This window comes from Meles meles, chromosome 11, assembly GCF_922984935.1.
Source record: "Meles meles chromosome 11, mMelMel3.1 paternal haplotype, whole genome shotgun sequence".
Classification (NCBI taxonomy): Eukaryota; Metazoa; Chordata; class Mammalia; order Carnivora; family Mustelidae; genus Meles; species Meles meles.
In genome coordinates, this window is record NC_060076.1 from 9,436,676 (window position 1) to 9,924,262 (window position 487,587).

Genomic DNA, 487,587 nt, shown 5'->3' on the forward strand with positions numbered 1-487,587 from the left:
CCAGTGAGCCTACTGTTTAAGGTAAATAGGTAATGGTAATATTTTACAATAGCATGTGAAATTGGGTTCTGTGAAAACATCTGACCCCGTAGTCGGGGGTGAGAGTGGATTCATGAAGAGCAGCTTTGATGAAGCGACACCTAAGCTGAAACTTGAAGGAGTAGGGAAAAGTGATGCGGAGAGGTTGAGAGGAGGGTGTTCTAAAACAGAGGGCACAGCATGGACTTTGTTATGATGGTCCTTTAAATTCGGCTTTGAATTCTGTATTCCATTCCAAATATATAGCAGTGATAAATGAGATATGTTATTGACATACTTGGACTTTAATAACAAGATAAACGTGCTGGTAGACTAAAAACAGAACCAGGTATGGAAATAGTGTGTGCAGGGAGTTGGTTCTTTTAGGATGGCACTTCCCAGAGAACATGTTGGGAATAAGTTTACTGGGGTGTAAAATATTGACTATTATCAGGCTTCGGGTAGTTAGGCAGTGCCCTGGGGTACTCAGAGCCCCCAGCTGTCATTTCTGGGTGAGGAAAAGTCTTATCCATCTACCCACGTGTGGTACACATACTGTTTTCAAAGCATGCCATGATGTCAAAAGAGTGGACAACACTGCTTGAGGGTATGGAGACCAAAGGAACTTCATCCCCGGAACAAGACCAGTGGAAGTCTTACTGCTGGAAACTAGAAACTGGGATGGGACTGTCCTCCTTATGAAAAGAAACTGAGCAAAGCTGCCTGGGTCTGTGGCTTATTCAAAGTTGTGTTTCTGGGGAGGAGGGGGAATAGAGATAGCAGTGCCACTGGGACCTGGCCGTGACATGACTGGCTTTATGATAGCCCTAGTGTTTCCAAGGGATGGGAACCCTGAGCTGCCAGGATAAGACCTGGTTCTAGAGTGACGGTCTCTGCTCTGATGGGGATGGAGGATGGTGCAAAGCTGTAAGAATAGGAAGGGGTGGGAGAGGAAGGGAGGAAGAGAGCGAAAGAGAGAAACTGTTCCTATTCAAGAAGAACTAGCAAATTAAGATTCCCAAACAAATGAATGTAATGAGTACTAAGAAAGACAATAATCAGGAGATGAATTCACTCCCAAGAAAATACAGTAAGCATTCTGAAAATCAACTTCAAATAAATACGTTTAAAATCATCAAAGAGATGAAGGAATAATGTCCACGATAAATGTCTAAGAAATAGTGGAAGAAAACAAGCAGATGAGAATTAAGAGGTGGATTTAGAAGAGAACCAATTAAAAGTACTGGAAATATAAAATGTATTTGTTAAAGTAACAAAAAATGATATGGGGTAAACTCTAGACTGGGCACAATTAAAGAGGGACTAAGTTGAATGATAGTACCAGTGATTTCAATTACTAACCTGGGATGTAACACAGAGAGATAAAGAGATACAGAAAATGAAAGATGAGTGAGTTAAGAGACATGAAGGAAAGATGGAGAGCCTCCCACTAGTGAGGCAGAGAATGGAGGGAATCATGGAGAAACGGTATTTGAAGAGATAATGATGCCAGAGTATTTCCCAGATTGGAGGAAGATACAAATGAGTCTTCATATTAAAAGCACATATAAACGAAATGGAAGGTTAGCCTTTTCAGCAAATGCTACTGGAACAGTAAAATATCCATAAACCAAAAAAATCAACCTAAACCTCATCTATCTGTATAAAATTGATTCAAAAATGAATTGAGACTGAAATGTAAAACTTTTTAAACTTTCAGGAGAAAACAAAGTAGAAAATCTTTGGGACCAAGAGCTAGATGAAGAGTTCTTACACATGACACTGAAAGCAGGATCCATAATAGAAAACAAAATGATCAGTTGGACTTCATCAAAATTAAGAACTTTTCTTTTACAAAATCTTTGTTTCCTTTCCATTCCAGAAGCTGTCAGGCAGCCAGTCTGCCTCTGCTTTCCCATGGGCCATAGTCTTTATTCAGCCTTACCTGGCCAAGGGAGATGGAGGGTAGAGGTGAAGGTGGAGAAGTGGACCTGTTGCAAAGACTCAAAACAGCAGAATTTAAGGCAAAAACACATCAATAGACATATTTTGGTAAACTATATGATGAAAAAAGGGACACGGCCCACCAAGATTATAATATGCCCCAGCAATATAGTCCCCCAAAATTTTGAGGGAATTGTAAAGCAGCATTGACTGATTCACAGTCATAATGGGAAATTCTGATGCATTCCAATTGAAACCTGATAGACAAAGCAGACAAAACAGTAGTAAGGACGAGGAAGATTCAAATCATTTAATTAGCAATTCTGAACCCCCAAAATAGAGATTGTCTCTTACAGTAGTTTGTAAGCCTCTGAAATTGAGTACCTCTTACTAAGATTTATATTCCTGAGATATCTAGCACATTCACATTTTTTAGTAGTTGCTTTATAAGTATTTTTTGAATTACAAAATTACATTGAATCTGAATGAACCATTGGTTCTTTGAAATTTTTTACAATTCTTATGTGATGGTGGATTGCTCAGTTTTGTTTGTTATAAAGACAATCTATGAAATAAATACCTGGGATCTCTTCCTGTCGGGCAGTACAGTGCAAGGAATTTTCTTCTAGCTTATTTGTACTTAAGTGTTGGAATAGATCCTTATTTGATCTTTTCCAGTGAGTTAGCCGTGTGAAGAGCTCTTCATTCACAGGAGGCCAAATTGCTAGATGCATGGTTTCAGTCTGGTTGTTAAGCAAACCACTTATTTAGGAATATTATTCTCCTGTCTCTGGGCCTTGAAAACTGTCAATGGTAGTAGGCTTTGGCCCCAGGGAAGGAATGGAGAATTTGGCTAGAATTTTTGGCTTCCTTTGCTCTTATACCTGTGACTCTTGAGCAAGATGGAATGTGATACGTATGCTAATTTCCTGCTGCTTTTGATACAGCGATTTTAGGGAAAACATTTGCAAGAAATGAACAGAAATCATTTCAGTCTCTAGGTGGTTGAATTTTTTAATTTAGATTTTGTTATTTGGATTCATGTTTATTGAATTTTCATCAGAAAATGTGGCCTATAAAATTTCTGCTTAGATATTCATTTATATTTGGGGGACTTACTACACAATAAATTTTTATAAATATTTTGTGGATTCTGGAGACATTCTCTGTGTTAGAGAATTAAGTGTATTCTTATTAAAGCAATATCTTTAATTACTGTTATCTTCTTATATTTTTGACTATTTGGTCTGTGGATGATTAAGAGAAGTGGGTTCATGTTTCCATTTTCTTGTTTGTTTCTGTCAGTTTCTCCTGAGATTTCAGCAGTTTCCACTTTACGTATTTCAGCACCCAACAGTATTCATGCATTTCATATCTTATTGTGAGTTCTACTTTTTTCAATATAAAACAGTTCTATTTGTTTTATGTATTGTGTCCTGCCTCTTTCTTTGCTTTCAGTAATATGAGCTTTTTCACCCCCTGTTCTTTGCATTTGTCTGATCTTTGTGTTCAGCCTATTATCTTTGCCTTTTTTGTTTTAAATATGTTAAATAATTTTGTGAGGTTTTTCTTTTTTTGACCCTGTCTAAATCACTCTTTTTTTTTTTTTTAAAGATTTTATTTTTAAGTAATGTCTACACCCAATGTGGGGCTTGAACTCACAACTCCAAGATCAAGAGTCTCGTGTTTCACTGACTCAGCCAGCCAGGCACCCCTAAATACTGTCTTTTTAAAGGGAAGTTTAATCTTACTAACATTTATCCTCACCGTTGATGTGTTAGTTTCATGTTAGTCAACTTGTTTAAGTTTTGTGTTTTATGTTTTTTTGTTGTGGCCTTTCTCTGTTTCGATTTATTTAAAATTCTGAAGTCAGTTACCTATAAGATTTTTAAAACATTTCTTAGTAAGCTTTATTTTTACAGTAGTTTTAGGTTTACAGAAAAACCATACAGAAAGTTCAGAGTTGCCACACATCTTCCTGACACTTGTTTTCCCCTGTTATTAACACCTTGCATTAGTGTGGTACATTTGTTATAATTGATAAACCAATACTGATACATTATTACTAACTAAAGTCAATAGTTTACATTAGGGTACACTCTTTGTATTGTACAGTTCTTTTTTTTTCTTAATTTTATTTGTTCTTTTAATAATCTCTACACCCGGTGTGGGGGTCAAACCCAGGACCCTGAGATCAAGAGTCACGTGCTCTTCCGACTGAGTCAGCCAGGCGCCCCTATATCGTGTAGTCCTAACGACTGCATCATCGAGAATTGTTCCACCACCCTAGAAATGCCCTGTGTTCCACTCTTTCGTCTCTCCCTCCTCACCTTTAGCAACCACTTATGTTTTTACTGTCTCAGTAGTTTTGCATTTTCTAGAATGTCAGCTAGTTGAGATCATACTATATGTAGCCTTGTCAGACTGTCATGTTTCACTTAGTAATATGTATTTAAGGTTCCTTCATGTCTTCTCATGGCTTGCTACTTCATTTCTTTATTTAGCTGAATAATATTCCATGGTAAGAATGTACCACAGTTGTTTTTCCATTCACCTATTGAAGGACATCTTGGTTGCTTCCAGTTTTTGGCAATTACTAGTAAATCTGCTATAAACATTTATGGCAGGTTTTCATGTAGACATAAGTTTTGAATTCATTTCGCAAGTAACTAGGAGTGCAGTTGCTGGATTGTGTGATAAGCCTTTGTTTAACTCCAAGAAACTGCCAAAATGTCTTCCAAGATAGTTACACCATTTGGTATTTCCATCATCAATTTATGAGTGTTCCTTTTGCTGCAAATCCTTTCCAGCATTTGGTTTTGTAAATGTTTTGGATTTTAGCTATTTTAATAGGTGTGCAGTGGTATCTCATCTTTGTTTGAATTTGCAGTTCCCTTTTTGAGCATCTTTTCATATGCTTATTTGACACCTATCTGTATTCTTTGGGGAGCTGTCCAGATCTTTGGCCAACTTTTTAATCGGGTTGTTTTCTTATTGGTTTTTCAGGGTTCTTTATATACCTATCAGTTATGTGTTTTGTAAAGATTTTCTCCCTACCTGTGGCTTGTATTTTCATTTTCTTAACAGCATCAACTCCAACTTACCACTTTTTTCTTTCATAGATTGTATTTTGGCATTGTACCTAAAAAATCATCATGAGACCCAATGTTACCTAAATATTGTTATGTATTATTTTCCAGAAGTTTTATATGATTTTTTGTGTTTCACAGTTAGCTCGGTGATTCATTTTGAGTTAATTTTTGTTAAAGGTGTAAGGTCTATGTCTAGATTTTTTTTTTAACACATGAATACCCACTTGAAAAGATTATCCATTTTCCATTCCTTTTGCTGCTTTGCTCCCAAAGCTTTCACTCCTTTGTTAAGTATCAGTTGACTATATTTGTGTGGATCTATTTTCGACATGTAAAAATTTTTAAACATTCCTTTTTAACATATATTTCATCATATTCAAAAGTGAAACAGTATCTTTTGAGTAATACCCATTCGTGAAAGAAAGAAAAATAAAATTCAGTGAGGTTTTATCCCATCAGGAACTTGAGGTGGGAGGTATACACCTGTTCTTTACAGGCAACCACATTTACTCTGCTTCATAGATAACTTAAGGGATTTTTCAAGGGTAATTTTGACTAGTCCCAGTTTTTGTGCAGACTTTAGTCCTATATTATGACTCTGTTGTACACTAGAATAGCTATTCTTTGCCTTCTTCTTTTCAGTAGTCCCTTAAATATTCAACATATTTCACTGGTCTCTTACTTACTATTGTTCTTTATGAGGCTACTGACGGGTAAGCTACTAAAAGCCTGAAGAGTTTTGCTGTAGTCTCGAAAGCTAGAGTAGTATACTTTTGAGATTATCGCATTGCTCAGTGAGTGGCAGTTTCTGGCAATAGAGTAGTGCTGTCCGAAAGAAAGATAATGCAGTCATCTTACAACTGTTAGAATGGCTGTCATCAAAAAGACAAGATATAACAAGTGTTGGCGAGGATATGGAGAAAAGAGAACCCTTGTGCACTGTGGGTAGGAATGTAAATAGGTGCAGACACAATGGAAAACAATATGGAGGTTCCTTAAAAAATTAAAAATAGGGGACGCCTAGGTGACTCAGTGGGTTAACGCCTGTGCCTTCGGCTCAGGTCATGATCCCAGGGTCCTGGGATTGAGCCCCACATTGGGCTCTCTGCTCAGCAGGGAGCCTGCTTCCCTTCCTCTCTCTCTGCCTGCCTCTCTGCCTACTTGTGATCTCTGTCTGTCAAAAAAATAAATAAATAAGGCGCCTGGGTGGCTCAGTGGGTTGGGGCCTCTGCCTTCGGCTCAGGTCATGATCCCAGGGTCCTGGGATCGAGCCCCGCATCGGGCTCTCTGCTCAGCGGGGAGCCTGCTTCCTCCTCTCTCTCTCTCTCTCTCTGCCTGCCTCTCTGCCTACTTGTGATCTCTGTCTGTCAAATAAATAAATAAATAATCTTTAAAAAAAAATTAAAAATAGAACTACCGGATGATCTAGCAATTCCACTTCTGGATGTGTATCTGAAAGAAATGAAAACAAGATCTTAAAGAGATATCTGCACACCCACATTCATTGCAGCATTTTTTCACAGTGATATGTTTCACAGTTTTCATGATATGAAAACAACCTGAATGTCTGTCTATAGATGAAAAGATGAGCAAGATGTGGTATAGATACACATAGTAGAATATTATTCAGCTGTGAGAAAGAAATCCTGCCATTGCAACAACATGGGATTGACCTTGAGAGCGTTATGCTGAATGAGATAAGTTCCAGAAAGACAAATACTGCATAATATCACTACATATGTGCAGTCTAAAACCAAATTCATAGAAACAGAGATTAGAATTGTGGTTACCATGGACTGGGGGATGGGAGAAATGGGGAGATACTGGTCAGAGTACAAACTTCCAGTTAGAAAATGAATACATTTTGGGGGTGCCTGGGTGGCTCAGTCAGTTAAGCGCCTGACTGTGGATTTCAGCTTGGGTCATGATCGCGGGGTCATGAGATCATGCCCCATGTCAGTCTCTGTCCTCAGCATGGAGCCTGCTTACGATTCTCTCCCTCTCCGCCACCCAGAAAGAAAGAAAATGAATAAGTTTTGGAAATCTAACGTGCAACATTGCAATTTCAGTTAACAATACTATTTTATATACTTGAAAGTTGCCAAGGGAGTAGATCTTTAATATTCTTATCCCCAAAAAGAAATGGTAATATACGATGTGGTGGAGGTGTTAGCTAATGTACTTGGTAGTAATAGTTTTGTAATATGTAAGTGTATCAAATACACATATGTAATAAAATGATTACCACGAATAAACTTACAAGTGTTATTTCAGTTACATTTCAGTAAAGCTGAAAAAAATATGTAATGTAAACTGCAAATGTGAGTCATATTTACAATTTGAAATTTTCTTTTTTTAAGATTTTATTTATTTATTTATTAGAGAGAGAGTATAGGCAGGGGGGTGGGTAGAGGGACAAACAGACTCCCCGTTGAGTGAGGAGCCCAATGTGGGGCTCAATCCTAGGACTCTGAGATCATGACCTGAGCTGAAGTCAGACATTTAACTAACTGAGCCACCCAGGTACCCCTACAATTTGAAATTTTCTGGTAACAACATTTAAAAGTTTCCAGAAGATGGGAGACATTTATTTCCCTAATAATTCTTGTAATTCAAATAATTTTTATAATTTTCATGGGTTATATTTTATTTAACCCATTGTGTCTAAAATACTACTACTCAACATATAATTGATAAAATTAATAAGACTTTTAATGTTCTTTTTTATTGCACTAAAAATTCAGTGTTTATTTACTATATATAGCACACACCAATTCACACTAGCCACGTTTTAGGTGCTTGATAGCTACGTATTGGAAAGTGCAACTGTAGAGTATACCAAGACATGGTACAGCCACACACTGGACTTCACCGTGGGTTTGCTTCATTCTGACAGAACCCTCAGCTTCTTAGAGCACTTGGGAAACTTGATTTTTGGAGATCACTGTAGGTTCATCTCATTCATTGTCACACTGTTAATTATTTTAATATTTAATATTTATTTATTTAAATACTATTTTTCTCTCTTTTTAAAAACATTTTATTTATTTATTTGAGAGAAAGCACAAGTAGAGGGAGAAGGAGAAGCAGACTCCCTGCTGACCTGGGAGCCCAACGTGGAACTTGACCCCTGACCCCACAATGATCTGAACTGAAGGCAGATGCTTAACTGACTGAGCCACCCAGTGCCCCATATTTTAATAATTTTTTATAGAAGCTCTCTAAAGTGTATTAATATTTTCCCCTGCCTTCTTAGAATATAGCATAGGGGTTAAGAGTATGGGATGCGGGGCACCTGGGTGGCTCAGTGGGTTAAAGCCTCTGCCTTCAGCTCAGATCATGATCCCAGGGTCCTGGGATCGAGCCCCATATCGGGCTCTCTGCTCCGCAGGGAGCCTGCTTCCTCCTCTCTCTCTGCCTGCCTCTCCGCCTAGTTGTGATTTCTCTCTGTCACATAAATAAAATTTAAAAAAAAAAAAAAAAAAGAGTATGAGATCCGGGGTGCCTGGGTGGCTCAGTGGGTTAAAGCCTCTGCCTTCGGCTCAGGTCATAATTCCAGGGTCCTGGGATCGAGTCCCGCATCGGGCTCTCTGCTCAAGTGGGGAGCCTGCTTCCTCCTCTGTCTCTCTGCCTGCCTCTCTGCCTACTTGTGATCTCTACCCATCAAATAAATAAATAAAAATCTTAAAAAAAAAAAAAAAGAGTATGGGATCCAAAGCTAGAGTCTAGGTTTGAATTCTGGCATTAACACTTTGGTGTGATCTTGGTGAATTACTTCAATACCATATACTCTAGTTATCTCATGTGTAAAATGAGGATAACAGGGTAGTTATGAAAATAAAATGAGAAAATACGTGACACATACTTAGTAAGTGTTTATTTCTGTTGCCATTAAATACTGTAACTATAGCCAGCTACTACTACGACCAATACTGGTAGTAGTTCAACAATAGAAGTATAATTTAGCTCTTTCTTAACGATTCAAAGAATTATACTGTGCTATGATACACTGGTGCCCTTGTGGGCTTATGTAAGTCTATAAGAATATTTGATTTTACATTATGTTTTCTGACAACTTTGCAATTTGAATTCTTTATACTTCCCCACTTTTGCGGTCTACATGACCACCTCTTTCTGCGCTCCCATTTCTGGGTTGCTGCTTCTAATTTATTTTCCTTAGAGTCATCATTGAGAACCACTTACCTAGATAATATGGCCCAAGAGGCCCTTCCCATTCTGATCCTCAACTATGCTCCCATGCATCCATTCTTTAACACATCACATCCTTTAACTGGCAGCTTTTTTTTTTTTTTTTTAAGATTTTATTTATTTCTTCGACAGAGAGAGAGATCACAAGCAGGCAGAGAGGCAGGCAGAGAGAGAGGAGGTAGCAGGCTCCCCGCTGAGCAGCGAGCCCGATGCGGGGCTCGATCCCAGGACCCTGAGACCATGACCTGAGCCGAAGGCAGCGGCCCAATCCACTGAGCCACCCAGGCGCCCCCTGGCAGCTTTTTGATACCACTGATACCATGTCTGCTTTTTGCTGTTTCCTTAGTCAGAAATGCCTTTCTCACTCTTCTCTTGATATCCAGCTTAATCTTGAAGGCTTCAATTCTTTGTTATTCCTTCATTCAGCAAAAATTTATGGAGTCCCAGGCTCTAGGTATTGAGGATAAAATAGAGAACAAGAGAAATGTGATCGCTGCACTCAAAAAATTTACAGTTTGATGGGGAAGAAATTATCAAGTGTAAGAGCATTTTGTAACTGGCTCATTTCACTTATCATTTGTATTCATTCATGCATTCAATAAATATTTATTGAGTGTTTGTTATATACCACACATTTTGCTGGATATACAATGGTGAGTGGAGCCAGACATGGTCTTTCTTTCATGAATTCCACAATCTAGCGAGGGAAATGGGCAAATAATTCAAATAATTAAACCAAATAATTAAACCAAATAGTGTTTGCATAAAAATGGAGTTAAGTAATGTGAAGGAAAGGAAAGCCATTTATGAGAGCCTAGCCATGCAAGTCAGGGAGAAATTCCCTGAGAAAGTGATACCAGAGGTGTTTAGCAGGGAGAGGTTCCTGGTAGATGGAACTGCATGGTATTGACACTGTGGCAGGAGGAGGCATGTAGTGGTCAGGGAATTAATGAAAACCAGTATGGCTGGAGCGCAAAGTAGGGAAGAGAAGATAGAGTGAGATGAGACTGAGGTGGGCAGGGGCCACCGTGGAGATTAAGAGAAGAGGACAGATTCTGGAAATGTTTAAGAGGTAAAATTCAGGGGACAGAGGTTGGCGGGTTGGGGTGGCTGGGTGATGGACATTGGGGAGGGTATGTGCTATGGTGAATGCTGTGAATTGTGTAAGACTGATGAATCACAGATCTGTACCCCTGAAACAAATATATAATATATTATATAATATATATTAAATATATATATTAAAAATATATTAAATATATTATATAATATATTATATAACATATAATACATTATATGTTAATTTTTCAAAAAGAGGTAAAATTCATAGGACTTAGGGATCAACTACATATGAGAAGTGTGGGAGAGGAGAGGTACCAAAGGTGGCTCCCTAGATTTTTAACTTGCACAGGTTGTTGTATTGTGCTGTTCACTGAGGTGGGGGGCACTGGAAGACTAGGTTTTATTTGGGGTTTTTGATGTGTGAAGGGGAGTGGGAGGAGCACACGTTTCATCTTCTGTCTATTAATTTGAGATGGCTTTGCTATATCTAAGAGAAGTTTTCAAATAGTCATTTTTAAAAATTCACTTTTATTATAGTTCAGTATAGTTAACATACAGTGTTATATTAGTTTTAAATGTACAATAGAGTGATTCAGCAACTCCATATACTACTCAGTGCTCATTACAGTAAGCGTACTCTTCATCCTCATCCCCTATTCACCCGTCCCACCACCCATTTCCACTCTGGCAGTTAGCAGTTTATTCTTTGTAGTTAACAGTCTGTTTTGGTTTGTCTCTTTTTTCTTTGTTCATTTGTCTTGTTTCTTAAATTCCACATGTGAGTGAAATCATGCAGTATATTTGTCTTTCTCTGACTTATATCACTTAGCATTATACTCTAGATCCATCCATGTTGTTGTAAATGGTAAGACTTCATTCTTTTTTTTTATGGCTGTAGACACCTGGGCTGGTTCCATAATTCGGCTATTGTAAATAATGCTGCAATAAACATAAAGGTGCATATATCCTTTTGAATTAGTGTTTTCATATTCTTTGGGTAAGTACCCAGTAGTGGAATTACTAGATCATGTGGTAATTCTATTTTCAATTTTTTGCGGAGCCTCCATACTGTTTTCCACAGTGGCTGTGCCAGTTTGCATTCCCACCAACAGTGTACAATGGTTCCTTTTTCTCCACGTGCTGGCCAACACTTATTTCTTGTGTTTTTTTATTTTAACCGTTCTGACAGGTGTGAAGTGATAACTCATGGTCTTGATTTGCATTTCCCTAAGGATGGGTGCTTTTGAGCATCTTTTCATGGGTCTGTTGGCTGTCTGGATGTCTTCTTTGGAGAAAAGTCTGTTCATGTCTTCCACCCATTTAAAAAAAAAATTTTAAAGCTTATTTATTTATTTATATTTATTTAGTAATCTCTATACCCAACGTGGGCCTTGAACTCACTACTCAGAGATCAAATAGTCGTTTATACTTGCATGTTTGGAGTTTAGAGAAGAGAGCTATGAGCTAGAAATACGAAGTTAAGAATCATCTGCATAGAGAGATAATTGAAGTCTCCAGCATGCTTGAGTGAAAACAGATAAGGGCTGAAGACTGGCTGTTGAAAAACTGCGTAGGGGGCGCCTGGGTGGCTCAGTGGGTTAAGGCCTCTGCCTTTGGCTCAGGTAATGATCCCAGAGTCCTGGGATCAAGCCCCGCATCAGACTTTCTGCTCAGCAGGGAAGCTTCTTCCTCCTCTCTTTCTCTGCCTGCCTCTCTGCCTACTTGTGATCTCTGTTTGTCAAATAAATAAATAAAATCTTTAAAAAAAAGAAAAAGAAAAACTGTAGATGATGGTGTTGGAATAGGTGTCCTCAGGAAGAAAGAGGTTCAAGCTGGGGTGAATAGAGAGTTTGGTTTTGGATGTAATGAAGTCTGAGATGACTTGAGAGATGTCCGTGTGGTTACAAAGTCTTGTAAGCAGTAGGATAGATACAAGTTTGGAGGCTCGATCATCTCTATTTTATTGTTTTGTTTTCCCCAGTCCATAACACAATGCTTAGCACATACCAGGTACTCAAGATGTAATTTGTGGAATGGATGAGAGAACATAGGAGCATTTAGATTCAAAGATCTGGACTAAAAGTTCTCCACCCTTGCCTTTGCCAAGGTAGCTCTTCTCTAGGTGTCTGCTTAGACAAGCCTCTGACTGTATATAAATCTTCATTCATTAAAAATCACTGTGTTTGGGGCACCTGGGTGGCTCATTTGTTAAGCGGCTGCCTTCAGTTCAGGTCATGATCCCAGCATCCTGGGATCAAGTCCCACCCACATTGGGCTCCCTGTTTGGCAGGAGGCCTGCTTCTCCCTCCCCCACCTGCCTGCTTGTGTTCCCTCTCTTGCTCTGTCTCTCTCTGTCAAATAAATAAATATAATCTTTTAAAAAAAAAAAATCACCGAGTTAGACGTTCTCAGCCTGGTGAAATATTTTTTGAAGTGATAGATGAAGGTTTGGGGATACTCTTTACAAATTTTTTTTTTTATTGAACTGGACAGAAAGACTGCTCATTATCAACATATCCCAAGTGCCAGAGTCCCCATACTAATCAGGTAATGAATGGATAGATATGAACACATTGGAGTTTCTGCTCTATGTCCTGCCCCATGCTAAGCACTTTATGTGTATTATCTCATTCCTTACAATACCTCTATTACTCATAGATAACAGTAGAAAGACTGAGAATCGGGAACTTAAGTTATTTCTCAAGATCATATATTTAGTAAGTGGCAGAATCAGGATTTGAATCCAGGTTTCACTCCATTTCGCTTGCTCTTAACTACCATGCTACACAAAGAAATGAATTACTTGTCCTGGCGATAGCGCCCAGAGACATAGACATTTGAGATTTTCATCCATCTATCATTCTATTCTTATAATCATTCATCAGCAGGCATTTAGATGTTGTTTATACCATCCCAGGTACAATACTAGGCACTAGGAATATAATCAGTCATAAAATAAAGTTTATGGCCTCAAGATGCAGGCTAATGGGTGAGACAGCTACTGAATTACAGAATTTTAGCTCCATTGTCATTGAGACTTGCTATAGTAGTAGACATAGAGAATGCTGCAAGAACATCAAAAAGGGTTTTTCTAATTCTGCCAGAAGATGAAGGCTCAGGTTGAGTAGTGGTTGGAGAAAAGTCAGGGAAGGCCTCTCAGTAGAATGGAATACCTGAGCTAAATCTCGAAAGATGACCAGACAGACTAGGAATAGGGAGCCTCTGGGTTGAAAAGCTTGCATGAGTATTATGAGTATTAACAGGAGCTGGCATATGATCTGATGAAGATACTGTAAGCAGCTAGTGTGAATGAAGCCTAAGCTGTATGTTCTGGAATGGCAGAAGATTGAGTTGAAAAGCACAACAAAGTATAGCGAGAAGACTTTATGGAAGCCAGATACTTTTAATGGGCTCTTTTGGTTTAATTGTAAAGGGTACAAAAGGTTTTAGGTATGGGAGTGACAATATGATGTTGTGTTTCAGAAGGATCCCACTGAATATTTTCAGGGTCAGATTATAATAGAGTTAATAAATTTCTGAAACTTAGAATTTTGCATAGTGAATTCTTTTTAAAAATATCTAGTTCAGAATGATACGAAAGAGGACTTCCCGGAAATGCCAGAATGTTAGAATTAGCAAACAGGGGTGTTAAAACAGCTATTATAAACATGCTTCATATGTTCAAGATGATAGAGGAAAGAAGTAGGAGATATTTTTAAAAACCCAAATGGAACTTCCTAGAGATGAAAATTATAGGATCTGAAATAAAACTATACTATGTGAGTTTAACAGCAGATTAGATACTATAAAAGAAAACATCAACAAACTTGAAAACATAGTAATAGGAACAATCCAAAAAGGAGCTCAAAACAGTATGAAGGTCTTCCATTTGGAAATTAGTGGGCATTTTCTCTTTAGAACTTCTTTACCAGGAATTTTAGACTTAACTATTCTTGTGTGATATGGCTGTGGCTTATAAAGTTACTTACCGATTTACTTTATATTTATGGGATTTTTATTTTGGAGATGAGGAAATCTTGAATGTCTTTAAAGACTTTTCTCTGACCTCAAAGAAATGAACTTCTGTGCTGCAATCCTCAGGGCCTTTCTTTCTCTTGATGATGTTTGACACACTCTTTATAATTGATTCTGTCATCAAAGTAAATACCAAAGCCCGAGTAAAAAGAGTTCTGGATATTTCAGAACCATGTGTTCTTTTTGTTTTTCATTAAAAAAAAAAAAACAAGCATTCATCTATCTAGTCCTTATCCTTAAGTGTATTTTACATGTTTTGAAGATAAAAGTGAATTTTTATGAGTATGGAAATTGAACATATCAGATCATATTTGGAAGGAAACTAGGATGTTTATTAGAATGCTCCCAAATTTTCATATACAAATTAAATGCCAATTAAATACCATCTTCCTATATATGGATTATGGGCTTTTGTCTCTTCATAAAAACCATACTGGCCCTTGAACATGAAATGAGTATTGATCAATAATTGAATGAAATAAATTTTTCTAATGCAAAATTTTATTAGCCTTATTTGATGAAACATGAATAAGTGAAATTCAGTTAATTATACTCATTAACACTTCAGGGATTTGGATATGTAGATACATATGTTTATTTTTTAGTCAGATATTTATTTGTTTATATAAATATGAAATCTCCAGAGTTGCTGTAGTGAGTACATTTAATGACAGAGTGTGTGTGTGTGTGTGTGTGTGTGTGTGTGTGTGTGTAAAATCTCGATCTATCTGTCCTCCAGAAGGACTCTTTTTGGCAACAGGGTCCATTTTGCCCCCATTCTTTGTTCTAACTTCCAATCTTCTCACAAACATAATTGTCCCTGGAAGGGACTTCTTTTTCCATGCCAACCCACTTCTAAAATTAAACCTCTTTCTGTGGATCCTATTATGCTGTACTTACTTCCATTAGTCTTTTTTTTTTTTTTTTTCAGGAGGAACTCTTTTTTTTTTTTAATTTTTAATTCAAGCATACTTAATATACAATGTTATATTAACACTAAGAAAATGAAAACATAAATTCAAAAAGATATATGTACCCCTGTGTTTTTACTGCAACATTATTTATAATAACCAAGATACCAAAGCAAGTATCCTTCAATAGATAAATGGATAAAGAAGATGTGTGTGTGTGTGTACACCCTATATATACACTTTATATACATAAAAAATGGAAAATTATTCAGTCATAAAATAGAATGAAATCTCACCAGTTGCAACAACATGGCTGGATCTAGAGGATATAACTAAGTAAAATAAGTCAAAGAAAGACAAATACCATATGATACCATATGATCTCACTCATAGGTGGAATTTAAGAAACAAAACAAATGAGCAAAGATAAAAAAGACAAATGAAAAAACAGACTCTTAAATATAAGAACAAACCTGCAGTTATTTATTAGTCTTTTATCATTCCTCAATCTCTCTAATAGTGTCTCACAAACAGGACTTCTGGTGTTCTCTATTTCACGCTATCTGCCATGCTTCTGTTAGATAGTTAATTCTGCTTCTGTGTGATGAGAAGCTTAGGAGTGGTAGAAGAAGTTTTGACAAAATGAGAATCCTGCTTCATGCCAGGTACTGTGCAATTAATTAAGTCATTTAATCCTTTTAAGACCCTTATGCAGGGGGCGCCTGGGTGGCTCAGTGGGTTAAAGCCTCTGCCTTCGGCTCAGGTCATGATCCCAGGGTCCTGGGATCGAGCCCCGCATCGGGCTTTCTGCTCAGCAGGGAGTCTGCTTCCTCGCCTCTCTGCCTACTTGTGATCTCTGTCAAATAAATAAATAAAATCTTAAAAAAAAAAAAAAAAAGACCCTTATGCAGTAGATATGTATGGTTAGTTTCTCCATAATTCCAGGACTTGATAGAAAAAATGACCACTTAGAAATCAGGAGATGTGGGGTACCTGGGTGGCTCAATGGGTTAAGCCTCTGCCTTCAGCTCAGGTCATGATCTCAGGGTCCTGGGATAGAGCCCTGCATCAGGCTCTCTGCTCAGCAGGGATCCTGCTTCCCTCTCTCTCTGCCTGCTGCTCTGCCTACATGTGATCTCTCTCTCTCTCTGTTAGATAAATAAAATCTTAAAAAAAAAAAAGAAGGAATGTGGATGAGGCAGGAAATGCTGGGGGTCTTTAGGACATGTGATTCTACAGTGGGGTGACAGATTTCCCAACCTTCTTTGTACTGTTCTATATTTTTAAATTGTTTTGTGTTTCTAATAGGCCTGCATTACCCTTACCAAAAAATAAGTTAAATATTTTATAAAGGAAAATGAAAGTTATACTTAGTCATTATGGGACATCTGGAAGGTACAGGAAAAAAGTACTCATTGCTTAAATACAAGTACAACCTTTGTAAACGTTTTGGTACCTTTCCTTCTAGTCATTTCATATACATATAATTAGATGTTTTTGCATAGTTATATTAATTTGTGTTTTTTTCTCCATAAAAAATGAGGTGTGGGGTGCCTGGGTAACTCAGTCAGTTAAGCATCCAGCTCTTTTTTTTTTTTTTTTTTAAAGATTTTATTTATTTATTTGACAGAGAGAGATCACAAGTAGGCAGAGAGGCAGGCAGAGAGAGTGAGAGGGAAGCAGGCTCCCTTCAGAGCAGAGAGCCAGACGTGGGACTCGATCCCAGGACCCTGAGATCATGACCCGAGCCGAAGGCAGCGGCTTAAACCACTGAGCCACCCAGGCGCCCCAAGCATCCAGCTCTTGATTTCGGCTCAGATCATGATCTTAGGGTTGTTAAGATCAAACCCTGTGTTGGGCTCTACACTAGGTGTGGAGTCTGCTTAAGATTCTCTCTCTCTCTCCCTCTGCCCCTCTCCCCCTTAAAGAAAAAAAGTGAGGTGCCAGTGCTCCCTATCTTGATGAACTATAAAAATGTCTCTTTCATCCTCTTCCTGGACCTTTTTCTCCTTTTGTCTTGAATTGCAATCTCTGACTCATCTACACTGCCTAGAAAGCCCCATTTGGTTAACAGATATCAATGTGACAAGCAAGAAAAAGAAAAGCTTATTGCTTCTCTTCTTGTTAGCACACACATCATTAATAATACCTTTTATGTTTTTTTCATGGGTAGAGTCATTCAGTCTATACATTCATATATTCATTCATTCAACAAATATTTGTTAAGTACCTTCTAAGTGCCAGGCTAAGTGCAGTGAAGATGCAGAGACAATAGAATCCTTGCTTTTTAGGAGAACATAGAACCATAAATAAGAAAAATAAATGTACGTAGAAATATTAATCAAGTTCTAAAAGACCACAGAGAAGAATCACTTGGATTCTCTCTTCTAGAGATCCAAATGATTCTCCTAGAGAAATCAAGGAAAGCTTTTTATACATAAGAAAATGGAGGAGCTCAGAGAGATTTAGTCACACAGCCGGTTAGTGGTCGAATTAGCATTAAAACCAGAGCCAACTGTAAAACCGCTCTTTCTTCTACCGAACTAGGTCACAAGGAGGAGGCATCCCTCCTTTCATTGTGTTATAAGTTCCAGATGTCTGTATGTGGGGTATTCTTGAGTCATGGGCCACAGCTTCCCCCTTTTTCTCTCCCTGTTTCAGAATGCCACCAGTTTCTGATTTGATCAAAGAGTAAAAGAGTGGAAGTAAGGAGACCTGAGTTCTCTAGAACCAGCTTGGCCACTCTTCAAACTGGGTCGTCATGGGCATCTTACTCCTCATTTCTAGGCATCCCTGTAAAAGTGAGGAGGTTGAAATAAACCTTTCTAAGCTTCTAATTTTTGTAAGTATTATGTCATGGTTTCCTCCTTCTTTTCAAATTATGTAGCATTGCCGTAGAAGCAAGGGTTCTCAAGGGCCTTGGCAAGTCTAGACACACCATGGAATTGGCAGAGGGATAGGTGGGGATCAAAGGTAAAGGCTCTTTTTTTTTTTTTTTTTTAAAGATTTTATTTTATTTATTATTTCACAAAGAGAGAGATCACAAGTAGGCAGAGAGGCAGGCAGAGAGGCAGGCAGAGAGAGAGAGGAGGAAGCAGGCTCCCCGCGGAGCAGAGAGCCCGATGCGGGGCTCGATCCCAGGACCCCGAGATCATGACCTGAGCCGAAGGCAGCGGCTTAATCCACTGAGCCACCCAGGCGCCCCCAAAGGTAAAGGCTCTTAACTGCCCAGGTTTGAGTCTCAGGTCTGTCACTTACTGCTCTTTAATCTTGAACAAACCACTTAACTTCATTGAGCCTCGCTTTTCTAATTTGTAAATCAGAAATAATAATAAATAACTCAGAGTTGTGTGAAGATTCATTGAGCTTATGTATATCCATCCACACTACTTTACATGGTGTCTGGCACATAGCACTTAATTAATGTAGGTAATGATACTAATGGCTACTGTACTAGTACTAATTTGGAGTCCTGAAGAGGTTTTAGAAACCAAAATACCATAGTAGCTTCTTTTACTAATGATTCCTTTGTATAGGCACAAAGGAACCAATATGTACATGCGTTGAATATGGAGTTTTAGTCATTTTCCCCCGAGGTGTTCAGTTAAAGGGTTGAAAGGGTTGGGGTACTGTTTGCTGCTAACTTTTACTCATGACCCAGAAAAGACTTCCATTTCTCTTGTATAATATGGGAGGAGTCATTCATTCTTTTCTGTGCTGTGTTCCCAGTGCTCAGAGCAGGCTACAGCACCGGGTGGGTACTTTGCAAATGTTTTTTGAGCGACTAAATGATTTCACACTTTGTTTTTAAAAACTGAGGAGAATAGTAGCACTTGGCAGTGAGTCTTTAGGCTCTTGGATCTTAGCCTGTGACATGTGTTGAGTTTGTTTTGAAGGGGATTTGGGGACATCCCATGACAATCAAAACAGAATTCTTCTGATACCAATGTTTGGCTTTCTGCTTTGATCAATAGGCTTATTATTTGCCCTTGAAACCTCTGTGGTGCTGGGGAATCACAGACATTCCTCAGGATGATTTACACGGCAATAAATAATCTGTGCTGTCGGTTGCTTGCTTCATCAGTGTCTGCCCTATTCCTAAAACCCTGGAGGCTCCATGGCCCCAAGGCTGGAGCACTGCTGACACTAACTCCAGATCATGTCGCTTGGCTTCACTGTTGTTTTGTTGCTCTAATATGCATCCACAACGCATTTTTTTTTAAGGTTCTATTTATTTATTTGACAGAGAGAGAGAGATCACAAGTAGGCAGAGAGGCAGGCAGAGAGAGAGGAAGGGAAGCAGGCTCCCTGCTGAGCAGAGAGCCCAATGCTATGCAGGGCTTGATCCCAAGACCCTGGGATCATGACCTGAACTGAAGGCAGAGGGAGGCTTTAACCCATTGAGCCACCTAGGCGCCCCTCCACAATGCATTTTTAAGGGTTGATGTAATTGTAGAAGTTATTTTCCATCTGACTTTATTATAGTTACCATACCATTTATTTATTACCTCTGTTATATGGTAGGCTCTGCATATATCATCTTCTCTGATCTGCGTTAGGTAATTGTACCCTTTTTATAGAAGTGGAAACTCAGATCCCAGGAGGTGAAGCTTATTTTCTGAAATCGCCTGGCCCATAAGTACTAGAACTTAGATTTTAACTGAGGTCTTTCTGGATGCAAAGCTCTTAGCTGCAATACTATGACATTTTTTTTTATCTAAGGGACTTTGTTCTGCTGCTATAAGTGTTTGGGATTTAAGTTTGCAACCTCTTGCAAAGATCCATAAGTTTCCCATATCATTCAGAGATGAATTTTAAATTTCTTAACAGCGTTGCAAATACATGAAATTTATAGAGACAAACATAGCCAGATTACTTTCTTGTTATCCATCCATTTAGCAAATTTATAGTTCCCATTAATTTTAATCTGTCCTTATTACCTGTTTTGTATAATAAATATCTCTTAGTCATGACAGACTGAGTATAGATCACCTGAAGTAGGCTCTCTCTCAATAAGCAGAGTTGCAGCTAAAGATTTGTGAATTAATTGGGAAAATTGCAAATCAGGTAGTCAGTGAAATAATTCATTGTCACATCCAATCAATAAACTTTGTAAATCAACTCATTTAATTCAAAAAATGATCTATATAGATCAAGCAACCAATTAAACAATTAGCATACACTTTGCAATTAATTAATTTAAGCATCAATCATATCATTAAAACTCCAAATTTAAGCTGCACAATTTAGAACTCCAGTGCCTTGTGAACTACTAGGTTCGTGTCTGTGAATGCTAGCAGATTAGCAGTTTCACAATTCAACTTTGGAGCAGGGTATCTTAAAATGTTTTTAATTGATTTTTAAGCTTTAAATTGTCTTTATGATGATAGAGTTTCCCACCCCTTTTCAGCAAGTTGGCTTTTTAATTCCCTGAAAGAAAGAGAAGGCAGTGTATGTCGGCTGTAAGATGGGGAAGTCTGGAATCTGGGAGTACAGACTGGACATTCTGGGGATGTGAGGACAGTAGTTACCTGCATCAGGATAACTCAGGTCATTTGCTTTTACTCTGTTAAGTATCCTTAGTGTTTGGAATCAGATCTTGCCATGTGAATGTGATACTCTTCAAAGAAAGGAGAACTGTATGGATTGTCTTTGTTACCTTGAGTATTCCTCTTACCTAGAATAGGTATTTCCTTAATTCTGACCATAAGTCAAAGGCCTCTGATTCCTCCCCCATGCCAATAATTTTTTCTCCTTTATAGTTTTGTTTCTCTTTTATGATATTTATTTTATGTATACTTACAGGTAGCTAATGTAGTACTTATTTTCAACTTGGTATACTGTAAGCTTCCTTGAGGGCTAATACTAAGTATCGTCTTTGATTTAAGGGGTTAAGTTCTGTATCTTACCTATAACAGGTGCTCAGTAAATATTTGTTGAGAGAATAGAATACTGGAAAGGCCCTCATTTCACATTGTTTTCTCCCTCTTTGTATTGCCATGTTTTCCCTATCAAATGCAGTAGGATTTGGGGGAATCTAATGTATCACCAGGCTCTTGGGTAAAAGAACAGCTGTGTCCCAGTTTGCTTGCTGTATATACCATAGCCTCCGGTCTCCTTGGCCCTCCTTCATCTTGGTATTCACTCACCTTTTTGGTTTTCCTTTCAGTGACAACGTCAGTGCCTACTGCCTGCATATTGCTGAGGATGACGGGGAGGTTGACACAGACTTCCCCCCACTGGACTCCAACGAGCCCATTCATAAGTTTGGCTTCAGTACTTTGGCCCTGGTTGAAAAGTATTCATCTCCTGGTCTGACATCCAAAGAGTCACTCTTTGTTCGAATGTGAGTATTGACCCTGTTACTGATCTCAGTATCTCATCTCTGCCTTCTAGGATTTGGACTTGTTTGCTCGTGATATGAATGCCACCGGGTATCCGGATGTCTATTTGTAGTGACTACTTGCTAATGATATGAATGCCATGATATCAATGCCACTGGGTATCCGATGTCCATTTGTAGTGACTACTTCCAGGGAGATGTCGAAGACACCATTTGCATTGTGTTTCATGCTTTTGCACCGGATCGAATGCAGACTGCTTTGCTGTAGCAGTTTGCATTAGGTAGAGCTCTGCACGTAGTATCTGTGAACCAGGCCTCTGGACCTACTGGCTGGGGTACTTTGGAGACTGTGAAGCAAAAATTTTGGTTTTCCCTTTCTCGTCATGAACTCCAAACTATATGAAAATGTGCATTGCAGCCACTTTTGTCTTGTGACTTAAAATACTTCTTTTCTTCTCCAACTTCGTTCAAATCAACTTTGATTTTTCCTCTCAGTTGCCTTCTTTTAGACTGATAAGGGGTATTTTCCTGTGCCTTTGGCATTCTGGTAAAGGCTTTAGCTTATAAGGCCTTTCCAGAAAAAGTGTTTGTAAATGCAGAAAATAAAATCCACCAAGAATGTAAAAGAATTCCATTATATTTAAATATTTCTGAAATTATTAAATGAATTTGTGATACAGTGATATTATGGCATTTTAATACCAAGATCCAGCAGCAGGTCTAACTCCTAAGTCTCTCGCTTCAAAGTAGTGATGAGCATAAATGAGATTTGAGAAGTCTGCGGCAACTGTAATGTGCTGTGACATTTGTTTTTCTGTTCTTGACAGAGTCACCAATACTGCTAATACTGCTGTGATTTGTTGACTCTATTTATAATTGAAGGAAATGGGGGTACCTGGGTGGCTCAGTGGGTTAAGGCCTCTGCCTTTGGCTCAGGTAATGATCCCAGAATCCTGGGATCGAGCCCCACATCGGGCTCTCTGCTCAGCAGGGAGCCTGCTTCCTCCTCTCTCTCTGCCTGCCTCTCTGCCTACTTGTGATCTCTGTCTGTCAAATAAATAAATAAAGTCTCTAAAAAAATAATTCAAGGAGATGCTAAATATCAGAAGTTAATGAAAATGAAAGTAAAATTTTTGTGTATTCAAATCTCTAGAGCGAGTTTTACCCAGAGGTCCCAGTTGTTAGAAGAAAGCCTGTAACATTTTCTAAGCACAGTGTAAGCTCCGCTAATGGGAACGGAGACTTGCCCTCTCCAGGCCCTCTCCTGGGAACACTAGTGATCCTTTTGGCACCCCCTGCTGTTAATAACCAGCAAACTCACTATCCACAGGAGGGATTGCTTTAGAGGACTTTTCCCTTGTCTCTTTAAAACATACTGCCTTTGTTTCAGATTTTCAGTGAAAATAGGATTATGCTACCTATGATATAGGAGGATATTGTGTCTTTCTGCCCTTGAACAAAGAAAAAATACCTGAGTGTTGGGAGAAAGGGGGAGCTGCGGGGGGAGTGACTCCAAGTTTTTGTACTTACGGTTTCATCCCTGCTATGAAGTCTTGTTTGCTATATGTAACATTAAATATTTTCCCTCTTTTTATGTTTTGAAGGGGCTAAAACAACAATACTGAAGAATACTGAAATTAATTTAAAACTTATCCAATGATTTCTCCCTCCTAATATAACTATTTTCATTTTCGTATCATCATTTCCATATATATATAAATGTATATATTTAAATATATAATTATATATATTACAGCTTCTGCTCTAGTGCAAATATTTTATTTTTACTTAAAATTAAAAATATTTGATACCTGTTCTTAGTTCCTATAATCTATATTTATTATGTACCGAGACCAACCCTGTGCTCATGGAGTTTACTATCTAGTAAGGAGGCATTCGTCAAATCATTAAAACGTAGCGAGGAGACCAACAGAAAAAGGCCGAGGCTGCGTTGGAAGCCTACCATGGGATGTTTATATTGTTTTCTTGCTTTGGTTTTAGTAAATGATGCTATTAGTCCTTATCCAGATCCCTTTTACTTCTGCTGAATCACGTCCTTTGGACAATTTCCTGTGTGTAGTATTATTGGTCAGATTAGAAACATCTCTGGACTTTCACTTTGTATTGACATGTAGCCTTCTGAAAGGTGTTCTAGTTTATAGTGCTACTGAATACTAACTGAATAGCAGCTACTGAATACTAACAATTCATCAAAGCATCTTTTCAAAGTCTTATTGTCACAAAGTATCATTAGGACTTTTTTTCTGTTCACTTTAGAAGATGCATACAGGGCTACTTCAGTAGTCTCCACTTGCATTTTTGTTTTTATTTATCAATGACTGGAAGGGTTCTCATTAGTGCATAATTATTTACTACACAAATATTAACCTGTGACCACCACATTCTTTTGAAGTAAATATCCTTTTTAAAACAAGGGCTTTTAGCTCATTGATTTTCAACAGAATGGGGCTGGGGATAGGCAGGACATACCTTCCCGGGAGAAGCATCTAAAGACTATACAGGGTCTCCCTACGAACCCCGGCTTTTGGAGAATGGGAGGAGAGAGAGGAGGAAGGGCAGAGAGTAACAACAACTGCTTTAAACTTAATACTGTTACTTTCTCCTGAATTACTCCCATCCCTGCACTCCCACTCCCAAACACACACACCCCAGTCAGTCCTTTTTCTATTTTAAAGTTCAAGAGAGCTTATTCAATATGTCTGGAGTGTTTCTGAAAACACGAGGTAAAGTAAAAACTTTATATGTGAGCATTTAAGAAAAAAAATATCAATAAATTTTGTTTCTTCTCTTCCTCAGTTGTCTGATGAAATAGTACAGATTACTGACCATTTGCCCCATGTGTATTTTCTTGCTTCAGCAACCTTCCGTTCACCTTGCTGGTCTATATTCTAAGTTAGAAAAGCCTCTCCTACAAATGCAAGACAATGTGTCCAAAGCTTCAGAGAGTAAAGTCCCAGCAAAATAAGTAAAGTTGTCTCTCCTTTTCCCAATTAACCCCTTTCCTCCTTGCCTCTCTCTCCCAGGGGAGAATGGGCAGGGGGTGTCTGGGAAGACACTGAACTGAACCAGGAAGAGAGAACTTGGCTTTGACAATAAGCAGTGAATTAGTATTTACTAAATGAAAGCATGTGTATGTTAGTCCATTTAATCTGAAAAATAGCCTAGTTTTTATTATGCCCATTTTTGAGACATGAAAACTGAGGCTGACAAACTTTGCTCTTAGGCCTGGATCTGCCCCCATGCCTGACTTGCAAAGTCCACGCCCTTTACAACACGCTGCTGAGGGTTTGGGACAGTGGTGGGGAATCTAGTGGTGGTCTCATCATTCAAGTCAATCCCACTGTCTTATGGCCAGCATTCAGCTGCTGTATATTATAGTGTAGGGTAAGAGCGAGGGGGCCTCTGGAGCCAGAATGCTTGGGTGCCATTCCTGACTTTACCCGTGCTCGTATGTGTGTGTAAACTTGGATGAACTAACCTTTTTTGGCCCAGTCAGATGAAGGTAATCGTAATAGTACCTACCTCGTAGAGCCATGATGAGGATTGAATGAGTTGATATATGTAAAGAACAGGGCCTGGCTTAGGTAAGCACTGTGTGAGTGTTTATTGTAGTTATTGTCGTTGTGACTAGAAACCTTTTGAGGGCAAGAACTGATCACTTATGCCCCACAACACCCAGAGTAGCTGCAGTAGTGCAGTAGGCGCGCCTCAAGTATGTCTCAAATGAACTAAATAGGACTCTTGCTGCTTCTGCATTCTTCTTCTTCCCCTCCTTTCTGTCTCTGTAAGAGAAGGGCAGAGTGTCCAGCTGAGCAAGACGGAAAAGTTATCAGGATGACATTTGCTGAGTTAGGGGTAGGCGTAGACATTGGCAGGGGTAGACACTGGAGACCTGTAGACTTCAAATCAGTCCTCTCACGGGCAGACATCTTTTAAGAGATAGTAGCAAGACTGTAAACTCCTTGAAGAGAGGGTGTACACAGTCTTCATAGAGAAGGAATGGATGAATCTTCAGGTGTCTTTGGGCTGCCTGGCGGGGGGGGGGGGGGGCGCTGGTCAAACTTTCTGTCCTACCTTACTTTCTGAGCCCACCTAGCTCAGCCCTGTTCCTGCCTTTTGAATGCCACGAAGCCCCCAGCTTGCCTTCTGGCTTTCGGAGGCCTCACATCACCCACCCCACCCCTCACACCTCCCACATACCATCTTTCCCCACTCCAAGTGAGGCTGCACAGACTTTGAGCTTCGGCCAACCTGGGTTCAAGTTTCAGTTTCACTGGCGACTTGCTACATGACCATACTCTCAGCTTCTTCATCTGAAAAATGAGGGGAGTAATAACTACCTCATGGAATTGTCATGAAGAATTTTCTGAAATGTAAATAATGTACAGACCTCTTTTAAAGGAAAATTAATTCTCCTGAAGCCTCAATATTTGCCCAAATTCGTTTTATTATAATGTTACGTAAATACACTTAAATGTAAAATTCTAGCTATAAATTCCATGTCTTTATGCAATCCAAACAAAATTACAAATTAAATACAAATAAAACTATAACATTAATAAAATACAAATTAACAACTTAAATGCAACAGATGATGTTTGGCTCAGATTAAGTCACTGATGTTGGATTTAATGGGTGTTAAGTGTTTTACTTGTCAACTTGAGGTTTTTTGATTTTCTTGTGAAATATTGACTACCATATTAATATTTGTCCTTTTAAATAGTGAGTGTATTTTTAACTACTAGTCCATTATTTTAATGAGCCAGTTGATTTATAGTGCACCTCCCCAATTTTACATGTGCTTTACTGGAAAAATAAGGCATTTCTGCAATAATAACCAATTTACATCAGTTTGCCCAGGATTTTCCCTGTTTTGAAATTCAAAGTCCTATACCCAGGAGCATCCTCCTCAGCCCGATGTCATTTGTTCTGTACATAAGTGGGCTCTCTGCCTGACTGATACCTGGGCACAGTGTGACTTGGGCACTCAGAGCATGAATTCTTCAGAGTTCAGCAAACAGGAGTTCCATAGAGAGAGCCTAGTGCCCGCTTCTCGCCTCACTTTTCTCTGTTCAACAAAGAATAATAATCCCACTTCTGCATGCGGCTTGCAGTGATGTCATTTGGCTTTTACTGAATCTATTAGTGACATTAAATAACTCTAGCTGCTAGAACACACAACCCCCAGATCTCACCAGTTTATCCAGCAAGTCAGCAGACTTCTTCTATAAAGGGCCAAGCAGTAAATATTTTAGGCTTGTGGTCCATACCTCTCTGTAACTCAGCTCTGCTATAGTAGCAAGAAAGTAGCCATAGACAACAATATATCAATGAAAGGGCATGGGATAGATGTGTTGACATTGGCTTAAATTTAGTTCTTGTTCAGATCCATCTGATGAGATTGGGTTTTTCTCCTGGGTATTTCTCCTCTAAGCAGTGATACAGGGCTCCCCAAGCTGGGTAAAGAATGGGGAACATGGAAGTGTAGGAATGGCCTACATCTCTATCAATCTATTGCTTATATGTTATTATATATATACATATATATATAATCTACATATAATTTTGTTTTTAAATATACATTATATGTATATGATACATATGTGTGTGTGTTCATGATTTTCATTAAGCTAAAAGCAAGATTTTTAAATTCTAACACTCAGCCTGTGAGTTCATCTGTTGATCCTGAGGGCTGTTGAATCTAAGTTAGGAAATGCTTTTAAGAAGATGTTAGCTCAGACCCTGGTATGCAGGGAGTGTTACATAGTTGCTATTTTTATTTTTTCTGTGAGAGATTTATCGGTCTGAATAATTCACACTAAGGTGTGTATGGGATTTAACTTTTCTTTGGGTGATTTATTATGTAATGAATACATGTCCATCCTAGAAAAATTAGAACTGTGTTTCTTCCTATAAAAGAAAATTTAAATTTCACTTTGTTCCATCATGCAAAGTTGTGACTTTTCAAGTTACAGAATATGTATGTTTAAAAAGAAGAGAGGGTGCTGGGTGTGGTTCAGTGAGTTGAACATCCAACTCTTGATTTTGGCTGAGGTCATGATCTCAGGGTCATGTGAGATGGAGCCCCTCCTCAGGCTCTGTTCTAGGTGTAGAGCCTACTTGGGATTCTCTTTCTCCCTCTCCCTCTGCCCCTCTACTCCCTGTCCCTGACTCTTGTGTGCGCGCACGCTCTCTCTATGTGGAAAAAAAAAGAAATAAAAAGAGGTGCAAGTTAACTTCATGAGTCCCCAGTTGCAAAAGTGTTCTGTGGAGAAGGATGTGAAGCTGGGTCACTTGTGATGTTCTTACTGAGTCAACGGTGTGAGACTAGCCTTCTGTTCCCAGGCCCTTGGTCCCAGGAAACTCCCAGACACAGAGTTGTTTGGGGAGGGAGAATGGATTTACACTAACAACTTGCAAATTAAGAGCACGCTAATGGAAACTCTCTCCTTTAACAGACAGGCGAGTGGATTTCTAAGATACCCATTGTTCGTGATTGATTTTGGACAGATCCAATGTGTATGTGTGTGTGTGTATATATATGTATATATGTGTATATATATATATATATATATATGTATGTATGTATGTATGTATGTATGAGTCTTTTTAACTTGCTGACTGCTAGCTGCTATGAGCCTAAGCATTGAAGTTGTTTGGGTATCAGCCGTGTGGAAGGGGGGAAGTAGGAGGGAGTCTGGCTCCCAACACCAAATCACTGGATTTCAGCTGGATCCCAGTATCTGAGAGAGTGCTCCTTGTCAGCCATGACCAAGCCAAGGCCTCCTGGGCCTTTAGACTCGGTAGGACAAGGGAGGATGAGATCTTGGAGTGAACAGGGGAGGAGCCTGCTTTGTCCCTCTCCTCCCATCCCCCAGCACAGGGCCAATTCAGTTAGAACTTGTGGAACTGAATTGAGTTCACAAATGGCACTGACAGCAGCCACTGAGACGGTATCATTAGATACGTTGCCATTAACATTTCACACCAGGATCCTACTCTGGAGTCGGGAAAAAGGGTTTTAGAAAGAGAAGAAAAGTCCAAACTAGTAAAATGGACAGACTCTCCCTAAATCATAAGTCAGTAAGAACAGTTAAACTGCCTTCCCATACATATGTTTTACTTACAGTGTTTGTTATCTCAGGTGAACACGGGGAAGGAATGTTTCTAACCAATAGCTAGAGCAGAGCAGGTAGAATCCTGCTAGGATTCTGCTGTTTGGGGAAGGACCCACCGGGTAGTCGGTAGAGGTAGAGGGTCTTCCACCAGAAGCGGGGCTGCCTTGGATATTATGGCCCAAAGAGTTCCCAGAGACTGCTGTGGCTTCTCTTGGCTCTGTGTAAAAGGAAAGGTTAGCTGCTTTTTAAGAGGCGTGCAGGTTCTTTGCTGTTGGCTGGATGAGGGCTTTTCAAAAGGGTTGGTAGTTTTATTAGTGTACCCTCTTGATGAGATCTCCAGGGTATACCCCCAAGTGATCAGACCTTTTTGAAAGGATTTCATCAGTTTCAAGCCTCTCCTACCATTATGTGATGCTACCTTGTGGTCTGGAGAGGAGGGAAAAAAAGAAAAAGAGTATTTTTGTACACTCACTCAGTTTGGGGCCTGTAGTGGCCATTATCTCATTTATTCTTTATAACAAACTCATTTTTATAATATATGAGCTGAGGATCAGAGACAGGTAGTTATTTGCTCAAGGTCATACAGTTTGGTAAGGGGCAGAGCTAAAATAGAATAAGGAGGGAAGAAAAAGATGCCTGTATTCTTTGTACCCAGGCCTGACAATATGGGTATAAATGATCTTCCTTATTTATTGTTTGCTCGAGTCATAGAAGACCAACTGTGTGTTGTTTCTTTTCATTCTGTTGTATTAGCAAACATTTTCATTGTCCAGATTGTCCTCATGTACGGAAATGTAACATATGCAGCCTGTTTAATTTTGTATTTGTAAATCTGACTTGATTTCCTTTTTGGCAACAGCTACTGTCTAGAGAAAAGAAAAGATTTTTCTTTGTGTCTGTTTAAAGTGACAGAAATATTGGAGCAAGTAATAAAGATGGAAAGCATTAATTACATACTTCTAAGAATTTAAAGGTCAGACAAGCTAAATATGTATGTTTTGCTCACTGGAATGTCTCTTGAAATTGTGCCAGGATGCGCTTTGTTCCTACAATGAAAGCACCCATTTTAGATAGCCATCAACTTACTTCGGTTTCCAAAAATTATACCAGATTGTTGCTTTAGTTGCTATATATTTTAAAAGTTTAGGACTCCCATTTCTGACATAAATGTGATTTGTTTCATGATCCACCCCCTTTGGCCATGTTTAGTCACTGTGTCTCATTTTGATTTCCTCTGTTGTCCCCTCAGCTTATGTTGGAGTCTGTCAGCTGCCGCTATGTACATGTCAGGCTAGTGACTTGTAATGTTTATTAATACAATGTCAGTCTTGCTGTGGAAAAAACTGTGATGCTTCTCAGAAGGTTGCAGTAGAACGAAGCGTTTGATTTCCAGATCCTGTCTGCACTGCATGGTGAATACATCCTCAGATGTTATGCAGTTCACTGACCTGACAGTTATGGAACCCCACCTGGGACCCCATTTCAGCAGGACATATTTGAACAGAAACAGTTTGCAAAACTTTACACACTTAAACTCCTGCCAAGGCAAACTGTTAGCCACTTGAGTTTGTTATAAATACCCAGTGGCAGTGGTTGGAAGTAGCCCACGGTGTGTTTTATATTCCGAACTGAATGTGAATGTCTTTGCGGTTATATAGAGTAGTAAATAATTGAGTTTGATTAGGGAGAGGGACCTCATTATCCCCCACCTGTGCCCAGCTGGAAGGGGAGGGTCGAAATGAAGCCATTAGCTGTCTCTCTTACTGGCATCTCAAAGAGCTCAAATACATCTGTGTCTTATTTTCTTTTCTGGCACAATCAGTCGAGCAAGCTAAGCAGGCATGACCGGATTTGGCAAGTCCCAAGGACTCTGGCAAAGATACACAAGGAGAAGGCGGAGGGCAGTCATTTTGGCTTCTCACTGCCCATTAGTCTAGCGAGTTATGTTTTTGGAAAATGTCTGTTTTGAAAAAGAGTACTTTGTCCAATGTCAAACATCACATACACAATACGCTTTGATCTTTTAAAAAAATTTTTTGTCAGTGCAAGGGGAAACAAAATGTGGCATTCACACTAGTGTAAACTCTCTTTATGGATAAAGTAATACCCGAAAGACTTGCTTTGAAACAGGCATGCTACAGTTATTAGAAGGCTTTCTCTTGCTCATATATTTTCATTTTCTACTTTGAAGTGCTAGGGAGTGAACATGCACGGAGTTCGGACCCGCGCAGGCTGGGGACTGGAGGAGTGTGTCTTCATCATTGTTATGACCTGGTCAGGAGCGGAAAAGCGAGTGCTACTCTCGGCAGCCTTTTCCCCTTCCACAAGCTGAGACTGTGGCTCAAGAAACCATGACTTTCTCCAAGCGTTTTTAAAAAGGGATCTCGTAGTTCATATGGCTGGTCTAAGACTTGGTCGTTCATAATCAAACTGAATGTTTCGGTGGGAGTTGAATCTTTGCCGCAGATTGAGTTCCCACCTAGAGGATGGGCTCTCTGGAAGTCTCTTCTTCCCATGACTCCTCAAGGCTCCCCTCTGGGCTGTAGAGAGGTATAAATCCCAGGCTTTGGTGTCGGCCTTCCCTGGCTCCAACTCCTGGCTCCTTCACTTAGCTGTGCAACTCCAGGCGGTGTCCTAACCTTGCCCAACCTCAGTTTCCTCCGTTATAAAATGGGACTGATAATAGCACCTGCCTTTTCTGGGAGGATTAAATGAACAAAGTAAGTGCTCAGTAAATGTTGACAGTTGTCCTCATCTCATTTATCACTTCTTGGTACATAGAAAAGCCATGGTTATTGTATAACTGGTATTGTGTTAACTACTTCACAGATATTTAGCCCTCACAATAATCTTCTGCTCTAAGAATTATCCCCGTTTTGTAGATGAGGAAACTAGGAGCTAGAGAGAGAGAGACTGTGTCGTTTACCCCCGACTCCAGAACAGGGACTGCTAGGACTGGACTCCAGAGCTGGGACTCCAGAGCAGGATCTACTCTAGAGCTGTGCTGTGCTTTGCTGCCTTCCGGTCACCACCCGCTTCCGTAGCATGATACAGGGCTGGATGATCACTGTTTGAGACATCTCCATTAAGAAGCTCTCTGGTCCCCTGACCCCTCCACGGCTTGGCCAAGTGCCTCTGTGTTTGGTAGCACTCAGAGCTGGCCTCCTTCTTTGTACTTACCGCATAGCAGTATAATTCTTTGTCTGCTTCTTTGTCTTTCTCTCCCACTGCACTGTGCTCCTTGGTTTAGGGACCATAGTGTTGATTTCTGAATTCAAAAAAGATCTTTAATAGAGGAACTTCGGGTTAAATGCCCCAATGCCTCCAACCTCAGATCCTGTAAAATGGATCTAACAATAGCACCTGTTTTAGGATTGAATGAGTTAATACAGGATTTTAAAGCTTAGCATAGCATCTGATACATAGTAAACGTTCAGTGGGTAGTAGTTGCTGTTATTACTGTCGTGATTACTGAATAATAACTTGTACTGTGGAGCTCAGAAAGCTCTTAATAAGTCTCACTGAATTTCCCTGCACCACCTCCATGATTTTTGACCTTCCTCATCCCCATCCAAAGCCAGTGACTTAAGCTGAGGTACAGTGTACCCACTTCCCTGGCTTACTCTCTCAAAAGTGAAAGCCTTGAAAACGGAGCCTTGAGTGCTCTTCTGTGAGCTTCAGAGGGGGCCTGATGCCTGGGTTGCTTGCTTACAGCGTGCCGGACTGTTGCTACCATGCCCAGCAGGTTGTACATTTTAATGGCCCTGTGTTCCCAACTATAAGCAATGGTTGGGATCTTCCCCAACTAAGCAATATCTGCTGAGGGTGTGAGAGAGAGAGGGGTGAATGGGGCCTCTTCTCTTGGAGTGATGGCTTAGGACACGGGGAACACGAGAGCACTAACATTTCTAAGCTCCTTTTACTGTTTGCCAACCTGAATGCTAGGTGCTTACCATTCATTGTCTATTTTATCCTCTCTGACAGTTCTGTAGGGATGCAGCCTCCTGGTTTCATGGCTACAGCGGAGGTTCCCACGTGTTAAGGCAACGTTTTGGTTAGCTGTGGGAACAGAACTTAACCAAAGGGTATTTAACCCCCAGCGCATGTGTTTTCCTCTCCAGTATGTTGCCTCCCGACTTGGGTTCTGCTTCCAGCTCTGTCCCTATAAATAGAATCTAAGCTTTCTGGATAAGGACCTGTGCCCCGTCAGCTCTGGTTTAATATTTAGCAGAGAAATGTTCATCATGTTAGGTTAACGTGGGTATAAAAACTCCCCTCTGGTAACTGAGTGGCTTTGCACTGGGACAGAGCTAAATTCCTCAAGTGAGTAATCTCTTTTTCAAATGCCCATACGTTTTTCAGTGGTTACAAGACTTGACAGGACCTAACTTCAAATTGACTGAAGCGCTCCTGGCAGCATTTAGTCAGCTCCCTGAAGTGGCGCTTCCTGAGACCCGGCGCAGGCAGCCCAAGGAGCCGTGGAGGGCAGCTGCCTGTGCTCAGTGCCCCCAGCGGGCCCTGCTGTGGCGGGAGACAAGCCGTCTATCCACGAGGGGAGCGGGAGGAGGAGCAGTTTCTGAGCCAAGAGTCCGGGCTTGTAGTCCATCTGTCCCTCCATCCACCTGTCTGTCCGAGGGCCAGCCACCCTCAGCACAGGTCACACCTCAGAGCCTGGAACGCAGGGCCACACGGAGGGGAGACAGGACCAGCGAGTGCCCTCCCTACCTGCTGCTGGCATTTCTCTCGAGATCAGTGTCTTCGCAGTCGCACACCCAATGCCCAACGTTAAATAAAAAGCAGCTCTAAAAGATGTATTTCAATAGACTTTTTAGAAAGCCCATAAAAATTCCTGGATATAAAGAAATGAGGCATAAAACCCAGAATGTTTGGAAGTCAAGCTGAAAATTGCGGAAGCAAGTCTCCATATCCATTTATTAAATGGGAGCATAACTTAACAGTCGCACCTAGATGTCTTCCGAGAACCACTTCGATTCCGTGCTCTTGGATTTTGGAAACGTGTTGCCCCCTTAAGTGCTGTAGACTTGGAGCAAGAGCCGGAGTTGGATGTTTGGAGGGAGGGAAGCGAGCGGACTAGGAGACTGACCTGAGGAAGCTTTCATTAGGTCCGGTTGAGCGTGCAGTACCGTGGGTCACAACCTCTTTCTCCTTTTAATGTGCGCGATTTTACCGGAATGGAGCCCCAGAGTGAGATACCGCACACTCGCGCAGGCACGTTCCGAGCGCCGTGCGTGCCCCTTCCCTTCACTGTTGTTTTCATTTTCCTCTCATGAACCTTGCTACCCTGGCTTCAGCACGGAAGCTGTAAAGGAAGATGGAGAGCCGAGTTACCTCAGAATGATCACTATCGTTAACATTCACGGGTGGTTCACTTATCATTCCTGACTGCACAGACATGGCAGCCGCTCGGAAGCGTCCGCAGGTGTAGCATGGTGATACATATTACATTGTGCCACAATGGATTTATGTATTCTGTAACAAAAGAAAAGTGTAATGAAAAAATACAGAAGGTAATCCTTTATTCCTCCACCACACAATTTATCAGTAATGCCTGTGGATGATAAGTGCCAGGGATTTCCTCTGCTTGCTTTAACCTTGTCACCCAGGTACATTTTGGTAAAATGACAGAAAAATACAGACGAGGGATTTTCCTGTGTTCAAAAATCTTTTAAAAGGACACTTTTAATTTATGGAAGTTAGTCCGAATGCAAGGCTTCCCTTTGAGCATCTAGTCTGCCTTTGCTAAAAAAGATAAACGTGTTGGTTTGAAATAATGCTGTCAGCCAGCAGCAGATTAGGCGAGAATGTAAGCGATTTATAAGCGGACTCAAATCGAAAATAGTTCAGGTGGAACCCAGGTAGATGGAAGTTCGTGAGATCTAGCCCAGGACCAGTTTGTGCGTACCCGAGGACTTGTAGGCCCCACTCACCCATCGCCCAACATATTGTCACAGATGGAGCGCATACTGACTTCTGAGGAGCGAGCAGGGGAAGACAAGCCTGAACGCGGATGATTGGCGTTTGTTCCAAACACACCCTGGCCTAGCGCCAGAGCAAATACCCCCAAGTTTATAAATGCACAAGGCACTTTACATTTCAGTGTGCTTGCCAAAGTATCACTTACTGCATCGCTCCCTAAATATAGTTTTTAAAAAAAGAGCTATTTCTTATTTTGCTTTGATCAGTAAAATAAACTTTTAAAGATTGTTCTGGGATGGGGTCCAGCTTCTGAGGTAAAGAATGGCTGGAGCTCAGGCATGATTCAGTAACAGAGTGTTCAGTAAAATTAGCTTGACAGTTCTCAGGCCTGCTGTTCAATAGCAAGAACTTGACCAAGTTAAAATGGATGATCGTGCTGGCTAGACCAGCGTCGGCTTTTGCTTTTTAACAAATGGAATGTCAAGGATTAAACAGCAAGCCGTATGGAGAGGAGGGGTGTGGAGATGTCTTTGTATTAGGGAAGCAAATTGGGTCCTTGGTTTTGAGATCGGCCCCCCAGCCCCTGTGGAAAGCCAGCCACCTGGTTGAGTCCAAACTAGGTCCCAAAGAGGTTTAAGGCCTCTTCTCAGCCTCTCCTTCCATTGGGAAGCTTTTCCGTGGCTTAGCTTGGGGCTTGGCTTTTCTTTCGGATTTCTTGTCAGTATGAAGTTCTGCCATATTTTTTGGCTGTGTGTTCTCCTTTGAGATTCTTATGAGGAAATGGGAATGCGACCAAACTCCTTGTGGTAATTCCCATGTTCCATCGTTGGAAACTTGGGTCCCATTTGTTAGATGAGCTGCTTGGAATTGGCCTGTTTTGTTCTGGTGCCCGAGCATAGTGAGTCGTATTTGTGCTACTTGCTACTGCAATTAACAGTCTTAGTGAAGTTCCCCCTCACCCAGGGGTGGGCTTCTGTTTTTAGGGTACTTGTTCCCTACCAGATTTTCCCCTATCTGCATGAACTACTCCCTCCAAGTTTGACTGACTAGAAGCTTCCAAGTAGTCTTAGTGTTTTTGTCTTATAATTATTTATGCTTCATTTCATATTTTGTTTGACCTTCTAAGACTAAGTAGATTAAAACATTCCTGCTGAAGTATATATAGAACATATATTTAAAATTTATTTATTTACTTATTTACTAGCCACTTAGGAAGAGCCTTTTTTTCCTTATTCTAAATTGCTTTGGGCTGTCATCCTCCCCCACCACTCCCCCACCACCCACCATCCTCACCCCATGACATTTCTCCTGTAGGGCTCCATGAGCTTTAATGTGATGGTAGTATCTGCCTGCAGTGACATCTACTGACACAAGCTAAGTTTATTGTCTATCGTGTTCCAGGATTTGGCTTGGGAGCCAACACGAGTAACTCACGGTACTAGTGACCCACACAGACCAATTAGAATCAATTTGAGATAAATTAGACAAAACATTTCCTAACTCTGACGGTCCTTTCACTTGGAACTGTTTATACCAGAAAGCACCCCCCCCCCCATTAGAAGTTAGTCTGTTGTTTTTTTTTTTAATAACTGGCACTTTGAGGTACACTCAGTAAAACTTTATTAAACACAATGAAGACCGCAGTAGCAGTCCTCTGGTTGAATGTTAGTGGTGATTTAATATTTGTCTTTTCCTACAGAAATGCTGCTCATGGATTCTCCCTTATTCAGGTGGACAACACAAAGGTCACCATGAAAGAAATCTTGCTTAAGGCAGTGAAGCGAAGAAAAGGATCCCAGAAAATTTCAGGTGAGACCCTGGAAATAGAAAATTAACCATTAGTTTAAAAGTGTTTGGTATGTGCATATGTGTGTGTGTGTCTGTGTGTGTGAGGGAGGGCTGGCTGGATTGTTTTAGATATCATTGCTAGAAGGTTTGGTTAGCAGATCTACAGGAAAAAAAATAATAATAATAATTTTTTTTTTTAAACTGCCCCTGGCCCATGGAAGGGTTTGGGTCGGTGGCATGTATGAGAAGAATGTGTTCCTATTGATTATGGAAGCTCTACCATTAATAATGTGTGACAGATTAAGATATATCTATTTGAACTATTAGTTGGTGTAAAGCTGTCTTAAAAACCAAATGCTAAATTTGAAGGACTGCTTTTAATTTCATGTTTTCATGTAATTTTCCATGGGGGAAACTTTCAGTTGCTAGTGTTTGGGGTATGCAGTAAAAGAAAAACAGTCTTCATTTTTACCAAATGAGGGCAACTGTAAAAAAAAAATTTTTTTTTAAGATAAATCACTTGATGAGCACAAATACCTGTTAATCTTTAATTCCTCATTACCCAACTTTGTATAGAAAATAAGCTTATGGTACTAGCTATGATATTTAAAAGATATGAGGGAAAAAATATTACCAGTATTGAGAAATAATTATTTTGAGAAATAGCTCAAAGATTTGTCATACCACAGACAACTTTAATATAAATCAACCTCTCTATGACATGTCAAATACCATCGCTTTGTAAATAAATGAGACTTCCTCAACACCTTTGGTTTCATCTTCTGGAGAGGAAAAAATGCATTACTCAGGTTGAAGAAAATAGTTTTGTGTTCTTTTTAAGGAGAGGCATATAATCTGTTCCAGATTTAATTAGCTATCTTCAGATGAAAGCTGAAGTTTTAATAAAAGTTAGAAGAGATAACACAGTGAAGGACACGGATGAGCTGTCTCAAGGCCATATTCCAGGGGAACGATAAGAGCTGTAAAAAATGGCAGAGGAGAGCAATTGAATGGAGCAATGAAAATCTGATTCTCATAAAAAAGAGAGAGAGAGAGAGATGCTGGTAGGGGCGGTTGTAGATGAGACCTGCTAGCGTCTGCAAGCAATTTGGATGCTTGCCAGGAGTCATTGTTCACCCTCGGCTGTGGCGGCTCTGTCCAGATGTGCCAACTGCACGTTTCGGCTTTTGCCAGCTGACTGCGCCGTTTGATAACCAGCTCTCTGGATGCCCATCACTGGCCGCAGAGATAGAATTAAATGATGATGATCTTCCCACAAGTTGGGAGAGGAAACAATGCATATAAATCTTGATTTCATCTCAGCATGAGAAGTCTTTATCCATCATCACTCATAATGAACAAGTCGTTAGCTGGGATGAATGGTGTTCTGGTTTTTCCAAACACCTCTTTTGTTCATTTTTTGGGTGACTTTTATCCATTGCATGGGGGTCAAACCTCTTTACATTTAAGGGATGATTGAAGAGGCATAGCCTCTCCTTCCCAGGGGAAAGTAGATATTTGGGGGTTCTAAGTGCCAATCCAGTAGCATTTAAACAACTTCAGATATTTAAAGACATTTAATAAGCATTCATCTTCCTTTAGGATCCTGCTTTTTCCTTGCATTTGGACCCTAAATTTTTTACACAGTAGTGCATTTGGTGACACATTCATTGTATTCAAAGATAGCATTATTCCAGGTTGTCCAAGAGGAGTGGGAACCAGCTTTTTAAACCTTCTTAATAGAAATTCAGCTGTCGCAGATTTTTTTAGACCATGAAACCTTTGTGAACTCGCTGAGGTGCAGCTAAACCAGTGTCTGCCTCTGTCTGCAGCTCTCTCTTGCCAGTTGTGTACCTATTTATCTGTGTCCATCTCCAGCAACCACGTTTATCATACACATGGTTATTTATGTTCACCTTTGTGTACACATCCCTGCCATTTCCATCAGAGACTTTGCCATATCCAAAACACAGTGATCTGCATTATTTATTCCTTTTCATGCTACAGAAGTCATCTGAGATTGATGTATTTACATAAATTACTGTCCATTTTCTTAATCCAAAAAGCTCTATAAAATGGGAAGCTCTTTCTATTGCTTTATTAAATCTGGTATCACGAAACAGAGGATCTCCAGTTTAGCAAAGATGTTGACTTAAGGTTAGCTTGGTAAAGCTCGTGTATTTTCTGGTTTTGAACTTTGTATTGTGGAGCGGGCTTGTTTTGGAGGGTAATTAACGAAAAGAAGAAAATCCTCTTGTCATAGGTGGAAACAACAGGATTTTTTTTTAAAGATTTTATTTATTTATTTGACAGAGAGATAGAGAGAGACACAAGTAGGCAGAGCAGCAGACAGAGGGAGAGGGGGACACAGATTCTACACTGAGCAGGGAGCCTGATGCAGGGCTCAATCCCAGGATGCTGGGATCATGACCTGAGTCGAAGGCAGACACTTAACCGACCGAGCCACCCAGGTGCCCCACACGGATGTTTACTTCAAAAAAAAAAAAAAAAAAAAAAAAAGGCTGTTAGTCCTCACTCTTGGCTATGAAATGCTTATACACGTTATGACACGTGAACTCAGTCCTGAACTCGAGAACTTGGTGGCAGGAGATGCCAGGCTAGAGACGTTCAACCGCCACTTGCTGAGTGTCTGCGGCGACCCCCGCAACCTCTGCAAGAAGGGATCTGCCTCACCCCATGTCCAGGACAGCAGTGGAGCACTCAGCCCTCTCTCCAAACTGCTTTTGCTTGAGGGAGTCCAGAGCAGCACTTGTCTCTTTGCTGCTCTTACTTAACTGAAGTGAGAGGCGAGATTAAACAACATGGATCATGTGGAGGCGAGAGGTCTCACTACTCGTTCATTAGGGGTTAGTTGTACTAAGAACAAGGTTTCAGAAATCCTTTTCCAGGCTGACAGTGCACTTCCTTTGCTTACCCACAAACCTCTAACCTCTCTTCTCTTTTTTCCAGACTGACCATACAACTTTCCATTTCACAGTAATCATAAATTGAGAACCTAAACTATTTTATTATGAAACCCAGATGTGGGTTTAATGACTGTTCTAATGTTTAAGTACTCTTGCCCTTCCGTCTGGCACCCCCCGATTTTCATTTGTAAAAAATTGGAAGGTGACAGACATCTGAGCAAAAGAAGTCTTCTTTGTTTAGGTAGATTGGTTTGTCAGTGGAAACCCATAGGGGATTTTTGTTTTGTTTTGTTTTTTGGTTTTTTTTTTAAACCCGTAGGGTTTTAAAATATTTTTGCTTGGTATGGATAGACTATCATTATAGGCACTTGTAACTGATCTAGAATTTTGACTTGCATTATTTGTAATTATCATCATCATAACTATTTATGAACACTGCAGGGTTTTTTTCTATTAATATTCATGTACTGAACCAGAGTAATCTTTTCACAGTGTGTTCCAGTCAGTTCTCTGCTAAGGCCCGTTTTTTTTTTTAAGCCCATTTTTAAATGTCTCTTTTAAAAAAGTTTCTCTGCAGCTTTTCATTTTATTACTGACCCACTTGACATTTGGAAGCTACCTGCACTGGCAGAGAGTCCCCACTGTTTAAGAGAATTGTAAATGGAGAATATGGTTTTGGAAGAGTTAGCTGGACCCTCTTTACTTATTTTTATAGTTGTGTGGGTGAGTTTTTGACATAATGAAGAGTAGCCAGTCAGGCCCCTTGATTTAGCTGGTAAAATATATGGATCTTGTTATTTAGTGAGTAAAACCCTTAGCCATCAAGTTCTCCTTTGGTCAAGTTCACCCTCACAGTCAGTGACCTTCTGAGCCTCTTAGTATTTTGTTGTTGTTGAAAAATGCTATCACCCACCAACCTTTACCAGCCTCCTGAAGCGTGGTGTTGGGTGTGGCAGGAATGCCTAAGAAGTGGAGGCAGATACAATTTCAGTTTGACATTGACACAGAAACATAGTTAACTCTTGGTCTACAAAAGAGAGAGGGCTTTGACGTGGGATATTCCAAGCAGAATAGTTCTCTGTGTGGCTCTGTTTCAGGATTTGTTGTCATTTTGAAATGAAGGTGTTTTTGTTTTTCTTTATCATCTGCTGAGAGATTGAACCAGAAGCATGTTAACTTTTTCTTACCTTTGTTCATTCTTGCCTTTTGATGTGAAAGACAAATTTTTATTAATCTGAAAGTCCTTTTGAAATGTTCTTGTAGTAGTATTAATAAAAGTTACGACATTCATTTTTGTTTTTCCCTTATAAAATTTCACCTAGATTTTGAAAGATAAATGTTAGCTTTGTTTAGAGACCAGACCACCTTATTGTTTGCTAATGTGCTGTGTTTTCACAAGGCACCTAGAATGTCATTAGTGACATGGTCTAGACCAGGACTCCTCTACATTATTCCCTAAAATACTGCTGAGCTCAGAGAAGGTGAGCAAACAGCAATCGCAGGGTGCAGGGTTCTGATCAGAAAGAGGGCTAGTGATGATATCACTGGACTCTCAAGTTTTGTATTAAAGATTCATGTAAAATGTAAATTTTGATCCATACTGTATTTGTACTTTCATTCATCCTGTGTTCTCATGTGTCAGACCTGTGCTGGGTACAGGGAGACAATGGAAGGCAGATTTACAAGGCCCTTGCTGAGGAGGAACTTACATTTTAGAAGGAAGGTAAATATGAAGGGCTGAGAGAGAATAATAAGATGCAACATATAGGATGGTAAGGGAACTCCTCCCTGAGAAACTGACATTTAAATTGTGACTTTGACATTTAAGCTGTGAAGAGTTGGGGAGGGCCAGTGTCATTCAAAGCAGTGGCTATTAAAGGCTTACTATACTTTAATATAAAAAGAACATTTCAGATTTCTTTGTAGTTAATTTACTTCACTCTCTCCCCCTCCCACCCTACCTACCCAAAAAAGTAGTGAAATTGACCCTTGAATTGTTTCCTGGGCAAAGTCCCCATCCATGTCTTACCCATTAGGAGATCCTCTCAGAATATATCCTGAATTTATTCAGTCTTTTCCATCTCCACTGGATGAGTCCAGATTGCTATGACTTTACCCAGACTGTTGAAATAGCAGTTTTTCTGGTTTTCCTGCCTCTGCTCTTGTCCTTCTCCTGTCTTTTGTCTACACAGCAGTGAGAGGGTTCTTCTAAAGTATAAATCAGATCATATCAGCTCTACATCCTTCAGAGACTTTCAGAATAAAACCCAAACTTCTAACTACTGTAAAACACTGAGGCCCAAAGAAGGGAAGAGACATACAAAGAATATGAACACAAAGAAAGAAAAGAATTGGAAAGAAGTGCAGAATTGATCATTGCAATATGACAGAGAAATATAGACAGACCAGGCGGAGAACCTGGGAAGCCAGGGTAGGATTTGGAGCCTGTAACTTAATGTGGACCTGCTCGAATTAATAGACAGACAACAGCAGGGCCAATCTCTGACATCCTTTCTGCAACACCTCGCTTGGGAGACCTTACTATCATGCCAGGTAGACCTAGAAAGTAGCATACTAATTATTAATTATCAGTGATGTTTTAAGGGGATTTGTATGTCAGAAAAAGAGTTGGTCTTTCCCCGATATATGCTTCCTTCCAATGGGGGAAGAGCTGATTTATTGAGTACCTTTGTGTACTTATATATACTATCTCATTTAATCTACAAACACCCCGAAAAAGTAGATTTTGTTATGCCTGTCTTACAGATGAGACTTTAGAAATGCTTGGGGGAGGGAGTGCATGTTAAAATTAAGGAACTGTTGAGAACTATGTATGTAATCATATGCTTACCTCTCTGAGCCTTCCTTAGCTCTAAAAGGACTTAAAGTTACCCAAATTTCCACAGTAAGTAAATAGCATAATCTGAACTGAGCCCAGGCTTTTCTGACCTCAAAGCCCATACACTTTTTATTGTACCATGTTGCTTATTAGAAGCCTAATGGGAGAACAAATTTAAAATTCTGTAAACAGAAATGTTCATTGATTCTAAGATCTAAATGCACTAGGGAAGTGCAGCATTTAAAGGAACCCTGTGGTGAATCTGGATATAAAGCCAGGAATTCTTTTTGTAATTGCACAGTTTGTCTGTATTGCTGTCAGTTTTAATGTTTTATGTCTGGCTTTCTTAAAGCAACATACACCTGTCCTGAGCTGCCCTGTGGAAAAGAGAAACCCGTATGTTTTAGAGAGAGTCGGGTCTCTAACACTCTTCTAACCTGAAATGTTCTCCAAAGGCTGAAGTAAGCTAAAGAATCTTCTTGCTGTAGAATTGAAGAGTCTTCCTCCATGTGTAATTGTAGAGATGGAAAATCTAGTAACCATTCTTCTATGAAAGTAATTTGCGAGCCGGAAACACAGACATGTGGTTTCCTTATGCTGTAGCAGGTAATCCTTTAAAAGAAAAAAAAAAAAGAAGAAGAAGAAAATGTAAATAGGACTGTTTAAATGTTCTTTTTCGGGGAGCCTGGGTGGCTCAGTGGGTTAAAGCCTCTGCCTTCGGCTCGGGTCATGATCCCAGGGTCCTGGGATGGAGCCCTGCAGCTCAGCAGGGAGCCTGCTTCCTCCTCTCTCTCTCTACCTGCCTCTCTGCCTACTTGTGATCTCTGTCTGTCAAATAAATAAATAAAATCTTTACAAAATAAATAAATAAATGTTCTTAGTCAAAAAGGCAGTAATTTCTATGGAAAACTGCTCCTCCTCATGAAATAATAAATAATCATTCACTGCATGCCACTCATGCACGGAGGCCGGAAGAGACATGAAGACCTGGTACTCGGTACCCAGTGACCCAGTAGGAAAACGATAGAGAAAATTAGGGCAGCTAAAGTGTTTAAATGTCTAACTCCGAAATGCCCCAGGCAAGAAGCTCCAAGTTAAATATTCCTCCTTCCCTCTTCTCTCTGCCTCTTTATCTTGTTGTCTCTTCCCCCCTGAGCTTCCCCCTGTCTGGAGTGCTCTGAGGCTCCTAATGGATCTTTTTGAGAATAGAGCAGAGCATGTTAAAGATGGCATTGCAGTCAACTATTTTATCTAGGAAGCCTGGAAATTTAGAGAATTTATGTCAGGCAAAAATCTTTGGGAACCACTTTAGAGACCCAATTATTTTAGAAGGGTGTTATGAGCTCTCACAACCGCCACATCAGAAAAACCTGAAATATATCATTCGCCAAAACTACATTTGACCAGCGTTTACTCTTCCTGCTAGTCGCTAATCTTTCAGAAGTTCCTTTTCCATCACAAAATCTATTCATTCACTCCATCTGGGGCAGTCACAAACGTGGATTAGATTAAAGCAAAAGCCGAATGAAAGAAAGAGAAAAGACCTATTCTCCTGACAGGCTGTGTGGTGCCGCAGGAGGCACATATATTTTGAAGTCAGAGGAAGGACCTCTCTCTGGACCACTAGGGACTAATTCTAGAGCATCACTAATTTAATAATAGCTTTTCAGGAAAAAAAAAATAAAGAAATACTGCATTCAATGTACATATTGATTGTAAGCTGTAGCCTAATTTTAGAGATGTTATAAAGTAGGAAAAAATGCATCTTAGAATGAAGAACTATGGTAACAGAACGCATAATCCTGTACTTACCTCTCTGAGCCATGCTTTCCTCAGCTGTGACACAGGAGAGGTTGAGGGAGGGGTCACCTGGGGCACTGTGGGAAGGGGCAGGTGTCCTCTACAGCTCCACAATGTGGCTCTGACAGACCCTGTTGACTTCAGTGGTTACCGTGCCTCGCTTCCTGCTCTGGGCCAGCCCTGTGCTCGAATCAGGTGGAATCACAGTGAGAAAACAGATTGAGAAAAGGGGGCAGTAAAATATGGCAAATTCACAAGGAGAAATACGTAACCTACTAAAGCAGCATAGATTAGGGAGTACTTAAAACTACTGGGTGAGACAGGGCCTGAGGAAAGATGCTCTGGAGTAAGGGATTTGGTAGTTTTTTGAAGATTAAATAGAATTTTGCCAGATGGGTAAGTGAGAGGAAGGACATTCCAGGCAGAGACGTTTTGAGATGTAGTAACGGAACATGGATATCCCAAATGAGTGGAGCAGAACAGGGCAGAGGGTCAGCTGCAGAAGCCAGGCAGGGGCCAGATCCGATCAGGCAGGGCCCCATAAGGTACTCAAAACTAGGAGAGCTGTGTTTGCTTACTGGGGGCTTATTTTTCAGCAGACACTGTGTAGACACTGGGGATTTTGTTGAAGCCAAGAAATGGTCCTTACCCTCCCAGAGCTTACTATTTAGTTCTTCTGGGAGAGAGACAAACAGGCAATTACAATACCATGCACGTGATCAGTGGAAATCAGTGTAGGGCCTGGGTACACACATTGTGGGAGGGGAGCCCTAGTCCAGTCGTCGAGAGTCAGGGAGAACCTCCAGGTGAAATCTGAAGATGGTGGAAACTGACCAGATGAAGAGGGCTGGGAAAGAGCATTTAGGCTAAAGGAGTGAGTTGAGAGAGCTTGATGCCTTCTGGAAACCACATGTAACTCAGTATAATAAGCAGTAGAGTAGGAGTTAGGGGGGTGGGGCATTATGAGGCTGAAGTGGTCGTTTGGGACCAGGTCATGTTTGAAAACCGTGTTGAATTTGAACTTTATTCTGGTGGCAGAGAGCAATATAGTCAGAATTTCTTTTAGAAAACACACTGTCTGCATGATAAAAATCGATTAGAGGACATAAAACAGGAGGCAGAGACACCGGTGAGGAGGCTCTTGAGGACTCTATCCAACGGATGATGAGGCCTGAATTAAGGCGTGGAGAGAAGAGGATGGTACTCAGTACAGGAAGCAGAGGGACGGACACCATAGTAGAATCTGATTTCTTTTATTAGAGCTGAATGCAGTTTGAGGAGAAATACTTTGAAATACCTTGAAGCTGCCACCCATTCTGGTGTTAATATTAAAACCAGGTGGCGGTAGAAGATAGGCTTTTGAAGATTGCTTTTTAATAAAATAAATGCTGGTTGAAAAAAAAAATCAAACATTTAGAAAATGCATGAAGTAAAAAGTAAGTGTGTCAAGGTTTCTTCTGACTTTATTTGGTGTGAACCCTTGGTTTTTTTATCCAGTTCATACACAGACAGACATACAGGCTCTAAGTTTCATGTGGGCAGTACCCTTTTTTTTGTTTTTGGTTTCTTTAAATCACTATATACCCAACATCTAGCAGAGTGTCAAACAGAAGACGCTCCATAAATGTTTGTTAAATGAACTTGTAAAAACTGTATCCACATAATGATTTTTAAGGGTACCACACAGTGTGTATGATTTTGCATTTGTATTTCACTCAGTATTATGTCATAAGCTTTAAACTATGTTAGAGCGAATATTGCAGTTTTATCTTTCTAGTTACATTTATTTAACTTAGCTCTCTGTTGTTGGGCATTTAGATTATTTCCAAATTTCCAGTTTTGCACAAACAGAGTGAACAATCTGGTATGAATATTCATGGCACGTTTGTGCTAGATGTTAAATATGGGATTGCTTGTCAGAAGTTTACTTACTTAAAATGTTGAGAAAAACAAATTGCCCTTTAAAAAGTTTATACCGATTCTTTGACACTCCAAGAATATATGAGAGCCTCTCCCCCCCCCGCCTTACTAACACCGATGTTATCAATCTTTAATTTTTGCCAAACTGATGGCTAGCAGTTAATATTGCATTTTAATTTGCATTTCTGGGGCTTTTGTGTAAAGTTAAGCATTTTAAAAAGTGTTTTTATTTGCCATTTATCTTTCTAAAAGATAGTTTTTAAGTCAGTTGTTTTAGTGGGATGAGAAATTGAGAAGCCTAATTTCACAAAAATGTTTTTAAGAAGGACCCTGTAGTTTAGCATACAGTTCACCCTACCACCCCCTTTCCTGCCCCAGTAGGTGTATGTACACACACACACACACACACACACACACACACACACCACACATCCCTGATACAGAGGAGAGACACACATCCAGCCCAGGCCATCTTACTTGTTTGCCTTTCATTCCCCAGCAGAGCTTCTGTTTATGTGGTTGGAGAGAGGTAGCTGATAACTCACTAGACTTCAGTTCACCTCATTTAGGACCTTATGTTGTTACTTGCCTGCTTTGTCACAAAACTATTTGAAACAACAGACTTCCTGTTAAATAGTTTATTTTAGTCTGGTACGTGTATATGGTACTTAGAAAACGCATCATAATCTGGAAATCAGAAATGTAGACCAAGAAGTTGTCACCCCTTAACAGGTTTATTTTGGGGAGGCACATCTAAGGACACGTCTGGCAGCATTATAAACAGCACTGGCACCAAGGGCAACTGTGGGGGGTTAATGGGGACCCTGCATCATTCCTTGCCATGTGCCTGGTGAGTTAACTCCTAGAAGTTTCTGGGAATGGTAGCAAGTGGGGAAAAGACTGCAACCAACAATCAGTGTCACAAAGTGGGGATGACTAATTTGCTGAGGACACCGTTGAGACAGATGTTTAATTAGCTGAAGTCAGAGTGGATAAATTGGGAGAGGACTGCCTATGCAGAGAGATGCCCTGTTCCCTCATCTCTCATTTAACTGGTTGGGTTTGGGTTTTTGTCCTTACCGTTTTCTTTTTGAAGGCAACATCCTCGGACTCAGGGGAACTGTGAGGGGGACTAGGAGAAAAAGTATCCTTTGGTACATCTATTGAACGCTTACTGTATTTTTGTATTTACAAAGACCTTGTGAAATAGACATTATCTATTTTTTTAATGGTTGAGAAAACCAAGGCCATTTATGTGTGTATTGTGTGTATGTGCACACATTCTTGTGTGGATTCTAATGAGTGACATAGATGAGATTTGAACCTGTACCCCTTGATTCTTAAGCCCAGTGTTTTTTCTCTGTACTGCAACTTTTCCATTTAAATTATAATGCAAGTGAGAGAACTTTCTGGAATAAAAGTAATCTGTACATTGACAGGAGCTGGTATCACACAAATGTATACATTTGTTGGAACTGTCAAATGATACTCATAAGATTTGTGCATTTCACTGTATGAAAATTTTACCTAAAAGTAAAAAGAGAATCTCAAACAAATGTTAGATAAAAGTTAACATTATGCACACTGAATGTACTATTGTCTGCTCACTGGTTTGAAATGCATTTTTTTAAAAGATGCATTGGTGAATGGATATATGATTAAGCAAACACGGTGAAATTGCCAATTGTAGGATCTAAGTGGTAGGTATATGGGTTTTCAATGTACAGTTCTTTCAACTCCTCTGTTTTAAAAATGTTTATAATAAACTAGGAAAGAACTTATAAAAATAAAATATATATATTTTAGGTTCTGCTTATTAATTTAAATTTCTGAACTTATGAATAATTATCTTTGTGGCATGGAAAACCCTAATCTTTACTTCCTATAGGGTATTTTATCTTTCATTACTTCATATGTTAAATGACATCTTTGTGGTAATAGTTTCTTCCATGGACCTGTGGTTTTAAGTAGCATATAGAGTTATGAAAATATAATAGTTGTTACTACTTAATTGAATATTAAAAATTTGCCAGGCAATCTGCCAAACACTTTTTATAGTGATGTCTTTTAATCCTTAAATCGAGTGAATTGGTTGTTATTTTTGTTTTATAAAAAAGAACGCTAAAGCTCAGAGAGTCTGCAGGACTTGTCCAAGGTCAGACAGCTAGTAAGTTGGGGAACTGGGATTTAAACGTAGATGTATGATGCCAAGGTTCGTATTCCTCCTACCGGCTAAGGTCCCCGGGTCCACATGTCAGTGGAGGCAGGAATGCGTTTCTCCCTCGAGAGACCAAGTGCACCTGCTTCATTTGGACATGGCAGCATGATTCAGTGGAAAGAGTACAGGCTTTGGACCTAAACCAGCCCAAATCTCCACCCTGGCTTGCCTTTCCACACAAGCTATAAGGTTAGACAAGTCATCAGACCTTTTTCACTTTGGTTATCTTTTCTGTCAACAAGGATAATAATGCCTGCCTGGCAGGGCTGTTGTTTTGACTGGATGCATATGAAACAGTTCATAGTAGTTCAGTGGATGTCAGCTGCCTTTATCCCTGTTGCTACGATGGCACCAAGCACACCATAAAATCTGGCTTTTGAGGTTTTGGTTTACTTTCTTTTCTACCCATATGACCTGGCCTTTGCCTGTGTCTTTTGTTTGCAACGAATGAAGTCTGTAGAAAGCTCATACCCTGTGATAGAACCAGCCTTTGAATTGTGTTCGGATATGGGTCTGCTGGAAGCACCCTTTATTTTGAACAAGGAGAAAACTAGATCCGGAGAGCCAACTCTAATGATTTTTGATGACCAAGAAAACCCATGTCAGGTATGTAGGGGTGGTTAAATGGTCACAGGCACATTCATCGTGTAGCGGATATCAGCAAATTTCATTTACTCTATGGAAGATTCTAGAGAGAAAGCGAACAAATTACAGTTATCTGTAACAAACGTGTTTACAGGTGATTATAAAAAGCCTTTGTATTAACAGCCAAGTAGCTCACAAAGCCTGTTACTGCTTCTTAGAAAACATTTAAAAGAGGAAATATGATGAAACATCTGTGTGATTTTTGAGGAATGATTACAGAAGTTACAGGGAGGTTTGAAGTGCTGTGTCTGCCCCTTACACTCTCCATGAAGAGTCTTTGTCTCCCCCAGAGGAAGCAGAAGGCCTGCTTCTTCAGGCAGGCCATTCATGTATTTATCCTGTTAGTAGTTGTAAGGAAAACCCTTCCTCTGCCAAGGCTGGGTTTGGCCATTTTCATGAAAAATTACCACTTTATATGAGCTACAGTCTCATAGAAGACCTCTTTCAGACCAGCCCAGAGACCTGAGACACCCCGCCTCTATCTCAATGTTCCCAGAGGCGTGACACTAGAGCCAGTCTCCTCCCCTACACGGTGGAAAGGGCAGTTTTAACAATTACAGTGATGACTTTCCACAAGGAGTTTTTCCTTTTTGAGTGAGCTACAAATACCAGTACTTTCTACAGTGCCTTTAAATGCATTAAGAAAAGAAGAAGAAAAATAGCTAATCAGTCAGGATATTTCTTCTGTCTTCCAGTAACAATAGTACCCAGAGACAGAGATGACTTAAAATCAGGAAAAGGCAGTGGCGTGGCACTGGGAGGCAGGTCTGCGGAAAGGAAGTATCAGCTCCGACTTCTCATTACCTAGCTACTGATCACAGTCAGCAAGGTGGATAGATTTTACTGTGCCATCAAACCAGTTTTTCAAACAGAAGGTCAGAGAGATGTGGTTGAAGCCCAAGTACTACAGAAGATACAGGGTGGTCTGCGGAGCTCCCCAACCTTCCCCAGAACTGTCATCACTGGGTCACAGAGATATTGGATCATGACAGAACCCCAGCCTCCTTTTTTTTTTTTTTTTTTTTGCACACTACATTTAATAGAACAATGTGAATTAAGATAAAAGTAAGACAAAGTATGATTTAAGTCTTAAAGAATCCTAAAGTACAGTGTATCCAAATCCAGACTCATCACTCAGTAAATATTTATGGGGTCTCTGCTACATTTTAGTCAGTGTATAAGGATGGCAGGGCCTGCTCTCCACTCTCATTTTAGTGGGGTAGTCAATAAAAACAGACCACCCAGCAAGTACTTTTGATAGGGATAGTCCCTTCTGGCTCTTAGCCTGTCCATTTTCCAACTAAAAAGACTTCTTTGAGTCTCCAGTTTTGTGAGCGCTCCTCCCGAAAGGAGTCCCTCTTGCCTCCAGGATCGCGCTTTACCTCAATCTTTCCACTTTAGCAAGTTTCCACGCGTCTGCTGCTACTTGATTACCAACATCACTCCCTGATGCAGGGAGACGTGGACAGGACAGTGATGGCTGGGTGAATTCGTGAGCAGTGAGTGACTCATCACACCCAGAGCAACAGCGTCAATTAAGAGGTACAGGCCGTATCTTGGGCTTTGGAAACTGCTAGAGGGAACATTGTCCCTTAGCCACTCAGCCTTGCATCAGAGGCGCCATGCGCCTGCCCTGGTGAGTTCCTACTACATTGATTGATCTTACCGGATGTTGTTATGTACCTTACCAAGGAAAAGGATGAGGACCCTCCTTTTCCTTTGGGATGGGGGGAATTGAGCTTTCATTTGAGTACAATGAAAGTCCTTTAGGGAGAACAGGTTCCTTTTTGTTTGCCAGTACTCTAGCTGGCCTGGAGTTGGTGACTAACATGTGAAATGAGCAAAGGAGAAGCAGTGAAAGCCAATCTGCAGCCCACAGCTGCTTTGCTCCCTGCCAGCCCAGGCCCAAGGCTACCCACTTTCTGTTCAGGAATAGAGTCACTGCACTTTGATTATTGGAGATCAAACTTCCTCTGAGAATTAAATCATCGAGTGAAAATGTAAATGTCTTAAAAATGAAACACAGTGCACATCAGTTGAAATTAGTGTTGCCTCCCAGGTTCCCAAGACATGAATCTCTAATGAGTCCTCGGAGAGCCAGTGGGATATAGCAAAAACAGACATTTTAAGCAATGATAATCAAGTAAGGGTACCCAACAGGAAGAAGCTACTGCAAAAACTCTATTCCAGAAAAAGAAAATTAAAGCAAACTCCTTTCCAAAGCATGGCTGTGTTTTGTGTGAAAGGTAAAGCTCACGCAGATTCCTTACCTTACCTCCCACAGCAGAAGTTAAAATGTATTATCTGATATTTTTTTATCTGATATTTATAACCATTTTTAAAATAGCTGAGTAAGAATGCTAATAAAAAATAGGAAGGTGAGTACCAGAAGAAATAGCCAAAATTTTTTGAAGTGATTGCCTGTAAGAGGGGATTCAGGGATATGCAGGGAATTAACTTTTTCGCTATAGGACTTGTGGTATTATTTACTTCTATATAAAGCAGCTGTCGACAGGTCCTATCCCTGTGCTTTAATAAAAACACCCTTTTGGGGGTGCCTGGGTAACTCAGTAAGTTAAGCCTCTCTGCCTTTGGCTCAGGTCATGATCTCAGGGTCCTGGGATTGAGCCCCACATCCGGCTCTCTGTTCAGCAGGGAGCCTGCTCCCCTCTCACTCTCTGCCTGCCTCTCGGCCTACTTGTGATCTCTCTCTCTCTGTGTCAGATAAATAAATAAATAAATAAATAAATAAATAAATAAATAAATAAATCTTTTTAAACACACACACACACCTTTTTTGCACTGGAAAAAAATTAAAATAATAAATAAAACTGTATATACACTTGACCCTTGAACAACACGGGTTTGAACTGCATGGGTCCATTTATGTGCAGATTTTTTACAGTACTATAAATGTATTTTCCTTCTTTAGCTTTGTTGTAAGAATATGGTATATAAAACATAACATATATATGTGTGTGATACAGACACCATATAAAATGTGTTCTAATCAACTGTTTGTGTTATTGGTAAGCCTTCTAGTCAGTAGTAGGCTTTTAGTAGTTAAGTTTGAATTTTTGGCTATGTGGGGGATCAGCGCCCCAACCCTTGTGTTGTTTAAGAGTCAACTATACAGTGTAAGAGGTGCATAAACGATGAATCTTCGGACATGAAAATATACAATAAAATTAAGATGTTTAAAAAAAAGAAGTCAACTATACATGTTCCTTTGCGAAAAGTACAAATAGTTTTTAAAATTTGTAAAAAAAAAGATTGCTTACTTTCAAATTCTAGAGCTTAGAAAGATTTCATTCTTTCCCTTGCTCACATGGACTTTGTTTGGTAACTTCCTTTCTCCTAAAAGCCACAATCCATTTTATTTTGTGGATGTCAGTTTTCTGTGAGAATGCAGTTATTAAATAGTTGCTTCCCATTGCAAACATCTCCAAACCTTTTAAGACTGGCATGTTGGATGAGTACAACCATTATAGTGTGATTTTGCCAACATCTTGTCTCTGTGACCTGTTTTCTCCGCAGGTGAAAGCACAAGCTGTTAGCTGAGTACTCTTGCCCCATCCTAAGGATGACTAGTATCTCAAATATAAACGAAAACAGCTGCTTTTCCATAACATTAGAGTTCTGAACAGCTGTCACATGTACATTTGTTTTTGTTTTGTTTTGTTTTTTTCCAAATTGGGACAAAAATTAGTTTACTGACTCACTAATCTGGTTAAGTATACCATCTAACTTCTGTGGAAAGGTGGAGAGGAGGTCAAGGAAAAGCCCAATGAGCTAGAATGTAGCTATCCGCAAAGATTCAAACTTACTTAAAATGAAAACCCTGCGATGAGACCCCTCTGTGCTGAGAACAGAAGGTCTGTGGGGGCTGGCGGTGGCTGCCGCAGCACCGCCGCCCTCGCCAGAGAGCCTGCTTCTCAGCCGACAGCCATTGTTCTCTCTCTAGCGACAGAGACCGTGCCGTGCCACCCCCTTGTGCCCTCAGCACCTGAATCGGTGCTGTCTCATCTTCCGCAGCCCTTGGAGGGTTTATTTCAGGGCTTACTGGTGTGGATCAGAACACTGTGCCTCCTCTATTGGCTCAAAGCTGGCCCCACCACTCCTAGCTAGGTAACCTTGGTCAGGTCATTCTCCCTCCCCGAGTTCCTTGCTTTCTTTTGCTCCTTAGTGAAATAAAGTCACAGCTAGATCACAGGCTGCTGCTTGGTAGTCTTAACTGTGGGAGCTTAATACCTTAGATGTTCTAGAAACATCTCCCTGGTTCTACTCTTGGCTCCTGTTATTCTTTCTAGCTCTTTAGTAGGTTTCTTAGCCTGTTTGAACTTCACTTTCCTAATCTCTAAATGAGAACACTGTCGTCTTCATAGCATTGTAGTGAGAATTAAATAGAAATCCGTGTGAAACACTGAACACTTAGCTGTTATTACTTTATTCCTCACTAAATGTTAGTCCTGTCCCCTCTCTTCAATTTCATTGTTATGAAACCCAGCCATATCACAATTTTGTGATATAACACTTTGTTTTTAGGAGTATGACTGCTTTGACTCAACAGAGACCCTAGCTACTAAGGAACCCAGCTCCAATTTAGCCCATGTTAGGTATGGCCCAGAATGTGTGCATCTGTCTGCCCAGCTGCTCATTTGAGCTTTTCCAGGGGTCTGAGGCCCCTTGTCAGAGCAGCAAAGCCTCAGTGAGAACATAGGTATGCACATGTAAGAATGACCTAGCATTCCTCTGGAGGCTCTGCATCTGGAGCTGGATAGGCAGAAGGGTTAAAAGCTGGAGAAACTTTTGTCATAAATTTTCTCTTCAGCAGGACTTCCCAGGGAACATCTGACATTAGGAGAGAGGAAATGCTGATTGGCCTCGGAGTCAGCTGAAGGAGACAGGAGCTGCAGTGGAAGCTGCTGGATTTACTGTTATTAGCAAGGCAAATGGAAAGCCAGCAGGGCAGCCCAGCTCCCAGATAATAGATGTAACAAGAAGGAAAACTCCCAGGAAGGAAGATGGCTGGCAGCCATGACTCCTCTCCCTCCTCTGCGGCCATCTTTTTTCCATTGCTCTTACCTTCTTGTTTGGTGTGTTTAGCACAAGGAGAAGCATATTTTAGCATGTTGGGTTGTCAGTCACAATTGGTTTAAAATAGGATCTATAACTCAGCTTCTTGCCGATTTGATAGATTCATAGTTGAACATGGTGAAATGTGTAAAATTGTATTAATATAGTATGAAATAGCTGCTATTTACTGAGCACTTACCACGCGCCAGACTAAGTGCTTTTACATTGTTACTATCTCATTTAATCCATGTAACAACTTCATGCTCTAGAAATTATCATCATTCCCAGTTTAGAGATAAAGAAACAATGCTTAGAGCACTTAGGTAATTTCCCAAGGTCTTAAAAAGCTTAGTGGAGCTGGGATTTGAACCATGCCATTACGGTCCTACCAGTCCAGGGGAAAGTATTGAAGCAGGAGCCCAAATGGCTATTATGGGGCCAGACAGGGTACTAGCAGTAAGAAAAGTGCTTACTGATGCCTGTGTTCCCACCTTGAAACACAGCCCTAGCTGATACAGTGGTGGTTGGAAGGTGGACGGGTAGGCAGAGAAGAGCTGAGTTGGCAGGTGGAAATGATCTCTGAAGGGTCTCATTCCCCCCAAACAGGGAAAAAGGCAGATGGGCAGTTGATGCCTAAGGACACAGCTGAGGGGAAATTGCAGGTCCATATAGCAGGGACCAGGGAAGCAGATGATGGTCAGCATCCAGGGACAGAAATACAGAGAGCAGTGTTCCACGCGGGGTCAGGGCACAAAGGCAACAGGTGAGCAAAACTCATGTTGTCAAAATTACCTCTACAAAAAAAATCCCTTTAAAAATTCCTGTAGGGGCACTTGGGTGGCTCAGTTAGTTAAGCATCTGCCTTCGGCTCAGATGGTGATCCCAGGGTCCTGGGATTGAGTCCACATTGGGTTCCCTGCTCAGCGGAGACTCTGCTTCTCCCTCTCCCTCTGCCCCTCCCACTGCTCATGCGCGCGCTCTCTCTCTCTCTCTCTCAAATAAATAACTAAAATCTTTATTTTAAAAAAATGCCTCTTAGAGGCCTGCATACTATAGTTTTTCTCATTAAGTCCAACATAGCTAACCTCTTTTTCTAGGATGAGAACCAATGAAACTAAAAATCCGTATCTTTAAATGCTAAAATCAAAGTACTTGTCACAGAAAGACGTTCACACTATAAGAGGAGCTACAAAACAGATACTGCCATGCACCCAATTAATTCAGTAAGTCATTCATCAGACATTTGCCAAGCTCTGTAACTGCAAAGATGAATAAGGCTCCCCCGCTCACAATTCACTCTTGGGGTTCACTGAATCACTGAGAGTGCTATTTAAGAACTATTTAAATTGTTCTTTTTGGTTATTCTTAACTCTCTGTTTTTCCTCAATTTTACCAAACAATTCCAGTTGAATTCAGGTAAACTACACGTGTAACTTATACACAGAGAGATCCAGGCAGGTAGGTGGCATCAAGGGCAGGACCAGTTTTCTGAGAGGCACACTGAGAACCCAGCAGGGTACTAAGCCCAGGGCAGGGTTCTGGGCAGGGCTGAGCTGGGGGCAAGGGCACTTAAATTGAATGAGACATGAAGGTCAAGGCCAGATTAAAGAAAGGAAGTCTTGTTTTGGGTTGGCTTTAAATTGCAGAAATCTTGCCTTGAAGCAGAACCTGCAGGTGAGAGGAACATTAAGTGGCAGGACTTTCCTTATTATGGGGAAAGGAAGCGGGCTGTTCTGGGAATCTGGCAGGTCCTGATGTTGTCATGGGGTCAGACAGAGAAACGCATATGCAAAGGGTCCTAGAGGCCAGATAAGACTTAGAGAATAACCATGATATGGTTATCCTGTGATACTCCATGATCCTATACACTGAGCAGTGAGGAGACCAGTTCGGCCAGCTCACAGAGGACAGAGACAGACAATTAGGATGGATAGAAGGTCAGGAGAACAGGTAAGGAAGCTGTGAAAGGATTTTAAGCATGGAGGTGATAGCCTTAAGAGAGCACCCTCTGACAGCAGGCTAAAGAGTGGATGGCTGGAGGCCAGGACAAGAGTTGGAGACCGTTACTGGGGGCTGGACGATAAGCAATGCAAGGGTGATGTATTAAATGGGTAGAGTCTTTGGAACTTGGGAGTTGACTTCCTGTCAACAAGGAGGAAAGGCTGAGTAAGAAGTATTCCAGACTTGGGAGTGCCCTGTTCACTACTCTGAATCTTTGAGACCCAAATGGTCCTTGTATCGGTAGTGCCTACCCCAGGACTTAGCACAGGGTTCAGTAAACGTTTGATGGACAACTGAGATAATCCAGTATCACTGGAAACCCAGTGACAAGGAAAAAGAGCTCGTTGAGTAGAGAAGGTTAATATGTTTGTAGTTGGTTCTCCTGTGAAATTAGAATCAATTAAGTGCTTGGAGTTCTCCTCACTCCTGCAACTTATTGTCAGTGGTACTTCCTTGGAGAGTTGATGGAAGCCCCTGTGAGGCCCTGCAGGCTGTTGTCCCACCCAGGGTTACAGCCCCTTCACCAGGGCCAGTGGCACCCAGCCGTTGAGAGAACACGGTCACTCCTGGTGCCTCACGGCTTTTGCTCAGCAGTCTGTCAAGCACATGCAACTATTGTCTTCATTTTCAGAGGCGGAGACCGAGGTTCTGAGAGCTGTAGTTTACCCAGGCAGGTCTCCAGCATGAGCAGATTTGAATAGAAGTCTTCAGATTCCACTGTGTCATAACAAAATCTACTGATTGAAAACAGTTGGCCCTAAGCACGCTCTCCATGGACTTAGTCGGAATCACCACTTTTTTACAGCTCAGAAAAGGCTACAGACAAATGAAGTCTTTTTTGTTTGCTTCTTTTGTTTTTGTCCTTAGGTGTTTGTGACTAAATTCACTAATTTTGCTGGCTGTCAGGGCTGTGTTAAGGAAAATGGGTTTGAACTGCTGTGGTTTTTGAGTACTGGACTGGATGTCAGAAACCTTTGCCATCACGGGAAATTCTGTCACTCTGGATTTACTATCTGTTCCCCACAGCTGAATTCCTCAGCAGTGTGATTTAGCACCCTGGCTCCCCATCAACCAGTTTTGGCATTTATTTGAATGCATTACACCACTGGTTTCCATAAACTATTTTACAATTGTTTAAAATAAATGACTGTTTATTTCCACAAAAACCATCTGTATTTCTTTACAGAGTAGCAGATAACTGTATGTAAAATTTGGTAATGTCACAGTGACTCAAGTTAAGAGAAACAGATTAGATTGAAAAATTGAATGCTAAGGGACAGTGTTAAAGGTTTCCATCCTCTGTAACAAGTGATACCTGGATTTGAAAGTGGGGGGGATGTTTCTTTTTTTTTAAAAGTAATCCTCGGCCTCCTTTCTCCAAAGGGAAGTACATTCGTGCCAGCTGGGTAGTGACAGGATATGGACTCTGAGCATTCCTGTCCCTTCAGCACTCTCTCTGCCTGGAGTGGTGTGTGGGAAGCTCCTATCCAGAAGCTTCCAGCCTTCTCCACGTTTGGGGTTATCCAGGCCTTATCTCTTCTTGTTCTGACGGTGGTGGGTTCCTAGGCTGTGTGTTGTAGCTCAGAGAACTCTGGTAGGAAGCACATTGGGACAGGTTGCTCTGGTGAGAAAAGACAGGCCTAGGTAAGGGAACTGAACTGATGCGGAGGCGGGATTGGCCCCTGACAGGTGTGGCCTTCCATTCTCTAGCCAGTGCCCAAAGCAGCACAGATCTCCACCAGCCCCGTCCATCCCCAGGAAACCCAGTCAGAGTTGAGGCTTTATTGTGATTCTCCAATCTGTGGGGACATTTGGAGTCAGCTGCAAGTGGAACTTCAGGTCCGCTCTGGAGGACGAGGTAGGTAGTCAGGGCGATAGCCAAGCGGGCCGAGTTTCTGCTTAGTCACCCGACAGACACTGAAGCACACCTTTTGCTGTGGCTGCCCCAGGAACGCAGAGCTCCTGAGTCTGCACTCCACCCGCACTTTGTGTACAGCCGGTACGAGAGACAGGCCCAACCAGAGACCTTCCCAGTGCGGGCTGCACAGAGAAGTACAGAGGCAGTGGTACTCAGGCAGCTTTGACTTCGTGAGTAGGGGAAAGCGAGGACCAGAGACGTGAAGGGAAGGGAAGACTACTTCAGACAGAGGAACCAGTATGAGCAGAGCACAGAGGGTTGAAACAGCATGGTGCGGAGGATATTTCTGGATTACCTTATCATTAGGTGGGAGGTGGGAAGGGAGGGAGATGAGACCAGTTTGGCAGACCTCTAGAGGTTCCAGCCTTTGCTGAAGAATCATACCCCACCCCCCGCCCGCCCAGTGAAGCTTGGACAGCAGAAGCAGAAACCCAGGCGTATGATCTGTGGAGTCCTTGGAACAATTCTTAAGAGGGAGGTACTGGTGCGCCTGGGTGACTCAGTGGATTAATAAGCCTCTGCCTTTGGCTCAGGTCAAGATCTCAGAATCCTGGGATCAGCCCCTCATCGGGCTCTCTGCTCAGCAGGGAGCCTGCTTTCCTCCCCTCCCCCCACCCCGCCTGTCTCTCTGCCTACCTGTGATCTCTGTCAAATAAATAAATAAAATCTTTAAAAAAAAAAAGAGAGGGAGATATTGTTATTATCCCTCATTTACAGTGGGAAAGCAAGGCATAGAAACATTAAGTAATTGCCCAGGGTCACACAGCTAGTAAGTGGTGGAGCTGGGAATTCAAACCCGAGCAGTCTGGCTCATAACCACTAGACCGTCTCAAATGTGTTGAGGTCAGCAGGGGTTGGAGGGCACTCCCTAGAACACACACACACATATACACAGACATATACACACATTACTGAGTTTAGGGCAAGGATCAAATCCAGACTTTCTTTCCACCCTCCCAAGCTACAGGGAGGGACTCCAAACACACTGCCTCTTGTCTCAAAGCCTGAATGGAGGTATCAGGACTGTCTTAGAGGGAGAATGAATAGGGCAGACAGAGACAGTATGGAGTCATCCTTTGTATTCCACAGCCCATCGTGAACCCAGGTGGAGGACCGAGCAGGCATAGTTTTCTAGACCAAGGTGATAAAGGAAGTTGTCGGGTGGACAGTCTGACTCGTGATCTGCAGTCACGGCCTCTCTGCAGGCCTGTGGGTGCCAGCAGCCTGGCCTCAGATGTTCTAGTCCTCTTTACCTGTACTGCCCAGCTCTTTTGGGCAGCTCTGGAAGCTTCTGTGGTCCACCCTATGCCTTAACTCTGGACATGGGAACCCTTGAAGAGACTCTATGCCATTTTTGTTCCTGGACCCCCAGCTGCTTTGGTGTCTCCCCAGCAGCCACGGAGCCCCCATTACCTGTGAGAAGCCAGAGATAGTGAGAGGGGAGTCCAGAGGACACAGTCCATAGTCTGATCTAGCTGGAATCACCTCTCAGATTATTTATTCTCATTTTTTTTAGAATTGGATTTTTAATGACAGAAGTAATACCTATGTATACCACTGTCAAAAATCCAAACAAGATAGAGATCTATGAAGTAAAAAAGCAAAAGCCTTTGTCTTTGCTACTATCCCATCCAATGCACAGAGGTAATTCTAGTTAACAGAGTAACCGTGAGAGCAGTTTGGCTGATAGCCTTCCAGATTGTGTGTGTGTGTGTGTGTGTGTGTGTGTTTTCAACAATTTTCCACACACACACACACACACACACAAAAATGCATATATATAGTTGGAGTTTTACTTTATTAATATAGAGCATACTCTGGTGCCTGGGTGGCTCAGTGGTTAAGCATCTTCCTTCGGCTCAGGTCATGATCCCAGGGTCCTGGGATCAAGCCGCGTATCGGCCTCCCTGCTTGGCGGGAAGTCTGCTTCTCCCTCTCCCACTCACCCTGCTTGTGTTCCCTCTCTCGCTGTGTCTCTCTCTGTCAAATAAATAAAATCTAAAAAATATATATATATACTTATATATATATAAGCACATATATATATGGAGCATACTCTATACATTCTATATCTTTTTAAATTTAATAATGTGTCATGGAAATCTTCCCATGTCTTATTAATTTAGCTTATTTTGTTAACAGCTACATAACATCCCAGTGTATAGATATACCGTCCTTTATTTAATCATTTCCTGCTGGAGAATATTCAGACTGTGCAATTTTTGATTTTGAAACTGCTGCAGTGAACATCTTTGAACATACATCATTGTGTACTTGGAATAATGCTTCTCAGGATAGATTCTTTTGTTGGGTCAAGAGTCAAGGTTGTTCAATTTTAAATGCCACCTTGTTGAAGTCATTCTATTGAACAAAGATTATTGAGCACCTACAAAGAAGTCTGTTGCTGTGCTAGAGCTCTGGGAATACAGAGTTGGTTTTATTAAAAAGCCCCTCCATCCTCATCCTCAAAGATTTGCGGGAGTCGGGGGAAACAATGACAAATAGAAATGCTTCTAATCCAGCATGCCCAATACACTGAGAGAAGCAAGGCCCCAAGGAAGTTGCAGAGAAAGAGCCCTTGATTCTGACAGGGATTTGGGCAGGGCTGCGGAGAGCGGGGAGATGCCAAAAGGTGTGCTTCCCTGCTCCTCCCGGGAGCCCATCTGTGAGACTGGGTCTTCAAGAAGAAATTTGTTCTAAAGAATTATGATGCTCCTGTATTTTCTCCTACACAAAGAAGGAAATCTCAGCTGTACGCCCTTTCTTTTCCTCCTCTTGGCACTTTCTGATTGATGATTGGAAATGATGGCAATACATAAACTATTTTTCTTTTTATTTTATGACCCGGTAATAGCAGTAACATATTTCCAGTAAATGTTTTCTATCGCAATAAAAAAGTTGTAACAAGACTAGAAATGGGTATAGTTAAACCCTAAAGAAATCATACTTTCAGAACTGTGGATTGAGGCAGTAACTCTGTAAATCATTTAACTTAGAAAAAGGTCCCCTTCCACCCCAAAAAACTTAGGGCAAGCAGCTGGTGTTTACTTTAAGTGCCCGTCGGATCGGTGCCTGCTGTGAGGGCTGGGGGAGGCCTCAGTTTTGAGCCCCATAAGACCAACTACTTTATTTCTTCCTACCTCATTTCACACCCAACACCTTTACTCCTTTCTGAGCCAATAAATCATCTCAACCTTATAATTCTTTTTCACAATCCCTAAATCAAGAAGATTATAGCATGCTCTTTCTGGAATATGACATGTTAGTACAGTTAAGAGCATAGGCTCTGGAAACACACACCTGGACTCTTGTCCTGGCCACACTGTGGACACATGACTTAACCACTCCACATTTTTCCCCCCTCTATAAAATGAGGAATATAATGGGGCCTCCCTCATAGAGTTTAATGATTCAGAGTGCTAATGCACATAAAGTGCTTTTGTTAAGAGCCAGGAAAGTCCTCAGTGTTGCTCACTGTTGTATTAAAAAAGGGCAAATTGATGATTTTGTTAAATTTGGATAGCAGTATAACAATCAACATTTATTGAGTGTTTATTATGTCCTAGGCATCATGTTACACATAATCTTTGCAGTTCCTCCCCAAATGTTTAGATCAGCTAATGTGCCCAGTGTCCCATAGCTTGTAAAAAAAAAGCCAATATTTTAATCAAGTTCTTTCTGACTCCAGAACCATTGTCTAACCACTGCACGTCCGCCTTCTGGGGTTAGTACTCAGTGGGAGCAGAGATGGTAAAACTCGGCAAAACTACTCAAAAATTGTTCTGTCCTACACAGTCATGGCCTCCTTTGGCTAATAAAGATTTTGGAGCAGATAGCGAGCCCCAGGGCCAGACCAAAAAAGAGACATTTCCTTTCCCTAATTGTAGGGAGAGCAGCCTGCCCTTCAGCAGACCCTTGCTTTGGCCGTATTACTCTTAAGAGAACGGATGTCTGTTTTTTTCTGTTTGTCTGGTGTCCTTAACATGCTCTGAAAATTAGGTCTTTCCCAGCCTTTGTCTTTAATTTCTGATTCTAGCTGACACCTTCATTAATGGTCTAGTACAAGCTTTCTGTCAACTTGAAGACTACTGTGTAAAAGTGGTTTTGCTGTCCTATCAATAATGGTCATAATTTCCCCAATACTCTCATCAGCAGTGAATTGAGTCTTGGAGCAAAGAAATGGAAACCCCAGTGCAGTGGTTTTAAAGTGATTTGTCTTGTAGACGGCGTCTTATTTCAGTAAAATCAGGTCAGTGCCGCACTGCTGGGTCAGATGTAAGTCTGATACAAATTACTTGGAGGAAATTGATCATTTGAACGTTAGGTTATTTTTAGCCACTGTAGCTTTTTAATATCTCTTTTTTTTCTTTATTTACATCTGTTTTGTAAACTTTAACCATCATCGTGAGGCAAATTAAATGTCTTCTCAATTTCAGCCAAGCCTGTGACTAGAGGAAAGAATACCGTCTCCTCACCAGGAAGGCAGGAGCCTTCCCTGCATGGTTTTGGGGTTGGCCATAGTTCTGGCCTTGTTTAAACATTTAGGCCAACTCCTCCTCATCCTCCGGGCGACCCCCCCGTTCTGGGCTTTGTTTATTGCACAGACTGGCCCCTTGACCAGTCTGTTCTTCATTGCTATTGAAAGTTAATGGGGGCAAAATTGCATTCCCAAACATTTGAACCTGAAGTGGCCAGGGCCGAACTTAGTTGATCTCTGGTGATCGGTTCAATTTAGTTACGATTTTTTGCCATTAGGCTGGGGCTGAATGATGGTGATTTGGTTGAGGCCAAATGTCTGAAGAAAATTGGCTCTCTGATAAGAGTGCTGTTATCAGAGGGGGCTCCCTTCTCATTTACATTTAGATGAGTATTGATTATTTATTTACTCAGAGAAGTGAGATTCGTTTCCAATCTTATCTTTCTCGTCTCTGCTTGTCAGCAGAAAGAGAGATAGAGCTCCTGACATCAGGCCAAGATAACAGCACTTTGTAGTAAAGATAAAAGTTGGAATGGGCCTTTTTCTAGTCTTGACTGAAAGGATAAGTTTTAAAAATTAGAACTGATGGGTCATGCTTTCAAAACCTTTCCTGAAGGTTTTGCAGTTTAACTAGGCAGGAGAATTGGTTTATTGGAACAGCCTTGGTCTTTCTTCTTTTGTAATAGGAATTGTATTTAATTTGATTATATTCGGCTGTTTCACTGAGAGCAAATTGTGTATTGGCTCAGAAGAGGCTAAAGTGTGACCTTATTGTCATGTCAGCTTGTTCCTTTTTTATTATTTAAATTCCAAATTATCCGATCTGAGCCTCAGAGGGAGTATAAGCTACAGCGGCTCTCACTTGAATATAATTCAGTGCTTACATTAAGACCCAGCGGAAAATGATTGCAGTGTCCCCTAGAGGAAGGGTTATAAGCGACGGCGCCGACACTAAACGCAGGCATTTCAGAATAGCTGATGTTGGTTGGATCTGAGCTCTGTATTGACAGCACCAGCTTGTCAGTGGCGGCTTTGGCTTTGGTGAGGAACGCAGGATTCCGCCAGCCCCGGCCATAGAGCAAGCGCAGCTTGGCACAGTTTTCCTCGAATGGGCCTCCCTGCCACCAGTCTCCTCCAACCCATTGTCCACAGTGTCGCTAGAAGAATCTTAACACAGTGTACAGCTGATTATGTCACCTCCCTGCTCTGTTGGCATCTGTTACCAACAGACCTTGACCGATCGTTTGGGCCAAGTATCCCAGCCCACTTCCCCTCACACCCCAGCAGAACTGAGGCCTTTTCCACGCTGAATGTCTCCTGGTCCATGTAGGCTCTTTAGTACCTCCTTGGTTTTGGACATGCTGTTCCCTCTGTAGAAATGCAGTTCTCCTCCTTCACTGGCTCTGAGTCCTCCTTCAACACTGTGCTCAGATGAAAGTTTCCACCTCGTTTGCCTCTTCTGTGCTAACAGAGCACCTCATCTACCCCTGCCTGAGGACGAGCGTTGACTTGGGCCCTTTGGATAATACCTGCTCCTGTGTGTCCTGCCACCTCTCCCAGCCTTCTCGAGGGCTGGAATCACTGATTATTCGTCTCTGTGGCTGGGTCATTGTTGATAGGTTTGTTGTATGGCTGTGTGGATGGCGTTTTAACATTGCCTGTCCCTTGATCTCTGCGCTGCCACTGTTGGCTCCATGACCTTTCCTCATCATTTTTAGACTATATTCGTTGAGCCTGAGCCTAGGGAACCATAGGAACCCCGGCTGCTGAACAAGTCTCTAGTCTTGTAGATTGAAAGCAAGCTTGTTTAAATAGATACGCACCCTAGGGACATATCTAGGGAGGCTCAGTCGGTTGAGCCGCTGCCTTTGTCTCAGATCATGATCCCGGGGTCCTGGGATCAAGTCCCGCATCAGGCTCCTTGCTTGGCAGGGAGCCCGCTTCTCTCTCCACCTCTTCCTGCCACTCTGCCTGCTTGTGCGTGCTCTCTCTCTCTGACAAATAAATAAATAAAATCTTTAAATAGATATGCACCCTCTCCCACCCTGCACCCCTACCTTGGACGCATATGAGAAAGGATATGACATCTGTTTGATGCCAGCATTCCCTGCCACCCTGTATCTTCCCTTAATGGGGCTGTTAGCCTGTTGGGAGTCTTGGCTTAAGGGTCCGCCCGCACCTCATGTCAGCCTGCTCTGTTCCAGCCCGTACTAGCAGCAGTAGTGGGTGCCGTCAGTGAGCACTGTGCTGAAGGAATCAAGGATCGTCTCATTTCATCTGCACAGCAGCCTTCTGCGAGAGGTTCTGTTATCCTCCTTTTACAGATGAGAAGATACACAGAGGCAAAGTAACTTCCCCAGAATGCATATCTGGCCCTCTTATTCCCTGAGAGGGTGCAAACACCTGGAGTTTTCTGCTCAAAATCCAGCTTTTCCTCTTACTGGCTCATACTTCATCTTTTTCTGGCTACAAGAAGCCCTTTAAATTAGTAGATTTAAATAGATTTTAATAGTAGTAGATTTTAATAGATTAAAGCAGGGCTTTACGCAGGTGAATGGACAATGACGGACATGAAGGCACATCCATGGAAGTATTCAACCTTTTCATCATTTTTTCATCATTTTTCTTCAGACAGGTGGTCCTCAAACTTGTTCCTGTGCTCAGCAATAATAGTGATAAGTTAATTCGTTTATATCTCACTTCAATCCAAAGAGCACTTGGAATATATACATTCCTTATAATAGGATAAAAATACATAAGTTGAAAGATGACATGAAAGGAAAAGGAGGGGGCGCCTGGGTGGCTCAGTGGGTTAAGCCTCTGCCTTCGGCTCAGGTCATAATCTCAGGGTCCTGGGATCAAGCCCCGCATCGGGCTCTCTGCTCGGCAGAGAGCCTGCCCCCCACCTTCTCTGCCTGCCTCTCTGTCTACTTATGATCTCTCTCTCTCTCTGTGTCAAATAAATAAATAAAAAAAATTTTTTTACATGGACAAGGAAAATAAAGATCCAGAGGATTAATTGTCACAGAAGCGCGGACCCAGTCAGCACGGTTGGATCACGGTTTGGTGCTGAGCTTCCTCACATGCAAAGGAGAAAGGGAAGTTCTCAGTTAGTACAAGAGTTACGTGAAGCTGTCTAAAGATACAAAAGAGCAAAGCAGTCGCTCCGAGAAAATGTAGCTTTTTCCTGAGAGTGAGGTCTGAAGGAAGTTTCTCCCCTGTGTCTGTAGAAGGAAGATGCACAGTGATTGAGACAGTGGTCTCTCTCTCTCTCTGGGCTTCTGCGTTTGCTTCCCACTGGAGTTCAACTCTCAGCTGGCTCTCAGCTGTTAAGGATGGTGTGCTAAAGCCTTTTATGTTTCTGTCAAGAATTGAAGGGATAGAGGAAGCCGGGCTGACCATGTATGTATCCACCATCCAAAGGATACTTAAGATTTTCTTTGAAACTTATGTGCTGAGACGTTTGCCTCAGGTTTACAAAATCCCATAAAAATCCTGCCTGGGTATTATAACTTGGATCCCTCCCTAAGTGCCCAGAGCAGTATTTTGTTCCTAGGCCATCCGGTGACATGGTATTACTGCAATAAATACATCATTGGAATGCCCAAGCAGGTTTTCCTGTCGCCGCACTGTAACTGCTTCCCGGAATCTTCCTTTTGTGTCCACATCCACTGTGAAGTAGAGGGCATGTGGCTTCATGCGCAGCTGTGACATTTTAAAACCTCTTTCTACAGGGGGATGTTGCCTTGAGAACTATGTCCTGTTCAGTGTGAAGGAGACTTTTTTATTTTATATAATCGTTTCCTTGGCAAAAATATATTAATAGAAACTGACCTCACAGCTTGCTTTCTAAAGTGGTTTTGGCTGCTCTTTTTTCTTTTCTCCCATGTTAGCTGCCTGAAAATTAAGCATTTGATAGAGACTATAGGTTGATAGATCTAGTGGGTCTGGGCCGTCATAGTCTTGATTATCATCACCAGACGTTTATTAAGAACGTGTTATGAGGGAGACGGTATAGTCTGTAGGTATTACAGAGTGCAGGCTGGCGCAGCCTGGCTGTGAATCCTCCTTCCTCTGCTTCCTGCGGGACCTTCTTTCTGCCCGTTATTCAGCCTTTGTTAGTTCCAGTTGCTTCCTGCATGAAATGGAATTCATATTCTTTACATGCTAGGGTGACAAATCAGATCATCTGTATAAAAGGCCTAGCAGAGTTCCTGGCACACAGTAGCAGGCCGGGCTGTGTTACGATCTCTCAGTATTATGGTCCCGAGAGGCAGCTGTGGTGGGTAGCCGACACTTACATAACACTATTAATGTATCAGATACTGTTCTAACTGCTTTACAGCATTAACTCATCGAATCTTCAGATAGACCTATGAGATATTATTATTCCCATTTTACAGATGGAGAAACAGAGATGCTGAGTTGCCCCACAGTCATACAGCTAACTAAGTTGATCAGCCAGGAGTAAAGTCCGTGCCCTTAACCACCAGGTTATATTGTTTCTCATACATACGCTGCCTCTCATTACATGATGTGGCCTGAACTTATCCATCTGGCTTTTTCAGCGGAAAATTCGTGCAACAGTCCTTCTGCGTGAGACGTTTTATCTCCTGGGCAAGAATTAGGAGTGAAATTGATATTGTAAGAGGCAGTTTTCCATTTGGGTTTCGATCTCAAGTCTCATCTACAGCTGAACCACCCTGCCTCCGCCAAAGTCAAGACTCATCAGTCCTTTGCTAAGCTCAGAAATGGGTTTCCAAGTTGGTCTTCAGCTTTTATGGAAGAGCAGGGGGAGTACCCAGGGCAGAAAATGACACTCAAAATCTCAATTAATGACAAAACTGGGCACATGTAGGAATATTCTTAAGGAAAGATAGAGGGAGAGAGTCTTTCTGGATGGAGGGGGAAATAAGGTGACCCTGTCTTCATAAGGACCCAACTTCCAGCCATTGGACAGGATAAATCAGTATGTATGGATTCATTAAAATAAATTATTTCGGATCATTTTCATTTTGAATTTATAGAAACCACAAGTTAAGTGATTCAGAACCCAAATGAAACTACAAATCTACAAAAATCTATACTTATGGTATAAACAATAGCCTCTTTATAATTGGCCAATAATTTATATTTGCTAGAGGAAAAAAGATTTAAAACACAGAGGCTTTAGAGCCTAAGACCCTTGGGTTTTATTCTCCCTGCCCTACTTCCTACCTTTGTGATCTTGGCCAAGTTACTTCAACCTGCCAACCTTTAGGGTCCCAATCTGTGAAATGGGAGTAATAATATCTGCCTCTTAGAGTTGTTGGGAGCATACACCAAGGTAACATGCAGAATGCTTGGCATATAATGAATGGCCATTCAGTAAGTGAGAGTCATCATCATTTTAGGCTTCAAGGAGAAAATGCTAAAGCTACTTTCACGAAACAAACTATTTCAATAGAAATATCTGCAAGACCCAAGAAATAAGAGAGTAAATGTTGAATGATGGCAGTTATGGCTTTGAGAGTGGTACAGGGGCTCATCATGTTTAAGGACAAGAAACCCTTCCTACTACTCCCTGCCTTCCCTGGTTTCCCTCATCACGTCTCCCAGGCAGCTGCAGAGCCTGGAAGGAAAGAGTGCAAAGGAGACCGGCCTGATATGCATCGCCATGCAGCCAGGCCCTGGCTGCCAGCGATCAAGAGAGTGGTGGCTTATTTACAGTCCAGCTCTCAGGTAGGCAGACAGCTTGAGAAGCCCAGCCCTCTGTACACTGTGCTCAGAGTCAGACTAAGCAAGCCTAGATTGCAGGGTTACTTAAGATGAACATAGCAATCTACATAGACTGATAAATGTCTGGTTTTGATTAAATTATCACATGAAAGACCCATTAGAGAAGCCACAGTGTGTGATAATTATGGTATCCTCAGATACCATAATGGCATCGTAAGAAATCAGAGGACTTACAAGTATATATGATATATTTTAAATTATAAAACTAGCCTTTATTTATTATAGGAAATGTGAAAAGTACAGAAAAACACTAAGGAAAAATAAAAACACTCATTATCCCACCAGCCAGTGTAAGCGCTATTCACATGCTGGAAATAACCTTGCAGTCTTTTTTCCCTTGTGACTTTACACGTGTTTTTTTCTCAACTGTAGCCTTCCTGCACATACTGTGTTGTAATTTGCTGTTTTCATAAAGTAGCATATTATAAACATGTTTTATAAAATTAAGCATTTTTGCAGCATCACTTTTAATATCTTTATGGATTTTCATAATATTTTGTTTAACCAGTCTCCTATTGTTACATTTAGGGTGTTCCCAAATTTTGGCTGTCATAACAAAGTGAATTATTACAACTAAACTTTGTACTGTAAATTCACAGAGATGGCTGTCAGTGTCTGGCGCACTGTGTTGCTGGAGGTACTGGGGATGGAGCAGTCCAAAACTGTTTAGCAGACCCGTGTCTCACAAAGAGGCGCTCTGGGGTCAGCAGTGACTCCCTTCCCCTAATGGGCTTGAAGAGGCCCACAGCCATGAAAGGTGGGTGCTGGGAGAGGAAAGGAAAGAAAAGAGAAAGTGCATAGAACTCTTCTCACCAGTTAAGTTCTCTGAAAGTTCAGCTGGGCATGATTTTTCTGTGATGACTTTCCCCCAGTAAATGTGGGGACATCAGGAATCAGCAGCAAACATGCCGGGTAACTGACAAAAGTCGATGATAGGTGACAGGTATCTGAGACTGGGAATTACCAGTGTTTAATACCTTTATTTGCTAAATATTTTTGAAATGAAAATTTAACTGTGTAATGTTGAAATACAGTACCCTCTTGACCTGTATATAGTGTATTAGAGTTTATAAGAATTGTGTAGGTTCCTGAGTGTGTATTTTTGTAAACAGATAAGTGTTTTGAGCACTGTTGACTTCGTAAAAGTGTAAGAGCTATAAGTAGTGTACAAAAGACTCATGTGTGTGAGAACTCTGAGACTTGCTAATGACATACCAATTGGAGAAAAGATAGACTGTCCCATGAAACTGACATGACATGACAGTGCTCTCGATGGACGTAGAACATAGGGGAGGAGAATGACATGGAGGAGGTGAGTGAAATGCCTCCAACTAGTGAAGGAGTAGTACTGCGTGTGAATAACAAGTTGACAACAGCTGAAGAACATATCTAAAAATATGTGTTTCGCCTGGGAGCCCTGGAAGGCCTCTGATACTTTCCTCAGATCTCTTAGACCTCCCCTCTGTCTGACCAAACACGCCTTTCTTTCATAGTCAAAATAATAAGACAGTTTCTTACACCTCTAATCTTTTCAATAACCATTAACAACAAGAGCAGTCTTTTGAATCTGATCATTGGACCCGTTAGGTGTTATCTGAGAAGAACAAGATTGTCATTTGGCTTGACAAAGAAATACATAAATAAATGTATAAAATGCCCCAGTGTTTTATTAAGATCTGCCAGAACCCCCTGTGTGACATAGGCTAGCTAGTATTTCTGGTTTTCAGTATTATTGAACCGGTGTCTTTGTGTTTTCATGAATGTTTCAACAAAAACATGAATCAGCAGCCACTGTCTATTACCATCACCCAGAAATCAGAGATTTTGTTTGTTTGTTTGTTTGTTTTTACCTCACCTGCTTTTTAAATTTTTTAAAAGATTTTGGGCTGTCATCGTGTTAGAGGTCTGAACATACTTTATTCCTACTTATAATTGATTATTCATGATTATATAATGATGATTTGTAAGTACTGTGGGAGCGCCTCCTGGGAGGCAGGTGCGTTACTAAGTATTTTTCCTGTATCATCTGTAATCTTCACAGTAATCCTTAAGGTATAAGTATCCCCCCCATTACATATTAGGAAACAGAGGCTCGGAGACGGTAGGTTACTTGCTGATATCTGAGAACCCATGCAGCCCTGCTGTGATTCCAAGTCAAGCCAGCTCAAAAGCCATCTACCTCTCACCTTGTTTGGGGGAGCTGAGCAAAAACAGAGCTGATAATAGAACAGACAAGTGTGTAAGACCTTGTGGAAAAAAAACCCAAACTCTTCCATCTTGGATAGCTAGACCCTCAGACAGACTTCAGCGTTTTCCTAGTGCTTTATCAGCCTTTCTCCAGTATGTGGTGTTTTTTCAATGTCAAATTCATTGTTTCAGACTTCCTCCCCTCCTCCTGCCCCTTTGATCTTCCAGGCCCTCAGTACCGCCTAGAGAAGCAGAGCGAGCCCAATGTCGCCGTGGACCTGGAGAGCACTTTGGAGAGCCAGAGCGCATGGGAGTTCTGCTTGGTCCGAGAGAACAGTACGTTGGCCTCCTCGCTCCATGCCTGCTTTGTCCGTTGCAAACATGCTTAGGAGTCCTGTGTTTGGGAACGCTCACTGGTCTGGCTTCCCCAGGCAGATTTGAAATGACTTTGTTTTCCAAGGCAGATCTCAGCCTTTGTGCCAAGTGTGTCCCAAGTGAAATGATTGATTTTATACATTTTGGTAAAAAGTCTGCATCCTGTTTAGTACTGTGTGATTAATATTTTTCTGTTAAGCTGTATCTTCTTAAGTTAGGAGCAGCCCCAGAAACAGCTTAGAAATATATGAGGCCTTTTCTGGGGCCAAGACTATTTTGTATATGAAACAATTGGCCCTGTCAGTATCACTGTTCAGACTTTTAGTTTTAGAAAATTCTGTTTGCATATGCCTTAGCAGGAGGCCGTGTAGTGGTTCCTAGAGCTATGCTGTAAGCCTTTTTAAAACTTCAGTTCATTTCTTCTTTACTTTCCGAGTTGTGAATCTTTGCCACTCTCTCCTCTATATTCCCACTGACTCAAGGAACAAGGATGTGAAAACTGAGAATAGGGCAACCAACTCTCCACTGTTGGTCCCGCTTTAGGACATTTACACAGGCTATTTCTTCTGCAAGGAGCACACTTCCCCCACTCCTGTTACCTGTTTCTCATCCTTTGTCTCAATTCAAATGTCACATCTTCAAATAGACCACCTGTGATTCCCCCCCCCCCCCCCCCCCCCACCTAAACCTGATCCGTTCCTCACTTCGGTATCCTATTCTGTTCGGTCATAGAGTAGACTACTTTTTCTTCATTATATATTTCAGCTTATGATTATATATTTTTCTCAATGATCATTTGATGTCTATCCCCCAACTAGGTTGGTTGTCAGGTCTATGAGGCTGTCCTTGACGCATGCAGGTTGTCCCTCATTATTTCAGCAGATATTCACTCATCATCCACTATAGGTCAGTACTGTAGGAGCTTAGTCAATATAGATTGAATGAGTGAATGAATGGCAGTTTTAGTCATGCCATTGACCCTCTAAGCAAGACCAGCTTGCTACTCACTGATGCGAGGCCTTGATAGCCTCTGCTGGAGAGGCATGCAGAAATTTTGCCGCGATGGTGAAACATGATCCTTGCATTTATTTTTTTCAAAGATTTTATTTATTTATTTGAGAGAGAGAGAGCATGAGAGGGGGGAGGGTCAGAGGAAGAAGCTGACTCCCTGCTGAGCAGGGAGCCCAATGCGGGACTCAATCCTGGGACTCCCCAATCATGACCTGAGCCGAAGACAGTCAGTCACTTAACCAACTGAGCCATCCAGGTGTCCCTGATCTTTGCATTTAGCAGCAAATTCTTGAAGGCAGAAGGTTGGTATCCCCACAGTCTACAGCCAGTTATGAGTATCTTATATAAATACACAGAGAAATAAACATCAATTGGATTCCCAAATGGTATAAAAAATTCAAATAAGTAGTAAACAAAAAATGTTTATCCCTATCAACAATGTAAGATTAAAAACATTTTAAAGCAACAATGGAATACTTTTCACCTGTCAGATAAGCTGGGTATTTCAAAAAGAGTCCTCACTGCTGGGAAGAAATAGGCATATTCAAATACCAGTGACTAGTGCAAGTTAATGTAACTGCAAAAGTATCTAGAGACCTAAAAATGTTTTCCCCAGTATTTCTGCTCATGGAAATCTGTCTTAAGGAGAAAAGAATCTGAAATGCAATAAATATATGTGTATATGGATAGTTGTTAGAGATTTATATTATCTAACACTAGAAGAGTAGTTAGATAACTTAAGGTATATCCCTGTATTCAAAAATTGTGCAGAGCACATCACATCACCATTTGGTAAAGGCAGACCAAGTAATTTGAATAAATTCTCCCACTGAAGGTAACTTAAAAAGCTGATTAAAATATATAAATCAGGACGCCTGGGTGGCTCAGTTGGTAGAGCCGCTGCCTTCGGTTCAGGTCATGATCCCAGCATCCTGGGATCGAGTCCCGCATCGGGCTCTCTGCTTGGCAGGGAGCCTGCTTCCCCCTCTCTCTCTGCCTGCCTCTCTGCCTACTTGTGATCTCTCTCTCTGTCAAATAAATAAATAAAATCTTAAAAAAATAAAATATATAAATCATCACCCTAAAATCATCAGAAAGCACAAGATAAAAAATATGGACAATATGTGGGAGAAGATTGAACCGAAAGAACTGAGATCAATACCTAGGAACAATTTTACCCTGACATCATCCAAATTTGAGGGCTGCTATAGTCAAAGGAAATTTTATAGCATTCAAATTCATATATTACAAAAGAAGAAAGGCCAAAAAGTAATAAGCTTATAAGCATTTAGTTTAAGAAATTGGAAAAGAAACCAAATAAAGAAATGTAAAGAGAATAAAAGGAAGGAAACAATAAAGAACATTAATTAAGGAAATAGAAGATTTAGGGACATCGAAGCCAAAAATTAGTTCTTGGAAAACATTAATGAATTACTAAACCTCTGATGAAATAGATCAAAGACAAGGAAGAGAAATAACAGAAACAAATGGTAATAAAAGAAAAAGGAATTATACTTTTATTATCAAGGATCTGCAGTTAATAAACAGGTATTAGGAAATTATTTTTGAAAGCCTCCATACCAAAAATTATGAAAATGTAGATGAAAAGGACAAAGTCCTTAAAAAGAAAAAAAACTCAGCTTACCAAAATTGACACAAGAAGAAATAGAAAACTTGAGTATACTCAAAACTATTTTGAAAATTGAATTCACAATTAAAAACCTTCCCACAAAGGAAAATCTGGCCCAGATGATTTCACTGGCTAGTTGTATCAAACACTTAAGAAGTAACTCCAGTCTTACATCAGCTATTCCAAAGACTAGAAAAAAAAGTGATGCTCTCCATTTCATTTTAAGAGACTATCTCAGTCTTGTTACCAAACCCTAATAAATACTATGCAACAAAGAAAATTTAAATAGATACAAATATCCTAAACAAAATATTAGACTGAATCCAGTATTATATTAAGGGAATAATACGCATTCCCAAGTTGGGGTTTTTGGGGGTTTTTTAAAAGATTTTATTTATTTATTTGACAGAGAGTGAGTGAACACAAGTAGGCAGAGAGGCAGGCGGGGGGGGGGGGGGGGAAGCAGGCTCCTCATTGAGAAGAGAGCCCAATGCAGGCCTCAATCCCAGGACCCTGAGATCATGACCTGAGCCGAAGGCAGAGGCTTAACCCACTGAGCCACCCAGGCGCCCCCCCCCCCCCCGCCCGCCCCGCCAAGTTGGGTTTATTCAAAGAGCACAAGGTTAGTGTGACTTTAGAAAAACCCAGTCGAGGGTTGCCTGGGTAGCTTAGTCGCTTAAGCATCCAGCTCTTGATCCAAGTCAGGTCTTGATCTCACGGTTGGAAGTTCGAGCCACGCACTGGGCATGGAGCCTACTTTAAAAAAAAAAAAACAAGTCAAGATAATTCGTCACAATAACAGAGTAAAAGGATAATCATCTCGGGAGATGTAGAATATTATCCAGCCATTGTAAGTTGTATTTACCGAGAGTTTTCACAATGGGAGAAATAAGTTTTGATGTAATATTAAGGAGGAAAAATACCAAGGAAGCAAAATAACAAATACAGACTAATATCAACTATGTAAAAACAAAACAAACAAAAAGAATAAAAGGAAATGCCAAAATATCAATAATAATTGTCTCTGGTTGGCAGTATTCTGGGTGATTAATTTTCCTTCCCCTTTATACTTTACTTACACTTTCCAGAGTTTCTATAATGAGCATGCATGACTTTCTAAGAAGAAAAAGTAAATAGTAAAGTTAACTTAACTAAACTTTAAAGTTAAGTTTACTTTACTTAACTTTAGATAAAGATTACATAATAAGAGTAGCTCTTGGGGCACCTGGGTAGCTCAGTTAGTGAGTTAAGCATCGGCTTAGGTCATGATCTCAGGGATGGAGCCTTGAGTAGGGCTGCCCGCTCAGTGGGGAGACTGCTTCTTCCTCTCCCTCTGCCTGCCTCTCTCTCTGTCAAATAAATAAATAAAATCTTTTTTAAAAAGTATGTAAGAGAAGCTCTTAATTTAACAATCCTTATGATACTTGAAATCTCAAACCATGTATAGTACTACACCACGGCACACCCAAGGGAGAATTATAACAACACACCCTTTGCAACTTGTTTATCTAATTTTTTTTACCTGATTTAAATGGGTAGTCCCTCCCTCCCTGTCATTTTCTTTCATTCTTTAAAGACTCTCCTCTAAAGCAAACTGGGGAAACTAATTCACAGACAGGAACTCTGTAGTAGATTCTATTTCAGAATGTTGATGCTTTGTCAAATGATTAAGATGAAGCGCTGTTTGTTAGCATCTTACTAAGTTTTTTGGACACATCATACTTACTCATGTTAAAAAAAAATTGCTCAGATAACAAAGTGTCTGTAGTGAAAACTTCGTCTCTCTTCTCTCCCTTAATTCTCCTTCCAGAGACAACAGTTGTTCCCAGTTTCTTCCATATCTTTCTAGGGATCATCTGCATATATGCAAACATACTCTATAAGGATGTGACTGTACCCCCCACAGGCATGTGTATGCTCACGCATACCCAGTGTTCACACACATTTATACTCCCCACTACGTAGAAGCAAATGGTAGCAAACTTACCATTAGAGTGCTCATTTTTCTTTTATCTTTTTTATTTTATTTTATTTTATTATTTGTCAGAGAGAGAAAGCATAAGCAGGGGGAAAGGGCAGAGGTAGAAGCAGGCTCCCTGCTGAACAGGGAGCCTGATGTAGGACTTGATCCCAGGACCCTGGGATCATAATCTGAGCGGAAGGCAGATGCTTAACTGACTGACAGACCCACCCAGGTACTCTTTCTTTTATCATTTTAACAATAGATTGTAGAGATTATTCCACAGCAGTCCACATGCCACTCCACATATAAATTCACTTCTTTCTTTTTTAACCATGCCACGGTATTTCATTATATACTATGATTTCAAATTAGTTGTTTTTTTTTTTTTTCATTTTCTTTTTTATTTATTTATTTATTTATTTGACAGAGAGAGAGAGAGATCACAAGTAGATAGAGAGGCAGGCAGAGAGAGAGAGAGGGAAGCAGGCTCCCTGCTGAGCAGAGAACCCGATGTGGGACTCGATCCCAGGACCCCGAGATCATGACCCGAGCCGAAGGCAGCGGCTTAACCCACTGAGCTACCCAGGCGCCCCTCATTTTCATTTTTCTTTGCTTGTTTGTTTTTAAAGAAGAGGTCTGTCTCTCCTCCTAGGAAAAAGGCACTGTAAGGATTGGTAGATAAAGCTTTGAAATCTTGGCTCTTGTTCTCACTTCACTTCTAAGCATGAGCGTAGTCTTAATAACTTGTGTGACATCTATGAGCCTCAGCATCCCCATCTTAAAAGACATGCAAGAAATTCCAGTTGTCTCACTCTGAGTCAAAATCACTATGATCGTAACCTTACTAGCATTTACAAAGGGCACAAGGCAGGGCAGTCAGTGGTTTGGGATCAGTGGAATATTATTACTAATATTTGTAAAATAGAAGTAAATTATGAAAGCAATTTATTCCTTTTTCAGAGAAGGTTTTTTAATCTTTTGTTTAATTTTAAGTAGAAATTCCAATGAAACAGGTATTGTTCTCCCATAGCTATATATTAAGAAGTTGGATTGAAGACAAAAATATTAGAAATAGAAATTTTTTTGCTTTTGTTGGTATTTTTTTTAATGTTTTTGCTTCCTTTTTTTTTTTTTAAGATTTTATTTATTTATTTGACAGAGAGAGAGATCACAAGTAGGCAGAGAGAGAGAGAGGGAAGCAGGCTCCCTGCCAAGCAGAGAGCCCAATGTGGGGCTCGATCCCAGGACCCTGAGATCATGACCTGAGCCGAAGGCAGAGGCTTTAACCCACTGAGCCACCCGGGCGTCCCTCTGTTGGTATGTTTGATCAGGCCAAGCTTGCTGTCCATAAAGCCATTTTGGAGGTGAACTAAATTAGGAGCATCTATTATGCAGTGTTTAATAAGAGAATATGCTGTTGAGCCAGATTGCCTCGGTTCACATTCTGGGTCTGTCACTTACTGGCTGTGTGACCTTGGACAATTTACTTAACCTCTCTTGGGTAGTTTATCTGCCTTCACAAGGTTGACAGGATTCAGTGAGTTTTAATAATCATAAAGCTCTTAGAATGGTGCCTGGCACATAATAAGCACTCACTAAATGTTAACTTTAATTAATAAATAATGAACAGTATTCTGTGGCTGACAGAGCAGATGGGCCACAGATGTGGAGGTCTGGAATTATAGACCTGTTGGGGCCCTCAAGGAGGTGTGTGATGGGGGGAACTGATACAGAATGGAGGGAGGAAGGGGAGGCAGATCTGTAAGTCTGTGTCATAAGACCAGAGAACTTAGAAGCCGGTACTTTAGAGTAGATGTGCTTTGGTGCCCCAGAAGAGATGTGTACCTTATAAGTAAAACCATTTGATTGAGCACACAGCCACAAGGATGGATATAAGCCTTTCTGTTTTTCTTCTAAGGAGGGATAGTCATAATTTTTTATATCAACCACATCAAAAGATGTTTCCTAAATTACTTATTCAGGCCTTCTTTTGTAAGGCATCATGCTAGACATTTTGCAAACGCTCTTTTATAATTTTCTCAACTACCCTAATAAGATACTTTTCTAATTGTGGAGAGCAGTTGTGACTTGTGCAAAGTTAGCTAGCCAGTGATAGAACCAGAATTCTAAGTCAGCTGTCTGATTCCAAAGCCCACCCTGAGACTGTTGATGAAATAACCTAAATTTTCAATCCTAAGAATTGTGACGACAATTGTCTTATACACTGTGAGAGAGAAGCTTGCTAATGAAGCTGACATGACAAGAGTTTCTGCCTAGGGACGGAGGGCTAACATTTGTGCTTGGATCTTGGCCTAAATAAGAAAATGACAAGCCAAAATCCTTGAGCTTTCCAGTTTGGATTCTTGTCTGATAATCTACCTCATCCTTCAGCCAACTGTCTGCCAGAAGCTGGAATCAGACCAGAAGAAGGCGTGAGTACGTTATGGAGAGGATGTAATGGTAGAAGACTTCCGTTCTTGTCTAAGCGTCTGTATAGATTCTGGCATCAACCTGAGCCTCACTTTCCTTTGTGCCAAATGTTACCAGTGACCTTTTCTCTTACCCACTGATCACACATAGGTAGACTGTCCAGGTCCTTAGAAGAAAAATCCAGCGCGAACCAACTTATTCTTTGCACAACTTTAAGAGAGAAACTCAGGAATTTTCCGTCATCAGGAAAACAGGCCTGAAATTAAACTGGCTTTATGGAGTACCAACAAAATGTCAGACCGTGTGTCTTTACTGTTTGATCACTCGAGAGTCTGCCGTTGTTGTAGTTCAGCATAGTGCTTTAATGCCTCCGCAGCCTTTGCCATCAGACAAACCATGTCACTTACCTTAGTTTCCTCTGTACGTGGAGGTGGTGGAATCTATTCACAAGGGTTTTTTGAGGATTAAATGAGGTACAAGTACTATCATTGTAATGACCTTTTAGGCCATTGTGCTCATCATCTTTATTTTATAGAAGAAACTAGGCTTTGAGGGGTGATTTGCAAGTGATTGCATGACTAATAATCAGGGGTGGGGGCTGGAAAACTGGGTCTTCTGTGCAGTAAGTCTAGTGCAACAGTTGAATCTGATTATTTTATTTCCTAGTAGAAGGAAATACTGAGGTCTCAGTCTGTGGGAGGCCTCTTCCAGCTCTTTTAGTTTCCCCTTAAAGACCAGAAGAGAAGTTAGCTTCCTGTTCCCAGGAAGAGTTTTTCCTTACCTCAGTCGGAACAGTGATTCCACTGGGCGGATTGACCACCCCTGCACTGGGCTGTGACCATCACCACCCCTCCCCAGGGCAGGGACCATCCTGGTGCCTGTGGCCAGGTATGGTTCATTACCCTGGATGGAGTGAGCCTCCCAAGTCCCTGACATCAGCAGGCTTCTCACTAGGGCTCCAGGGGACAAGTACATGAAAGCTTTTTAAAGACAATTTGGGATTTGCGTGAGCGTCTATACTTGGGCTACGCCCCCAACTCATTACCTCCTCCCTCCCCCAGTAATACTAAATAAAGAGGAAGGCAGGAAGCAACCATAGGCAGTGAATGACTGTTCGCTAATCCTGTTGTGTTTCTAGTTCCTCTTCGCTGTGCTTATTCATACTGGGCTGATCCTCCTCCTGTGTGTGCTCTGTGCCAGCCCTGGAGACTCCCTGGTGGTTCCATTTGGCTTCTGGGGGCTTTCTTCAGCCACAGATTACTAATCTCTCCAATTTCTATCGTGTGACTTAAATACCAAGGCTTTAAGCCTCTTTTATTATGTAGCACAACAACAGTCTTCAAGTGCACAAGAAAGTGTGATCGTGCAAATAAACTCTATTTACAAATAGAAATGACCTGTGGTGTTCATGGTTTGGATGTTAGGTTGAATTACTGCCGAAAGCCAGTTATGTTTCTGACTTTGGTCGGGGAAAAGTGTTCACTATAGGGAATTTTTGAACAGGTGAAGGTTTTTCCATGTAGATACAGGTGACAGCTCCCTGCTTTGCGGCATGCTAACAGAGGATTAAATGAAACAGAAACATTGTCCCCAATGTAGGAATACCTGTGTGTTTGCACCTCTTGCTTTCTGGTTAATGTGAACTGGTTGGTAATGTGTTGCAGTGCACAAGGTGTGGTATTTGCAGGCACTGTGTGACCTTGGACAAGTCCTCCCCTGTGAACTTCATTTTCCCATCTGTAAAATGTGATGGTAATCCCTACCCTGTAGGGCTGTTAGGAGGATTAGAAGAGAATGTGTGTACTAAGAGCACAGTGATGTGTATGCACAGGCAAGTGTTGGCCAGGCCCAGGATTTGTCTGCCCGTGTGCCTGAGACACCACAGCTAGTCTGTGCATGTATGTGATGGCCTTTTCCCTGCCTGTTCTTCCTGTTTTCCCACTAGCTCTTAGACTTCCCACAGGCCCCTTTTGGCAATGGCCAGCACCAAGGGGTAGGTGGTACCTTGGGTCCAAACCAGTGCTGACCTGGACCAGAGACAAACTTGTGCCCTGTCTGCACCTACTTCTTCAGTAATGAATGTCTGAATTGCAGTCTCTGTGGGCTGCAAAATGCAACGTGAATTGCATTTTTCGCTCTCCCCCTTTCTTGAAAGTTTCCCCCTTTTCATTTTATCATTCGGTAGTAATTAGTATTCAAGGGAAATTGGTCTTAATATATTGAAATTGGTTAAGTGCATTTAGACCTGTACCACAGCCAATGTCTTATTGGAAAATGTAATTGGGGACTCTGTGTATGTAATTAATTGAATTACAATTAAGAACTTTCATTAAGTGATACACTGGTACATTAGAGCAGTAAGGAAACATGTTTGACGAGCCACAAACCCTGTATGGGCTTTAAGTGAGGGCACAGGGATTTGCATCCCTCTGGTAGGCTCCTGGCCCCAGAATCCACTCTGCTGCCCCTGACTGATGGCTTGGTAATGCCTCAGGTGACATTTCTGCGGTGACTCCCTGATGGGAGATGGGGTCCTTCTAGCTTATGTGCCCTCAGTCTCTGACTCTGGAGTCAGAGAGAGAGAGAGAGACCTCAGTGTTGATCAGATATTACAGTTCTCAGGTATTTTGTCATGTAAATTGTCAAAACTGCCCAGGCTCCTTTTACTGTGTTTTCAACAGTAACAAAGATACATTGGAGGAAGAGAAAGTGATAGGAATTCTGTCATCAGCCTAACTTGTGAGCAAACCTGTAATGGACCAGTGGTTCAGACCCTTGGCTGGTCATGCTTTATCCTCTGAAAGGTGGTTGGTTTCTTTCTTGGCACACATTTGTTTATTCATCCCCTAAGCAGTGATGGTGTCCTCCTCTAGGCCAGTCACTGTGCTGACACGGTACAGTGGAGCCCCACATCGTGGAGCCCACAGTTGTGAGAGGTGCTACAGAGGGTATAAAAGAGTAGCTAGCAGGTGTCTGGAGCTGTGGGAAGAGAAGGCTTTCTTGAGGAAGAAGAAAAAGGAGATAGTAAGTAAGGGAAGAAGGGCCCAGTCCAAGGGACTGCTCATCTGAAGGCCTTGAGAAGGAGCTTGACCGGTTTGGGAATGAATGAATGAAGTGGAGTGAAATGAGCAAGGCTGAGAGTGCTGGAAGTGAAGACTGAGGGATGCACAGGGTCTAGAAAGCAGAGCCGAGAGGCCCTGGTTCCGTGTTCTGTTCTTTTTAGAAATTCTACAAACCGGAAACTGTTTCTTTCTGATCACCTCATAAAACAAGATTACCCTGATTTATTGAGGGTCTGAAATCTCCCTGTGGAAAGGCTCTGACTCCGAGAGTTTAATCAATTAGGCCCTGACAGCAAGGATCCCTACCCTGGTTATAGCATGGAGCGTTCAGTGAAGGGCATATCCTACCGTGTGATCCCGATGGCTTTGGCGAGATTACCGCAGAGGGCATGCGTGCGCGCATGTGTGTGTTATACTATATCACCTATTGATTGTTTTTTAGAGACCAGCAAAAAATGACTAGTAGCCAAAGGGAAGTGTTTAATAGAAGAGAAGTTTGGGGTTTATGAGGCTTTAGGGACTTAAAAGGCCTTTGGAAAAAAAAGATGTGATGGATGTAGAAAGCAAAGGGAGAGTTTTTCTCCTTGACTCACTTATGCAGCCAGCTTTGAGTCTTATAGAAAGAGTGAAGAGAATTAGGTTTTATCCCCGATTCTTTGTTCTGGCAAGGCCAGACATGATTGTGTTCTCCTTAGATACTGTTTTGGCCCATGGATTTGGACGCTTGCAGCCCATCAAAGGGACATTTTTAACCAAAGCATTATGTGGTGATTAAGGGCACATTTTTGGAATTAGACAGGCATAGGTTCAGTTCCTAGCTCCAGCCTGTGCTACTTGTACGGCTGTGCTAACGGGATGACATTCTAAGCCTCATTTTTCTCACCTGTAGAAAAGGGGATAATAATAGGCAACAAAAGGGCATTGGGGAAATTAAATGAGATAGCTTATTTAAAGTGCTGAGCATGGTGTCTGGCATACGGTAAACACTCAGTAAATGTTAGCTGCCCTTGTAGTTGTTGAGGCAGGATCCCAGTCTGGTGGGTTATCTGAATGGAAAACTAGTAACGGTGTATTAGGTTCAATTAACCAAGGTAAATACAGGGATGGTTTATGAACTCGGGTACTGTTGTTTTGTTTTGTTAAGATTTTATTTATTTATTTGACAGAGACACAGCGAGAGAGGGAGCACAAGCAGGGGGAATGGGACAGGGAGAAGCAGGCTTCCCGCCGAGCAGGGAGCCCGATGTTGGGCTCAATCCCAGGACTCTGAGATGATGACCGGAGCAGAAGACAGATGCTTAGAGCCACCCAGGTGCCCCCAAATTCGGTTAACCTGTGTTGCATCAAGCTTGAACATCTACTGTGTGCTCTGTAGGACAGAACATTCCTGCTCTTAAAGGAGCTCATTGTCTAGAAGGGGAGTACAGATGTTTATCACACTTACCATTAGACCCTTCAGAACTACAGGGTTTCAGGGGAAGGATCAGGGAAGATTCTAGACTAGGACCTTGAAGTAAGTGTATACATTTTAAAAAGTGGGAGGGACGTTCTGGCCAAATGGTATAACCTGAGCAAAGTCCAGTTTAGCTGAAGCAGGGACTGTTCCATGTGGGCAACAGCAATAAGGCATTGAGATAGAGCAGGGCAGGGGTGCGTGGCTGGCTCAGTCGGCGGAGCATGTGACTCTTGATCTCGGGGTTGTGAGTTCAAGCCCCATGTTGGGGGAGAAAAAAAAGAGTAGTAGGGCAGAAGATGGTTTATTTCCTATCTATCTATCTATCTATCTATTTATTTATTATTTATTTATTTTAGATTTATTTTTTGAGAAACGGGAGAGGGCAGGAGCATGCCCATGAGCAGAAGGAGAGAGGAGAGAGAATCCTCAAGCAGACTCTCTGGTCAGAGCCTGACACAGAAATTGATCCTAGGACCTAAGAGCATGACCTGAGCTGAAATCAAGAGTCGACCCTTAACTGACTAAGCCACCTAAGTGCCTCTATTTCCTCTTCATTTAGTCTGTTATTTGTACAGCAGTATTTTATTGTGTGCCAGGCCCTGACATGGATAATGCCTCTGCCTTTGAAGAATTGAAACCCCTCCACCTCTGACCATTTTATTTTCCACTGTTCCCCTTCACACAATCTTTGCTCCAACCAAATGCAAACGCTTGCTCCCACTTTATGGACTTCACGTTTTTCCCACTCTGGATTGCCTGTCCCCTTTCCATCGTCTGGGAATCCTGCCATCCTCCTGTGTTCTTGAAGCACTAGCACAGTCCCCCATCTGTGGTTGGTGCTGAGTGACTATTTGTGAACCTGCTAGGATCAGTCAACCGTATCATCCAGCTATAGAGAGTTTAAAGGTGAGGTTGTAACAAAGGCCATCATCTTCTGGTTGAGTCCTAGAGTTGGCATAGATCTTTTTGGGAAAGGGAGATTGAAGTTGCTTTAACTTATAACTACATTCAAGCTTTTTGACTTGGTCTAAGAGTTACTGAACCATAAAATGAAGTTCGAAGTCCTGTGTGATTTGTATCTATGAACATAAGACATCTGCCGGTAGCATACAGTGAGTTCATCTGAGCTTTGATTTAATGATTAGCGCCCATTTGTCTGAAAGGAGGTCATATATGTACTTCTAAATGTCTCCCTCAGTTTCAGTGAAATCACATACACAAAAACAATTTTTAAACATAGAACAGTATTAATTATAATTAGTCTTGATCTGATCCCCTGACAGCAGCCTGTTATTCTTGTAATGTGTGTCCCTGCTTTCTGTTTGTGTTTGTTTTCAGGTGTGTTGCGCATACACAGCTGTAGCCGTACTTCTGTATCTCATAATGATTGTCCAGAGAGACATCCAGGCATGGCATAAGGACCAATAAAGGCAGTGGCTCTCAAGCTTCTTGGTCTTAGACCTCTTTACACTCCTAAAAATTATTGAGGACCCCAAAGAGCTTTTGTTTATTGGGTTATATCTACTTATTGGGAATAAAAACCGAGAAAATTTTAAATATTTATGAATTCATTAAAAAGTAATAATAAATCCATTACTTGTTAACAAATTTTTATGAAAAATAGCTATATTTTCTTTTGTTTTCCATTTTCTTTCTCTTAAGAGCATTTATTTTTGTTCCATCAGGAAGATAAATCATTGGCTAATCACCTGAACCAGTGAGCACTGTTTTATATATATACTTTTGCAGATTTCTGTAACGTCTAGCTTTATAGATGGCATCTTGATTTTCATATCTACTGCATTCAGTCTGCTATTCAGTTGTAGTATATGAAGAAAATTTGGCCTAACATAGATATGTGGTTGGAAAAGGTAGGAGTATTTCAACAGCCTTTTCAGAAATAGTGGATATTAATTTTCCTTAATATACCAAAGCTCAAGTGATTAATTTTTTTTTAAAGATTTTATTTATTTATTTGAGAGACAGAAATCACAAGTAGGCAGAGAGGCAGGCAGAGAGAGAGGAGGAAGCAGGCTCCCTGCTGAGCAGGAGCCCGACGCGGGGCTCGATCCCAGGACCCTGAGATCATGACCTGAGCTGAAGGCAGAGGCTTTAACCCACTGAGCCACCCAGGCGCCCCCAAGTGATTAATTCTTAAGGTTAGTTGCAATGTGGAATCAGAATCATATCATTGAACTTGTGCACTTGTTATTACTTTGTGCCCTTATAAGATAATAGGCATGAAAAGGGGCCAATAATGTCTTACTGTTAATATTGAGATAATGGACCCCTGAAATGCTTCTTGGGGATCACCCCTCCACTGGGTCCTGGACTGTACTGTGTGAACCCCTGACTCAGTTTACAGTTACCTACCCATCTGTCTCCTTGCTGCTGCCTGTAGGAAGGTGGTGAGATGTGAGGGGAAGGAGAAGTACAGAGGAAGGAATGTGGACTCAAGTTCAACAGATTTGTCCCAGTTCTCTCTCTTCCCCAAAATGGAATCTTAGGCGCACCTGGGTGGCTCAGTCATTAAGCGTCTGCCTTTAGCTCAGGTCACAATCCCGGGGTCCTGGGACTGAGCAGCACATTCAGCTCCCTGCTGGGTGGGAAGCCTGCTTCTACCTTTCCCACTCCTGCTGCTTGTGTTCCCTCTCTTGCTATGTCTCTCTCTGTCAAATAAATAAAATCTTTTTTTTTTTTTAATGGAATCTTGGGTAAGGTTTGACCCACTCTTGACCCTTGATGTCAGAGTTAAGATTTGAACCTACATCTCTGAACTCTATGTTCCAGATTCTTTCCAGTGTTAAGTCCCAAGGCTACTTCTCAGCCCTGGGCACCCTCAGCACCTCCTCTTTCTTTCTTTGCTTCAGGCCCTAGACGTTGCCTGCCTCCTTCTTCCCTCAACCCCCTCTTGCCAAAGCCTGACTTTGCCATTAAGATAGGTGCCTTTCCTGTTTCCTCCTTTCTCATTCTCTCCTTTCGATAGCCAGGCTCCTTCCTCGCTTAGATTTTGTCCCACAAACCTTTACAAATTACAAACGGGCTTTCTGTCATTCTTCTGGAGCCTGGTGTCAGTCCATCTGAGCACACTGATGTCAAGTCACTTTTAGGCCCCACCCCAAAATTTGATCTATCACAATACATCTTTGAGTTATTGCAGCTCGAGCGTTTTGACACGATACATTATGGTAATCCATGGCACATAGAGACATTAACACTCCCGACTTTGACAAAATACATTGTGAAGTCTTTGAAGGCACCATTACAATTTATCTTGTCATTCAGGAGGAGACCCAGTTCAGCATTAATGTAGATGAACACAGTGTGGCTTTTGTTTCATTTAATTGCTTGTGACCTTTTTAATTGCTCATTTAACAAAATACCAAAGGGTTATGTTTCAATTAAATTAACAGTTTGGGAGTGGTTTTTTTTTTTTTTAATATGTTTATTTCTAAGACATTCTGGTTCTCTCTTTTTACCTTAAATAGATAAAAAATGTCTTCTCTAACAGGAGTGGGTTTTTAAATGTGAAATTGATATATAGTAATAATTTTAACATGCAAATGGTATTGCACCTACGTATGGTTGGGTTCACTCCTTTCTGGAAGGATACAAACAGTAAAGGTATACATACAAAGTCTTTGAACTTTTCTAGTCCGAAACATGCTTTTGATACAGTCTGCTTCCGATGTTTTTTAGAGATAAAGTGTCTGTTGTGTGCAGCATTTCTGCCGCGTACTGTTTTCTTTGTGTTCCTACTACCAAATCTGTAAGCTTCTGAAGATCAGGAACCCTGCCTTATCCTCACCAGCGTGCCTCCGTAGTCTAGCGTCCCACTGGCATGGGGAGAGTAGTTGCAAGTTATATGGCTGACTGATCTATACGTGTACACGTGCCCCCTCCAAGCAGTGGCACTCCTGAGCCTACTTTGAAAAATGGCTGTGTAACTCCAAGACCTGAAGTTCAGCAGATGACCTGCTTGGGGGGTGGGTAGCACGTACTCGAGGCGAACACAGGAGTATTCATTCGCTCCCTACTCCCCCAGGTGTTGTTGCTCTTCTAATGCAAACACAGCCCTTGTCATCTGGGGCAAGGCTCAGGACTTACCAAAGTATCAGGGGGGCTTAAATCCCCAAATGGGATATGAATTTACACTGTTGGAGAGTAGAAGGTCAATGCAAGAAGCATTAGTGTGTTGAGCCAGCTCCAGCTATATAAGTCTTAAACAAAATTAATATACGGAAATTGACAAGCCTTGCTGGTTATTCCATAGCTTTAAGACCTCTACTAAAATCCTATCATCTCATCTGCCCATTATTAACATTTCAGCAAAATATAAAGTTTTCATTAATCTCCCACAGCAAATTTAGGAGTGAAAACTGGCACTTGTTTGAGCTTTTAGGACTACATTAGCTGGTGTATTAAACAAAATATGTCATTCTTCAGTAGCTTCTGTAAGAAGCTAAATCAATTTCCAGCCATATTTATGCACCACTTTATCTAAAAGCATCTGAATTATCATTTACAGCTAAGATGCTTTATTAGCAGCTGGCATTGAAATTGCTCAGTAAAAAATTATATGTCACGTTATAGTAATTTTTAAATTGGTTTTAATCCAACATCATAAAATGTAAAACTCTTAAGTGTGGGGTTTTGTTTTTTTTTTTAGTAATTGGCATTTTAGCATAATGAGCTGTTACCCCTTTCCAAATCAAATACCTGCAATATTTAGAAAATACTAATTAATAAAGAAAACGGAAGTTCTTGAGGTGAGTTGTATCCAATAATGGCATTTTCTCAGATAAGATGGCTTTAACTGATTCTTAAAATATGAAAGGATTTTAATATCACCAAAATTCTCCACAGTTCTCCAATTTAAAAGGTTCTGAAAATAGAAATAAACATCTTTGCAGTTCTGTTTCAGTAAAGTGTGTATTGGGGAAAGTGAATGATTATTTGAAACTCTGGAAGTTCTAGCCGGCCTCTTGGTTTAAGAGATGGACATTACCCAGATGATAGAAGTGCTTGCGACCATGACGCCTCTGTCCAAAATTACAGGTGTCCAAAGAAAGGTAGCAAGGTTACCTAATGTCCCTTACAGATGTTGAGTGTAACTCTTCTGATCCTAGCGATATGATGTTCGTTAAGTCACTCAGCCTCTCTGATCTACACCTTCCTGTGGACATGGCAACTCCTACTCATCCAGTAAATTTTCATCAAAATCATTTTCATGCTTTATTCTGGGCGTGGTAGCACTAGCAGGGTCTAGGCTATAATGGTGAGTAAAACAGTCACTCTGCCTGCCCTCCTGGGGCAGAGACCGATAATGATCAGCTGTGACAGCATTCTGCAGGAAAATGCTGGGTGCAGTGGTAAAAGGAGCTGTGCTAGACTTGGGGGCCCAGGGTCAGGGAAGCTTTCCCTGGAGTGTCACTTGATCTAAGCTCTTCAGGAAGAATAGGGAGGAGACCTGGAAATACAGGTCAGGAGAGAGTGAAGTGGGGAGAAGGGTGACCTGGGCAGGAGGACAATATGCACAAATACTCAAAAATGGGACCGTATTACAGGCCCAGTGAATGGCCATGCCATTCAGTGGATGGCATCGAGTAAATGACCCAGTGCAGGTGAGGCTGCGTCTTCATTGTGAGGAGAACATTATTGTAGGGGCTGGAGTTATTCTAGCTGGGAGTAATTGTAGGGTTTGGAAACCAAATTCACAATTCCCAATAAATGAGTTCAGTGTAAAGTCGCCAGAAACTAACTTTGACTTAAAAACTTACCCTGTAAATAGTAACTATGGAGAGGAAAAATGTATAATTGTCAGACTGACATTTATGTAACAGAAGTTTACTATTTCATACCCAAATCTAGCGTTTTCCATTCCTCCAGCTCTGTCCCAAGTTCTCTCTGGATTTTCCTGTGGGCCATCTCTGGGTGTTCCACACAAAGCTTAGGGCACCCTGCTCTGGTTGGCCTCTGCTGTACAGGTGCTCCCGTCCCACAGGTGGGGGTGAGGCAGAGAGCCTGATGTAGGGCTTGATCCCAGGACCCTGAACTCATGACTTGAGCTGAAGGCAGAGGCTTAACCCACTGAGCCACCCAGGCACCCCCACATTGGTTCCTATTTTATTTTATTTTAATTTAGCAAATTTAGCAAGAGCATACCAGCTCATCCAGCTGTCTGTACTGCTTGCAGAGGTACAGAGATGAATGAGAAACTGTACTGTCAAAAAGCTTCCAAATTAGGCTAGAGCAACCACTCAGCAATTTAAGTGCAAGGCTGAATGTATGTGGTCCTCTGTGACAGAATAAAAATAATCATGACTGCTATTTTATTAAGCGTATTATGTGTTAGAGTCTTCAAATACATTTTGGCATTCTGTGCATGGTAAAAACTGGGGTTCAGAGAGAGAAAGTCACTTGCCCTATATCATATAGCAAGTTAGAGGCAGAGCTGGAAATTGAACCTGGGCCTGCCTGGCTCCAGGGTCCAGTATAAACCAACTGCTATGGAATTCAGAAGGAGACAGAGTTGGAGCTGTTGGGTGGAGTTTTGGCAAGTACAGGTTAAGGTTGGAAGGGGTGTTCTAGGCTAGCAAAGGCCCAGAAATAGAAAAACCTGGACTTGGTGTGCTGTCTGAGGAGTTTGGGGGGTGCTACAAGAAGGTGTGGATGAGAAATGACGATGTAAAATTGAAAAATTATGTCTCAGCCAGATTATGGGCAGCCTTCATTGCTTGGCTGGAAACAGTGCCGCATCCAGGAGGCCATGCGAAGCCAGGGAGGATTTTCGAGCACCAGCCTTCTTATTTGTCCCCAGTATCATGTATCAGAGTACTGAGCATGCACAAAGCTCTCCCTGGACATCGAGCGAGTGAATAAATGATCAAAGCTTCAGAAAGCTGTATGAATCCGAAAGTCCTGTGGTGGCTAGATTGCACAGAGTGCCTGGTGCCCAGAAGGCCAGTGAGGAGACTGTTAAAAGCAGGAGCAGATTCGTGCCCGCACCAGTGGAGACTGTGGGGTACAAGACGGGAAACCAATGAACAGTCTGAAAATCTTGGAAAGCACAAGAATTCTTCAAGAGCATGGATTACTTTTATGATTGGAAAAATTATTATGAGGAAAAGAAACAAGAAGTGTGACCGCCCATGCTTTTGTGCTTTGAACTTATTCTCATGGAGATGGAGAGCTTCTGGCAAGCAGCAGTCTTTCTATCCTTGCGTATCCCTGCTGCCCAGCCAAGGGCCTGCCATGGAATAGGCAGTGTTTGTGGAATTAATTGTTGAATGATGAATATGCTACCATTCTCTGTTTACTGGAATGGCATTATTAAGTCATCGCTCAGCCTTTTCTTCTCGAAATTAAATAGCCCATATTATTTTAATTTATCCCAAAGCATTTTAAGCAGACACCATTTGCCAAGCCTCATGTATCTTTATGTGTTAAAGTGTTTTTTCCTCCCCAGGTTCAAGGGCAGACGGAGTTTTTGAGGAAGATTCACAAATTGACATAGCTACAGTACAGGATATGCTTAGCAGCCACCATTACAAGTCGTTCAAAGTCAGCATGATCCACAGACTACGATTCACGACCGATGTCCAGTTAGGTAAGTGCATGAACCGATGAGGGACTGGGCCCTTTGTATCAGTGGTCAGCATAAAAACGGAAAAGAAACAAGATCCGGCTTTTACGTGACCTGAATGACTAATGGTACTTTGTTTTCAGAGAAAATGTTTAAACAGTGAAATGTAAAGTACCTCCTTTTCCCCCACCTGAGTGCTCTGTCTTGTCTTCTTTTTTATGAAGCAGATTAGAAATAGAGCTAACTTGAGACTCTTTTCAAACTGATTGACTTCTGTGAAGTCCCATAATTCTTCCATTCTGTAATTCTCTTACATGCTATCCTTAGAACTGCTCTGTAGCTTTGCCACTCGCCTTTTTTTGCTCAGGTGAATTCATTGCTTATTCATTCATGCCTTTATTCAGGAAGCTTTTTAATGATCTTAGAAGTTATATTTGGATCTTCAGCAAATAATCCAGAATTAACTTTCAATTAATATTTGGATTAATTTGTTCAATTAAGTGCTAAATTTCTGTTTTGACTGACAACATAACGGGAGTAGAAAAAGTGTCACAGTAGTCAGTATTACAGCATCATCATGGTCACGGCTGTCATTTATAGGTACGTCTGTGTATAAGGCACCGTGCTAAGTGCTTCACAGACACTACTGAGCTACCACAAAGGTAGGTATTTATACCTTCGCCATCTAGCAAAGAAGGTAAATGAGGTGCCAGAGAGGTAATGTCTGATGCCTGAGCTCACATAGCAGGTAGGTGGTGGTGTTGGGAGCAGAATGCTGGTCTGGCTGACTTAAGTGCACCTGCTGCCTATGAAAGGACACTGGGAGGAGCGGGGAGCAGGCGTGGATGCCAGGCTTAGTCAGGGAGCTGACCTGTACCCTGGCTCTGGGACCGGCCTCTGCCACACCGCCCCTTCCCAGGCCTCGTCTGCCTGTGTGTGAAGGGAGGAGGTTTGTACTCCAGCTCTGAGGCCCGCTGACGATAGGTTTCTCACAGATGCTCTCTATGTGTCTCATAATAAAGGCTTTTGCAGTGCTGGTGTTCATGTGGCTAATTTGTAATAAGCCTCAGAAATCTCTGCAAATTAAAAAAAAAAAAAAAAACCTCTACAAATATTCCTCCCCAACCTGACTGCCTGGAGCTTGACGCACGCTGACAGGAGAGCTGAGTAAGTCAGACGGGGCACCAGACTCGCAGCAGCTCTGAATCGTGGCTCTGCCCATAGCCAGCTGCATTGGGCAAGTGACTTCAGCTCGCCAAGCCTCGATTCCATTGTGTCTACACGAGAGTATCAGTAGCACCAACTTCTTCAGATTACCTAGGGGAGCAATTCAGATGGGCCACGCGAAGCACTCAGCACAGGGCCTGGCAGGCGGCGGACTTTCTGGAAATGGGAGCCTTTGGTGGAACATGCAGTGGACAGACTGTGGAACTAGAAGCTGGGGTTCAAACCCTGGCTCCTTTATTAGCTGCATCACCACAGGCCGATGGTTCAGAGCCTCACTTCCCTCGTTGGTAAACTGAAGACAATAGTCCCTGTCTCACAGATGTGGTACTTACGGGAATGAAGTGTCCTCACACATGCAGAGTCCTTAGGAAGGCACCTGGCCCGTAGCAAGGCCTCAGCAAACACCAGCTGCTAGGATGATGGTGGTTCTAACAGACTAACCGGATGAGTTAGCACCCAGGAACTTGGAACCAAAACCGCAGAACCCACCTTCTTTCTCCTTTGTGGACCTGTTTCAGCCTTCTCACAAAAACAAACAAAATGCTAAATATCTAAAATGGTTAAAACAAAAAATACTTATTCATAATGTTGATTCTTAAAACATAAAACTCTTTACTGTCTTTCTTCCTAGGGCTGCTTTTCCTGGTTCTTCTCATAGAAATAAAAATAATGAGGCTGCTCAAAAAGAAGCCAGATTCAGAACAGGGGGAAAGGTCCATACTATATTATTCTACTATGTAATATTTAGAAATACACAAAAATAATGTTGGTGCTCTAGTGGTGAGTGTAAATGCCTTCCAGAAATACACAATAACCTATGGTGTAGAAGTAATGATGGTGGTTATCTGTGGGGAGCAGACGCTGTGGAGACTGCAGGGGAGTCTGGGGATGCCGGTAAGGTTTCATTTCTTGATCTGGGCACTGATTACATTCTTGTGTGGACTTTGTGGAAAAATCAAGTTATAGACACTCTTAGGACCATGCACTTTGTATTGTATATTTCTAGTAGAAGTTACTAAAAGAAGAATTCTGTGCAGACGTCTAGTTTGTGTTTGCCTGCAGTACCTTCCCAGGAACAAAGGAGTGAGTCTAGCTTTAGGAAACCCAGTAAGTAGCCCAACTGCAGCCAGGATCAAGGCAGGAATTTTCCCAGGTGAACATCATCAGTAAGTCCACGAATTCCCGAAGTAAAAAAAAGCAGTGCTTTGGAAAAATAATCAAGATCATCGGCTTCTTTCCCACACATTATTTCCAGAGGCAAAAAGCCAAACTTTAATTCATCAGATTCTGACATGTATATTCACTTAAAGGAACAGGCCCACAAAAGGATCTGGGGGCAGAGCCCTAGTCTGTAGTCAGGACTGGGTTTAAATCCCAGCATTACCGCTTGCCTGCAGTGTCACCTTGGGAAAATGCCTTCTCCTTTCAGTCGTAGTTTCTGTCGTCTCTAGAACGGGAGTTACAACATTTACCTTTCAAGATAGAAAAAAGAGTATATGGCCCATAGAAGCTCTGTTCTGAATAGAAGCTCGTCTTAGTGTTGTTATTGTTGCCGCTGTCGACCTATTTTGCCCACAGCTTTCTGTCCTAGTCTGCCATCTTGAAATTAACCACATCAGTCGGGTTAGGTAGTGGCTCTTTTGGCCAGGTTTCACTTGTAGCTACAGTAGAGAAGCCTTGTCAGGTAGAAACGGATGATGAGAGTGATGCAGGTGTCTCTCCCTAGAGCAGTAGTTCTCAGAAGTGTGTCAAGAGGCCAGGCCCCAGTCACCTCTGGGTGTTTCCAGTGGTACACATGGCACCCTCTGGTGGAGAGACACAGCTCCAAGGAGCTTCCAGACAATCAGATGTTGTCAGAGTACTTGTTTCAGTTACGAATCTAAGCTCAATCTTGAGGATTATAAACAGAAATTTCATTCATTAGTCCTAAAGAATTTTGTGACAATCACAGAAACGGCGCCCATGAGTACAGTGAATAAATAAGCCCATTTCTACTGCCACGTAGTTGAGTTCCGTATGTAACTTTAGACCCCCTCTCCCTCCCTGCAAAGCAGGTAACACCCTTTCATTTTCATAGTAACAACAACAAAGACCTGCTGAGTGATCCAGGAATTCTTTCTTTCCGAAACTGAATCTATTGTAAAGTACAGGGCAGCAAACAGCGCACCTTTTAGGAGCATTTGAGTGAGCAGCTGGGTTCTGAGATCAGTAAATAATTTATTTTATTTCAACTGACTAGCCAGGTGCTTCTGATCTTTCCTGACACTGATGGATGGTCTCCTCCTCTCATCCATCCTGTGTCAGAGCAGAGATTTCCCTCGCCCCCTGTGGCAAGTTCTTCTAAGTGGGAAGTGTCTGTGTGCGGCATTTCCCCAGCAGCCCTGCTGATTCCACAGAAAACTGCCCATGCACTCTGAGTCAGTGGTACATAGGAGCACACGGCAGCAAGCAGAATTCCCAGGCTCCGCGGGGCCATCACGGCTGCTTGTCTCCTGACTGGGTAGTCGTGGCCCGTGCTTCCGTTTCACCATCTGCCATCTGCTTCTGAGAAAGTCAGGCGAGGAGGGACTCAAACTTGGATCTGCAAGACCCAGACTTAAACTGATTTTCCACCAGACGTTTCTGAGATTGAAAAACTTTATTGGCGTCCATTAGTGAAACTTACGGCAAAGACCTGATCTTTTTAAATAATATTAACATGAAGAATTACAATTTTTGAAAGTAGTTCTCTATCAAGTGTATGTTGCTATGGGCCAGGCACTTTGCTGATCACTCTTATTCTTGCCTCCTATAATCCTGTCACTATTACTGGGTAGTACTGATATTATCTCCGTTTCTTATATGAGGAAACTAGGATATAGGGAACAATTACTTGTTAACTAATGAAGCTGGGATCGGAACCCAAGACTGCCTAAGCCTGAGTCCTGCACCTAGCTACCGTGTTATGCCTTGAAGGCAGATTGTCATCTCACGAGCACTCTGTACCTCTGGGACAGTTTGCAGTGTACGGCCAACTTTCACCCCCGCACCTTATTTAATCCACACAGAACACTGATGATATTACTCCCATTTCGTGACTCAAAAAAACAAGGCTTAGAGGAATAAATGAAGTAATGGGATGTGTACGGAGAATTTAGTGTTTACTGGCACACGGCTATTACTTAATAAGCACTAACTTTCTTTCCCTCCCTCCCAGCCGTCAGGATATACAGCAGGATATCCAGTCCCAGTAACAGAACTGGGACTGAAGCCCAGTCCCATACAACAAGCCCAATCCATCAGGCCGTGGATGCCTCAGTCATTAATAACTTGCCTTCACAAAGGAAGTGATTACTTACTGGCCAGTTCCAAAATGCTACACATCCTCCCTCTTCCCCTGCCCCAGCTTCTGGAGGTCAGGGTCAGGGTAGCACGTGTGCTGCTGGCCCGTCCTCCGTTGACGTTGTTTACCAGTCACTGCACCGCTTCCCTCTGGGCGCAGACCCGATCTCAGAACCCTTTCTAATACGGCCCTGTAAACGATCGCTAGCAGTCAGTTGAAGTTGGTTCTTAAGTCAAGGTCTATTCACCATCCCTGCCCTGTCAGCCTGGAAAGTTTACCACATAAAACCGTCATGCCTGACCATTCCCATTTTTTCTCAGAATCATTCTTGGACTATTTCGTCTTGTCTGCTTCCCCTCTGTGTTGGGCCTGAAAGTACAGGTGCCCGTAAGTGTAGACTTTGTTTGAGCTTATACCAAGTTGAGGTCATTTCCATTAACATGATCTCCCGTGTGTCTGATCCCATGTGCCTGACCATAGCGTCAGACGCTAGGACATGTGTGCTGCCCAGAGATGCCAAGGCTGACAGTTAAAGTGGGTTTGGAGAAAACCAAACTAAAGGGTCAGGTGGTGAATGCCAGCCACAATCTAGGAAGCCCAGAGTGTATTATCCGTATGTGTTGGGAAGCTGAATTATGATGCCCTAGCCAAGGGGCTGCCAGAAACCCGTATAAGAAACAAAGCAGAGAGGACCAAGATACCCCCATCGTACACCTCCTACTTACACAATGCATCAGGGCAGTGATTGCAACCCTGACTGCCTATCAGAATCACCAAGTCCCTGATCCCATCCCAGACCAGCTAGCTCAGAATCTCCCCTTAATTGTGTGGCTTGGGAAATGTAGCCTCTCAGTATCCAAAGGACTTTCTTGCTTCTTATCTCTTTGTCCAAGGCTTGTTTTTACTGACTGGGCAGGTCAGCCTGGTGTGCCCCACGCAGGGTCTCGGGCTGAGAAGTGCTTTGACAGTTGTGCCACTGTGTTCACTTGATCCCTTCACCTTATCATCTGTCAGGTTAGACCTTCCCCAGGGCACCAGAGGTTTAGGTTACTGAATCCGTAGTATCCCGTGAATTCCATCTGTGTCGTAATTGCATATATAACCTAACATCATCCCCTGGAAGATACACAGACCCTGTGCAGGATTTGCCGATCAAGACTGTCTCATAAAATAATCTTGCTGAAAGCTTCCATGGTTACCTTCACTGTCTCTTCATAAAACAATCCATATGTATAATCATAACACTTGTGATCCGAGTAGTTATCTATCAAAAATATCAAGTACAATAGCACATATCGTAGAGAAGGCAGAGAGGTTTCATCTCGTGAACGGACTCCAGGCAAGCTTGCGATGGCTGCCCAGAGCATTATGCTGAGGCGGCATCTGGAGCTGCGTCTGAGGGCAACATAAAGAAACTCTGTGATTGATTAAAAATGCCTGCCCTGGGCCTGAGCATGATGAGAGGCAGCGTATTTGCCATCTATTGTCTTCCCTGGCTTATCTGTCCTATCGCAGTTATTATTTAACCCCCTAGTCAATATCTACGAGCCAGCGCTCAGGGAAGACTTCACTACGGTGCCGTTTCCTAATACAATATGCAGACTTACGAAGCACATTAACACGAGACTAAATGAGTGAAAGCAAACAGCTGTGGCCTGCACTTTTTTTTTTTTCTACTCACTCTGGTGCTCTGTGTGGCTCTATGAATAAAATACTTGCCCCTGTCATTTTCCAGTTGGGGTACCTATGGAATATAGTTGGAGTAATTACATAATCTGGAAATGAGGGTTCTTAGCAAGTGGATGGGTTTTCCCTCCACTTCTGTTTCATTTTTCTTACCGAATACCAAGTAGATAGCCTCCTCCATTGAGATACACAGAAATGATCATGAGAGACATCCATCACACTTTGCTCCAGAATCCCTGGGTCCGCTGAGTAATTGGAGGATGGCAGTCTAATATCACAGGATGGTTCTGTCCCTGTTGTGACAACATTTTCTGAACCAAACTTTGCAACAGAACTTAACAAGAGCTAATGAGCTTATGAAAGACCAGGACAAATACTATCAAGACTACCTCCAGAAAAAAAAGGAAAAAAACATTTTTTTTTTTTTTACATTAGTGCTTAATGCAGTGATTGGGTCAAGGGAAATCCCCTGATAGGGAATAGCAAAAACTCAAGGTTTTTCCTAACTCTGTACCTTCCTCTAATTCCCCCCTCCCAGACCTACCCTTTTGAAAACACCTGTTGAATAATCCAGGATTATAACTGACAGTGTATCAGGTTCCTCAGATGGTTGAGAAAGCCTTGAGAATGGAAAAGTTGAGAGCCACCGGCATAAAGAAATTAATGGGAACAGGATAAGGGAGCGTCCGTCAAGGTTCTGTATTCCTTTTAGCATGCGCTCACCCTTGGCATTTGAGCTCGAGGAAGCTCTCGTCTTTCCCCACTCTACGAGTGATACCATAAATTCTCTTGGGAAATGGCATATGCGTCCCAACTGGATGCTGTAAGCTCACTTGAAGCATCTGTTTACCAGGAGAATATTAGTTTGGGAAACTAACTTCCCTAATACACAATCTTTGTAAGTGCCTTCTTTACAGAGAGCCCTTAGCCCTCATCCAGGGACAGGTGTTACTGGGTGAATTGGTCCCAGGTCTCGTTCACTAGGCTCTACCCTTGTGCTGAGCGCTGTGCTGATTCATGGTCTCATTCATGTTCAGGCCACCCCTTAGTTTTCATTCCAAAGATAATAGCCTAGTCAAGTACACTCAGGCTTGTCACTCATTCCCTAACTGACCACACATTGGAATTGGCAGCTCTTAGCTGTAGTTCCCAAAAGGTTTCAGATGGTTAGCACTTGAATGGAACCAGTGATTCTGGGCCTAGTACCCTACTTGATCTCAAGAATGTAAGGCTCTACTGGGTCTCATTATAGTTTGGGCCAAAATATGATATTATTTTCTATTTTGGGTCCCTAAGGGAGACAGTGCTTTTCATACTGTTAATGCATTTGATCACAGTGTGAGTATACCCACTATATAAACTTAATGCATTGAGACAGGAGAGCTGGTCTGTTTAAACCCTGGCCTGATAGCTTGGGGATATGAATTATGGGTATAGCTCTGTCATTAATGGGTGAAATCGGACAAGTCATATCCCCACCCTGAGCCTCAATTTCTTCATATGGAGAATATAAGCCCCAGACTAGGTGATCTCTGAGGTCTCATTAAGCCCAAACAGCCTTTGTATCTGATCCTGTGTGTAAATTCAGACAAGTTTCAAAGACTTCCCTGACTGCTCTGTGGACGCTATCGATTGGCTGTGTGGATTCAGCACAATCCACTCCAGCAAAGAGTTGTTCAGTGACACTCCCAGGGGCTTTTCCAGGCTTTCATAAGGCTCTAGGTAACCCGAAGACAAGAGGATTGTAGAATTATATAAAAAGCTACTCCAGGATTTAACAACAGTGGAGCTTTTCTAGTCTTAGATTCAAAGTTGTAGGAAATTGATGAATGAACCACAGCTCATGATATCTGAGCAAATAAATAATAACTCAGGAAATACACTGAGGCACGGAATATTAAATGCCCTAATTTTTGCTGAATTTGTGTTTTAGCTTCTTAGAAGGGCATTTTAAGTGTACCCTAGGGGAGGTCATGCCTCCTGAGAGTCAGGCATGCACCTCTGGGGCAGTGGGAAGCAGTGAACTGGTCAGGATACATCCTGGAGTTGGTCAGATAGACCTGGGCTTCAGCCCACCTTTACCACTTTCTGACTTCATTCACCCTGCGGAAGTACGTCATTTCAGCTTTCTGTACTTTCTCTAATAATCTCACTGATAACTGATTGAGCCGTCTTATGTGCCAGGCACTCTGCTGGGTTTTTTACATGCTTATGTCACCCTATCTTCATGACATCCTGGGAGTTGGTACTGTTTGTTACCCCCTTTTACAGAGGAGGAAGCTCAGGCTTACGAGGGGAAAAGTACGTTCTCCCAGGATAACAGTAGTGGGAATGTGCCGGCAAACCCAAGAGCCCCAAACTAATGACCTAAAGACCTTGGAGGTGGTTGGGGCTGGGGGGAGGGGCGGGGGGGGTCCCCATAGTGCAAATGTTTCCACAGCTCCAGGTGTGAGAACAGTCTTTCTGATGTCAAACTGCACTGTTGGTGGAGGTTACAGGAAAGAAGAATGGCCAGTGACCCTTAGTGATGGAAGATTACTACAAGGATGCAGAGAGTGAGGCTATTGGTCTCCCCAGCTCGACACTCGTTCTGAATCCTGGTGCTCCCAAAGCTAGGATGTAGAGCAGATCCTGGAGATAATGCGCCCAGACCAGGGCCAGTCAGGCCTCTTGTTCACATCCCTTCTGGGGCTCCCTGAGCTTCCTGTCCAGACCCTCATTTCTGGGTCTGTGTCCTATCTCTTAGCCCAGTGCCTAACCCCCAATAATGACAGTCACGAGAAATAGTGGTGTAGGTCACCAGTGATGTATTAAGCACTATTCCAAGCACTTTACACATCTTACTTAATCATCACAAAAGCCCAGGAGATAAATTCTGTTACCATCACCATTTTAAGGTAACTTGTCCAAAGTCACATGATCAGGAAGGCAAACTGATACTCCAGCTTAAGACACTCTGGCTCTGAAGTCCATGTCACTACCCTCTCTGCACCACTGCCTTCCTGATCAGAAGCGTGGTGAGCTCTCAGTCGCTCTACGCAACAGGACCCAGCACAGGGGAGGCCAAAGTAGGTATCCAGTGTGTTAGCAGAAGATGATGTATGTGCTCATTTCCTTTTATGGAAATCTTCTGGTTAGTTAAAACAGACGAAGGTCTCCTTGTGATAACTCTAAAGCCTGGGACACATAGTTTCCCCAGAGAGTTGTACGTACGTTAGAGTTGTGTTTTTGTTTATTTTGAGCTGTCTTGTTAGGGAAGGATTTATGTGCTGGCATTGACCTAGGACAGCAATCAGGCATTGTTTTCTGCCTTTGACAGTTGGCGTGATAGTTTGCTTCCAGTGAAGTTTGACTCACTGTATCTGGGAGCTGTCAGAAGTGGGAGCACGAAAAGGTCATGACGGATGGCCATGGATAAGTGGGTAGGGGAGGAGAGCTGGGGAAAGAAGGCAAGCGGCATCCCTTGCTTCTGAGGGAAGGGGCTGACACTGTCCACTTCAGGCCAGCCCCCGCGCTGTCTTCCTCGCTTCTCACAGCTGCTCAGGTAGAGCCTTTGGGGGTGGCCCCAGGGTGGCCGTAATGCCGCAGCGGGAACCCTTCCCAGCCTTCCCAGCCGCTCAGCCACTGGGTGCTTGAGAGCTGCTAGTTGGACGTAGTCTTTGTGTAGGGCTGCTTTCATGATTACCCATCCCAGGATTCAACATACTCCCTTCCCCACACTGGAAAAGTTGGGAAAGGGTACTGAATCCTGAAGTAGAAACCAAGAACATGTCAGCTCCTAAAATGAGGTTTGTTTTATTTTGGGTGAAATTTCTGTTTTGGAATAATACAGAAAAGGAAAGGATGTAATCTTACTAACCAGAATTGACCACCGTTACCAGTTTGGAGCATATCCGTTAGATCTCCTTTCTATAAATATTTTTCCTGTCCTTTTCACTTAGCTTCACAAGAATTTTTCCAAGTCAAAGCTTTTCTCATACATATTTTTTTCATGGTTGTGTTGTATTCTCTCATGGTTGGATTAACTGTTCCTCTATCAGCCATTTAAGTTGGAGAAATGTAAACTTAAACCAGCTTCCCTTGTTTTCTGGGACATATGTTTATAATTTGAATTACTTAAAAACAGTGCCTAAGTGACACTTTAAGGAGCACGCCTGTCCTTCCTTCGTGACTTCACACAAAAGCTTTAGCCAAGGACATTAAAACCATGCTCAGCGGTCATAAAGAAGAATATTGATAGGATTTCAGGCTTCGATTTGCCACGTCTGAACAAAAATAGGTGTGCAAGTATTGGCACATTTGAATGTTTATTTGTTCTTGGTAAAAATTGAAAGAGGACATTAAAGACTAGTTAGAATTCCCCATTATGTCTGGATCCAGCTGAATGAGGCTGTGCGGAGCAGTGGGAAATACCATGCTTGGGAACCAGGCAGCTCTGGGCTTAAAAGTTCCCCAAGCCAGGACAAGCACCTTCACCCCTCCTAGGGCATGTAATACAGAACATGTAGGACAGTTCTTGCAGAAGAGCATAGTGGCTAAGAGGACAGATTCTAGAGCCAAATCTCCTGGCTTTCTCCCAGTTCTTGCTTTACCACTTTTTAGCTGTGTGATCTTGGGCAAGTTACTTAACCTCCCTGTGCTTCAGTTTTCTCATCTATAAAATAGGGATAAATATAGTAACCAGTGGGATAAAGATGTCCTGAGATTAGAATCAATGCACACAAACGATCTCTAACCACGCTGACATGTGTTTGCTGCCAGAGGTGTTCCCCTCTCTTTATCCCTGGTGTGGATTGTCGTGCCAGCCTCCTGACTGGTCACCTCTCCACCAGGCTGCTTCCTCCTTTCGACCAAGAAGGACACCTGGGACTCCCGAGCAGGGACAGAAGTGGTCTCTCTTTGCTTCCAGGCTAGGTTCTGGAGACTCTTCAGCAGCGGGTTCTGGGTCCTTCAGGGAGGGTGGGCTCCAAGGTTAGACCACCTCAGGCCCACCTGAACTGGAAAGCAGAGGGTCATCACTTGTGCAGCAGGAGCAGATTAGCTCCTGTGGGCTGTGGGCCCTGCTTGAAGAAGCTGAGACACACACATCTCAAGTAGGGTGAGATTATTTAATGTACAAAAGGATTTTTCCCATCAGGAAAGATCCCCCTACAGGTTCCTTTAAATACTGACTCCTCTAGGCAGGCAAGTGTTTTACAGATCATTAACTACTTGACTGAAAGCCTGCAGGGCAGAGAAACTTAAAACTAAAGTGTTGGGAGCCCGTGCCAATTATAGATCAACCCAAAATGAATACAAAGTATCTCTGGAACTAGAAGTCAGTGGGAAAATGTGACTTGATTCAGAAAAAAATCTGATTTACAGGCAACTTTTTGGGAACACACCAGTTGTTTAAACGGTGTTCCACCTGCCTGCCCATCTTGAACCTAATGCATTCATCTCCCACATCTTCATTCCCCAAACGCCGGAATTGGGGTTCCCCTCTGCGAACCGTGACTGCACAGTAATCCCCGGAAAGGGCGTCGTTGGGAAAGTGTTCTTGTGGCCGTGCAGAGCGCAGGCAATTGATGCAGAGATAGAGCCCGAAATGGATGAACTATACAGTAACAATTTGCAGATAAAAATAATAGAAGTTAAAGTGTACTTTACATGATAAAAGAAAGATGAAAGAGGACGAGAGTCTGTTACATCTGAGATGGTTACAAAAGTCCTGCTTTGTGAAGTAGGCTCTGTTGAAAAGATTGATGCCATGGGGAGTGACCTTGGCTTGGAGCAGGAGCTGGTGATGTATGTATGAGCATCCCTCTGCTAAATGGACCCAGATTTGTAGCACTAATATACATGGGAGCCCAGAACCAAACTCAGTACGGCAATAAATCAGCGGCCACTTTGGGTGTCATTTCTGGTTTATATTCCACTATTGTTCTATCACTGTAATTCATGTCACTATCATCTTTTCATCTGGAACAGTTTTATATAATTTTCCAGTGGAGTTACCTGACAAATCCTATCAAATTAACAAGGTGCATTAACAATATTGACTGACTACGGCTTCAGGAGTTGTGGGGCCGTCGAACAAAATTTTAAAGCCGTACCTCTCTGGTGATGATTTTTCCCCCCCTTCTCTTTCTGAGAAAGGAATGTGGGGCAGGGTTTATTCCACATAAGAGATTTGCACATTTATTTTGCTCTGCTCGTTTTTGACTTTTATAAATGTCAAAATAAGCAGAGGAAGGAGAGGGGACCTAAACAAACAAACAAAAAACCACAAAACAAAAAAACCACTTGCTACCAACAGCCATGGCATAAGTACTTTTCTTTTTTCAGGGAACTATAGAAATGTCCAGATCTTTAACAATTAATGACCAAATTGGAGGGAAGAGTGTAACTGGGTAGTCATAATCTATTTTAAGTGAAATGTAATAAAATTGGTCTCCTGATCCATTCTCACCCTCCTGAAATCATCTAGACCTGAACGGCCAGAGTCCACTGAACTTAGGACATTGTGCCTGATTGAAATATGGTGTTCCTGAAATATGTCTAATGACAAATTCCAGCATTCAATTAATAAAAAAAAAATACCAATTGTTCATCTTTCCGAAAGACCACCCAGTAATGACCAGGGTTAAGTAACTGTACTGCACTGTCTCCTCTGAAGACAGCAGACAAGACTCTACCAGAGTCTGCACGGTCTCTTGCCTTTCTTTGTCTGCTATTTGGAATTTCTTTATTCACAAAACAAAATAGAAATGGAGTGTGTGGCAGACCTAATCGCTAGAATTTTTTTTTATATTTGTTTTCTTGTTTAATTTTGAATTTGCTCTCAGACTGTGATCATGGTGGTATTGGGGGGTTTTGTTTGTTTGTTTGTTTCTTAATTGAGCTCTTTCTTTTATCTGCTTTTTCTTCTGGTCTACGAAGTTTTCTCATGTTGTCTTGAAAAATTCCCGAGTGTGATCCATGGGGTGAAAGGTATTAATTCTGATGATCTTTTTGTTACAGTATGTACATTTGATGGTTTTAATTATGTCCTATCTTCACTTGATTTTGCTTTTTTCCACTTTGCCCCTGACCTTTAAAGTATGGCCTAAATATTAATTACTTTCAAGATTCTCTCTGGGGCCCACTCTGGAAGGCATATTGAAGGTTTTTGTCTCACTCCATGAACAGATTCCTCGATTTTCGGCAAAAGGGGGAGCAGAGCGCGTCTAACCCAGATCGTGTGTGTCCAGCTGAGCATGTACTGCTCAGTGACACCGGGAGAGCAATTGCCAGGCACTGCCGCTGTTATCCTGGGACACCTTTCATCCCTGGCGTTACCTTTGTTCTCCGAAAACCTTTGCTCCCAGCTACTGTACAGTATGTTATGTCTTCCACAGCTCTGAAAATGAAACCCGAAGTGCCGGTGTTTAACATGCTGGATTCCTGTTGTAAAGTCTTTGTTGCATAAAGCTCACACCCAGTGCTGTTTCTCCCTCAGAGGAGAACCAGTGACCTCCACAGACTGAAGCCAAGCTCCCAGACTTGAACTTGGAAGGCTTTATGTAAAGGACCCTTTGATCCTCCTGTGACTTCCTCTCAATATAGCTGGGATAATTATTTAGTGTCAGAAAAGGAAAGAGATAGATTTTTTCCTATTTTTAGTGTGTAAGATTCTTCTAGACCAGAAAGAAAGAAACAAAAGATCACTGATGGAAAAAAAAATTTTTTTTTTAAATGAACCTCACATTATGGTTTATTTCACTACAACACAGAGGTGTTGTATAGGGTTAACAATATGTAGGTAAACTCTGTATTGTATCTGTGGTACATCTAAGACAGCATGTTTCTTAATACCTTTTTTGTATGGATTTTGGTGGTTTCTCCCCCAACTCACCCAACCCAGAAAACCAGGCTGTGCACTTCTGTGTGTCATTTGGAGTCTGATGAGCTGGTGGCATTCCCCAAAGCCATAAGAAAGAGCTCTTTCCATCCAATTTAGGATTTAAAAAACTGGTCAAATGATTACACTGAAATCACTTACACCTTCCACTTTTTGTGGCTTCTTTTTTGTCCTCCCACCCCCCACCCCGGCCTTACAGGTATCTCTGGAGACAAAGTAGAGATAGACCCTGTTACGAATCAGAAAGCCAGCACTAAGTTTTGGATTAAGCAGAAACCCATCTCAATCGATTCTGACCTGCTCTGTGCCTGTGACCTTGCTGAAGAAAAAAGCCCCAGTGAGTAGTCCCTTTTATTTATGTCTTCTTTCTCTCTTCCCCCTCTTCCCCTCTGTGTGCTGGGTGCCAGGAGAATATATTGCCACCGTGTCCTTTTTTCCTTGGGTCTGTTTAATTCATTACCAGAAATTTCTTTTAATCAAACAGGATTGTATTATGGTGCCCAGAGCCTGACATAGACCCCCATCCTGTTAGGTCTTGATGGCAGCAGAGAACCTCACAGCCTGGCTTCTGACCTTAAGAGCCCTGCCCTGGGGGATGGGGGCGGGTTCCTGCTGAGAATTTGACTCACCAGAGCCCTCATTTCACTTTGTGCTCCCTTCCTCTTCCCATGTGGGGGACTTGAGCAGTCAGACCCGGACCTGCCTGCCTTCTTTGCCAGATCGAGGGAAGCTGGGAGATTTCCTGTGGCAGCCGAAGACTAGATTTAGATATCCATCAAGCCGGAAGTGTCAACACCCTCCAGATTATTGGCAGCTGCATGACCTCCCAGCTCATAATTAAACTCCTGCCTGGTCCTGCAGAAGAGATCGCTGCTGGGTTGGCACTCCTCTGCTTAAATTATCGAAGTAGATACAGTCTGGTTGTATATTTTGGCATATTATATTTTTGCAGCTAAGTAATTGAGTGTAGTATTTAGATTAATCATTTTTAAGACTTCAGTCCCATCAAGAGGCAGAAAGGACACGGATCACACTGAAATTCCTCCATGGAAGAAAAAAGTTTTAACCGTACAAGTTGCCTGGGAAAGGCTGCAAGACAGCAGTTGTCGGAGTCTGGTACATATCAGCATTGCCTGTGGAGCCTGTTTAAAACACAGTTCTCCAGGGCCCATCCCCAACGGGTTCTTTTTTTTTTTTTTTGAAGATTTATTTATTTTATTAGCATGCATGCATGGGTAGGGGGAGGGGCAGAGGGAAAGAATCTTCAAGCAGACTCACTGCTGAGCTGGTGGCCTGATGCAGGGCTGAATCTCACCACTCAAGAGATCATGAGGTCATGACCTGAGCCAAAACCAGGAGTCAGACACTTAACCCAACTAAGCCACCCAGACACCCCTCCCCAGTGGGTTCTGGTTCATTAACTTGGAGGATGACGTGAGCTTCTAATTTTTGTGAATCCCCTTTATTCCAGTGCCCACTGAACTGGGGAACAAATGTTACAAGGAATGACATACTCAAAAGGGACAATACGAAATATAAAGGCCAGCAAGTGTTTATCATTTGGTTCAAGCTTTTGAGATAACACTGATTAAGCAGGGACCTAAAAAGCAGGGAGCCCCATGAAGGGGTCTTACGGACAGGGCATCTGCCACATTGCATTTATGTGGGTGTTTGTGTTTTGTCACATCCAGCTGTGCTAGGCTACATAGTCTCCTCCTTTCAACCCATTAGTCTCCAGCTTGGCAGGAAGGGAGAACTCAGTGGTACAGGGGGAAAGGAGGCAAGCTGTGCCCATCCACTCCCCCCACCCTTTCTGCCATTCTTTTCATCCCAGTGAGGGGATTCTGCAAGATGGCTGCCAGAAAGGGCTGGTGAGAAAATTGGTTACCGTTCTGGGGCCCTTGCCTCTGCCTCTAGATAAACATCTTCTTCCTAATTCCTCTCACTCCAGCTTATCAGCCAATAAAGATGTCATTGTTCTATCATCTTTCTTCCCAAGAATTCAGGATGCTTTGAAAAGTTACATTGTGTAAATTCTCCATGTCTCTGAAAAATGAAAGGCAGTCACATGTTGTATAGAGGGATAAGCTGGAGTAGAAAGGTTAGGGAGAGAACTAGAAATAGGATTCACATTTCCTTTACACTCATACGAAGACACTCACTTGCCAAGTAAGGCTGTGTGTGATTCAGGCACTGAACGGTGAGGGTGTAACAGACCCCATCCAAGAGGAAAGGAAGAAAAGATGCCCAGCCACCATCTCCAGTTGCCTCTTGCCAATAGGCAGTCAGGAAGCAAGTATTACCCATCTCTGAGAGTGAGGCCAAGTCTCAAGACTTGAGGATACAGAGCAGACGTGGTGCCCGCCATTTCAGTATTGGCAGTCCAGCAAGGAGAGTCTTTTGTCTTATTTTCAGACCTGCCGGGGGGTTCTGTGTAAAAACTGCACGTGTGGGTCCTAGGGAGGTTTCCTGCTCTCTCACTCTGGCTCCAGAGATCTAGAAATTGTGGTTTCCTTGAACAGAGAGGTTCACTGTCCCAGTGAGACCTTTCCCAAGTCCCTGTTGCCCATCACAGTGCTTTCCAACCCATGTTCCTCAAAGCTCTAGGTTCTGGGGGGGCGGGAGGGGGGACCTCAGGGGCCTGGGGGTGAGAGAAGGGGCAGGTTTGGGCATAAGGTCTCCCCTTCAACCAATAGAGTACTACTTTTTTCTGTTTGGGGATTCTGCATTTAAAAATCAACCAATTCTCTTGGTCTCACAAAACAAACTGAGGATTGGCGGGGGCTAGGGAGGGGAGGTGGGGTTGTGGAGGACATTGGGGCAGGTACATGCTATGGTGAGTGCTGAAGTGCGTAAACCTGGCGATTCACAGACCTGTACCCCTGGGGCTAATAATACCTTATATGTTAATGAAAAAAATAAATAATTATTTTTAAAAAATAATAAAAATAAAAAGTCAACCAATTAAAAAGGATTTTGCTGCTTAAAAAAAAAAAAAAAGTTTGAAAGTTGCAGACTCACAGAATAGACTCCAGGCTCCTCAGCAAAGGTCTTTACAGACATTGACCACTCCAGGTGCGTAGCCCACAATTTCCCATCCTGAACTTAGGGTATAGCTGCCGTGAACTGTTTCCCACAAACACACCTCGCATTGTGTGCTGCTGCTATTCCCATGGCCTGCAGTGCACGTCCCCGCTGCCCCGCCCGCTGACGGACAGGCACCTCCAGTTCTCATGCCTGGCTCCAGCTCTAGGGTCGGGCTCTCTCTGACTTCGTCACACCTCTGGCACAGCACCTCTCCAGCTGCGCTGTGGTTAATGACTCGAAGTCTGTCCCTCTGTCCCACCCTCATCTCCGTGCTCAGCTGACTGATCCCGGAACCGGTTTCTGTAGCCCCATCCCTAGCCCAGTGCCTACCTGCAGAGCTGTCCTCAGTGAATGTTTGCGGTCTCCACACTGCCCTTACTGAGGCCAGAATTTAGAAACCAAAAGTTTCTCAGCATAATTTATACTGTAAAGTGCCCAAACAAAGATGTGTTAACTGAATCAGCTTGATACTGTGTTATTTTTTTTTATGATTTCCAGTATCTTCATCAAATTAATTCAGTGACTTAATCTAAAAAGTTCATCTTCAAGAGCATCATCAGACCACAGAATTAATCTGTGGGGCTGCTTCTTCTTCTTCTTCTTTTCTTAAAGGATTAATGGTAACCCCTTTTATCTTCTGTGTCTGTTGAACCTTAGAAAAAAGTTATTTTAACAGCACTAAAGAAATGAAAGTCACTATATTTCATAAGTTTAGCCTGTGATTTTTATCAGCATAGTGATATATGTTTGTAGCTGAGTTTACATCAAAAATTATTCTTGGGGCCTTCTTGAATGAATTATGGCAAAGAGAGAGAGTCTAGAAATAGATAAGGTTTTTGATTTCTGCAATATATTTCCTTTTTCATGTTTTTATCTCTCGTAACACAAGTGTCTTGCCGAAGACTGGAACGTGTGACCAACTGGAATAATTTAGTTGTGAAAACAGCAGACGTGTTATTAAACAGCCTTCTTTACAAAAAAGGCATTAAGTGTTGGGAGGATAATGAAGTTGTCCCGGTCTGTCTTGAGACATGTTTGTCAGAATTTTGAACAGAAAAGAAATGGTTTTTAAAACCTTCAAATATGGCCAGTTTGCAGTGTTTATTGAAAAAGCCTCTGTCAAACCATTAATTTGGTCGTCATAAGGAACACAGCTCAAGTTTAATTGACGCCATATCCAAAAGTATGTGAACAGCGGACTTGGCAAAAGGACTGAGCTGTAGAGCGCCTGCAGTGAGACACGTAATTACATATACCATGGATCAGAAAGACCCAGACTCTGCAGCCGGGCTCCATAAGTAGCCGTTCTCTGGCTCTCTTTGCCTCCCCTAACTTCTCCCTCGCAGGCTGCGTTCTCAGAAGGAAGATTTACTGCTCTTTCCCTGTGAGTGTTTAAGGACCTGGAACTTTAATGACTAAATAGATACATGCCTTAGATGAAATTTGTACATATAAATATGGACTCTTACCAGAGTTAGTGGAGAAAATCTGTGTATCAAAAGCACTGAGAAATTAAGAATAAATTCTGCCTTTCTAGATTTTGGGGGGGGGAGGCGGAGGCCGCATGCTGCCATTATTATTCAAATCAGTGATTTCGCAGTCTGGTTTTGCCACTCCTTAGGATAGCTTTTGCTATTTTGAAGGATGTCACAAACCTCTAAAAGATGAATTCATTTTAATTCATCTTAACTGAACGAATATGTATACAGTGCATAGAAGGGGAGACTCTTTCCCCATTAGATGGAGAATCATGGCATTCTCCATCCTTATACAGGTCTAAACCTAGGCTTTGGATGCAGTGGGCTCTCTTTTTAAGTGCTAGCCTCAAATTCCGACACTGAAAACAAAAGCAAGAGACCTTTCTTTTAAACTAACACCCTTCAGAGACTCTCTGGCTGGATTTAAATAAAGTACCAGACTCAACCGCGCCAGGTCTGGTTTTATCATAAGAAGGTTGTGCAGGTTTCGAGTTTTTAAAGGAAGCAGCCTATCATTAAGAAATCAGATTTAAACCTTAATAAAGTAGCTGTCGTCTTTATAGCTGAAAAGAGCTCTGTATCTCAATTAAGTATAGATAATAGAAAATCTTAAGGAAGCAACATAATAGAGGTAACCTGATTACGTTCTCTTGGAATAGTATAATTTAAAGGAAATCTGATTCTGTTGATGCTAGTGGGGGATTGCTTGTTTGGTTGTTTTTGTTTTGTTTTTGTCCAGAACAGTGTTTGGATACAGGATAGGAACTCTTTGGGATTATGAGTCAACCACAACTGCAGGAGACTATCAAGCCCTTATGAATAGATCCTGCTAGATATTTGAGATGAGATTCAGTTAAGGTTATGAGTGAAATTAGAGGGGCTTATTGGTGACCTCCCGCTTAAATGAATCTTTCTTTTCATAAGTACTTGACAAGATCTGTAAAGTAGTGTATTTAATTTACTAATTAAATTAAAGCTACTGAATAATGATTTGTCCACATTGATTTAGCTTAAATAGAAAAGATCAGCATTGTTGTGATCTTCAGCAACCTTAATGGCCAAGCCAGTTAGACACAAAGGCCTCTTGTGTTTTATAGGTCAGAAGTACATAGGTAAGCCCGGGCTGTAATTGAATTGCCTACCCTGCGCCCTGCAGTTGCAGATTCCCTTTGCCTTCTCGTTCCATTGTTGCACTGGGGCTTAAGAGAATGTTAACGTGGTAATAGGCACAGGGCCTTCCCCATTATACGTCTTGCTATCGAGCGGTTCTGCATGACTAGTTAAAGAAGATGGCAAGAAGATTAATGAAAGCAAGGCTAATACAGAAGGGGGTACTTTTGCAAGACTTCTACCGAGGAGATATTAGAGCTGAACCAGAGCTTGGCTTTTTCTTTATCCTGTGACCTTTGAACCTGCCTTACTGTTGAGAGCTGCCAGGGAAGTCGACATTTTGATTGATGTTGGTACACGAGTCAGTCTTTCCCATTGAATTCCACATCTGCACGAAAATAGCTTTTCCAGCAGAATTCATACTGGCCAGAAGTGATAGCCAAATTGATGGCTGAAATGCTTTTATGTAGTTTTCATTTAAACCTAAAGGTATTTGATGGTTTAATTCAGTATCCAGTTTTCATAGATTATAAGCATTCACTTATATGTCCTTAATGGGTTCATCAACTCGTAGTGAAAGACCAGTATTAAGAGTGGTCAGAGGTTTACAAAAGAGCTTCAAGCAGGTTTTATGGAGAAGTAAAAGCAGTCATCAAACAAAACCTTCACCATCCTCAGAAAAGGAAAATCAGCCTGAGGGTCCAGGCAAACTGACTTTGAGGTTTCTGTATAGAAAGCAAAGTGTCTCGCTATTTCTGGAAAGCTACAGATGGGGGAATCTGAATTCTGCCTGTATCCTACTTCGTCCCCAACTCAGTCTCTCTTGATCCACCTAGATGCTGAGTTCCTTGACATTGTCCTTGGGAACTAGCATTCCATCTGAAAGAGATTGTTATGGTCTACTTGTAAGACAGCCCCGTGCAGATATGAACCTCTTCGTGTGTTCCTACTAAGTCAGTTACCTTGCTTGTGGAGCTGCAGGCCATTAGAGTGTGTGTGTGTGTGTGTGTGTGTGTGTGTGTGTGTGTCTTTGTGTGTATCCCCCACCCCCTGCCCCAACAAAGAAGAGTAGGGAGGGTGGCACAAGGACTCAGGTTTTGTTATTAAAATCGACTTGGGCACACCCCAACCCGTATTTGAATCCTCTGATCACCTGATTTCTTTTTTTGCTTATTTGATGGGGGTAGTAGTTCCAGCAGAGAACACACAGGCATACACGCCCACACACCGAGGTGATAAGCATTCCGGTTCCTAAAGGAGGAGCTACCCAAGAATTTTGTCATATTCTTTAGATGTTCATGAGAATGAAAGAGAAATGAGGATGACATTAGGCACCCCTGGATGAAAGAGTTACAGCCCCTGAGTGAGTGGGCAGATGGCCACGGCCATAGCACATACTGTAGGCCAGTAAGTAAGGCACGTGCATTTATACTCACGTGGGCCTGTAACCAGGAAGACCACAGCCCATCCTTAGGCTCTGATGATTCCCAGGAGGTCCAGGTACTCCAAATATCGGGTGGACAAGGTATGTAATGCTTTTATTCTCTGACAAGGACTTATTTCATAAGTTCCAGATCAAATACGGTAAGTACTGTTAGATTACAGAACACAATGGACTCTAACATATTAAATGCCCCAGTTATTGAATTGCCTTTTCATAAGAGTACTCTGGAGCACAATCAGGAGCAGGCAGTGCCTCATCCTTTTAACAGATATGTTTCCTAGCCCTATTAAAAGGGGTCTTCATCTATCCTGTCAAAGGGAGTCTGCTGGGGTTTTTTAGTTTAATTACACTATCCAATTAAAACTCCTTGCTGCATTTGGATGCGCCTCTCCTTGGGCCTGAGTGGATATGACATTTACAAGGCTCGCCTTTCAGGCAGACAATAGTGTGATTGATGAGGTGCACGTTCAGTGGAGGAGGCGAGTGCCCGTGGAAGTGCTGCTTAGTGCATTTTGATTTATTTATCATCTCCTTCCAAAACAAGGGAGCTGCCGGGGAGACGGGTTTGGGCAACCAGGGGACCACCTCCATTTTTCCAAGTGTGTGGGAGGGAAAAACCCGGAGCGTGCCGCAGAATAAAGGTGGGGAGAAAACTCTAAGCTTGAGGCTCATGTCCCTCATCTACTGCCAGGCCGCATTCTTAGGTTCTCTGACCCAGTTTGGTTTCCAGTAACCTCAAGCTGTGATCTGCTGTTAAATAGGCCAGCCCTGTATTTCAGGGAACAGTTCTCTGGGGCTGAATAACATTGGCCGGACCCCTGAGAACTCAGCCGGTGGGAACCAACCCAGCGTGTGTGCCATTGACCTGGTCATTATTAACGGACACCTGATGTTTGCACTAGGCCTGCCGATTTATGCTCCCAGATGCATCCTTTAGAAATCCAGCATGTTCTGTCCAGGGCCTACAGTCAGTGCTCGATGACTCTCGAACTCTGCCTAGGTACCTGAAGCATTTAAAAGTTGCTTCTAGAATTTGGAATTAACCAACAGCAAGTGTGGCTTTTCAGCAAAGAGATATGGAGGTACAATGGAGAACTTCTCAAGGCTGTAGTGAAAAGGCAAACCCAGCATCTTGTTCTTGACCTACTATTGCTGATTGCCCTAAGCATATGATAGATGGGACCAGGGTGCTTGTCTCTGTAGCTCGTGGAAAGAGGTGCTTCGGTACAGTGTGTGGTCTCAGGAAGGTCAACACTCTATGAATTTAGGAGCCGGGAGATTCTGTTCTGAGCCCCAGACAAATGAGAAGAACAACACATCTCCCATATTCATTATCACATACTACGGTTGCTCATAGGAGTTAGAGGGCGTGTTTGCTAACTGCATAACCTGTAAGAATGTGTTTCTGAGGAAAATTGTCTGGTGCTGAGATTCTCAGTGGATTTTCATTATCTTCTCTATAAACCTGCTTCGTTTTTCCCTAGGACTTATTAATGAGCAAAGAATATGTTTGTGTCGATTAAAATGTTGATATTTGTTAGAGTGGAAAATATTTTGGGGTTTCAACTTTTTTTCTTCCTGGAAAAAGCCTTTTTTTTTTGCTATCAAGCTTGCATCTAATTGTTGACTTGGGCATTATGGACCTGTAATATCAAAACAAGTAAAATGGAAAATTTGCATACATTTTGTATTTTCCTAGATTTTTATTACCCTTTCTTCAAATTTTTTCTTTTCTGATTTTAACATCAGAAGAGATCCTGATTGAGAAGAGGGTAAGGGCAGAGACTGTTCCCTACTGAAAAACTGTGAAGATTTCTCAGCTGGATAAATGATAGGAAAAATCTGTTTCCCTTGCCTCCTGCCAAGCTCCAAATTGTGTTTTCATAATAAATAAATGGGGTGCTTAGATTTTAAGTTCTTCTCACAGACATGGAAAAAGTAAGCCATTCTTTCATTAAAATCAAAGCGTGTGTTGCTTATACGATTCCCATCGGCAACTTCCAGGACAGGCTAACTGCTACCAGATTAGGCCTTCTATCATAAATGTCTGGAAAACTATGCAAACTAGAAGAAACTGTTCTCAGACACTGGAAAACAGGCAGTACAGGACTGAGCCCTGAGAGAAGGGAAACAGATGAGGTGAGACTTACTATCACTTCAGCTTTCGTCAGGATTTCCCGAGGAGAGTATAGCAGGCTCACCAAGCCCAGAGACAGAAATCAGAGCTGGAGGAGGCTGAAATTTACAGTAAATTAAGTGTGAGAGGAGGGGGCGCTACACTGAGAAAAAACTCCAGAAAGAGGTTCTCAGATCTTCCGTTGTGTACCAAGCTGTGCATGCCCACAGCGGGACCTCACAAGGCTGGTCAGAGCACAACTACTAGACTGCTGTAATCGGGAGTTCTGGCCAACCAGAGGGGAGTTTCCATGGCATGTAGCAGTGACTCAACAAAGGCCACATCTTAGGACTAAGGTTAAACCAGCCCCAGATTAATAATTGTTCTAATCCTTGCCTGATAAAGTTTTTTTTTTAAGTTTTTATTTTAATTCCAGTTGGTTAACATACAGTGTTGTATTAGTTTTAAGTGTACAATATAGTGATTGCCCAGTAGAGCTTTAAAAGGAGTCCTAAAAAGGGGTTCCTGGGTGGCTCAGTCAGTTAGGCATCTGCCTTCAGCTCAGGTCATGATCCCAGGGTTCTGGGATTGAGCCCCATGTCCAGCACTCTGCTCAGCAGAGAATCTGCTTTTCCCTTTGACCCTCCCTGCTGCTCATGCTCCCACTCGCTCCCTCTCTCTCTTTCTCTCTCTCTCTCAAATGAGCAAGTTTAAAAAAAAAAAAAAAACTTTAAAGAAAAAGGGGTAATCTAAAAAGATCAAAATGATCCACAAGTAAATTAACTGGCTGTTAGAATAAAACCCAATATTCTCTAAAGGATGATGACAGAATGCAAACAACCCACAATGTAATGCTTATAGTGTCCAGCATTCAGTAAGAAATCACCGGATAGCCATCAGAGAGATTCAAATTAAAACCTCATTGAGATATCACCTTACACCAGTTAGAATGGCCAAAACTAGCAAGACAGGAAACAACGTGTGTTGGAGAGGTTGTGGAGAAAGGGAAACCCTCTTACACTGTTGGTGGGAATGCAAGTTGGTGCAGCCACTTTGGAGAACAGTGTGGAGATTCCTCAAGAAATTAAAAATAGAGCTTCCCCATGACCCTGCAATTGCACTGCTGGGTATTTACCCCAAAGATACAGGTGTAGTGAAAAGAAGAGCCATCTGTACCCCAATGTTTATTGCAGCAATGGCCACGGTCGCCAAACTGTGGAAAGAACCAAGATGCCCTTCAACGGATGAATGGATAAGGAAGATGTGGTACATATACACGATGGAGTATTATGCCTCCATCAGAAAGGATGAATACCCAACTTTTGTAGCAACATGGACGGGACTGGAAGAGATTATGCTGAGTGAAATAAGTCAAGCAGAGAGAGTCAAGTATCATATGGTTTCACTTATTTGTGGAGCATAACAAAGAACATGGAGGACATGGGGAGATGGAGAGGAGAAGGGAGTTGTGGGAAATTGGAAGGGAGATGAACCATGAGAGACTATGGACTCTGAAAAACAACCTGAGGGTTTTGAAGGGACGGGGGGTGGGAAGTTGGGGAACCAGGTGGAGGGTAATAGAGAGGACACATATTGCATGGAGCACTGGGTGTGGTGCAAAAATAATGAGTACTGTTATGTTGAAAATAAATAAATTTTTAAAAAACCTAAAAAAAAAAAAAAATCACCGGATATGAAAGAAGTAAGAAAATGTGTCCTGTATCTAGGAGAAAATTCAGTCAACAGAAGTAGCCAGAAATGGCAGGGATCACAGAAGTAGCAGGTGAATACTTCTAAAATAGCTATCACGAATGTGTTTAAAGATTTAAAGAAACAATAACTCAAAAAGAAGAGAAATAGAAACTGCTAAAAAAAAAAAAAGAACCAAATGAAAATTCTAGAGCTGAGAAATACAATACCTGAATCAACAATGATGCGACCAGATTAGGAAATCCGTTCAAAAGGTCAATGTTAGTTACCTATTGACCATATAACAAATTGCCCCAAAACTTGGTGGTTTAAAACAACAACATTTATGACGTCACAGTGTTGTGGTCGGGAATCCAGCACAGCTTAGCTAGGTCCCCTTGCGGAGGGTCTCTCCCGAGGTTGCAGTCAGCTACAATCCTCTCAAGATCCAGTTGGGGTAGGATCTGCTTCCAAGCTCACTGAGTACGTGCTGGCAGAGTTTATTTCTTTGTGAACACCTTCAGTTCCTCGCCAAACAGTCCTCTCTGTAGGTGAGCTCACAGATGGCAACTCAAAGAGTAAAAGAGCACCAGCAAGGAAGAAGTCACAATCGTTTATAACTTAACCTTAGAAGTGGCTTTGAAATACACTTTTCCTGGATTTTATTCATCAGAAGTAAGTCACTAGGGGCACATGGGTGGCTCAATCAGTTAAGCATCTGCCCTCAGCTTGGGTCATGATCCTGAGGTCCTGGGATCAAACCCCAGGCCAGGCTCCCTGCTTCTCCCACACCCTCTACCCCTCCCCCCTACTTGAGCTCGCTCTCTCTTTCTCTCAAATAAATCAAATCTTTAAAAAAAAGTAAGTCACTAAGTCTAGCCCACCACACACAAGACAAGGAGATGACACAGTATGAAAAGCAGGAGACAGGATCCTTGGGGGCCACTTCAGAATCTGCCTATCACAATCAGTAAACTTTAAGACAGGACAATAAAAGTATTCAGACTGAAGCACAGAAATAAAAAATTTGATGAGAAGAACAGACTGGAATAATATCAAGTGTTCTAACGTACCGGTAACTTAAGTCTCAGGGATGGAGGAGAAAACTATTCCAGATTTCCTTTAAAAATGCCAATCCACCAATTTTAGAAGACCAGTGAAGACCAAACAGGATAAATACAGAGAAAACTGTATCAAGACACATCATAATGAAATTGCTGAAAACCAGTGATAAAGAGAAAAATCTTAAGAACAGCCAGAGAAGGGCACCTGGTGGTTCAGTCGGTTAAGCATCTGACTCTTATTGTCAGCTCAGGTCATGATCTCCAGTTGTGGGATCAAGCCCCACGTCTGGCTCCATGCTCTGTGGGAAGTCTGCTTGAGATCCTCTCTCCCTCTCTGCCCTTGCCCCTGTTTGTGCTACTGTCTCTCTTCGTCTCCCTCAAATAAGTAAATACATCTTTTTAAAAGGGGGGGGCACCTGGGTGGGCCAATCAGGTAAGCATCTGCCTTCTGCTCAAGTCATGATCTCAGGGTCCTGGGATTGAGCCCTACATCGGGCTCCCAGCTTCACAGGGAGTCTGCCTCTCCCTCTCCCCTCCCCTGACTCATTCTTTCTCACTCTTGCACTCTCTCTCTCAAATAAATAAAATCTTAAAAAAAAAAAAAAAAAAACCAGCCAGGGAAACCAAGAGTTTCCTTAGTACTTTAAGATAGGTAAATAAGAATGATTTGCTGACTTCTCATCAGAAATAATGCAATCCAGAAGACAATGGAGTGAATCTCTTAAAGCGCTAAAAGAAAAAATCTGTCAATCCAGAATTCTGTATTCTGTGAAATGTCCTTCAGAAATGAGGGTGAAATAAAGACATTTCCAGAGACTCAAAAGATGAAAGAATGTGTTGCCATTAAGCCTTCACTACAAGAAAAGTTAAAGGCTGGAGGGGGGGAAATGCCAGATAGAAGCCCAGATCTACACAAGGAGCTCTCAAAATGTGATTATTAGCAACTGCACAGAATGAACCAAGGAGAAGGAAATAAGCAAGAGAGGCCTCTTTGAGCAGGGATTGGCAAACTTTGGCCCAAAGGTAAATCTAGCCAACAACCTGTGAGCTAAGAATGGTCCTTACAGGTGAACATTTGCAGTTGATTTGATGATAGGGGACACTAACTTTGAATTCCATTTAAGCAAAGTTATCTACCACCTCGAAAAAATTCTGTCCTTCTCTTTAGTAGACCTGTATTACACCCGCCTAAAAATAGATTTGACTATTACACTTCAAATTTTGGCAATAAGAAATTTGGAAAATTTTTTTTCTCCCGTAAGTATCTATGATATGTCCTTAATTTTTCTCTGGGCCTGCAAAGCCTAATGTATTTACTATCTAGTCCTAGTTTGCTAGTTTACTACTATCTAGACTAGTTTGCTTGTCTTAGAGAGTGGAGGTAAAAAGACAAAAGGAACCTGCCATGTACCAGACAGTGTCCCGCATGCTTTATATGGATGATTTAATTTTTACAGCAGCTCTGTGAGGTTTTATATACATTTATTATAGAATTCTAGAGTTGTTGATTTTATCATAGCAACAATGCTATGAGGCTGAGGTTATTCCTATTTTAAAGTACTAAGGAAACTGGGACTCAAGAAGTTACATAACTTGTCCAAAGGTGAACATGGAGCATTAGGGGCACTGATCCCCATTTCGTCTAAAATCTATGTATAGTTTTTGACTCCCCCAAAACTTAATAGCCTATGGTCGACCAGAAGCTGTGCTGAAAACATAAGCAGTGGATCAACACATTTTTTATGTCATGTGTGTTACATACTGTATTCTACAATAAAGTAAGCTAGAGAAAAGAAAATGTTAAGAAAATCATAAGGATTGCTGTATTTGTTGATACCATACCTACTGAAAAAACTCTAGTGATGAGTGAAACCATACTGTTCAAACCCATGTTGTTCAGTGATCAACTGTATAAGTGGTAAGAGAGGTTCATATTCTCTCTGCCACTGACTGACGCGAATCCAAGGCACTTAAACTTCTGTGCTGCTTTGATGGGAGAGTGTCCCTAGCCCCAGCTCAGACTCCGTAAAGTCTTTTTTTTTTTTTTTAAACAAATGTCAATCATGCTCGATTATCTGGTTTTTCATCCTAAAGGATATGAAATATGGAAAACTAGAAGAGGGAGAGAAAGAATGACAATAAAGACAATGGGAAGTAAAAACTTACAAGAGTTGACCAAAACTGAAACAAAACATAAACTGTTAAAAAGCAATCCAAGAACTCAGGAAGCAGAGTAGTACAGAGTGGTATGGCAGTGAGGAACTATTTTGTGGCAAGACATAGAGCCTTTTGCAGCTCTGGGGAAATCATAATATTCCATACCTATAAAGATGAACATAACAGGGGCGCCTGGGGGGCTCAGTGGATTAAAGCCTTTGCTTTAATCCCAGGGTCCTGGGATCCAGCCCTGCATTGGACTCTCTGTTCTGTGGAGAGCCTGCTTCCTCCTCTCTCGCTGCCTGCCTCTCTGCCTACTTGTGCTCTCTCTTTGTCAAATAAATTTAAAAATCTTAAAAAAATAAAAAGATGAACATAACATAGTAATTTTATTTTCCTTACACTCTAACCCAGGAGGAAACTTTATAATGTGAAATTTTAATGCTTAAAATTGAAAAAGGCTTTTTTTTTCTTTTTGCACAAAGCTCACACTAGCTGTGTGCTCTAAGGACTCTGCATAGATGGGTTTCATGTGTTATAATTTAGCCTCCCAACGGTACTTGAAACGCAGACTTTGTCACGAACTATGGAAGAATGTCCAGATACAAAACTTGTTTCTTGTCTGTCTGCTACCTCTCTAAAAGCTAAAGGGTAAAACTCAACCAGTTCTTGATTATGAAATGCCATGATATTTCATTACAACTTACACATGAACTGAAGAATCAAAAGATTCCATAAACCATTGTTCTTAGTTCATTTCCTAAAGTCCACATAAGCATTTCTGCCGCATATGGGAGTAGAACACAGAAATATGGAAAAGCACGCAGATGGTTGTTTGAGTTGCAAGCTGGACTAGCCGTTTATCTATTTCACGGAACACCCCTTTTACTTGAAAGAAGCTGACAAACCATGGTCATTCCAACTTGAGTATTTAGCAGACATTCTCCTGAAAATAAAGGAGGGAAGCCCTTTGCTCAAGGAAAACAAGGGGTAATATTTGATGCCATTGATGAAATTCAAGATTTCAGATGACAATTAGAATTTTGGAAAACTTGTATCTGTCACTGAGCTTGGTTTCTCATAGCTTAAAGACTTTCCTAACGAGATCAGTGGTGATATTAATCAATGTGATTTCTTTTGTGATACTTTTTGCATCATGAAATTTGTCCACATTTGGAAGACCTGTGTTACTCCATGAACCAGTATTTTCCAGACTACTGCACAATGTTACAAAATCCTTCAAGAGTAAAAGATTCATTCAGAGTGCCAGACCAAAAACAAGACAAAACAAAAACAAACCAAAAAAAAAAAAAAAACAAAGTTCCAGACAGACCAGTGCTTTTTAATGTAATGGAATACAACAAGTTTATTAATGTGGTTTTACATTCCATATTGCAACTACTCTTTAAGAAACTACCATGTATCAAGTTTGACATAGTGTCAAAGAAGAGTATTTGCAAAGACAAATACTAAAATATGCCTCTCTTTTTCAAAAACATATCTGTTTGAGGCTGGCTTTCTTTCAAATGCTTCAGCCAAAATAGTGTATCAACAGACAAAATGCAGGAGCAGATAGGATAGTCCAGATATGTTCTATTAATATTAATTAGATTTCAAAAATATAAAGTAATATCAGGGTTTTTCCATTTTTAAAAAATACATAGTTTATTTTAACTTGTAATGGGTTTATTATTTTTCATGAATTAAATATTTTAAAAATTTCTCAGTTTTAATTTCTAATGCAATAAATATTGGTATAACTCACACGAACAAAAGCTTTTTGGGCTCCTCAATAATGTTTGTGATGTAAAGCAATTCCAAGACCAAAGTTAGAACTGCTGACCGAGTGTCTTGAAAATCGTCTTAAGAAATTTGGACTTTATTGTGAGGACAACAGGAAATGAAGCCATACAGGGTTTTAGGAGAGTGACAGTGGCCAGATATGGGTTACAGAAGGATGACTCCTGTAGGTAGACATTTGGATCTGAAGAAGTCATGATCGAAAGTAGGAAAACCAGAGAGGAAGCAATAGATGGTCGGGACCTGGGTGAAGGCTATGGCCACAGGACGGAAGGGCGCAGAAGATGAATGTGTGAGAACTGTTCAGGAGAGTGGATGCCTGGAACAGCTTTTGATTTAAAGGGACATGTTGACCAATTGTGGACGTGCGACACTGTAGGCACGGGCAGATGACAGCGGTACTTAGTAGCTGCCCCGGAAACTCTGGAGAAAGGTCTGTCTGCTTCGGGATCATCAACATGAGTAGTAATCAAAATCTAAGGGGCAAACCTGAAAGAGCAGAGTTAGAAGGAGCAATGGTCAAGCACAGAACGCTGGGAAGACTATTTCTTAAGGGACACATGAAGGACAGGATCGCAAAAGACGTGAGAAGCAGATTGGCTGGAGAAGTCTACTGAAGGGTCAGTAACTGTGGTTCGGCAGAAATCCAGGGAAGAGAGGAGTTCTGGGAGAAGTAGCAAAGACAGCTGAGAAGCCAAGCAAGCTAAAAGCTGAGAAGTATCTACTGGGTCTCTCCCCATAAAGGTCACAGTGACCTTAGCAAGAATGTTTTCAATAAATTAGAGGAAGAAAGGGAATCACATTGCCAGGGGAGTTTTTATAATCAGAGAGCTTTAATTATGTTTATAAGAAGGAGCCAAAGAGGGGGCGCCTGGGTGGCTCAGTGGGTTAAAGCCTCTACCTTCGGCTCAGGTCATGATCTCAGGGTCCTGGGATCGAGCCCCACATCGGGCTCTCTGCTCCGCGGGGAGCCTGCTTCCTCCTCTCTCCCTGCCTGCCTCTCTGCCTAGTTGTGATTTCTCTCTATCAAATAAATAAAATATTAAAAAAAAAAATAAATTTTAAGAAGGAGCCAAAGAGTGAGAGAGAGAAGGTTTGAAAGATGCAGGCAAAACGTAAGTCGGTCAGACTCAGCCCCTGCTCTAAAGGTCAGAGGGGTCATTACAGTTCCCCAGGCCTCTGCCACTGTGGGAGTGCTGGGGGAGCGATGCCAGCCTTTGCCACTTGAAGTACATCGACCTGAAGCCCCTACCAGCAGCTCAGAACTGGCGCTTACAGTGGAGACTGGGTCCGGAGGGGGTTTCAGCCTAGAAACCAGAGCATTGCGACCCTGACCTTTTTCCTCCAGGGTCTACAGAGAGGTACAGTTTTGCCTAGAAGAACACATGTTCCCACTTGTTTTCCCCAGGAATTCCAATAAGAGGTTTCCACTTCCTTCCAGGCCAGAGGAACCAGAAGAGATCCGACCCTGGAAACCCAGTTTTCAAATGTATCCATGCTGCAGCAGCTGTTACAATTTATAAATGTTTGTTTTCCTTCTTTCTTCAAGGTGGCAGAGAGTGTGGATTTGGGCTAAGATGCACTGATTTGTAAGAAGGCCATTTGGAATTACAGAGACAGCAAGGGGTTGGGAGCCCACCCCATAGGTTCGAATGTTATTTCTGCCACTTAAAATCTTGGACAATACAAATACAGATTACAGAGATCTTTTTTTTTTTTTTTAAGATTTTATTTATTTATTTGATAGAGATCACAAGTAGGCAGAGAGGCAGGCAGAGACAGAGAGAGGAGGAAGCAGGCTCTCCAATGAGCAGAGAGCCCAATGCGGGGCTCGATCCCAGGACCCTGAGATCATGACCTGAGCCAAAGGCAGAGGCTTTAACCCACTGAGCCACCCAGGCACCCCCAGATTACAGAGGTCTTAAAACTCAGTTTCCTCAAAAAACAAACCATTTCAAAGGTGGGCTAAGGACTAGAATAGACATTTCTCCAAAAGATACATGACATGAATGGCCAATAAGCACATGAAAAGATGTTCAACATCATTAGTCATCAAGAGAAATCAAAACCGCACCGAGGTACTACTCCATACCCATTAGGTTGGTTGGAAGGAAGGAAGGAAGGGAGAAAGGAAAGAGAGAGAAAAGAAAAGAAAAAATGTGATGATGCGGAGAAATTAGAGCCTTCGTGGAATCCTGGTGGGAATGTGAAACAGGGCGGTCAGGGCACAACACAGTTTGGCTCAGAAAGTTAAACATGAAGTTACCGTATCGTCGGCCTGTTCACCTTCTGTTTATATGCCCAGACGAATGGAAAGCAGAGCTTCAAATAGATACTTACACACCAGTGTTCATGGCACCACTGTTCCCGAGAGCCAAAGGGTAGAAACAACTCAAATGTCTGTCCACCTCCGGGTAAATGGATAAAATAGGGTAGATACGTAAACTGGAATATTATTCAGCCTTGAATGAAATTCTGGTACATAGTACACAACATGGATGAACCTTGAAAACCATGAGAAATGAAATAAGCCAGACACAAAAGGGCAAATACTATATGATTCCACTGATACTTGTCACCTAGAATAGGTAGGCTCGTAGTTACGGATAGTAAAGCAGAGGTTACCAGCAACTGGGAGAAGGGCAAAAGGGACGTTGATGTTTAGTGAGTACAGAAGGTCTGTCTGGGATGATGGGAAACTTCTGGAAATGGATAGTGGTGGAGGTTGTAGGACATTGTAAATGCACTTTATACAGCTTAAGTTTACACTTAATGCCTGAATGGTAAACTTTACCACAATTTTTTTTTTAAAGTGTTTCCTTCTCAATAAAATTAGAATTCTCCTCCTAAAAACTTTTTTTAAAAGGCATCCATGCCTCATCTAAAGGAATTGGAAAATAATACAAATCCTCAAAAGATGTTTTTCATAGCTCTATTGGTAAGACTGGAGATTTTATAAATACTGTAAATGCCCATGAGAGCATGAACCTTGGCACACATCCACTTGCTACTCATTGCAAAAGAATGCACCTTTGAAAAACATGGTTGTAGAGACTATGTAGCAACATGGAATGGCTATGGTAAAATGTTAACTAAAATGAAAAAAAGCCCCGGGGTGCCTGGGTGGCTCAGTGGGTTAAAGCCTCTGCCTACTTGTGATCTCCATCTGTCAAATAAATAAATAAAATCTTAAAAAAAAAAAAACCTAATTGTTTCCAAAAAAAAAGAAAAAAAGCCTAAATTTTGGTATACAGTCAGATTACAGCTATGTGAAAACAGACATGTGGGAATGACTAGAAGAGAGATTGGAAATCATTGTGCCAGGTGTTGTTATTCTGGGGGTAGAGTGTGGAGGTTTTCCCTCATGTCTAAGTTTATTATAACTTTAAAATAGATTTTATATATATATTTTTTAGTTGAAAAGCTAAAAAGGGAACATTTATTTTTGGCTTCCCTGGCAAGCGGTGACTCCTGGGGCATTTTAGACAAAGGCAGGCTGCAGGCTGCATTTGAAAAGCGCAGCTGGGGATGCCTGGGTGGCTCAGTGGCATCTGCCTTCAGCTGGGATCATGATCCCAGGGTCTTTGGATCGAGTCCTGCATCAGACTCCTGCTCAGCAGGGAGCTGAGAAGGGGGCTCCTTCAAACCGGAATCTCCAGTCCGTGTGCAGAGGAAATCTGGGAGCACTTGTAGCAGGTGGATAGAAGCTGCTGCCCCTTTGCTTACAGTGGCCCGTCAGGTGACATCAGCAGGTTCTTGGAACAGTCCCTGATCGTTTCCCCCAAATGACCAGAGGAAACTGTTTTTCCAGCACAGCTTCTTATGTAAGTTAAAACCCGTAACACAGAAGAGAAATTAGAGCACGAGAGTTCTAGTGTCTCCACTTCTGACAAGTAATTGATGTTCGGTGTTACATTCCATCTTTCTGTTTTCCTTTGGAAAGAATACGTCATGTAAATACATTTCTACATATCCAGATTTCCATTTCCGTGTTCAGAGGCAAATGTATAGTTGGGGTGTCTGCCCTGGGCATGTGACCAATGCTTAGATGCCCATTTTATGCCCCATTATATTCCATTTTATTCCCACAACAGTAAAAGCAAATCTGTTCAAAGGCGGATCAAATCTTCAAAATCAGGAGGATTTTCTCTTCAAATATCTATTGCATCACAGAATGACTGCCAGCACCGCTGAGCACCTACGGGGACAGTGTCTTGTTCAGGTCCCGCCGCTGGAACACAGCGTAGCTGGAATTTCATCCTCAGCCTGAATCCAGAGGGATCACGCTTTCCCCCTCTGCCTCAAAGGCCCTTGTCATGCCTTAGTTTCCAAATAGAATTTAACAATACAAGCAAAATCATTCAGACTAATTAGAATATTATATTTTGCGTTTTCTTTTCAAGCATACGGATACATAACTTTTTTCTCAACTGACATTTTTACAAAGACATTTCGCCTCTCTGGCTTCCCCCTCCCCCATGAAAACTTTGAATTTTGGAGGATAACCTGCCCGGCTCAGATTCCGTCTCACACCCCAGGACAGGTGCCCGGTAGGCTGCCGCTGGGGAGGCCATTTGCCCCCTCTTCCTCCCTTACGCACGGTGTGCCTGAGGCTAATAAAGTGTTTGGTAACAGACTTCCCTCACTCTGTTGTTGGCCTGTTCAGCTGGTGTTGAAATGCCAGCGATTCCTTCTTCCCTGCTTCCACCCCTGGTGGAAGCTAACCACGTAGCATGTATGACTCATGCTTATTGAAAGATTCGTTTCCAGCAAGAGGTCGACTAACTTGTTACACGTTCATATATAGGTTTGGGGCGAGGTGAAGTTACACAAGTGTGAATCCTGCTTATTTACTGTTACTCGGTCATAAAACAATCCCCAAGTCCTGCCAGTGTTCTCTTCTCTGCAGTTCTCAGGCCAGTCCCTTGCTTAGCCTCCTTTTTGCCTCTGTCCAGCTCAAATCTGCATACACTCCTACCTGGATGACTGTGCAGCTGGGCTCCCTGCCTCCTGGCCCTGGGGAGACAGGGGGAACCCCCAGAAGCACAGTTTGACCGTTTACTGCCCAGCTTTATGACCCTCGGACCCACTAGTGGCTCCGAGATTCCCATCCCTTTGTGCCCTGCCACGTGTCACCTGCTGGCCACCCACTGCACGTGACTCCGTCTGCTCAGATCCCCCCAGACACCTGCTGCCTCCTGCCCCTGTACATTGTCCCGACCCTACTGCATGCTTCTCCACCCCTGCCTTTACCCAGCTCACCCCCCGCCCATCCTCCTTTAAGACCGCTCCAATATCAGCTCTCCCAAGAAACTGCTCTCCCTTCCCTGCCTGGGCCGTCCACCTCCCCCCGCGGTCTCCACAGCAGCAACCTGCATTTTACACGCTCTTGGTGCCCACCGTTCTCAACTCAGTGCATGCCTCTGGCCCTTGCGTAAGCCTGCGCTGCTGGCAGGGCCTGGACGGAGTGAAACTGCCCTCCAGCCCCCAAGCCAAACAGATGCCGGGAATGCGTGCAGAGTCCTCACAGCAGAAACTCTGCTGGATTGTCCCCTGGCTCGGGTATGGGGGAAACCGTGGCCACTGATTTTAACCTGAGCTTATACCCCAGAGCTGTCCCTCGAAATTTCTCGCGCAGTGTACAAAAGGGCCGTGCACCGTCACTGTCTCACCATGCCTCGTCCCAGTCACGATCATCTGTGGCTCTGTAATCATCACGAAAGGGCTGCTTCCCTGAAGTTAAAGTCCAAGGCCTCCGGGTAACATTCTCAGGGTTCTCGTCTCTCAGTGACGTGAACGCTTTCCCTGGGAAGGGCTGGTAAAGCAGAGGCTTCAGAGAGAGGGTAAGTGGCGGACTCTCCGTCACTCCTTTGAGCTTCACTCCTCCTTGGGGTTCTGGAATGAGCACCAGGGACAGGCAGGGAACATGCGTGGCAAAAGACAGATGTCACCTGGCCCAAACAGGCGGGCTTTCAGGAGGTTTGACTTGGGATGTTTTCTTTTTTTCACGTGACCGTGGTGCAGACAAGCCGCAGGCCTCCCCGCCGTAAGCCCGTCAGTATGCTCCCTGGGTGGTGGGCTCCCAAGAGCACAGTTTCTAGAGGCTCCTAGGCCAGCTCAGACTGTCGCATGTGCGTTTAGATTTGGCTCTACCTAAAGAGTGCAGAAAAGGGTTTTAATAGCGTCTGAGTTGTTTGGGCAAAACAGGATCCGGCATCTCGAGCTTGGGCTTGGTTTTGTCAGTGACGAGTGAGAGCAGGTGGTATAGGCGGTCCATGAGATTCCCTTATCAGAGTGGTCAGTGAACCCTGAAGCTTCAGGTCTGCGGGCCTCCCTGAGACCTTCTGGTCCTTTTTAGCCGCAGGCCCTAGTGTCTGTGTCTGTCACGGCCAGGTGTCAGCAGAAAGGCCTCCTGGCGGGCGTGTCTCTCTCTGTCCTTCACAGCCCTGTGACCTTCATGGGTGTCTCTGCTTGGTTACAGCAGAGCCAACGAGATAAGGGCATTGTTCTTCTACACAGTGAGATCACCAGCAAGACTCTACTCTTCCCAAATGGGTCCTGTGAAAATAGAGGAACACACACACACACACACACACACGCACACACACACACACGCAGATCTGTTTATGTGAGATTCGGTTTCTTATCAGAAACAAGTAATTTACATATTAACAGGATGATTTGCTTCGGGCTAAGAATTCTGACATTTTAGTACCACAATTGAGAATCAGGCTAAATTTGTCAAGTGGCTGAAAGTAAGGTTTTTCAGAAATTATTAGCTAATTTTTTCATTATAGAATTTATAGTCACAATTAGTATATCATAATGATGTTTCCAGGATAAAATAGCAGCAGCTCAACTTTTCTGGCCACAAATGTACAACATATATCAGTTTATTTTGGGAGATCTGAAGAATTAGCTACTGTAAATAAAGTCCCCAAGAAGATTTCTCCGGGAAAGAGGTGAACTTACAGTAATATGGGTGATATATTATTAATTAATAACTATGACCAGTGCTGCTTCAATTAAAAGGAAAATGGATGAGAAGGCCTATTAGAAAGAATGTGCTTCATCTCCCCAGCCCTGAGGTCTACAGAGCAGACCAGGGAAGGCTGTTGCTGAGGCTGTCTGCAGGAGGGTGACACCCGCTGCTCCCGTCGGGGATCTTCGCTGAGCACTGACTGCGGGTCTCTCGGAAGCATTGCTCATCCGGTTGCCAGGAAGGGAAACCAACTTCAAAATAGCTTAAGGGAAAAAGAGGACTTTCTTGGAGAGCCACAGCCTCCCATAACTCAAGGACAGCACGTGCTGATGGGCGAGGGAAGGCTTCACTCGGGACTGAGACAAGCAGACATCTGCATCTGTTTGGAAGAGGGAATCTGATGGGCATGTCTGGTCCAGAGGACAGGCACGTGGCCCCTGCCTGCAGGTGTCAGGATACAGTAGACAGGTTTCTTTGACCAGCCACATATGGTATGGGAGGGTGCCTAGAAGTACAGCTATGAAGACTCACCCAAGGAGGTGCCAGGTGAGCTGAGTCACGCAAGATTGGCAGCCCTTTTCCGACAGGTCATGAAAGAGGACATCCCAGGCCTAGGTTGGTGGGAAGGTGCAGTGCCGTGGGCCAGCCTGTACATGGGAGTGAGAGGAAGCGAGAGGGGCAAGGCAGGAAGCAGTCCCAGAAATGACAAGGTTACTCTGAAGGCGGTGGGAAAGGCGCATGCAAGAATTTGGTTCTGGGAGAGATTTGTGTGCTCAGACACCTGCGGCCAGCCTGTACATGGGAGTGAGAGGAAGCGAGAGGGGCAAGGCAGGAAGCAGTCCCAGAAATGACAAGGTTACTCTGAAGGCGGTGGGAAAGGCGCATGCAAGAATTTGGTTCTGGGAGAGATTTGTGTGCTCAGACACCTGCGGTCCTTCCAGGGTAGAAACAACTGGAGGCCCAGGAGCAGCTTCCAGGCAGGGTCACAATACAGGACTCCCCACCCCACAGTAGCCAGGGAGGATTGTCCTTTGTCCTTACTGTCGTGCATTTATTTGGCTTCGAGTACAGGTATTTTATTTTTAGAGTAAAAATATGGAGTTCATTGGCCTTCTACCTTAAAAATCCACCTTTTCGGGGCGCCTGGGTGGCTCAGTGGGTTAAACCTCTGCCTTCAGCTCGGGTCGTGATCTCAGGGTCCTGGGATCGAGTCCCGCATCAGGCTTTCTGCTTGGCAGGGAGCTTGCTTCCTCCTCCTCTCTCTCTGCCTGCCTCTCTGCCTCCTTGTGATCTCTCTCTGTGAAATAAATAAAATCTTTAAAAAAAAAAAATCCACCTTTTCCACATACTCATCTAGAAGTAGTTCTGTAAAGCCTACCTAGTGTGGCATTGCCCTGAACACAGTCAGTGGAATGAGACCTAACAGCTGTTTTGATTTTTTTTTTTTTTAATTGTCCATTTTCTCCCCAGCCCGTGATGAGAATGACCTGCTCCAGGGACAGCTGGCCTCACCGCCTTCCCTCGCTCTCACTTGAACTGGAGTGCCCAGGGGAGAATTGGGGGGGCCTCCCCAAGGGGAACTCACCAGAACTCCCTCAACACTGCCTTTTCTCTCTCCGTCTCTCTCCAGGTCACGCAATATTTAAAGTCACGTATCTAAGCAATCATGACTATAAACACCTCTACTTTGAATCTGACGCTGCTACTGTCAATGAAATTGTGCTCAAGGTGAGTGTCCTCCGCAGGCCGGGCGCTGGGCGTGCAGTGGGCATGCAGGGCCGGGTCTCCGGCTGCCGGCGGCCCCCTCCTCCCAGCATGGACAAGGTTCCTGGGCCCAGTTTGTAGAGGACGAACTGCCTTCTGGTCACCCAGGTGGGGAGCACCCATACCCAGGGCCGCCCACAGGTCAGCTGCCCTTCTCCCACCTCAGCCAAAGCAAGGGCCCCTCTGGCTTCCCCCCTGGTCATTCGGATTCTTCGTGTACTTACCCCTTCCATGCACCGCGTATTCCTCCATTCCTTGTCAGGAGCTCCCTGAGGCTCCTGGAACGGACTCAGAGGAAATTGTTGTTATTGGGTGAAGACACTTAATGTACTCAGAATAATTTGAGCAACCTGTTCTGAACACATCCGTCTCTACGCTACACTTGTGTGTTACTGTGTCTCAGCAGTGCTCACTGAGCACCTTCGTGTGCTGGGCTTGCCCTGGGGCTGTTGCAGTGACAGACCCGTGCCCTGGTGCCAGAAAGCTCTTCCTCGGTCAGAGGAGACTAACATTAAGTTGTAGAGATCGTTAAACAGTCACAAAGGTCGCATGTAGATGTGAAAAAGATAAACTGACGGGGGATGGCGGGGCTCAGGGAGAGCTGAACCCTGAAGGATGGGTGGAAAAGCAGGTGAGGAAAGAGAACGCATCTCAGACAGCAGCAGCCTGTGAGGGGACGGTGAGGCAGGGCGAGCGCGTGGCGGGAGCAGAGCAGGGTGGGAAGGCCAGGTCGCACAGAGCCTTGCAAAGTGGGGCCAGGCCGAGAAAAGTTCCCCTGGGGCCTTGCTGGTTTGGGAGGCTTGGAGTGGGCCCCAAGACTGTGGGCCTCCTAGAAGTTCCCGGGTGCTGCCGGGCCGTGGTCTGTGCACTGTGCTCTGAATCGCCCTGGACGAGTGGTTCTCAGACTCTTCCAAACGGAGAATCCTTTCTCCCAGCCGAGTCTTGCGCAGACAGAGCAGATAGAAAGCAGATAGAACCCACCACGCTGCATGTGTTGGCAGAGCGGGACTCACTGGCAGAGGGGCTCCCCGGCCTGTGGCTGTCGCACTCCAGTTCGTCCCATCCCCTCAGGGCCTCGGTGTCTCCACCTGTAAAATGGGGATCGTAGTGGGTGTGCTGCCCCACCCAGAACGCAGATAAATGAGGTAGGGTAAAACTACCCAGATGAGTGTTCTTTCTTCTCTTGAGAGTAAAAGCCAATCGAATAATAATAGTGGAAGTAGCTAAGCCAGGGGCGCCTGGGACGCTCAGTTGGTTAAGCATTCAGGTCTGGATTTCAGCTCTGGTCATGGTCTCAGGGTCCTGGGACCGAGCCCCACGTGGGGCTCCCTGCTCAGCATGGAGTCTGCTTCCCCTCTCCTTCTGCTGCCACTCCACCTGCTTGTGTTCTCTCTGTGGCTTTCTTTAAGATAAAATAAAATTTCTTAAAAAGTAGCTCAAGGATTGCAGAGTACAGGACCCGAGCTAAGCACTTTATACCCTCTTCCACGGAACCTTCGTGGTTCTGCGAGACAGTAGTGGAAAATCGTCCCCATCTCCTAGATGAAAACTGAGACTTAGAAAGAAAGAAACTTAGCTAGGACCATGACTGACAGAACTGGACCTGACCCTAGGTTTGGCAGCTTCCAGAACTTGTGCTCCTGACCCCCTGGATGTGTGTACCCTTAGGGAGCTGAATGACAGGTTTCAACTGAATTATTTTGCAAAGACTTTTGGAGGCCAAGTCCTTATGGCTACAAAAGATTTCCAAAAGTAGTAGATGCAATGAAAAGGATGAAGGCACTAAGGGGACAGCTGGGACCAGAGCCCCCCTCAGACCAGGCCATAGGGACAGAGGGCCTGCCTCCAGTACTTGAAACCAGCAAGCCAAGAGTTACTTGCCAGATTGCCACCAGACAGCACAGGGAACTTGTTCAGTGTTTGAGGACCAGGTAAAGAAATATTCCATTACCCCATCAGGGGCTGGCCTCTTTTTTATAGCCAGCATTAAAATATTCAAGACTTGAGAAGGATTCTAGTAAAATTATAATCCTGTATTTGACATCAAAATAATTTTCACAACAGCAGATTGATGACAGAAACACAGGTTTATGACTTCAGTACGAGGCTCCGCAGGAGCAAGTGCAGAGAAATCATTTCACGGGACCAAATGCTCCCTCGAAGCAGATGCTTTGCCGCAAAATCCCTGAGGCCTATCGCCTCCCCCGAAATGTCTGTTTTCATATGACAATGTTTGTAGAAATACTGCATCATGCTCGAGACTCCAGGAGAGTCACAGCGTGCGGGGCCTGATTTACTTAGAGAGCTAATGGTCATGATCCTGATGGAAGATTAAATTTCACTTTTTCTGTCTCTGATTTTTATAGCAATTTAAATACTTAGCCTTCTGTGCCATCCCCACAGTGTCTGAGCTTTGCACCAATACCGAGGGACTGAGGCCCCAGCCCTGTGTTCCAGAGTGTGGCAGAAATGTTCCCACCAGAGGCTCTCCCAGGAGTCAGTCTTAGACTCAAATAATGCAGGGGGCGGTTCTAGAATTCAGGAGTTTGACCAAAACAAGAGCTTTAGGCGGAAACGGAGGAAGATAAGGGCCAGAGGCCGATGTCCAAGAAACTGTTATGAACAGGCAACTCTCCATTGAGTGGTTTTATCCCATCGCGATTTTCCCCCACGTAGAAATGTTAATAACGTCTCCCATTTATTGAACGCCAATTGCATACAAGACATCTTTTTTTTTTTAAAGATTTTATTTATTATGCATTTGACAGACAGAGATCACAAGTAGGCAGAGAGGCAGGCAGAGTGAGAGGAAGGGAAGCAGGCTCACTGCCAAGCAGAAAGCCCGATGCGGGGCTCGATCCCAAGACCCTGGGATCATGACCCGAGCCGACGGCAGAGGCTTTAACCCACTGAGCCACCCAGGCGCCCGCATACAAGACATCTTACGTAACTCTTTGGTCTTCGCTATTGGCCTGCAGAGCGTAGACATTATTATCGCTGTTCCATAGATGAGGGGAAGAGACCCACGGCCGCAGAGTGCGCGAGGGTGGTCCAACCCCAGCCCTGAGGAACCCCTTCCACCCCGAGCCATCGGTGAGCTAAGCCATGTGTGATCCCTAATTCTGCAGGCTTCGAGATGAATCTCGGAGGAATCATTGGTCTCTTCAAATTGGGTTCTTCTTGTGATCGAGTGATGGAGGCTGTGGCTTTATTGACCGTGAAAACTCCCTATATTTTTATGCCTTAAGCTGTAAAATGCATTGAAAGTGAAACACTCTGTAGTGCATAAAATTGTGCAAGTTTTAAGCCACAGCATATTGACCAGCTAATGGCGGACCAAAGGGCGCTTTTATCTTTTGATTATTACATTAATCTTCCATTAAAATTATCTATGTGATTATCACAAAGCACGGAAGATAATAAATTTAGGAGATAGTTGGCTAGTTAAGGATCATTTTTAAATGCTTTCGTCAAGTTATATGTGCCAAAGATACACTGAAAACACTAGGTTGGCTGAGCGTGCAAACAATATAATCCAAAGATGGCTCTTATTAAGAATGATAAAACCTCTTATTTCCATACATTGTCTGTAGTGTCCCGAGTCGTCAGCCCGGCCCCGCCGTCCTCATGATTTATTGCACTCAGCTGGTAACTTGGCGAGGCAGCGGGCCAAGCATGTCAGGCCTTCTGTACTCACACACCAGCCTTTAACACCTGCTGCTGGCAGCTATCAGAGCAGAAAGTTTGGAGGGGACTCAGTGTCGGGGCTCGGCCCACGGGAGGCACGCCGTCCCGCCCGCCTCCCCTGCACACCCTCGGCTTCTTCCTCAGAGGCAGCAGGGGCCGCTCCCGCTCCAGGTGTGGGCCGCGCGGCCCTCGGGGCTGAACCAGGCGGTGGCAGGTCTGTGGAGTCAAAAATATTCAGGTTGCTGGTGGTAACGTGCAGGTACTTGAGAGCAAAGAGAAAGGTGTTTGCTATGAAAAGCACCAGCCAGAGGCTGGCAGGGGCGGAGGGAGCGAAGGTATCTGAGGGGTGAGGGGGCGGGAGCACCTGGGGAGGCCTGGGGAGCTACCAGTACGCCAGTCAGGGGGCACCCCGGTGCGGACACTTACTAGCTCTGTGGCCTTGAGTGAAGGACTGTACCATTCTCTGCCTTGATTTTCTCATCTGCACAATGGGATGATAGTGGCACCTGTCCCACAAGGCTGTTGCGAAGGTTCCCTGAGTTAGTCCCTGGAAAGCACTCCAGGGGCGCTGCTGCCACCGCGCCTTCCGGCCAGGGGTTCCGGCTCTACGCTGGGCCCCGGTCCAGTCCCAGCACCGCCGCCCTTCCCTGGCCCTGCCCGCCCCCACCTGGACTGGGCACGAAGCAGTTAAGCTCCCCAGATGCACCCCCTCCTTGCTGCCTATCCTTGCTGTGCTGGGATGCGTGCTGGTTCGCCCCTGCCCCTGCCCCTGGTACACCCCAAACTCCTACTATTTATTTCTCAAAACCCAGATCGCTCATTCCTCTGCAAGATTTTCCTGCCCTATACGTCCCTGATACTTATCTCCTCCATCCTGCTCCTTCTGTCTGGTGTCCTGCCTGTCATGCTGTTAGATACCCAGTAGGCAGGGAGCTCTTTGGACCAGGGACCAAGTCTTACTTTGCCCTCTGTCTCTTGAACCAAGCCTGCAGCCAGGCTCAGACCCAGTGGGCGCTACAGTGACTGTGTGCTGCTGCGGCTGCTGGGGCTGCTGCCCGGGAACGGCCCGGCTGCGCGCTCTGCACAGAGACCTTCACAGCTTTGACCCTGACCTCTGGGTGATCCTGGTCAGCTCAGCCCTCCTCCCTGACCTTCATTCCTTCTTACCAGCTGCGCGCTGGCAGGCAGGGTGCTCTTGGGCAGTAGATGAAAGCCCGTAGTCGGAAGCTCTGTACCTACCAGGGGGAGGCTGAAAATAGAGCCTTGGTTCGGCTGGCTTTTCATCCCTGCGGTGCCTTGTCTTCCAGACGAGGAAAGGGGGGGCTCGGGGGAGTCATGTGCAGGCCCAGGACTGCGCAGCAGGTGAGGAGCCGAACCAGGAAGCCTGGCACATGGCCTTCTGGGAGCCAGCGTGTGCTGAGGCAGGGACACAGGCTGCAGAATCAGGAACCCCCCCGCCCACCCCTGCTCCCAACAGGACTGAGAGGCCGGGACCAGCCGCTGGTCCTCTCCAGACCTCCATTCTCCTGTCGTGAAGTGAGCTCCATCCCAGCCCGCCAGGTTGCTGTGACAACCGGGCTCCACACGCAAGAGAGCACCCGGCCCTGGGGTTCCCAGCGCAGGTCAGGGCCCTTCCCCTCTGGGCCCTGAGCGAACAAGTGGCTGCCGAGTGACCGGGCTGTGTCCTCTTGCTTTCTAGGTTAACTACATCCTGGAATCACGAGCAAGCACTGCCCGGGCTGACTATTTTGCTCAAAAACAAAGAAAACTGAACAGACGTACAAGCTTCAGCTTCCAGAAGGAGAAGAAATCAGGGCAGCAGTGACACTGGCCTCCAGCCCCAATCTGTCACCGTAGCTCGGAGCCTGCCTGCCAGGGCCAGGTGGCCCTAGAGCCCACCCTGTGTCCTGCAGTCCTCGGGGCAGGCCAGTCCCTGGCTCACAGGCACAAGGCCAGGGGGCTCTTGGGGGAATGGAGCTGGGGACATCCCCACGGGACTGACGCCTGAGTGGCAGTGGCTTTGGTGAGCAGTGCCGGGGCCCGATGACCCAGCCGGCCCCACAGCCGTCTTCCCTGCCTGACGGCCCTGCCTGAGGATGTACAGAGCCATGCCCAGACATTTCCTTGCAACTTGATCAAATTTCTTAAAACAACCGAAGAACAAAATTGTGCATTTCTTTTTTTTTCCTTTTAATAAACAGGTGTACTCTTTATCATGGTTGGTATGACGGGCCGTTCTTTGGGGCAAAGGATTGATCATGTCATTCTCTTTAAACCTGTTCCCGTATTGAACAGGCAGATTGGAAAAGCTATGGCTCGATTTCCCAGAAGAAATGTTTAGAGCTTAGTCAATAGTTTTAACTATGCCGTTTGTTTAAATGAGTGCATTGCTTTGAGGATAGTATCTTACTAAAGTTAGGATGGGGGGGGCCTGGTAGTGTGTGCCCCAGGCTTCCCCTTCAGAAGCCACCTCTCTTCAGCTCGTCCGGGCACCTCTTGGTTTCAGAGATGCGGGACTGCAGGTCCGGCACCCGGTGCTGGGAGAGTGGGGTGACGGCTGGTCTTCGGGTCACACTGAGCTCCCAGCCAGAAGTGGGCTTTTCCATTTCTTAAATAGCAAGTGTATGTTTCAGCTAGCCATTAGACCTGCATGTGGGGTTTTCTGGGATTGGAAACGTCTCTGCTTTACTGACTCAGAAGGGCCCTCGCGCCCCCTTCTTCCTCTCCATACAGTGCCTGCCTCCTCGTCTGAGCAGGCTGCAAGCTGCTGTTTCTCCCTCTGCCGGAGGGGTCGGGGTTGGGGGGACGGCGAGCAGAGGGGGCGGGCAGAGGGGCGCCTGCTCCTGCGGGGTCCGACTGACTGCTCGCTGACACCACACCTCTGGCCACACCAGATGCCTCTGCGGTCCTCACCAGCCTCTCCACGGTCCCTCCCAGGGGGACATCCTCTCGTGCTGTCCCCGGCCAGGGTCGAGGACCAGACGTTTCACCGAGGACCAGCATTTCAAACAACTTTTTAAATTGTGGTACAAGAAGAGATGTGCCGAAAACAGCATCTCGAAGTCGAGTGTGTCTCTTTGCACTGGGGGCATTTTAATGAATTCCTCTTTCATTCTGATCTTTGTTCAGCCAACAGAAGCATCCTTTTCTAACGTCTTCCATTCCCACCTACCCCAGAAACGAAAGAAATATGATTTGTAGCTCGCTATCTATCTGTATTTGAATTTTTAGCAATTTTATATTTAGATATCTTTGAAAAATGTAAATGACTAATTTGGTCATTAAATCTTGTGACATATTCAATATTAAAATGATATTAAAATATAAGTCATATAAATATCATCTTTCGTGTATTGCTTTGAATTCTTGAAGTCTTGAATCCATTACCCTGACTTGTGAGTCTGCAGTGAATGGCTCTGGATAGCGGCATTTGCTGGCGGTTCTGGTGGTACCGGAGTCCCTGAAATGCACTGCGGGCCCCCTTAAGTACCGAGCGAGACAGGCTGACCCTCTTCACTCAGGGGCGACCCTGAAATCTTCACTTCCCTCGAGTACAGAGTCAACACCATTGTGTTGTGACATACGGCTCGCCCGCAGTTGACTACGTAAAGCCCAGCTGTCCAGCAAGAGTCGAAGGGGGAACACTGGCAAGCCTCCCAGGTCAACCGAATTTCGAGACTAGTGAAATTCAGTTTTTCCCGAGTCCCCGCTCTCACCACCTGGATATTAAGACCACACGCTCCTCAAGGGTACACTTGACCGAGCAGGAGCTCAGCCTCCCCAAGGTAAACGGGACCCTAGGGCCCCGCTGGGGCTCTCCAGCAGCATCTCCTGACCTGGCTCCCACCACCAGGGCTTCGCCGAGCACAGGCAGTCAGGCAGCCTGGCCGGTGGCCTCTGGACCCCAACTCAGCCGGCCACCCGCTGAGACGTGCCCCCCGGGATCTGAGGGTCCACAGCTCGCCAGGCGGGCTGCATGCTGGCCCCTTACAAACGCGCGCGAGCCCATGTAGCTCCCGCAGCCACCGCGGGGCGGGTGCTGTCATAGCCTTGAGGCCTCAACGCCCCAGATCCTGCAGGTGCCACCAAGGCCCCACGGGGAGGGGCCCTGCTGTTAGGAAAGCCGCCCGGGAGGAGGAAAGAGTTAAGCCTGTCGTGTTCTGTTCCCACCAAACACCTCTGCTTAAATGCAAAGTCCCAACAGGGTGGTGTTGGCCATAAAAGCCCTAAGAGTGATTTGTGAAGTCTTGAAGCCCTGTAATCTCGTCAGCGTAATGGGATTATATTTCAAATCACCACAGCCTGTTCATTACCCATTTAAACTCCTCTGACAGAGGAAAACTTACATGAAACGTGCAAGGCAGCCCTCGCTGACTTCCCCGCTCTCCTTCCTGATTAGACAAACAGATGCTGAGGTCTGGAATGAAAAAATAATGTGCCCATTTATTCATTTTTCTGACAAGTCACAATAGATTTTTAACTGCCAATGAGTGACCTCCCGGAGGTGCGGTGGCAGGGAGGCGCCCGCCAGGCAGCCAGTGGTCATTTCCGCCCGCGCCGGCCGGTGCCCTGGCCCGGATTCCTCCCGGGACCGGAGCCGGCAGCCAGCCTGAGCCCCGTTCCCCGCTCTGTCCTTGCCGGGGCCGCCCCTGAGCTCAGCCAGGGTGGGAAAGCTACTTGCTGGGCCTCCTTGACTGTCACTGCATTCCCTCACTGGGGTCCAGGGACCTCCCCCAGGACACAGCCACGGCCTAAAGTCAAAACCCCAGATGGGAACCCCGGCCCTGCCTTTGAAGAAGGAGCCTCAGTTTCCCCATCTGTAAAATGGAAAAAGGAAGAGTTCATCTCAGTGGTGAGGGGTCAAGGGCCTGGCTTGGGTTGCTCTCGGGTCCCACTCTGGGCTGCCTAGGACGATTGTCCCCAGTCAGGGCCCCCAGGATGTGACACAGAGAGAATGGCCTACCCATCGCCAGGCCTTCCCTTGACCTTGTCCCCCTGGGGGAATAGGCCTTTGTGGACAGTTACTCGCTGGGTCCCAGGGCCACAGAGCAGGTGGGCAGGTCTGTGATGATGCCTGGAGCAGGGGTGGGCTGGGGGAAGGGCAGCTGGGTCAGGGATCGGCTCTCCCTGTCCCTGGGGTACCCCTCCCCCTCCTAACTCAGAAGCGGGACTGCTCCTGAGCTGGGCTACCAGCTGGAGGGAGCCCTATGGCGGTGAGTCCCTAGAGGCATAAATAAGGTAACATCACAGGCCTGGTGCACAGCAGAGGGCAGGTAGCCGTGGAGACAAGGGTGCCCAGTCACAGAGTTGCTGGGAATACAGAGGCCGAGGCCGTCCCTGCCAGCAGGACTTTGGGCCTCGGGGGGCGGCCCTCCAGGCCCCCTCTCACCACGCAGGCCTGCCTCTGGAGGAGCTCCAGGCCTTTGCTCTATGAGCACATAAGAAATACTGTGAGGCTAATTCTTTTTCAAATGATAAAATTCATCTGTATTATAACATTCCAGCCCCCGGCTTCTGAAAAAGCTAAAAATATTTTAATGTCATATTTCCATGTAAATTTTAGTTTAGAATTTAATACCCTTTTAACATACATTAAATTTTTAGCATTCTTCAAGCCCTTGACTCTTTTAAGGGTTTAGCTGATGTGCACTGGAGAAAAGGGCTGGCGGAGGCTGTAAATTAAGAGAGAAAGTTCTAGAAGCGAGGTAGCCCCTAAACCTCTGTGCCCACCACCTCAGGAGTTACTCCTCCGGGCTGGGGAGCACCTGAGTCAAACCTTGGGGTCCTAGGGAGGTGTCAGAAGTCTCCATTTCCTTTCTGGAAGGAGCGGCTGTGACTGGATTTATGGGGTGCGAGGGGAATTCACCACAGCAGCCTGGGTCTGGGGCGCCAGAGTGGCCTGGGGCCCAGCGCATGGGTGCTGCAGTCGGGGTAGGGTCAGGCCCTAGTTCTGCCACTTGCCGGCAGGTGATCTCGGGATGCTTTCTGTGCCGGTTTCCTGGCCCCCAAACAGGGCCAAGGTCAGCTTGTACACTGGTGACGTTTGAGTGAATGCCCATGGTGGTGGTGGTGGGGGGGTTATCGCTCCCTGGAGACCTCCAGGGTGACCTGCCTGGCCTTGCCGAGCAGGCCAGCGTGATGACATGTGTGTAAACTCGAGTGGATCATTTTGGGTGGATCTGTGCCACGCCCCAGCCCCCAGAGCAAGATCTCAATCACCCAGTGATGCAGAGATACCCCCACATACAAGGGTGTCTTTGCAAAGCCTCGTGACTGGCCCAAGGGCTGCGGCCTCACCGCACTCCTCCTCCCAGGGTAGGCCGAGAAGAGTCAGGAGAAGGCTCCGAAAATGGCAAGGAAGGGTGTTCACAGCTGCCGTTGGGGGAAAGTAGGGTGGGGGCTTCCTGTCCCCGAGGGCTTCTGAGGTCAAGGTCTGGGGCCGGCCTGAGAGCTTTCCCCACAGCCTCGCACTCTGGGATCTGGGTCTCCACTGAACGGGCCCTCACCCTTCAGCCGTGAGTCACCACGCCGGGGGCCTCAAGTGAATCCTTCCATCTGTCTGATGGCCCATCTCTGAAATGAGGGCAGAGGTAATAAAATTTGGGGTGCTCGGGTGGCTGAGTCAGTTAAGCGTCTGCCTTCGGCTCAGGTCATGGTCAGGTCACGATCTCAGGGTCTTGGGATCAAGTCCCGGGTCTGGCTTCCTGCTCAGCGGGAAGTCTGCTTCTCTCTCTACCCATCCCCCCACCCTGCTCGTGATCTTTCACTCTCTGTCTCTCAAATAAATAAATAAAATCTTTTTTAAAAAAGAAATAATAAAACCGCCTTTGGGGGTTGCTGTGAGGACCCAGCCAGATCGCCCACAGGAGGGGCTGGCGCGGTAGGAGCCTTCCTGAACGAGGCAGCGTGTAGGGAAGGGCTCACTTGGCCATCTGTCCAAGCAGTCATTAACCAGAATTATAAATTTACAGTGTGGAGACATGAAATCGGGTGAGATGGACAGCTCTTCTTTCTAATCACTTTCAGGGAAAGATGTAATGCATTGATCAACAGAGACGAGCCACAGTTTAGGCTCCAACCAGTGTCTGTGACTAAAGCAGCCACCTCGTTAACTTAGATCTACAAAGAGTATCTTCATCCTGGCGAGAGGAAGGCATGGGGGAAGGGAGCTGCTGCTGGCGTGGGATGATGGGGAGACCCAGGAGCCAGGTAGGGACCCCCCAATTCCAACCAACCCGAGAAGAAGCCCAAGGAATCCTTCCAAGGCAGCCACTATAAGATGAGAGCCGTAGCCTGGTGGGGAGTGAGTTCTCCAGCTCTGGAGGAATGTAAGCATCTGGCGTTCATTCAACAAGTGTCCGCTAAGGCCTACCTTGCCATTGTTCTCAGCCTCCCTCTGGGCTCAGACAGCCTCACTGGGGCCCACCACCGTGGTACCCAAGGGGCCTAGAGCGCAATGGGCCAAATGGTTGTCTTCATCTTTAAGCCAAGAAATTTTCCACTTCCTATGGAAAGGGGGTCTGCTGGCGGCTGCTCCCCGATGGTTGGTTTCTCCCATGTGGGAAGAAGAGCCTTTTGGGGACAGGACTTACCTGTGTCACTGCCTGGGATGCCGAGAGGGGTCCTCAGGGGACAGGACCCTGATATCCTTCCTGGGCTTCCCCAGAGCAGTTCCAGCTGACATTCGTGCTGCCCTGTGTCCCCCTGCTGACCCGATGCTCAACTGTCCCATTTCTGGGCTTCATTTCTCTTCCTGAGAGGGGCAACCTTGGGGCGCCTGGCCGGCTCAGTTGGTGGGACACTCAACTCTTGCTCTCAGAGTCATGAGTCTGAGCCCCACGTTGAGTGTAGAGATGACTTAAATACATGAAAATAGAAACTTTTAAAAAGGGGTGGGGGGGGGGGGAATCCTCCTCGTGGCAAGAACAACCTAGACAAGACTTCCAAGCCTCAGAAGGAGGCTGGTCTCGCCAAATACCATAGACACGTCCCAGGCCAGGTCTCCGATTGGCCCGGCAGGGGTCACGTGTCCATCCCTGGGCCAATCCCTGTGGCTGGGAAAGGAGCCAGGGCGATGGACACCCCTTCCAAAGCCCGTGGGGCTCAGGGGAAGGGACCCCCGCTTACAGAGCAGGGGAGGGGACGGTGAAATCGGGGGACCGCTGTAGCAGTCCTGACATGCCATTACAAAATTGAATTTTTTTGGTATCTTCTCGCACTCACCGAGAAGCGGGGACCCTTGGTGTCCTCCCACAACAGCAAGGCCTCGAGAGCGAAGGAGTTTGCCCGGCGAGGAAGGGGTGTCTGTGGGACCTGCACCCGCTTCTGACTCCAGTCCCGAATGTCTACCTCCTCCAAGTGGGTACAATGGAGTCCTCGCTCCCACCCAGCTTCTCTCGGAACAGTTGTGTGTGTACGTGTGTGTGTGCGCGTGCGTGAGTGTGCGAGTGTGGGTGTGTGTGAGAGTTTTATCCGCCAGCAGCCCACTAGCCCTCCCCCCTCCCAGGCAGGGGCGCCCACCCTCGCACACCTGTGCCCCGGGCACAGCCGAGGCTGCCGGCCGTCTGCTCTCTGAGGAGGCCGCACACGTCTCTAAGCAGCGCCTTCCCCACAGCCGAACAGCTGGCCGCCATCTTGGCACACATTTCCCTGTCACATCTGATTTGCGAAGTCATGTCTGTAACAGACCCGCAGGAGCGTCCAGTTGGGGCTTTTTTCAGGTCAAGGAGTATTTTCCAGAGAGTCTCTGGTTCTCCCGAGGAGAAAAAGAATGTGAGAAGAGGAAGAATCCTGTCTCTGTTGCACGGCCAACGCTCAACACTGGTGGAATGTTCCTCTGGGCCACCCTGGGCGAAGGCCTTCAAGATCACTTTGAGGTTCTGTCTTTATCCCATTTGACAGATGAGGAAATCGAGGCTCACAGGAGTACTGTCATTTTTCCCAAGGTCACACGGCTGCTAAGGGCAGAGCTGGGATTCGAGCAGGGCCCTTCCAGACGCCCGAGCCCTTGCTCATCACCATCATGTCCACAGTCTTCCAGTGGATACCTTGAGGTGGCCGGTCCTGCCGGCCTGACTTCAAGACCTCCTCCTCCTCCAGGAAGCCTGCCCGGGCCTCTGCCACTCTCCTCATACCTGCTGCTGACTGGAGTTTCTGGTTTGCAGAGCATCCAAGGAGGGGCTTGGTCATCCTCTTGGCCAAGACATTTTGACTGCAAGGAAAGGAAGCCCCTGAGAATGCAGACAGTGGGAGTCGCATAAAAATCCACAGCCCTCAGCCCATCCAGGCACCATGGGAACCAAGCCGGGCCCTCGAGGACCGAGCCACACTCTGAGGGCTGGGTTGTAGGTCATCTCTCCCTCTCTCTGTCTCCTTCGGGGAATCCCACTGGTGAGGATACCCCGGAGCCCCAGCCCCAAGACCATGTGCTCCCCATCTGCATTGCCAGCCCTGCCCCTGCCCCTCCTCCGCCTCTGGGCACGAACTCCCAGGGGGAGGCTCCCCGCAGGACCAGCAATGGTAGCCCGGACCGGACCGGGGGCTACGCAGCAAGTCAGGAGTGTGGAGGAGGGTGATCCCGCAATCTTCGGCAGTCCCCTCCTGCCCAGGTGCTCTGTCGCAAGGTGAAGCCTGAGGCAAGTGACAGACACCAACTGTCTACAACCAGGGGGAGGGACCCCACCTTCTTCCCTCCTCAGTGCGGGCAGGTAGCGCCTGCCCAGCAAATATCTGTGAAGGAATGGAATGAATGTTAGGTGTCCTAGTCCCCAAAAAGGTTCCATGGAGACAGAGAGGAAAGGCTGCAGGACCCCTCAGAGCCTTTAATTAACCACCACCCACTATGCTCTGGGAAGGGGGTGCCATGTTCAGCATCGCCCAAGTTCTCTTTCGCGGAAGCTTGTGTAGACATTTCTAGAACTGGGGTAAGTCGGAACTCAGGTGGCAATGCTGTTTCAGGCAACCCAGGGGAAGCTGCGTCAGGTAGCAGCTGAGAGCATGGCCTCTGGAGGCAACACCAGAGCTGTTGCCCATTAGCTGTGTGACCTTGGGCCAGTCACTTGGCCTCTCTGAGCCACAGTTAGCCCATGCCCTTCCACGGCGATCATCAGGGCCCTTCCATCTTTCTCCCTGCTGCCGTCATTGCCACTCTCTACCACACAGCAGTGGCTCCCTCCCTGGCTTCTCTGGCTCCCCTCTGCCTCTCAGCCTTAGATATAATCTCAGGGCGCAGGGGCCTCAAGTCCTCTTGTTCCCCATTCACTGTACCCCCCAGCACCCAGCACCCAGCACCCAGCACCCAGAGCAGGCCTGGCACACAGTAACATTTGCTAGATGAATGAATGAATGAATGAATGAACGAACGAATGAATGAATGAAGAATGAATGCATGCTATTTCTATGTGCACACTGAGTTTAGTTTGGGGCAGGCATGGCCACTCCCCGACTCTGGCCCTCCTCCTGCCTTCTCTTGCACCTCAGTCTGGCCTGAATCTAAAGGAAGCCCATGACCCAGTCAGCAAACATTTATTCAATTTGAATAATTATATCCTTTGGGGAGTTGGCTGACCAGAACATGATCCGGAGAAACTCTCAAATACACATTAAAAACAACAGCCTCCCCCTCTAGAGGGCGCTACAAGCCCCAGGCCTGGGCTTCTTGCTCCCAGTGATGAGCTTCTCGACTCCACACGACGCCCCTGTGGCGGGCCTATAGCGTTGTGCCCATTACCTAGAGGAAGAGAGTGAGGTTCAGAGTGCTCAGTGAATTGCCCAAGATCACACAGCGAAGGGGAAGCGGGGCAGCAGGTTTCGTCTGACTCCAGACCCGGCAGTCTTAACCCTCCATCGTTCTTGACAAGAACCATGACATGGGACACAGGCAAGAACACAGTTCTGGAGTCTGGGCTGAAATCCCACCTCTGCTTCACCCCCTACTTGTGTGACACTAGGCCAGTCCTGTCACCTCTCTGAGTGAGTCTCAGTTTCCTTATCTGTAAAATAGGGCCAGTCATCTGTCAGGAGGATTCCAAGGGCTAGCAGATGGGAGAGAGATTTCTGAGGTAGCACCAGTTCTGTGGCCGCGCACGTTCAGAGGACAGAAAAGCCTAGGAAATGCCTGCCTCCAGAAAGAAGCCCTCGGCTGAGCCTGAGGCATCCCGGCCCACGTCGTGGAAGGCATATGGCAGCTCCCAATAAAGTCACGCAGACCTAGTTGTCAGCTTCTGCTGGTGCTGCAGGCTGTCCCAGAACACAGAGACACAGAGGCACAGAGCTTGAACCAGGGTCCCCTTGGACAGATCATGGGGCGAAGGCAGGGGGGCAGTGAGCTGGAACCCAGGCCCAGCCTAGACCCATGCTCCAGCTCCGGGAGCCTGTGTGGGCGCGTGAGCCTCAGTACATGTTGGCCCAGAACACCACTGCCTTGTCTGCACATTGGTCAAGATGGCGGCCACATGGCGGCCATGTCTGCCCCCAAACGCAGGGCCCACTGGGTAGCAAGGGCCCCACTGCGGCTGGATGCGAAACGGCACAAATGAATTACTGAACTGTGACCAGGCTCCGAACGGAGTGAGTCAGAGCCCAGGGCAGCCTAAACTCTCTGAGACATGGGAAGAAACCCATCAGCCCATCCCCACACCCCTGAGAATGCTGGGTAATTACGTTTTCCCCCTTTGTCTTTTTGTTTTCTTTTAGCAGAACCACCAAGAGGCCGCCACAAAAATCAGTTAGAGCTTCCAAAGTGCTTCTTTCCCCAGAAATCTTTTATAAAAGGTGAAAGATTTACAAGACCCGAAGAGCAAACCAAGCAGGATAATTGTTTTTGGAATGACCCCAATATTTTCACCCCGGTGACCCCGGCTGGGCATCTTGCCCCATATTTATGATTCCTGGTCCTCTGCACGCCGCCGGGCGACCTTTCTGAGCCCCCTCTGCGAGCCCCCAGTCCCTTATCGGGCCTGTAACTCACCCTGACGTTATCTCTCGGGAGGGTTTTATGCACTTTAATTTAACTCCCCTCATCATTATTTCCCGGACTTCAAGGTTTTCTCTCTCGAGCTGCCCTTCCCGGGACAAGCATAATCTGTTTGCCATCAAGCCCAATAAATATGTTTGTGCGGGAGACGGGAACCATTTGGGGAGAGAGGCCCAGGCCTCAGAAGCAGTCTCCGACTCTCACCCCAGTCTGGGCGGCCCCGCTGCTGGGCGCTGTGTCCTTGAGCCACTCTCAGGCCAGGGGCTGGATCTAGCAAACGGACATACAGGACAGCCAGTGAAAGCTGAATGTCAGATGGACAAGGGGTTTATTTTAGTATAAGTGTGTCCCATTCAGTGAATGCCCCCAAAATTATTCGTGGTTCTTCTGCGATTCCGCTTGGGCTGGGTGTCCTGTGTTTTATCCAGCATCGGGTCCTGGGTGACCTGCCCCGCTCGCACCCCTCAGTGCAGATTAGGCCACCAGAAAGCAGATTCGGAGCTGCCATGACACACCACAGCTGGGCAGCTCAAACAAGACAGTTTTTTTCTCACAGTTCCTAAAGGTAAAACACAAGGTCAAGGTATTGGCAGGGGGCCGGTTTGTCCTGAAGCCTCTCTCCTTGGCTTCTCCCCCTTCTCATGGGGACATCAGCTGGGGGTTAAGGGTTAGGACTTCGGTAGAGGAATGTGGGAGGGGACCCAGCCTGTCCCCCGCCCAACAAGAGCCCTGGAGAGCGAAGGGGACAGGGCAGCTATTCCCGCACTGAATCCCTGGTCCCGGCCGGAGGGCGGCTGTTTCCTCCTGACCTGCCCCAGCCCCACTCTCCAAGTCAGGTCCTCCCTTCAAAAGGGTGACTACCACGATGAGAACCTTCCACGCCCTGGTTCCACCCTCGTGGTCTGAAGCGGGCCTCACCCTGGCGGCTCCGGCAGGGGAATGGTCCTCCTTGGACACCTGGCTGTCTCCGCAAGCCCCCGTGGTCCATGGAGTGGGTCCTTGGCATGGTGGCCATTGAAGACAGCACCTCGATGACCCGGCCTCAGAAGACACCTTGTCCAGCTCCACTGAAGCCGGGGCTAAGCTCTCAGTGCAAACTCCACATAGGCATAGCCCCTGGGGCATCCAGAGAACTTGTCACACGGCACAGTGACCTAGGGGACTGCTCAGAGGAATTGAAGTAGGTCTCCGGCTCCTGGACCAAAGACTGACCTGTGGTCCGACTGCACCTTCTCCAGGGGGGTCCCTGACCTTCGCTGCCCCCGTGCGCCACCCCTGGGCCTGCCCTTGACCCACAGCATCTGTCTGATGGCCTCCAGCTCCCCGGCAGGTACCAGGTCCCCGGCCAGGTCCTCCTCCCTCCAAGAGAGATGGATTTGACTGCCTCCAACGGCAAGTCCAAGCAACTCAGATGCGCTTATGTGGCATTGCCCATTCGTTTCCACAGTAAAGGCTCTTATGGGCTCTGCCCAAAATACAGCCCGTAGATATTTATGGAACGAATAGAGTCAATACAGATTTCCCTAACCATGGTTAATACCAGTAATGAAATAACCACATTATACCCATGACAAAAGGCGTCCACGAGAACCTCCCAGAACCTTCCAGAACCTTCCTTCACCACCCAAAAGAAGGCAAGTGCAGGAGAGCAGAAACTGTTACTAGAAGTTCAGGAACAGGCAAAATGCCTCCATGCTACCAGTCTTCACAGGGGCTGTGCCATCTGGAGAGGGGTCGCACGTGTCCGCTTAAGCTCTGTGCACCTTGCCCTATGAGAGTTATACCTCAGTTCAACAGTCAGGGAAAATAAAAATAATGTCAAATGCATCTGAGTCATATAAATCTATACATTGGATTAAACTACATGGAAACACAAATGATATTGTGTAAAACCTGGTGAAACCGACGTCAGGCTGTGTTTCTCTAGCAGAATCATACCAATATAATTTCCAGGCTTTGGTTTCGTCTCACAGCTGCACAAGGTACCACCTTTGGGAGAAGCTGGGGGAAGGGTAACCCAGACTCGCATTACTATTTTTTGCAACTTCCTATAAGTCTATCACTAACATTAAAACAAAAAGCTCTTTAGAAAATTTAAAAACGAGAGATGTGCTGGAATCAGAACCAAATCTCTATGTACGTAGCATTTATTAAGTCCTGGAGGGAATTCAGAACAGTCTAGCGACCCAGGCTGAGCTGTGAAAGATAGGTGAGATATGATTTATAAACTCAAAGAACTTCATCTGGAAAAGTATGGATGGTTATCAGTAGTAACAAAGCCTAGCTGATACTAACCTAAAGAGACACACTGAAAAGAAAATGGGGGGGCGGAAATCATAATATTGGATAAAGTAGTACTCTAGTATCTTTTTTTTAAAAGATTTTATTTATTTATTTAGAGAGAGAGTGCAAGTGGGGGAAGGGCCAGAGGGAGAGAGAGAATCTCAAGCAGACTCCCCACTGAGCGTAGATCCTGATGGGGGACTGGATCCCAGGACCCTGAGATCATGACCGGAGCTGAAACCAAGAGGCGCTCTCCTGACTGAGCCACCCAGGAGCCCCAGTACTCGAGTATCTTAATGCTCTCTGGTTTTTCATGACCATGTGCCTCTTTGATGTGAAGACTTGTTTTTACTCATTTGGGGAATACTCTATCCGCTTTTAATATTTCTAAACATTGTTAATTAATATCTGGGCTTCTGTGCTTGGTAGCCCATATGAAAACAAACAAACAAACTAACAAAAAAGACTGTGCCTGAGTCCGAACACGGTACACGAGCAGGAAATTTTAATCAGAGAACACAGCAAAACAAAGGCTTCCTCCAGGAGAGGCTGGAACTCCAGACGGCAGGAACCTGTCTCGTTCTGTCTTATTCCCAGAGCCTGGCACGGAGCAGGCACATGGTGAGAATTTGCTGACTCAGTGAGGGAGAGCCACCTCGGTTGGGCTTCCGCCCCTGGCCTCACAGGCCAGTGGGTCTCCTTGGGTTGGGTTCCTGAGGCCCAGCACCCACCAAGTGCCACCATTCCACCCCCACCGAGGCCCAGATGTGTGCCTGGGAGCCAGAGGCAACCAAGGCCTGTCCTTTCTCTGGAGCCCCAGCACCCAAGAAACCACATTTCTGGGTCCTTGGCTCTGTCACTTGCAGCAAGGGGAAGACGGTCGGGAGACGGGGAGAGCCTGTGCTCCACTGAGGAGGCCTGGCCCAGCTGTCTGGGGAGGCCTCGGCCTGTAAAGACATGGTGCTTCAGTGAGGGTCTCCTGATACAATAAAAGATTATCAGCTAAATAAAACAAGAAGTGACTGGGGCCACTATACCCTGTTGGATTGAAATCGTGTGAGCAAAGTGGTTTTCTCTGAGAGATTTATTTCCCGCGCTGGCTTCAGGCAGCCAGCCCAGCCGGAAAGAACGGGGCTGGTCTCCCTCCATTTGGGTGGGGGGAAGGGGACCGCGGGGTTTTATTTAATCTTCCAATGAGCTGGAACAGTGAAGACAGCGTGAATGGACATTAATTCTGAAACAAATTATTAAAGCGCGATCTGGGATTCCGGGAAAGCCATCTACCCCCTGCCTGTCTGCCACTTCCCCTCACCAAGGCCATAAAATCCCTCCTCTCCACTCGAAACCCAACACCAAGCTAACGGGGTCTCCCATTCAGGCTGAGGAGAGAGGCCTGGTACTGACCTCGGCCAAGAGGCAACAGAACAGCAGAACTGCACCTGCCCTCGGGGCCTCAGCCATCTACCTGCCTGGGTCTTGGCCCCTGACAGGGATGCCCAGATTTCTTCTTCCTTCTTACCTGTATTTGTGTTCAAGGAACGGCGTAGGCAAAGATGGCCGCCGCCTCTGTCATTTGGGCTCAACTTCCATCGCCTCCACCACAGGGACCTCAGCCCCCCTTGGGCCTCCTGACCCGCTTCCTCACACCTGGCCCAGCCCAGGCCAGCAGGGATCCTGCTCTCCTTGCTGCATGGCGCCTTCAGCCCACACCCAGCGCTGGGCCCTGCCCAGGTCTCCCAATGCTGAGCCCAGTCCCGGCCCTGCTCGTCTAAGGCGAACAAGACCAGAATTCGGGTAAGGAGCCAGGAAGCATGGTCTGGGAGTTCTGGGGCCTCTGGCTGGGTCCTGGAGACACAGAAAAGTCAGACCCAGCACCGCTGGTGGCCAGTCTAGGAGAGGAGAGGCAGCCACGGGTGAGTGACTTTCGTGAAGATGTTGGCCCACAAAGGGCTGAAGCCAGTCGGCTGGGCGCCGGGCTGAGCCCGGAGAGGCTTCCAAGATAAGACCCTGACCTGGGCGCTGCGTAAACCAACTGGACCAGGCCATTCTGAGAGGAGAAAACAGCATTTGCGAAGGTCTGGAAGTAAAATATTGACTATTGTTTCCAAGATCTGTAATAATAGCAGTTAAAACGTATGTATTGAGCATTTACTATGTGCTGAGCCAAGTACTTTACGCGTGTTCTCTAATTTTAGTCTTTCCAACAACGCTCTGAGGAGGCAGGGAGTGTCCATATGGCCATTTACAGGTGTGGAGACGGAAGCCCTCAGAGACCCAGTTATGCCATCGGGTCAGTATGTGGGAGAGTCAGAACTTGAACCTCGGTCTGTCTGACTCCAGAGACGATGCTCGTTGCCTCCCCCGATCAGATCCAGGCTACCCACTGCCCCAGGCCGTGGAGGACCAGCAGGCTTTGCATTCAGGTCTGTTCCCCTGACCAACACCCTAGGGAGTCCAGAGCCTGGGCAAACCCACCTGGCCTGGCTCCCCCCCATTCCCTAGTCCCTTCCTGTCCCTCTAACAACAGGGCCTGTGTCCCTGGGTGACAGGGGCTGAGCAGGACTGAGAGACCCCAGGCAGGTCAGCCCCTCTGGCGGAGCCCAGCAGCCCACCACGGCCATGTCCATGGGCCCACTTGCCTGGGACTCGCATTTTTTAATGATTAGAAAACATCTGGAGGCCAGATGGCTTGACATCCAATGGAGATGTGTCACTCGTGGTTCCCAAGTCCCAGAGCCTGGCATGGATTGGGACCAAAGGCTCACCAGGGCTCCCATCAGGCCAGGCTGGGGGCCCCGAGCTGCTCCTTCTCCCGGCCATGGCACCCCCACCCACTAAGCTGTACCAACCAAGAAACTGGCAGGGCCCTCCTGCCTCTCACTCCCCATCCCCTCCCTTAGCAAACACCATCACCCCCATCACAAAGCACAACCCCAATCCGGCCACTTCTCCCTGCCTCCCTCCCCCTCCCTCTGCCCAGAACCCCATCGCTCACTCCCCATGACGCCCAACCATCCTCCCTCATCAGCCTAAAGGGGTCCCTTTAGAAACCTGGATCCAGGGGTGCCTGGGAGGCTCAGTCGCTGGAGCATCTGACTCTTGGTTTGGGCTCAGGTTACGATCTCGGGGTTGTGGGATTGAGCCCCACGTGAGGCTCCCCGCTCAGCCGGGTGTCTGCTTGAGATTCCCTCTCCCTCCGCCTCTGCTCCTACCCCTGCTCATGCTTTCTCTCTCTCTCTCTCTCTCAATCCCTGAATTAAATAAAATAAATATTTTTTAAAAAGGGAAGAAGAAAGAAATCCAGGTCCAATGAGGCCCCTCTACCTCCCCACCCCACTTTGGTTTAAAACCCTCCAGGAGCTGCTCTCCACAGTCTGAGAACAAAGCCCCAGGTCTGTGCCATGCTCTGAGTTCCTACGTGCCTGCCCTCCACGGGCCTCACCTGCCTTGGCCCGCACAACGCACCCCTTCTCAGAGCTCCCTGGCTCTGTGGCTTGGCTTCCTGTCCTCAAAACATGAAGTCCTTCCTGCTTCAGGACCTCTAGCCAAACTTGCCCTTTGGGCCCATCATCCTCTCACCTTTGGGGTCGCAGCTCCCAGCACCTCCCATGGAGACCAAGCCCCGCTATGAGCTCTTACCCTCCTTGAAATCGAATAATATATACTTAGCATCCAGCCCTTCACAGACCAGGGACCCAGGAAAGCCAGGCTCACGAAGCTCAGCATGGGCCTTAGCAAACAGTAGGTGCTCAATAAATGCCTACGGTTGCATAAAGAAAAGCGCCAACCCTCAGCCCTTCAGCATCCCTCAAACCGTCCCCAGTGCGGGCTCTGCTGAGAATGGAGGGCAGGGGAAGAGCCAGACAGACCTGCCCCCGGGAGCGCAGATCTCACGGAGGGTGGGGTGAAAGAGGCCGGAAAGAGGGGGAGGTTCAGGGACGGGGTGGGGGGTGCGTGACCCTCCCTGGACATCCCTCCATAACTTCCCAGACGCAGGAGCCCCTGACAGAATCACAGACAGGAGGACTCAAGCAGCGCATGGTAAATAAGCATCATCATTCTCTTGTTCTCTGGTGATGGGAAAAGAGTACATTTTTCATCAGCCCAGACAACAAAAACAATGAAAAACTAAGCATTGAGAAAGAACTTCGTTAGCAAAGGCCCCCTGGCTGGCAATGCACTCCCCACTCTATCCAAGCTAATGGGTGGGCTCAGGTCAAGTTTTGCCTCACTCAGAGCACAGCTGTCCTCCTCCCTCTGTCAGGACACAACGTGGAATCTTTCTTGATTGCCACGATGATTTGGAAATGATGTCACAGTTCTGTTGTCTCTTTATTGTCCTGGTCCCTCTCAGGGCTCTCCGCCACCCTTGGGGCCAGGTGTCCCACCGTCCCTGGCTCTGGGTCTGAGTTCCTGGGAAGGGCAGAAGGAGATACAAGCAGCCCCAGTGGGGGACGGCGGCCCCACCCCAAAGACTGATCCTGTCACCCTGGTGGGAGCAAAGCCTCCAGGGATGGTCGGCGAGAGCTCCTGGGGGCCTGGGTTAAGAACCGGGATGGGGCTTCCTTAGACCAGCATTGACCATGACCACAAATCATGTCTCATTGGGTCTGGCCCTCTCTGGGAGGCAGTCCCGGGCGCAACACTGGCTTCCCCAGACATCTGGGACAGTGGGGGGCTCATGCGATCACCTGTAGGTTCAGGACTTTAGCGCACAGAAGGTGGGGTTCACCAGCGACACACAGACAGGGCAGGACAGAGGGCAGCGCCCCCACCCCTCTGCTCCAGGCCTGTGTGCAGGGTCAGGAGACCCGCGAGAACACATTTCACCCAGCACCTGGGGATGTCGGGCAGCAAGATGGAAGCTGAGGGCCAGGCACAACCCGGAAGGTGGTTCAGGGACTCAGGGCTTGGTCCAGGGAGTCTCACAGTCACATTTGGGCTTAAGGCTACCAGGCCTTCCAGTGGGGAGTGGGTAGGAGAGAAAGTGTGGAGCCTGGAGGACAGGAAGGAGTAGAGGGAGCCAGAGAGAGAGAGGGGAGGGGTGAGGAGGGAGGGCGGGCCAGAGACCCATTTTAAGCCCCAGGAAACAGAGGCTCGGAAAGGGATGGTGACATGTCCAGGGTCACTCAGAGAGAAACTGCGGGGGGGGGGGGGGGGGGTCCCTGAGATCTCTTTGACTCTCAACCTCAGCTCTCTCCCCTGCCCAGAGCGGCTCCCATAAGGAATGGCGCTCCACGCCCCATGTCACTGAACCCCCCACTCGGGGAATACTTCATTATTTCTGATCGGCTCAGGACTCTCCCAATCGCAGGACAGTGAAAATGCAAACCAGCTAAAGCCAATACAGGATTTAGGGCTCAAAAACCAAAGGAAGAATGTCGTGGTGAAGATTCCAAAGCCCTTCCAGCAGAAAAGCCTCTGGCCACGGGGGTCGCGTGCCCACCTCCGAACCGACCACAGCACCAGGATGGAGCACTCGGATTGGCCAAGCCTGGATCGTACCCACTTTGCTGTCCTCAGTAGTGAGCACTGGGCTTGCTACCGGAAGGGAGGGGGAGGAAATACAGCTCAGAGAGGTTAAGCAGCCCTCCCAGATCCCACAGCGTGCCATGAACCCGGTGGGGGTGGGGGTCTAAGTCGGTGTGGGATCAGGGTGGTGACGCAGTAATTGGGGGCAGAGACTCTCCTGGCTTCTGTGGGAGAAAGTCCACAGTCCCTTTTTTCTGGCATTTAGCTCCTCTGTGCTCTGGCTCTTGCAAGACTACCTCTCTTCTTACCTCCCCTTCTGATCACACCCCCAACATGTGCAGCCACCAAAGACATGTCCTTTCTGCTCTGCTGAATGGGCACATTGGACAGGGTTGGGGCCTTACTCCTCTCGAAACCCCTTCTGCCATGCCTCGTACTCCTGGGGCAGAGCTTAGGGCAGCTGCTTATGAAATATATGGATTCTGGAATGAGCTGGAAAGGATATAAAAGTCCTGAGGCTCCAAACCCACCAGACACAGACAGCTCACTACCTCCAAGGCCATGTCTTCTGTTGTTGATACTGGGCAAGTCAATCCCCACCCACATTGGTCAAGGTGGCCCCAGAGCTTGCCAGCTTTCAGGGCTGCTTCTCCTCTGGGCCTTCTCTGGGAGATCCCGGCCCAACACACTCAAAAAGATGTCCCTACAAACACACACTCGCAGGTGTGTCCACACACACAGCACCCCAGCTGTTTCTTTCCAATAGGGATGGTGCCCATCTCCCACTCAAGTCTTCCTTCCCTTTGGAGAAGGAGCCCAGGGAACCCAGACGGAGAGATTTGAGAGGGAGGAAGCAACGACAGCTGCCTATCTCCGCCCTTGGAGGCCATCCTCCAGGCCTCCAGAACCCTGCGGGGACCTCCCCTGGAACAAAGGAAGAACTCCCCAGGCTGGAGGCCCAGCGCCCAGCACCAGCCCCAGGCACTTCGGCCCGCGCACAGCACACACAGGGCTCCCCACGGACTCAGGAGTCCCCAACGCGTCCCTGTTCCCACCCGTGGCTACTCTCAGGATGCGGGTGGACGGGCACTCATTGTCACACTGTCACCAGTACCCCCACACACCTGCTGCGACACAGGGCAGGGACACAACCCGCCCCACGGTCCACCCTGAGGGCCCCGGGAAAGCCCGGGGTGCGGGCGCCCCGCATCTCTGCAGCTAGGTCGCCGAGGTCCAGGTGGCAGCTGTGGGGACCGCGTAGAAGGTGGGGGGGGGGGGGTCCGGCCGCCTGTCCCACGGTCACGCGTCAGTCTGGGTCTGGGCCTTGGCCTCTGCCGGCGGGGGTGCTACCCCCTAACACTCCAAACACACATGGGGTTGTCAGCAGACCGGCGGGCTGGCGACGGCGGGGACGGCCACGCGGGACCGAGAAGGGCCAGGGAGCCGCCAGGGAGCCCCCAACTGCAGCCTCGTGGCGCCACCTACAGTCCGCACTGCGCCGGCTTCCCCGCCCCGAGTGCCCGCCGCTCGGCCCTGCACGTTCCCCTCACTCTCCGGGTGCCCGCCGAGACCCCGCCGCCCCTCCTGGATTCAGCCCCGGGGAAGGCGCAGGAGCTGCCTCCCGCATCCGGTGCAGAGAGGCACCGGAGCCCACAGCTGCCCCGTCACCTGCCCCTCGGCTCTGCTGTCCTCCCTCCGCCCCAGCAGGGACGCTTCCTCCTTATAGGGCGGCCAGCGGAGCCTAGGAGCACAGCCCCGAAGTGGGGAGACCAGGCCGTGACCTTGACTCTGGGGCAGCTGGAGCTGGCCTGCCACAGCCCCGCTCATCTGCACCACCCGCCGCACCCAGGGAGACGGGAGCCCCCAGCCTTCGGCAGAGCCTGACCCGCAGCCTGCCTGGCTGTCCCCAGGAACTGCTGCCGCCTGTTCAACAAGGTCTAGGAGTCATGGAAGAATCAGGGAAGAAGAAGGTGGGACACCCAACCTCCCTGCTCACCGCGGGCCCAGAAAACCAAGCCCGGTGCAGGCTCCTTTGCTCTGGCCTGGGCTCCCCCGGTTCCTCTGTCTAGACCCAGATCCTGGGCCCCACCCCCTGCCACCCCCTACTGTGACTTGCAGGGACTGGCCCCCCGGTGGGTTTTTTAGGGTTTTTTGCACTGATAACAGTAGTGAGAAGCTTGAGAAGGTAATGCTCTGGGCCAGGCCCTGTAAACCTCGCCACAAATCAACCCCCGGTGGGCGGCATTATTATTACAGATTAACCTGAGAGTCAGCAAGGTCGGGGAGGCTGGCCCAAGCTCTCGGGGAGCAGGTGAGGGGCAGAGTTGAGACTGGCCTTTGTGGCATGACCCACTCACTCATACGCGTGAGAGTCAGAAACACACTGGTCACGGGGTGTCAGGTTCCAGCCCGAGCCTGGCCCTCCGCGGGCCTGCACGTTGGATGTCTCTGGGATGACCCTCCAGTTTCGCATCCGGACACACAGAGTCCACAGAGACGCTGCGTCTCTGCGTCTTGCTCAGGACCACACAGCGGCTGTGGTCAAAGCCGCTCAGAAACCCAGGCAAGACGAGAGTCAGGGCTCGGCTCAGCTTCCCGAGCTGCGGTCCCCTATCTGTAGGATCAACCATGCAGCTGGAGCTCTCATCTGGGAACAGAGGGACGAAGAGGAGAGGACAGGTATTGACATAAACAATAACAAACCCAGAGGACAGAACTGAGACAAGCGTTTGCCTGGGGCTTGGAGGGAAGCCCCAGGAAGAGACTAGATGCAGGAGGGGTCCGCCGGGGAAGGAGTCCCAAGGAAGTGACATCCAGTGGACATTGAAGGGTGTAGGAGTTTGCCCGTGGAAAAATGCAGGCAGGGATATTTCAGGGGACACATGAGGTTTAGAGGCATGAGGGAGCTTGGCATGAGGGCATTTATACCTTGGTAGTTAGAAGTGTGGGCTTGGGCACTAGACAGGCCCAGACTGGGACCCCAGCCCCGCTCTGTGACCTGTGGCCGGGGCCGTGACCTTCTGAGTTTCCATGTCCTCATCTGTAAAATGGAAGTAATGGTCATGTCTTCAGTCCCGGGGCAATGGCAGGGTTAGCCCAGGGTGGGACACACAGAGGGGGCCCGTGGGTACCCCGGAGGGAAGACCAGAGACTATTGGCAGGGAGTAGATGGGAACAAAGAATGAGGTGGCTGAGGAGGTCGTCAGAGGTGGGACAGACCGGGAGGGACCTTGAAAGTCAAGCTAAGGAATTTGGTTTCATGCCAAGGGCAGCAGGAAGGCGTGGTTGGAGTCAAGGAATTACAAATGGGATTTGTGTTTTAGAGGGTGCCCCTGAGCGAAGCCTGGGGTGTCCCTGTCCTTGCCGCTCCCCCCTTAGCCTGATGCTTCTCATCCTCAGCTCTGTGAGGCGGAGAAGATCCCCCTCCCCCACCCCTACCCCAGACGCCTCAGGCCCAAGCACCTGCACCCCAGAGAAGGACCTGGGGTTCCCTGTGAGCCGGGCCTCTGCTTTCCTCGGAGCCGCCCCTCCCCCCACCACACAGAGACACACTCCCGAGTCCCCATTACAGAGAAAGGACAGGCGGCCCCGCCATAATTTCTATTTCCTTCTAAATAGATGCTCCCAGACCTGCTCCCACAAAACCAATTAAAGCACCTGCCTGGGATGAGGCTTTGTCAGCAAATTATTTCCAGGCTCTGAGGCCCGGGAATAAATCTCGGCAGGACGAAGTGGGTCGGACGAGGAGGGGAGCTGGGGATGGGGCGCTCGGGCAGGCAGAGGGCACAGGGTCCCTTTGTGTCCAGACAGCTGCAGGCGGGGTCTTCACGTGCCCCCCAGACCCCTGGCCAGACCTCCACAGCTGTGCCAGAGAATCGGTCACCAAGGAGTCAGACATCCCGGCTCCATGTCGGGACTCTGCCTGGGAAGCTGCCTGGAACCGACTTCTGGGGCCGTGGCGGGAGTGGTGGCCAGGGCGTCTCCGTGTCATCCTCGCCACCACCTGTCCCGTGTCCCCGGCCTGCTTCTCCACCATGTAGCAGGAAGAGGATGCAGACAGCCTCAGTGGGAGTCACGAGGCCTTGGCTCCCAACTCACTGTGGGACCTTGGGCAAGGCCTTCCCTGCTCTGGGCCTCAGTGTTTCTATCTATAAAATGGGTGGATGAGAGTTTGGCCAAACTCTACATGGCCGTCTGGTTCAGGTGCAAGCTGACCTTCTAGAATGCCCATGGACTCTTCTTGGGCAGCCAAAGGCCAGGGGGTAGGTAGAGTCGCATCCAGGGCAGCCACTATTGCACCCAGGAGCTCTCCGCCTGGCAGAAGGAAGGAAGGAGCTGAGGGAGTCCTGGCTGGGGAAAGGGGCAGTGATTCCTACACAGAAGGCAGAGGCTTCCCTGGGAGGGGTCACTGGAGCTAGGCTTTGAAGGTTGAATGGGAGTTCTCTGGGTTGAGATATCATCCTCCCAAAATAGAAATGATTCTGGTTCATGTGGCATCTCTGTGAGAATTCAAGAAGACACCTCTATTTCCTCTTGACTTCCGTCTTTCAGGAAATTGTCCCAACTTCAGAAAACCTGCCACATCATGGCGCCTGGGTGGCTCAAACACTTAAGCGTCCAGTTCTTGGTTTCGGGGCAAGTCATGGTCTCAGGGTCCTGGGGTGGAGCCCCAGTCAGCCTCCACACTGAGCAGGAAGTCTGCTTGAGGGTTCTCTCTCCTTCTGCCCCTCCCCCTCCTCAAATAAATAAATCTTTTTTTAAAAAACCTGCCATGTCTATGACATGAAGCTTGAATGTCCCTAGGGTTGAGTGGTGTATGAGTCCCATAACTGCACTGCGGCCCTAGGAGAATCAAGCCAGAAGCAGCAAGGAACTGCCCATCCCAGCAACCTTGAAAGGGACAGAGGCAGCGCAGAGGCCTCCTGCCAGCCAGAGGCATGTGAGGGGACTGCCCTCGGGGGTGACATCAGACGGGCTCCATCCCCAAACTGCAGGTTCCGAACCTCCAAAGGTTTGAGGAGCACTCCCCCAGTCGGGACCACAACCCTCCAGGAGTGACTGATACCCCGTGAATCCTCCCCCAGCCCCGCAGCAGGACACCACGGAGGAAACTGAGGCAACTGGAGACCACGTCACAGAGGAACTCTGCCCAAGCTTGGAGTTCCCCAGGATTTCCAAAGAGTGTTTTTCACATTATACATTTAATTCCACATGTGTCAGAAAGAAATAGACCCAACCCTTCAAGTGCAACAATTCACAGATATTAAAAATGAACATATGGTGTCTGGGTGGCTCAGTGGGTTAAGCCTCTGCCTTCGGCTCAGGTCATGATCCCAGGGTCCTGGGATCGAGCCCCACATCGGGCTCTCTGCTCCGCGGGGAGCCTGCTTCCTCCTCTCTCTCTGCCTCTCCTTGTGTTCTCTCTCTCGCCGTCTCTCTGTCAAATAAATAAATAAAATCTTTTTAAAAATTAATGTATTTTTGCAGCAAGAAAAATCACAAGAAAGTGAGAACAGGTGGCATCGGTGGCGGACGGGGGAGGGGCCGAGACGCAGTGCCCACTGCCTCCTCTCCATTTGCACACGGGCAGCTGCAGACCCTGCAGACCCCTGGCCAGCGAACACGGGCTCCTAGGTGTGAGCCCGAGCCAGGTTGTGTGTGGACACTCTGGCCAGTGTGCAACCACTCAGCCTCAATGGCTGCCCCAGGCGGCTTCATGCCAGGCTCCGCGGGGAGCCAGGGACACTCACCTGCTTACCTGCCTACCTGCTAGATATGACGTCTCTTGTGAACTCTCTTGGGAACTCTTGTGAACAGAGAACTCGGCTTGCGAGGGTAGGGCTGGTGAGCCCAAGTGGCCAAGGGCTCTCAGCTAGCAAGCTGAGGCGGGGTGTCCAGGGCCAACACCTACACTGCTCCGGGGCGGAGAGAGAGGCTGGACTGAACCCGACGAAGTTTCCGGAGCCTTCTAATTGCTCCTGCACTTGTCCAGTTGGGCAGGGCTAGAAGGGCCTGGAAGTCAGGATTTGTTGGGGTTTTTGTTTTCAGTAGAGGTGATTATAAAAAGCAGTACAGTATAATATAGTGACCCAAGTTTGTGACAAGCTGCGTGACTTTGGGGCACATCGCTCAGCTTCTCTGAGCATTAGCGTCCTCGTCTGCAAGGTAGGGATCCCAGTACCTATGTATCATCGATATCGACCAGGAAAAGAGTGTTTAGTGACATGGGGAACGTGATCCAAGAATTAACCACGCAGGAGAGAGAAGAGCTGAGAAACTAAATGGGTTGGGACAGTGACCCAGAGATTATTGTACCAGGAAGATGCTTTTCGCTCTGGGCACACAGGCAGGAGACGGGGCTTCCAGGGGCCACTTGCTGGAGGCTGGAACCGGAGAGGGTCCATCTAGGGGAGGGGCAGCCCAGCACAGTGAATGACTGCAATTCCTATGCATTTCCTTTCTTTGTTTGTTTATTTCTCACTCTCCCTCTCTTTCTTTCTTCCTTTCTCTTTCTTTCTTCCTTTCTCTTTCTTTCTTTCTTTTTTTTAACTCACGACCCTAAGATCAACACCTGAGCTGAGATCAAGTCAGACATTCCACCAACTGAGCCACCCAGCTGCCCCCATTCTTTTTCTTTCTATGATTAAAATAAGGCATGCTCAATGTATTAAAACTGTTTTGATTGCAAAAGACACTCAAGCCAGGTTAAACATGGCAAAAAGGAATTTAATAAAATGCTACAGGGGAGTCTCTCAAACCCAAAGGCTGGACCCAGGACCAGGAAAGGTTACCAGGTGTCTGCAGGGCTCTCCCTCTGTCTCCTGCTTCTCTCCATGTGTCTGCTTCCTACTTGTGGCCCTGGGGTCCTCAGCCCCTGGCAGCAGCAGATGGCCCCTGACAGCTCCCAGGTTCGCACTGAGCCTGGGATTCCGTGGTCACCTTTCCAGATTCCTGGGGAAGACATTCTGATTGGCCTGGCTTGAGTACCAGTGCCTGTCCTGGTCCAATCAGCAATGGCCATGGGGGCGGGGTCACACAGCTGCTCGTCAACTTGCCCACCATGCCTGGGGAGCATAGCCCATGCATTTTCCATTTGGTGTTGCAAAACCTATTGAGACCTACAGAAACTATTAAAGTGCACCTTACTGTTGAATTGTAAAGAAAATGTTTTAAAGATTTATTTATTTATTTGAGAGAGAGAGAGAGCAAGCAGGGGGAGGAGCAAAGGGAGAGGGATAGAAAGAATCCCAGACTCCCCACTGAGCCAGGAGTCCCATGTGGGGTTCTATCCATGACCCTGAGATCACGACCTGAGCCAAAATCAAGAGTCAGCCAGCCACTCAACCGACTGAGCCACCCAGGCCCCCTGAAAAGAAATTTTTGATGTTTCTTTCGGATTTTTCTATTTTGGTTGTCTCTACTGTTATTTTTAACCTAAATGATGCCACAGCAAACAGCCCTCCCCCAGCGTCTCCTGGGGATGTTTTCCCAGAGATGGCAGCTGCCTACACTGCGCCAACCCCATGGCTCTGGCTGATGGGGTCCCTTTACTGCCCCCCCCAGCCCCCCATGCCGTCAGTGGGCAGTAGGCGCTGGTATTTTCTTAACTGATTGTTCTCAACAAGGGGAACCTGCGTTGAGGGTTTCAGGAGGAAAAGAGGCCAGTGGGCCCATGGCTGACTAACCCCTCTGTGGCTTTATTTTGCTTTTCGGCTTTGTGCATATTTATTTGATTAATTATTATTGGATTATCTGATGCATTATTATTCCAGACCTCAGTAATCCATTAAGCAAAACTATACAGACAACGTCGAGGCGTGATTAAACGGAACTTTGACCTCAGTTGGGGGGAAAAGGAGTTTATTTAACAGGAGGGTAAAATAGATTGTGGCAGCCAGAGGGATGATGTTTTTTCTTCCCAGTTTCTATTGTAAGGTCTTTCAAAACAGGGAAGTCGGAAGAATTGTACAACGAACATTCATATACCCTCTCTCTGGATTCAACAATGATTCATGCTTTGGTTTACCTGTCTCTCTCTCTCTCTCTCTTTCTCTTTCTTTATATATGTAATATTAAGATACTTTATTATAATATTAATATTATATGTTAATGTTAATGTGTGATTAATATTATTTTATATAATATTAATGTTAATGTTTTATATATTTATTGTACACGTGAATTCTTTTCCCCTGAGCCCTTCGGAAGTAAGTGGTAGACATCACAACCTTTCACTCCCAAACTTCTTGTCATTTCCTAAGATGGAAACATTCTCCTGCATAATAACAATGCCTTCATTATACCACCCCCCCAAAAATTCACAATTATTCTACATCCCATTAAGCATTTCAGAGGGACTAATTCAAATTTGAGGGAAACCAACCGCTGTTGATCAGCAGTTTCATGGAATTCCTAATATGCATCCAGTAGGAACTTAGTAAACTTGGTCCCCGAACTTTCCATCACCACCACCTTTAAAAATAAGGTAATTCTGGGGTGCCTGGGTGGCTCAGTGGGTTAAGGCCTCTGCCTTCAGCTCAGGTCATGATCCCAGGGTCCTGGGATCAAGCCCCACATCGGGCTCTCTGCTCAGCGGGGAGCCTGCTTCCTCCTCTCTCTCTCTCTCTCTGCCTGCCTCTCTGCCTGCTTGTGATCTCTGCCTGTCAAATAAATAAACAAAATCTTAAAAAAATAAAAATAAGGTAATTCTGAGCAGTGGCCTCCATGTGAGGCCACGTCAGAGCAATGTGGCCAGGCCACCGGAGCTCCAGCTGGGGCTCCCCTAGCTCTCCCCAGCAGCCACAAGGGCAGACACTGAAGGCAAGAGGAAAATTGCTGGAAACAAAAGACAGAGTCACAGGGCGCTGAACTTGGCCTCAGCAGCCTCTCGGTAATGAGTAATGGTGCCAGAGAGGGGATCCGTGCCAACCAACTCTGCTCAGCCACGACGTGGCAGACAGAGTCGGGCTCCTGGCCGGGGTCCCTCCACTTACCAGGGCAAGAGCGGGTTTTTTTTTTTTTAATTGTTTTCAAAACAGATTTCATGTGGTCCCAAAATGAGACCATGATTGTAAATTAAAGTGTAATTAGCCTTTACGCTTTTATATTCATTAACTCTTCTCTGTTAATGATGCTAGGCTGGAGCAGAAACCCTGCATTATGAAACCACATCCAGGAAATAAAATAGTGATTTAGATAATGGCCACAATGTATTGCTACTTACACATAATTAAACAAATGCTCCATTTAAACTTGGAAACATGACTGAATGTTGATTAACCCTCGCCCGGCGATTCTGTTCGGAACTGGGGAAGGGGAGGCGCCATGAGCTGGTCCGGAACAGAGTGTCTGGGCCGGCCACGTCCGCAGGACACGTCCGCCAGCCACAGACCTGAGCAGGGCAGGTGCAGGTCTCGTGCCGGGGAGCGTGGCCACCAATGGCCATGACCATGAGAGTGATCCTGGGACCACTTCGGAAAACACCACCCCACGTGGAATAAGCCAGACACAAAAGGGTAGGCCGTGTGTGAGTCCCCTTCTATGAGGTCCGCGGAGCAGTCGAGGTCACAGAGACAGAAAATAGGATGGTGGCTGCCAGGGCCTGGGGGAGGAGGGAATGGGGCGGCAGTGTTTCAGGGGTACGAGTCTCAGCACGGGGAGACGAGAAGTTCTGAGGACGAGTGGTGGTGAGGGTCACACGACGGTGTGAACGTGCTTCTTTCCCTGAACTATGCACTTGAAACCGCTAAACGGTAAATTGTATGTTATGTGTCTATACCACGACCTTCTTGGTTTCTGAAACGCATAAAGAAAGAGGAGAAGAGGAGGAGAGGGAGGCAGAGGGGTGGGCCCCATCCAGCTCCGCGGCGTGTGCCGCAGTCAGAAACTGCCCTTTTCCTCGGGTCCATTGGTCTCCTGAGACCTGACTCTGATTTTATGGGCAATTTTCGTTTTTTAAAAAATTACAATAAAGAATTATTTAAAATGTAAATAATTCAGACCTACTGAATAAAAAGCCAAGTTTCTGGTTCTCAAACCCATCCAGAAAACCACTCAATAATTTTCCGTGGGTCACTTCCCTGCCTGTATCTTTCTGCAATCATGTGTCCCTATGCTGGGGTGCCCCCAGAAACAGAGCCTGAGACAGGAACCAGAAGGCAGGTGCACAGTCTGCAAGGTGACCCAGGCAAAGCCAGAAGGGAAGTGGAGAAAGAAGGTAAAGGAAGGGAAACATCCCACAAACAGGGCATGACTGTCCCAGTCATTTATTGCTCTGTAACAAACTGCCCCCAAGTCTAGTAGCTTAAAGCAGGGATCATTGTTACTTCTCAGGACTTCCGTGGGTCAGGAAAGCAACTGTAGGTGTGGGATGATCTCTGCTGCCCAGTGTCTAGAGCCTGGGCTGGAAAACTCAAAGGCTGGGGCTGGAATCATCAGAGGGTCACTCGCTCACTCACACGCCGGGCAGTTGATGCTGGATGTCCCCTGAGGGTCCCGTTAGGGCTGCCTGCTGAAGCCTCCACTCGTAGCCTCTCCGGGTGGCCTGGGTTCCTGAAACATGTGGTTGGGTTCCAAGTGCAATCGTGGAGACAGAGAGAGGCAGAGACCGACAGAAAACGATTCTGCTGCATGTCGGAAGTTCTGCCCGACTTCAGGGACGGGGGGGATGTCAACACCCGATGTATGTGGGGAGGTACCCTCTGCCACAGGCACCTGCCAAGTTTCCCTGGGGCACCACTGGAACTCAGTCGCACCGGGGGCCTCTGGGAAGTAGCCCGCCACGCTGAATTTTGTTGAGGGTGACCCTTGTAGGCCTGCATCCCGGGCTCCTGCGTGCCCTTCCTCTTCCTCCTGGGAACGGAGACACACGTGCTGAAGAGGTCAGACGCTTCCTGAGCCAGGATCCCCGAAGCACCACGGGGAGGCGAGCCCCCCCCTCCGCCTTTACTCATCTCACGTCCCTGGGACGTGAGCAACCTGGCACCGGGACTCCCGGCAGCGAACGTGCGAGGGTCTGTGTGTTACGGCAGCTCCGTCTGCTCTCGGACAAGGGCCTCCTCTTGGCTTGAAGCATCTGAAATTGCCGTGTTAACGCTTCGTGTAACTCAAAAATGTCCAAATGTTAACAATTTCAGATGACTCAACGGAATATATGGAGGGTATTCTTTTCCCCCATGGGTAATCCCCACCTGGGGATGTACGTTCTCTTATTTAACCTCCGTCCTTTGGATAAACATCTGTGTTGTTTCTCAGTTTTGGGGTTTTTTTGGGGTTTTTGTCCTCACGAATTACGCGACAGTCAACACTCTTCATATTCATCACGAATTTGTACGAGTGTGTCTATGATTGATTCCACAAAGCGGCATTGTTGCTCATTTAAAAGTTTGATAGGGGGCGTCTGGGTGGCTCAGCGGGTCAAGCCTCTGCCTTCAGCTCAGGTCATGATCCCAGGGTCCTGGGATCGAGCCCCACATCGGGCTCTCTGCTCAGCAGGGATCCTGCTTCCCCCTCTCTTTCTGCCTGCCTCTCTGCCTACTTGTGATCTCTCTCAAACAAATAAATAAACAAAATCTCTTTTAAAAACAGTTCGATAGGCGCTGCTCAAATTACTCTCAAATGTTTTCTGACAATCACGTGTGTATGTGTATTTGTGTGGGTGTTTACGCACTTGCTGATGTAAGACTTAGTATGTGCCAGTCACGGTTCTATGTTCTTCACAAATATTAATTTATTTAAACTTTGTAATAGCCCTGTGAGGTAGGTACAATTAACCCATTTTACAGATGGGGTAACTGAGGCCAAGAGAGATAACTTGCCCAAGGTCGCAGCACAAGAAAATGGTGGAGGGTGGAGCTGGGATTTGACCCCAGGAACGCTGTTCCAGAAGAGTCCTTATGACCCCTGTGAGGGGGATGCTTGCCCTGAGAGGCCCTCGCAGACTCCAAGGTGGCCCCTGGGCTGGGTCCTGGGAGGCTCACTCTCTCCCCTTTCAAGAAAGGCAAACAGCAGCAGGGGCACTGCCATAGCGAGCCCTGGGCCTGCCCTGGGGTAAGGGCAGCATGCACTTAATAAAAAACAATTTAAAAATTAGTAAATCAGGGTGCCTGGGTGGCTCCTTTGGTTAAGCGACTGCCTTCGGCTCGGGTCATGATCTGGGAGTCTCAGGATCGAGTCCCACAGCGGGCTCCCAGCTCCATGAGAAGTCTGCTTCTCCCTCTGACCTTTTCCCCTCTCATGCTCTCTCTCACTCACTCTCTTTCTCTCTCTATCAAATAAATAAATAAATAAATATCTTTTAAAAAATTTTTTTTAAATGAGTAACTCACGGGAGTCTTCCCTTGATTTCCTTTCTTCTTACTCAGCGCACGGCTTCCTGTGTTTATCGGTCCCTGGAATCAGGCCGAGCTGCCTGGGAAATCTGGCCCTGCCACCAGCAGCCTTGTGCCCTTCTCTGAGACTCGTCCTTGTGCCTCAAACGTGCGGGTAATAACTGGAGAAGTTAGCAAAAGCAGCGCAGTCTCCCTCATCTGCTCAAGAAGGCCTCACTTTCACATGAGAACAGCAGCCCCGGCCCAAAACCCCCAGGGGCAGCCGCTCCCAGAGACCGTGGACACACTCGGCTTCGCGGGCTGCCCAGGGGAGAGGCTCCTTCTCAGACCCCAGGGTTCCCTCTGGACCTTCCTGTCCCCAGTCGCCCCACCTCACAGTCATGCCAGGACTAATATAATATAAGCATAATAAGTTCCTGTCCCATAAGGCTCACAATGGCTTTCCTTCGCGACCAACCCCGGCATGGTAGTTACTGGCCGTGGCCACACTTCCAGAACAGAGAACCTTCAGGATGGGACTCTGGCATTGGCTCTCTGCTCTGAGGAGATGTGGTGGCATTCAGTGCATTCCGGGGGGTGCAGAGGACCCTGAGGGTCCGTGCCATGCAGGAGTGGAGAAGTCCCTTAAATGCTCACCTCTAGATCCTGCGGTCAAGGCCTATGGTGGGGTCTGGGTGACCAGGCAGATGCGGGCATGGCCTGCGTCAGTGGAAATAAAGGGAAGGACCATGGGGCTTCTTGGTGGCTTCTAAGTGCCCCGGAAGACAGAAAAATGAAGATGAGCTCCGAGCTTTCTAGAGCAAGGTCTGAGTAAAGAGCCAGGCGTTCTCTCTATGCCTGGAGAAACCCTAGCAGCCTCTCCTGAGGAGGTGAGATCTTCCTCAAGACAAAACCCCTCCACGCCTTCTTCTAGACGCTTCTTGATGTAAACCAGACTCAAGACCCACAAGTTTCAGGGATTCGGGTACAAGGGGTGACCCATGAGGAGGCATGGGGGCACACCCCTGCCTCACAAAGTGTTGCGGGCTCACGTCAACAGGGAAATGTGTATGGCAATGGCCCCCAAACTGTGGTGCGTCCTAATGGGAGGGACATGAGGTTGGGTCTGGGCAAATTGATTGATGTGGGTGGGTGCACTCGGCAGAGATCCTGGGTCCCTTGTGTTAGCTCAAGCAACTAGAAGAGGCTCGGAAAGTTCGCTCAGTTGGTTCACGGAAACCTGGACCCCAAAGGGAGCCTATACTGAGGAAAACTGAGATGCCAGGATTTCTTTAGTGTAGAAGAAAGTATTCGAAAGATTCAAGAGAAGCCTCGAATGCTGAAGTGAACTTATTATTTAATACCTGGGGTGGACAGGGACATTCATTAATTAATTGATCAATCGATCATGATGCCTCCAAGACTGAAAAAAAGTGGGCAACCTAATAAAACCTTGATTTGCTTAAGTGGAAAAGCTGTGGGTCTGGTAAACAGAAGTCTACTAAAGCAACAAAATGGGGAACCGTGACCCTCAGACTGAGCGGGTCATGGACGCAGGGCCCCCTGAAGGACAAGAGGCCGGAAGCTCTTGAGGAAGGACCCGGCTACGCAGCCAAAAGTGTGTAGTATAACATTTCCTCCTGATTTTCTACCAAAGGGTCCTGAGGCCGCTTATCGGAGTGTGCCTGGGAGAAGAAATATGAAATAATTTAGGGATTATCGGGTGCTGGTTTGGAACTGACATTAATTCCAGAAGACCTGAAAGTCCACCGTGGTCTACTCAGAGCACGGGCTTCGGGAGGAATTCTGGAGATCCACGGCTGTGTAACGAACCATAACCATTTTCCTCTGGGAAATCTTCCCAAGGGGGAAGATGGGGCTCGGGGGGGGAGAGTCTCACTCCTCATGCTGTCAGCCGAGGTCACTCAGGGGTACTCAGCTGGCAAGGGGCTGGTCTGGAGGTCTCTCACATATCTGGTCCCCTGGCAAGGATGACAGGCAGGCAGGGCTCAGCTGGGACTGGTGGCGATCTGTAGGTTCCCTGAGTGACTCCGGGTTCCCTGAGCAAGTGTACCAACAAACCAGGTAGGAAGTACCTCACCTTGCGTAACCCGGCCTCAGAGGTCACATAATGTCACTTGAAGCAGCCACAAGCCCCCCCCCATTCAAGGGGGGACATGTCCAAGCATGTGTGGCCATATGTTGAGAATATTGCAGAAAATCACATCAGGTCATTAGGGTCACTTGGCTGAGCTCCAGCTCACAAGGACCCAGTGGGTCCCTGGACAGAGCTCAGGGTTGTTTTTCCAGTTTGGGAATGCTCAGCTGGACTGGGCACCTTCAGCCATGGGCGGCTCCTTACCTGGGCAGCGAGGGCTCTCGTGGGAGGCAGGGCCACATGGAAGCCCCCCATCCCGCCAAATGGTAAAGCGGAGGCGAACCGCATTCCCGGAAGGACAGCAGGGACCGAGTCCCGCAGGGCAGGCGCGCATGATGCCAGCGTGCTTATCCCCACCGCGTCCCCATTGCACTCACCTAGGACAGATGGAGCTCGCGGGACGGCAGGAGGCATCGTAAACTCGCTCAGGTGGTGCCTCTAACTGCAGCTGCCGTTCCAGATGTGGTTCTTCGCTGGAGCCGCTCGGGACATCTGGCCCTTCTCTGATCGAAGCAGTTTACGCTCAGTTGGCAGGGCCAGTAACATACCTTGCATCCACCTTTGGGGTCCTGCCGACCACCCGGCCCCCTTTCCTAAACTAGACGCCAGGGACGGGGAGAGCCTCTCCCTTCCACAGACTATTGCACGCGTCTCCTGAGCCCCCCGGATGACCGCTCCGCAAGGAGCTCAGACGGCCGGCGGCAGGGGGGTTGCAGCAGGGTCCCGCCGTCGTAAGAGGAGCCCCCTGTTCCGCTTGGCATGGACACTGATTCCGAGTGTGGTTTCCCTGCCTAAAGCACTATCTGCTCACAGCCAGAAGGGAAATAAACATCACCCCTATATGAATAAAGGGGACTTTGTGTGCCCCGTGTACCCCCGGCCACAGACCCACAGAGCGGAGCCCCCCATTAGCAGCACCCCCTGTAGACTTGTCCCTGAGCGCCCCCTTTGCAGCCACCGGCTGCTGCTGACCGGGCTTCAGATGGGCTGGCCGGGGTCCTTCGGGACCCTCCGATTTCTCCTTGAGGGTCACTTTCCCAGGGTCACTTCCACATCGTGTCAGGCCTAACTGTATATAAACCTCTTAGCCCGTAGCACTCTGGGCAGCTCAGGAGGGACCCCTGTGCCAGGGCTCAGTGGTGAGAGACGGACGGGGCAAGTTCTGTCTGCTCCTAGATCGGAGAAGGGCAGCGGAGGGGCAGCTCCGGGGGAGGAGGCAGCGAGATAACATTTTCCGCGTGAGGCAACTCATGCGACACGGCTCCATGCCACCAAGGTCCCCCCACCCGCCCTGCCAGCCATGCCTACTGCCCTCCCTGACCCCCACCTCTGTGTGGGGCCTCCAGCCAAGCACAAGGGGGAAGGAAGACTCACCCACGAAAACGTTTCCAGCTTCCAGACTTTCTTTTTTGGGAAGTATCTGGTTTGGGGGAACACAGCCCCGCCCCCATAACAACACAAACAAACAAACAACAGCAAAGCAAGTGTTGGGGCCTCGCTACAGCTGACTCAGATCTTGGCGAGCATAGCCCCAGCCCTGGCCCCCACCACCACCGCCATCACCGCCGCAGCCTGGGCCCCGCACTGTGGCTGAGGCCTGGAAGGGGTAGACAGTGGCGTCTGGTGGCGGCTAAGGGACAGCAGGGCCCAGGCTAAGCAGAAGGGGGACACTTCCACTCCGAACTTGAGGGCACGTGGTGCAGTGACGTCGGGAATAGCTTGGCAGGGTGGCTGGGCAGGGACGCTCCCCGCCTCCGCACAGATGAGGGGAGCCAGGCTCAGGGAGGTGAGTAATTTGTCCAAGGCACCCCGGGAAGTAAGGGGGTGAGGAGCCGGGGTCAACCTGGCCCCCAAGCCCTCCCCAGGGCAGGCAGTGCGGTTTCCGTGGCTGTTTCCGTGGCTGTGGTAAGTACCACAAAGAGGATGGGGAAACCGCTGAAGTTTACTGTCCCAGCGCTGGCTCTGGAGGCCAGAAGGCTGAACGCGGGGTGTGAGCCAGACTGATTCCTTCCTGTGGTTGGGGGCAGGAGGGGCCTCTCCCCAGCTTCCCGTGGTTGCTGGCAATCTCTGTGGCCCTCAGCTGTAGAAACACGTCGTCTCCTCGTGTGCTCTCAGTGTCCAAATCCCCCTTTCTGTGAGGACACCGGGCTCCACCAGTCAGATGGGATTAGGGCCCAGTGACTAATGACTTCCTTATTCGAGGACAGGGTCTTTACAGAGGTAATCGAGTATTCTAACTCGAGGGGAGGCCCCTTGCGCTGTGACTCTGGGAGGGCGGACGGAGGGGAGCGAAAGAATTGGGGTTTGTGTGGTAGGTGGTGTGAGCCAGACCCCTGGTGGACCAGCCTGGGACAAGGAGGCTCTGGTCCCCAGGGCGTCCTGGTGCTTCTCATCCCGGGACTGTCCAGGCGACCTGTAGGTCATCTGAGATCCCCCGAGATCAGGCTTTTCCTGGGAAGAGTGGTCAGGGCCACAGGGCCTCAGGCCTGGTTGTGGGGTTCCATAAGCCACCCCTGCCGCCCAGTCCCCCAAGCCCTTCCTCCCCCAGCCCCGCCATCAGGATCTGTACCTCCCTTCCACCTTCCCACACTCATAAAAGGAGATTAAAGATTTTATCTTGATTACCAATTACCAAAGACCCTGTCCCCAAATCAAGTCACATTCTGAGGTTATGGGGGTCAGGACTTCAACATGGGGGGAGGGCAGAGGATGAGAGACAAATTATACCCCTAATAGCGGCTGAGAGCCTAGATTTGCTACCCCGGTGCTGCATGGCCCCAAATCTTGCCTGGAGGGTCCCGTTGTTAATCTCACAGCAGGCTGGTCTCAGTTGATTCACAAGGCAGACGGCAAGGCTGCGGGTTGGGAGCCGGGTCTGGGTGGAGCACGGTGGTCAGGGTAGACGCCGCCCGGAGGGTCTGATCACCCAGCACAGCGGCTTCCGGGCAAAGCAGCCTCCTCCCATCCAGCTCGGCCCTTATTGGGGGCCTGGCCCTGTGGACCCCTCACAAGCCCCTGCAAGGTGGGGATAAACTACTCCTATTTTACAGAGGAGGAAACCGAGACTCATAGGAGGGAAAGCCTGGGTCCAGGGACCGAAGCCCTGGACACCAGCCCCGGGCAGGACTCAGTGGCCAGCTGGACCAGGACCCGAACTGCCTCCCTAGCTCTGGTGGGCCGGCCTCCCTGTCCAAAGCTCTGTCTTACCACGGTGCAGTAGGGACAGGAACTGCCCATGCTTCCGGCCGCTGAGAGGCTCCAACGAGATCCAGGGGGACAGCTGTGTGTCCCCTGAGGGCGGGGCCTGCTCCTGTATTGCTCCCTTTGGGGCCCGGCGGAGCCTGGCACACTGAGGGACTTAAGGAGAGCCCAACAGTGGACTCGCAGCTTCTATAAAGTGGGTAATGAACAAAATCACGGCTTCTCTAAGCTCGGTAGGTTAAGCATCTGACTCGGTTTCCGCTCAGTTCATGGTCTCAGGATCGTGAGATCGAGCCCCGAGTCATGCTCCTTGCTCAGTAGGACATCTGCTTGGGAATTTCTGTCCCTCACCCTTTGCCCCTCTAATCCCCTTAAATAAATAGATATATCTTTTTTTTTTTTAAGAATTCACTTTAAAATTTGGGTAACTTGCTGAAGGCAAAGTGTGAGCCAGTGTGAGGTGTAGAACCCCCAGGAGCTACAGACACAGGGGAGTTCTTACCCACTCACAGGCTCACTTCCGAGCACCTCATCTACGCTCGCAGGAAAGATCAGGGGCAGGGCAAGAGGCCTCCTAGATCGCCAGTCCCCGTGGGAGAGGCATAAAGCCTTTCCCACCCTCTCCCGTATGAAACAAGAGCCTTAAGCAGCTGAGAACAGAGCAGGAAAAGCGTCCAGACCCACTGCAGTTGGGGGAAGCAAACAGAAAAACCCTCCAACTCTGGCGGAGGGGTAGAAATACATCCTGGGAGGGGCGCCTGGCTGGCTCTGTCAGGGAAGCATGTGACTCTTGATCTCTCCGTCATGAGTTCTAGCCCCATGCTGGGTGTAGAGATTACTTTAAATTAATAATAATAATAATAATAATAATAATTAAAAAAAAAAAGAGGCTCCTTGGGTGGGTCAGTCAGTTAAGCGACTGCCTTCGGTACAGGGCATGATCCCGGGGTCCTGGAACCAAGACCCACATCGGGCTCCCTGCTCATTGGGGAGCCTGCTTCTCCCTCTCCCTCTGCTGCTCCCCCTGCTTGTATTCTCCCTCTCTGTCAAATAAATAAATAAATAAAATCTTTAAAATAAAATAAAATAAAGAAATAGAAGAAATACATCCTCAGCACAGAAGCATTAGAAAGAGAAATGACAGCCCGCAAAATAGGAGAAGACATTTGCAAGTCACATATCTGACAAGGAATTCCTTTCAAATGTATATGGATGAGTATTATATATATAAAATATATATATGTATATATATTTTATATATATTTCTATATATAAAAATATATTTTTATAAAAATATTTTTATTTTATTTTTATTTTTATATTTTTTATTAAAAATATTTTATAAAAATATATATTTTATATATGTATATATAAAATATATATATTATATATAATACTCATATATATAAAATATATATACATACATATACATATATAATATTATATTATATAATATATAATTTATATATAATATATATAATATAATATATTATATATATAATATATAATACTCATATATATATATAATATATATATAAAATCAAACTCAACAACAAAAACCAAATACCCGATTCAAAAATGGGCAAAGGACTTGAACAGACAATTCTCCCAAGCAGACAGACATCCGGCCAATAAGCATGTGAGAAGATGCTCAATGTCATTAATCATTAGGGAAATGCAAATCAAAACTGCGGTGAGATACCACTCCACACCCATTAGAACAGCTATTATTTAAAATACACAAAATAACCCAGAAAATAACCAGTGCTGTTCAGGAAGCAGAGAATCTGGGACACCTGTGCGTTGCTGGTGGAAGCGTACAACAGTACAGCCACTGTGGGGAAGGCGGAAAGGCTCTTCAAATAATGAAACATGGAATTGCCATATGACCCCACAAGCTCGCTTTAGGGGCTGCTCAATGGATGTAAAGCAGGGACTTGAAGACATGTTTGGACATACTCACGGCTGTATTATTCACAACGGCTAGAAGGCGGGGTCGAGCTGGTCCCAGGAAGGCTTTCCAGTTCGGCCAACCCGTGGCTCTGCAGCTGCCTTGGAAAATGGGGCCCCGAGGGCCATCTGATCTGGTCCAGCCTCGGACACGTGTGGCCCCCGCAGCCGTGCTGCCCTTCTTGGCTGTGCGAGCGGGTCGGCTCCCTGCCTTCCAGGACCGGCCAGGCCTCCGGATGCCTGAAGAGCCGGGCCCACCGACAGGCCGTTTCTCCAGCCACAGACCCTCCACGCCTGCAGCCACCATCCTTCCCAATCTCTGCAGAATCTTTGGAAATGCTCTTTCCGCCTCAAGGGAGGTCTTCCGTGGGGGTGGGAGTCAGCTCTCCAAGCACAAGGGTAGGATAAAGGCCAAGAAGAGCCTGTGTCCTCGAAAGTCCAAGCAACCCCACTTGGGGAGTTTCTGGGTGGCGGGCAGCTGGGGGACAGTGTTGATAGGACAGTCTCAGGGGAATTCCCACCCCAACAGATGGCGGGATTTGACCGGGAGCAGATGAGCACACTTGGGACACGGGGGCTGTCGGGGCGTGCAGTGATGTCCCGGTGAGAGCGGCCCTCCTGGACAGTCCCGCGCAGGCTCCGCCTGGAAGAGGTCCCTTCTCCCGCGGTCTCTATCCCTCCGTCCCTGCTCCCGCGGTCTCTATCCCTCCGTCCCTTCTCCCGCAGTGTCTCCTGGCTCAGTGCTTCTGACCCTCGGTCAGGTGAGTTCATCAATCTGGAAGGCTGGTTCACAGCTCCAGAGCTAGGAAAGGTCTAGCAGAGGGTCCAGGCCAGCGGGAAAACAGCATGAAGTCAAGGTGAGGCTCTCTTGAACTTGGAGTTCGGACATGTGTCTTACGCGCACATGTGTGAGTGGTGATGTGTGTGTGAGAATACGTGCTCACGCATCCGTACACATGCCCGTGTGTGCACGTGGACACGTGTGCATGTGTGTGTGAGTGTGTTTCCGACAGGAGCTCCATAAGCCAACGAGGCCCATCTCAGATGCCTTTCCACCCCCAAACTTTTTGCCCAGGAAATGTGACTAATTTAAACACGATCCCACCTCCTTTCTCTCCCCCAGTCACTACTGATCACAACAACCCCGGCCTCTGGTCCTCTGTTTGGAAAGTCTTTCTCAGCCTGGTGCTCACCAGCTCGTGACCAACCTCCAGGTAGAGTAAAGGATTAAATGGAAGGCACAATAAGAAGTGAAACAATTAGAATTTCTGCCTCATTATCATGGTAATCTTATCAGTCGGATAATGAGGTATTAATGGAGATTTAATGTGCATTTCATGACAGAATCCCTTGGAGAAAACACACAGGGAAATTGCTGTAAATCCACTTAATGATGGAGAAGTCCCAAAACACCATATTCCAAAGGATGAAAAATACAGGATGCAAATGAGAAAGAATCAAGGTCAATAACACCATGGGGACGGGCCTAATGGCGGATTTGGAGATATATGTAATAAAAATTGCATGTTGCTTTTAAACCTCACCCTCTGTTTTCAAATGTGCATCCCTAGTAATGAAACACAGAAGCGCAGCCAGAATGATTTGTATGTTTTGGAAACCATAGCGGGGATGTAAACATGTCTCACAACCCATCAGGTCCCCCGAGGGGAGCCATGGGAAATGGGGTGTTTTACTGAGAGGCTTCCAAGGGAAGGGGGTGGGGAGAGGAAGAGCCTTTGGTTGGCAGAGGGGGACGCGGCCTGTGTGAGTTCAAGGTTGTTTGGGAAACGTATGCATTTACTTCCGTTCCTTCATTCCAACGTTTGTCGGTTGCCTGCCACGTGGCCGACCACAGGCAACTCGGAAAGACGAAGGACACCCTTGGATACAAGCCAAAAATAGGAACCCTCACTCAGAGAGCACCAACTATGTGCCCCATATGGCATTACGGAAATGCTATGCACGGACGATCTCGTTTAATTACCACAGCAAGGCTGGGACATAGAAACTACTAATATCCCCATTCCTCAGATGAGAAACTAAAGGCTCTGAGAAAGGGAGCGTCTCCAGCGGCGTGGTGGTCTGACGACTGTACCCGGCCGAGCCGTAAGAAACTGCCCAAATCTGACTGGGAGGGAGCCACAGAGAGGGTAATCTCACACGGTGCAGGTTAATCTTTTACTCTGTGGCGAAGGACCCTTTCTAAGACACAGAAGCCTCGGAAGAAGGCAGAGGGAGGGACGGAAACCGCGCCCTGAGCCCAGCTGCGGATTCTGAGCGTGTGTGGCCTCCCAGAGGACCAGGGCCAAGAGCGTGCTACAGCCCCTGGACTCCGATGTCCCACGTCCACTCTGGGGGTTCAGCGAATGGGTGCTGAGTACATGGAAAGGAAGCCTCAAAACACTCATCCCGTAAATTAAAAGCACTTCGTGAATTGGAAAATGCTAAACAAACACTGGCTGTTTGGTTCTTATAATTTACTAATGATAATAAATAACCTTTGGGCTTCCCAGACGGTCTCAAGGCCTGAAGATAAAGCTAGCTCTGTTTTTCACTTATTTTAGGGCACATTGATAAGGAGAGTTTTGTGGGGTTCTGAGCCCAAGAGTGACTAGCTGTCTGGGTTTGCCTGGAACTGTCTCAGTTTTAGTCCCCAAAATCCCACATCCCAGGAAACCCCTCCGTCCTGTGCAAATTGAGACAGTTGGTGGTCACCGTGCCCCAGAGGGACCACTGGACTCCCAGGGTCATGGGTGGGAGATGTCAGGCCGGTTCCATCCAGCACTGGGCGGGCAAGCAGCCTGGTATACGGAGGCAGAGAGGGAAGGAAAAGCAGGCTCTTCCCGCACAGCTACGGTCTGAGCTCTGGAACAGCCCCTGGATATCTATCACCTCCTTATTCCTCAGGAATCCTGACAGCCAGAGGGTCATGAACCCACTTTGCAGATGAGGAAACTGAGACGCGGGCTGGCAAAGGGACTTGCCCAAAGTCCCAAGTAGCCAGCGAGCCTCCAAAGGGCTGAAGAAGGAGGACGAGACCCTGCTTGAGGGTGGAAAAGGCCCCCAGAGAAGGGGTCAGTTGAAACCGGGGAGAAGGCGGGCATCAGGCAAAATTTCTGGAGTCTTGCAGCTGTGTTCCGTTTAATCACAGACTGCAAATTGAATGAAGTTAAGACAGTGTTGCCTCTTTGAATTTCCCCCAGGCCCTTTTTAATGAATAAATAGGCATGATTTGTAATTAGCTTATCCATTGTGCGAATCTTCTAGAGCACCTGAAGTGAGTTAAACATGCCCCCTGCAATTTCGTCGACAATATTAATTCTCTCCGCAAACCTTTCCTCCTGGTCCACCTTGATCACGTATTGCTTTGCGGTGGACATATTGAGAAAAATTGGAATTTTTCGGCCTGGAAAATGAAGACACAGTGTCCTCATCAGCCCTGCCTCCCTGTGTGGGATTTGGAAGCGACAAGTTTGGTTTGTTTTCATCAGAAGACACGAGATAACCCGCAGAACAATCTCCCACGTTCCCCCTCAAAACCAGCCTTTAAAATTCCCACAGCCGTGGCTCGAAGGGCTTCTGGTCATTAACACCGCCCCACCGAGGGCCCCGAGGCAGGGGCCAGCCGTGGTCACCAATCCGGGCTGCCTTTCTTTGGAGCAAGCTGTCATCCGCTTGCGGGGGCCGCCCGGTCCCCACCCGCCGCCGCTGTCTGAGTCCGCTAAGTCCTGCCAAGCTCACGGGCGGCCTGTATCATTTATCCTGTAATTGGGGCTGCTTGTCACGAGTTTTGCCTGGTTTCCGTGCTAACCACGTGGCCGCTGCTGAAATTCCGAATCCTAACATTTTCCTGCTCAGAGCTGGTGGGAGGGCCCCTCGGCAAAGGTAGCATTCTCGACTGCCTCCACATTTTCCAGCAAAGGGATTTCCATTCATCTTCATCATGGGCTCAATCTGTGCACAGAGAGGAGGCGGCCGCCCTGGTGGGTCCTCTCCACCCAGTCACCTGGAGGCTCTCTCTCATCTGTTCCTCTGCGTTCACAGCCGCATTTATATTCCGCCCGCCCTGCTGCTTTCTCAGGGGCCTGCGAGGGGTCCCCAGCAACCAGGCCCTCTCCCCCGCGGGCTCTGCATGGGAGTCCAGGTGCTGGCCTGTTACAACAAAGGAGGAGGCGAAGGTCACCCCTTCTTCTGAACAAGGCGAATGGGGAGGCGGAGACGCTCCCTCTGTCCTTGCCGTGGCCTTGACTCTGGGAAGTGGACTTGGCTGTGTGTGGGCAAGTGGGGACGTCGGCTTTCCCGGCTCCAGGGAACCCTGCTCAGCCTGATCTGCTGGTGGCCACTGGATGCCAGGCTTCATGCTGGGCATGGGGAGGCCACCCGGCAGCAGGGTCAGGATGATAAAGAACAATCATGGGTACCATCCTCTGCAGTTTGCAAAACTCCCTCTGCTTCCACCCCATAGGAGGGCCCCCTGCCCCCAGTCCTATCGCGATGATACTTTGCGGAGCGGCAGACAGGACCCCTCAGTAGCTGAAAACAAGGACTTGGGAATCCGCCGGACCTGGATCAGCTCCGAGCTCCGTCATTCATTTTCCATATGGCTTTGAACCACCTCTCTACTCTGATGGCTTCCCCATCTGTAAAATGGGTCTCATTGTACTACCTAGCTTGTGTGAAATAACGTGTGTACAGCACTCAGCACTGTGCCTGTACATGAAAACAGTCCCGGAACTCAAGGCGCTATTGTGTCACGTTGGTAGTACCTTCCTGAAGGATGGGGTGCGAGGGTCCCCATAGTTTGGGAACTAGACTGTCCAGCGAGGTCATCTAGCCTAAAAGCCTGTCAGAGCTGGGCACAGGTCCTGAATTGGTTCCTCATTGGCTGTGTGACTCAGGGTTGCTGCCCCATCTGTGAAATGGGAATAACCTTGCCCTTAGGTTGCTATGGAAACACCTTCTAGAGTCTGGCTATCTCACTTGGTGGAGTGTGTGAGTCTTGATCTCGGGGTTGTGAGTTTGAGCCCCACATTAATTGTACAGATTACTTCAAAAGAAAAGAATAACCCTTTCAATATTGGGAATAATGGTTATTGTTTGCTCTAACACTGGGCGGGCAACGAGGAAACCCGTCGTATGTATGTGTCGAGTGTGGGGGCGTGCATGAGTCCCGGGGTCTGTCTAGAACTGTCCCAGTAAGGAGGTGGCTGAAAGAACCGATGGAGGGGACTGGGTGTTGCTTCCCACGTCCAGGAACCTATCGGCTCTCCTGGGCATCCTGACCCTCCTCCAGAAGGGGCTGACCGCGCCTTCACCAGGAAGCCTTTTCAGACGATGGTGTGTACCTGTCCTTGGCCACAAGATGTCACCCAAGGAACAGCAAAGCCGGGGCCTGGGAGGAAACTGGCCCGCCTAACACCAGCCCAGGAAACAGCAAATCCCAGCCCTTCTCCCATGGCTCCCACCCCGGGGGGGAAGCCTCAGAAGAGCCTGGGAAGGCAGGCAGGACACTGTTGGCCCACTGCTTGGTAGCCCCTCACCCGGGAGTTAATAGATATGGTCATCCCCAGTGCACAGAGGACTGAACTGTGCCCGGGGAACGAGGGCCAGAGGAAGGTTGTGCCAGCGAACAACAGAACTTGGGTGTGAGTGGGCTGGGCAGGCGCTCAGCAGGGTACCTGACACCCTCCATCCCCTCCTGTGCTTGGTAACATGTCAGGGGCACACGCCTGAGAGGCGACGCTGTGGCCTATCCTCGGCCCCTCAGGGCATCCCCAGACTCCCTCTTCCTGGTGACTCCATCTGCCCGTTGGTTCAGCTCCACGCGGCCCAGCAGGGCCCGGCCCAATTCTTTGCGTGGCAGCCACCTGGCACCCGGATTTGGAACAGGAAGGGAAGAAGAGGGAGGAAGGGCACGATCCCAGCCTTGGCGTCCCTGGGAAGCACCCCAGTAGTGGGCAGCCTGGAACCCAGGGACCCCATGCCCAGCCAGGGGTGACCAGCAGGAGACATCGAGGCCCAGCCAAGTGCCCTGGTGTCTCCAGACCTGAGGACCAGCTGCTGCTGGGGAACCCGGGTGTCCTAGGCTCCCCGCCTGAGCCTCCAGAGACAACAGACCTTGACCCTGGCCCGGAAACTGAGCATACGGTCCAAGTGCCTTGCAGACACTTGGGTGTGTCCACACGTTGGTGGGTGTGAGGCTCCTCAGTTCCTCCACCAGCTGGGGCTACAGAGGTGGAGGCCAAGGGCTTTGGGGCGAGGTGTCTTCCCAGAGGATGGGTGCGGGGGAGAGCCTCTGTCCCCACAGCGGCTGAATTTGGGAAGGAAAGACAGTGAAATCCCCCTGCCGAGGAGCTACAACGGCCTCTCCTCTCCTCCACCCCCACCTGCAGACATTTGGGGACACCTGCCATATGGGGTGGGACAGTCCTCTAGGACAGCATGGGCTCCAGGGAGGTTGCTACTTTGCAGAGAAGAGTACAGGGGATACGGCCTCCCTGGGGACGGAGGGAAGGATGGCGGCGTCTGGGGAGTCTGCCTTCCTCCCTTTGAAGCTGGAGTGGAAGGGAGAGCGTTGAAACCAGAGGGCTCAGGAAAGGCGGACGGACACCTGCAGGCGGGCAAAACATAACAGTTTGGGGCAGAGGTGAGCGTTTTAAGACCCCAGGTGGAGATGGAGAAGGACAGAGGCATAAGGCTGAAAAGTAGGTTGGAACCAAAATAGAAGAGAGGTTTTAGGCAGAAGAGGAGGATCAGGCTTGACTAATTCTAAGGGCACCTAGGAGACAGGCGAGAGGAAGGCGGTCGTGAGAACAGAGGTGGGGGAAAGCGGCTTTCGTGGTGGAGGCACATTCGGGAGAAGTTGCTCAAGGGACCTCAGGAGGTTTGGGAGACACGGACATGGGGCAGTGCAGATGAACCCCAAGGACAGGACCACAGGGCACTTACCGACTGAAGTATCCAAATCTGGAAGGGCTCAAAGGGAAGCTGCAGAAACCGTTCCGTGGTCGTTAGTATTCATGACCACGGCACAACAGATGTGGGTTCACAATGGAGCCTCTCAGTTAAAACTGGGTTCCTTTCGCGTGGTTTCTGTGCTCAGAGGCTGACTGCGTGTCTGGAATGTCTAGGGGCCCAGTCCGGGCTGCCCCCTTTCTGTGACCCCCACGGCGTCTGTGCGCTTTCACTCCATCCCTCAGTTAGATGACAGCACAGAAGAACTATTTCAAGATTTTTTTTTTATTTCAAGATTTTATATATATAATCATAAAATACATGTGACCAAACCAGAGACTGGAGGAGTCATTGAGGTAATAGAGCTCAACTCAGGAAGAGGTCACCTGCCTTGGGTCTGGTTAGAGGCAAAGCTAAGATCAGAACCGTCTTCAGGCTCCCGGACCTGGTACTGGTCCACACGCCATGATGTATGACCCAACACCACTCAGCACCATGGCTTTTCAGAAGGTGCCAGGCGTCTTCCCAGGAGGGGGAAAACCCTCTTTGGGCTGGGGGGATGTGCTCCAGCTTTGCGGTGGAGGAGATGCTGGAGGGAGGTCCTTCTCGCCTTCCCTCTCTGCCATCTGTCCTGTTCCTACACACTTGCCTCCATCCCCCGTCCACGGACTCACTCCCCACTCGCTCCCCCAGCGTCTTCCGTCACTAGCGTCGCCACAAAAGAGGGACACAGGGTTGTCAGTGATCAGGAAGTGAGGAGGGCAGGAGGGAGGAAAACAAATCCAGGACTTGGAAGCCACAAAGTGGCCGCGGGGCCCTGAAATGGTGGATAAGGGAAGTGAAGGTTCTCTCGCTCCCAGCGGGGCAAGGCCCAGGCTGCTCTTTGGGAGCCAAAGTCCAGTCAGAAGGCAGGGGCTGCTGGAACTGATGCTGTCATTTCACATGGCGACACCAGTTACCAACGGAAACAAAACACAAAGAAACGAAGAGACTGTTGAAAGTGAGGGCAGGGATGAAGATTAGACAAGTATTTCTTTTCTAACGAGAGTTGAACCTTGGGATCCTCTGGGTATGTTTAGCCATTTGAGGTTTGGGGAAGAGGGTTTTTACATAACCACACGGGATGCGAGTCAAGAAAACACTTGGGCTTCAGCAAATAAAAAGAGCTATCCTTAGAGGAGAAACTGGACTGGCTGGCTGGCAAAAGCTCTCTTCCATTACAAGAGCCTGCCTCCCTCACAGCTGTTACCCTCGCAGGACTTGGAGCCAAGCCTTTAAGAACGGAACACTTTTTGCCGTGGATCCCAAATTTTACCGGGCATCAGCCACATGGAGCGCTTGCTATGAATGCCCCGGAAATTCTGATTCAGGGGTTATGGGGTGAGATCACAAGGTTATGGACATCCCCAGGTGTGTGGTGCAGAGAGGCCCCTGGTTCATGCTTTGTGAAATGCTGGCTCTCCAGGCGTTTCTCAAACTTCCCTAAGAATGTCACCTGGAGGACTTACTTTTGTTTCTATAGAAAATACTTTTGGGACGCCTGGGTGGCTCAGTGGGTTAAGCCGCTGCCTTCGGCTCGGGTCATGATCCCAGGGTCCTGGGATCGAGTCCTGCATGGTCTCCTTGCTCGGCAGGGAGCCTGCTTCTCTCTCCACCTCTGCCTGCCTGTGTGCTCTCTCTCTCTCTCCTTCTCTCTGACAAATAAATAAAATAAAATAAAATTAAAATTAAAAAAAAGAAAATACTTTTAATTCTTGCCCTTAAAAATTATAAAGACTATATATGATTTGGAAATGAGACCACACAATGGTCAAATATGAATCGTCCATTCCATGCCCTCGTTTGGTCACTCAGAAATCAGCCAGGACTGTGGTTGCTGGTCACCTTCCGTCGTCTATATCTGTGAGCTCACCATAGTCTACTTTCCCTTCCACATAAATTCCAGACCGTCCTTCATACACCAATAGGCCCACCTCCGAGACCTGCCTGGAATAATGGTATCTGCGCCATGTCGTCTTTTGACTGACATCACCTCCTTGGTATGCTTCAGAATGGCCTCAACGCCCCATCTCGTCTGTTGCTGGAGAAAATACTGTGACTGGGTGTGTCTCTTCCACCTGTCATGACGGGGTCCTGACCCACCTGCCCCGGTAAATGCACACGATTCCCAGATCTTCCGAGAACCAAGCTGCCAGCTGTCTCGGACTCACGTCTTAAAACTGATCAAGTACCTGTAATACGGGTCTTTGAAAGGTGGCTTCTAGGTTTCTTTTTTTACGTTTAGTCTTTTCCTGACTCTCTAGCCCGGATAGCTAGAGCCACGTGATCACTCAAAGACGTACAGATTCCTGGTTCCATCTTTAATAAACTCGGATTTACAAACAAGAGTCCCAGGTGATTCTCAGAGGGAAGTTTGGACAACAGTGGTTTGCAGAACTCCGTAGAACATAATTTTGGGCCCCACTCCCAGAGATTTGTCATTCATTTGGTCAGAGAGAGTCAGGACAGACCCCCGGACTAAATTCCCCAGGAATGACAAAGAAACATCAGCGGCTTTTGTCAAACCTACAAATTAAGAGTAAGGAAAGCTGAGGTGAAAATATCATATTTTTAAAAATCACATGAGAAGGGGCATCTGGCTGGCTCAGTCGGTGGAGCATGCAACTCTTGATCTCAGGGTCGTGAGTTCAAGCCCCACGTCGAGCATAGAGATTTCTTTAAAAAAAATCACATCAGATACTCTTTTCACAGGAACATAAAATTTAATGGTTTTGGCCAGCAATATGCTGAATTCCTAGTTAACAGAAATAAGTCTACTGTGGTTTTCATGTTCAGCATCTACAACAGGTTCAATGACTCAGAACTGAGAGCTATTCCCAAATGTGGAAGATGTTTTCAGGATCCCCACGGCCAGAGATTTTCTGGTCTCTTTGGTCAAATTTTTTTTAAGTCTATGTACTGCATTTTGGTACCCTCCAAGAAGATGGAAAAGGATTCTTCTGGAACGAAATGACTGAAGCAAAAGCTCTTCAATGAATCTTTACATCTCTAGGCAGAGGACAGATTCATAGCCCAGAGGTGCTTCTGAGAAATGACCTCGCTTCTCAGGACTGTGCCTTACAGGGCGGCCCTACAGGAAAGCCAGCTCAACAGTGTCACAGCTCAGCATCCTTCGGGAAAGCGTACGGAGCCACTTACTCGGAGAGAGGGGTCGAGTGGGTACAAATGTAACAGAAGTCCAAGCACACGGGTAATGCCAAGTTGGCAAGAAAATCTGAATATTCAATTTTCAGTTTTAGGCCAGTGATAGCATTAATTTTAATACTGAGCAGACTGGATGCAAATGGAGCCCCCACCGAAATTTTTAATGTTCCCTTCTAAACAAGGTGTGATCAATATAGGGCAAGCACCTTTCCGACAGTGAAGGAAGCCTGCAGAGTGAGCCTGTGACGAGGCTCCTGGTCTAACAGCACCTCCCCTCAGCCGCAAAGATGAATAAAGGCTTCGGTGAATACCATAACGGGGACTTCTGCTCGCAGAACTAAGGCTGATGAGTAGCTACCGAACACAAGGGTCAAATACGAACTGTGTGAAAACAGTAAATGTTCACCATCGCGTTAGTAACCACGAGTTCACGCGCATTCCCTCCTGGACCACACTTAACATATATCCTTAGAGGTTCAAATGAAAAAGACAAGTGTGAATCATCACGGAGAAATTAGTAACATTTGAAGTCAAAGAAACTTTCGAAACTACTTCTGCATACAAAACAGATAATGGAAACATAAATCCAGGGAATTCTACTGCTCTCCCTTTTTAATCAGCTTTACAGAATGATACCATACATTAGTCATCACACTGGAAGACAGGAGTTTCCTATACATATACAAGATTGTGCAAGCTCATTAACTGAGGCTTATAGAAGGTTTTATCAGTTTCAAGAGAAGAGGCAGTCCGACGCTTTTTAATACAGGCGAAGCACAAGAATCCGGTAAGTAAGAGAGTATCCGCTCGGCAGGGTGAATTCTTAAGGTGCGTGGCCACTGCCCACGCTGTCTGCTGTTAACCCAGTAAAGAGGACTTCCTCCCTCTTGAGCTTAACCTTTGCTGAGCGTAGGCCTGTGGGACACACCAGCTCCACGGTGACTCCACACCAACCATGACACTGAAGCAAACGGTGTTGCTTTCTCCGAGTGTTCTCAGGAGTAATAGAGCTATTCCTGGTCATCCTACTTCTTCGGTAACCTACATTCTAAAACATAGTAAGTATTAATCTGGCAAAGTTCTCAAGCATTTTGGCATTCAAAATATCTCGAGTATGTCATCACTGTTCATCTACTAAAAATTCTGTGAGCTTCAATAAGATTGTTTCTGCTCCCCACCCACACCAAATTACGGCAATTACATACAGAATAAATCCACTAGACTTAAAAGAACTAAAGACGGCAAATAGAGACTTTTCCTTAAAGAAATAAAGGGGATATGGAGAGGCGGGAAGACAAAGTCCAAGACACACATGAAGGAAGCTAACCCCACGACATTTCTATCATTTCTATGCAATCCACTAGTAATTTTGAACAAGTGCGGTCCGACTTCCCCTTTCCACACCCAATCACATCAGAGAAAGGAATCTTTAAAGCCTCCCCCATTTAAAAAATGGAGTTGACCTTGACTTGGCCCAAATTGGAATCCCCACGGCCCGCGACTCAACAGTGGCATTGGACAGGCATGCGCAGTCGGCTACAGGGTCTCGGCACAGCCTCGCTACCGTCCGGGGCGGTGTCTGTTCTCTTGCTCACGCACCTCGGCAACACATAGACTGAAAGTCTGCAAAGGCTTCCAGATCACAACAGGAAGAGAAAAACCATGCAACACGTCTATTTTCAAACCCTCACAAAGCCTAATTCTCTTACTACAGTGATTTAAAATCTGTATAAACAAGCTTCCATCAGCAGGTTTTTAATGGAAAAATCCGAAGAAAGCAATTACTGCGGCTGAGATGTGAACTAAAGTGGAGAAAGAAAACGAAACGTTTACCAGGTTTAAAAAGAAAATAATCTCACAAGGAAAGACAATCTGTATTCCTATTACCGTTCTCCAAAAACAGATTCACACACAAACTGTGTAAGATTTCAGTGAACTGAGCCGCTCTCTCTCCATTTAACATTCATTATTGCTGCAAATTCCATGTAATAATCAGTGGCTACTGAATGTTTCCTGCGGGTGATTTTATACTTTTGCACAAATCCTTCATACAGGTCCTGGGAGGAAGTGTCATAAGAACCAAAGAGCTACCGTTCTTCCTTCCTGAAGGAGCGAAATCAAATCACTGCCTGTCTCAGGCCCTACCACTGCCAGGCCATTACCAATTCCTCAACTCAGAGATCAACACTGGGGTGAGTCATGCCCCATCACACCGGCAGCGGGGAAGGCTGGTTTGTCCGTGCTGCCAGGGGGTTTCCCAGAGGGAAACGTCACTGCCCCTTAAACAGCGGGGCTGCGCTGCCCGGCCAGCACCTGGGGCGAGACCCAAACCCCTGCCTGTCTGAGGTGTCGTCTGGTGCCAGGTCTATGGGCTTCTACCCTTGCCACTACCCGGCACCACTTGGCTCTTCCCTCTTGCCTCCAGCGCAACCCGACACCCAACTCACCACCTTCTCCTCCCCAGAGAAGAGCCCTGTGCCACATCCACAGCTTCACATTTACTTCCATAGTGGTAACACAGCAGAGGTGTAGCGACCGTTTGGAGAAAAAAAGATCTCTAGGAGACCCCGTAGTGATGCATTTCAACTACTCCAAGTCTTCTATCAACTTATCATGTATTGACTCAAATGCTGAGGTAAATGGGCTCCCCCTAGGTCTCAGAAATTGTGTCAGGCTGTCTGTTTGTTTCATAACGTAGTTATGATAGGATCTGACAATCTAATACCTAGGCAAGTTTGACAGTTACCACCCATGAAGCACACGACTCCACTCAGAGTGCTTGGCCTAACATTCCAAGGGGCATTCTGTAGTACTAGTTGAATTCTGATCTCTCCCTAGAGGGCAGAAACCACATCCCACACTCCTATGCAACTTGTTATTTTGGTATTTTTAAATAAATGAATGAGAAGCGGTGGAGGCATGAAGAAAACCTGGCGTCTTTAGGCACAATTAAACACAGAGGTCTTGGAGAGAGGCAGACGGCCTCTGCATTCATCTGCTCAAGGCTGTCTGTCACAGTCCCCTTAGAAATGCCTCGAAATGCCGCCCGCAGCAAGGGACTCAGAGTACGGGACCAGGTGTGTCATAGAAGCGGCCCCCATGTTGCACAAAGTGAAACTGGCCAGTCATGACTTAAGTACGAGACTCGTGCTTGAAGCTTTGCTGTGCCTCCGTGGCCGGTTTCTCAGACACCAAAACCCATTCCTGATCATCAATACACAATCAAACCAAAACACGGAAACGTAGACTTTTGTTCAGAAGAGGGAAATAAAAGGCACAGAAACCTGCCAAAATAGACTTTTTTTCCGTAAGAATAATATGGTTGGTTAAAATAGTTTATCACTAGGAAAACCTGTATCACTAGAGCAGACAATACAAATCAGTTTTTAAAAAAATGACATTCACTGAATTCCTGGTCTGTCATTCAATGTGAATAATCATCAAAAATATATTACAATTAAAGGTTTGAACGGAGTTCAGGTTGGGATTTCTACACTGTATCTAGGATATCAGATAAGAAGTACCACAGTAACCTGTTAGCTGTCTACTGTTCCTTCGTACGCGATGCGTGGCGATTAAAGGGTCTACCTCCTTCCTCCTGCGGGTTTAAAGACGTCCGTGGTGAGGAATGTCTAAGTGATTGTTATACCCTCATCAAAGGCAGTCTTGTGCATCAAACTCCACACCTAGAAAGTTCAAGAAACTGTTTCCGACTTTAATAAATATTTCTGTGTATTTGTTTGCTGCTTTTAAGCTCAGCTTAAAACTTTGTCCAGGAAACCGTTTCACAAGAGGGTACATCACAGCCTACTATCAGCAATACTCCTTGTTTATTAGAATCTGAAGATGTCCGTATTACATCAAATATAAATATATATTATATTTACATTTCCTTCTTAGCTTTTCATCTCGGTGAGTGTACAGATAATGCCACTAATATCACCACCATTATAATTCTCAGTGCAACTGGTATCTTCTTTCCATTAGATGCATGTAAGATTAGACAGCAGCTAAAAAGAGGTGTACTGTTCTTTTTATTTTTTTAAATAAAAGGAAAGAATGGGTATCCATGAATGGAGATCTAGGAATTTTCTAGACTTCGTTCTGTTTTTTAATATTTCAAAATACCTGAAAAATGTGGTCCCTTTTTTGCAGTACTCATTCTCTACTTGGGACAAGAAAATAACCAAATATGCAACAGAAAGGAAAAGAGCCCAAAGAAAAGAGAACCTGCTTGTTAGCTCATTAATCTGTTTAGTAAAGATCTGTTTTAAAATGTCTGAATGCTGTACAATATTATACAAAAACAATCTTCAGCCTTCAAAGCAGCTGGTACATTTTCTAAGAGATCTGTTTGCCCACCTAACAGTCTGAGGCCTTGGTGGGCCTCGATCTTGGTCACTTTCGATCATCGATAGTTTTAATGAATTCCACTGCTGCTGTGAACTGCATCCACCAATAGGATTCCTCTCCAGACAGACAGCTGGCGTAAAAGCTACTGATGTACTGGACAGTGGATAGCAAGCAGGGCGGATTTGCCTAGAGAAGTGAAAAATGAGAGAGTCAAATACTCAAGATGTATAGCTCTGCAAAAATCATCTAAGTGAACAACTTCAAATGTTTTTCTGTGAAAGAGATGCCAGGCCTTTTTGAAAATAATCCCCAAATTCTTCTTTGGAAGTGATTAAACATGTAGCCACTAAGAGCAACACTGGAATATCAGAAAGGTAACTCGGGTTCGAATGCCAGCTGGGCTATCTAGAGCCTTCCATCCTTGTAAGTCACTGAAGCTTACTGGTCCCGAAGGAGGCTGAACTAATCCCAGCAGACTTACTCAACATCCCAGGATTCCAAAATGTTAGATAAGGAAAAAATGCTATATGCCAAGTGACTTCTAAGTCTGGGTAGAATCAGCCAAGAAAAAAACTAAAAAGATAATGTACCCTCTGTTGCCAGAGGTAACACAGAACATCTCTCACTTTTTCACTGTTTTCATGTGAAAAGAACGGACACGGGTGTTTTAAGCGGCTGGGAGAAGGTAAGGCCTGTGCCTCAGGACACGTTCCAAGGGGCCCTGCACAGAACTAACGCCTGTGGAAGAGAGAAGAGCGAGGCCAGCAGCTGGAGCTACGAGGCTGACCGCACATGGACCCCACGGGTCGCTGCCTGAGCTACGAGTTCGGATTGCAGAAATACCACAAATAGGGGGCGCCTGGGTGGCTCCATCAGGTGAGTGTCCAACTCTTAATTTGGGGTCAGGTCATGATCTCAGGGCTGTGAGATCAAGCCCCACGTCAGCCTCTGTGCTCAGTGCAGAGTCTGCTTGAGATCCTCGCCCTCAGCTGCTCCCCACTCACGCCCCCCCACCTCAAATAAATAAATCTTTAAAAAAAGATAGAGATGTCAGTATGTTTTAAAATAATATGGCACAATTATAAAATAAGAGCCCTTATTCTTCCTTCCTTCATTCGCTCAGTAATTACAGCCAAGCCCCAACCAAGAACCTCAGGCACCTAACAGCTGGAAACGTTCACCTAGCAATCTGGTCCTCCTGTTCTTTCTTCTGAAAACCGTAACTTCTGGACAGAACAAAACCTCACATCAGACTCTTTCTTTCTGGGTAACAGAGCTTGAGACTGGAAGAGCCGAGGGCCCTGGAGCGTGGGAAGCCCTGCACCGGCCTGCTCAGAAACGCCAAATAAACTCTTCTCATTAGTAACAGTGAGGGGCCCACCTTTATCAACACAAATACCAAAACAGGCACGAAGTCATCCGCTCCGGGGACGGAGTCCTCGTTGGCCAGACTCAGGAGGTTCATGATGGTGGAGCACATTCGGAGGATACACTGCACTTTGTCCCGGGGGGTCTTGTAAGCACTTATTGTCCTGATTTCCGACTGTGCAGATGGCCAAGGGGCTTCCCGAAGATAAACCTAAGTGAGACCAGAGACAGACAGGCAGATCATGAATCCAACAGCAACCACAGGAAGCCACCATAGCAACCTGGGTGCCAGGAAGCAGGACAAGCTTGGTGCCTTTTCCTTTCTTCAGTAACGCCAGACTGCTGTTCCTTCTTCTCCCACTGAGATTAAAGCTTAACTTCTAAACTTTTAAATAATCTGCTTTGCACCTTCAAATAAAGTAACCCAGATATCCATTCATGGAAGAAAGGACATATAATTAACACCAAATCCAGAATTCAAAAAATTTCAAATAATTCCTAAGTAGCTAGAAGGGAAATTCTCTACACGTAGTAGCTGATTCTAAAAGCCCAAACAAGGTACTTCTGAAAGAAAAAATTTTAAAAATATGTACATTTGTTGCAATAGCTCTAAAAATAACAGACTCAAAAAAATCAAAAAATAATTTAAAAACTCATGCTAATCAATATTTCATTAGTGGAAATTTTAATAAAACAACCAGAAAGCTCAAATACCTGAAATTTCCCTATTATTTTGTAAGAACTGGGTGACACTAAAAGGTGATTCTGATATCACGTTCAGATTTAATTTCTTCCCCTGGAATAACAGTTGTCACACTCTGCGGAGTGTCACCAGATCCCTTATTCAAATGGGACTTTTCTGCAGAAATAGGACTATAAAATCATCCGTGGAAGGGGTGCCCGGGTGGCTCAGTTGATTAAGCATCTGACTCATATTCTGGCTCAGGTCACGACGTCAGGGTTGTGAGATCGAGCCCTGAGTCCGGAGCCTGTTTAAGATTCTCTCTCTCTGACCCCCTCCATCATGCTCTCTCTCTACAACAAACAAATAAAACATCCGTGGGGAGCACTGCGGAGGCCAAGTGGCTTCGGGGCCCTCAGCGTGGCCTCGTCCTCCTCATCTCCCCACTGACATGCCGTTCCATGCCAGACAACTTTAATCCCATACCTTTGAGAACTTTACAGTTGGAATTACATCTAATGCAAATTGTGTTTTGTAATTTACTACATTGTTTCCACGCATAGGGTATATGGACCAACTACCAGCACCACCCAGGCCGTATACACCTACGTTACCTCTGGTATCTGAAGAGCTCTGTGATTTGCGGTCACTACTTTAGACAGTCTCTGAATATGTTCATGAAGAACCCTGCAAACCCCCAAAACACAGATGTAAATACATATTTCACATAATAAGGCACATAGAGTCGTACCTGATTTTTTTTTCCAAAACATTTAAAACATTTACACTTGCTTTGAGATAACAGTTGACAGTTACAGTTGAGAGTATCTCTTAGCTGTAAGTATTCCGACTTGTCAAAAAAAAGATTCACACTAAGGCTCTGCTTAGAAATGCTAAGTGAGCTGAGCGGGGACAAGAAGAGGGAAGTCCTTCCTTCCCAGCCAAGGACAGCATTCCAAGGGACAAAGGAGAGGAGCTCCAGCCCAGAAGCCACCTGGACACACTAATCAGTACAAAGCACGAGGAAGCAGAGGGATCAAAAGCCAAAAACCGAAGATCACAGAAGCTGAGAGAGAGGGGGGGGCTCTTGAGAACACTCGAACTCTCTCTCATTTCGTAGATGAAAATAATTGGGCTTAAAATGGTGAAGGATTTGCCCAAGGTCACACAGGGTTTAGGAGCAGGGGCTAAACCCAGTTTTCTTGGTTTCTACCATTCTTTCCAAAACACTGTGTTAACTGTCCACTCTATAAAACCTGCAGAAGTGCTACGGAGGAGAGCATCCGAGTAATCCGCTTCAAAGCTCCTCCTTGCAGTAAATCCAGTGTGAATGTCCCTAACTCCTCATCCCATTCTGGAAGCCCAAAGCTGGTCTCTGGAGAGAAAACAGGTCCCATTTGGTGAATTAAATACAGAAGTCTGGGTGTACCTCTGAGAGCATGAACCAGTGGGAGAGGCGGACTGGAACAATCCTAATGCATTCACAGAACATACACGCAAGATCTTAGCATTTCCATGAAAGAAACCATCTATAAACCACTCATGAGTCACCCCAAGGTCTCATCACGTGGACCCCTTGAGAGCCCCTGGCACAGTAAGCCAGTGTTACTGCGGGGGTTGGGGGGGCAGAGCGGGAGGGGCACAGGAGACACTTTGACATGCTGGGGGCAGAAACAGGGTACAGCAGTGCTCCAGAAAATGCAAAAAAGGGGGGCGCCTGGGTGGCTCAGTGGATTAAGCCGCTGCCTTCGGCTCAGGTCATGATCTCAGGGTCCTGGGATCGAGCCCCGCGTCGGACTCTCTGCTCCGCGGGGAGCCTGCTTCCTCCTCTCTCTCTGCCTGTCTCTCTGCCTACTTGTGATCTCTCTCTCTGTCAAATAAATAAATAAAATCTTTAAAAAAAAAAAAAAAAAAAGAAAATGCAAAAAAGGGAAAATGGAAAATATGAAATCATCACCAGTCTCATTATCCAAAATATAACCCCTGTTACCACTCCAGGTATTTCTTCTCAGGATTTTTTTTAGGATTATTTTTTAAAATCAGCTTTACTGAGAATCATACATTTCCACATATTTTTTGATATTCAAATGTAGAGCTTTTCATTCCTAATAAGCAGGTATCGAGCATACAGAAGTCAAGCGCTGTGCTCAACGAGGGGAGAGCGCAGTGAATGTAGAGGGACGCTCCTGCTCTCACCGACCGATGATGCGGCGGCAGAGGAGGAGGGCGCACGCCAGAAAACCGCACACAGCGGTGATCGAGAAGGTGGTGGTTCTGCCCCCGCCCCTGCAGGGGGGCACATCTGGCAGTGTCTGGAGACATCTGGGTTCTCACAGCCGGAGGGTACTACTGGCACCTGGTGTACACAGACCGGGGACGCTGCTAAGCACCCCATGAGGCACACGGCCGCCTCCCACGTAAAGGATTACCTGGCCCCAAATGTCAGTGGTGCCAGGCTGAGGAGGCCCACCGGATGCTACCAAATGTACAAGCACAACTGTGGCAAGTGCTAACGACAGGGACGCAGGCCCAGGAGAGCCCTGCCAGGGACAGGACCCGGTCCAAAAGGTCAGGGAGGAGGTGCTGCAGTCAAGACCCGAGGGGAGAGGAAGGAGGCGAGCACCGCTGGTCGGGAAGAGCAGCGGACAGTTCCCACCGTCCAAACAGGCCCCAGCAACCGACATGCCCGCGGGCCTCATTCCCACGGCCCTGAACAGAGCATTATCCTTCCTTCTGCCCTTGGGATCGGACGGGTGAAAAACGGTCACACGTGCTGCCTTCACTGTGTCAAACAAGGGACTGACTGATGCACCCCTATGTGACCGAGGACACAGTAAACATGGGAGTGCTCACTGGTCGCGCAGTATGTCGCCATCCTGGTTAGGGTAGAAAGCAAGCTTGAAAATCCGATTCATCACACTCCGCTCGATGGCCAGCTGGGCGTCCTGAAGCTGCTCCTCGCTCGCGTTCTGCCATATGACGTCCTGGGCCATCGCGCCATAGAGGAACTGCAGAAAATCTTCTACCTGAGCAGTTTTATCATCAGCTGCTGTGAGTTGCTGAAAGTCTCCAATGCAAAATAATAATGTTTTAAATACACTATCTGAATAATTTTAAGAAGGAAATTACAGAAATCATTTTAATAACTAACTTCGCAGATACTATTCTCTTAAAGCCAAAAATATCTGGATACAGTTTATTTTAGAAGAATATGTGTTCCTCCTCTCTCTCTGCCTGCCTCTCTGCCTACTTGTGATCTCTCTCTCTGTCAAATAAATAAATAAAAATCTTTAAAAAAAAAAAAAAGAAGAATATGTGGCCAATCATTAAAATCGTGAGAAAGGTTAAGAAATACGCAATGCAAAAGTAGAAGAGCAAGGGGCTTGTTATAAAAATTACATACTTGGACTAATGTATAGAACTGCTGAATCACTATACGATATACCCAAAGGTAATACGACACCGTACATTATAATGGTATTTTAAGTATAAATGTTAAAAAATAAAAATTTAAGGGGCGCCTGGGTGGCTCAGTGGGTTAAGCCTCTGCCTTCGGCTCAGGTCATGATCTCGGGGTCCTGGGATCGAGCCCCGCATCGGGCTCTGTGCTCAGCAGGGAGCCTGCTTCCCCCTCTCTCTCTGCTTGCCTCTCTATCTACTTGTGATCTCTCTATATATATCAAATAAATAAAATCTTTAAAAAATAATAATAAAAAATAAAAATTTAAAAAATTTTAATGATACGCTTCATTTTTAAATATGAGAAGAATTTTGTGGATCCAAAACCTTAACCAATTTTCCCAATTTCGTATCAACTACAGATATTCGAGCCATGGTAAAAATGAAATTCACTGGTTCCACATCCAGGTTTAATGATTAAGACTCCATAAAACATCTGGGAATTTAAGGGACTACTCTTAAACATGCAATTACTCAAACCAGCAATACAAAAATTTCCGAATCTCCCCACTAACACATGGCTGCAAAGATGCTTAATCTGAAGGTCTTCGGTTACCGTGAATGAATTCCCGGATCTTCTTTTCTTTGCTCTCAAGCAGCAACCTCACACAGACGGTGGTGAAGTAACGATTGGCCACCTCTTTGTCCCGCAACACCCGCTGAAGTAGCCTCTCCAGGTGGGCCTGTGTGGTCTGCAGTCCTTGCCGACAGCGAGTGAGATAAGCAATATAGGGCGCCCTTTTCCTAAAAGGAAACAGGCTTTGCAAGATATCACATACATACAGTGCACACTTCCTTGGAGACGAAGAGTCCTAATTTTTCTAAAAGAAGGACTATGACCTCACAGACTTTGGTGTCATGAATTAGCCACATCAGGCTGCAGACAACTGTCTTGACGGCTAATCATGCTGCCAGCTCAAGGAACAGAACCATTCTGCGTGTTGGTGAAGAACAACTACCGGGTTAAATGCTTAGCTGCCTAACTCACGACATGTTACTAAGTCCCCTGGCATCCTTGATCTATTTCACACTGGCCCATGGTCTCTCTGCCGGCAGGACCTCACACTTCACAGGAAACTGATTGCTACAGAAGACTAAAACAACAAAATACAGGTTAATAAACTACTAGATCATTAAATGTATCATCGATAATTTGCTTATACTCTAATTTTAGCAGTCACTAGAGCGCCCATCCCCTAAGCCTGGGGGCCTCGTCATCTCCCAGGAATCTGATTTTGTTGTTGTTGTTGTTTGGACAATGAAATTGTATGCTTCTCCTGAAGTGTTGGCAAAGGGCAGGCAGCAGACAGGAGGCAGCAATTTTTAGGCTCCACTTGCTTCCCTACTCCAGGGAAGTAGTTTTTCTGGTCATCCCCAAGAAAAGGAGCAGGATACCCTAGTTCTCCTGGCCTCCCCTCTGAGAACACTGCTTCTGTGCAAAGCTGAAGGAAAGTGCACTTCTCTGTGAGAGCTGCTCATTTACAACTACATTTCCAGATAAATATCCAAATGTATTCCTCGGAAATCTACACCCAGGTAAACACAGCCCAGGAGGGCATCATAAGCCTAGATTTGCTTGTGAAATACAGACAGGGAAGAAGATCCTTGCCACCAGGTGACAGGTGCAGGAGGCTGGGGTAGTTACCTGTAGTCCTCGGCGATAGAGGCCAGCAGTTTTCTGCAAGTTCTGTTATCAAAGCGGCACACACAACGCATTGTTTCTTGTAGTTGAGCCATTAAGTTCTTATCTTGTAAATTAATTGCTTCAGCTATTTGAACTTTTAAGAAGCATACAATTTCATTGTCTAAACAAAAAAAAAGAGAGAGAACTGTTTTGCCGACATGCCGACAACTTCCACTGCACACCAGCCCTCAGCCTCTGGGATGTCAGTTCCGCTCTACCAGGGATCAGTAGAACTAAGCAGACCTGCCCCTCACTTTAATGAAGCATCAGGAATCAAAGTGCCCTTACCTGATGCTAATACAAATACACTAATGGAGCCACATGAAACAGCTACATAGCTTACATAGGTTGAATAAAGGCAGTCTCACATGGTTCAACATATAAATACAGAAAAAACCTACCCTCTGGGTCTGTATGGTCCGGTAAACCGTTCCTTGTTGAATGGGTGAGCACTGGGAAAGCAACAGAATCCGCAGAGCAAAGAGCAAGTCTCAGTTTCTTTTTTGCGTCTCTGAAGAATGAGTCAAAAGTACATTAATTTCTTCTTTTTTTATTATTTTTTTAAGATTCTGTTTATTTGAAAGAGAAAGCACAAGTGGGGCTCGACCCCAGGAGGGCAGGATCACGACCCAAGCCGGAAACAGCCACCCAAGCCACCCAGGTGCCCCGAAAGTACGTTCATTTCTTCATGCAGAGAATGGTCACACTTTATGAACACTAACCATATAAATTAATATGCTACCTCAGGACTCAAGTGTTTCAAGAGGTCATAAATAACAGATAATGTTTTACTTACTGACTCCTCCCTTAAAGGAACAGGCTTTCTAGTGACCCAAGGAGCAAGGCTATAAAAATGCCCTGGGCAAGGCTCATTCTGTAAAGTCACCACAATCAGTCAGACGACAAATCCTCTGGATCCTGTAACATACACTGAGCCTCTATGAGGGCACTATGAGGAGAATGCAAAAGGGGCCTTATGCCAGGGTCTGCAGGGGCCACAGAAGTTCCCAGAGCCATCTCACCACCCACACCAAGAAGGCCCTCCACCACGTCTTGAGAAAGGCTGACCCTGCGGCAGACGAGCTCTTCGCCTGACACGAAGCCCTTCCTATCGCTCTACCATTTGAAACGGCAGCTGACCCTGCCACGCGTTCAGTCTCCCCCAGCATTTCTCATGTGGCCCGGAAGCTTGGTGTGGGCAAAGGGACAGCCACTTGTGTCATTTAAATCACTTGACATGGCCCCTGCGGGCACATGAGGTGGTTGTTTTTCATCCCTGCATTAAAGCCTTTGCTACACGGCCTCCAGAGCGAAGCAGTCTCTTCTGGACACAGCATTCCGTCCTTATCTCTCTGCTCTAAACAGTCACCCGGTGGCCTAATGAATCATCTGACTTGAAGTGACTGCAGTGGTGATGAAAAGCCTAGAGCCTCAAATTCCAAATCCTGTCAAAGAAATACCTGTAGGAGAAAGCAGAATCCTGGGGGTGGGCCGCCTGGCTCGCGGAGTCCGGGAGATCGTCGGCTGAGATGTTCTGCAGCGTCTCCTCTCGAGGAGAGTCGTGTGCGCTCTCACCGTCGCCCATGACCTCTGCGCAAACCCAGCCCCCAAGAGAGGACAGAAGCGGGTTAACCTGGAGAAGTCTCTCGCACGAGGTGTTCAGAGCTACTCAACCATAAATTAGCACTGTGCTTTACAGTCAGAGTTCTTCAAAAAAAAGCAAGCAAGCAAGCAAGCAAGCTCGCTTAACCCAGATGACAGCAGATCATGGGAGCAGGTGTCACGAAGACAATGACTTTTACCTTCTCTACCAATCTTAACCCAAGGCGATGAAAGTCTGTGACTTAACAGATAATGCTTTAATCAGAACTGCTGCACCACAGAACCAAAAGGGGCCTCACAAATCATCTCACGTAACCACCTCGTGTTACAGACAGGGAATCCTGCCCCAGGAGAAAGCGGCCTGCTGGACAGCCTTCAGCTACCTGGAGGCCGAGGTGAACCCTGCCCTCAGCTACCCCGGGCTCTTTACTAGGGCTGTTCCCACCACCCAAATGATGAGCTGGGACCGACTCACAAATGCAGCCACAACAGATCTGTGGCTCCCGCAGCTGTTTCTATGTTTTTAATTAACTGATTTAGAGAATACACTCATGTATAAAATCGAAAGGAATAAAAACTCATTACTATAATAAAGATACTGTGCTTACGTGGGACAACTATCTTTATTAGGAGATCATTTCAAACGCTTCAGGGAAGAAAAGGAAAAAATACACAGAGAAAATGCAGCCAAATGTTAACACTGATAAAGTCCCAGGCAGAGGGAATATGGATCATCACTGTACTAGTCAACTCTCTGTCCTTTCAAACTTTTCAAAATAATATGTATGGGAAATTCACCTCTACTCTGGCTGCCCTTTATGCCCTTTATGCTCCCTATGAGTTCTCCCTGAAGCCCTGGGCACCTGGGTGGCTCAGTGGGTTAAAGCCTCTGCCTTCAGCTCAGGTCATGATCCCAGGTCCTGGGATTGAGGCCTGCATCGGGCTCTCTGCTCAGTAGGGAGCTTGCTTCCCCCTCTCTCTCTGCCTGCCTCTCTGCCTGCTTATGATCTCTCTGTCTCTCTCTCTGTCAAATAAATTAAAAAAAAAAAAAATTTTTTTTTTTAAAAAAGAAACACATGCAGTATACAATTTATGCTTTTATATACTTTTCTTTCCTCTTACTTTATTTTAGGGATTATACCATATTTTTCTGACAGCTATTCAAAGTAGTCATTAAAAAGCTACTTATTCAGAACCCTTATCACTGTGATACCGAAGGTAGAACACTTGACCGGAAACACAGGTTTGAAATGTGTAGTCCACTTACACACAGTTTTCTTTTTTTTTTTTTTTTAAAGACTTTATTTTTAAGTATTTTCTACACTCAACGTGGGGCTTGAACTCAAAATCCCAAGGTCAAGAATCACTTGCTCCTCTGATTGAACCAACCAGGCACTCCCACGTGGAATTTTTTTTTTTTTTCAATAAAAACATGCAGTACAGTCAATGTATTTTTCTCTTACGACTTTCTTAACAACATTGTCCTTTCTCCAGCTTACTTTACTATAAGAACACAGTACATAATAACATATAACATGCAAAACACATCTTCACTGACTGTTCATGTTGTTAAGGCTGCCAGTCAACAACAGGCTATCAGTTGTTAAGTTTTGGGGGAGTCAAAAGTCACACAGAAATTTCTACCTATGTGGGAGGTTGGTGTCCCTACCCACTCACCCCCACACCCCCCACTTCAGGGTCAACTGTATTCAAATCTTTATCATGATGATCACCTGTACTTTCATAGCTCGCCATTGCTCCTTCACTGGGGCTGGTTCGCTTAATGGCATTCCTGTATTTGTCCAGAATATCCTCAGCGACCTGAGCTTGCGCACTGAGTCTAGGGCTGGGATCATCTGCAGGGAAAGGAGAGTGAGAGAATCAGCTCCCCTTGGTTTGTAGCAATTCTGATGTTAGTACGACACCAGTAGCATAATCCCAAAGGCGGATTAGGAGGTAAGACTTAAAAAAGAGCACATATCTCGGTGTTAAGAGGCACCATGCAGCTGCCTGCTCATCCCGCTCCGCGGTCTCAGGGCTTGCCCAAGCACGGAACTGGGAGGATTAGCTCCACCTTCTCATCATGGCCAAAAGTCTGCATGACAGCGTTGGGAAGCCAGTGCAGACTACACGGTGAGGGATTTCTAAAGCGCTTCCGCTCAGTTCACGCTAACAGAACCGCCACCGAGGCATCTTTACATGCAGATTCATGTATGCAGACATCTCCATGCTAAAGGAGGGGGAGGTACCAAATTTAGAATTCAACCTTTTAAATAGTAATTATTTAAAAAAACCTGCCTCCATTCTTCCTGTATGACTCTCTCTCTACACCACACTGACAGCTCCAGACACCAGCACTCCGTCTCACTGAATCTCATGGAGGCAGTGCCCCTGCTAGCAGAGTGCACCTACGTGCCGGCGACGGTGTGAGAGGCACTCTGAGAGAATCTAGCCACTGCTGGAAAGTGCTGGAATTGTAGCCAGGGTACCCGGAGAAAAAGTTTACCACCATCACAGATGTAGCACTGTTTACTGTCAGGACCATTATCCTGTCAGTACAATCGGTGCCTCAAAATATGTTCCTGGAGTCTAAGATGGCAGAGTCATCAAGGCAAAGGGCTGCTACAGATCTACGGGACAAAATCAAGTTCTATAGTGAGGTAGATCTAGACCAAGCAGGCAACCACAAATGTCCACATTCTGGTAGAATCCCATTTTTCAGAAAGTCTAAAAACACATAAAAAAAAAAAATCACTAGATTGTGTGTGTGTGTGTGTGTGTGTGTGTTAACAGCAGCTAATAATAATAGCAGGTGACATTTATTGAGCACTTATTGAGCACTTACCACGTGCCAGGGACTGTGCTAAGCACCTTATATGAACAATCTCAATTAATCATCACAACGACCCTACAGGGAGGTAGTTATCACCCCCATTTGACGGATAAGGAAAGCAGGTACAGAGACGTTCAGCAGTATGCTCATGGGCTCTTCTGTTTCCATGGGGGAAAAAATTTTAGTATCCATGTCTGTAAAACTACAGTAAACTGTAGAGAAAGAGGATTTCCAAACTAATTTAATCTTTCTGCCGTAATGGTATTAGAATGCATGAGAAGAGAATCCTAATAATCTGATCTTTAAAATGTAAACTGATCCAACTTTTCTATCATTAGAAAGTCTTTCTTTGGAGGGGAAGTACTTTTCTGCTATTGCTTTTGAGTGCTGCTGAGCATTCTGAAAAAGGAACAATAAAATTTGGCTAACCATAGGGAAAGCCATTACGTTGCTTATAACCTTTATTTCTGTGCCATTAATAATTTTATCCCAGAAAAGTAATGAAAACAAAATATGCTATATATACGAAGCTGTGAGCAATATTTTCATTGTAAAAAACTGGATACAACTCAAGTATCCAAAAGCAAGAAAACATTCACAATGTTATCAAATCATATGACAGGTTATTTGTGAGTCAGTACAAATTATTAAAACCAACCACATCTGTGCAAAAACAATGAATACTGTTACGCTGAAAAAATAAATAAATAAATTATAAAAAAAAAAAACAACCCAACCACATCTACTGGAAACTGGAGAGGGTTTATGAACTAACATTTAGTAAAAGAAGAATATAAAATGACACAATACTCGGATTCAATCATGAAAAAGCCATGTACTGATATGGAAAGATTGGGAAAGAACACGAAAAAAAGGATAGTTAGGGTGACTGCATCATGGACAGACTGTTAAGAAATTTCCTTTCGTATCATTTAAAAGTTGATTTAATGATAATCTTCAACACGTCACTAATTAGGACTGGGCAGAAATTTCTGCACTAGTAGGGAAGCTAAATTGCCTGAATCAAACACAAAGAAAATGAAAGAAATACCTTATGAAAAAAACTTACTCTCCTTAGCTCCTAGATTAGGCACCAAGAACCAAGAAAAACGTTTGCCGAAAGACGCAAGCAAAAAATTAATTTATAATTTCCCCAGTTATTAATTTAACATTTAAAACACATGAGATTTCCTTAAGAGTATTTCATTCCATAAACACTGGCGAACTCATAAACACTAGGAATGCGGTATATGTTTCCGACTCTTCTCAATCAGACCGTAGGCTCCTGAAGAATAGGGGTCATGTGATTTGACTGAATAACCACAACACTTAGCACAGTGCCTGGCATGAGTCAGATGTTCAACAAGTATTTGCTGACTGAGTAAGATAGGCTTGACCGCTCTCAGCAGGGAACGCTGGCCTGGACACAGCTCCTGCTCTTCAAAACCCTTCATTCCAGGAGAGTCACAGCACCAGACAAAGCAGGGATGTATGCTAGAGACCACGGAAATATATCCAAATACATGCAACCAGATACCAGAATAACGTGCGTTAAAATGGGATTCTACCTGTACTACGCTGAGCTATTTGAGGAGGATGTTCTTTGGAAACCTATACCATTTTTTAATAAAAATCTTCATTTTAATGTAGTAGGATAACACAGTTGAAAATCAAGAAAAAAAGAGGTGAGAAATTAATTTCCAGTCTAGATGCTCTACAGCCATCGGAGACGGGACAAAGCTATGCAACTCAAGGTGGGGTCACTAACACCACTTCTCAAACTCAGTCCTGTAAGGATGCTCGTTCATAACGTGCCAAACACAAGCCGCAGAAACACAAATGCTGAGTAAGGTAAGAACCCACTCCCTAGTTGTGTTTTCCTCGGGTCAGATAGCAATGTTAAAGTGATTCAAGCCGTAAAAAATTAGTGAAGTACATAAATTTATGATACTGTTTGAACACTTTATCACAAAAAAAAAAAAAAAGAAATGATTAGGTAGAACGGAATTTCACTGTGATCCTGAATAATCAAGAACTACAGAAGGGAATAAATTTAGAATTCTATGATCACTGTGAGAGAAAGCTATCTGACCAGTGATCCAAAGATGCGGCATGGTCGCACTAAAACCATCACCACACTTCCCTAAGAGGCCCCGTGTGGCGTGGTCCCACTGGGACGTCGAGTTGTCAGGTGTGCCTAGAGGCTCAGCAGCGGGGGCCTCAGCAGAAACAGAAGTTGTGATAATGAGGATGAGGATGGCGGTGGCAGTCTGCAGGAAGAGCACACGAGGTTCCCTGCGGCCACCACCGGGAAGCCACAGAGCTATGAAGAACACACTCCCCACTGCACACACACAGACACACTCTCCTAAAAAGGCAGCGCTTACGGCGCCCAAGAAACAGTGCTATGAAATATGTGCTCTGGGAATGAAGGAGCCAGGAAGTCCACGGTCTACAAACCTGTGAGTGTTGAGAATCTGTCAGGCCCCACATCATCTTTGTCTTTTTCTTGTTTTTCTTTCTTTCTAAATGGTATAGGAGCTGGAAATTAAATAAAGTCAGTAGCGTGACACATAACATACTGCACTACTCGGAAGACAGCAGTCATTTTGGAGTATTAACTGGTGGGCCAACATTTCTAAGTGAAAGGAAGGTGCAAAGTTTAAAGGCTAGGAAATCCTGAGTGTCAACGGATACCATTCTTAAAACAGCACTGAAGGTTCTTAAAGAAGCTCTCAGGATCTGCTCTGGGGTCACCGGCCACAGGAAGAATGATTTAATTCGAACCTGTTGGGACTCAGTCAAAACCACTGCCTCTTCACCTCTGCTGGAAAACACCACATTCAAAGCTCCGAGCCTCAATCTCTCATCAAGGGGGCTTGAGTGCAGCTGAAAGCAGTGCCCCTCAGCTCCCGAGCGCCGCGGTGCCGAGAAGAGGCCTTCGGGAGAAGTCCCCAGCCTCGCTCCTAGATGATCTCTCCTTGCAGGAAGAGATGCTTTTGCCAACTCAAATCTCAGTATCTACTGCTGCAATGCCAGGCTGTTCACCCCCCCACCCCCCCAAAAAAAGCGCAAACAATTTTATACAACTGCCTTCCAAAATAAACACTAATATTCAAGATAAAAACATTCTCAATGAACATAAAAAGTTTACTCCAGGAATGTAAAGGATGAATTTTCTATGTTTAATTACCAATAGCATCCCTTTTTCCTGCAGTAATCAATAACAATACGTATGTCAAAAGTCCCACGTTTACTCTTAATGGCGTATGATATTTAAACAACCATGACCTGCCTGATTTCCATTTATGAAGCCACTACCCCTTCCTGCAAAGAACAAGAACTATCATTTCTAAAGGTCTGCCTTTAGCATTCACCTGAGTGAAACCATTTTCTATGATCTCAAAATGGCTACAAACTTAGGCCCAGCAAACCTCACAGATGAGGTGACATGCTGGCTCTCTGGAAGAGATTTGGGGCTTTGCTTCTCGTTGCTAATATAACTCTAATATTTTATAAAATTACCTTTAGGCATGGCAGAAACAAAACGTTTTCTCCACCAAGGTCTGTTCCTGTCTGATTTCTCATCATCGCTATCTTTGCGTTCTTCAGTCTGCAGAAAAAGTTTGATGCTTTATTTGGAGTTGGACAGCAGGATAAATTACTAGGGAAAGGATTTCAGTTTGTCTGTGAAAATCAAAAACCACTCGTTTGTCTTAAAAGAAAAACTGTTCTTATTGCTGTACAGGAAACTTCTGAAACATGGAAGCATACCTTTTAGGCACCAGACTGTGATCTGCTTGAGGGTAGGTACTATCACATTAAACCAAATCGCAAGTAAACCAAAACCTTAACACAGAGCCTAGCACAGAGTAGGCACTCAATAAACACTTCTGAAAGGAGTAAGCGCAATGCACATGAAGTCTAGAGGGATAACAGAGATGAGACTGTAGTAGTAATAACAAAATTGAGTATGGACTGTGTGCCAAATACCGAATGCTGAGGATACATGTTATTTCATTTAAACCCCACAGTAGCCTTACGAGATAAATAATACTATTAAGTCCTTTTATGGACGTGAAATAAGGGGCTAAAAAAAGCTATCTCCCTATCTGCCCCAAAGTTCTATAGCCTGCCTGTCGCAGAGCTGGGACTCAAACCCAGATGCAGACAACTTCACAGTTCATGTTTTGATCTCCAATTAGAGTCAGTTATTAAAATCACATGCCAGGGGCGCCTGCGTGGCTCAGTTGGTTAAGTGTCTGCCTTCAGCGCAGGTCATGACCCCAGGTCCTGGGATCAAGTCCCACATCGGGCTCCCTGCTCAGCGGAGAGCTCCTTCTCCCTCTCCCTCTGCCTGCTGTTCTGCCTACTTGTGCTCTCTATCTGTCAAATAAATAAATAAAATCTTAAAAAAAAAAAAAAATCAGGGGTGCCTGGGTGGCTCAGGGGATTGGGCCTCTGCATTCAGCTCAGGTCATGATCTCAGAGTCCTGGGATTGAGCCTCACGTCAGGCTCTCTGCTCAGTGGGGAGCCTGCTTCCCCCTCTCTCTCTGCCTGCCTCTCTGCCTACTTATGATCTCTGTCAAATAAATAAATAAAATTAAAAAAAAAAATCACACATCAAAGACCTGAGACTATAGTTCCTTTACTAGCCTATCAAGTGACCTCAGACAAATCATTTAATTTCTCACCTTGGAAACCGTGAGGTTTAAATGAAATTAGATACAAAATTGCTTGAAGAAGAGTTCAAAGTGCTATAAAAATGCAAAATACATTACAAAACCAAAATAATATAGGTTTCCCATGGGTTAACATTGGGGACAAACTAGACTGACAGATCATCTTTAATCATGACTGCTGTCCATCCTTACTCTGAGGTTTACATATACCGTGTTAATCTAACATATCAAGAGAACCTGGCTGATAGAACATTAAAGCTGACCACAACCAGCAAAATTCTAGATGGCCCGTATCCCGTACCTCTCCTCGTGAGGAGTCCTTACTCGGGGATGAAGATGATGAGTGAGGTGCAGCCACCAAAGAAGTAGCACCAATGGCTGCGGCTGGAGGGAGTTCTCGCTCTTCATTCCCTGGACGACGGTTCCAGCTGGGGTCACTCATGGGTCGCCGGACAGATGATACTATATCAGAGCTCCTGCTGCGAACTAATCTCTCAGGGTAAGAATGCCTTTGCTTGAATGCCTCCATTTCAGCTGGAGTTAACATATGGGAACCAAAGTTCGGCAACCTGGCCTCATTTCCTCCCACAGCTCCTTCCAGGATTGGGGGATCTGGTGGTGGATGGGATGGCCTGGCATAATGAACCTTTGGCCTTACCACAGCAGAAGCTCCTAGAACACAGGGGAAAAGAAGTTTGCAACTGAGATACAACTGATTCAACAAAGGCATCAACAAAGGGTCTTGGTTCTGTTCTTCTGCCCAGGGTAAGAGTCAAAAAGCTCATTTGACTAGTTTACCTTCATGTGAAGACAGCGGATCAAACATGGCAAGTACAGACTCGGACTGAGAAGGAGGAGAGGTCAGCTGGTGGGCGCCTAAAATAAACAGGCAAACTGTAAGACCAAATCAGAACTCATCACTCAGTAAGTTTCTACATAGTGAAAAAGGTTCTAGCATTCTTCCACAGTTTTCCTTTTCTTTTTTCTTCTTTTAAGATTTATTATTTGAGAGAGAGTGCACACAGGGAGAAGAATCCCTAGCAGACTCCATACCCAGAGCAAGCCCCATGCAGGGCTTGATCTCACGACCCTGAGATCACAATGTGGGCTGAAATCAAGAGTCGGATGCTCAACTGAGTGACCCAGGTGCTCCCCCCAATTTTCCTTTTCTGATCAACAGAACTTGAGGAGCATGTCAGAAAAAAAGAGAATCTAATAAATATCATATTCTGATTACTTCAAATTCATGTTATGTTTTTACCTACATACATGGATTTTAATAACACTTAAGTGGTCTAGCATTGCATGTTAATCAGTTTTAATGGCCAAACTGTATTATAGTTAATGCAAAGAGCAGAGCCAAAATATGTAGATCATCAAAATTTTCAGAATGTGACAATTGCCATGAGGCTCACCTTCTTTCCACCTATAAAAATAAGGACAAAAAATAATATTAATAATAATAAGGGCAGGGGTGCCTGGGTGGCTCAGTTAATGAAGTGTCTGCCTTTGACTCAGGTCATAATCCCCAGGTCCTAGGATTGAGCGCCGAGTCAAAACTGCTTCTCCCTCTTGTCTCTCGCCCTGCTTGTGCTCTCTCTTTCTCACTCTCAAATAAACAAAATCTTTAATAATAATAATAATAATAATAATAAGGGCAATATTACCTAGAAGGAGTATAAATAAAAAGTTGTACAATTTGAAATTCTTATACTGCTCTAGGCAAATGAAATTTATAAAGGTACTCCTAACAAAAATGAATAATACTAATTACACCATAAAACAGACTTGAACTACTCTCAGCTACGGAGTAAAACTGACTCCTCTAAGCATATGTCTACACAAATAAAATCAGGAATATTAAAACAGGTAAGTATGCAGAGGATAAAACTTTCAGATATATAAAAGAAACTGTTCCTCTAGGGGTGCTCGGGGGTTCAGTCAGTTAAACATCCAACTCCTGATTTCAGCTCAGGTCATGATTTCAGGGTTGTGAGACTGAGCCCCACTTAAGATTCTCTCTCTCCCTTTGCCCCTCCTCCCCTCAACCTCCAGCCCACACCCGCCATCAAGGGTGCTCTCTCTCTTAAAAAAAAAGAAACTGTTACTCTAAATTTTTTGAGTCTGAACTCTTTAATGCTAATGAATGACAGTTCTTTGATATTATGTTTTTTGATTTTTCTTTTGTCTATATATTTACCTTCATTAAAATTATAAAAATAGTACATTATTAGGAAAGATAGCTTAGAATATCAGTTTTAAAATTTTGGTCTTAAGACACTTCTATATTCTTAAAAATTATTGCCCTAAAGAGCCTATACATGTTGGTTATATCTACCAGTACTTACCATATCATAAATTAAAACTGAAAACAAATATGTATTTATATATTAATTCATTTAAACACATCTGTTAAATGATAATACAAATAACCCTTTTAAATGAAAAAAATATTTTTCAAAATAAAAAAATAACAAGTTGAGTGACTGTTTTAAATTTTTACAAATTCCTTTAATGAACAGAGCTGGACTGTCATATGAGCTTCTGCTTTCAATCTGTTGCAATACATATTTTGATTGAAGTATATAAAGCTGGCCTTACAAAAATATGTACTTAGAAAAGGGAAGATATTTTAATAGCCTTCTCAGATAGCCATGCACATTCTTCTATGATACGACACCGAATCTTTATTAGTAGTTTTTAAAGGTTAGCTACAATTAAGAATCGGAAACCAAATCAATGAACTTTTACTCTGTTACATTAAAATTAATTGGTCTGTCTTGTACTTTAAATGATTTCTATAACATCATGCACTGATCACCTGGAAAATACTGATTCAATTAGATATGTACATCTTCACATGTTGACACATTTCAATACATAATATCAAAAAATTACATTCTCATGAGAAAAAAAACACCAATCTCATCAGAAAAGTCTTTAAATATCAGTAAGCTGTCAAGCTCATGAAGGTGGATACAAATTTTCTGCAACTGTCATTTTTATCTGAAAGCCTGAATTTTATCACTTAACAAACTCCGCCGGTGGTTTTCCTTGAAGTGCGAGGCTCTCTTGTTTAATTTTCAAGAAATGCCTGCCAAATACCCAAATATGAGTGACTACAGTTTGTCAGTCCTTTTTTCAAGTAAAAATGGTGTGTCATGAAAGACAAACGAGAGAAGAAACAGCTAGTTAAGCTCACAGCTCCGATAAGCATCTAAGTGTTTTTCCTTGAGATACTTCCCATTTCAGATACATTCCCATTTCCCATGCAGCAGAAACGCATTAGGAGGGCCCCTGGGTGGCTCAGTGGGTTAAAGCCTCTGCCTTCGGCTCAGGTCATGATCCCAGGGTCCTGGGATCGAGCCCCCCCATCGGGCTCTCTGCTCAGCGGGGAGCCTGCTTCCCTTCCCCTCTCTCTGCCTGCCTCTCTGCCTACTTGTGTTCTCTGTCTGTCAAATAAATAAAAACAAAATCTTTAAAAAAAAAATGCATTAGGACTATTTCCTCTTTCTCCAGAATTTTAAACAGATGTGTACTCAGGGTTAACATGTAATTAAATAATTTTTACTGCTTCATGAGAGATACTCATATGTAAAACTCTCTTTTTTAACTGGGAGAGAATATAGTGACTGCTCCCTCTGCTTCATGCTCAGGCCTGCCCTAGCAAATCTACCCACCTCTGCTTGTGCCCCATCAGGGCAAATGTCAATACAGTGAAAAGGACAATAACCTTTTACTACTATGAAAATAGTTTTGACCTCATTACCCCTCATTTCCCAAAAGGGCCTTAAGGTTAGTGGTCCATGGAGACTATAACTCTGAAAACTCCTTATTTAGAACAGTGGTTCTTAAATAGGGCTATTTTGTTCCCCAAGGGATCATTTGCCAGTATCTGGAGACACTTCTGGTTGTCTGGGAAGTTCTGGTCCTTCTGGGAAGAAGGAGGGTGCTATGCTCCTGGTAGAGGCCAGAGATGCCACGAAACAGCTTATAAGGCACAGAAAAGGTTTCCATAACAAAGAACCACGTGGTCGGAAATGTTAATACTGCTGAGGATGAGAAATCTTGGTTTAGAACAAAAATCATCTTTTATGAGAAAGAAAAAGTATCTAAAACCCCAGCACATAAAACCACTGCCAGCATTCTGGTATTTCTTTCCTATGCTTTCTCTATGATAGGTCTTTTATTTATTTTTTACTTTTTTTTAAAAAAGATTTTATTTATTCATTTGATAGACACAGCGAGAGAAGAACACAAGCACGAGGAGTGGGAAACAGGGAGAAGCAGGCCTCCCGCTGAGCAGGGAGCCCGATGTGGGGCTCTATCCCAGGACCCTGGGATCATGACCTGAGCCGAAGGCAGACACTTAGCGACTGAGCCACCAGGCGCCCCTGACAGGTTTTTTAGTGTTTTATTATATTACATATGAAATTCTTCAGGATAAATTTCCCAAGAGATACTATGTTCTAGCATTTCTAGAGTTTCAAGTTATTTCATATGCTTTAAAGGATTTTAAAAAAACATCCACAAAACAAAAACAAAACAGCCGCATAAATTATAAGTGGGTGCGTCAAAATTCACTCAGCAATTCTATTTTCCAATCCTTAGGTCGTTTCTCATTTTCTGCCAACAGGGAAGCTATGAAGAACATCATGTAAATGCTACAAAGCACATAAGACCTTCTGCATACACGGAACTGTTTCCTGATGACTGAGTCCTAAAGTAGGCTAACTGAACCAAATTTAGTTTGTGAATTTCCTTTCTTTTCTTTTTCTTTCCTTTTCTTTTCCTTTCCCTTTCTGAACTCATGACCCTGAGATCAAGACCTGAGCTGAGACCAAGAGTTGGATGCTTAACCACGTGAGCCACAGGCACCCCTGGTTTATGAATTTTCAAGGCCTTACATACGCACTGCCAAATTATACCCCAAAGTGCTCTACCAACTGATATTATCATCAACAAAAATATAAGACTGCCAGTTTGAATGTGATCATTTTTAAGTCGTTCTCCTTTCCCCTTCTTACCATGAGTTACTTCATCCATGTCTGGACTAGTGACAGAATCTTTACCCCCAAAATCAGAGCTGCACTCGGATCTCAGGTCTTCAATCTTATTGGGAATATCCTCAGAGGTTGCACTTATGCCTTTAAATACATAAATAAAGTAAAAAATAAACAGCAAGAAGAACGAAATAACCACACAAAAAGCATATGAAGTTTGGAGAAATGTAAATATTCTCGAAATGTGTATGTCCCAGGGCTATACGTGCAAGATGTTTGGATTCAGATCCTTTACTGTACCACTGACCACATATGCTTACCTTGATTTGTGCAACACGATCACAAGTCTCATGTGCTATTTAAATACAGTAGCAGAGGCCACCAAGAACAGAATTAGGGAACACACACAGACTGTTCGCCAATTACTTCAACAGGCTCTATAAAGCCACACATTAAGTTCTCAGAGACTTAAGGTTCCATGGAAATAATTTTGTTTCCTGGAAATTCCTCAACTCTTAAATAAAACATATCTCTTTGTTATCGATTTTATAAATGGAGAGGTGGGGACACACCTTGCAATCCTTATTCCTTAAAACAAGACAGACATACCCGACACAACACTGAGGCCTGGTGTGCTGGGGCGGGAACTGACCTCCCTGACATCTGTATCATCAGACGTGCTACCTAGTCCAGAGCAGCTCTCCAGTTCTTGTAGACGCTCCTCCTGCTTTAGATCCGGGGCCTCTAAACAGAAGACATGAGGTGCCACATTAGTGATTCTGTTAGCACGCCGCGGTTTCAGCTTGTGACCCACATGAGGGAAGCTACCAGAATGTGAATGAAATCATTGTAAACAGATTTCTAAGTCTGGGCCAGTTAGCAAAGTTGGTTAGATCGAGTTGTTAAAGAAGCTGAGGTTGTGATTTTCATTCCAGTATAGGCCAGTTTTTGTGCAAAGGTGAAGACTCTGCCTGTAGATCACTAATTTCATAAAATATGCTATTGGGTAAGAAGTAAACTCAATAAGAGAATACAAAAATAGCTTAACATTAAACCAAATATTTTCTAAAAAATAACTTCTACGGGCACTCAACAGACAGTAAGCTAATCCTACTGTCTCCTTATGTAAAGGGCAGCATATCTGAGTCCATTAATACTATAAAACATATCAGAATCACTTAATTACTCTTGAGCCAAGTAAACCAGATTGAATGTAATTCAGACATACAGTTACTTAAATTTGCATTCTGGTAGTTGACATTTCATTGAAAGCGAAGTTTTATCTTCATAATCAGAATACAAAAAAAAGAAGAAATGTAATTTTTAAGAAAAGAGAAAGTACAAAACACTTTATATACATTTATTATAATCCTGTACAAAATAATTCTCAAGACTTGAGAGTCTCAATTTCAGTACATTTCAAAAATATATTAGCTATCTTTTAAAGGGTCAAGTTCTCCCTGGGATGAATCTAGGCATGCTTACCAAGCATCCAACCGCTCAGGGTTCAAGTTGTACTGCTATTCCTATTTTGTGATGAGTCAGTGGGAGATACTGAACTAAGTGTCCCACACAGAACTCTGGTGAGTTGCTACCAAATACTTAAAAATAACTGAACACACAGTCAAAAAGCACCTGCCATCTTAGCCTATGCTATCCAACACTGCATTTTTTTCTTGATGGACAGAAAATGCCCTAACTGTCCAATGAAATTCTTAGTAAGATGGTTGTGTCACACTTGACAAAAATGTACATAGTACAGAAATTAAGATACCTTATATTTAAAACTTCTGTGCAAATCAAAAAGCAAACAATGATGGCATACTAACCTGAATCACTTGGCAATACCTCTACACTCCAAGCTTCGCTTGTTGTCTCTGATATGGTAGAACCAGTGCAGGGGTCAAGAAGCACTGACCCTGAACCTGGCAGGCACAGTAAACTGCCTAACATGTTCTCTGCTGCTGCACCTGTATAACCAGTGGGGAGCAAAGGGTTAACGAAGATCCTGATGGAAAGAGCAGTGATAATGGAGAAGGGCCAAACACTAAGCTAAGGTCATCTCTACTCTATCCACCAGAAGGAAGCCAAAGTTAAGTGTAATTTCAATCAATAGCACCACTAAAAACACAAATTTCCCACTTTGGTCACAATGGCACCAGCTCCTTTTTCTCAGTTTCCTCCTGTTCACCTTGGACTCTCCATAGAGAAAACATCCATCATTAGGGTCAAGTCATTTCAATTAGCTTTAATTTGGGTTTTGTAGTACATTTTTACATGTGTCCCTAAATACCTAAACTGTATAGTCCTCACAGGGATTAAAAACACTCAAATGAAGATAGTTAACCACAGAAAGTTACACTGGCCAAATATGTTTTCTTCTGGCACATCAGCCACATATTCAGAGCAATAAAATGTATTTGCAGGAAAACACACGTCTCTGTAGCACGCATTCAACTGCAAATACAGCTCATTGCTCAAACAGCTTTCTGCCAGGAAATATACTAGTTTGGCCCCTGAAAGAAAGTAATGCAAAACCAATGAAGAAATCTGTTTACACTACTTATAAAGACAAATAGAAAGGATTAAACATGATTATATACCCGTGTTAGAAATACTCAAGTTCAGGATGCTCCGCAAAGTCTAATTATGCCTAACAAAAGAACAATTCTACTATAGTACATAGGAAACTTTTGGCAAAAGATTACTGGTGAAAGTTACCATTTAAAGATATATCATAAAATAATTACAAATAAAATAATGTCTGGAACTTGCCTAAACATAACAGGGGGATAGGGTAAAAGCGTAATGGGAAAAGAGATGAGACAAAACCGGCCACGTGTATACGTGTGCTAGTTGAAGCTGAATGACGGGTACACAGAGTTCAATCTTCTCTCTTGGATTTGCCTGAAATGTTCCATGATTTAAAGTGAAAATGAACATGCTGCTTATAGGACCGTATGAAATCTTTCAGAGCTCAAAGAACAGCAGTAGCCTAAAGAGGGTGAGTTTTAGAGTATGTACATTGAACCTCAATACACTTGATATTTTAAAAAAAAGAAAGAAAAAACTATAGTCACTCTTTGGAACTGAATTAATCCTTCCAAAAGAAAATTCTTTTCTTTTTTCTTTTTTTTTAAAAGTAAGCTCTATGACCAACACAGGCCTTCAACTCACAACCCTGACATCAAGAGCCACGTGTTCTACTGACTGAGCCACTCAGCTGCCCTACTAAATTCAATTTTTAGAGAATCTCAGTACTATATTATTCTGAAAGACTTTATGGCTATAATATATAAGAATTTTCAGCTTCAGGTAAGATGTTTAGTCTCATATAGAATATCATAAGAATGTATACTATGCCCTGAAAACAAGAAGCTAATTCAGAAGACTGTTTTTTCTTTTTTGGCAGGGAAGAGGGAGTTTTAAATGCAGGTAGGGAAAAACACTATCTATATTTAGGTAAAGAAAGAAAGACACAAGTGCCTTGTTACATACAGTTATCTCAGCTTCCCAGTCTGTCTGTCAGAGGCTGAAGTCCCTGCCCACGAAGGGTAGGTGGATATGAATAACTAAACAGCAATCTTCCAGAGAAATTGAACAGCAGTTACCTGCAATTTCTTGTAAGCGATCTTCATCAATGTTAGGGTCAAAATCACTTCCCAAGACATCTGTACTCCAGGTCTCACTCACTGTTTCTGATATATCTCTGTCATCTGTCAGTCCCATCATGTCACGTATTTCAAATTTCCTTAGCTTATCATCAAGATTATCTTGTGTTGTAGCTATCAAAAACAAAATTACGCACTTTAAAAATGGCAGCACAGCTATTTTTTTAAAATCAACTTTAAAGATACATATTTTCTCATGAACACTGAGCATGCAATACCAAGGCTCTGGATTATCGCCCTACGGATGTACTATTTCCCTCTCTGAACAAAGCTCAGGATATGGACCCCCATTTCTGAAAGATTAACTGGGGCAACCTCTGCAGGGTGATTCTGATAAAAAACTGGGATATACTTTCCTCTCCATGTATTTGCACAGGCTTTGTTGCTTGATTTGGCCAAAAGAGTAAAGAAGTGTGCCAGTTCCAAGGCTAGACCTCAGAAGACCCTTAAAAACTTCTGCCCTCTTTTTCACCCTTGGTTCTGCCATGAGAACAAGTTTAAGCTAGCCCGCTGGTGGAAGAAGGACCACAGTGAGCAGCCACCTCCTCACTGAACAACTGTCCCCCAGCTAAGACTGGAAGAGCTCCCTTCCCAAGCACCAGTGACTATAGATACATGAGTCAGTCCAGTCGAAATCAGAACCACCCAGCTAACCCACAGACTTGAGAGCACAAATAAATGTTATTTTAAGTCACTAAGTTTTGAGGTGGTTTGTTATATAGCAATTACTCCGGCAATAATGAACTGATAGAAAAATATTTTTTTCATTTGCCTTGAATACATTCCCCTGATACTTGAGTTTTCTCTCTTCCCTTGACTAATAAGTAAAATAGTCTATAATTTGTCTCGATTTATTAACCTCGTGTTCACCAAATGTAGACACCAACCACCTACATCAGAATCACCTAGATGGCTTGTTAAGTGATATTCTTTCAACTTCTGTTTTAAACTATTATTTTAGATTTCCTTCTTATTTGCAGAAAATTTAATGCTAACTGATATGACAAACTAGTCCAGTAAAATATACTACTACTTTTATTCCAGTCACACATATCCCAACTGGCAATGCTCTTTTCCTTTCTGAAAATGAACTGCACAAGGATTCCTAGAAATGAGGCATGGGAAATGGCTTTTAGTTTCCCAGGTTATTTTTATGCGCACTCAGGTTTCGGAATATTGCCTCTGACCCAGCTGATCTGCAATCTGCCATCAACACTCCCTTGAAGGCCACCAGTGATCTTTAAATCAACAAATCCGAAGAACTTTTTCAAATTCATCTTCCTAAAGCACAACAGGGATCCATCTACTTTTCAGTCCTTACCCCACATTATTCCCCTACTTGGCAGTTCCTGAGTTAAGTATTATGGTTTCCCACTTCCCTGACCTGCTTGTACTATTCTATTCCTTCACCTAGAATGCCCCATCTTTAGCTTCTGCCAGTGCAATGCGAGCCGGGCTTCAAGGATAGCATTTTTTTCCACTAAGTTTTTTCCTACACTTCTAACCACCTGTATCTCCCACTCACAATCGCCAAGGCCCTTTATAACACTTTCAGACACTTGTATACCATCCTCTCCCTATTCCAAGTGCCTTTAACCCCAAGTATTTATCTTTGTATCCCTTAAAATTTCAGTATTTACAGAACTGAAATGCCAAATATTATAGAATTCAAGCAATTCATTTTAATTATTCTATGTAACTTAAGCCTAAAATAATTCATTTACCAACTAAATATTTTTTTAAAGAGTTTATTTATTTATTTGACAGAGAGATCACAAGTAGGCAGAGAGGCAGGCAGAAAAAGAGGGAGAACAGGCTTCCTGCTGAGCAGAGAATCCGATGTGGTGCTCGATCCCACACCCTGGGATCATCACCTGAGCTAAAGGCAGAGGCTTATTAATCCACTGAGCCACCCAGGAGCCCCCAACTGAACATTTTTAACTGAAAGAATTATGAATAAATGCAAGTTTTCTGGTCGTTATATAAACAACCTACATTTACTCTTTTACTGAACACAGCCTACGTGGAAACAGTTTATCCTGCAGCCAGGCAAATTCTTTGCTACTTGAACAAATGTGTTCAACTTCACTTTACCTTGTTCATGCTCTAATAGCTGGAGAGCTTCAACTCCATTACTCCCAGAAGGTCCTGCTCCAAGTTCTGATACAGACTCTCCTTCCAGGTCTAGAGAGGACACTGAATTAGAGCGATTTGATGGACCTAGAGAAATGTTTATACTGTGAGTACGCTTTTTAAAAGTCACAAGCCACCATGCAACTTTTCATGCCTAGTAACAGACTGAAAACTGATTAAGGTGCATTTATTTATTTCTATGTATGTATTTATTTTAGAGAGAGAAAGTATGCGAGCATGGGGCACAGGGAGAAGCAGAGGGAGAGACAGAAAATCTCAAGCAGACTCCCCGCTGAGCACGGAGCCAGATGTGGGGCTCGATACCACAACCCCACGATCATAACCTCAGCTGAGATCAAGAGCCAGATGCTTAACCAACTGAGCCACCAAGGTGCCCCAAGGTGTCTTCATGTATTCATTTTCACTAAGATGCTTTCTAATATTTTTTATTTATTGTGGGGGAGGGGCAGAGAAAAAGGGAAAGAGAATCTCAAGAAGGCTCCACGCCCAGCATGGAGGCTAATGTAGGGCACAACCTAACGACCCTGAGATCATGACCTGAGCCGAAATCAAGAGTGGGATGCTTAACCAACTGAGCCACCCAGGTGTCCCAGGGTGCTTTTAATACTACATCTGTACCTTAAAAATACACAGGCCCTTTAAGCCAGCAATTGTGCTTCTAGGAATTTATCCTAGGAAACAACACAAAAATTCACCTAACACTGCTTGTCGAAGGGCTTTTTATAATGCTTGGAAAGTAAAAACAATCTATATGTTAAATCATGCAAGAATGTTTAAATAAATTATGCCCACTTGAAGTTAAAGAAAAAAACCATTAAGAACCTAAGTTATTTAAGAAAGGGAAGTGTCGCCGCTAGACTGTTAAACAAAAAAGGGTTACAAAACAACATAAACCTACTCTTGCTATAAACCAAAATGCTGCTATTAATAGAACGGTACGGGTGTCTGGGCGATTCAGTCAGGTAAGCATCCAACTCTTGATCTCAGCTCAGGTTGTGATCCCAGGGTCATAGGTTCAAGCCCCCCAAAAAATAGAATGATGAAATTATAATGATTCAATTTCTTTTCTGCATTTTCTAGAATAAATGTACATTACTTCTATTCTAAAAAGTTAGAGAAGAAGGAAAAATTATATTTTGCTTAAAATGATAGTAAACTCAACTTTCTTCATTAAAAAAGTTTGTCCTCATACATGAAATGACAAATTCTCACTACACAATCTACAGTTTTAATTTTCTAATGTTATTCCCATTCCACTGTATCTTCCTGCTCCATAAAGATGTGTGTGTGAATAAAGAAATACAGAATAAAGGTATACACAACATCTTAAAATACTACTGAGTCCATTTCTCCCATTTAGACATGCACTCTATCCCTCTAAAGGAGCTTCATAAGCTTCGGGATACATTAATTAATACTAGAGAAACTTGACATTATTCAAGTCTCAATAAAGACCTATATCTTCTCTATTTTATATGATCAAAGGTCTCTTGCAATCTTTTTCTTTTTTAAATTTTTTTCTTGCAATCTTAATTTATTCCAGAAACAATCTTTACAGCCAACTGTTCAAGATCATTAGAGGAAAACTTCATTACTCTCCTCAGGGAGAGGAACAGATGGTATAATTATAATTTATAAGGCTCCTTTAAAGATCACAAAACAAAGCATTACTTGAATCACATTAACTCTTTGAATGAAGTAACCCTTCACCTTCAGATATTCCTTCCAGATTATCACTGCAGAGGGAAAAGCGCAAGGTTTTATCAGGTTTACCGTGGAGTTTGTTTTCATCGACAGGGACATCTCCTTGTCCTCCATCCGAAAGTTGCATGTTTAGGACCTGAAAAATAAAACACCATTGGTTTATCAGAACTGAGAGGTTACTGATATGAAAACAGAACACAGCAAATGCATATTTAAGTTCTTCTTAATCTTAAATTTTCATTTTTAAGAAAAAACCCATTTACAAGATTCTGATCAAGCTTTTAACTGTAGTTAACTGATCAAGCAGATTAATTAAAAAAAAAAAAAAAAAAGTGGACCTACACCCTTCCATCACCCGGTATCAGAGTGAACAGGCAATCAGGTATCTGTGAGCAATGGGTAGGATCATAAGAATCAAAAGGCTTTGGAATCAGCAGGCCGGTCCTTCCGGCTCTGCCATGTGCCAACTATGTAGTCTTGGGTAAGTGATTTAAGCTTCTTTATCTATAAAAGAGTCATGGTACAGTATGCATACCATGGAGCTGCTGAGGATTAAATCTAAAAAGATGCACAGAAAGCATTCTTTCTGTGGCAAAATGACATTAAAATTGCAGTACATTTTTTCAAAAGTTGATAAGCTGATTTCACAGGAAGAAAACAGGAACAAAGTATCTTGTAGGCACCAGAATTCAATCAATCCAGTTTGAACCTTGCGTCAATCACCATATACACAGCCACAAAGCCCATACCAGGAGCTGAAGTGTGCCTTTGCAGCCGTCTCTAGCTTAAAGCGGATGGCCTTTTTACAAGGTTTCTACTTGTTAGATGACTTCCAAATAACAGAATTACTTTGTCACTCCACACAAGCCTCATAACTCAGCTGTAAACATGTATCTCCAACCTAATGAAGAACTGAGTGCTTTGCTGAAAATCAAACAGCATGTTTTAAGCACACCTGGAACTCGAAATCACAGTCACTGGGATCCCAGGTTGTTGGCAGAATATGAAAAACAGTCTCCTCACTTAAGAAGAAGAAACTCAAAACCCTGTAAGTGCTGTTTTGGCCCTGCATTTAAATGAGTAAATTAAAAGGTTTTTCAATGGCTCTATCCCTTTATTCGTGTGATGTTGTGTTTTTTTTTTTTTAAGATTTTATTTATTTGACAGAGAGATCACAAGTAGGCAGAGAGGCAGGCAGAGAGAGAGAGAGAGAGGGAAGCAGGCTCCCTGCTGAGCAGAGAGCCCAATGCGGGACTTGATCCCAGGACCCTGAGATCATGACCTGAGCCGAAGGCAGTGGCTTAACCCACTGAGCCACCCAGGCTCCCCTCATGTGATGTTTTTAAAAAGCCATTTAAAAACAGAGTAATTTGGGAGTATCTGGGTGCTTAGTGGGTTAAGCATCTGACTCTTGATTTTGGCTCAGGTCATGATCTCAGGGCTCTGAGCTCTGTGATGGAGCCCCATATACAACTCTGTGCTGGGTGTGGAGACAAGTGCTTAAGATTCTCTCACTCCTGGGGCATCTGGGTGGCTCAGTCGCTTAAGCATCTTCCTTTGGCCCAGGTCATGAACTCAGGGTGCTAGAATCGAGCCCCACGTCAGGCTCCCTGTTCAGCAGGAGTCTGCTTCTTCCTCTGCCCCTTCTCCCCTCCCCCTGCTCGTGCTTTCTCTGTCTCTCAAATAAATAAAATCTTTTAAAAAAAGATTCTTTCTCTCCCTTTGCGCCTTCCCCTCCCCTCCCACTCAAACAAATAAAAATAGAATAATTTTCCTATTTGCTTGAAATTAAATGCAGACGTAAAATTTTACATTTTGTATTTTTAAGATAACTTGGATCTTTAAACTCATAGTGAGCAATGTACAAAGAATCTTCAGGAAAAAAATCTATCTAAAGGCCTAGAGAATGGTAAGATTAACAGCAAACAAACGGCTCATACCACAAGGAAGAGATTTCCCTGCACAGGAATGCAGGCTGCTGCCTTCAGGACTGCCAGAGCTGGGAACTGGGGGAAGGTTAATCAGGGAAGGTAAAACGCCACAGCTCCCTAACTGAAATTACAACTCCCTAACTGAAATTCAGCAGTTGCTTTTCCTCATCTAACATTCCCCATATGTTGTAAGTTTATTACATTCTAGAGTTCCTAAAAAGCTGATTCTGACAGTTTTTGCCAGTTCATTTGTATGTGTGTGTGTGGGGGGGGGGGGGGGGGGGTATGTACAGAGTTCTGGACAGAACTCTTTCCTAAGGGTCATGCCACAGTTCCAAACACAGCTGTACCAACCACTATCATCACTTCATTGACCACTGTAACTAGTCCCTTTATCCCAGGTCATGAGTGCTCGCTTCGGCAGCACATATACTATCCCAGGTCATGAATAGGTTTTCTTGACTAATAAGCAGTCCCTGTTGAGTATAAAAATGATGCTTCTTTTTGATTTCTTCATTCTTTTTGCCTCTGCCCCAAGCTCTTCTGTATACAAATATCTTAAAAGTGATGCCCACACCCAAGTCCATTTCTTCAAAATATTTTCCTTTCTTAGTTTTCTTTTTAATTCTGTCTTCCATTTCTTCCTAACCAACCAAAGAACAGAGAGTATTTCTAAAGAATGTCTGGCTCTTTAAAGCAGGAATACCACTAGTATATCATTAGAAAGAAAAGAAACAAAAAAAACATTTCCTACAGGTCAATGAAAAAGTCTTTTCAATTTCCATACAATTTCCTCGCTTCCTGTCTCTTCAAGACTATGAGGAAATTCCTTTCGGTGTAGCCCTAATCACCAATTATTGTGCTATCAATGCATTAATGTGAAAGGCCCCCCAGAACTGTTCACAGGGAGTTTGGCATTTAATGCACTCATAGAAGCAAGAGACCATGAATTAGAAAAAAAAAAAAAAAAAAAAAAGAACCGAATTCCTTAATACTGATGGCTCTAAGTTACATGTAACAATACATTCATACCTCATTTTCTGACATCATCCCTGGAGTAAGCTGGGGACCTGTCCCTAAGGAAATGACCAACACCTCTTCTGGCTGTACTTCCTGGATGGTTTCTTGAGATGATCCTTCATGGTCCATATGTAAGTCCATTAGCACATTGGTGCGGCTTCTACTTCGAGTTGCTAATAAAAAAAATTCCAAATATAATTTAGAGAACAAGACAAGATAAAGAAAATGGTACAGTAAATACAAAAATGTATCTTCTAGGACATTTGCGCATGCACAAAAAAAGAGTGGAGAACATGAATTTTTAAAAAATCCTACATCTTCCCAGTTACTCTAATGAGTGACACAGATTCTCCTTCAAAACTGATAGAAACAATAGTCTATGTGCACCTGACAGTGAGTGACACACAGATGAGCGCACCTGCAGGAACAGCAAACACATCTCTCAGCTTAAGATTTGGGGGTGACAAGAAGAGCACTACCTTACTTCTTATCACGACACCGTCAACTATTTCTCCCATGATTTAACTGCCACTGAACTCATAAGTGTCAGAAAATTTCCTACAGAAATCTGATAGCCACATAAAGTAATATATGCTAATTGGACAACCACTGACAAAATCAGAATCAGTTTTTTAAAACACACTGATTTCCCCGAAATGTATTAATCTCTTTCCAAAAATGCAGAAAAAAAAGACTTCCCTATATTTGAATATTAAGTTTCCCTTCTGCTTTATAGAAACATTCTAAATTAATGAAAAATCTAATTATTTGGGGGAGCTCTTTTCTATAAGTAAACAAGTTTTTCTCTTTAAACAAGTTTTACCTGTAAGTAAAAACAAGTAATACTTTTCTAAAATAACCATCCCGGGGCGCCTGGGTGGCTCAGTGGGTTAAAGCCTCTGCCTTTTGCTCAGGTCATGATCCCAGGGTCCAGGGATCAAGCCCCACATCGGGCTCTCTGCTCAGCAGGGAGCCTGCTTCCTCCTCTCTCTCTGCCTGCCTCTCTCCCTACTTGTGATCTCTATCTGTCAAATAAATAAATAAAATCTTTTTTAAAAAAAATAATAAATAAATAACCATCCCACACACCTTACAAGAACTTTTGGATACTGAAAGATTTAGATAGTTTGGCAATTTCTCTATGAGTTTAAGTCTTCTGTGTTAAGTTTCAAATTTCTTTCAGAGGGCAATAAAATTCAGCATAACCGGAATCCCAAATACAAATTCTACTTCGGTACAAAATAATCAAAAGTACAGACATAAAGCAAAACCACTATAAATAACAAATGTCTTTCAACTTCACTTTGAGTGAAAGCTGACCTACTTGAAGACAAATATAAAGAATTCTCTTGGGGTGCCGGGGGGCTCAGCTGGTTGAGATTCTAACTCTTGGTTTCGGCTCAGGTCATGATCTCAGGACTGTAGGATCAAGCCCAATGTCAAGTCCCGCGCTCAGTGGGGAGTCTGCTTGAGATTCTTTCCCTCTCCTCTCTGCCCTTCCGCCCGTGTGTGTGTGCATTCTCTCTCTCTCTCTAATAAATAAATCTTAAAAAAGTGAGAGGGAATATGAAGAGTCCCCTACACAATGCTGTAGATCTGTTCATCAATCGCTCTTTCTTTCAAAATCCAGAGCACACTTCAATTTCCAAAAGCTGAATATAGGCTCCCTCCCACCTTTATTTGCTGACCCTCACTCACTGTCTTCTCCTGAACTGGGAACTTAAATTCCACTTCATGAATAACTACATGAATCTTAAGAAACAAACCTTATAATTTATAAAAATGCAAGTAACCAAAATCCATGTAGCAATTTACATAAAGCAAAAGCAACATGCACATGGAGCACACTTTCATATACTATTTTTCAAATGAAAGTTACATAAGAAGAGGAAGAACAGCCTATTACCCACCAAATGGGGTTACTAGAGTAATATGAGCAGTAAGATTGGTGGCTGAGGAATCCCAGGCAGTGATGGCTGCTAACTGTTGTCCTGGGTTGCGAAAGCATTAAACAGAAAGAGAATCAACCCTCTGAAATAATGGACACATTTTCAAAAAATATGAAATAAATTCAATGACCAGGTCATAGGACTATATGGACTAACAGTGGGCAAACAACTGAAATTTCCTTTTCATTATACCCATATTTAATGATACTTCTAGATGACAAGAAATGAACAAACAGGAGTGAATAATGGAGGGAAAAAAAAATCTCTGATTTACTAAAAATCACTTAATTCTTCACGTTAAAAAAGTGCAAACAATGGGTGCCTGGGTGGCTCAGTTGGTTAAGCAACTACCTTGGGCTCAGGTCATGACCTTGGGAGTCCCGGGATCGAGTCCCACATCAAGCTCCCTGCTCGGTGGGGAGTCTGTTTCTCCCTCTGACCTGTCCCCTCCCATGCTCTCTCTTTCTCATTCTCTCTCTCTCAAATAAATAAATAAATAATCTTTTAAAAAGAGAAAGTGCAAACAAGCTCTAACATTAAAAATAATTGTGTGTTGGGGCACCTGCGTGGGTGGTAGTTAAATGCCCAACTCTTGATTTCGGTTCAGGTTATGATCTTAGGGTTGTAAAATAGAGCCCCATATCAGGCCCCACACTCAGTGGGGACTCTGCTTATCTCTCTCTCCCTCTGCCTCCCACCCTGCTCGTGTGCTCCCACTCCCTCTTTCTCTCTCTAAATTTAAAAATATTTTTTAAAAATCACTGAGTGTCAAACTTTGTCTTTTTCTATTTTTAATTCTGAAAACTGATATTTTGGGATGATGAAAGCCAAAGATTTGAAGAACATCTTGCCATATTTTTGTTGATGATATTATTCCGTATTATGTTAAATATAAGATGGATTAACTTTAAGAAACTGTCAGTTCTTAACAAATCAGCTCATGGAAGCTTAAAAATGAAATCCCATTCTTCAAAATGTGTAAAATAAAGTAACTATTCATGTTCACTAACTGGTGCTGAGCTCCTCATTTTCATTTAAAAATTGGCACTAAAACACTGTTCCCTTGGCTTAAACACTCTTTCTCTCCCTCTCTGGTCTATTTTGTCTAACTCCCACTCATCCTTCAAGAAAAAGTATAAGCTTCACTGTCTCCAGGATCTTCTCCTGACACCATCACCACCCAGCCAACATGGGTGCCCCATAAACCTCATGCATACTTATCTCCATCAAACACAGTGTAATGACGGCAACTGGACTCCTCTGATTCTCCCCAGTTAGACTACCAGCAACTACCAAAGCAAGAGCATATCCTAATGGTCTTTGTATCCCCAGGTGTCTAACATGGTGCACACCCCATGCAGGATAGTGATTATACCTACTCTTTCTGCATCAACTTTTTTGCATGAATTAAATGAAATAACATCTATAAAGTGCTCATCCAGAGTCTGGTACAGAGTACATGGTAATGTTCAGTGTGTGTGTGTGTGTGTGTGTGTGTGTGTGTGTGTGTAGATAACAGATGTTTACTAAATGAATAAAACGTAATTAACCCCAATTTTTTTTTTTTTTTAGATTTTATTTATTTATTTGAGAGTGAGAGAGAGCGTGAGAGGGGAGAAGGTCAGAGTGAGAAGCAGACTCCTCATGGAGCTGGGAGCCCGACGCGGGACTCGATCCAAGGACTCCAGGATCATGACCCGAACTGAAGGCAGTGGCCCAGCCGACTGAGCCACCACCCAGGCACCCTAAACCCAATTCTTAAATAAGCTTGATAAAATAAAATGAAATCTTTGTTTTATAAAATAACAAAGATACCTTAGCTCCCTGACAAAAAATTATTAATAATAATAATGGAAAAATTATAACTGTATTTTCATATTTACTGACAGAAACCTCTAAGTTATTATTTTCTTGTATTATTTAGAACTTTGAAGAAATGACAGGGCTATATATTTCAAATGACACTTCCTATTTTTCCTAAAAAAGTTACTAAAAATATGAACAAAGTATACTGTAGGTAGCATGATCTCAATTAATTGTGAAAAGTACATCTAGATAAAGCTAAAACCTACTTATAAACCTTAACTAACTGGTACAATTTTTAAAAATTGTATTGGTATCAATAAACACAAAGAGAAAGGCTTTCCCAAATTATTTAAAATCATATTCCGAAACACTGAGCAATAATGAAGGCCAATTAAAAACACTAAATTTAAGGAAAGCCCGAATATGAGAAATGCTCTTTACCTATAGGCAATCGATTCTTTTTATTTGCTGGGGTGGTTGCTGGAGACAGCTGAGGAGTATTATACGGGGTCATTTCCAAACTGCTGCTTTTTCCCGGCTTTGCCTGGGGCAGGTTCGCCAATAAATTGTCAAGAGCCATCCTATCTTCTCTCAGTTGATCTCCCGACATCACACTCTTCATAAAATTCACCTGGCAAAGGTAAAAGGACATTAGCTAGTGAGACCAATTTTTCAAACACAGTATCTATTTCTCACACAATGTACTCATCTATGATTCTGCCCATGCTTAGATAAATGACTTTTGAGAAAATCCTATTAAAGAATAAGGCCATTACCAGAGTAATAAGCTGACTATAGGTTATATAAACCACAGTTCTGCTCAATCCTTCCAGAAGATTAACGGAGGACATTGGAGGGGTCTCCACTGCACGGCCCCCAATCACGACATCAAGAAAAGCAGCAACACAGCTCTGTTAAACAGGAAAAGATCACAATGAAATATTTCCTCTTTCAAATAAGGGAACAAAATTTCTAATTAAGGTAGACAAGCACACAAGAAGTTTTTCTTCTTGAAAATTATATTAAACCCAACAATGAAAAAATTAAATTCTTTTTGAACTGACACAGAATTGTCTCCGTGAAATTATGGTACATGAAACCAGCATGACACAGAACAGTCCACACTACCCTACCACTTGTGAAAAGAAGGGGATGGGGTGACTGGGAAAACATATATAAGAATTTGCTTCTACACATATAGACCTCTTGAAGAAAACATGAAAAACTGAGAACATCAAGAACCTTCTGGGGAGGAAATAAAGGTTAGAGATCAGAGGTAAAGTGGAATTTCACTATATAACCTCTGAATTTTAAATAAGGCTGAATATATAGCCTACTGAAATATGATTAAAATCTAATTTAACTGAACAATGCCATAAAACATATTTATGAAATACACTTAAAATTATATAATTATTACCGATGTGCTTTAGTGATTTTTTTAAACTAAACTATCTATTTATTTAAAGATTTATTCATCCATTTCAGAGAGAGCAAGTGAATGCACGAGCACACACATGCACTCAGTGGGGAGGCACAGAAGAAGGGGACAAAGAGAAAACCTAAAGCAGACTTCCGGCTGAGCGCAGAGCCCGACCTGGGCCAATCTCAGGACCCTGAGATCATGATCCAAACAGAATCCAAGAGTCAGACATTCAACCAACTGAGCAACCTTATTTATTTAAGACCTTTTTTTTTTTTTTTTAAGTAATCTCTATACCCGGGAAAACTGGGCAGCTCATCGGACTCCTCGTTTCTGCTCTGGTAAGGATCTTGGGGTCATAGGATCGAGCCCTGTGTGAGGCTCTGCACTTAGCATGGAGTCTGCTTGAAATTCTTTCCCCCTCCTTCTCTTTCTGCTCCTCCCCCTGCCTGCATATGCACGCTCCCTCTCTCTAAAATAAATAAATGAATAAAATATTTAAAGTAATCTCTGCATCCTATGTGAGGCTGAAACTCTAACCCCGAGATCAAGAATTGCATGTTCTACCAACTGAGCAAGCCAGGCTCCTTATAAATTTTTAAAATAAAATAATCTTAATAGCTCTTTGGCTCTCATTATAGTGACATCTCCTCAACAGTTTAATAAGTAAGAATTAGTAATCTTTACTGACATCTTCCTTTAAATGCTACTAATCCAACACTGTATTCTCTATAGCTATACTAAGCGTAACTGAAAAGAATATTTAGTTTATTCTCAATAAACTAAAGGACAACAAGACTTAACAAAGGCAACAGTTAAATTCACTAATACTTTGGGAATATTTTCTATAAACGGTAATTCACACAAGATAGTATTCTTACTTTGTCAAATTTTCCAAGGCTGCTCTTTGTCCGGGGATCTCCCTCTTCAGAGCCGGTCATTGCCAACTGCTGCAAAAGGCGGCCAACCTGCAACCCAAAGCAGTGGTCGGGAGACGTGGGCTATAGATACTTAAAAATCATTCACTATGAAAGTGCTTTCATTCTAGTCTAAAAAGCTGTTTCATAATAATATTTATACCATCTGACCAGGCATGCAAAGTAGGGTCCCAAATTAAATGTGTATCTTCTCTACATCAGCTTTTACTATATTTAGATGAAGAGTCATAGACAATAGAAAATTTTACTTTAACATTACATTGATGATATAAAATAAAAATAAGACACCTTTGTTTCTGATTATACTTTTCACACATTTAGATATTTTAAAATTCACTTGCAAAACTTGATTCAAATTACTTGAAGTTAATATTAAGTACATCTCCCTTTATAATTCACAGAATACTTAAGGTAGAATTTTTTTTTAGATTTAAAAAAATCCTACAGAACAGAGCTGCTTGGAAAGTAAATGTTAATTCACAAAGCAGGTTCCTTACTGGTAAAAGAGAACTGTTAATTTACTCTTACTTTTTTCCTTAAGATTTATTTGTTTATTTATTGCAGAGGAGGCAGAAGGGACAGAGGGAGAGAGAGAGTTTCACGCAGACTCCCCACTCAGCACGGAGCCCAACATGGGGCTCCTTCTCATAAACCTAAGATAATGACCTGAGCCAAAATTAAGAGTTGGACGCTTATCGACTGAGCCACCCAAGCGACCTTAATCTACTCTCTTTAAAGACACTCTGGGGAACGCCAATACCATACAGTATCATCTTAATATCTGGTATAATTCCCTTTTTTACTCATTTTTTTTTCCATTTTATTTATTTTTTCAGCGTAACAGTATTCATTTTTTGCACAACACCCAGTGCTCCATGCAAAACGTGCCCTCCCCATTACCCACCACCTGTTCCCCCAACCTCCCACCCCTGACCCTTCAAAACCCTCAGGTTGTTTTTCAGAGTCCATAGTCTCTTATGGTTCGCCTCCCCTTCCAAATTTTTTTTTTTTAATAAACATATAATGTATTTTTATCCCCAGGGGTACAGGTCTGTGAATCGCCAGGTTTACACACTTCACAGCACTCACGATAGCACTTACCCTCCCCAATGTCCATAGCCCCCTCCCCCTCTCCCAATCCCACCTCCCCCCAGCAACCCCCAGTTTCCTTTTTTACTCATTTTGACAATAAGTGATTCAATCTCTACTGGAATGATAAAAATAAAAACCTAGAACTACACTATATTAAGAATAAATTTAGTGCTTCATAGATGATAAAAATCTTTTAGTTTTACTTCAGGGATTTTTATATAGTTAATTGCTAAATATAACAACATAACAGAAATGACCATGGGGAAAAAAAGCTTATCATTAAAAAAAAAAATCATCCAAAGATATATTCCAAATAAACTCAGTTTTTTCTTTACAGTATTTCTGGGGGACCGGATATGATTAAAAGATTCCCTTAATAAATAATAACATGGGGCGCCTGGGTGGCTCAGTTGGTTGTGCGACTGCCTTCAGCTCAGGTCATAATTCCAGAGTCCCAGGATCGAGTCTCGTATCGGGCTTCAAACTCCGTGGGGAGTCTGTTTTTCCCTCTGGCCTTCTCCCCTCTCATGCTCTCTCTCAAATAAAAATAAATAAAATCTTTAAAAAAGAAAAAAGAAATAATAACATGGAGGTGCATGAGTGTCTCAGTCAGTTAAGCATCCGACTCTTGCTTTCGGCTTAGGTCGTATCTCAGGGTTGTGAGATCCAGCCCCATGTCAGGCTCTACACTGGGCACGGAGCATGCTTAGGATTCTCTTTCTCACCCCCTCCCTTGGCCCCTCCCCCCCCAAAAAATAAATAAATAACAAGATTTCAGTAGTTCTCATGATAAAGGGGAAAAAACTGCTAACATAAATCCAAACCTCCTCTTTCTGGAACTCTGAGGACCAGAAGAATTTCAGATTTCAAAATTTAAAGATTTTAGAAAGGTCGATTAGCACATATATGTAACATAGGCAGTATTAAGGGAAGCATCCTGTAATCAAATGTATTCACATTTCTGCAGCAAAACCTGAGTATTCATTAGCCGTAAAAGGAATAACTAGCAGTGATTAAACAGTCTCGTGTTAGTTCAGGTCATGTTTTGCTACCAAACAATGTATAAAAGATAATGCATAAATATTTTCAATCACCCTGGTTTTGAAATCATGGTAAAGGGATGGTGGCCCTGTTCTAGAAAATCTAATCAACTAGGGGTGCCTGGGTAGTTCAGTTGGTTAAGTGTCTGCCCTCAGAGTCCCGGGATCGAGCCCCACAGCAGGCTCCCTGCTCCGTAGGAAGTCTGCTTCTCCCTCTTCTGTCCTCCCCCAACTTGTGCTCTCACACTCTTTCTCAAATAAAAAAAAGAAAAGAAAAGAGTAAAAACTAACACAAGGGGCACTTGGATGGGTCAGTCGGTCAGGAGTCCGACTCTTGGTTTTGGCTCAGGCCATGAACTCAGTCCTGGGATCAGGCCCCACATTGGGATCCAAGCTCAGTGGGGAGTCTGCTCAAGGATTTCCCTCCTTCTCCTGCCCCTTTCCTCACTCTCCCTCTCTAAAATAAATAAATAAATCTTTACACAGGAAAAACTAACAAAATATATTTTTTAGGACTGTATTTGTTTGACAGAGAGAGAGAGAGTGCAAGCACAAACAGGTGGAGCAGCAGGCAGAGGGACAGGGAGAAGCAGGCTCCCTGCAGAGCAGAAAGTCCAATGCGGGGCTTGATCCCAGAATCCTGAGGGATCATGACCTGAGTCAAAGGCAAATGCCTACCAGACTGAGACACCAGGTGCCCCCAAAACTAATATTTTATGACTACGGTATCTTTAAATCCTAATTTAACTGCTTTTCTTTCTTTTTAAAATTTATTTCAGAGAGAGAGAGTGAGTGAGTGAGTGTGTGTGTCTGTGTGTGTATACAAGGGGTGAGGGGAGGGCAAAGGGAGAGACTCTCAAACAGATGCCCCGCTGAGGGTAGAGTTAGACCTTGGAGACCAAAGCAGGGCTCTATCCTACAACCCTGAGATCACGACCTGAGCTGAAACCAAGAGAGGGACACTCAACTGACTGAGCTACCCAGGTGCCCCGTAACTGCTTTTATTTCTTAAGAAGCAAATATTTAGGGGCGCCTGGGTGGGCTCAGTCGTTAAGTGTCTGTCTTCTGCTCAGGTCACGATCCCAGGGTCCTGGGACAGAGCCCCACATAGGGATCCCTGCTCCGCGGGAAGCCTGCTTCTCCCTCTCCCACTCCCCGCTGCCTGTTCCCTCTCATGCTGTGTCACTGTCAAATAAATAAATAAAAATCTTAAAAAAAAAAAAAAAAAGAAGAAATATTTAAGCCAGTTTGAGGAAACAGAATAGTAAGACTGTATACATATTGCCATCATATTTTCTGTTCCCAGCCCACTACTCACTCAACTGACTTTCGACTGCATGCCACATTAAAAAGCGTACCTGCATCAGATTAAATCTTGCCACCTCATTAATAGGAGCATCAGAAATTATTCCATACTGTTCTGGATTGACAACTGCAGGACAAATGAAGCAGGCCAAGAGGAGATCAGTACACATTGCCCTGACCTCCCCAACTTCCAGTCTGTCTACACAGGAGAGGGTTTTGTACATCTGTGACACAATCCACCTCAAACTATGTGGAAAGCAGTACGTGTTCTGTTTGAGATAACCAATAAACTTGTTCACCAGAGCCACCAGTTTGGCCTCATTGGAATCCACCATCTCTTGAACCTTTTGCCTAAATCTATCTGAGCCTTTCTCTCCAAAGAGCTTTTCCTGTTGTAATGGGGAGAACCTATCGATCAGCTTGTTTGGATCTGTCTCCAGGTGGTCTTCATCTTCAACAAGCAGCTGCATGATTGGCTCATGTAAAGTAGCTGTGAGGAAAAGTTTGGCAGAAAAGAGTCCTTCAGAAAAAAGTTTAAATAAGATGCTGAAGGCACAGGTTCCTCTCCTCAAAAGTCGCCTGGGGTTGTCACTTTCTTTAAGTTCAAATTCAATCAAGTATCTCAAAACCTGAAGGAGGTAGCTTTCATCTTCTTGCATAATGCAGTTGCCATAAAGAGAGGTAAAAACTGTGTATATAACACTTTGTGTGTTCTCCTGATTAAGTTTCTCCCCAGCAACCAAAGAGGAGGCAATAAGACGAGGATTTTCCCTTAATCGACTCAAGAATTCTCCATAAGCAGTCTCCTGAAATCCCAATTGCTTGTATCCATCAACAAACTGGGTATCTTCCAAAATCTTGGCATGTTGGCAACATTCAGCAGGGGAAGCTTCAGCACTAAAAAATGAGCAAACAAGCAAAACAATAAAAATCAGTAACAATAATACAATATCACTGAAACCTGGAAATGTAGACAGATTATAGTCCTAGTAATGAGATCACTCCAAACTGCTCAAATCTTCCAGCCCACCTGTTCAGCATCTGAACACGTAAAGAAAGGCCAAAACCAAAATGTACAAAGGAGGACAAATTCTTCCTAGTAAATCAGGTTCAATGAAAAATATCAAAAAATAACCATTACTCTGATTTCTATCGTGAAAGATCAGTCCTGCTTTTTTCAGCTTCACGTAAATGGAATCATTTACGTTACATTTCTGTGTCTGCCTCATTTTCTCAAATTTATACCTCACCACCACCTTTCTTAGAGCTAAAAACTGGTTCCTGAAGCAAAGAAATAAGATATTAACACAGTGAGGGGCGCCTGGGTGGCTCAGTGGGTTAAGCCTCTGCCTTCAGCTCAGGTCATGATCCCAGGGTCCTGGGATTGAGCCCCGCGTCGGGCTTTCTGCTCAGCGGGGAGCCTGCTTCCTCCCCTCTCTCTGCCTTCCTCTCTGCCTACTTGAGATCTCTGTCTGTCAAATAAATAAATAAATAAAAATCTTAAAAAAAATTTTTTTTAAATAAAAAAAGATATTAACACAGTGAAAAAGAGGTTTATAAAAGTGAGATAGAGGAAGATACACAGAATCAAAACATGGAAATACACACAGTTGACCCTTGAACAATGTGGGGATTAGGCACAATGACCTCCCTGTGCAGTGGAAAATCCTTGCATAACTTCTGGCTCCCCAAACACTTAACTGCTAATAGACTTCTGCTGACCAGAAGCCTTACAGATAATATACTCGATTAACACACATTTTATACATGTATTATATACAGTATTCTTACAATAAAGTAAGCTAGAGAAAATAAAATATTGTTAAGAAAATCATAAGAAAGAGAAAAATACATTTATAGTACTCTATCGAAAAAAATCCATGTATAAGTGGACCCACAGTGTCAAATCAGTGTTTAAGAGCCAAGTCTACATTAAATAATACCGGGAAAAAAGGGGTGCCTGACTGGCTGAACTGGTGCAGCATACAACCCTTGTGAGTTTGAGCCCCACGTTGGGTACAGAGATTACTCAAAAAAAATTTTTAATCTTAACATAATAATAACAATAGAAAAGTAGAGGGGTGACTGGCTGGCTCAGTGGATAGAGCATGTGACTCGATCTCAGGGTCATGAGCTCAAGCCCCACATTGGGTGTGGAGCCTACTTATAAAAAAACACAAGATAATTTACTCTCAGCAAAATAAAATGTTATCATACAAAGACACAAAATTAACTGGTGTGGTACAAAATATTAACGCTTAAGTTATAATTCTCTAAAAAAGGCTTAATTAACAGACGAAATAGGCAAAGACTCACTTTAAGGTTGATCAAACTATCTGAAAGCATGCACTTTGTTGGAAATAGATTCATTTATTTATAGTTAGCACAGAAAAAATTAAACGCCTCAAAACCTGTTTTTTTTTTTTACCTGGTTATGATAAGCCGATCCAAATTAATTCTCTGTTGCTTAGCAATCCATGCTGTACGATACAACTTTTCAGCTGTCTTAAGGACATCTGCATTGAGCCTCTGAATGAGCTGTTTCTCAGAGTTCACATATAAGCGTTCCTGCTTAAGGTGATGGGCCAAGGTGTGAATATCCAGCTTCACCATCTTCAAATGTGGAGAAGGTACAAAGGCTGATCACTAAGAGTAAAAAGGTTTAAAAACTTAGACTGTTTTTCCAAAATCAAAAGGTTGATAAGAGAATACATTAAGAATTAGGGTACATTTAGTACTATAATTAATTTTAAAATAATCTATATATTTTTTGCAGAAGCATTACAGGTTCAGGATAGAAAAACTGGTAAATACAGATAAGGGGTGGTGGGGGTGTTCCTAGTAAGAAGGCCACTGCTCACAGACAGCCACAGTAAAAATTTGTGTATTTCTTTCAAGTCTAGTATCTATTTATTAGCACTAGAGTTTCTTTGACTGCTCCCTTTTACACTGCCATCAGTCAACTTAACCTGTTGACTTGATCTTCAAAATACATCTCCAATCTACTTCTCACCACGTCCATCATCCTCTCTCACCCAAAGGTCTATAACCACCACTTCATAACTGATCGCCCTGCTTCCTTTCTTGTACTACTTGAGTCTGTTCTCTACACAGCGTAGAGTATCCTTTAAACTTAAGTTAGATCACCTTATTTCCTTACTAAAAACCATCCAAAGGTTTATATTACATTTAGAATGAAATCTAAAGGCCCTACCTGATCTGCCCCTGGCTACTTCTCCAACCTCATCTCCTACCATTCTACCCTTGCTCACGTAGCTCCAGACACACGGGCTTCCTTGTTTAAGAGGCCAAGCATGCCCATTCCTCAAAGCTCCTTGCATTTGATGATCCCTCTGTCTGGAAGGCTGTTCCTCCAGGTATCTTTGCATGTTGAGTACCCTCACTTAATCAGGTCTCTCTGTTCAAATGACTACTTAGAAAGGCCTTCTCAGGTAACTCCTAAAATAGAAACTATCACTTCCTATTCCCTTTTCTGCCCTTTTAAAAAAGTACCTGCCTCTGTCTAGCATTATACTACAGATACCTACTTGCATGTTCACTATGGTTAGAGTATGGTTCCCCCACTAAAAGGTAAGGGCCACCAGGGAGGAGTATGGCTTCTCTGTTTTATTTACTCACAGCTGCAATTTCAGCGCTGAGCAGAGCACCTGGTTCATAGCAAAAACTGAACAAATATTTGCCAAAGGAATGAATGAAATCACACAAATCTTGTTTATCTAGTAGTTAAACAAACTGACAGAAATAGCACACATATTTTAAAGCATTATTATTTAAGCTATACCTGTGAACCTAGAATGCCTGCCAGACCACACTTTTTTTTTTTTTTTTTAAGAGGTCCAACATGATCTGAGCTGAAGGCAAATGCTTATGACTGGGCCACCCAGGCACCCCTGTTTTTAGATATTTTTAAACTTTCTTATTTTAAAGAACTACTGGAGACTAAGAAAATTTCAGATCTTACCATCTAACCTGAATCTTACTGTTTTCAAAACCACTTTCTTGGGGCACTTGGGTGGTGCTGTCAGTTGAGCATCCAGCTCTTGGTTTTGGCTCAGATCATGATCTCAGGATCATGCGATGGAGGCCCAAGTCAGACTCAGTACTCAGCTCAGAGTCTGCTCCCTCTCCCTCCTCCCAACTGTGCTATCTCTCTCTCTCTAAAATAAATATATCTTTTAAAAAAACAACTTTCTTATACCTTATCAATTTCCTAGCAAACTATGTCAAACCTTTATTCCAAATCACCCGTATCATGAAGGTCCTCATACTTCTCTCTTCTCAAAAGATAAAAGTATGGGCGCCTAGGTGGCTCAGTCAATTGAGCATCCAACTCTTGATTTCAGCTCAGGTCATGGGATCAAGCCCCGTGACAGGCTCTGTGCTTAGTGTGGGGGTCTGCTCGTCCCCCTCCCTCTGCTCCTCCCCGTCTCTCTCTCAAGTAAATAAAAACTTTAAAAAAAGAAGATGTAAGTATGTCCACTAAAATGATCTGTTAATAACAAAACCATGTGGGTACATTAAGAAAAATCGGTGACATACAGACATATACATTCGTATTAATTCAATTTACCAAAAATTCATATATGACTTTATAGACTTCCATGTGTGAACTCTAACATCCTGTAGGGGCCTCTAAGTACACAGACTAAGAACTATAAGTATTACAATTAATGGCAACAATAATGAAATGGGCTCTTAAAGATCTGAATGTTTCATTAATTAGTTCTGTTACTTTGGGCACATAAAGAATATTCTCTGAACCTCAGATTTTTTTCACCCGTAAAACATGGACTCCGTATCTATATTTATTTTATCCCTGGTACAAGCAACATATTAGGCACTAGGAATAAAAAAAAAGGGATAAAACCTGTGTATCCTTAAGGACTTTCTAACCTAGCAGAATGAAGCAGACATGCAAGCAATGGCTGTCCAAAAATGTTACGGGTATTATGCTAGAAGACTATACAATGTAGATGGAGCGGGGGAGAGAAGGAACCTGTATGGCACCAAGTCTTAAAAGGCAAGCTGGGGAGGGGATTGAGAAAATGAGTATTTGCCAGAGATAAAGAAGATGGTGGGTGGGGTCGAATTCCAGATATGGGGAGTCAACCAAGCAAAGGCACAGAAGTATGTAACAGAGAGTACAATTTAGACAGCTACCCATGGCTTGCTACAGTTTGGGGGATGGTGTCTGTGTGTTCAGTGAAGTGGGGGAAGGGAGGGAATGTGCATAATGAGAGATAAGGCTGGAGAGACAGAAGGTACACAGAAGACAGAGTTAAGAAACTTGGACCTTACACTGTAGGTGATGGGAAAAGTTTTAAACAGGAAATTATTAAGATTAAATTTTTATTTGGGAGCATAAACTCTGGCGGCCTTAAGGAAAGGATGAGGAGGTGAGTATGGGACCAGAAGAGAGACTAAAATTGTTGACAGGCAGGAAATGTGGTGGCAGTGGAAAGAACAGGACAGGTTTGAGAAATGTTACGAGATAGAAATGTAAGATTTTTTAACAACAGATGAGGGGGGAAAAAAGGTAGAAGTTTCCAACTCTGGGAAGAAGGGTGGGTGTGGTATTAATTCACCACAGTTGAGTACTGTATGGGGAAACACTGAAAATAGTGCCTTTACACACCTCATCTTCATAATATTCCTCTGAAATAAGTGCTCTGCAACTGAGGAAACTGAGGCTCAGGGATATGAAGTAATTTGCCCAGGACCACACAAGTGAGAGACGACAGAGCCAGTACACCATGATTATTACCCTGATCTCTACAAAAATGACTCAAAAATCCTGTGGTTACTTAGGAGAATATCATATTTTTAAGAGACGCATGCTCAAGCATGGAGAAGTAGCGTTAGGATCTGCAACTTACTTATACATGGTTCGGCAAAAAAATGAAACTTTTAAAATGCAGCAAAATGTAAGCAACTGTTGAATCTGGGTGGAGGGTAGACAATAACCATTATACTACCCTTCAATAATTTCAGTTACGTCAGAAATTTTTCATAATGAAAAAATAGATAAAAATATTTTGGAAGGGGCGCCTGGGTGGCTTGGTGGGTTAAAGCCTCTGCCTTTGGCTCGGGTCATGATCCCAGGGTCCTGGGATGGAGCCCCGAGTTGGGCGTTCTGCTCAGCGGGGAGCCTGCTTCCCTTCCTCTCTCTCTGCCTGCCTCTCTGCCTGCCTGTGATCTCTGTCTGTCAAATAAATAAAATCTTAAAATAAAATTTTTTTTTGGAAATTCTCAAACTGTGCCCTTCTTGCTGCTTTACTACAACTTAAATCAACAAACATATTACTGGGCTTGGCTGGAGCCTAGCCAGGTTCCCTAATCTCAAGGAGCTCACAGTCTAATTATAACCGAAATATTGTTCAAGATAGGGCATATAAAATGTTTCCAATGACACAGCAAAATATCAACCAATTTATACAATTTAGAAATTAAAACCTTCAAATACAGCCTCGCTTAAAAAAATTAACACATGAAAGTAATGCTCCACCTAGTCTAAACAAGAATTCACCTTCTAAACCCTTTAATAGTCGTAAACATCTTCAAAAATATTCTGAATAAATCTAGACAAACTTGTTAAGCATTTTTTTCCTTTTATCAAGTTCAAGAATTATATGCTTTAATGCTTTTCTTTCTATAATTAGTTTGTCTTGAGTGCTGCCAAAAAAACAGGTAAAAACTTACCCCACAAAATAATACTTTTAAACACATGATTATACAGGGATGCCTGGGTGGTTCAGTTCAGGGTGGTTCAGTTAAGTGTCTCTCTCTTTTTTTTTTTTTTTTTAAAGATTTTATTTATTGGGGTGCCTGAGTGGCTCAGTGGGTTAAAGCCTCTGCTTTCGGCTCAGGTCATGATCCCAGGGTCCTGGGATCGAGTCCCACATCAGGCTCTCTGCTTGGCAGGGAGCCTGCTTCCCTCCCTCTCTCTCTGCCTGCCTCTCTGACTACTTGTGATCTCGGTCTATCAAATAAATAAATAAAATCTTTTTAAAAAAAAAGGACTTTATTTATTTACTTACTTGACAGAGAGAGAGTGAGAGAGCACAGGCAGTAGGAGCAACAGAAGAAGAGAGAGAAGCAGGCTCCCCGCTGAGCAGGATCCCAGGACCCTGAGATCATGGGCAGACGCCCAACTGACTGAGCACCCAGGCGCCCCCAGTATCCAACTCTTGATTTCACCTTAGGTCATGATCTCAGGATTGTGAGATCCAGGCCTGTGCCCAGCTCCACGCTGGGTGTGGAACCTGTTTAAAATTCTTGCTCTCCCTCTTTCTCTCCCCTACCCTAAAAAAACAGTGTCAGTAAACCACTGGGTAAAATCCAAGAGATCAAAAATATAAATTAACTCTGACCTATATTTTCATCCACAGTTTACCTAAATTAAATTCATGTTCTAAGTACCATTTTATACATGTAGCACATGCCAAAGTATAATGATATTGTATCTCTATCTAGACTGTAAACGCTGAGGGAAAGAATTCAGCTTTGTGTCCTAACATAGCTAATGGCAGGTAAGACCTCAAACATGTTAAATGAACTCATTTCAGGTAGCCCCAAGTCTACTGGTTCATACATTCTGATAAAATAAAAACCCCCACACAGGGTGCCTGGGTGACTCAATGGGTTAAGCCTCTGCCTTCGGCTCAGGTCATTTCTCAGGATCCTGGGATCGAGCCCCACATTGGGCTCTCGGCTCAGCGGGGAGCCTGCTTTTCCCTCTCTCTTTGCCTGCCTCTCTGCCTACTTGTGATCTCTCTCTCAAATAAATAAAGTCTTAAAAAATAATAATAATACTCCCACACACAAATAACAGGCACTCCTTAAAAACAACAGTTGCAGAAAAGGGTTTGAGAACATAAAAGGCAAAGTCTATGAAGTTGTTCTGCCCTTCTGAGGCACCATTATGACACAATCATTATAGCTATTGGGAAACTGTTTAAATAAAATGTAGGCGTAATAACTAAAAGTGGGGAAATTTCACCATACTGAACACAACAGCAAAGTACAAACATTTGCAAATAAGTTAGTTTCCTGAAAAGTAACAATGACAATATCGGTATCAAACTAACACTAACAATACTCACACCAAGCTAACATTTACTTAGAACTTTATCATGCCAGGCACTGCTATTTTTTTCCTCACTGAATCCTTATAACCCTATGATGACTGTGCTCATTAACTTCATTTAAGAGTTGAGAAAAGTGTTGACATACCTAGCAAGCAGCTACATCAAGATTCACAATGACTCAGTTCTGGTTCCAAAGCAGCCCTTGCTCTCAATCGACTAATCTAAACATTTTGTCAGTCACATCTGCCTTAACTTCCAGTTCTGTTAATAACTGACTCTTTAAAGTTCCTTTTATCTACTGGTTTTACAGAACTTCATCTGGCTTCTAGTTACATCTATTTCCCCTGAGTTTATGCTCAAATATCATTTAAAATACAGGGGTCTCCAAAACTTACCTCTTAGCTGAGCTTAAATTCTTTATTTCTTCTATTATTTTTTTAAAGATTTTACTTATTTGTTTGCTTATTTATTTATTTATTTACTTATTTTGAGAGAGAGCACTAGCAGGGGGAAGACAGAGGGAGAGAGAAAAGCAGACTCCGCACTAAGTGCGGAACCTGGCGTGGGGGCTTGATCTCACAACACTGAGATCAAGACCTGAGCCAAAATCAAAAGTTGGATGCTTAACCAACTGAGCCACCCAGGTGCCCGTCCTCTATGACCTTAACATCAAAACAGAATCTCAGAATTGGGAAGGCTGTTAAAAGCTATCTTTTCCAATTTAATTCAAGTCAACAAATATTTTCTGAATGTCTTCACTGTACCCAAGCACTAACAGTACAGGACAGAACAAAACAGAGACAGCCTCTGCCATTGCAAAGCTTAGTCAACTATGAAGCCAGGAGCAAGTAAACTGTAAATAACTACAAGTATATAAACGTGTGTGTATACACGGATGGACACACACCTACACGTGCTCTACCTTTTTCTTTACTTTGAATGAACTGCCTTTCTCTAGGTTAAAGCCAATCCTCACTTGTATGCTGATTTCTTCCCTTCACATCTACTTAACATTACTGTAGAGATCCCAACTACCCTATCCCCCTCCCATCCACATTTCTTTCTCTATGGATCATTCTCCCCAATAAATAAACATGCTATTATTTTTCATCTTAAAAAAAAAATTAAAAAAAAAACCCAAAAAACAAAAAAACCAACTCTCTATGTCATGTCTTCCCTTCAACTTCCACCTCCATTTTTGTCCCTCCCTTTACAAGAAAACTGTTTGAATGAGGTGTCTATAATCACTGTCTCCAGCTTCTCTCCTCCGATCCCCTCTTAAGCCCAAATCTTGGTTTGGGCCCAGGTTGGGATCTCCGGGTCATGAGATCGAGCCCCACATCAGGCTACATGCTCAGTGTAGAGTCTGCTCTGCTTGAGTTTCTCTCTCCCTCTCCCTCTGTTCCTCTCTCCTGCTCTCTCTCAAATAAATTTTTTAAAATATACATACAAACAAATAAGCACACTATAATCCAGTGATACATTACCATTTCTCCTCTTCTTGACCTAACAGAAGGATCTAACATGGATGAACACTCTCCTTGAAACGCTTCCTTTGACTTTGGGACATTACATCCTCACAGTGTTCCTCCTGTCTTCTCCACTCAGTCTCAGTCTCCTTTGTTACTCCCCACTCATCTCCCTGATTTCAAAACACTGGGGTACCCTACCCTTAAACCCTGTCTTTAGACCTTTCCTTTTCTATCTATACCCAGCACTAGGCAATCTCATTCCATCTCATGGCTTAAGAACCATCAAAATGCTGACAGCTCCCAAATTAGTATCTCCAGACTTTACCTTTCCCCTAAATGCCAGATCCAAATTTGCAACTACCCACTCAACAGTTCCTGTGGGTTGTCTAACTAGCATCTCAAACTTAACATGTCCAAAACTGCACTCATCTCCCTCCACTCACCCAAAGAAAAACCTCTTTATATCCCAGGCTTCCCCATCTCAGTCAATGGTAATTCCATCTTTCCAACTGATTAGGCAAAAAATTTTGTCTCATTCTCGACTTCCTTCTTTTTCTTACACCGATTATCAACTCCTGATGACTCTCCCTCCAAAACATATCCAGAATATACCTACTTACCATCGTTTCTATTGTTAATTACCACCCTGGTCCAAAGTACCATATCTCTCACCTGGGATTATTGCAACAGGCTCCTAATTTTGCTTCAGTCCTTGCTCCTAGTCTACTCTCAACACAGCAGCCAGAATGACCCTATTAGCCCAAGTCAAATCATATCACGCTTGTGCCAAAAATCCTCCAAAAGCTTCTTTTCTCAGCTCTCTATGGTCTGCCTCCACCTTCCTTACCTCTCTGATCTCACCTCTGCCATTCAAACCAAGACACTACTAGGTAGGAGTGAAAGTGGGCACTATTAATAATATGTCATCAAGGGCACCTGGGTGGCTCAGTGGGTTAAGCCGCTGCCTTTCGGCTCAGGTCATGATCTCGGGGTCCTGGGATCGAGTCCCGCATCGGGCTCTCTGCTCAGCAGGGGCCTGTTCCCTCTCTCTCTCTCTGCCTGCCTCTCTATCTACTTGTGATCTCTCTCTGTCAAATAAATAAAAAAAAAAAAAAATTAAAAAAAAAATAATATGTCATCAAGATAAGAGATGCAAACAAGGGCATATAATCAGTCTGTTATTGGCCCCCCTTTCCTACTGCTCCATCTGTGTTCTCAGACTTGCCAAGTATACTTTTACCTCTGTACCTTCATACTTGCTCGCCACCCAAATCTCTTACTTCCTTTAGGACTTTTTACTCAAGAGTGGTCTTCTTCAAAGACACAAAAAGATGGAAAAGCATTCCATGCCCATGGATCAGAACAATAAACTTTGTTAAATGTCTATACTGCCCAGAGCAACCTATACTTTCAATGTCATCCCAATCAAAATTCCACCAACATTTTTTTCCAAGTCCTGGAACAAATAATCCTAAAATTTGTTTGGAATCGGAAAAGACCCCAAATTGGTAAGGAAATACTGAAAAAGAAAAACAAAGCTGGGGGCATCACGTTGCCTGATTTCAAGCTTTACTACAAAGCTGTGATCACTAAGACAGCATGATACAGGCACAAAAACAGACACATAGACCAGTGGAACAGAGTGAGTCCAGATATGGACCTGCAACTCAACTAACCTTCGACAAAGCAGGAAAAAATAATCCAGTAGAAAAAAGATAGTCTCTTCAATAAATGGTGCTGGGAAAATTGGACAGCTATGTATAGAAGAATGAAACTTGATCATTCTCTTACACCATTCACAAAGATAAATGGATAAAAGACCTCAACATAAGGCAGGAATCTATCAAAATCCTAGAGGAGAACATAGGCAGTAACCTCTTAGACATCAGCCACAATTTCTTTCAAGACACGTCTCCAAAGGCAAAGGAAACAAAAGCGAAAACCAACTTTTGGGACTTCACCAAAACAAAAATCTTCTGCACAGAAAACAGTCAACAAAACAAAGAGGCAACCCACGAAATGGGAGAAGATACTCACAAATGACACTACAGACATAGGGCTGATATTCAAGATCTATAAAGAACTCCTCAAACTCAACACTCAAAAAACAGATAATCATGTCAAAAAATGGGGAGAAGACATGAACAGACATTTCTCCAAAGAAGACATACAAATGGCTAACAGACACATGAAAAAATGTTCATCATCACTAGCCATCAGGGAGATTCAAATCAAAACCACACTGAGATACCACCTTACACCTGTTAGAATGGCCAGAATTAACAAGACAGGAAACAACAAGTGTAGGAGAAGATATGGAGAAAGGGGAACCCTCTTAAACTGTTGGTGGGAATGCAAGTTGGTGCAGCCACTTTAGAAATGTGTGGAGATTCCTTAAGAAATTAAAAATAGAACTTCCCTATGACCCTGCAATTGCACTACTGGGTATTTACCCCAAAGATACAGATGTAATGAAAAGAAGGGCCATATGAACTCCAATGTTCATAGCAACAATGGCCATAATCGCCAAATTGTGGAAAGATCCAAGATGCCCTTCAACTGACAAATGGATAAAGAAGATATGATCCATATATACAATGGAATATTAGGCCTCCACCAGAAGGGATTAATACCCAACTTTTCTATCAACATGGATGGGACTGGAGGAGATTATGCTAAGTGAAATAAGTCAAGCAGAGAAAGTAAATTATCATAAGATTTTACTTGTGGAACATAAGGAATAACATGGAGGACATTAGGAAAAGGAAAGGAAAAGTGAAGTGGGGGAAATTGGAAGGGGAGAAGAAGCGTGAGACACTGTGGACTCTGAGACAAACTGAGGGTACTGGAAGGGAAGAGGGTTGGGGGGATGGGTGAGCCTGGTGGTTGGGTATTAAGGAAGGCATGGAGCACTGGGTATGGTGCATAAACAAGAATCTTGGAACACTGAAAAAAATAAAATAAAAAAAAAAGTGGTCTTCTTCAATGAGGTCTTTCTTGGACACGTTATCTAAAATGTCAGCCCCTACCCTGTCACACATTCATATTTCCTCTCCACAGGAGATATTTTTGCCTAATTTGTTCCCTGACAAATCTGCACTGACTAGAACAAAACCTGTCAAATCACAAGCATTCAGTCCCTAGTCCATATTTGGTAAATAAATATGTGAATGAATAAGAGGTATTTCAGTAACATATTCTAGTTAGAGATTTCATAACCAGAGTAGATACAACATAGGAAGAACAGGAACAGTCTTCGGTGGATGAGAAAAGAAGAGGAGAACAGCATGAAATCATCATTGAATGTTAACTAAAATAACCACACAATACTGAAAACATTAACAATAATACCTGGAAGGTCCATGAAAGACTTAAAGGAAAAACAAAGGTGCTCAAATTTTTCATTTATTCCTTACTTCCCAGAAGATAAATTTCCAAACTCGTTAGCCTAATATTCAAGGACCAATCTTGCCTTCACCCACACTTCTACTCCTATCTCACACAATTTTCCTATATAAAATCGCTTGTTCCAGCTAAATCCGCCTTTTCATTTTTATTTTTAATTCACCTTCATAGTATTATATTATTTTTTTAAAAAGATTTTATTTATTTATCTGACAGAAAGAGAGAATGAGAGTGCACAAGCAGGGGGAGCAACAAAGAGGGAGGAGAAGCAGGCTCCCAACTGAGCAAGGAACCCGATGTGGGACTCGATCCCAAACCCCAAGATCATGACCTGAGCCAAAGGCAGCTGTTTAACCGAATGAGCCACCCAGGCGCCCTGGTATTATATTCATTGTCATTTACATCGGACCTCAGCTTAATTACTTACTTACTTGTTCTAATTTCCAAAACCTGGCTCAATAAAACCTTCCTTCCCAACCATACAGTATGGCCCCAGTGATAAATTCCAACTGTGAACTCTTAAAGCACTGCTTATCCATACCACTAATTTAAAACTTTTTATTTTTGTTTTCATCTTCGATGTCTGTATCCTGTCTTTCCAGGAAAAATGACAGGTCCCCTCAAAGGCTGAGAGTATCTTTTAGATGGATGTAACCCTAGCCCTGAATACCACAAACACACAAAGAAGCGCTCATATATATTTGGTAACTGCACTGTCACAAGTTGCTCTGCAGAAAAGAACATAAGTAAAATCAAAGATCTTTACATTAACATTAGGCACTAACACATCTAACAAAAACAAACAGAATTTTTTCCTGAAATTTGCAAGCATTTTCCAAGGGAGATCATTTCTTTTTGTAGTCAAAAATTAGACTCTGAAAATCTGTAACTTCAGTTCCACGTACCACATTTTCTACAAAAATAAAACTCATTATAAAACATGCACATTGGGGCGCCTGGGTGGCTCAGTGGTTTAAGCCTCTGCCTTCGGCTCAGGTCATGATCCCAGGGTTCTGGGATCGAGCCCCGCATCGGGCTCTCTGCTTAGTGGGGAGCCTGTTTCTCCCTCTCTCTCTGCCTGCCTCTCTGCCTACTTGTGACCTCTCTCTCTGTCAAATAAATAAATAAAAATATTTAAAAAAAAAACATGCACATTAAATAAAATGTTAAGCTTTTCAACTCATGTTATGAAAATGTATCAGTGAGAGAACAGTGGGAAGATTTTAGTTGCAGGAGTAAAGCACAATGGGTTTCTGTGTCTATGGTATAGAGCAGGGCCCAGCAAACTGTAACTATAGCCTATGGCCCAAATTCAGCTAGGGGCCTGATTCTATAAAGTTTGTTTTTTTGTTTGTTTGTTTGTTTGTTTTTTTAATGGAAGGATGATATTGAATTGCTTCTTTTATTAGCAGTTTTTTTTTAAAAGATTTTATTTATTTATTTGACAGACAGAGATCACAAGTAGACAGAGAGGCAGGCAGAGAGAGGAAGGGAAGCAGACTCCCTGCTGAGCAGAGAGTCCGATGCGGGGCTCGATCCCAGGACCCTGGGATCATGACCTGAGCCGAAGGCAGAGGCTTTAATCCACTGAGCCACCCAGGTGCCCCTGTTTGTTTGTTTTTTTAAAAGATTTTATTTATTTATTTGACAGAGAGAGATCACAAGCAGGCAGAGAGGCAGGCAGAGAGAGGAGGAAGCAGGCTCCCTGCCGAGCAGAGAGCCTGATGTGGGACTCGATTCCAGGACCCTGAGATCATGACCTGAGCCAAAGGCAGCGGCTTAACCCACTGAGCCACCCAGGCGCCCTGATTCTATAAAGTTTTATTGGAACACAGCCATGCCCATTGATTTATGTATAATCTATGGCTGTTTTCATGCTACAAAGGCAGAGCTGAATAGTTGCCAGAGAGAGTCCTCCAGAGTCCATATGGCCCCCAAAGCCTAAAACAGTTACTATCTGGCCCTTTACAGAAGAAGTTTGCCAATTCCTGATAAGAAGCATACCTAATCCGATGCAGAGCATGGAGAGGAAGAACAGCCTGAAATGTGTGACCTAGGAAATATGCTCTAAGGAGGATACACATATTACAAATGCTAGCAATGCCTGAATGAACTCTTATATGACTCAAGAGAAGGACTCTATACTAGGGAAAAGATGATTTCAAATGTTTTATGGAATAAGAATCATGTTTCATGTTTTTTCTCTGTTGAAAATTTCTAATTAAAGGGATCCCAAGATAATGATGGGTATCTAATGGTTCTACACTTTAACAGCTAGACTTCAAGTAAATAAATTAATCTAATAAATCCAGGAATAATTTTGTGAGACAGTCCATATTATATGAGAGAAGACCACCTGCTACTTTCTCATTTTAGAGACTACATCAAACAACATAGCAAGAAGGATACCAAAACTGGGGTCAGAAGATCTGAGGCATTTAAGGCTGGGCTTTGACACCTACTGGCAGTGTTACCTACTGGCAACTTAGTCCCTTCACCTAAGTTTCTGTTTCCTCATCTTCAAAACTGGAGTGTCCTTGTCCCTCTCATATGCTAAGTTGTATAGTTCATATGAGGTGACTGGAAAGTGTAAATGACTACACAGTGTAAGACGTCATTCTTCTTGTCAATTAAAAGCTAATGTCTATTATTTCAAGGGGACACAGCTCCATGTCCATCGCATAAGAGAACTGACCAAAATGAACCTCTCCGTGAAACTAAATGGAAAGCATTAAAGTCTTAACTAAACAGGTTAGACTACTTTGCTAAGACTGTAGAAACTACACTTGTAAAAGGCTTATTGAAAGTGAAAGTAAAGACCAACAATCTTCAGCCTAAGAGCATTTTTAGTAACATAAATTCCACACACAAGTGTGGTTTTAAAATTTGAGAACAAAGCGAGCTTTGCAAATATGTTAATGTGCCTAATTTAAAATGATCTGATTAAAAACTACAGAGGTAATGACAACTAAATATAGCATGGGATCCTAGAACAGAAAGAGGACATCAGGTGAAAACCAAGGAAATCTAAGTAACATGAGCTTTAGTTAACAATGATGTGTCAACAGTGGTTCACTAATTACAAATACACCATGTTAATGTAAGATGTTAGTATTAAGGGCAACTTGGTGCTGGGTATATATAGAAACTCCTTGTGTTATCCTCTCAATTTTTCTGTAAATCTTAAACTGTTCTAAAAAAATAAAGTATGACTTTTTAAAAATTACACAAGTAATACACTTCTAAGTCCAAGGATTCAATTTAGCAACTTTTTCTCAGTTAAAAAAAAAAAGTATACTAACTTGAGAAAACGTTTGAACACAGTAAATTTATCACAATCTTCAACAACCACCATCTAGAAAAAGGATTACCAGCTATCGTATGATGTTCCAGAATCAGTTAACAGCTGGTAACACATTTTAGTGTTCATTTTTTTAAAGATTTTATTTTTAAGTAATCTTTACACCCAGCGTGTGGCTTGAACTTACAACCCCGAGATCAAGAATTGCATGCTCTTCCAACAGAGCCCGCCAGGTGCCCCAACATATTTTAGTGTTTAAACTATCGCACTAAAAACATGTTCTTCCTCCATTTACTGTGATCAGAAATGAAACACGGATACTTCATAACAAAATTTCCACAGGCACATTACATTCTGTACTAATTTCTGGTCAAGTGAACCAAGGCAAATACACTTCCTAGCCGGAATGTTTAAGAAGAGTCTGTTTTTACATTAACTTTCATTTAACAGCAAATTTCTTAAAAGGCATTATAAATAGTAATGGCTGAACTTGAGAATTTTAATGGGTGGTAGTAAAATATATCCATGCTTAGGAAATTAAAAGAACAATAACTGGGGCGCCTGGGTGGCTCAGTTGGTTAAGTGTCTGCCTTTGGCTCAGGTCATGATCTCAGGGTCCTGGGATGGAGTCCCGCATCGGGCTCCTTGCTCAGCAGGGAGCCTGCTTCCCCCTCTGCTTGCCGCTCCCACTCCCACTCCCCCTGCATGTGCTCTCTCTCTCTCTGACAAATAAATCAATAAAATAAAAAGAAAGAAAGAAAGTAGTCAAGAAAAGAAAAGAAGAGCTACCACACATTTCAGGCTAGTCATGAACTAGGCACTAATCAGGGGCTTGAACATGGATATTCTCTTCTCATCTGTGTAACACTCCTGAAAGGCAGGTATTCTTTTTTTTTTTTTTTTTTAATTTATTTATTTGAGAGAGAGACAGTGAGAGAGAGCATGAACGAGGAGAAGGTCAGAGGACTCCCAGACTCCCCACGGAGCTGGGAGCCCAATGCGGGACTCGATCCCAGGACTCCAGGATCACAACCCAAGCTGAAGGCAGTTGCATAACCAACTGAGCCACCCAGGCGCCCAGGCAGGTATTCCTACCGACATTTCACAGGTGAGGACAGAGGAAATTAAAGGATCTGCCCAGGTCAAGTTAGTAACTGGCAAAGCTGAGAGTAGAATCCAGGTACATGTGGCTCACTGAGCTTTTACCACTATGCCATCCGAGTGCATAATTCACAATCAAGGCCACTTGTAATCACCCCAAAGTTCAGAAAACTATTAATATGCGGGTCAGTATCTGGACAAGTCCCCCTTTCTTTGGAAGTTTCAAACTGTCTGACAAAGTCAGGTTTAGTTGGACTTCAAGACTAAATAAATAACCTATATTCCCTCAAATTCTATAAAAGATATGATAAAACAAAGTTTAGAAAAAGTTACTGGAGATTAATTCCTTAAATCACTCTTTTTACATTTTCCAGCTCATCTCCCACCATTTCTTCACTTCCCCAAAAGCAGCTGTTGCTCCACACTACATCCTAAAGTCTCCAACATGAGCAGATGCTAATATACCGGCCCCAAAAGGCCCACAGCTTCCTTATGTTCAAATGAACTCAGATTTATCCTTGAGGCCCAGGCCCCAAATCTCTTCCCTCTGTGAAGCTCTGGGGGAACTGCTCCCACCAACAGAGTGAGTCCTTTCCTCCTTCATGACACTAAATAACAATGAACCACGAAGTAGGAAAGTTACTCCATTTTCTTTTTCTTTATCTTTTTTTGGAGCCCAACATGTGGCCTGAACTCATGACCCTTGGATCAAGACATGAGCAGAGATAAAAAGTAGGATACATGACTGAATGAGGCATCCGGGCATCCCAAAAGTTACCCCATTTTCAAGTCTCTTTCAGTCCTTCTATTTACATCATGGAGAGAATCTAAGCAAGGTGCCAATTTGTCTTCAACACTTCTCTAACACTTGGCTAGTCTCACCTTTTAATTAAAGGATAGCAGGCCTCAAACCCAGCAGCTTTTTAAAAATATATATTTATTTCTTTATTTAGAGAGACAGAGAGACAGAGAGTGCAAGCAGGGAGAGGGGCAGAGGAAGAGAGAGAGAATCTTAAGCAGCCTCCACATTCAGCACAAAACCCCAAGAGGGGCTTGATCTCAACACCCTGAAACCATAACCTAAGCCAAAACCAAGAGCTGGACACTTAACTGACTGAGCCACCCAGACACCCCAAACCCAGCAACTTCTGCAAGTAGTAGCTAGCTAGGTTTTCATAACACTGCTTTGTTTTTACTATATTTAAGTTGCTTTTGAGGTGTTAGCCCTTCATTATGGTAATAACATAGAGCTTCTTGGTTTTCTTTTAAAGATTTTTATTTATTTATTTGAGAGAGAGCAGGAGAGAGAGCAGAAGAGAAAGAACAAGCAAGGGGAGCAGCAGACGGAGAGGGAGAAGCAGACTCCCCACTGAGGAGGGAGCCCGATGCAGGACCCCGGGATCATGACCTGAGCCAAAGGCAGAGGCTTAACTGACTGAGCCACCCAGCTGGCCCAACATAAAGCTTCTTGAAAAATATTTTCAAATTGTGTCCACAAAAAAAGACAATTATGCCTTATGCCAGGAAGAGTAGATATTTTGGCCCACTCTTGTCATTGGCCAGTTAAATCTCACTTAGGCATCAGAGCCTAGCTCAAACTGAGGAGACTTTCCAGACCATTCTCATATTTTCTCATTTGGCCTCATCTCTATCACAGCATTTTATACTGTTAGCAACAAAATGTGGTTTTCTTAACAAAATTCCGTTACCTGAAGTAGGAAGATAGTCATCTCAGTATCCCCACTGCTTAGCAGACAAACTGGTGTTTAGCAGTCTGATTTAATGTCTACATTTATAAAAAGTTAATCAATAAAGGACTGAATGATGATGAACAACAAGCTAGTTAGGAATCAGCCAAGCAACTTCTAACCAGTTCCAAAATGATTACAGAACGGTAACTAAATTTAAGCTGAAAATATCTACTCTTTTTCCAACAGGCATACCTGAAATAATTATTACTGTACTAAAAAAGATATTTCCTCACACTTAAAAAATAACTACCACTAAGGAAAAAAAGGAAACAATGATAACGTTAACATCTTCAGTTGGTATATTTGAAATAAGTGTAAAACATCGTAGGAAAAAAAAATGGACTTAGTACCAACTCTTCCTGGCATAAGAACAAGGAACGGAAATGCACCCTACCTTGAAATGCAAGTACTATAAAGCCAGAGTGTATCTACATCTCAAGTTAATTAACGCTATGTCAGACTTCTTGTTATGACACCAAAATTCAAGATCCTGCCAAAGTAAATAAAATCCAAACAGATGTCAATTTTACCCCCAATATACTACAAATCTTCCACAACTAAAGAAGACAGACTGACGGCAAAAATAATGAAATTCATGCATACCCAACAGCTTATGGGTTAAGTTTGGATTTTATTATGTAACTCCAATGAGAGAATATCAAAATACCTGGACAGCAAATATACATTACTTAGTAAATACTAATGTATCCTTACTTGTTCCAGTTCAAAAACCTTGACTTTTTAAAGTATTACTTGAAACCATTACTAATGTAACTGGCAAAATTAAACAATATTAGGTTCGAAAGACACGAAGTAAGTTATGGTACACCTCTGCCATCGAATGCCACACAATTGTTAAGGAGACAGAGGTACAGAGGTCCGTTACTTACTGTTACAAGAAAAAAGCACAGTGCAGCACACTATGCATGGTAAGACCCCAGAGGCATCTAAAACACAACACTCAAGCACAACTACCTGGACTCAAATCTCAGCTTTGCCACTCACTAGCTGTGCAACCTTTGGTAATTACTTCTCCTTGCCTCAGTTTTTGCATCTTCAAGTGTATATAAAAGAGAATCCAATTTGTAAGGTACGTTCACAGGGTAGTGAAGATTTAACAAGTTAATATACCTTGGGGTGCCTGGGTGGCTCAGCCAGTTAAGAACCTGACTCTTGATTTCGACTCAGGTCATGATTTCAGGGTTGTGAGATTGTTGGGCCCTGCATCAAGCTCTGCGCTGGGCATGGGACATGCTTAGAATTTTCTCTCACTCTTTCCCACTCTCCCTCCCCCCACAAAACAACAACAACAAGTTAATATATATAAAGCACTATGCAAGCACAAGTGTTAACTATAATTTCTGGGGAAAAAAAAAAGAAAAAATTCCAAAACATGTAGTATGTGCATGTGTATGTGGGGAAGAAAAGCTTTCATTTTTTACTTCTTTTTTAAGTTTATATTTATTTTTGTTAGTACTCTCTACACCCAACATGGGGCTCGAACTCACAACCCCATGATAATGAGCCACATGCTCTTCTAACTAAGAGAGCCAAGGGCCCCTTTTCTGCATTGTTTTTAGTTTTTGTTTGTTTGTCTGTTTAAGATTTATTTTAGAGGGGCGCCTGGGTGGCTCAGTGGGTTAAAGCCTCTACCTTTGGCTCAGGGCAACCCATGCCCAAGCAAGTTGGGGGAGGAGGGGCAGGAGAGGGAGAGAGAATTCCAAGCAAACGTGATGCTAAGCACAGAACCCAAAGCAGGGCTTGATCCCACAACCCCAAGATCACAACCTGAGCCAAAACTGAGATGGACACTTAACCCCAGTTTTGTTTTGTTTAAACAAAGAACATGACTTCAGTAATTTTTTAAAATGAGAACATAGGGCGCCTGTGTGGCTCAGTGGGTTAAGCCTCTGCCTTCGGCTCAGGTCATGATCTCAGGGTCCTGGGATTGATTCTCGAATCAGGCTCTCTGCTCAGCAGGGAGCCTGCTTCCCCCCTCTCTATCTCTGCCTGCCTCTCTGCCTACTTGTGATTTCTCTGTGTCAAATAAATAAATAAACAAAAATCTTAAAAAAAAATGAGAACATAATAAAAACTTGGCAGTAAGTAGTACAAGTACTTAAACAATCGGGACCAAATTCTGTAAACAATTATATATTAACACTGTGAGGAGTGCCTGGGTGGCTCAGTCATTAAGTGTCTGCCTTCAGCTCAGGTCATGATCCTCCTGGGATCCGGCCCCACATCAGCCTGCCTGCTCAGCGGGAAGCCTCCTTCTCCTTCTCCCACTCCCCCTGCTTGTGTTCCCTCTCTCGCTATCTGTCAAATGAATAAATAAAATCTTTTTTTTAAAAAGTGAAAGTTTTCAAGTGCAACAAAAAGGATAGTACTTCTGGACACAGTTCAACAATAACAAGCTACACACCAATAAGCAGAACTGCAATGATGTCCTTCGATTTCCCGGAGGCAATAGATTATACAAAAATATGCACCCAATCTAGAAATGGGTATCAGGAACTTTCACAATTAGATAAATCTCCATTACTTTAATAGTCTGAAGTTAAATACCACCAAATCTAATTTCCTCCAATTCAACAATCTCTAATGACAGCTAACTAAGACATATACAAACCGAGAGCTTAAGATAAACTAAATGATTCTTAAAAAACCTAAAATCCTTAGAACCCTCTGAGAAATTTTAAGAGAAAAGATTTCACCACCTCACAAGGTTTGAGGAAGCTTTAGTCCCCTGGATAAACACAGCTTCCCCCACGAATACAGTAAGTATACAAAACAACCAAACAGAAGAGCAGAAAGAGAACTTTGAGCTTCAGCTGCATTTTTTTGCTGAGCTGTAATACTGGTAAATCCTGTTTCAAGATCCAAGAGTTTCAAAAGCCAACCCTAAAAATTAGGGAAGATATATAAACAGCAGGCTGTCATGTTCATTTCATCACATTTACCAGAATGGTATCTGATAAAATTATAAATATTACCAAACTTCAAGCAGCATTATTATCACTGACTGTGTTTTACCTTAAAGGAAACTCTTTAAGGTCCCCCGATGTGGGCCTTGATCCCAGGACTCTGGGATCATGACCTGAGCTGAAGGTAGCCACTTAGCTAACTGAGCCACCCAGGTGTCCCAGTTTAAATAGTTTTTCAAAAAGAAATTAACTGTTAAGATGCTTCCAGAGAATTATGAAATTCATAATTTTAACTAGTTTACATAACGCTTACAAAGAGAAAGAACTCAATAATTGCTAGTTATTAATGATGGAACAGAAACATACTCATAAGGAGGCTTAATAGGTCACTTTCCATCAGAATTCAAGTTGGCCCATTACAACCCTGAATAGTTAGATATTAAAAAACACTTGGTTTTAGAGGACTCAAAGACTCCTTGGGTTCTAAAGGAGGTACTAAAGATGAAATAATTCTGCAAAAAGAATTCACCTACTCTTTCTTAAGCTTTTCAATACAGAAATCTGTATTTGTAAACATTTTGTAATTCTGCCATGTGACTTTTAGATCTAATGTATTTTTGTCAGGTGTCATGATTTATAAATAATGGAAGTAAAATTGACAGCTGGGGTTAAAGTTTTGCATTAGAAAATGAAAGGAGACAGTTCGGAGGGTGTTAAAAATAGATGCATTTAGGGGCACCTGTGTGGCTCAGTTAAGTGTCTGCCTTCGCTCAGGTCATGATCCCAGGGGCCTGATATCAAGCCCTGCATTGGGCTCTCTGCACAGCGGGGAGTCTGCTTCTCCCTTTCTCTCACTCCCCTGCTCGTTCTCTCTCTCTCTCTCAAATAAAATCTTAAAAAAAAAAAAAAAAAAAGATGAGTTTAGCCTAAGTCCTAAAAACTTTAAAAATATACGTATTTGGATAAAATTAAGACAGCTTAGGAAGATAATTTGACTCTGATTCTGTTCAAAGAGAAAAAGGCTAATATCCCTTAACTAATTCTTTTGTCCTTTAAATTTTCCAATTTTAATTTTTTCAAAGACTCATCGAAAATAAACTGGAAACATAATTTCGTAAGTAGAAAAAAAAAGGAAGAATGAACATGTTTGATGACATGCTTCCGGCTAGTCTCTAGCGTGGGTGTACTGGCATTACAATGCAGCAAGACCATGCAAGCACCTTCTCGGACAGAGAGATTAATGAGCAGACATCTTGCCCGCTTTTACAGTTACAACAGTGGGCTCAAAGCCTTACATCTTAAAAATGGCATACAAAAGATAATTTTGGCCTGATATAAATAAATAAATATATATATACATAATTATACTGTTAGCATTAAGCTATGCTTTTAAACATATGATCAACCATTCATTTATACATATTAAATATGACAACTCGAAGTATCAACAAATAGTTCAGAACTGGGTGTCAGAGTCCGGCTGGCTCAGCTGGAAGAACATGCAATTCCTCATCTCAGGGTGAGGAGTTTGAGCCCCACACTGGGTGTACACATTACTTAAATAAATAAACTTAAAAAAAGAAAACAAAAAACTGGGTTTCAGCTTAGAAACAATGAAAAGCTCCCCTAATGAAAATGTTTTTACAAAGTCACAATACATATTGAAACATATTCTAAAAATGAGAATAATATAGTAAGTATAAAGAAAGAAATTTTAATTAACTATAATTTAAAAACAAGAGGGGAGCCTGGCTGGCTCAGTCTGTAGACGAGGCAATTCTGGATCTCAGGATTTTTTTTTTTTTTTTAAAGATTTTATTTATTATTTATTTGACAGAGAGAGAGATCACAAGTAGGCAGAGAGGCAGGCAGAAAGAGAGGAGGAAGCAGGCTCCCCGCAGAGCAGAGAGCCCGATGCGGGACTCGATCCCAGAACCCTGAGATCATGACCTGAGCCGAAGGCAGCGGCTTAATCCACTGAGCCACCCAGGCGCCCCTGGATCTCAGGATTTTGAGTTCGAGCCCCACACTGGGTGTGAAGCCTAGTTAAAATTAAAAAAAAAAAAAAAAAAAAAAAAAAGAGTGCCTGGGTGGCTCAGTTGGTTATACAACTGCCTTCAGGTCAAGTCACAATCCTGGAGCCCCAGGATTGAGTCCCACATCGGGCTCCCAGCTCCATGGGGAGTCTGCTTCTCCCTCTGACCTTCTCCCCTCTCATGCTCTCTCTCAAATAAAAATATATAAAATCTCTGGGGCACCTGGGTGGCTTACTGGGTTAAAGCCTCTGCATTAGGCTTAGGTCATAATCCCAGGATCCTGGGATCAAGGACTCCCTGCTCAGCAGGGAGCCTTCTCCCCCCACCCCTTCTCTCTGCCTACTTGTGATCTCTGTCTCTCAAATAAAATAAAATCTTTAAAAAATAAAATTTTTAAAAAAACTTTAAAAAGAAAAAACAAAAATAAGAACAAAAAAATCAAATATCTCAGTACCTGAAGCCTCTTCTAAAATGTATACATGAGGGGCACCTGGGTGGCTCAGTGGGTTAAAGCCTCTGCCTTCGGCCCGGGTCGTGGTCCTGGGGCCCTGGGAACAGGGAGCCCGTTTCCTCCTCTCTCTCTCTGCCTGCCTCTCTCTGCCTACTTGTGATCTCTATCTGTCAAATAAACAAACAAATAAATCTTTAAAAAAAATAAAAAATAAATAAAATGTATACATGATACAGAAATTACTGGTCCTAATTTCTTTAAAAATGAAAATACCTTGGGGCACCTGGGTGGCTCAGTGGTTTAAGCCGCTGCCTCCGGCTCAGGTCATGATCTCAGGATCCTGGGATCGAGTCCCACGTCCGGCTCTCTGCTCTGAAGGGAGCCTACTTCCCTCTCACTCTCTCTGCCTGCCTCTCTGCCTACTTGTGATCTCTCTCTCTCAAATAAATAAATAAAATTTTTAAAAAATAAAATAAAAAAATAAAAAATAAAATGAAAATACCTTAATTAGGATTACTTAAGGAGCAAAAGCCACAAATAATTATATGCAAACACAAGTTTAGGCAGTTCATAGTGAAAAAATACCTAACTAAAATCCTTCATGCCTATGTAAAGATTAACTCCAGGGAAGGAATTATAGCAAAAAAACAGAAGTTGAAGGGGAAAAAAAGTTAATTAACCATTTGAGAAAATTTCTTTCAAGTACTGGTCTTTCCATAGCAAGTAGGAGGCATTCCACTTATTTCAGGCTTTTACAAAAAAATTAAAATTAAAAGAAAAAAATCATACTTTACCTTGAAGAATCCTAGAGTAATGTGTAACCAACTCCACCCAATCAATCCTAAAAAAATGTTTTTAAAAAAAATTTTTTTTTAAAGATTTTTATTTATTTATTTGACAGACAGAGACCACAAGTAGACAGAGAGGCAGGCAGAGAGAGAGGAAGGGAAACAGGCTCCCTGCTGGGCAGAGAGCCCGACGCGGGGTGATGGGGGGCTCCATCCGACCTGAGCCGAAGGCAGAGGCTTTAACTCACTGAGCCACCCAGGTGCCCCTAAAAAAATTTTTTTTTTTTAAAGATTTTTTTAATTTATTTATTTGACAGAGAGAGATCACAAGTAGATAGAGAGGCAGGCAGAGAGAGAGAGAGAGGGAAGCAGGCTCCCTGCTGAGCAGAGAGCCCGATGCGGGACTCGATCCCAGGACCCCGAGATCATGACCTGAGCCGAAGGCAGCGGCTTAACCCACTGAGCCACCCAGGCGCCCTAAAAAAATTTTTAAATAAAGGGAAAATGTCTAACTATTAGGAATATATCCACTTCCCCTCTTCAATTTTCTACAATAATTAGGGGTAATTTTTCCAAATGCCATTATGAGGCAGCATCACCGTGTCGGGTGGGAAGCGCTCCGGGCCATCACTGGAAAGCAGCTCACAAACTCACAGCAGAACCAACTGGGTGAAGTGAGAAGTGACAGCCTTGTGATAGTGGCCAAGAAGGCACCAGAAAACTAAGGCTTGTTTTAAAGTCAGGGATGTGGTACCAAGGCAAAACAGAATGCAAGAGAGCTGGAGCACCCAAAGACAACTAGCAATCACTGAACGAAAGGCATGTTCCCAATGCTTTTCATATGCTCCTGTCATTAGTCAGTCCTATCACCCCCGCCTTCACAGACCAGGCATCAGGTTTAGAAAAGTCAAATAACTTACTGCCTACCCATTCAGCTGTCATGCGGCAGAGAATTCTACAACTACATTTGTTTGGCTTCACAGCCCACACTCTTCATTTCCCCACACTGCCTCTCTGGCTCTTCTTCAGAATATTGACTTCAGGTTCCCTGTGAGCAATTTCACTGTAGTGAGCACTAGGAAGGGAGGGATACACCTGCAGGCAAATGATCACATACTATCACCTGGGTGGCCTCAATTTTTCAGTATTTCTTCATCCCAAGCTACCTTTACAATCCTTCCTCCCATTTTTCCATTTCAGAGACCTAACATACTAGTCAGAATTTAAAAAAAAAAAAAGAAAAGAAAAGAAAAGAAAAAGTTAAAAAGACTTGGATATTCGGGGCGCCTGGGTGGCTCAGTGGGTTAAAGCCTCTGCCTTCAGCTCAGGTCATGATCCCAGCGTCCTGGGATCGAGCCCCACATCGGGCTTTCTGCTTGGCCAGGAGCCTGCTTCCTCCTCTCTCTCTGCCTGCCTCTCTGCCTACTTGTGATCTCTGTCTGTCAAGGGAATAAATAAAATCTTAAAAAAAAATTAAAAAAAAGACTTGGATATTCTATCTAATTTACAAATTCCTCTTCTTTGTTCCACTTATTCCTTCACCTGGAGCCCTTCTCCAAAGCCCTGTAGCCAATTACACTATGATTTTTAGTCCACCTCAAATGCCACCTCCTTCAAACAGCACTCCCTGATCTTCCACTCTCCCACTCAGTGGTAGTATCTCCAATCTAAATCTTTTTTTTTCTTAAAGATTTTATTTATTTGGCAGAGATCACAAGCAGGCACAGAGAGAGAGGAAGGGAAGCAGGCTCCCCGCTGAGCAGAGAGCCCGACGCGGGGCTCGATCCCAGGACCCCGAGATCATGACCTGAGCCGAAGGCAGAGGCTTTAACCCACTGAGCCACCCAGGCGCCCCCCGATCTAAATCTTCTTTACCCTTTATACTGGTACCTCTATATAAACAATTCAGGAGTCTGATAAAGTTTTTTTTTTTTAAAGATTTTGTTTTTATTTATTTGACACAGAGAGAGAGATCACAAGTAATCAGAGCAGCAGGCAGAAAAAAAAGAGAAGTAGGCTTCCTGCTGAGCAGAGAACCTGATGCAGGGCTCGATCCCAGGACCCTGGGACCATGACCTGAGCTGAAGGCAGAGGCTTAACCCTCTGAGCCACCCAGGCACCCCATGGAGTCAGATAAAGTTTTAAAATAATCACTCCAGGGACGCGTGGGTGGCACAGTTGGTTAAGCCTCAAACTCTTAGTTTTGTCTCAGGTCATGGTCTCGGGGTTGTGAGACCCCAAGAATGTGTGGTGGTTTTGGTTTGAGCCTGCTGGGTTGGAATCCTACCTTCCACAGACTGTGGGACTTCGGCAAGTTACTTAACCTCTATGTGTTTCAGTTTCTTCTTGAAGTAGAACCTACCTCATAGGGTAGTTGTGCGGATTTTGCAAGTCAGTGAAAGTAAAGCATCTAGCACGGTGCAAGGCACAATGCAGGAGCAGAATGCATATTAGCCAGACACAGAATATGCGTCCCTTCAGCTGCTGAAGTGTAGCAGAACAACGTACTTTTCCCTCATTTTCTTTATTTACTTTAGAAAGGAGAAGGAGTGGAGGGAGGCAGAGGAGAAGGAGAGGGACAAAGAATCTGAAGCGGACTCCGCACTGAGCACAGAGCCCAACACGGGACTTGATCCCATCACTGTGAGATCATGACACGAGCTGAAAGCAAGAGTTGAAGACCTAACCGTCTGAGCCACCCACGTGCCCCAAAACAAGTTACTTTATGGATTGAATGCCGTGTGCACAGTGGTCACTCAAACATTTATTAGTGCTCTGTAAACAATTTCACATTAGACTCTGAAACTTTCATATTTTCATATAAAAATATTTGGTATGTTTGATATTTTGATATAGAAGACAGGCTGAAGAGTGAGAAATGAATAAATACTGAGTGTAAAATTCTGAGTATAGCCCCAACACATATTGCATGTATTACTCTGTGTGCAGGTTTGAAAGTCTATTTTGTTAAACCAGTGCTGTTTTTTTCAAAGATTTATTTATTTGAGAGAGAGAGAAGCAAGCATGGGGTTGGGGGGAGCGGAGGGAGAGAGAAACTCAAGCAGACTCCATACTGAGCATGAGCCCATCACTCAGCTGGATCTCCTAACCCTGATATCATGACCTGAGCCAAAACAAAGAGTTGGACACTTAACCAACTGGGCCATCCAGGTGCCCCTTAAATCAGTACTATTCAAAACAAACATAATGTGGAGACGCCTGGGTGGCTCTGTCAGCTGAGTGTCTGCCTTCAGCTCAGGTCATGATCCCAGGGTCCTGGGACTGAGCCCCGCAGCAGGCTCTTTGCTTAGCGGTGGCCTGCTTCTCCCTCTCCCTCTGCCTCCTCCCTGCTGCTCATGTTCTGTCTCTATTTCTCTCTCAAATAAATGAAATCTTTTTAAAAAGGAAAAAATATTTTTTTACATTAAAAAATAATAATAAAAGGGGGCACCTGGGTGGCTTGGTTGGTTGAGCGTCAAATTCTTGATTTTGGCTTAAGTACTGATCTTGAGGTTGTGGGATTGAGGCCCATGTTGGCCTCCATGCTTAGTGGGGGAGTCTGCTTGAGATACCTCCCTCACCCCCTCCTCCCATTCACACAAGTGCACACTCTCTCTCTCTCTAAAAAAATAAATCTTAAAAAAAAAATCACTTTACTGATTACTTATTAATTACAAAGGGAAAAGGGCCCCTTTTCAATATAAATCTAGTAGATACTACTTTATTCAAATGACCAAATTTATATCAGTAATGAAACTGACATCTAGTGCCTCTGATGTGACACACTTTAGACCTAAAATCAACTACACAGCGTTCCAACCAAAAATGTTTAACCTGAATCTGATCAAGCAGAGACATTCAGACAAATCCAAATTGAGAGGCATCCTACAAAACAACTTGTTTGGATACTTACTGCCATGAAAGACATCCTTCACCCCGCCCCCTCCAAAAGGCTGGAAAACCAGTCCAGATTCAAGCAGGCAACTAAATGCAATGCAAGCCCCTTAAATGCACCTTGGATCAAACACAAAACCAAGGATCTAGGGACAGTATTGGGATAACTGGGGAAATTTGAATAGGTACTATATGTTAAAGAATAATATTATATCCATGTTAAATTTCTTGAGGGTGACAACCGAATCGTAATTAGGTGGAAGAAAGTGTTTGTTCTTGGGAAATATATACCCGTATTTAGAGGGTAAAGTGTCCTGATGGTATCTATACCTAACTTGCAAGTGGTTCAGGGAGAAATGTGTCTACTAGTGCATAAAGCAAGCATAGCAAAAATGTTAACAACTATGGAATCTAGGTAAGGAGTACAAGGTATTATTATACTACTGTTGCAACTCTTCTGTAGGCTTATAATTTTTCAAAGAGTTGGGAAACAATACTTAAAAGTTATGGATTCAGGGGTGCCTGGCTGGCTCAGCCAGAAGAGCATGCAACTCCTGATCTTGGGGTCGAGAGCTCAAGCCCCACGTGGGTGTAGAAATTACTCTTAAAAAAAAGTTATGGGGGCACCTGGGTGGCTCAGTGGGTTAAAGCCTCTGCCTTTGGCTCAGGTCATGATCACAGTGTCCTGGGATCGAGCCCTGCATAGGGTTCTCTGCTCAGTGGGAACCCTGCCTCCCTTCTTCTCTCTCTCTGCCTGCCTCTCTGCCTACTTGTGTTCTCTGTCTGTCAAATAAATAAATAAAATCTTTAAAAAAAAAAAAGTTATGGATTCAAAACAAAATCAACAGAAAATAGGAATAGGTGCAAAGATGACTTAGCACCTGTATTAGAATTAACTGTTAACATCATCATAAAATAATTGCTTTTAGTATTTAAATTACGGTATCATCCCCTTTGCACCACCTCCAGCCATTCTTACTGCCTTCCAGAAACTGTGAAATTGTGAGGTAGGGTATGCCCATATTCAACTTTACTAAATAAATGCAAATATTGTCTCTCAAGGCAGCTGTACCAATTTAAACGCCTACATTGTTTAGAATCTGTCCTACACAGAAACTGTCCTACAGCAGTTTCTAAATTACCATTTTCAGTGACATCTTCACTAACTTGATACTGTCAGACATTAAAATATTTTTTTTATCAATCTCATGGGAAAATTCATTGTCATTTATACCAACCTAGGATCACAAAGTAAAAGACCCTTAACAAAATAAGAACTTCATCCACAGACCCTTCCTTTCATCACATCACTGTAAGACATTCAGGATAATCAAACCTACACCGCAGCATGTACTAAAAATGATCAGTTTCCACGTGAAACCAAATGCCCATGAAAGGACGGCATAATGTTTGGGAAATTATTTGTCTTTTAAAAAATGTAAGATGAAAAGGTTCAAATTCAACCAGCATACATAACACTATCTGTAAGACTTTTTTTTTTAAAGATTTTATTTATTTATTAGACAGAGAGAGAGATCACAAGCAGGCAGAGAGGCAGGCAGAGAGAGAGGGGGAAGCAGGCTCCCCGCCGAGCAGAGAGCACAATGCGGGGCTTGATCCCAGGACCCTAGGATCATGACCTGAGCAGAAGGCAGAGGATTAACTCACTGAGCCACCCAGGCACCCCTATCTGTAAGATTTTCAAAATAGATATTTTATTCCTAGAAATAAATAACCTAGGTCTTATAAATCAACTCATTTACTCACTCATCAAGTATTTACGGAGTACCTGCTGTGTGCCGGCCACTATTCCAGCACGAAGTCACTATTCTCACAGACCTAACATTCTAATGGGGAGGCAAAAATTTTAAAAACTAATTTACAAATAATATGGTATCAGATAGATACATGCGATTAAAAAAAATAAAGGGGCAGGGAACAAAGAATGATAAGGGAGGCCGCATAAGGACACAGAAAGTACCAGGCAATCTCTCTCCACAGCAGTGATTTTGTCATATGGTGTGTTCAATTCATAATAAACTATTTCAGCACCAATATCTTTGCATAAAATACTCTTCTTCACTTTTCCATACCCCACTTTATTTTTTCCAGGAAAAAAAAAAGTTTGCCGCAATGGTTTTCCCACTACTGCTATTATTTTAGAGGAAAAAAAATCTCACACAAGGTACTGACAGGTGTTTTACAAACAGTTGCAAATTTCAACTCCCACACATTCTAAAGAAATGTCAACAGTGACCCATCAGTGAGAAGTCTGATGCTAAAATGAAGCTGAACTGTAAGAATTTAAAATGGAATTTCGAGAAAATGATTTACCAATTCTCCCAACTCTATCACCTGCACGTCTACTTTCTGTCATATATGAAAAGAATAGCAGCAATAGGAAAATATATCTGAAGAGAGATCATGTGATTTTTACTTAAAGATTTAAAAAAATTAGAATATCCCCCTCTTTGGGGCACCTGGGTGGCTCAGGTCATGATCCCCAGGTCCTGGGATCAACCCCCACATGGAGCCCCACTTCTGCCCAACTCCCTGCTCAAAGGGAAGTCTGCTTCTTCCTCTGCCCCTCCCCCCAAACTCATTTTGTCTCTCTCCCCGTCAGATGAATAAAATCTTAAAAAAAAAAAAAAGAGGATCTCCCTCTTTAAAAGCCACACTACCTATATGATTTGAAGAAAACCAGCACACATTAAAATTTCTTTTCACAGGCTTACACAAGAGCTTAGAAGGCTTCAACCACTTAGAACTAGGCGGTGCCTTCCTACAAAAATCTAAGAGCTAAAGTATTCACTTCCCTTTTTTTCTCAGACTATTTTGCTGATTCCCCAGTACCCTGAATGAAGTATCTACAGTCTATCTTTGAAAATTATTACTCTGACTCAGCCAAATCTTCTTTTACTTCTGTGTACAAAATTCCCTCTTTATCTATACTATAATCCTATCTGCTTTGTCTTCTTTCTTAAAAAAAAAAAAAAATTCAAATATCTTTCATGCCGATTTATAGATCACCAAACACTTACTTCTACCTCAGGAGTTCTTCATCTTTTTTGTACCACGGATCTTTTTGGTAGTCTGATGAAGCCTATGGACTCTCAAATTTTGATTTTGATTTTATTGATTTGATTATAATCTCAACACGCAACGTGGGGACTGAACTCACAGCCCTGAGATCAAGAGTTGCACACTCTACCGACTCGGCCACCTCTCAGATTGGTTTTAAATAACTAAATATATGAAATCATGAAAGAAACCAATTATATGGAACTGTTATTTAAAAATCATGACTTGTTAATATATGTGTGGCTTTATCACCACATTAAATAACAAGATCTAACAGTGTATCTAATAATGCTATAAATTCGAAAAAATATAAACATAAACGATAGAGATCTGCAAAAAGTGTAAACATGATACAAAAATATTTATAATTTTTATTGGTGACAAAGTCACAGGCATTGCTAATTCCACTGTGGTTTGTTGCCTACATTCATAATTGAAAGAACTAAAAATTAGTTCCCAGGTAATAAAAATAGATGTGATTTTTATCCCCATTCTAGTTCAAAAATCCCCTATAAAAACCCACCAAATGGTGAAATCCCAGGTTAAAATCCTTTCTAGTTCAAAGCTGTGCTCAAACTGACTTCTGTCACAAAATTTAAAATAAAAAAGATTCCTCCCTTGGCCTAGCTCTCATCTGAACATATCACCATGCCTGTTTTCCCACAGACTTATACACAGAACACCGTTTATTTCTATGGTTTGCCCAGCCAGCACCCATTTAAATTTGACAGCCAATAAAAGGTGAAGTTGAAGGAGAAGGAGATGGAAGCAACCACCAGTCTCTCACTTCCAAGACATCCAACGGCAAGTAGAAAGATGCCAAGTATACTGGGTGTGTGTTTTTCGAAGCTGGGCTGCCCCCAGACCCAGGAGTCCAGCTTGTCAGGAATCCCCGAAGCATGACACCTTCACCAGCGGCACTGAGAAAATATTCCAACCTCCCTCTCGCCTCCTATGCTCAGATCTCCACCTGCCAGGTCGCTCGCCTGCGGCTCCCACCCGAAGCCGCCCCGCCGTTCTTCGGTCCGTTCCCATCCCATCCCCCACGCGTCCCTCCCTCCCGTCTGCCCCAGGCCACCCTGGCCCGCGGGCGCCGCCACATCTGTCCCCTGGGCCTAACCGTGTGTCCCCCTACCCCTACTTCCACCGACACGGGAGGGAAGGGCCCAGGGCCCAGGGGTCATCAGCACTGGGTGGCCCGGCCATTAGGCGCAGGCTGCGGCCCTAGGCCAGACCAGCCCCGCCGCGAGGCAGCGAGCCGCGCACTCCGCGCGACTTAACCGGAGACGCGCACTCACCACGGGGATCACACGGAGGAGGGCACCCAGGTCTCGCCGCACCGCCACTCGGCCTCGGAACCGTCGCCGTCGCCGCGAACTGCCGCCGCCACTGCCGCCGCCGCCGCCACCACCACTACTCGCTAGCTAGCTTCCCTGCGTCCTGCGGCGGCGCTGCCGCCACGCCATGGCGCGTGCGCGGCGCCGCGGGGGCCCCTGGGACTGGTGGTTCGCGCTGGCGGCCAAAGCGGCCCTTCGGTTTTAGCCGGCACAGTTGGCCACGGGCTGGGGCGTTCCGGGGAGTCTGGTGCACCGCGAAGCGCCTTCCGGAAAACCGTTCCTCAACTGACCCGCGACCTTGCTTCTGCACAGGTTGCTGCTCGGTGTGAAAAGCACGCCTGTGCAAGTCCGTGTAAAGTAAAAGAATTTAGAACATTAACATCTTCGGTTACAAGTGTCACTTGCCCCGGACACACGACTCGACTCACACGCGCGCGCACGCACAGACAGACCACCTCCCCCTTTCTGTTGAAAGTTTTGCAAGTGGCCTTCAATGGTATCGGGATTTTCAGTCTTAAACCTGATTTCCCAGTCCTTGTTTTATCCTTTTACTTATTGTGAATTTGACCATAGTTTTTTAAGTTGGCTGATTTATCTGATAAAATTTTATTTTACAAAAATAACTCAGGTATATTCAAACGTCAAGTTAACGGAGCTGAACAGTCATAGAAACTTTAGAATTGGAAGACACGTTATAGGTTATTAGTCTAACTCCTGCCCAGGCAGGAATTCGCTCTTGTACATTCCATGCAATGGTCTCCCAACTTTCTCTCTTTTTTTTTTTTTTTTAAGATTTTATTTATTCATTTGAGGGAGAGAGAGAGAGCAGGAGCAGGGGCCAGAGGCAGAAAGAGAAACGGACTCCCCGTTGAGCCAGGAGCCAGACCCAACCAGGAGCTCCATCCCAGCCCCGGGATATCATGACCCCAGAGCGCAGACGCTTAACCGCTTAACCGTCTGAGCCACCCAGGCGCCCCCTCTTCCAACTTCTATTTCCACAGTTCCAATTTCAGGGAGCTATCTCAAGTGAGATAGCCCACTCCACTGTTGGACAGCTCTTAAAGTTAGAAGGTTCTGCCTTGGGTGAAATCGGCTTCCCTTTTACCTCCTTCCAGTGCTATTAGTTCTGATGTCTGGAGCAATATACAATGTTTTCCATTTTACAGCCTTTCAAAAAACTGAAAACAACAATTATATCCTCCAACACTGGGACTCTCCACGCAAAAAAAAAAAAAAAAAAAAAAAAAAGTAATATTCAGTTTTCCACCTATTTCAAATGTGAATCAGCTCCCACACTACTTTCCATTTAGTCATCCTCCTTGATGTATTACACTTAAAAATTGTCAAAACTTGCTATTTATTGCCTCATTTTATTAGCATGATAGCATTCTACAGTTAGCTGGTCAGGTATTATGACTATCATATTGTCATTCAACCGGTTCAGGAATTCAGTTGAAAGGCTACTTACAAGCTCTGTTTTAAAGCATTGCCCAAAGGACCATGAGGGTTAACTCACACAGATTAAGGATCATAATAAGCTAAGGTATAAAGCTCTATGAGAACCCCTGAGAAAGTTTTCATCAAGTTGAGGGGCCATGACTGTAAGAAGATGATAGTTGGAAACTACTGGATGGCTGGATTTTAAGAAGGAAGATGGCATGTCAGGATTGCTAAGGAAGAACCTAGCCTGAGCAAAACCTGAACACATTCAAGGTTTGCTTTCACTTAACACTGAGTACTCTAGATGGGCTTGGAGCACACTTGCCAGAGGAAGAAAGGACCCCAAAAGTTGCAAAAAGCTCCTGAGGGTTGTAGAAAGAGCACTGGGATGGTCAATCATTCTGAACCCTACTCTGCCATCTATAAATCAAGAGCTTGAACTAAATAGGCAGTTTTCCATTTTTTTCCCCCACAGGACCCCCAGGAACCCGACCCCCACATTAGAACAATGGATCACTACAACAGTAATTCTTTTTTTTTAAAAAAGGATTTTATTTATTTGAGAGACAGAAAGAGAGAGAGGGGGCGCCTGAGTGGCTCAGTGGGTTGAGCCACTGCCTTCGGCTCAGGTCATGATCCCAGGGTCCTGGGGTCGAGTCCCACGTCGGGCTCTCTGCTCAGCGGGGAGCCTGCTTCTACCCTGCTCCCTCTCTCTCTCTCTGCCTGCCTCTCTGCCTACTTGTGATCTCTGTCTGTCAAGTAAATAAATAAAATCTTTTTTAAAAAAAAGAAAGAAAGAGAGAGAGAGATATGGTAAGCATGAGCGAGGGGAGAAGCCAAGGAAGAGGAAGCAGCTGATTTCTGGCTGAGCAGGGAGCGGGATATGGGGCCTGATCCCATCATGACCTGAGCAGAAGGCAGATATTTAACCATGAACCACCTAGGTGCCTCCACAACAGTAATTCTTGTGGAATATGTGGCAGGTGGTATTCTCGACACCTTTTACGCATGGAGAAATGAACTCAAGAGGTGAACAGATGCTCAAAATCAATAAATAGTAACCTCTGAGGGCACAGAACCCCATCTTATTTACCACTGTCCCTCTGGAACCTGGCATACCACCTATGATGTAATACATATTTTTGTTCCTTTTTTTTTTTTTTAATGAATGGGATGAATAAACAGTGAACCCTGGCTAAAGCTCTTTCCACTACGCCTCTCAGCCTTCCCTCATATACACGGACATGAAGTTACATATCTGTAGTTACGAAATTCAAACTGCTCTTGATTAGAGCTCTGTTTTTCAGATTTCTAACTCCATACTCTCCATACAACTACTTTGCTGCAGAATCAGAGCGCACTGACAAACTCAGAATTTGAAAAGGAAAAAAAAAAAAGTTCCTGGGGCGCCTCGGTGGCTCTGTTGGTTGAGCATCAACCTTTGGCTCAGGTCATGGTCTCAGTGTCCTGGGATGGAGCCCCAAATCGAGTTCCCTGCTCAGTGGGATCTTCTTCTCCCTCTGCCCCTCCCCCCTGCTTATGCTCTCTCTTTCAAAATAAGTAAAACTCTTTTTAAAAAAATTCAATGCTGGGGCACCTGGGTGGCTCAGTGGTTTAAGCCGCTGCCTTCGGCTCAGGTCATGATCTCAGGGTCCTGGGATCGAGTCCCGCATCGGGGTCTCTGCTCGGCAGGGAGCCTGCTTCCCTCTCACTCTCTCTGCCTGCCTCTCTGCCTACTTGTGATTTCTCTCTGTCAAATAAGTAAATAAAATCTTTAAAAAAAAAAAAATTCAATGCTAAAAGCTAACTGAACCATTACATTCACTATATTTCTTTTCTAAACATACATTTTTTTAAAAAGATTTTATTTATTTATTTGACAGAGAGAGATCACAAGTAGGCAGAGAGGCAGGCAGAGAGAGAATGAGAGGGAAGCAGGCTCCCCGTGGAGCAGAGAGCCCGATGCAGGACTCGATTCCAGGACCCTGAGATCATGACCTGAGCCAAAGGCAGCGGCTTAAACCACTGAGCCACCCAGGCACCCACTATATTTCTTTTCTAAAATTCATTTTCAAACAAGTAACACAGAAATTCTTGACCTTAAAAGATATAGACAATGAAGTCAAAAAAATCTTCTTGATTCCCGTCCAATTCGACCCAGAGGGAGCCACTCTTGTCAGTGGTAGGTATCTGTCTAGACTGTGGGGCAGAGGTTTAACACAAATAGGATCACGTTGTACATACCATTCTATTCTTTTCATTTAAAAATAAATTGAGCTTCATCCCATATCACTACATAAAAATCTACCTCAGCTTTGAAACTTTGCACACTATTTCCATAGTATCACCTACCATAGTTGATCTGGCATCCCCTATTGAGTTTGACATTTAGATTGACTGTACATTCTGAATAACAGTAAGATAAATGTGAACTAACGATGTTATTTTTTAACATAGTTAAAAATTTATAAGGGAAAGCTTTTTTTTTTTTAAAGCTCTGGCAATCTGTAAAACAACAACAAAAAAATCCAGAAACACATGCAGGGAAGCTGTTCGACACAGGTGGCAGATAGTATTTCTTTTTAAAATGCTTTTTGCCCTTTGGAACAGCCCAGTTGCAAGCAAAGGACAAGACTACAGGCATAACCTAACTCCATATTGTGGGCCCTTGTTTGTCCTACACTGGCCCCCACTGGCAGGCTCAGAAATAGTAGCAGCACTCAGAGGTGGATACACTATGAAACTGATGGAGATTATGATTTAGGGCCCCTCATTCACCTGGGGATTCTTCCAAGGCCCAGGCAATTCAATCAATATGATTTTGTAACATTTGCTAAAGAATTTTTAATTATTGGCTAAGCTGAGTGCAACAGATAAAAGCCTGAAACTTGAGAATACTGAAAATGAGGAAAAAGACGCCTGTAGAACAGAGTCATAAATTAAGCAACTTGTACTTCAGCACAGTGAAATCTACTATAAACCTCATCCTTCCAAGGTGTCTTGGTGGCTTACTTGGTAAGGGCCCGACTCTTGATCATGAGTCATGAGTTCAAGCTTTAACAAAACAAAGCAAAACAAAAAAAATAGGTGCGCCTGGGTGGCTCAGTGGGTTAAGCCTCTGCATTCAGCTCAGGTCATGATCCCAGGGTCCTAGGATCGAGCCCCGCATCAGGTTCCCTGCTCAGCGGGGAGCCTGCTTCCCCCTCTCTGCCTGGCTCTCCACCTACTTGTGATCTCTCTCTCTTTCTCTGTGTTAAATAAATAAATTAAAATCTTAAAAAAAAAATACCTTATCTTTCTATCAGTATCGGGCATGTCCAGACTGATGGGAGCTCTCATGTTAACACAACATCAAATTTTGGTATATTAACCTGTATTCGTTTTAACCTGTGACTATAACGTATGAAATATCTTTATGTAATTATATCTTTTTTTAAAATATTTTATTCATTCATTTGAGAGACAGTGAAAGTGAGAGAGGTCACAGAGGGAGAAGCAGAGTCACCACTAAGTGGAGAGCCCAACACGGGACTTGATCCCAGGACCCTGAGATCATGACCTGAGCTGAAGGCAGACCCTTTAGCAACTGATCCACCCAGGCATCCCAATGTAATGTATCTTAAACTTATCTTTCACTGACCTTTGATGTTCTCTCATATTACTTTTATTGTTTTAGGTATTTTGGAATTTATTGATTTGTATTTAAAACAAACTGTTGACAAAGATTCACCAGAAATAATCTGAACAAGCAGAAAAATACAGTTAATACTACTAAAACACTAAAATAATTCAAGGACACATGGTTTATCCAACAAAACAATACCTCTTAAATGCTGTCATTGATACAAAAACTGACTGCTTCTTACTTTTCTAAACACAGTGGCATAATCAACAATATTCAATCACTTCTGTTTTTTTCCTGAATACATAAAAATTAAAATGCCAATTAAAAACAAATATATCTTCTCTTTAAATGTTTCCTACAAATACAATTTCAATATTTTCATCCAACAATGGTGTGGTTGAAGAGATTTTTCACTCATAAGTTAAACAATCCAAAAGGAACTGATACTCTAGAGGCTCATAGTGCAAATAAAGACTTTAGGAATGCAGCAAGTGACATTTCTAACAAACATACCAAACAGATAAAACTCTTAGAAGATACATGCAAGAAGCCCCTCTAAGCAGCTGCCACAGAACTAGAACATTTAACCATTTTACTGTTGATTTAAATGGGACTCTAGATGTTTTCAGAACGCTCATCTTGGGCTTTGTATTTTGCTTTTCCACTTTCACTAATGACACAAACATGATTCAAATCCCTGAAATATTCATTATAGTCAAGGGCATATCCTACAACAAACTTGTCTGGAATTTCAAATCCAACAAAGTCTGGTCTGTATCCAATACTTTGAGGAGTCCTTTTCACCAGCAAACTTGCAACCTTGACCATCTTTGGATTATACTGCTGGACCAAGGAAAGCAAGGTTTGTATTGTTTTGCCTGTTTCAATTATATCTTCAACAATCAAGACATTCTTTCCAGTTAAAGTTGAAAGATCATCTCCACCAATGACTTTTATGTCCCTTGTTGACTGGTCATTACAGTAGCTTTTCAGTCTAATAAAATCTACAGTCATAGGAATGGATCTATCACTATTTCTGTTCAGTGCTTTAATGTAATCCAGCAGGTCGGCAAAGAATTTATATCCCCCCTTGAGCACACAGAGGGCTACGATGTGATGGCTTCCCATCTCCTTCATCACATCTCGCGCAAGCCGTTCCGTCCTGTCCATAATTAATCCATGAGGAATAAACACCTTTTCCAAATCCTGAGCGTAATGATTAGGTATACAAAATAAATCTAGGTCATAACCTGGTTCATCATCACTAATCACAATGCTGGGGCTTCGGGTTGCCATAACGGAGCAGGCTGGTGCGTGGACTGAGGGCAGTTCTCTTCAGTATTACTTTTAGTTTTAGTTCTTAAAGGTTTTCAAGCTCAGTAAATTCCTGACAGATAAACAGGGATTTTTTTTAAATAACAAGAAAATGTAGACAAAAAAGTAACATACTTACAATTTACTCTTTGAAAAATCATAGGTATCAATAATTTTAATAGCCACATTTCATCATCTTGAAGTAACATAATTTATCATTTCAAAACAAAATTATTCATTTCCAATAAATATTAAATACTAAATTCATGCAATTTTTAAAAAAATTCTAGAATATAGAAATTGAGATTTAAGACCTTGTAAAAATATTTAAAAATAATGGCATAGTATTATCATACTGTTAAATAACTTACTTTTCTTACTTAACAATATATAATAGGTTTGTTTTGCCAACTTGACAAACTAATTCTAAAGTTTATATGGAAATACAAGTACCAAGAATAGCAAAAGACGCTCCTGAGGTGGAAGGACATGTTCTACTGGATATCAAGCTATGGTAATTAAGACAGAAGCTAATATGATAAATGGTAAAATTCTAAAGACTGGAACAAGAAAGAAAAATTAACTTTTTTATGGAAGAGGAATTAGGATCAGCTGGGGTGAAAAAGTGAGGACTTCTTGGTGCTGACAACATTCTTTCTCTTGATTTGGATATTCAATACCTAGGGGTTTATTTAATTGATTAAATTATAAAACTATTTTTATGTTTATAATTCTATAATTATAGTATTTATTATATATGTTATAGCATATTTATAAATTATAGATTGTCTTATTAAATAACAAATATTAATGACTATTCATTGAACTGTATACCTGTATTTCATGTACTTTTCTGAATTCACATTGCAATTTGTAATTAAAAAAAAGTTAAGATATGTAAAACATCCAGCACATAGTAAATATCCAATTAAGGGTAGCCACTATTGCCATTAAAAAAAAAAAAGAGGCAGTGGATTTGTGACAATTTCCAAGAAATATAGCTAACTGGATGAAAACAGAACCATGTATGTAGCATTCTCCAGCACTAGTTTTAAAATAGGAACACACACACACACACACACTGCATATGAATATGAATAAAACCTCTCTGGGCTACACAAGAAAGTGGCAATGGTGTTTTACCAGTAGAGGAGTGAGGCTGGGGTAGGGTGGCAGGCAGACTTATTTTCATTGTATATTATACATTGTGCCCTTTGGATTTTGTACCACGTACATATATTTCCTATTTTATTTTTCAGCATTTATTTATTTAAGTAATCTCTATAGCTAACGTGGGGCTTGAAGTTGCACACTCCTCTGAGCCAGGCAGACATCCCAATTTTAAAAATTTAGAGATTTAGGATACATATTGTCACTCAAATATCATTCAGGTTCTATAGAGGTAGCTCTTTATACTTAGTAGCTTATTTTACTTCAACAGAAAATTTAAAACAGAAGAAAAGTTAAAATGTTTTCTCTGTAAAATGAAAGGCTTCAGTCAATCAAATACAAGGGCGCCTGGGTGGCCTAGTTTGTTGAGCATCTACCTTCCACTCAGGTCATGGTCCCAGGGTCCTGGGATGGAGCCCCACGTCGGGCTCCCTGCTCACCGGGGAGTCTGCTTCTCCTTCTGCCTCTCCCACTGCTTGGCCTGCTTCCCCTCAAATAAAAAATCTTAAGAAAAAAAATTAAAAAATTTTAAAAAACAATAAAATACCTTTATCATAACAACAGCCTTGTGAGGAAGCAAAATTGTATACATTTTACAGACTACCGAACAGAGCCTCAGAGAGATTAACTGACTTGCCCTAATCATAGCTAGTTTGGTGATAGAACTACAACTAGTTTTTACGCTTCCAAACCTCATGTGCTTTTCTCTCCATCACACTATCTGACACAGCATGCCTTCCTATATGTCTTCCGAGTGGGGGGCGGTGGTGGTAAAGAAGATGCACTATTTGTAGCTTCTCGTTTGTGTGTGGGGAGGGTTCCCTATTAATCAGAAAATTCTCTTTTAAAAAGTCAAGGGTCACCTGTGTGGCTCAGTCAATTAAGCGTCTGCCTTCAGCTCAGATCATGATCCCGGGTTCCAGAAGCCCCTCATTGGGCTCTCTGCTCAGTGGGGAGCCTGTTTCTCCCTCTCTCTGCAGCTCCCCCTGCTTGTGCTCCCTCTCTGTCAAATAAATAAAATCCTTAAAAAAAAAAAATGTCAAGACAAAGAAAACTAATTGCATAACATATTGCACTTTCAAAGCGCACATACACCAAAAAAAGCTACATGATTTATACCTAGTATTGTTCCTGGCTCAGGTGTCAGGAAGATATTTTTGTTTTACTCCTCACTTGTTTAATAAAAGTTAAGGCCCAGTCTCCCTTTTTTTTTTTTTTTTCTTAAGATTTTATTTTTTTAAAGTAATCTCTACACCCAGTGTGGGACTCCAAGATCTCATGTTACAACACCACGATCAAGAGCTACGTGCTCTACTGACTGAGCCAGCCAGGCACTCCTACAATCAGAGGTTCCTTGAAGTAAATGCTCTAGGAAAAGGGAGGTTCAGGGTTCTAAGGGCTGAGTCTCTTAATAAAAAAGACATCTATCTAACCATATAAGAGAGTAATTAGAGCACTTAAAAAATATTTCCAAAAATATGTCAAATTCAACATAATTACCACACATTATTTCCCATTGAAAGAAATCTTGAAAATTCATTCTCAAGAGATGGGTTTCTTGAAGAGCTTCTAAAATTTCTTCGCATAGTATAGTCACATGACTAATAGCATTCCTATTACCCTACAACTTCCCACAGACTTTTATATACAGTATCTTATCTGATCCTTGAGACAAGCTGCTAAAGCCAACAGGACAGAAATCCCTGACATACAACAGATAAAAATACTGAGGCTCTGGTAGGTTTGTTCCCCAAGGTCATGTACCTTATCTTTTAGTTGAATATTCTCCACAACAGAGGATGTGGAAAATTCTCAATTATCAGGGCCTAAACATTCAATTTGTCAATTACGTCTTTTCCTTTTCCTTCCTGTTGTATGCCTATAATTCCCTTTCAGAAAGGAAGATTTAAGAACTAAATGACATCCAGGGGCGCCTGGGTGGCTCAGTGGGTTAAAGCCTCTGACTTCTGCTCAGGCCATGATCCCAGGGTCCTGGGATCGAGTCCTGCATCGGGCTCTCTGCTCAGCAGGAGGCCTGCTTCCTCCTCTCTCCCCCTCTGCCTGCCTCTCTGCCTACTTGAGATCACTGTTTGTCAAATAAATAAATAAATAAAAATCTTCCAAAAAAAAAAAAAAAGAACTAAATGACATCCAATCCTGATCAGTCCTAACTCTAGCTTAGCTGAGATCAGATGGGAAATAGAAATCTATTTTCTTACCCATAAGAGTGTAAGTCAAACGAGCTGGTTTAAATTACTGGATAAAAATCTATACTTGTAGATTTTTATAGATTGTAGATTTTGATTTTGTAGATTGTAGATTTTGATGGGATACACTCATCAAGATATTTGTAAACTATGTAACTACTATATACCCTAAACGAGATATAAATCTTATAAACCTAAAGCTCAGAATGATAATCTAAACCACAGAAATTAAAAATCAAATTGCCAAGGCTCAAATCCTGGCACTTTATCTTAGCTGTGTAATCTCCTGGGCAAGTTTCTTCACCTCTTGGGGCTTCTTCACATTCCTTAGCTCTAAAGTAAGGGTTTAAAAAAAATGCTTTCATAAAAATTGAAAGATAATGCACATAAAGTGTTTAGCAAAGTGTCTAGCGCTTAGTTAAGTACTGATAATTTGGCACCAATACTATTATTGGCATTTAACATTCAGGAAACTAGATTTATCTATGCGTTTGTTTTTTTTAAATATTTTATTTATTTATTTGACACAGAGAGAGAGAGATCACAAGTAGAGCAGCAGACAGAGAGAGGGGGGGAAGAAGGCTCCCTGCGGAGCAGAGAGCCCAATGCGGGGCTCGATCCCAGGACCCTGAGACAAAGGCAGCGGCCCAACCCACTGAGCCACCCAGGCGTCCCATGTGTTTTTCTATTCAACCCATAAAACACCACACTTTGGATTATACAATAACATATACCTAATATACTTGGTTTTCAAAAGATATTACAACCACCAATATACTCATTCTCTTTGGGAGTTAGCCAGATATTACTTATCTAAATCTTAGGAAAAAGAGTTGCAAAAGATTACTCCATCTATCAAGGACAAGGCTGAAACTGACAGCTTTGCTTTTAAGGGAAATAGATGTTACATATACAAAGTTTGTTTGAAATGATATGAAGCTGTAAAGTGGCTGGATGGTAATTTCTATCTTAATAATGCACTGATGCAACCTACAGAGGGTCAGTATTACAGCAGTATTACAAGCCCTGTTGTAAGATGGGTGATGCAACTTCAATAGTCAATTCTGAGTCACCAGCATAACCTTTGAGAAGCAGTGAAGGAGAAAGGAAAATTCTTGAGTACTGACTCCTAAGCTGAACATCTTAGTTAAACCCTGTGTAAGATGTTTCAGTCCTATTTGGACAAGGTATGATGAATACCACGAATCTCAAGAATACATTTTGTGGAAAAATACTGGAGTCATCAGTTCCTATGATAAAGTCCCGTGCATTTTTGTAAGATCTCAAAATCTTTTGTATCAGACCTTTGATCTGTCCATAGCAGGTCCTCCAAAAAGATTTGTTGAATGAACTAACTAAAAAAACAAAACAAAACAAAACAAAAAAAAAAAGTAGAGCATTGGCTATGAAGCCAAGCTGACTTGGATATCAAATCTAACTGCCTCACTCACCAGCTCTGTGACTTTAAGCTAGTTGTCTAATATTTCAGTCCCAATTTTCTCATCTGGAAAATGGGAAATACAAGTATTAAACTGTAAGGACCGAACGACATAGGAAACCGAACAATGGTTGGCACATAGTAAGTCGACAGTAAATAGTAGCGTCTATTATTTTTTGCTACAGGTTGTTATACAAGAGTAAAGGCAATCTCAAAAAATCTTTGTCTATCAAATGGGTTCAAGCACACTCTGACCTTTTCCAGGAAAAGGTTAGAAAGGTATCAAGAATAAAGGAAGGGCGCCTGGGTGGCTCAGTGGGTTAAAGCCTCTGCCTTCGGCTCAAGTCGTGATCCCAGAGTCCTGGTATGGAGCCCAGCATCGGGCTCTCTCCTCCGCAGGGAGCCTGCTTCCTCCTCTCTGCCTGCCTCTCTGCCTAGTTGCGATTTCTCTCTGCCAAATAAATAAAATATTTAAAAAATCTATTTGAATTAAAAAAAAAAAAAGAATAAAGGACAGGGAAGGCCTTGCAAATGCTAACCCGGGGCCACAAAGAAAAAAAAAAAAAGATGAGCAGAGAAGGCGAGCTAGAAAAATGATGCATCCCAAGGTGGGAGCGATGGCATCAGTAAGCTCTTCAGCAAAAGGGCTGTCACACCGGGGTGGGGACTCGGGGCGAGGAGACAGTTACTTTGGCCAGGCCTGTGACTTACCGTGGGGTAGGGCAATGTGGAGCAGCCTGGTATAAATAAAATTAGGTGGCTAGGGAGAGCAGGGCCGACAGAATGCCTAGGAGCCACGATCTCCGGTCGAGCGGTGCTCCGGCCAGGCCCCAGCTCGATGGCTGAGGGCTGGAAAACAACAAAAAGCCCTGAGGCTCGGACACCCCAGAAACGCAGCGGCTATAAAGGGCAAAGAAATTCTTCTGAGGTGATCACAGCATCTAAGCTGAGACCTGCCTGCCTAGGACGGGTTGGAAGCTGGGAAGAGTTAGAGCCGCTTCCCGCTTCAAGAAGAAGGACGGAGGAGGGACAAGCAGACAGTGGAGAACGAGAAGCAAAAGACCCAAATTCCACCGCCTCGAGGGAATCACGCACTGTACACTAGCCTCGGCCCCCCAGGGCCCAGCGTGAAAGGCGGGACTTCTGCCGTTACCTGCGGAAACGGCCTCCGGGTGAGAGGTCGCATGAGGGACAGGCAGCTGCTGAACCAGTGGGGCCTGCGCCTGGAGCGGATGTTGCCTCCCATTGGTGGCTGTCGGGTGCGGCCGGTAGCCAATGAGTCCGCCGGGGGGGCGTAGCGGTGACGTTTGTTGCGGAGGAGGCCGCTTCGAATCGGTGGCGGCCAGCTTGGTGGCCTGGACCAATCAGCGGCCTCCAACGAGCAGGGCCTTCGCCAATCGGTGGCCTCCACGACGGGGCTGGGGGGAGGGTATATAAGCGGCCTCGGCGACGGCGCGGTCGACGCTGGCTGAGACATCACAGGCTCATCAACTTGGGGGATTTTTGTGAGTCTGAGAGGTAAGCGCCGCGGCCTGTCTTTCCAGACCTGCCCTTCGCCTTGTCTGCTTTGCCTGCTGATCCCGGGCCCTGTACCTTCAGATCAGTAGCCTCGGTGCGCTCTGGTGCTGTGGCCTGTGGCTGGATTGCCTGTGACGTCCTGCCAACCTGCTGACCCCCTGGCCTACGGCGCCGGCAACATGAAGCTGTCCCAGGTGGCTGCGGTGCTGCTGCTGCTCGGCGCGGCGCGGGCCGAGGAGGAGGACAAGAAGGAGGACGTGGGCACGGTGGTGGGCATCGACCTGGGGACCACCTACTCCTGGTGAGTTGGGGTTTCTGGGAAGGGCGGAATGGGGCGTGGCCTCCTGGGCCACTGTGAGAATCGCGGTGCTGATTGCTGGCGTTTTTGGTGATTTTCTCTGCCAGCGTCGGGGTGTTCAAGAACGGCCGCGTGGAAATCATCGCCAACGATCAGGGCAACCGCATCACGCCGTCTTATGTGGCCTTCACTCCTGAAGGGGAGCGTCTGATCGGCGACGCAGCCAAGAACCAGCTCACTTCCAACCCTGAGAACACGGTCTTCGACGCCAAGCGGCTCATCGGCCGCACGTGGAACGACCCGTCTGTGCAGCAGGACATCAAGTTCCTGCCGTTCAAGGTGCGATGAGGTTTTCCTCACCCGAACGGAGGTGGGCGGTGGTGGTCGGAGTGTTTAAGATTAAGAAGTTGCTGGAAAATTGTGGCGACAACAGGAAGGGCGCAGACACGGTGTGTTTGTAATAACTTTTATTGAGTAATCTTAGTATGTTACAAAACTTGCTCGAAGAAAGCTTGGCCGACAAAGACATTTCACACAACGGTCCTGTCTCCATCGTTTAGGATTAAGAGCCTGATTGAAATTGAGGAGGCTTGTCTTGGTCGGTCACCCATAGTCCTTAATCTATTTCTAGTCAGTATGCCGTTCCAGGCGACCAAAGTAAACCAAACCATGGGGGAGGAAGTGGGACTCAGACAGCCCTCTTTTTGAAGTTTTCAATGTTCTTGCTTCTGTGCCTGGAAATAATAATCGTTCTGTAAAATAGGTGGTTGAGAAGAAGACGAAACCATACATTCAAGTTGATATTGGAGGTGGGCAAACAAAGACATTTGCTCCTGAAGAAATTTCTGCCATGGTTCTCACCAAAATGAAGGAAACTGCAGAGGCTTACTTGGGAAAGAAGGTAAATATTTCTAGAACGATGTTAAGTAATTCTATTTTTACTATTCTTGATTTATTGTGTAGATCCCTTCATTGTTTTAATAATTTGAATCTGAATGACATCCGTGTGTATCAGTTTTAATTACTTGCATGTTTTACTGAGGGCCAAACAAAATATTAAGGACTTTTCAAGTATTACCACATAATGCTTGCAAATCTGTGGGTATAAAATTACATATTATTATACACACCTAACAAATAGATTGTCTTAGAAACTAAAGTGTTGTTGTTTTGTTAAGATTTTATTTATTTGGGGCACCTGGGTGGCTCAGTGGATTAAGCCACTGCCTTCGGCTCGGGTCATGATCTCCGGGTCCTGGGATCGAGCCCCGCATCGAGCCCTCTGCCCTGCAGGGAGCCTGCTTACTCCTCTCTCTCTGCCTGCCTCTCTGCCTGCTTGTGATTTCTCTCTCTGTCAAATAAATAAAATCTTTAAAAAAAAAAGATTTTACTTATTTGACAGAGAGAGATTACAAGTAGGCAGAGAGGCAGGCGAGGGGGGGGGGTGCGGCCTCCCGCTGAGCAGAGAGCCCGATGTGGGGCCCCATCCCAGGACCTGAGATCATGACCTGAGCCGAAGGCAGAGGCTTAACCCACTGAGCCATGTGCCCCTAAAGTGGTGTTTTGAGTGCAACTTATATAAGAGGTAAACCGTGTGATAAAATACACTAACTTACCTTTGTCATTCTTTTAGGTTACCCATGCAGTTGTTACTGTACCAGCCTATTTCAATGATGCCCAACGACAGGCAACCAAAGATGCTGGGACTATTGCTGGATTGAATGTCATGAGGATCATTAATGAGCCGTGAGTGTTAAATTCAAAAGTATGGCATATTTGCCAAATTGGGGGAATGTAAACTTAACTAAGTTATTTTCTTTCTCTTAACAGTACAGCAGCTGCTATTGCTTATGGCTTGGATAAGAGGGAAGGGGAGAAGAATATCCTGGTGTTTGACCTGGGTGGTGGAACTTTCGATGTGTCTCTTCTTACCATTGATAATGGTGTCTTCGAAGTCGTGGCTACTAATGGTGATACTCATCTGGGTGGAGAAGACTTTGACCAACGTGTCATGGAACACTTCATCAAACTGTACAAAAAGAAGACTGGCAAAGATGTTAGAAAAGATAACAGAGCTGTGCAGAAACTCCGGCGGGAGGTAGAAAAGGCCAAACGGGCCCTGTCTTCTCAACATCAAGCAAGAATTGAAATTGAGTCTTTCTATGAAGGAGAAGACTTCTCTGAGACTCTGACACGGGCCAAATTTGAAGAGCTAAATATGGTATGTTCCTGGGGTTTTTTTGTTTTGTTTTGTTTTTTGCTTTGCTAATGGGATCTAGTTAGACTCTGTGTTTAGGGTACTGTATTTAAGTATGTAGACGATATCTAGGTATGATAGGCATCATCACAGTAATTGTGTTCCCTATTCTAGGACCTCTTCCGTTCTACCATGAAGCCTGTCCAGAAGGTGCTGGAGGATTCTGACTTAAAAAAGTCTGATATTGATGAAATTGTTCTTGTTGGTGGCTCTACTCGAATCCCCAAGATTCAACAACTGGTTAAAGAGTTCTTCAATGGCAAGGAGCCATCCCGTGGCATCAACCCAGATGAGGCTGTAGCATATGGTGCTGCTGTCCAGGCTGGTGTACTCTCTGGTGATCAAGATACAGGTATGTCCCTGTCACATCATCTTCCAGTGTACTTTCACAGTACTTCAATAGCTTGATAGTTATACTTTTCCTATCTTTCGCTTTAGAAGGTATTAGAACATGAGCAACAGGGTCTCACAGCTAGTAAAGGGTAGAGTGAGGACAAGACCTGGCTCAGTTTCAAGATCATTAGCAGCTGTATTGAATTCAGTGCTTCTAAAATGATTTTGCATTAGAACCTCACATTAAATGGCAAGATGGAGAAGATAAGTTATACAGTTCTAGGGGAGACTGCTTGGTAGTGCTCTTGTGACTCTTGAATTAGAATTTAACTGCGGTTAACTTTACCTTTGCAGGTGATCTGGTACTGCTTGATGTATGTCCCCTTACACTTGGTATTGAAACTGTGGGAGGTGTCATGACCAAACTGATTCCAAGGAACACTGTGGTGCCCACCAAGAAGTCTCAGATCTTTTCTACAGCTTCTGATAACCAACCAACTGTTACAATTAAGGTCTATGAAGGTAATACTCTACGTTTGTGAATGACAGTATGTTTTTGAGAAGGATGTTTTCTTAATATATTCTATTGAAATGAGAAAGGAAAGAAATATTTGCTATTTTCAGACAGGGTCCCTTATATGACTAGGGTTGAGTTTGGTAGAGTCAGCCCCAAAATCTAGTTTTTACCTCGCTATCTGGCACTCTTTACCTTTAAAAATAACTTCTGAGCTGGCTTCTAGAAGTGTTGATAATGCTGTAGATAAAATTCAATTAAAAGTTGGTAGTAACAACAACAACAACAAAGTTGGTAGTAACTTAATATAGTCCCATTTTCTACTCCTTAAAGATCAATACTGACCCACTTCAGCTTAATAAGCATGCTCTTGCCACTGTAGGCTTTAACAGTCTGAAATAATAATCCAGTTGCACTAATGTTTGTCAGTAACAACTCACAAGTTTGTGTGTTTTTTTCTTTTTGGTGTAACTTCTAGGTGAACGACCCCTTACAAAAGACAATCACCTTCTGGGAACTTTTGATCTGACTGGAATTCCTCCTGCTCCCCGCGGGGTCCCACAGATTGAAGTCACCTTTGAGATAGATGTGAATGGCATTCTTCGAGTGACAGCTGAAGACAAGGGTACAGGCAACAAAAACAAGATTACAATCACCAATGACCAGAATCGCCTGACACCTGAGGAAATTGAAAGGATGGTTAATGATGCTGAGAAGTTTGCTGAGGAAGACAAAAAGCTCAAGGAACGCATTGACACCAGAAATGAATTGGAAAGCTATGCCTATTCTCTAAAGAATCAGATTGGAGATAAAGAAAAGCTGGGAGGTAAACTCTCCTCCGAAGATAAGGAGACCATGGAGAAAGCCGTAGAGGAAAAGATTGAATGGCTAGAAAGTCACCAAGATGCTGACATTGAAGATTTCAAAGCTAAAAAGAAGGAACTAGAAGAAATTGTTCAGCCAATTATCAGCAAACTCTATGGAAGTGCAGGCCCTCCCCCAACTGGTGATGAGGAACCAGCAGACAAAGATGAGTTGTAGACATTGCTCTGCTAGTGCTTAAATATTGTAAATACTGGACTCAGGAACTTTTGTTAGGAGAAAATTGAGAGAACTTAAGTCTCGAATGTAATTGGAATCTTCACCTTGGAGTGGAGTTGAAAATGATATAGCCCAAGTGGCTGTTTACTGCTTTTCATTAGCAGTTGCTCACATGTCTTGGGGTGGGGGGAAACGGAAGAATTGGCCATCTCAAAACATGGGTACAAAAGCTGGGTTAGGGCGTGTGTTCACCTTGGAAATGTTCTATTTAACAATTGGGTCATGCGCATCTGGTGTAGGAACTTTTTCTACCATAAGTGACACCAATAAATGTTTGTTATTTACACTGGTCTAATTTTTGTGATAAGCTTCTAATTAAGTCAGTTGCTTCAAGGTTAAATTCTCGCTTGTGTGGAGAGGGGTTGGGCTCCTAACGCTTTCAGGGAATTTGCCTAACGTTAACCTAGTTTAAGAAAGGGGTGGGGGACACCTGGATGTCTCGGTTGAGCATCTGACTCTTGACTTCTGCTCAGGTCATTATCTTTGTATTGTGGGGTTGGGATGTCTCTCTCCCTCTGCTTCTCCACCCTTCCCACCCTTCTCCCTTTCCCTCTTTTTCCAATCTTTAAGAAAAGGTGGGGGGGGGGGCGGTAGGGAGGGACACCTGGGTGGTACAGTGAGCTAAGCAATCGACTCTTGGTTTTGGGTCAGGCTATGATCTCAGGCTCACAAGATTGAGCCCCCTTTTGGCTCCGAGCTCAGCACACTGCTTGAGCTCCTTGCTGGCCATCTGCCCGTTGCCCAGACCCCTCCAACCCCCACTCCCACAATATAAAATAAATCTTATAAGAGGGGCGCCTGGGCGGCTCAGTCAGTTGGGCTCTGCCTTTGGCTCAGGTCATGATCCTGAGGTCCTGGGATTGAGCTCCAGATGAGGCTCTCTGTTCACAGTCTGCTTCTCCATCTCCCTCTGCTTCTCCCCTTTGCTTGTGCTCACACAAGCACTCTCCCTCTCTGTCGAATATATAAAATCTTAAAAGAATTTTTAAAAGGGACAGGAAAGGTAAACATTCTTAACCAGGCAAGGGCCATCTTACAGTGCCCAAGGGTGGAGTTGTCTTGAATGTAGCTGAAATTTCCAATTTCCCCTTTAAAACTTTCTAGTGGCTTTTTATTCCCTATGCTTTGCAGCTGCTATTCTAAGACTTGGTATGAGTGATGGATCATGGATGTTAACGTTATACACCTGGACTCAGTTCATAACTTTAGGATACAAAGGTGTATTTTAAAACCTCTACTATGTCAGAATCTCCCTCTCTGAAATTTCTCAGTGATCTGGAGTGGGATCTAGGATGGTGATCCTGAAACCACTTGAAGCCCTACGACAATTGTGGATCAAAGGCAGTCATTTGTATCAAAAGAGGTTCAAGATTACTTTGGCTCCCTGAAGAAACAGATGATCTAAATAATTTTGTGTGATCAATAAAGGGCAGGCTCTCTGGTGCTAATAAGAAATCCAATACTGCTCAAGGATAAATATTTTATAGGTGGGCAACCAGCCGAAAGGTTAATTGGCTAACTGTGGCAGAAATGAAACCTGAGGGTGTGATGATTTTATTCTGAGGCCCAGACCCTGCTGCAGTGCACCGGAAGCATTTGGACAGGCTTAGAGTGTAATACGGAAGGTCTTCAGGCCAAATGCCACACAAACCTTGGGCGCCTAGGTGGCTCAGTGGGTTAAGCCTCTGCCTTCGGCTCATGTCATGATCTCAGGGTCCTGGGATTGGGCCCCACATCAGGCTCTCTGCTCAGCGGGGAGCCTACTCCCCACCACCACCCCCCCCCCCCCCGCCTGCCTCTCTGCCTACTTGTGATCTCTGTCAAATAAATAAATCTTAGAAAAAAAAGTGATCTGCAGTGCTGTGTGCCGTGGTGTTAGCCGGCGGTTGGGAAAGACGAGGACCATTCTTCGTCCCTGTCCCCAGTGGCTCTCAGTACCAAATACCAACAGGCTGCTCCTCTTTCTGGAGAGCAGCTCTGAATATTAGAAAGACTTCAACCTGTAAATGTCCACTCCCTGGTTTATACAGCCCAATTCTTCAACATTTTTGTGGTCAATTTTCTTTTTAAAGATTTTATTTTTATGTAATCTCTACACGCAATGTGGGGCATGAATTTACAACAACCCTGAGATCAAGCCTCACATGTTCTACTGACTAAGCCAGCCGGGTGCTCCTTTGTGATCAATATTCCAAAGCAATTACATTTACTTACGCTGTATTGCTGGTAAAACCCTTTTAATAGAGGTTTTTGCACTTGGGCTATCCATGTCCTCACCTACTGCATAGGTGAGACCAAGAAGGATATAGTGTGCAAAAAATATTTTGGAGGTATAAAACAGCTAAGGTTTCATTTAACTTCTCTGGAAGTCTGTCATTTAATAAAAATGTGGCATGTATTAGTCAACTACAGTCACAATACAGTCATTATAGATTTCCCCTTCTGTGTTCATCCCGCCGAACACAAAACAGAGCAGCACGTCAGTCTGACTTTCCTCATGTGAGTCACCACCTTGGGTCACTCCTTTGTCGGTGGAATCCCCTTTCTCAGTATCACAGTTTAGAGTGACTGAATTTGAATCTTCCTTCTCAGAAGTACACATCACTGGCCACGGAACGACACACATGGAATGATCCAGTCGTCCAGGGGGTAGAAAAGTATCAAATTTAAGCAAGGTCCAATGCTGCTTTTCTATGTTAGAGAAAAGACAAACATACAAAGGCTCTGTGTTAAGAAATTTCCAGAAATGCTCAGTGATTTGCTGATTCAGCCCTAACAGAAATAGGAAACAACGGAAAAATCTAGGGTGCTGGGGTGGTGCAGTTGGTTAGGTGTCTTAGACTCCTGGTTTTGGCTCGGTCCTAATCTCAGGGTTGCGAGATTGAGCCCCATGTCCCACTCTGCACTCAGTGTAGAGTGGGCTAGCGATAATCCCTCTCCGTCTCCCCCTCCCCTTCATGCTGTCTCTCTCTCTAAACTAAGTAAATCTTAAAACAAAAACCAAAAAACTGATGGCTGCTGCTTTAATGATGTCATTCCCTGAAGTTTGGCCTTTGTTCCTTTGGATTTAGATGTGGATGGAAAAACAAAGCACCTTGATACTTCTCAAAGAATGGTCACATTTGCTTAAACATTTGTTTAAAGACCCACAGTGAACACCTGCTCACCTATGTGATACTGGTACATTGTATCCAGCGCTCCTGTGGGAGTCATCCCTCCAAAGATATACAGGTGTTTCCCCACAGCCACAGCTGAGTGGGCAGCACAGCCTGTGGGAGGTACCCCAGTGGGACTTAGCTTCTGCCACTGCATGTCACCTGCCAAGAGAAAGCAAGCGGGTACAACATGACCTAGAAGATGGATTCCACCTTACCCGTCAGACCCCTGCCGTGTGCAAACCGATCCACTTAGCACTCTGAGAGGTAATACAGCAAGGCTTAATGGGCACAGAAATTACTTGGGGGAGCTTCAGATTCTGTTTGGGTGTCCAGGGAGGGAGGAGGAGCTCCGTACTCCCTAGTTTTAGCAAGCGTCTCCGGTGATTCTGACATAAGTGGTCTTTGGAGCATACCGAATAACAGGATCTTTTTTTTTTTTTTTTTAATATTTTATTCATTTGACAGACAGAAATCACAAGCAGGCAGAGAGGCAGGCAGAGAGAGAGGAGGAAGCAGGCTCCCTGCAGAGCAGAGAGCCCGATGCGGGGCTCGATCCCAGGACCCTGAGACCATGACCTGAGCCGAAGGCAGAGGCCCTAGCCCACTGAGCCACCCAGGCGCCCCCAGGATCTTCGCTCTGGTGAGTGTCACCACTTACTAATTCGGAGCCCAGCAGAAGTCAAGTTCTACCTGTGTGCACGTTTTAAATACTAGCACTCCCTTAGAAAGCAAATGTGGGAGTGCTGGCTAGGCAATTTTAACATTTTGCTTGCTCACAATAGTCCTCTGAAACTGATATTACTTCTGCCTCCTCTCTTTTTACTGGTGAAAAAACAGAATCAAAGAGGGAGACACTTGTCCAAGACCTCACAGCTAGCAAGAGGCACAGCCAGAACGTGTGTCTACTCAGGCCTGATGCTAGAACCTGTGTTCCCCACCCTGTAACCTGCTGCTTCAAGCACTTGCTCCCAAGCTATTTTGGCAAGGATATCTGCATCATTGAAACGAGGCATGATATCATTCCATTTTAGGTTTACAGAATTACCATGGTAGGAAAGGAAGAGAAATAGCTGGGAAGCAGTTCCTCAGCACAAGAGAGTAGGACTTTCTTTTTAAAAATACACATTAAGGGGCGCCTGGGTGGCTCAGTGGGTTAAAGCCTCTGCCTTCAGCTCAGGTCATGATCCCAGGATCCTGGGATTAAGCCCCGAATCAGGCTCTCTGCTGAGCAGGGAGCCTGCTACCTCCTCTCTCTCTGCCTGCCTCTCTGCCTAGTTGTGACCTCCGTCTGTCAAATAAATAAATAAAATATTTAAAAATAAAATAAAATACATAGTAAAACCCCCATTGAGGGGTGCCCGGGTGGCCCAGTCAGTTAAGTATCTGCCTTTGGCTCAGGTCATGATCCCAGGGACCTGGAATCAAGCCCCATGTCTGGTTTCCTGCTCAGCAGGGAGCCTGCATCTCCCTCTCTGTCTGCCCTCCTCTTCCCCCCCACTCGTATTCTCTCTGTCTGTCGAATGAATAAAGTCTTAAAAAAACAAATAATTAAAAAATAAAGCCTCAATTGACTGCTGCAAGGAGCACCTCTGTGAAGGTATTTTCCATCTGTCAATTCAAGGCAGGGGCCCAGCATCTCAGAGTTGGAAGGGAGAATCACCCAGCCTAGCCAGAACAAGAATCCCAACCAGAGTCACCTTGCCTCAGATGTCAACAACCTAGAGAATCCTTTATTGGGCAAGGTAGCCCAAACCACTGCACAGCAGTTCTCCTGCCTTCTGCCCACTGTTCTAATTCTTGTATTCTACAGTAACACAAAAGATGTTCATTTGTTTGTCCATCCAAGGTATGCACTCATCACCCTCAATCCACCAGACACTGTGTTAAGTGCTGGAAATATACTGGGGAACAAACGAGACACAGCCCCTGCCCTAAGGAAGCTCATAGTCTGAAAGAATGACCCAGAATAAGTCCAGGATCTCTAGGACACATCAGCCCTTCAGACCCCTAGAGACAATTCTCATGTTCTCCCTAACTTTCTTCTATTTCTCATGTGTGTGTGTGTGTGTATGTGTGTGTGTGTGTGTCTGTTTAAGATTTACTTAAGAAGGAGAGAGGGAGAGCACAGAGGGAGAAGCAGCCTTCCCTCCTTGAGCAGGGAGCCCAATGTGGGACTCGATCCCAGGATCCAGAGATCATGCATGACCTGACCCAAAGGCAGATGCTTAATGGACTGAGCCACCTAGGTGTCCCCTCTTCCTGGTGTTTTTAACTATTTGGCACGGCTACCTCCAGACACATTCGAAGTTGTCCATGCCCCTCATGGGCACAGGGTTAATGGTTAATGCCAGCCAGGGAATCCAGTCAGGGAATACAAAGGATAATGAATTTTAATGAAAGAGCAGGGTTGTTGGAAGCATAAGAGATAATTAATGGCTGGGTACATAGCAAGTACTCAGAAAGGGATTGCTTTTATTGGTATTATTATTTATTATTATTCAGGCCACAATTGACAGAAATCTAGCCAAGATTCTGCTAGCTGGCCGGTTACCCACACTTAAGAGCAGTGCTATATTCTATCAAAGCATATTTTATTTAATTTTAAGAAGACAAGCCCCCATGCACTCTATCCTACTTACTTATATCAATGCAATGGAGATCATCATAGAATCTGTCCCCTGCCAAGCCTCCATGGATGAAGAGCTTTGTCCCTGCGGCTACCATCACATGACCATGTCGGGGGGATGGAGGTTTTCCAAGTGTTTCTGGCTGTGACCAGGTCATTGTGTCTAGAAAAGTAAATCCACGGACATCAGATGAAAAAGCTAGGAAGAGCAAGCTTCACTTCCCAGCGAAGTGACCTTGGGGTCATTCACTCCAACATGCCAACTGAAGCCAGGCCTCCCTTCTCCCACAGCCCATACAGCCTCTGCCTGAACACTTCCCGGGCTGGAGAATTCACTACCTAACATGCTTGCCCCTTCTACTAGGCATTGGGAAACTATTCTTTGCTTTGGCCTGGAACTGCTCCAGAGTTCAAAAGAACAAGACTGCTTCTTCTATGACAGGCCTTCACAGTATATCTTTAACTGATCTGCTGGAAGCATGGGGGTATACAAAGACTACTTTCCAACGTAGCAGGACCTGCTAAAGTGTCAATATAGGGTAGGAGTTAGAACATGAGGTATGGAGTTAAAACAGGCTCATTTCATTGAACAACTTTGTGGCCTTGTACCAGTGAATTCCCTAAGCTCTAGTTTTCATAGTTGTAAAATGGGGATAAACACACTACCTCGCTCTCAGGGTTAAGGATTACATGAGATGGTGTACATAAGGCATAGGCTCAGAGGAAGTACTCAGCATGTGAGCATTTGTGTCAGAATCGCTATGAGTGGCATGTCTGGAGGTTGTGCATGGAGCCCCACTGTTTGAAGGAATACGGTCTGAAATAACCTGAAAAAGGTTTATGCACAAACACATTCATCACAGCATTGTTTGTAAGAGAGGAGAACTGAAAACAGCTTCAGTGCCTCAACAGGTGAATGACTTATTGCTACAGTCATGACAGAACAGTATATATTTATTAAAAATGTTGAAGACTGAGACACCTGGCTGGTTCAGTCAGTAGAGCAGGAGACTCTTAATCTCAGAATCAGTTCAAGGCCGATCCTGGGTGTGGAGCCTACTTAAAACAAACAAAAAGGGACGCCTGGGTGGTTTAGTGGGTTAAAGCCTCTGCCTTCAGCTCAGGTCATGATCCCAGGGTCCTGGGTTCAAGCCCCACATCGGGCTCTCTGCTGAGCAGGGAGCCTGCTACCTCCTCTCTCTCTGCCTGCCTCTCTGCCTACTTGTGATCTCTGTCAAATAAATAAATAAAATCTTAAAAACAAACAAATAAATAAAAATGGTGAAAACCTCCCGATCACAGGGAAAGGGCTTAAATGAAAAATATAGGATACAAATATTACATGTAGAATTATCTCTGCTATTTTTAAAATTTAATTTATTTTTATTAAGTAGACTCTACGCCCAACCAGTCCCATATTCTAGTGACTAAGCCAGTCAGGTGCCCCATCTCTGCTGTTTTTTTAAAAAAAAAAAAAGGACTGTAAACACACTGAGAAGTTAATAATTTGGGAGTGATAGTATTTTATATATACAAATACATATAAAGCATACATATATATGTACTTTTTTCCCTCAATCCTTAGAGTTTCATGTATTCAAAACCAACCTTAGTTAAAAACTTTAAAAAGTTCCTTACAAGATTTGCAAAGAGAAAATTCAGACTGTGATGAGTCTTCATTCTTCCAATTTTACTTTGGAAGTTTGAAATTTTGCTTATTCCATGTTCTCAAAAAAGGCTGCGTCTCTCTTGAAAAACACACATGAAAACTATTTTTGTCACGTTATTTGTAAATTGTTATTCATCAATGCCTACTAGGAAGAGGAAGAAATGCAAATAAATGCTCCTTATGCAAAAATCTGGCAAGAGGTCTCATAATTCCAAATGTTTACATCTTTTTCACCCAGGAACTCCACTCCTCAGCGTCTACTAAATGTTGGTAACATACACAAAAATTAATGTATATGTTCGCTGTCACACTGCCAGCAAAAAGTCAATCAGTAGGAAAATGAATGCAGAGCCTACCCACAGGATAGGCTCCGCAAGGAAACTGGTATTGACTTAGAAGACATCCATGTGTGTGATTAAATGAAGGGATCATCACAGTTCATCTTCCTGAGGTGCTCCCTGTACGCCAGCCACTGTGCTATGCACCGTATCACATTATCTCATTTAATCTTCCCAGCTCTTTTTAGTAGGCCCTATTGCTATCTCTAATACAGATCAGCAAACTAAGACCTAGAGAGATTGACTGGTCAGAAGTAATATAGGAAGTGTGTGTGTCAGGTCTGGTCCTGAGTCCAGGTTCGGCAGCTTCAAAAATGCATGCTTTCACCTACGGAGGTTGAGCCTCACCCCTGCAAACGTAAGCCACAGAAATGTATTTATAATTTGATCCCATGTATGTGTTCCAAGGTTTCTGTATCATTTCAAAATTCACAGAAGAGTCATAAATGTCCATTTACCACATATATATGATTTATAAATGCATAGGCAAGTCTAGGAGGAGACATCGAGAACTGCTAAGAGTGTTTCCTTCTGTTTGGGGAGTAGGAAGGAAAAGGCTAAAGAGGAAACTTTCACTTTTTTTGCTTTATAAATTATACTGTTTAAATATTTTAAATTGACCATTTATACCTTTTTAAATGCACATGTTGTTGTGGGAGCAAGATATTAGGTAAGGGACACATCGAAGACATCGAGAAGTGAGACACTCAGACAAAGTGTCATTTTCTAACCTCTGGCTCCTACATCAGGTAAGTTGTAGGCTGGGGTGGTTCTGACCTGGTAGGTGGTAGCCCTAGGGGGCCCGCCAGTCCATACTTGCGTCAAACACATGCAGCTTCACATCCTGCACGGGCTGGGCGCCTCTCTCTCCGCCCCCAAAGACATACAGCTGGTTTCCAATGGCTGCAGAGGATGTGTGGAATGTTCTTGGGGATGGCGGAGGACTGGTCACCTCGGGCACGGTCCAAGTCCTCGTTTCTGGTCCGGAGAGAAAAGGCAGGCACCTAAAATATCCAGGCTGATGGACCTCATATCTTGACTCTGAGGCGAGGCACGGTTACCTTCCACACTCCCAACCCCAAGGTGGACAGCCAAAGTCTAGGCGGGGTTCTCGTGCCAAGGAAATCAAGGAGGGGGTAACAGAGGATACTGAGAATTTTCTCAGATAGAGTCAAATCCCCCAAGACTGAAAAGTAAGAATGAGGTCAACTTGGTTTTGGAGATCTTCCGTCAAATATCCTCTCTGAACGCTCTTCTCCTTTGCTGACTACCCTGGGCCCATTCAGAGCGGCCCAACACCTGCTCAAATTCTCCCCACTAGTGGCTAGAACTAAATGTGCCAAATTTCCCAGACTATGTGGCCATTAAAAGAAAATAGATAAAGCAACCACAGTGTCAGTAGTAATAATAATAGCTCCTTCTAAATAGTTCGTACTAAGTAAATATTAGTTTCTACATTTTACAGATAGGGGAATTGAAGCAGAGACAGATGAAGTCATTTGTTTAAAGTGACATGGCTAGGGGCGGCTGGCTGCCTCAGTCGGTGGAGAGTGCAACTCTTGATCTGGGGGTTGTGAATATGAGACGCACGTTAGATGTGGAGATTTACTTAAAAAATAAAATCTACAATAAAATAAAATAAAGTGACATAGCGAATAAATGTCTGAGTTGGGATTCAGATTCCATTCAGTAACACCAAGATCGATATACTTTTCACTCTTCTGACTTGAGAATAAAATTTAACCACCTGGGGGAGGGTCAAAGAAGCTTCTTTCTTTTTAGAATGCAGCATGAGTTTTATAGAAACAGATGCATTAATTGAGCCCCTTCTTTGTGCAGAAACCTTGTCCTTCGCATTCTGTCTGTCATCCCCACTCAGTTCTAGAAGGTGGCTGGAAAGCAGCCTCATTTTGTAGGCGACGGAACTGAAGCTCAGAAAATTTAAACCCTTCCCCCCAGGTCAGAGCGCTTGTGAGCAGCAGAGCAGAGGTTTGAACTCAGATCTGTCAAGAGTCCCATGCTCGTGCCACCACAACACCCCAGGGATTATTTCTTGCCTAGGAAATTCTATGCCTTTTGTAAAGGTCTTTTGTTGTTGTTGTTTTTTAAAGATTTTTATTTGAGAGAGAACGAGCGGGGAGATTGGGTAGAGAGAGAGGAGGAGAAGCAGGTTCTCCGCTGAGCAGGGAGCCTGAGATGGGGCTCGATCCCAGGACCCGGAGATCATGACCTGAGCCAAACACAGACACTCAACAGGCAGAGCCACCCAGGTGCCCCTGTAAAGGTCTTCATTCAGCATCCAGAGTGCCACAGGAAGCATTTGTAATATGCATGGAACTCAAACACAAATCTGGAGATGAAACAAGACTCAGCCTCTATCCAAAGCAAAATGTAATTATCTCGAGAGTTATAGATCTTGGAGAGCTTTTGGATCTTAGGGGGAGTTAGAAGGTACATAGCCTCTGAGATCAGAAAATCCTGGGATTGTGTTGCTCTCACATCAAAACACCAGCACAAATAACCATAAAGGACTCCTAAGCCTTTCAACAGACTGGACTTAGTAACGAAATAGCTAATGACTCACATTTTTCATATTTTGGGGGCATCGTGTCAACTTATACTTTCTAGAAGAGGAAAGGGATCTGGTAGAAAATCAACTCCTCTGACAGAGGCTTTCTAAATTCTCTTTATTTTATTCAAATGGATGCCATCATTGAAAATCAAAAGGCCAGGGATCCAGATTCCATCTGCTAAACCATAGCTACATCAATCACAACAATTACCGAGCATTAATTGTGTGCCAGATACTAAGTGAATTTACATCCTGGCCAAACTAACAAGGTAAGAACTGACTATCCCAACGGAACAGAAGACCAGCTGTTTGCAAACAAGCATCTTAGTGAGAGACCACTGGGCAAGAGAGGACTGTCGTGTGAAAAATGTCCAGGTTGCTCATTGTTAACAAAACGCATATTTAAATAATTAGATAAAAGTCTGTTGCCTATTGAATCAGTAGTGTTTAAAAATGATAAATTCAGGAGTGCCTGGGTGGCTCAGTGGGCTGGGCCTCTGCCTCCAGCTCAGGTCATGATCTCAGCGTCCTGGAATCGAGCCCCTCATCGGGCTCTCTTCTTGGCAGGGAGCCTGCTTCCCTCCCCAACTATGCCTGTCTCTCTGCCTACTTGAGATCTCTCTCTCTGTGTCAAATAAGTAAATAAAATCTTTTTTTAATAAAAAGATAAATTCAGGGGCGCCTGGGTGGCTCAGTGGGTTAAAGCCTCTGCCTTCTGCTCAGGCCATGATTCCAGAGTCCTGGGATCGAGCCTCACATCGGGCTCTCTGCTCAGTGGGGAGCCTGCTTCCTCCTCTATCTCTCTCTGCCTGCTGTCTGCCTACTTGTGATCTCCGTCTGTCAAATAAATAAATAAAATCTTAAAAAAAAAAAAAAGAAAGAAAACACTCCTTTAAAAAAAAAAAAAAGATAAATTCAGGGATGCCTGGCTGGCTCACTGGCAGAACGTCCAACTCCTGATCTCATGATTATGAGTTCAAGCCCCATACCAGGTACAGAGATTACTTAAAAACAAAATCCTGGGGCGCCTGGATGGCTCAGTTGGTTAAGCAATCAACTCTTGATTTCAGCTCAGGTCTTGAGCTCATGGTTTGAGTTCAAGCCTCAGGGCTGTGAGTTCAAGCCCACGTGAGTTTAATCCCCATGTTCAAGGCCCAGGTTGTGAGTTCAAGTCCCACGAAAAATAAATAAATAAAATCTTAAAAAAAAAAAGATAATTTAAATGCCAGTCAAGAGTGAAAATGCACTATTAATCAGAGCTGGAGAGAGCAGCAGTTGGAAAACTCTGGAGAGCAAGTCAGTAGCATGGATCAAAAGCCTTTAAATTCACAGTGTTTTACTTTGGTCTTTTTTATTCTGGGCATGAATTCTAAACAAATAATTGTCAATCCCTTCTGAACAAAGATGTTCACACTTTGTTATTTACAATGGTAAAGATGTGAAAACCAACTAAGTGTTGTCACAAAATGGAGGATCATGCAGCCATTAAAAGTGATGTTAAAGCAAAGTCAATAGGAAACTATTTCTACCGTAACTGTGAAGTGAAAAGGAAAAAGGTACCATAGTGTAGAATTGAAATAGTATGAACTCAAGCTTACAAAAATGCAGAGAAATAAAAGGAAGGAAGTACACAGAGAGGTTATCAATACCCTGAATGTCATAGGATCGTGGATGTCTTCTTCCACTTTACACTTTTCAAATATTTTACAATGAATTATGTTTATGAAAAGAAAACCACCCAAAATGTTTAATTACAATTTTTTTTTTAAACTACAATTTTTAACAAAAAGACAAGTCCACCTCCCCTGGGAGGTTCCGGAACATTCTCTCAGAGGAGATGTTCCTAAACTGTTTTGTCTGTGATAAAACTGCCAGTGAGGCCGGGCAGGAACTTTGCACTGTTTGGCTAAAAGAAACATAAAAGGAGGATCTTGGTCAGGGTTTCTTAACTTTGGCATTATTGGGATTTGAGTTTAGATAACTCGCCATAATGGGGTGCTGTCCTGGGGATTACAGGATGGACAGCAGCATCTCTGGCTTCTGCCCACTAGATGCCAGTAGCAACCCCCCACACCCCAAGCTTGATCACCAAAAATGCGTCCAGACTTAGCCAAATGTCCCCTGGGGGACACAGTCACCTGCATTTGAGATCCCCTGATCTAGGTGACAGGTTCTAGGCTGGCTCAGTCACTGACTCCCTGATGACTTTAGGAAACTCACTTCCCCTGGACCTGGTTGACTACTTGGCAGAGCTGTTCTCAGAAGTTTCTTCCAGTTTTGGCTTTTAAGAAGTTGATGGTTGTATGTGGTATGAGGCAGGGTTGGGGGGTGTAATTCTGTTATTTTCAGATTCTGCTAGATGTTAAAATTCCTATTTTCAGGTGCCTGGGTGGCTCAGTCAGTTAAGTGTCTGCGTTCAGCTCAGGTCATGGTCCCAGGGTCCTGGGATCGAGCCCTGCATTGGGCTCCCTGCTCAGCACGGAGTCTGTTTCTCCCTCTCTCTCTAGCCCTCACCCCCGCTGTTGCTCTCTCGCTTTCTCTCTCAAATAAATAAGTAAAATCTTTAAGAAAAAAATGAAAATTCCTATTTTCTATGAGGTAAGCAAAGTTAAATGAATTATTCAGGACAATCCAAATGAGGTTTGCTCCAGGAAATGGAATCGGAATTACTTCTTTATTTAGGTAAATAAAAATAACTTTTGGTTACTTACCAGAATTCAGAACTTGCAGGCAATTGCGATTTCCTGACTGGTCAGCACCTCCAAACACCCAGATGGTATGAGGTGCACAAGAGGGAGCGAAGCTGGCATGCTCGTAACGGGGCAAGAGGCCCTCCACAGCGGCCAAATCCCACCGGTGTGTTCCTAGAAGACATTTCACTCAGCCCCTGCATTGCAGCTGCCAAGCCCCCCTGCTTGAGGGAGGGGAAGATGGTCAAAAGCGTAAGTGAACAATCCTCAGGTCACTTGCAGGAGAATATGGTCAAATTCTAAAAAGTCCTATAATAGAAACTTCAGGGGCTATCTGCCTAGTCCAGAAACCCTTCTCTAGGGAAACTGTCCCCATTCTCCCAACCACCAGGGTAGAGATCCCAGAAGACCTGTTTGTATTACAAAACCTTGACTTTCTGGCTTCAGCTGATTGGTTCAAAGATAGTCACTTGACCCAAGATGGGTCAATCAGAACCTCCCCCCAGAGAAGCTGGAATTCAAACAGATTTCTGAATTTCTTCTATCATGTGTGGAGAAAGAGCTAAGAGAAAAGAAACATCTACATAAAGAAGTAGATGTCCCCAGAGAGAGTGAGGGAGAAAGTAGATGGTTTTTGACGGCTTTCCAATTCCTTTTTCTGCTTTCTCCTGAGGATAGGCTGTATTTCCTATGTTTAGAGTCTTCCTTATTTTTCTGCTGGTTTAAGAGAATTTCTGTTACCTTCAACTAAATGATTTCTAGCTAAAACAAGTTCACAACTGCCAAGGGGAGTAAGCCATTATCCCCATTTTACAGGGCACTGAAGCCCAGATGTTAGCCAGGGTCACAAAGCTAGTACTAAGTCCCACCAAAAATGTATGTGATCTAAACAGTGAGTTTCTTGAGGGCAGGAAGAGATTTCACTTGCCTTTGATTTCCTAGCGCCCGGTGTACTTCAGATGTCTACATAGGAGGGAAGGTGGCAAACTGGGGGATGAGAACCCCCCTGAGAGGGGGCATCTCTACTGTTGCCATGTAGAAAAGCAGGGCTACTGATGTCAGATCTCCCAAAATTATCAGAAGCCAAACCACTTCCATTTTTTATATGTAGATCTTTGCACATTTGGTTGGTGAACAACTTAGATCAAAATGGTAACAGCCATGTGACATGGACCTAACAAACTTGTATGTGGGCCACTGGTTTTCTTCTGCTTATTGCGTGTAGCCCAGGCTGGCTACCATTCATTCCTTCTTCATTCATTCATTCATTCATTCATCCATCCTTTCATCTATCCACCCAAATACTTAAAAAGTACCTACTCTGGGGGGCCTGAGTGGCTCAGTAGGTTAAGTGTCTGACTCTTGATTTCGGCTCAGGTCATGATCTCAGGGACAGGAGACCCAGCCCCAAGGGGGGTTCTGCGCTCAGAGCACGGAGCCTGTTTAAAGAATCTCTCCCTGTCCCTCTCTCTCTGTACCCCACTCTCATTTGTGCCCTCACTCTCTCTCTAACAACAACAACACAAAATTAATTTTTTAAAAAGCACCTACTCTGTGCCAGGCACTACGACAGTGGCTTGGGAAACAATGATGGATAATATAACTATGTTCCTTGTTTCCAAGGAACTTATACTCTTGTGGGGAAGACAGATAAAAAAACAATCACATGTGATAAGAGCTGTGAAGGGGGAGAAGAATGGGAAAGCACAGAATACTATGGAAATACAGAAGGTGGGTTGTCACACTGTGATTTATATTAAGAAATACATATGTGATCTTTGTCAGTTCCAGACAAGAGCTCTTAAGACCCTTGAAATTTCCCAAACTATAAGACTGAAAAGGTGTCTTATGTAACAAGCCCCTGGGTTTACGTTTATGAGGTGACTTCTGGAAAGCCCTAACGATGGGGGCTGGTTGTCAATGGAACTAACCATACGACTAGAAGTTTGGAACTTTCAGCCCCAGCCTCCCACTAGGAAAGGTAGAGGGGCGGGGCACCTGGGTGGCTCAGTGGGTTAAAGCCTCTGCCTTCGGCTCAGGTCATGATCCCGGCATCCTGGGATCGAGCCCCGAGTCGGGCTCTCTGCTCAGCGGGGAGCCTGCTTCTCCCTCTCTCTCTGCCTGCCTCTCTGCCTACTTGTGATCTCTGTCTCTCAAATAAATAAATAAAAATCTTTAAAAAAAAAAAAAGGGAAGGTAGAGGGGATTGAGGTTGAACCAATCACCAGTGGCCAGTAATTTAATCAATCATACCTGTGTAAAGAAGCCTCCAGAAAAACCCAGAAGAAGGGGTTTGGAGAGCATCCAGGTTGGTAAACACAAGGAGATGCTGGGAGACCATGCACCTGTAGAGCATCTGGAAGCTCCGTGCCCTTCCCCCGTTCCTTGCCCTATGTGTCTCTTCCATCTGGCTGTTGCTGAGTTATATCCTTTTATAATAAACCAGTGATCCAGTAAGTAAATGATTTTCCCAAGCTCTGTGAGCCACTCTAGCAAATTAATGGAACCCGAGGAGGGGATCATGGGAATCTCTGATTTAAAGTTGGTAGGTCAGAAGCACAGGCAGCAACCTGAACTTACAGTTAGTGTCTGGAGTGGGGAAGGGGTGAGAGAGTCATATAGGACTGGGCCCTTCACCTGTGGGAGCTGATGCTAAGTCCAGGTGGATCTTATCAGAACGGAACGGAGTTGTGGGACACTCAGCAGGTGTTGCAGAATTGCTTCATGTTGGAGAAGAGCCCCAGATATTTGGGGGCCAGCAACGAGGAACTGAGACTAGTGTTAAGAGGAGAGGTATGAGTAGAAATGCCTAAACTAGTCCGGAAGCAGCAGGGAAATCTTCCTGATGGAAGTGATAGTTAATCTGAGATCTTAAAGATGAATAGTAGCTACGTGATAGGGAAAGGGAAGAGCCTTCCAAGAAGAGGAAACAATATGTGCAAAGCCTTGGAGACCAGAGATTTAGACACTTCCCAAGGAACTGGAGGATACTCGGTGTAGCAAATGTGGGTTTGGGAGAGCCAAGAAATGAGCTGGGAAAGGCTTGAAACATGGGAGTGACATGGTCAGATTTGTATTTTAGACAGTACTCTCCGGCTAGGTATAGAAAATGCACTGTACAGGGGTAAACTTGGAAGCAGGGAGACCAGAGAAGAGGCTGTTGGAATGTCTAGTGGAGAAATAATAATGCTTGGACTGCAGTAGTAGTATGGGAAATGGACAGACGCGGATGAAGATAACACTTGAGACTTGGTGATTAATTGGATATGTGGATGGAAGACGAGGTAGATCCATCTATGTCTCCTAGAGGACTATTTGATGAAGGAATGGTTGAATGTTCAGGGCTCTAAACAGACACTGTGTACCCCCCCCCCCCAAAAGAAGCTACTGGTTGGGTGGATGTGTTCCAGAGATCTGCTGAGACCTTAGGGAGTTCTCAGGGATATTCATTTCCTTAGAGGACAACCCTGCTCTCTGGTTGGAACTGGTCTTCTGACAAATGCTCTGGTCATGGCCAGTGTAGCACAAGTTCTGCTCTTTGGCTCCAGAACACCCGCCCCCCAGGTGCTGGTCTTACCCAGGTCCAAGATGTGCACATCTGAGAAGCTCCTGTGTGGATCTGCTCCCCCAATGATGAAGACCTTCCCACTCTTGGCGTCACCAACTGGAGGTAAATAAGAACAGCTGTGGCCAACCCGAGCACAGGGGCTCTCTCCAGGCGGGGTCAAGGTGTACCTGCCAAAGGGAGGATGTATTCAGGAGACCTGGGCAGCAGCGTGTTTTTTCCACTCCAATAAAATACTCCCCCAGGATGAGAGCTCTTATACATAAACGCGTGCGCGTGCGCGCGCGCGCACACACACACACACACACACACACACACACACACACACATATATACTTTAAGTTGTATCCGGCAAAGCGGTATTTCCCTGATTAATCATAGTGCCTTGCATTTGCACATAACCTTTGACTTTTCAGTTTTGTCACTACTTCATCTCACGTTAATCTAATAGGGATGTCCTGGACTAGTAACTGTCCCCACTGGGTAGACAGGGAAACTGACAGCCAGAAAAGTTCAGTGGTGTGTCCTGGCATGAGATGGGAGTCGTGAGCATGGTTTGTGAATTCAGGCAGACTGGATTCAAACCCCAGGTCAGATGCTTTTGAGATGTGTGACCCTTTGGAAGTCATTAAACCTTTCTAAACCCTCCTTAGTTTCCTCATTTGTAAAATGAGGACGGCAATAGTTCTTACCTGGGAAGGGTAAGGTAAGGTCTTGTAACCAGTTCCGGGAGGGTCTCAATGAATGGTGGCTAGAGCCTCAGGTGCACTTACATAGGAACCTACAGCCCTAGCTCTTTAGCCACAAGCCCGCGATGCAGTCAAGTAATATCCTCCAGAACGTGCTGATTTTAAGAGCTTTCCCAGACTATTCATAAAGCTTGACCTGATAGAAGCCAGAGCTAGGACTCTCAAAAAAAATCAAATACAGGACCCATCCATCTCATTCTCTAAAGTTATTCTGAACATGACTGTAAAAACATACTTCAAACTTCCTGGTTGGAAAAGAAAATTCTGCAGCTGTTTCTCACCGCCTGTCTCATTTGACCTCTCTGACATCTGATGGTCCTGATTCTTCCCTCCTTCTTGTACCTTTCTCCTTACCTGGTTCCCCACATCTCTTCTTTTTGTTCTCTACCCATCTTTCTGGCTGATTTTTTGTTTTTGTGCTCTGAATCCTTCCCCACCAGCTGTCTCCTGAGGCTTAGTACCCCTGGATTCTCTTCCCTTCTCAGTCTCCATTTGCTAACCTTATCAAGTGCATCCCTTATCAAGTTCATTGGCATTGATGGTCTCAGTTACCACCCACCTATATATGCATCAGTGATTTCCAAGTCTCCATTTCTCTCTTCTGATAACCAGGTTCACACCTCCTATTATCACCTGAATGATTACCAACAATGTATCATGCCTGCGGCTAACTTCCTGACAACCCTGGTTTCCCTTAATCTGCACAAAACCCCTTTGAGGACAGTACTATTTTTTTTTTAAGATTTTATTTATTTATTTGTCAGAGAGAGATAGAGAGAGCGCGCACAAGCAGGTAAAGTGGCAGGCAGAGGCAGAGAGAGAAGCAGGCTCCCTGCTGAGCTAAGAGCCTGATGTGGGACTCGATCCCAGAACCCTGGGATCATGACCTGAGCAGAAGGCAGCAGCTTAACCAACTGAGCCACCCAGGTGGAGGACAATACTCTTATCATCATCTGCCTCTTACAGCTGAGGGCCCAAGCCATCGAAAGATTAAATAACTTATCCAAGAGTATACAGCCACCCAGATGCCTCGTGAATAAGACAAAAAATTCCTGTCTTCAGAGCCCTTATGGATTAGTTGGGAAGAGAAACATTAAACGGATAATTTCACAAATATCCATTTTATTTTAACTGTGCTATAAAAGAGTACAAGGGATATACTGTATGACAACACATCATAAGGGGCCCTTAACCTGTATAAGGAGAGGTGGGAGAAGGAGGTGGTCAGAGAAGGCTTCCTGAAGAAGCGCCATTTGAACTGAGCTCTGAAGAATGAGTAGAAGTTAGCTGGACAAAGAGAGGGATGAAAGATGGAGGGAAAGAGTGACCCAGGTAGAGACCAGTATCAGAGTTTGCAGTGCAAAGCATGTTAAAGGAGAGAAAGAGAACAAAGGATGAGTTAGGGTACTTGAGATTGGAAAGACAGGCAGGGACAGATCATGCAAGGTCCAATGGGCCATTTTAAGGACTCTGGTTTTTATCTTAAGATCAAAGAGGCACAAGGGGTGCCTGGGTGGCTCAGTGGGTTAAGCATCTGCCTTCGACCTGGGTCATGATCTCAGGATCGTGGGGTTGAGCCCTGTCTTGGGCTCCCTGCTCAGCAGGGAGTCTGCTTTTTCTTCTGCTCCTCCCTGCTGGTGCATTCACACTCTGTCTTTCTCAAATGAATGAATAAAATTCTTAAAAAAAAAAAAGAGAGAGAGAGAGATCAGAGAGGCATGAAGGGTTTTAAACCAGGGAATGCCAGGATCAGATGTGTGTTGGCTTGAGAGCAAGAGTGGACATTGGGAAGCCAAACAGGAAGCAAGGTCCTACAAAAGCACTGCCTGCCCCCTACAGCCTTCTGTGAGCCCTGCTTCAGTGCTGACCACATTTCCTCACCATCCCCTGCTCAGGGCAGCCCCTACGACGCAGAGACTATCTGCCTCTGTACCTTCAGCACCTACATGGCAGCTGCCCCTGTCGGGCCAGTGGTAGCTGAATAAAGGGTTGGTTGAGCCAGCAGCAGAGAAACAGTAAAGCCAGTTTAATCCAAATCCACTTCCCTGAAAATCTGAAAAGTGAGTCACAGCTTGAGGCAAGACACGGTGTTGGAGCTGAGGCTGCCAGATGGTCAGTGCCTTACTCTTCCTAGAAAATGGATTTTAATAAAATCAACATCTGCTCTGCAATAATTATTGCCCCACTATCTTTCCTCTGAAGACCTTTCCAGACAGTTTGAGTCTAATTACCAGCAACTACAGACAGTTTCATCTCTCCCCTTTTTCATAGATGATCAAATATGAAAGTAAACAACTTAAAATAAAACAAAAACTCTTGTTTTTCTCGATCTGAATCCTTCCTTACAGACCATGTTGCTTTCCTGGGCTTGTCTCCAGGCTCCAAGACTGGCAGCAGCTTCATGGTGTCCTCTGCATAAGAAAGAAAGACACTTTTTAGACATTTTAGATTATCTTCCACCTAGAACACTGAACAAATCAGGTCAGTTTCTTCCTTCAAAACTTTCCTTTTGGGCACCTGGGTGGCTCAGTGGGTTAAGCCTCTGCCTTCGGCTCAGGTCATGATCTCAGGGTCCTGGGATCGAGCCACACATCGGGCTCTCTGCTCAGTGGGGAGCCTGCATCCCCCTGTCTCTCTGCCTGCCTCTCTCCCTACTTGTGATCTCTGTCAAATAAACAAGTACAATCTAAAAAAAAAACAAAAAACAAAAAACAAAAAACAAACAACCCAAAACCAAAAAAACTTTCCTTTTGATGTGCCCATTCCTAGGGCCTGATTAATTTGAATAAGCATTACCAACCCTTTAATATAAAGTTATGTTTGGGAGGCAAATATAATACAACTTTATTAACACAATTATACAAGGTTTTTGGTTAAAGTTTTCTATGTATCTGTGATTTTCATGGAGAAGGGGCATATACAAAAAATTTTTCACGGGGACACCTGGGTGGGTCAGTTGGCTAAGTGTCTGCCTTCAGCTCGGGTCACGATCCCAAGGTCATGGGCTCCAGCCCTGCATTGGGCTCTCTGCTTAGTGGGGAGCCTGCTTCTCCCTTTACCTACTGTTCCCCCTACTTGTGTGCTTCTCCCTCTTCCTGCTGGTCCCCCTACTGGTATATTCGCTCTCTGTCAAGTAAGTAAAATCTTACAAAAAATTTTTTTCAGGGGCCATAAAATATTCACACTCATCAAAAGATAAAATATTTTATTTATTTTTTTAAGGTTTATCTCTTTTAATAATCTCAACACCATACATGGGACTCGAACTCACAATCTGGAGATCAAGAGTCACATGTTCTTCCAACTGAGCCAGTGAGGCACTCCAAAAGATAAAATATTTTATTTTATTTTATTTATATTTTAAAGATTTATTTATTTGGGGAGGGGGAGACGTCCCAAGCCAACTCAGCGTGTAACCTGAAGGTGGGGGGCTGGATCCCTTCACTTCAGAGATCACCTCCCCAGCTGGAAACCAAGAGCTGGAGGCTTAACGGACTATACCACCCAGACACTCCAAACAAAATATTTTAAAAGGCTGGGAAATACTGAACTCTGGGATAAATCCTGGCCTCAGCATGGATTTCAAAGCCTTCTGGACTCAACCTTCTCAGGAACTCAGCTCCACATTTCTTGCTATAGTGAGCTATTCTTGTTGTATTTGTTGTTTCTAACATGGCAGGCTCCTTCATATCGTGTATCTTTTTTTTTTAAGATTTTATTTATTTATTTGACAGAGAGATCACAAGTAGGCAGAGAGAGAGGGGGAAGCAGGCTCCCTGCTGAGCAGAGTGCAGGATTTGGGGGGTTGGGAGGGATGAGGGGCTCAATCCCAGGACCCTGAGATCATGACCTGAGCAGAAGGTAGAGGCTTAACCCACTGAGCCACCCAGGCACCCCCATATCTTGCATCTTGTGCTACCTCCCCTACCTGAAATGTCTCTTCCCATCTTGTCAACTAGGAAAATCCCAATGAACCTCCAAAGCTCAGTTCAAACGTCCCCCCCCCACCCCCCTTCTCAGTGTAACCTTCCCTGATTCGTTGCTTTCCATTTACATCCTCAAGTTACTTCCTTCTCCCTCTGCAGGTTATCCGGCCACCATCATTGCAGGGATCACCCTGAAGATAATTATCTATTTAAAGGTCTCTAGATTAGATTCTGCACTAAATTCCAACAGAACTGGGCCTCTCAGATTCATTCAGAGAACCTACCAATGGGCTCGGCGAACTGAGGGATGAGTGACTGAAGAAAGAAAATGGATGAGATTCCTGGGAGATAAATGGATAAATTCAACCTTTGGCCTAAGCCCCTGGCCACGGTCCACAAGACCCAGTGGGGTAAACTTCGAATGGGCGGGAACTTCCTACAGCCACCCCTGCCAGTCCCATCCCCCAGTCCCATCCCCGCGTGGCAGCGATAGAGGACAGGAGTCTGGATCGAGAGAGCACAGGCTGGTTTCTTTCCGTCATTGTCGCCGGCCAGAGTCCGATCGCACCCTCCCCAGGGCTCTCCACCCGGCCCGGGCCCACTACCCTAAAGGATGGGACCGCCCCCGCCCAGGAAAGCGTGAGACCCACCACCCGGAGAATCCCAGACCCTGACCGCATTACCTGCGGCAGCTAAGGACGGTCCTGGTTGTGGCTCCGCCCTTAATGTGGGCGGGGCCTGCAACATCGCCCCACCCCCAGACCCGGAAGAGCCCAGCGGCCAACCGCTCTCCAGCTCTCGGCTCCCAGGACCGGGCCTCCGGGGCGCGCCCTTGTGAACGGTACCAGGAGAGCTCCTCCTCGCCCTCCCCGGGTGTCGACCAGGCCGTGCGAGTCTCGGGAACTAAACTGGCTGGCCGTCCCTGGGGCCGGTCCTCCCCGGCAGTGTAAATAAGCCAGGGCTACTTGGAAACTATTTACAAGCGAAATGCCGGGGGCTGGGCATCCACTTGGACGACCCAAATTCCTTTGGCAGCAGGGCTAGGATGTTTTCAGTTCCAGTGGCCGTTGGAAATGGTTTTTGAAAGGGAGAGGTAAAGATGCTTTTCTAGGTGTGAAATCTCCTTGCGTGGTCCTTAGGCCACTTCAACCTTTGGTGCCTTAAACAGCCGACTCCATAATTAGTGTTAGTGACTATGGCAGGCACTATGCTGAACCAAATGTGGCCTCTGAACTCCTGGAGTTTACAGACTAACAGACAGAAAAACAAATAACTAGGTACATGTGCAAAAAGTGCAAGGAATACAAAGTTCATCAATGAGAGTATTCTTGGGGAAGTTACTTTTCTCTGGGCCTCAGTGTCACCCATCTGGGAAAACGGAGCTATTAAGGTTTCTGTCACAAGGTTATGGGGCGGAATACATGAGCTACAGTGGCCCGCACAGAGTTGGTCTTCTGTAGAGTGTAATGCTATTTTTTATTTTTAAAGATTTTATTTATTTACTTGACAGAGATCACAAGTAGGCAGAGAGGCAGGCAGAGACAGAGAGAAGGGGAAGCAGGCTCCCCGCTGAGCAGAGAGCCCCATGGCTGGGCTCGATTCCAGGACCCTGGGATCATGACCTGAGCCAAAGGCAGAGGCTTTAACCCACTGAGCCACCCAGGTGCCCCGAGTGTAATGCTATTCTTAGCTATAAATGAAGTTTAGACACCAGTCCTGAGTTAGACTGCTCATTTGCCTTACCTCTGGTCTCCATAACCATAGTTCCCCTGCAGTTTTCCCAAAAAATGGCGCCGTGGCTCACCTATGTCTATGTCTATGTTCCAGGAGCCCCACAATCATTTAGGAAGACTGAAACCAGTTGCTGTGTTCTAGGAAATAGAAGAAAAGCTAAGAAAGAGACCACAGGAGCTCATCAAGAGTAGAGCTATGGTACCCTAGTGGGAACCAGACTGACATGCTTGGGTTCAAATCCAGGCTCCAGCACTTACCATGTGACCCTGACATTTGGGAAGTCCATTAACTTTTCTCAGCCCCAGTTTCCTCATCTCTGAAATGGGGATGGTAATACCTCGAATACCAATTCTTGAAATTATAACAGGAATTTATTGACAAAGTGGAATTTGAAGTCTGCTGCTCTTCTCACAGCTCCAATTTCCTGATTCAAACACCTGAAGTCTTTGTGAGTTCCCATATTAATGGAAAAATCTCCATTGCTGTCTGCCACAGAGGATTTAAGGAATATTCAGTAATTCTGGGGGCACCTGGGTGGCTCAGTCGGTTAAGCATCTGCCTTCGGTTCAGGTCATGATCCCGGGGTCCTGGGATGGACCATTGTGTCAGGTTCCCTTCTCAGCAGGGAGCCTGCTTTTCCCTCTTCTCACCACTTGTGCTCCCTCTTGTTATCTTTGTCCCTCTCTCTCAAATAAATAAAATCTTAAAAAAAAAAAAGAGTAGTCAGTAATTTAGTAATTCTGCTCTCCTAAAGGAAAGAAAACTAGGACTAGATTGGCTCTGCCACATGTTCATGCACGTCCAGATGGAGATTTTTGCTCAGAGCTGCACAATGCTCTGATGCATCCTGTGTCTTTTGGCTAGCTCCATTTCAGGGTGCCAAACTGGAGTTGCACATAAGAAAAACTGGAAAAGGTTTGTGGGCAAAGTAGCGACCACTTTTCTTTGCGAGACCTATGCTTTATACTAGAAATCACATTCAGAAATTGCTGGAAGGAACTTTTGAGATCTGTTTTTAAAATGGAAATGGAGGCCCAGAGAATTTAAACTGATTAGCCTACATAAATGGCAGAACCAGGAGCCTAGATTTCCTCCTTTGCCAAAGGAAAACTAAGAATACATTCCAGTCAGCAAGTTCTGTAAAGTTTCCAAAATAAATGACCAATGTGTCTATCACCTCTTCTAAGAGGTCACCCAACACTCTGAAGGATGCTTCCCTTATTTCTCTCTGCTGTGTATATCAAGAGTGAGGTTTACTGAATGGGGTGGGGCTACAGGGGGGAGTTTACCAGATGATTTGGTAATGTGAGAACTGCCACCTGTGATACCATCCACTCTCATTACCTACCTGTTCACTGACTTATCAGCAAGGAAAGCAATGATCCTGATGTCATCTCCCTTTCAACCATATTATAATTTGTATAGAACGGTCATGTCCATCTCCTTACTTGCCTTCCTTCCCAGTTCTGAGAAGGTATCTTTTTTTTTTTTTAAAGATTTTATTTATTTATTTGACAGAGAGAAATCACAAGAGAGGCAGGCAGAGAGAGAGGAAGGGAAGCAGGCTCTCCGCCGAGCGGAGAGCCCGATGTGGGACTCGATCCCAGGATCCTGAGATCATGACCTGAGCTGAAGGCAGCGGCCTAACCCACTGAGCCACCCAGGCGCCCCTGAGAAGGTATCTTAAGTAGGATTAATTTCCACTTACTGAGGTTCAAAGCTAAAAAGTGAATTGCCAGCTTTCTAAAGAGGACTGTATTAATAATGTTTTTTTAAGATTTTATTTATTTATTTGACAGAGAGAGATATCACAGGTAGGCAGAGAGGCAGGCAGAGAGAAAGAGGAGGAAGCAGGCTCCCTGCTGACCAGAGAGCCCGATGCGGGGCTCCATCCCAGGACCCCGGGACCATGACCTGAGCCGAAGGCAGAAGCTTTAACCCACTGAGCCACCCAGGCACCCCTGTATTAATAATTTTAAAAAGTCAAAAACAATAGCATCTTTTCCTCATTTGGAATTCTTTCTCCAAGAAATTCTGAACATGTCATCCTTACACTTTTTTCCTCCTAAAATCTTAAATGTTACCTCTTCAGAAAGGCCTTTCCTATCCACATAATACTAAGAGCTAACATTCATGTTGCACTCACTCTGTACATAATATCATTAAGCCCTTTCTATATACTACTAACTGTACTAAACCTTAGTACATGCCTATAAGATGTTATTCTTATCTTCTGCATACAATATGATGACAGTTATTATCTCCATATAGAAGCCAAGAAAACTAGAGTACAGAAAGGATAAATAACTTTGCCAAAGTCACACTATGAGTAATAGAGCCTGGACTTGAACTCTGGCCAGCTGGTAATACAGTCTGCACACTTTACCTCTATTATATTGCCAACCTAAAGTAGGCCTCTTCCACTCCATTTTTCTTACAGTACCCTTCTTTCCCTTTTAGGCACGAAGCACACTTTGCAATCAGGATTTGCTCATTTATATTTATTGTGTTTGTCTTTGTCAGACTGTAAGCTCCATGAGGGCAAGGATCAGATCTGTCTCATTCATGTTGTAAGTGCTATATAAATACTTGTTGAATAAATGAAGAAATATGTGCTGTGGGTGTCATTAATTCTGCAGCAAACTTTTAAAAATTAATTTTAGGGGTGCCTGACTGACTCAGTCTATAGAGCATTTGACTCTCGATCTTTGGGTTGTGGGTTCAAGCCCAATGGCGGGTGTAGAGATGACTTAAAAATAAAATCTTCAGGGCACCTGGGTGGCTCAGTGGGTTAAGCCACTGCCTTTGGCTCAGGTCATGATCTCAGGGTCCTGGGATTGAGCCCCGCATCGGGTTCTCCGCTCAGCAGGGAGCCTGCTTCCCCCTCTCTCTCTGTCTGCCTCTCTGTCTACTTGTGATCTCTCTCTCTCTCTCTGTCAAATAAATAAATAATAAAAAAAAAATCTTCAGGGGTGCGTGGGTGGCTCAGTCATTAAGCATCTGCCTTTGGTTCAGGTCATGATCCCGGGGTCCTAGGATGGAGCCCTGCATTGGCTCCCTGCTCAGTGGGAAGCCTGCTTCTCCCTCTCTCAGTCCTTCTGCTTGTGTTCCCTCTCTCGCTGTTTCTCTCTGTCAAATAAAAAAATAAAATTTAAAATAAAATAAAATATTTGGGGGTACCTGGGTGGCTCAGTCAGTTGGGTGTCTGCCTTCAGGTCAGGTCATGATCTCAGGACCTTGGGATCAAGCTCCGCATCAGGCTCCCTGCTCGGTGGGGAGCCTGCTTCTCCCTCTTCCTCTGTAGCTCCCCCTCCTTGGTCTCTCTCTCTCTGTCAAATAAATAAATAAAAATCTTTAAAAAAAATAAAAAATAATTTTAAAAATCTTCAAATAAGGGGTGCCTGGGTGGCTCAGTGGGTTAAGCCACTGCCTTTGGCTCAGGTCATGATCTCAGGGTCCTGGGATCGAGCCCCGCATCGGGCTCCTCTGCTCAGCAGGAGGCCTGCTTCCTCTTCTCTCTCTGCCTGCCTCTCTGCCTACTTGTGATCTCTCTCTGTGTGACAAATAAATAAAATCTTTAAAAAAAAATCTTCACATAAAATAAAAAAAAATTAATTTTGGAAGTGCCTGGGTGACTCAGTCAGTTGGGAGTCTGGCTCTTGATTTCTGCCATGGTCATGATTTCAGGGTCATGAGATTGAGATTTTAAACATTTTATTTATTTATTTATTATTCATTTATTATTTGTTCATTATTTATTATTTACTATCATTTATTTATATATTATTCATTTATTATTTATTATTTAAGGATTTTATTTTAAAGTAATCTCCATACCCAATATGGGGCTTAAACTTAAAACCCTGAGATCAAGAGTCGCATGTTCCACTGACTGAGCCAGCCAACCCCCCCAAACCCCCCTACCCCGACAAAGTACACTTTAAAGTAAGAGGATTCAGGCCAGGGTCATTTGAACAACAAATATTATTGAGCACTTGCTACTACTGGATTATACAAGTCTCCTAACTGGTCTCTCATCTGCAGCCATCCTAATACAGCCTCATACAGCAGTGAGAGTGATCCTTTTAAAATGAGTTTTGCATGTTACTCCTCTGCTCAAAACCCTGCAGTAACTCCCCATTAGATTAAAAGTAAAAACGTTCTTTTCTCTGATCCCTTCTCCTCTTGCTTCAACCGCACTAATCTTGCCATTTTCAATATTCCATCCAGATATGCTTCCATCTCCGGGCCTCTGTGTTAGCCTCTTCCTTCTGATTGTCCTCAAGCATCTGAATGACTAACTCCCCTACCTCTTTATTGGTTTTTAGAAATGCATCACACCATCTCCCTTACACTGCGGTCTTTCCCTCTCTCTAGCACTTATCACTTCCTAATATGCTATACAGTTATTATTTTATGTTCTGCCTCCTCTTCTAGAATGTAGTTACAGATTGAGGATAGAGATCTTTGTTTATTTTGCTTTCTAACTATCCTAAGTGCCTACAGCTATACCTGGCATATAGTTGGTGTTCAATAAATAGCTGTTAAATGAACTACTGTTGAAGTTATACTTAGTGCCAGGTCCTGTTTTTTGTTTGTTTTTGTTTTTCTTCACTGATGGTAGAACAAAAGACTCCCTGCGTTCATGAGAGTTACACCGAAGCATATTTAAACCACGTAGACCTATGTTCGGGTCTCTGTTCCCCTGCCTAGTCCCTGTGAATCATGGGTCAAGTTACTTAACCTCTCTGAACCTTGCTTTCCTATTAATTGTTATGAGGATTAAACGGAAAAACAGCATTTATATAGCATTTAGCGTAAGAAACCCGTAATGAGTGTTTCCCTCCCCTCCGGGGCTGCAAGACTGGCATCCTGATATCTCTGCTACAGGCTTAGGCAAGGTTTTCACAAGGACTTTTAAAGGTACAAATAGGTTAACTACGCCCAGGCTTACCCAATTTTTAACTGAAGAAGTTCTGGTGAGAGGATGCTTAAAAGGGTCGAAGTGAGAAACCAAGGAATGGCTAGGGTCATCTACTTTTTTTTTTTAAATCAGAAAAGCCTCGGTGGGCCCACTGAAGTTAAAGTATAAAGGAAGGGAAGGGGAGAAAAAGTGGGGGGGTAACTGGCCACAAATGCAAACTACAAATCCCAGTATTCCCCGCGGCAGAAAACTACGGGTCCCAGCAGGATTCACTGTCTGGACCCGGGGTGCCTCCAGGGACCCGCAGCCTGGTTCCGCGGGAGAGCGTGAAGCGTGCGGAGTCAGCGGGGAGAATCGGCTCAAGTTTTACGCCGCTGCGCAGACGCCTCTCACGGGCCGGACGTGACGTAGGGAGAGTTCCGGCTTCGGCCTCCGCCGCTGCCGCCGCCGCCGCTACTAGAGCCGCCGCTGCTGCCGCCGACGGTGTCGGGGCTTGTTATTTCTAAAATGGCGCCCCTAGACTTGGACAAGTATGTGGAGATAGCGCGGCTGTGCAAGTACCTACCGGAGAACGACTTGAAGGTGAGCCCGGCCGGGGCGGGAGCGCTGCTTGCGGGGCTCGCCCCTTCCGGCAGTGGGGCGCCCGCCGGCCCGCCCTTCCTCTCTCCGCGGGACCCCCGCCAGCATCCCGCCCCGTCCGGTCCTGGCGGTGGGCCTAACGCGGGGGGAAGCGACCCGGTTCGACCTGGCGTCACGCGGAGAGCGGGGGGAGCCCGAGTCTCCCGAATGCTGTCCCGGTTCTCTCCGTGGGGATCCCGAGGGATGTCGCGGCCTCTGCCCCAGGGTTGCCCCTCCTGGCCTTCGGGCTACCCCAGGCTCTAAGCCCTGACAGCTTTGCGTGAAGGACTCCTCTCCGCTCACCCCGACCCGGGTCTCCCGGAGGCCGACCGAAGCCCAGCGGACAGTGCCCTCGGAGTGGGGTCTTCCCCCGGAGGTGGTGACAGGAGCGCGCGCGGGGTGGCCGGCGTCTGACAGGAGATGCCGCCAGCTCCCGGAACGCGGCCCGGCTGTGTTTAGGTCCCTGCGGAAGGGGAAGACAGTGGGCCAGAGCGGTCTGGTAGGGATGTCAGAGAACGTCAGGTCGTCCCTCTTTCCGTACCCCTCGTCCCAGTCGCTTGTTGCGAGTGTTGGTTGAGTTCTGTTAATTCAGCTAGGAACCCATTTCCCAGTGCGCTGTTGAGCTAATTTCAGTGGATAAAGTAGTAGGCCCTCAATACAAAAACTTTATGCCTCTTGAGTTGTTTCCTCGTAATCCCTTCTTTTTTTTATTTTTTAAAGATACTGTTTATTTTATTTGAGAGAGAATGAAAGAGAAAGCACGAGGGGGAAGGGTCAGAGGGAGAAGCAGACTCCCCGCCAAGCAGGGACTCTAGGATCATGACCTGAGCCGAAGGCCGTCGCTTAACCAACTGAGCCACCCGTGCACCCCTCATAAGTCCTCTTTACCTGAAGATTTCCTTTCTTGGTTTCCCAAAGGAGATGAGTTGTTCCTTGCTGTTGCCTAGTATGTGGGGGTAAGGAATGAATGTAAGAGAGAAGAAGGAATGTACGTTTTTGGTATATTGCTTTTCTGAGAAGTGTTTTCATGCACAACGTTTAGGTGTCTGACAGTGTTCAGCGGTGGGTGCTAGTGCCTGTTTTGCTTGTTCAGTTAACTTTGATTTACTGTGTGGTAAGTGGGTAAACCGTTGATATTTTTTTCCCTTTAGGCTGTGGATGTAAAGCAATTTATTTTTGTACATTCTTTTTCAAGGAAGGGATTACTGTTTTGTTTTTTTTTTTTTCTTTTGCTCTGTTCGTACAGGAAGTTGATATTTAACATCAGTCAACAAGTATGCAAAATGTCTAAGGTCACACCAGCTCTTATAGATGTAACTTAATTGTACTTAGATGTTAATTATATGTGCTGTCATTCTTTTTTTTTTTTTTCCAAAGATTTTATTTATTTATTTGACAGACAGAGATCACAAGTAGGCAGAGAGGCAGGCAGAGAGAGAGGAGGAAGCAGGCTCCTTGCTGAGCAGAGAGCCTGATGCGGGGCTCGATCCCAGGACGCTGAGATCATGACCTGAACTGAAGGCAGAGGTTTTAACCCACTGAGCCACCCAGGCGCCCCTTGTGCTGTCATTCTTGTACATTTCCCCCTTTTTAATAAGATACTTTGATTAAAATGAGGACAAAGCCAGTACTAGCAGTGTAGCTTTTATTTATGCCCATCTGAGTCCTTCTGACATTAGTTTTGTGGATTCCTTCTGTTTATATGCACGGAGGATACAGCCAACATTGGGACCTAATTCATGGAAAACTAACCAGATGTCTTTTGGTGGCATTGTTAGTTCAATAGATCAGGTTGATTTTCTCATATCAGTGATTTGATGTGGAACTTTCTGTTTTTTAGCACAAGTAAAGCTGTCTTGAGCTTTGTGTTAATGAATAATATGTTGCTTATGATTATAGTGTGTCTTGATATTAACTTGAGATTGGCTATATGATTTGGAAGATAATCAGTTGGATTGGATTTTCTTTAGACCTTAGTTTGATAAACATTGGATTTTCTTCCCACCTTAAGGAAATAGAGGTATTAAACCATTTCATTTCCCTTTGCAACACTGTTGGGCTGTATGTAGTATATATCTGTTTCTCTTTTTTTCCCCTAAATAAATATTTATTTTTTTTTACTAACATATAATGTATTATTTGCTTCAGGGGTACAGGTCTGTGAATCATCAGTCTTACCTAATTCACAGCACTCACCATAGCACATACCCTCCCCAGTGTCCATAACCCAGCCACCCTGTTCCACCCTCCCAACCCTCAGTTTGTCTCCCTCCCCAGTGCCATCTAGTTTCATTTTTTCCCTTCCTGCCCCCCATGACCCCCCACCCTGCCTCTCAAATTCTTATCAGAGAGATCATGTGATAATTGTCTTTCTGTGATTGACCTATTTTGCTTAGCATAATACCTTCTAGTTCATCCCCATTGTTGCAAATGGCAACATTTGGTTTTTGATGGCTGCATAGTATTCCATTGTTGGATATCTGTTTTTTTTTTTTTTTTAAAGATTTCATTTATTTATTTGACAGAGGGAGACAGTGAGAGAGGGAATACAAGCAGGGGGAGTGGGAGAGGGAGAAGCAGGCTCCCCATTAAGCAGGGAACCTGTTGTGGGGCTCAATCCCAGGACTCTGGGATCATGACCTGAGCCGAAGGCAGATGCCCAACCAAGTGAGCTACCCAGGTGCCCCACCTATATCTGTTTCTTTTTCTTTTTAAAGATTTTATTTATTTATTTGACAGAGAGAGAGATCACAAATAGGCAGAAAGAGAGGGAAGCAGGCTCCCTGCTGAGCGGAGAGCCCAATGTGGGGCTCGATCCCAGGACCCTGAGATCATGACCTGAGCCGAAGGCAGAGGCTTTAACCCACTGAGCCACCCAGGCGCCCCCCGCCTATATCTATTTCTTAATAAACTTTTTTTTTTTTCCAGTCTTCTGGACAGGTAGTGGGAAAAAAGCAATTCTGATTTTTCCTCTATAAGTAGAGGCTTTCTTTGTCTTGGAAATTGTTTTATCAGATGAATTTAGTTGTGCTCTTCATGTCTGGTGTATTTTTAAAGAAATTTAATTTTGTTTCTACTTCTTGGCATAAAATAGAAACTAAAATTAGACAAGCCAAGAAAGATTCCAGGAGCACCTTTTCTGAAGCTTTAGAGCCAAAATAAAAGATCAGAGGAAGAAAAATCATTGGAGCCACTTAATGGTCATTATGGAAAAGATTTGTTGTGGTAGAAAAGATGATAGCAATTCACCTGTGTTTTTAATTTGAGTAGAAGTTGGAGGTACTAAGTAAAATGAGTGCATAGGGTGTTCTACGTCCAATTTGGATTTCTCTGTATCTAAATTGGAAGTGGTCAAATCATTAGTACTGGCTTGAATCTGCATAAATGTTTGGTAGGAATAAAGATGAAACATATGAAAGTGAGTGGGGCAAAACATAACCTTTCTTAAAAATGAGCTCAAGTGGTTCTCATCCACAATAAAGATTTTAGAGAGGATCATAGGAGATAGAAATTCCATATCTGGCCAAGGAAGAATGAATGATAAAAGGCAGTTGTATTGAATATTTAAGAATTTCGGTGGGGGAAGGGTTCTATAACTTGGGAATTGTTCGATCTCTTGGACAGTTCTTTTTTTTTTTAATATTTATTTATTTGACAGAGAGAGAGGTCACAAGTAGGCAGAGAGGCAGGCAGAGAGAGAGGGAGAAGCAGGCTCCCCACTGAGCAGAGAGCCCGATGTGGGGCTCGATCCCGGGACCCCGAGATCATGACCCGAGCCGAAGGCAGGGGCTTAAACCACTGAGCCACCCAGGCGCCCCTCTTGGACAGTTCTTAAAGGTGACATATAGGTAAAGAAATTGCACAAGGAATTGTGCAGTTCCATAATAACCACTTTTATGAATTAATAGTTTATGTAATCTTTTTGGAACTCACTTTTATGTTTAGTCTGAGCCATTTCTGGGTTCTTCATATAAGGCTACTTGCACAACAGAGTTGCACCTTGCTTGAAATGCCTCCATAAACCTTCAAAAAATTCTCCTTTGCTTTTTTCCTGAGATTTAGTGAATAGCCTTTTGTACCTCCTCATTCCAGGCTCGATCTGATTTTATAGATCCTTATCATACATGGTAGTCTTTATCCTTCCAGACTTGGAATCCTTTAGTCTAGTCACTCACCTTAGTGCTTGTTGCATTGATCATTCTGTTTACCCAGATTGTTTTTTTTTTTGTTGTTGTATCTTTTTCAGGTACCCTAGGGAAAACTGAAGACAATGTGACAGTAAGGGACATACTGTGGCATTGTATAGGCTTGAAGAGTGTTGTTAGTGTTTTCAGGACCCTTTCTGATAATACCTTGCATTTTGTTTGTCTTTCAGGCAACAGAATCACATTCCTCCAAATCTTAGGAAATAGTCTACAACAGTGCTGTCTGGTAGAAATAAAATGCTCAGAAACGTGAGCCTTCAATGGCCACATTTTAAAAAAATAGAAAGAAACAGTTGAAATTAATTTTAGTAATATTTATTTAACCCAATTGCAACTTGTATCAATATAAATTTATTAATGTAATATTTTGCCCTTTTTTGGGTACTGTGTGAAATGTGTATATTTTACATTTATGATACATCCTGATTTGGACTAGCCATATTTCAGGGGCTCAGCAGTTACATGTGGCTGTAGGTGTTCTGTTGGAAGGTGCACATCTCTAACAACTCTCTAGTCCCTTTCTAGAATTTCAGAGCTAAGAGAGAATCAGAGTTCTTCTAGTTCCATACCCTTCTTACTTTATTGAGGGTATCCTGAGCTTCATGGAGTGTATGATCTGCCTGAGGTTGTGCACCTAACCAATGAATTAAGTTGGAAAGCTTCCTGTGCAGACTCTTTCTGATCAAGTTATAGCTGTTTTGTTTTTTTTTTTTTTTGAAGGATGACAAATAGCTTGCTTTTCTAGGCATATCTTCCACTCATCACTTTTCTTTTTACCTTCCATTCTAAGTACATTGGACGGTTCCCTTCTGACAATACACCCTGTGCTTTTCTCTCTCTTTGTTTCTGCTCAGTCTGTTTCTATCACCTCGTTTTTTTTAATACTTACATAACACAAATTGTAAATCATTTAATACTCTATGAGTTGGGTACCCATATTTGCCCCATTTTATAGATAAGTAACTGAAGCACAGACAGATTATAAGTATCTTTCTGTAGTTATAAATCTAGTAAGTGAAGGAGCTGGGATTCAAACCTAGGTAGTCTGGGTCCAGGATTTACGTCTGTAACTACCATTTCTGTGTTCTCTATACAGTACCCTTAATGTCCCTTTAGACTTCTGCCTCAGATGCCACTTTGTCCATGCAGGGCTCCTGGATTCCGTAGTCAGAATTATTAGCAATGATTAGAATGTATTTAGCTGCTTACAGTTTTCAGAGTACCTTCATGTCCATTCTGTCATTTACACAATACTTTTGTAAGGCAGGACAAATGCAGTGCAGGTCTTGAGGTTTATGTGGATTTTGCCACAGTGACTCAATGGAGTATATACCTGCATTATCTGCTATTAAAAATTTCCACTTTGGGGGCATCTAGGTGGCTCAGTTGGTTACACATCCGACTCTTTTTTTTTTTAGATTTTATTTATTTATTTGACAGAGATCACAAGTAGGCAGAGAGGCAGGCAGAGAGAGAGGAGGAAGCAGACTCCCTGCGGAGCAGAGAGCCCGACATGGGGCTCGATCCCAGGACTCTGGGATCATGCCTGAGCCGAAGGCAGAGGCTTTAACCCACTGAGCCACCCAGGCGCCCCTAAACCTCCAACTCTTGATCTCACCTCAGGTCTTGATCTCAGCGTGGTGAGTTCAAGCCCCAAGTTGGGCTCCATGCTAGGCTTGCAGCCTACTTAAAAAAAATTTCCCACTTTTTTTTTTTTTCCCTATACTGACCTTTGTCCCACAGCACCTCATTGCTCCATTTTACCCTTCTCTGTTGTATGATAGCAAATATGTCTGTATCCACCATTAGATTACAAGCTTCTTGAAGGCCAGGATCATATTTGTTTATTTTTGTGTTCTCCGTAGTCTTAGAACACTGTCTTCTATGTGATAGACAAACAGTTAAGGTTTATTGAATCTCATTGTATAGTGTTCTACAACAAACATTTTTCAGATGTCTCCTTGTGTCAAGTACTGTTCCCTCTGGGTGCTAGAGATAGAATCCGATACTTCCCTATGAGGGGCTCTCAATATAGTAAAGGAGATAGAGAGGTAAACATATGATTGTTGTGTGGTACATTAGGTGCTATAGAGGGCTCTTCAGGATATTGGGGAATGTATTAAAAGCAGCATCTAGGGGCGCCTGGGTGGCTCAGTGGGTTAAGCCGCTGCCTTCGGCTCAGGTCATGATCTCAGGGTCCTGGGATCGAGTCCCGCATCAGGCTCTCTGCTCAGCAGCGAGTCTGCTTCCCTCTCTCTCTCTGCCTGCCTCTCTGTCTACTTGTGATCTCTCTGTCAAATAAATAAATAAAATCTTAAAAAAAAAAAAGCATCTAACTGGAACTAGGGACGATTTCAGCAAGGAGGAGCAATGAGAGGATGAGAAGAGTGTTTTCGGGTAGACAAAACAGGAAGGAAGGAATTTGCTAGCAGAACAAATACCATATGCAATGGTACAGCTTAATTTGAAAGAACATGGCTGACTCAGGGAACTTGAAGTGGTTTGGTATGGCTGGAGGTGGTGCTGGGAAGGCAGGGAGGGGCCAAATCATGGAGGACTAGACTGATAAACTTGAATTTTTATCTTTCAGGTTGTATATAGAGAAACACTGAAATGCTTTTATATTTTAGGGAAAAACAAATCATACTGTGACTTTGGGATGTTGTTTAAAATGTAGCTAACTGGGGTGCCTGGGTGGCTCAGTGGGTTAAGCAACTGCCTTCAGCTTGGGTCGTGATCTCAGGGTTCTGAGATCAGGCCCCATGTTGGGCTCCTGGCTTGGTGGGGAGTCTGCTTCTGCCTCTTCCTTTTCCCTTCCCCAACTTGTGCTCTCTCTCTCAAACAAATAAAATAAAATCTTAAAAAAATGTAGCTAACTAAAAAGAAAAGTAGATTCAAAGAAAACTATTACAGGGATACACTGTTGTATGTGGTAGGAATATGACAAAAATCATAAAGATGGTATCTGCTTAAAGTTTTGGAAACACTGCCATAGGCAGAGGAGTGCTCTTGAGAAATTTTTAGGGAGGACTGTGGTAGTAGATTTTAGAAACATGGTTCTGGCAGCATTTGTGGACCGTGGTTTGGAATGGGCAGAAATGTCGTAGAAGCAGCAGGGCAGGTGACATGGGAATTTAAAGTAAGGCAGTGACTAATGATTGCGGTGTTTAAAAGGAGATGAGGACTCCTGGCTCGCTCAGTTAGGAAAGCATGCTACTGGATCTCTGGGTTATGAGTTCAAGCACCGCACTGAGTATATAGAGTTTTACTAAAACACACACACACACCCACCCACCCACCCATCCAAAACTTTAAAAGTAGATGAAGAAGGTATACTAGGACCTGTTGACATGTTAGGTGTAGGTTATGAGGAAGAGAGAAGAGTTCAGTGTAATCTGTTTCTGGCATAGATTACTTAGTAAATACTGTAACTAAATTAAAGAATGCGAGGGAGTTTGGTTTGGGCTGTAATGAGTTTGAGATGCTGCCAAGTCAAGATATTGAGGTAGAGATGTCCCGATTATCTGTTGGATTCGCAAGCTGGTTAGGTAACAAATACTTTTTGATTGTCAAATGTGCTCCAGAGGCCAGTAGCTCTAATAGTAGTAAACTCAGAAGAAAGGTCTATACCATTGATTCTCAGCTGGGATGATTTTGCCTCTGAGAAGATCCTTGGCAGTGTCTGGAGACAGTTTTGATTGTCACAGCCAGGGAGTTGCTATGGGTGTGTAGTGGGTGTAGAGGCCAGATATGGTACTAAACGTCCTGTAATAGATTGGACAGCAGCCCCCCACAACAAAGAATTATTGGTAGTGCCATGGCTGAGAAACTCTGGCTTAGACTAAAGATACGGATGTTTCCTTTTAGATTGCAAGGGTGTGAATATTATTATCATCTTGGATTCTAGCTCCTTATTCGCAGTGATTTGTATTATAGTAGAAACTCTATACAAAGGCTATGTAAAAAATAATTTTAGATAGATTTTGATTTATTAAACAAGAGATTTTATAAATACTAGTATGTTAAAGTAAATAAAGGAAACGGTATGTTTTAGCTAGCAGGATCAGCTAAACAAAGAATCACAAAAATTTAAAACCCAGTGAATTTGAGGAGCAAGAGGGGACACAGAGACAGGAGCAGAGAATAGAATGGAACCCTGAGTTTCTTGAAGAAAAGGTAGAGAAGGGAAATGGGGTCTTCTAAGAAGGGGGTTATGAACCTTATTTGTTCAAGAATTAGGAACTAATTGGGCATTGTGGGGAGAGATGGGTATAGTTTGCCTTAAAGTTGGGTAAGATTGAGAATCTTGCCTCAGAGATGATTTTGGAGCATTAAGAGAAACCATGGTTCTTACCAACTAAGCAGTAGAACAAAGCTGTGAAGGGCTTCGGAATAGAGGACCGTGTGTCTTCTCTCGTGGCAAGGCTAGGCTCTCTGAGGCCACTGTGTGTGTAGTTGGCTGACTTATATAGAATTTGTATTTGAGATTTCATGGACTTATTTTTGTGTGTGCTTGGTTTGGATGTGTAAGCTACTGCTGAACTGGAGAGATGAGAGGCAATGGCTTTGGCTTAGAGATTCGACTCTAAATCTTCAGTTGGGACTGCAGACGTGGCAGAGACTGTCTCTAAGGTGGTGTGCGTGGTCTCAGATTGAAGATGCTGCCTAAGTAGTTTACATGTGTTCCCTAGACACTGATCAGCTTTTGAGATTGGCAAGGCTTCACAGTAAGGTTCTTGAGTTTATGATGTACTGTTACTTTGAGGTCAGCACTGGGGGATATGGGCCAGTCAGCAGGGGTGACTTGCAGTTCAAGGGGTGTTATGGGCTAGGAGAGCCAGACATACGTGGGTGCAAATTCTAGCACAATTCGCACATGGGAATCATGGAGTCCCTCGGGAATCTGTGCTGTGATTAGTTTCAAAAACATTAATTTGTTCCAGAAAGGATATAGAGTGGTTTACAAAGGTGTATTCAAGGGGTGCCTGGATGGCTTAATGGGTTAAGCCTCTGTCTTCGGCTCGGGTCATGGTCTCGGGGTCCTGGGATCGAGCCCCACGTCAGGCTCTCTGCTGGGCAGGGAGCCTGCTTCCCCGCCGCCCCCTCTGCCTGCCTCTCTTCCTGCTTGTGATCTCTCTCTGTCAAATAAATAAAATCTTAAAACAAACAAACAAACCAAACAAAAAACAAAGGTGTATTCAATATAGCAAGATAAATTACATAAGAAAAATAAGACAAAGAGAATGTAAAGATAGGATACCAAGATGGAGCAGTAAAAGAATTGTATATAAGATAAAAGCTGTAATGGCCAGATTACTTCTTTGAGATTAAGCCCTGAGCTTTCAGGGTGTCTACTGAAAGATAGAAACTGATCAGCTAAAAAATTTACCAAGTCTAAAAGGTAACAAACACAAGCTTCTCAGGAAATCACATGTATCCGTGATAGAGGGAGCAGAGATGTTCCTCCCCTGGGTCCTCCTTGAAGGTGACTGTTTACAACAGCACCCTATGCATCTTATTTGTTGTCTACATGATGACAAGCTCTGTTCCCACAATGCCCCTTACCACAGGTGGATGGCACGACATTAAAGTGTAATTTGGGGAAAAAGCAATTGGGAAAGGGGGGCAGTATAATGCAGGGTGATGACAGGTCTCCCTGAAGGACCGTTTGGCTTATTTCAGGGTGGAGTTTGTGGTTTCTTTCTCTTCTTTCCTTTCCTTTCTCTTTCTTTCTTTCTTTCTTTCTTTCTTTCTTATTTTTTAAGATTTTATTTATTCATTTGACACAGAGAGAGAGAGAAGAGAGCATGCACGAGTAGGGAGAGGCAGGCTCCCTACCCTGTGGGAGCTCAATCCCAGGACCCTGGGATCATGACCCAAGCCAAAGTCAGATGCTTAACCTACTGAGCCACCCAAGTGCCCCTAAGATTTTATTTTTAAGTAGTCTCTATACCCGTTTTGGGTCTTGAACTTAGAACCCTGAGATCAAGAGTCACATGCTCTACCAGCTGAACCAGCCAGGTGGCCCTATTTATTTATTTTTAAATTTTTTTAATTAAGAAATTTGGGGGGGACTCCTGGGTGGCTTAGTCATAAAGTGTCTGCTTTCGGCTCAAGTCATCATCCCAGGGTCCTGGGATTGAGCCCTGCATTGGGGTCCCAGTTCAGCTGGAACCCTGCTGCTCCCTGTCTCACTCCCCCTGTTGTGTTCCCTCTCTCGCTGTGTCTCTCTCTGTCAAATATGGTGGCTCAGTGGTTTAAGCCGCTGCCTTCGGCTCGGGTCGTGATCTCAGGGTCCTGGGATCGAGTCCCGTGTCCGGCTCTCTGCTCTGAAGGGAGCCTGCTTCCCTCTCACTCTCTCTGCCTGCCTCTCTGCCTACTTGTGATCTCTCTCTGTCAAATAAATAAATAAAATCTTTAAAAAAAAAAAAAAAAAATTTTTTTTAAAGTAAGCTCTGTGCCCAATGTGGGGCTTGAACTCAGGACCCTGAGATTAAGAGTCACATGCTCTACCTACAGAGCCAGCGAGGCACCCCAAAAATTAACTTTTAAAGAGGTGCGTGAGTGGCTCAGTTGGTTAAGTGTCCAATTCTTGATTTTGGCTCCTGTCATAATCTTGGGGTCACAAGATCAAGCCCTGCCATAGGTTCTGTGCACTCAGCACGGAGTTTGCTTGAGATTTTCTCTACCACTCCCCCTGCCCCTCTGCTCTGCTCTCTTTCTCTAAAATAAATAAATAAAAATCTTTTTAAAAATTTAAAAAAATTAACTTTTAAAGTGTACAATTCAGTGGGTTTTAGAATATTCAGAGTTGTGCAACTATCATCATAATCAGTGTTTGAGCACTTTTTTTTTACCCCAAAGAGAAATTGCATAACTGTTAACAGTAACTCCCCATTTCCCCCTTATCCTAAGCCTGAGGCATAGGCAACCACTAATCTACTTTCTGTCTCTATGGATTTGCCCATACTGAATGTTCTAAATTGAGTTATATAGCCTTTTGGCTATATAAAGGCAGAGGCTTAACCCCACTGAGCCACTCAGGTGCCCCTTTTCATGCTTTTTTTAAAAGTAAAAGAGGGGCGCCTGGGTGGCTCAGTGGGTTAAAGCCTCTGCCTTCGGCTCAGGTCATGATCCCAGTGTCCTGGGATCAAGCCCCGCATCAGGCTCCCTGCTCAGCGGGGAGCCTGCTTCTTCCTCTACCTCTGCCTGCCGCTTTCCTGCTTGTTGTGCTCATTCTCTTTGACAAATAAATAAATAAAATCTTTAAAAATAAATAATTAAAAAGTAAAAGAAACAAAGATGGAAGTGGAATTCCTTTTGTTTGACATCTCCAGCAACTGCTATTGTGTGTGGGCTTGGTGTATATCCTTCTTGGTCATGTTTTATAATTCAGTGTACACATATATGTAGTAGGCTGAGTATATAACTCTGTGTGTGTATAAAACTCTGCTAGAGCACTTTGCATGCATTCTCTTATTTAATCCTTAGAACCTCCAGGTAGGTATCTCTATTTTGTGGATGAGGAAACTGAGACACAGAGAAAGATCAAGGAACTTGCTCAGGGATATACAGCTAAGGTAACAGTAAGCTAAGTAAGAGGTAGAGCTGATATTTGACCTCTTATCTTTTTGGACTTAAAAGGCTGTGCTCTTAACCTCTGAATTATACCATGGTATTAATTGGTATGCTCCTTTTCTTAGAGTATAAAATATTCTGGGAATGGTACTTGTTGATTAGGAATAAAAAAGTATTCCCTCTCAGCTCCATTCTGTTTCTCCAAAATTTGACCTTTTAGCAGCATTGAACATAGTTGATTACTCCTTTTTTTCTTTTTTGCCCATGCCTCTTGATCACTCCTCTTTTTTTTTTTTTTAAGATTTTATTTATTTATTTGAGAGAGTGAGAGAGAGCATGAGTGGGGTGAGGGGCAGAGGGAGAAGAGATTCCCTGCGGAGCAGGGAGCCTGACACAGGGCTCTATTCCAGGACTCTGGGATTGGGACTTGAGCCTAAGGCAGATGTCAACCGACTGAGCCATCTGGGTGCCCTGATCACACCTCTTTTGAAACATTTTCTTCACTGGACTTCCAGGATACCACATGCTCATGGTTACCTTTCTGTCTCACCAAGCTATCTCTTTTGCTTGTCCCTCCTCTTTTCCCTAACTTCTAAATATTGATGTATCTTACAGATCATTTCTTTTTTTTTTTAAAGATTTTTATTTATTTATTTGACAGACAGAGATCACAAGTAGGCAGAGCGGCAGGCAGAGAGAGAGAGAGAGAGAGGAGGAAGCAGGCTCCCTGCTGAGCAGAGAGCCCGATGTGGGGCCCGATCCCAGGACCCTGAGCTCATGACCTGAGCTGAAGGCAGAGGCTTTAACCCACTGAGCCACCCAGGTGCCCCTTACAGATCATTTCTTGATCTTAATCCTTTCCTCTCTTTGTAGCTACCACTATAGTTACTCTATATATAGTGTAACAGTGCAAAAAGAATGAATACTGTTACGCTGAAAAAAAAAATAAATAAATAAAAGGGAAAAAAAAAAAGAACTGCTCTATATATAGTGTAACACTATAGTTACACTATAGTTATCTCTTCTAGTCTCATATATGTATGTATGTGTGTATGTATATCCTGATCTCTAAATTGGTCTCTCTGGCTCAGACCCCTTTCCTTGAATTCAGGACTCATTTGATCACTTGTTTACAGCACATACGGGGCACTTAGAAGTCTGGAAGGCTTAATGTGTCAAAATCAGATTCTGACAGCCAAATGGTGGAAACCACCCAAATGCGTGGCAACTAGTAAATGGATAAGTAAAATGTGATAGATACATACGTGGAATATTATTTATTTAGAAAAAAGAACAAAGTAATAGCATGTTTCAACACAGAAGAGCATTTTCATTACATATAACGAAAAGCATTATATTAAGTGAAAGAAGCCAGTCACAAAAGGCCATATATCCAGATGTCCAGAGTGGACAAAGCCATAGAGACTAAATAAATAAGTGATTGTCTAGGGCTTTGGCATGAGTTGAAGGAGGAGACTGACAATGCATACATAGCTTTTTGAGGGATGATCAAAGTGTTCTTTTTTTTTTATTATTAATTTGTAGCTTTGGGGCATTTTATTATAAAAAGCTGGCGTTCACGTACATAAACAATAAACTTAAAATTCATCACATATTTATTTCACTTTTTAGCTTGACCTTCTAGTAAATCTTTAGCTTTATTGATTTTGACTGCTGTGTAAAGAGATTCTCCCTTGTCTGGGTGATTTAAAAACGCAATTCATCAGTGAGCAACTCTTATTTTTTCCTTTATTGGCAGTAGTATGCCTAGTATTTTTTTTTAAGTTTTTTAAAAATTCATTTATTTGATGGACAGAGATCACAAGTAGGCAGAGAGGCAGGCAGAGAGAGAGGAGGAAGCAGTCTCCCTGCTGAGTAGAGAGCCCGATGTGGGGCTCGATCCCAGGACCTGGGATCATGACCTGAGCCGAAGGCAGAGGCTTTAACCCACTGAGCCACCCAGGCGCCCCATAGTATGTCTAGTATTAATGCTGTTTCTCGTTTTGTCATTTTGGGTTCCAATCCACTTCTGTAAGCCACCACTGAAGGCAGAGTTTGGTAGACGTTGAAAAACTTGTTTCGCTTGAGGCTCCATGTTTCATGGCTTGCAAAACATAACATCCTGCAAATCCTGTAGCAGCAACGGTCAGTCCAGCTGCTAACATTGTACTGGCCATGGCGCTGGCTCGGTTCCCTTCCTTCACCAAGAGCAGGGTACATCCTAGCTCAAAGACCTCAGCCACCAATTCATAAGCCTCTACCAGGCAGTGATACAGCCACCACCAGCAAGCACTGAAAATTTTCTAAAATTAATTATGATGATGGTTTCTGAACATCAAGTACATGAAGAAAACAATGGAATCTTACACTTTATTATTTTTTTAAAAGAATTAAAATCAAAACAATCTGCTCATGCAAGAAATAATTGATAAGCTGGACTTCATTAAAATTAAAAACTTTTGCTCTGTAAAAGACAGGAGAATAAGAAGACAAGCCACACACTGGAAAAAATGTTTGCAAAAGACGTATGTGATAAGGGACTTTTACCCATAATATGCAAAGAACTCTTAATAATCAGCAATAAGAAAACAAACTGCTCCTTTAAAAAATGGGCCAAAGACCTGAGTAGACACCTCACTGAAGAAGATCAACACATGACGAGCCTATGAAAAGGTGCTCCTCAGCATAGATCACTAGGGAAATAAATGCAAATTAAAACAATGTTATAAAAGCCAGAATTCAGAACACTGATATCACCAAATGTTGGCAAAGTTGGGGAGCAAAAGGAACTCTCATTCATGCTTGATGGGAATGCAAAATACAAAGTACAGCCACTTGGGAAGATTGTTTGGCACTTTCTTGCCAAACTTACTGTACAGTCTAGCAGTCATGCTCCTTGCTGTTTACCAAAATTAATTGAAAACTTGTGTTCATCCAAAAACCTATTCATGGCTGTTTATGGTAGCATTATTCATAACTGCTAAAATTGGGAACCAACCAACATGTCCTTCAGAAGGTGAATGGATAAATAAACTGGTACATCAAGACAATGGACTATTATTTAGCACTAAAAAGAAAAGAGCTATCAAGCCATTAAAAAACATGAAAGGACCTTAAGTGCTTATCATTAAGTGAAAGAAGTGAATCTGAAAAGTCTACTTATGGACAATTTAAACTGTATGACCTTCCGGAAAAGGCAAAACTGTGATGACAGTAATAAGATCAGTGGTTTCCAGGGTTTGGGGGAGGGAAGGATGCATAGATAAAGCACAGAGGATTTTTAGGGCAGTGAAACTATTCTGTATGATACTATAATTCTGTGTACATGTCATTATACATTTGTCCAAACCCACAGAATGTACAACACCACAGGTGAACCCTAATTGAAACTATGGACTCCACATAATACTGATGGATCAGTGTAGGTTCATCAGTAACAAATGTATCACTATGATGGGGAATGTTGATAGTGGAAGAGGCTATATGTATTTATGTATGTGTTCATGAGCAGCACATATATGGGAATTCCCTATTTCTTCTCAATTTTACTGTGAACCTAAAACTGCTCTAAAAAATAAATTCTATTTAAGAGAAAATTACAGTAAGAAAGTCTTTCCTTAGAGTCTTAACTATCAGTAATGACTATTAACACCCTTGCAGTTACTTAAGCCAAAATAATTTTTTAAAGATTTATTTATTGGGGCGCTGGGGTGGTTCAGTCGCTTAAACCTCTGACTTTGGCTCGGGTCATGATCCCAGGGTCCTGGGATCAAGCCCCATGTGGGGCTCTCTGCTCAGCATGGGGCCTGCTTCTCCCACTCCTTCTGCCTGCCACTCTGCTTGCTTGTGTGCACGCTCGCTCTCTCTGTCCCAATCCAATAAATAAATTAAAATCTTTATTTTAGTATTGAGGATTGATTTATTACTAGTGTGAGAGAGAGCGAGAGAGCGCGCACACCAGTGGGGGGAGAGGGAGAGAATCTTTAAGCAGACTCCCTACTGAGTGCAAAGCCCCAACGTAGGCTTAATCTCACCACCCATGAGATCATGACCAGAGCCAAAACCAAGAGTTGGATGCTTAACTGCCACCCAGGCGCCCCTTATGCCAAAAACATTGCGTCACCCTTGATTCCTTTCTTTCAATGCTTTCTTTCCAATTGTTCTCAAATCTAGTGGATGCTGCATTCAGAAAACATCTGGAATCTGTTCCATTGGAAATGTGGCCATTTCCTAGTTTCCATTTCCAAAGCCAGTATTAACTTTTACCTAGATTTTTTAAAATTATTTTTTAAAAATTTTAAAAAGATTTTTGTTTATCTATTTGACAGACAGAGATCACAAGTAGGCAGAGAGGCAGGCAGATAGAGAGGAAGGGAAGCAGGCTCCCTGCTGAGCAGAGAGCCAGATGCGGGGCTCGATCCCAGAACCCTGAGATCATGACCTGAGCTGAAGGCAGAGGCTTAACACACTGAGCCACCCAGGCGCCCCAACTTTTACCTAAATTATTTGTAGAAGCCCCCATAAGTGGTGTTCCTGCTTCTGCCTTTACCTCTTTCCTATCCCTAAATTCATCATAGCCCATGAAACATAGCGGACTTAAGATCATAATCACTCCTCTGCTTAGGGCCTCCTGATGGCTTCCTGTTAAAAGCCAGCTCCTTATATTTACCCCCGAGGACCTAAAAATGTTTTGTGCTACTCTCCTGTTTTTGTTTTTGTTTTTATTCAATCCACTAAGCACTCCAGCTTTGATGTTTCTCAGACAACAAGCATGCTCTCATCTAAGCATTTTGTACTTACTGTTCTTTCTGGCTACAGTGCTGTTCCCCCATAATCTTTCCTTTTTCTGATTTTTGCTCAAAAGTCACTTTATCAGTAAGGCTTCCATGCTCACCTTATTTAAGATACCAGTACCACCTCCCGCCTCTGCCACTATTTACTCCTATTACAGTGCTTCATTTTTCTCCATTCCTCTTGCCACTATCTGAAAAAGTAGTGTGAATATATATTTTACTTATTTATTTTCTCTACCTCTCCTCATTAGAGTGTAAGCCTCTGGAGAACAGGGCTTTTAGTCTTTTTGGTCATTACTACTTATTTACTTTGTTTCTAGAATTAGAAATGGTGTCATACTAGGCTCTCAATAAATATTTGTTGTGTTGAACAACTAAATATTCAAGATAGTACAGTGAAAAAAGGTAGGTAACCTGGATTCCAGATCTGTTGTTACTAAGATTAAGTAGCTTAGTGACTGAGTGCTTGTGGGTCTCAGTCTTACCATCTGGGTCAAGTGAAAGATTTGACATAGGTGGTTTTTAATGAAGTGAGATAATAGAAATATATACATTGGTTTCTGCCTCCAGTTCCTAGCACAGAAAGCCTTATAATTTCTTGGGTGATAGGACTGTCTTGTTCTAAAGAGATGGCTCTGGGTTAGCTCCCCGATAGCTCCTGGGTGTAGGCTAATCACTGGAAAAACCAAATCATGATTAGAAGCTTGGCATTTTCAGGGGCACCTGGGTGGCTCAGTGGGTTAAAGCCTCTGCCTTCGGCTTGGGTCATGATCCCAGGGTCTTGGGATCGAGCCCCACATCGGGCTCTGCTCAGCGGGGAGCCTGCTTCCTCCTCCCTCTCTCTCTGCCTGCCTCTCTGCCTACTTGTGATCTCTGTCTGTCAAATAAGTAAATAAAAAAATCTTAAAAAAAAAAAAAAAGCTTGGCATTTTCAGCCCTGTCCCCAATTCTCTTCAAATGGGAGAAAGGCTAAAAATGGGGTTAATGGTGGGAGCGTCCATAAAATCTCTGAAGTATGGGATTCAGAGAACTTCCGTCTGAATGTTCATTCGTATCCTTTGTCATGTTCTTTAATAAACTGGTAAATATGTAGATGTTTTCCTGAGTTCTGTGAGCTGCTCTAGCAAATTAGACCCAAGGCGGAGGTCTTTGTAACCTGCATAACCTTTGATCTATAGCTGGTTGGTTAGAAGCCTAGGTGGTAACTTGAGCTTGTAACTGATATCTGGAGAGAGAATATGTGCACGCGCGCGTGCGTGCGCGCGTGTGTGTGTGTGTGTGTGTAGTGGGGGGAGGTGGCGCAGTCTACTTGTGGGATATGATGTTATCTCTGTGTGGATAGTGTCAGAATTGAGTTAAATTTTGGACATCCAGCTGGTGTCACAAAGAATTGCTTGTTGTGGGGGAAAAAAACCTCTACATATTTGGTGACCAGAAGTGTGAGTGTTCTGTGTGACTAGTACAGGAGACACATAGGAAAGGAGCACACACTAGGGAAGAACTGGGTTTTTCCCTCCATAGGAAAGAAAAACTGAATTTTTTTCTTCTACAAATGTAAACCAGAATTTTTTAACTAAAGCAAACTTGAGAAACCATCTTTCATTATAAAGTTAAGGCTTTCAGTTCAGAAACATTGTTTCACTCACTGGTATCTGTTCCTATTATGGATTATTGGCAGGACTAAGGCTTGTTTGGTGAAGTGTCTGAGTGTTGTCGAAATTCAACACAAGAAGGAGCTAGAGCTACTCAGGGGCCCTGAGCCAGAAGGACTCCAGGCCAGAAGAAAGATCTTGCCTTTGAGTTTCTATTTGAAGATAAAGAACTAACTTATCCTAGGAATAAGAACAAACCATTTTATTTTGAGAAATTCTAAGTAGCTGTATTACCCCTCATTTTCTTTTGAGGGGCTTTCACTACCCACCCCATGTTCCCCCTGGGGTCATCTGTCATTGTGAGTTCTCTCCTGTGCTTAGCTCTGTATGAAGTAGCTGTTGCTGTTAAAAGTGTGTCTCTTATAAGTTTAGTTAAATTGTAGCATTTAGATTTTAATTTTTTTAGATTTTATTTTCTAAAATAATCTCTACACCCAGGGTGAGGCTCAGACCTATTACCCCAAGTTTGAGAGTAGCATGCTTTACCTGCTGAGCCAGCCAGACATCCCTAGCATTTAGAGTTCTTCATTTTTTCTTAAGGCTTTATTTATTTGAGAGAGAGAGAGAGTGTGAAAGAGCATGTGTGCATGTGTTGGGAAGGAGCAGAGGGGAGAGGGACAAGCAGACTCCATACTGAGCATGGAGCCTGACTCAGGGCTTGGGGCTTGATCTCACAATCTTGAGATCATGACCTGAGGTGAAACCAAGAGTTGGAGGCTCAACCAACTTAAATTTCTTAATAATTTCACTGTGCTTGTGTAGTTTGTTGGTTGGTTAGTTGTTTTAAGTAAGCTCTACATCCAACGTAGGTCTTGAACTCATAACCCTGATGAGCCAGCAAGGTGCCCCTTTTTAATTAATCAATTAATTTTTATTTTTTAATTTTTTTAATGCTTTTGTAGTTCAATTTCTCTTCTCTTAGCAGACCTACCATAAAACCCAGTAGGGCCTCTGACTGTACTATAAATTGGTCTCAGATGGAAGGTAGGTTCTCCCCCAGTTCTCCATGCATAGCAAGACTGTGCACTTCCTTCTCTACTGCTCTGTCGTGAGAATCATTTTCCTTCTATGAAACCTTTTGATATCAGTGTTGTCAGAGAACAGATACTTTTAAATGCAAACAGAGTTCTTTTTAAAAAGTTGGGTGACTCCTCAATTTTAGGTTTACATTTTGTAATTATTTAATTTTGATCTCTTAATTTTGAGATAACTGTATTTATTTGGAATTGTAAAAAGTAATACTGAGAGATCCCACATACCCTTCACTCAGTTTTCCCTAGTAGTAAGGTCGTATAGAACTATAGGATATTGTTGTTGATACAACCCATGATCTTGTTCAGATTTCTCCAGTTTTACTTGTACTCTGTGTGCGTGTGTGTATGTGTTTGTGTGTATTTATTTCTCTGTGATTTTATTACATCTTTAGTTTTTAAAAAATTTTTTTTATTTTAAGATTTAATTTATTTATTTGACAGAGAGACAGAGAGGGAAAGCACAAGCAGGGATAGTGGGAGAGGGAGAAGCAGGCTCCTTGCCAAGCAGAGAGGCCGACGTGGAGCTCGATCCCAGAACCCTGAGATCATGACCTGAGCTGAAGGCAAATACTTAATTACTGAGCCACCCCGGCACCCCATTACATCTGTAGTTTTATGTATCCAACGCCATATTTAAAATATTTCCTTTACCACAAGGATTCCTCATTTTGTCCTTTTATTACCATACCTACTTCCTTTCTGCTGCTCCTAATTTCTGAACCTCTGATTTGTTATTGTAAGCTCCTAATTTCTGAATCCTGATTTGTTATTTTAAGCATGTTATATAAATGGAATCATATAGTATGTAGTCTTTTGGGATAGGTTTTTTTTCTCACGCATCATAAATCTCTTGAGATTCATCCAGGTATCAATAGTTTCTTATTACTGCGTAGTATTCCATAGAATAGATACAGCACAACTTGTTTAACTCTTCACTTGTTGAAGGATACTGATTTATTTCCAGTTTTTGGCTATTATGAATTAAGCTTTGAACATAAATTTTCATTGGTGAGTCCAGTTGCTAGGTCATATGGTAAATACATGGTTTGCAATTTGCTGTATTTACTTATTTTTTTTAAAGATTCATTAGTTCATTTTAGAGGTGGGGGGAAGAGGGAAGAAGGAGAAGGATAGAGAAATCCAGGCAGACTCCTTGCTGAGTGTGGAGCCTGCTGCAGAGCCTGATCTCCCAACTCTGAGATCATGACAAAACCAAGATTCCGGGGGTCTCCTGACTGTGCCACCCTGATGCCCCTCCAATTTACTTTAAAAATTAGCAGATAAAAATCTTTTCTTGTTAAAATTATTTACTCTTACATTTGTTTGGTGATAAGTATAATTTTACAGTTTCTTTAAAGCTGTTTTCTAGAACATATGTTTTCTACATAAATTCTGTAGCCAGGGAATTTACGTTTTGGAGTAGCCATTATATCATCCTTGGGCATTATGAGATGAAGGTGGAAGCTGACGAATCAGGCCACAGAATCGTTAAAGGGTAGTTTTCCTTTCCTATGAAATAATATAAGTATTAGTTCTTGCATTTGATCTTTAGTTTTAATATTGTAGTAAAAGGTTGAATTTTATTTTCTCTTCTTACAGCGGCTATGTGACTATGTTTGTGACCTCCTCTTAGAAGAGTCAAATGTCCAGCCAGTATCAACACCAGTAACAGTGTGTGGAGACATACACGGACAGGTAAAATTTCATGAACAGATTTTTCGCTTTTGTACTGTCCATAGTCCACGTGTGTTTCCACTTATGTGCAAAAAAGCCACAAGAAAAACAAGAAACAAACAGAGCTCATTTGATAGATTGGCCTGTCTGTGTGACACTAATGATTCCCAGTTACTATCACAGGGAATAAAAGCGGTGGTCAAGTTACTCATGGAGTTTGTTGAAATTATACTTGCAAAGTGGATGGAATGTGACATTATTGCTCTGGGAAGGGTTGTGGACAGCTCACAGTGACTGTGATTAACAGGAGGTGCTTTGGTTTTAGGTGCTAATTTTCTATTCTATTCATTCATGTCAAATTTTATTGAAAATGTATCATTTTCCTTAGTGGGAATGAGAATAATATAGGTTCAGAAGGATAAAATTGTTGGTGCATGATTTTACAGCAAGTCTCTGCTAGGATAGGAGAAAGATGAGTCTCGTTTTTTTATCTGCTGGGCTTTTTTTCTTTCTTTTTTTTTTTTAACTTGACAGCAAGAGAGGGAACACAAGCAGGGAGAGTGGGAGAGGGAGAAGCAGACTCCCTGCTGAACAGGAAGCCTGATGTGGGGTTCGATCCCAGCATCCTGGGGATCATGACCCAAGCCGAAGGCAGCCGCTTTAACAGCTGAGCCACCCAGGTGCCCCTGGGCTTTTGTTTTTAAGAGTTTCGAGGCAGTGGCAAGAGGAATACACATCTTTAGACTCTTACTGTCAGGGTGTAGCCCAGTTGGAAACCCTCTGTGGGTTTTTTTTTGTTGTTGTTGTTGTTTTGTTTTTAAAAGATTTTTATTTATTTGACAGAGATCACAAGTAGGCAGAGAGAGAGAGAGAGGAGGAAGCAGGCTCCCCGCGGAGCAGCGAGCCCGACTCGGGGCTCGATCCCAGGACCCTGGGACATGACCCGAGCTGAAGGCAGAGGCTTTAACCCACTGAGCCACCCAGGCACCCCAGAAACCCTCTGTGTTTTAACTGGGAATGGAAACTAAACAGAACTTTCACTCAGTCTGCTGTCTGTGTACAGTGGGGTTGTGGATATAAGACATATATTGTAAACAATATCTTTATCAAACCCAGCATGACTTGCTGTGATCTGTGCAATTTCCCTGCCTTGAATAAGACTCCCTAAAGGAGCAGAAATGTATGTAAATTGGTTGTGATTGGTGGCTGCTCCGTGAATTAAGTTCTATTTTGACCACTTTAGGGCTCTTTTCATTTTTTGGTTTTCAGTTTGTTCTCTGGGTGGTTGAGGTCATAATAAATCTGGCATTTGCATATTATCAACTTCTAAATAGCCCATTAGGTCATCTCTGAGCTGTTGAAAGATTTATTTATTTATTTATGTAGGTGGGGGGTGTGAGAGTGGGAGTGGGGTGGGGGTGGTAGGTGGGAAGAGGTTGAGGGAAAGGGAGAGAGAACTCAAGCAGACTTGGTGCTCAGCTTGGAGCCCAAGGCAGGGCTTGATCTCACTACCCGTGAAATCATGTCCTGAGCTGAAACCAAGAATTGGATGCTTAAGTGGCTGCGCCACTCAGGCACTCCCATCTGTGATCTTTTAAAATCTTAGTTCTCTAGGGTAGACTTTAGGAGTGCATTTCTTAAAATTTCCATGCACCGGGGTGCCTAGATAGCTCTGTCCTTAAGCTTCTGTCTTTGGCACAGGTCATGATTCCAGCGTCCTGGGATTGAGCCCTGCATTGTGGGGCTCCCTGCTGGGGTGGGGGATTAGAGGGGTGAGGGGGACTGCTTCTCCCTCTTCCTCTCCCCCTGCTTGTGTTCCCTCTCTCGCTGTGTCTCTCTCTTTGTCAAATAAATAAATAAGTAATCTTTAAAAAAAACAAAATAAGTCTCTGTAAAAAAAATTTCCATACACCTTCTCTCCAAAAATATAATAAACATTTGTATTTTGCTAAGATAAATGATATTGATATAAGCGTGCCATAACACATTCCTAAAAGTTGAAATAAACCAAATAATGTTTTCCCCTGATTATAATATTAAAATTGATGGGTTTCCTGGGTTCTTAGGACTTTTTAGTACATAATTTACAATTACTTTTTTAATACATAATTTGCAGTCATGATCAAAGGCCAGGAAATTAGAGACAACTTTAAACTACTAAAATTAATTAAAATAATAAAATTTTACTTCTGTAGTACATATACACCTTCAGTCAAATGTACAATCTAGCTAACATTTCTTGGGTTTTGAAGGTTAACAAAGTGCTTTTTCACATATTCTATGTCATACTTTTTCAAGAGCCCTGTGAGAGGGGCGCCTGGGTGGCTCAGTGGGTTAGGCCGCTGCCTTCGGCTCGGGTCATGATCTCGGGGTCCTGGGATCGAGTCCCACATCGGGCTCTCTGCTTGCAGAGAGCCTGCTTCCCTCTCTCTCTCTCTGCCTGCCTCTCTATCTACTTGTGATCTCTCTCTATCAAATAAATAAATAAAATCTTTAAAAAAAAAAAAAAAGAGCCCTGTGAGATTGGATTATATTGTAGGAAAGGAAACTTAGACTGAAAGATTGAAGAATTCGCCTAAACTCACAGAGCTACAAAGGGACATAGTTGAGATTTGAAACTTAACTTTGGTGCTGGTGTCCGTGTTACTTTTAATTGTTTTTATTGAAGTATAGTTTTTATTTGAAGACTACCACCAAATTAAGCATTGTTTCTCTCTCTCTCTCTTTTTTTTAAAGCTTTTATTTATTTATTTGACAGACAGAGATCACAAGTAGGCAGAGAGGCAGGCAGAGAGAGAGAGAGAGGAGGTAGCCGGCTCCCCGCTGAGCAGAGAGCCCGATGCGATGTGGGGCTCTATCCCAGTACCCTGGGATCATGACTTGAGCTGAAGGCAGAGGCTTTAACTCACTGAGCCACCCAGGTGCCCCTGAACATTGTTTCTCTTATACTTGACCCTTTATATCACCTGCTAATTAAAAGCTTGGAACTTCCAGAGCTTCCAAATATAAGATGTGTCCTTTAGGATTTTAGAGTTGTCTTTCCCTTGGGCCAGTTCTGGCATTCTAAGATTGGGTTATGAGCATCAATAAACTCATTTAAAAATTTTGGCAAGCATGAAGTGCTGAGAAGCATTGCAACAGTGTAATCTAGTGAGGAGATTGTAGACTGCATTGTCCAAGTTTGGTTTAAGTCCTGGCTTTGCTGCCTGTTAACTGTTCAAGAAGTTACTTTGGGTAGGTCACAAGTTTTTAGGTATGGCCTGTGGACCTTTGAAGGTCTGTAAGGTGGTACAAAGTCAGTTGAGGGTAAAACTGCAAGTATCTCAGCAGGAATCAAAGGAGTAGCACCAGACTATGCTGGTTGTTACTGTATACTTCACAACATACGCACACAGTAAAATAAAATGCCAGTACACTTAAGAATGTCCTTGATGATACTTACCTGGCAGGGGACATACCATGATCCCAAAGAACGTCCTTGGTGAAGCAGTAATATTAGTTGTAATTATCAACTTGTGAGCTGATAACATCTTTCGAACAGTCCTATGATGGACATGGGAAGTATGCATACAACACATCTGCTGGATAAAAAGAAAGATGTTTTGCTCAAGGAAAATGCTTGTGTAGTTTTTTGTTATCACAAGCTGAAGTGGCTTCTTTTTTTAATGGAACACCTTTTTTACTTGAGAGAATGACTAACAAGCTATGGGTATTTGACAACCGTCTTTGCAACAGTGAAGGAATGAACCCCTCACTTCAAGGAAAACAATTGACCATATTTATTGCCAGTGGCAAAATTTGGTTTTTCAAATCAATAATTAGAGTTTTAGAAAATTTGAGCCCACCATCATGATGGTGGACTGTCAGCTTCTGATATTTATTTTGTTTATTTTTTATTTTTTTAAGATTTTTATTTATTTATTTGACGGAGAGAGACACAGTGAGAGAGAGCGCATAAACAAGGGGAATGGGAGAGGGAGAGGCAGGTTTCCTGCTGAGCAAGGAGCCCAGTGTGGGGCTCGATGAAGGTAGACGCTTAACGACTGAGCCACTCAGGTGCCCCAGCTTCTGATATTTAAAGACTTTTCTGTTGGTGATGATATTAACAAATATGGTTTTTTGGTGATGTGTGATGAAATATAATTTGTTTTCCAAATGACCAGTGTGTTAGCCACTGAGAGTATTAGACCAGTCTACTAACAGAATAGGAAAAAGACCATTTATCAAGTGTTGGTATATTAAAAAGTATGCACCATTATCTCTAAAGATTATTAAAATACTCTTCCTTTTTGTAAAATACACTTGTGTGAAGCTGGATTTTCTTTATGTACTTTCATCAGTATATCCCAACACATTGAATGCGGAGGCAAATTATGAAAATCTAGCCAAATTCTGTTTAACCAAATATTAAATTTGTTTTGTTTTGGAAGACATTGTTTACTTTTCATTAGAAATATGTGTATGTTACTATTTAATGAGTTGTTACTGACTTAATTAAATATTAAAATGATTACTTTTCATTTCTAATATGGTCAGTAGCAACTGATGATAAACTATATCAGCAAAAGCTTTTTGGGCACCAGTAATGTTTAAGACTATGAATGGGTCCTGAAACTAAAAAGTTTAAAAACTACTGAGCTAGCCAACTGTTTCCTTGTCTCTAATGATGGAATAAAATCCACTTCTCGGGATTGCTTTTAGTTTAGTTTTTTTTTTTTTTTTTTAGATTTATTTATTTATTTGACAGAGACAGAGATCATAAGGAGGCAGAGAGGCAGGCAGAGGGAGAGGGGGAAGCAGGCTCCCCGCTGAGCAGAGAGCCTGATGTGGGGCTCGATCCCAGGACCCTGGGATCATGACCTGAGCCAAAGGCAGAGGCTTTCACCCATTGAGCCACCCAGGCGCGCCTAGTTTAGTTTTTAAAAGATTTTATTTATATGAGAGAGACAATGAGAGAGAATGAGAAGGGAGATGGTTAGAGGGAGAAGCAGACTTCCCGCTGAGTAGGGAGTCCCATGTGGGACTTGATCCAGGGACTCCAGGTCATGACCTGAGCTGAAGGCAGCTGTTTAACCAACTGAGCCACCCAGGCACCCAGAATTGCTTTTATTTTAAACTAAGATTTACAGGAGTTCCTGGATGGCTCAGTCAGTTAAGTGCCCAACTCTTTTAGGTCATGATCTTAGGGTCGTGAGCGAGCTCCATGTTGGGCTCTGTGCTCAGGATGGAGTCTGCTTCTCTCCCTTTCTCTCTGCTCCCCCACACCCCCGCTCATGTTGCACACTCTCTCTCTCTCTAAAATAAATAAATCTTAAAAAAAACCAAAAAAGCAAAATGAAGCTTACAGAGTATGCGTGATGTGGAAAACATATAATAGATGGTAAAAATCATTTGTGAAATGAGGAGGTGAGCTTCCAATAATGTAGGACAAACTTAGTTGTCTGCTCATGTTCTCAGTAAATGTTTATTATATTAAAGAATTTTGAAAAAAACTTCCATTATGAAGTAGGAACTGTTGGGTCCCTGAAGCAGAATATTTGATTGTCTATTAAATATATATAGGGTAAATGGAAACTTTTAACATTTTTAGTTAGGAATATGTTTCTATAACTATCAGAAAAGTTTAAGGACACTCACTCCCTCTTCTACCATTTCTTTTACAAAAGCAACTGTTTTATAAAACTTTTAAATGCTCCCTTTCTGACTCTGTATGTATATATGGTAAAATTGTGTAGTTTACTGTAGGTATAGTTTTGTGTTCTATCCTCTTCCCTAATCATTTTTCCATTTTGGTGCATAGTTTCTATTGTAAGCATTATTCATGATTAGCCCAGGTCTTTGAGTTGGTAGATAATACTTTATTAAAAGTCTTTTAGGTATACCTGGGTGGCTCAGTCTGTTGGGCATCTGCCTTTAGCTTAAGTCATGATCCTGGGGTCCTGGGATCGAGTCCTGTGTTAGGCTCCCTGCTTGCCGGGGAGCCTGCTTCTCCTTCTGCCTGCCGCTCCCCCTGCTTGTGTTCTCTCTCTCTCTCTGACAAATAAATAAATAAAATCTTTAAAAAATCTCTCAAAAAAATCATCGAACACTACATCAAAAACTAATTATGTACTATACAGTGACTTACTGAACATAAAAAAAAACTAAAATAGTCTGTTGTTAGTCATGAAGTGTGTTTCTCTTATTATTATAAATGATGTTGTAACACATTTTCTCTATATTCACCCAGTATTTATTTATTTATTTATTTATTTATGTACTTATTTTTTTGCCCTTAGGATATAGTCACAGAAGTGGAATTACTAGACCAGAGTAACACACAACACATGTGTGTGTATATATTCACTGATACACACACACACACACATTGTTATTGCTCACACTCTGTGTGTATAAACATATGCTATGTGAATAATATGTGGTGTTCATGCATCATGTATACATCTATGGGATGGCAATTGAGATGTGTACTTTTTTAAAAATAAAGATAGATTTATTTGTTTATTTTCAAAGATTTTATTCATTTATTTGATAGAGAGAGAGACATTGAGAGAGGGAACAGAATCAGGGGGAGTGGGAGAGGGAGAAGCAGGCCTCCCGCCAAGCAGGGAGCCCGATGTGGGGCTGAATCCCAGGACTCCGGGGGTCATGACCCGGGCTGAAGGCAGACGCTTAACAACTGAGCCACCTGGATGCCCTATTTATTTATTTTAGATAGAGCCTGTGGAGGGTATGGGGCAGAGGTAGGAGAGAATCCCAGGCAGACTCAGGACCATGGGGGACTCAGTCACCCGCCCTGAGATCAGGCCCAGAGCCAAAACCTAGAGTCGGACACTCAACCAGCTGAGCCACCCCGGCACCCCAAGAAGTATACTTCTGTGTATCTGTGTCCATTTCTAAATGGACAGCAAATGTGTTGGACAAATAATAGTCTACCACTTGACTGAGATTGAATGCTGTTTCATTTATTTGCTTGCTAATTTTAAGAAGATAGGGAAATTTTAAACTTTCTAAAGTTTTTTTTTTTTTTTTAATTCTAAGCAAGGAACAATTGCAGACTTACAAAATACTGTCATAAAGGGTAGTGCTTTGTTTCTTTTAGTAGTTAACATTTAAATTTCAGTTTTGTTCACGGTGACTAAGATTACTGTTTTGAGTGTTAGAAATTTAGGGCGCCTGGGTGTCTCAGTGGGTTAAACCTCTGCCTTCTGCTCAGGTCATGATCCCAGAGTCCTGGGATTGAGCCCCACATCAGGCTCTCTGCTTAGCAGGGAGCCTGCTTCCCCCCCTCTATCTGCCTGCCTCTCTGCCTACTTGTGACCTCTCTGTGTGTTAAATAAATAAATAAATAACCAACCTTTAAATAAATAAATAAATCTGTAAGTGTTAGAAATTTAATAATTTTATTTTCAAGTGTAAAATATAACCGTATAGGAATTTTAGTTGTAGTTGGTCAGTATATTATAGTAAATTCCTTTAATTCAAAGTCTTAGAAAAGCTTAAGTTTTCTTTAGGAATTAGGATTAAGATAATCTAGTTGAGTTTACCACATGTACAGTTTGTCAATTACCAATTTACAGTAAAATAGAATATGATGAAATACACAGTTCTTTTTTTACTGATTATTGAGAAGACACTCCCGTAGCTAAAGAGCCTGAGGGTATACATCTCTAGTGTAGAGTGTGGAAAGGTAGGTTGATGTGATGTTGTGAAGTGTCATGTAAATTCACTTGAAAAAAATTCTTATCTACTTGTTTCCTTATTTTTTTTTTTTTTTTGAAGATTTTATTTATTTGACAGAGAGAGACACAGCGAGAGAGGGAACAGAAGCAGAGGGAGTGGGAGAGGGAGGAGCAGGCTTCCTGCTGAGCAGGTAGCCCCAATGTGGGGCTCCATCCCAGGACAATGGGATCAGGCCCTGAGCCGAAGGCAGACGCTTAACGACTGAGCCACCCAGGCGCCCCCTGTTTCCTTACTTTTTATCTCTTTAAAATAGATGTTGAGTATAGGGTGGGGTGGTTAGGTTAGCTATTAACAAGTTAGGTAACTGATCAGTTATTTCAATTAGCAATAATCGCGCCTCGGATAAACCTCATTGGCTACGATACTGCCACTGCACAAAGCTGATGATCAGTTATTTCAAATTCTCAAGTGATGGGGCACCTGGCTGACTCAGTTGGTGGAGTATGTGACTCTTGATCTTGGGGTCGTGAGTTCAAGCCCTGCGCTGAGTGTAGAGATTATTTAAAAAATTCGAGGTGACATGATAATATGAAAGAAATTTGAGGGAGAAGGCCTGTAACATTAATGATCTGGGAATGACTTTACTGGTAATTGTGAGATATATTTTAGTGCTTTTTTTAGACTTGAGATCTGTGTGCTTGGCAGTTTCGCTTACACTTTATTTCTTCTTGTAAGTGTCAGTATTTGAGGTCTTCTTAATTACATACTTCTTTACACATTTTGCTCTCAGTTTTATTATTTTACTCCTTCGCCGCAGGAATTTGTAATCAGCATATATTGCCTTTCTTTTGTAGTTTTATGACCTTTGTGAACTATTCAGAACTGGAGGTCAGGTTCCTGACACAAACTACATATTTATGGTATGTAAACCCCAATGATACCACATACTTACTTAAAATGGAAAGGATCTGACTTATTAAATTACACAACAGTTTCATTTTCATGTGACATTCACTATTTAATTATATGAAAAGGTGATGCTGTACTTTTTTACATTTTTGCCATGTTATCCAGATGAAAGTAATTGCGTTAGTAAATTGGCATATGCATAGGACTGTGTTGTAGCCCAAGTAATGGTTGGCAGAAAAATAGTCCAGAACCACCCAACTTTAAGGCACAAATCTTCGATTTCCTGTTACTTCATCACATTTTTTTGAGCATTCATTTTCATCTGTTACCATTCTGTGGATTAATGAATATGTGCACATACACATTTGCTATTAAGGGAGATATTTGCTTACTTTGCTTTTGGAATGTAATGTTACTGTTGAATTTTTCCTAAATCCTATCACTTTCCTTCCTTTTAAAGGTTTCTGGGTCACTTTCCTATTTTTAGCTACTTTCCTAGTGATCTAACATTGTCCCAACTAAAACAGTAATGGGAGTGTAAGTAGTATGGCTTCACAAGCAGTTGTTAGATGCACCACTGAACCTAGAGCACTGTTATAATTATGGTATCTGCTTTTTCAAGAACACTGTCTCTGCAGATCCGTAGTTTTCTGATACAGTTAAGGTGATTTGGGGGGCACCTTGACTCAGAAGAGCATGTGACTCTTGATGTTGGGGTCGTGAGTTTGAGTCCCATGTTGGGTATAGAGATTACTTAAATAAATAAATATTTTAAAATAATAGAGTGATTTTTGAAATTCATTTTAAAGATTTTGATTCACATATGACCTTTTAGAAACATTTGCTAATGTAGGTAATAGAGAACTGGAAAAATGGTGGTTTTGTAGGGAAGATCCTTGAGAGACTTGCATAGCAGGTTCCTGAAGGCCTCCTGAATCATAAGACAAGCACATTTAGTAGAGACTGCTCATATACTTTGATTTGAGTTTTTTTGTTAAAACCTAGTGTCCAAGTAATTCAACATGTGACTTCATTTTTGTCATTTTTGACTGTGTCTCTTGGTTTGTACACTTAGGTATAATTCTAAAAAATATTATGGCTATTGTATTATTTCTAACTTTAAATTTTTACTTTACAGGGTGATTTTGTAGACAGAGGTTACTATAGTTTGGAGACCTTCACTTACCTTCTTGCACTAAAGGCTAAATGGCCTGATCGTATTACACTTTTGCGAGGAAATCATGAGAGTAGACAGATAACACAGGTGTATGGATTTTATGGTAAGACTTTCTATTTCTCTGATTCTGAATATTGTTTTACTTTCCTCGTTGGGAGAAAAGCCGTGCAAGTCATACAGTAAAATTGGAAATACAGATCATTATTGTTTTCCACTTTCTCAACCTTTAACTCTTCCCTCTTCTTCCCTCAGTCAATTGAGAACCTTACCATGTAGTAATAACTGTTTTTAACTTTTTAGCATACATTGTCCTAGATCATTGCCTCAAAGTGTGGTCTACAGTTTACCTCAAATGAATCATTAGGAGTGCTCGTTTAAAAGGTACATTGCTGGGACCCCACTGAAAACCTTTTGTGGGGGAATCCTAGAATCTGCTGAATGTGAATGTTCTACACTTCAAAGTTTGAGAACATGTGTGTGTGTGTGTGTGTGTGTGTGTGTAAACATATATGTGTGTGTACATACCTGTTTTTTCCACTTAATGCCACCAGCCTTTCTTCACTTCAGTGATGTTATTTTTATAGCTGCATTGCATTACACTGTATGGATGTACTATAATTGATTAAACTTGTATCTTTACCATTGGACATTGAAATTGTTTGTTTGTTCTAAAGATTTTACTTATTTATTTGACAGAGATCACAAGTAGGCAGAGAGGCAGGCAGTGGGGGGTGGGGGGCAGAAGCAGGCTCCCTGCTGAGCAGAGAGCCCAATGTGGTGCTCGATCCCAGGCTTGAGCTGAAGGCAGAGGTTTAACCCACTGAGCCACCCAGGCGCCCCTGGATTTGTTTTTAAGGTGCTCTTATACACATAACTGAATGAATATTCTTTTACATGTGTTTAATATTGTAGTGTATAATATATATAATTACGTATGTATGTGTGTGTGTATATCTATCTGTCTATCTATCTGCTTCATCCAGAGAATGCTAGAACCTGAGGGGTCAGAAACAGAACTTAACCTTTAAAAGCAAAATATCTGCTTCTTTCAAACTTTTATATGGTTGAAAGTTTTAAAAAATGTGGTAAGGGGAAAAAAATGAGGTTAGAGTGATAGTGGAAAAATTGGACAGCCACATGCAGAAGAATGAAACTGGACCATTTCCTTACACCACACACAAAAATAGACTCAAAATGGATGAAAGACCTCAATGTGAGACAAGAGTCCATCAAAATCTTTGAGGACAGCACAGGCAGCAACCTCTTCGACCTCAGCCGCAGCAACTTCTTCCTAGAAACATTGCCAAAGGCAAGGGAAGCAAGGGCAAAAATGAACTATTGGGACTTCATCAAGATCAAAAACTTTTGCACAGCAAAGGAAACAGTCAACAAAACCAAAAGACAGCTGACAGAATCGGAGAAGATATTTGCAAATGACATACCAGATAAAGGGCTAGTATCCAAAATCTATAAAGAACTTATCAAACTCAATACCCAAAGAACAAATAATCCAGTCAAGAAATGGGCAGAGGACATGAACAGACATATCTGCAAAGAAGACATCCAGATAGCCAACAGACTATCTGGCTCAATGAAAAAGTGCTCAATGTCACTTGGAATCAGGGAAATACAAAACCACAGTGAGATACCACCTCACACCAGTCAGAATGGCTAAAATTAACAAGTCAGGAAACAACAGATGTTGGCGGGGACATAGAGAAAGGGGAACCCTCCTACACTGTTGGTGGGAATGCAAGCTGGTGCAGCCATTCTGGAAGACAATTTGCAGGTTCCTTAAAAAGTTGAAAATAGAGCTACCCTACGACCCAGCAATCACACTACTGGGTATTTACTCTAAAGATACAAATGTAGTGATCTGAAGGGACACATACACCTGAATGTTTATAGCAGCAATGTCCACAATAGCAAAACTATGGACAGAACATAGATGTCCATCAATAGATGGACAATTATCATATGGAATCTCTAATATGAGGAATTTGAGAGGCAGAACGGTGGGGAGGGGGGTTGTGGGACATAGGGAGGGAAAAAATGAAATAAGATGGGACCGGGAAGGGGATAAACTGTAAGAGATTCTTAATCTCACAAAACAAACTGAGGGTCTCTGGGGAATGGGGGTAGGGATACGGTGGCTGGGTTATGGCATTGGGGAGGATATGTGCTATGGTGAGTGCTGTAAAATGTGTAAGCCTGATGATTCACAGACTTGAACCCTTGGGGCAAATAATACATTATATGTTAATACAAAATTTTTTTAGAAATATTTTATTTATTTATTATTATTTTTTAAAGATTTTATTTATGTATTTGACAGACAGAGATCACAAGTAGGCAGAGAGGCAGGCAGAGAGAGAGGAGGAAGCAGGCTCCCTGCTGAGCAGAGAGCCTGATGTGGGGCTCGATCCCAGGACCCTGAGATCATGACCTGAGCCGAAGGCAGAGGCTTTAACCCACTGAGCCACCCAGGCCTCCTAAATATTTTATTTATTTGACAGACAGAGATCACAAGTAGGCAGAGAGGGAGGCAGGGGAGGCAGGGGCCTGGGGGAAGCAGGCTCCCCGCCGAGCAGGGAGCCCGATGGGGGCTTGATCCCAGGACCCCGAGATCATGACCTGAGCCGAAGGCAGAGGCTTAACCCACTGAGCCACGCAGGTGCCCCGACACAAAAAATTTTTTTAAAAAATGAGGTTAGGAAGCTCTTTGAAGGAGATGGCAGAACTGTTGAGATTATTAACATGAATTTCCTTAAGCCTAATTGAGGCAGATATTGAGATATTTGAAAATACTAATTTCATAACCCTTTATTTTTATTTTTTTAGATTTTATTTATTTGACAGAGAATACAAGTAGGCAGAGAGGCAGGCAGAGAGAGAGAGGAAGGGAAGCAGGCTCCCTGCTGAGCAGAGAGCCCAATGCAGGGCTCAATCCCAGCACCCTGGGATCATGACCTGAGCTGAAGGCAGAGGCTTTAACCCCCTGAGCCACCCAGGCACCCCAGCCCTTTAGTTTTAGATCTTATATTTTGGATTCTTTTCTGTCATAATAAAGATAAGCTAAGCTCTCTCTTTTTTTTTTGGTAAGCCATTATCAATTACTAAACTGAGAAATTTTATGATTTATGATTTATTTATTTATTTAAAGATTTTATTTGACACAGAGAGAGAGAGAGAGTGAGAGAGAGAACACAAGCAGGGAGAGTGGGAGAGGAAGAAGTAGGCTTCCCACTAAGCAGAGAGCCCAATGTGAGGCTGTATTCCAGGACCCTGGGATCATGACCCGAGCCCAAGGCAGCCGCTGTGACCCACCTAGGCACCCTGATAATTTATGATTTATATAACTTTGTTTATAGTAATTGAAAAGTTAGATGGCTAATATTTGTTTCATTTTTACAAGTTACTTTTGATTTTCACTCACAAAATATCAAGTACCATTTAAAATAAATGTTTTTGATTTTTTTAAAGATTTTATTTAGTTATTTGACAGAGAGAGATCGCAAGTAGGCAGAGAGGCAGTTGGGGGGGGGAGCAGGCTCCCCACTGAGCAGAGAGCCCGATGCAGGACTCGATCCCAGGACCCTGAGATCATGACCTGAGCCGAAGGCAGAGGCCTAACCCACTGAGCCACCCAGGCGCCTGAAGTTTTTGATTCTTTTTTGCAAAATAGTCAATAGTTTGGATAGTACAATACTGTGGCGTTAACTTAGTAAAAGCAACTGGCTCTGAGATTAATATTATAATTACATCCCAAAATTTGACCCACATTTATCAATGTAGGATAAAGGGAGAGAGGAAAGAGGACTTTTTATTTTTATTTTTTTAAGATTTTATTTATTTATTTGTCAGAGAGAGAGCACAAGCAGAGAGTGAGTGGCAGGTAGAGGGAGAAGCAGGCTCCCCACTGACAAAGGAGCCTGATGCGGGACTTGATCCAAGGACCCTGGGATCATGACCTGAGCCAAAGGCAGATGCTTACCTGAGTGAGTCACACAGGCATCCAAAAGAGGACGTTTTAATCAAGATACCTTGACTGAAGAAAATGACAACAGCACAACATCTAGGATTGAATTCTCTTGTTCCCAAGCTGTGCTGGTCTGTTATTTTGTTTAATAAAAGGAAGCCCACTAGCTTCTCAGGCAGGAGATAGTTTTAGTTATCATGGAAGTTAACATTGATTTTAAAGTAGTAAAAATGTCCATATATAGCTATTAACTATATTGAGCCTTCAGTTCACACTGATAAACACATACTGAGCAGTTATTGTGAACCAAACGCTTTGCATATGTATAAAGACGAGGAAGAAAGATTCTTGCCTGCAAGCTCAGCCCAATGTTAGTGCTCTCATGGCAAGTTTACTAAAGGATCTTGCTTCACACATAGAGGAAATTTAGAAAATCATGAGGCTTCACCATACCCCATAGTCTTCTATAGCATTTTCAGTTGTACTTATGGCAATAGTGATGTCAAGTATTTGTTGTTTTTTTTTTTTTTAACTAAGGAAGAAGTCAATTAGAATTTCCATGATATTAATGGAAGAAGATCCTTATATCCTATTAACTGTTGTAGACAACAGAGAAAGTGTTCAGCTGGGAATATGTCAGAACCTGATTGGCGGTCTGTCTCCAGTGATGACTGCAGGTGTACTTACTGGAGTTCAAGTATTTCATTGTGCAATTTGCAGAAAATCTTAGAATAGACAACTTAGGCCTGAGAAATGTTGAGAGAGGCATCTCCAATACTCCTATAATTAAGGGTCCTCTGATTTGTTTGATCATCCTACTAGAGTAAGGTGGTCACATTAAATAAATTACTCTGACAGAATTGTGCAGTATGAATAACACAATAGGCTAAAGCATTTGTTTTGGGTTGTATGATTTTAATAGTTAGCTCTTTCTGATCATAGCATTTTTTTTTTAAAATATTTTATTTATTTAACAGAGAGAAATCACAACTAGGCAGAGAGGCAGGCAGTGAGAGAGGAGGAAGCAGGCTCCCTGCGGAGCAGAGAGCCCGATGCGGGGCTCGATCCCAGGACCCTGAGATCATGACCTGAGCCGAAGGCAGAGGCTTTAACCCACTGAGCCACCCAGGCGCCCCACAGCATTTTGATCAATACCTTGAGCTGCTTTGTAGGGGCACTTCTGGAATGAAAAGCAGGACCACATGCTTAGATTAGGTAAACGCAAGTCTCCTTCATGGCTCCACGTGGAAGACCTAACAGCTCATAGCTTGCCATCCTAGTTAAACTTCTTTAGTATTGGGTTCATTCTTCATTTTTATTGGCAGCTTTAGAACTTTACTAATGAGAAACTCTTCGGTTTCTTTCACAGATGAGTGCCAAACCAAATATGGAAATGCTAATGCCTGGAGATACTGTACCAAAGTTTTCGACATGCTCACAGTAGCAGCTGTAAGTTTATGTAAATCTTTGTAAAACCTCAAGTATTTTCCTGTCAGTAACCCTTTGCATACTCTTGCCCAATTGCCATCTCAATTATATTGGCATCATTAACATTCATTGATGAATTTAGATATGACTGAGTTTTCATTATGCTTTCAACTCTGTTATCCTTTTTGCTAGTTAATAGATGAGCAGATTTTGTGTGTTCATGGTGGTTTATCTCCTGATATCAAAACACTGGATCAAATTCGAACCATTGAACGGAATCAGGAAATTCCTCATAAAGGAGCATTTTGTGATCTGGTTTGGTCAGATCCTGAAGATGTGGATACTTGGGCAATCAGTCCCCGAGGAGCAGGTTGGCTTTTTGGCGCAAAGGTCACAAATGAGGTAAAGCCAATATTTTTTGAATAATGGTTTGTTGGTTGCTAATGGACTACTTAAAAAACTATGGTGACTATAGATAACAACCTTCTGTTTTTCATCTAGTTCATCATGTATGTCTTTCCTTACTGGTTAGATGAGATGATGTAATGAAAGCACCTCCTTCAGTATGCATCTGCTAATATGTATAAAATAGATGTTTTTTTTTTCAAATATTGCAATTAAGTAATATAATAGCAAGGGCAAGATAGGTCATATACATATGTGTGTGTGTGTGTGTATACGCACACACACACACACACATATATATAAATTTTTAAAAAGATTTTATTTACTTACTTGTCAGAGAGAGAGAGAGCAAGAGAGGGAGCACAAGCAGGGAGAATAGCAGGCAGAGGCAGAAGCAGCCTCTCTGCTGAGCAAGGAGCCCAGTGTAGGTAGGACTTAGTCCCAGGACCCTGGGATCATGACCTGAGCTGAAGGCAGAGGCTCAACTGACTGAGCTACCAAGGCATCCCTATATATAAATTTTTAATATATTTTACAATTTAGATTAATTGATGTAAAACAGTGTATTAGTTTTAGATGCACAACCTGATGATTTGATAGATATATCTGTATCTATATATCGCGAAAATCCAACTTTTGAAGTTCAGCTTTTTTTTTTTTTTTTAAGATTTTTTTTTTTTTTTTTATTTGTCAGAGAGAGAGCGTACAGGCAGTCAGAGTGGCAGGCAGAGGCAGAGGGAGAAGCAGGTTCCCTGCTGAGCAAGGAGCCTGATGTGCCAGGACACCAGGATCACGACCCAAGCTGAAGGCAAGCGCTTAACCGACTGAGCCACCCAAGCATCCCTCAGCTTTTTTTAATTAAAAAAAAAAAAAATACACACATACACATTATATATGGACATAGGGATGAGCTTATATTGGGAAGTAATCCAGCACAATGGAATTAGAGAATTAGGTTCAGCATAATTTAGGTTAATTATTTATGTGCTCTGACCCTGTGTTTCCTTAAGTTACAAAAGAAGAATAAATCTCAGAATTCATATAAGAATCATACTAAACCCTCAGTAAATGATAGATATGGATAGCAACATATTTTTTCATTATACCATAAAAACTTTGTTTCGTATCTAATAGTGTTTACAGAACACTTTTCTTCCAGAAACTTCTAATAAATTATGTGACTGTGTGATTTCTATAACTTAGGCCAAAGCAGCTCTATTTGTCTATAACTTTTGGAAGTAGTGGGGATAACTAGTAGAGTGGGTTCTATAATCATGAGAACTTTAGTAGTAAAAGGATTTATCTTTTTTATTTATTTATTTGTTTATTTATTTTAGAGAGGGAAGAGGAGGGGAGAGGGGGTGAGAGAATCTTAAGCAGGCTCCATGTCCCGTGTGGAGCCATACAAGGGGCTTGATCTCACAGCCCTGAAATCATTACCTGAGCCAAAATCAAGAGTTGGGTGCTTAACTGACTGAGCTACCCAGGCACCCCTATACTTTATGTAAATATTGTTTTCGTGTGTGTGTGTGTGTGTGTGTATAAAATATATAGCATGATTTTTCTTAAGTGTGCTAGATACTTAACAAAACCTTTCTAAATTGCAGTTTGTTCATATCAACAACTTAAAACTCATCTGCAGAGCACACCAACTAGTGCACGAAGGCTATAAATTTATGTTTGATGAGAAGCTTGTGACAGTATGGTCTGCTCCTAATTACTGCTATCGTTGTGGAAATATTGCTTCGATCATGGTCTTCAAAGATGTAAATACAAGAGAACCAAAGTTATTCCGGGCAGTTCCAGATTCAGAACGTGTTATTCCTCCCAGAACGACGACGCCGTATTTCCTTTGAGGCCTTCGCCCATCCTGCTGACCCATTTTTCCTCCCTCTTCTTACCCCAACTTTCGTGTATTACCCTCTACAATATACTTTTTATCGAGCACTTTGCTGCTGAAATGCTGCCTCTTGCCTTTTTTTTTTAATTTTAAATTATCTAAATTTATTGTTTGTTATGGTGTCTATAGCAATGTTTTTCTATCAATTTTCTCCCCCATCCCATCCCCACCTTGGACTCATTTGAGAAGACTTGAGAAATGTCTTAATACTCTCACACTGCTGCATGTAGCTCTTGCTTATTTACTGGTCTGGGGGAAACAGGATGTGTTTCCTCTTTTTTTAAAAAGCCAATTGACAGAACAGACTACCCTGAAATGCTCCTCCTTTTGTATCATTCAGGCTTTTGTTTTAGTTTGGTAAGTTTTAAGAAATTTCAGCAGCAAAGTTGTTATTCAGTGGGCACGATGGACTGCAAATGCCTCGAGTTATGTATACCTGTCCCAGCTGTAAACTTCATTGTCCTTTGTTGGATGATATTTTAAATGGATATAAAATAAATTGGTCTAAAGGGCTGCCCTCCTTGTTGTGTTTTTAAATTTTAGTTAAAACTGCTATAGCTTATGACTTTGTACAGTAAGATAATTGTATTGATCTTTTTTCAGATTCCTTGTATTTTTTAATAAAGTAATCTTAAATAAAACCCACATAGGTTAAAGTGTTAGAAATTTTAAACAGCTTACATTGTTAGTTTAAAGTTATTCTCCCCTCCCACCCCCAAATCAGAGTTTTTGACCCTTTGGTTATTGAGTTTAAAACTTCAACTGAAATTCAGTACTATTTATTTAAAAAAAAAAAAATCACTAAACTGTGCCTAAAGAACATAACTGCCATATTAATGTTTTGGTTTATATTCTCTATAGTAATAGAAAAACATTTAATATTTGTAATGCTGATGTGTTCATTTGATACCAGTTAAGTAGAATGTGATCGATCCAGTTTACAATCTATCATGAGTATCATTAAGTAAAATCTGTGTACTTTTCAATAGGAATCATTCTCCTCTTGCTGTAACACTTGACCTTAACTTTTAGAAAGTGTTCATTTTTTAACTGCAACTGGAAAGGTTGAAAAGTCAGGACTCTTGTATTTGTGAACTGTAATTTGAAGCAAATTTTAAAAAGTGTAGAAGGAAACAAATTGTCCTTTTTTGTAAAGGTCTGTGATACCGTGTTTCGGCTTTGTGTAAGTAATTTGAATATCCAAAGGGTGTGATGATCAGTTCTTTATATGCAACTGTCCACTTAATAAGGACAAGTGTTCCAGTGTCTCTTATGACTGTGGTCATAAATGATGTTGGAATTCACTATTTTGTGAAATAGTTGGTATCCCTTTACTACTATAATTAATTTTTGTCATTCCAGGAAATCTTTGTGAAGCCAGCCAATTAATAAAGCACTTTAGTATCTGTTCAGGTAGTTTTGAAAACCAACTTTTCCCCTTCAGGATAAGAACTTCCAGGTTACCTAAAAATGCAATAAAAATCTTTATAGTCTAAGCTTCTTGGCACATAGTTTTTCATCAGGGTTTTTCTTTTATTAAATGAGCACAATAATAGTTTGATTTTTATTTTCTGCAACCACCTAGCTCCTTGTTTAGTTTTTAATTGTACAGCTATACGAAAGAAGTGGCTAAGACATTTGCTGCACACACGTGAACTGTTGGGTCAGTAGCTTTGTGTTACTGCCCTGACCCCAGTGTAATTCAGGGGGAAAGGTATTTTTTATCTTACAGGGATATGTAGCTATGTATTTTACTAATTGTGAAACACTGGAAATTAATGATGCAGACAACTTGGTGTGGTCTTTGAACAGCTCTCTGCAGTGTTTTTTTCTGTTACCATTAATTGTATTTAAGTGCTTGCTCTCCTCTGCTTTTAAGTTGTACCAATAAAATCGGTAACCTCAGCCCTCCCTTCCCATTTGACACTCCTTAGCTTAGAATGATGTAGTTGTTTTAGTTATCCCTGTAATGTGACCTTTATTTTTAAGTCATGGTGTACTGCATTTGTTTGTCACTAGTTGGGCATGTGCCAATAATATTCTGTCCATTCCTTAACTGCCATCTCTATTTTGTCTGATTTTTTTTTCTCTTCAGCTGAGTAATGGCTTTTTTTGCATGAAAAAAAAAATAGTTTTTACTATTAGACATGTAAAGGGAAGAGAGAGTGAATGTATTGGACTTTGTAAGCCTAAAAGGAACATTTGGATCCCTCTACTAAATAAGGGCTATGTACGATATAGAGTAATCATGTAGTGGAAGATACTTGGAAGTCATAGCTTTGTAGGCAGGAGGCTCTGTTACTCCCTGTATGTAGGCTGAATGTAAAATCCTTTATGTTGTATTAATGGGGGTAATAACTATTTTTATTTGCTGATGATAATACTTGGTTTCTAATAAAGTGTCCTAGGCTCTAGTGAGAACTGTCTACTTTTAATTGCCAATCACTCCCTTTCCCTTTTCCTGATATGCTCTTGGCTAGCTTTTTATAGGTTAATGCTTTTTCCTGAAATATCTCACTACTTTAAATGTGTTCATTTGGGTGTGACCCTAAACAGTCTGGATCAAGAGCACATCTAATATGCAACCTGCGTCAGCTCCTGTTCCATCTGGACGACCAGAACTGTTGGAAGATTGTGACGTCTTAAACTCTGGGTTTTGCTTTTAAAATAAGGTTTGAAATATTGTTCATTGCATTCAGATTTGTGTGTTTTTGCTTTGTAAGCCCAACACCAGGTTTTGAAAATGCCTGTATTGCGAAAGCAAATCCGAACTCTTTCTGAGCCTCTTTCGTTGTCAGAAATAGAATTGCTTTCCATCAGCCGCCAGAAAATTGTGTATCTGGAGTTGAAGAGATTTAACAGCACGAATCCAGATTTTTAAATGTAATTGTTTTTTTAAATGCTAATGTTTGTAAAGCACCTTCACTTCCTTGGGTGAAAGGTGCTATATTCTCTCGGTGTAAATTAATAAAAAGATTATAGGAAGTTTGTCAGAAACTTTTATCTAATGCATAGTCTGTAGCCTGTCCCGACAAGTTAGCATTTTATATAACACAAATTAAAAAATGCTTATTCCTTCACTTGGTTGCTTGACTAGTAAACAGAAGTGAAACTTTCTCTTGTTCTGCATTTGACTTTGAGCTAAGTGTTCTAGTTCTTTAAAGGCAAGTTTCATTGTTATGCCCTGGACCCAGTGCCCAGAACCATGCATCATGAGATCATCCCAACTCTTTCAACTGTGTACAGTGCGCCTTCATGCTGATGAAGTATACAGTAGTAAAACACCAAAAAGCATTTGGAAATTCCCCTGGTGTGGTGCCAGACACTGTAGATGCCGGGGGGAATGTTTGTTCCTTATTCTCCTCCTCTTAATTTTCTATTTCCTTATCAATCAGTTGGTGATTGCCTTTCTTACCCTCATGAGAGATTATGCTGGCTTGGATCACTCAAATATTTCCTTTATTCAAATTGCATGAAATTTATGAGGAGTTTTTTCTGTGTATCAATAAGAATACTTGCTACATACGTATATTCCACTAAATCCCTAGACACCCACTATTGTTCTTAGCACTCTGCTCTTGTGTATAAATGGGAATGAGATCTAAAAGACTGCATGGAGGCATTAGGGAATAGTGTAAAGAATATAGGCTCTGGGATCAAATCTAGGTAAAAAACCCAGCTCTGCCAGGCAGTAATAGCTAACTTAGGTAAATGCTGTATGTGCCCTATTTTGTGTTTACCTTTACCATGGTTCTATGACTGTATTACCTGTCCCCGCCTCCCACCCCTTGTTCCCCTTCGGATGAAGGAACAGATTTAGGATAGGTAACTTTGCCAAGGTTGCATAGGAAAGGTGGAACTTGAACCTCTTTAGGGCATATGAGAACACATCTTAAACCCTCTTAAGTCATCTTAAGCAGTATTGGTTATTGTAGCTGTGTGACACTGCGTGAATTGGGTTCTCTGGATCTTCTGTGTCTAAAATAAGAGAGAGTACCATACAGAGTTGATCTCAGGATTAAAAATAGCACACGTAAAGAACCCAGTCCCTGGCCCAAAGCTGCCATTTATTGAGGGCTCATTGTAATATATCATTTTAATTAAATGTAGGTGGGAAGTAATAATTTAAGGCAATATATAATTGCTAATACAGTGTAGCTTATGAAAGTACAACAAATTTGGAGAAGAAAGTGATGTAGAATGGAGTAATTGGGAAAGCTTAAAAGAAGTTTGAATTAAATGTGGACAAGAATGGTGGGATGTACATTTCTTATTTAGTAAAAACACAGAAGCAGAGATTATTAGAACTTGCATGTGACATGAAGATAGGACTTGAGGGTGCCCCTTGGGAAGGCTTAAGAAGTGAACACAGAAGCTCTATTGGCAGAACCATATATCAGGAGTTGGCCAATTCTGAAAGATCTTGAAAACCACACAGAATTTTAATCCCTGTTTTTAAGAAATGTAATGAGTGATATTGCAAGATTAGTCTCCTGGTGAGTTGATGGCCCTCCCCACCAGGACTCCTATTCCACCTGCCACACTCTTGTCTGACAAATTATTCTGTCCCCTCTTTTCTGATTTGGTTGAGATCAAGGCTATTCACAGTTTGGTGATTTGGGGATTACATAAAATGTTAATTATGGGAACCAACAGACATTGGGCAACATTTCTTCCCTTGTCAAAGTCATTTAAGAACCCCCAGTACAATTTATTCTTTCATAGAAGGAATGTCATTTTTAACATGAAAGATGTAAAAAGAGCCATCTCAGAAGAAAAGACAGTCCTTTCTGTCAATTTCAATTTTTGTGAAAAGCTAGTATTCTAATTTCTGCCATTTGTGAGGGCCAGTGAGAGATTTGTCCTCAGTGTGCTGGTGTGATCTACTCTACGCTGTCACATTATTGATGCATAAAAACATTTCCTGATAAAAAGGTAATAGCAAAAGAAAGTTTGATGCTTCCTCCCAGTTCCAAATAGATGCCAAGGATCTACCAAAAACAACAAACACCTGTTCATATGGAATGTAGAGAGGCTGTAGAGTACATTAAAGGAAGAATTTTATATGTTAGTGAGCTGTGTCTTCAAAGATGGCCCTATGTATAAGAGGAATGGTAACTTATACTGTGCTTATGTGCTGAAAGTATTGCGTATTTAAGTCTGTCAACAATAAAAATGCAGTGAAATTTATTTTTAAATTGATTAACTGGCATTTAATTTATGATCATCTGCAGTATCACAGGATGGTTAGCACACACTCGAGGATCAATTCTACTTAGTCCTTCCAAAATGAAACACATTGCTTTTAGTTATGGCATCAATTCTGTTTGCAGTGATGATTTTTCTTTCATGACAATTTTTTTCTTGCTTTCTTGGAAAGCTTTCCCACAAGCTTGTGATCTTTTCTTCAGAGAACTGAGCATCTGAAACATGCTTTATTTTGGTAGATTCTTGCAGTTTTCTTGCTGGATCCTCTATGAAGGGTATCTGTGAGCTGTGAGACCATTTCAGCATGATGTAGAGTCAGGGACCGCATCGAGGTGGTTCAAAATGAAGCTCCTTCTGGAGAGTTACCTCACTGCTGCACCTGCCAGAGTTTGGGAAATTGCAGTGCTTGGCTGTTGGTCTTGGCGTGGTGCAGTGTTGGGGGGCGCCAGCAGGTGTGTAGAATGCAGGACGCAGAGCCAGGAGAACCTGCCGGCAGGTGTCTGGCGCCTTACATGCAGTTTCTACTTTCCAGCGCACGGTGGCGCTTGGGTCTCCCCTGCCCTACTAGCAATCTCTAAGGCACCTCCGCCGCCACCTGCAGTCTCAACCAAACCTAGGTGGCGGGATGTGACGGCCTGCGCGTCCAATCGACTGCTAGGCTTTCGGCCACTCTACAGCTCTAGCCAATGGGAGTCGGGGAGAGGCGCGGTGGAGGCGGGCCCCGCGGCATGCCAGGCAGAGGCGCGAGGCCCTCCTCCCGCCTCTCCGCCTACTCCAGCCTCCGCCGCCTCAGCTTCCCGAGCGAGCCCTGCGGCCGCCGGAGCAGCTCCCGCGGCGGAGCAGGAGCCGGATGGTCAGAGGAGCCCGGCAGCCCCAGCAGCCGCGGAGTCGCCTGGCCCCCAGGTGGGACGGGAGCAGGGTCGAAGTCGGGGTTGGGGATGGGGTGGGGGCGCGGGAGCGGGCCCAGGGGCCGTGAAGCATTCGGGGCTCCGAGACGGGAGGGGCGGGGGGTTCAGGCTGAGGGGGGGGTTCGGGGGCGTCCAGGGACGCGGGAGTGGGTTGGGCGGCGATCGCATCCTCGAGGCCGGAGGAGAAAGGAGTGTGAGGGAAGGGACGCGGAGGGGTGAGGCTGGGGGCGCCGGGCCGGGAGGGGCAGGGCGCGCGCGCCCCGTGGACGGGCCGTGGAATGCGGGGGGCGCGGGGCCTGGAGGGGCGGGGCTCGGAGGGGCAGTGCACGCTCGGGAGCGGGTGGGCACGGGAAAGGGGAGGTCGGAGGGGCTTGCGGGGGTGACGAGGCAGACAATGAGTAGGTGGAGGTGGGTGGTTTTGGGGAGTAGGGCTGTGACGAACAGGAGCTGAGGATGGAGTGAGGGACTAGCAGAGAGAGCAGGGTTTGGACAGAGCAGACATTGGGGGAACCGTGAGTCCCAGGATTGCTTGGTCTTGGTAAATAGGGGAAACAGAGCATCAGGCGTTTGTAAGGTCAGATATGAGCTTAGCGAGCCTATGGTCCTAGAGGGTGGTACACGGAGTTTTCGACCTGCACTGTAGGACCGGGAGATGTGTTCTTGTATGTTACTTTTAGTTACCATCGTATTTGTTTGGTTTGTAGACTGACTGGCACAGTGGAGAAACCACCTCGAAAACGGAAAAGCAGGTAAGTCAAAATGCCTTTCTATTTTGCTTCGTGTTTTTTCATTTGCTTGGCTACACACCTATGCCGTACTGCATAGTTATATACTGTTAGTAGATGAAGTTTTTATTTAGCTTCTTTTGTAATGAATATAACTACATGCAAGATTTTTCATTTGAGGAGTTCAAAGTAATACCTGTACCGTGTGTGTGTGTGTGTGTGTGTGTGTGTGTGTAAAAGATTATATGGGATAGAGACGTGGGTAATTGAGAAATCTAGTTTTTTACGTTAGCTATAATTTCAACTTCTCCACCAGCATTGTTTAAAAAGCTAGTATTTGGCGGGGGGGGGGGGGGGGGGCGGGGGGGGGAGGGCGGCGCCTGGGTGACTCAGTTGGTGTCCCATGAGACTCTCTTGATCTTAGGGTTGTGAGTTCAAGCCCCAGGTTGCGTGCAGAGATTACTTAAAAATAAGATTTTAGAAACAAAACAAAACTAATTTGGGGGCACCTGGTTGGCTTCCTTGGTAGAGTGTGCGACTCTTGATCTCAGGGTGGTGAGTTTGAGCCCCACATTGGGCATAGAGCTTGCTTTCCTTAAAATATATTTAAAAACTAATGCTTATTGAATGTCTCCTGTGTGCTGAGTACCATGTGCAAGTGCTTTATATGTATCATCTTCTGCAATCTCGAAAGGAAGTATGTACTGTTACCACAATTTTGCAGAAGAGGAAACTGAGGCACAGAGAGGCCAAGATCACTCATCTAATAAATAATGGAGCTCACATCTGAATCCAGGCAATCTGATTCCAGAGTCTGGGCTCTTAACCATTATACTATAATGCCCCCAATAAAAATACAGTTGAAAATAAATTTCCTTACTGCTTTTTCTTTTATCATCATACTTAGTACATAGAGTCTAATAAAAAATCAGAGCATTGGGAAATAGAAATAGAAGAGTGTACTTAGTCTGCAAACAAGTGAATTACTACTTGAGTGATGAAGAAGAGCAACCGTCTATCCCACAAACATCTTTGTGTGCATTTCACATGTCAGATACTATGTAGCAATTAGGAGAAGGTTTCATTTGCACAGATGTAGGCAGTGGTCTAGAAAGAAAGTAAGTTTCAGTAGTGAGGATGTGACCAGTAGGGCCACTGTCTTAGTTAATACTTGGCAAGTTACTGATGTTAGCATGCAGGATACCTCAACAGTAAGTAGATATGAAATGCTGATGGCAGAAGTGATACCGGCCAAAGGTCCTTTGTCATTCTGGGTCTGTACTGTTCAATATGGTAGCCATATATGGCCATAAAGCACTTGAAATGTGGCTGGCATGGCTGAGGAACTGAATTTTGAATTTTATTAATTGTAATGAATTTAAGTTCAAAGACTGGTATTTGACTGACTGGAAAATGTTCAAGTATGTTTAGAAAAATTTGGGTGTGTGAATCTACTTTTTCGTCTACAAGTTTTATGAAATTTATATACACATCAAGTATTCCCACTGAAAATTTAATGTCCAAAACAAGATGTATTCTAAGTAAAAATATACATCAGATTTCCGATTAGTATAAAAAAAATGAATGTAAAATTTCTTATTACTAGTTTTTGTATTGAGTATATGAAGAAAACATATTTTAGATATATTGGATTAAAAGTATTACTAAGATTATTTTCACTCTTTTTTCTTTTTACTTTTCTAACATGGTTTTCAAAAATTAAAAATCATACATATGGCTTACATTACATGTTTTTTTGGGGACAGATTTTAACTCTCATTACCCCACTACCCCTCTCTCTTGCCGTGGCCTCCTGACTGCATTCTCTACCTCAAATCTGTAATTCACTCATCATGCGTAATTCTCCTGCTTCAATCCTTCTATGGTTCCGCATTGCTTATTGAACGTAATTCAGACTTTTTAGCCTAATGATACAAAGCGACTGCCTTTGGGGCATCTGGGTGGCCCAGTTGGTTGAGCGTCCAACTCTTGATTTCAGCTTGTGTCATGATCTCAGGGTCATGGGATTGAGCCCGTACGTCAGGCTCCGTGCTGAGCATGGCACTTGCTTGGAATTCTCACGCTCCTTCTCCCTCTGCCCCCCCTCTCTTTTTTGCCTCCCCTGCCCCCCAAAAAGAGACTGCCTTTATTTCACTTCTACCTGTCTTCCCAGTGACAGTTTAATACTGCGGCCATGAAAATTCTCAATAATGGACCTCTCAAATGTCTAATATTAAATGACTTGACTTTCTGGTGAATCCTGTACCATGAGTAAATTGGTGAATGTAACTTTGTGTTCTGTTTGCTGTTCCCAGAACTTATGTTCTCTCTTTGCTTTGGGTTTTTGCATATGATTTCTCTTTCTCTCTCAAATACTTTCTCCTTGTTCCTTGGCGAGCTCCCTCCTTTAAGACTCTTAGCTTAAATGTCACATCCTGTGTGTGGACTTCCCACCCTCTCCTACACCTTATCTGCTCCTGGGTTAACTTGTATATATTCCTAGGTATAATGGTTGGGCTGCATTGGAATCCTAACGCTGTCGCAGACAAGTTGTGAGATCATATATAAGTTAATAAACCTCCTTGAGCCTCAGTTCCCTCAGCTGTCTGCAGAAATAATAAGAGTTCAACCCTGGGACACCCAGCTGGCTTAGTTGATAGAGCAGGCAACTCTTGATCTCAGAGTTGTGAGTTCAAGCACCATGTTGGGTATAGTGCTTACTTAAAAAAATATATAAAAACAAGTCAGTCTCCCTGCTTGGTGCAAGCCCACTTCTCCTTTTCCCTCTGCCACTCCCCCTGCTTATGGTCTCTCTCTTTCTGTCTCAAATAAATAAATAAAATCTTTAAAAAAAAATTTAAAAAGAATAATTTAAAAAAAGAAGCCCAACCCTTAGAGGGTTGTAAAGTGCTTAGTATATATAGTGCCTGGCACATAGAAAGTACACACTCAATTTTATGTTAAAAAAGCAACCATCAAATATTGTTTTTCTTGCCTCTTTTCTAAATGTATACAGGCTAAAGGATTAAAAATAAGGTATTAAGGAAAAGAAGAAGTGAGAAAAGAATAATAAACCAGGGGTGCCTGGGTGGCTCAGTCGTTAAGCATCTGCCTTCAGCTCGGACCATGATCTCAGGATCCTGGGATCGAGCCCCTCAACAGGCTCCATGCTCCGCAGGAAGCCTGCTTCTCCCTCTCCTACGCCCCCTGCATGTGTTCCCTTTCTAGCTGTGTCTCTCTCTGTCAAATAAATAAATAAATCTTAAAATAATAATAATAATAAACCTGTGGCAAAGCTGGTATATAGACTAGAAAACACTGTATAGTTACTAAAGATGGGTTCCATTTTTGACTCTGAGTTTTCTCAAACAAAGCAAAGAAGAAAATAAAGCTCAACTTCCAGATTCATGGTGTTTATAAAATCAAACACGCGTGTGTGTGTGTATGTGTGTGTGTTTTAAGATTTTATTTATTTATTTGAGAGAGGGAGGGAGAGAGCAGGAGCGGGGTGGGTGGGGTGGGCAGAGGGAGAAGCAGCCTCCCTGCATACTGAGCAGGGAGGCCCATGTGGGTATCCATCCCAGGACCTTGAGATTGTGACCTGAGCTGAAGGCAGATGCTTTACTGACTGGGCCACCCAGGTGCCTCCAAACGCATGTTGTTTAAGGGAAGTACAACTTTTTTTGATTGTTAGATCTCGATCTCTCTCTCTCTCTCTCTTTTATTTTTATTTTTATTTTTTTAAAGTTTTCTTCTTATTTTTTTTTAATTTTATTTATTTACTTGACAGACAGAGATCACAGGTAGGCAGAGAGGCAGCCAGAGAGAGAGGGAAGCAGGCTTCCTGCAGAGCAGAGAGCCCGATGTGGGGCTCGATCCCAGGACCCTGAGATCATGACCTGAGCCAAAGGCAGAGGCTTTAAACCACTGAGCCACGCAGGCGCCCCTCTCTCTTTTTTTTTTTTTTTAAGATTTCATTTGACAGAGAGAGAGCACACACCCAAGCAGAGGGAGTGGCAGTCACGGGGAGAGGGAGAAACAGGCTCTCTGCTGAGCAGGGGCTCGATCCTAAGACCTTGAGATCATGACCTGAGCTACAGGCAGATGCTTAACTGATGGAGCGACCTTAGGTGCCCCCTTGATCATTAGATCCGTGAAAATTTTTATCACTGGTCTTCATGGTGGGGACCCTGTGGTTTTGTGAGGGGGACAATCCCAGTAATAAACATAGTAGTGAGTTTTTAAAGATTTCTTCTTATAATTCTTCTCAATCCAGGTTCATGTAATGCCAGTAAACATTGTCCGAAGACCCAGATTAGTGTATAAGTATACAGCTCACTGATGGCTTGGCTTGGTTCAGAGATAACAGGGATGACAAGTTGCAGGGTTGTTTATCCCCAGCATCTAGACTGGTGCCTGACATGTAGAAAACAGTTGCTTGAATTATTGAATGAATGTGTCCTTAAATACTTCTCAATGAATATTTATTTTTTAATTAAAAAATTATGGGGGGGCATCTGGGTGGCTCAGCCGTTAAGCGTCTGCCCTTGGCTCAGGTCATGATCCCAGGGTTCTGGGATCGAGCCCCACATAGGGCTTCCTGCTAAGTAGGAAGGCCTGCTTCTCCCTCTCCCACTCTCCCTGCTTGTGTTCCCTCTGTTGCTGTGTTTCTCTCTGTTAAACAAATAAATAAAACTTAAAAAAATAAAATAAATTTTTTTAACTTTCTGGTTTTTTTTTTTTTAAGTTTGTTTATTATTTTTTTTTAGTAATCTCTCCACCCAGCGTGGGGCTCAAATTTACAATCCCAAGATTAAGAGTCACGTACTCTTCTCACTGAGCCAGCCAGGTGCCCCTGAAACTATTTTCTTAGTAATACTGAGACATTACTTGCCATTTTTGCTGTTACTCACTTTGATTCACCATGGAGTTGTCTGAGGCTACAGTTAAGAGTGATTTCACTTCTTCTCTGAGGGCTAATGGAATTTGTGCTTCTGTATTACTGTGTTTAAAATTTTTCTTTTGCAATCTAATGTAAATATTGATGGGTATACTCACAAAGATAGTTTTCAAGAGTTGTTAAGGGACTCCTGCGACTAACAAATTTGAGAGCCGTATGAGAGAACATATCGTAAGAAAGATTAAATTATCCTTCACTCTCAATTCTTGGGATGCTCCTTTTTTTTTTTTTTAAATAAAGATTTTATTTATTTGACACAGAGAGAGATCATAAGTAGGCAGAGAGGCAGACAGAGAAAGAGGGGGAAGCAGGCTCCCTGCTGAGCAGAGAACCTGATGCGGGGCTCCATCCCAGGACCCTGAGATCATGACCTGAGCTAAAGGCAGAGGCTTAACCCACTGAGCCACCCAGGCGCCACTTGGGATGCTCCTTTAACAATAGGTCCCTCAGTGAGGCTCCTTTCCTTCCTTTGGGTGTTTTGACACTTTAAGAGTCTAGAATTGCTGCCTCTGGGAGCCCCCAGCTTGGGCTTCCTGAATATTATTTATTTTAACCACATTTTTTGTAAGCATCAGGCAGCAGTGAGTTTAGGCTTCTATTCTTAGTCAAGAATCATGAGAGCATGTATTTTGCCTGTCTGATTAGGTCAGACCCTGATCAAGTCAGGATTTGGACCTGAGCAGACAGCCAGCATATATCTCTGGAGAGGTTCTGTGTGCAAGACCATGATTTTCCTCAGAAAACAGTTCTTGAATTGCTCTAAAAATAGAAAACAAAATGACTAGTTAAGGCCCTAAAGATGGATTGTAAAGAAGGGATGTAATGATCATAGCCAGAATTTTTTTATAGTTGTTATTATCAGTTGCATACTGTGGCCATAAAAATTCTCAGTATCAAATGGAATGATGTCCTGATGAACGCTTGAAGATGAATTAATTGTTGAATTTGGTCTTAAGCATCCCTTTGAGTTGGCCGGCTGTGTAGAGTTGTTGACTGTTACCCGATATATCCTATTACAGTTGGGGAAACGGTTGCCAAAAGTATCGTTTTTATTTTATGGTAGTTGCTATTAAGTCATTTTTTTTTTTTTTGATAGACATTAGTTAGTGGCTGAATTATTTTTTTCCTTACACTTTAATTTAAATTCCACTTAGTTAACATATAGTGTAATATTACTTCCGGGATAGAATTTAGTGATTCAGTGGGGTGCTCATCCCAAGGGGACTCCTTAATCCCCATCACCTATTAAACCCAGCAGTCCCCAAACCTGCACTCATTCCCCGCCGTGCACTCCCCCTCCCCCTGTTATCTTTTGAGAGCATTCCTAGTACACACCAAACTATAATCATGTTTAAGAAGAACTAAGAAAATTTGAGATAAGCATTTTATACCCTACTCTTATTAATTCCTCCTGTATTTTTTTCCTCACTAAAACTTTTATTTCTTTTTTTTTTTAAAATATTTATTTATTTGACGGAGAGAGAGATCACAAGTAGGCAGAGAGGCAGACAGAGAGAGAGGGAGAAACAGGCTCCCCACTGAGCAGAGAGCCCGATGCGGGGCTCGATCCCAGGACCCTGAGATCATGACCTGAGCTGAAGGCAGAGGCTTAAACCACTGAGCCACCCAGGTGCCCCTAAAACTTTTATTTCTTTATCTTAGTCCATCTTTGTACCCCTGGCACTGAGGGGGTGCTCAATAAAACCACAGTGAACCAAAAAATGAGTTGGTAGCAAGAGGGAGTTCATGTATGTTGGGGCTTTAGTGCTCCAAAACACTGTGGCACTATTTCAGGGCCCTGATAAGGTGTACTGGACTAAAAGGAGTTTTAAGATTAGGAAATTTGATCTCTGTGTGGTTTTTGGGAATTCTGAAGACTTCAGCATGTCTGCTTATAATGTTTGGATTATGAGTTTGAGCATCCTCTCAGATTCTATCAGGAACAAGACCCATTTGCTTGGATAGGATTTACGCTGATTAAAGCTTTACTGTATGATTTGGGGGCTTTTTTTAGTGATGCATTTAAAGGCAAGAGATCTAAGCATTTTGATGGTATATGCAATTTGTCTGAATTACATTTGAATTCTAAAACCATTGAAATGCTTTCTAGTCCTGGGTACCAGGCATATAGACACGAGTGAGATTTGGCCCTTGCTGGGGTAGAACTCATGTAGTAGTGGAGAAGGCAGACCCAGACAATGGACAATGTAATGACTTTGTATGTACACGAAGGATTTATAGTAATTCTGGATACTGGCGGTGAGGGCACTTTGCACAGACATCTCCTCCAGGCCCTGGAGGGTTTTGGGAGGTTACTTTGGTGGTGGTGTGGTTATTGAAATGACAGAGTAGACCTTGGAGGGACTGACTAATGATGAGGTCTTAAGTGAGCTGAATTCAGGACCCGAACCAGGTAGTGTCAGGTATGGAAAGAAAGGTGTTTTTAATAGTTTGGGCTTTGATGTCAGTTTTTAGAGATTAAGCAGTGGTTCTCAAAAAGGGGCAAGTGGTTCTCAAAAAGAGGCAGTTTTGCCTCCTGGGGGGCATTTGGCAATGTCTAGAGATATTCTTGGTTGTTACAAGTTATCTAGTGGGTGAGGCCAGAAATGCTGCTGAACACCCTACAGTGTATCGAGTGGCCTCTCACATGGAAGAATTATTCAGCTCAAATTGTTGATGATGCGAAGTCGAGAAATCCTGGACTACAGTCAAATCCCAGCTCTTCCAAATACTACCTCTGGGCTCCAGAACAAAATACGGATTCAATCTCTGAACCTGTTTGCCCTTTTGCAAAAAGCAGGTATTGACAGTACTTCCCTTGGAGGATTATTCCCTCTTCTACTAGCATATAAATTGTGGGAGTGCAGGGACTGTTGTCTATTTAAAAAATAGATTCATTGGGGCACCTGGGTGGCTCAGTGGGTTAAAGCCTCTGCCTTGGGATCAGGTCATGATCTCAGGGTCATGGGATTGAACCCTGCATCGGGCTCTCTGCTCAGCAGGGAGCCTGCTTCCTCCTCTTTCTCTGCCTGCCTCTCTGCCTACTTGTGATCTCTGTCAAATAAATAAATAAAATCTTTAAAAAAAATGATTCTTTGAAGTAATGAATGTAAAGTACATAACAGTCACCTGACATGCATTAAATACTTAATAAATGATACGTGACTGTCATTAGTTTAAATATCCTTATTTTGTCTTTCCTTCTGGTCTTTTATTTTTTTAATCCTTCTAGTCTTTTATTTATTTTTTATTTTTTTGATATTTATTTATTTGATAGAGAGAGATATCACAAGTAGGCAGAGAGGCAGGCAGAGAGAGAGGGAAGAAGCAGGCTCCCTGCTGAGCAGAGAACCCAATGCAGGGCTCGATCCCAGGACCCTGAGATCATGACCTGAGCCGAAGGCAGAGGCTTTAACCGACTGAGCCACCCAGGCGCCCCTAATCCTTCTAGTCTTTTAAAAAACACGTTGATTGAGGTTATTATTAGTGCAAAAAAAGGGCACTAATTTTAAGTATGCAATTTGATGAATTTTGACAAATGTATACAGTTGTGTAGCCACCCACTGTAATTATGATCTTGAACATTGGCATTACTATCCTCCCCACCCCCACATTTGCTCATGTTGCCTTATAGCCATGATTCTGGAAACCACTGGTCTTTTTATCCTATTACTTATAGTTCTGTTTTTTCTAGAATCTCATATAAGTAAATCATTCATTAGATAGTCTTTGGTGTCTTGCTTCTTCCTTGGCATAAAGCTGTTGAGATTCATCCATGTTCTTATTCATAACTGTAGTTAATTTCTTCTTATTGCTAAGGACCAGTGTATGTATGTTTTTACATTGTATGGTATTTACCATACTTTGTTTATTCATTCGCCAGTTGACAGACATTGGCTTGTTTCTGGTTTTTGGCTAGTATGAATGCATCTGTTAATGAACATTTGAGTTAAGTCTTTGGGCAGATATGTTTTCATTTCTCTTGAGTAGATAGGTGCCTATGAGTGGACTTGCTGGGTCTTATGGTAAGTGTATGCTTAACTCTTTAAGAAATTGCCAGACTGTTCTCCAAAGTGGCTGTAGCATTTTGCATGCCCGCCCGCAATGTTTGGGATTCCACATGCTTCCTCTCCTCGCCAATATTTGGTATTGCCATTCTTTTTGTTTTAAAAAGCTTTATCAACAGGGCGCCTGGGTGGCTCAGTGGGTTGGGCCTCTGCCTTTGGCTCTTGTCATGATCCCAGGGTCCTGGGATCGAGCCATGTGTTGGGCTCTCTGCTGGGCAGGGAGCCTGCTCCCCCCCGCCCCCCCCCCGCCTGCCTCTCTGCATGCTTGTGATCTCTGTCTGTCAAATAAATAAATAAAATCTTTAAAAAAATAAATAAAAATAAAAAGCTTTATCAGGTATAATGGCATGCAGTAAGCCACACATACTTGAAGGGCACAATTTGATAAGTTTTGACACACGTGTGTACCGTTGAAACCATCCCCATTGTTTGCCATTTTGGGGGTGTATAGTGATATATATCCTTCTGTTTTTAATTTCCCTTTCCATAGTGATCGATCTTGTTGAGCATCTTTTAATGTATTTATTTGCCATTCATAAAACTTCTTTTGTGGGTTTTCTTTTCATATCTTTTGTCCATTTTTTATCAGTTGTTTGTCTGTGTATATGGTTATAAGGTTTCTTTATTCTGGAAACAAATGTTTTGCAGGTGTTTTCCTCCAATCTGTGGCTTGCCTTTCCCTTTTCTTCACAGTAGTTTTAGCTTGAATAATAGGTTGGATGGCAATGCTTTTAATCGAAACAGCAGAGACAGGAGCAAATTTGGAAGGGTAAGATTATGAGTTTATTTTGACTATATGGAGTGTAAAGTGCTTCAGAGTTCCCCATCTCTCACCAGGCAGGTGGAAACATGGTTCTGGAGCTGAGAAGGGAGTAGAGCTTTAGATACAGAGCTGGAAGTCATCAGTAAATAGTTATCCAAGTTATGCAAATGAATTAAATAACTGAGGGAGACCATCTTGAGTGGAATGTGAAGAAGAACAGAGCATTTTAATAGCTTGGTGTACACTGGGGAGGGTATGTGCTATGGTGAGTGCTGTGAAATGTGTAAGCCTGATGATTCACAGACCTGTACCCCCGGGGCAAATAATACATTATATGTTAATAAAAATAATTAATAGAAAAAAATAGTAGCCTGGTGTGGAAATAGACCAGACTACTTTCTGTTTTTTGCATGTTCTGTCTTTGCAGTATTATCTGTCCATTGCAGTCTTTCTGTATGTAGTCATCAAACAAGTTATCTCTGGGAGATAGACCTCCATACTCTTTGGTGAGGAACCGGTTCTTGAGTTAGTTGTATTGAAAATCAGGTGAACATTTTCCAATTTACACTGAAACACAGGAACATCCTCTGCTTAGAGTTTGTGTATGACACTGTTTGCCTTACTAACGTCCCTATAGAAACGCAGTGGTTTTGATAAAGCTGTTTCTTACAGGATGTGTCGGTGAAAACCTAGGACATATCAAAATTCAGTTCTGCAAAAACAGGTTTTACAGGGCCCAGGATAATATGGTCAACGTGGTAAGCATTTTCATGGTAATATTTTGCTCAGGATAAAACCTAGACTGGCTCAAGAAGTGATTTTTTAAGGGTGTTAAAAAATGAGCCCAAAGATTCACTGGGACTAATTCAAGGGCTTCCGGGAGGGTGGGAGTAGGCAGAAGGAAGTTAAACAGGCCAGCTTCCAAGGCCCCACACTGACTTTTATGTATGTATGTCCGTATGCGTAGATGTCTGTATGTGTATTTTTAATGTGGAAAATTTCAAATACAAAATTAGAATGCTACAGTGAACTTAAATTGTTCATCCAGCTTCAATAATTATCAGTTGAATCCTGCTTCGTGTATATATCCTCCTACTCTACCTGAAGCATATGCCACACATGTTATTCATCTCTAAACATGGCAGTATGCGTCGTTGAAAGATAAGGACTCTTTTAAAATACATTACCACAGTGCCATCAACAATAACTTAGTGTTCCCCTAGTATCATCAAATAACTGTCCTGTCAGTGTTCAGATTTCCACATGTGACTAATCGTTTTTTAAAATGTCTGGCTGTGGGCGCCTGGGTGGCTCAGTGGGTTAAGCTTCTGCCTTCGGCTCAGGTCATGATCTCAGGGTCCTGGGATCAAGCTCTGCATTGGGCTCTCTGCTCAGTGGAAAACCTGCTCCCCCCTACCTCTCTGCCTGCCTCTGCCTACTTGCGATCTCTCTCTCTGTCAATTAAATGAATAAAATCTTTAAAAAAAGTAAAAATAAAATATCCGTCTGTTTGAGGGATGGCTCAGTCGGTTAAGCATCTGACTCTTCATTTTGACTTGGGTGGATGAGATTGAACCCCATGTTGGGCTCTGGCTCAGTGGGGAGTCAGCTTGAGATTCTCTCCTCTCTCCTTTTGCAAAAGATCTTTTAAAAAAAAATAAGTAAAAGTACACTTTCTGTTCAAATCAGGATCCAGGTCAGGTTCATAGCTTGCAGTATGTTGAATAGATCTCAAGTTCTTTTAAGTCTATAGTTTTCCCCATGCTGTTTATTTGTTGAAGGAAGGATGTTTGTTACTAAGAGTGTCCCACAGTCTATGATGCTTAGGTGGCTCAGTCAGTTAAGCGTCTGCCTTTGGCTCAGGTTTTAATCCCACGGTCCTGGGATCAAGTCCTGCATCAGGCTGCATGCTCGGCAGGGAGCATGCTTCTCGCTCTGCCTCTGCGTGCCACTCCCTGCATGTGCTCTCTCTCCCTCTCTTTCTCTGACAAATAAATAAATAAAATATTTTTAAAAAGAGTTTCCCACAGTCTGGATTTTTAATTTCTGAAATGATTTATGTAAAATAAAATTTACCTATTTTAGCATACAGTTTTATGGATTTTGACAAATACATAGAGTTGCTTACCCACCACTACAGTCATGGTCTCTAACAGTTCCATCATTCTCCCAAATTCCCGTCTGTCTCCACTGACCACTTGACAACCAATGAACAGTCTTTCCACAGTCTGGATTTTGCTGGTTCTATCCATCCCCATGGTATCATTTAGCATGTTTCTCTATTCCTTGTGTGTCTTAGAAAATAGTAGTTACAGCTAATTCTAGATATTTGATGATTGAAGACCTATTTTTTAATTTTTCTGGAGGGAATACTTCATAGGAATGTATGTGTACTTCCATCAAGTCTTCTCATTTTTTGATGTTAGGAACCCATAGTAATCAGTGTTCATGTTTATAATTTTATTTGGGGTTATAGATGGTGGCGTTCTGGTTCTCTCATTTCTTTGTTATTAGCTAGAATATTTTTATATAAAGAGAAGTTTCCCTGTTGACTCGAACATTTATTTTTTTTATTTTTGCAATTAACTTAGAGTGAAATTGTTTTTTTATGTGTGCAGTTCCATGAACTTTGAACACGTGTAGATATGTGACCACCTCTGTGTTCAGGGTACAAAACATTGCGGTTGCCTCAAAAAACTCTCTTGTGCAATTCTGTTGCAGTCACCTCCCCCTTGCATCCCTGCTCCCTGGCAACTGATCTGTTCTCCTTCCGTTCATTGACTTACTTGATTTTTCTTAAGTGTGGTGTGTCAAAGGAAAAGCAGAATAAATGCTCCTTTGTCCCCAACTTTTTTTTCCCTTACCATATTTCAGTTTGAGTTGGTTTTCTAGCGTACTCCAAAGGCAGCTGGCTTTCTTTCTTTCTTTTATGTTTTATGAAAAGTATTATCAAGTCATGGATTTAAACATATTTGATGCCTTCGGTCCATTATGGTTATTTTTCTTATTGATGTTCACATTGACCTAGCTTTGCCCAGTGAAAGCCTCTTTAAATTGGCTCCTGGGTCATTTTGACACAACTCCAGGGAACTTTGCTAGCTTCCTTGCTTCCTGCTTAGACAAGGTATTCTAGGCCCATCTTGTAGTTTCCTCCTCTCACCTAGAATTGACCATTCTCCAAACAGACCTGTTTCTTCTGGCATCACTTTGCTTCTAACTATCTTTTCATATCCCGAGACTCTATTTGAAAGAAAGGACTACATAACCTAAAAGTAGTTTGAAAGCAGCAAATCTAGAGGAATGGATTATATATTATGTGTTTCAATAATCCGTCATAAATGTAATTTTTATTATTTAGGTTTGTGATAAAAGTTGAGTAGCACACAGTTGGGAGTTGTATTTTAGGTTAAGATCCTGAAATATGGGTAATTTGTAATGCTGGGTATGGCTCAATCTATTGAGAGATCACGTGACCAGGCTGTAGGATTGATTTTTTTCTTTTTTATGGAAATTGTGGATTCCTAACCTAAATGGATGGCTTTCCCACAAGGCCAGGATTTTTTCTGAGTTGGGGGGCGGAGATGGGAATCCCAGGCAGAACCACCATCCCCAGCTAAACGCCAATTGCTGAATGTTCTATATATTCTTTTTTTTTTTTTTTTTTTTTATTTGACAGAGAGAAATCACAACTAGGCAGAGAGGCAGGCAGAGAGAGAGGAGGAAGCAGGCTCCCTGCAGAGCAGAGATCCCGATGTGGGGCTCGATCCCAGGACTCTGGGATCATGACCTGAGCTGAAGGCAGAGGCTTTAACCCACTGAGCCACCCAGGCGCCCCTCTATATATTCTTTAGGAGAGTATAACCTGGAAAAAATTGTGGGTAATACAATTTTTATTTTATTAATTTATTTGACAGAGAGATAGAGAACATAAGTAGCCAGAGCATCAGGTAGAGGGAGAGGAAGAAGCAGGCTCTCCCCTGATCCAGGAGCCCAATGCGGGGCTCAGTCCCAGGACCCTGAGATCATGACCTGAACCAGAGGCACCTGCTTAACTGAATGAGCCACACAGGTACCCCCAAAACCTTAATGTTTTGATGGAGCAATCTATTAGAACTTTCTTTGAAACTACCAAGAGTAGGGACGCTTGGGTGCCTCGGTTGGTTCAGCATTCGCCTTTGGCTCAGGTCATGATCTCAGAGTCCTGGGATTCAGTTCCTCATCAGGCTCTTTGCTCAGTGGGGAGCCTGCCTCTCCCTCTGCCTGTCGTTCCTGTTCTTGTGCCCAATTTCTCTCTCTCTCTCTCTCTGGCAAATAAATAAATAAAATCTTTAAAAAAAAATAAGAAACTACCAGGATTAATGAGTTGTAAAACAGATCCATAAATTGGTAAATTAATTGACTATATAGTAGGGCTATGAATTTTTTTTAAGATTTTATTTATTTATTCAAGGGGGGTGGCACAAGGGGAGGAGCAGAGGGGAAGGAAGGAGAAACAAGCAGACTTTGCACTGAGCTCAGAGCCCAGTGGGGCTCGATCCCACAACCTTCGGATCATCACCTGAGCCCAAACCAAGAGTTGAGCCACCCAGGTGCCTCAGTAGGTATGAATTTTATTTCATGAAATCAGGTAACCAAGAAATGTTAACAACATATTTTTTTTAAAGATTTTATTTATTTATTTGACAGACAGAGATCACAAGTAGGCAGAGAGGCAGGCAGAGAGAGGAAGAGAAGCAGACCTCCCGCTGAGCAGAGAGCCCGATGCAGGGCTCCATCCCAGGACCCTGGGATCATGACCTGAGCCGAAAGCAGAGGCTTTAACCCACTGAGCCACCCAGGTGCCCCGAAATGTTACAATATTTTAATTCTTTCATGCGAAATTAAGTCCAGCCTTAGGACACATGCCCCACCCACCCCAATCCACCAAACTGATGAAAAATTTGGTCTCAGTGATTAAGAATGGGCATCCACCCCTGTTCAGGGTTGTGGAAGACTCTCAGAGCCAGGCAAAGGGTGAAGTAATTTTCAGTCCATAATGGCTGTGACTGGTAGGAGTGTTGTCTGCGCAAGTATGGTTCCTTGAGGTTTGTGGCTCTAACATTATGGCCAACTTTAGACGCACGAATTTTTGCGAGGTATGGGGATTCCAGGGTAGAAATTTCAGCTTTCCTGGGTATAACACATATCCGTTTCTCTCCAAGGACCTGTCATTTATCTGGAGCAGTGCTGGAAGTGGGGTTGCAGGCCCTGTCTTATTGGGGGTCTGAAGAAGTCCTTCCTCTTTCTAGATGATTCACTCCTGTTTTAAAAAGTATTTTGTAATGTATTCATGAGAGAGAGAGAGAGACAGAACACAAGCAGGGGGTGAGGCAGAGAGAGAGAGAGAGAGAAGCAGACTCCCTGCCGAGCTGGGAGCCCATTTCTGGGCTCAATCCCAGGACTTGGTGATCATAACCTGAGCCCAAGGCAGATGTTTAACCATCTGAGCCATGCAGGCACCCCAGTTCACTCCTTTTTTCTTCTCATTTCTACCTTTCTGCCCTCAAAGGTACTGTTCTTCCACCCTTCCCCAGCATCATCTCCTCAAGGAGCTCACATTTTCAGAAAACAAACACAAACCTCCCTTGAGGCTGGGACTGTCTTGGAGACTGGGGAATACAGTGAGAATAAAACATCATTGATGTCTTAATAACTATCCAGCTCCTTTTTTTTCTTCAGTGATTCTTTTAGTTCCTATCGTGGTTTTAAAGATCTGTCCACAAATTCTTTGGTTCTCCTTTCTTTAAAAGATGGAGCTTAATTCTCCTCCCCTTGAGTGTGGGCTGGACTTCTGACTCCTTTCTAGTGGCTGGAAAACGGTGGAAGTGATGAGACCTCACATCCCAGATGAGGTCGTCAGGAGACTTCGGCTTGTCTTGGGCGTACTCTTTCCCTCTCTCTCTCAAATCACATGCTCTAAGGAAGACGAGCTGCCATGATGTTGAGGCAGCCCTGGACAGACGAGAGCCACTTGCCATGTTGTGAAGACAGGCAGCCAGTGGTGAGGGCCACATGGTAAGGAAGAAAGCCTGCCAGCAACCACATGAGTGAGTTTGGAAGCGGATCCTGCATTAGTTGAGCCTTGAGATGACTCCAGCCCTGGCCAACAGCTTGACTTACTATCCTGGCTTCACAAAGGCTGAGTTATATAAGCCTGTGATTTCGGTGGTGGGGGGGACCATCTCCTTTCTTTCAACACTGGCTCTGTTGTACCCAAAGGATGAGTCTCTGGCTAAGCTTTCTCTCCTTCTGGGTAGGTCTCTGAGGGGCACTGGGAAGAGTGTGTGTGTGTGTGTGTGTGTGTGTGTGTGTGTGTGTGTGTTTTGGAAGCAGCTGTCTTTTGATTAACAGCACCGCAGGATGACTGACTTTTAGGCAGGGATGTGTGCCTGTGGTAATAGCCGAATCTTCAGCCATTTGCTTTCCTCTTCAGAGTCTTTGCTCTGTCCCTGGTCTTTTGTCCCACAGATTGAGAGTTAGTCCACGCTCATGTTCACTCTTATTAAGGCAAGAGCCAAAAGGTCGTTGCCCAGTGAAATTCAGTTTTCCTCTGCCTGGTATCTGTCACTAGGTTTTGAACTTTTTTTCAACCTCTTTTTTGGCTGTCTGGGAAGAGTGGGTGATGGATAATTTTATGTATCAACTCAACTGGTGCCTAGACATTTGGTCAAACATTATTCTGTGTGTGTGTCAGGGTGTTTCTGGATGAGAGTAACATTTGAATTGGTAGACTAAGTAAAGTAGATAAACCTTCCCAATTGGGTGAGCCTCATCTAATCAGTCGAAGACCTGAAAAGAGGAAAAAGTCTGAATAAGCGTGAACTAACTCTCCCTGCTAGACTGCTTGAATTGGGACATCAGTCTTCCCTTGCTTTGGATTTGAGCTGAAGCCTTGCTCTTCTTGGGTCTCCATCCTGCTGGCTCTTAGCCTGGAACGTAAACCATAAGCTCTCAGCAGGCTTTTGTACTCCCAAGTAGAATCTTACCGTCGGCTCTCCTGGGTCTCCAGTTTGTTGACTGCAGATCTTGGGACTTTTTGGCTTCCATAATTGTGTAGTCCAATTCTTTATTATCTTCTATCTAGACACACACACACACACACACACACACACATCCCGGTAGTTCTGTTTCTCAGAAGAACTGACTAATACATAAGCCTCATCTTTTTTGTAGCCTTACTTTGTTTCATCCTGGTTTGTCCAGTGCTCCTGGTTTAGTGCTCCTAAATTTGTCATAGCTTCTGCATAATTAGCTGTGGTTTCTCTTGGTGGATGCAGTCTACCATGAAATGGCCGTCTTCACCATGAGCTAAACAAAAGGAGAAATGCTTGTGTTTTCATAAACTTGGCAGCTGTTTTGGAAACCTTTCACACTAAAGCTAGGCATCATTCTTTATATTCTTGTTTTGCAGTGGGTTTCTTTCTCCCGAGTTCTCTCCATATCCTCCTGTGGGCCTCAGAAGCATATGTGCCTGTTTGGCAGGATCCTGGGAATTCTTCCTGGATAGAGGAGCCCATAGTGAAGGTGCTCACATATGGTTTTCCAAAAACCTGCAAAGTGGCAGTCAGGACTTTAAAAGTTTTATTTATTTGTTTATTAATTTATTTTCAAGTAGTATCTACACTCAGCATGGGGCTTGAACTTAACGATCCTGAGATCAAGAGTTATATGGTCTTCTTTTTTTTTTTTTTTTTTAAAGATTTTATTTATTTATTTGACAGATCACAAGTAGGCAGAGAGACAGGCAGGGAGAAAGAGGGAGAAGCAGGCTTCCCGCTGAGCAGAGAGCCCGATGCGGGGCTCGATCCCAGGACCCTGAGATCATGACCTGAGCCGAAGGCAGAGGCTTAACCCACTGAGCCACCCAGACGCCCCAAGAGTTATATGGTCTTCTGACTGTGCTAGCCAGGTGCCCCAGAATTTTTAAATTACTGTGATAATTCCAAACGATAGCATTATCTACCTATTTTTAGAGGATAGTTGCCCCCCCACACCCGAAAAAAGACTTTAGATTTACAACAGTTACCATTAGCCTGTCTTTCTAACAGTAGACAAGCAAGTCATTTATCTATTGTGGTGACTCCTAGCTGGTGGTAATGAAATTGTTATCAGTAAGAGATTTCGTACTTGTTTTAAAAAGTAGGAATATGTATCTATATTGTCTGAAACCAGTTTTAAGTTATTGAGATGCAAGTTTAGAAGAAGGGGAATGTGGGACACCTGGATGGCTCAGTCAGTTGGGCATCTGCCTTCAGCTCAGGTCGTGATCTCAGGGTCTTGGGATGGTCCTGCATCAGGCTCATTGCCCAGGGGGGAGTCTGCTTCTCCATCTCCCGCCGCTCCACCTGCTCACTCTCTCTCTGACAAATAAAAAAATAAAATCTTAAAACAAATGAAAGTAAAAGAAGGGGAATGCTTTTAATAATTTATAAGAGAATTACAGAATCAGTTTTGGGAAAGATTCGTTATTGAATCCAGCAGTAAGCAGAGTAGGAGAGAGCCTATTCTTAACATACCAGAAAAGGAAGTCCTTTAAAATTTCTCAGTCTCCATCTTTTCAAATATGGTTTACTTACATGTTCATCAATAGCTGACATGGAGGCCTGCCTGGGTGGCTCAGTCTTTAGGCATCTGCCTCAGGTCATGATCCAGGGTTCTGGGATCAAGCCCCGTGTCAGGGTACCTGCTCTGTGGGAGACCTGCTTCTCCCTTTCCCACTTCCTCTGCTTGTTTTCCCTCTCTGGCTGTCTTTCTCTCTGTCAAATAAATAAAATCTTTAAAAAAAATAGCTGACTTGTATTTCAGTGTTTCCTAAGAATTTTATCCAAATCAAATGTCTCATGTACCTGCTATTACATATCTTATATGCGCTTGTGACATGTGACATTTAGTAAGAAGAGTTTGTGAGTTCAAGGTACTTCTCTCACTATTGGTTTTTCTTAATAACCAGCTAACTGGGGCCTCTGGGTGGCTTCGTTGGTTAAGCGTCTGCGTTCAGCTCAGGTCATGATTCCACGGTGCTAGGATCGAGCACTGTGTCGGGCTCCCTGCTCAGCGGGAGAGTCTGCTTCTCTGTCTCCCTCTGCCACCCCCCTCCCCAACTCATGCTGTCTCTCTCTCTCACTTGTTCTTTTTGTCCCTCTCAAATACATAAGTAAAATCTTAAAAAAAAAAAAAAAAAGATAACAAACCTACAATTGTCATATAGATGGCCACAGAATTCTTTTAGTTTTAAAAAGAGGTTCTGAAAACGTTGGAAACCACTGGACTAGATATCTTTGGAGCTATTTCTAGCTCTGATATGTGGGAAAGGAACTGTGGCTTAAGGATGGAGTGTATGTTAGGAGCATGTGAAGAGCATCGCCGAGCGTGCTGGTGAAATCCCCAGGGCTTTGGCTGGTTGCTAGTCACTCCTTTCCTTTCTTCTTTTTTTTTTTTTCTCTTACATACCCCAGAGGTTTGATTCATCTTTTTTCTAAGAGTCATTTGGTAATCGGTTGTTCTCTCTGCCCATAAAGCCTTCTCTGAAAGAGAATGCAGGTGCCTCAGCTTCCCCTTACCTTGTTAGCTCTGAAAGTATTTGATGCTTTTTCAATTTCAAGGGTTTTTACTGCCAGTAACAATAGAGAATGAAATGAATGAATAAAATCATATGCATTTTAGAACTTAGAATTTTATTAAAAATAAGAAGTTTCCCTAAACTTCATTGAAGAATAAATGAGTAGAACTCAATTTTCTAGTAGTTGCTGGAATAAAGGCAATAAACTAAGTGATGTCCAAAGTTTCTTCCAACTCAAATATCTTTAATTTTCAGAGAGAAATTACTTACTTTCCTTCATTTTGTCACTGTCTTATTCTGGGAAGTACCTAACCATCTTTTCTTCTCTTTTTCTCTATCGTTAGGCCCTGGAGATAATTACTAATAGGCCATTGAATTCATTTTATCACAGAGGAGGAGAAACTCCAGGTTATTGTTTTTAGTCTCTCTCTCTCTTTTTTTTTAAAGATTTTATTTATTTGACCCAAAGAGGGAGGATACAAGCAGGGGGAGTGGCAGGCAGAGAGTAAGGGAGAAGCAGGCTTCCCACTGAGCAGGCAGCCTGACTCAGGGCTCCATCCCAGGACTCTGAGATCATGACCTGAGCCGAAGGCAGACGCTTAACCGACCGAGCCACCCAGGCCCCCCGTTCTCAGGCTCTTTACCTGTTGCTTTTTTTTTTTTAATTAATTAATTTATTTTTTAAAGATTTTATTTATTTTATTTATTTGACAGAGATCACAAGTAGGCGGAGAGGCAGACAGAGAAAGAGAGGGAAGCAGGTTCCCTGCTGAGCAGAGAGCCTGATGTGGGGCTCGATCCCATGACCCTGGGACCATGACCTGAGCCGAAGGCAGAGACTTTAACCCACTGAGCCACCCAGGTGCCCTACGTGTTGCATTTTGCAGGGAAAGTCTACTTAATAAAATCCAATAAACACTATTAACAAAAAATCAACTTTGATATAAACTGACACATAACCTTCCATTGTTGTGATAGCCTGTGTTTCCTAAAGATACCAGCAATAGGGGCCCCTGGGTGGCTCAGTGGTTTAAGCCTCTGCCTTCGGCTCAGGCCATGATCTCAGGGTTCTGGGATCGAGCCCCGCATCGGGCTCTCTGCTCAGTGAGGAGTCTGTTTCTCCCTCTCTCTCTGCCTGCCTCTCTACCTACTTGTGACCTCTCTCTCTGTTAAATTAAAAAAAAAAAAAAAATACCAGCAATAGCCAGGTTCATTCCGCATTTCTCCTCACATTGTGACCTTGACACTTGTCCCACCTGCTGTTGAAGTTTGTGTCCCCATCTCTTAACCAGAGCAGGCCTTTGTAACTGTCTCCATCAAAAGAGCATGGCTCAGGCAAAACTGTGTGACTCATGGGGCTAGGTCATAGAAATGCCGTGTTCTTCTGCCTTCCTCTCTTGGGCTACTCACTTGCGGAACCAAGTTCCCAGGCTGTGCTGTGAGGGCTCAAGTGAGACTCTGTGTGGGAGAAATTGAAGCTCCTGGCCCTCAGCCCCAGCTGAGCTCCCAGCTGACATCTAGCCTCAGCTTGCCAGCTGTGTGAGTGAGCCATCCTAAAAGCGGATCCTAATCCTCCAGATCCCCATCATACAGCCCCAGTGGTGCCCGTGTAGAGGAGAGAAGAGTTGTCCCTGCCAAGCCCTACCCAGCTGCAGATTCACAAGCGCAAGTGAAGACCGTTGTTTCAAGCCACTAAATTATATGGCAGAGGATGACTGAATTGGCATTCCGTTCGGCCAGAGCTTAGAGAAGAGACCCTTCTGTGTATTAAAGTGCTTCAACATAGAAACAAAACCTGTTTCCACCTTCAGGACTGCTGTTAGCATCATAAAAGAAGAAAAACGGGTTCCATGTCCTCTTCCCTTAGAGATTTTTTATCTCCTAGGCTTTCATTTTATGTATTTATTAAATTATGGGTCTTTTTAATTAAAGAATACTGCAGAATAGCAAACATTGGAAGTACTACCCCTGCCCAGATAACTCCATTCTTACATACTTCTAATATGGAATGTCGTGTGCATGTTAATAATGGGCAGTGACTTTGGAATCATTCAGGAGAGGTACGTGACCTTGGAGAGCAACATCCTCTCTGTAACTGTTTCTTCTCTACAGTGGTATCTGCTTTGGATGGTTATTGTGAGTCTTCCGTGCTATATACGTACAAAGTGTTTACATAGTGCCCGTCACACAATGTTGGCTCTTCATTACTACTGCTAGTCACTATTACTATTATTGGCATTTTTACTTTTAGACAAGGGAGGGGAAGGATAACCAGCAGGAAGGTTGCAGTCTGAAATGATGGAACGAATATTCCTAAGAAGAAGTTAGGGACAGAAGGATGTTGGGAAGTCTAAAGCGACTAAAGAATGAATAAGCATGTTTAAGATTTTTATAAGGCTTAAAATTGCAGTTAAGAGGTGAAGACCAGAGGGACTCCTTTGGGAAAAAAGATTAAGGAGAAGGTGATGAAGAAATTTCAGAATCAGGTTGGGCTGGTACCAGTTTTGGGACTTTTTTTTTTTTTAATTTTTATTTATTTATTTTTAAAGATTTTATTTATTTATTCGACACAGAGAGAGATCACAAGTAGGCAGAGAGGCAGGCAGAGAGAGAGAGGGAGAAGCAGGCTCCCCGATGAGCAGAGAGCCCGATGCGGGGCTCGATCCCAGGACCCCGGGATCATGACCTGAGCCGAAGACAGAGGCTTTAACCCACTAGGCCACCCAGGTGCCCCGGTTTTTGGACTTCTTGATGATGGTTGGCATTTACTGATGTATTAGCCAGCGATTTCTCACACATATTACCTGTTGTCACTAGTTCATTTTTTAACAAGCCCTTTACATTTATTAATGAATACTTTACATGCAACAAAATGTATAGATCCTAAGTATTCGGTTCACCTATTTGTTTCCATCAGTTCTTAATTGTTTAGTGTTCAGGCTGGTCACAGAGTAGAGTCAATGAACTAAATGGGAGGAGGGGACCGAACGAAGATAACTTAATTCCCAGGGTGCTTGTTGGTCCTTATTAGCAGGTCAGGTTAATGTTTGTTACTTCGTTAGAAGACAAAGGATGAATACCCAGCTTTTATATCAATATGGACAAGACTGGAAGAGATTATGCTGAGTGAAATAAGTCAACCAATTATCATATGGTTTCACTTACTTGTGGAGCATAAGGAATAACACGGAGGACATTGGGAGATAGAGAGGAGAAAGGTGTTGGGGAAAACTGGAGAGGGAGAAGAACCATGAGAGACTGGACTCTGAAAAAAAACTGAGGGTTTTGGATGGGAGAGGAGTGGGGGGGTTGGGTGAGCCTGGTGGTGGGTATTAAGGAGGGCACATACTGCATGGAGCACTGGGTGTGGTGCATCAACAATGAATTCTGACACACTGAAAAGAAATAAAATAAAATAAAAATCTGAGGAAAACTTAAAAAAAGAATATAATGACAACACACATAATATGAAAGATGGGGTCTCTTCTATACACCATCTGAAATCATGTATTTTGTAATTAACCAATTAAATAAGTGAAGGGCTGATAGCCCAAAACTGGAAGTGCGGAAGGGCTCTGCTTGTAAGTGGTTCATCTGTAGATTGTATGTATATGGACTTGAGTGAATAACAACCTCACACTCTTTCTTACCCCTGCAAAAATACATAAATAAATAAATAAAGAGCAAAAAAAAAAAAGGAAGACAAATGGTAATTGTTCCCATTTACAAATAGAGAAGCTGGGGCTCAGGAGAGTAAAGTGATTTACCTAGAGTAACACAGCTAGGAAGTAGCTCAAGCAAGACAAAACCCAGTTTTTCTGTCTCTGTGATATTTTTGCAGTTACAGAGTGAAATAATGATACTGGCATTTTTTTTTTTTTAACTTTAGTGGAGATGATGTCCTATGAGGGTTTTATTAAAGTCCAATAAGTAAAAGGAAAACAGTTCTTGAAGTGCATGTCTTCTAGTTTCAGATGCTTCAAATTTCCTCAAGCTATTAAAACCATTATTTTTAATTTTTTCATTTTCTATAATTGACATAGTATAGTTTATCAGATATTCCTCTCCAATGGCTAAGGTAATTAAGTAAAATTAGTTGTTTGGGATACCCTAGTACAATTTTACCTTTAAATATCCAAGACAATAAAGAGCATTAAGCATGAAAAGAATCTGTTTCCAGACAGCTTTTACTGTTATAAGTCTCTTAGACAAAAGACTTAAAGGTAGAAATGACGTAAGTGATGTTACTTAATTTTCCTGGAAAACAAACGACCTTGTGCTCAAGACTAGATGATGGACAAGTAATTTGAAATGTTACCCAGTGGAGAGGTACCTGGGTGGCTCAGTTGGTTAAGCTTCTTTTTTTTTTTTAAAGATTTTATTTATTTATTTATTTAAGAGAGAGAGAGGGAAAGAATGAGCAGGGTGTAGGGGCAGAGGGAGAAGGACAAGCAGACTCCCTGCTGAGCAGGGATCTGGATGTGGGGCTCCATCCTGGGACCCTGAGATCATTATCTGAGCTTAAAAGTAAACGCTTAACCAACTGAGCCGTGTTATTATTTTTTTAAAGTAAACTCTACCCCCAAGATGGGGCTCAAACTCAGGACCCTGAGATCAGTGGTCACATGTTCTACCTACTGAGGCAGCCAGGTGCCCCAACATTTCTTTTATAATGATCATATGACACCTAAGAGAGATCAAAGAAAAAAATTACATATATGTATTCTTTTTAAAAGAGGTTATTAATTTAAGTCCATACTTTATTCTACTTTTTAAATTTTTTACTGAATGTCCTATTTCTGTTCTACAGAGGAACATATATATTACTTTATATTTAGTTATCATATTTCCTCAGAGACCTCTTGACAGTGACAGTTTCTCAGAACTTTGTTATTTTTTGATGACTTCAGCAGTTTTAAGGCATAATGGTCAAGTAGTTTTTGGAATATCTTTCAACTGGGGAAAATCATGGAGGTAAAATGCCATTCTCATCCTGTCAGGGGTACACACCACCTGCGTGATGTAGGACTATTAATGTTAACCTTGATCACTTCGCTGAAGTAGTACTCATCATATCTCTTCACTGTAAAGTTGTTCCTTTATTCCCCCCTTTCATACTGTAGTCTTTGATAGGAAATCACTATGTGCAGTCCATACTTCAAGAATGGGTGTTACTTCTTTGAAGGCAAAGTACGTAAATTATTTTAAATTTTTCTTTTTAGGAAACTTGTCTGTTCTCCATTTATTTATTTGTCTATGTATTTATATTCAGGCATTTATTTATATAATTAATTTCATGGATTTTTTCTTCTTTTTTTAAAAAATGTTTTTAAAAGATTTTATTTATTTATTTGACAGACAGATCACAAGTAGACAGAGAGGCAGGCAGAGAGAGAGGAGGAAGCAGGCTCCCCGCTGAGCAGAGAGCCCAATGCAGGGCTCAATCCCAGGACCCTGAGATCATGACCTGAGCCAAAAGCAGAGGCTTTAACCCATTGAACCACCTGGGCGCCCCTCTTCTTCTTCTTTTTTTTTTTTTTTTTTAAGATTCTATTCATGGGACACCTGGGTGTCTTCAGTCGGTTGGGCCTCTGCCTTTGGCTCAGGTTGTGATCCAAAGGTCTTGGGATCGAGCCCTGCATTGGGCTCCTTGCTCGGCGAGGAGCCTGCTTTTCCCTCTCCCTCTGCTGCGTCTTCTCTCTCTCTGTGTCAAATAAATAAATAAAATCTCTAAAGAAAATAAAGATTTTATTCATTAGAGAGAGAGAGTACGTGTACAAGCATGAGTGGAGGGGGAGGGCAGAACAGAGGAAGAGGGAGAGGCAGGGAGCGTGATGCAGGCGGGACTGGATTCCAGGACTGGGAGATCATGACCTGAGCTGAAGGCAGATGCCCAACTGACTGAGCCACCCATGTGCCCTGGACTTTTTCTTTTTTAATACTTTGTGTTATAGTCCAGCACTACCTTTTTTTTCTGCAATTGTTCTAGTTTGGCCATTGGGTGCTCTTCAGTTTGTTGCTGTGTCCCTTTGATGTACTATCATTGTGGGTTAAAATTTTTATTTTGATGCTTCTTTACTCTTTGGCACAAGATGCTCCAGGGTCATCACGTGTATCTCTTGCCTCAGTCACAGAATCAGACATTTCTCCAAGGAACCTTGTTTCTTTCTATTGGAGCATGGTGTTAAAAACCAAAATCTGGGGTCACGTGGCTGGCTCAGTTGGTTGAACATGCAACTTATGATCTCAGGGTCATGAGTTCAAGCCCCATGTTGGGCATGGAGCCTACTCAAAGGGAAAAAAAAGTCAAAATCTAGGTGCTGAGTGTGCTTGTTGCTACTAGGGAACAATGTGGTGTTAATTAGCATTCCTCTGATGACTAATGAAGTTGTGTATCTTTATACATGTTTATTGGGTTTTTGTATGTCCTATTTTTCATGTGACAAGCCTGTTCAAGAATTTTATCCAGTGGCTGAGTTGTAATAGTGACAGAGACTGTATGGCCTACAAAGCCTAAAATATTTACTATTTAACCCTTTACAGAAAAAGGTTGCTTACACTTACAGTTATGATAGCTGTTTTAATGTGAGTTCTGAGTTGGTTTTGATTGGTTGATTTTTCTCATTATCACTGGTCATATTTTCCTGTTCCTCTGAATACCTAGTAATATTTGTTTGGATGCCAGACATTGTGGAGGGACTGGAGTTTTGTTTGATTTTGTTTTTGTTTTTTCCTTCTTACATACTTCTGGAGATTTTTCCTGGTATGCAGTTAAATTATATAGAAATATTTTGATCCTTTTGGGTATTGGTTTTAAGTTTTGTTGGGTGGGGCCAAAGCAACAGTTAGCGCTTTCAGTTCTAGGGCTTATCATTCTTTACTTGTGACAAGACCTTGTGGAATACGCTACCAGGAAATTACAAGGTTTTCTAAGTCTGGCTGATGGGAATAGGTGCTATTGTTGGCTTTGTTAAACTCTAGGCACTGTTCCCTCAATTGCTCTTGGATGATTTTTTTCCCTCTGTGTTTGGCAGTTTTCTTGGATGCATGGGCCAGTGTGTACTCGGTGGAACACTTTAGAGGGACTCCCCACAGATCTCTAGTATTTTCTCTCTGTTTAGCTTTTTCCTCTAGAATATTCTACTCTGAACTCTAGCAGCCTTCATCCTCCTGGACTCCAGCTCCATCTTTTCAATTTAGGACATTCCTTGGGCTCTGCCTGGGCTCCTCTTCCCTGCGCCACACCCAGGAAATGCTAAGCGGTAAGCTAGGGCAATGGTAGCATTCACTTTTTTGTCCTCAGAGATGACTGTTTTTTGTTGCCTGATGTACAGTGACTTGAAAAACTAGTCTGTTGTCTAAACTATTTTGTCTGCATTCTTTTGGTTGTTTAATGTAAGAGAGTCAGTCTGGTCCTGGTTACTGTATCTTGACCAGAAGCAGAAGTCTTTGAGATCTTTTTAAAAATCCTGAATGGGTGTTTAATCTTATCACATGTTATTTCTGTGTCTGTTGAGATGATCATATGATTTTTTTTTCTTATCTTTTTTTCCTGGTACTGTGTGTTGAATTACATTGATTTTTTTTCTAATGTTAAATCAAGCTCTCATTTCTGGAATAAACTATTTAGTCATGATGCATTATCTTTTTTATATATAACTATATATACTTTAGAGGAACTAGTATATTTTTTAGAGTTTTGCACCTGAATTTACATTCATATTCTGCCCTTCTTCAGATTTTGACATAAAGTGGGTTCATAAAGTGAGTTCATAAAGTTCATAAAGTGGGTTGGGAAACATTCCTTCCTTTTCTCTAGAAAATGTTTGTTAATATTGATGCTTTTTCTTCCATAAATGGTTAGAAAAATCCTCTGGTGAAGCCATGTGGTGATTTCATTAGGGAAACTGTTTATTAACAGTTTATTTCTTTAATAGATTATTTCTTTAATAGACACAGGACCATTCAGATTTTTTATTTGTTTGCATTTGAGTTTTCGTCAGCTGATTTTCTAAGAAGAAAAATGACCTGTTCAAGGTCATATATCTAATAATGAATAAATCTTCCAAGCCTGTGCTTTTCCAGACTTTGTCATACCAGCATAATCTATACTTTTAAATTGGCATATCTTTTATCTTCTACTGTAGATTATAAACTAGCAGGCAAGTTCTATCTCTGATAAAACTTAGTATCCCTGGAGGATTAGAGCCAAATCGATATTTAAATTAAATTCGAGCACACTTGGGGTTTGTATTGAGATTTTAAAAGGAGAGACCTTGATTTAAGTCGTTATTTCACTACTTCATTTGGATTCTTTCAGTCTCTAAAAGGTACATTTTACCTCTTTGGTAGTGGATTGTTGTTGCTTAGAATACATATTGAAGGAAAGTAGTATAGTTCTTACACTTTAGAAGTAACATTCATACTGTTGCATTTGTTTTCTAGATTTTGATTTTATTTTTATTTCCTAAAACCTAGTAGGGTAAGTTATCTGTAATTCTAGGGCAATTAAAAGAAAAAAAAATAACTCTAGTTCAGAATATGACTTACCAAAACCATTTTTAAATATCTGTTCAAGAGATTGTAACTAAGATTCTATTATCACGGAAGATTCAGTGAATATGTAACATTTCAATACCATAAATTGTGTCCATCTTGTTATAGTAGACTTAGTCTAAGATTCACATGTTGGGGAAGAATGTGAGTTTGAGTAGAGAGGGTTCAGTTGAAGGTCTGTTTCTATAAAGTATGTAGTCCGTTGCCAAAAGAAATATTACCTAGCAGCAGTTTACATGTGCCAAGAAAGGCCAGGAAAGTCTTGTAGTAGAAATTGTACAGGGAAGCTGTCAGACTAGATCCCTGAGGATGTCAGGCAGGAAATAAAGCTTACAGTGCTAAAAATTTTTACTGGATTCCTAGGCGATTGGAAATAAATATTCCAATGCTTGTATTTTTTATCACGCTTTTATGTTGACTAGGCAGTTGAGAATTATAATTAGGTAATTTAAACTGTTTAAAAAATTAAAACCAAACAAGGATTTTTCTAAGATTATACTTAAGTATTATTTTCTTTTTCCTGCATAGTGTTTTATTCTGAGATTAGATTTGGAAATGTATTGGGAGAGGGCCTTTAAGTTCTTAGGAATAAAATACAGTAAATCAACAATTTCCTTTTCAGTGCCCAAAGTGGAAATACAGAAAATGTAAATAAGTAATTGTGCCAAAGTATTTATCTGTGGTTCTTTTTATTTCTAGAATACATTTCCCATTTCTACTGTACACATTCAGATATATTTATAGAAATTTCAAGCTTAAGGGACTTTTTTTTAAAGATTTTATTTATTTGAGAGAGAGAGAGAGGCAAGGGGAGAAGTAGGCTCCCTGCCTGAGCAGGTGTGAGACTTGATCCCAGAACCCTGGGATCACTACCTGAGTCTAAGGCAGATGCTTAACCAACTTAGCCAACCAGATGCCTCTAGCTTAAGGGACTTTTAAGGAACATCTATTTGGATTCCTTTAGTTTGTGGGTAGGAGAAACAAGGCAGGTACAGTTGAAATATGAGTAACTTGCCCAGTGTCATGAAGGAGGGTAAAAACACTTGTTGCACTTGGGGAAATGGAGCCTGGTTTACTAAGTTACTTGAAATTTCAAATATATGGTGATGGCCTTGCTTTTCTCGCCACCTCATGGCTTCTAAATGTTGGTGTATCAGCTTTTGGTTCACTACCAGCAAAGTAAAAACTTCAAAAAACCCTTTGAAAACCATTATTATTCAGGAGACAAAAACAGTATCGACACTTTAAATCAAGTAAGAGTAGTTTTAGGTTCTTTAAATTGAGAGAAGGTCATTTAAGAAATTATAAGTTTTCTAGGCTGCTTCTACATTGACATGATCTCTTCCATTATGAGTACCCTTGACATTCACAGATAGGTTTTAAACTAATGCTATGAAACACTACAAGGGATAGAGATGGTTCTGTAATTTCAGTTTAGGCAGTCTTTGTAAGTGATCTATGTTAAAATCTTTTCTAGGGCAGGACTTAAAATCAGTCTGGTTCACTTCTGGGCCATAGAATGTTGCTATTAATTATTGTAGAAATGCATACAGTTCATAACAACATTAAAGAACTTTCTGAAGAATACAAAAAATGTGCAACTTAATGTGAGAAAAATTCTTCTTACAGTAAAGTTTTTTATTCATTTTTATTTTGTTAAATTTTTTTTAAAGATTTTGTTTATTTTTTGACAGAGAGAGATCACAAGTAGGCGGAGAGGCAGGCACAGAGAGAGGCCGAAGCAGACTCCCCGCTGAGCAGAGAGCCTGATGCAGGGCTCCACCCCCTGACCCTGGGACCATGACTTGAGCCGAAGGCAGAGGCTTTAACTCACTGAGCCACCCAGGCACCTCTGTTTTGTTAAATTTTTTATTAAGTAGGCTCCACACTGGGCTTGGAACCCAACATGTGGCTTGAACTCATGACCCAGAGATCAGTCCTAGGCTGAGATCAAGAGGTGGGCGTTTAACCAGCTGAACCACCCAGGTGCCCCCAGAAAAGTATTATTTTGGGCTCAGGCTGCAGCTGCATTATAGCCCGTCCAGCAGAGGCAGCATCAAATCACGGTTAAGAGCTCCAGCTTTGCGCCTTGCTCTGGACCGTCCAGCAGGTTCCCTCACTTGCGTGTGTCTCAGTTTCTTTGACTGTAAAGTACTGTCCTTCATGTACTTTGTTTTGAGGATTACATGAATACTCGTGAATTGCTTAGAATAGTGCTTACCACGGTAAGTACTCTGCAGATGTTAGCTCTTATTATTACTATCGTAACATGCGAAGCTCTTAGAGTCTGGCTTAGTCAGTATTCAGTAAATGTAGCTCTTACTGTTCTTAGGAGGGTTTAGTCAGTATGTAATAGACTTTAGGTTCTTGAAGTAAATTCAGTGGTTTAAACTAGCATTTTCCAAAGTGTAAAGCCGTAATTCAGTATTCTGCAAACCACTCTCTTAGTGATAAGTATTTTCTTCCCTTTCTTAGTCTTAAAATACTTTACCCGTCCCTGATGTCTGGAGACAACTCAGAAGTCCCTTCTAATCAGCACTGGGCGGAAGGTCTTGACTATTGTGTTAGTCTCTGTGTCAGACCTGATGTAGTCTCCACATTGCTTTCTGAATGTGGTTCTCTCTGAGCTCATACCCCAGTCCCAGCATTGAGGGCTGGGGCAGGGTTGGGATGACTGCAGGAGATAGTCCCATTCTCTTCTTCCTCTCTCTTTCTTCCCTCACCTTTTCATCCCTTTGTCTTCCTTGTTCTTTCCTTCCCTTTTGCTTCTGCATTTGCTATTTCTGGCACTGTTTTAAGTTCTAATAGGAAATATATCTTTTCTACTCATTTTCTTTTCTTGGATCAATCATTTTCCTTTTAAGCTTATCCCTTTGTATTTTATCTTTGAGTTCTTAGTTCATTCTTTTTTTTTCTTTTTCTCTTTTTTAAATATTTTATTTTATTTATTTGTCAGAGGGAGGCACAACGAGAGAGGGAACACAAGCAAGGGGAGTGTGGAGAGGGAGAAGCAGGCTTCCCGTCGAGCAGGGAGCCCAATGCTGGGCTCCATCCCAGGACCCTGGGATCATGACTTGAATCGAAGGCAGATGCTTAACGATTGAGCCACCCAGGCGCCTCAAGTTCATTCTTTTCTTAATTTTCTTGATTCACTCCACGAATGAGAAGAAATGTACGTGGGTTATGTACTTTTCATCTGTATGTTGAATATTACATTTCTTAGTCTATTTTTATATTTTACATAATTTTGTATTGGTCTCAAATCTAACATTCCACTCTTTAAATAGACAGATTAAAATTCTGTTTCTGTCACTTGCTACTTTTTAGAATTTCTGCATTTTATTTTATCATTTGAGACTTAATTTTCTTATTTTTAAAAGGTACTTTGTAAGATCTTCTTCCCAATGTTATTATAAATTTAGATTAACTTTTGCTTAAAAATGATGCACTTCCATATGCATTTACATTTCTTTTGACATTAAAAAAGCAGAAAGGGTTAAGGCTAAAAATAAGGAGAGTGATAGAGAACAGAATAGCTGATGAGAGAGTTAATAAAAATTTTGATGATAGAAACTTGATAGAGGAAAAAGTAACTGACATAGTAGCACAGAGAAATGTTATTACCCTTTAGGTATTATCTTTAGGACCTGAAGATGTGGTGCCTATAAGAAGCACACTAATTCACTCCACAAATTTCTCAAGTGGCACCAGGTACTTCAGAGGTGGGAGTGAGACATTGAACTGAAAATGGGGCATTGGTTCAAAGTCTCTTGACTGAAATGTTGGATCTCCAGGTCCGCTGTCTTATACTGTGCAGCCAGACAACTACCTGCCCTCCACCCCTCAATTATTCAGAAATCAAATGTGACCAAGGGCAGGGGTCTCTGAATTGGAGAGATTTCAGGATGGAGTGACACATGGGATAGAAAATGGGGACTAGCTGTGTATTGAACAGTGGACCTACAACCTCTCACCTCATCTCCAAATATACTGGCTCCTGACTACTGGGACCAGATTTGTGTGGCTAATTCAGGAGATTGAAGGGATCTTTTTTAGAGAAACTGAAGAAGACTCAAAGAAAATACTTTCTCATACTGACATTTTAAGGGTCTCTAACGAAAGAGCTATTTCCTGTAGGGAAGCTCTCTGATTGAAAACCCTGTCTGTAGACCAGGATGCCATTCACATCTTTCAGGGCCTCATTCTTAAGTAGTAACAGACAATTACTAAGGATCATGAGACATAGGAAAAGACCTTCAACATGAGCAACAGAGACCAAAGTGAACACATTGCATAGAAGAATCTGGTGGAAATAAATGTTGGGTAGGGCTCAGAGTAAAAATATGAAATGAAAAAAAAAAATGGGGACACCTAGACAGTTGGTTAAGTGTCCAGCTTTTGGTTTTAGGTCAGGTTGTGGTCTTGGGGTCATGGGGTCAAGCCCCCGTGTTGGGCTCCACATTTGGTGAAGAGTCTGTTTAAGATTCTCTCTCCCTTTGCTCTCCCCCTCTCTATTCACACTTCCTCCCTCTCTCTCTAACAGTAACAACAACAAAAAAAAATCCCACCAAACCAAACCAAAAACTCTCTAACTAACAATCTCATAGAGAAGAGGACTTATAAAATGAGAACTGGATTCTTTGAAGAAGGAACGATTTAGAAACAAAAAGAACTTTTGGATATATGTAACTGTGGCAGCTCAAATTAAAACAAAACAGAACAAAACATTTTTCCAAAAATGGTTGGAACAAAGTGAAGTTGAAGAAATCTCCCAGAAACTAGAAGGAAAAGACGGTGATAGAAAGTAAGAGAAAAGGGACTTTTTGAAGAAGACAAGGTTGTCGCTACAGTGGAGCTTCGTCAGGCTTCCGCTCCCGACTCCGGCTGTTCACTCTTCTTGAGGAACAAGTTGGTCAGGAAGCCATGCCATGGCCATGGCTTTTAGATTATTTATTTATTTCTCTTTTAGGATTTATTTATTTTAGAGAGAATGTGTGTGAGCAGTGGGGAGGGGCAGAGGGGAAGGGAGAATCCCAAGCAGACTCCCCACTGAGCGTGGAGCCTGATGTGGCGCTCAGCTCCATGACCCCATGGCCATGACCCCAGCCAAAATCAAGATTTGGATGCCCAGCCAACTGAGCCACCCCATGTCCATGGCTTTAAAAAGCACCTGAAAGACACCCATGGAGCCACAGGTTGCGACTCACTGAATTAGAATGACTCTAACCAGCCACAGCATAAAACCTTTGAGGAAGTTGTGTGCCGACTTGATCAGAGGTACAAAGGCAAAGAATCTCAGGGTGCAAAGATCCGTTCAGACACCTGTCAAAACTGAGAAGCACGACCGAAAACTCCTTGTGGTGACTATTCTAAGACGTGGGATCATTTTCAGATGAGGATCCACAAGGAATGCGTTGATTGGCACCATCCTTCTGAGGTGGTGAAGCAGATGACTTCCCTCGGTATTGAGCTAGGAGTTCAGGTTGAAGTCGCTCTTGCACTTGTTTGAATCAACCCTTTTAATAAATTGATTATCAGTTGTTAGAAGAAAACAAAGAAAAGATGAGATGCTTACAAAGTTAATTGAAGAGGTCCAATGACAGACTAATAGGTACTGAAAAGACAGCCCACAGAATGTTGGGAATGTTGGGAATTGATTTGCAATCATATATCTGATAAGGGACTTCAACCCAGAATGTAAAAAAACCAAACCAAACCAAACAACCCCTCAATGATTAAAAAAGCAAATAACTCAAAATATAAATGACCAAAGGATCTGAATAGATATTTGTCTAAGGAGGATACATAAATGGCCAATAAGCTTCTGAAAAGATGCTCAACATCATTATTTATTAGGGGGACGCAGAGCAGAACAACAATGAGATACTGCATCACACCCACGGCCATGATTTGTAATAAAAGAGACAGTTTCAAGTGTTGATGAGGACGTGAAGAAGTGGGAACCCTCATTACGTTGCAGGTGGGACTGTAAAATGATGCAGTCACTTTAGCAAACAGTTTGGTAATTCTGTAAAAAGTTGAGAGCAAGGAGTTACCACATGACCCAGCAATTCCATTTCTATGTATACACACAACAAAATGAAAACATACGTTCATGCAAAAACTTGTACAGATTTTCAAGGCAGTGTTAGTCCTAATAGCCACAAAGTGGAAACAACCCAATTGTTTATCCCCTGATGCTTGGGCAAATATGATGTGGTATATCCATACAATCAACTGTTATGCAGTCATAAAAGAAATTAAGTACTTATACATACTTCACCATTGATGAATCTTCAAAAGAAACATGATGTTGGGGCACCTGGGTGGCTCAGTGGGTTAAAGCCTCTGCCTTTCGCTCAGGTCATGATCTCAGGGTCCTAGGATTGAGCCCATTGGGCTCTCTGCTCAGCAGAGAGCCTGCTTCCCCCTCTCTCTCTGCCTGCCTCTGCCTACTTGTGATCTCTTTTGTCTGTCAAATAAATAAATTAAATCTTTAAAAAAAAGGAAACTTGATGTTAAGTGAAGGAAGCCAGTCACAATAGTCCACATACTGTATGATTCCATTTATATGAAATACCCCGTAGAGGCAAATCCGTGGAGACAAAAGAGATTAATGGTTGCCAGGGTAGGAAGAAATGGGGAGTGACTGTGGATGGATATGAGATTTCTTTTTGGGGTGATGAAAATGTTCTGAAATTAGATAGTGGTGATTGATGTAGAATTTTTGTGAACATACTAAAAACCCCTGAGTTACACACTTTTTTTTTTTTAAGACTTTTAAATTCATTTACTTAGAGCAAATGAGAGAGAGAGAGCACAAGCTAGTGGGGAGGGGCATAGGAGAAGAAGGAGAAACAGACTCCCAGCTGAGCAGGGAGGTTATACACTTTATGCCATGTGAGTTGTATCTCAATTAAGCTGTTATTTAAAAAAAAAAACAAAACTGTGTTATGAATGGCTTACTCTAGTGACTAATAAGAGATTGTTTTGTGATAAAATATGAATTGGAATCATAAAGTAATTAACCACCTCCAGATTGGGTGATGACTGAGAAGCAGTTGAGAAAAAAATTGCACGAGCCTTCAGCAGACACCAAGTAAAACTTAGGATTTATGTGGTAGCTACTGTATGGTCAAACACAGGGTAATATTTTTGTTGTTTAGGCTAAATTTGGGGAGGTAAGACGTCTTGATATAAACGTGAAAGTGAGTGTTAGCTTGAAATATGTATTTTATTCTTGTAACAGGTTTATACTTAGGTGGGTTAAAATGATTGTAGGGGTGCCTGGGTGGCTCAGTGGGTTAAAGCCTCTGCCTTTGGCTCAGGTCATGATCTCAGGGTCCTGGGATCCAGCCATGCATGGGGCTCTCTGCTCAGCAGGGAGCCTGCTCCCCGCCCCCACCTTCCCCCCCATCTGCCTGCCTCTCTGCCTACTTGTGATCTCTCTCTCTCTGTCAAATAAATAAATAAAATCTTAAAAAAAAGAAAACAGGGGTGCCTGGGTGGCTCAGTGGGTTAAAGCCTCTGCCTTCAGTTCAGATCATGATCCCGGGGTCCTGGGATTGAGCCCCACATCGGGCTCTCTGCTCTGCAGGGAGCCTGCTTCCTCCTCTCTCTCTGCCTTCCTCTCTGCCTACTTGTGATCTCTATAAGTCAAATAAATAAATGAAATCTTAAAAAAAAAAAGAAAATGATGATTGTAAAACTAGAATGTGACAAAGTAGAAACTGTCCCTTTAGTTCTAATTCATTATCAAATCCTTCAAAAACCCATAGAACTGTTTCGGCCATAAATGGCCTCCCTTGTTGCCTAGATAGAATTAGATGCTCTCTTTTGGGAAACAAAATTGAATTACTTTCAAAAAAGTGTGTGGTGGTTTTGCCAGATTGGTTTAGGTCAATATTTTCATCTTATACTTGTCATTTGCTGTTTTTGATGAATATCTGTTTTAAAAAATAATTGAGCCATGACCTGGGTTTTGGAAGTGTACCAATGGTACTATGGTTATTTTATACAAGCATTTCCCTGGCTTTATCAGCTTTCATTTATTGCTGGTCTGTGCTAGATTTTAATGAGATAATGGAGGTCAGAAGTTATACTCATGTGATTATCCACTCTGCAATTTCCTTTAATCATTTAAAAACAGATGTAATTTTGCAGTGTGATTTGACCCAAGAGGTTATGTTATTTGAAGTAATACTAAAGCCCTCCTAACTTTGTGAAGATGGATGCTCAGCTGGTTCATTCAGGGAAGCGTTTGACAAAGGGCCAATGAAACATTTGTGTCAGCTCTAGTTGGTAGCTTCTTCGAGATAATTATCTTAAAGCAATTTTAGCTTTATGTTGTAACAAATAGTGCAAAGAATTTCTGTAAAGTATACTGCTAGAAACTTCATTTTGCAGCATTTGTGAATTTTTTGTTTGTTTTTCATTTAATGTGTTGAGAGCTGGCAAAGACGATCTGACAGGCAGAATTAGAAATCTTTTGGGGGTGGTGGTGACGTGTTTGGATTCCAAAGCCCAGAGCCTAGAGGAAGTGATGGCAAGAGTAGAACTGGAAACCTCAAAATGCCCATAACTTCAGATGCATTCAAGACTTTTCTCCCTAAGATTTGGAGTTAACTCTTCAAAAGTAGTTACAGCCAGGTGATTGCGTGTTCCTCATACTAGAAATTCCGTTGTCGTTTTTCCAGTTACTTCTGCCAGATGGATTTTAATATATGTGGAAGAATATGATGTCAACTCTTTTGTACTTTAGATTAGAATGATTTTGTCCTCTTGTCTGCCTGAAGAGTCCATTGGAATCTCTCCTTAGTGACCAGCTTTATTTTTTTCATTGTATTTTCTAAGTGTCCATTTCTACTTACGGTAATAATCCTGGTAGGATGCATATTACCAGCTGTATATGAAGGTGTAGCTATATGGAGCATAAAATTAGACATGCTTCCTGCCTTTGGCTCACAATCTAAATTTAGTAGGCGAGAATCTCCTTTCCTAGATGTCATTAAAAATAGAAGATACCCATCTGTCTGGAATGGTTAAGATACAATTCTGCCTACAGGCTTGGAGATGAACTATATAATGATGACTCTCTTTTAGTCCTAGAATTCTTGGAAAAATATCTTCTTTAATACAGAGGCCAAGAGTGTACACAGCTTACAGTTTTGACCTTAAACGATCCTGTAAGTTTGTGAAAATCAGGAAGATCTAAGAGAATTAAACTTTGAGGAGAAATGTAAAAGATAAGATGAAACAGTATCACTTGGTTAAGAAAATTGGCTCTGAAGTAAAAGCTAGTTACCATCTAATACTTAGGATTTGCTAGCTACATGAGAGAACCACCGAACTCCTCTGAAATTGTAATTTCATTTATAATGTTGAAATAGTGAGGCTTACTTCATAGGGTTGTTGAGGAGTAAGTTAAATTAGTTAATGTTTGTAAAGTGCTTTCTTTAGTGTCTGGCATATAGAAGGTATTTTTTGGTGGTAGTTATTATTGTTTATCATAATAAACAAATTCTGGTTATTTTTTCTCCCCCCCAAATTCTGCTATCTTGCTATTAACAGATCTTACTTTGGAACTCAAGATATAATGGGGTCAGAGATAAACAGAGAATTCCTAGGGGTATTTGGAGTGATGAAAATCATTTATAGGAGTACTGAAAGTCACCCCCAAAGGACTGCTTACATTTTGGGCTGACAGAAGACACAGGGAAATAGAGAACACTATGAGGTGAGAAGAACTGGGAGAGTGGTGTCATGGAATTCAAGACATAGGCGACTCCCCAGGTCACATATTTTCTTCAGAAGTTTTATAAAAAAAAAACAAACAAACAGCAAAACACAAAAACCAAAGTCCACAATAAAACAAAAAAGAAAAAGAAAAAGTTTATTCAAAATATTGTCAACCGTAGTGATGTCAGGTAATGACCAAACCCTGAGGAAACCACTTAACTGGGCAAATGGGAGGTCTTAGTCTTTGAGAGAATACAGAAATGGCTGTAGACCCAGATTTTATTGGGCAGGAAAATAACTGTGAGGTGAAGAAAAGTAGAGGCCCTAAGTATAAGACGGACTCTTATGAAAATTTAGTTGTATAGAAGAGAGGGATAAACTTAAGGGAGTTGAGAAAGGGTTTGGGTTTGTTTGTTTTGTTTAGGAAAAGAAAAAAAAATGAGCATGTTTGGAGGCTGAAGGAGAAATTAGACATATTATCCAGTGGATGATTGCTGGACAGGTTCTGGTATGAGGTGAGTGGGAATGGAATCCAGTGCACAGGAGAGGCTGAGAGGGGCAGCTGTTGTTTTGTAGAGGAAGAAGAAAGGAGGAAAACAAGGTTTGAGCTGGGAGGGGACAACAAGGAAATCTGTGTTTAATGGCTTCTATTTAAGTGGGGAAGTGGTTAGTGAATTTAGTGAGATAGTAACAGACCAGTACTCTTCAACTGTGGGTGATTTTTGGCTCCTAGGGTACATTTGGCAATGTCTGGAGACATTTTTGATTGTCATAAGTTGGGGAATGTACTTCGAGCATCTAGTGTGTAGAGGACAGGGATGCTGCTGAATGATTTACAATGCACACAGCAGCTTCCCACCGCAAAGAAGAGTCTGGTCCCCAATGCTAATAGTGCTGCCCTTGTCCTAGATCAGATCATTCCTGCAACATGATCTTCAACAAAAGCCAAACAGTTTGAATAATGGCTTCACATATCCTTTCTTAGAAAGTCACAGTACATATTTTTGAGGTCTGAAAAATCCTCAGGAGGAAATCTAAACTGTTTAACCAACTGACTTGTTTCTCTTTGTTTTGTAACAACCTTAACACTGAGAAATGCATTTAGGAAAAGATAGTACTTTTGATATCTTGGCTGGTTGGTATTTTCATCCTTGTATGTAAAGCTCTTAGCTCAGAAGCTGGCATTTAGTAAACCGTCATTAACTGATAGCTGTTATTATTACAGTTGTCTCCCCTACAGCTGTGAAATCCTGGGCCACTTCTGACATTTGTTACAAGCTGCAGTTTTAAGGTTCATGTAGTCAGTGTGCAAGAGACAAGAGGTAACTTGCAGACCTACAAAATGCGCCAGTCTTACGTGAGAGGGTGGTGGTTCCCCACAGACTTAAACTGAGAACTACATCATCACCCAACACCTACTTCTGCTTCTGAGCATATACCCGAAGGGATGGAAAGCAGGGACTTGAGCACATATGTGTACACATACCCATGCTCGTAGCATTACTCACGATAGCCAAAACGGGAAATAATCCAAATGTCCACCCTTGGATGAATGGATAAACAAAACGTGTTTTATGTGTATGTGTGTGTGTATAAATACGCACACACAATATATATAATATTGTTTGACTGTAAAAGGAGTGAAATTCTGGCACATGTACAAGGATGAACTGTGGAGACATTACGCTAAGTGAAATAAGCCAGACACAAAAGGACACATATTGTCTGCTTCCACTTACTTGAGGCAGCTAGAGTAGCCAGATTCATAGGGACAGCAAGTAGAATTGTGATTTCCAGGGTCTCAAAAGGGGGAATAGATTGGGTACAGAGTTACAGTTTGGGAAGATGAAAAATCCTGGACATGGGTGGTGATGATCGTACAGCAGTGTGAATGTACTTAATGCCACTGAACTGTAGGTATACTTAAAAAAGGTTAAAATGGTGAATTTTATGCTGTGAGTGTTTTACCTCCCCCTGCCCCCATCTCACGTTAGAATACTTAGCAATCACCACAGAGCAGTCAGGACGCTCCCTGGTGGTCTAGTGGTTAGGATTTGGCCTCCCACCAAGCAGTCAAGAGCTTTACTTTTGTTTTTTTATAGAACTTCACAAGGGTTAGCAGAGACCAGTTTTAAACCTTTGATACCGTTCTAATGAGATAGTTAGAATAGATATAAACAACAAAACCAAAAGTTCATTTATTATATCAGTGATTAATATAAATTTAACGCTCCTACCTGACATGCACATAATTTTCTCATGTGCGTTACTACTCTAGACCTTTTCAATGTTCAGGTCCAGGGTAACTGAAAATTCTTATGTTTTATTCAAATAAAAGGTGCGTATTTGTTCAGAGAGGAAAAAAAGTGATTCTTTTTATAATTCTGTAGGAATGACATCATGGTTGGTTTAATTTGGGGGAGTATCTGCATATATATTTTCTCCCACGTTTTTATATATATTCTTAAAGGATGTTAAAAATATAGCTAGCAGTATCAGAAAGAACCTTCATGAAAATGCAGCCACTTCTCTGCATCTCAAGAAAATGCCCTACAAGTAAATCTGTTTTTAAAAATTGTCTGAGGGGGGCGTCTGGGTGGTTCAGTGGGTTAAGCCTCTGCCTTCGGCTAGGGTCATGATCCCAGGGTCCTGGGATCGAGCCCCGCATCGGGCTCTCTGCTCAGCTGGGAGCCTGCTTCTCCCTTTCCCTCTGCTGCTCCCCTTGCTTATACTCTCTGACTCTCTCTATCCCTCTGTCAAGTAAATAAATAAATAAATAAATAAATAAAATCTTTAAAAATTGTCTAAAAATGTTTACATCAAAGGCAAGCAACATGGGGGCACACTTATCTAGGGTAATGTTGCTGGTTTTTTTTAATCTGTGATTTTGCCAATCAAGCAGAAATGGAAAAAGGAGTGAGAGTTTTGATATTGTGGATGTACTTGCTGATTAAGAGATAAGTGCACATACACACAGACCCAGGAATTATCTTACTTCTGCTAAAACAACAACAAAACCCTCAGATCTCCAGTGCTAGCCTGTGTAATTGCTTTCGGCATAATAGCTATTACCTCTGACAGACTGAAAGTTTAATAACTAGATTGGAGATTTCCCTTTGCAGTGCACAAATAGGAAAAACACCACCATGGAAGTTCTGTCTTACATCTGACCCTCCTCTGTTCTTAATTTACCAGCCGTGCAAGGGCATCTCTCTGCCATGCCTCATCTTAACATTCTTAAATTACAATGTTACAGATTATTGGCCCACCAGAGTTTTTGATATGTTTACATTGAACAGTTCCAAATGAATATAAAACAATTTTGTCATTCATAGAAGTTTGTCTTTTAAAGGCTTCTGTTTGATTTTATGCACCAGTATCGTCAGTTTGTGGAAAATGAATGTTACATTGCTTTATTAAATCTCTTTTACACTTGTAATCCAGTAAGAGATTTTTTTTTTAAAGATTTTATTTATTAATCTGACAGAGAGAGAGATCTCAAGTAGGCAGAGACGCAGGCAGAGAGAGAAGGAAGCAGGCTCCCTGTTGAGCAGAGAGCCTGATGTGGAGCTTGATCCCAGGACCCTGAGATCATGACCTGAGCCGAAGACAGTGGCTTAACCCACTGAGCCACCCCGGTGCCCCAAGAGATCGTTTTTACTATTACATTTTCTTTAAGATTTATTTTATTTATTTATTTTTTAAAGATTTTATTTATTTATTTGACAGAGAAAGACACAGCGAGAGAGGGAAAACAAGCAAGGGGAGTGGGAGAGAGAGAAGCAGGCTCCCCACCAAGCAGGGAGTCTGAAGAGGGGCTCAACCCTAGGACCCTGGGGCCATGACCTGAGCCGAAGGCAGACACTTAATGACTATACCACCCAGGTGCCCCTTATTTATTTATTTTAGAGAGAGACAGTGTATGCACACAGGGGAAGGGGCAGAAGGAGAGGATCTCAAGCAGACTCCGTGCTGAGTGTGGAGCCCCATGCAGGCTCGATCTCAGACCCCGAGATGATCACCTGAGCTGAAGTCAAGAGTCAGAGCCTCAGCTGACTGAGCCACCCAGGCTGGTATGTTTTCAATTATGTTCTAAGTGTGTTTATAATCTTAAATAATGGTGTTATTGAAATACAGAAATTTTCTATTGCTTGTTGACTGTTATTTTAATTCTTGGAGACTCATGAAACATCTGTAAATAAACTCTACTTCCTTGAAATATAGGTATAATTTGAGCAACATATCCTTCTGAAATATCCAAAATATACACATATATATATATTTTAAAGATTTTATTTATCATTTGAGAAAGGGAGAATGAGAGAGAGCATGAGAGGAGAGAGGTCTGTGGGAGAAGCAGACTCCCTGCTGAGCAGGGAGCCCAATGTGGGACTCGATCCTGGGACTCCAGGATCCCGACCTGAACGGAAGGCAGTCACTCAACCAACTGAGCCACCCAGGCCCCCGCAAAATATATTTTGTCAATAACAAAAGGATATTCCTTAGAAACACTGAACTTCAAATAGCATTAGACTAATAATACACGAACACATCATTTAATTCTCCTTTATCTTCTGCCTGCCTCCTTAAATCACAAGACTCTAAAGAAGAACATCCTAATTTTTTACATGAGTTTTGTATATATCTTAAATATATTTAGAGTTATATGTTTTGGTTTTAATGTACTGAAAGTTATATATACATATAAAATATATTAATTTTTTTTAGACCTTTAACCCCTTCCAGGAATTTAAAGATGTAAGGTAAAGAAGATATAATTTACCTATTGTTTAGAAAGATTTATTTATTTATTTGAGAGAGAGATTGTATGAGTCGGGGGGGCGTAGAGGGAGAGGGAGAGAAATCCCAGGCAGACTTCGTACTGAGCACAGAGCCTGACTCAGGTCTTGATCCCACAACCCTAGCCAAAACCAAGATTCAGATGCTCAACCAACTGAGCTGCCTAGCTGTCCCCAGTTTATCTATTTTTAGTAAATTCTGCCTTGCTTCTTTCTGGTGTTCTTAGAAGTCGATGTGTATATAATCTTTTTTCTCACTGATGAGCAGAACTCTAGGTATGAGCCAATGAAGTTTCTCCTCTTTGTAAATTTCTTCTTCACTGCTCTCCTCTAATAAATAAACAAATAAAATTTCCACACCCAATGTGGGGCTCGAACGCATGATCCCAAGATCAGGAGTCACATGCTTCTCTGACAGAGCCACCCAGGTGCTGGCTCAAAACGTTTTTGATATCAAAATATTTTTGATATCAAAACTGTTTGGGTATTTATTTGGACTTTAAGTTTAGAGGCAGCCATATATCCTGAAAAATAATGAAGTGTGTGTGTATATATATATTCTATAATCATGGAATATGGTCCATGAATTTTTTTATTTTTTTAATCAATTAGTTAACATACAGTGTACTACTAGTTTCAGAGGTAGAGTTTAATGATTCATTGGTTGCATATAACACCTAGTGCTTATTACATCTCATGCCCTCCTTAATGCACGTCACCCAGTTACTCCACCCACCTCCCCTCCAGCAATCCTCAATTTGTTTCCTATAGTTAAGAGTCTCTTATGCTTTGTCTCTCTGATTTCATCTTATTTTGTTTTTCCCTCCCTTCCCCTGTGCTCCTCTGTTTTGTTTCTTAAATTCCACAGGTCCATGAACCATTTTAAGTGAAAAAGGTGAGGTGCATGGTTTATCTTATAATTCCATTTTTATTTAAAAGAGTCACAGTATATCTGATTTTGTAGAGGAAAAGGTTTGGCAAGGTGTACAGGTGTTAACTATGATGAACCCTGGGGAATGGCATGGTACTCATTGAATATATCCACAATGACTACTGTCTCAGGTTTGGGGCCCCAGAAACAGAACATCGGATGAGATTTCACAGGGAAGTGACTTACTAGGAAAAGTTTCAGGGAAACTTGGTAGGGTTAGGGACTGGGAAGAGAGAACGAGGCTACAGGTCAAGCAAGGATTTAGCAAGGATCAAGCAAAGCCTCAAGGAGGCTTCGGCTCAGTCCTGCAGGGGAATTCTGGAGCTTATTCCTAACAGGTGTCTCAATCAAGGACAGAATGAAAAGGTAGAGCCTTTGTCTTCCTAACCCTAACCCTTGAGGACCACCGCTCATGAGGAAGGATGCGAAAATGGCCAGACGTCCTGGCAGTCTGAGGGCCGTCTCCCTTGAGAGACCTGCAGATGCTGACCTGCCGAGTGAGAGCACAGGGTTGGGGATAGAGGCAGCCAGAGCACAGACAGCAGTGGGAGCTGTCACCCAAGCTGTAGAGGTTCAACTAGATAGAGGTTTTGGTATTTTCTCAGGTCATAATCTAAGTTTGGGAAGGGCGAGGCTGGTGTGGTGGCTCCACAGGGGTCTGGGCTCCTTGTGTTCGGTTGCGCCAGTACTGGGTTATTGCCCACATGTGCATGATCTGAGATACTCAGTATTATGTCCATGTTCGCTTTCAAAAAAAGGGGAAGGTCAGAGGGCAAAGGGCACATTAACTCCTCTAAAGACAAGTTCTGGAAATATACATCACTTTGGCTCAGATCTCACTGGCCATAACTTAGTTATATGGCCACACCTGGATGCATGGAAGAATAGATTTTACTGGTTAGCCTTAGCCTAGTTAAAAATAGGGGCCTCTCATTATGTAACCATTTCTGCAGGAGAGAAAGCATATCATAGGACGATCTGTTACAGGGATGTTAGTTTTCCACTTTATAAGGATGAAGTTTATTGGTTTGTTTGTTTCTTAGTTTTAACAACAAGCATGCTCCAGGTCAGGGTCTTCTGGAAGCAGAATTAGAGGTCGAGTTTAGGGTACAGGATGTTAAGAAGTGCCATTGTGTTCAGTACCTGTGAGAGGGATGGGAAGGAGACAGAATCTGGCAGAAGTTGAGTTACAGCGCTGTTCTGAGCAATAGTCCCACCTGACTCCATAGAGAGCCCAGAGCCGAAGTGGCCTTTCAGAGTTGTCCTAGAGTTTTGGGCTGAAATGGCTGTACCATGATACCCTTCTGTCCATCAGTCACTGGATGTAGGCCGCCTTGGGAGGAACATGACCTTGGACAAGGCAGCTCTGCATGATCCCTGAAGGCGTGGCAGCACTCCTAGCAAACAGGACACCATGTCCTTCTTTGAAGGGAGGTCTAGGAGGCACATACTTAAATCACAACCTGTGTGTGTGTGTGTGTGTGTGTGTGTGTTTGTGTGTGTGTGAGAAAGTAATTAATGCATTTTATATATCCATTTATTTTTTTAAAGATTTTATTTATTAACTTATTTTGAAAGAAAGTGTGTGTGCAAGCGAGGGGAGAGGGAGAGGGAGAGAGAGAAACTTAAGCACACTCTGTGCTGAGCATTGAGCCCTCCATAGGGCTTGATCTCACAACCCATGAGATCATGACCTGAGCCAAAACCAACAGTCAGATGCAGGACGTCTGGGTGGCTCAGTCAGTTAAGGGTCTGCCTTCAGCTCAGATCATGATCCTGGGGTCTTGGGATCGAGTCCCGACTTGGGCTCCTTACTCAGCGGGGCATCTGCTTCTTTCTCTGCTTGCCACTCTCCCTGCTTCTGCTCTCTCTCTCTCTCTGACAAATAAATAGACAAAATCCTTAAAAAAGAAAAGAGGTATGATGCTTAACTGACTGAGCCATGCAGGCATCCCAATATCCATTTATTTTTTATTTTTTAAGTTTTCGTTATTGAAGTATAGTTGACGTACAGTGTTTATTAGTTTCAGGTGTATAGCATGGTGATTGGACAGTTCTGTACATTACCCAGTGCTAGCCACAATAAGTGTAGTTTTTAAAATAAATTTTTATAATAAAAAAAGCTAGGGGCACCTGGGTGGCACAGTCAGCTAAATGTACAACTCTTGCTTTCAGCTTAGGTCATGATCTCAAGGTCATGAGCTCCATCCCAGCATCAGACTCTGTGCTCAGGGCAGAGTTGGCTTGAGATTCTCTCTCCCTCTCCCCTTCCCGCTCATGCTCTCTCTCTCCCTCAAATAAATAAATTAAAAAAAAAAAGAGGTGCACCTGGGTGGCTCAGTGGGTTAAAGCCTCTGCCTTCGACTCAGGTCATGATCCTGGCATCCTGGGATCGAGCCCCGCTTTGGGCTCTTTGCTCGGTGGAGAGCCTGCGTCCCTTCCTCTCTCTCTCTGCCTGCCTCTCTGCCTACTTGTGATCTCTGTCAAATAAATAAATAAAATCTTAAAAAAAAAAAAAGAAAAGAAAAATTTACTTAGTAATTTCTTTCACAAGAATTTGTTGAGCAGCTACTAGGGGCCAGGTTCTGTTGCCGGCACTGGAGATAGGGAAATGGCAAAACAAAGTCCCTGCCCTTGTGGAGTTTATGTTGTAACTAAAGATAGAATATCTATAAATAAGCAAATTTATGATGTATCAGATGGTGATCATAACTTTGAAGAAAAATAATGTCCTATAAGGAAGGGTCTTTCTGTTTTATATAGACTGGTCAGGGAAGTCTTCTCTAATAAGGCAGTTTGACCAGAGACAAGAGTGAGATGGTGGAACTAGCCATACTGGTGTTTTGTGGATGAGCATTATCAGCTGAGATTACAGTACATGCCAGGATGACCCTGTGCAGGAGTGTGAAGTGTATTGGCATGTTTGGTAGTGTAAATGCTATTTAGAATTTTTGCTTTTTAATTATACCCATTTTGGGAAGGCAAAACTCGGTGACTGGCAGGTCTTTAAAAGGGGATGGTTCGGGGGGGAGGGAGGCATGGCATTGTTCCAGGGAAGGTTCTTGGTTGAGAATTATAGCCCCTAATTCCAGCCAAGTTAAGCAGAAAAGGAATTTATTGGAAGGTTGTCAAGTACCTCAGAGCACTGATGGAAATACTGGTTTAATGGTTTAGAAAGCAGGCAGGAACCAAAGGAATCAGAAGATCTAGAATTACTGCCAAGGTCATAGCCCTGGAAGACCTTGGTTAAGGATGTCTGGTTAAGGAAGCAGTTGCAGTCTGAATGCTTGTGTTCCCCCCAGTTTCATGTGTTGAAACCCAAACTTCCACAGGTAATGGTCTTAATAGGTAGGGCCTTTGGGGCGTGTTTTAAGTTAGGAGGGTGGAACCTCATGGGATTAGTGTCTTATAAAAAGCTCCTGAGAGCTTGTTTTGAACTCTTGGACACCACGTGAGGGCACAAGTGTGTGAGCCAGAAGAGAGCCCCTGCCTGAACGTGCTGCCAGTCTGATCTCAGACTTCTTGCCTCCAGAACTGGGAGAAGTCACTTTCTGTGTTAATCGCCACCTAGTCTGTGGTTGTTTTGTGAGAGCAGCTTGAACAGACTAAGACAGATGCTGTTGCTGCTGTTTCGGAACCTCCGTGTTGTATCTGGAGAAGGTCTGACTTCTGAACTAATTTCTTATTTGAGTCATTGGATCTATCTCATAGACCTTTAAAAAGGTGACTCTGGCTGCTTTGTCAGGAATGAAGTGAGGGGTTCAGGAGTAGAAGCGGGAAGAACTAGTCATGAGGCTCCAGTGTAGATGACATTAAGTTAGGGAGATGATGTTAACAGGGAGACAAAAAGAACGGATGGATTCATGAAACAGGCCGTGAGGTTGCCACTAAAATACTTGTCTTGGAAAAATTCTTCTTCTATTTTTTTCTTCTTCCTCCTCTTCTTTCTCTTCCTCTCCCTCCTCTTCTATTTCTTTTTTTTTTTTTTAATTTTATTTATTTGACAGACAGAGATCTCAAGTAGTTGGAGAGGCAGGCAGAGAGAGAGAGAGGAGGAAACAGGCTTCCCGCTGAGCAGAGAGCCCGATGTGGGGCTCGATCCCAGGACCCTGGGACCATGACCCGAGCCGAAGGCAGAGGCTTAACTCACTGAGCCACCCAGGTGCCCCTCCTCTTCTATTTCTTTTCTTCATTCTTCTTTCTTGAAATCTAACCTTTCTAGAGGTCTTGTAGTCTTGCTTGCACAGGGCAGTGTAACTTATCTGGCTTATATTTCATAAAATCTTACAGTGTTCATCATTTGTTCATTAAGAAAATATTTCTTTTACTTTTTTAAAGATTTTATTTATTTATTTGACAGACAGAGATCCCAAGTAGGCAGAGAGGCAGGCAGAGAGATGGGGGGGGGCAGAGAAGCAGGCTCTCCACTGAGCAGAGCGCCCGACACGGGCCTCAATCCCAGGACCCTGATATCATGACCCAAACCCAAGGCAGAAGCTTAACCTACTGAGCCATCCAGGGGCCCCTGAAAAAATATTTCTGTGTTCCTACTGTGTGCACTGCAGTGCTAAAGAAGGTTGCTAGTTGTGGCCATTCCGAATTGAGTTCAACTTTAAACACTCAGAAATGGCTCGTTTCTTCCAGGGCAGTTCATGATTGGTGGCTCAGACCACCCTTTTCTAGGTGTGGATAATTTGAAACCACATGATCTCCCTTCATCTAAAGTTTTTTCCCCAGGACTGATGAGTCCCTTATTTTAGTCTTTTACATATCAATTATTTGAAATAGGCCACACACATGTCCATTATTTTAAAAAGTAATGAGAGAGAAAGTGGTATCTTTTTATACCCTCTTTAGACAGTGATTTTCAAATAGGATCAATCATCAGAAATGACTAAAGTAGTTGAAAAAAATAGAGAATCCCAGCCCTCCTGAATCATATCTGGAAGTAGATCTCAAAAATCTTAATTTAAAGAATGAACATTCCAGGATAATCAGCCAGGGTTGTGAACTATAGCTTTATGTTATTGAGATTAGCTTTGGTCTTTACAAGGAGACTCAATTAAATTCTTCTTGCCTAACCGGAGGATCTATTATAAATAACTGTTTGGTTTTCTCAGCTTGATTTTAAAATATGGCATTTGTCTCATCTTTGAGAATGGTTTCATAAGATTATAGCTAGTTTTCTTGGGGGGTGGTAGAGGTAGATTCCATTAATTTTTCTCTTACCCTTTGGCTGTTTTGTAACTGTACAGTATTTATTTCATCTCTAAAAATAAAAGAAACTTAATCTCTATTTTAAGAATATAGCCCACTAAACTTCAGCTTCAAGCCAGTTTGTCTCAAAAACAGCTTTTTAAAAAAGATTTTATTTATTTATTTGATAGAGAGAGAGAGAGATCACAAGTAGGCAGAGGAGGGGGAAGCAGGCTCCTCGCTGAGCAGAAAGCCCGATGTGGAGCTCGATCCCAGGACCCTGAGATCATGACCTGAGCTGAAGACAGAGGCTTAACCCACTGAGCCACCCAGGCTCCCTCAAAAACAGCTTCTTAAGCTTGATGTGGATACATATTGCCTAGAGAGCTTGTTAAAATGCAGATTCTGATTTAGTAGGTCAGGGGTGATGCTCATGCTGCTGGTCTGCCTGTCTCATTTGAGTCGTAAGAGGCTAAATGACAGTTGTATTATCCTGTGAGTTACTCTCCTTTGGGGCATGCCTTGGGACTGTTTAGTTTGACCAAAGGTTGAGTAGTATATTTTAAGGAGATTGGATTATATAACCTTTATTGCTTTTTCCCATAATCTTGAAGGTTGTAGTACTATATATAGTCTAAGATTTTAGTTTCAGGCTTTGGAACTGAATAAAGGAAGTGTCAGAAGCAGTATTTTTTTTATTGAATCATTAAATTGGCAGCAGCAAAATTGGTTTATATACCTGAGGTAGTCTGAACTACAAGTGGAATATTATTAACTGAACTAAGAATAAGAAAGAAAATGATAGAACGTTGAAAATTAGTAGTAGATATGCAGGATATACCTAAGGACTGGGGAATTTATATTTTGCAGAATTGGGACTGCTTTGGAGAAGATACATGTTAGGGCAGTTAGAGTTCTTAGGGGGGATTTTTACCTCCAGGGACACATTTGATAATACCTGGAGATATTTTTAGTTGTTACGATAGTAGGGTGATTGTATTTCTACTGGTATAGCAGGTAGAGGCCAGGGATGCTGCTAGATACCCAGTAGTGCTCACGACAGCCTCCCACAAGGAATCACTTGGCCTAAAATGTCAGTAGTTCCAAGATTGAGAAAACTTATGTTGGAAAAGTTTCACAAGTACTTTATTTTTTAATTAAAAATAATACAGAAAATAATCATTCATATTCCCACCGATCAAATTCAACTGTTGTTAACATTTTATGATATTGGATTTTAGCCTTTCTGTTTAAGAAATTTCACTCCAGGAGCAGCTGGGTGGCTCAGTCGGTTGGGCTTCTGCCTTCAGCTCAGGTCATGATCCTAGGATCCTGGGTTCAGGTCCCACATCAGGCTCCTTGCTCAGTGGGGAGCCTGCTTCTCCCGCTCTCTGCCTGCCGCTCCCCTTGCTTGTGCTCTTAAATCTTAAAAAAAAAAAAAAAAGAAAGAAAAAAGAAGTATCACTCTAGAGGTGTCTCGGTGGTGCAGTTGGTTAGCATCTGACTCTTTGTTTCAGCTCAGATCGTGATCTTGGAGTCATGAGATGGAGACCCACATTGGGCTCTGTGCTCAGTGCAAAGTCTGTGTGAAATTCTCTCTCTCTCTCCCTCTGCCCCTCCCACTTATGCTCTCTCTCTCTCTCTCTCAAATAAATAACTCTTAAAAAAAAAGAAGTATCAGGGGCACCTGGGTGGCTCAGTGGGTTAAGCCTTTGCCTTCAGCTCAGGTCACGATCTCAGGGTCCTGGGATTGAGTCCCGCATCGGGCTCTCCGCTAGGCAGGGAGCTGTCTGCTTCCTTCTCTCTCTCTGCCTGCCTCCCTGCCTACTTGTGATCTCTCTCTGTCAAATAAATAAAATCTTTAAAAAAAAAAAATATCGGTCCATTATTTTTGGGAAAATAACATTGTTATTTTGAATTTAAGTTAGGTAAAGAGTTCAAATATGAAAGTAATGAAGCTATCCCAGACCTCACCACCCAGACATGAGCATCATAAACAGTAGCTGAACATTATCCCGGGTATCTTTCCATGCATATGTTTAAATAGAAGAATAGAGAGAAGTGCTTTCCTAAAATTGGGACCATACTATAGATGAACCCCAAATAACTGTTTCCTATGAAAAGTTTTAAACCCAAAGAAAATTAGGTGAATTATTAACCCCTGTGTACTCATCACTGAGCTTCAACAATCATAAATACAGAGCCAATCTGATTTTCTCTGTATCTGTACCTACTCACCTGACACTGAGTATTTTGAAGCAAATCTCAGATATCCCATCGCTTCATCTGTAAGCATTTCAGTGCCCGTCTGTAAAGCTTGAGGTCTCTTTGTTTGAGCTATTAATCTTACATATGCAATTAACAATTTCTTTGATTGATTCATTCTTTCCCTCCTTCTCCTTTTTTTCTCTCTCTCTCCCTTGAATTATGTTTTCTTCCAAATGGAAGCATTTTTTTTTTCCTACTGGGAGTGCACAGAATGCAATGGCAAGAACAGTAATCGCACAAAGCAAGGGAAATGGGTACTGCAGAGCAAACAAAGCTGTTTGCCACAAATACTTCCTGCGAATTTTGTGTTTTCTTTCTAGAATGTCGGGGCTCCTGGGTGGCTCAGTGGGTTAAAACCTCTGCCTTCTGCTCAGGTCATGATCCCAGGGTCCTGGGATCGAGCCCCACATTGGGCTCTCTGTCAGCGGGGAGCCTGCTTTCCTCTCCCTCTCTGCCTGCCTCTCTGTCTACTTGTGATCTCTGTCTGTCAAATTAAAAAAAAAAAAAACTTAAAATGTCTACGTCTATGTGGCAGTACCATGTAAAATAGTGTATTTCTCTTCTTTACTGTGTTCATTTTTCCAGCTACCCATCTTTTCCAATATTTCTTTGAGATACCTTCCTGCTGTAGTGTATTTGCTTGTAGCAGTGGCCTTTGGCAACTATTAGCGGAAAGTACCTGCAGGAATCATTTAACTGGGGCTTAGCTTCTTGAGGGCAAGGAATCTTACCATCTCTCTGGCTGATATGATAGCTTCATTGTATCTTCAGTGTTTGTGGGATGGTTGTTATTAATCTTGAGAGGATTGTGTCAATATTGGTTAGTATATTAAAACCACTTATTGAGAACAAAACATAGTCTAACATACGTGCAAACAGGAGAATATAATTGGGATGCTAACATTTGGTACCTGTATCTATGGGTGGTCTCCATACAAAGAGATGAAGCAGGGAATTCTGCTCCCTGGTCATATCCTCTGGTTTCTTCTGACACTTATAAGGTGACCATATGTCCTGGTTTGGCTGATACAGTCTCAGTTTCCACACAGTCTTGATGCAATTATTCACAGTATCCCTTTTCAGAACTATCCCAGTTTAGATGGTAAATTAATGGAGCTCCTGCTTTTAATTCTACCTGTTGAACGCGTGCCACGCTTTTCCCCATCTTTCTTTGAGGTCTGAACGTGAGCCTTTTTTTCATCCTCTTAATGGTGACTATTTGGCGTTCGCTTCTAGATGCTCAGGGAGATGCGGATTCGCAGCTTCTGCAGATCATCCGTCACTTTTCCGTCCTGTCGACCATCTTGGTCTTGTCAATCCACACACGCAGTATCTCCAGCATTTGCAGCGGTGCCTGCCCTTCACTGCCTTGGTGACCAGTTCATGTTTTGCAGTTGTCTGGGAACGGTCTTCGCGGCCCTTGCTTGGGGCGTTTGGAGGAAAGACGGAGACAGCGACTGCTTTCAAGGAGCTTGCAGTCTAGCAAGGGAATGGGGACTGTGCAGGAATGACTATGAGGCGAGGCAGCTGAGCGGTGTGGGGAACGTAATCTAGAGTTCGGAGCAAAACAAAGCATTTCTGACGGGGTTGATCCAGAAAAGTTTTGTGAGGGTGGATACACATAAATCAGTTTAATGACCTCCAAATAGGCCACAAAAGGACTACTTTCTTGTGCTAAGGACAGGGCTTACATTTGCCAAGAGTAGAGTCCTGACAGAAGGATAAGATGGGATTAACCCAGACGAGGCGGGGACTCCATTTGGTCTGAGGCTGGGTGCCCTCATGAGGAATCCTCAGTCAGCAGGACTGCTCTGTTCTTCTGAGCGCATCGTCATTGTCACGGCACATAGTGACCCTCTGGGTGGGTTATAAGCAGCAGGAACAGATGGAACTCCTCAGCAGCAAAACATTTTATTTTTTTAATTTGGGCTATTTATTTATTTGAATTCTTTTAGCCTTTTTAGTTTAAAGTCTTTTGATAGACACAAGGTCTTTTTCCCTAATAAAAACAGTGTCTACTTCTTTTACGCAGTTGACCCTTGAAAAATGTGGGGTTGGGGGCACCCACTCCATGCACAGGTGAAAATCCATGTGTACCTTTTGACTCCCCAAAACTTAACTACTAATAACCTACTGTTGACTTGAAGCCTTACCAGTAACATAAACAGTTGATTAATGTGTATGTCATATGTTATATGTATTATATGCAATATTATTTACAATAAAGGAAGCTAGAGAAAAGAAAATGTTATTAAGAAAAGCATAAGGAGGGGCGCCTGGGTGGGCTCAGTGGGTTAAAGCCTCTGCCTTCGGCTCAGGTCATGATCCCAGGGTCCTGGGATCGAGCCCCGCATCGGGCTCTCTGCTCAGCAGGGAGGCTGCTTCCCCCTCTCTCTCTGCCTTCCTCTCTGCCTACTTGTGATCTCTGTCTGTCAAATAAATAAATAAAATCTTTTTAAAAAATGTTCTGAAGTCGAATGTGGTGATGCTTGTATATCTGTGAATATACTGAAAACCACTGACTTATATACTTAAGTAAGTGAATTGTATGGTATGTGGATCATATTTCAATAAAGCTGTTATATTAGTATACATATAAATACAAATATATGGACATATCATCAACCAGTTACTGCTAAAAGAAAGAGTAACTTTTATTTTTCTTTTAGTGAAAAATTTATTATTTTCTTTCCTTGGCTTTCAATTTATTACAGCTAAAACCTGTAATTTAGGAAACCAAAATTGTCATGGTATAGATCATAAGTATGTTTTAATGGATTATTGGCTGTTTTTGTTTTTGTTTTTGTTTTTCATTCTGCTTAACACAAATCAGGTGTGACCTAACATTTGCATGACTAACAGCTTTCTTTCAGAGTATGCTGAGATGGTGGTTTTGGGTGGCCCCAGATGCTTTTCATGTTGTCTGTTTTTAGTGTCCTATAGACACAGACTTCTGGCTGTTGCCACTGTCACCTTTGTTTGTGATCAAGAAGAAAAAGTCTGTGTGGTCTGTACTTCTTCATATACCGAATAAGAGTAATGTCTTGTTGGTTGGTGACTGAGACTCTTGCCCGAACTTCTTGTTGCCCCGTGAGTTTTTATGTGATGAATAAATGGAACTATTTCCATTGAACCAGATTATATTTGACTGCTGCCTCTGTGGGTTCCCCCACTGGAGACAGTTTTTATGAATCATTAGCCTTAGGCTGCTTCAGATGATGTTTTCTCACATTATTCTCAAGGGTACATATTTTTGATGCTTTCAATCTGTTTATTTTTGTGTCTCCTGCCCCATTAGCCTCATAAATAGTCCTTGCATGTGTCTTGTTGATAGTCATTGTTTTGAGATGACTGACTGACTAATAACTGCCTACCTTCCTTTTCTTTCACTACAGTACTTTCTGGTAGGCTGTGCTAGGCCTCCGTTCAGTAAGCACTGGATCTGCGTATTTGTGTGTGTTAAACACCTCTCTTCTTCCACATTCGGTAGGCAAAATATCTTCCTAGACTTGTGCACAGTATCTCACAAATGGCCTTCTGGCTCTGTGTACAGGACTGAGGCTCCAAGCCCTAGCTCCTTTGGCTTTCTTTTCTTAAACACTCTTTGCCTTCAGTCCATTCAGTTGCTCTTGACACAGAACAGGAGGAGGGTGGTACCTACGCATTCCTCCCGATGTTGTTCTTACAGCATGTAGCTTAAGTTCAGTCACATGTTGCATTAAGTCCAAAAAATTGTTTTCAGAAAATAATTTGCATGTAATTCAGGATGGTTTTGTGCTGTCTTTGATACGTGAACATGCTTTCCATGCTGGTAAGGACCAGCTTCTGAGCACTGCCATTTGTTCGTGTTATAGGAATACCATCTGGAGCAAGCAGTGCTTACTGAACGGAGGCCTAGCACAGCCTACCAGAAAGTACTGGTACCAGTACCAGAAGTACCAGAAAGTACTTTTACAGTGAATGTGTGAAAACCATCATCATCACCCCCCTACACACACACACATTCAAAAATTTTTTGTTCTTAGTATTTTTCAATTTGTGCTCTGTTTTGAGCACATTTATGACAGTTTTACAGCTAATAATTTTAGAGTACATCATAATTTACAGGGCAATTTTATATCCATTAGTTCATTTTATTGTCCAACAGCCTTACGGGGTCTTTATTATTAATATCCCATTTTTATAGCTGAGAAAACATGTGTGATACACTATTTTTTTTTCATTTATTTATTTGTCAGCGAGAGAGAGAGAAAGAGAGAAAGCAAAAAAAAAAGAAAAAAAAAAAGAGAGAAAGCACAACTGGGGGGAGTAGGAGGCAAAGGGAAGAGCCAGCTCTGTGCTGAGCAAGGAGCCTGATGCGGGACTCGATCTCAGGACCCCAGGATCGTGACCTGAGCCAAAGGCAGGCGTCCAGCCTACTGAGCTACCCAGGCATGCCCACTTCTTCTTTTTCTTCTTTTTTAAAAATATTCTTTATTTATTTGCAAGAAAGGGCAGGGGTTGAGGCAGAAAAGCAGAAGGAGAAGGACAGGCAGACTCCATGCTGAGTTCAGAGCCCAACAGGGGGGCTTGATCTCAGAACTCTGAGATCATGACCTTAGCTGAAATCAAGAGCCAGACTCAACTGACTGAGTCACTGAGGAACCCCTGTGTGATAGACTCTTATGCTGATGCTTAATTAGACAGCCATTCCATCTCTATACGTCTTTTTAAAAATCTGAGTACATAAGAAAATGATCTCTTTCCTACCATGTGAGTTCTATAAATATATTCTCTGTTCTGTCAATAAATTTCTTACCATATTTTGGTTTCACTTCCAACGTATTTCCATTGTTTTCTCGATGGTTCTCTTTTAGGTCTTTCATTCTTTCTCTCTTACCCTTCTTCCTTCCTTCCTTCCTTCCTGGGAGAGAGAGTGTGAGAGCAGGAGCTGGATGGGAGGTGGGGGAAGGGGCAGAAGCTGACTCCCCTCTGAGCAGGGAGCCCCATCCCAGGACCCTGAGATCATGACCTGAGCTGAAGGCAAATGCTTAGCTGACTGAGCCACCCATGTGCCCTCCCCCCTTAGCTCTTATTACAGGATGATTCTCTGTTTTTTTTTTTTTCTCTTGAAGCATCACTAAACTGCAGAGTAATAACCCTGGTGATATTATACATGATACAGTGTTCTCAGACTTCTTTCACACCTAAAAAACCTTGCTCTATCTTCACAACAGTTATTGGAGATCTACAGAACAAGTGCAAATTGCTTGTTTTTGTGAATTAAAAACTTGCAGCTCAGAGTGTTACCTAAAATTTTGGTTTGTTTGTTCATAATCACATAACTAAGAAGTGTTAGGAACAGGAATACTCGGGCTTCTGGGCTAGGCGAGGGCTCTTTCCACTGCTGTTAGGACCCGGCATTGTTCCCCCTGTGTCGTGTAATACACGCTTAACCAGGTTTCTTTCATACTTTCGTGTTGCCAGAATTACTCAGAATTCAATCCAGAGTAGCCAGTTTCTCTTGTTGCTTTGTTGAAAGAGTTCCTATAAAAAGAAATTCTCAACAAGGCAGGTCAATAATTTGCCAGATGCTCTGTTTTTTGCAGACCGACTCTTTGAACAGTTGTCCCTACTCGTTGCTCTTTTGCTATGTGTCTATTTTGTAATCCGTATCAGGATTCTGTCATATATGGATTGGTTTCCTAGGGCTGCCATAACATATTACCACTAAGTGGGTGGCTTGAAACAACAGAAATTTGTGCTCTCGCACTTCAGGAGGGCAGAAGTCCAAAATCAAGGTGTTGGCAGGATTGGTTCTTTTTAGAAGAAGCTCAGAGGGAGAATCTGTTCCATTTCCCTCCCCCTAGCTTCTGGTGGTCGCCAGCAATCCTTGGTGTTCCTTGGCATACAGCTGCATAATTCCAGTCTGTCTGCTTCTTCATATGGCTGTCTTCCCTCTGTCTGTGTCTGCACATGGCATTCTCCTCACTCTGGGTGTCTGTCTCTCCTCAGCTTCTAAGGACACCAGTCAAATTGGATTAATACTCTATTGCAGTATGACTGCATGTTAATTTACATCTTAATTACATCTGCAAACACACTACAGCTAACCCTTGCACAACACGGGTTCTTGAACTGTGCTGGTCCACTTATAGGTGGATTTTTTTTCAGGAAATCTATAAACTGACAGTATCGGTGAGACTTGTTTTCTATTCCTTATGATTTTCTTAATAACATTTTCTTTTCTCCAGCTTACTTTATTTATAAGAATACAGTATATCATAGGCACAATGTACCAAATATGTGTTACTTACAGTTGATGGTATTGGTAAGGTTTCTGGTCAACAGTAGGCTATTATAGTTAAGTTTGCAGGGGACGGGGTGTCAAAAATTATACATGAATTTTCAGCTGCACAGGGAGTCAACTTGTCTTTCACTTTTCTGGTAGTGTCTTTTAATGAATACAGTTCTTGGTTTTCAGAATGATCTAATTTTTCCGTAGTGAAGAATCCTTTCAGTGAACTGTTTAAATAAACTTTTTTTTTTTTAATTAATCCCAGGGTCATGAAGATTGCCTCCCATATTCTTATTTAAGAACTGTTTGATTTGGGGTGCCTGGGTGGCTCAATGGGTTAAGCCTCTGCCTTAGGCTCAGGTCATGATCCCAGGGTCCTGGGATGGAGCCTCGCATCAGACTCTGCTCAGCAGGGGGCCTGCTTCCCCCTCCCACACTGTCTCTCTGCCTACTTGTAATCTCTCTCTGTCAAATAAATAAATAAAATCTTAAAAAAAAAATAACTGTTTGATTTTACCTTTTATATTTACATCCAGCTACCTAGAATTGATTTTTGTGTAATGTAGATAGGAATCAAGATTCACACTTTTTCTTTTAACTTAGATATCTAGTTGACCCAGTACTGGTTCTTTCTCTCTCTCTCTTTCTTTTTTTTTTTTCATTTTTTTAAAAGATTTTTATTTATTGGACAGAGAGATCACAAGTAGGCAGAGAGGCAGGCAGAGAGAGTGAGAGGGAAGCAGGCTCCCTGCCGAGCAGAGAGCCTGATGCGGGACTCGATCCCAGGACCCTGAGATCATGACCTGAGCCGAAGGCAGCGGCTTAAACCACTGAGCCACCCAGGCGCCCTTTCTCTCTCTCTTTCTTTTCTTTTTTTTTTTTTTTTTTATAAAATGATTTTTTCTCATTGCTTTACAGAGTGCCACTGTTTTGTGTTGTGTGTCATAAATCAAGTGAGCATTGACATTTGGGTTGTCTTTCAACTCTATTCTGTTGTATTGTTCTGTTTTCCTCTCCTTGTGCCCATACCACAGTCTTCAGTCCTGGAGCTTTTCAAAAGTCTTGACATCCAGTGGCATCAGTTCTTCCATTTTCTTCTTCTTCAGGATTATTTTACCTGCTGTTGGCTCTTGACATTTCCGTGTAGGTGGTAGAATCATTATGTCCATTTCCACAAACAAATCTATCGATATTTTGATTTGTATTGCACTGATCTATAGACTAATTTAGGGAATCTTAATGTCTTTACAATTTTGAGGCTTCTAGTATAAAATACAGCATATTCTTAATTTTCTGTAAGTCTTTATCTTTCAAGCTCTGCAGGTTTTATAGCTTTCTGTGATTCATCTTGTATATCTGCATTACATTTATTCTTAGTTTTTTAAAAATATTACTTGGTACAGTTGTTAAAGATACATACTTTTTTAAAGTTTTACTTAATAATTATTTGTTCTGGGGCACCTGGGTGGCTCAGTCAGTTAAGTGGCTGCCTTCAGCTCTGGTCATGATCCCAGGGTCCTGGGATTGAGCCCCCATCAGGGCTTGCTGCCTGGCAGCAAGCCTCATTCTCCGACTCCCCCTGCTTGTGTTCCCTCTCTTGCTGTCTCTCTCTCTGTCAAATAAATAAAATCTTAAAAGAAAAAGAAATATAATTGAGTCATGTATGATTTTAAGTTTTCTCATAGACACATTAAGATGTAAAAAGAAACAGATGAAATTAATTTTAATAATATATTTTATTTAACTAAAATAACAAAATATTATTTCAACATGTAGCAATAAAAATTATTAATGAGATTTTTACATCCTTTTTTCATGCTAAGTCTGCTAAATTTGTTGTTATTTTACATTTACAACATATCTCAATTTATTTATTTATTTTTAAAGATTTTATTTATTTATTTGACAGAGACAGACACAGTGAGAGAGGGAACACAAGGAGGGGAAGTGGGAGAGGGAGAAACAGGCTTCCCACTGAGCAGGGAACCTGATGCGGGGCTTGATCCCGGGACACTGGGGTCATGACTTGAGCCACCTAGGCACCCAACACATCTCAATTTAGAGTGCCAGTGTTTCAAATGCTAAGTAACCACATGTGGCTAATCACTAGTTTTGGACAGTGTAGATCTAGAGGATGAGTCATACTTTTTTAAACAAATAATTGTTTGATTGTATGTATAACAGTTTGATTATACATATGTATTATCAACCAATTACACATATAATATGTATAATTGTATATGTATACTGTACAATATACATCAAATGTATATTATACATATAATGTGTATAATGTGTGTAATTATATGTATGATTTCTTTAAGATTTTATTATTTGGGAGAGAGAGAGTGAGAGAGAGAATGAGTGGGCGAGGGGCAGTGGGAGAAGCAGGCTCCCTGCTGAGCAGGGAACACAATGCGGTGCTTGATCCTGGGGCTCCAGAATCATGATGTGAGCTGAAGACAGACGCCCAACTCACTGAGCCACCCAGGTGTCTCTCTATATATGACTTCTAATGGAGTCACTGAAGAAGCCTCTACTGTCATGATTAGATTTTCAAGAAAGGTTTTACTGAAAAGGTGTCATTTGCATGTCTTGAACTATGAATATAAATTTACCAGGTGAAAAAAAAATTTACCAGGTGAACAAAATAGGCAAAAGCAATAACATGTAAAATTGTGATGTTATATAAAAGTAGAATTTGTTCAGAGGCCCCTGGTTGGCCCAGTCAGTTGGGTGGCTAACTCTGGATTTCAGCACAAGTCATTATCTCACGGTCCTGGATTGAGCCCCGCATCGTGCTTCCTGATGGGGGCTCCTGGGGGGAGTCATCTTCTCCCTCTTCCCCTGCCCTTTCTCCTCTCTTCCTGCCCCCCTGCTCCTGCACCAGAGCAGGCGAACTCTCTTGAACTTACAATCCTGAGATCAAGAGTCTCATGCTCTACCAACTGAGCCAGCCAGGCGCCCAAATTTACTTATTTTTAAAGCTTTTATTTTCTGTTTTTCTCCCGTGTCCTGGGAATATGAGTCAGTCTGGCTCCCAAGGTATTTGAGGTGAGGTGAAGAAAGCTACAGGCAGCTTTGGGCCTAGTTTGTGCCTCTCCTGCTTGATTTAGAGAATGAAGGTGGGCACTGGGTTAGGAGGGAAGACTTACCCAGGGTCATTACACTGTGAAACCCCTTCCAAGGCCTAGCCCTTTTCAGGTCTGTTTCCCTCTGTTAAAACCTCCTACCCCACCGAGCGCAGAAAGCACTGGTGAGACGAGGGAGCATGCGGACTTGCAGAGTCCACCCAGTACCATGCATGCAAGTCCCCACCCGCTGGCTCCACGGCGCCCACTTGTTCTCTGCAGCCCCTGGACATTTTTAGGCTTCCTGACAATCTTCCTGCCCTGTAGCCACAATTGCCTGTTCAAGAAAATGCTGGAGAGGAAAATATTTACCAAAATAACTGCACCACACCCTGACTCTCATCTCTAGTGTCTGGCTCTTGTCTGTTCTGCCTGTATTTTCACCCTGCATTAGGACCAGATTTCTGTATGTTGTTCTGGGTGTTTCTGTCCATATGTAAACACAAATGAATATTTTTATTTAGTATAGATTCATACTACACGTACTGTCCAGCAACTTGCTGTTTTTTCAAATGGCTTGATTACCAGGATTGATTACATATGAAGATAGTTTGGATTTAACAAAATGCATCTTTAATATGTATGTGTGTATGTGTATGGTTTCTATACCCTTTTTACACTGAGGTGTCTGCATGTTATCACCTTATCTTAAATATAATTTTAAGTTAGTGACAGGGTAGAGTACCGTTGTTAGCATTGTGTGAAGCACTTTTTTAAAAAATATTTATTTGAGAGAGAGAGCACACAAGCAGGAGGAGAGGCAGAGAGAGAGGGGGAGGGAACCTCAGGCAGACTACATGCAGAGCACAGAGGCTGACATGGGGCTCTGTCTCGACCATGAGATCATGACCTGAGCTGAAACCAAGAGCTGGGACACTTAACTGACTGAGCCACCCAGGTGCCCTGTGAAACACTTGATAATTGCCCTCTTTGGTTCTTTTAGGTTGTTACCAGTTTTTAAATATTATGATACTAAAATAAATATAGATAAAGTGATTTACATTTATCGATCATTTTCTAGGATGGATTTACAGAATGGATCCAAAAGATAAATAGATCGGAAGGATCAACATTTTGTTTCTTAACCATGTAGAGAAGGACTTGGAACATAATAGGCATCCAATTAATGCTTATTGAACGAATATTAACAAAAATTACTTTCCAATATGGATGTACCAGTTTTCATTCCTACTATCAATATGAGCTTGTCTGTTTTCCCACACCATCTTGTACTTATGTTATTTTGATGATTTGACTGTGATCAGAAGAATCTTATATGTATCTTGAAAAAAATGCTCAGATAATATAACTGAGATATGTTTCTCTTTTTATTTTCATCTATTGGATAAATGGATGGATGTTTTCTTACAGGACTGAATTTGCGCTTAAAGAAATCATGTCCTCTGGAGGTGCTGAAGATGATATCCCACAGGGAGAGAGGAAAACAGTTACAGATTTTTGTTACCTTCTGGATAAATCTAAGCAACTGTTCAATGGATTAAGGTTAGTGGACTCTTGATGCCTTAAACTTTTCTCTAGTTCTGTATCTTTTTCCATGGCTGGTATGTGGTAAGTTTCTGAAAGTTATGGGTAGACTGTTCTATAAATATGTGTATTAGAGGTTATCATACTTTTTTCTGTGACACACTTCATTCTCAGATGAAAAAACAATAGGAGAAAGGAGAATTTCTACTGTTTTATTCAAGTTGAGAATAATTATTTTGTTAAATGGTTTTATGTACATTGTTCCACATCATACCTGATGTACATCTCATTTTACACACTGGGGTATTGACGTTAATATATCTTTTAAGACATTTACAGTTATAAAGATAACTACAGGATCACCAAATGAATCCTCCAGGACCACTATCTAAAGCTACACTTCCGGGGTGTCTGGGTGGCTTAGTGGGTTAAGCCTCTGCCTTCGGCTCAGGTCATGATCTCAGGGTTCTGGGATCGAGCCCCGCATCGGGCTCTCTGCTCAGCAGGAAGCCTGCTTCCCCTCTCTCTCTGTCTGCCTCTCTGCCTTCTTGTGATCTCTGTCTATCAAATAAATAAATAAAATCTTTAAAAAAAACCCTACACTTTCAATCACTTTATCCCTATATTCATTTAATTTTTTTTTAGATTTATTTTGAGAAAGAGAGCACGAGAGAGAGAGCACAACCAGGGGGGCTGTATAGAGGGAGAGGGAGAAGCAGACTTCCCACTGAGCAGGGAGCCCGACATGGGGCTCAATCCCAGGACTCTGGGATAGTGACCGGAGTGGAAGGCAGACGCTTAACCAATGAGTCACTCAGGCGCCCCTATTTTTTTTTTTTTTTTTAGATAAAACTCATCACAATCTTGAGCAGTCTTATTAATTTGCTTTATAATGTCTTCCTACCTAAAATTAAACGTTCCTGAGAGTAGGATCCTGTCTGTCACAATTTCTCTAGTAAGTAAGCCAGGGTCTGGCCCACAGCAGATGCTTCACAAACATTTGTTAATGAAGGATTCCCAAGACAGTGTTCACTCCTACACTCTGCTGCTTCCTATTTTGTGCTATAAAAGAATCTTTGAGATCCGCTTTTGCCTTTGCTAACAATCAGATTAATTGCATCTTTTTTTTTTTAAGATTTTATTTACTTATTTGACAGACAGAGATCACAACTACGCAGAGGCAGGCGGAGAGAGAGGAAGAGAAGCAGGCTCCCTGCTGAGCAGAGAGCCCAATGCAGGGCTTGATCCCAGGGCCTCTGCTGAAGGCAGAGGATTTAACCCACTGAGCCACCCAGGCACCCTAATTGCATCTTTTTAAAGAATTATTTTCATTAATAAAATTCAAAAAATGAACTTTAAAGCCTAGGTTTTAAGTCATTCCCCACCCCCGGAATATCATAAATCTTTAAAATTCACATGTTTAGGTTTTTTTCCTCTTTGGTCTCCAGTATTATCCAGGTGAACCTTTTTATTCAGCATTTACTTGAGCCCTAGTATGTGCCACATTCTATGTTGGGTACGGGGAATTCAAACATAAAACTACCCAATCCCTGCCATCAAATAATATGTGATGAAATTATAAAAACACAAATCTGTAGCCTCAGATTTAGTTTATCTGTTAAGCAAATTTCCCACATACCTCTGTGTGCTTGTTGAAATTAAGGCAAATAAAGTTAAAGTGGTAGTAGATTTAAAAGTATGCATGAAAATCCTGTGTGACTCCCAAACTCTTATTTTGGACTCTTAAAACATTAACAAGGTTATGGGAACTCTGAGCCCTCCTCTTCCTCCTCCCTCTTCTCTCCTTTTTCTCCCCCCCCCCCCCACCTCTTCTCCCTTCTAATTTATAGAGCTGCTTTTCATATAAAAAAAATTAACCCAGAGTTTATAATTAAATGATTTAATAACCTTTACAGAGTTGTGTAATATCAGCATTATCTAATTTTAGAACATTTAATCATCCCCAGGAGAAAGCCCTTACCCCTTAGCTGTGACTCCCCGCTTCCCCAGTCCTCAGCCCTTGGGACGCGACCATTAATCTATGTTTTGTCTCTATGGATTTCCCTATTCAGGATACTTCGTATAAATAGAATCATACAATGTGTGGTCTTTTGGACTGGCTTCTTTCCTTTAACGTGTTTTTGAGGTTCATCTATGTAGTAACATGTATTAGTACTTCATTCCTTTTATTACAGATTAATATTCTGTCATACAGATAAACCACACCTTGTCTATCTAATCAACAGTTGATAGGCATTTGAGTTATTTTGCACTTTTTGGCTGCTACAAATAATACTGGTATGAGCATTTTTGGTCAAGGTTTTGTGTTTACCTATGTTTTTTCGTTCCTTTGAGTACATACTGTGGAGTGAAATTACTGGGTCACATGGTACTCTGTGATTATCCTTTTGAGGAACTTCCAGACTTTTTCAAAGAGGCTGCACCACCAGCAGTGTGTAGTGCTTCCAGTGTCTCTACATGTCACCGACACTTGTTATTGTCTACTTTTCTAAGATTTCATTTTTTTTTTTTTAAGTTAAGTAATCTCAACACCCACTGTGGGGCTCTAACTCACGACCCCAAGATCGAGTCACATGCTCTTCCAACTGAGCCAGCCAGGTGCCCCCTTAAGATTTTATTTTATTTTATTGTTTATTTTAAGTAGGCTCCACACCTGACACAGAGCCCAACGCAGGGCTTGAACTCATGACCCTGAGATCAAGACGAGCTGAGATCAAGAGTCGGATGCTTAACCAACTGAGCCACGCAGGCACCCCAAGATTTTATTTTTAAGTGATCTCTACACCCATTGTAGGGCTTGAACTTACAACCGTGAGACTGAGAGTCGTATGTTCCACTGCCTGAGCCAGCCAGGCACTCCTATTGTCTGTCCTTTGGATGAAAGTCATTCTTGTGGTTGTGAGGTGGTATCTTATTGTGATTTTGTTGTATTTCCCAAGTGACTAATGATGTTGGGCATCTTTTCATGCATGTATTAACCAAATGTCTTTTTTTTTTTTTTTTTTTTTTTTTTTTTTTTTTTTTGAGATAGAGCAAGCTCACCTTGTGGGGAAGGAGGGCTAGAGGGAGAGATAGAGAGAATCTCAAGCAGCCCCTACACCCAGCCTGGAGCCTGATGTGGGGCTCGATCTCACAACCCTGAGATCATGACCTGAGCCAAAATCAAGAGTCGAATACTTAACAGATAGATCCGCCCAGGCACCCAGCCAAATGTCTATTCTAATCCTTTGATCATTCTTCCAATTGGGTTATTTATCCTTTATAGTTGTTCTGGATACAAGTCCTTCCTGAGCTGTAATGATTTGCAAATGTGTATTTTTCCATTCAGAGGGCTGTCTCTCCACTTTCTTGATGGTGTCATTTGAAGCAGAGAAGCTTTTATTTTAGTAAAGTCCCACTTGTTATTCGTCTCTTTCATTGTTTGTACTTTTAGTGCTTTGTCTAAGAAATCATTACCCAACCTGAAGTCATCAAGATTTACTCCTGTTTTGTTCTTTTACGCTGCTCGCTCTCATATTTAGATCTGTGAACCATTTTTAGTTAATTTTTGCGTATGGTGTGAGGTCTTAGACATTTTTTAAAATCAGAAAACATATCTTTTTCATTTGATTATTGCCATTTTTTTCATATTTTTCTTTCTTGTTCCTTGTTCTCCCTCCTTGTTTATATTCTTGTAATGCTTACATTGAATATTCAGCCCAAATCCTCTGCAACAATCTAGTTGCTCGATTTTCATCTCTGTTCTTTTCTTTATCACTTTCAGAAAATGTCTCTGAAATTTGTCCACTAAATATCATGTTTTATTTCTTTTTTTATTCATTTACTATATACGAGACATATTTCTTCTTGTAATTTCGTATCAGCACTTTTTTGCTGTACTGCTTTTCAAAAACTAGGCATTACATATTTGACCCAAAGTTTACTAGTTCTCTATATATTCTTATTTGAATATAAGAATGAGTATAGTATGAGTATGAGTATGTTTTCTCTCAGTATGTCTGAGAAGCATATTGGATTTAGCAATGGCATTTCCCTTCTTAAAAAGGAATTATTTTCCTAATCTGATTCTGAATCATAAATGAATTGTAAAGCTCAGGTAATCTCCTGCTAGAAACTCTCTGCCTGGTTAGCATCAATCTATAACTACTACAACAGTAACAGTAACACATACATTTCCACATAGTACCATACAGTTTGTAAATCACTTTTTTTTTTTTAAGATTTTATTTATTTACTTGAGAGAGAGAGCATGAGAGGGGAGAGGGTCAGAGGGAGAAGCAGACTCCCTGCTGAGCAGGGAGCCCGATGCGGGACTCGATCCGAGGACTCCAGGATCATGACCTGAGCTAAAGGCAGTCGCTCAACCAACTGGGCCACCCAGGCGCCCCATGTAAGTCACTTTTAAGTGCATCTTTATCTTTAGGCCACATGAGGACAGCATATATTGTATCCAAAACCCCTGCTAACTAGGAATGCCTGTATGGCTCAGTTGAGCATCCCAACTCTTGCTTTTGGCTCAGGTCATGATTCTGGGGTCATGAGATTGAGCCCTGCAACAGGCTTTGCTCTCAACAGGAGTCTGCTTGAGATTTTCTCTCTCTCTGCCCCCCCGCCCCTCCCCCTACTCATATACATGTGCACACGCTCTCTCTCAAATAAATAAATCTTTAAAAAAAAAAAAAAGGCTGCTAACTAGAATCAAGTTGTTTTATTTCACTCTGGTTTTGAAATGTTGTTGCAGTTGTGCAAATATATTTTACCAGCTCAAATGGGTCTCATTTTGGTCTTTTTTTAAGTGCCATTTTAATGATCACACTGATTTTTTTTTTTTAGGATTTTATGTATTTAGTTGACAAAAAATTGAGGCAGGCGGGGGGTGAGGGGTGAGCAGGCTCCCTGCTGAGCAGAGAGCCTGATGCGGGGCTCAATCCCAGGACCCTGAGTTCATGACCTGAGCCAACAAACCCACTGAGCTACGCAGGCACCCCTGATCATACTGATTTTATTTTGATTTTTAAAATTTTATTTAGTTTTAAAGTAACTGCAGAGTAAAATTGTATCTGTGGGAACAGTAGGAAACCCTAATACATGGAGAAAGTTGTGTGAGATCTAACCTTTAGGACTGTTTATTCACTGTTGTGGAAATTTATTATAATATGCCTATGATGCCTATTTCAGTTTAGTTCTTGAGCACTTGGAGCTGTCTCAGGTTCAAGAATTAATCCTTTTGACTCTTGCTCTCTAAAATATTCAGTACATAAAGACACAGGTCCCACCAGTTTGAAGTCTCCCTTCTTCATTTGTTCAGTCAGTAATTTTGTCAGTGTGTATTTGTAACTTGCAGCTATCATAAATCGCTACCTAGAAAGCAGTATTTTCTAAACTGATATGTTGATTGCCTCCCAGATGTGGAATAGTACTTTCCTTCAGTGCTATTTTAAAATCTGACAATACTAATAATGCTAGGACTCCTGGGTGGCTCAGTTGTTAAGTGTCTGCCTTTGACTCAGGACATGATCTTAGGGTCCTAGTGTCGAGTGCCACAACAGGCTCCCTGCTCAGTGGAAGCCTGCTTTTCCCTCTCCCGCTCCCCCTGCTTGTGTTCTTGCTCTCACTGTCTCTCTCTCTCTCTCTGTTGAATAAATAAATAAAATCTTTTAAAATTAAAAAACTAAAAAAACAAAACAAAACTAATAATGCTAAATTTTGGCCAAGAGGAATGGGTAAGCAAATTCATCAGGGATTTATTTTCAGTGTTTGATATAAAGGGCTCTTTTTATTTTAAACAGCCTTAATTATTTCTATGATAAAAATGGTGAGTAAAGAATATGTGTTATCGGAATGCTTTTGGGTTGCTGTTTGAGAGGGATGTGGCCAGTGATGGCCCAGGTCTATAGTTCACTGAGAGATTAGTACTCAGACTGTCTTCCATTTTCATTTTTTAAGAAAATCTATTTTACATACATACCCAAACATGGAATAATATAGGTCTATTAAAAATATTTTGGTGGATACGTAAATGAGAGGTATGTGGTGTATGGTTAAATGATATATAGTTAAATGAAAAAGTGAAAATTGTAAAAACTTCATGATCTCAGTTTATCAAAAATTTTATATTTCATTGATGTTCCATTTACCATACTAACTCTTAGTGGGGACTGTTTGCTCTTACTGCCCAGTTCAGTCCCTAACCAAAGACCAGATATATTTGGGGGCTGGTTTTCTCAAAGTGTCTGGCACGTGTAGGGTGTGTATTTTTTGTGCTTGTTTCTATAACAAAGTGCTTTATTCAGTATTAGATCTTGGTTGAAGACTTCCCTCTGTTTATCAGTGCTGTAGGTCATGTTAGAGTTCCCTAGAGTGGTGGGTTGTGGGGTGTATGGCGTTCTTGTCCACACCACCCTCCTGTTCCCTCTCCAAAGAAGTTCTTTGAGTTACATGAATTAAATACCTCTCTACTTTCAAGAGTTGATATCGTTTTTGTGCATTTCTTTTAAAATAGAGATTTCCTTGGTAAAAATGAAAAGAAAGGTTTTTTTGGTTTTCCCCTCTTCTAGTTGTGTTGGTCTGAATAGAAAACAGGATCATAATGTTTATAGAGAATAAAAAATATATTGGGGTCTGGACCAGCTTTGGGATTTGGGGACAGTGGGGACTCAGCTGGACTAGCGTGGCCTTTAACATGGTGCCCTTCATTCCCGACCTTCCTTTCACTATTAGTGCTTATCTTCTGGCTAGCTTGCCTTTGTGTTTTCACTTACTTTTTCTTTGGGGGGCTGTTGTGGAGGGGGAGGAGGAAGGTTAGAGGGAGTGAGAGAATCCCAAGCAGGCCTCACTTGCAGCACAGAGCCCAGCTTGGGACTTGATCCCAGGACCCTGAGATCATGACCTGAGCTGAAATCAAGAGTCAGACACTTAACCAACTGAGTGACCCTGGTGCCCCAACTTTTTTCTTGAGTTCACGAAGTGTTATTAAACTTACAGTGCAGTGTCATATACTTTCAGACAAGTACACATATTTTCGTGTGTATAATGTATTTTTTACCAACAGAGCACATCTGTGTGGTTTGACTTGGATGAAGAAAGAGAACACATAGCACCACAGCAGTCCCCTTGTGTCCCCCTCACTTGGACTTAAACTCCTTATGAGCAGAGCAAAAAAGTGCATTTCAGTGCGTGAAAGGCTTCAGAGTTTTTATGTAGTATCTTCCTTGGGTATAATAAATTCCCTTTTTACTCTTGAAGATGTGTCTTCCCACCTTATATTAAGTCTTTCATCTAACTTGTCAGAGCCTTTTGATTCTCCTAGATGTGAATATCTTAATGAAGTGTTTTTCTTGACTGAAAATATCTCCTTATATTATGTGCATAATAAATAAGTTCTTTCCACTCACTGTGTCAGAAAACATAGCCCAAGACAGTGAGAAATGGATGAAATGAATGGTGTTTTTCTTTTAGTAGCTCTTGCATGTAGTTACAGTAGTAATGAAGTGAGAATAATGTTAGAAATATCTTTGAATACTGTCAGAAAATGATCAAAAGCCCAAGTGCTTGCAGGGTTCCAGTTACCATGGTGACTAAGACTGCTAGAGCAGAATGAAGTACTTGCTGGGATTATATAAGGCAGCATCTTGAGACATGTGTTAGAGATACACAGCTGTGTCTACCAGAGAGATCCATGACTTTTGGGGCTATGAGACAACAGAGGCCTCCGAATCACTGATTATTTGACTCCAGAGAAGCAGATACACTTAGCCAAAATAAGCATTGGAGGCCATAAATATAAATATATATATTGACAGAGAAGTATATCAAAGAGAAGTGTAATGGTGTTAAGTAAAAATAACTGCAGAAATTATTTTGATTAAATATGCTCCCAATATTTAAGTTAAAGAGGAAATCCCCTACATAGGAAAGGATAACTGGGAAATTAAGGGTTTGCTCCCTTGGCCCCTTCCTACCCCACCTCCTCCTTCCCCTTTCTTCCCTCTTTTTCTGCTGCTCCCTATTCCTTCTCTTCTTTCCTCAAAAAAATTAATATTTTCCTAGAGGCGAGTTCTGCAGACGGGTAATAGTAAAATATATGTGATTTCAGAGATAATACTTAAACTATCTGTACAAGCCTGTGACGAATGCTTTTGTCTTCTGTGGTTTACCATTCAAAAGAATTGCACACACATTTGAGGTCGACTGCCACCAGAGCACAGCAGGTATCTTGATCATGTGATCTAGAGAAGCATTGACTAATAAGAATTTAATATGAGCCACAAATGTGATTTTAAATTTTCTAGTAGCCGGATCTTAAAAAGGTAAATAAAAAAGAAGTGAAATTAAGGTTAGTAATGTATTTTGTTTGATCCAGTAATTCTAAAATACTTTATTTCCACATGTCATCAATATAGAAAAATTGAGATCTTTTATCTCCTTTTTTCCTCACACTTAGTTTTTGAAGTACACTGAATATTCTTACTCACATACATTCTTAATTACATACATTTCAGTTCAGATGGGCCACTTTTCAAGGACGCAGTACCCATATATGGCTATTGGCTCCGACAAAATACCTCCCACTTTCAGCTTCCGTTCTCAGAATGGTCTGCTGTACTTTCTGGTGAATACATGCGGGCATTTGTCGGGGGGTGAGGGGTTCTCTTCTTCACAAGTCTGTCAGACGTGGCATTTGTTTCTTCTTTCTCTTCCTGTACAGATGCCAGTGGCCTGCAGGTCTTTTGGACCCACCTGTGTTTGGGGATTTGAGAGATACTTTGTTACCCACTGTGTAGTTTGCTAGGACTATCGTAATGAAATACCACCGATGGGGTGGCTTAAACAGCAGAAATTGATTGTCTCACAGTTCTGGAGCTTAGAAGTCCAGGAGCAAGGTGCTGTAGGGCTGGTTCTGTCCCAGGCTTCTCTCTTCGGCTTGCAGATGGCTGTTTTCTTTCTCATACGGTCACCCTTCTGTGCATGTCTCTCTATGTGTCCCTATCTCCTCCTGATAAGGACTGTATTAGTGCCCCCCCAAAAGGCCTTGTTTTAATTTAATTACTCTACTTCTTTCAAGGCCCCGTCTCCAAAGGCATATTCTGAGGTACTGGGGGCCAGGACTTCAATAATATGAACTAGTGGGTGACATAGTTTGCCCATAACATAGCTCTTCTTTTTGCTGAAAATATTGTCTGCGAGTTTTTGGTTTTGTTACCTAGTGGTTCTCTCTGTCCTTGGAATGGATCTGAGTGAATTAAAGACTGTGCTGCTGCTCTTTCCCCAGAATCCAGAAAATCAGTGATTTAAATGCTGTACCAAAATTTTAAAAAATAAAAAAAGATGAGTGTATTTCTAATTAGTTCTCTCTGACCATCACGGTTCAGTATAACCTGATCTGGAACATTACTGTTTATGAATATCTTAATTGCCTGGCTAGGAACAGAAATAGGGCTTCTTCGCCTTTTTAGTTGCTAGTGGGTGAGATCAAGCATCGGTAAGGGGGAAGGTGTTTGTGTTTACTTTTTGAGGTCTCCCAGGAGAAGCGTAAAGAGAAAAAGTGAAGATGTTTTAAGAACAATGGATTTCACAAGATCCTTCAAACACCCTCATTCGCATCTATTTTCTTGGTTTATAAACGAGACCGAAGCTGTGGCTCATTAAGCAATAGCTTATGTTAATAGGATAAGTTCTGATTTGGGAATTGCTATTTCAGAGAAGTGGTTCCTCAGTATAGAAGTTAAGATCCCAGAATTCCAGGGGAGCTCTGGTAGCCTCTTCTCTGGAGGTGATGCAGGTGGACCCTCGACGGTAGGACTGGCACAGTTAACTCCCTGGCTTCTTGCACTCCTCTCCTGGTTCGCAGAGGAATTCATGGCTGTAGAGCTTGGGTATTGTCATACCTGCAAAATAGTCATGGACGCTTGGTGGGAAAGGCAACGACACCATAGAGGGGACATGGGATCTAAAACTTGACTGTCTTTTTTTCCCTATGAGCAGGGTGCCATTAGAAGCAAATTTATTAATAGTTCCATTTCTAAATGTAAGAATTTTTATACTTCCCCTGGAGCCAGTTCATAGGAGGAAGAGACACCATTCCATAGCTTTTTTTTGGCTCTGAATTCAAACTGGGCATGATTATTCAAAATTGTCCAAATTTGCAAACCATTATTAGGAATGGAACAATTTGCTAAGTGCCTTCTTTTTTTTTTTTTTTTTTAATATTTCATTTATTTGTTTGGCAGAGAGAGAGCACAAGCAGGGGGAGTGGCAGGCTGAGGGAAAGGGAGAAGCAGACTCCCCACTGAGCTGAGAGCCCAACATGGGTCTCAATCCTAGAACCCTGGGATCATGACCTGAGCCAAAGGCAGTTGTTTAACCAGCTGAACCACCCAGGCACCCCTGCTAAGTGCCTTCTATGTGCCCACACCATCCTAGATATGGGGCTAGAGATAGGAGCAGGATACCAAGATAGAGAAGATGTCCACCTTCAGCCTAGTCAAGCACTCTTGGGCACTTTCTGTCAAACCCTCATTTAAAAAACGCTTTGCTCCCTCCTCAGTAAACAAAAGGGTTGATACTGTGGTATCATTAAGGTACCCTCCCCTAAAGGAAGCACTCAGCTTTAACAGCCTGCACCTGTTGGTACCCTGGCACCTTCAAAGTCACTATTCCTAGACCTAAATTTGAAAACCAGATATACCAGTTGGTGAAAAAAAAAGTGCTAGTGTTAAAACAAGGAATTGCTCAATTGACTTGACAAGTCCCAAACACAGTTTTGTCTGATATACAGATGGACACAGAGGCATGGATCAGAACAACGGTGTCACTGTAGTACAGGCCTCTCTGTGTAAACTAGACTATGTGATGGGACGCTGTGCTTCTTGACTGAAAACCTTGTTCAGAGAAGTTGAATTATGCCCTTGACCATAGCTTTGTTAGAGGTCAGTTGCATCCCATGACCTGGGGAGCAGAATGAGCTCACAGAGAAGAAATTTACTAGTGTAGAATCAAAATCTAGGTTGTTTTCCCTTACAGTAGAAAGAAGAGAACATTAGATTAGTGGTTAGAAGGTTTGGATCTGAATCACAGCTAAACAATTTACTGGTCATGAGTTCTCAGGCCACTCACTTTAAGCTCCTTGATCCCCTGTGTGTGTGTGTGTGTGTGTGTGTGTGTGTGTGTGTGTGTGTGTGTGTGTTTACATATGCATGCCCTGGAGAAGCCAAGCATTTAAGGACAGGCTTGGGAAAGAGAAGCCAGAAGAAGAGAACAGAAAGAAGAGAGAATTACAAGATGGTAGAAGTGGTCAAGAGCGGCACGCCCCAGGAAGGACTGACATGCAGAGGATGGAAAAGCGGCTGCTGAACTGGGATGTCAGGTGTGGGTGGGCATCAGTGATCCTAGCTAATTCAGTTTAGTTAAGACATTTGATTTATAGAAACCCAGAAGAGATTCCTAAATTTTGGCATCTCAACATACTCTGGAAACAGCTCTGGGAACCAGTTTTAATCATTTGCACTGCACTTCTGCCTCATGTAGTCTCCTAACTTTTGTTGATACAGTTTAGGATTTTAAAAAAAGAGTGAGATAAGTGTCATACTTTCAATTTCCTCTGAAGCTTTGGAAGAAGAGTATGAGCAGCCAATTTATAACATAGGTGCCTTTGCAGAAAGTGAAATATCAGGTCATTTAGCTTACAGGATAATTCACAGGGCCCCATTTAATTTAATTCTATGGACCATTAATTTCCCATCTCTAACGTCAGTAATAATGACCAAATGATATATTCAGAGTAACACCATAGTCAAGCTCTGAATAGTAGAGGCATTTGTCTAGAACTCTTTATAAAATACCTCAGTTAGTTTTAGACTGTAATCGAATTATAGCAGTGTGTTTATTAGCTTCTGCGATGTGTCTCATTAGAGAAAGGGTGATCATAGGACTTACCCTAAGTTAAAAAAAACTTAACTCTGTATTGAAAAAGAAATTCCTGTCTTTATAGCTGAGTTTTTAGACTGGCGTGGCATATATTCTAAATTCTTTTGTGGGAAATAGTATAGAATTTAGCCAACATTGTTCAGACCTATAAATCAGAAAATATTTGTATACTTAGTACTTATTGTCAGGAGCCTTGTTCTAGACTTACAGATTGCCTTCTACATGTTTTTAGCCCAGGTGCAGAATTCCCTTCCTTAAAGCTTTTTACACTGAACACCTGAAATTATATTATGTCGTCATGAAATAAAACACTGAATTCTAGTTGTTTTCTCAGTTAACAATGTGTATTACTGAGGTTTAGTAAATCTGTCAGTTTGGGAAACTCAGAGTAACTTAAGCAGGCACATGCTTCCTTGAAAATTTGCCTACAGACTTTGTACAATATCTGTAAAGAAGCCCCCAGTTGTGGTCAGTTCTCGTGGAGGTGATGTTGCTGCTTCACACTGTTATATAATATACAGTCTTCCTAGCAGCAGCCACATGATAAGAGTCTTAACGATTCTGGCAGCAACTTCAATTTTAAAATGTCTGATTAGCACTTTCTCACTAGAGGTATATGGAGATATTAAAAAAACAAAAGATGAAAACTTACAACAAATGTGGAAACTGATATCTATAGTTAACTTATTTCTATAATCTGGAATGAATTTCTCCTTATCATAAGGATAAGGAAACAGATTTAAAAATGTAGTTACTAACTCATTCTTGTTATGTGCACCTGAAAATTTCACATAGTCCTTTTGCTTATTTTATTCATTGTCTTCACATTCAGTAAAGAAATGCTTATCTTATTTCACTTATTAACTCCACTTGCATAACTATTCAAGAATAGTATGAAGAGGGGCACCTGGGTGGCTCAGTGGGTTAAAGCCTCTGCCTTCAGCTCAGGTCATGATCCCAGGGTCCTGGGATCGAGCCCCGCATCAGGCTCTCTGCTCAACAGGAGCCTGCTTCCTCCTCTCTCTCTCTGCCTGCCTCTCTGCCTACTTGTGATCTCTATCTGTCAAATAAATAAATAAAATCTTAAAAAAAAAAAGAGAATAGTATGAAGATGTTTATTGCAACATTTTTGTAACAGGGAATAACTGGAAGCAATAATAATGTCCGTTGGGAAGGGATTGGTTAAGTAAATTGGTTATCGTGTGCTACATTATATGCAGTAAATATTGAGATAATTGTATGCATTTAAAAAACCCTGATATATTTTTAAATTTAAAGAACATGTAAAAGTAAACATACAAATAATAAAATAAAAGGTATATTGTAGAACATTATATATTTACTTAAATGTACATAGAAAATGCATTCTTTTTTTTTTTTTTTTAAGATTTTTATTTATTTGACAGAGAGAAATCACAAGAGAGGCAGGCAGAGAGAGAGGAAGGGAAGCAGGCTCTCCGCTGAGCAGAGAGCCCAATGCGGGACTCGATCCTAGGATCCTGAGATCATGACCTGAGCCGAAGGCAGTGGCTTAACCCACTGAGCCACCCAGGCGCCCCCTAGAAAATGCATTCTTAATGGTGGTTATTTTGGGGGGCTAGAATTGAGGGGGGAAGCAATAGGGTATTTTTTTACAATGTGTAGCATTTTATTTTCCAATTGACTTATATTATTTTCAGAATTGAAAAAGAAAAAAAATACAATATTTCTATGATAGATTGCTTGTAAAAATCCTTCCCTTCCCTATATCCATGCCCACGAGCCATCCCCTCCCACAGTCTGTGCTCGGCCAAGGGGATTGCTTTGGCCAATGGAACAGCTCAGACATGATGCAAAGAATCAAAAAGAATGCTGCATATTAGAACTGCCCTCTCTTTTGCTGCTTTTGGGATCCTCAGCTGAGCTAGCCTGTTGGATGAGAAACACATGACCCAGCACCCTAGCTGCCAGTCAGGTAACTGCCAGATGTCTAAGGGAGGCCCTCCACCACTAGCTGTCCACACTTGCATGAGCGAGGTCTGGCTAAGACTTGTGTTATGGCTTTATTAGCTGATAATGGCCTTTGTTTCTCTTGCATATTATCTTCTCTCTCTCTGTCTGTCTCTGATGGTCACTTCTTTCTCTTTTACCTATGCAGCTCTCTTTCTTCAAGCAGCTTTCCCGACTACTCAAGCCCTCCAGTGTATCTCTTTTCTACACTCAGTCCTATATAATTTAATACTTAGGTGCTGTTTTTCCTCTCTTTTTGTATATGTGTTCATCTTTTCCATCTAACTGAATTTATGCTCCTTGATTGTAGAGATCGTGTTACACACCACTTTCTCTGGCCTTCGTAATACTTAGCACTGGATAGAATTATATGCAGTAACCAGATTTTCTCCTTCCATCCCATGACTTCAAAAGACACCTTGCCGGGGCGCCTGGGTGGCTCAGTTGGTTAAGCAACTGCCTTTGGCTCAGATCATGATCCTGGAGTCCTGGGATCAAGTCCCACATCAGGCTCCTCGCTCAGTAGGGAGTCTGCTTCTCCCACTAACGTCTCTCCTCTCATGCTCTCTCTCTATCTCTCAAATAAATAAATAAAATCTTCAAAAGACACCTTGCCTAACTACAAGGCAGGTGTCACCAATAGCAAGATACCCAACTAGGACAAGAGAAAAGCTATAGAAACATAAGCTGTATTTGTGTCTTCTCTGTAGCTCTCTTACTTCCTTGGAATTATGTATCCTTTGTTAAGTAAATTACAGAATATATGGCAGCCTTTTGTGTGTGCGGGGAGAGTCTCTTTCTGCTAATCTCAAATATGTATGTATACTATACACTGTGCTACATATGATTATATTAAACTTGAAAAAATGTTAACAATATAGTAAGCGAGAAAAGTTTACATTACAGAGCAAGACAAGTACTGTGCCTGTATACACAAATACTGTGTATATGTGTGTATATATATCCCTCCCCTCCCATCCCCAAACAACTGAACAATAATAAACTACTACCTCAAATTTCATTAGTTTAGTATAATTTACCAAGAATATTCAGCTTACTTAGTGAGATAAACAAAGGATTTCTTTTATACTTGAAGGTTAAACTTAGGTTAAATGAGAGAATTTAAAGTCCCTCGTTTGGGGGTGCCTGGGTGACTCAGATAGTCTGTTAAGGTCATGATCCTAGGGTATTGGGATCAAGCCCTGTGTGGGGCTCCCTGCTCAGCACGGAGTCTGCTTCTCCGTCTCCCTCTACTGTTCCCCCTGCTTGTGCTCTCTCACTCTCTCTGTCAAATAAATAAATAAATCTTAAAAAAAAAAATAGAAGTCTCTCTTTGGTGGGTACTTTGGTGGCTCAGTGGGTTAAGCATCCAACTTTTGATTTCAGCTCAGGTCATGATCTCAGGATTATGAGATCGAGCCCTGCATTGGGTTCCATGCTGGGTGTGAAGCCTTCTTAAGACTCTCTCTCTCTCTCGCTCTCTCTCTCTCTCTCTCTGCCTCTCCCCGCGAACCTCACACCCTTTTCTCACGAGTGTGCACATTCTCTCTCTCTCTCTCTCTCTCTCAAAAAAAGAAGTATCTCCTTTTACCATGAAACATTTAAGTGTTTTCTCGATTTTAGGTATTTTAGTAGCCATTTGGGTTATAAGGGTCATTCTGAAATACAGCCTTCACTTCTTTGCTTAGTTGAAAATAGTGCTAGTGGTGATCAGAGGGTTATTGATTTAACTGAATTTGTATTAGCATAGACAGGTAGATTAATGAAAAAGAATAGAGTCCCCAAACACAGCCACTTTGTCTGACAACCCCAAATAGCAATGCTCAGGTACACTGAGATTCATTGTACTATTTTCTACTTTTGTATATGTCTGAAACCTTCCAGCATAAAGAAAACTTTAAGATATAACTTAAAAAAAATAGATACTTTTCATAAAAGCAATAAAAATATGAGACATTGTAATAATGTGAACCAGGTAATATTAGATCTTTATGCAAAAACATTATAAAATTTATTTAGTGCCTATTTTCAACATAAATGAAAAGGGGTACTATTGACACTAAAAATTATTTTTTAAACGTCAGTTCTCCAAATGGATGTCTAGATTCATTCAAGTCTCATTAGAACCCATTAGGATTTTTTTTTTGGTAGAACTTTGATAAGCTGATTTTAATGTTCATATGCAAGTATAAGGAACCAAGAATAACCAAGGTATTCCTTTAAAAAAAAGAAGAAACATGTCACACTTGTTTTTTAAGGTTTTATTTATTTATTTGTCAGAGAGAGAGAACAAGCAGGGGAGCATCAGGCAGAGGGAGAAGCAGGCTCCCTGCTGAGCAAGGAGCCTGCTGTGGGACTCGATTCCAGGATCTTGGGATCACGACCTGAGCCGAAGGCAGACACTTAACCGACTGAACCACCCAGGCATCCTGATGCCACACTTTTTAGTAAAGCTATAGTAATTAACAGAATGTTAATGAGGAACTAGAAAAACCAGTAGAATAGAACAAAGAGCTGAGACCCCAGCATAAGGGAAAATTGATGTCTGCGATTCTAGTCCTGTCAAATTATTCAAAAGTCAAATGATGTTTTAAAAATTTTTTTTAAGATTTATTTATTATAGTGCAAGGGAGAAAGAGCACAAACTAGGGAGGGGCAGAGAGGAGAGAAAGAATCTCAAGCAGACTCTGTGTTGAGCATGGAGCCTGATGCGGGGCTCTGTCTTAAGACCCTGAGATCATGACCTGAGCAGAAACCAAGAGTCAGATGCTTAACCAGTTGCTCCCGTCATGGGATTAAAAAAAAAAAAAAACAAAATGAATTCAGGGGGCGCCTGGGTGGCTCAGTCGTTGGGCGTCTGCCTTTGGCTCAGGTCATGATCCCAGGGTCTTGGGATCGAGCCCCACATCGGGCTTTCTGCTCAGCAGGGAGCCTGCTTCCCTGTTTCTCTCAGCCTGCCACTCTGCCTACTTGCGATCTCTCTCTCTCTCTGTCAAGTAAATAAAATCTTTTTTAAAAATTAATTCAGATAGAATTTGTTAACATATATCTGAAATATTGGTTATATTAAAGAGTTAAATTTGGAAGGTGAAACTTTAAATCTTTTAAAAGGCTATATTATTGTATAGGTGAGTTTCTTTAAAAAGACAGAAAAAGACAGGAACTTTCCATAGAGATTGAGTTGATACCTTTTGGTAACTATTCATAAAAAAACCTGAAAGCCAAATCAGTAAACACGAGAAGACCAGTCATAGACTCGGGTAAGAAGAGTACCTCACTGGAATCAGTGGGTGGTTATTGTTTGTTTGTAAAACAACCAGTGTTGGGCAGTACGACCTTCACAAGATTTGGTTGACTCTTCATTGGATTCACCTAGCTTTCACAAACCAACAGCCATAGCCATAGTTTTTTGAAACTTGCCTCTTTTTCTCTTCTAGAGGTTTTTACAGATACCTTGAGCTTATGAGGCTTCTGCAAGACAACTGGATCCTCAGGTCCTTCTCCCTGATCTAGCTTGTTCCAATGAAAAAATACACTTGGGACCACATTCATAGATTTATTCACAGGCTCTAAGGAAGGTTTTGCCCTGAGGATGCAACTCCGTTGTTAGTGGTGTTTGTAGCCATCATGTCCCCATCGTATCTTTTAAACTTACACACGAGAAACTGTTCTTGCCATCCTGAAAGTTCTCGAACTGGTGGGTCATCACTTTTCCTTTTCAGCCCAGCTTGCAGCTAGTTCTTTTCTGAGTTCATCTCTTTTTCGTGTTCATGAAATGCCCCTAATAGCATCCGGGGCTAGTAGCATACTTTTCCCAGCTTCTTTGTATAAATCCATATGTTCACTAGTCACTTTAACCGCTCTCCAAGTCGTTGCAGGCAGATGCTGTTTTGCCTCTGTATTGTATGTGTCATCATTTTTCTAGCCTTCGGTGACAGTTTTGTGTTGCTCAGTTCCAATGCCAGTGTTGCATATGTTCTGTATTTGTTATGGCATTAGCCTGTTCCTGGTATCCACTTCTGTACTGGCTTTTCCTCAGTGAGGCCTGCTGTAACCGCTCCAACATTTTAGTGCCTCACTACAATAGAGATTATTTCTAGCTCCCGTGTTAGCTGTAAGTTGTCTGCAGTTCTAAGGCTCCATTAAATGGGTCTGACTCTGTGTTCCAGGCTAAGGAGCAGCCCTATCTTGGTCTTAGATTGGAGGGAAGTGAAAATGCTGAACTGCGTAGTATCTCTCATGTCCTCTTCTCAGACATGGTGTGGGTAACTTGCAATTATATTTCATCGGCCAGAGCAAGTCTTAATTAAGGCCAGGCCCAGTGTTCGTATGACAGGGAAGAATTTGTCTCTAAGGCATGTGGTTTGAGTCACCAGACCCAAGGGCAGGGATGTATAGTTCACCTACAGAGAGAAGATAGAGTAATCAAGAAAGTAATACACCCGCACATCCATTGCTGGATACATTCCCTAAAGCAGCAGTGTTTTTCAGAGTGCTGAGTTCTTATGTGAAGATAATGAAATTCTAATATGAAGATAACATTTGGAAGCTATCAGTGCATAAGTGGCTAAGATAAGATCACCCCAGGAGAAGAAAGAGAATGCTAGAAACCTCGTGGGGACAGGTGTCTACAAAAGAGACTAAGAATGAACAGAGGTGGGGAGAAGAATAGGAAAGAACGAGTCCTGGACTCTTACAGAACCATTTCTGCTCCAAAAATTACAACTTTTTAAAAAAGAAAGCCTGCAGGGCGCCTGGGTGGCTCAGTCGAAGGCAGATGCCTTCAGCTCAGGTCATGATCCCGGGTCGTGGGATAGAGCCCTGCATCAGGCTTCCTGCTCTGTGGGGAGCCTGCTTCTCCCTCTCCCTTTCCCACTGCTTGTGTTCCCTCTCTCACTGTGTCTCTCTCTATCAAATAAATAAAATCTTTAAAAAAAGAAAGAAAGAAAGCCTGAATGCAGATGCTTTAAATCTCTCTAGTTTATACCATCACAAGTCTTAATTTCCAAATAGCCTAGGAGTTTTAAAAGTAATACTTGTTTGTTTGTCATTACAGAGATTTGCCACAATATGGGCAGAAGCAGTGGCAGTCCTATTTTGGAAGAACTTTCGATGTGTACACCAAACTCTGGAAGTTCCAGCAGCAGCATCGGTAAAGGAATTTTACAGTTACAGGAGAGTGAAGGGCCAGTTTATGTTAGTTCCAGTTTTGACCTTTACTACCTCAGTATGCTTTATCTCTTGGTGCATTTTAATATAGTTCATCTTCATGACACAAAGGAAAATAAATAGATTTTTTTCCTATTTACTTAAGTTTTTAAAATGTAATGTTCTCATCTGATCTTTAAAGAGAGTGTTATATCCGAAATGGTTCAGATTAACATAGGTAGGCTTGATGCATGGTTTCGTTCTAAAATAGGTGTTGTTTATTTGGTCAAAGCTGTTTTGGGGGGAGGTTGTTGCTTTTAGTTTTCATGAGCATCGCTCAAAGAAGATTCTTTTCCTATTTCAGCGTACTTTAGGTAGACATTTAATACATGCTTTTTTAATTTAATTGAATGATGTTGAAATCTCATGAAAAATTCATGAATTTGAATTCATGAATTCAGACTTTCATGCTGAATTGGGTGGTATTTTATCCTATTAAATTTATAGATTTGGTTATTTTTGGAATTTATAGTCTCTTATTTCTATTTTCTTATCTCCTATGTGAAACAGACAAGTCTTGGATAATCGGTATGGCTTGAAGCGGTGGCAAATAGGGGAAATTGCTTCTAAGATTGGGCAGCTATACTACCATTATTAGTAAGTGAATTGCACATGGAAAAAATAAAGCATTGTCCTGATTTAAACACAGCATGCAGAAGTATGCATAATATACTTACTTGGTAGGAGGGAAAACTAAGGCATTACAAATGAACCCCAGATCGTCGTGATCAAAACAGTATTATGAAATGATCTTCCATAAACCAAGTAACATTATTTGCTTCAAAGGCTTGCCTTCCTAGCAGTTCATTTGGGCAGACTCATCTATAACTTAAATACTCATGATCTTGGTTTTAGATAAATCATAAATATGAAATGAATTTATAGTTCTTAATGGCTTCACTTAAATCTTGATCATATCGTAACTATATATTTGAATGAGTGGTTTTTGGGGGAATACTTTAAAACTTATATTTGTAGGAGTTGTTACATGAAGCAGGTTACATGAAGGTTACATGAAGCAGATAAATCTCACTGATGAGATGAGATCCTTAATGATGAGTCAAGGAAAGAAGTTAATTCCTTTTCGGAATCTAAATCTCATTGAGTATCGGGTATACCATAAAAAGCTTGGACCATATGGAATTTCTTCCTCTTCCTGTCTCTTGGCATGCCATCCAACATTCCCCCATTAAAATCACTCTTTCAGGTAGAATATTTTCTTAAGAAGTCTCTTGTAAAACTAGAAATGATAAACAGAGAACCTGATTCATCAGCATCCTCTGAAGATTAATACGGATTAGTACATTTCTGAGTCCTATGAGAAACTGAAGAAATGAGCCAAAGGACAAGTGACTCTGTATGGATTTGGGGAAGGCCATGAAAGTTCTGGTGGAAAGATGTAACTGGGTGGGATGCTGTTTGGAGAATCCTTTTAAAGAATGAGAATAAATGTGTACTTTGGATTGCCATCAGAAAAGGCATGGGAGCAGTGGGGAGGTATTTTTTTTTTTTTAACCTTGTCGTTATTTTTATCCACTGTAAGAGTGTTAAGATTATTGCTTTGCTGATTGCAAATTTAGGATAGTCCTTCCTATACCCTCGTGTAGAGGAATAGAGGAAGAATAAAACAAGTATTCATCATGAAGATTTTGAGACACTGTCAAATTTAAGGATTTTTTTTCCCTCATAGCCTACGCACATCTGAGACCAGCTATCTGAATGAAGCTTTCTCCTTCTATTCTGCAATCAGACAGAGATCATATTATTCTCAAGTCAATAAAGAGGACAGGTATGCACCTACTATGTTTTTAGAAAGGAGATAAAACGCTCAGAATTTTTAGCCTGTGTGGAAATTATGCAAAGAAGCACACATTTGTTTATAACTTTTATTAATTTAAATGGACTTTATTGACCACCTTACAATATATTAGGCCTTCTTAAGCGTACAGACCTATGTTACCTAAAAGCAATAAATGTCATAGATGTTAACAGATGTCCTGGTACCTGGGAGGAATCAGAGCATGAAGGTGGGGTTGATTATTTCTTACTGAGAGACTGGAGACCCACAAAGTGTCATAGAAATGAAACAATTCCGGGCACCTGAGTGGCTCAGTGGGTTGAGGCCTCTGCCTTCGGTTCAGGTCATGATCCCAGGGTCCTGGGATCGAGCCCCGCATCCGGCTCCCTGCTCACTGGAGAGCCTGCTTCCCCCTCTCACTCTCTGCCTGCCTGTCTGCCTACTTGTGATCTTTGTCTATCAACTAAATAAATAAAATCTTTAAAAAGAAAGAAAGAAAGAAAGAAAGAAATGAAACAATTCCAAAGTGAGGCTTAGCGGATAGCCTTTAATAGCCCTGTATAATTTGAATTCATATACATTCAAAAGCCTGCTGACAGCTGTGCGTGGGATTGGAGAAAAGGCCCCTAAAGCTGTTTACATTGTCTTGTATAAACTGGATATGTTACAGTGGTGTAGCTCCACTGTAAGAAAAAAAAATCACAGGGAATTTATTCATTCCCAACGGTAATCTGTTGAGCCACGTGTTTTGTATTTGGCAGTGTGGTGTAGGTGCTTGGGTGGGAGAAGAAAAAAGAAAAGAAGAAGGTTTACAGGTGTTCTCTTTTCCTTTCAGAGGATTATCTTCTTATGGAAGTTACAGACATATTTGGGGTACAGGTAGACTGTGATATTATTAATTCCAGGGGAAGACATAATTGCTGAAGGAATCAGGGTTCTGCAGGAGAATCCTGTTACTAGTATTCCAGGAATTGTTGGAAGAGAAAGCTTGGGCATAGAAGATCTGAGTGTTCTCTCTACTGCCGGCAGCAGAGCTCACAGTTGCTATATAGTGAAAAGATTATATTCTCTTACCAGTAGACAAGAACATAATTTTGACATATTTTTCTAGAGAACACTTTATGGTTGGCTCTCATAAGCTTTCTGGCTAAACAGCAGTATTTTTTGGAAAGCCCCACTCCTGTAAATCCCCTTCATTCCCTAGCAGATCTTGTTCAGGCTTGTGCAAAAGAGTTTGCTTGATACAAGGAAGGCATGCAGTTGCTGGATTCTCCGTTTTCCCCCGAAGTCATCACTATGCTTCGTTCTTCCATCAAAAGTTCCATCAGTTACCTACCTCTCCTTCAGATTTTCTCATGGTTTACCTCACCTATTTTCACTACAGATATATTTCCTCAGAACCCCCCCCATTTTTTATTCATAGTGTGCAATTTCAATTCTTGGTGAGATAAATTTTATTTCCAAAAATATGCAAAGGGGCTATGTAATTAATATCTTTTCAGTATGAAAATACATATAAGGAAAGAACCTTTTTTTTTTAAAGATTTTATTTATTCGTTAGAGAGAGAGAGACAGACAGCAGGAGCAGGGGGAGGCGCAGAGAGAGAAGGAGGTGCAAGCTCCCTGATGAGCAGGAACCCTGTGCAGGGCTGGATCCCAGGACCTGGAGATCATGACCTGAGCCAAAGGCAGACGTTTAACCAACTGAGCCACCTAGGCGCCCCAAGGAAAGAACCATTTTAAGCAATAATGAAATACCTTGTATGATTCGCTCTTCTGCATTTTCTAATTCGCTCAAAGGGAAATTGGCCTTAGGCCCTTTGGTTTAAAACCCAACAGTTTCCTTTATTAAATCCTTTTCTATCCTAATAACAAATACCCCATATGAATGATTTTCCTGTGCTGCCTCCTAGAGCAAGGCAGATGAACAGAGGTAGGATTATTTATTTATTTATTTGAGGTAGGATTATTTATAACCAGTATGACAGATCTCTCGCCTGAGGCCACTAAATTAGAATGAAAGGACAATACATTATACAAAATCTTGACCTTGTTCCCTGTACCTTAGGAAGGATGATTGTTGGTACGTTGTTTCTCAGTTCATACAGGGCAGGAAGACACCCAAGGTCGCTTGCTAATAGGTACTAAAATGAACAGCTGATTTAGCATAATACCCTCTAGTTCCATCCATGTCTTTGCAAATGGCAAGATTTCGTTCTTTTTTTGATGGCTGGGTTATATTCCATTGTATTAATAAAAGAAGATGAAAACTGAGAGGGAGGCAAACCATAAGAGACTCTTAAGTCTAGGAAATAAACTGAGGGTTGCTGGGCGTTAGGAAGACACTTGATACAAGGAGCACTGGTGTTACATGCAACTCATGAATCACTAAGTTCTACCCCGGAAGTTAATAATACAGTACCTGTTAACTAAATTGAATTTAAATAAAAAATAAAATAAAATGAACAGCTGGTTGATTAAAACTAAGTAAGAGAGTTTTGCACAATTTCGCAGTTCCTTTAAAAGCAAAAATCTCTCCTCAAAGGGGCAAGTTCTCCCTGCATTGTCTCAGTGCCTAAGGACTGTGTTAGAGCCAGAAGGAATGGTACATTCCAGCGATCACCAAGAGCGACACGTACACAGCTCTGAAAATGTCTCGTTCCATTTGAAATGAAATGGAATGTCTCATTCCATCATCATCGTGTTTAGTAGGGGAGATGTTACTGCATAATCATTTGCCCTGGGAGCCACTGACCCTGACTCTGTAAATGGCTGAGGCTGACCTGGTCAGAGTTCAATGTGGAGAGGATGAAGTTTCTGAGTACCCAGAGGTTGGGGCCATGTGGCACTCAGCCACCTGGGAAGACTGTTTCTCCAGCAAATGTATAGAGTCAGTGTCTTAGAAGTAGTGGGCCTGGCAGGCTGGACAAAGATGCGGTTCTGGAGTACCAGAAGAACTTTTTCAGGGGAATCATGATATCAGCTGTTGGGGGGGTGACATAATGGACTTTTTCCATCATGGGAACTGTGAATCTAATCTTGAGGACCTTGGCACCTTCTAGTAGTGGTGTGTGTAGGGAGGACTTGAAGTGGACCTTCCTACTGTGGTTCATGGGATATTTTCCTTCTGCAGTTTGATGTGTTTTCAGACAGTGGGGCTGTGGGCTGTTGAGGTTTTGGGGCCTGACTGGGGTAGCCTCTCGTGTGTATGAATGGATAGCCCTGACTTATTTATCTGCCCTCTGCTCAGTTCGACACAATGGTTTCCACAACAGAACACATCCATCTACTGCTGTGGTTCATGTAATACAGGGATGGCACGGCTGTTTTGGAACTGTCTGGTAGCTTAGGATCCTTTCTACATTTTTGAAGTGCAGTGAAAAAAAGAAAAGGTAGATACACTGTGAGCACCGTATGTGCCTACAAAGCCTAAAACATTTACTTTCTGGCCATTTGCAAAAATTTGCCAATGCCTGGTTCAATATGTGTTTGTGTAATCTGTGTTACATAATTGTGTGATATGATAAAAATCTACAGAACCTGTTTTATTTTTATCAAAAAATTAAAGGAATTGTCTTATTAATATTTTAGCTATGAATGAACATCATCCTCCTACAAATTTTCCTCCTGTTTTGAATTCCACTTTGATAATGTGGTAGGCTAAATAATAAAAAATAACTGTGTCCAAAATAACCTAGAGATGCTAAATAAACAGATCAACTGTCTTTTTTTTTTTTAAGGTTTCATTTATTTATTTATGTATTTATTAGAAAGACAGAGATAGTGAGCTAGAGCATGAGCAGGGAGAAGAGGGAGAAGCAGGCTCCCTACTGACCAGGGAGCCCCACATGGGGCTAGATCCCAGGACCCCAGGATCATGAACTGAACTGAAGGCAGATGCTTAACCCACTGAGCCACCCAGGTGCCCCTCAGCCATCCTTTTAAGTGGACAGTGTAGCTGTCAAGAAAGTAAGGGAAATCCTCAGGTCATTAACCCTATGACCAGTGCTGGGACAAGCTTGTAGGAGGGTGGTTAGTCCTGGTGATGTAAGAGAACGACTATGGATTTCTTTAGAAAGAGGAAAATTGAAACTGGAAGAAATGATTTACAAGGATTGGTAAGAAAAAAGTTATCCCTTTGTTTCCTAAAAAATCACAGACTTCATAAGACAGTGGTCATTGTATTAATGGCTAATTGAGGTTATTGATATAAAATGGGGCCAAATTCTGGACAACAATAACATGAAAGAAGAAAGTAAAGAACTAAAGCTTACCAATAACATCCATTTATTGTCCAGAAGCAGCTTAGAGTCAGTAAAGTTTGCTTATTAAAATATTAACAAAAATAGGGGCACCTGGGTGGCTCAGTGGGTTAAGCCTCTGCCTTCAGCTCAGGTCATGATCTCAGGAACCTGGGATTGAGCCCTGCATCAGGTTCTCTGCTCAGCAGGGAGCCTGCTTCCCCCTCTCTCTCTCTGCCTAGCTTGTTGCCTACTTGTGATCTCTCTTTCTCTGTCAAATAAATATTTTTTTTTTAAATTTAGAAAATAAAAAAATTAACAAAAATATTTTAAAGAATATAAAGAAAATGTATAACTTCAAAACTGGCAGAGAGGAGGAAAGTGAAAAATAAAATTATGATGTATGATCTTTACAATAAAATGTAGGAAAGGAATACACACTAAAATAAAGTATAATTAGCACAAAAAACTAAAGTAGAAATATGTACAAGTACGTTGGTAATCATAGTAAATGAAAGTGGTCTAAACTTCCTAATAGAAGTCAGAGATTATCAGTATGCCTTTTAAAGGAAAATCCAATAATATAGTGTTTATAAGAGATCCTCCAAAGATAACAAGGTACAGAAAAAGATAAAATAGATAGCAGAGGGAGGAAATGCCACTATATATATATTTTTTTTTAATAAAGATTTTTATTTATTTGACAGACAGAGATCACAGGTAGGTAGAGAGGCATGAGAGGTAGAGAGGAGGAAGCAGGCTCCCCGCCGAGCAGAGACCCCGATGTGGGGCTCGGTCCCAGGACCCTGGGATCGTGACCTGAGCCGAAGGCAGAGGCTTTAACCCTCTGAGCCACCCAGGTGCCCCCAAAATGCCACTATATTTAAGGCAGGGAGCATTATTAAAGATAGAGGTTTACTTCATACTGGTACAAGGAACAACTCAAAAAAAAAATTCTAAACTTGTATATGCCCAATAGTGTAATATTATAATAAAGCAAAAAGTGGCATAAATTGATAAATGATCCATATACAAGAAGATTTTTCGTATGCCATATTTAATCATTTATCAAGAAAACCAAAAACTGAGGTTTGAATAACATAATTAAAAACTTGTTCTAATGTGCTTAAAACTGCCAACAATACGCAAATGCTCATAATTTTCAAGCTTAAATGAAACTTTTTGAAATTGACTTAAACCTGACGTAAAACACGTTTCAATGATTTTCCAAGTGTAGGATGTCTAACCATGGGCCAGTTCCATTAAAAATTAAGAATGACAACATAATTTTTAAAAAATCAATAAATATTTCAATTAGTAGACACCTTTCTAAATAACTCATGGGTCAAAGAGGAATTTTTACAAATTTTATCATGGAAAATGTCCAGCATATACAAAATATGCTGTTGTAAGATTATTATAATTGTAACGGAGGTTGTGGAAATCGGAAATACCAAGTTTGAATCTATAAGGGATGGGTATAAAGGGTCAGGTGTGAAGAGGTACAATATTGATGGTAAATAGCCTTTGATCATTTACTCGTAGCAACCACTAAAAGAATAGTAAGGAAAGAGGTTTAAGTAGGAAACTGACAGAGGACATAAAATAGAACACAAAATATATTGGATGAACTGGAAAGAAAGCAAGAAAGGAGCACTAGAAAACAAATGCAGGACGGGCAAATAGAAAACAGACAGCCCAGTGGGAGATGCAAACCCAGCCAAAGTAACAGATAAAATGTAAACGGTCCAACTTCCTGAGTCTGTGAGGCAGAGATTGTCTGCATAAAAAAAGCTAGCTAAATGTCGTCTGCAAAATACTGGTTAACGTGAAAAGACACAGTACTTGAAAGGCGAGGATACAAGAAGATATGGCGTACAAGCAGTAAGCATAAGAAAACTGGGTTTGATTATATTAATACCAGAAAATAAGATTTCAAAACTGAAAATGTTCTTCCTGGAACTCTTTTCACCTCATATTTTCCTGCGGTTGTCTTCTTCTACCACAACATCCCTCTCGCTAGGAACCCTCCTCTGTGGGCTCAGATAGCATCCTTTAGTCCTCCCGTGGTTGTATTTATTCTGTCCTTGTGTTTATCTGTCCACTACGTTGTAGGTAGCTTCCTGTCTCTGAGATGTGTGAAGAGGGGACCGTGTCTATAGTTGTTCGTTTTAATCATTCTTCTAGCAGAGTGCCTGAGGCATCTAAGTTCCCCATGGGTATTTGTTCAATGAATGAATATATGAATGAACGTAATGAATCTATGAGTAAGAAACGTGTTTAAATGCGACTTGCGACTATAGGTTATGTGCAGAAATAGTTGTAACTGCAAAATAATATCTAAGAGTTTAAAAGCTGCCAGAGAGCTGGAAAAATCAAAGAGCATGTCTTCTTTTTTGAGTCTAATGAGTTAACTTCCTCTTTCTCTGCCGTAGACCTGAGTTGGTAGTTAAGAAGCTACGATATTACGCAAGGTTTATTGTAGTTTGTCTTCTGCTCAACAAAATGGATGTTGTGAAGGATTTGGTGAAGGTAAGTGTGCTTTAAAATTGTTAAAATCCTAGACTGTAATTGTGTATGGATAATTTTGTTTCTCAAAAATAGACTCAGGATAAAAAATAATTTTGATATATGTAAGTCATTACAGCATTCAAAGTATAGTAGCTTTGGACAAGGGCCGTGCTAAAAGGATTTTCCTGCTCTCTCCATATTTCTGATACACACTAGCCAGAGACATTTCTCTTAATTCCTTGCTTTTGTCCCTTAAGCATGTTTTACATTTCACAATGGATGGTCGAGAAATGCAAACCAAAGGTAAAATACTTGGTTTAAGAGAAAATAATTGAAAGGTTAAGTCAAGAATAAGCATATAATGTGTTACAAAGGTATTGTGAATGAGTTTTGGTCTTCCCATCCTTTTGCTCTGTCTGCCTCACTCTCCTTCATTAGCTGAGGTAATTTGGAGGTGACCGCACCCGGAATTCACTCCATATCTGTAGTTACTGCACACCCCATTCTGGTTGCGTTCTGTATTCAGTCCTCCCAGTGGTGTGCTTCCTAATTTTTGGTACTCAACTAGAACATACTAGTTTTTTGTGGGTTTTGTGTGTGTGTGTATGCGTTTTATTTGAACGAGAGAGAGAGAGAGAGAGAAAGAGTACAAGTAGGGGAAGGGGCAGAAGGATAGGGACCTGAGCAGGAACCCCCACCTCCACATTCAGGGCTCGATCCCAGGACCTGAAGGTCATGACCTGAGTCAAAGGCAGACGCTTAACCAATTGAGCCACCCAGGCGCCCCAGAACATGCTAGTTTTGCCAGGTCCTTCTCTGTCTTCTTCCATCTCTAGTTGCTAATAAGACTCTTCCCAAAAGACACTATGATATAAATCCAGTGAAAATCATCTAGACAGTCTTCATTTTTTCCCAACTATTAAAAATTGGGGGTTTTACCTCTAAGAATGTCCTTTTAATAAATTAAGTGCTGACGCAGCAGTGATTAAATATGAGTTACTCTGGATCTCTATGAAGATCTTACTGGTGTGTATTATTCTGGAATCTTAAAACAAAATTAAAGCAGTTTTCTTTGTTTTTGGTTATAATTGGGACTATATGTTGATAATAATCAAGCTTCTTAACTATATCAATTTCTGTGAAGAATATGGTATAATATAGCAACCTGTTTTTTTTTAAAGATTTTATTTTATTTAACAGACAGAGATCACAAGTAGGCAGAGAGGCAGGCAGAGAGAGAGAGGAGGAAGCAGGCTCCCTGCTGAGCGGAGAGCCGGATGCGGGGCTCGATCCCAGGACCCTGGAATCATGACCTGAGCCGAAGGCAGAGGCTTTAACCCACTGAGCCACCCAGGCGCCCCTAGCAACCTCTTTTTATGTGTATTTTTCCTGTAATAATTTTTCTTTGTAATATTTTAAAATTAGGAATTGTCAGATGAAATTGAAGACTATACTCACCGCTTTAATACCGAAGATCAAGTGGAATGGAACCTGGTGCTTCAAGAAGTAGCAGCTTTCATTGAGGTCAGCTTTTGACAAGGATGATTGTCTAATCATGGACAATATGCATTTTTATTGTGTGTATATATCACACAATGTGTATTGACATTTTCTCTTGTCCATCAACTACTTACTGCTTTTTTTCTCCAGGCGGACCCAGTGATGGTACTGAATGATGACAATACCATTGTTATCACATCTAATCGCCTCGCTGAAACAGGAGCCCCGTTGCTGGAACAGGGCATGATTGTGGGACAGTTGTCTCTGGCTGACGCACTCATTATTGGAAATTGCAATAACCAGGTAAAGAATGGTGAAGGAATTATACTAAAAATTCACTTCAAAAAATAATGGTTTCCTATTATTATGAATTATAGATTATTATTACACAATGACTATTTCCTTGTAAATATCCTAAATCCATTTGTGAGGAAATGGTTAATTCAATTATGCCATGTCCGTATGGACTGTATTACAGACATTTACAGGTTTAGAATTTTTAATTGCAGAGGTAGATACACTCATGATATGGTAAGTGAAAATAAACTTGGAATAGAGCTGTGTAAACGGAATTATTTCATGTATGTTAAAATGTCGGTATGCATATATGTACAGGCAAAAAGACTAGGAGGAAATTTACCAATATCCTAAAAGGTTTATTTCTGGGTAACAGAGTGATAGGTGATTTATTTTCTGCTGTTTTAAAGCTTAACTTTATTTAAAAATTTCTTAAATATTTATTTATTAATTTTGAGAGAGAGAGTATGTGTGAGCAAGCAGGAGGGGCAGAGAGAGAGGAGAGAGAGAATCTCCAGCAGACTCCCCACTGAGTTCAGAGTCCCCACGCAGGGCTCGAGCCCACGACCCTGAAATCACAACCTGACCTGGAACCAAGAGTCAGACGTTTAACCAACTGAGCCTTCCAGGCACCCCTATTTTTTTCTTTATAACTTTCTGAATCCGTATATTACTTTTATAGTCAGGCAAAGGGAGGAAGAATTATTTTTAAGTATATTTATCACAGCCAATATAAAATATTTTTTCATGACAGAATAGTTCCATGAAGGTAAGGATTTGATGTATTAGAAATGTAAATTTACTTGAAATTATGGGATATCAGAAATGTGTCCAGTGAATACATTTTTCTGTATGCATTATTTACACAAGTTTAAATAGTGGATCCTTCCCACACACCTTTCATTTTTGTTATTGGTAACTTTTTCTAGTATATCTCCAATTTTGGCTTTAAAAGCTATTAATTTACAGGATGCTTGGGTGGCTCAGTTGTTTAAGCGGCCATCTTCAGCTCAAGTCATGATCCCGGGGTCCTGGATCGAGTCCCTTATCGGGTTCCCTGCTCAGCAGAGAGTCTGCTTCTCCCTCTGCCTGCTCTGCCTCCTGCTCCTCCTGCTTATGCTCTCTGTCTCTGACAAATAAATAAAATCTTTTTTTAAAAAGCAATTAATTTGCAAATTTAATTTAAATTTAAAAATTGCTTGTTTATGGTCAGAAGACATTAACAGTGTCTCTAGTAGTGACATACAGATGGCCAACAGACACATGAAAAGATGCTCAACATCACTCATCATCAAGGAAATGTAAATCAAAACCAAAATGAGATATCCCTCCCTTCACATCAGTCAGAATGGCTAAAATAAAAAAACTCAAGAATCAACAAATGTTGGCAAGGATGTAGAGAAAAAGGAACCCTCTTGCACTGTGGGTGGGAATGCAAACTGGTGCAGCCACTGTGGAAAACAGTGTGGAAGTTCCTCAAAAAGTTAAAAATACAGAACTACCCTATGATCTAGTAATTGCACTGCTGGGTATTTACCTCAAAAATACAAAAACACATTCAAAGGGATACATGCACCCCTATGTTTGCTGTAGGATTATTTCTAGCCAAACCGTAGAAGCAGTCCAAGTGTGCCTTGATAGATGAATGGATAAAGAAGAGGTTCTCTCTCTCTCTCTCTCTCTGTGTGTGTGTGTGTGTGTGTGTATCTGTATAATGGAGTATTATTCAGCCTTAAAAAGCAATGAAATCTTGCCATTTGCAACAACATGGGTTGAGCTAGAGAGTATAATGCTAATAAGCAAAGTAGGTCAGAGAAGGACAAATACCATAGGATTCCACTTATATGTAGAATTTAAGTAACAAAACAAATGAGCGGAGGGAAAAGAGAGACAGACAAACCAAGAAACAGACTCTTAACTATAGAGAAGAACTGATGGTTACCCGCGCAGAGACAGGTGGGAGGGCGGGTGACATATTTGATAGGGATGAAAGAGCACACTTAGCACTTAGCATGATTTAAAAAAAGAAAGTTTTTTAAAACAACACATTGCCTCCCTGAAGTTCTGTAGAAGTTTTATTCAAAACAGAGATGGCTGCACCCTTAACCATCATATAGAGCCAAAATGTATTGACGAGGTTTTGAAATATGGGCCATAGCCATTTTCTAGCAGGCTGTTTTGCCAAAAGTTAGCATGTTTTGAAGGACCTAATGTAGGTCTTTTTGTTTAGATGACTACTTTTCCTGTTTCTGAAATTACCTGAGGAAGTTGCTGGATTGACAGAAATATAAATAAATGGAGAGATACGTGGTAATGCAAATAAAGAAAATGTTAACGGTATAGGATCTAGATGATGCGCTCTGGGTATTACTGTACAATTCTTTTAGTTTTCTGTCTTTGGAAATGTTTTATAATAATACACTGGGGAATAAAATTACCCAGTAGCATTAAGTGTGCATGAATGTCAGGGGTACTATGATGGTCAGAGGCTTCTGGGTCTGTGTTACATTCATGGTCAGGTTTGTTTTCCTTACAGGTTAAGTTTAGTGAACTAACTGTGGACATGTTCCGGATGTTGCAAGCCCTGGAAAGGGAGCCAATGAACTTAGCCTCCCAGATGAATAAACCAGGAATGCAGGTGATCTTCTCTCTACATTTGCAATATTGGTAACACTGTTTCTGCCTCTGCTCCTCAGGGAATGCTGTTACTCAAAAAACTGTGTATGTAAATAAAGAATTCTCTTGAGATACAGGAGAGATAAGAACAATAATAGTAACGTGGAGTTAAAAAAAAAAGCTATTTGTTGAAGAGGATCATAAAAAAAAGGCATTGATAATTCATCAGTCAAATACAGCTTGTATGTGTTTTCTGTGTGTAAATATAGGAATCGGCTGATAAGCCTACCAGACGAGAAAACCCCCACAAGTATCTGCTCTACAAACCAACCTTCAGTCAACTATACACATTCTTAGCAGCATCTTTTAAGGTACATATGATCCAATACTCTTTACTATATGAGAAAAGTGTGCCCTAAGTAGAATCTGAGAGTCACTCTTTTCTTTGAATCTTTGAGTCCAGAATTTTGATGAAATATGAAATTGAAAACTGCATTCAGAATATCTGATCACATCTATTTTGCAACAGAAATCGCTTATGATGTTATGATTCTTCCTTACCATTAATTAACGAGAATACTGACTAATCATCATTCTCCTTTCTCCAGGTTTTATTACTAAAGTACTTTGGGCATAATGGTCAGATTGCACAGGCATGTTGTGTGTTCAGGGAGCTCTGGGGAGCATTGTGGCCAACTGAAGGTCTGAAAGAACTGTGAGAAGTAGGGGATTCCTACCCGCGCTCATGTAGAGAACACCATGGGCAGGAGTTGGTCTTTTAGACCTATGGCCAGGATCCTTACTTCTCCATTTCAAGGTTTGCAGAGAACATTCTCTAAATGACGAGGTTTTCGAGGCAGAGAATGAATTCAAAACGTCAGGCAATATTAATAGATTACAGATTTGTAATGATTCTTTGTTGCCTGAGCCATTATGAGTTGGAACCTGCAAGAGTGGTTGAACTCCCGGAGAAGATGGCATTACATTGAATTAGGTTCTTATTGTCCCTTTAACTTGAAAATGTCAGAATGTTAAATGAAACCCTTTGTTGTTTGGTGTATGTGATTTTCTTTAATTGCAGGAGCTGCCCGCCAATAGTGTGCTTCTGATTTACCTGTCAGCCACTGGCGTCTTCCCCACAGGTCGTGCTGATAGTGAAGGTACAATAAAGGAATGCTCCCTGTTGCGAGCAGGGCTTGAATTCTCTTTATTTTCTACAAGACGATGGCCCGTAGCCCACAGACCATCCCAAGCTTTCCAGAGAGGCTTCCAGATTTGAAACCTGGTCCCTCTGTTGAATTGGTAGTCCCTGTCTACTTTATTTAAGTTGCAATATTATACTTTGATGTCCACAGGTCACCAGCAAATTCCTCTACTAAATGCATGCCTCACTATCAAGTTTGCCAAAGGCACATATATATTTAAATACATGTGGAATAACCAGGCCTCCTGTTCTACTTCACATCACTGAGTTTTTCTGGGCCTTTAGGGCAAAGGGGAATCTGGTCAGTGGCTTCACTGTGGCTAAAAGTCTTGGTAGAAATTAATGCACTTTTGTAACTGTGAAAGTTCAAGTCCTTGTCATGATTTTGTTTTCTGTCCTTTTTTTGGTTTTTATGGATTCAACCTGAAGAATATTGGGATGCTGTTTCAGAATCAAAACTTAAAACTATCCAGAATATATAAGTCCAAAATATAAGAAATTGATCAGAATAGATGAGTAACATGGATGTAAATTAGAAAATTAAGTCTTTGGACAAAAAAAGTTTTTTTCTTAACGTTCTTAACATTTTCCTCTTCATCTGTTTGTTGAAATTTGCATTCCTTTATACAATGCATGTCCCTGCCATCTTCCTTGCATGACTTAATAGGTCCTCTTAAAGTGTTAAAATGAAAAAGAAGCAAAATGAATCTCAGAGTCTTTTCACTGCAGTGATTCTTAAGGAACAAAATGTAACAGTGTTAAAAGTGACACGATCATAAATTGCTTTAAATTTTTTGGTAATGAAGTCAGTAATTTTATTTGTAAATAATTATTTCCTTGTTTTTAAACATGTACTGCTGAATCTGCGCCCCCATTTTGACATACTGATCTCTTACTTTACTTTTTCAAAGTATAATAGGTACTAACTAAATGGCCCGAGATGATTCCTAACATCCCACAGTTGCAGTTCCATTTAAAATTATTTATTTATTTGACAGAGAGAGATCACAAGTAGATAGAGAGGCAGGCAGAGAGAGAGAGAGAGGGAAGCAGGCTCCCCGCCGAGCAGAGAGCCCGACGCGGGACTCGATCCCAGGACCCCGAGATCATGACCTGAGCCGAAGGCAGCGGCTCAACCCACTGAGCCACCCAGGCGCCCCTGCAGTTCCATTTAGATAAGAGTTCAGCTAAGCAAAGTGACCAGTAGAAAGGCTGACTTCAAAACCGGAAGTGCAGTGCTGACATAATAGTGACGAGAACAGATTTTTTCACACCCTGAAATTGGTCATTTCTTTTCTAAAAATGAAATTTTTGCAATGAGAATTTTCAAGTCCCTCTCAAAATTTTCCCTGAATTTTATAATTAGTGGCTCACTTAGAATTATATTTAAGAAATGATTAGAACTTAATTCTGCTACTTTCTTTCTTAGATAATTTGATTGAATTTGAGATATAATTTTGCTTGAAATGTAAAGATCATTTTGAACATTCCATATCTCCATCCCTTTTACTACCCAGAAAAATGGGGTGCAGTAGATTCTTGTCTTGTTTCTCATTTTATTCTGTTTGAAGAACTGATGAATAATTAAATGATTGTTTAAAATGTTGAAACAGGCAACATGCTGAAATCATTTAAATACTGCATTAAACTAGAATGTTAAATTTTAAAGTGGTTAAAATGTTTTGTAATTGTCTTCCATTTGTATCAGTAAGAGATTCATACAAGCGTCATTCTTCAACTGAAGTCTAGGATTCTTCCCTTTGTTTTTATAGGTCCTTATGATTTTGGAGGGGTACTTACTAATAGTAACCGAGATATTATAAATGGAGATGCCATTCACAAACGAAATCAGTCCCACAAGGAAATGCACTGGTATGTATTCTGGTGTCTCTCCCTGTTGTAAAAATTATAGTTCTGTCTTAGAAAATACTAAGTAAATTGGGGAGTTTTTTCTAGTACTGGAAATACTCCCTCAGACTACTATTAAGAATACTTATTTGGGTTCCAGCAATATTTCAGGCTCTGACTGTCCTAGGAAATTAGAATTTTTGGCTGACATTCATTTTTAAAAGTTTCATTGAGGGGGCGCCTGGGTGGCTCAGTGGGTTAAAGCCTCTGCCTTCAGCTCAGGTCATGATCCCAGGGTCCTGGGATCGAGCCCCGCATCGGGCTCTCTGCTCAGCAGGGAGCCTGCTTCCCCCTCTCTCTCTGCCTGCCTCTCTGCCTGCTTGTGATCTCTGTCTGTCAAATAAATAAATAAATAATCTTAAAAAAAAAAAGGTTCATTGAGTATTACATGTCAGGTCCTGTTCAGTCATTGGGAACACATCAGTGAGCAGAATTACATTCAAGCTGGAAGAAACTGTACATGTATACATAAACAGTATGTACATAAATGGTATGTCAGGACATGATACATGTTAACATTAATACAAGCCTTTTTTTTTTAAGTTTATTTGAGAAAGAGAGTGAGCGAGAGAGAACTTGAGTGGGGGAGGGGTCAAGGGAAAGGGAGATGCAGACTCCCAGCTGAGCAGAGAACCCATGTCGGGGCTCGATCCCAGGATTCCAGGATCATGATCTGAGCCGAAGGCAGACCCTTAACCAACTGAGCCACCCAGGCGCCCCCAATACAAGCTTTTTAAAATAAGATTCTTCTGGTTTGATATAGTATAAATGAACTTACTTATATCATTTCAAGTAAATTTCATCCATGAAAGTTTGCTGTTTTTCCAAATACAGCACATTCATTGCTTGGGCCATTATTGGCTCTAGAATCTTCCAGCTGAGGGATAGCCGTCTGGTTATAAAGGAGACTAGACTTGGCTGAAACTGCATTTATAATAGCACTTTACAGAAAAATGTTAACTGTTCATATTAAAGAATGAGGAAAGGAGGGCAGAAAGGTAGGTGTTTCAAATTATGTGTATAATAGCTAACAGTCCTCCAAGTCATACATTGGTGCTGTCATTGACTTGGTCATAAATGATTTATATTTGAAAAACTTATATTTAAAACCTGTTGAGGTTTGATGATATTGCTCATTGACACATCATTTTACTTATATTTACATTTATATTAATATTTTATACATATGTTGTCTGGTAGGCCATGAGAAAGAGAGAATACACACCAAAATTGTGACCTTGTTTAGTAGCGGTTCTCAAATGTTTGTTATTGGGCTTCAGACCTTGGGGACAGTGGGTCGTCCACCAGCCAGTGAATCTGTATGTTTAACAAGGACCCCAGCTAATCCTGATGCAAATATCCAGAGGATGCATAATGGATAGTAAAAGGGGAGCCTCTACTTAGTATCTGTAATATTAAATTGTAGCATGATGTATTAAGAATCTTTAAAATAAAGATTTTAAAAGACTCACTGCAGTACAAATCTGGTTGTGTTGGCACATCATGCTTCCAGAACATTTCCTTAGAAGGAGTTTGTTTGTTTTTTTTAAATTTTATTTATTTGACAGAGATCACTAGTAGGCAGAGAGGCAGGCAGAGAGAAAGGGGGAAGCAGGCTCCCTGCTGAGCAGAGAGCCCAATGCGGGGCTCGATCCTAGGACTCTGAGATCATGACCCGAGCCAAAGGCAGATGCTTAACCCACTGAGCCACCCAGGCACCCCAGAAGGAACTTTTTTTAAACAAGCACCTACATGCTGACTTGTGAGGTTTTCCTGTTCTATGTTTAGTCCATCATTAAATCTGTAGACTTCTCTTTAGCTTGAATGTTCCTGAATAATTATTCTCTCTGAATATTTTTCCATCTAAAACTGCTAACTTGTCTATTCCAGTCGATATAGACATGTTTTGTCTTTTGCCAAATTAATCTTTGTTTCTTGCTCCAAGCTGTGTTGAAAAGGAGATGGGAGCAGACCAAACTGAGGAGTAAGATTTCTGAGACTTGGCCGGTACAGCCGCACAGTTAATCATTGTTACTGTTGTTGTTTCCCTAGCCTTCATCCCGGAGACCTGTACCCTTTCACAAGGAAGCCCCTGTTTATTATTGTGGATTCGTCCAACAGTGTCGCATACAAGGTGAGTTCTACGTGCACCATTGTGTGTGTTGGACATTATGGCACTATCCCAAGGTAAGCAGTCTTAACCCCAGCCTTTTGCTTTTGCTTTATTCTTCAAACATTTTACGCAGTTGGTATTTAGTGTTTCTTTTCTTTTGAGGTTGTGCATGCTAGTCAGGATCTGGTGCTATGAATAGAAACAAGAAGAAAACGCATGAATGGACACTCAGTGGAAAATAATAAATTCTCCTGCAGGAAAAAAAAAAATTCAAGATTTCCAAGATCTCTGGTGGGAGGTTTATTTTTGTTATATAACCCAGAGTAATTTACTTCTGTAGAGGTAGGAGGATACGGGCAAATTTTATTTTCTAGTTTTCAAACTTTTCCCCTTTTATACACTGAGCTGCTGGAGTTTACATGGAATTTCTATCCCATTTTACACTGTTACAGTCTGAATATCAACATAAATCGTTTTAGATGCACTTGATTTTTTTTTTTTTAATTTGTGACAGTAAGTAAAAAAAAATGGCCCTGAAGGCTGAAATAAGTAACAGGATTTAAAGCGAAAAGCCTTTGTTTTATATTTTGCTATTGAAGCAGTGGTTTTTCAATGACTGTGTAAAAACCGCCCGTAGTGCAGTTAGAATTCAAACTACAGTAATTTATGGGAAAATGAAAACAGAATCTTTGTATGTGTTTGGAATGTTTCATTAGTTGGCAATATGTTCAAAAATATGCTAGGAACACAGATCTGCCAATTAAAACTATTTTTGTTGTGAGTGTTCATATAATTAGATGGAGAAGCAAATATTAGTAGACTTATTTCAGGAGAACAATGGAAATAAATGTCTACTAGCCAAGAGATGATCCCAAGCATATGTTTACCATCCAATTTTTTATGTTTTAGAGGTAGCATCTGAATTTCCAGAGCATCCAACCCACTCTACATTTTTCGCATATATCCTGCTACCTGTTCTGTCAAGTTTGACATTACAACTTTTGATTTTAGGAAAATTAGCTGTATGCTTTCATAAATCATGTGTGTGTTGTTGCTTTTAAACTTTTTGAGAGGGTAGGAAGCTGCTGAAAGAAAGAAAGCTTTATTGGCTAACCTATTTAAACCTGTAAACCCAGAAGAGTCCAGGCATTTTATGTCTTCACAGAATTCAGAAGAACCATTCTACGTCTTCGTCAATGAAAAGGAATCATTTGCTACAGTTTAGTGGTGTGACAGAATATCTTGCTATACCAGGTCCAGTGTAGTACTGAATAGGATCTAGCAGGCATTTAGAGTATTTTAGCCATCTATTAATTTCTCTCAACTTGATTGGATAATATTTGATACCACCTTTTACAGGCTCAAGAATACCATTCATTGTACGTCCCTGCTATTTTCCAAAGTGCTGTTTGGATAGAGAATGAGTACTGAATGCTGATTGCGCATCATTGGAAATGTATTTATCTTAAAAGTATATCATGATTTGATTCAAAATTTCAATATTCTTACACCGAGGATAACGGTGCATTAATAGAAGGTTCTTCTGTTTGCTTTTGATGGCACGTGGAGTATCGCTCCTTTCAAAAATTAAATTGTCCAGAACAGACTTATTTATGCACCAGGCAAATTAGAGCACGGCACAGACAAATTTGGTCTTCTTAAAAATTAGTACTGTTTAGTACCTCTAAATCAAGTATGCGTTCTCTGTGTTGACCCACGAAGGTGTCGGATGTATACTTCTCCCCCACAGAGCATGTGTGGAAAGTCTTAAATTACCGTTTTGCACATTTCTAATGAGAAGGAACTCTGTGACTGATGTATTATTTCTCGAGTGCCGACTTTGCTGTGTATGTTTCCTGAACACGTTTGCTAATGTTTCTTTATAGAAGTACCAACATTTCATGTATATCTCTTCATTTAAATATTCTTTATTTTTATGGGAGTAAATCATGCATGTAGTTTAAAGCTGTAGTTCTCAACTCTTTCCATGTATCAGAAACATTCGGGTCCTTCTCAAAACCATCTATGCTTGGGCCCCAACTCGTGTGATCCTGCGTCGCTTGAGCCGAGGTGGGTCTTGGGTGTCATTGCAATTCCATTGTGTGTCAGGGTGGAGACCCCTCGGTCAGCAAGTTCGCACACATATTACCAAAAAGGCCTACTCTCATTTGCCTTCTTCCAGAGGCCACCAGTTGCATCTTCTATAGCTGATTATTCGGGTGTTTAGCCATCATTTTTCTAAATAACATGCTCGTATTGATACTTCTTTTTTTTTTTTTTTAAGATTTTATTTATTTATTTGACAGAGAGAGATACAAGTAGGCAGAGAGGCAGGCAGAGAGAGTGAGAGGGAAGCAGGCTCCCTGCCGAGCAGAGAGCCCGATGCGGGACTCGATCCCAGGACCCTGAGATCATGACCTGAGCCGAAGACAGTGGCTTAAACCACTGAGCCACCCAGGCGCCCCTTGTATTGATACTTCTTGATTGTTCACTTTTAGGCATTATGTCCTACTATCCCAATCTGGAAAAGAAATTCAGCTCTTTCCTCTTCCTATCCCCAGCTCACGGTTATTATACCTTTTACCTTGACTTCTTTTTTTTTTTTTTTAAAGATTTTATTTATTTACTTGACAGACAGAAATCACAAGCAGGCAGAGAGGCAGGCAGAGAGGAAGGGAAGCAGGCTCCCCGCCAAGCAGAGAGCCCGACATGGGGCTCGATCCCAGGACCCTGAGACCATGACCCGAGCCGAAGGCAGCGGCTCAACCCACTGAGCCACCCAGGCGCCCCTTTACCTTGACTTCTAACGTGATTTTGCTTCACTGAATATTTGGTGCTTATATTATAATGACTAGAAAATGTGTTTAAAATCCAAGCTGTATAGTAAACTTTTTCTTTCCTGTGCAACTTCCTGCTTTCCCTGGAGCAAACAATTACATAACGTTGTTCCTTGTTTTTGTCTGAACATCGCATTGATTCAGCCCCCAATCTGCTCACCAGTCGCCTACATCTTCCTTCTGATTCTTCAGTTGTGTCTGTCTCTTAATTTTCTCTTGGTGCCGAATTATTCCCCACTCCCAGAGCCTCTGAATGGTGCCCTCCACAGAGACCTCATCCCAAACCTCATTTCATCATTATCTTGGGAGGTCTTCATCTCTTCTCTGTTTCCCAAATCTCGTCTGTCTTCCTCTTAGACTCTCATTTCATTTGCTTTTATTTTGGTGGAGCATCTCCAGGAGCAACTTCCTAGGAAGGGTAAACAGGAGGTAAAATATTTGAGGTCTCGAGCGTCTTCAGTTGTTCTTTAATTTACCCTCATGCTTGAATGATGGTTTCGGTAGAGATTAGAAATTATTTTCCTTCAGAATTTGAAAGGGTTTGTTGTATTGCTTTCTAGCTTGCAGGATTTCCTAAGAAGTAGAAAAGCATTCTCCATTTTATTTATTTTCAGCGTAACAGTATTCATTCTTTTTGCACAACACCCATTGCTCCATGCAAAACGTGCCCTCCCCATTACCCACCACCTGTTCCCCCAACCTCCCACCCCTGACCCTTCAAAACCCTCAGGTTGTTTTTCAGAGTTCATAGTCTCTTATGGTTCTCATTCTTGATTCTTTTATGTGACCTGTTTTCAATCTTAGGAAACTCTGGAAACATCTAGGATCATCAGTTTGAGCTCCAGTGAAAACTCCATTAGGAAGTTTTCAATTCCTAGGGCGCCTGGGTGGCTCAGTGAGTTAAAGCCTCTGCCTTTAGCTCGGGTCATGATCCCAGGGTCCTGGGATCGAGCCCCACATTGGGCTCTCTGCTCAGCAGGGAGCCTGCTTCCTCCTCTGCCTCTCTTCCTACTTGTGATCTCTGTCTGTCAAAAAAATAAATAAAATCTTTAAAAAAAAAAAAAAAAAAGAAGTTTTCAACTTCTTAAATAGGGCGCCCTGGTCTGGGTTTGCTTTTTCATGCAGCTTGGCGTGTATATCATGAGTGCGTTCAACATGGAAACTCCACCTATTTTCTTGAGTTGTTCCACTGATTTCCTCTCCCCATTTTCTCTTTTCTCTCTTTTGGGACCTTGGGACCATCTGTCATTCCTATATTGGACCTTCTAGTCTAGTCCTCCGATTGTCTTCCCCTTTGTTTTCCATCTCCTGCTCTTTTTGCTCTTTAGGTAATTCCATTGTCTTTATCTTCTAACCTGTTTGACTTCTCATTTGTTTTTTGGATGTTTTTTTCGTAAAGATACAGATTTGTGTGTGTTTATAGGACATATGTGCATACACATATATAATCATCTTGGTTGACATACCTTCTCTAACCTTTGAAAATATCAGTGATCATTTAAAAATTCTCTCTGCGTGGTATCTTTTCCTCTACATTGATTTGTTTCTCTTTGGTTTTGTCTATATATTTCACGATAGAGACTTTCCTCAGGGTATCATGTTTGTTTGCTCAGATTTAAGAGTGGAAGCTAGCACAATGATCGATATCTCTGAGGTTGTACATAGAGCTTGTTACACTGAGATGCTCTGTGTGATGATAGCTGGACCACTTAGCTGGGTAATCTCTGATGTCGGTATCTTCAGGTCTTTCTACGTGGTCTGGTCATTTTCACCAGAGCAGGTTCAACTCTTCAGCTTGGAATGTAAGGATCTGACTATCAGCACTATGCTTTGTTTTTCCTAAAGTCTGTATGTATGTTTATGTTTATATATTCATGGATCTTTATGGCTCCACTGCCTTACACTTAAAATATTCTTGGTAATGTGTGTTGAATGATTAAATAAAGGTATGCACTATTATCTTTATTCTGTAGATGAGGAACCTTTGCCTATGGAGTTTAAGTATTTTGCCTAACTGATTCCAGCAGCCATTCTCACTTCAAAGCCCAAGCTCTCTCTACACTTAGCGAAAGAGGAGTTTTGCGTGCTAGTCCGAGCATCATTTCGGAAGAGAGTGATTGAAATGCCAAGATCTGTGTAACGTGTATGTATGCGTAACATGTATAGTAGGAGTAAAGTAAAGCCCTCAGTCATTCTGGGCAATGATTTTTAGTTCTTATAGTTCTTTTAGTTCTGCTTTCTTTTCTTTGGAAGAAGAAAACCCTTTGAATATTTAAATATTTGTGACAGAACTGGATCTCTGCCAGCGAACGTGACTTATGCATTTGTCAAAGCAGTGCTATTTTGGGCGCCTGCGTGGCTCAGTTGGTTAAGCGACTGCCTTCAGCTCAGGTCATGATCCCGGAGTCCCAGGATAAAGTCCTGCATCAGGCTCCCAACTCCATGGGGAGTCTGGTTCTCCCTCTGACCTTCTCCCCTCTCGTGCTCTCTCTCACTCGAATGGATAAATAAAATATCTTAACAAACAAATAAACAAACAAAAAACCAGTGATATTTATGTAAACAGCCCCATCCTGAAGTGTTTGACTGATAGCTGCAGATTGCCGCAGTCTGTTAAGGCATTCACCTTCCTAACCAGAGCGTGTAAGAGCTCTTCTGCCAGTCAGCCACACTCGTTCCATTTCTTCTTTACTATTTTGAAAGATAGTGTCTCTATTTCTTTTTTTGTGTGTGTGATCTACAATTATATTGTGATATGTCTGTATTTTATTTCTTTATACTTAACCTATTGGGAGTTGTTGGATTTCTTGAATTGTACATTGGAGTTTTTCATTATTGCTGGAAAATTCTCAGCCATTATCTCTTCAGACACTGGCGGTATGCTGGTGTCTCTCTCACGCCCTTCTGGAACTCATCATACATCCATATTCATTAGCACAGCCTTCTCGCTGTGTCTTCCACATCTCTTAATTTCTCTTCTACATTTTTTGTCTTTTTGTGTATCATGTTGACATTTGGATAATTTCTTTGATCTGTCTTTCAGTTCACAAATTCTTTCTTTAGCTGTGATTAACTTTCTTCTAAACCGATTTATTGAGTTTTATATTGGTTATGTCTTATTTCTAAAAGTTCTGTTTGGTTCCTTTAAAATAACCCATTACTTTTTTATAGTTTCCTCTTTTCTGTTTTTGAGTTTGTTCTTTTTTTCTTTAAACTTAATAAGCATACTCATTTTATTATTTATTATCTATCTGATAATTCTTATACCTGAAATCTGCTTTTGCTGCCAGAAGACACCCTTTGGTATTTTTGTATTCTTGAATGCTTGATGACATTTGACCAGTTTCTTCTCATTATCCTTAAAACGATTTGTGGGAAATTCACTGAGCCCTAGAATGAAGATACTTTCATCCAGAGATAGTGTGTATCTGCTTTGGCGAGACACCTGGAGACATTACTGTGTTGGGACCATGTTTTTAGGATTACCTTCATGGTATGAATTTGAGCTGCAAACATGAGAGGGGGGGCTTATAATTACAACCCTCAGGCACTGTTGTATTTTTGTTTGTCTTTGCTCTGTTCACTACTGAGAAAATTTTCCTTGCAGACCCCTTGAGGAGTGGTCATGAGGGAAGGAAGGTAAAAAGTTTGGTTTTGGTTCATCTTTACATGAAAGGTATAAACCTTTAGGATTCCAATTTAACAGGGCCGGGTTCTTATCAGACTCCCATCTTAGGCAGACCCTGCTCTCAGGGATCCTCTTCTCTGAATTAGATCTTTAAAACCTAAATTCAAGTTGTTCAATTGCCTCAGCGCAATAGAGGTCTAGAGTCAGCCGATTTTCCCAGTTTCTTCTGCTGGTTTTTCTACATCTTTGTGAGCTCCTGTCATTGGAATGGCCCTGGCCTCTGTCTTTGTGCTTTTCTTTTCCAGCTACAACTCACTCCCTTGATGCCCTTATTTAGTTTCATGACTTTAATTATGATCTCTGTGCTGACAGTTTCCAAACCTGTCTCCAGCTCAGACCACTCGCTGTTACTGCAGACTCAAATATAATCTACCTACTCCATATCTCTGATTGGTAATTTTAATAGAGATTGCAAATTTCACACGCCCAAGACAGAATCGCTGGACCTCTTCCATCTCCAGCTTTCCCCAGAGCAGTTAATGACTTTCACACTTTTATAGTTGCCCCAGCCCTAATCCTTGGTTTCATATTTGCCTCCTTTTCCCCTCACACCCCATTCCATTTCAGGCAGTCCTCTTGGCTGTAACAGATTCATCCAGAATCTTACCACCTCCCCTCCCCCTACCCTGGCTGATGCTGTTGCTGTCTCTGTCCTGAACTACTGCAACAGCTCCCTACCTTCTGCCCTTGTTCCCCTGCGGAGTGTGCCTGTGCGTTAGATCATGTCCCTTCTCTACTCAAAATCTCCAGAGGCTGCTCATCTCACTCAGAGTGAAGGCTTCATGTTATCTGCCCTCAGACGCCCCCTTCTCCCTTCAGAGGCACCTTGAGCTTTTCTCTTGCCAGTCTTCCTAGCAGTTCTCTTCACCCACATTGACCTTGCTGTGCCTCTAACATACATGGCTGTCAGCTGCTTAGGATCTTTGTGTCTCTTCCCTCTGCCTCGAGTCCTCTTCCAAAGACACCCACTTTGTTCTTCAGGTGTTTGACAAGTTGAAGCTTCTCAATAGGGTCTTCCCTAGTTGCCCTATTTAAAATCATATGCCTCCTTTATTTTTTATCCACCTCTCTTTATTTTTTCCTTAATGATTCTGACAGTTAGCTTCTGTGTAGTGTCATACACTATTTTAGGCACTTTACAAACATTAACACATTTAATCCTCAGAAACCCAATGTGTTACTTTTATTACTCCCATTTTACTGATAAGAAAACCAAGGGGCGCCTGGGTGTATCAGTGGGTTAAAGCCTCTGCCTTTGGCTCAGGTCATGATCCCAGGGTTCTGGGATCGAGCCCCACATCAGGCTCTCTGCTCAGTGGGGAGCCTGCTTCCTCCTCTCTCTCTCTGCCTACTTGTGATCTCTGTCTGTCAAATAAATAAATAAAATCTTAAAAAAAAAAAAAGAAAACCAAGGCAGGGGCACCTGGGTGGCTCAGTGGGTTAAAGCCTCTGCCTTCGGCTCAGGTCATGATCCCGGGGTCCTGGGATCGAGCCCCACATCGGGCTCTCTGCTCAGCAGGGAGCCTGCTTCCCCCTCTGTCTCTCTGCCTGCATCTCTGCCTACTTTGATCTATGTCTGTCAGATAAATAAATCTTAAAAAGAGAGAGAGAGAAAAGAAAATCAAGGTACAGAAAGGTTAACTAATTTTACCCCAGGTCACATAACTAGTAGGTGGCTGAGTTGGGATTTAAACGATCTGATTGTAAAGTCTGTGCTGCTAGCCATACTCTGTGCTTTTTCCATATGTAATATGCGCTAGTCACCTTATATATTATATAACTGCTTTGTCTGCTGTGGGTCTCTACCTGTCACCTCCACCCGCGTCCAAAGGCCAGCTCCAGGAAAACAGATTGTTGTTTTTTTTATCTGTTTGGTTTATTACTGTATTCCTACCACCTAGAACAGTGTCTAGTCAGTAGGATCAAGGAGTATTTGTTGAAGAAAAGAAATCTTTAAAAAGGGTACTATGTACTATTTTGAAATTTTAAAGATGTTTTCAAGTATCCGTTAAATAGATAATTTCCTGGGAGAAAAAAAAAATCTAATCGCTGTAAGAAGGAAATCAGAAAAACCCAATCAGGGTATAAAAGAGAGGGAAATGATCAAAGTTATCTCATTTTCCCCTACAAGAAAGGCTAGCCCTTTGCGGTTTACCAGTAAATACTTTTAAAATTTAGAATCAAATATACAATTCCAGAGCAATGAAAATCAAAACTTTATATTCAATAGCAATTAGGTCACAAGACACTTATATGACCTTGATCGTGTCCTTGGTTTTTTTCTGTGCCTCTTTTCCATTCTCTGTAAAATAGGTTGGCAATACTGATCTTACAGTATTATTAAGATTACAGGTTATGATTTATGAAGCCTAGGATAATCCCTGAAAAGTAGTATTAGTACTCAGTAAATGATAGAAATTATTATGGTAATGACAATTTTAAGACACAAATAGCACACACAAAAGAAAACCCTACCCCAGATTAGTTTACTATTATAGAGTAGAAAAAAATGAAATACTAGTAAATAGACTAGTAAATGGATTAATAGAATAATCTAACAAAAGAGTTTATCTGAATTGTACATCAGTTTTGTGAAAATCAATCAATATTATATACTATGCCAGTAGGATCAATAAGAATCACATGCTTAACTCAGGGGTCATTTTGTACCCATTCTTTTAAAGTAATAATTCATTTTATAAAAAATTTAGTGCCCATTCTTTTTTTTTTTTAAGATTTATTCATTTATTTTAGAGAAAGAGAGCAAGTGAGAGGAGGTGCGTAGGGAAAGAATCCTCAAGCAGACTCCCTGCTGGGTGTGGAGCTCTACTCGGGGCTCAGTCCCAGGACCCTGAGATCATGACCTGAGCCAAAATCAAGGGTTGGACACTTAATCAACTAAGCCACCAAGGTGCCCTGAGTACACGTTCTTTTCTTTCTTTCTTTCTTTTTTTAAGATTTATTTATTTATTTTAGAGAGAGAATGAGGTTGGGGGGGGGTAACGGGAGGGGAAGACAGACACCCAGGCAGACTCCATGCTGAGCATGGAGCCCCACTTGAGGCTCCATCCCATGACCCTGAGATCACAACCTTGCCAAAACCAAGGGTCAAGACACTTAACCGACTGCACCACCCAGGCATCCCCCCGGTACTCATTCTTTTTTTTTTTTTTTAAGATTTTTATTTATTTATTTGACAGAGAGAGAGACAGTGAGAGAGGGAACAGAACCAGGGGGAGTGGGAAAGGGAGAAGCAGGCTTTCTGCTGAGCTGGGAGCCCAATGTGGGGCTCGATCCCAGGATCCTTGGATCACGGCCTGAGCCGAAAGCAGATGCCCAACAACCAAGCCATCCAGGCACCCTCCTCCCCAGTACCCATTCTTAATTTAAAAAAAAAAAAAAAAAAAAAAACTCAGCTTATGATGAAAAGGTACTATACCAAGTCGCCAATTTTGGACTCCGAGTAAGAAACATTAAAAGTATTCGCAGTTAAAATAAGCAAGAAAAAGAGAGTGTCTGCTATCATCCTTGTGATTGATCTTGCTTTAGTCCTGACCAGAATTGTTTAACATTCCCAAAATAAAGCAATGCAAAAGGTTGTCCAGACTAATGAGAAATGTAAATATTGAAAAGAAAGAGGGGTGCCTGGGTGGTTAAGTCATTTAAGCGTGTGCCTTTGGCTCAGGTCATGATCCCAGGGTCCTGGGATTGAGCCCCAAGTTGGGCTTCTTGCTCAGTGGGGAGCCTGCTTCTCCCTTTGCCTGCTGCTCCCCCTGCTTGTGCTCTCTCACTCTTTCTCTGTCAAATAAATTAATAAAATATTTTTAAAAACATTGAGGTGTACCTGGGTGGTTCATCCCTTAAGCGTCTGCCTTAGTAGCATTAAATCATATAATCCCTATATGGGGGCAATTATGAGACATTCCCAAAAACTTGAAGATAAAGAAAATAAGATAATACTATGGGAGTCACACTATAAAATTGAATACCAAATGGGTTAGACCAGAGATGTGCAAGGTATCTCAAAGAAACTGTTTCCCAAGCCTAATATTTAAATATAATCTGATAGGAGGAAGTCAGAGGTCCCCAAGGTCACCCCCCAGGCTCAGTGATTCACGAGAACTGGTAATTCTCAGCATATAATCACATTTGCTACTAAGATTTATCACAGTAAAGGATACAGAACAAAATCTCAAAAGAAAAAGGCACATGCAATCAAGTCCAGAGAAAAGCAGGCACAAACTTCCAAGAGGCCTCTCCCAGTGAAGTCACAGAGGATGCACTCAGTTCTGCTGGCAACAAGTGAGATGACATGGGTAACATGTCTACCAGTGAGGCTCACTAGGGACTCGGTGCCCAGGGTTTTCACTGGGGACTCATCGTGTAGGCACCCTCTGCCTGGCATATGTTAAAATGCCGTTCTCCCAGAAGAAAAGCAGGTGCTCAACATAAACCATCTTGTTTATACAGTCCAGGTAAAGGAAACTGCTCTTACTAGTTCTGCTAATGGTGGGAACCCTCCTCAAATCTAAGTCCCCAGAAGCCAGCCTACCGCCAGCCTTGTAAGCAGGGTTTCAAAGTCTGTAAGCAGACTTTTAAAAGATAGCAGTCAGGCTTGTTAAGCAACTGTCTCCACACAGTATTTAAAAAAAAAAAAAAAAAAAGAAGAAGAAGAGAAAGGTTGATAAACAAGGGAAGCAAAGAAAAAGGAGACCTTGGAACATAAATAAGGCCATCTGCATTCCAGCACTATCCAAGAACAAGAGCATCATGGCCACAGATCCAGAAGGCCATCTCTCAGTGTAGATAAATGGCTCAAGGCGCCTTAATCTGAAAAATGCTCCTTATTATCATTCTACTTACTCCCTTTGTTTTGATTGTGAGAAATTGCAAATTTACTTGTTTAATTTTTTTATATTGATATGATATTCACAAAGTCACAAAATCAATAATTTCCAAAAGGCTTATTATGATACCCCTTAACCTTCCCAGTCTCAGTTCACTTAGTTTCTCTCTCTCTCTCTCTTTCACTCTCTCTGGATAATGACTTTTGTCTGTTTCTTATTTATCCTCCTAGAATTTTTAAAAACATATATGTAAGCCAAAACAAATATATAGGCTTTAGTCTTCTTAGCTATATAAATGGCAGTAACATGCTACATACAACTGCTCTATAGCTTACTTTGTTTCCACTTAGTGAGAAATGTTGGAGGGGTGCCTGAGTGGCTCAGTCAGTTAAGCGTCCAACTCTTGATTTTGCCTCAGGTCATGATCTGAGGGTCGTGAGATCAAACCCCACATTGGGCTCCATGCTGGGCATGGAACCTGCTTAAGATTCTCTCTCTCTCCTTCAAAAAACAACAACAAAAAAACGTTGGAGATCTTTCCATATCCCTTCATAAAGAACTTCTTTGTTTTTTTTTTTTAAATAACTGCATAGTACTCCATCGTATGGTTGTGCCAGAATTTATTTTACCAATGCTTTGTTGCTGGTCATTTGGTTGTTTCTCATCTTTCCTGTTACTACCAGTGCTACAAGGAGTAAATTTGGGCTTAATGTTATTCACAGGTTTGAGAATTATTGGTAATATAAATTTTTAGTTGTAGAATTCCTGCATTAATGGAATATAGGTACTGTCAATTGTCTTCTAAATAATTTGTTCCAGTTTATACTCCTATCATCTACATATGAGTATTTGTGTCCCCATATTCTTGCCAGTAGTATATATTCTCAAGCTTTTGGAAATTTTGCTAAACTGGTAGGTTAAAAAGTGATATTGTAACATCTTTTCATGTATTTGAGCCAGTTGTATTCCCTTTTCTGTGAATTCCTTGTTATCTTCCACTCATTTTTCGGTTGGATCAGTGGTCTGTTTCTTGTGGGTTTGGAGAAGCTCTTTCTATATTAAGGAGTTTAATCTTTGTCATGTGCCTTGCAAATATTTTCCCCAGTTCATCATTTTGCTTTTGATTTAGCTTATGCTGTATTTTACTATGCACAAGCCTTTGATTTTGTAACTGGGTTTATTAATCTTTTTTAAGTTTATTTATGTATATTTTTAGTAATCTTTACATCCAACATGGCTTGCATTTATGACCCTAAGATCTAGTGTTGCTTGCTTTTCCAACTGAGCCAGCCAGGCATCCTGTGGTCTATTAATCTTAATCATAATAGTTAGGAAGATCTTCTAGATTATTTAAAAAAAAAAAAAAAGCCTTATTTTCTTTCAGCACTTTTCTTTCTTAATTTTTTTTACATTTACATCTTTAATATATTTGGAATTATCCATGTGTGGTGCAAAGTGTGGAGCCAACTTTTTTCTAGATGGCTATCCAGTTTTTTCCCCTACTGGATAGCCGTCTAGCCATCAGATTTTCCAACTTTCTTCAGAATTTTATTTTGTTCATTTATTTTATGTAATCTCTACACCCACCCTGTGACTCGAACTCATGACTCTGAGATCAAGAGTTGCCCATATGCCATGCTCTGGCGACTCAGCCAAATTTTCCTATGTCCTAATGTGAGCTATCATCTTTATCATATATACTGAAGTCTTATCTGTTTGGGGGTCTAATTTTGGATTCTTTGTTCTCTTCCATTAGTCTTCTGCCTCCTCTTAACGCCAGAGCCACATAATTTTAGTTACTGAGGCTTTAAAATATGTTTCAGTATCTCATGAGTCTAGTTCCCTCTCTTTGTTCTTCTTTTTCAGAGCTTTCCTGGCTAATCTACTTTGCCCATATGAACTTTAGAATTATTTTTTTCAGTTGCAGGAAAAAATATCTGTGGTCATTTTTATTGAGGTTGGTTCAAATTTCAATAAATTCATGTAATAATATCTTTAGAATGGGTTTCTCTCTAAGAGCATATTGTGTCTTTCCATCCTTTAGAGAAGGGATATCCTTGGTCAAACCAGTGTTCTAGTGTTTGTATCAGCTTTAATCCTCACTGTACATTAACCTATTGACGTTCTGGTTTTATACATCATTCTGTTTGAGTAGTTAATTTGGTTCACAATGAGAAATGATTGCACTCTTCTCTGATTGCTCCCCAGTAAGTCAGGTTTTAGAGCCTTTGAGGCTGAGAGCCAGATTCTAGAGCTTGGAAAATCCACCCTTATAAATATTGGTGTACATCGCCCTTTGGGGTGGTCTCTTGACAGATAGCCAGATGACCTCTCCCTATAACACTGCAACTATTTATATGCCTTTATTTTAGAAGTCAATAGTTTATTTTTAGTAAACTTCACTATTTTAAGAAAGCTTTTTACGCATGGTAGTTATACATGGATGGCAGTCTGTTCAGCTGTTAGTGATGTTTCTGCATCTGCTTATGAGTAAAAGGGCCCTATATACGCTAATGACGTGCTTTGGAAAATTACTTGAGTAACTATCTTTAGTCAAATTTTTAATGAAATTTTAAATTCTTATATGTTACAGAACTTCACAAACTTATTTGGACAGCCGCTAGTCTGCCTGCTTTCTCCTACAGCATATCCAAAAGCTTTACAAGGTATGTTGTCATTACCTGTCATATCCATAGGTCGCACATAAACACAGTCTACATTCTGAATAATACGGATCTTTGCCTCCCCACCTGTAATGATCACGTGTGGTTTTATAGTGTTTAATGCGGCAGGTGTCGATCTGAAATAAACCCAGAAGTCTTGCCAACAACTAGACTTCTTTAATGTGCTACCATTAGGTGTTGAGATAATGCTAAAAGAAATGGTAAATCGTTCCTGAGAAAAGGGTGCTTTTTGCTCCCTTACTGCTAGGGAACCTCATGATCTGTGAATTTTTAGATTTGTTTTGCAGGTGTTTTTTTGTTTGGTTTGGTTTTCGTTTTGGTTTTGATGTGTGTGTCGCCCTTCATAACAGCATGATTTCCTATATCTCTGGCTACATATTTTAGGCATCTTTTAAGACCATATGATTTCTGGTCTAGAAAACCTCTCAGCCTATGCCTAAGAGTTAGGATAACCTTACTGGCACAACTTAAAGGGTTTCTTTTATTCACATTTTTACCTTGTTGTATTTTTTTTTTTTTTCCCTTTTTTTATTTATTTTTTTTTTTCAGCGTAACAGTATTCATTCTTTTTGCACAACACCCAGTGCTCCATGCAAAACGTGCCCTCCCCATCACCCACCACCTGTTCCCCCAACCTCCCACCCCTGACCCTTCAAAACCCTCAGGTTGTTTTTCAGAGTACCTTGTTGTATTTTTAAAGTAAAAGACCCTCTTTTCAGTGTGCTAGGGAGACAGTGTATCTGTGTTATGGCTGAGAAATGAAAGACTGTCTTTAATAATTTGTCCTTGATAAGCCAACATGTAAAATCTAGTTTGAACTCCCAGTCTTTACGCTAGGTAGAAACTAAACAAACCTTAACCGTGTTTTAGCAGTACTTGTCACTGTTTCACTATCTCCCTGACTGTGAATAGTGCTGATGTCTCTCTGTGGGAGATGGCATTTTACTGCTACTTCCCAGCCAGAAGTCCTGTCTGCTGACATAGTTTGACACAGGAAGTGATGGTCAGCATTTGAAAGCCTGAGAGAAGCTGGAGACTTTTCACCGTTGTTTTAAGGTAAGTTTTGCTATTTAACAGGGAAAAACATGTAGAAATATTAAGTTCTTGTATCCAAAAGTCAAATTACTAAGGGATAGAACTTACCTTCAAACAACGGTAAAATTCTCCTGCTTTGAGGACTTTGTTAACCTGTTTCCTGTCATTTCTGGAGAAGTGTAACCCCTTCCAATTACTTAAAAAGAGTGCTTTTTGCTGTCACTATGTCCTGTCAAGATGCAGCTTCATTTAAAATGGCATGATCTAATGGGTTAATACCAAGATTATTTGTTCCAGAAGGCTTTATTGTGTAGAGGGTTAAAAACAGAGACTCTGGAGGCAAGCTGATAGAATTTGAATTTCGACTACCACTGACTAGCTATGTGACCTTGGGAAGTTACGTAGCCATTCTGTGCCTTAGTTTCTGTGCCTCAGTTTCCTATCAAATGGAGATAATAATAGTTCTCTTTGTTAAATAATTCTGGGTATATAGTAAGTATTCAGTGCTCGCTTCGGCAGCACATATATAGTAAGTATTCAATATGTGCTATCATTTTTTCAAAAGGTTTTATTTATTTATTTGACAGAGAGATAGTGAGAGAGGGAACACAAGCAGGGGGAGTAGGAGAGGGAGAAACAGGCTTCCCACCGAGCAGGAAGCCAGATGCGGGGCTTGATCTCAGGACCCTAGGATCACGACCTGAGCTGAAGGCAGACGCTTAATGACTGAGCCACTCAGGCACCCCTAACTATCATTTTTTAATGGTCATTGTTATTAATGCTTGTTATCACCCTTAGTTGTAGTATACGTCCTTAACATTTTTTAGTCAAGTATCATATCTTTGTGCGAGAAAGCTTAGACCTCTAATCCCTTAAATATGGCCCATCTGGGCACAAAGCTAGCAGATAACTAAGTATTTGGGATGTCTAATTAGGGGTTCCTGCACCTCTGGTATCCAGTCTCCTGTTCTCTCAGTCAAAGTGGAGTTGAAGGTTATATAGAATCATATGGCGCTGGGACATGGTTAACAAGGGTGTTCTCACAGAGCAAGAGCATTCGAGGCCAGACATCAGAGCTCTGTGATGAGAAAGTTTATGGCACATTTTTCTTTAAGATTTTGTTTTTAAGTAATCTTTTTTTTTTTAAGATTTTATTTATTTATGTATTTGACAGAGGGATCACAAGTAGGCAGAGAGGCAGGCAGAGAGAGAGGGGGAAGCAGGCTCCCTGCTGAGCACAGAGCCCGATGTGGGGCTCGATCCCAGGACCATGGGATCATGACCTGAGCGGAAGGCAGAGGCTTTAACCCCCTGAGCCACCCAGGCGCCCCTTAAGTAATCTTTATACCCAACGTGGGGCTCAAACTCACAACCCCAAGATCAAGAGTCATGTGCTCTACCCTCTGAGCCAGCCAGGTGCCTCAGTTTATGGAACATTTAGAGAAATTAAAGTGCATCCTGCTAGTGTTAGGATAGGGTGTGGGATTGTGTGACTGGATCATGAAAACCTTTCAGGATTTGTGAAGAGCTTTAACTGGAAGACAGTAGGGTACCATCAAAAGATTGTGAACAGAATAGTGGCATGGAAGAGCATTCATTCACCTTGTGGAGAATGGATTGGAGGGAGCATTGATGGAAACAGGGAGATAGTGGTGGCTTCAAAAGATACTGAACCCAGAGAGCCAGAAGGATTTGGTGATGGGTTGGATATGAGAGAATATGGGAGAAGAAGGAGGCAGAGGTGAACTTCTGGGTTTCTGGCTAAGTTGCTGATAGAAATGGTGGTACTGGGTAAGAAGCAGAACAAGGGGGAAGAATTTCCTTTCCATTTCTGACATCTTGGGTTTGAGGTTACCCTTGAAACTTAGGTTGAATATTATAGTCTAGAGCAACTCTGTTCGGTAGAAGATGATGTAAGTCACGTGTAATTTTAAATTTTCCAGTAGCCACATTGAAAAAAGTTTAACAGGCGAATTAATGTTAATTTGCCTTTTTGTAGTGAGGCTTTGAAGTCCTACACATAGTTTACATTTTACATTTCACAGTGTACCTCACTTTGGACAGTCATATTTTAAGTGTCTAGTAGCTCTTATAGGGCAGTGCTGTTGTAGGCCTAACGAGCTCAGTCTAGGCTGCGGATAAGAGAACTGGGAGTCAGTAGGCATATAAGTGATACCTGAAATTATGGGAGTAGGTGAGATCAGCAATATATAGGGTCAAAGAAAGAAAATATTGATATTTAAGGGATAAGCAAAAAAAGAGCAACAAACAAAAAGGAATGAAAAAGATTGCCAATTCTAATACTCATCCGAGAATTCTGTCATGAGCTGCCTAGGTACTTGCCATATCTGGGTAAAATTTGTTAGTTGGAGTGAAAAAGGCAAAGGAATATGTTCCTTTTTCATTTCCCTTAAGTTTATGTGGCTCTGTCTTGAGTTTGTTCAGCAGAAAGCAACATACCTGGGATGTTTTTGTAGTTGCAGGCAAAATCTACTTTATTGAATTATGATCTAATGATACAGCTTTAATTTTGTATATTATCATTATATTGAAATATTCCTCAAGTACATTTCTTATCTTTTGCAAAACTGTTGTCTATATATATATAACATGTTTGTTATTACAGATCAATCTCAACGAGGTAGCCTCTTCACTCTCTTTTTGAACAATCCTCTAATGGCCTTCCTATTTGTCTCTGGATTGTCAAGCATGCGCAGAGGCCTATGGGAAAAGTGTCAAGAATATCTTCGAAAAATCAACCGTGATATTGCCCAGCTACTGACCCATTCACGTTCAATAGGTACCCTAATAATATAACTGCACCCTTAACATACTATAATGGTTTTATATTGTTGAAATTGTTTGAATTTTTAAAGGTATTTGTTGAAGGCAGGAAAGTCAAGAAGGTTTTCCCGAACTTTCTGAGTTTTTCTTTTAAGTATCTTTTTACTATCATCTTTCTCCTCTTTGCAGATCAAGCATTTCTCCAGTTTTTTGGAGATGAGTTTCTTCGCTTGCTTCTCACAAGATTTATCTTTTGTTCAGCCACCATGAGGATGCACAAGATTTTTCGGGTAGGCAAAGAATATCATTAAGGACCATTTTTACAGTTTTATGTATTTTAGGAATCATGTATTATTATATTTTATTAAATATACTATATTAAATAAAATTTGAATAGATCCAAAATAATATTTACACATTATTATGTAACATATAAAGATGACCCATATAAGGCACATCTGAATACCAGTTTAAGTAGAACATTTTTAGGGCGCCTGAGTGGCTCATTCATTAAGCATCTGCCTTCAGCTCAGGTCATGATTCCAGGGTCCTGGGATCGAGCCCTGCATGGGCCTCCCTGCTCGGCGGGGAGCCTGCTTCTCCCTCTCCCACTCCCCCTGCTTCTGTTCCCTCTCTCACTGTGTCTCTCTCTCTGTCAAATGAAATAAATAAAATCTTTAAAAAAAAAAAAAAAGTAGAACATTTTCATTACCTTTTAGGCCTCTCCTGGATCTTCTCTCTCTTTCAAATGAAATTAAAATCCTGAATTTTATAATTATCACTTGTTTTTCTTTATAGTTTTGTTACATGTATTTCTATTCCCACACAGCATGTTGATGGATCCATGTTACATCTGTTCTTCTACAGCTTGCTTCTTTTTACCTACTATTGTATTGCTGAGATTGAGCCAAAGTAATGACAACTATAGCTTTCATCCATTTGTTTTCACTGTGCTCTAGGATTCCACTGTTTGACTGTATATCAAAAATTTCTTTTCCATTCTACTGATTATGGACATTTCTGTTGTTCCATTATTTTATTATTACAAACAATGCCACTGTGAAATCTATCGGTTACCTGGTACACAGTTATAAGATTTTCTGTAGTGGAATGCGAAGACAGATTATATAAGCATCTTCAACTTGTAATGCACAGTTCTTGTATCAGTTCACACTCACTAGCAGCATATAAGAGTTACTTTGGCTCCAATCTCACAGCACTTGTTGCAGTCTTACTTTATATCATGTGAGTCTAATGGGTATAAAATAGTAGTTCATTGTGGTTTTAATTTTTATTTCTGAGGTTGCTTTTAGGTTGAGCAATTTTTCATGTCTTATTCTGTGTTCCTCTTTGTGAGAAGTGTGTTCAAATCTTTTGTCCATTTTGCTTTTAAGTGATTTTTTTTTCTGTGAATTCATATAACTACGCATCACTGTTGTTGAAGTTTTAAAAATTTTAGCCATACATTTTTCATTTCTTTAACATTTGGTTCTTTTTTAAATATGCCTGAGCATTTTTAAAGATTTCATTTATTTATTTGAGAGAGAGAGTGTGTGTGAATGGGGAGAGGAAAAAGGGAAACGGAAGGAGAGAGAATCTCCAGGAGACTCTGCATTGAATGTGGAGCCTGATGCAGGGCTCAGTCTCATGACCCTGAGATCATGACCTGAGCGGAAACCAAGAATTGAATGCTTAACGGACTAAGCCACCCAGGCACCCACATGCCTGAACATTTTTAAGTCTCTTGCAACTTTTAGTTTAAAAATATGACTTTTTTCCATTTTATTATGGTCACCTTAAATATGGAAGAATTATACAGTGAATATCCATATTTACACTAGCTAGATTCTGCAGCTAGTATTTTGATATATTTGCTTTGGTATGTTTGTCCATTTGCCCATTCCTCTTTCCATTCAACAGTTTATTTCATTTTGTGATGCATTTTGAAAAAATGGTAGATATCAATAGATTTTAGCCCTCAACTTCATCATACATAAAAATAACTACACACACACACACAACACACTTTTTTTAATGGAAGTTCATGTACGGTGAATTGCATGAAACTAACATGTGCCATTAGGTGAGTTTTGACAAATACATACACCTGTGTAACTCAAACCAATCAGGTTATACAACATAGCATCATTCCAAAAAATTCTCTCTACACCTTTTTCCAGTCAGTCCAGTACCCATTACCCCAGAGGTAATGCTATTTTTATTATTTTCATTATAGCTTAGTTTTGCTTGAATTGTATAGTATGTACTCCTTTGTGTAAAGCTTCTTTGACTAAACATGTTGTTCTGAGATTCATCCGTGTTTCATATAAAAGTAGCTCATTCCTCATTATTACTGAGTAATTGTAAGTAGTAGTCCATTGACTGACTATATCACAGTTTATTTAGGTCTTCTCCTTTTTTTTAAAGATTTTACTTATTTATTTGACAGAGAGATCACAAGTGGACAGAGAGGCAGGCAGAGAGAGAGAGAGAGAGAGAGAGAGAAGCAGGCTCCCTGCTGAGCAGAGAGCCTGATGTGGGACTCGATCCCAGAACTCCGAGATTATGACCTGAGCCGAAGGCAGCGGCTTAACCCAGTGAGCCACCCAGACGCCCCAGGTCTTCTCCTTTTGATGAACACCGGGGCAGTTTTAAATTTTTGACTGCTCTAAATAAAGTGGCTGTGAACATTCCTGGACGAGTCTGCTCAGACATATGTTTTTCTTGGTCATAGCATAGGTATGTGTTTAGTTTTATTAGAAACTGCCAGACTGGGGCGCCTGGGTGGCTCAGTGGGTTAAAGCCTCTGCCTTCGGCTCAGGTCATGATCCTGGGATCGAGCCCCGCATTGGGCTCTCTGCTCACCGGGAAGTCTGCTTCCCCCTCTCTCTGCCTGCCTCTCTGCCTACTTGTGATCTCTATCAAATAAATAAATAAAATATTAAAAACAAACAAAAAAAAACCTGCCAGACTTTTTCTCACAAATACAGAGTATTTGTTGTACCATTTTATGTTTCCAGCAACAGTGCATCAAAGTTTCTCTGTATCCTTGCCAACATTTGGTGTTGTCAGTCTTTTAAATTTCAGCCATCTCCGTGAATATTTTTTTAAGATTTCATTTATTTATTTAAGAGGGAGAATGAGCATGAGCGGGGGGGGGGGGGGGGGGCAGAGGGAGAACCAGACTCCCTGCTAAGCAGGGAACCCAACATGGAGTTCAGTCTCAGGACCCTGGGATCACAACCCAAGCCAAAGGCAGATGCCCAACTGGCTGAGGTACCAGGTACCCCCGTCTTTGTGAATTTAAGGTGATATCTCATTGTAGTTTCAGTTTGCATTTCACTGAATGATGTGATGTTAGACATCTTTTCATGTGCTTCTCAGCTATATTTTTTTTTGCATTCTGTGGCTTTTTTCTTTAACAGTGACTATTCTTAACAATAGCTTTTAAATTTTTGGTGAAGTTCCAACTAACCAGTTTTTTTTGTTTTGTGGTTTGTATTTTATCCAAGAAATGTATCATTGAAATGGTTATCCTTTTCTCATTGAATTACTTTTGTAATTCATTGAATTACATTGAATTACTTTTGTAACAGTTTTGAAAATCTGTCAACCATATATGTATAGAGATATTTCTAGACTAAATTCTGTTCCACTGATCAATAGCATTTTTCTCCAATACACTATTACCTTGATTATTCCAGGTTTTTTAAATTAATTATTCCAGTTTTATAGTAAGTATTAATATCCTGTAGTGTGAGTCCCCCTAAAATTTAAGTGTTTTAGTTATTCTAGGTCCTTTCTGTGTGAAATTTAGCAGCAACTTCACATTTTGATTGGGATTGCATTTAATCTATGTAACCAATCTGTGGAGAATTATATATATATACATATATATTTTTTAAGGAGTTTTTTTGTTTTGTTTTAGATTTTATTCATTTATTTGACAGAGATAGATCACAAGTAGGCAGAGAGGCAGGCGGGGGTGGGGGGAAACAGGCTCCCCGCTGAGCAGAGAGCCCATTGTGGGGCTCAATCCCAAGACCCTGAGATCGTGACCTGAGCCGAAGGCAGAGGCTTAACCCATTGAGCCACCCAGGTACCCCGAGAATTATATTTTAATAAGATTGAATTAATCAATGACTGTGGTATATTTCCCCATTTATTTAGGTCTTCAGTTTCTCTCAGCGGTGTTTTGTGAGTCTCATCTTATAGGTGTATCTTAATAAGTTTATTCCAGAGTATTTCAGGTTTAGAGGACCCTGGGTTCACGACCTGAGCCCAAGGCAGACACTTAACCCACTGAGCCACCCAGGCACCCCCAAGGGATTTAATTTTCTATTCTCATAATGTCTTTGTGTGGTTTTGTTATCAGAGTATTGCTGACTTCATAAATTGAGTTGGGGTGTGTTTCATTCTTTTCTAATTCTTAAAGTTTCTTTAGGATTCATATTATTTCTTCCTTGAAAGGTTAACAGCATTCGCTAGTGAAGCCGTCTGGATCTGGAGTTTTCCTTTTTGGAAGTTTTAAAATTTTGAATTCAATTTTAAAGGCTTTTGATGTTTTCTGTTTTCTTACTTTTGATCATTCACGTCTTACAAGTTCATTTGTCTAATTTATTACAAAGCATTTTTCATGATATCCCATTATCCTTTTAATCTGTATCGGCTCTCTAGTGATCTTTCATCCTCATATTGGTAATATTTTCTGTCTTGTTTTTTCTTTTTCAGTCTAGCTAAAAGTTTGTTAATCCTAGTGATCTTTCTAAATAAACATTTTGAGTTCATTGACTTTTTTTTTACTGCTATGCATCATTTTGTAATCTATTTCCATATATACTTTATTTTTCTTCTTTTTAATTACAGTTTACTTTTACTTTTTATTTTTTTATTTTTTAAAAGATTTATCCATTTATTTGACAGAGATCACAGGTAGGCAGAGAGGCAGGCAGATAGAGAGGGGGGAGGCAGGCTTTCTGCTGAGCAGAGAACCCGATGTGGGTCTCGATCCCAGGACTCTGGGATCATGACCTTAGCCAAAGGCAGAGGCCCCAACCCACTGCGCAACCCAGGTGCCCCTACAGTTTACTTTTAAGTAACACACGTTTGAACATGGAGCTCCACTTACCTGTGAATTTTTTTTATATAGTACAGTACTGTAAATGTATATTATCTTCCTGTTGATTTTCTTAACATTTGCTTTTCTCTAGTTTACTTTATTGTAAGAATATAGTACATAATACTTATACATATAAAATATGTGTTAATTGGCTCTTTATGTTATCGGTAACACTTTCCAGTCAATAGTAGGCTCTTAGTTAATTTGGGGGACTCTAAAGTTATATATGGATTTTTTTTTAAGATTTTATTTTTAAGTAATCTCTACATTCAACATGTGTAGAGATTACAAGCCCCAAGATCAAGAATTGCGTGGTCCACCGACTGAGCCAGCTAGGCACCCCATAAAATTGTATGTGGGTTTTCACCTGCGCTAGGGTCGACACTCCAAACCCCTCTCCCTGCATTGTTGAAGAGTCAACTGTTCTTTGATTTTAATTTGCTTTTTTTAATTTCTAAATTTTTAAGCTTAGTCCTAAAGTCTTTTTTCTCCTCTAACATAAGCACTTTTAAGCACTGCCTTAGTTGTGATTTAAATAATTTGAAATTTACTTAAGATTTTCCCTCTTCTCCTCCCCAACCTCATGCTCTCTCCTTTCTCTTTGTTTAAGAAAAAAAAAAAAATGGATTTATGTATAAATGTCAGTTTGTTCAATTTGTTACTGAACTATTTTAAAGTGGTTTTTTTTTTTTTTAAGATTTTGTTTGTTTAACAGAGAGAGAGAGAGGGCACAAACAGGGGGAGTGGCAGGCAAAGGGAGAGAGAGAAGCAGGCTTCCCACCAACAGGGAACGCAATATGGGGCTTGATTCCAGGACCTTAGCGGAAGACAGATGCTTAAATGGCTGAGCCACTCAGGTGCTCTTGAACAGTGTTCTTTAAGTCTTCTGTTATTCTTACTGATTCTCTGTCTGCTTGTTCTACCCCTGACAGAGGAGTGTCTATATCTATAATTATAGGGGCGCCTGGGTGGCTCAGTGGGTTAAAGCCTCTGCCTTTGGCTTGGGTCATGATCCCAGGGTCCTGGGATCGAGCCCCGAATCGGGCTCTCTGCTCGGTGGGGAGCCTGCTTCCTCCTCTCTCTCTCTGCCTGCCTTTCTGCCTACTTGTGATCTCTATAAGTCAGATAAATATGCCTACTTGTGATCTCTATAAGTCAGATAAATAAATAAAATCTTTAAAAAATAAAATAAAATAAGTCAACCTATAATTATAATTGTGAATTGGTTCATTTCTCATTTCAGTTGTTTTTCCTTTTTGCAACTTGAAGCTGTTATTGAGTTCACACAAACTTAGGGTTGTTATATCTTGTTGAAATTACCCATTCATTTATGAAATGTCTATTATGTGTGGCAATATTCCTTGATCTGCAATCTATTTGATTGATGTTAATATAACCATACCTGTTTTCTTCTGGTTTGTGTTTGCATGGCAAATCTGTTTTCATCCTTCCACTTTTAACCTATGGCTCTCCTTATACTTAAAGTGGATTTCTTTTCTTTTTTAAAGATTTTATATATTTATTTGAGAGTGTGAGCAAGAAAAAGAACATAAGCCGTGGAGCTGGGGGGTGGGGTGGGTGAGATGCAAAGAGGCAGAGGGAGAAGCAGACTCCCCGCTGAGCAGAGAGCTCAGCCTCAGGACTCTGGGATCATGACTTGAATCCAAGGCAGTTGCTTAACCCACTGAGCCACCCAGGCACCCTAACATAGTTTGATTTTAATATACTATTATTTGTTATCTGTTTGTCCTGGCTGTGGTTTGTACCTTTTTTCTTTCTCTGTTGCTTTCATCTTCATTTGAATTAATTGAGGTTTTGTTTTAAAATTTTAACAGCACTACTGATTTACCTCTGTTGTTTTACTTTTTAATACAACTTCAAATTTGATATAATTGTCTTATAACAGTATACTTCCACATTCTCCCTCCCAACTCTGTGCATTTGACTTTTATGAATCCATATATACTAAATGATACTTTAGGGTTAGCATGGGATTAAACAATGATCTTTTTAAAAACTTTTTAAGTGATGGGACACCTGGGTGGTTCAGTTGGTTAAGTGTCTGCCTTCAGCTCAGGCATGATCTCAGGGTCCTGGGATCGAGGTCCCAGCCCCCCTTCCCCCATATTTGGCTCCCTGCTCATCAGGGAGACTGCTTTTCCCTCTCCCTCTGTGCCTCCCCCAACTTGTGCTCTCTCTATCTCAAATAAATAACTAAAATCTTTTTTTTAAATGTTAAATGAGAGAAAATCAAATATAATTACCATTTTTGGCACTCTTTATTTCTTCCTATATTTAATTTTCCATCTGCCATCATTTTTCTTACTATAAAATTTCTGTTATCATTTCTTATAGTGCAAATCTGATGGTAATTCTTTCATTATTTATTTCTCTGAAACAGTCTTTATTTCACTCTGATTTTTTTTTGAACCATAGGTTATGTTGTTTTGTAGCTAAATATTTAAATATTGGGGCACCTGGGAGGGCTCAGTATGTTGAGTATCTGACTCTTGATTTTGGCTTAGGTCATAATCTTAGGGTTGTGAGATCAAGCCCCCCACTGGGCTCCATGCTTAAGGCGGAATCTGCTTGAGAGTCTCTTCTCCCTCTCCATCTGCCCCTCCCCCTGCTCTCTCTCACTCTCAAATAATAAATACTTTTTAAAATAGTAAATAAAAAATAAATATTTGAGTTATCTTTATCTTATTGACTTCTAAGTTAATTCCTTTGTAGTCAGATAATATACCTTGTATGATTTAAGTCCTTTTAAGTTATTCAGACTTGTTTTATCATCCAGATGTCATCTGTCATGGTAAATGTTACACAGACACTTGGAATAAACATACATGCTGCTAATGTCATACCATTAGACGAAGAGTTTTATAAATGTCTGTTAGATCATCTTGACTTATAGTGTTGTTCATAATGGTTTTTCTATCTTTACTGATTTTCTGAATACTTGTTCTGTCAATTATTGTGATGTGTAATGTGTCTTTTCATTTTTCTCTGGATATTTTTAAGGTTTTCTCTTATTAGTTCCTATAATTTGATTATGATGTACCTTGGTAGGGTTTTCTTTCTTTCTTTCTTTCTTTTTTTTAATTAGAGTTCATTGATCATCTTGGATCTATGAAATATTTTTGGAATATTTTGGAATACTTTTGGTCATTTTTGTTCAGATATTTTTCTTCCTTCCTCAGTTCTCTCTCGGACATGGTTACATATATATTAGACAACTTGTTGTTAACCTGCATATCACTTCACATGCTCTCCATTTTTCCAAAAAAGTCTTTTTCTTTCTTTCCATTTCAATTTCTATTGCTGTGTCTTCAAGTTCACTGATGTTTTCTTCCTTAGTGTCTAATATGCTGTCAATCCTATCCAGTTAGTTTTTCATTTCAGGAATTACATTTTTCTCATTTCTAGAAGATCTGTTTGGTTCTTTTAATATTTTCCATTTCCATCTTAATTATGTTTTCCTTTGTGCTTTTGAATGTACATGTAAGAGCTAAAGTCCTTGTTGCTAATGCTGTATTCTCTATCATTTCTAAGTTTGTGTTTATGACTTTTCCTACTGGTTTGGGTTCTCATATTCCTAATTTTTTATATATCTAGTAATTTTCTCTTAGAGTGTATACATTGTGAATTTTATGATGTTGAATTCTGTACTTTGTTGTCTTTTTTTAAAGAATATTGGACTTTATTGTAGCAGGGGTTAAATCAAGTTGCAAATTCCTTTGACCTTCTTATGGCTTGTTTTTAAGCTTTTTAGAGGTAGATTTAGAGTAGTGTTAGCATGCAGATGTAGGTTTATTTTGGCCAAATACTAAGAGGCATAATTTTTCTGGGGTCTCTTTCATATGTCCCCTTTTTAAGAGGTGGATATTCTCCCCTCTAGAAATTGTTTGGTCAAAACTCAAACATCTCTCACCCCGTGTGAGCAGAGAGAATTGTTCACCTTATAGTAGTCCCCCAGTTGTTCTTGTTTTTTGGATTTTTTTCTTTTGTTAGGGGTGTTGAACAGTTCTTTTTTGTCTCTCCTCATAGTATTTAGTGGGGTAAAATAAGAATTTGGTCTTTATAATTGTAATGAGTAATGCCTACGGGCTGAAAAAGGTAGAAGTGATATTTGAATATATGAACTGTCATGTGAGATGCATAGGAAAGTATTAACTTATTTATCAAGGAAATTTTAAATGAGTGGCAAAATTTAGTCTATTGAAATTACCAAGGGTCACCTGGGTGGCTCAGTCAGTTAAGCAGCTGCCTTTGGCTCAGGTCATGATCCTGGGATCCTGGAATTGAGCCCTGCATCAGGTTCCCTGCTCAACAGGGAGTCTGCTTCTCTCTCTCTCTCTCCCTCTGCCTCTCCCCCTGCTCATGCTTTCTCTCCCTCTCAAATAAATAAAATCTTAAAGAAAAAAAAAGGGGTGCCTGGGTGGCTCAGTCAGTTAAGTGGCTGCCTTCGGCTCACGTCATGATCCCAGGGTCCTGGGATCGAGCCCCACCTGGGGCTCCCTGCTCAGCAGGGAGTCTTCTTCTCCCTCTCCCTCTGCCTGCCACTTTGTCTACTTGTGCTCTCTCTGTCTCTGCCTGTTAAAAAAATAAAATAAGATCTTTTAAAAAAAATTATCAAATAAAGAAGAATTTCCAGGTGAGAATACCTGATCTTTGAAATTGTCTCTTTCTTCTACTTCTGTGTAATTATGTTTTTTTGTTTTGTTTTGTTTTGTTTCCTTTTTCCTTTACTATTCCTCTTCTGGGTTTGGGTTTGTTTGTTTGTTTGTTTGTTTCCCTTTCTGATATTTCTTCTTCTTCTTAGGGACTCTTTTTTCACTCTGCTAATATTCTTAGAAATCTTAGCCCTTTTCTCGACTTTAATATTTCTCTCCATGCATATTATATCCATCTTTACATATACTGCCTAGACCTGTCTTCTGAGATAGACCTGAATTCTCAAATTCCTTTTGAGGGGCAGTTCTGTTTGTATTACAGTATTACTTCAGATAAAATATACCTAAAACCTAAAGCTTTATACTCTATCCAAATATTTTCTTCTTTTACTTCTCTTTTTCTCTCAAATGGCTCCCAGACCTTTTCTTATGTCATTTATTCCTAAAATCTTACAGTCACCTTTGAAACCTCTCATCCTATAATTAATTGCCAAGGCTCATTAATTTTTTTTTAAAGATTTTATTTTATTTATTTGACAGAGAGAGATCATAAGTAGATAGAGAGGCAGGCAGAGAGAGAGAGAGAGGGAAGCAGGCTCCCTGCTGAGCAGAGAGCCCGATGCGGGACTCAATCCCAGGACCCCGAGATCATGACCTGAGCCGAAGGCAGCGGCATAACCCACTGAGCCAGCCAGGCGCCCCAAGGCTCATTAATTTTTAAAAATATTTTGTTTATTTGAGAGAGATAGAGGATGAGCAGTGGAGAGGGGTAGAGGAAGAGAGAGAGTGAGAGAGGGAGAGAGAAGCAGACTCCCCACTGATCAGGGATCCCGAAGAGGACTCAATCCCAGGCCCTGGAAATCATGACCTGAGCCAAAGGCAGATGCTTAACTGACTGAGCCAACCAGGCCCCAGCCAAGGCTCATTAATTTGACTTTTTCAGTGCTTCTCGTATCTTTCCTCTCATTGTTTTAATAAGATTTTTTAAAAGATTTTATTTATTTATTTGAGAGAGAGAGCTTGAGTGGGGGAGGGTCAGAAGGAGAAGCAGACTCCCTACTGAACAGGGAGCCTGATTTGGGACTCAATCCCGGGACTCCAGGATCATGACCTGAGCTGAAGGCAGTTGCTCAACCAACTGAGCCACACAGGCACCCCCGTCTTCCCTCTATTTTAATTTCTGCTGCAACATGTATTTATTCATTCATTTAGCAAATACTTGTTGAATTTCCACATATGCTAGGACTTTCCCCCTAAGAAGTTGGAACTATATGATTTCTACATTATAGCAGAGTACTCAAAAATGGTAAGACCCGGGCGCCTGGGTGGCTCAGTGGGTTAAGCCGCTGCCTTCAGCTCAGGTCATGATCTCAGGGTCCTGGGATCGAGTCCCGCATCGGGCTCTCTGCTCTGCAGAGAGCCTGCTTCTCTCTCTCTCTCTCTCTCTCTGCCTGCCTCTCTGTCTACTTGTGATCTCTCTCTGTCAAATAAATAAATAAAATCTTAAAAAAAAAAATGGTAAGACCCAATAAATACTTGTAAAACGACTCACTGAGTGAATATATTAGGTTGAACCATGTAAAACTAATTTTTTAAGGTCAAAGTTGTTAAATGTCAGTAATTTCCTATGTTCAACAAGTACACTGCTATTAAGAGTCATACTAATATGCAGAGAAATGCATATTAAGTTATTCCTACTATTGTTAATGTAAACAGTAATATTATTAGTGTTGTATATAATTTCTTTCATTAAACTATAAAAGTTGACTTTTCTCTCCTTTGCCTACCAGGAAACACGAAACTATCCAGAATCATATCCACAACTGCCAAGGGATGAAACAGTGGAGAACCCTCATCTCCAGAAGCACATTCTGGAATTAGCATCCATCCTGGATGTTCGAAACGTGTTCCTCGAGAGTACCATAGATGACTATTAAAACAAAATCCTCTTGTTGAAACAATTTTTCATTTGCCACAGATTTTACATGGTGCAGTTTTCTAATGTGATGACCAAGACACATAGTGGTGTTACTTAGTTTTAATTTTTTAATTTAAGGCCACCATTTTAAAAACAAACTGAAAAAAATTGTTCAAACTTTTAGGGTAACTGTTTTAAAATACAGTCTTTCAAGTCTTTTAAAAAACTCAATTAATCTTGGAATTTTTACTTTTTGGTTTTGAGGTATGGCTACTTACCTCCAGCATCTGTCCCTACACACAAATAGTCACTGTTCTCACCCTCAGAAGAGTAAATCATTTATTTTTATATAATGAGGAAAATCCAGCTCTTATACTTGGACCTTAAATGTGTGGATTTAAAAAAAAAAAAATGTGTGGATTTAGAAAATTTATCATTGTTGACAAAGATGAAACTAGCCAGCATGGACTATTAAAAATCAAGAACAGGCTTTCCATAATATTTCTTTTCATTCCAACTTAGTAGGTAGACAAATGTGTGATCCTTTGAAGCATAATCAAGACATTTTTTAAATCATTTAACTCATTAAATACTGTCATAATTTCAGAAACTGTATAGGATTGATTTGCATTTAAAAGTTAAATCTTTAATTGAAGTCTTAAGATGATAAATATCACTTGGAATGTGTGAGCCCTGTGTTATCATGAGATATGCTGGCATATTTTGCTTTCTTTATAATCTGAATGCTGGAAATGAAAAAAAAAAAAGACAAGTATTTCGGTCAAAAAATCAGATTGTTGGTTTCATAATACAATGTTTCCACAAGGAATTCTATTTAAACTCTTAATTCCTGATATCAAGTTTGAAGACTATCCAGATTGAAGGCTGTGGCATAGAGTACGGAGGTTATAATCTTTTTTTCTAGTTCACATTTATGAGACGTCAAAGTCAGAGATGTTATTAATATTAGTCTGGGGTAACTGAATTGTTATTTAACCTAAAATGGAAGTAACTTTTGCATTGACAATTTGGAAATAAGATTTTTTTAACTCCTTATATTTAACATTTTATATTCATGCACAAGTTTTTTTTATTATTTTAAATAGGACTCCGTATATAATACAAAGTTTTTTGTGTTTTTCTTCTCTGTCATCCACTTCAGAATTTCATAAGCATTTGTTATGATGCTTTGGGTTTTTCCCTCTTCTTTAGACTCCAATGCATTCAAGTTCAGAAATCTATGAACCAAAAGCCCTTCTACCTAATACTCTGTACAGGCTCACAGTCTACCTCTGGCGGTCCCAGGGGAAATAAGCTGATTGTTTTTGGTGCCTCTTTCCTGTATCCATAGGGAAATTTTACTGTAACATTTTTACTTTGGTTTTCATTTCAGGCATAGGGTATTATCTGGGTCTTAGTTATTCATATACCTGTTCCAATTTGCTGACTTTTTCATCTGAAGTCTTGAAATTACTGTTCTTGGATTTAGGGGACTTTGTGGCATTTCATTCATTCATTTCTTCATTGTTTTTGTTTGTTCTTTTAAACATTATTTCAGAAAGCTTTAGAAGACTTGTCCTGGAGGGAGATTTTTTTTTGCCGGATGGGTTTTTCTTTATCAGATAAGGACTGCTTTTGTTTTTTGTTTTTTTGTATCTTTATAAACTTCATGGCTTTCCTTTCATAACCGCGTTCACCAGGGTTACAGCAATAGGCTGACCTCTTGTTTCAGTCCCTTTGAAGTTCTCTGCCAGTAATGTACCTGATATCACATATTTTCCTCTCCCCTGATGCTTAAAATAATATTTATCTTCCTGAGCTTTATTCTCACCTGTTTAGCATAAAGAACACTGGTCTGAGAACCAGGAGACCTGAGTTCTAATCCTGCCTTTCTTGATAACTAGCCTTATGCCCTTTGACAAGTGTCTTCATGTTTCTGTTTTATTATATTCTCATCTGTAAAAGGAAGGCATTAGCCCAAGGTCCTGTCCAGTTGTATGGTTCTATAATTGCAATCTTGATTTCCCACCCCCTGCCACCTGGAAAACCAGTTCCCCTGAGTTTAGCATAGACATTTTCTTTTCTAAGTCATATTTAATTTGTTTTTGTCCACAAATATATCTGAGTCTCAGTTATTTAGAAGCTAATCAGGTGAAGAAATTTGAGCTTTTGTAATTAGAAACATGTTTGTCTAAGAACAAGGGATCTTAGAAATCACAAGGAGGGTTTAGATGATGACATTGTTCCTTGAGTATAATTTCTTATTGGTAGTTAAAAATCTAAAGTGAGCCAAAGTGATCTTGAATCTTTAAGAAAGGAAAACTGTGCTAGAAAATTCTAAACCATTGTTTCATTCATGCCTTCAGAATGCACACTGAACAACTGTACTCCAGATTTTGTTCCAGGCATTGGGAAAGCAAATGAACCAGACGTAAAAATCCTTGTCTTCATGAAGCTTATATTTTAGTAGGAGGAGTCAGCCATGAGCATAATAAGAAAATTTATGTTAGAGAGTTGTAAGTTGTATGAAGAAAGTTTAGAACATGGTAAGGGAAATGTTTTTATTGTTTTGGGGTGAATAACTGTGTAAGTGAGTGATCAGGGTAGGCCTTACTCAGAAGACTGCATTTGTGCAAACACTTCTGTTTCTTTCTTTTCTTTTCTTCTTACTTTTTATTATGAAAATTTTAAGCATGTGTAGCATTTAATGAACTATCCTGTATCCATCACCAAGCTTCTACATTTTAAGACATTACTTTAAGCAAGAACGAAGACATGTAAAAGGACAATCACTCATGGGTATTAGCAAAGAATCTCTTTTTTCAATGCATACCACTCTCCTTTATAAATGTAAAAATATTAAGCCCCTTATTTATTTAATTTTAGAATTCATAGAAATTTAAACATTGGAACTAAAAACAAAGCAAAGCAATGGGGAAAAGCACTTCTTTGTTTTCAAATTGCACAACCTCCCCCTGGAGATTCTGATACAGTTTGTCGCCTCCCTTAAGAATCACTGCAAACAGAATAAGGTATAGGATTGCAAGAAGTCCCTTACACACAAAACAGTGTTAAGCACAATGGAATTATTTTCTCTTTGCTCACCGTGTATTTCTGAAGTTGGTAAAGCAGCTATTTCCCCTGTTTCTCAGAAGAGAAAGCTCAGACCCCCAAAACACGGTACATTTATTCATAGTGGCCGAGCTAGAACTAAAACTCACATCTCCTAACCTCAGCCCAGTCTTTCTGGTAGCTCTGGTTGCTTTCTATAATGAACAAGAAAGGAATAATTAGAGATTTCTATTTTGGCACAAAAGGTTAGGGTATTTTTAAAGTAGATCAAATATTGAAACCAGGAAATCAGTCAGCCCAGCAAATTGTTTTTAATTAATTTTAAGAAATCCCCAAGTCAGACAATTTAACCTTTATTCCAGCCAGGATATATTTTTTGTATATGTGTGTGTGTTTTCCTCCTAGGAAGTGGTGCTCTCAAAACCCCTCAAAGCACAGAGAATTTATTATACCCTTTATATTTTTACCAAGTTGAAGTGTTTTGAAATTATAAAAGCAAAGTGCAATCTAGTCATGACTGAAATTTTCCTGATAGATCTGGGTTTATTTTTTTTCTTTACTTGTGGCTACTGCCCTTTATTTCTTCTTGTAGTAGAATTCGCTGAAATAGATTAGGTGGCAGTTGTACTGAATCCCATTGAGGAAAACAGAAAAGCATCCAGTCTGATTTATGTGTCAATTTGTGGTGCTTTCTTTAGCATTCTTCTCCCAAGTTTAATCTCTGACTTGTGTGACTTCGTAACTTTCTGTCTCTTAAAAGGGGTTTGGACTCAGTTGAAAGATCTTGTACTTAGTTATCCATGAAGTCTTGTAATCAGCCTGATATATAGAGAACATTCTGGACTGGAAATAGAGTAAGGTGCCAAGGGTCAGCAATCGTGGCTATTGCCAGTGATTGAGAACCACCTCCCTACCCTAAGTGAGTAAAGAGATTTGATATGAATATGAATGGTATGAATCTCTGGTGATATTTTAGATGTATGTGTTCCTGTGTGTGTTTGGGGAGTATAAAGGGTATTTACACGGAGGGCTCTTTTGTTGACCTTATTTATTTGAAAATCTTATTTTATTTGTAATCGCATGTGTATATTTTTGTGATGCTAAATGCAATCTCTGTATACTTCTTTTGTATATATGTACATATTTGTAAATATATTGGTATGCAGTATGTGTATATTATATACCCATACCTACTGTGGGCTGAATTTATTTGAGTTCTGTGAGGACATCATGGCGGCCTCGGCCGTGCAGCTGTAATTAGGTTGTGGTTGTGTCTCATTCATGAGCCTCTATTCTGAGGGGCTTGTGTTTGGGAAAAATTGGCTAATTTGGAGTTGGAATTAGGATGTGAAAATATTAACAGAAAGCAGGATATTCTTAGCTTTAAAATAATCTGCCAATTTCCACGTAAATGGACGAGAAATTTGTGATATAAGCCTGAAAACCCTTAGTGTGTGAGACTGGGACACCAGCAGGTTCTTAAGGTCTGTTAGTCCTTTATTTTCTTGACCCTTAGTTGAGTAGTAGTATTGAATAGTATTTATACTGAGAACTAAGGGGCTGTGGAAAAAGTTACTTTGATCACATTTCAAAACAGATAGGAAAATGTCCACTAAATAGAGAAATCTGTTGGTAGTTGCCATGTCAATACCTGATGCTAAGTTTTAATTTTGGAACAGTGTTTTTCCCAGTGTGTCTCGTTTTATAGCTGTCTCTGTGAGGCAGGAAAAGGGGCATTAGCTAGAGGAAAGCTGTACCTAGGTGGGGTCAGATTTAATAAGGAACAGGAGATGATTAATCTGTGTATGTGCAGCCGCTGTGATTAATTTAGTCCTGCCTTGGCGTTTCAGACTACAGATTTTTCTTATTGGAGTCGCATATCAAAGATGAGTAGGTTCATCTGAGGAAATGCTTCTAGTGAATAAAATGCCTCCAGTTGCATTTCTTTGTCTCTGTGAGACCACTAGTGTTCTGCAAATTGATGATATATTCACACATGAAATAGAAATCTGAATATTAGGTGCATGGCGTGCTATCAAGTCTGGGCCTCCGAACCTGTGCCAAGGATGATGGGCGGGGGAGGATATTCTCTTAGAGGACAGTGACTATGTGCAGCGCCAGTGTATGTACACGGAATGTCTCAGTCTCAGTGTTTGGTTACTCCTCTTTCCACCTGGCATGTGTATTTGCACGGACGAGGGTAGGAGATGTATAGTAAACGCTTGAACACATTCACGCAAAAATTAAGTAGAGGTTATTTTTGCATGATAAAATAGAACTGCAAAACAACTGTTTACCCATTATTTTTCAGATGATTACATCTGTGTGATAGAATATTAAATTAGTCAGAAGTTGGTTTTACCACCCAACAAATGTTTATTTCCTTATTCCTTGTTTTTTAATAAGAAGCCAGCTATTCATAACACCTCTCAGTTACAGGATTACATTTTTTTAAAAGTTGTAATTGCCTTTTTGGTAAGTAAATATGAAAATTTGGTAATGTACTATTTCTGAAAAATCAGTGAAAATGTCCGTAGTATCTGACGTTCCGTTGTTTTAGTAACCAAATCATTCATTGCCATCAGAGAGTAGCACAGCAGATGTTATGCTATTTAAAATTCATAGAACTGACTCAGGCTCAGTATGGACATTAGTTGGAGGAAAGGAGCAGCAGTAAGAAGTGAGATTGACATTGTGAATATGACTTCTGTTTCTAACAGTTGCAAAGCCAGTTACTTTGCAGTTAAATGAGGTAGGAATTGCTTAGAAAACCAAACGTTTCCCCCATTCGGTACTTTATTTCTGTTCATGCTGCACCTCCCAGTCGTTCCTGAATACTGTGACCACTTTATCTTACAACAAATAAATAAGGCAATTCATCTTCCTCAAACTAAAATTTCAGAACATGGTATTACACTGGGTTCCAGCTTCACTGAGTTTTTGAACAGAAACTTATTAAGCATGCCTTGTGTTTAAGAAAAAATAATTGATGTGTGAATGGACTCAATCACCTATTGAAGGGAAGGGTGCCAGGTTAATGTAGGGGGACATACCCTTAAATTGGGTAAAGATAAATGTATTAAATTAAGTGTAACTGACTTGTTGGTGCCATGGAAACATTTCCTTTGAAAGTCTGTAAATATGAAATGTTTTCTTAAGCTATAATTGGTATTTTTCACTTATTAGTTTGGTGTAACTTTTGAGGATTCCATTTCTGTATAATATTGTTAATCACTGAAGCATCATTTTTTGATTTTAAAAATATTTTTTGTTAATTTCTTTCATGTTTTCTTTAAACGTTATTTCTTATCAAACTAAGCAGTGTGATTTTTTTTTTAAGCAGTGTGATTTTTTAAAAACATTTGAACAGTAGATTCAGTTTTTTGCTTTTTTTTTTTAAAGATTTTATTTATTTATTTGACAGAGATCACAAGCAGGCAGAGAGGCAGGCGTGGGGGTGGGGTGGGGTGGGGGAGAAGCAGGCTCCCCGCTGGGCAGAGATCCTGATGCAGGCCTCCACCCCAGGACCTGAGACCATGACCCGAGCCGAAGGCAGAGGCTTAACCCACTGAGCCACCCAGGCGCCCCTAGATTCAGTTTTTTAATAGTAAGAAGTACATTTTGTTAATTCTGTCCTCCAGATTCACTTAAGCCTGAATTT

General features: G+C 42.5%; 7 protein-coding genes and 2 pseudogenes across 25 annotated transcripts in view; 4 read left to right on the top strand and 5 right to left on the bottom strand.

The window, feature by feature from the left end:
• MAPKAP1 (MAPK associated protein 1) overlaps nucleotides 1-135,613 on the top strand; it is a 249,295-nt gene extending 113,682 nt beyond the window's left edge. For 5 of the 7 annotated variants that reach the window (XM_046022726.1, XM_046022731.1, XM_046022728.1 and 2 more), the window contains 7 exons: nucleotides 21,441-21,617; nucleotides 36,390-36,499; nucleotides 70,493-70,600; nucleotides 89,660-89,800; nucleotides 104,093-104,230; nucleotides 128,451-128,548; nucleotides 133,971-135,613. In XM_046022726.1, the coding sequence (XP_045878682.1) occupies nucleotides 21,441-21,617; nucleotides 36,390-36,499; nucleotides 70,493-70,600; nucleotides 89,660-89,800; nucleotides 104,093-104,230; nucleotides 128,451-128,548; nucleotides 133,971-134,096 (898 nt within the window). In that variant the 3' untranslated portion in view covers nucleotides 134,097-135,613. The remainder of the gene's footprint in view (nucleotides 1-21,440; nucleotides 21,618-36,389; nucleotides 36,500-70,492; nucleotides 70,601-89,659; nucleotides 89,801-104,092; nucleotides 104,231-128,450; nucleotides 128,549-133,970) is intronic. The other 2 variants (XM_046022730.1, XM_046022729.1) reach the window with 2 other exon arrangements.
• Nucleotides 135,614-181,310: 45,697 nt separating this feature from the next.
• Nucleotides 181,311-261,232, bottom strand: GAPVD1 (GTPase activating protein and VPS9 domains 1). 4 transcript variants are annotated; one of them, XM_046022182.1, is made up of 26 exons: nucleotides 261,089-261,232; nucleotides 229,904-230,121; nucleotides 227,529-228,372; nucleotides 223,982-224,068; nucleotides 222,454-222,588; nucleotides 222,119-222,308; nucleotides 217,935-218,095; nucleotides 215,041-215,107; nucleotides 213,208-213,333; nucleotides 211,054-211,227; nucleotides 209,272-209,412; nucleotides 208,052-208,186; nucleotides 207,467-207,586; nucleotides 203,238-203,315; nucleotides 202,741-203,111; nucleotides 201,282-201,369; nucleotides 200,217-200,297; nucleotides 196,657-196,779; nucleotides 194,782-194,911; nucleotides 193,723-193,832; nucleotides 193,283-193,442; nucleotides 192,194-192,381; nucleotides 191,032-191,245; nucleotides 188,793-188,865; nucleotides 187,510-187,707; nucleotides 181,311-186,314 (listed from the first exon to the last, which is right to left on the bottom strand). In XM_046022182.1, the coding sequence occupies exons 2-26, from the start codon at nucleotides 230,086-230,088 to the stop codon at nucleotides 186,174-186,176; spliced, it is 4,320 nt and encodes a 1,439-aa protein (XP_045878138.1). In that variant the 5' UTR covers nucleotides 230,089-230,121; nucleotides 261,089-261,232; the 3' UTR covers nucleotides 181,311-186,173. The 4 variants fall into 4 exon arrangements, with proteins under 4 accessions (XP_045878138.1, XP_045878137.1, XP_045878140.1 ...); XM_046022181.1 differs by having other exon boundaries at nucleotides 214,978-215,107; XM_046022184.1 differs by lacking the exon at nucleotides 200,217-200,297.
• A 4,973-nt stretch (nucleotides 261,233-266,205) lies between these two features.
• On the bottom strand, nucleotides 266,206-273,431 carry LOC123953122 (hypoxanthine-guanine phosphoribosyltransferase-like). Of its 2 annotated transcripts, none has more exons than XM_046023086.1 (2): nucleotides 273,033-273,431; nucleotides 266,206-267,579 (listed from the first exon to the last, which is right to left on the bottom strand). In XM_046023086.1, exon 2 carries the CDS (start codon nucleotides 267,486-267,488, stop codon nucleotides 266,808-266,810), a length of 681 nt encoding a protein of 226 aa, XP_045879042.1. In that variant the 5' UTR covers nucleotides 267,489-267,579; nucleotides 273,033-273,431; the 3' UTR covers nucleotides 266,206-266,807. The 2 variants fall into 2 exon arrangements, with proteins under 2 accessions (XP_045879042.1, XP_045879043.1); XM_046023087.1 differs by lacking the exon at nucleotides 273,033-273,431 and adding an exon at nucleotides 269,054-269,105.
• Nucleotides 273,432-273,767: 336 nt separating this feature from the next.
• On the top strand, nucleotides 273,768-278,626 carry HSPA5 (heat shock protein family A (Hsp70) member 5). The gene is made up of 8 exons (XM_046023457.1): nucleotides 273,768-274,140; nucleotides 274,245-274,476; nucleotides 274,901-275,038; nucleotides 275,771-275,883; nucleotides 275,968-276,358; nucleotides 276,509-276,746; nucleotides 277,082-277,249; nucleotides 277,720-278,626. Exons 1-8 carry the CDS (start codon nucleotides 274,019-274,021, stop codon nucleotides 278,280-278,282), a joined length of 1,965 nt encoding a protein of 654 aa, XP_045879413.1. The 5' UTR covers nucleotides 273,768-274,018; the 3' UTR covers nucleotides 278,283-278,626.
• A 1,774-nt stretch (nucleotides 278,627-280,400) lies between these two features.
• RABEPK (Rab9 effector protein with kelch motifs) lies at nucleotides 280,401-306,438 on the bottom strand. 6 transcript variants are annotated; one of them, XM_046022526.1, is made up of 9 exons: nucleotides 306,324-306,438; nucleotides 301,440-301,506; nucleotides 298,060-298,120; nucleotides 294,973-295,130; nucleotides 291,417-291,569; nucleotides 286,950-287,111; nucleotides 284,140-284,289; nucleotides 281,510-281,659; nucleotides 280,401-281,033 (listed from the first exon to the last, which is right to left on the bottom strand). In XM_046022526.1, the coding sequence occupies exons 3-9, from the start codon at nucleotides 298,110-298,112 to the stop codon at nucleotides 280,741-280,743; spliced, it is 1,119 nt and encodes a 372-aa protein (XP_045878482.1). In that variant the 5' UTR covers nucleotides 298,113-298,120; nucleotides 301,440-301,506; nucleotides 306,324-306,438; the 3' UTR covers nucleotides 280,401-280,740. The 6 variants fall into 6 exon arrangements, with proteins under 6 accessions (XP_045878482.1, XP_045878480.1, XP_045878483.1 ...); XM_046022524.1 differs by lacking the exon at nucleotides 306,324-306,438 and adding an exon at nucleotides 304,550-304,564; XM_046022527.1 differs by lacking the exon at nucleotides 301,440-301,506 and having other exon boundaries at nucleotides 306,324-306,427.
• A 252-nt stretch (nucleotides 306,439-306,690) lies between these two features.
• PPP6C (protein phosphatase 6 catalytic subunit) lies at nucleotides 306,691-348,445 on the top strand. Its single transcript, XM_046022529.1, has 7 exons — nucleotides 306,691-306,875; nucleotides 327,773-327,868; nucleotides 336,385-336,450; nucleotides 337,578-337,719; nucleotides 342,965-343,044; nucleotides 343,216-343,425; nucleotides 345,036-348,445. The coding sequence occupies exons 1-7, from the start codon at nucleotides 306,801-306,803 to the stop codon at nucleotides 345,282-345,284; spliced, it is 918 nt and encodes a 305-aa protein (XP_045878485.1). The 5' UTR covers nucleotides 306,691-306,800; the 3' UTR covers nucleotides 345,285-348,445.
• LOC123952899 lies at nucleotides 320,316-320,871 on the bottom strand (annotated as a pseudogene).
• On the bottom strand, nucleotides 335,802-335,972 carry LOC123953608 (annotated as a pseudogene).
• A 2,879-nt stretch (nucleotides 348,446-351,324) lies between the features above and the next one.
• SCAI (suppressor of cancer cell invasion) lies at nucleotides 351,325-487,358 on the top strand. 4 transcript variants are annotated; one of them, XM_046023539.1, is made up of 19 exons: nucleotides 351,403-351,439; nucleotides 352,149-352,193; nucleotides 395,519-395,545; nucleotides 413,825-413,956; nucleotides 432,930-433,025; nucleotides 433,592-433,678; nucleotides 434,772-434,870; nucleotides 441,556-441,652; nucleotides 443,057-443,155; nucleotides 443,282-443,434; nucleotides 445,965-446,066; nucleotides 446,314-446,415; nucleotides 447,126-447,204; nucleotides 449,021-449,120; nucleotides 451,209-451,290; nucleotides 465,235-465,307; nucleotides 468,987-469,160; nucleotides 469,334-469,434; nucleotides 480,727-487,358. In XM_046023539.1, exons 4-19 carry the CDS (start codon nucleotides 413,850-413,852, stop codon nucleotides 480,871-480,873), a joined length of 1,698 nt encoding a protein of 565 aa, XP_045879495.1. In that variant the 5' UTR covers nucleotides 351,403-351,439; nucleotides 352,149-352,193; nucleotides 395,519-395,545; nucleotides 413,825-413,849; the 3' UTR covers nucleotides 480,874-487,358. The 4 variants fall into 4 exon arrangements, with proteins under 4 accessions (XP_045879492.1, XP_045879493.1, XP_045879495.1 ...); XM_046023536.1 differs by lacking the exon at nucleotides 395,519-395,545 and having other exon boundaries at nucleotides 351,325-351,439; XM_046023537.1 differs by lacking the exons at nucleotides 395,519-395,545; nucleotides 433,592-433,678 and having other exon boundaries at nucleotides 351,325-351,439.
• Nucleotides 487,359-487,587: the final 229 nt, after the last annotated feature.

Bases quoted from the DNA above. Each gene is read 5' to 3' on its own strand.
- GAPVD1 (XM_046022181.1), bottom strand. From the start codon at position 230,088: ATGGTGAAGCTGGATATTCACACCTTGGCCCATCACCTTAAGCAGGAA. The intron at 228,373-229,903 runs GTAAAAAAAAAA...CTCATTTTTTAG, and splicing joins GATCGGCTTATCATAACCAG to TGCTGAAGCTTCCCCTGCTG. The intron at 196,780-200,216 runs GTTTGTAGACCG...CTTTCCCTGCAG, and splicing joins CAGATTCTCAACACTCACAG to ATGATCCCAGCCCTAGACTC.
- LOC123953122 (XM_046023086.1), bottom strand. From the start codon at position 267,488: ATGGCAACCCGAAGCCCCAGCATTGTGATTAGTGATGATGAACCAGGT.
- HSPA5 (XM_046023457.1), top strand. From the start codon at position 274,019: ATGAAGCTGTCCCAGGTGGCTGCGGTGCTGCTGCTGCTCGGCGCGGCG. The intron at 275,039-275,770 runs GTAAATATTTCT...TCATTCTTTTAG, and splicing joins AGGCTTACTTGGGAAAGAAG to GTTACCCATGCAGTTGTTAC. The intron at 276,747-277,081 runs GTATGTCCCTGT...TTACCTTTGCAG, and splicing joins CTCTGGTGATCAAGATACAG to GTGATCTGGTACTGCTTGAT.
- RABEPK (XM_046022523.1), bottom strand. From the start codon at position 300,382: ATGTTGCAGGCCCCGCCCACATTAAGGGCGGAGCCACAACCAGGACCG. The intron at 298,121-300,318 runs GTAATGCGGTCA...TTTCTTATGCAG, and splicing joins ACCGTCCTTAGCTGCCGCAG to AGGACACCATGAAGCTGCTG. The intron at 281,660-284,139 runs GTAAGTAGGATA...TTCTCTTGGCAG, and splicing joins TCTCCATTGCATTGATATAA to GTGACATGCAGTGGCAGAAG.
- PPP6C (XM_046022529.1), top strand. From the start codon at position 306,801: ATGGCGCCCCTAGACTTGGACAAGTATGTGGAGATAGCGCGGCTGTGC. The intron at 336,451-337,577 runs GTATGTAAACCC...TTTACTTTACAG, and splicing joins ACACAAACTACATATTTATG to GGTGATTTTGTAGACAGAGG. The intron at 343,045-343,215 runs GTAAGTTTATGT...CCTTTTTGCTAG, and splicing joins ACATGCTCACAGTAGCAGCT to TTAATAGATGAGCAGATTTT.
- SCAI (XM_046023536.1), top strand. From the start codon at position 351,387: ATGGTCAGAGGAGCCCGGCAGCCCCAGCAGCCGCGGAGTCGCCTGGCC. The intron at 351,440-352,148 runs GTGGGACGGGAG...TTTGGTTTGTAG, and splicing joins CGGAGTCGCCTGGCCCCCAG to ACTGACTGGCACAGTGGAGA. The intron at 443,435-445,964 runs GTAAAGAATGGT...TTTTCCTTACAG, and splicing joins TTGGAAATTGCAATAACCAG to GTTAAGTTTAGTGAACTAAC.